Genomic DNA, 453267 nt, shown 5'->3' with positions numbered 1-453267 from the left:
GCAAAAGGTCCAAAAGAGTAGCAGTAGAGGTAGTCTGGTGCAAACTCGTCCATGCTTCTCTTCCTTTTGTCTAGAATCGCTAGGACAGATCACAGCCTGGGTTGTGAGGACAAGGCAGGGGCCCACTGGGGAGAGGTGTGCCTGCCCATCTTGGCAGAGGAGTGAGGCTGCCACAGATAGGACAGAAGATTAGGCTTAGGACCGTACCTTGGCCTTTCATTCAGGCTCTATTCAAGGAAGAAGAGCTGCAGTAGAATGCCTACTCCCAAAGGGGAAGAAATAAGGTAAAAGGCCTCCTGGCATGGAAATGGGAAAAGCTGAAACAAGAAAGATAGTGTTCACCTACTCTCTCAACCTGCACCATCACTACTTGTGAGGCAGGGACTAACGGGGCACCAGGCGGGGTTGCTCCGTCTCCACTGCTTGCTAAATAAATCCTTAGAGTTCAGTTGCTCATTTAAAAATTTCCTCCTCCCTGCTCCTCTCCCAAGCCAACCACTTAACATTTCTGCCTCAAAATTACCTGTTGAATCCATTGGGTCGCCTCAAATTCCCACGACTACCACAAGAGTCGTGGCAGCTTTTACGTCCTCATGCCTGAGTTACTGTGATAATCCCCTGCTTCCGTTCTTACCCTGTTCTCTTCACACACTCTAATATAAAGTCCTTCTCCTATTAAACTATTCAGTGATCACCGATAGCCTCCAGGCTGAAACTCCAGGACCCTCCAATATATGTGCAGCCGGCACCGCCCCCCTTGCCGCTATCCTGCAGCTATTCTAAAGCACTGCCCCGGCAGGTCCCCGACACGCACCATGCGCTCCTACCAGTCCGTGCCTGCACATGCTGCTCCCCTTGCTGGAAAGTCAGCCAGCCCTTTCCACTGCTTTCTAGGTTCTGATATCCGGACGCCTCTCCACAGCACTCTACATTGTTATAATTTACTTGTCCCTCTCCCCTCGTCAGCCGGTGACCTACCCAAAGGCAGGATCTGAGTGTTTCATCTCCATTCCCTCAACGGTCAGCATAGTTCGGGTACTTCAAAGCCAAATCGGCAGCTAGGGGCCCCCTCCTTGGAGAAACATAAGGGGTCGGCACCTGAGGACAGGGGTGTGGCCAGGGGCGGGCTCTTGGGAGATGGGCGTGGTTTGTGGGCGGGGCTCTGCTCTAAGCCGGAACCTGGGGCTCTAGGGCTCCTGCGCAGCAAGGTACGTTAAGATGGCAGTCGCTGGAGTCGGAGGCTGGGCGGTGACGGTGAGCAAGAGGAGCCCAAAGGGGGCGCCCGAGTAGAGGTTATCGCCTTCTCCCTCCCAATATTCCTTGGAGAGAGACTATCCCATCAGTATTTCCAGTAGCTGTCCATCCTCATACTTTCTTGAGACCACTCCCCATATTCGAGTATACTGGTTTTCCAGACACTCCCACAGAGGACATATTTGTCGATATTATCTAAGAAAGGAGGGCTTTATCCGCCATATAACTCCTAAAGGGCACACATTTTTCCAGTTATGAAGCAGATACCCCCAAACCTCCAGTAATTGCACATTCTTGTTAACTCAGGGAGTTTTCCACTTTTCCAGCGCTATGCAGATTCTCTAAGAAGTCATAATCCTTGTCCCATACTTGATCTGAAGTAGCACGTTTGCTATCATTCCCTCCCACTCTTCGGCATAGGATACCTACTCTAGAGGCAAGAGTCAAACTCTGGCTGGCTACCCATGGCTTCAGCAAGCTTTCAGATTTGAATTAGCCACTGATTTCTGTAGGCTATATCTAATCAGAATTAGAACAGAAGTACGTTTAACAGTGGGCTTTTAAGAAAGAAAAATCACATCTTTCAGCTTAAGTTGTCGCCGACATAATCATTGTGAATATTCGGACTAACTCCCTGAATGATCCACCCAACTCCAGAAGCAGACAGGCAAAGTTGAAAAAGCAGCAAATAGTGGAGATGGTATTGAAGTAGGAGTCAGAAGACTGGGCCCAGTTCTGCTACATTCTAGTCAGGAGATGACGTTTAACTTCTCAGAGCCTCAATAACTTGCATCTGTCATCTAGGACTAATAATTCCTGCCATGTCTACCTCAGAGGGATCAAATGGGCTCATATATATGAAAGCACATTGAAAACTATACATTTTCTTTAAGTGTATAGGGGATTATTATAAATGATCCTCTGAGTTCTAATTAACTTCCAAGGAATTTGTCTTGCTTGTTACTGGGTTCAAATGCAACAGATATTTTTTGAGCGCTTACTATGTGCCAGGTATTCATCTAGGCATGAGGCCTAGCATTGAACAAAAAGAGACAAAAACCCCTTATAAATTTAAAAGTGAGTCATCAGCATGTTAAGTGCCTACTCATTACCCAGTGCAGCGCCAAAGCATGGTGAAGTAGTAGGAAGAATCTGGATTCTAGATTTAACTCTGCCACTATATAGCTGTGTGAGAAAGACTTTTTCCCTGTGTGAGCCTGAACTTCCTCATCTGTAAAACAAGGTAACCTCTAAGGCTCTTTCCAGCTAAAATATGCTTATCACTTGCGATTCTAATTGCTAAAGTTCCCTACCCCTAAGGAGCTTATTGCCCTGCTGTGATAACCAGACTGGCAAAGCTGAACAGTCATAGAACTAGAAGGACAAGAGTGCTGATGTCACACTAGGTCCCACACAAGAGTGGTAACAACAGTGTTGCTCTGTAGGTAATGGAGTATTTAGAGAGACTTGTTGGACTTGGGAGGATGGGAAGCTTTGAATTAGAGGAAAAAGAGGAGATTTTCTTGCAAATATTGGGACGTGAATGAATGGAAGTATAAAGGAAAAGAAAATATGCCATTTATTATTTTTCTAGTGTATCACGGTCCTGGCAGAAAAACAGTTGATATTTATTTATTTATTTTTTTTTTTTTTTTTTGAGACGGAGTCTCGCTCTGTCACCCAGGCTGGAGTGCAGTGGCCGGATCTCAGCTCACTGCAAGCTCCGCCTCCCAGGTTCACGCCATTCTCCTGCCTCAGCCTCCCGAGTAGCTGGGACTACAGGCGCCCGCCACCTCGCCCGGCTAGTTTTTTGTATTTCTTAATAGGGACGAGGTTTCACCGTGTTAGCCAGGATGGTCTCGATCTCCTGACCTCGTGATCCGCCCGTCTCGGCCTCCCAACAGTTGATATTTAAAATGGTTGAACTGAAAAGAACCCATATAGAGGTATGATCAATGTTAAGGAGACTAACAAGGAATGGTGAAACAGACTAGCAACAGTGGTGAATCAGTAGCACTTCTAGACCTACAGGGGAAAGGTGGGAAGTGTTGGTACCAGAGCCCAGCTAGAGACAACTTTGTAAGAAGGACTGCCTGACAAGACATATCCGTAAGGCCAGGTACAGGGGCTCACGCCTCTCAACACTTTGGGAAGCTGAGGTGGGAGGATCGCCTGAGGTCAGGAATTCAAGACCAGCCTGGACAACATAACGAGACCCTGTCTCTACAGAAAAGCCCAAGAGAGGGTTTTCGGATCTTGCGCAAGAAAGAATTTGAGGCAAATTCATACAGCAAAGTGAACGCAAGTTTATTAAGAAAGTAAAGGAATGAAAGAATGGCTACTTCATAGGCAAAGCAGCCCAGAGGGCTGCTGGTTGCCCTTTTTTTTTTTTTTTTTTTTTTTTTTTTGCGACGGAGTCTCGCTCTGTCGCCCAGGCTGGAGTGCAGTGGCCGGATCTCAGCTCACTGCAAGCTCCGCCTCCCGGGTTTACGTCATTCTCCTGCCTCAGCCTCCCAAGTAGCTGGGACTACAGGCGCCCGCCACCTCGCCCAGCTAGTTTTTTGTATTTTTTAGTAGAGACGGGGTTTCACCGTGTTAGCCAGGATGGTCTCGATCTCCTGACCTCGTGATCTGCCCGTCTCGGCCTCCCAAAGTGCTGGGATTACAGGCTTGAGCCACCGCGCCCGGCCTGGTTGCCCATTTTTATGGGGTTTTTTATTATATGCTAAACAAGGGGTGGAATATTTATGCCTCCCCTTTTTAGACTATATAGGCATTCTTGACATTGCCATGGCATTTGTAAACTGTCATGGCACTGTTGGGAGTGTAGCAGTGAGGACGACCAGAGGTCACTCTCATCACCAACTTGGTTTTGGTGGGATTTAGCTGGCTTCTTCACTGCAACCTGTTTTGTCAGTAAGGTCTTTATGATCTGTATCTTGTGCCGACTTTCTATCTCATCCTGTGACTTAGAATGCCTGACTGTCTGACAATGCAGCCCAGTAGGTTTCAGCCTTATTTTACCAAGGCTCTATTCAAGATGGAGGTATTTAAACACCTATGACAGTATTACTATTTATTTATTTATTTATTTATTTTCAGCATCTATGGGCCATAGTACTATTTAATCAAACACTAATTTAGGTTTTTCCGGCTGGGTGCGGTGGTCCACACCTGTAATCCCAGAACTTTGGGAGGCCGAGGTGGGTGGATCACTTGAGGTCAAGAGTCAAGACCAGCCTGGCCAACATGGTGAAACCCCATCTCTACCAAAAATACAAAAATTAGTCTGGCATGGCCAGGTTTGGTGACTTATACCTGTAATCCCAGCATTTTGGGAGGCCGAGGCCGGCGGATCACAAGGTCAGGAGATCGAGACCATCCTGGCTAACATGGTGAAACCCCATGTCTACTAAAAATACAAAAAATTAGCCTGGCGTGGTGGCGGGCGCCTGTAGTCCCAGCTACTCAGGAGGCTGAGACAGGAGAATGGCGTGAACCTGGGAGGTGGAGCTGGCAGTGAGCCGAGATTGCGCCACACTGCACTCTAGCTTGGGCGACAGAGCGAGACTCCATCTCAAAAAAAAAAAAAAAAAAAAAAAAATAGCCAGGCGTGGTAGTGCAGGCTTGTAATCCCAGCTACTTGGGAGACTGAGGTGGGAGGATCACTTGAACCCAGGAGGTGGAGGTTACAGTGAGCCAAGATGGTGCCACTGCACTCCAGCCTGGGCAACAGAGCAAGACTCCATCCCCAAAACATAAATAAAAATAAAAATTTTAGTTTTTTCTGTTAAGGTATTTTGTAAGTGTGCTTAACATCTACAGTCAGTTGACTTTATGTAAAGGAGGTTACCCTCTATAATGTGAGTGAGCCTCATCTGATGAAGGAATTAAAGGCAAAAACTGGGGTTTACCAAAGAGGAAGAAATCCTGCCTCAAGACTCTAAAAGTCCTACCTGAGTTTCCTGAGATGTATATTTTAATCTCTCTATGTAGACTTTATATATGTATATATAAATATATCTCTTTCTCTCTATATAGATAGATGATTTCTATTGGTTCTGTTTCTCTAAAGAGACATATATCATCCCTGCACTGAATGTTGTTTACAGGAAGTTGCAGTCTTCACATTTTTTGAAAAAACAATTCACGCACAAAGTTGTTTTACAAAACCTTAAGTAGCCAAAAGGATATAGAGTGAAAATTGAGTCTCCCTTCTACCCCTAGTGTTCTGCCTCCCAATTACTTAGTTACTTTAGTGTTACTAATTTGTTATAAATCCTTCCAAACATGAATATAACTAGAACACCAAATAAATGGGACCCATAAGAACCAATCATAAAAGCACTTTATTTTTGTCTCTTGTTTTTTGAACCAGACTATTAGTTTCCCTCCTGCCACTGAGAAAAAGCAGACCCCATTTCTACCTTTTCAGTGGAAAATATATGGAATATTCCAGATAAAAGCAGTTATTCAAGTTAAGTGAAAGTGCCCTCTTGCTCTTCCTTCTCCTCTTCACACTTAACTCCAGCCTCTGAGAAACCTCCCCTTTCAAAACTCCTTTTGAAAACCCCTGCTTTACATTATTTTCTTGAGTAAGGAAAGAAAGTGACAGGTATTGCCTTTTATTGTAGATAAGAAAAGCTAGAAAACTGGGAATGAATCATTTGTTTTAGGTATAAATGATTTAGGATTCCAAGCTAAGAAACAGAACTGAGTTTTCCAAACTTCCTGTTAGAGTTTTTTTTGTTGTTGTTTGTTTATTTTTTTTATCTCACCCTTGCTCCTGATTTTAAAACCAGTAACACTTGTTTAAAGGAAAGCACAACACTTGGTTTCTAAGATGCTCTTCAACAAACTTTTTTTTTGAGAAAGAGTCTCACTGTGTCAGCCAGGCTGGAGTGCAGTGGCTCTATTTCGGCTCACTGCAACCTCCACATCCTGGGTGCAAGTGATTCTCCTGCTTCAGCCTCCCGAGTAGCTGGAATTACAGGCATATGTTACCATGCTCGGCTAATTTTTGTATTTTTAGTAGAGGCAGGGTTTCACCACGTTGGCCAGGCTGGTCTCGAACTCCTGACCTCGGGTGATCCGCCTGCCTCGGTCTCCCAAAGTGCTGGGATTACAGGAATGAGCCACCACCACACCCAGCCAACAAACATTGTTAAATACCTACTATGTGCAAAATAGTTAAGACTAGCTCAGTAAACATTCAGTCATTTTTATAGACCGAAAGAAATAGAAGATAAGCCATCCCAAAGGATCAGTATTATGATACCTAATAAGGAGTTTACTTTGTGAGACTGAGAAGTTACAAGTGCCAGAAGGACATGGTGTGACCTCCAATATTTGTTCAGACCCAAGTGAAAACTCTAGACAGAGGGGTATTTATAGCACACAGTTACTTTATAAAGCCTGCCTTATAGACTGAGAACTCCCGAGGGAGACTGTGAGGTTGGAAATAGAAAAAGGTGGTAGCTAAGAAACTAGTGTTTTGAAGATTCCTCGCCATTCCATTTTGTGTTTAAATATTATTTTATATTCATCTTCAGCTCTTTGCTTTAAACTATTTGAAACCAAAGCTAAGTTTATTGAAAAGTTATCAGGGGGTCCATGAACCACTTTGGAAAGGAGAAAGTTGTAAATGAGGATTTTGAGACTCACTCATTTTCCTTCAGTAGAGGAAACAGAAAAAAAAAACCTACAATAAAAGAATTTGGCAAATTCTCAAAAGTTGGGAACCAGAAGTAATAAACTGAAGGAGATCTAGTCATCTAAATGGCATCATAGACTAGTAGCTGTTTGAACATCTTCCCACCACTCCCAGAATTTTAAAGTTCCTAAGTTTAGAAGGTTTTCCTAGAGTGTTTTGCTGTGAAAAAGACATTGTAGTTGAAATGAGGAGGGGACAAGACAGGGAGTTTAACTGAGAAGTGTCCTGTGGAGTGCTGGTAGTTTTGGGACTGTGCCTTTTAAATGCATTTTGGGATAAGACTTGCTTTCTATTCCCCCCCCCCCCTTTTTTTTTTTTTTTTTGTATATGTTCTTCCATAGCATTAGGAAAAAAAAAAAAAACCCTTTTGTTTTCTTCTGTAATTGTTAGCTTTGCTGAGATTCATGTGCTGGGAATCAGGTTGGGGAACCTTGATTTCTGGAATAACTGGGGATTTGTGCATTGGGTGTAATAGCTAATTCAGAGAAACTCGGACAGAGTAGATTAGAAGTTTTTGTAATTTTATACAACAGTTTGGGGAAAGTGTAGCTTTTATTTTAGGGAATGATAGGCATATCTGCTTCTGTGAGAGCCCTTTCCTCAGGTTCTCAAAAGCATTTAAGTCAACCAGGATTCTGTTCATGTGTAATCTCCTCTGATATTTTTTGTTCTGTTTGTTGTTGTTGCTGTTAAAAGACAGGGTCTCACTCTGTTGCCCAGGCTGGAGTGCAGTAGTGTCTTCATTAGCTCACTGTAAGCTCAAACTCCTGGGCTCAAGTGATCCTCCCACGTCAGCCTCCCAAGTAGCTGGGACTACAGGCGTGAGCCACCATGCTTGGCTAATTTAAAAGATATATATAGAGAGATGGGGGTCTCACTACATTGCCCAAGCTGGTCTTGAACTCCTGGCCTCAAGCAGTCCTTCCACCCCAGCCTCCCAGAGTGTTGGAATTACAGGCATGAGCCACTGTGCCTGGCCCTGTGCTGGTTTTTTTGTTGATGAGATGTTTTTCTCCAGAAGACAGATTTATTCATTGAGTGTTCATTATGACTTCTTTGGACACAGTCTAGGTTATTTTAGTCCTAAGAGTCTGGCTATGCTGGTGTCACAGTTATGTCATTTCTATGTTTCATTGTGTTTGCTATATTTTATGTGGTTTTCAGACTGAGCTAAATATAAACAAAGACTTGTGATTAAAGTCTGCCCCCAATACAAAATATTAAGTATTTTATGCTTAATATATTCACCAGCCTTTTGTGTACAAGTAAGTGTGGTGGATGCAGGATGCTGGCAGCACAGAATCACAACTGTGGCTTAGGGGAACTTGAAGTCGGTTTGTAGTATAATGCCAACGGGAAGACTGTAGGCTAATAGGTCAGCACCCTATTCCCAACCCCTAGTTTCAGCCATCTATGTTATGCAATTTCATCTACAGTTTAGGAAGCTTGGAGACTATCAACTCAAGGTTGGACAGGTTATTTCTACCTTTGGATTCTCCTGTCTAAGTGAAAGAACTTTAGTTTCTACAACTATGTCTTATAGAGGCTAGTGCTATTCCTTAAATTCTGTTTGGCACCTCTTTTATTACTCTTAGGTTTTTCAACATGCTTTTTAACATGTCATGATTGTGTCCCCAGATATTTAGTAATTACAAAGGGAAAAAATAGTAAGTTTACAGCAGAAAGTCTGGAAGGCACTATCTTAGCCGAGTGATCTAGATTCACACCACCAAGAATACATAGCAACAGCATGTTTCCTCATGATATCATGCACTGAGAAGGGCACATCACACAAATCCAAGTTTAGGCATATTCTACAGAAAAACTGGCCAGTACCCTTCAAAAGTATCAAGGTCATAAAAAGCAAGGAAAGAATGAGGAACAGTAACAGGTTGGAGGAGATTAAAGGGACATAACAACTAAATGCCACATGGGATCCTGGGTTGGTTCTTGGAACAAAAAAAGATAATTGTGGGAAAAAATGGTAAAATATTAAATTCTTTTTTTTTTTTTTTTTTTGAGACAGAGTCTTACCGTGTCGCCCAGGCTGGAGTGCAGTAGTGCAATCTCGGCTCACTGCAGCCCCGCCTCCCTGGCTCACACCATTCTCCTGCCTCAGCCTCCTGAGTAGCTGGGACTACAGGTGCCTGCCACCATGCCCAGCTAGTTTTTTTGTATTTTTAATAGAGACGGGGTTTCACTGTGTTAGCCAGGATGGTCTCGCTCTCCTGACGTTGTGATCCGCCCACCTCGGCCTCCCAAAATGCTGGGATTACAGGCGTGAGCCACTGCACTCGGCCTAAAATATTAAATTCGATACGGTAGTTAATAGTATTATGCCAAGGTTAAATTGTTTGTTAATTATTCTATGGTTTGTGAGATACTAATATAAGGATAAAGTATGGGTGAAAGGTATATAGAAATTCTTTGTATTATTTTTGCAATTCTCTGTAAATTTAAAATCTCCGAACGTTTTTTAAAATTTAGTGCCCCAAATTGGACATACTATTTCAGTAAAGATTATTTTGAAAATTACTCTCCTGAATAAGATAGGAAGAGTATTTTCCTATAGTTGGTGAATTCACTTAATTTTTTTCAGCTTTTTATTATTATATATTGAATAGATATAAGGTTTACAACAAATGTGTAGTTGTAAAGAGTTAGCAATAACAGAAGCACAAGTATAGCCTGAAGCTCCCAGTATTCTCTATCTTATCTCTTTCCCTCTCTCTAACCTCTATCCTGAATTTTCTATTTTTTATTTTCTTACTTTTATTTATAGTTTTACCTTGATCTTTAACTTTATGTATGTAAATGATATAATACTGTATGTCTTCTTCTGCAGATTTTTTCCCTAAATATTATACTCCTGAGATTTATCAATGTTGATGTCATTCACTCATTTTCACTGCTGTAGAGCTTTCCATTGTATGACCATACTAGAAGATACTTACTGATCTTATTGTTAATAACCATTTGTTGGTTTTCAGTTTTGCTGTTATAAGCAGTGCTATTTCATACATCCTTGTGCATGACATGTTATAAGAGTTTCATTAGGATATACACCTAAAAATGGACATGGTAAGATAGGGAGTACATGCTTGATCAACCTTTTAGATAAGGCCAAATTGTTTTCTAAAGTGGTTGTCCAACTTTTAATACCACCACCAATATATAGATGTTCTAGTGGTTCAATTTTTTCTGTAACACAATATTATTAGACTTTAAATTGTTTTACTAATATGATGGGTATGTATGTTAAAATATTTAACCATTGCTATTTATTGATTGACTACTTTGTGCCAAGCACTGTGGCAGGCAATTTCATCCATTAATTAATTTCTCTCACAACTCTTCTATCTTAGCCCCATAATGAAGACTAATGCTATACTTCATTCTAAATACGTGAGTACCCCTAAACCTCTTTCTGACAAATTTATTAACTGGCCTTTCTCTACCCTGTATCTAAGTTATTTACTTTTAAAAATTTATTTTAGAAGAAATCTGAGACAGAAAGTTGTTAATAATTTGTCCCAAGTCACATTGTTGTTAATTAGTAGCAGACTTTCAACTAAAACCCAATTTTCTGGCTCCTAGTCCACTTTGTATAATTTAACTTTTTAGAACAATTTGTGAATCAAGCAGCCCTCTGAACTAGAATAGGTTCAAAGAGACCCTCTAATCTGTTTTTTGCTGCATCTCTTCCCTTCTTCCTTCTACACCTCAGTTCTTCCTCCTTTCCTTTCACATTCTTCCATGCTTTCTCTGAGTTTAACAGCTTAAATATACTTTCCAGTTGGCTGCCATGTGACATGATGTGTGTGCAGAAAACGTCACAAGATTGATAAGCACCTGGTTCCAACTGGAACAGTCATTACTCAGGCCCCTAGTTGGCTGGTATATGCCTTATACCCATTTCACATTTCAAGGGTGCTGCTTGTAGGGATTTGGCCAGACTACCCTCTCAAAGCTGTTAGTGGCCCTGAAGGGGTGGGAGAGCCTCCAGAACTTCAGGCCATCCCATCCTTGGCTTTCCTTTTTCAGCAGTGGTAGGAACCCCAGCTCTGGGAGTACAGGCAACTGGGAGTAGGTCTGGGTGCCCAGAAAATGGTGATATTGGAACTGCTAACATTGTTTAGGAGAACACAGATTCTGTGGATAGAAGAGACAGACCTGAAGTGGGGGTACAAAATTTGTAGCCCACAAACTCACAAGTAAATTTTGTTTGGCCTGCACAGCATTTAATTTTCTTTAAAAAAAATCTGGATACTTTTATAGGAAGCATTTGTTTACCAATTTGTCACAATGCCCAGTACTTCATTTCCTGTAGTTTTATATCTAACTGCTGTTAACTTTCTAGCTTCTAAAGGTTTAGGATGCAACTCTGCCTAGATTCCTGAAATTCGAATTGTATTCATAATGAGGACACTTGAGACTCACTGAGGGCAGAACTAGAAGATGTATTATCTTTCCAAAGTGATCACAATTGTCAAGGTTATTTTTTTTTCTAGCTGTTGAATATATCATGGTTGGGAACACCATTTTACTTCGACTTTACACCTCTCTCAAGATTATGACTTTCCCCCCTATGTTGGGATGTCTGGGATAATTGAGGTGAAAATACCTATAAAGTTTTCTAGTCTTGACTCATCTGTACTTTAGGGGACCTGAAATAAATTGATTAAAATACATATACTTTATTGGCCTTTTCTGAGTTGGGTTAAGAATGGAGAGAAAAACAGGAGGCAAAGAAGGATATGTCTGTATAGCAAATCATGGAGTTTCATAAAGTATAATTTTTCCAAGTATTAAAAAATTTGACTTTTATATAAATACGAAATGAATAGGTCTCAAATATTTTATTTAATTTATTAATTAATGAGGTAACCAGTAAGATATTAAGATAAGTTCAAATGAAAAATTAAGAGCTAAGTATTTATAGGCAATTTAATAAAGGAATGTTAAAATATGATTTCTGAATTATATACAAAACTAATTAATGTCCTAAAGTGCAATAAATCATAAACTTTGGAATCATCTTTTCCACCAGACATAAAACATTCTTATCACTACTAGATAAAAATCTATAAGTTAACCTCTGCCCTAACCAGTTATAAAATAGTCTAGTCAATAGAAAACTAATCAAAGATATAAACCCAAAACTGTACTAAAAGATCACCCAATAATTTCTTTCACCTGTTTCTAGGTTTCAGATGATTTTTCTGACAACTGTAGTCATCAGTTTCAACTCGGTTGTCAGGAAATGAAATCTGTTTCCCAAGCTTTGAAACTATAACTTTATGATGAAGATAAATAAAGTGAATTCCAAATTACCATATGTGTCTTAGAGATAGATCACTTTGGACTTCAGGGATCAAGTTCCAAGTTTCTTAAGAATGTGTTTGAATGACACGGTATCAGCATGAGAAATTCTCATATTCTGAATCTTTATTTCCTTTATAGAAATTCCATGGAATTATAGTTGGTCTACTCTGCAATGTCTCTATTTGAAAGCCAAAGTGAGGACAGACAAGATGAACATAGGTAAACTCAGGAAAATGTATCTGAGTATGTCATTGTCATTACCTTTGAAGAGTATGTGTGTGTGTGTGTGTGTGTGTGTGTGTGCGTGGATGTGTGTGTACATGCACATATGACAGATCAACCTGCCAATTAGATTGTTAACCTACCAAACAACTGATCAGGAAAGGAAATATATTTTTCAAAAGTAAATACTTTGTACTTACAAGTATAAGCTCCACTGTTTTATCATCTGAAAATCCTAATTTGAGTACTCTCTTAACTTTTATATTTGGAAATTCACCAGTAAAGCTTGTGTACCTTTCCTTCTCTCCCCCATTCTTCATAACTGCCTCCTGCTAAAAAGAGGTGATCAGTGTGAAAAAAGGCTGTTGAGGCAGATAAGGTCCTCCTTTACAACCTTTTTGTGGACAGAACAAATGGATCTGTCTCTGTAAGGGAGGATTTCCATACCACTTCTGTGCTTTCCTTTGGTGAATCAAGATCCTAAAGGGAGGCCAAGTGTAGTGTCTCACACCTATGATCCCAGCACTGTGGGAGTCCAAGGCCAGCAGATCACTTGAGGCCAGGAGTTCAAGACCAGCTTGGCCAACATGGCAAAACCTGTCTCTACTAAAAATAAAATAAATAAATAAATAAATAAATTAGCCAGGCATGGTGGCGCATGCCTGTAGTCCCAACTACTTGGGAGGTTGAGGGACAAGAATCATGTGAGCCTGGGAGGTGGTGGTTGCAGTGAGCCAAGATTGTGCTATTGCAGTCCAACCTGGGTGACAGAGGGAAACTCTATCTTAAAAAAAAAAAAAAAAAAAAAATCCTAAAGGGGGCAGGAGTAATCACACTCCAGCCATCTTCCATTCTGAAAGAATGGAACTGCCTGGTTTGTAAGAACAACAACAACAAATTATTTCTAACATGAAATTTTGAAAAAGAAAGATTTAGATTTAGGCTTCCTTTTGAGGAATGGAGAAGGTGCAGAATGAAATCAGTTCACTGATTAAAGGTCACAGTGTACTTTCTTTCTTTCTTTTTTTTTTTTTTTCCTTAAGACAGAGTCTTGTTCTGTTGCCCAGGCTGGAGTACAGTGGCGTGATCTCGGCTCACTGCAAGCTCCACCTCCCAGGTTCACACCATTCTCCTGCCTCAGCCTCCCGAGTAGCTGGGACTACAGGTGCCCACCACGCCCAGCTAATTTTTTGTATTTTTTTTTAGTAGAGACGGGGTTTCATAAAAATGTTAGCCAGGCTGGTCTCGATCTGACCTCATGATCTGCCCACCTCGGCCTCCCAAAGTGCTGAGATTACAGGTGAGTGTACTTTCTTTACTTGCTGTCATTGGGCAATTGTACAGTTTCTTCATGGAAGAAACCCATGTCAAGGACATTGGCCCTAGTTCCAGAAGGAGAAAGTCAGGAAGCTTCCATCCAAAGGAGAACCAGGGAGTCCTCTGCTACCCTCAGGAGAGCTAAAGGGCTGAAGAACCCAAAAGATAATCAACTGCTCTGCATATTCTTATGAACAGAAAATATGGAGAGCAGAATACTTTAGGGAGTGGTAAGTTCCAGGCAAATGAAAAATGTAATAATCATCAATAAAGACTAATCAGTTCATTCGACAAATATTTATTGATTACTAAATAAGTGCCAGCCACTGTGCTAGGTATGGCAATACAATGGCAACAAAACTAGACAGAATGGAAACTTATTAATTACTTAACAGCATATTTAATAGCACCAATAAATATCAAATATCTGCCATAAATGCAGTGAAATAAATACCATATGGGAAGCACAGTAGTCAAGAGCATGAATTCTGGAGTCATACTGTCTAGGTCTGAATCCTAGCTCCACCACTTACCACATTATCTTGGGCAAATCTCTTAATTTCTCTGTGCTACAGTTCCTCTTCCGTAAAATGGGGATAATAATATAAGTCCTACCACGTAAGGTTGCTGTAAGGATTAAATTAGGTAATATTTATAAAGCATTTAGGACAGTATCTGCCACATGATAAACACTGGTAAATGTGTAAAAACTAATCTATAAGAGCTTGACACTTTCAATCAGAAAGATAATTAAGAACATTTATAAATGTGTGTTATTTCAAAAGCCAAACATTTTACCAAGGAAAAAGAATTGAAACCAGTTTTCCTGTTATAAATCACTATAGGTAGGCTAGGACTACATATTGCAGATAGAGTTACTGCTTCTGTCATTTTGAGCAGTAAGCAATTAATACTGGTTTACCCAAGATTTTGGCCTATTGCCCTGAATTTACAAAACAACAGTGCTAAACCCAATAATTTGGCAGGTAACACTATTTTGAATATTCAGAATCTTCAGGCCTATTCTGGTTGGAAATTTTACGGTACATAAATACTGGCCAGTTCTAACATCTTGCTTGTCTACCCTCTCCTTTCTGTTTTCTTTTCTTTTTTTTTTTTTTTTTTTTTGTTTTTTGAGACAGTCTAGCTCTGTTGCCTAAGCTGGAATGGAGTGGCACGATCTCAGCTCACTGCAACCTCCGCCTCCCGGTTCAAGTGATTCTTATGCCTCAGCCTCCCAAGTAGCTGGGATTACAGGCACACACCACCATGCCCAGCATTTTTGTGTTTTTAGTAGAGATGGGGTTTCACCATATTGGCCAGGCCGGTCTTGAACTCCTGACCTCAAATGGTCCACTTGCCTTGGCCTCCCAAAGTTCTGGGATAACAAGCATGAGCCACCATGCCGGGCCTCTCCTTTCTATTTTCTGTCACTTCTTAGTTCAGCCTTTCATCATTTTAAGTGTTGACTATTACAGCCATCTTTTAAGTGGTCTTTCTGTCTGCACTCTGTTATCATTATCCTAATGTTAAAGTCCTGACTTGAAGTTCTTGTTTTCTGCCTCCTTCAGATTTTCATACTTACTGTACTATCATAGAACTTGTCTAGTCTCAATGCCAAGCCTTTCATTAAGTCCTTTATCCTGCTTACAAAACTGTCCCCTGCATCTCTACCTAATTAACCTGTGTTCATCTCTTGAGTTTAGTGCAAGTCCTTCTCCATGAAGCCCTTTCCAACAATTCTGCCCTGCCCCCCTTTATCTCTCCTTCTTGAATTCCTGTAATGTTTGGGTTCTACAGTTTTTGTTTGTTTGAGACAGAGTTTCTCTTTGTCACCCAGACTAGAGTGAAGTGGTGTGCTGGCTCATTGCAACTTGAGGCTCATTGCTTGAGCCTCCTGGGCTCAAGTGATCCTCCCACCTTAGCCTCCCAAGTAGCTGGGGCTAAAGGCACATGCAACCACACCCAGCTAATTTTTGTACTTTTTCTGGACTTGACATATAAATAGAATCATATAAAATGTGGCCTTTTGTTACTGGCTTCCTTCACTTATGTTTTCAAGGTCCATCCTTATTGTAGCATGTATCCTTTTTATGGCAGAATACTATTCCAGTGTTTGGATATACCACAATTTGTTTATCTCTTCATCAGGTGATAGGCATTTGAATTGTTTCCATTTTTTGGGTATTATGAATAATGTTGTGGTAAACATATGTGTACAAGTTTTTGTGTGGACATATAATTTTAATTATCTTGGGTCTCTGCCATTCATTTAACATCTTATGTATACCCTGCCTTGACATGCTTTTCTGTTTTACATCTGTATTGTGTGATTCCGCTAGATTGTCTGCCTAGCATAGTGCCTACAGAGTTCTCTCTGTCCTAGAGAGTTTGCAAGACTGTCCCATTATTGTATTTCTCCTTTCCCTTTCCTTTACCTTCCACACACTCCTGCAAATACCATCTTCACCACCAACACCACAAAACAACAATAAAAAGTATCAACAATTATTGAGAGGTAACTAAATAATACTAGGTAGTAATTCAAAAGATTGGAGTAAATCTATATGTATTGACATGGGAAGATGACCAATACATAGTGTAAAAAAAAAAAAGGTAACTTGCAGAGCAATACATTTAGTAGGATCTCATTAAAAATATATATAGAGAGAGAGATGTGTGTATATACATAAATATTTGTATATAAAATCCTTGAAATGGAAGGGACCCAAAGGATATACACCAATCTATTTAGAGTGGTTTCCTTAGGAAAAGAAGGAGTGGAAGGCACAGGAAAGGAAACTTTAAATTTTTTCTGTATATATTTTTGCTTTTGAATCTTTTACAGTGAAAATGTATTTTTATATTACTTTGGGTAATTCTTAAAATTAATAAAAAGAAAAAAGTATAATCACAAATGGAAAATAATTAAGAGAAACTAAAAAGAAAGGACAGAAAAGGAAAAAAAGAAAAAGAACTCCAGGAAGGAAGAGGGCATAGATATTGTGGCATGTAGAGAGGAAAGTTAATCGGAATCTTAGTAACAGAATGCTTTACAAAAGAGCATTTAAATAAGCACAAAAGTAGACATTTAGGTTGCACAACTCTGTGAACATACTAAAAACCACTAATTTTTACACTTTCAATAGGTGAATTGTATGGTTTATAAATTTTATCTCATAAAGTTGCTTAGAAAAGACAGATCAAAAGTTCCCAGTGGCCGGGTGTGGTGGCTCACACCTGTAATCCCAGCACTTTGGGAAGACAAGGTGGGTAGATCACTTGAGGTCAGGAGTTCATGACCAGACTAGCCAACATGGTGAAACCCTGTCTCTAGTAAAAATACAAAAATTAGCCAGGCGTGGTGGCAGGCACTTGTAATCCCAGCTTCTTGGGAGGCTGAGGCAGGAGAATCGCTTGAACCCAGGAGGCAGAGGTTGCAGTGAGCTGTGATCATGTCACTGCATAAACAAATAACTTTTTAGTATGTGTGTCCCATCTGGTATTTGGAATATACTTATCTTGTATCTGAATGTTTTATTTGCTAAATCTGGCAGCCCTAAACAGAAGGGGTTAAGGTTTGAATCTTTTAGATTTAAATTGCTTTTTTAGCATCACCAAGGCATTTTGTTTCTGATGGCTTTTCATATAACTCCCAAACCTTTGTCTCCTATCCCAGGAAAGGTTTTATGATTGAGAAGCACTGAAAGTAATGTCTAGCAGTTCAATCAAACAAGACTGACTTTACCTTTACTGCATTGATGAGAAATCATTGGTCCCAGATTCCAAATGTGGTCAGAGTAGAAAAGCACAACTCCCAATTTCCATCCGCCTGGATGTTCCTGTCAGCTTCTGCCCTACAGAAAGGGAGAAGCCAAAGGTCTGTAAGGGGAGTAGGGAATAAGGCCTTTGGTTTTTGAGCATGTCCTAAATTGTGCCAGCCAAACCAGCCTTCTATGGACCCTAGTTAATAAATTGGAAATTTTTTTTGCTTTTATGGTTATTTTGATTTTCTTTAGGCTCTGATCTTTTGAACAATTTTAGACTTGTTTTTGCTTAACTCAGAAGAATTAATGAAGCTGTAGGGGATGGTCAGACTTAGAGGTGCAGGAGATCAGTAGCAGCTCAGGAGCTGGACTTTTCATGACACTCCAGACTTGAGTGAACTTCCTCTCAAAGCTCTTCTTAACACTGCACTCTGCACACCCTCTTCAGCCATGCTGAATATCCTCTGGTTTGCTGACCTTTGCATAGAAGTATCAACAAACCATTAGCCTTAGCTGAGGCTCCTCTTTGAGTCCAGCTGTTTTGTGATTATATAGATCTTCCCATAAGAAGGAGGTGATTGTCCTCTATTGGAGGAATTTGGACAGCAATCTGACCCCAATTTAGCAGAACATGTTTCTAAGCATTTTTCACTTGTGTGCTTGTTCATTCAATAAATCTTTATTAAATCCAGAGCCTAATGCTGAGCCAAGCAGTAGGCTACAGAAATTTAAAGAAAAGAAAAAATATGGTCTGTACATTTTTTTAAAAAATTGACTTGAAATTGTATATATTTATTGTGTACAACATGATGTTTTGAAATATATGCATACCTTCTACAATGGTTATATTAAGCTAATTAACATATGCAGTACCTCACATAGTATCTCTGCAGGGAAGGCTTATGACCTGGGGCAATTTTTAGTTCTGAGCACGATGGCCTGGACCTTAGCTTGCTGCTGCTAGTGGATTACTAGGAGTGTCAGATCTGTTTTGTCATGTTAATGGGAGCTGGGTGGGGCTTACTGCCACCTGCTACTCCTCACTCCTTGTGCAAACTCTTCTGTACAGTAGAAACAGCTATGCTTCTCCTTGGAATAATATCCCAGTGGCCCGAGAGCTGCCCCTCGAGCTCCACAGGGGCTGCTGTTTGCCCTACATGTGGAGAGCCAGAGCACAGACCTGCCTTATTCAGCCTCCACCTGGCTTTGCCCCTCCACCCGCCCTGGTAGCTTAACACAAAGGACAGAAACTTTTGGGAGCTTTATGGCCCTACCCATTGCCTGAGAAACCAGAATACCCTCCCTTGAGAATATAAGGCAAGCACAAATCCCACCACTGCTACCACAGCTGGTGCTCTTTTCCAAGTGCCACCTCGTGGCTAGAGGCCAACATAGTCCATTACAGCACCTCCAGGTAGAATAACACTGTACCCAGGAAGGAGGAAACTTGTGCCTGATCTCAGCTATCACCATTGTCTGCACCACCCTGGCCGACCAGGAGGTCCTGAGTCTGTTTATGTGACCAGGTCATTACTTACTACCACTGGCATTTGAGAAAACCAACACACTAAGGCTATCTATAACCAAGGACTCTCATAGAGTCTATGTCACTTCCCTGCAACGCCCATCAGAGCCAGTGCTAGTACCTGCTTCTGGGAAACTTGAGGACAGGTCACATAACTAGATCCCTTGCAGACATTCCCTAGTACCTGCCTGGAGTGTGGCAGCACTAGGTGCTAGATCCAGAAGAGCAACAGAATTCACAGTAGTCTGGCTCTCAGGGACTCCTACTTCTAGGGGAAAGGGGAGTATACTACGTCAAGGGAATATCCCATGGGACAAAAGACTCTGGATGGCAGGCCCTGAGTCCCAAATATTTCTGCTGGTGGAAGTTTCTTTCAGCAGAGGCACACTTGCAGTCCTGGGCTTAGCAGGGAAAGTCTGCAGCTCTCCTCCAACATCCAGGCACCAAGCCTGCTGCTGGTGAAGAGTCTGAGAGAAGGGAACTTCTTTTCCCCCTCATCCACCATTGCAGACGCAGCTGGGGCTTCTCCCATGGGAGCTTGGTGTGAGTGCATCTATGCATAGCCTTTCTGGAACACTTCAGGGTGACTGTATCTCCATAGGAGGAGCACTCTCCAGGTTCAGGCTTGCACAAGAGGTAGAGTCACGATTCTTTCTTACTTGGAACATCAACATTCCTGCAGATGAAAAAAGGTACCTTTCTGATCTGAACAGCTAGAACATGGTCAGGATTGTGTCTGGGAGGTAGATAGCTTTCCTGCTGGCCTGGCAGGGGAGCTGAGGTGGCTCCCACCCTTCCCCCTGATAAAACCTCAGTGTTTCTCAGTGAGAGCTCCCCCAGCCACCTCTGACAAAGTTAGGACCTCTGCCCACCATTGGGTACTGCATTTACCCACCTGCTTCAGCCACAACTGGTTTCTACACAGGGATACCTCCTCTGCTGGCCCAAAGCCCAGACTGTTCAACCCAGTAAATAAAATACTAGGGAAAAATAAGTAAACAAAAAGGTGTATACCACAGGGGAATGAAATAAGTAAGTTTCAAAAAGACTCTGCCGTTCCAACCCCGTGTGAGACAGTAAACTTGCTCATACACCGTGCACATTGTTACTACAAACTAGCATCTGAGAAGGCCATCATACAAAGACTCCCGATAACCAAGGAGCTTACGTAGAATCTTCACCCCTGAAAGCACCAAGAGCCAAATTAGACTACAGTAAACATTAAAGTCAGATCCTTAAGGGGGTAAAAAGAAATTTTTTAAAAACACAATAAAATAAAAATAAATTCTATAGTAACTAGAAGAAATGGTCTACCCAAAAGAGAAGGAACCAGAAAAATAATTCTGGTAATATGGCAAAACAGGGTTCTGTAGCACCCCCGAAAGATTAGCTCTCCAGCGATGGATCCAAACAAAGGTGAAATCATTTTTTTTTTTTTTTTTTTGTGATGAGATCTCCCTCTGTCACCCAAGCTAGAGTGCAGTGGCACGATCCTGGCTCACTGCAACCTCCACCTCCTGGGTTCAAGCGATTCTTCTGCCTCAGCCTCCCCAAGTAGCTGGGACTACAGGTGTGTGCCACCACGCCCAGCTATTTTTTGTGTGTATTTTTAGTAGAGATGAGGTTTCACCATGTTGGCCAGACTGATCTCGAACTCTTGACCTCAGGTGATCCACCCACCTCGGCCTCCCAAAGTGCTGGGATTACAGGCATGAGCCACCACACCCAGCCAAAATGAAATCTTTGAAATACCAGATAAAGAATTCAAATGGTTGATTATTAAGCTTTGGTTATTTTCTTGAGTTCAAGGAGATACCAGAGAAAGGTGAAAGCCAACACAAAGAAATTTAAAAAAAAAAAAAAAATTCAGAATATGAATGAAAATTTTTCTAAAGAGATAGAGATCTTGAAGAATAGCTAATCAGAACTTTCAGAAATGAAAGACATATTTAGGGAATTACAAAATGCAGTGGAAAGATTTAAAAATAGACTAGAACAACTAGAAGAAAGAATTTCAGAGCTTGAAGACAAGGCTTTCAAATTAACCCAATCAGAAAAAAAAAAGAATAAAAATAAATGAACAAAGTCTCCAAAAATATGGAATTACGTAAAATGGCCAAACCTAAGAATAATTGATGTTCCTGAAGGAGAAGAAAAAGTAAAAAGTTTGGAAAACTTATTTGAAGGAATAAATGAGGAAAACTTCTCTGACCTTGCTAGAGATTTAGATATCCAAATACAGGAAGCATAAAAAAATACTGGGAGATTTCTTGCAAAAAGACATCACCATGCATATAGTAATCAGGCTATCTAAAGTCAATGTGAAGGAAAGAATTCTAAGAGCAGTGAGACAAAACCATCAGTTAACCTGTAAAGGAAAACCCATCAGACTAAGAGAAGACTTCTCAGCAGAAACCTTATAAGCCAGAAGGGATTAGGGTCCTATCTTTAGCCTCCTTAAACAGAATAACTGTCAGCCAAGGATTTTGTATCTAGCAAAATTAAGTTTCATAAATGAAGGAAAAATAAAGTCATTTTCAGACAAATGCTGAGGGAATTTGTCACTACCATACCAATCCTACAAGAAATGCTAAAAGAAGTTCTAAATCTTGAAACAAAGCTCGATAGGCAGCAAAATAGAACCTCTTGAAAGCATAAAACTCACAAGGCCTATAAAACAATAACACAATGAAAAATACAAAGTATCTAGGTAACAACATGATAGATGGAACAGTACCTCACATCTCAATATTAATGTTAACTATAAATTGCTTAAATGCTCCACTTAAATGATACAGATTGGCAGAATGGATTTAAAAAATCACAAACCAAATATCTACTGTCTGCAAGAGATTCACCTAACATGTAAGGATTTATATAAACTCAAGGTAAAGGGGTAGAAAAAGATACTCCATGCAAATGGAAACCAAAAGCAAGCAGGGGTGGCTATTCTTATCTAAAATAAAATAGACCTTAAAGCAACAACAGTGAAAAAAAGACAAGGTCATTATACAATGATATAAGGCTCAATTACAAGAAGGTATTACAATCCTAAATTTATATGCACCTAACACTGGAGCTCCCAGATTCATAAAACAGTTACCACTAGACTTACTAAATGAGATGGATAGCAACATCATAATAGTGGGGAACTTCAGTATTCCACTGACAGTACTAGAGAGGTCATCAAGACAAAGTCAACAACAACAACAACAACAAAATGGACTTTAAATGGCACTCTGGAACAAATGGACCTAACAGATATTTATAAAACGTTCTACCCAAGATATGCACAATATGCATTCTTCTCATCAATATATTTAACATTCTCCAAGATAGACCATATGATAGGCCACAAAACAAGTCTTAATAAATTTATAAACATCAAAATTAGATCAAGTATTTTCTCAGACCACAGTGGAATAAAAGTAGAAATTAACTGCAAAAGAAATGCTCAAAACTATACAAATACATGGAAATTAAACAATCTCCTCCTGAATTGTTTTTGGGTTAACAATGAACTCAAGATGGAAATTTAAAAATTTTTTTAAATGAATGACAATAGTGACACAGATCATTAAAACCTCTGAGATACGGCAAAAAAAGTGCTAATGGGAAAGTTTATAGTGCTAAATACCTGCATCAAAAAGTTGGAAAGATCACAAGGTGACAATCTCATATCACACCTCAGGGAACTGGAGAAACAAGAACAAACTAAACCCAAAGCTAGCATAAGAAAAGAAATAATAAAGATCAGAGCAGAACTCAATGAAATTGAAACAAAAAAATGCAAAAGATAAATGAAACAAAAAGCTGGTTCTCTGAAAAGATAAACAAAATTGATAGACTATTAGCTAGATCAACCAAGAAAAGAGAGAAAATTCAAATAAATTCAATTAGAAATAAAACTGGAGATATTACAGTTGACACCACAGAAATATAAAAGATCATTTGAGACTACCAACAACACCTCTATGCACACAAACTAGAAAATCTAGAGGAAATGGATAAATTCCTGGAAACATACAGCTCTCCTAGATTAAGTCAGGAGGAAATAGGTCCCCTGAACAGACTAATAACAAGCAGTGAGATTGAATGGGTAATTTTAAAAAATTGCTAGCAATAAAAAAGCCCAGGGCCAGATGGATTCTAATGTGAATTCTACCAGACATTAAGAGAAGAATTGGTACCAATTCTACTGAAATATTTCAAAAGACTGAGAAAGAGGTAATCCTCCCTAAAACATTCTATGAAGCTAGTATCACCCTGAAACCAAAACCAGGAAAGGACATTTAAAAAAGAAAAACAAAACTACAGACCAATATCCCTGATAAACATAGATGCAAAAATCCTCAACAAAATACTAGCTAACCAAATCGAACAGCACATCAGAAAGATCAAGTGGGCTGATCAAACCTGCCATAATCAAGTGGGTTTCATCCCAGGGATTCAGGGATGGTTTAACATATGGAAGTCAATAATTGTGACACATCACATAAACAGAATTAAAAACATATGATTGGCCGGGCACAGTGGCTCACTCCTGTAATATAGCACTTTGGGAGGCTGAGGCTAGTGGATCACAAGGTCAGGAGTTCAAGGCTAGCCTGACCAACATTGTGAAATCCTGTCTCTACTAAAAATACAAAAATTAGCCAGGCATGGTGGCATGCATCTGTAGTCCCAGCTACTCAGAAGGCTGAGGCAGGAGAATCACTTGAACCTGGGAGACGGAGGTTGTGGTGAGCCACGATCGTGCCACTGCACTCCAGCCTGGGCAACAGAGCAAGACTCCGTCTCAAAAAAAAAGAAAAAAAAAAGTATGATCATCTCAATAGATGCAGAAAAAGCATTTGATAAAATCCAGCATCGCTTTGTGATAAAGACTGTCAATAAACTAGGTATAGAAGGGGACTTGCCTCAAAATAATAAAACCTATATATAACAAACCCACAGTCAACATCCTGCTGAATGGGAAAAGTTGAAAGTATTCCCCCTGAGAACTCGAACAAGACAAGGATGCCCACTTTCACCATTTCTATTCAACGTAGTCCATTAGGAAGTCCTAGCCAGAGCAATCAGGCAAGAGAAAGAAATAACGGGCATCTCAGTTGGAAAGAGGAAATCAAACTGTCTCTGTTCACTGGAGATATGGTCATATACCTAAAAGACCCTAAAGACTGCTCCAGAAGACTCCTAGATTTAATAAGCAAATTTTGAAAAGTCTCAAGTTACAAAATCAATGTACACAAATCAGTAGCACTACTATACACCGACAAACACCAAGCTAAGACTCGCATCGGGAACACTCAATCTCTTTTAAAACAGCTGCAAAAAATATAAAATACCTAGGAATATATTTAACTAAGGAGGTGAACGATCTCTACAAGGAGAACTATAAAACAATGCTGAAAGAAATTATAGATGATAGAAACAAATGGAAACACATCCCATGCTCATGGATTAGAAGAATCAATACTGTGAAAATGACCACAGTGCCCAAAGCAATCTACAGATTCAATGCAAGTCCTATCAAAATGCCAGCATAATTTTTCACAAAATTAGGAAAAACAATTCTACATATGGAACCAAAAAAGACACTGAATAGCCAAAGCAGTCCATAAGTAAAAAGAACAAACCTGGAGGCATCACATTACCAGACTTCAAATTATCCTACAAGGCTATAGTTACCAAAACAGCATAGTACTGGTATAAAAGTAGAAACACAGCCGGGCGCGGTGGCTCACGCCTGTAATCCCAGCACTTTGGGAGGCCGAGGCGGGCGGATCACAAGGTCAGGAGATCGAGACCACGGTGAAACCCCATCTCTACTAAAAATACAAAAAATTAGCCGGGCGCGGTTGTGGGCGCCTGTAGTCCCAGCTACTCGGGAGGCTGAGGCAGGAGAATGGCGTGAACCCGGGAGGCGGAGCTTGCAGTGAGCCGAGATCGCGCCACTGCACTCCAGCCTGGGCGACAGAGCGAGACTCCGTCTCAAAAAAAAAAAAAAAAAAAAGTAGAAACACAGACCAATGGAATGCAATAGAGAACACAGAAATAAAGCCAAGTACTTACAACCAACGGATCTTTGACAAAGCATACAAAAACATGAACTGTGGAAAGGACACCCTATTTAATAAATGGTGCTGGGAAAACTGGTTAGCCACGTGTAGAAGAGTGAAGCTAGATCGCAATCTCTCACCATATACAAAAGTCAACTCAAAATGGATCAAGACTTAAATCCAACACCTGAAACCATAAAAATTCTAGAAGATAACCTTGGAAAAACTCTCTTGAACATTGGCCTTGGCAAAGAATTCATGACTAAAACCCCAGAGGCTAATGCAACAAAAACAAATAAATGAGACCTAATTAAACTAAAAAGCTTATGCACAGCAAAAGAAATAATCATCAGAGTAAACAGATAACCTACAGAATGGGGGAAAATATTTGTAAACCCTGCATCCATCAAAGGACTAATATCCAGAATCTACAAGAAACTCAAACAAATCAGCAAGAAAAAAACTAATAATCCCATCAAAAAGTGAGCCAATGACATGAATAGACATTTCTCAAAAGAAGAGATACAAATGTCCAACAAACATGAAAAAAATGCTCAGCATTATTAATCATCAGGGAAATGCAAATTAAAACTGCAATGATATACCACCCTGCTCCTACAAGAATAGCCAAAAAACAATAGATATTGGTATGGATATGGTGAAAAGAGAAGGACGTGGTTGTAAGTATTTTTCTAATACACTGCTGGTGGGAATGTAAATTAGTACAATCTCTATGGAAAACAGTATGGAAATTCCTTAAAGAACTAAAAATAGATCTTCTGTTTGATTCAGCAGTCCTACTGCCGGATATCTACTCAAAAGAAAAGAAATAATTATGTGAAAAAGACACATGCACACATGTTTATTGAAGCACAGGTCACAGTTGCAAAGGTACAGAACCAACCTAAGTACGCACCAACCAATGAGTGGATAAAGAAAATGTTGTATATATACACCATGGAATACTACTCAGCCATAAAAAGGAATGAAATAATGTCTTTTGCAGTAACGTGGGTGGAGCTGGAGGACATTATTCTAAGTGAAGTAACTCAGGAATGGAAGACTAGCTACTGTATGTTCTCACTTATAAGTGAGAGCTAAGCTAGGAGTACACAAAGGCTTACAAAGTGGTAAAATGGACTTTGGAGACTCAGAAGGGGGAGGGTGCAAATGGAGTTAGGGATAAAAAACTACATATTGAGTACGGTGTACATTGCTTGGGTGATGGGTGCACCAAAATCTCAGAATTCACCACTGTATAATGCATCCATGTAGCCAAAATCACTTGTACCTCAAAAGCTACTGAAATATTTTAATGGTTTTTTAATTAACACGAAATTATATATATTTATTGTGTACAACATGTTTTGAAATGCACACACACACACAAAACCCCTTCCAGAATGGTTAAATCAAGCTAATTAACATATACATTACCTCACATAGTTGTCATTTTTATGGTGAGAGCGCTTAAAATCTACTCTGAATTTTTCAAGAATACAATGTATTGTTATTTATTATAGTCACCATGTTGTACAATAGATCTCTGGAACTTATTCTTCCTATCTAACTGAAATTTGTAACCTTTGATCAACATTTCCCAAACTCCCTCATCAGCCTCCCAGGCCCTGGTAACCACCATGCTATCCAGCCATAAAAAAGAGATAAATCCAGTCATTTTGCAACAACATGGATGAATCTGGAGAACATTATGTTAAGTGAATAAACCAGACACAGAAAGACAAATACTGCATGATCTGACTCATATGTGGCATCTAAAAAAGCTGATCTCATGAACTGTACCTATAAGGAGATCTTTGTTTAGTGGGAGAATGCTGGTATTGTAAGTAAGTGTGATAAGTAAGTTAAATATAAACCATGGGATGTAGCTGTGGGTAGACTGAACCAGAAACATGCAATGAAATGGTGGTGAGAAAGCAAATTAGTTACTGCCCTTTCTGCAGGGCCGTGGATACTGGCCTTTTCTGTGATGATTCTCTGCTACATCACTTAGCTATTCTTCTTACCATACATTTTTTTTTAAGAGATGGTGTCTTGCTATGTTGCCCAGACTGGTCTTGAACTCCTGGGCTCAAGCAATCCTCCCCCTTCAGCCTCCCAAAATGCTGGGATTACAGGTGTAAGCCACCATGCCCAGTCATTTTACTATTCCTTACATGGAAATATCTGGTGGTTATGCTCCAGTTTTCTCAGAAATGAAGTCTGGAGAGATGAAAAATAAATTTTCATGTATATTCAAGACTTTAAGCCATATGGTTAGCTAAAATCTTCTGATAGCTGTAATGTTTTAGATTGTTATTTGACTACCATAGGATAAATTGTGATCATTTGGAATCTGTCTGAGAAATTCCAGTATTCTTAATGCAAACTGACTCTGTATTAGTTCATTCTCAAGCTGCTATAAGGAAATATCCAAGACTGGGTAATTTATAAAGAAAAGAGGTTTAATTGACTCACAGTTTCCACATGACTGGGAAGGCCTCAGGAAACTTACAATCATGGCAGAAGGCACTTCTTGCAGGGCAGCAGGAGAGAGAATGAGTGCAAGCAGGGGAAATGCCAGAGACTTTTAAAACCATCAGGTCTCATGAGACTCATTCACTATCATGAGAACAGCATGGGGGAAACGACACCTGTGATCCGATTACCTCCACGTGGTCCCACCCTTGACACGTGGGGATTGTGGGATTACAATTTAAGATGAGATTTTGGCTGGGATCACAGCCAAATCATAACTGTCTCCAACTAATCTGACCTGAAATTAACCCTTTATCCTTCCCCTTGCAGCTATCTTCACTTATTTTTAGAGACAGGAAAAGGAAATTTCTATGACACCCATTAAATGACTTGGCTGAAATCACCTAGGCCTGCTAATCTAGAACTACAGTAAGGGGTCATTGTTAAATTTGCCCTGCCAGCACCTGGGTTTAATGGAACTGTGAGTACAGTAGTATGTGGAGAGTAAGCCTTGACTAATCCAGTAGTTAGAGACTTGCACTCCAGAAGATCATCTCATTGTTCCTGCATTAGCTGGAAAATCCCATTTGTGATCAATTCCCCATTGTGAACAAGGAACTATTTGTTCAGAATCTCCTAAGCCTGATTTTCACCTGACTAACTGGTCTTCATTCCTTTTCTGCCCTCCCCCTTCTTTTCCTGGTTACTTATATTTCAGTGTGCTACTTTCTTTTGTTTCATCTTACAGAGCTCATTTTCCATTTTAGTTTCTGCCATTTCCTTGTCTAGGATAATTGCCAATCTTCTGTAGCTTTAACCCCTAAAACCTGAGGTTGTATTACATATATTGCATAAGAGCTAAGTCTTTCACCCTGGCATTTGAGTCAAAACTCTAAGCATTATATCCTTAAACAGAGGCTTCTTCTATTTTGAGACTTCTACTACCTTTTTAACAGGTAGACTGAGAATTCTCCTCACTAGAGTATGGCTTTTGTACACTTCCTTTTCCACTACCTGGATTGGCCTAGTGCATCCACAGAAGGTAGCTGAAAGTTCAAAATCTATTTTGGGCACAGACAACTATATCAGTGATGCATATGGAATCTCCTTGACATATTATAAGATAAATAACAGAATATAACATTTAATGTGTACTTTTTTTTTTTTTTTTTGGTTGTTGTTAGAGGCAGGGTCTCCCTCTATCACTCAGGCTGAAGTGCAGTGGCATGATCAAGCTCCCTGCAGCCTCCAACTCCTGGGCTCAAGCAATTCTTCCACCTTAGCCTCCCATGTAGCTAGGACTACAGGTGTGTGGCACCATGCCCAGCTACATTAAATTTTTTTTTTTTTTTTTGTAGAGACAGGGTCTCGCTACCTTGACCAGGCTGGTCTTGAACTCCTGGCCTCAAGTGAGCCTCCCTCCTTGGCCTCCCAAAGTGTTGGGATTACAGGCATGAGCCATTGCACACAGCCTAATGTGTACTTTTGTGTGGTTCTTATTTTTTATTTATTTTTCATTCGCCTTTCTCAAGTTAAAAATGTGTACTTTCGATTTGTCAGGAATCAGATAGGTGCTTTACATTTATCATCTCATTTAGCCCTATTAGCATATACAGTAGGTTTTACTACCCCATTTTACACATGAAGAAACTAAAGCCAAGAAACGAAAAGTGCCTTGCCCTAGGTCACTTAACAATTTAGTTGCAGAGTCCAGTCTAGAATAGCTAAAATGTCCTGAGCATTTTCAATTATTAGGAATTGTTCTCAAATATTTTGTATGCCTTAACTCATTAATCCTCCCAATAACCTTATGAGTAGATATTATTGTCATTTCCATCTTACAGAAGAATAAAATGAGTCTCAGGTTAAGTTACTTTCTCAAGGCTAAGAAATCTGGCTTTCTAGCCCCCAATTCCTCTTCTCCTCCTGGTGAAAATCCTACTCTCCTTTTTCCTTCTTTCTTCATGGCAGGTCTGTCATCAAAGAACCAAAATAAGGTGAAGGTTAATCCTGCCCTGACTTTGGAGTCTCAATCTGTCTTCACCAACTCAAGCTCTGAAGTAGAAGACTAAGATTTGAACCCTGACAGCCTGACTCAATTGTCTGTGTTCTTAACCGCTATGGGAGCTTGCTATATTTTTAAACTTTAAGTCTACGGCACATTTTATAACACCAGGTTGCCTCACTTCACCAAGATGTCTGGCCCTTTTAGTTCAATTATTTAACCATGCCCAGGCCAGCTTTTAGGACAGGTCCTTTGAAACCAGTCTTTGACTGAATAGGCTGTAGACTCAACCCTCAGTTCCTAATGGAGAATGAATTTTCCACAGTCACTAGTGGCTAGAAGTAGGTGTTTGTCCCCTTGAGTTCCATAGCTAGGACTTCTTCAACTAAACCATTTCCTAGACTCTCCTTGTCTCAACTAATTTCCGACCTTCTGTCATTCTAACCTCTCACTCATGATTCACATTTTGTCATTCTTGTTTCAGCCAAACAGGAAAAACCTTTGAATTAACAAGTAATGGGGAAGACACTTAGTCACCCAGTCTTCTCTCCCAGTATTTACATGCCCCAGGGAATCTTAAATTAATCTTTATTATCCAGTCTGAAAACTTTCTTCCTGCCTTTATGATCTCAAACAAGGCTGGTTACTTTCTTTCCTTACAGTCTGCTTTTTTTCTCTCTCATACATTTAGTTTATTCTCTTAGATGGTTGTGCAAAGTGATATTTTAACCACTTTTCTCATCATTCCTTCTTTTCCTTCATCATAGACCTCTTAGGAAATCTGACTTTCTAGCCCCCAATTCCTCTTCTTCTGATGAAAATCCTACTTTCCTTTCTCCTTCTTTCTTCATGGCGGGTCTGTCATCAAAGAGCCAGAACAAGATGAAGGTTAATCCTGCCCCTACTTTGGAGTCTCAATCTGTCTTTAGCAACTCAGGCTCTGAATCTTGGAATCTACTGCTTTACTTTACTCTTCAACTCAAAGAGGGAGATATGTGTTCAGTATTCAGTTGTTGTGTAGAGCCTGAACCCCAGGTATCCTTCAGAACTAGTGAAAGAATGGCCTGTTGCACCCAGATAAATTACTGGCAGAGGCTGTTAGACCCTCATTAGGTTAAAAAATAATCAGGGATATTTAGGATTAAATTTAATAAGAAATGTAAAATCCAGTAAGAAAATATTATAACTCTATCAAGAGTTATAAAATAATATTTTTAAACAAATAGGTTTTACTGGTCTGAAGGGATAAATGGCATGGGAGAAACTGATTTTATTAACTAATCCATTAATATATTGAGTATGAACATAGCCTGTCCAGGGACTGGAGAATCTCAGCACAAATAGAAACACCAATACTTCTCTAGTGCCCTGCCTTAATCAGGTAGCTATCTGTGCCCCCTGAGAAAGTCCCTGCACAAAGGGCATAGGCCATACACCAGCTCTAAATCCTAGATGGGACTAAATTTTCTGAGCTATGTATATTACACTGCTTTGGAGAAGCTAAGCTTCAATGATTAGCAGAAGCCCTTGTATCATGCAGTTGTAAATATGCCACTAACCAGTCAAAATAAAGCTCAACAAAATATATCAATCCCATCTCACGTAAGTATAAAACTTCTCCCATGTTTATTCAGCTAGTAATCATCCAGTAACCATTCATCCTAATAATCACAAGAATAAAATAAAACAAGGAAGAAATGTACTAGTCCAGTAGAATGAACTACGAGCTGCATAGCTGGGTTGTAAGCATAGTCCAGAGAAGACTCATAGCCATTTGCTTATGTATTGCTGGTAAGCTGACTATATAGACATGATCATCATGCACAAAGGAGTGGTGTCCCAGGAGGACGCCAACAGCTATCTCTCTGTCTCTCTCACAGGAATATAGCACGTTACCAGATAGGGGACTAATATTGCAAAAATGTCAACTCTGTCCAAATTAGTGTGTATAATCTAAATCTATTTACTCTCAAATCCTCGGGTAAGCCTAGCTGAACATCCCAGTTTCATCTTGGTAACAATTTGTACAAATGGTAACCACAAAGAAAAAGCCTCTAGTAGATATAGAAAAGAGAAAGATAGGAATCAAAGCACACCACTACAAAAGTCATCAGATCACAAAGGTAGACAGCAAGAGAAGAACAAAGGAACTACAAAACACTCAGAAAACGGCCGGGCGCGGTGGCTCAAGCCTGTAATCCCAGCACTTTGGGAGGCCGAGGCGGGCGGATCACGAGGTTAGGAGATCGAGACCATCCTGGCTAACACGGTGAAACCCCGTCTCTACTAAAAATACAAAAAACTAGCTGGGCGCGGTGGCGGGCGCCTGTAGTCCCAGCTACTCGGGAGGCTGAGGCAGGAGAATGGCGTAAACCCGGGAGGCGGAGCTTGCAGTGAGCTGAGATCCGGCCACTGCACTCCAGCCTGGGTGACAGAGCAAGACTCCGTCTCAAAAAAAAAAAAAAAAAAAAACACTCAGAAAACAACAAAATGGCAATAGTAAATACCTATCTATAATTACTTTAAATGTAAATAGATTGAATTCTTCCATCAAAAGACTGACTAGAATTGTTGAATGAAAAAACAAAACAAACAAACAAAAAACAAGATCTAACAATATACTACCCACAAGAGAGTCACTTTAGCTTTAAGGACATACATAGGCTGAAAGTGAAGGGATGTAAAAAGATATTCTGTGCAAATGGTAACTGAAAGAGGGCAAGGATGGCTATACTTATGTCAGACAAATCTGTCATAAAAGACAAAAAGTTCATTATTTAATGATAAAAGGGCCAATTCATAAATAGGATATAACACTAGTGAGTATAAATGCATCCAGCAACAAAGCACTTAAATGTATAAGGCCAAAGGAAGACAGCAAGAGAGGAACAAAGGAACTACAAAACACTCAGAAAACAATTAACAAAATGGCAATAGTAAATACTTACCTATCTATAATTACTTTAAATATATAAGGCAAAGATAAACAGAACTGAAGGGAGAAATAGACGGCAGTACAGTAATAGTAGAGAACCTCATTAATCCACTTTCAACAATAGAATCATTCAGAAACAGAATCAAGGAAACAGTAGACTTGAATAACACTGTGACCAAAGGGACCTAGCAGATATATACAGAACATTCCATCCCCAAACAGCAGAATATGTTGTTCTTTTCCCAGTATAAATCATATGTTGGGCCACAAAACATGTCTTAACAAATGTGAAAAGATTGGGAGTATATTAAGTATCTTTCCTAACCACATGGTATGAAACTAGAATAACCAATGGATGAAAAAAGAAATCAAAAAGGTGGAGTAAAAATACCTTTATATAAAGGAAACATAACAAAACTTATGGGATGCAGCAAAAGTTGTTCTAAGAGAGAAGTTTATTGCAATAAATGCCTACATTAAGGAAAAAAAGAGAAAGATCTCAATTAAACAACCTACCTTTATACCTTAAGGAACTAGGAAAAGAACAAATTAAGCCTAAAGTTAGCAGAAGGAAGGAATGAGAGTAAAAATAAATAAAATGGAGAATAGAAAAATTAATGAAACTAAGAATTGGTTTATTGAAAAGATAAACCCAATTGACAAACCCTTAAGTAAACTTTTATTTTTAAAAGAGAAGACTCTAAAATCCAAAATGAAAGAGAAAAGATTACAACTGATGCCACAAAAATAAAAGGGATCACAAGAGACTATTATAAAGTTATACGCCAACAAATTGAATAACCTAGAAGAAATGGATAAATTCCTAGAGACGTGCAACCTGCCAAGCCTGATTAACAAAGGAAAAGTCTGAACAGACTAATAAGTAAGGAGATCGAATTAGTAATCAAAAACCTCCCAGCAGGCCGGGTGCAGTGGCCCACGCCTGTAATCCCAGCATTTTGGGAGGTCAAGGCAGGCAGTTAACCAGATGGCTTCACAGGTTAATTCTATCAAACATTTAAAAAAGAATTAACATTAGTCCTTCTTAAACTCTTCCTAACATTGAAAAAGAGAGAACACTTTCAAACTCATTTTATCATGCCAGCATTACTCTGATACCAAAGCCAAAGACACTACAAGAAAAGAAAAGTATTGGCCAATACTTCTGATAGATGCAAAAATCCTCAACAAAATACTAGCAAATAAATCCATTATCACAGTAAAAGAATCATATATCATGACCAAGTGGGTCTTATCTCTAGGACACAAAGATCACTTAACATATGCAAATTAATCTATGTGATATACCACATCAACAGAGTGAAGAATAAAAACCGCATTATCTCAGTAGATACAGAAAACGCATACGGTCAATTGATTTTCAAAAGGGTGTTAAAACTGTTCATTGGGAAATGAATAGTCTTTTCAACAAATGGTGCTGGTAGAACTGGATATACACATACAAAAACATAAAAATAAAAATGGACCCCTACTTCACACCATATACAAGAATTACTGCAAAATAGATCAAAGACTTAAATGTAAGAGCTAAAACTATACAACTCTTTTTAATTTTGTTTATTTATTTATTTTTGGAGTCTTGCTCTGCTGCCCAGACTGGAGTGTGGTGGTGCAATCATGGCTCATTGGCCAGCCTCAATCCTGGCCTCAAGTGATCATCCCACCTCAGCCTCCTGAATAGCTGGGATCACAGGCTGCACCATCATGCCTAATTTTAGTTTTTGTAGAGATGGGATCTCACTATGTTGCCCAGATTTGTCTTGAACTCCTGGGCTCAAGCAATTCTCCTGCCTTAACCTCCCAAAGTGCTGGGATTACAGGTGCGAGTCACTGCATCTGGGCTATAAAACTTTTAGAAAAAGAAATAGGAGTAAATTCTAATGACCTTGGATTAGGAATGGTTCTTAACTATGACACCAAAAACACAAATGACCAAAGAAAAAATAAATAGGACTTCATCAAAATAAAAAATTTTGTTGCTTCAAAGCAAACTTTCAAGAAAATGAAAAGACAACTCAGAATGGTACAAAATATTCGCAAATCATATATTTGATAAGGGCCTTCTATCCAGAATATATAAAGAACTCTTACAGTTCAGTGATAAAGAGACAACACAATTTAAAAATGGTCAAAGACATTAACGGGAACAGTAGACACTGTGGACTACTAGAGGGGGAGGGGTTGCGGATGCAATATACGTGTGCCACAAAACTGCACGTGTACCCCCTGTATGTAAAACAAAAGTTGAAAAATTTTAAAAATGGTCAAATAATCTGAATAGACATTTCTTCAAAGGAAAAATATACAAATAGCTAATAAGCACATGAAAAGATACTCAACATCATCATTAGTCATTAGGGAAATGCTAATCAAAACCACAGTGAGATACTATTTCACAGCCTTTAAAATTACCAAAGTAAAAAGCATGAGCAATAACAAGTGCTGGAGAGAATGTGGAGAAATTGGGACACTCATACATTGTGAGGAGGGAATGTAAAATAGTACAGATACTGTGGAAAACTGTTAAGCAGTTCCTCAAAAAATTAAACATAAAGTTACCATTCGACCTATTGATTCTACTCCTAGGTATATACTCAAGAGGAATGAAAACATGTTTACACAAAAACTTATGCATGGATATTCATAGCCGTATTCTTCACAGTAGCCAAAAGGTGGAAACAAACCAAATGCCCAAATATGGATGAATAGATAAGTAAAATGTGGTACATCCAAACATTGACATATTGTTCAGATGTAAAAAGGAATGAAGTACTGATACATACTACAATATGAATGAACCTTGGAAACATTATTCTAAGTGAAAGAAGCCGGTTTCAAAAGACCACATATTTTATTGCTTCTATTTATGTAAAATGTCCAGAATACACAAATCCACAGAGACAGAGAGTAGATTAGTGTCCACCAGGGACTGAGAGGAGAGGTGAGATTGAGAGTACATGTATGAGGTGTCTTTGGGGGATGATGAATATGTTCTGGAATTAACGACGATTGTTGCATAACCGTGAATATACTAAAAGCCACTCAATTGTACACTTTCAGGGTGTGAATTTTATATTATATGAATCATAGCTAAAAAAAAAAAAAAAAAAAAAAACTTGAACAATTGCAGGGTTGGGTTTCTAGGACCTGGAGCCAGAGACTCCTCTTGGAGGAGTGAATCAAGTAGCTCAAGATCAGAGTAGGAGTTGGTAGCCTAGGATAGAATTTTTGAGGGCCAAGGAAGGAAGTTTCTTTTTAATCTTGTGAGCCATGGGCCAAGGAGGACCTTAGGGGGCCAGAAGAGCTTTAAAGTAGATATTCAATACAACTCAGAGGCAGAGGGGTTGCTACGGCCCACTCTCTGAGGGGGCAAATTCTATGGAGACATTACCTAGGAATTACCAGAAGCATTAAGGGTAGAAAGCTGCCGGGCGCGGTGGCTCACACCTGTAATCCCAGCACTTCGGGAGGCCAAGGCAGGTGGATCACCTGAGGTCGGGAGTTCAAGGCCAGCCTGACCAACATGGAGAAACCCTGTCTCCACTAAAAATACAAAATTAGCCGGGGTGGTGGTGCATGCCTCTAATCCCAGCTACTCGGGAGGCTGAGGCAGGAGAATTGTTTGAACCTGGGAGGCGGAGGTTGCAGTGAGCCGAGATCACGCCATTGCACTCCAGCCTGGGCAAAAAGAGCGAAACTCCATCTCAACAAAAAATAGGGTAGAAAGCTTAGGAGCACTGTCAGCCTTCAGGCTAAATTCTAGATTGCTTGGTATAATACATAGGCTTAAGAGAACTGGGAAGCACTTAATCCATATCATCCAAATAACTAAAGCATCTTCTCCTCCAGGAATACCTCTATGTCCTCCTTTCCCTGACTTCCATCCCCTCTTCTGTGCACCTCCAATCTGTATCTCTGCCCTTGCATTAGATTGAAATTTTATTTTGTATTTGTCTTTCCTACTAGGAATAGGAGTACCAAGATGGTCGGGGATGACGTTTTCCTCATCTCATAACCCTAGGACCTAGCACAGGGCCTGAACCTGCCAAGAACTCAGCAAATGCTTGCTGAACCAAGGAAGAACCAAAGAGACTATAGGAATATTTCATTCAGGGGAGAAAGATCTATTGATTATATATATATACACACACACATATAAGAAATATATATATACACACACACATATATATATTTGTTTGTTCATAGCATGGTAACAGGCTCACTATTTGTAATAGTTTGTAACAAACACCTCTATGTTTTGATGTGATGATTTTGTCAAGTAGTTATCAGGCTTCTACTATACTAAAGTCCTTGAAGTCAGAGACTGTCTTACTCATCGTTTTATCCCTCCATGGCATCCAGTACACTGGCCTCTGTGCAATAGATGCTCAGTCATGATTTATTAATTTAAATTTAGTTAAGCAAGTTTAGGACAAGCTGACTTGGAAAACAGCCTCAGATATATTAAGACAAAGTGCTAAAATTGACTTATGAGGGAAGACTGGGTTTCTGTGTTTGGCACTAAAATTGGTGCAGACCATCTTGTTGTCTGTGGAGACATAATCTAGGAAGTACTAGAAGCATTGATGGTGGAGAACTCCTCAGGAGTTACTTGTCCTGTTGCCTCCAGAAAGCTTCAATACTTGAATATTTTTATTTTTATTACATTTCTTGATTATTTTTATTAAAGAAACAAACTCCCATCCTTAAATAGATATCTTCAGCAAGAAAGTGTGGGGATCTAGTGAAGTCTTCACTAGCAGCCAACATCCCAGTCCGATATACACAAGGGCATCCATCTCATCGTTTATCCCATCTTTTTTCAGAACATGAGAGATATCTGCAAGCCAACAACAAAGAATTCAACAGTATTTTTGTATATCCGGTGAGTGTCTTCCCTCTGGCTGTTTCAGAAGGGGGTCAGTATTCTATAATATTCTTCTTTGTTGGGGGAGCATGAAATTCTTTGTAGATGTAGATCCTATATAACACAGATTCTATTACACTTTCTTTCAAGCTCCTAAACAATGAGTGGTGCAATGAAGGCTCAGAAGCCAAAATTAATCCAGTGACATAAGCTAGGGAGAGAATGTCTCAGATTTCAGGTTTATATGTAACTCCCAGAAAATAAATACTGTAGCTTTTTCTTGCGCAAATGAAAGCATAGTACTACAATTTTATTTTTTCACTTAGACATTTATCTATGACAATACATATAGATATCCCTTATTTATTTAATAGCGACATTGTTTTTCATTATATTGATAAACCTTGATTTATTTAGTCAGTCTTCTATTGATGAACATTTAAATGTCTCCAGTGTTTTGCTATGCTAAATGGTGCTGAATGAACACCATTATACATATATTTTGGCACATTTGTGTGACTGTATCTTGTGAAAGTTTCCTAAAAGTAAATTGGCTGTGCCAAAAGAAAAACACACTAAAAATTTAAAATTATCAGAGGCCAGATTGCCCCCAAAAAGAATTATATCCATTTATGTTTCTACTTAAAGTAGAGACTGCCCGTTTCTCCACATTCCTATCAAACTCGCTATTATCAATCTTTTTCATCTTTGCCAGCTCTTAGATGAAAATGACATTCATGTTAATTAGCCTTTTGTATTTCTTTTTCTGGAAAATACCTATTAATGATCTTTGCTCACTTTCTATTGGATTGTTCATTTTTCACTTATTTATGTATCTATGACTAAGTAATTCATGAAAAGATATATATTGAAAAGGCGTGCTCCAATACCCCATCCTTGTCCATATCTGCTCCCCTGAGGGAAACACTGTTAGTTTTCTTGTGTGTATTAATCAGATTAGTGTCTCTTTGTGCAAATAAAGCAAATACAAATATATAGTCTTATTTTCCTATTTTTACACTATTCTGAACCTTAACACTGTATCCTGGAGATGTTTTCATCATCATAATTTTATAATAGTTTTTTTCTTTTTTTTCCTTCTTCAGCTATAATATATAGTATTTGCTCTGCAGATTTAACATATTTTATTTAATCAGTTCCTTTTAAATGGACATTTGGGTTGTTTTCAGTCTTCTATGATCACAAGCAATGGTTTTATACATAATATAATTACATGCATGTGTAGCTATGTATACATATACATAGCTATAATTATATAAAAATATATGTTTGTGGTCTCTGTGGGATATTAGTTTATGATTTCTGAGTAAGAGTGGTATATTAGTCCAATCTCACACTGCTATAAATAACTACCTGAGACTGGGTAATGTATGAAGAAAAGAGGTTTAATTGACTCACAGTTCCTCAGGCATAACTGGAAGCATGACTGGGAGGCCTCAGGAAACTTTCAATCATGGCAGAAGACAAAGGGGAAGCAAGCACCTTCTTCACGTGGTGGTAGGAAAGACAGAGAGAGAGTGAAGGGGATCCTACACTTTTAAATCATCAGATCTTGTGAGAACACAAGAATATCATGGGGGAAATCCACCTCCATGATTCAATCACCCCCCACCAGGTCCCTCCCCAACACTGGGAATTACAATTAAACATGAGATTTGGGTGGGGGACACAGAGCCAAACCGTATCAAATGGTTCTGGATAATAATAGTATCCAAGATATGACCATGAGAGCAGGTTTTTCTCTTCTGTATCTTCTAGACCTACATAACAAGCAGTGGGGACAGTAAATCTAGGTTTGGGCATCAGACAGATCTGAGCTTGAATATAGCTCAGCCTTTACTAACCTTAATATCTTTTTTTTTTTTTTTTGAAACGGAGTCTTTGCTCTGTCACCCAGGCTGGAGTGCAGTGGCGCGAACTCGGCTCACTACAAGCTCCGCCTCCTGTTTACGCCATTCTCCTGCCTCAGCCTCCCGAGTAGCTGGGACTACAGACGCCCACCACCTCGCCCGGCTAGTTTTTTGTACTTTTAGTAGAGACGGGGTTTCACCGTGTTAGCCAGGATGGTCTCGATCTCCTGACCTTGTGATCCGCCCGTCTCGGCCTCCCAAAGTGCTGGGATTACAGGCGTGAGCCACCATGCCCGGCCAACCTTAATATCTTAGATAAGTTTGTTAACTTCTCTGATCTTCAGTTCTTTCATCTGTAAAATGGGCATAATAATGTTCACCTTGCATGGTGGTCATAGGAGTTAAGTATGGTTCTGAAAATGTTAGTTCTGTTTCTCCAATAATTAGCCCTCGGAAAAAGGGTATCTCATTTATCTCTGCATACAGAGTATATCTGTGATACAGTTTCTATCACAATGTTATGCACACAGCCAACATTCAATAAATATATATTGAATATTTAATGAGTGAATGAACAGATTTGACTGATTCTGATATATTTAACACCATGTCATTTCCCTGGCCCTGAGCATTGCTCATTTTCCTATTTCTCTGCCTTCTTCCACTGTGACTCCTTGTCATCTTCCCAACTCCTAACTACTGATTCTCATTATATCCTTGGCCTTTTATTCTCTTCTATTTTCCCAGTTAACCTTCAGTCCCATATCACTGCCCAAAGAAAAAAATAACCAAACCAAAATTAACCACCTCTATCATGTTTAAATTTTATCACCTCTGCCAAAAGGACTAAACTCTGAGGAACTTCATAGTTAAGGAGATGTTACTAGGATATTGCTTCTGGTTTTACATTTAAGAGCAAAATGAAACACTCTAGTTGCCAAGTTAGTAAACAAATACCTGTACTTCTATCTTGAGGCAGAATGCTACCTACGTGAGTAGAAACCTGAAATATATTAAATGACTATAAAATCAAATGGAAAATCAACAGTGAAGGCTAGCTACATCAGTAAGGCCACCTCTCAGAAGATCTTTGGGTCCAAGTATCACAGCCATCTGGACTTAGACACTGAGAAATTCAAAGTATCTTATGATCAAAGAAAGCTATTTCCATGTTAGAATTATATACTCTCATGACAAGAAGAGCCCTTAGAGATCATTTCACTAGAACTTTGTTGGAGACAGACCATGAGCTTCTCCAGAAGAGACCCTGTCTAATTATTTTTCAGCCTCCACTAGTATAGTCCAGCATAGGACTGTGAACAGAGCAAGACTTGAGAAATGCTATAGTGTCTGATTGATTATTATTTAGAAAATCATGGAGAGAACACCAAGGAAATCTTGGTTTTGGCTTGGATCTTTAAACTCCTAAGTGCTAAGTTATTTGACCGCTTCTCCTCCCTGAGGAAATAGACCTTGGGCAATGCTTGCCTGGATAGCCTATCTAACTTTCTGGGTAGGAACACAAGATTCAGGTTTTAGTCTTAGCACTGAATGGTTTTAATTCTCTGAGAGAAAGACTTTGATGCCCTCCTAAGGCAAGGCCTAGCAAGAATTCTTCATGCTTGGCCGGGCGCGGTGGCTCAAGCCTGTAATCCCAGCACTTTGGGAGGCCGAGACGGGTGGATCACGAGGTCAGGAGATTGAGACCATCCTGGCTAACACGGTGAAACCCCGTCTCTACTAAAAAAATAAAAAATAAAAAAACTAGCTGGGCGAGGTGAGATCCGGCCACTACACTCCAGCCTGGGCGACAGAGCGAGACTCCGTCTCAAAAAAAAAGAAAAAAAAAAGAATTCTTCATGCTTGAGCGGTATCTGTACTCTAGGCCAGCAGGTAGGTTCTTCTTTTTAAAAAAAAAAACTGTAAGTTCAGGGGCACATGTGCAGGATGTGCAGGATTGTTACATAGGTAAGCCTGTGTCATGGGGATTTTTTGTACAGATTATTTTATCAGTCAGGTATTAAGCCTAGTATCCATTAGTTATTTTTATTCTTTTGTTCTGTCCTTTTAAATGGAAGAGGTAGGAGATAAGCCTTGAACTTAGAGAATTATTTGGTCTTATTCTCCTGCTTTTAGAGCTCTTAGATTTGAGCTCTGACATCTTAGGACAAATGATTTAAGACTCCAAGGTAGAAAGTAAGATGGTCCTGTGAACATCTTGAGATCAGAATCGAGGAAATAGACAAGTTCCCATTTTCACTCAGCAAAATAATAGCTTAGATATAAGCCAAAACTCTTTAAATCCTCTTAGGACAATTAAGGGCCAAATGATTCTCCAATGCTGATAGTGACCCCTATCGAAACCTTCAGTGGGCTAGGGTTGAAAGACAGTATTTTGCTTTTAGCATCTGACATCCTTCAACATTGCAGAAAGCACAGAAAGGCACACCAGACTGAGTTTGCCTGGCTAAGGAAAGCTTTGTTAGAGAGCTCTGGATGCAGTACCTCAATTTCCTCATCCTCAAAAGTACCCCCCTCATAGGGTAGTTGTAAGGAGTAAATGAGTTGCTACATATAAAATGCTAGAAAGTGCCTTTCACGTAGTAAGTACTCAATAAATGTAAGTTTTTATTGCTGTTGATTTGATTATCATTATTACTATCAATAATATGAATAAACAAGAACTCTATCAGGGCAGAGATACATTCCCCCAAGTATCATATAGAGCAGCCTTGCCTTCTTTCTACCCTCTAGGCCTCTCTAGGCCTCAAGAAAAAGGGGGAAATTAGAGATTCCTTCTCTCTCTCCCTCCCCATGCTGGTGGTTGGAGTTGGGGTGCTTTGGTGGCTTTTTCTCATTTCACTCAGTGGTTTTGGTCTTTTTTGTAGGGGAAGGGTAGACTGGGAGGTAGTGGCAGCTGCTTATTAACCCAGTTTTGAGCTGTCTTTTGTCTAATTGTGTATATCTTGTTTGTTTGTTTACTCACAGAACAATACCATCAAGACCTCAAAATATAGTGTCTTTAATTTCCTGCCTCTGAACCTATTTGAACAGTTCCAGAGACTTGCAAATGCATATTTCCTCATTTTGCTATTTTTACAGGTATTCCTTTTGGGGGCCTTTTTCACAGAGTATTTTACGAATCTCTCTGGGGTCAGGCTGTATAATCAGTTTTTTTCCTCCCTAAACTGGGAAATGTCTTCTGTCTTTAGACAGCAGGAACATGGATGACTGGAGTCTCAGACCAGTCCCTTAGAATAGCTGTGGTCAGGATCAGCTAGTGTATAGCAAGCCTCTATACAAGGAAAGGGACAAGGTCACCACATTCTAAGGAAGGGGAGCTCCTCATCATGGCTGCATTGCCACAGTTCAGCATGACCATAGGGGGCTACAGATTCTTCACCCCAACCACAACTCCAACTCTATTCCTCCTTCTTGTCCCAGCCTCCCTGACATAAAATCAACATGTGGGAGTGCTAAAGAAGGTTTAGGATGGTTTAGAATATGAGTGCCAGCATAAGAACAGGAAGCAGGGCAGGGTAGGCCCAAATTGGGAGAGAGGGACAGATCATCTCACTCCTCCTTGTACTGAAGGGTGTGGGAGAGCATGTAGTTTTTCTGTATCTACTCTTACCCACTCTCCACACCCATTACTTTTCACTGTCAAAGGAGAAATGACTCTTTGCCATCAACACAAAGGTTGTGGGGTTCAGTATAGATAGGTAGCAACTTAGAGCCTTTTATTCTTTTCTCCTCCCTTGGGAAATGTTTGCTTATATTTGGGGGGTTATATGAAAGATACAACAGTGGAAAGCAACTAGGATAGTTGGAATTTGTATGAACAAATGGAGGTGAAAATGATGTTGAGGGTGAGGGATGTGGTGGCGGGGGGGAATATATTATCCTTTGAGTTTTCTGACCCAAGATTCTCTCCCTTTCCCTCTCTTAGTTGATTCCCCAGATCTCCTCCTTGACATGGTATACAACTATGACACCCCTGATGGTGGTGCTGTCCATAACAGCTGTGAAAGATGCCATCGACGATCTGGTGAAGTGGCTTCCTCGGCCTCTAGTTCCTCACTGCACCTAGTCAGATTGTGGGCATGAAGGGCTTCCCAGAACTACCTAGTGCTAACAAGAAACCCTGAATGGAAAGAGAGATTTTCCTTTCTCCTTTCCTTATCCATCCCAGAGTAATATGCAGTACCTTTAGGCCCAAGATTGGTGGTCTATGTATGGCCAGAAAAGGGCAAAACAAGGTCTTTCTCTGTCTTCCTACTACCACCACTTTTAGCCCCTCTCCCAAGCCTCCTTCCATCTTTAATAACCCACTCTTTCTTTACTCCTCTCTTAGTTTTTTCTAGCTTTGTTCTCATCGTTTTTCCTCTGCTCCTCCTCCTACTCTATATTCCCTGTCCCTTCATCCATCTGCCCCTGCTTCATCTCTCCTATTCTTTCTCTTTCTTGTTATGTCTCCACATTTCCTGTCTCCTCTGCAACTCTATTTTCCTTTCCAACTTTCAATTCTGTTAAGTGTGCACAGCTAGGAACCCTCTGTCCTGGCCTTGAAAGAGAAACTAGCTGACAGTGAGTGCTGCATGGCTTCCTCTTTGCCTCTTACAGCAGGCCTAGCATAGAGGGGTGAGAGTAAGGACCCAGTACCATGCCTACTAGTGGGATTTGGAAAGCCAGTCCTATAGACCTGCTTGCAGTTTCCCTAAGAGGGTCTTTCTGATTTTGCCAGAATAGATTTTTAGCCTAGTTTGAGAACACCTTGTTTCCTCAGCACTTTATCTCTATAAACCCAGGATTAGCATGTTGTGGTTTACCTTTCAGTCACAACTTTGATGTATAAAAATATAACTTTATTTCTCTATAACTGAACTCAGTTTAGCTTATAACCAAATGCATACCCCATCTTAACTCTCTCCAATGAGAACCAAAAATTAATTTGCCAATTCACTGTAACCCAATTACTTCTGGTTTAGAATTCAGTCTCTTTATGATAAATATCTGGACAATTTTGAATTCTGACAAATTCAGGATTCTCTCTGCCCCACTCCCAGTCCTACCCTTTACTCAGGGAGTAATCTCAACTGGAAGGAAGAGATTTATGTGAATCCTGGCATCAGGACATAGCCTCTATTTGTTTCCCTTCTATTTGGTCTTTAAATATTGGCCTCTTTCCTCAGCCACTGTAGAAGCCTTTGTATGTCAACCATGGTTGGAGGTAAGGTAGGAGTCTGCTTGAGAATACTCAGCTTTCCCCGCACCTACCCAGGCACATGGGATTCTGTAGCCCTGCGCATCATTTGAATTGTGTCCTCTGCAGCTTTTGATATGTTATTCTCATTCCCCCAGGTTTTTTGCTTTTGATATTTAAAACCAAGATTTTGCCTCTTTCTTCTCCCTGGATTCTTTTCCTGCCCTCTCTTCCCAGCTTCCCAGAGATAATCAACCTCTTGGCCTGGTTTTAAGGAGAGAAGGGCTTGGGATAGGAGAAAAGGAGAATTACAAAGAAGAGAACTACATTGTGTAATATTTCAAAATGTTAATCTTCTATATGCAGTTTGTTATAGGTCTATTTCCTGAACATTTTCTTGTGTGATTTTAGAAAAGGCATCAAAGTGACGATCGAGTCAACAACCTGCCTGTTCTGCTACTGGTGAATGGCAAGTAAGTTCTTCTAGGGAAGCTAGTTTAGGTAGAATCAGTCCTGAGAAAGGGTTGGGCTTAGTTCAGGACACTGAAAAGAACCTCAGACATAGAAATAATTTGTTTCTAGATCTAGCATGCCCTGAATTTGTCATGTCACCTCAGATAACTGTGTGGGCCTCATTTTTCTTTTCTATAAAATAGAAATAATATTCTCTACCTTAGAGGGTGCTTGTGAAAATAGAAATAAAATAATATATATTAAAGTAATCAATATTTTATGGTATTACTATGCAAGTGATATTATTAGTGTGATAGCATGGAAACATCTGTCTTTAGAACATTAATGGATTCTGACATGGTTTTTGTCCATTCTACTATAGCCTTTGGTCAGGTCATCTTTTGTGTTAGCAATCCAAACAGAGTATTGAAGTTGGCCCCACTGCTGTAGTGTTTGGTCATAGCTATCTAAAGTGTTGCAGGAATGGAAAAAGGAAGGCATATTCCTATGTAAGGCAAAATATGAAGACTGTCCTAAGAGGTACAAAAAGTTACTATAGAAATTAATAAAAAATAAGCAATTATAACTGGTTAAAGGAATCAAGGAAGACTTTCTGGAAGCGGTGTGGTGTTTGTACTAGGCCTTAAGGGAAGGGGAAGAATTCGACAAGTAGAGACTGTGTGAAAGGAAAAGGGACCAGTGTGAGCAGAAGCGTGATTGCAAGAAAGTGCAAACCTGAAGGAGTTCAGGATTGAGGTCCAGCCTTTATTATGGTGGCCTTATCGAACACACAATAGCTGTAATATTTATCATATAATTCTATCATCTCAAGAGCTTGGGCAGCTAATCCTGTTGTGTATTGTGTCTGCTGATTCTTACTCATGATGGATTGTTTCCTCAAGAGTTTTGACCTGTTGAAATGTCGCATAAGATACCACCAAAAAAGTCAGTTGTAGTTAAAAAGAAAAGAAGGGAAATAGAAATAAAAAGAAAAGAAAAGACAAAACTGAATATATTAAGAATTGCTGACCAAAAGGATTTAGTCAAATCAACTCACCCAAGTAGCTTGAGCACTTGGGTTTTATAAGATTATTGAAGAATTTTTCATAGAGGGATTTTAAGGTGGGATTTAACAGACAAGACCCTGGTTAGACTCTGTAAGCTACCGAGTAACTGATTAGTTTAATATGCAGAGGTGAGGTTGGTTGTTGAAATAGTCTACGTTCCAGAAAACAGCTTTCTTTTTCTAGAACACATGGGTCTAAACAGAGCTGCTATTTTAAACGTTTGTCTGTTTTATAAGTTGTAATTTTTGTCATTTTTCATTTCTCAATAATTTTGTTTACAAACACATCGTTAGTAGAACCTTCTTTAAGGGAATTCTATGTGGCTGGAGGTGAGGTTGTATCCCTTTATGAGGGTTTGTGTTTGTTTCTGCCAGTTGACTCAAGGGTATTACCTGCTGATACCTAATTTGAAAGAAGTATAAATTTGAGCCCCATCCAATATGAGGTTACAGATTTTCAGGGAAGAGTCCTCCACTCACTAACGCCCGCAACCCTCCAGACTAAGATAGACAAACTTTCTTGCCAGTGAGCCAATTTTTTTTTAGATCGCTCTTTCACTAATAGTGTTGTCCTTGAAGGGTCCTGACTTTATGAGAAATACTTAGTTTTAACTCACTGACTCTCAAAATCATAAGGCTTTATCTCTTGTCCCTCTGGTGGGAGAAACTGAAATTCAAATTATTAGATTATTAAAACTGGCAATCCTTCCCCAACCCAGGGCAAGAACAGCTTCAGAACATGCTTACTGTTTTGGATTACAAGATTGAGTATTTTAAATCAGTAAGGAGTGTCTTCACCTCTCCCAGATCTGGGACACATGATTGTTATAATGTCCAGGAACAAACTGGTAATAGTTTGGCAGCTCCTTATGTAAGAAATTATAAATTTTTATATCTCCAGGAGAAGCCAGAATGTGACAGCACTTGTTCCTCTTTATGTTTTACTGGTGACAACCATGGAAGATAGAATGCCAGAGTAACAGTGAATGTCAAGTCAAGACAAAATAAAACAAACACCCAGACGTCTGTCTCCAAGGCTTGTAGCTACTGCTCTACAGTACTGTCAGAAAAGTATTTAAAAGAAACAGTGGATTTATATAAAAGGACTTTTTTTGGAAAAGTTGGCCCTCCTCAAAGCAGCTGTCTTCTTAGGAAAGGTGTTCTAGGAATACCCATGCCTATGCGTAGCTGGCAAAGTGGTGATGTATGTCATGCCCTGAAGATAACAATCCTGCATTCAGAGACAAAACAGACAGTGTCCTGTAGACTCTTTTTCCCGCTCTTTGGGTGCTTGGTATAATATAACTGTTGCAAGGATATAGCTCATGTTTCCAAAATGCTTGTGGCAATATGTACATTCTTCTTAGTCTTTTCTCAGGGAGGAAGGATTTATGGACCCTGTTTATTTGGGGAAATTGAGGTTGGAAAAAAAAAAAAGAGGAGGGCAGCAAACCACTATTATTGTAGAATCTGCTCATACTGCCAGGCTGCCTTTTATGGAAAGTAGGGATGTGAGGATCAAAGATAATCTAATTTTAACATAAGTAGATAAAGGCCAGGCGCAGTGGCTCACACCTGTAATCCCAGCACTTTGGGAGGCCGAGGCAGGCGGATCATGAGGTCAGGAGTTTGAGACCAGCCTGGCCAGTATGGTGAAACCTCGTCTCTACTAAAAATACAAAAACTAGCCGGGCGTAGTGACCCAAGCCTGTAGTCCCAGTTATTCGGGAGGCTGAGGCAGAAGAATCGCTTGAACCTGGGAGGCGGAGGGTGCAGCGAGCCGAGATCATGCCACTGTACTCCAGCCTGGGAGACAGAGTGAGACTCTGTCTCAAAACAAAACAAAACAAAACAAAAGTAGATAAAATTGATGTGACCTTATGATAGAACACATTTAAGTCATCAAAAAGAATGAGCTACATCTTCTATAAATGCTCTCCAAGATGGACTGTTAAATGAAAAATGCAAAGTGCAGAAAATTATGTATCTGGTGTGTGGCTTTTAAATGTGATTTACATGTGTGTTATATGTGATTACATGGATTGATATTTTCTAGAAATAAATATAAAAATATTATTAACCGTGGCTATCCTTGGGGAGCAAAACTAAAGACTGGTAACAGAGAAGACTTTAATATTTTCCTTTTACACACTTTACCTTGGAATTATTTTACTTTAAAAACCTTTTTTTTTTTTTTTTAATATTTTTGAGGAAGGGCCTTGCTGTATTGCTCAAGTGGTCTTGAACTGCTGGCCTCAAGCAGTCCTCTCAACTCAGCCTCCCAAAGTGCTAGGATTACAGGAATGAGCCACCACACCTGGCTAAAAAAAATAAAAATAAAAATAAAAATAAAATAAATGTATGTGCATGTATGTCTACAGATAACGTTTGTAGGGCTTTAGAACCCTTATAGCCTGAAGTCAAGAGAAATGGGTCCCACTCTTGATTGCAGCAAGGATGCATCACAGACCAGTTCGAGCCTTGTCTTTATTCCTTTCAGCCTTTTTTGGAGGTTGGGGAAATCATCTTGATTGTCAAAGCAGAGCTTTGGGGAAATTCTCAGAGCAGATATTCAAAGGTTATTTTCTTATAGGATGAAGGAGGACAAATGGATGAATGTTCAAGTGGGAGATATAATAAAACTAGAAAATAATCAACCTGTCACGGTGAGTACCTCTTTTGGCTGTGACTTGTTCTTTTTTGGATTGAGTGGGTAACCAGGGACTCTTGGAGCACTTCTGCTACCACTCCTTTTGATGACCTTCGTTGCCTCATTTTGCATCAGAAATCAATAGCTCTTGCAGTAAGAAGCTTGTCCTTGCCTATTTCTCACTTTAGTTACAGGGAAAGTGTGAGTAGCTTTGGGAGAGGGTGTATGATAGCAGTGATAGATCCTAGACAAAGAAAGTAAATCAGTGTCTGTAAAATGCTTAGGGTGAACATCTGTTCCTAAGGTGACTGCTTTTGTCACACTATAATGTTAAGAGCCCACCTTCCTGCTTTCCTGACTTTCTTTGACTTTTCTGACCACAGGCAGATATACTATTACTCTCTAGCAGTGAGCCATATAGTCTGACATACATAGAGACAGCAGACCTGGATGGGTAAGTGTTCCCTGCTGACGCTCCATTAAGATGATTTAGCCAGCTTAGAGTGGTCTCTCACTGAGGGGTAGCATTAGGCAGGGAATTAATTTTATTCTCAGATAGAATATTGAATATATGAGCCAGAGAGCCTAGAAATATCCAGATAAGAGAAGATGGACACCACATCCTTGGGACCCTCAAGTCTAAGACTGAGCTCTTGACAGGAACAATTGAGCATTCACTGGGCACAGAATAGGGCAAATAAACCCCACATTCTCCATCTCTAAATTAGAGACACTCTGGCCATATTCTATAATGCTGAGTAGCGGGAAAGAGGATAACAGAACTGTAACATTTCAGAGTACAGTTTCAAAGTTTCCAAGGGAAAAATTTTGAATATAAAAGTATCTATTCACTGATAAAATGCCATGTTCTATAAAGGATTTAAGGTAGAAATTTATTAACATCCAAAAGCTAAGGTCTTAAGAGGATAGAGCCATCTGCAGAAAGCTTGTCCTGGGAGTTTTGTATTGATCTTCATTCCTACAACTGTACTTCTTGATGCACATGATTTTTTGAAACATGGATTCCATTTTTCTTTTTGTCTATGCATTCCAGCAAGCAGTTACTTAAGAGCCTGTCATGGGCCCCATAAATATTTATGAGGTGTGGAGTATGTTTCCTTGGAGGTATGTGCAAGTTTTTACCAGGATCTGCTCCTTATTCTTTTTTAAAAATTTTAATTTAATTTAAAAAATAGAGATAGGGTCTCACTGTGTTGTCCAGGCTGGCATTGAACTCCTGAGCTCAAGTGATCCTCCCACTTCTGCCTGCCAAAGTGCTAGGATCACAGGCATGAGCGACCATGCCTGGCCAAACTCCTTGTTGTTTGTTTATTTTGTTTTTGTTTTTGTTTTTTTTGAGATGGAGTCTCACTCTGTTGCCCAGGCTGGAGTACAGTGGCGCGATCTTGGCTCACTGCCAGCTCCACCTCCTGGGTTCACGCCATTCTCCTGCCTCAGCCTCCCAAGTAGCTGGGACTACAGGCGCCCGCCACCACACCCAGCTAATTTTTTGTATTTTTAGTAGAGATGGGGTTTCATCGTGTTAGCCAGGATGGTCTTGATCTCCTGACTTCGTGATCCGCCCGTCCTGGCCTCCCAAAGTGCTGGGATTACAGGCATACTCCTTATTCTTGCAGGGAGCAGATACTATCTCCAGGTTATTTACAATGTTTCTTCAGCCTCTAGAGCACCTGACCAGCTAGATCTCATGAGTTAAGTAGTGGCAGTGTGTTGCAGGGAGTCAGAGGAAAGAGACGGGAGTGAATGGCTAACACTCAGCTTCCTTGAAGAGCCATCTCACCTCAATACTGAGAGAGGAGCAGTGGGAGTGACTTTTACAGCTCAGACTCAAAGCCCAGGCTTTACTGGTAACATCTATTTTCTAAAACCCCATGAAAAAGTAGGAGATACTGCACCTGTGCAACAGTCCTGTTTGTGTCCTGTACTCTGGTCACTTGTCTTTTACTCTAGTGAAACCAACCTGAAAGTGAAGCAGGCCATCTCAGTTACCAGTGACATGGAAGATCACCTGGAGCTTCTGTCTGCCTTTAATGGTGAGTTAGGAAATGGGTTTTCCTAAATTTTCATCAGTAGAGGACTGGTTAAATAAAGTATGCTACATCCATAGTGATTTCTATACAACTTATTACAACAATATGCAAGTTGATATTTATTGAAAAATAAAAAATATAACATGTAATTAAAAGAAAAATACAATTTATAAAAGACTGCATGCTGTATATAACATAAACCTGTTTTTGGAAACATGGGTATGTTTATGAGTACTTATATAGAAAAAACATAGAAGGATGTACTTCAAAAGGTAAATAGCACTTTTCTCAAGACACTGAATGAATTTTACTTCCTTCTTTACCATTTTAGTATTACTTAAACACTTACAAAGGGCATATTTACTTTACTAATCAGGAAAAGGTCAAATTGTTTCCATTTTGAAAAAAATACTAGGTTTGCTTTAAGTCATTTTTGAGTTTCTTCAGATTCAGAGCTCATATGATCTGGCAGTACTGATGTCACCATCATGTGGGGTTTTCTCTCTGTCTGGATGATCCATGTCACATACAGAGTTATTCTTCTTTAGTGCTGAGAAAACCTTTGTCTGCCTTTCTTGAAGGAGCTGGTGAGAAATGCGCAGTAACTGAGACAGGCTAGGAAAAAGATGTGTATGTATTTTGAAAGAAGGATTTTATTTCCTCCTTTCTATTAAGTCTCCTTCCATCCTTAGGAAAAGCCTGAGATTACAGATGCAGAACTCTTATACCTTCATTTGTCTGCAGGAGAAGTGAGATGTGAGGCTCCCAATAACAAACTGGACAGATTCTCAGGAATACTGACCTATAAAGGGAAAAACTACTTCCTGGACCATGACAAGCTGCTACTCCGAGGCTGCATCATCAGGAATACAGATTGGTGCTATGGCTTGGTGATCTACACTGGTACGTTTCCCTTGGCCCCCAGACTAAATTCCATTCATGGCTGAGCTATGGCACTTAGTTTTCAGGATATGGATATGACACTTGGATATATATCAGAACACTATGGCTTTGAGATAGATAGGTGGGTGGGTGGATGGATGGATGGATGGATGGATGGATGGATGGACGGGAGATTTGTGGGGAAAAAACCTTGTTTCTGAGGGGAAAAAAAGTGACTTCTGTTTCCAAGCAATGAAATTCCAACGTATCGGTTCTACCTTTGTTAGAGGAAAGCATTGCGTTCCAAAACCACAGGGCATTCATGAGTCTCTTTGACCAGATCTGGACACAGGAGAGGGTATACATACAGAGGAAGTACAATAGAATTACCATGTGAAGGGGGAGAGTATACATGTGAACTATTCCCATGAAGAGAGGATGGATACAATGCTTATTACAGAGAAAAATATAATGTAAAAAGTTCATGCCAGAGAAAAGTCACATATGGATCATTAATAGTGGCCCCTCTTGAGATGTCATTTAGAACCACAATTCATTATATTTAGTAAGAGATTTTCTTGGGTTATGATGTGGTTCAGGAAAATGGAGGAAGCCTCTGTGCTACCCCAGTCCCTCAGTGACAACAACCATAGTAGGAAATATCAAGAAAGATTTACCACAGTGAATATTATTCAACTCAGATTCCCAGAGCTCCCCTTCTAGAGCATCTACTCCTAGACATGAGTCTTCTACACTCCTTGCTTCTGTGAAAACTAATGAGACCAAATCCCTAGGGAGAAGCTTAAGAGTCTAGGCTGAGGCAGGAGAATGGCGTGAACCCGGGAGGCGGAGCTTGCAGTGAGCTGAGATCCGGCCACTGCACTCCAGCCTGCGCGGCAGAGCGAGACTCCGTCTCAAAAAAAAAAAAAAAAAAAGAGTCTAGGGAGGCCCTGGTGGAACTTCTTTCATTGGTTCTTGATTTAGAGTGGCAATGACGAGGCTACCTAATTCCCAAACTCAAAAGACTTAAATTAGACTTATTTTCTTTACTGTATATACTTCAGCAACTACTCACACACAATTGCCACTCATAAAAAGTTCATTTTTCAGCAAAATGTTTTTCTTTCCTGAAAGGAATAACAGTGAGGCTGCCAACCAGCACAAATGTAGTTAAGTTTTCCCAAGGTTGGTTACATTGTAGTATCTTTGGGAAGCTCTGAGCAGAGACTAATGCCAGCATTTTGAGGTATTTGTATGGAATTGAGTTGCTGTTCCTGCTACATGATGTCCAAGTTCTATGATGATTTCTACCTTCTTCCTGAAGCCTGGGGCAAGTCAGTCTAAGGACCCTTAGAAGATATGGTACCTGTAGCTTCCAGGCTGTAAGCCAAACTTCTCATGTCTTGAAGCCCTTTGAGGAATGTTTAAGAGGAAAGAATGGCATAGCTTATGCTCTGCACTCCCACCGTTTGTCCACATATCAGAGATGTCCCAGCTCCCCATGTGTAAACATTGATGAAATTCCTTTACCTGTCCTTTATCAGAACACATGTTGGAATAATGGTCAGATGGTGAAAGGCCAGAAAAATTGCTGCTTACAGTTTCTTCTAAACCTCTTACATTTTCTCTGGAGCCATAGCTCAAGTTAGTAATTTCCAGCTCTAGTCCCATTGGCCATTAAAAGCTCCTTACTTCTGCGTACCATCTGCCCTGTCGTGAAGAAACATGGAATCTCTGTCTCTCAGCTCCAGAGGAGTCTCAGCTCCCCTGCTTCCACCTCAGAAGAAATCACTGCCATTGCCTTTTTGTTTCTTCCATTCCCAGTTAGAAACTTTCAATATAGCCTGAGCCAGCAGTGGGCTTCCTCAAAAGATGATGGGGCTCTCTTTATCAGAAAATTCTTTCCCTAAGCTAAATAAACCAGATGGTGATAAGAGAGAAGCTTGCGACTCCTCTTCTAATTTAACTCATCCATGAAAGTTGAGACTGTCTGAGGAGCTACAAAGAGAGGGATCTGCATGAGTGTACTTTAAAGAAGTCGTTGGAACTATCCTTAGAAAAAATTTTCCGTTTTTTGAGTTATTGAAAACTGTGAGCCCTTCTCTAGGACTTTATGAGCATTGGAAAGTGGTTAGGTTAGATTATCATAAAGATACAGTTCAACCAATTCCAAGCCTCTGAGTATGTTCAGTGATTCTAATATCTGATATCTTCCTGTTTTATTTAGGGCCAGACACCAAATTAATGCAGAACAGTGGAAAGTCCACTTTTAAACGAACACAGATAGACCATCTCATGAATGTCCTTGTACTCTGGGTAAGTTAAATACTTTTTTTTTCTTTGTTTCTTTACAAATAGACATACTTCCCTTCCTTTCACAGAAGAAATGGCATTTCCAGTTCAGAATTTAGCTGTTTGAAAGTCTCAAGCAGTCTTAGGATCCCAGAGATTAAGATCTGAGGCAGAAAAGAACAGACAAGTTACAAGAGAGTCTAGCTTATACCTCTGTTAGAAAGAATAGTCACAAAGTATTTAAAAAGATATTATGCTTTGATTAGTGTACAAGAATGGATCAAGGACCCAGTTTAGAAATTAAGACATATTTTTATTTTCTTATAATCAGTTTTATTCATGACCACTTTAATAAAACCTTACTTAGACTAATAAAACACCTAATTTAAACTGAAGATTTTCAAACTCTTTTCTTAGAGGAGTCGTAAGGTCTGGTGCAGTGGGAATAGGGGATATCAAGTGGATATTATTCTAGCCTCCTCATTTTGAAGTTCTTGCTTTAAAAAGAACAACTTCATGTTTATCTATTTTATACAATTTCAGTTGTAAAAATAGAGGGTGTTCTACTAAGAAGTGAAATTTGAAAAGCACTACAATATATAACAATCAGCTTTGATAAGAGATGTTTAAGTTGAAGACTAATAAATAAATTATTTCTGCTATCTGATATAAGCTGACTTCATTCTTCCTAGATATAGACAGATTAATTTCCTCTCTCAAACAGCTTCTTTGCATAGCTGAACAGTTCCTGTAATGCCTACACTTGATCTCATAACTTTTCAATTTATTTTTACTGTATTGTTTAGACTCTGAAAACTCAAAAAATACCTTTTCTTTGTATAATCTTATCATTAATATTTGAATTATAAACTGCCTTTTCTTCTTTATTATGGGAAACATCCCAGATCCTTTTCAAAATCCTTTGGATCTAGCAAAAGGGATTTTAGAAAATTAGGAAGGTTCGTTCAGCTCAAAAACTAGTATTCATTATACTTCTCTTTCTACTATTGAGTAAGTAGTTTTCAGCAGTTGATCAAAGTTCCATTTCCTAGTTTCTTAATGAGGAAGACAATCATGGTCAAGAATTCAGGAAGGTAACATGGGCAAATATGCTTTTGACAACATTAGCAACATATATCATTAGACAGTAGGCTAGGTCATTTAGCCTAGGCTTGTCTTCAAAACAGGATGTCTTCAAATGGGTGTGATGGCCCACACCTGTAATCCCAGCAGGTTGGGAGGCCGAGACAGGAGGATTGTTCAAGCCCAGAAGTTTGAGAGCAGCCTGGGAAACAGCGAGACCCCATCTCTATAAAAAACAACAATAAAACACAAAAACACAGGTGGAACAAGATGGCTGAATAGAAGTCTTTATTAATCACCCCCCACACCCCCACAGAAACACCAAATTTAACAACTATCCACATATAAAAGTACCTTCATAAGAAACAAAAATGAGGTGAACAATCACAATACCTGGTTTTAACATCATATCACTGAAAGAAGCATTGAAGACAATCTTGAATTACTGATGCCACCATTCCCCCATCTCCTGGTGGCCATGCATGGTGCAAAGAACTTGTAAGCTTTGGGGAGGGAGAGCACAGCAATTGTGGAACCCTGCATTGAACTCAGTGCCGTTCTGTCATAGCAGAAAGCAAAACCAAGTTGAACTCCACTGACACCCACCCATAGAGGGAGCATTTAGACCAACTCTAGCCAGAAGGGAATTGCCCATCCCAGCAGTCAGAACTTCAGTTTTCTCAAGCCTTACCACCTTGGGCGAAAGTGCTCTGGGGTCCTAAATAAGCTTGAAGGCAGTCTAGGCCACAAAGACTACCATTCCTAGGCAAGCCATAATACTTTACTGAACTCAGAGCCAGTAGACATGGGGTGGGGGGGCAGGTGCACACAACCTAGTGAAACACCAACCAGAGCAGAGAAGGTAATATTAATGCTACCACTCCCACAACCCCAGGCAGCACAGCTTACAGTAACAAAAGTGACTCCTTTCTTCTGCATGAGGAGATGGAAGAGTAAAGAGGCCTTTGTCTTGCAAATTGGAGACCAGGTCAACCACAGTACCACAGGGCAGTGGACAGAGTCATGAGGCCCCTATTCTAGGCCCTAGCTCCCAGACAGCATATCTAGATATACCCTGGACCAGAAGGGAACCTGCTGTCTTGAAGGGAAGGACCCAGTCCTGGCAGGGTCATCACCTGCTGACTAAAGAGCCCTTGGGCCCTGAAGGACCAGCAGCAGTACCCAGGTAGTACATTATGAGCCTTGGGTGAGACTGTAGAGTGGCAGCATCTAGATGTGCTGGCTTCAGGTGAAACCCAGCACATTCCCAGCCATGGTGACTATGGTGAGAGACTTCTGCTTGGGAAAAGCATAGGGAACGGTAAAAAGGACTTTGTCTTACAGCTTAGGTACCAGCTCAGCCACAGTGGGGTAGAACAGCACGTGGGCCCTTGGTGCCCCTGATTCCAGCCTTGGCTCTTGGATGGCATTTCTGGACCTGCCTTGAGCCAGAGGGTAGCCCAGTTCCCTGAAGGGTGAGTCCCAAGACTGACAGTATTCAACACAAGCTGACTAAGCCCTTGGGCCTTAAGTGAACATTGGCAGTAGCCTGGCAGTACCCTCCATAGGTCTTTGATGGTGGCCATGGGGACTGGCTCCTCTGCCTGTGGAAATGGGAGGGAAGAGTGGGAAGGACTTTGTCTTATGGTTTGAGGGTCAGGTCAGCCATAGTAGAATAGAATACCAGGTAGACTTCTACGGTTTTTGACTTCAGTCCCTGGCTCCCAGACTGCATCTCTGGACATGCTGGGGGCTGAGGAAATTCACAGCACTATAGGAAAGGACATAAGCCTGGCTGGCTTCACCATCTGCTGATTGTGGAACCCTGGGGCTTGAAGTGAACATAGGCAGTAGCCAGGTAGTGGTCACAGCAGGCCTTGGGTGAGACTCAGTGCTGTGCTGACTTCAGGTGTGACTCCAGCACAGTCCCAGTGGTGGTAGCCTCAGAGTTGCTTGTGGCATTCCACACCCAGCTCTAGGTGGCTTGGCACAGAGATAGACTAAATCCGTTAGAGAGAAAAGAAAGAGAACAAGAGTTTCTGCCTGGTAATCCAGAGAATTCTTCCAGATTTATTCAAGACCACCAAGGTGATACTTGTATCAGTCTCCAAGAACTGCAGCATTACTGGGTTTTGGGTGCCCTCTAATGCAGATATGGCTTAGATCACAACACCCAAGTCCTTTCAAATACCTGTAAAGCCTTCCCAAGAAAGGTAAAAAGAAGACCAGACTACAGAGACTATAGAAACAATTAATATCTAACTCTTCAGTGCCCAGACACCAACAAGCATCCACAAGCATCAAGACCATTCAGGAAAACATGACCTCACCAAACAAACTAAATAAGGCACCAGGGACCAATCATGGAGAAACAGATATGTCACCTTTCAGACAGGTAATTCAAAATAGCTGTTTTGAGGAAACGCAAAGAAATTCAAGATAACACAAAGAAGGAATTCAGAATTATATCACGTAAATTTAACAAAGAGGCTGAAATAGTTAAAAAGAAACAAATTCTAGAGTTGAAAAATACAATTGACATATTGAAGAATGCATCAGAGTATTTTAATAGTAGAATTGATCAAGCAGAAGAAAGAATTAGTGAGCTTGAAGACAGTCTATTTGAAGATAAACAGAGAAGATAAAAGAAAAAAAAATGAAGCCCTCATACAAGATCTAGATAATAACCTTAAAAGGGCAAATCTGGCTGGGTGCAGTGGCTCATGCCTGTAATCCTAGCACTTTGGGAGGCTGAGGTGGGCAGATCACGAGGTCAAGAGCTCAAGACCGTCCTGGCTAACACGGTGAAACCCCGTCTCTACTAAAAATACAAAAAATTAGCTGGGCGTGGTGGCAGGCGCCTGCAGTCCCAGCTACTTGGGAGGCTGAGACAGGAGAATGGCATGAACCTGGGAGGCGGAGCTTGCAGTGAGCGGAGGTTGCATCACTGCACGCCAGCCTGGGTGACAGAGCGAGACTCCATCTCAAAAAAAAAAAAAAAAAGGGCAAATCTAAGAGTTTTTGGCCTTAAACAGGAGATACAGAAAGAGATATGGGTAGAAAGTTTATTCAAAGGGATAACAGGGAACTTCCCAAACATAGAATATATTAATATCCGAGTATAAGAAGGTTATAGAACACCTAGCAAATTTAACCCAAAAAAGACTACCTGAGGCATTTAATAATCAAACTCCCAAAGGTCAAGGATAAACAAAGGATTCTAAAAGCAGCAAGAGAAAAGCACCAGATAACATACAATGGAGCTCCAATACTCCTGGCAGCTGACTTTTGAGTGGAAACATTACAGCTCAGGAGTGTTATATATAAAGTTTCAGTACTACAAAAGAAATAGCACTCGAATATAAAATTTTATTTTTGATTCTCAGCAAGGCAAGTTACTTCTATATAGAAGGGTGCGCCCTTACAGATGGAACAATGGTGAGCGCACACTTGGACAAGGGAGGGGAAGGGGTTCTTATCCCTGGCTCACGTGGCCCTTGCTGCTGTGTTGTTCCCCTATTGGCTAGGGTTAGACCGCACAGGCTAAACTAATTCTGATTGCCTAATTTAAAGAGAATGATGGGGTGAGTGCTTTGGCAGGAGTCAGGGCAGAGCAGGTAACAGGAAATTGGAATGAGTTAGGGTGGAGTAGGTGATTGGAATGTAGGGTGGAACAGGTGATCAGAATGAGTCAGGGTGGAGTAGGTAATCGAAAAAGTTTGCTTAACGAGGAAGTTTAAAAGTAGAAGGCAAAGAATTGAACATATGAACATATTAATTCTTTGAAAAGAAATTTAGAACTCATATCTAATAATCCCTCCCCTTGTATTTCCTTACAACTTTCTTTTCAAACTTTTTTTTAAAACACGTCTTGGCTTAGTTGTTTCGCTTGATTTTGTAAAAGAAGAAGCTTCTCTGGATAAGGTGGAGGATAGTTAAGGGAGGTTTTAGTAAGTGCCATTTTTATGAGCCTCTGCATCTACTTATGGATGCATGGTATGACACAGCACCTGACAAGAATAAATACACCTATTACGGCTGCGAAGGAGGTATTTGAGGCTATTATTCCTTTCCATTTGCCGAACATTTTTTTTTTTTTTTTTTTTTTGAGACGGAGTCTTGCTCTGTCGCCCAGGCTGGAGTGCAGTGGCCGGATCTCAGCTCACTGCAAGCTCCGCCTCCCGGGTTCACGCCATTCTCCTGCCTCAGCCTCCCGAGTAGCTGGGACTACAGGCGCCCGCCACCTCGCCCGGCTAGTTTTTTGTATTTTTTAGTAGAGACGGGGTTTCACCGTGTTCGCCAGGATGGTCTCGATCTCCTGACCTTGTGATCCGCCCGTCTCGGCCTCCCAAAGTGCTGGGATTACAGGCTTGAGCCACCGCGCCCGGCCTTGCCGAACATTTTTTTTAGCCATCCTGTAAAGGGGTCATTTACCCCTGAGTTGCTGGCTAACTCATTGGATAGAGCAGTCAGACCTTGCAATGCTTTTGTTATACTTTTATTAGGGGTGGTGTTTGGGGTGAACCTGTAACATTGAGTTTTAATCATGACGCAAACTCCTCCTCTTTCTGCTAATATCATGTCTAAGGCTATCCTATTTTCCCAAGCCATCTGGCTAGTAACCCCTAATTGCTCAGCTATTCCTTTAACAGCATCTCTAGTGTAGTTAATAAATCGCTGTTGATTGTAATAGACATAGTTTAGCCAATCTACATTTTTATTAATTGTCACCCACCAAAATATTGACTCAAATCCTGCAGCTATTTGATTTTGGGCTTTAAGTTGATCTGGTATTCCCTGTGGGACTTTAATTGTGTCTAAATAGACGTAAGAGTTGAAAGACCTATAATGGGCTTCTCTAGCTTTACAATATCTTATTTTTCCTTTCTCTGGTTAATGAAATGCCAGGGTGAAAGGGATAGCCAATTGGACTAAAGCCCAAGTGCCACTCCAGTTATTTGGCAGAATGTCCAGTAAAGGTCCATCACAATACCACCACACATCTGCTTGGGGATGAACAAGGGCTGACTGATAAGCTCTTTTTTTTTTTTTTTTTTTTTGAGACGGAGTCTCGCTCTGTCACCCAGCTGGATAAGCTCTTGAAAATTCTTAAGCTCATTGCATCCCTTCAGGTCTCCAAGGAACGCTAAGTTTCCTTCCTGTCGTGAGAGACAGGAAGTGAACTTAGTGTTAGGAAATGGAAGCTGGATGGCCTTCGGGGGCTGACCTGCAAGGTTCCGGATTTCGGGATATAGCAGAGTGAGAGCTTGGCATGACTTGTTACCCCAGGCTGTAGAATCTTGGAAAAAAGCTACTATGCAGCCCACGCCTGGTTGACTGGAAGACCAAGTGCAAAGGGGACAATCTGAGCCTCTGGCCTGCTGTGCACACAAGCATAACAATTGCTTTTGTTTAATGTGCCGACAGAATATTTGATCCATTTCAACCAGGCATTTACATCTTGGTATCCTGTCTCAATTGCCAAAGTTTGTTTTAAGTCTTTAACTTCTACCATCACTCTCTTGGCCTTGTCATTAGATGGAGGAGGATCAATGGTTCCGATGTGAGAGGTTTTGGAAAAAGGCTTAGAGGCAGGTGCAGGCGGCAGGGGATCAAAGAAATGCATTTTAAAGAATCCAATAGGGTCTCTCCCTGAAACCTCAGCACCCATACCATAAAACCGGCTTAAAGAAGGGAACCAGCTTAGAAAAGGGGAGAACTTTGGGGGCTTGAAATAATAGCCTGTAGAGGGTTGCACTGGTTTAGCTGACAGGGGGGCTGTCCCTTTAGTAAAATGAATGTATGGTTTTAGGAAATTGCAAAAACGGGTTGGGGCAGTCTATCCTTGCTCTTTAGTGGTCCACAGAACGTTAAATCAACTACGCATAAAAGTTATACATTGGGGGGCAAGACTCCTGATTGACACTGGGGTCTTTATTGAAATCTCCCCAGATTAAATGGTCCCAATTTACTAATGCCCATTCTGAGGAGAGTCAGGAGAGACAGAGGTACTTTTCTGTCTTTGACTTGGCAAGTCCCCACAGGGTATAACAAGGCAATCTTTAAATGCAATAGTTTGAGGCAAAATTGACTTGGTTATGTTAATAACTAGATGGTCAGCAATAGAGCGAGGAAAGAATAAAAGGAATAGAATAGATAAAAGAGTTAAATTTTTCTTAGCTTTAGTTTGGTAGGGTTTTCCCCTGGGATTGTGGTCCATGACTCTGGGGGGGATGGCGCTTTGACTCGTGTGTGATGAGTCCATCCCTTTTTCGCTGTACGAACAATAGTCTCAGTAGTTAGCAGCACAAGGTAGGGTCCTTCCTAGGCTGGCTCGAGTTTTCCTTCTTTCCACCTTTTGATGAGAATGTGATCTTCAGGCTGGTGCTGGTTTACTGGAAATTCTAGGGATGGTACCTGTGCTAAAAGTCTTTTAGTTTTGAGGGAAAGGAAAAGTGGAAGATAAACCAAGTATATAATTTCTAAGAAATTGACCTTTTGTTTTAAATGTGGGGACATCAGCAGTGGACTTTATAGTCTTTGGTGCCCTTCTTACTGAGAAATTTCCTTTAGCACCTATTTTTATTAGTTTTTAGACCAAAGAAAGCCAAACACCGTTTTGTATTTAATAATGCTTCCTGTATGATTTTTATACCAGATAAGCTAAATTTCACCTTTATATTAGTGGGTTGTTAATGTTAAACTTAATTTTAATACAACCTTGTAGACATATTTATCCAATTTTTAATGTCTGACCATAAGGTAAGGTTTTTATAGACTCTTTTTAACCTTTTTTATAATTTTTGTTAAAGGCAGGTTAGTGCTTTAAGAAAAACTTGTTGTGCTTTTATTTTAATGTTCAGTTCACAGAAAAACTGTATACCTCTTTAACTTTAGCTAATATGTTTACATACAGAATTTCCTTTACAATTAACATTTTAAAACTTGCTTAGACCTTTAAAACAAAAAAATGTATTTTTAACCTTTTAATGTAGTAAAAATTCACATTCTTATGCCTCTTTATAATCTTTTTACCAAAAGTATATTTTACTTTCCTTACACACTTTGCACATATACTGTTTCTTCAATAGTTTTATATTTAGGAGGCCTAATTACTTTTAAATTATACAACATCTCTTGCATAAATTTCCTTTTATAACCTTTTTTTTCCCCACGACTTTCACAGATAATTCTTTGACATGCCTCAACTTTCTGACTTGTTGTAAATATCCTTTTTTTAAAAAAACAATTAGTTAATTTATTTTAGGACAAGAATTTACCATATAACATTCTTTTTACATAAACTCTCCCCCCTCCTTTTTTTCTTTTTTCTTTAATTTTCCTAAAGATGATAACCATTCTTTTCTGAAGCGAACTTCCTTCATGTCTGTGGACTAGACTGCCTAAGGCCACAAGATTAGAAGTTAGGATAATACATGTTACACTGTTAACTTTTAGCAAACTTTACTTTTGTTGAAAACCTTCTAAGTTTGGGATTTCAATTCTCCTTTGCTGTTAATAAGACCTTGTTTAGTCTAAATTAACTTAGAATTGGTATAGATGGTTCCTTCCTGGTTCTGGGAGTACTATAAGGCTTGGCTGAGTGCAAACAACTTGCAGGTTTGAGCAGACCAGTTATCAGGCAATTTTCCTAACTCTGCTTCTACAAGAGTTTCCCTGTCAATTACTGAATACCCACTGTGGTTTGTTTCCCCCCCACCCCAATCACTCAGGGGGGAACCATTTATAGTACCGTCCTGAAGGGAGTTCCTCCTAGGTCTGGTCAGACCTTTGTATGGTAATTAAGATTTAAATCCCCGGTTAGGAAACCTACTAGGTTAAGGGAATTTTCAGTGGTTAATGATAAATCATCTTTTTCTAACAGAATAACCCTATACTTTAAGATTTTTGAGTTAGTAAGCTACCTTTTTGCTTTTTGACAGGATAGTTCTGAACTGGTGAGGTGTGCTCACAATGAGGTTTCCTCTAAAAGTTCTTTTTCTGGTTTCTTCTGTTAGCAAAGGAGTTGCCGCTACACACTAAATGCATTTGGGCCACCCACTGGTTACTGGGTTACGGATTTCTGATAGAAAGGCTACAGGTTGTCAGTGGCCTCAGTGCTTTTGGGCTACACCCTTGTTTACGCTGACAACGAGGTGGTATTGGAGTGTTATAGGGTCAAGGAGAAGACCTTCAGTTATCAACTACAGGTTTTAAATTTACCCTGGCTTTTAAGGGAATAGGTGTCATGCGCGTCTGTGTGAAGAGACCACCAAACAGGCTTTGTGTGAGCAATAAAGCTTTTTAATCACCTGGGTGCAGGCGGGCTGAGTCCGAAAAGAGTGTCAGCGAAGGGAGATAAGTGTGGGGCCGTTTATAGGATTTGGGTAGGTAAAGGAAAATTCCAGTCAAAGGGGGCTTGTTCTCTGGCGGGCAGGAGTGGGGGTCACAAGGTGCTCAGTGGGGGAGCTTTCTGAGCCAGGCACAAGATAATGTCATCGCTTAAGGCAAGGACCAGCTATTTTCACTTCTTTTGTGGTGGAATGTCATCAGTTAAGGCGGGGCAGGGCATTTTCACTTCTTTTGTGATTCTTCAGTTACTTCAGGCCATCTGGGCGTATATATACGTGCGAGTCACAGGGGATGCGACGGCTTGGCTTGGGCTCAGAGGCCTGACAATAGGTACACTGTTTTTTCTTTACTACTTCTATTTTTCTCTTTCTTTCTCTCTCTTTGACTCCCTCCTTTGTCTCTCTGCCTCTTCCCCCGGCCCTGCCTCTCTTTCCCCTCTGTCTGCCTCTTTCCCCTCTCGGTCTCTCTCTGCCTCTCTTCCCCCCGCCCACCTCTTTCCCTCTCTCTCTCTCTCTGCCTCTCTTTCCCTCTCTCCTCTCTGTCTATCTCTCTCTCTTCCCCTAGGGTAGGGACCTGCAGGAGTGGAGCTGCTCTCTCTTTCCCCAAGAAGAAAGGAAAGGGCGGCAGCGGCGGGGGCCAGGGGCGGGATAGGGGTGTTGTGTCAGATTCAACCCTTGAAATTAGCAGAAGGCTCAACCCCTCAACACCAAGGATGTCTCACCTTGCCTGTCCTGGAAGGCTCAACCCCTCAAACCAGGGGGTGTCTTGCCTGTCCTGGAAGGCTCAACCCCTCAAACCAGGGGGCATCTTGCCTTGCTTGCCCGGGAAGGCTCAACCCCTCAAACCAGGGGGTGTCTTGCCTGTCTTGGAAGGTTGACCTGTTTCTCCCCTTTTCCCCCTCTGAAGGTCCTTTGCACACTTCCTACTCGTGCTTTTCTCTCGCCACTTCCCCAAGGTAGAATCAGGACCTTCTTAGTGTTGGCATGCCAGTGTAAATCCTACAGCAGGATCCGCCCTAAGCCATATGAGGTAGCTACGGAACCACAGAGAGGACCCACTCACTCCTTCCAGCAGTAGGACTTGTCACTGTTTCATGCGTCCGTGTGAAGAGTCCACCAACAGGCTTTGTGTGAGCAACATGGCTGTTTATTTCACCTGGGTGGAGGCGGGCTGAGTCCAAAAAAGGAGTCAGCAAAGGGTGGTGGGATTATCATTAGTTCTTACAGGTTTTGGGATAGGCGATGGATCTCACAAAGTACATTCTCAAGGGTGGAGAGAATTACAAAGAAACTTCTTAAGGGTGGGGGAGATTATAAAGAACATTGATCAGTTAGGGTGCGGCAGAAACAAATCACAATGGTGGAATGTCATCAGTTAAGCTATTTTCACTTCTGTGGATCTTCAGTTGCTTCAGGCCATGTGGATGTATACATGCAAGTAACTGGGGCTATGATGGCTTAGCTTGGGCTCAGAGGCCTGACAGTTACCATCCACACGAACAACACCGCAAGCAGGGTTGTTGGTGATCATTCACGCGCATACACATTTAGCCCTCCAGAATTTGACCACCAAGGAAGTACTTTACTGGCTCCCGTGACATCTCCTTCCTTGGTCTGTGCACAAAGTCATTGCTGCAGTATGTGAGGATCCTTTAAGCTAGGTTGCTGGCCAGTACCCCCCGCACCCCCCGTGTTGCTGAGAGCTCAGGTTATTCCTCACACTGGGTGGGTCTAGATTTCTCACCCCTGAGGCCACCACAATAGGGCAGGGTGCACCTCCTCACGAGAGAGAACCAGAGACCATCCCGGAGGGGAATGTAATCCCGGATGAGTCCCCCAAATTGTTATATATATAAAGTTTCGGTGCCACAAAAGAAATAGCACTCGAATATAAAATTTTCTTTTTAATTCTCAGCAAGGCAAGTTACTTCTATATGGAAGGGTGCACCCTTACAGATGGAACAATGGTGAGCTCACACTTGGACAAGGGAGGGAAAAGGGTTCTTATCCCTGGCGCACGTGGTCCCTGCTGCTGTGTCATTCCCCTATTGGCTAGGGTTAGACCACATAGGCTAAACTAATTCCGAATGGCTAATTTAAAAAGAATGATGGGGTGAGTGCTTTGGCGGGAGTCAGGGCAGAGTAGGTAGCAGGTAATTGGAATGAGTTAGGGTGGAGCAGGTGATCAGAATGAGTCAGGGTAGAGTAGGTAATTGGAATGAGTCAGGGTGGAGTAGGTAATCGAAAAAGGTTGCTTTACGAGGAAGTTAAGTTTAAAAGTAGAAGGGAAAGAACTGAACATACTGACATATTAATTCTTTAAAAAGAAATTTAGAACTCATATCTAACAGGAAAGAGTGGCATGACATATTTAAAATGCTGAAGGGGAAAAACTTTACCTAGACTAGTATATCTAGTGAAAATATCTTTCAAACATGAAGGAAAAAGAAAGACTTTTCCAGACAAACAAAAGTTGAGCAGTTTCATTAATATCATACTTGTCCTACAAAAAAATGCTGAAGAGAGTCCTTCAACTAGAAAGAAAAGGACGTTGAGCAATAAGAAATCAGCCACCATGCTTGGCTTCATTATAGTTTTGATTTGCATTTCTCTGATGATCAGTGATGTTGAGCACCTTGTCATATGCCTGTTTGCCATCTGTATGTCTTCTTTTGAGAAATATCTATTCAGATCTTTTGTCCATTGTTAAATTGGACTATCAGGTTTTTTCCTATAGAGTTATTTGAGCCTCTTATAATCCCAGCATACAGGCAACCAAAGCAAAAATTGACAAAATGGTATCACATTAAGTTTAAAATCTTCTGCACAGCAAAAGAAACAATTAGCAAAGTGAAGAGACAACCTGCAGAATGGGAGAAAATATCTGCAAACTGTCCGTCTGACTGATTAATAACCAGTCCCAAACAAAAGAACTGCTTTTGAAATAAATTTAACAACCTACCTGCAGAGAACTAAGGCTTGTAAATGTGAGTGTCAGCCCTTAGAGTAAAACCCACTTAATTTAAAATTTGGGGGGCTTGAGTTTGCCTGCAAGTTTCTTGTACACCCTAGGGTGAAATTTGTTAAACAACATATTCTTTCTACCTACACAGAACTCATGGTTTCCCATTCAGAGGAGTAGCCTGTTAGGAAAACAAAATTAACCAAAAGAAATGAAATCTACTCCAGCAACCTATAATAATCAAACTATTATTTTACTTATATTTTTAAGTGGACTAGAGGGAAACAAGTAGCATAAAAAGGTGGATGAGGATGAACAAATAGAATAACTGACTCTGGAAGCTGGGTGTGGTTCCCAGCTACTTAGGAGGCTGAGGCAAGAAGATCACTTGAGCCATGAGTTCAAGGCTATAGTGCACCATTACTGCACCTGAGAATAGCCACTGCACTCTACCCTTGGCAACATAGCAATATCCCATCTTAAAAAAAAAAATACCTGAACCTAGAATAAACAATTATATTTCAGGGAAGAGAAAAGAAAAGAACTTTAAAACATTTTTATGACTATTCTCAGAGAAAAGAAGCAATTACATATCTAAAGTAAGAATAGGTTGCTTTAAAAGGGGGAAAGAAGAAAAACATCTAAGAACAACAACAAAATAGAATTTGGGGGAGCAAAAATGGGATTGCTATTTTTTTTTAAAAAACCCATTAAAGGATTAAAATCTCTCCTGGACCATAAAACAAAAAGACACAGAGATAGAAAATATGAGAGAAATAATATGTTTTTAAACAGAGGGTCAAACTAGAAAGATTTAGTTATAAAGAGAAATCCCTTTAAAATTCTCATAGAGATAAAAATAAGATATTAACAAAAATTAGACTTAGATTGGTATCAGATTTCTCAAAAGCACCATTGGGTCCTAGAAACCAGTAGGGTCATACCTTCAAAGTGCTTAGTGAAACATATTTTGACCTAGAAATCTGTACCCAGAAAAACTACAAGTCAAGTAAGAGAGCAAACTTGTTCCTACCCTAGGACCTTTACCCTTGCTGGCAATGTCTGCCCCCAAGTCTTTGCATGGCTTGCTTCTTTTTCATCATTTAATGCTACCTTTTCAGATAAAAGGGCTCTAACACCCCCACCAAGACCCTCTATTCTATTAACCTGTTTTATTTTCCTCACAGCATTTATCACTAAATGATATTTTTTTCATTTCTTGTTTGTTGTCTACCTCTCTCCATAAGGATGTTGTCTTTTTTCACTACTGTGTCCCTAAGTCCCTGGAACTATCCTTGACATATAACGGGAGCTTCATTATTATTTGTTGAGTGAGTGAAAAAAATGAATGAACGTCTTAGCCACCAGATTATGAGCCTCTACAGTAGAAATTACACCATATTCATCTTCATATTTTTGGAAGTGCCTTGCACAAAGTAGTTCTTAGTAAATCTCTATTGAATTATTAAATGAAGAAATGTCCTTGAATTAGCTAGGTTCTTATCAGCTCAGCAGTTTTGTTTCTGTGGTATTTGTGCCAGGACATTGCCGATGTAGTGATATGTAAAACACTTCCATTTCTTGAAGTAAGCTGAACCAGAAATCCTTCCTGATTTAAACACTTCATTTTCCCCCATTTTTTAGAAATGCCTCTTAGAAGAAAATCTGACAGACACAGGAAGCACGTTTAGCAAAGCTGCTTCCTGATGAGCCCACAGCTGAGCTGGGGGTTAGATCCGTTCTCTCTCCCCAGTGACCAGAACTCCCAGTGACAATGCCTTCTAAATCATGATCTATTAACTAGGAGTGTATTTGTGAGACAAATGAGCAAAGTGCATGAAATTGAAATGGTGCCAGAGATCCAGGATCTCCTTCTGGGGTAAGGCACAATGTAAAGCACAGATGTGAAGGGTCAAAGGCCCCAAGGAGTGCTTTCTTTTGACAGGCTGCCTATGAGGCCAGGGAGCACCTTTATGAGACCAATGGCCTTGGTTCTAGGTCAGTTTTGTCAAGAGTGACAAAATTATTTATTTCACTCTTTATTGAAGCCACGTTTTGCTAAATGGGAGGCTGTCTGCACTTCTTTGGTCTGACTAGGTCTGGTATTATCTCTAGGGTCTGTAGCAATAACCAAACAAACTAATGATTCCTTGTTTCTTTCTCCTTATAGAAAGGAAGTAAAGTGAAGCTTTAAAGACTAAGTACCAAAAATCCCTACCACAATAAAAAGAAATGTAGAACATCTGCAAGGGCTTTGAAGGCCTCATGATGGCAGGAAAAGCTCTAGCAATGAAGAAAGAAAACACTGTGCCCTACACCTTCAGGATTCAGGCTGTGGGGGAAGCCCTGCTTTCTGGGGCTTGGGCTGATGAGAAGTGGTCTTCCTTTCTGGTGGCTTAGTGTGCGCAGTAGAACTCAAACTCAGATCAGTAACTCACTGAGGCTTTATCTGAACCATGCGAATAGCTTTGTTTTCACATGATTAATTGAAGAGAAAGATAAAGAAGTGGGAATAAGATTGAGAAGGAAAGATTGCATGGCCCCAGAGAAACCCTCATCACAAAAAGCTGAGCTACTCAGCATGAATCTGGATTTGGTTAGGAATAAAAGCAGATTTTATGTGTTTTGTCCCAATTCTCCTTTGTTTTATTGTTCCCCGGCCCCTCACTCAACTCTCAAATACCAGTTTTTGATATTGAATATTAAGTGTTTAGTGTTAATTTTTAAGTAATACTGGTTTTGATTATGTTTTAAAATAAGATCTTTACCCTTTAGAGCTATATATTAAATTATTTACAGATGAAATTGCATAATGTGACAGATTTGTTCTGGGAAGGCAGGGGAAGAGGAGGTTTGGATGAAATTAGACTGGCTATGAATTGACAATTGTTGAAGCTGGGTGATGGGTACATGGGTGCATGGGGGTTTGTTGTCCTATTTATATACTTTAATTGGTGTTTTAAATTTTCCATAATAAAAAATAATTTAAAATCTCAGTTTCTAGGAATGGTCCCAGTTAGACCTGTTCCTCCTACTTTTCTAGTCTTGTCTTCAAAGACCTGCCCATCAGTGGCACAAAGATGAGCCCTTCCATTACCTAGCAATGGGGATGGGTTGCTTTGAGCCAGCCATACTTTGTGACCAAGGTCACAGATGTGAAGACCGTTGGGTAGATGTAAAGACTGTTGGGTAGACTTCGAGGTGGTTCAATAACATCATGTTGTCTCTAGAGGCATGTGGACATATCGGGCTGGTAGGAATGTAAAATGGCATAATAACTTTGGAAAACATTTGGCAGTTTCTTAAAAAGTTAAAGATAAATTTGCTATAGGATCCAGTGATTCTACTCCTAGATATGTACAAAGGAAATGAAAGCTTATGTCCATGAAAAGACTTGTACACAGATGTTTCATACAGCCTTGTTTGTAATAGCCAAAAACTGGAAAAAACCAAATGTTCAATAAAAGAAAAATTAGTACACAAATTGTGCAATATCAATACAATAGAACACTACTCAGTATTAAAAAGAAATGAACGATTGATAGATGCAAAAACATGGATGAATCCCAAAGTCATTATGCTAAGTAGTAGAAGCCAGAAAAAAGAATATATACTATATGATTCCATTTGTATAAAATCTAAAAATTTCAAATATTCTAAAGTGTCAGAAAGCAGATTAGTGGTTGCCTGAGGACCAGGGGAAGGGAGAAGTGGGAAGGAGGAATTACAAAGGGCACGAGAAACCTAGGAATAATGAATATTTCATTAACTTGAGTATGGTGATGGTTTCACAGATATGTGTGTATATGCGTGTGTGTGTGTATGTCTAGTATATAGTTGTATACTTCAAATATGTGCAACTTTAGGGGGATAGTGACTGAAATGGGACATAGGGTTGTTTCTGGGTGCTGAGAATGTTCTATTTATTTGTTCTGGGTGTTTGTTCCATTAGTGTGATTACTTTGGGAAAATTCATCAACATATATCTGTGATTTCTGCATATGTCTTTATGTGTGTTAACAATTAAATGTTAAATAATGAAAAATAGAGGGCATCAGATTAATCTGGAACCATGAGTAGTATAGTTGTATTAGTCAAAGTAAGATAACCAAAATAAAAAACAGCCTTAAAATCTCACAGATATGTGACAATACAATGAAGGTTTTTTTTGGGGAGGGGCAACTTGCTCCACCAATAACTCAAGAATACTCTAGCCATTCTAGCTAATGGCCCCACCAACCTCTTGGATTTCAGGATCTTCTACTGGATTCCCTGCATTCAACTAGCAAATGGGGAATAAGAGAGAATAGGAAGACTCACACATGATTTTTTTTTTTTTTTTTTTTGAGATGGAGTCTCGCACTGTTGCCCAGGCTGGAGTGCAGTGGCGTGATCTTGGATCACTGCAACTTCTGCCTCCTGGGTTCAAGCGATTCTCTTGCCTCAGCCTCCTGACTAGCTGGGACTACAGGTGCACGCCACCACACCCCACTAATTTTTGTATTTTTAGTAGAGATGGGGTTTCACCATGTTGACCAGGATGGTCTCAATCTCTTGACCTCGTGATCCGCCCACCTCGGCCTCCCAAAGTTTTGGGATTACAGGCGTGAGCCACTGCACCTGGCCACACGTGATAGCATTTTAGGGCCAAGCGTGTAAGTAGCATAATCACTTCCATCAACATTGCGCTGGCTAGAACAGAGTTACATATAACTGCAAGAGAGCTTGGGAAATGTGCTCTAGATATGTGCTCAGAAGGAAAAAAAATAGAATTTAATGAATACATATGATTATCACTGCCACAATCTACCCTTCTGATCATCATATCCATTTCATTTTTCCTCCCACATATGGAACACCCTCATCATCTCCCCCAAATCCTACCCAGTCACTGCATCCAACTCAGAGTCCAAGATCTCTCACTGATGCACAGTTCTCTCCATCAGATCTAAATGAGGTTCCTCTTGGTCTGGAGATGTGAGAGGATCTCCTTTATTCATTGCTCTCAGTGATTTCTGGCTCCACTTCTGAGAAGTTTTCCCTCATTCTTTATCCTTGCTGACCAACCCTGAAGTGGATGTTTGGGAGTATACTCTTCTTAGGGACTGCAGTTTTTATAACCTGCTTCCTGCCCAGTGTGGTTTTAAGGATTTCCAAACAGTCACAGGCTTTTTTAGACCAGGCTTATAGTTACCTAGTAATACCATTCCTCCAAAACCCATAAGACTTCTCATCTGTTTGCTTCCAATTAGTTTCATGTGTCAGTAACCCCCCGCCCCCGAAAATTCTTTCCTAGACATAGTTTTTGAGTTTGTCCTATTTCTTCGCTTCCTTGCCCCTCCATGCCCTTCTCTTTCAACTTAATGGCAAGAAAGTTGAGGCTATGTGGAATAATAGTCATGGGTAAGAAGGTATCACCTTTAACCTGAACTTTGCCTAAAGGCTGAGTCACTTTATTCAGTTGAAAATTATTATTGGGCCTTTTTTGCTTAAGGTTTCAATCTTATCTCTTCCTGTTTAATGTCTAGAAGTCATAGTTCTTTGATGCCCCGTGTTTCTGTATCTTCTCATTTCTGCCTACAAATTGGCTAATTCTTTCCCTCGTTTAACTTTAAAAAAAATTTTTTTAGTAAAGATGGGGTCTCAGTATATTGCCCAGGCTGGTCACAAATTCCTGGCCCCAAGCAATCCTCCTGTCTGGTCTTTCCAAAATCCTAGGATGGCATGCATGAGTCACTGCACACAGCCAACTCTTTCTTTCAATACCTTTCAAAGGCAGCCAGTACACAATATTTTGATTCTTTCTAACCATTTCTCTTAGAGCTGCAGGTTCAGTAGGCATATGGTCTACCTTTCAGTTTTACCAAATTCTTTAATGTTAACATGACTACCATATTTTCAGCCTTTTATATCAGTTTCCTTATCGCCCACCCCCTAACTGCTAAGCCCCACACATTTTAGACTTCTATTAAAGCAGCTTCAATAATGGAATGATTAAGTGCTTGGGTTCTGGAACTGGTTCAAAACCTGTTTCTTCTACTCAGTAGCTGAGTGACTTTAGACAAAATTCTTTCTCACTCTTAAGTTCCTCATCTATTATTAAAAGAGGATTATTGTAAATATTAAATAATATGTCCAAGGAGAGCTTCTACTGGAGTTTCTTTTCTGTCCTGTGTACTGCTGCCTAGAGCCTGTGAACTATAGGGCCTCCCGCCCTCCTAGGAGAGGGTCGCTTTGTTGAGAGAGAAGGCTCTAGACTGTAGAACTGAAGCAGTACATATCTTGGATGAAATGTTCATTTAATTCTTTTTTTTTCATTTATAGATTTTCCTGGGTTTAGGCATCATATGTTTTGTCCTAGCAGTTGGGCATGGCATTTGGCAGAACAAGAAAGGCTACCACTTCCAGATTTTTCTGCCATGGGAAAAATATGTCTCTTCATCAGCTGTCTCTGCCATCCTCATATTCTGGTCCTACTTCATTATTCTCAACACCATGGTGCCCATTTCCCTCTATGTCAGGTAGGCTTCTTTGATCACTTTGGGGTGTGGGGAAGGAGCTGACTTCATACTGTCTACTTAATTCCCCAACCAGAGTGTGAACTTTTAAAAAGCATACACTTGTGCTCTTTAACCCCTTACTCTCCACAGTACCTGGTGTACAAAATGCTCTGAGATATATCTAGAGATTGCATAAATGCCTTCCATGTCCAGAATACTGTGCTAGGAAGACACTGTGTGGTTTATACAAAAAGAAAATTATCCCTGCCCTCAAATAACTTAAAAAGTAAGTGACTAAATAAGACATACAAACACATGAAATAACTAGAAAACATACAGACAAATTTGGTGATGCTAACACATGGGTAGGTTCCCCAGGAAGATAGGCCAGGCAGCCCATAGTTTACCAATGAGATAGGTCCAAACATTCACTTGTAAGTCAATTAATCAGAATTCAGAATGCATTTTCCCACAGAAACAGTGTGACAGATGGTAGATAGGTGTAATTTTGACCTAAGTTCAATTCCTAAAAGTTGTAGAAGAGAAGAAGAAGGGTTTTTCTTACTCTTTTTCATAAGCACCTTGAATGAAAATTTGAAATAGTGGAGAAAAGTATTTACCTTACTCTGATCATCCTTTTCTAGGTTCTGCATTTCCTTACACATACATACACCCAAATACATTTTAGTTTCCTCCTTTCCAGGCTTCTAAACCCTGTACCGGGGCTTTTTGGCAATTAAAAAAAAGTACCCTACGTAACTAGATTACCTTATTTAGTAATATTTATTGAGTATCTACTATGTGCTAAGGTTGAGAGAGATTGCTGTGGTTGCTGGATATGGTAAAGGATGGGAGGAGTCCCAACTCCAGGCATAGAGATTATCAGTAATCAGTCGATGATGAGGACCTGAGCACTTCCTTCTTTACCTCAAAGGAAAAAATCCCCATCTCTCAGTGCAGCTGTCTCAGACAGGGATTACTAATAATCACCCTTATAATAAAGCAGATTAAAACACATTAAGTATGAATGATGATAAGAAGGAGACCCCTTAAAAGTCTTCACTCTTTTAAAATGAACATGCTTATTAGCCATAAAGAATCTATAATGGATGCTATTTGGAGCAGAAGAGGAGTATGACAAAGGCAATAGGGAAAACTCATATAAAATGAGAAGAGGTTGTTGTGGAAGGAAGCACACCACAGGCAGGCTGGCTCTGCCTGGAAATTTATCAGAGGTTCAGTCCATAAACTATTCCTAATTTCCATAACTTCTTTCCTTCTTCTGAAATAAACTCGAGTGTGTTGAGTTCCTCTGTCTTCCCCATGTGACAGGAGCAATAATCCTCCAGTTGGGCCAACACAGCCTTTTATAAGTTAACTGTTACTCTATCACACCTTGCATTACTGCAGACATTCCAAAACTGTAACTTTTCCTGGATACATTTTAGGAAAAAAAAAAAAAAAAGAATAAAAGACAGGTATGACTCAAAAAAGTTAATCAAATGTATCTGGGTACAGGTGGTAAAGCCTTGAGTGATAATGGCCAAAGTCAGCATTACCATGGGTTGGCTGGTGGGAAGGTTACTTCAGAAGGGTAGAATCCCAAGAAGACACCCTGATTTTCAGATGCTAGCCCTGATCTACCACAGGACTGCTAAGAAAGAAACCGGGATGTTATATTTGCTTGTCCTGTTCTGAGGCAGAACCATTCTTTTTCTTTCTCCTTAGTGTTGAAATAATAAGATTGGGCAACAGTTTATATATCAACTGGGATCGGAAGATGTTTTATGCACCAAGGAACACACCAGCACAGGCTCGTACTACCACCCTTAATGAGGAGCTCGGCCAAGTCAAATACGTGTTCTCTGACAAAACAGGGACTCTGACTCAGAACATTATGATTTTCAACAAATGTTCTATTAATGGGAAGCTCTATGGTATGCATGTCTTCCTGCTTTCCCCAAGTCCTGGGGAATTTTTACTTTGCAAATTGTTTTCAAGACGAATCTAGCTCTAAATCTATAAGCCTCTGGAATTCACATTTACCTCTTATTCTCACAACTGTCTCTATTCTCTAAGCAAAGACCACCCAGCCCAAACAGTTCTAACCAAAAAGCATTTATTTAGCATCTTATAGGTACAATCTATTGTGTTGGGCATGGAGAATACCAAGATGTACAAGACTTAGTCTCTGTCCTCAAGGAGTTCCTAATGTCTATATACTCAGTTTCACTCCCATTTTAAATCAGATGGATGTTGGTCAAAGGGTACAAAGTTTCAGTTAGGCGGGAGGAGTGAGTCTTCAAGATCCATTGCACAGCATGTTGATCCTAGTTAGTAATAATGCATTGCATATTTCAGAATTGCTAAGAGTTTTAAGTGTTCTCACTATAAAAAAATAAGTTTGCAAGATGATGAATATGTTAGTTAGCTTGATATAATCATTCCATGGTGTATACATATATGAAAACATCACATTGTATCCATAAATATATACAATTATTTGTCAATTAATAATAAAATTAAAAATAAATAAATGGAGCAGTCAATGTATTACTGAAGCTGCTAATTTCCTGATTCCCCTTTAGAACAATAAATATTATTAAGAGAAACCATCAAAGGGTAGTCAGAGTTTGATCAGTGTCTCCCAGGCCCAGTCCCTTATTTATCTTATGCCTTAAGCATAAGCTTGTTTTTGTGATAAAGTCTTCATGTGTGTGAACACTCATACCCAGTGTCCTAGCTAACAGAAGAAGGTAATCACATCTAAAAAACTAGAACACATGGGATAATCTTTCTGGGGTGATAAAAAAGTTTTTAAACTAGAGAGAGGTGGTAGTTGCACATTATAAATGCACTAAATGCCTCTAAATTGTACACATTAAAATGGATAATTATATGTTAAGTAAATTTCATATCAATAAATAATTGAAATTTTTGAATTTAAAAAAAGCTAGGCCGGGAGCGTTAGCTCATGCCTGTAATTTCAATACTTTGGGAGGCTGAGGCAGGCGGATCACCTGAGGTCAGGAGTTCGAGACGAGCCTGGCCAACATGGTGAAACCCCATCTCAACTAAAAATACAAAAATATTAGCAGGCATGATGGCACACACCTGTAATCCCAGCCATTTGGGAGGCTGAGGTGGGAGAATTACTTGAACCCGGGAGGTGAAGTTTGCAGTGAGCCAAGATCACGCCACTACATTCCAGCCTGGATGACAAGAATGAAACTCCTGTCTAAAAAAAAAAAAAAAAACTAGAGCACTCTAATATTTCCTATTATTTCCTATATTTCTTATTATTTGTTTGGTAACCATGTCAAACAAACTTTCATTTATATAAACTCTGAAGGCTTATTTTTGGATGAGTTGATTTGGGTGAGCCTTTTAATTCTCTGGCTCATTTTAAGACCTGACCATATACTGGGTAAAGTTGAAAAGGACCATGAGTGTTTCCATGCTTGGCATCAGACATGTCTTCTACCCCGATTCTGTCTGTCATCCACTGGTCAAGAATCCCAAACACTCTAAAACTAAGTCCACATCTCTTCTGGGTAACTCTTATGATTGGAGAGCTTTCTGAGGTGTGAAGCGTTTCACTTCTAGCTTCATCTTATTCTCACTTAGGAGGGAAGAGTTGAGGCCCAAGCAAAACTCTTCTTACCATTGGGTTAGGGAAAGGAGCTTACTGGGCACTGGGAGCTAGGTGGCCTGAGGAGACTGGGGGCAGCTTGACTGCAAGTCTAGGATGAAGGGATCAGAATAAATAAGCTTTTAAGGCCCCTCCTTTAAATCACCATATGACCCAGCAATTTGATTCCTAGGTATATACCCCCAAAACTTGAAAACAAGAACTCGGATACATGTATACCAACGTTCATTGTGACATTATTCACGTAAGTCCAGAGGTAGAAATAACCCACATGTCCATCCACATATGAATGGATAAAGAAAATGTGGTACAGCATATACATACAATGGAATGTTAATCATCCATTAAAAAGTAATGAAATTTGATACATGCTACAACATGGATGAACCTTGAAAGCATTATGCTAAATGATGTAAGCTAAACACAAAAAGACAAAAATTTTATGATTCTACTTATGTGAACTATCTAGAATAGGCAAATTCATAGAGACAGAAAATAGATTAGAGGTTACTAGGGGCTGGTGGTGGGAAGAAATGGGAAGTTTCTGTTTGGGGTGCTGAAAAAATGTTGAAAACATATAGTGATGATTGTTGCACAACATTGTGAATATAATTAATGTCATTGCATTTTACATTTAAAATAGTTAAAATGGGCCGGGCGCGGTGGCTCAAGCCTGTAATCCCAGCACTTTGGGAGGCCGAGGCGGGTGGATCACGAGGTCAGGAGATCGAGACTATCCTGGCTAACACGGTGAAACCCCGTCTCTACTAAAAATACAAAAAACTAGCCGGGCGTGGTGGCGGGCGCCTGTAGTCTCAGCTACTTGGGAGGCTGAGGCGGGAGAATGGCGTGAACCCGGGAGGCGGAGCTTGCAGTGAGCCGAGATCACGCCACTGCACTCCAGCCTGGGAGACACAGCGAGACTCCGTCTCAAAAAAATAAATAAATAAATAAAAATAAAATAGTTAAAATGGCAAGTTTTATGTGATATATATATATATATTTTTAACCATAATTTAAAGAAATTCAAACCCTCCTTTAAAACCCTTACCAAGTCTCTGCTGTGTTCACTTACCAACAGGTGATACTTATGACAAGGATGGACAGAGGGTGACAGTCTCTGAGGTGAGTGATTACAGCTCCATGGGAAATGCATGTGGGAGCTAAGTGAGGCTGTGCTTCAGAGAAGCACAAATTGAGACTCCCTTAGCCACTGAAATATTAAAGCTTTTATTGGCCCTGTAATATCAGAAATATCAGAAAGCATTATGTAAATGACCTATGTTTAATTCTGAAGATCTTCGTTTGTTCTTTTTAAACAAAAATAGCTTTATTGGCTTTTTCTCTTTAAAAAATAATCCATGCTCATTGTAAAAAAAATTTAAGCAATACAGAAATGTGTGAAGAAAGTTAAAAGTATTCCATCCCATTTAGATAGCCAATGTAAAGTTAGGGAGTATATCTTATGCTTTTCATATGTATATACACAGACACATATGTACCTCTAGATCTAGAAGATGGAGGAGACAAAATCATAGTATGCATATTATTTCCAGTTTCCTTTTGTTCACTTGACACTATTATTGTCATCATCTTTCCATGTCAGTAGGTCTAGGTTTACATCATCATTTTGAATGGGTGTCTACTATTCAATTCTATCAGTGTACCTTAATTTATTTAATTTCTTATTTTTATTCCATTTTCTTTTGTGATTACAAATGACATTTTGGTAATCATTATGGCACATACATTTTGTCTACTTTTCTGATAATTATTTCTTTAGAATAAAGTCCTAGAAGTAAAATTTGTTGGTCAAAATGTAGCCATGTTTTAATACATTAGAGAGTGCCATATTGCCCTCCAGGTAGATTTGCATAACTTTATAATCCCACCAAAAATATATGACAATTTCTTTCCCCCCATATGCTTGTCAGAACTGGTATTAACAATTTTTAATCTGTTGAAATTTAATTGATGAAAAATAGTATCTAATTATTTAATTTACCTTTTTTGATTACTAATTAGATTGAATCATTTTTATGTGCTTATTTTTCTTCCCCTTATCATCTCTTTATTGCCCATTTACACTTACTTTGTGAACTGTCTATTCATATTCTTCGGCCTTTTTTTCTTATTTGAAAATGCTCTTTATACAGTAAAAATACCAGCTCTTCCTTTGTCTGGTGCATATGTTACAGTTATTTTTCCCATTTTGTCTTTTGGTTTTTAATTTGTTAAATAATATTTTGTGTAGAAGTTTTTAAGTCATGTAATCAAATCTATCAGTCATTTTCCTTTATAACTTAAGGATTTGTGACATATTCAACAGTCTTTATAAAATTATAAAAATGTCTTCCTATTAATTTTTCTTATCTCTAGCTGGTTAATTTTTACTGTTTTCTCTAGTATTGGACCCAGCTTTTGTTTATGGGTTTGTTTTTAAGTATCCCTTCATAGGGGTTCCTCTGTTGCCTTCAGGGTATTTCTCACCTTATCCCTGTCTTGCTAGACCCAATTCCAAACTCTTGGCCACTTGACTTATATACCAAACATCTGACTCTAGTTCTTACCCCTATCCATCCAAAGAGATTGGGAAGGGGAAGGAAATTCAATGATTTGCCTTAAATCATCTTCCAGGGTTCGGCTAATGACCTTGGCAATATAGGCAAAGTTATAGCTTCTAGGGAGTAAATCCCTCCTGGAGTTTCTTTCCTCTCCCTCTTCTGTCCACGACTGATTGACCATAACACATTTTTCACTAAATCACTGGACTCTTTGTTCTCTTATAAACAAACTTACCTGTAGCCTCAATCCCTTCATTAATTGAAACATGATTTTCCCTGAGAACATTTCTTTTTCTTCCATCTCTCTCATACTCTGCATACCATAAACTCTGGATACGATAAGCCCAAAGGTGTTGCCCTCATTATCCTGTGCCATGTTTAACCATTAGGTTTTCTCTCCTACACGGTCTTTCTTCCTGTGATGCTTATGCCTCTGGCTATAATCATCTTTAACTCTTCTTGTTGTTGCTATCTAGGAAACTTCTGGCTTCTACACCCCATTCACTGAGGGCTCTGAAACTTCTCCCTCCCGTCCCAATCACTGCTAGTGTTTTGGGGGTATTGTCATCTTTATTGGACGACCTATCACTGTGGACTGTTTCAGGTATCTGAAAGAATCCTTCAGATGATCTCTCTGTATCACCCATTTCCATATTACCATGTCATTGTCCAGAGTTGTACTACTGTGGAATTATAAACTTTCTTTTCACAATCTTAGATCACAAACCTTATTCCTCCATATTATCAGTACATGGCTCAGTACTCGAGATTTTTTTTAAGTATTCCTGCTTTTTATCTCATGCAGATTTATAAACCCTTGGCTTTCCTTTTTCTCCAGTCTAGCAATTCCTTACAACTTTACTTCCTTTCCTAGCTTGCCTATCTGTACCCTGAGATCATAAGCATCCTCAGTACCTTACTAGTTCTCCTTTTCTTCTCTTTGATCACTAAACAAATCTCAACCTTGAATTAACCAAGCCATCGACCCTGCTCTGTTTCTAATCTGAGAGTGTTGAGCACTATTTTGGAGATCATAAAACCATTACAAATTCAGAGACTCCACTGTCCTCTGTCCCAGTGCTACTTGGCAAATTTTCACCATTTTGTAATTGGCTTCATATTTTATTCTCCGTATCAGCTTTTCTAAACAATCACCATTCTCAGGCCTTCTACCACGCTCCCCTCGCTCCCCAGTATGTAGCAAATGATATTCCCTTCTATTTTACTGAGAAAAATCCAAACTATCAGCTAAATATCCTCCTCTGTACATATATTTTAACCCACCTTTACCTCCTTTCCTTCAGTCTCAAAAAAGGTATAACTTTTTCCTTCAGTACTAATCTATATATTCTAGATTCCATCCCTTCCTACTTCTTCAGGAACCTCAGTCAATCCTGTATTCTCTCTTTCTTAATATCTGAATATCCCCTTATAGGATTCTTTCCCCTCAGCTTGTCTTTTTTCTTTTCTTTTCTTTTCTTTTCTTTTTTTTCTTCACAGAGTCTGGCTCCATCGCCCGGCTGGAGTGCAGTGGCACGATCTCAACTCACTGCAGCCTCCGCCTCCCAGGTTCAGGTGATGATTGTGCCTCAGCCTTCTAAGTAGCTGGGATTACAGGCATGGCCACCATACCCAGCTAATCTTTGTATTTTTAGTAGAGAAGGGGTTTCACCATGTTGGCCAGGCTGGTCTCAAACTCCTGGCCTCAAGTGATCTGCCCACCTTGGCCTCCCAAAGTTCTGGGATTACAGACATGAGCCACCATGCCTGGCCTCAGCTCAATTGTTTACATTAGTATGTCCATACAATGGAATATTATTCAGCAATAAAAAGAAGTGTGCTAGCAAGCTACACACACACACACACCACAGAGGAACTTTAAGTTCATATTGTTAGGTGAAAGAAGCCAATCTGAAAAGGTTACATACTGTGTGATTTCAAATATATGACATTTTGCAAAAAGGAAAACAATAAAGGCAGTAAAAACAAAAAGATCTGTGGTTACCAGGGGTTTGGAGAGAGAGGGGAGAGGGATAAAGCAGTGGAGCACAGGGGATGTTTGGGGCAGTGAAACTATTCTGTATGATGTTGTCATGGTGGATTCATGACATTATGTGCTTGTCAAACCCATGAAACACAACACAGAGTCAAAGATGATGCAAACTATGGCCATCAGTTTATAATAATGTAGCAATATTGGTTATCAGTTGTAACAAATGTACCACAATAATGCAACATGTTGATAGGGAAAACTGTAGGGTGGAGGTGAGAGAGGGAGTATGCAGGAACTCTCTGTACTTTGCTTAGTTTTTTTGTAAACCTAAAACTGTTCTTAAAAAAAAGAGTATTAGGCCAGGCATGGTGGTTCATGCCTGTAATCCCAGCACTTTGGGAGGCCAAGGTGGGCAGATCACTTGAGGCCAGGAGTTTGAGACCAGCCTGGCCAACATGGTGAAACCCCTTCTCTACTAAAAATACAAAGATTAGCTGGGTATGGTGGCCATGCCTGTAATCCTAGCTACTTAGGAGGCTGAGGCACAATCATCACCTGAACCTGGGAGGCGGAGGCTGCAGTGAGCTGAGAGTGTACCACTGCTCTCCAGTGACTCTGTCTCAAACACAGTGAGACTGTCTCAAAATAATAATAATAATTTTAAATGAAATAAATGGGCTAGGCCGGGCGCGGTGGCTCAAGCCTGTAATCCCAGCACTTTGGGAGGCCGAGGCGGGCGGATCACAAGGTCAGGAGATCGAGACCACAGTGAAACCCCGTCTCTACTAAAAATACAAAAAATTAGCCGGGCGCGGTGGCGGGCGCCTGTAGTCCCAGCTACTCAGGAGGCTGAGGCAGGAGAATGGCGTGAACCCAGGAGGCGGAGCTTGCAGTGAGCCGAGATCGCGCCACTGCACTCCAGCCTGGGCAACAGCGTGAGACTCCGTCTCAAAAAAAAAAAAAAAAAAAAAAAAAAAGAAATAAATGGGCTTTTAAAAGCCACAGCTTGTTAACCAGAAGTAACCACTAACAATACATTTTTAATATTTTTTTTGTATTCTATTTTTAAAAATACTTATAACCTTACCTTGTTCTTGAATTTCCCTCTAGCCATTATCTGTCTCCATCGGTCAGTCCAAAATATTTATTGAGTGTCTACCATATGTCAGACCCTGAGTAAGTACAAAACGTTCAGGGAAAACAAAACAGACTTGATTCCTACCTTCGGAGTTGGCATCCTAGAGGAGGAGTCACAGAAGTAAACAGGCAATTATAGGAGTCTCTAATTCCTCACCTTTCATTCATTCTTCAGCCTGCTTTATGTATTCAGACTCTGTCCTATCATATTCACTGAAACTATCCTAGCCAAGGTCATGAATGACTACCTTGTTATTAAATCCTGACCCAACTTCTCTGTGGATTTTAGCACTCTTAAACTCCCCTTTTTCTTAACGCTCTCTTGTCCCTTAACTTGCGTTGAATAACAATTTCTTCTTGTTTTTCCTTCTTTTCTGATTGCTTCTTCTCATCTCATTGCATTGGGTGCTGATGTTCCCTCAGGGCTCTATTATTTAACCTCTTCTCCATCTGTATAGTCTCTTCATGTAATCTTATATATTTACATGGCTTTAACTACTACCTATGTACTGATAACCTCCAAATCCATGTAACCAAGGAAACCTGAATAACTCCCTCCCATCCATGGCCAAAGCTAAAGACATCCTATTAAAAACTGTGTTATAGCTATACCACAACAGTTCAAGAGTTTCCTCAGTTGCTACCTTCTACCCTCCATTCTGAATCCACTTCCTCTCAGGTATCATCCTCAGTTTCCGTCCTTTTGTCTACTACTTGGACTTGCTTTTCAGCGTTGTTTGACTGGTTGTCTTGCTTTCAATTTCAGAGTTATCCCTGAGTGCTGCCTCTCAGATCATGCTGTTCTGCAACTCTCAGCCAGTCGTGCCTCAGTTCTGAACCCAGACGGGTTCATTATTCTCAAACATTACTTATCTGAAAGGGGAGATCATAAACTAGCTCATATCTCTTTCCTGAGCTTCAAAACTATATGTACAACTGCCTGCCTTCATTACTACCTGTATGTCTTCAGGATCTCCAATTCAGTCTGTCAAAAAATCTTCTCCTGCTCGGTATTCTATCTCAGTGAATGGTCTCACTATCTATCCAGGGGCCCAATTAGGGAATATAAAATTATTCTTAACTCTTCTTCTCTTTTACTCCTTATATCCATGTCCTATCAATTCTAACTCTCTATATTTTCAAATCCATCCCCTTAATTTAATATTTATTGTCACTACTTCATCATTTATCTTGTGAATCACTAAGTGGTCTCCTAACTGGTCTCCCTGCTTCTCATCTTGCTAGTTCCAATATATTCTTCATGCTGCTACCAGAGGACTTTCTCTGACAGGAATCCACATCACTTTTGGTGGAAAACCACTATGACACCTTATTGGTAATAAGATAGTAATGTAGGATCTGGCTCATGCCTTCCTTTCCATCCTTGTCTCTCCTTACTCACTAGCCTCTAGTTTCAAAGAATGTGCCACTGTAAGGTCTCAATTCTAGAAAAGCCTTAGGATACATGTGCTATATAATGGGCCATCTTAAATTGCTGAAACCATGAACTTCCCCGAGCTTATAACTCTATTGTTGGCCAAGTCTAGGGCTTGGTTCTGGACCTGAGCATACCTCCTTGCTGCTCTGACAAACTCCCTCTAAGTAAGATATAGAAAAGAGCCAATATACCTCACTACAAACTTCCTTTTTCCCAACATAGCACCAAGCAACAAAATTGTGTCTGTACTTGACATAGTAGGGCCCAGCCCAAGTAACGCCACATATACAGAGAACTGGAGAAAGATCCTTGAGAGTTCTGGTATGAGCTGGAGAAATGTGTTCATAACATTGTACTCCAGAGTGGAGAAAAGAAAGTCTTAGGGCCTGCTGGGCGCAATCACTAATGCCTGTAATCCCAGCACTTTGCGGGGGCTGAGGTGGGTGGACCACTTGAGGCCAGGAGTTTGAGACCAGCCTGGCCAACGTGGTGAAACTCCGTCTGTACTAAAAATACAAAAATTAGTTGGGCGTGGTAGCACACACCTGTAATTCCAGCTACTTGGGAGGCTGAGGCACGAGAATTGCTTGAACCCAGGAAGTGGAGGTTGTGGTGAGCCAAGATTGCACCACTGCATTCCAGCCTGGGTGACTGAGACTCTGTTTCAACAATAACAACAAAACAACAACAACAAAAAAGAAAGAAAAAGAGAAAGAAAGTCTTAGGGCCAAGCTGAGCCAGAAAAAAATGTTTGCCCAAGGTGGCTACAAGCTGCCTAGCTGAAATGGAGAATCAGAGTCAAGGGCTAAAGGAGCCAAGGTCATAGCCAGGAAAATGATTAGTGACTATGCACAAGATTGAAGGAAGGATTGAAATAGTAACACAAGCAGCAAAGTCAGTGATCATGAGGGTTAGAGGCAGGAAGAATCAGGTATGCTGACAAGTCAAGCAGGAATTAAGTCTGTGAACAACAAGCACATACTGAAGCTTCCTTGTCATGTGGCCTTGCTCTATCTTGCAATATTCTTCCCTAGCCTCCTTTTAACTCTGGTGGGGCCAGAGAGGAATAGTGTAACACAATGATACCACTGTATGTAGGACTCTACTCCATACTCAGTTCCCAAAATCAGGCAACGGACAACCAGAAACAATGCTCTTTCCAGACACCACCTACAAATACAGAGCAATTACTCCCTCTGTTTTGATTATTCTCAGGTATGATTATCATAGATTTGGGACCTAGAAGAGCAGAGTTTGAAGATAGCCATTAACCATTCAGAATAGCTGGAGTGAATGAGCCCAAGAGGGGTCTGCTGAGCAGTGCCCAGCTTGTCTCCTGTAGGAAGGATGTTTTCTGGCCCAATAAATAGATGATCCAGGTCAGAGCTACAGGGGCCTTAGAAACCAGCACAGGATCTCCTTCATTTATCTTGCTTTTCCTTGCCATCCTCCTAGGAGTTCTCATCACATTCCAGAAACTGCCTCCAAATTGATCTGAAAAGTATCAAGCTGCTGCTGAGAAGTTTGTTCTGGCTTATGTGTTCCAGAAAGAAAAGGTTGACTTCTCCTACAACAAACTGGCTGATCCTAAGTTTTCATTTTATGACAAGACTTTGGTGGAAGCAGTGAAAAAGGGAGATCACTGGGTGCACTTGTTTTTCCGCTCACTCTCATTGTGTCATACCGTGATGTCAGAAGAAAAAGTAAAAGGTGAGGAGAGGCCTAAGGTAGCTTCATGGACTGAGAATATGTCATGGAGTCTAGGCTGGAGGTAGGGGTGATTTGATATGCTTTGCAATGGCCTAATCTAAGAAAGAACTTTCTATTAGGTAGCTTTGTCTGGCAATGGAATGGATAGTCAAGATAAGTGTTAGCTCCTGTTAATACCAGAGGTATTCAAGTAGAAAACAAACTCTTGGTTTAAAAGAAGATTCATTCATTCAGTAGGAGTCAAACTTGGTGCTGTCTGGGAGCTTCAGATTATTTTCATTTCTTTTAATTTTTTATGGTGCTCTACATTTTCAGAGAAACTTTTCTGGTAACTAACTATAGAATGATCCCTGAGGCTGAGAGCAGTGGCTCATGCTTATAATCCCAGCATTTTGGAAGGCCAAGGCAGGAGGATTGCTTGAAGCCAGGAGTTTGAGACTAGCCTGGACAACAAAGTGAGATTCCCCCTGTCCACCCCTATCTCTACAAAAAAAAAATTTTTAAATAAATAAAAAAATTAGCCAGGTGCCAGGCGCAGTGACTCACGCCTGTAATCCCAGCACTTTGGGAGGCCGAGGCAGGCAGATCATGAGGTCAGGAGATCAAGACCATCCTGACCAACATGGTGAAACCCCCATCTCTACTAAAAATGCAAAAATTAGCTGGGTGTGGTGGCGCATGCCTGTAATCCCCGCTACTCAGGGAGCTGAGCCAGGAGAATTGCTTGAACCAGGGAGTTGGAGGTTGCAGTGAGCCGAGATAGTGACATTGCACTCCAGCCTGGCGATAGAGCAAGACTCTGTCACAAAAAGAAAGAAAGAAAAGAAAAGGAAAGGAAAAAAAAAGAAAAAAAATTAGCCAGCTATGGTGCTGCAGGCCTGTAATCCCACTTACTTGGGAGGCTAAGGCAGGAGGATGGCTTGAGGGTAGGAGTTTGAGGTTGCAATGAGCTATGATCGTGCCACTGTACTCCAGCTTGGGTGGCAGAGAGACCCTAGCTCTAGGAAAAAAAAATTATCCTGAGGAGGGTGGCAGGAAAAAGAAAAAAGAATGGTCCCTGGAAGCATAGCCGTGGGAACTTCTGATCTTGAAACTCTGTGATGTTCTGCCCTCCAGATCAGCCCCACTGTCTCTGACAAGGCCTCCTAAAAGATGAGTTGTCATCCTCTTGTTGCTTCACAATTTGAAGATATCTCCCCTATCCTAGCTTTTTTTAGTAACCAGATCTGGCTATGTCATCCATTAATTTATCCAAACCTCTTTAGAAACAATGAATGAGAAATAATTGATTATAAATTAAGACTTGGCAGGGTGCAGTGGCTCATGCCAGTAGCAGGAGGCTGAGCAGGTGGATTGTATGACTCCAGGAATTCGAGACCAGCCTGGGCAACATAATGAAACTCTGTCTCTACAAAAAGTAAAAAAAAAAAAAAAAAAAAAAACAATTAGTCAAGTGTGGTGGTGTGCACCTGTAGTCCCAGCTACTCAGGAGGCTGAGGTGGGCAGATCACCTGAGCCCTGGAAGCAGAAGTTGCAGTGAGCCAAGATCATGCCAGTGCACTTCAGTGTGGGTGATAGAGCAAGACCCTGTCCCAAAAAATAAATTAATTAATTAAGAAGACTTTTTTTCCTTAACAAATAAGAATTTATATAACCAGGCCAGGCGCAGTGGCTCACGCTTGTAATCCCAGCACTTTGGGAGCCTGAGGCGGGCAGATCACAAGGTCCAAAGTTCAAGACCAGCCTGGCCAATATGGTGAAACCCTGTTTCTACTAAAAATACAAAAATTAGCCAGGCATGGTTGCGCACACCTGTAGTCCTAGCTGCTTGGGAGGCTGAGGACAGAAGAATCACTTGAACCCGAGAGGCGGAAGTTGCAGTGAGCCAAGATCGTGCCACTACACTCCAGCCTGGGTGACAGAGCGAGACTCCATCTCAAATTAAAAAAAAAAAAAAAAAAGAATTTAGACAACCAAATGAATCACATCCTTTAAAGTCAATGTACTCTTTTTTTTTTTTTTTTTTTTTTTTTGAGACGGAGTCTCACGCTGTTGCCCAGGCTGGAGTGCAGTGGCGCGATCTCGGCTCACTGCAAGCTCCGCCTCCCGGGTTCCCGCCATTCTCCTGCCTCAGCCTCCTGAGTAGCTGGGACTACAGGCGCCCGCCACCGCGCCCGGCTAATTTTTTGTATTTTTAGTAGAGACGGGGTTTCACTGTGGTCTCGATCTCCTGACCTTGTGATCCGCCCGCCTCGGCCTCCCAAAGTGCTGGGATTACAGGCTCAATTGAGCCACCGCGCCCGGCCAATGTACTCTTAATACTACCAGTAGTGACACCCTATATTTGTATATCACTTTACAGTTTTACAAATTGCTTTCATTTGTATTATCTCATATAGTCTTCACATCAGCCCTCTGAGGTAGGCAGAACAAGAAAAATGGAAACTGATGCTAAGGGAGCTTAAGTTACTTGCCTAAAATCCTATAGCTAAGAAGAGCAGAGATAAAAACCCAATGTCATGTTCACCGCATGCTTCTCTGACCTGCTGCTATTCCAACAAGCTGCTATTATTTGAAGCATATTTGGCCTTAGCCTTGTTTACTGCCCCAAGTAACAGAGCAGGAAACGCACAAGAAAATAATCTCAATTGTTCAGTAGATATATCTTATATCTGAAAATTATATTCCCCACCTACCATATTCACAAGCATAAGACTCTAATGATGCATAACTATTTTAAAAATCAAATCAACCTTCAGAAGAGAAATAATCTAAAATATACCTGAAGTTGTGATAATATTCTAACAAAGGAGTTGCAGAAATATCTTGAAGAATATCAGATTGAAAGACTGATTCAATAAGGTGAGTCATTTAGCTTCCCAGGGTGACTTTCAAAGATGACAACACTTGCGTATATATATATATCTCTATATATATAAACTATATATATATAGTTTACTAAATCATCAATCTTATTTTCTTACAGCAGTGTTTTTAAAAGCGTGGTTAGTCTTATTCAGGAGCACTTATGCAGGACCACCTGCATGAGAATCACCCAGGAGATTTGTTAAAAATTCATTTTCTTAGGCCCTCCTCCCAGATTTTGTGATTATGGATTCAGTTAAGTTTGGGAGAGATCCAGGAACTAGCATTTTTAACAAGCTTCCTGAGCCATCTTTACTCACTAAAGTCAAAGAATAACTGCCTGTTCAGTTTGTTTGTATACATTGTATGTTCCATATACCTCTGTAAAGTAAGTTGAAAATAATGGAAATGAAGGCCAGGTGTGGTGGCTCATGCCCATAATCTCAGCACTTTGGGATGCCGAGAAGGGAGGATCACTTGAGCCCAGAAGTTCGATACCAGCCTGGGCAACATAGGGAGACCCCATCTTTAAAAAAAAAAAAAAAAAAAGCCAGTTGTGGTGCATACCTGTGGTCACAGCTCCTTGGGAGAGCAAGGTGGGAGGACTGCTTGAGCCTGGGAGGTTGAGTCTTCAGTGAGCTGTGATCACACCACTTGCACTCCAGCCTGGGTGACAGAGTGAGACCCTGTCTCAAAAAAATAAAAATTAAAAATTAAAAAAAGGAAAGGAGAAAACACTGATATGTTCTATGCAATCTGGCCTTGTAGAGCCAGACTTGTCAGGTAGTTTTAAAGAAACATGCCCCTCTCTGGGCTCTATCTTTATATAAACCACTTAGAAGACAGTGTCACTTCTGGGTGGACTTCAGCTACTCATCTCTGTGGGCTCTGGTTGCCCTCTTCTCTCCTGTCAGGCATGCTGGTGTACCAGGCTCAGTCACCAGATGAAGGTGCCCTGGTCACTGCTGCCAGGAACTTTGGCTTTGTGTTCCGTTCCCGCACGTCTGAGACAGTCATACTGGTCGAAATGGGGAAAACCAGAGTCTACCAACTGCTGACTATTTTGGACTTCAACAATGTGCGCAAGAGGATGTCTGTTATTGGTGGGTGCCCTTCCTAGTTGGCCTTCTCCCCTTCTTTGTCCTTCATACGTATTCACACATTGCCTTTCTTTTTTATCTACACATACATGCTTTCTCCCACTCACATACCTTCTCATAGGTATGTGCCTCAAATACAAACATGCAGCCATCCCTATTTTCTCACATATCCTTTAACTTTTCTCTTACACACATATGTGGGCTTGCTACCATATGCTAAGTCCACACTAAGTCCCTAGTGTTCCTGAGCAGTGGCTTGTCAGCACCCTCAAAGCCACGGTGAGGGCAAAGAATAAATTTATAAAGCCTGAACATGGAATAAGAGATGGGAGCAGACAGTAAGGGAAAATTCATACTGTCTCTTTCAGTTAGTTTGAGCCCCTCATACTAAAAAGGAAGGTCATTTTTCACCCGTGGCATTACTAGATATGAGCCTTGGTCTGGGACTTGGAGATACTAAATGTGATTCTACATCAGACTCTTCCATGGGTAGCACTGAACCCATGGAAGAACTGGTTCTGTAAGTTCCTCTCTCACTTTTAGCAGCCCTCGCCACATCATTTATCCTGTGTGACCACTCACTGAGTACTTAGCCTGCATTAAAGGGAGAAACAGTGTCATGGGGAATAGCCTCCTATTATCCCTCATTGGCTCAGATAAGTTATAATAAGAGACTGATAGTTACTTTGCTTAATTTGCTTATCTTTAGTGCGGACACCTGAAGATCGGATAATGTTGTTTTGCAAGGGTGCAGACACCATCATCTGTGAACTGCTTCATCCATCCTGTAGTTCCCTCTGTGATGTGACCATGGAACATTTAGATGTAAGTGTTTAGGCTGCAGGAGAAGGAAGGTGCGGGTAGTTCTCTGTATCTGGATATGTAGCCACGTATGTGTCCCTGGGCCATCATGTTTCTATATGGCTATATAATGATGTCTGTGTCTCTTTAATTGGTAGAAGAATAAAACTATCTTATTTTGTGGGATTTTTGCCGACCACATTGCCAACTTCTATATCAAAGAGTTGAGTGTGACAGTACCCCAGAGGCATGATGAGGATTGTGTCCATGGGAGTATTACAACAATCAGAATAGTTCTCTGGTTCTTGATTCAGGAGTTTCCATAGTCTGACCTGGAGTTTGCTTTAGAATAGGACCTGTTCTTTCTTTCTCTTGCCTGATTGCCCTGGCCAGAACTTCCAATACTATGTCGAATAGGAATAGTGAGCTAGGGCATCCTTGTCTTGTGCCAGTTTTCAAAGAGAATGCTTCTAGCTTTTGCCCATTCAGTATGATATTGGCTGTGGGTTTGTCATAGATAGCTCTTACTATTTTGAGATACATTCCATCAGTACCTAATTTATTGAGAGTTTTTGGCATGAAGGGGTATTGAATTTTATTGAAGGCCTTTTCTGCATCCATTGAGATAATCATGTGGTTTGCTTTTGTCATTGGTTCTGTTTATGTGATGGATTACATTTATTGATTTGCATATGTAGAACCAGCCTTGCATCCCAGGGATGAAGCCAACTTGATCGTGGTGGATAAGCTTTTTGGTGTGCTGCTGGATTCTGTTTGCCAGTATTTTCTTGAGGATTTTCACATTGGTATTCAAATAGGAAGAGAGGAAGTCAAATTGTCTCCATTTCCAGATGACATGATTGTATATTTAGAAAACCCCATTGTCTCAGCCGAAAATCTCCTTAAGCTGATAAGCAACTTCAGCAAAGTCTCAGGATACAAAATCAATGTGCAAAAATCACAAGCATTCCTATACACCAATAACAGAGAACTAAATCATGAGTGAACTCCCATTCACGATTGCTGCAAAGAGAATAAAATACCTAGGAATACAACTTACAAGGGATGTGAAGGACCTCTTCAAGAACTACAAACCACTTTTCAAGGAAATAAGAGAGGACACAAACAAATGGAAAAACATTCCATGCTCATGGATAGGAAGAATCAATATTGTGAAAATGGCCATACTGCCCAAATTAATTTATAGATTCAATGCTATCCCCATCAAGCTACCATTGACTTTTTTCACAGAATTAGGAAAAAAAAAAAAAAAAAAAAACTACTTTAAATTTCATATGGAACCAAAAACGAGCCTGTATAGCCAAGACAATCCTAAGCAAAAAGAACAAAGCTGGAGGCATCACGCTACCTGACTTCAAACTACACTACAAGGCTACAGTAACCAAAACAGCATGGTACTAGTACCAAAACAGATATATAGACCAATGGAACAGAACAGAGGCCTCAGAAATAATGGCACACATCTACAACCATCTGATCTTTGACAAACCTGACAAAAACAAGCAATGGGGAAAGGATTCTCTATTTAATAAATGGTGTTGGGAAAACTGACTAGCCATATGCAGAAAACAGAAACTGGACCCCTTCCTTACACCTTATACAAAAATCAACTCAAGATGGATTAAAGACTTAAATGTAAGACCTAAAACCATAAAAACCCTACAAGAAAACCTAGGCAATACCCTTCAGGACATAGGCATGGGCAAAGACTTCATGACTAAAACACCAAAAGCAATGGCAACAAAAGTCAAAATTGATAAATGGGATCTAATTAAACTAAAGAGCTTCTGCACAGCAAAAGAAACTATCATCAGAGTGAACAGGCAACCTACAGAATGGGAGAAAATTTTTTTGCAATCTATCCATCTGACAAAGGGGTAATATCCAGAATCTGTAAGGAACTTAAACAAATTTACAAGAAGAAAACAACCCCATCAAAAAGTGGGCAAAGGATATGAACAGATGCTTCTCAAAAGAAGACATTTATGTGGCCAACAAACATATGAAAAAAAGCTTATCATCGCTGGTCATCAGAGAAATGCAAATCAAAACCACAATGAGATACCATCTCACGCCAGTTAGAATGGCGATCATTAGGCTGGGGGCAGTGGCTCACGCCTGTAATCCCAATACTTTGGGAGGCTGAGGCGGGTGGATCAGAGGTCAGGAGATCGAGATCATCTTGGCTAACATGGTGAAACCCCGTCTCTACTAAAAATACACAAAACTAGCTGGGCGTGGTGGCAGGCGCCTGTAGTCCCAGCTACTCGGGAGGCAGGAGAATGGTGTGAACCCAGGAGGCAGAGCTTGCAGTGAGCCAAGATCGCACCACTGCACTCCAGCCTGGGCGACAGAGCAAGACTCCATCTCAAAAAAACAAAACAAAACAAAAAAAAGAATGGCGATCATTAAAAAGTCAGGAAACAACAGATGCTAGTGAGGATATGGAGAAATAAGAACACTTTTATACTGTTAGTGGGAGTGTAAATTAGTTCAGCCATTGTGGAAGATAGTGTGGTGATTCCTCAAGGATCTAGAACCAGAAATACCATTTGACCAAGCAGTCCCATTACTAGGTATATACCCAAATGATTATAAATGATTCTACTATAAAGACACATGCACACGTATGTTTATTGCAGCACTATTCACAATAACAGAGACTTGGAACCAACCCAAATGCCCATTAGTGATAGACTGGATAAAGAAAATGTGACACATATACACCATGGAATACTATGCAGCCATAAAAAATGATGAGTTAATGTCCTTTGCGGGAACATGGATGAAGCTGGAAATCATCATTCTCAGCAAACTAACACAGGAACAGAAAACCAAACACCACACTCACAAGTGGGAGTTGAACAATGAGAACACATGGACATAGGAAGGGGAACATAACACACCAGGGCCTGTTGGGGTGGGGGACTAGGGGAAGGATAGCATTAGGAGAAATACCTAATGTAGATGACAGGTTGATGGGTGCAGCAAACCACCATGGCACGTGTATACCTATGTAACAAACCTGCACATTCTGCACATGTATCCCAGAACTTAAAGTATAATAATAATAATAATAAAAAGAATAGGACCTGTTGTTATGGGAGGCCCTACCCCCCCAGCCATGATGAGAACAGACTACCTAGAATAGAAAACATCAGGCCTGGACTGTTCGATACCTCTCTCTGTTGTCTACAGGATTGGAATCATCAAAGGCACCTTCTCTACCCTACCCTACCTTACTTCTACACTCTAGGATTTGGGATGTATCGAAAAGAGAGAGTAGCTCCAGCCGTCGGGCACAAGAAAGGAAAACCAGATCCATACTCTTTGAGGTTTTCACCTCTAAATCTGTATATGCAAAGGGTTGGGGGACTAGGGAGAGAACAAGGGACAGAATAAGAATGAACATAGATCACAAAAATGTTTGATAAATCAGAGAATATTCTATTTTATTAAGTCACCTCAACTTGACTCTCCATTAACACACAGCCAGAAGCCAGAGAACAAATGGCCAATAAGCTCATGAAGAGCTATTCAACATCATTAGTCATTAGAGAAATACAAAAATCAAACCCACAAAATCCACGTTACACCCACTAGGATGGCTAAAATCAAATATTTGAAGGAAAAAGAAAGATAACCAGACAATAATAAGCATTGACAAGGATGCAGAGAAATTGTAACCCCTCTACATTGCTGATGGGAAAGTAAAATAGCACAGCCATTTTGGAAAACAGTCTGGCATTTCCTTAAAAAGTTAAGCATAAAGTGATCATATAACCTAGCAATTCCACTCCAAGGTATATTTCCTAGAGAAATGGAAATATACACCCATACAAAAACATGTACACAGGTGGAGGGATGGGAGCAAGATGGATAAATAGAATCCTTCACTGATCATTTTCCCCACAGGAACACCATATTTGACAACTATCTACATTAAAAATCACCCTCAAAGAACCAAAAACAGATGAGCAATCAGAGTATCTGATGTTAACTTCATATCACTGAAAGGTGTACTGAAGAGGGTAGGAAAGACAGTCTTGAATCACTAGCGTCAGCCCTCCTGCATCCCCTAGCAGTGGCCACATTGTGCAGAGTATCTGTGAATTTGGGGGAGGGAGAGTGCAGCAATTATGGGAACTCAGTGCTGCCAACACCAGTCAAAACACAACCAGTGCCCACAGAGGGAGCATTTAGACTAGCCCTAGCCAGAGGGGAATCACCCATCCCAACAGTCAGAACTTAAGTTTCTGGCTGGACACGGTGGCTCACGCCTGTAATCCCAACACTTTGGGAGGCCAAGGTGGGCAGATCACCTGAGGTCTGGAGTTTGAAACCAGTCTGACCACCATGGAGAAACCTATCTCTACTAAAAATACAAAAAATTAGCCAGACATGGTGGTGCATGCCTGTAATTCCAGCTACTTGGGAGGCTAAGGTAGGAGATTTGCTTCAACCCGGGAGGTGGAGGTCGCAGTGACCTGAGACAGTGCCACTGCACTCCAGCCTGGGCAACAAGAGCGAAACTCTGTCTCAAAAAAAGACCTTGAGTTTCTGCAAGCTTCACCATCACAGGTTAAAGTGCTCTTGGGTTCTAAATAAACTTGACAGGCTGTCAAGGCCACAAGGACTGCAACTCCTAGCCAAGTCCTACTCCTGTACTGGGTTCAGAGCCACTGGACTTGGAGGGTCATGAGACCCAGTGAGACACTAGTCTGGGTGGCTAAGGGAGTGCCACCCCTACCCCTACCCCAACCCCAGGCAGCACAACACATACCTCCAAAAGAGACCCCTTCCTTCCATTTGAGGAGAGGAAAGGGAATAATAAAAAGGATTTTGTTTTGCAACTTGGACACCAGCTCAGCCACGGTAGGACAGGGCAGTAGGCAAAGTCATGAGGCCCCCATTTCAGGCCCTAGCTCTTAGGTGAGATTTTTAGACATGCCCTGGGCCAAAGGGAACCCACTACCTTGAAGGGGACCCAGTCCTGGCAGGATTTATCACCTCCAGACCTAAGAGCCCTAGGGTCCTGAATAATCAATAGCACTAACCAGGTAATACATGCCATGGGCCTTGGGTGAGACTGTGAGATGTGCTGGTTTCAGGTGTCACTCAGCATATTCACACTGTAGTGACTACAAGGAGAGACCCCTTCTATTTGAAAAAAGGAGAGGGAAAAATAAAGAGGACTTTATCTTGCAGCTCAGCTACCAGCTTGGCCACAGCACAAGCAGGCTCCAGGGGCCCCCAATTTCAAGCGTTGGCTCTTAGATGGATTTCTAAACCTACCCTTGGCCAGAAGATAGCCCATTGCCCTGAAGGGGGAGTTCCAAGCCTGGAAGCATTTACCACAGGCTGATTGAAGAACTTTGGGGCCTTAAGTGAACATCATCAGTACCCTGGCAGTACTCCCCATAAGCCTGTCATGATGGTGGACACAGGGAGAAACTCCACTACCTGGGAAAAAGGGAGAGAAGGGAGGGAAGAGTGGGAAAAACCATTGTCTTGTGGTTTCAATGCCAACTTAACTGCAGTGGAATAAAGCACCAAGTGGATTTTTTGGGTTTATGACTCTGGGTCCTGGATCCCAAATGACATCTCTGGACCAGGCTGGAGCCTTGGAGAATCACCACCCTGAAGTGAAGGACACAAGAGTGGCTGGCTTCACCACCTGCTGATTGTAGAGCTCTAGGCCCTTGAGTGAACATAGGTGGTAACCAGGTAGTGGTTACAGAGGGCATTGGGCAAGACCCAGAGTTGTGCTGGCTTCAGGTCTGAGCCACCACAGTCACAGTGGTGGTCACAGGGTTGCTTGTGTCCCAGCTGAGGCAGTTCAGCATAGAGAGAGAGACTCCATTTGGTTGGGAGAATATAAAGGAAGAAAATAAGAGTCTTTGCCTAGTAATCCAGATAATTCTTCCAGATTTTATCCAAGACCACCATCTTATCCAACACCACTTGTACCACTACAAGTCTGCAAAAATGACAGTGTTCCTGGGCTTGGGGTGCCTCCTAATGCAGACACGACTTAGATCACAACACCCAAGTCCCTAGTATCACATTGAATGGAGAAAAACTGAAAGTCTTTCCTCCAAGATCTGGAACACAACAAGGATACCCACTTTCAGCACTGTTATTCAGTATAGTACTGGAAGTCCTAGCTAGAGCAATCAGACAACAGAAAGTAATAAAGGACACCCAATTTGCAGTTGATATGATCTTATATTTGGAAAAACCTAAAGATTCCACCAAAAAAACTGTTAGAACTGATAAGCAAATTCAGTAATGTTGCAGGATACATACTCAATATACAAAAATCAGTAGCATTTCTATATGCCAACAGCAAGCAATCTGAAAAAGATATCAAGAAAGTAATCCCATTTACAGTAGCTACAGGGAGAATTAAATACCTCAGAATTAACTTTACCAAAGAAGTGAAAGATCTCTACAATGAAAACTATAAAACATTGATGAAATAAATTGAAGAGGACACAAAAAAATGAAAAGATACTCCATGAGTTGGAAGAGTAAATATTGTTAAAATGTCCGTACTACCCAAAGCAATCTACAGATTCAGTGCAATCTCTATCAAAATATCAATGACATCCTTCACAGAAATAGAAAAAACAATCCTAAAATTTATATGGAACCATAAAAGACCCAGAATAGCCAAAGCTATCCTGAGCAAAAATAACAAAACTGGAGGAATCACATTACCTGAGTTTAAATTATACTATAGAGCTATAGTAACCAAAACAGTATGGCAATGGCATAAAAACAGACACATAGACCAATGTAACAGAATAGAGAACCCAGAAACAAATTCATACACATACAGTAAACTAATTTTGGACAAAGTTGCCAAGAACATACCCTGGGGAAAAGACAGTCTCATCAATAAATGATGCTGGGAAAACAATATTATTCATATGCAGAATAATTAAACTAGGACGGGCATTGTGGCTCATGCCTGTAATCCCAACACTTTGGGAAGTTGAGGCAGGAAGATCACTTGAGCCCAGGAGCTCGAGACCAGCCTGGGCAACAAAGCACAACCCTGACTCTATTTTTTTAAGTAAATTAAAAAAAAAAAAATGTAAAGGAGAATGAAAACAGACCCCTATGTCTCACCATAAATATCAAATCAAAATAGATTAACGACTTGAATCTAAGACCTCAAATTATGTAACTACTAAATGAAAACACTGGGGAAACTCTCCAGCACATTGGTCTGGGCAAAAAATATATTCAGTAATACCCCACAAGCACAGGCAATCAAAGCAAAAATGGACAAATGGGATCACATTAAGTTTAAAAGCTCTGCACAGCAAAGGAAACAATCAACAAAGTAAAGAGACAACCCACAGAATGGAAGAAAATATCTGCAAACTACTCATCTGACAAAGGATTAATAACCAGAATATATAAGGAACTCAAACAACTCTATAGGAAAAAAACCTAATAATCCAATTTAACAATGGGCAAAAGATCTGAAGAGACATTTCTCAAAAGAAGACATGCAAATAATAAACAGGCATATAAAAAGGTTCTCAACATCATTGATCATCACAGAAATGCAAATCAAAATTACAATGAAATATCATCTCACCCCAGTTAAAATGGCTTTTATCCAAAAGACAGGCAATAACAAATGTTAGCTAGGATATGGATAAAAGAGAACCTTTGTACACTGCTGTTGGGAATGTAAATTAGTACAGACACTATGGAGAACAGTTTGGAGTTTCCTCAAAAAACTGAAAATAGAGCTACCATATGATCTAGAAATCCCACTGCTAGGTATATACCCAAAAGAAAGGAAACCAGTGTATTGAATAGATATGGTCACTTCCATGTTTATTGCAGCAATATTCACAATAGCCAAGATTTGGAGGAAAAAAGTTAAGTGTCCATCAACAGACAAATGAATAAAGAAAATGTAACACATATACACAAGGAGTACTCTTCAGTTATAAAAAAAGAATGAGATCCTGTCATTTGCAACAACATGGATGGAACTGGAGATCATTATGTTATTAATAAGTGAAATAAGCCAGGCACAGAAAGGCGAACTTTGCATGTTCTCAATTAGTTGGAGCTAAAAATTAAAACAATTGAACTCATGGAGACAGAGAGTAGAATGATGGTTACCAGAGGCTGGGAAGAGTAGTGGGGCAGAGGGAGGGAAGTGAGGATGGCAAATGGGTATTGAAAAATAGAAAGAATGAATAAGATCTAGTATTTGGTGGCACAACAGAGTGACTATAGTTAATAATTTAATTGTACATTTTTAAGTAACTAAAAGAGTATAATTGGATTGTTTGTAACACAAACGATAAATGCTTGAGGTGATAGATACCCCATTTACCCTGATGTGATGATTATATGCCTGTATCAAAATATCGCATATTTCCCGTAAATATATACACCTACTATGTACCCACAAAAATTAAAAATTTTAAAAAAAAGTGTACCCAAATATTCTAAGCTGCATTGTTCATAATGGCCAAAAAAGTGACATAAGCCTAATGTCCATCAACAGATGATTGGATAAATAAAATGTGGTTTATCTGTACAATGGAATGTTATTTAGCAATAAAAACGAGTGAAGTACTGATAAATGCTACAGCAGAGATGAACCTTGAAAACATTATGCTATGTAAAGAAGCCAGTCACAAAAGGCCACAAAGATTCCATGTATATGAAATGTCCAGACTAGGCAAATCTATAGAATCAGAAAGTAAATTAGTGGCCATCATAGGGCTAGGGGAAAATGGAATGGGGAATGACTGCTAATGGATACAGGGTTTCAGCTTGGGATAATTAAAATATTCTGAAATTACACATTAGTAATGGGTGCACAAATTTTGTGAATAGACTTTTAAAAGGCCATTGACTTGTATACTTTAAAAGGATGAAATTTATAGTATATGAATTATATCTCAAGTTTTTTTTTTTTTAAGTCAGTGAAATGTCCCACACAAGACAGCTCTTATGCCTTATACTGGTTCCCAGAGGCCATAGTATTTTTTATGGACTAGACTTTTATCTTTTAACCTTTCAGAACATGTGAATTAGGGTACCTTTTCTGAAAGCATTTCCACAGACTAGCCTCAAAGGAAGCCAGAAAACTGTTTCAGATCTTTTGACATGCTTCCTGCTTACCATCCTCAAAAGACACTTACAGTGAAGCCTGACTGTACTACAGTGTATTCACCACTGATGGCAAATCTGTAAGAGTCAAGCTGTAACAACCCACTCACGCAAAAGCAGAACTCCAGGCCCTCTGAGACAGGGATCAGCAAACAGGTCATGCACATACAGGTAGCGGGCAAGATTTGGCTCCCAGGCCCTAGTTTGCCTCATACCAGCTCTAAGAGAAAAAACACACAAGTAGGGATAAAAGATAATGTTAACACATACCACAAAGTTATTTGTTGAATGGATTAATGAAATTGTCATTGTATTGTTAAGCTTGTCAAGTTATTTTATCTGTGTCCTATACAAAACTAGTTTCTGCCATTGTCACTTCCTTCTTAGAAACTCTCCTGAAATCTTTTCTGGGGCTTCCTAGACTGCCAATATCATAGAGGTTTAAGAGATGACATTCCATCCATATATTGTCTTATGTTAATTTCACCTGACAGCTAGCATCAAACACTTCGGCGTTACACAGGGAACTGAGAGTAAATTCTGTTTCTCTTGCTCTTATAATGCCAAAGTGAATTAGTTTGCCACTCACTATAGCAATGATCGTGTAGAATTGTTGTCATGTGCAGTTCTCGATATTCAAAATCTGTTTCTAACCCACCCTTAGATGGATATGAATTCTCCCCTAAACCACCCACACTCTGACCCAGCCCTCCTATGACCAAGAGTTTATTCCTGCAAGATGGTTAGCTATGGTTAGTTAGGGTATGTCAGCGGTTAAAGAGCAAAACGATGCTAACTCACCCAAAGAGCATTTCAGTGGTGCCCTCATTAACATGCCGGCTATGGCTAATCAACTGAACCAACCAACTATAGACAAATACACAAGTATGTGCTGTGTAAGATGCCCAATGAATATTTGAGGAAGGAAGGGAGAGAGGAAAATGGAAGTGAATGTGTGCTTGTAAAAACTAGTAACACCTTTGATTATTTTTTATAACTGCTTCTTTTTACTTTATTATTCCCTTCATTCTCATATCATAGTCATCATTATCCTCTCTGTAGAGGGTACATTATCATCCCAATTTTACAAGTAAGAGATCTAGACTTGGTTTTTCCCAGAGTCACACAGCAAATTACCTAACCACAAGTAAAAGCTAGAACCTTCTATCCTTCAGAATTACTATCAACCTTCCAGCTATGCTGGCCCCCATCTTTGGGACGTTTTGCTGAAAAAGCACATCAGTTGCTTTCTGCTTAGGCTAGGAACTAGCCCCATATTACTAATTATTAAACCCTATTTTGCAGGCAAATGAAGCCTGTGGGGTCGGTCTGCCGCTCCCTTAACTCAGCCTTAACCCAGCCCAGGCCCACTCAGCGCACACACGTGTATGTCTTCCAGGATTATGCCAGTGAAGGCCTTCGCACCCTAATGGTGGCCTACCGAGAGTTGGATGAAGCGTTCTTTCAGGACTGGAGCAAGAGGCATAATGAAGCCTGCTTGTCTTTGGAGAATCGGGAAAGCAGATTATCAAGTATCTATGAAGAAGTCGAAAAAGACTTGATGGTTAGTGAGGAAGCCAGGGATAGACTGGGGGCAGTGATGGGGCCTGGCAGTCAGCAGACTGAGCAAGGGCTCTGAAAGTGGCTCCCAGAGGATTGACAGATGCAGGCTCTCTCTGGGAGGAAAGATAGGAAGTCTTGGCAGGCGAGCCCCATAGCTTTGTGCCAGGGAGGCTGGATACTGGACTTCCAGCTGATTCAGTATATCCTGGACCTTCTCAATACATAATGGAAGAATGCACTGGTTGTAATTTTTAATCTTTCTGGCAGTGTTTCTAATTCCAAAGCTGTTCACAGAAGCTAAGTAATCTAGTTGAAAAGCTGTGTATGTTGTGAGGCAGAATGTGCTGATTTTTATACCACTGAGATCCTCACTCCAGGACAGAGCCGGCTCACTAGAGTACTGAGGTGCCAGTTCAGTCGTTGGGTAGCACTAAATTAAAAATAATTAATTATTTTTAATAAAAGGGGAAAAGCCTCTTACCCTTTTCCTCATTCACTGATACATCTTTTCAAAGCTGTTAGGGGTCACAGCCATAGAAGACAAGCTACAAGATGGAGTACCTGAGACAATCATCATCCTGAACAAAGCCAAAATTAGACTATGGGTTTTAACTGGAGATAAGCAAGGTAAAACCCCTAGACTGACTGATCCTCTTCCCTATCCACCTTAGCCATTTCTTTTCTTCCTCTTTCCTTTTTTTCTTAGCCATTTTTTGACAAGTATCTTGTAAGTCAAATCAAGTCCTTAGAGGACACCTTTATTCTCAATCTTGTATACAATTTGCTGAGCATATACTTTATGCCAGATGATATATTAGTCATTGAAGACAGATGAATCAATCAGACACGACCTGTCACCCAGGAACTCACAAGCTAAACTTTAAAATTGTCTTTGACTGTACCCTATTGTCCCATAGAATCACTCTCCTACTATATTCCACAAATTTGTCTGAAAATCCTCCTATGTTACCCTCCCAGTTCAACCTATTTTCTTTGGCTGTACTTAACACAAACTTCTGAACTCATCTCTCTGTCTCTTGCCCTTATTAATTTCAGTACAGCCAACATACAACCATCAGTTTAATCTTCCTCAAATATACTAATTTTATGATGTTACTCCTCTGTTCAGGGACCTACAGTGACTCCATGTTGTAAAGGTTGAACTCCTCTATCTGGCCTTCAAAACTTTGATAATCTATTGCTCTTCACATCCTTATCTGCATCCTAATGTTACCATTATCTTAAATATGCCCCGCAAAGAAACCAATTCCTACTCTAAGGTCTTGGTTTGGGTTGTTTCCCCACTTAAAATGCCTTTTCCTTCAAGTCTTATTCATCCTCCAAGGACTTCCTTCAAGAAATTTTCTGTGACAATTGCAATCTCTCCTCTGAATTCTGATACCACGTGTAGCCAGGATTCAGGGCTTGATTTTTTTCTTAGTATGAATTTATTCCAAATTCCAGACTATTTTATGGGGGCATAAAATCTAGCATAGAGATGGGCACAGTGCTGTTCAAAGAAACACATCCTGATTGCCTGGAGAGGTAGATAAAGACTGAAATTGTTCTAAGAAATAGGGTAAGGCTTTCTAGAGAAGGCCAGAATGACCATAGTTATTGATAAGTAACCCACAAGTCTGTACAGGTAGACAATCATCTGTGGATGTTTGAACATGATCTCCACTGATTCTTTAAAAATGCACTTTGAGGCCGGGCGCGGTGGCTCAAGCCTGTAATCCCAGCACTTTGGGAGGCCGAGACGGGCGGATCACTAGGTCAGGAGATCGAGACCATCCTGGCTAACACGGTGAAACCCCGTCTCTACTAAAAAATACAAAAAAAAAAAAAAACTAGCCGGGCGAGGTGGCGGGCGCCTGTAGTCCCAGCTACTCAGGAGGCTGAGACAGGAGAATGGCCCGAACCCGGGAGGCGGAGCTTGCAGTGAGCTGAGATCCGGCCACTGCACTCCAGCCTGGGCGACAGAGCGAGACTCCGTCTCAAAAAAAAAAAAAAAAAAAAAAAAAAAATGCACTTTGATTGCATCCATGGCAAATGTGGATGAATGGGCTCTGCAGCCCAATATTAGAGCCTGTGTACGTGTACATTATAAAGATCCTGTCCCTGTCTTAAACACCAGCCAAAATGAGACTTGTGCTCCCCTTTCGCTACAGAGACTGCTGTGAACATTGCCTATTCCTGTAATCTATTTGAGGATGAAATGGATGAGGTGTTCATCGTGGAAGGCAGGGATGATGAGACTATTCGGAAAGAACTCAGGTATAGATGGGGGATTAGCCACAGCCAGTCTCTGGACCCAAAATTTCCCACCTATCTCTTCCCTTAGTGTGGCTCCCACACAACCGGAAGGAACAGATGAGACATGGAGGAGGGAAAAAAAAAAAAACTAAAATATTTGAAAAAATTTTGTAAAGCAGCATTTGGGCTAAATGGGGCTGGAATATGGGGGATGGAGAAGTGTAGCATGTGGATGGTCAGGGACCTATGGCAGTGGCAGGTCTTGAGAGGCTGTCAAGTCTGAGGTCTTGGCTGGTGCTTTGCAGAGTTCCTGTATCCCCTTTGCCCACTTTCATCTGGGGACACATTTTCCCTCCTAAATTCTGAGACTTCAGGTCAGGCTCTGACCACTACTCTTTGCTTTCAGGACAGCAAGGAACAAGATGAAACCTGAGTCTCTCCTGGATTCAGACCCCATAAACATTTACCTCACCACGAAGCCCAAACTGCCTTTTGAAATACCCGAGGAGGTGGCCAATGGCAACTATGGCTTGATCGTCAATGGCTACAGTCTGGTGGGCAACACAGAGCTACACTCTATTGTCTTCTTCCAAGGAACCCTCTTCCTAGGTCCAACACTTCAGGGAAATTTCAAGACTCCCTTTCCTCTTCCATGAGTCACCCTATTCCCCTTCCCTTCAGGTGCCCTTGCCTGAAAGACTCCTTTCCCTAGGCTTCTCTAGGAAGAAGTAAATAAGGAAAGAGAAGGGCATATTTCTTCCTATCCAAATTCAAATCCTTCTCTACTGATGTGGCCTGTCACTTAAGGAAAGAGGGAAGCAAGCAGAAACAGGTCCCCCAAGAAGTCACTTGAGCTCTTAGCCCCATCAACAGATTTGGCCCAATGAGAGGTCCCGACTAGTTTCCCATTGGAGGCTGAGTCAGATGTGAGGATGCCTAGAACTGACTTGGGGGCTCGGCCTCCCTTGGGAGTGGAGTGCCTTGGAAGCAGCTATGCCTGCCCTGTGAAGGACAGGAGGGTGTGGAGGGAAAGGGAACCATTTGGGAAGGTCATACTCTGAGAGCTTTTTTGGGCAACCTGAAGAGTGAGTGTGTCCTGGTGCTACAGGCCTATGCTCTAGAAGGGAACCTGGAGTTGGAACTGCTGCGAACAGCGTGCATGTGCAAGGGGGTGATCTGCTGCCGGATGACACCCCTTCAGAAGGCCCAGGTGGTAGAGCTGATGAAGAGGTACAAGAAGGTGGTGACACTGGCCATCGGGGATGGGGCCAATGACGTCAGCATGATCAAAGGCATGTGAGGGGAGGGGGACAGTTAGCTTCCAGCCATGGGCTTGCCCCTTCCTTCCTCCATGGGCAAAACTGATCTGAGTGGTACTCTGTTGCTGGCTCACACTCCTGCCTCTCATATGTGTTACACATTTATATGGTTTTGCAACTCCATTCATACTCCTCTATCCCTGCACTCCCATTTATTGATACATGCAGGCATCAGCCCATATCCACAGGTATGCACACACATTCAAATTCATGCATTTACACTATGAGTGTAAGCACACACACAGATACACATGGCTCCCACAAGAACACATGCTTACATTCACAGAACAGGCTGTGCAACTACCACACCTTCTTTCTGAGATGACTCAAGGTCCACAGAAAGGACCCCTGGGCAGGAGTCATAGTCTGTTTCTTTTTTGAAGGCTGTAGGCTGTGATGCCCAATTCAGAGATCTTTTCTTTCCCAAGTCTATGTTCCCAAGAGCTTGCCCTGCTCCCCTGGCTAGAGGAGAATAGGTGACTTATTGATCACTTTGGACCAGTAGAAGCAAATGGCTGACATTTACTAGGGTTTGTTTTGTTTTGTTTTGTTTTGTTTTGAGACAAGGTCTTGCTCTGTCACCCAGGCTGGAGGGCAGTGGCATGATCATAACTCACTGCAGCCTTGAACTCCTGGTCTCAAGCAATCCCCCTGCCTCCACCTCCTGAGTAGCTGGGACTACAGGCACACACCACCATGCCCAGCTATCTTTTAATTATTAGTAGAGGTGAGGCCTCACTATTTTTCCCAGGCTGGTCTCAAACTTCTGGCCTCAAATGATCCCCACCATCTCAGTTTCAAAGTGCTAGGATCACAGGCATGAGCCACCACACCTGGCCAAATTTACTGGTTTCAATTTCAGGTGAATGTTGACCTACCAGCCTCCAGCAACATGTAGGTCTGTGAGATATGGACAAATCTAGAGGTTCTCTAGTCCAACTTCTCTGCCCATACAAGGAACTCTAGCAGATATTCCAGCTTCAGCTTTAATACTAGGAAGTATTCTTGCTCTCTTCCCCAGTTTCTAGACCCTAGGGATATTTAGGAGTTTAGAGGTTTGAATTATCCCATCAAGCAGTGCAGTAGGCGTATTCCAGACCAGTGAATTTGGTATATGCCAGAAAAATGGCAAACTACCACAAACTAATTAAAACTTTTAGGAACTTCAGTCTTTCTCTTCCATCAAATATAATAATTGCTTTATCCAGAAAAAGTCACCTTAGGCCTCCTGAAGAACTTGTTTCTCACTAACAAAGTATGTACATCACATACAGTTAGATTTTAGCCCCTTAGGTAAACTTAGGTAATTAAATACTGTATTAGATTGGCATCCACCCTGCATCTTGAATTAAGTGGGTTCCAGAAACAACAAGAAATTTTAACTTCAGTATCTGGACAGTAGGAAAGAGCCCAGAAGGCTAGAGTAGTGGCAAAGAGCATTCAGGACAGCTTCTAGTACTGGCCATGCCAGGCATTCTAGAGTGGCAGTGTCCAAAACAAACTACAGAAGACGGGGCTAGCACAGTGGCTCACACCTGTAGTCCCAACACTTTGGGAGGCTGAGGTGAGAGGATCGCCTGAGTCCAGGAGTTTGAGACCAGCTTGGGCAACACAGGGAGATGGTGTCTCTGTAAAAACAAAACAAAAAGGTGCAGAAAAGGGAGCTGTTTTCCAGTTTGTGAGGGAGGGGCAATCCACTAAGGAGAAAAGACTCCACTAGGTAAGAGACAGTTTGCACTGAGCCTAAAAGCATTTTCCAAATGTAAAATAAAGGGGTTTGTACAACATCATCTCAGCTTTCCCTTTACACTTCCCAGGCTGGGAGCCCAGCAAACAAGCTTTCTGTCTGAGAAGTTTCTGGGATTTTATTGCAGCTGCCCACATTGGGGTTGGCATCAGTGGCCAGGAGGGAGTGCAGGCCATGCTCAACAGTGACTTCGCCTTCTCCCAGTTCCAGTATCTTCAGCGTCTACTCTTGGTCCATGGCCGCTGGTCTTATAATCGCATGTGCAAGTTTCTCAGCTACTTCTTTTATAAGAACTTCACCTTCACCCTGGTGCACTTCTGGTATGCCTTCTTTAATGGATTCTCCGCACAGGTAGGTGATCAGTGGCAATCTCCACTCTGGTCAACTGGGTTTTCTGTAGTCATCTCTCACTTCAGCTAGCTCCGATCTTTTTTCACCTCTAGAGACCAATGAATGTATGACATGCTGCCATCCATTCATGAAGCCCTTCACCGCATGCTGATTCCATCTCCTAAACCTACACAAACCTTAGATTTCCAAGCCATAACTGTTCTGGCCTGGCTCTGATTTGGTCTTGACTTCTACTTTTAAACTTTCTTTTTATTTATGTATCTACTTATGTTGAGACAAGGTCTTGCTCTGTTGCTCAGGCTGGAGTGCAGTGGCATGAACATGGCCCACTGCAGCCTCGACTTCCTGGGCTCAGATGATTCTCCTACCTCAGCCTCCCGAGTAGCTGGGACTACAGGTGTGCACCACGACACCCTAATTTTTTGTAGTTTTGGTAGAAATGAGGTTTCACCATGTTGCCCAAGGTGGTCTTGAACTCCTGGGCTCGAGTGATCTGCCTGCCTCAGCCTCCCAGAGTCCTAGGATTACAGGCATAAGCCACCTGGCTTAAACTTTCCTTTAAGCTGTTTTCACTGATGTTGAGACTTAGAATTTCCAAACATATGTAATGGGAACAAATTCCTGGACCTTGGAGTTTTCTTAGCATCCAAAGTCATCTTTTTGGAACAGGCTAAGCCTCAAGGAGCTCAGCTCTGGGTCATGCCAGATAGGCCAGATACGACGTGTTCACCTGTAGCCATACTTGGAAATACAGCTTCCCTTTGCTTCTCCTTCCCCACTCAGACTGCCTGTACTCCTGACCCCAACACATACACAATTGTTACTTTGATGAATTAATTCCATGTTTGAATGTGAAACCTCCCCCACCTTAGTGGGGAGAAGCGACGCCTGGATTTTGATGTTCTAAGAGGAGCCCCTTTTCCTATGAGAATTTTTTCAGAAACATCTCAAGGATTCCCAAGAGAAACACCCTCAGAAACAATTATCTTGGGAGCCCTACTTTTGTTGCCATAGACTCCAGGAATAACAGGCCAGTCAGCAAATAGTAGCACATTTGAATTCGCCCAAGCCCTAGCAAAGCCAGTCTGCTTTGTGGGAGGTGTGTGTGTATGCATGTGTTGCTGCTGACCTCTTGTGGCTAATAGAGAAAAAGCCCTCTCTAGGCCCCAGGGTGGAGCACTCAGCTTGGGAAGGGTCATGGGTCTATTCTGCTTGCCAATATTAGGAGGTATGCAGTGCTACAAAAGCCACTGAATGCCACTAAGCAAGTAAACAGTCCAAAGACTGGGCAAAGTGGCTCACGCCTGTAATTCCAACACTTTGGGAGGCCAAGGCAGGTGGATCACCTGAGGTCAGGAGTTCGAGACCAGCATGGGCAACATGGCAAAACCCTGTCTCTACAAAAAATACAAAAATTAGCTGGGTGTGGTGGCGGGCGCCTGTAGTCCCAGCTAGTCAGGAGGCTGAGGCAGGAGAATTGCTTGAACCCAGGAGGCAGAGGCTGCAGTGAGCCAAGATTACACCACTGCACTCCAACCTGGGTGACAGAGCAAGGCTCCATCTCCAAAAAAAAAAAAAAAAAAAAGTACAAAGGTTTACATGCCTAAGAGTGCAGGGGTACAGCTAGCATCACTAGCAATCACTCTGGGTCTTTCCTGTGCAGTGAGGGGCTGTATAGGTTACGGTGGGATTGGTCCGGATCCACCTTGAAAGCTTGGTGTGGCCTTACTGTATCCTAGGACTCAGGGTTCTAACAAGTAGGATCAAGTAGAGACTGGAGTCAACAATCTCAGTCAGGTTTCTCCTGCAGTAGGTTAATGTGGTGGTGGGGAGGGGTGGGGCGGGGGGCAGGGGTCAAGGGATAAAGGTGGCTATCTTGGACCTGGAAGGTGGAGCTGGGACTGTAGAGAAGAGAGGAGCCTATGAAATCTCCTTGGTATTCTTCCAGACAGTTTATGAGACCTGGTTTATCACGTCCTACAATCTGGTCTACACTTCCCTCCCTGTCCTGGGCATGAGTCTGTTTGATCAGGTAAGATCCAGCAGCAAGCTCCTGGTCAGAGTTGAAGCCCCTGGGCCCTTGAGGAATATCCCTAAGAATGAAGAATACAGCAGGAGCTGGGCTCTACAAAATCCAGTGTAAAGGGAATAATTTCCAGAGCGGGGAAAGGAGCTCATCACCTAGATAGGTATCATGAGATAAAGTAAAAAATCCTCCTCAACAGAGAATAATCCTCAGTTTTAGAACGCCAAGTTTTCCTGTATCAATTTTGTCTTTGTAGAGAGAAACATGGAAATTGTGCTGTACAGTAAATTGAGTATATATAAAAGTAATTAAAATATACATGGAAAAAAATAAGGAAAAAATTGAGTAACATAAGCAGAATATGAATTGAAAAAATAAAGAAAAGAAAATAGAATTACTGGGATAGGACTGGGTAACGTATGGGACTTCAAAAAAGACTCCTTCAGGGAGAATGAGGATGAGACAAGCCAATGCAGGAAGGCCTGGGTGGGAGTCCTGAAGGCCAGGCATAGGAGTATGGGTGTGATCGTTTATATCATAAGGAGCCAGACTAAGGGATACCATCTGTCCCTGTCAGAAATTCCCTGGGCATTGAGGGTCCTGCTACCCCACCTCTCCCTTGTCTTCTGCCCCAACCTCTAGTCCTGGGCACATGGAGTAGAAAATGAGTCTCCAAAAAGGAATAAAGTAGCTGAAATAGGACATCATGGGATCATGGCTCCTGGTCTCCATGGGAAACAGCTCTAAAGGAAATTCTCCAGGAAGTAACTGCTAACCTCAGAACAACAAGAGGGATGGGTTGTATTACTCAACAGTCCATCCAGCTTCAGTGGCCTAATTCTAGGGATCCATCTCTGAAGCCATCTTCATCTCCTAAATCTGAAACTTTGGATACAAAGCCCCAAGCTTTGTATCCAAAGTTTCAGATTTAGGAGATGAAGATGATCTAATGTCATCCATTTAGAGTAATTTTTTTCACCTTCAGTTCACCAGTAGCTATGGGAGTGGGAGCCACATCACAGAACAAGAATACCTCTAAAAGACTAACTGGTCTCCATTAATGTCCCTTTCTCCCACATTGACTTTTGACATAAAAAATATTCAACTATGCCCGGGCACAGTGTTTCACACTTGTAACCCCAGCACTTTGGGAGGCCGAGGCAGGCGGATCACTTGAGGTCAGGAGTTTGAGACCAGCTGGCCAACATGGCAAAACCCCGTTTCTACTAAAAATATAAAAATTAGCCAGGTGTGGTGGCGGGCGCCTGTAATCTCAGCTACTCAGGAGGCTGAGGCAAGAGAATTGCTTGAACCTGAGAAGTGGAGGTTGCAGTAAGCCAAGATAGTGCCACTGCACTCCAGACTGGGTGATAGAGCAAGACTCCATCTCAAAAAAAAAAAAAAAAGTATATATATATATATATATATATATATATATATATATATATATATTCAACTGAAAGAACGCTTACACCTGGGACTTATGTCCCAGCTGCCTCCCCCATCTCAAGCTCCAGTCCTCCCTCCCAGCTACCCACAAGCCTAGTTGCCCCCAATTCTAACTCCCTCCAAGTCCTTCCCATCATCCTGACCTTCTCCCAAACACTACCCAGATCCTGGCCTAGAGAGTAGGACTTCAGGAAGGGTCTGTGGTCACTGCTGTGTTCTCTGGTTCCACTTCTTAAGTAATCCATAAGGAAGCTCCTAGGCAGCCTGGCAGTAGACCTGGTGAGGGGAGAAGCCTCTCCTCTGATGAAGATGGGACCGTCTATGGAGAGACCCTGAGCCTCCCTCCTTACCCTCTGATGCTTCCAGGATGTGAATGAGACATGGAGCCTCCTTTTCCCAGAGCTGTATGAGCCAGGCCAGCACAACCTCTATTTCAACAAAAAGGAATTTGTGAAGTGTTTAATGCATGGGATCTACAGTTCCTTCGTGTTGTTCTTTGTCCCCATGGGGACTCTTTACAATGCAGAACGAAATGATGGGAAGGACATCTCCGACTACCAGTCCTTCTCCCTGGTGGTGCAGACCTCCTTGATCTGGGTGGTCACAATACAGGTGTGGCCAGTGGTGGTGGGGGTAAGGGGATTGGGTGGGGGTCTCTCTGAAAGAGTGGGAGGAATAGAGGGAGGGAGTGTGGGAAGGGAGCAACCTTCATTACATAATTGGAGGAGGGAGGTAGCTGACAGGTCCCAGATTACAGGTCCCATAAGAGGGTACTTTTCAGATCGTCCTGAAGACAACCTACTGGACAATGATAAGCCATGTCGTCATCTGGGGTAGCCTGGGTTTCTACTTTTGCATGTCGTTCCTCCTGTACAGTGATGGCTTGTGCCTAGCATTCCCTGACGTCTTCCAATTCCTAGGTAAGGCCCTGCCCAGTGGGCGCAGGGTGGGGAACCAGGTATATTTATTTAATAAATGTTTACCAAGAAGCCATTACTATGTGCTAGGGTAGAGATATAAATAAGACATGGTCTCTGTCCTAAAAGGGCTCAAAATGTAGCTAGGGAAATAAGTTACCTTATTCGAGTTTCCAAGGTATTTTCAAACGTCTTATGAGATTTGCGCTTTATCAGCAACAATTTCTAGAGTCATTTTAGACCCTGGAGGGGTGTTTTTGAATTAAAAGACTCACATCTAGGCTTCTTGGTTCCAGTTCAAAGTCCTTTATGCTGTGGCATATTGCCTTATTGTCTCCCAAAATTTTTCCCTCTCTCTCATCTCCACTCTGCTGAAGACAAAATACAGAGAGTAGATATGTAGACATAGTTGGCTCCCATCTTTTTGTTTTTATTTTTAACTTTTTGAGATTCTGTTCCTCTATCTCTGTCACCGCTGCTGGAGTGCAGTGGTGCAATCTTGGCTCACTGCAACCTCTGCCTCCCGGGTTTAAGCGATTCTCGTGCCTCAGCCTCCCCACTAGCTGGGACTACAGTCGTGCACCACCATGCACTGCTAAATTTTTTGTATTTTTGGTAGAGATGTGCTTTTGCCATGTTGGCCAGGCTGGCCTCAAACTCCTGGCTTCAAGCAATCTGCCCACCTGGGACTCCCAAAGTGCTGGGATTACAAGCGTGAGCCACCACACCTGGCTCTCACCTTTTGTCAGGCCACTAACTCATTTTTCTCCTTCAAACCTTTTCTTTTTTAAATTTTTTTACCTTTTTTATTTTTATTTGTTTGTTTTTTCCTCCTCCAAAGCTTTCTTTCCCATTTTTGGATGCAGGCCAGTGCTCTAGGATTCCCTCATAACCTACCCCTGCTCTCCTATCCTGCCCTACCCTGCCCTGCCTGTAGAGGGAGAGAGAGGCGCATGAATTCACAGTGACTTTGGCTGCGCAAAGGACCCAACTGCAATTCTTTTGTGTTTATATTATTTCTCAGGAGCCTAAACTAACTTCAAATCAATAACTTCCTTCTTTGGACTAGAGAAGTGTCTACGTTCTGGCTGGTAACTCCTACCCCTGGTCCCACCCCTGTCCTCCAGGCTCTGTTTCAGCCTTCCCCCTCCTGGCTCACTGTTTACAGGTGTGGTCAGGAATGCTCTGAACCAGCCGCAAATGCTTCTGAGCATTATCCTCAGCGTGGTCCTCTGTATGTTGCCTGTGATTGGGTACCAATTTCTTAAACCACTATTCTGGCCTATCAGCGTAGACAAGGTGAGTGGAACAGAAAATCTACCCAGATATAATTCATGGCCTTCTTTTGCCTTTGCCTCTGTGGATGAAAACCCTATCCCCCATGCTCTGGCTATAGGTTTTTGACAGAATTCAAGAGTGCAGGAGACTTCCACGGCAGTCCCCAGCCCGGACCAAACTGAAACACTCAAGCACTCGACGTTCTGCCTATGCATTCTCCCATAAACATGGCTTTGGGGCCCTCATCACTTCTGGCCAGACAATGAAGTCCAGGATGTCCAAGAAAAACACCCTTTTTTCAAAAAGATAGAGGCCCTAGGGAAATTCCAAAGGAGGCAGTCAGTGCTCTTCCTCCCTCGTATTCATGAAACTTAGGAAGAATTAGAGTCCCTGGGAAGCCAGCATAAACCTGCTCCTTCATTCTCACTAGGGACTAAGCCTCCTAATTGTCCAGAAGGCTATGCCCAGGTAAGGCAAGGAGAGGTAAGGAAAGAGCCCCCAGATGTCTGCCAGAGTTGCAGCATTTCAATAGAAAAAGAAAAAGGAAAAAAAGAAAAACAAAAAAAGTAACCTCAGGCCTGCCTCCCACCGTCTCTTGCAAGTTTTAATCCAGACAAGCATAAGCATATGTAGAGGTAGGGGGTGACAAGGGACAGTATGGGGAAGGGAAAGGATGATTGGACTAAAAAGGATTTTACTCTGGGCCCTATCTCCTATACTCAGAGCAAGCATAACCTTCCCAGGGCCCTACACGAACATATCCCCATCTAGGCATTGTTCTCAGGTTTATCTGGGAGATTCAGAGTAAGTCTTTTGTTGGCGTTGGGTAGCAAAAGAAAGAGGCAGCTGTGAGGAATTGGTCTTAAAAAGCTGAAAGAGGGTTTCTGGACCATAAATAAAAAGAAATGAAGGTGGCTCCTGCCTGGATAGGACAATTCAAGGTTTTCCCTTCTGCCCGCTGTGACTTCTCTGACTCAAGAACTGATACCTGCTCAGGCCTCAGAACTGAGAAAGGGATACTGCAGGAGATTTTAAATATTCTTTTCTTGAGGGGACGTAAGCCATAATTGGTGAGCATATGTCCTTATTCCATAAAATTATTTTGAGAAGAAATTGTATGTACTTGGAAAATTGTTTCTAAGGAGTTTAGAGTTGGAACAATAAATTGCTTATTTTGGAGCAGAGAGATTTGTATGGTCTATTGGGACCCCAGTGACAAAAATATAATCTGAGCAATACCTTTGGTCCAGACTCTCATCAACCTCCCCCTTCAAATTAGACCAATACTTCCCCTTTTCCCCTCTTCTTTTTCTCCTTTTTCAGCTCTACTTCACTTTTCTGCCCCCTCTTGCTAAACTCTAATTTGGCCTCACTATGATCACATCTTTTACCAATATGACTCTATCCTCTTTGCATATGTTAAGTATTGTTTCTTAGGTTCTTTGCTTATCTTTCTCTGTACCCTTTTCCTGGGTGACTTCATCCAAACTCTCGACTTCATTTACCCACAGAAAGAAGATTCACAGTCTCTAGCCCAGATCTCCCTGCTAAGGTCCAGATCCATATATTAAACTGGCTCCCAGACCTTTCACTTTGTCACACCTCCAGAAACTTACACTCAACCTGTACTAATCATTTTCCCTCCCAGTTTTACTCCAGGATGCCACCACTACCGTCTGAGTTACCCGAGCCCAGACGATGAGAATCATCCCATACCTCTTCCTCTAGCTCGGTTTTTCTCCGAGCTTTTTCTGTTTGTTGAGGTTTTTCTCCCTCTTTCCTTTGTCTAGATAATGTCTGCTCTTAATTCTTAGCTTGCGTCACTTCATTTAGGAGCCTTTCCTGAGAACACAACCTCCAATTCTGAGTTGGATGCCTCCTCCTTGCATGAGAGCACCTTGTATCTTTCTCTTATTTTCCTGTCCCAATATTTGACTATATTATCACTCACATGCTCATTTTGATTATGTCTTAATTCTCTGTCTTCTCTGCTAGGCCATGAATAATCTTGAAGACAAGAATTTTGTGTCACTTTTTTATTCCCATCAACCACCAAAATGCTAGCACCTAGATTATTTATTGATTGATTATTATTTTTTTTGGAGATAGAGTCTCACTCTGTCACCCAGGCTGGAGTGCAGTGGTACAATCTCAGCCCGCTGCAACCTCTGCCTCCTGGGTTCAAGCAATTCTTGTGCCTCGGCCTCCTGAGTAGCTGAGATTACAGGCATACACCACCACACCTGGCTAATTTTTGTATTTTTAGTAGAGATGGAGTTTCACCATGTTGGCCAGGCTGGTTTCAAATTCCTGACCTCAGGTGATTCACCCACCTCAGACTCCCAAAATGCTGGGATTACAGGCATGAGCCGCCATGCCTAACTTATCTGCCAAGCCTTAAAATTAGTTTATGACTGTATTAGTCAAGTAAAGACCTTCTTCATGTCTTCTCTCTCCTGTCCTGCTCAGGCCCCGGAGAAAAAAGAATTAGGAAGCTAAGGGAGGGAGGAGAGGTAAGTAGAAAAACAGACATCTACAAAGCCCACTGAACCTGGCCACGTGCAACAGCCAAGCTGAAAGATAAGGAAAAGCATAATTGTAAAGGTTGAAGTTTTAAAAAATTATTTCATTAAATCACTTTAACTATTAAAGTGAAACTTAAAGTGACGAGTACTGGTTGCCACTAAAAAGGACCATTCACTAAGTATATTTCGCATCAGCACTTGTTCCTTCACCTTGTACTTTCATGTTATAGAGATGACTTCTTTCTGTAAACTTCATGAACCAACCTCTGTTGGCATCCAACTTTTCTTCTGTAATTTCCTCCCCAGCCTTCATAGAATTGAAGAGAGTTAGGGCCTTGCTCTGGATTAGGTTTTGGCTTAAGGGAATATTGTGGCTGGTTTCAGCTTCTATACAGACCACTCAAACCTTCTCTGTATCTGCAATAACGCTGTTTGGCTTTCTTATTTGTGTGTTCACTGTAATAGCACTTTTAATTTCCTTCAAGAACTTTTCCTTTGCATTCACAGCTTGGCTAACTGGTGTAAGAGGCCTGACTTTCAGCCTGTCTTGGCTTTCGACATGCCTTCCTCAATAATCTTAATCGTTTCTGACTTTTTATTTCAAGTGAGAGATATGTGACTCTTCCTTTCACTTGAACACTTAGAGGCCATTTGGGGTTATTAATTGGCCTGATTACAATATTGTTGTGTCTCAGGGAATAGGGAGGCCTAAGGAGAGGGAAAGATGGGAATGACCGGTTGGTGGAGCAGTCAGAACAGGCATTTATTAAGTTTGGCATCTTCTATGGGCGTAGTTCATGGTGCCCCAAAGAAATGAAGAAGGAACACTGTCCTGGCCCCAACATATACCCGTGATTCCAGCTCCAAATCGTCTACCAAATCTTCTAAGATTCATGCAAAGCATTTTGGAAAATACACATCATTTGGAGGATCCTGGGAGTCATTCAAGACTATTTGCTTTACCTTATCCCGCCCACCCCCATGACACATTCAATTAATCACTAAATTCTACAGATTTCTATACCCTAAATCATCCTTGAATCTATCTCCTCTTATCTAAGCCTTCAGCCACTGCCTTAATTCAGACTCTCTCAGTTCTCATAATAATTATCAATCTCCTAACTGGTCTCTTTACCTTCCTGTAATTCAATATCCACACTCCTACTAAAGTGAAATTTCTAAAGCTCAGATCTGTTCACATCACTCCCCTGCATGAAATAATAGTGCCAATAGCCTTCAGAATACAATCCAAACTCAGCCAGGTGCGGTGGCTTATGCCTGTAATCCCAGCACTTTGGGAGGCTGAGGCAGGTAGATCACCTGAGGTCAGAAGTCCAAGACCAGCCTGGCCAACATGGTGAAACCCCGTCTCTACTAAAAATCCAAAATTAACTAGGCGTGGTGGTGGGCACCTGTAATCCCAGCTACTCAGGAGGCTGAGACAGGAGAATCACTTGAACCCGGGAGGCAGAGGTTGCAGTGAGCCAAGATCACACCACTGCACTCCACGTGGGGTGACAGAGTGAGACTCCATCTCAAGAAAATAAAATCCAAACTCCCAAACATACATACAAGGCCCTTCTTAATCTTGCTGCTGCCTCCCTCCTACACTTTGCCCATGCTTAACTATGCCCATACTACTTGAGTTTCCCTAAAGCATCATGCTTGCTTTCTTTGTTTTTTGTTTTCTGAGACAGAGTTTCGCTCTTGTTGCCCAGATTGGAGTGCAATGGTGTGATCTCAGTTCACTGCAACCACCACCTCCCAGGTTCAAGCAATTCTCCTGCCTCAGCCTCCCAAGTAGCTGGGATTACAGGCATGTGCCACCATGCCTGGCTAATTTTGTATTTTTAGTAGAGAGGGGGTTTCACCATGTTGGTCAGGCTGGTTTTGAACTCCTGACCTCAGGTGATCCGCCCACCTCCGCCTCCCAAAGTGCTGGGGTTACACGCATGAGCCACAGCACCCAGCCTCTTCGTTTGTTTGTTTTTGAGATGGAGTTATACTCTTGTTGCCCAGGCTGGAGTGCAACAGTGCGATCTCGGCTCACTGCAACCTCCAACTCCCGGGTTCAAGCGATTCTCCTGCCTCAGCCTCCTGAGTAGCTGGGATTACAGCCACCCACCAGCATGCCCAACCTAATTTTTGTATTTTTAGTAGAGATGGGGTTTCACCATGTTGGCCAGGCTGGTCTTGAACTCCTGACCTCAGGTGATTTGCCTGACTTGGCCCCCCAAAGTGCTGGGATTCCAGGTGTGAGACACCGTGCCCAGCCAGCATCATGTCCCTTTCTTATGTCCCTGTGTTTTTGTATATTCTTTGATTTGCAAGTTTCTGGAAAACTTAAGAAATACTTTGAAATGGGTGTCCTTTTAACGGAATGTTGGGTGCTGTTAAGGATCCTTGGGAATTATTTGATTATATTAGTGGTGAGAGGCTTTGATTTCCTTTGACTAGGTTCCTATTTTACAAGTAAGCTATTTTCTAACTCGTTGGAGTTAGAAGTTAACTTCAGAATACTGATAATAAATAATGCAAAAGATTTTCTGCCCATAACAATGCAAATGATTCCTGTTCTGGGTGATGCAAATGAATTTTGTCCATTAGAGAACAGACATTTCTAAGTCAAATCTTCATTTGAACTGGTTTTAATATCTTACTGGTTCTCTCATTAGTTAGTTTAATAAAACATTTGAAATATGTTCATTGTATATTTGTATAAGGCTCTGCCAGGTGCAGTGGCTCACGTCTGTAATCCCAGCACTTTAGGAGGTGGTGGCAGGTGGATTGCTTGAGCTCAGGAGCTCAAGATCAGCCTGGGCAACATGGCGAAACCCTGTCTCTACCAAAAATGCAAAAAATACCTGTAGTCCCAGCTACTCTGGAGGCTGAGGTGGGAGGATTGCTGAAACCCGGGAAGTCGAGGCTGCAGTGAGCCATGATTGCACCACTGCACTCCAGCCGGGTAACACAGAACCTGTCTCAAAAAATAAAAAATAAAAATACTTGCATAAGGCTCATTATTTTACCTTTTTGAAAGTTACTCTTTAATATAAACAACAGGAAGTAACCCACAGTAGCTGAAGGAACAATGAGATTCCTATGAATGGATACAAGGATGCATCATGATCCTGGGGAAGGAATCCAGCTGGGCCTCATAAAGAAGTGGAACCAGCTGCTGGAAGGTCCCAAGAACCTAGGGAGTAGTCTCTTTGTGTCTAGACTTGCTTCTCTATGTGCAACCAGTTGATCTTCCTTCTCAGCAAACTGGTTTTCAATGCTGCTCAGGCCAAACGGGCAAGTAGAAGATAGCTACCGCATAGCTCCCAAATTACCCTTAAGTCCAATTTAAGCCTGAGCAGATATGTAGCTCTTTGTCTCCCAATTCCAAATTCTCAGAGAAGTAATTCTAATTGGTCTGGTTTGGCTTAAGTCCCCAACCCAGACTATTTAACTGGAGGATCACACTGTACAAGCATGCGATTCCTCACTGGTTCCCCACTGGCAATGCTAGCCCTCTCCACGTCACCCTTATTTAAGCCCTCAGAACTTTATTTCTAACATTCATATTTGATCTTGTCATTCCTGCCTCTGCAATAAAGCCCTTGTGTCTCTCCCAATTCCTTAGTTGTCATAGGCCCTTCATCACCAAACCCTGACAGGCTCTCCTCAACTCTCTCCATTGCCTCCCACACTTCTCAATTACATCGGTCTTTTTGCCCCTCAGTTGGTTTGCACATGGTAATTCTCCCTTTACCTCCCACTCATTCTTCAATATTCAATTCACACTACTTCTGTGAAGCCTAAAGATGCACTATACATCCTGACATTTATCTGCTTCCTTGACTGTGACCCCCGTCTCTCTTTCAGTGAATATGGAACCTAGAACAGTCTTTTTTTTTTTTTTGGAGACACAGTCTCGCTCTGTTGCCTAAGCTGGAGTGCAATGGTGCAATCTCGGCTCACTGCAACCTCCATCCCCCGGATTCAAGTGATTCTCCTGCCTCAGCTTCCCGAGTAGCTGGGATTACGGGCATGCACCACCACACCGGGCTAATTTTTGTATTTTGAGTAGAAACGGGGTTTTACCATGTTAGTGGTCTCGAACTCCTGACCTCAAGTGATCCGCCCGCCTCAGCCTCCCAAAGTGCTGGGATTATAGGCGTGAGGCACTGCGTCCAGCCGAACAGTCTTCTCAATGGGTGATATGGTTTTGTTAGTGGTGGAAGAGATGTGATTTACCCCAAGTTACCTGCAGCCTATCCTTATGGGTCTGTAGCAACTTTGGTCCTTGCTTCATTAGAAGGAAGAATTCAACTGTGGGGCATAAATCAGAAAAAGAGACCAAGGCAAGTTCCAGAGTAGGAAAGGAAGTTTATTTAAAAAGGCCTTAGAACAGGAAAGAAAGTGCCCTTGGAAGAGACCCAAGCGGGCACGTGAAGGTTAAAGAGAGGTCAAGTGCCTAACCGTCATCCTGGGACTTTTACAGGCTCGCCTCTTTCCCATGATTCTTTCCTTAGAGTGGACTTCCCGAATGTGCAGTGCTTTCCTTCCCCTATTCCGGTGGAGGGTGCCCCCAGAAGATCATACGTTACCATTTTTGTCTCTTAACACGCATGCCCGGAAAGTTGCTTCTCCCTGAGGCCTGCATTCAATTAGCATTTTGATGTTAACAGGTGTGGACCATCAAGAAATGGCCTCTTCCTGTGCTGCCGAATTATCCTTTTTAAAGAAGCAATGAGATAATTATGGAATTGTCACCGGTAGAGGGTCTGACTGCAAGTTGTCCAGGTTCTTGGCGTTTTGCACAAAGAATTGGACAAAACGCCCAGCAAAGAAAGAATGAAGCAACAAAAGAAGGAAAGCAGGGATTTATTGAAAACGAAAGCACACTCCAAAGTGTGGGAGCAGCGCAAGCAGCGGCTCAAGGGCCGGGAAACAATCTTCCTGGGTCCAAATACCCGCTAGAAGTTTTCCATTGGCCACTTCATGCTCACCTCATGTAAATGAAGTGGTAGCTCACAATCAGTCTGCTTGGTTGCAGAAAGCAGCCAAGCAGAGGCTGAAGTGAAGTTACAAAGGTCACATCCCTGTGCAAACATCTGATTGGTTTCAAAAACCAACCAATCAGAGGCTAGGGTGAAGTTACAAAGTTATACTTCTATGAAAAGTTAGACTCGCCTACAATCAGTCTAATTGGTTGCAGATAGCCAATTTCCCATCTGCTGGGCAGAAAAGGTGGGGGGTTTTGTTACTTAGGTGTGGAAAGTTAGGGTTTTCCTTTCAATTTAGTTCCAGGAAGTTGGCGTGAACCAGTCTTAGGTTCCCTGCCTCCAGTCCCTATTGTCCTGCCTCAGAACCATCACCCGACATCCCTAGTGGGTAGCAGGGGAGAACCCTCTCCCGCCCCGCTCATGCCTAACTACCTGTAAGAGTTTGGCTGTGTCCCCACCCAAAATCTCATCTTGAATTGTAATCCCCATAATCCCCATGTATCAAGGTCAGGACCAGGTGGAGGTAATTGGATCATGGGGCTGGTTTCCCCCGTGCCCTTCTCGTGATAGTGAGTGAGTCTCACAAGATCTGATGATTTTATAAGCGTCTGGCATTTCCCTTGCTTGCACTCGCTCTGTCCTGCCACCCTGTGAAAAAGATGGCTACTTCTCCTTTGCCTTCTGCCATGATTGTAAGCTTCCTGAGGCCTCCCCAACAATGCGGAACTGTGAGTCAAACCTCTTTCCTTCGTAGTATTTCTTCATAGCAATGTGAGAACGGACTAATACAGTGGGTTTCCCATAACATTTGCAAGATTGCCTGCCCCATCCTCCTCTGGCTGTAAACAGCAAGAGTCACACACACATCCGGCCATGAAGGGCAGGGGGCGCATGGGTTCTATGTTTCACCAGGGCTTCCGAACCCTGGCTATGCACGGGAGGCCAACCCCACCTCACCCCACCCCACTCTACTCCAGTGGTTCTGAGTCGGTCGTGTGAGGTCAGGCCTCCGTTTGTCGTTGTTTGGTTAGTTTCCACACTAGGTTCTACTAGGAAAGCCAACGTTGAGAACCGCCGCCTCAGGCGAAGCTGGGCGCCCACACCCACCGGCCATGGAGGCCCGCGGACCCGCGCCCTAGGTTTCCCTGGTTTTCAGTACCCGAGAGCCGCGCGTCGCCAGGCACCACCCCGCGGGGGCGGGCGCGGGCTGCAGAAGGCGGGGCCACGGCGGAAGCCTCGCCGCTCCCCTAGCGGGAAAGCTCTGCGCGTGACTCGGCTTCGCCCATCACTGCGGGAGCCAGGGAGGGGGCGAGCACCTTAGGCCGGGCGGACCGAACCAACTCGCCGCCCGGAGGGGCGGTCTGAGGGCAATCCAGATCGGACCATCGCGCCAGGCCGACAGGGGCCGGCGTTTCCAACCCGCCCGGAGGGAAGGGCCGCCGGCGCCTCTAGCCTGCAACGCGACCCCTGGAGGGCGCGACACGCCGCCGCCGCTGCCGCCACCGGCGCGGAAGGACGAGGCTGAGGCGAGAAACGAGGTAGGAACGCCTCTCCGGAGGCGAGCAGGGTCCCACAGACCCACTGCCCCGCGTTCCAAGGACTCCCTTCGGGGAGGGCCTGTCTGCCCACCTATGTGCTCTCAGCGCCCGCCCTTCCCTTCAGCCCTTCCCCCTCGGCTGCACCCGCCCTCTGCGTCCGCCCCGACCCCCTGGACAGACCTCGTCCCCAGCTCTTCTGACCCTCGGCCTTCTCCTGACCCTTCAGCCCTGCGTCCACGGGACCTTCAAACACCCACCACCCACCGTCCCTTTAGGCGCTACCCCAGATGCATCCCCAACCGTCTCCTCAAATTGCCCCCTTGGGGACACCCTCCCCCACAAAACGACTCGCGCCCAGTAGTCACCTTGGTACCCCAAGACCCTGTGACGGCTTTGGGGAAGCGCGGCCGCCCGGCACCCAGGCCCGCCACTGCATCGGGGTCCTCCCTACTGCCAGTTCCCGGGCGGGTCCTCTGCTCCCTCCACCCCTTTAGTCTCTGCCTCCCGTTATTACCTGCCCGGCGTCGGCGTCGCTTCAGTCTCCGTCCCTCTGCCATCCAGTTTTATCTGGAGAAAACCTTTGGCTTGGCAGTACCCGTCCCCTACTACTGCACTCACTTGCTGCGAAGGGCACTGTGATCCTGTTAGCCACGGTTGGCTGCGGCCCTCCTGGCCGGCCCTGCGGACACGGGGAACTGTCCTGGGGGCAAGGACGGTACACCACTCATCTTTGCATCCCCAGTCCCCAGCACGGTGCCTGGCACATGGTAGTGTTGCCAGTGGAGGGTCTTCACTACCAGTTGTCCTTGGCGTTTTGAACAAAGAATTGAACAGCGAGCGGAGGAATGAAACGCAGGAACGAGTAGACCAGAGTCAGGCAAGGATTACCACTATGTGAACAGTGTCCGTGATAAAGAACACAGGCCTCAAAAAAAATTTTAATTTTTTAAAAGGCGGAATTTTCAAAGGACAAAGGGCCCTGAAACCTGTTTTTGTTTATTCCTAGGTGGGTGACCTGAGCAGGGTGACCTGAGGGTATCAGGGTTTGGGTTCCGTGGGGAAGCAGGTGGTATCGCTGAGGGATGAACAATGGCTGGAAAGCTGCAGGAGTTGATAAGCTAGAAAGTAGTTACCTAATTAGTACTGGCATTATTGTAACTGGGGCTCAGAGTATTAGCAAATAAAAGTAGTGACTGGATTTTCTTAGCTGGCCCCTTAGATATTAAGTAGTGGTGGATGGCTTAATGGAAGGAAGAGCAGATCCAAACTGTATGCCTGGTATTCTGTTACTTATGCCCCTCCTGCTGTGTGGCCAGCCACTGTTTCTCTTCTGTTTTGAGCCAGATTAGGATCCCTCTGATTTCTATGCTGGTGTTTAAGATTCCTTTTTGAAGCCACAGTTGCCTTAACTAGAGGCTGGGCATGTTCTCATTCACCCATTTCTAGTTTTGATTTATCCTTTTCCACTTTCTGTCTCCCACCCTCTGATATGTCTTTATAAAGTCTTGGATCAGGCCAGGCATGGTGGCTCAACCTGTAATCCCAGCACTTTGGGAGGCCCAGGTGGGCGGATCACTAGAGGTCAGAAGTTCAAGACCAGCCTGGCCAACATGATGAAACTCCATCTCTACTAAAATTACGAAAATTACCGGGCATGGTGGTGTGCACATGTAGTCCCAGCAACTCAAGAGGCTGAGGCAGGAGAATCACTTGAACCTGGGAGGCAGATGTTGCAGTGAGCTGAGATCCTGCCACTGCACTCCAGTCTGGGTGACACCGACGCTCCGTCTCAAAATAAAAGCCTTGGATCACAGCATGGGGAGGGGCTCCTGAGCTGGATGGATTAAGCAATACAATTTTTTTTTAACAGTATCTTTTTAATGGCCTTTTCTACTTTTTCTTGTCTAGGCTCCCTGTTAAGACCTCAGTTACCCCAGAACACCCTGGGTTATTTTTTCCCCACCTCCAATACTTCAGTGTTGCCAGATAAAACACAGGGTGCCCAGTTAAATTTGAATTTCAGATAAACAACAGGGAGTCCTGTATTTTTACTTGCTAAATCTGGCAAGTTCATGGGAAGGGCTTATATGTTCTATTTTTCTCTCTGGGGCTTATCTGCAAATTTAGGATAATAGCTCACCCTTTTCTTCCTGTTACTCATACACAATGACTATGCACCCTGCTAAAAGTCACTTGACTGAAGAGATGGTTCACTTCATGTTAGGGTAAGGGCGGGCTATCTAGAGATGGTCTGATTGATCAGTATTGAAGTTACCCAGGAAAAAAACACCCATTCAGACACTGGTATTTAATATAATTTTTGTCAAATGAGTTCATCATATAAAACGAGCGCATTATTTTGAGTAGCCAGATGTCAACATTGCTCTGAGAGAGCTAGGTGATGGGGTAGAAGGGAATTTTAACAGCAACAAAATAACTCATAGCAGAACTTGTGCTGTACCATATTTACTCTTTATTGTGGTAAAATAAATAAATATATATATATAACATAGAATTTACCATTGTAATCATTCTCAAGTGGCATTAAATATATTCACATTATTGTACGACCATTACTGACATCAATCTCCAGAACTTTTTTTCATCTTCCCAGACTAAAACTCCGTACCAGTAAGACACTAAATCCCCATTTCTCCCTACTCAGCCCGAGGCAACCACCATTCTACTTTCTATCTTTGAATTTGACTACTGTGGGTACCTCATATAAGTGGAATCATGCACTATTTGTCCCTTCGTGACAGGTTTATTTCGGTTAGCATAATGTCTTTTTTGTTTTTTTGGGTTTTTAAAAAACTTATTTTAGGTTCGGGGGTACATGTGAGGGTTTGTTATATAGATTAACTTGTTTCACAGGGGTTTATTGTACAGATTATTTCATCACCCAGGTATTAAGCCTGGTACCCAATAGTTATCTTTTCTTTTTTTCTTTTTTTCTTTTTTTTTTTTTTTGAGATGGAGTCTTGCTCTGTTGCCCAGGCTGGAGTGCAGTGGCCGGATCTCAGCTCACTGCAAGCTCCGCCTCCCGGGTTTACGCCATTCTCCTGCCTCAGCCTCCAGGTACCCGCCACCTCGCCCGGCTAATTTTTTGTATTTTTTAGTAGAGACGTGGTTTCACCGGGTTAGCCAGGATGGTCTTGATCTCCTGACCTCGTGATCCACCCATCTCGGCCTCCCAAAGTGCTGGGATTACAGGCTTGAGCCACCGCGCCCGGCAATAGTTATCTTTTCTGCTCCTCTCCCTCCTTCCACCCTCAAGAAGACCCTAGTTCCTGTTGTTTCTTTGTGTTTATACGTTCCCATCATTTAGCTCTCACTTATAAGTGAGAATATGCAGTATTTGGTTTTCTGTTTCTGTTAGTTTGCTAAGGATAATAACCTCCAGCTCCATCTATGTTTCTGCAAAAGACATGATCTCATTCTTTTTTACAGCTGCATAGTATTCCATGGTGTATGTGTACCACATTTTCTTTATCCAGTCTGTCATTGATGGGTATTTAGGTTGATTCCACGGCTTTGCTATTGTAAATAGTGCTGTAGTTGGTTAGCATAATGTCTAAAGTTCATCCATATTATAGCCTGTATCAGAACTTCCCTCCTTTTATTTCTATTTACTTTTTTGAGACAGAGTCTCCCTCCATCACCCAGGCTGGAGTGCAGGACACGATCTTGGCTCACTGCAACTTTTACCTCCCGGGTTCAAGTGATTCTCATGCCTCAGCCTCCTATGTAGCTGGAATTACCGGTGCATGCCACCCTGCCCGGCTAATTTTTGTATTGTTAATAGAGAGGGGGTTTCACCATATTGGCCATGCTGGTCACAAACTTCTGACCTCAAGTGATCCACCAGCCTCTCAGCCTCCCAAAGTGCTGGGATTACAGGTGTGAGCCACTGCACTCAGTCAGAATTTCACTCCTTTTAAAAGCTGAATAATATTCCATTGTATGTATATACTATATTCTGTTTATTCATCTGTTGATGGATACTTTGGTTGCATCTATCTTTTGGCTATTATGAAAAATGCTGCTGTGAACATGAGTGTACAGATATGTTTGAGTCCCTGCTTTTAGTTTTTGTGGGTATATACCCAGAAGTGGGGTTGCTGGATTGTATGGTAATTTTATGTTTGTTTATTTATTTTATTTTATTTTTGAGGAACCACTGTTTTCCACAGTGGCTATAGCATTTTATGTTCTCATCAGCAATGCACAAGGGCTCCAATTTTTCCACATCCTTGGCAACACTTGTTTTCTTTTTTTTAAATAACAACCATCCTAGGCTGGGCATGGTGACTTATGCCTGTATCCCAACACTTTGGGAGGCCGAGGTGGGTGGATCACCTGAGGTCAGGAGTTCAAGACCAGCCTGGCCAACATGGTAAAACTCTATTTCTACTGAAAATACAAAAACTAGCCAGGCATGGTGGTGCACACCTATAATCCCTGAGGCAGGAGGCTGAGGCAGGAGAATGACTTGAACCAGGAGGCTAAGGTTGCAGTGAGCTGAGCTCATGCCACTGCACTCCAGCTTGAGTGACACAGCAAAACTCCATCTCAAAATAATAATAATATAACCATCCTAAGTAGTGTGAAGTGATAGCTCATGATTTTGATTCATATTTCTCTAAGGAAAAGATATTGAGCATTTTTTCATGTATTTGATATCTATGGGCCATTTGTATATCTTTGGAGAAATGCCTATTCAAGTCCTTTGCCGATTTTTTTTTTTTTTTTTTTTTTTTTTTGAGACGGAGTCTCGCTCTGTCACCCAGGCTGGAGTGCAGTGGCCGGATCTCAGCTCACTGCAAGCTCCGCCTCCCGGGTTCACGCCATTCTCCTGCCTCAGCCTCCCGAGTAGCTGGGACTACAGGCGCCTGCCACCTCGCCCGGCTAAGTTTTTGTATTTTTAGTAGAGACGGGGTTTCACTGTGTTAGCCAGGATGGTCTCGATCTCCTGACCTCATGATCCGCCCGTCTCGGCCTCCCAAAGTGCTGGGATTACAGGCTTGAGCCACCTCGCCCGGCCTGCCGATTTTTGAATTGGGTTGGTTGTTGTTGAGTTGTAAGAGTTTTTTAATACATTTTGGACATTAATCCATTCTCAGATATATGATTTGCAAATATTTTCTCCTATTCCATGGATTGCCTTTCACTCTGTTGACAGTGTCCTTTGATGCACAAAAGTTTTTAAATTTGAAATCTAATTAATCTTATTTTTCTTTTGTTACCTGTGCATTTACCCAAGAATCATTGCCAAATTAAGTGACATGAAGTTTTCCCTCTGTTTTCTTGTTTTATGTATATATATATAGTTTTATGTATATATATATTTATGTATTTATATACATAAAACTATATATATATATATAGTTTTAGCTCTTTAGGTCTTTGATCCATTTTGAGTTAATTTTTGTATGTGATGTAAGATAAGGGTCTAATTTCATTTGTTTGCTTCTGGATATCCAGTTTTTCGAAAAACCATTTGTTGAAAAGACTAACCTTTCCCCACTGAATGGTATCGGCTCCCTTGTCAAAACTCATCTGACCAGATATGTGAGGGTTTATTTCTGGGCTCTCTAGTCTCTTCCGTTGGTCTTTATGTCCATCTTTATGCTGATAAAACACTGTTTTGATTACTGTAGCTTTGTAGTAAATTTGGAAAATCAAGAATGTAAGTCCTCCAACTTTGTTTTTCTTTTTCAAGATTGTTTTGGTTGTTCAGGATCCCTTGAGATTCTATATGAATTTTAGGATGGATTTTGCTATTTATGCAAAAAACATTGTTGGGATTTTGGTAGGGATTGTATTGAATCTCTAGCTGACTTTGGGTAATACTGACACCTCTAATGATAGCAAGTTTTCCAATTCATGATCAACCAGATGTTTTTCCATTTATTTATGTCTAATTTCTTCCAGCAGTGTTTTGTATTTCTCAGTGTACAAGTCTTTCACTTCCATGGTTAAGTTCATTCCTAAGTATTTTATTCTTTCTGATGTTACTGTATTGTTTTAATTTCCATTTCAGATTGTTCATTGTTAGTTTTTAGGAATACAGCTGTGATTAGACAAAGTTGCTCCAAAACCAAAGCAAAAGAACCATCAGAGAGTGATGAGCGAGCTAGTAACCAGAGAAACTCTCGAGTCAGTGGTTGAGTTAGCAACGGAGGAGGAGGGCTTAGATCTAGACAGAGTCTGAATGAGAGCATGCAACAAGTGGGGACCTACCTCAAGGCTGCAGAGGTTGAGGCATGAGAGAGCCAAACCTCAATCGAGCAGGTTCTCAGGAAGCTCTCAGAGAGGATCACAGAGAATCAACAGGAAACAGGGAGTCTCTAGAGAAACTCGACTTAAAATTAAGTCAGGCAGTATCACCAATTGAGCCATAAATAATAGGCTCATCTCCACAGAAACAAAACTCGGTGCATTAAATCTTCTTTTGTTTCTACAAAGGCTCCCCAAGGGTTGGCTAACCTTAGAGATGCTATGTCTCCTGCACCTGCAGTCACTTATCCTGATCTATCAAGCTTGCACTTGGCCAGCCCATCTGCTCCTCCTGCTGAAGGTAATGCATGGGATCCATGCTCAGACAATTGTAAGCCAAGTTCTGTGATACGTCAACTCCTGGTGTTGTCCTATTTGAATATCCTAAATTTCCCACAAGAGTTGTCATGAATGTAACATGTAAAGTTACTACCACTGATGATTCCTCTGAAGAATTCCATGCAACCATCAGAAGGTGCAAGATCCTAGAGACTTACATATCTTGGGCATTTTCCAGGAGTGCTCCTTCAACTATCGCCCTTCACCTGATCAAGCTGGATGTACTATAGTGAAACAATATGTAACAGATCCATGCACTTCATGGTGGTATTGTGGAAATGGCCCTGACATATGGCCACTCACTTGACAGCTGTACAAAAGACAGTTATGTTTTTGCCTAGAGGATGCTAAGGTTAAAATTGTCTTTATTGCTCATCTTCCCCACTTATACTGAGCACACGTGGCATAGCCGAGATTAAACTAGGAGTGTATATACTTGAATCTGGCACCAAGTTATCATTTAATCCTCCCAAAATGAATAGTGACTACACAGTCAAGCATTTTTAACGGGCAAGTACTTCAGCACCCAACCCATGTAAAATTTGACAATCTGCACCTGTCCTTCCCCTTAGATAGTGAGTACACGTTTCTAGATGACAGGTTCGGTGTAGACTGTTCAGATGCATCTGGCCAAGTTGTCGTGATGATTTCTTATTGAGGGAAGAGAAATACACCACAGCAGTACATTGTGGATATGTTGACTCCATTAATTGATAGTGCAGTCATCACTGAGAAGCAACATTCAGTCTTTTCTTGCAGATCCTCACTGTACAACCCCTTACTGATATGACCCCATTTGTTGAGCACGTTGTGAATGAAAAGAACTTAATTGGGTTAGTAAACTGGAGAACTGTTTTGTTTTGGCGTTGCAAACCCATTTGGGTAGAATTTGTTCCATGGGTCAACAACTCTCTATACCCTGGCCATGTATAATATCACAAGTATGTATTACCAGCCATATACCCAAATACTGTATGCTACTTCTCCTCAAGTCAGCAGCAGATTGTATGTCCTAATAAACACATCCGTGGGAAGCTATCTCAGGACGACAAGATCTTCATCATACCCCAAGAAGATCTCCAGACCTAGGGTGATTAAAACATTAACTGCGGACATTAAAGACATTGATATTATTAATGATATGCACACTCATGTCCACTTAACTGACCCTCTTGCATTGGCAGTGGGCCCATTAGTAGATGTAGAGGCTACTAAACATGAGATCATTGGGCATGCAAATTCTGTCTCTTTCACTCCTTGGGTGCAGGATTTATCACTTCTCTGTCCCTGTGGAACATTGTGAAAAATATGTATCTATATCTGTCACACTTAGACCAAACGTTGTTTCTCCTATCTCTTGTTGTAACTGCCATAGGAAAATTATACATGTACTGCAGGACTGTAGAACAACTTTGCCTATATTCTCAGCTAATTAAATTAAAAAAAAAAAACCACCTAATTTCTATGTGTTGACTTTGTACCCTGCAGCATTGCTGACACTAATAAATGATTAGTGTATTTGCAACTAATCATTATTAGTTCTAATGTTTTTGTGGCATCTTTAGGGTGTTCTCCATACAAGATCATGTAATCTTGGAACAGAGATAATTTTACTTTTTTTTTTTTTTTTCCAATTTGGATGCCTTTTATTTCTTTTTCTTACCTAATTGCTCAGGCTAAGCCTTCTAGTACCATTAAATAGAAATGGCAAAAGAATGCCAGGTTTGGTGGCTCATGCCTGTGATCTCAGCACTTTGGGAGGCTGAGGCAGGCAGATCATGTGAGGTCAGGAGTTCGAGACCAGCCCGGCCAACATGGCGATACCCTGTCTCTACTGAAAATACAAAAATTAGCCAGACATCTTGGCGCCTTCTTGTAATCCCAGCTACTTGGGTAGCTGAGGCAGGAGAATTGCTTGAACCCGGGAGGCAGAGGTTGCAGTGAGCTGAGATCATGCCACTGAGCTAAGATCATGCCATTGCACTCGAGCCTGGAAGACAGAGCGAGACTCCGTCTCAAAGGGGAAAAAAAAAAAAAAGCCAGGCACGGTGGCTCATGCCTGTGATCCCAGCTCTTTAGGAGGCCGAGGTGGGTGGATCACGAGGTCAGGAGATCAAGACCATCCTGGCAAACATGGTGAAACCCCGTCTCTACTAAAATTTAAAAAAAAAAAAAAAAGCCGGGTGTGGTGGCACGTGCCTGTAGTCCCAGCTACTCAGGAGGCTGAGGCAAGGGAATCACTTGAACCCAGGAGGCAGAGGTTGCAGTGAGCCAAGATTGCGCCACTGCATTCCAGCCTGGTGACAGAGCAAGACTACGTCTCAAAAAACAACAACAAAAAAGAGAAATGGCAAAAGTGAACCATTTCTCTTAACACACGATCCTTATGCGATTGTTAATTTGGTATGCAAGTCCTTAATAGACACTGAAAACATTATTTTAGCCTGGTATATTATTAATGTTAACAGTAGTGAGGCCGGGCATGGCAGCTTACGCCTGTAATCGCAGCACTTTGGAAGCCAAGGCAGGCAGATCACTTGAGGCCAGGAGTTCAAGACCAGCCTGGGCAACATGGTGAAACCCCAGCTCTACTAAAAATACAAAAATTAGCTGGCGTGATTGCATGCATATGTAATCTCAGCTACTTGGGAGGCTGAGGCACAAGAATTGCTTGAACCCAGGTGGCAGAGTCTGTAATGAGTTGAGATTGTGCCACTGTACTCCAGCCAGGGCGACAGAGTGAAACTGTGTCTCAAAAACAAAAATAACAACAAAAATAGTAGTCCTCAAGAAAAGTTAAATTATAGCCTACATAATACATTTTAAAAACTTCTACCAAAACAAAGTTTTTTAAAAATTGATTTTGATACTTTAGGAAGACACCCTCTTTTCCTTGGAATTCTTGTTTTAATAAAAGTCTTTTATCTTCAAGAAGATGAGATGGTAAACTCTGAGGTATGTGTTGTATTTTTGGCTTCTTGTGTGAGTTCCTGCAGACAAGGACAATAGACTGATAACTGGGTGTAAAGAAAAATAGGGCCAGCCAACTTCTGGCTAAAATTTAATTATCTTAGGATCAAAAGTCTAAACTTAACTTGTTTATCTTAGGATCCAAAAAAATCTATATTTAACTTACCTGTTTTTATACTTTGTGCTTCCTTTCTTTTCCTGTGTAATTCTTTTAAAAAAAGAAAATGCACCCTTGTATTTAGTATACTTAGGGAAAATGGACATTTATTTTTATCCACGCCCAGGCAAAAGAAAAAGAGCAAAGTTCTCCTAAAGGCAGCATAGATAGGATTTAGATGAACCCAAGGTAAAAAGCAAAAACTGCAGGGGAGAAAGTTGGGAACCTACTACTAGTCCCATTCATCCTGGAGTTGTTTCTCTTCCAAAATGTTAACTTGTTTTTTGAAAGTTGTTTATTTCTTTTTAAAGATAGAGTCAAACTTTGTTAAAGTTGGCTGTATTCTATTTATTTAAAGTTATAGCCAAACAGAACAGCTTATTTTTCTAGAGTTCTGGATAGCTAGATTTTTTCTATAAGACTAATGATTTCCTTTTAAACATCTCCCAAAGCCTAGTGATTCAGACATTTCTGTGTTACCGTATTAGTCTCTTTTTATGCTGCTGATAAAGACATACCCAAGACTGGGCAATTTACAAAAGAAAGAGGTTTAAAGGACTTAAAGGCAAGGAGGAGCAAGTCACATCTTACATGGATGACAGGCAAAGAGAGAAAGCTTGTGCAGGGAAACTCCCCCTTATAAAACTATCAGATCTTATAAGACTTATTCACAATCACAAGAACAGCATGGGAAAGACATGCCCCCATGATTCAAGTACCTCCCACCAGGTCCCTCTCACAACACGTGGGAATTCGAGATGAGATTTGGCTGGGGACACAGACACAGCCAGACCATATCACTTATCTATTACTGTATAACAAAACACCCCAAAACTTAGTGACTTAAAACAACAATTGATTATATTTCACAATTTTGTGGGTGGGCTGGTATTTTTTGTACTTCTAAAAAGAGTTCTAAGAATGCTTTTACTAGGAGCACTACTGGAATGAGTTAAATTTCTCAAGGTGGCTACTTTGTTTTTCAAAGTTTTAAAGATTATTTGCTCTTGCCAATTATTCCCTCATAACCAATGTGACCACTTTGAAGGACATATCTTATTTGGTGATACAAGAGCTATTCTACTTTAAAATATCACTCTCTTTAGTTTTATATTTATAGCTATAGTTAACTTCTTAGATAGCATAATGTCTCTTTCAGTTTATATGATGATTTATATAATGTTCTTTGCCTGATATCCAATGCAGCAGCCTGCAACCGTATTAGTTTATTCATCCTTAATGACAGTGGCTGGAGAAAGGAGGGCTGGAAGCAGGATCACCTGCCTCATTATACATTTGTGAGTCCTTTCTGACAACCAGGTGATGGTGATGAATAGCTAACAAGGAGCATTTATCTTATGAGGAAAAAACAGCTGTGGTTTTTTATTGGCCTGTGAGAATCTGTAGTAGAAAATAAAGAATTTCAAACTTTTTTTAAAACAGACTTTTGTTCAAATATATTCTACAGGAAAGGGACTCAAAAAGAGAAAAGTTGGGCTGTTTTGGTTGAATGCATGGAGTTGGGAGAAGTAGAGTCTAACCTGTTCAGGTTTCCCTCTTTTCGTCTACATCCCCTTCACTTCCTTTTCAAAGTCCCCTGAAGGAACTCTGTAAAGAATAGTTCAGAAGTCATTGATACAGGCCCGGTGCAGTGGCTCACACCTAGAATCCCAGCACTTTGGGAGGCCAAGGCAGGTGGATTGCCTGAGCTCAGGAGTTTGAAACTAGCCTTGGCGACATGGAGAAACCCCCATCTCTACCAAAAATTAAGAAATTAGCCAGGCGTGGTGGGGGGCACCTATAGTTCCAGCTCCTCCTGAGGCTGAGGCACAAGAATCGCTTGAACCTGGGAGGCAGAGGTTGCAGTGAGCCAAGACCGTGCCACTGCACTCCTGCCTGGGTGACAGAGTGAGACTCCATATCAAAAGAAATGTCACTGATACAGATATTTCTCCTACTGAGTTATGACTTCAAGGTAGAAAGAGATAAAGATAAATGGTTGAGTTTGGGATATATATAATCTTCAACTGACCATGCACCAGTAGTAGCCAACCATGGTTCAAGAGACATGTAACCAAAATATGTACTGCATACATACTGTCTCCAAATTCCTATGTGAAATCCTTAGCCTTAATTAATGAGTTTCATGGAACCAGAAATGAATTTACTTACCCCAAATGGACATTTGTGGTTTTATAGTATTTTTTAAAAAAAATTTCAACAGTTTTTGGGATACAGGTGGTTTTTTGGTTACTTGAATAAGTTCTTTTTTTTTTTTTTTTTTTTTTTTTTTTTGAGATGTAGTTTTGCTCTTGCTGCCCAGTCTGGAGTGCAGTGGTGCAAGCTCGTCTCACTGCAACCTCCACCTCCCAGGTTCAAGCGATTCTCCTGCCTTACCCTCCTGAGTAGCTGGGATTACAGGCACACACCACCATACCCAACTAATGTTTTGTATTTTTAGTAGAGATGGGGTTTCAACCTGTTGGCCAGGCTGGTCTTGAACTCCTGTCCTTAGGTAATCCACCTGCCTTGGCTTCCCAGAGTGCAGGGATTACAGGCGTGAGCCACTGCACCCAGCCAGATAAGTTCTTTAGTGGTGACTTCTGAGATTTTGGTACACCATCACCTGAGCAGTGTACACTATGCCCAAATATAGTCTTTTATCCCTCACCACCCCCACTCCGCCCTTACTCCTCTAGTCCCCAGAGTCTATTATATCATTCTTACGCCTTTAAATCCTCATAGTTTAACTCCTACTATGAGTGAGAACATAAGATATTTGGTTTTCTATTTCTCAGTTACTTCACTTACAATAGTGGCCTCCAGCTCCATCCAAGTTGCTAAAAAGACCATTATTTTATTCCATTTTATGACTGAGTAGTATTGCATGGTGTATATATACCATATTTTCTTTATCCACTTGGTTGATGGCCGTGTAGGTTGCTTCCATATTTTTGCAATTGCCAGTTGTGCTGCTATAAACATGTGTATACATGTGTCTTTTTCATATAATGACTTCTTTTCCTTTGGGTAGATACCCAGTAGTGGGATTGCTGGGTCAAATGGTAGTTCTACTTTTAGTTCTTAAAGGAATCACCATACTGTTTTCCATAGTGGTTGTACTAGTTTACATTCCCAATAGCATCCCAATAGCAGTGTATAAGTGTTCCCTTTTCACCACATCCGCAGCAACAACATCTATTATTTTTTTTCTTTTTTTTCTTTTTTGAGACAGAGTTTCACTCTGTCATCCAGGCTGGAGTGCAGTGGCACGATCTTGGCTCACTGCAACCTCCACCTCCCAGGTTCAAGCAATTCTCGTGACTCAGCCACCTGAGTAGCTGGGATTATAGGCGCATGCCACCATGCCCAGCTAATTTTTGTATTTTTGGTAGAGACAGGGTTTTGCCATGTTTCCCAGGGTGGTCTTGAACTCCTGGCCTCAAGTGATCTGCCCGCCTCGGCCTGCCAAAGTGTTAGGTTTACAGGCGTGAGCCACTGCTACTGGCCATTTTTATACTTTTTAATGATTAACTTTATGAAAAAATCTTTGTCCACATCTCTGATAATTTCCTTAGGATAGAATTCTAGAGGTGGAGTTACTGAGTTAAATGATTTGAACAGTTTTAAGGCTTGAGATATATATTTTTCTGAGCTCATGAAGATTGTACCAAAATATATACACACTGGCAATGGATGAATATGCCTGTTACACTTGCCTTCACCAGAATTAACTATTATTATTTTGTCTGATAATTGGCAGCCAAAAGGTGGTAATTTATTGTTTTAAAGTTCAAACTTTTTGTATGTTCATTAAGTATATTTTATTTCCTCTTCTATGAAATGTTTGTTCATATTCTGCCAATTTTTCTATTAAGATCTTAGTTTTTGGTTTGTTTTTTTTGTTTTTTTTTTTTTTTTTGAGACGGAGTTTCGCTTTTGTTGCCCAGGCTGGAGTGCAATGGCACAATCTCGGCTCACCGCAATCTCCACCTCCTGGGTTCAAGCGATTCCCCTGCCTCAGCCTCCCAAGTAGCTAGTATTACAGGCATGCACCACCATGCCCGGCTAATTTTGTATTTTTAGTAGATATGGGGTTTTGCCACGTTGGCCAGGCTGGTTTCAAACCCCTGACCTCAGGTGATCCCCCCACCTTGGCCTCCCGAAGTGCTGGGATTATAGGCATGAGCCACCATACCCAGCCAAGATCTTAGTTTTAAGTGAAATAAGAAAGTCACAGGACAAATATAGCATGATTCCACTTGTATTAGTTACCAAAATAGTTAAAATCACAGAAGCAAAAACAGAAGGAATGGTGGTGGCCAAAGCCTGGGGTGGGGGTTCTGGGGGGGACTAGGGATTTGCTCTTTCATGGGTATAAAGTTTCAGTTATACAAGCTGAATAAGTTCTAGAGATCTGCTGTACAATGCTATGCTTATAGTTAGTTAACAATACGTGCTGTACACTTAAACACTTGTTAGGAGGTTAGATCTTATGTGTTTTCACCACAATTTTTTTTAATCTCAGTTTTTAGTTATTCACACAAGTTCTTTACACATTAAAGATACATGCCTTTTGTTATAATTATAGCAAATATTTGCTTGCCTTTTAATTTTTGTGATTTTTGACATACAGAATTTCATAAAATCTACATGGTTAAGTCTTCAGTTTTCTTTTGTAATTTCATTACTCCTTCTTTCAGCAAATGCCCTGGGAGTCTATGCCTTGAGTCTGGGACTGTGGAGCTCGGGTCTTTCTGAGGAACTCTTTGTATGCACATGGTTCTAACTGAAATCCCTTCCTTAGCCCCCGACCCTGCCACATATTTCTACTCCTCTAACAGTTCAGTCATTGACCCTCCTGAAACCTTTCTTGATTACCTCATGCAAACTTGGGTATGATTTCCTCTATGCCTTCATTTGACCTTGTCTGGAGCTCCATTGTAACAATTAACAAATTATTTTATATGACCATAAACTCCATGAGGACAAGAATAGAGTCTTTGAATCCAGGATCTCTCAGAGATCTAGAGAGAAATTGGCCTTTTTCATTTAATACATGAAATTCTTCATATATTGAAAATGATTGAAATCCAAACCACTATTGTAATAATTTTAGTATATTTTAAATATTTACATTAACAAATTAATTTTAATACTGTAATGATTGTACTTAGGACAAAAACAACATGATCTCAGTGGATGCAGAAAACACATTTGGCAAGTTTATGATAAAAACACTCAACTAGGAATAGCATCTAACTTCCTCAACCTGATAAAGGGCATCTACAAAAAACCCACAGCTAACATTGTTCTTAAGGTGAAAGATTGAAAACTTTCTCTCTAAGATCAGGAATAAAAGAAGGATGTCCATTCTTAACACTTCTATTCAATATTGTACTGGAAATTCTAGTCATAACAATTAGGCAAGAAAAATAAAAGGTATCCAGATTGGAAAGGAAGAAATATAACTATTGCTATATGCACATGATACGATCTTATATATAGAAATCTTAAGGAATCCATAAAAACTATCATAACTAATAAACTAGTTCAGTAAGATTGTAGGATACAAGATCAATGGGGATGGGCTCGCTTTTAGGAGTGATGAAAATATTTCAAAGTTAGATTGTGGTCAAGAGTTGCACAACTCTGTGAACACACTAAATTGTATACATTAAAAAGGTGAATTTTATACTATATGAATTACATGTTAAGCTGTTATTTTAAAAATATACTTATAACTTTGAATATAAGGATGAAAATCTAAATTTGAAGTCCTTTGTAAGTATCAGGCTTGGGCCTGAGATCTTCCTGTCCCCCTTCCCCACAATTCGTGATAGGCTTTATTTTCCACTATATATTTCTGGTGCCTAACACAATGCCTGACAAATGGTATAAGCTCAGTAAACATTGGTAGAATGAATAGAGAATGAATGAATGAATTACAGGGGTTGAACTGACATTAAGCCTAGCTCAGCAAATCTGTTACATTTCTTAGGTTGCTTTGCTTTCACAAGAGATCTGATTAATTTAGTAACATTCACAGAGATTATAGCCTAGCCCCCAGGATGAGTATGATTTTAGCCCTATGAACAAGTTTTAAAGAAGTACAGAAGACAGAGTGGTCAGTGCTGACTGATAGACTAGATAAAGCTCATACAAAAAAATCTGTGATCCAAGCTGAACATGATCTAAAGCATCTAAGTAGGAATTTTAAAAATCAAAATAAATATATAAAAATGGGACAGGCATGGTGGCTCACACCTGTAATCAATCCTAGAACCTTTGGGAGCCCAAGGCAGGAGGATCACTTAAGCTTAGGGGTTCGAGACTAGCCTGAGCAACATAGTGAAACAAAAAAATTTTTTTAATTATCTGAGTGTGGTGGTGCACACCTGTAGTCCCAGCTACTTGGGAGGCTGAGGTGGGAGGATCATTTGAGCCTAGGAGGGTGAGGCTGCAGTGAGCTGTGATCACACCACTGCAGTCTGGCCTGGGCAACAGACGGAGACCCTATCTCAAGAAAAAAAAAGAAAAATAATAATCACAAAATAAATTTAAATCACCTACAATCCCACTTTCCTATCCTTTCTGTTTACATGCATATATAAATTTTGCATGGATGTAATTATAGCATTAAAATTATTTTATATTCTGCTTTATTTTAATTTAGTTCCTAAGCATTTATCCATGTTGCCATGTAGACTTTATGATTTATAGCTTAGTGTATTCCATTCACTTGTTGAAGTATCCTCACTAGTAGTCCTTTAACTTCAATAAAACTTCACTGATACTACATTCTTTTAAAAGTATACTTGCCTGATAAAACCCCAACTCTGAATGAATTTAACGCCTTACCTTCTCCATGTCTATACTCAAATAGCTAAGCTTTGCTGGAGAAAATTGTACAGCCCAGCATATTTAGCATCACTCTAAATTCATCATTACCAGCTGATAGCGCTCCAGCAAACATGGTTAATGTTCCTAAAACCCACTGAACTTTCTGTAAGAAGTATCGCAAGCGGCCGGGCGCGGTGGCTCAAGCCTGTAATCCCAGCACTTTGGGAGGCCGAGACGGGCGGATCACGAGGTCAGGAGATCGAGACCATCCTGGCTAACATGGTGAAACCCCGTCTCTACTAAAAAAATACAAAAAAACTAGCCGGGCGAGATGGCGGGCGCCTATAGTCCCAGCTACTCGGAAGGCTGAGGCAGGAGAATGGCGTAAACCCGGGAGGTGGAGCTTGCAGTGAGCTGAGATCCGGCCACTGTACTCCAGCCTGGGCGACAGAGCGAGACTCCGTCTCAAAAAAAAAAAAAAAAAAAGTATCGCAAGCACCAACTCCACAAAGTGACATAGTCCAAGAAGGGCAGGGATTCTCTTATATGCCTAGGGAAAGCGGCATTATGACAGGAAGCACAGTGGCTATCGTGGGCAGAGTAAGCCGATTTTCCAGAAAAAAAGCTAAAACTACAAAAAAGATTGTGCTAAGACTTGAGTGTGTTGAGCTCAACTTCAGATCTAAGAAAATGCAGCTATTAAGAAATGCAAGCATTTTGAACTGGGAGGAGATAAGTGAAAAGGTCAAGTGATCCAGTTTTAAGTGTCATCTTTTGTTATGAAGACAATAAAATCTTGAGTTTATGTTCCAAAAAATTTTAAAAATTAATCATTACCAAAGTTAATATTGACAGCAGTCTTACTATATTTCTCCAACAAGTATCCTACTCTACTCTTTGCAACAAATATTTCATCCCTTCATTACTCTCTTCTACCTCTCACTCTCCCTTTCTCCTTCCCTATGCTGTTGGTAGTCTTGACTCGTATTTCAGAAGGAAAAAGGAAGCCATCATATGTGAACTCTCTTACTTCCTACCACCAATCTGCAAACATGTCTACAGCCATCCTCTCCTCTCTAGTTCGAGGAAATATTCCACCTCCTAACAAAAGCTAAGTAATCCCTCCCTGGTGCTCTGGAGTGCATACCCTCCTACTTGATCACAATTGGTTGCTTACGCAGCAATGACTTCTCTATTCCTCCTTTGAATTGTAACAGTTTGTTTAGATATCCACCTTTCTCCACACATGCCTGTGAATGTTAACGTATCTCAGTGTAATGTTTGAGATGACTACTGGAGCCATGCTTTGACCTAAGGATGGCAGGTTTAAATGACATGTTGAACCTCTGAATTCACTAACCTGGCAGTCTCTGTGCCTCTGGTCTACTTGATATGTGTGACAATAAATTTCCTCTGTTGTTTAAGCCACTCTGAGATTACTGTCATTCATATGCAGAGGATATCATACCAAAATAGTATACTTTAAGCTACCCCAAATAAAATATTCCAAGTACAAACACTGTGGTTGCTATACAAATGGAACTTTATGACAATTCCCTGATGCTACTCCACTTCCACCTATCCCTTTTAATGTTTGCTGCTCCTAAATTCAACCTATAGCGAAATTCTGGAGCCACTACAGCTTCTCAGGTATGTTATTCCATCATTTAATCTCTTTTCTTAACCTTTCACATCAGTGGGGACAAAAACAAAAGGAAAAGACAGAAAGAATACAAGTACATTTCCCAGAACTGAAGAATATGAGTCTACAAATTGAAAGAGTCCACTGAGCACCCAACATAACAAACAAAAATAACTTATCTCAGGGTCCTTCATCTTGAAAATTTGGAAAACCAAGGATATAGATAAATTCCTAAACTGTTCTTTTATAAAAAAAGTTATAAAAATATCAGGAATCAGAATCAGAATGAGGCTGGTCACAGTGGCTCTCACCTATAATCCCAGCACTTTGGGAGGCTGAGGCCAGATCGCTTGAAGCTAAGAGTTCAAGACCCTCATCTCTTAAAAAAAAAATTAAAAATTAGCCAAGTGTGGTGGTGCACACCTGTAGTCCCAGCTACTCAGGATGCTGAGGCAGTAGGATCACTTGAGCCCCAGAGGCATAGCACCTTGTCCAGAGAAACTTTTCTAAAGCAGAAGCTGTGGAACTTACAGAGGGTCATGTGGTGTACATGTCTGGAAATAATTAGATCTTTCAAGGATAATCTTGTAAGCCCATGAGTTTACATGGAAGACTTGTTTTTACTGTGTTCTGGTGACAGTGAGCAATTCAAGTAGACCTGTACCTAGCTGCGTTCATTGGGTAGGAAACTCTTGACTTACAGAAAACATAAATTCACTCTAACCTCCTTTCTATATATTTTCCTGAGATGTTGCCTAGGTTAGAGCTGCTTTGCTTTACAACTTACAGGGGGATAAAGAACAGAGCCATGAAGAAAAGTTAAAGAATTTGAGGTAGTATTCCTATTGAAAAGAAAACACTGGCTATGACCATAAACTGGTAAATTGAACAGTAGTACAGTCTCAAGGCAATAGGAGGGATTCAGGTTAAAGAAAAGAGGAGATTCCTGATTCACATTTATTATAGTTGTCATTTATTGAGCCCTCCCTAAATACCAGTCACTGTCCTAGATGTCTTATATATCTTCTTTCTAACTCCTACCACCATCCTGTAGGAAAGGTATTATCCCCATTTTAAAATGAAACAGAGGCTGAAGGGAATCAAATAACTTGCCAGGTGCTACAGAATTAGTCCTGAGGAGCAGAGTTCTATACCTACCTTTTCTTAGCTCTTTACATTGACCAGAAAGAAACAAAAATGAATGGCCTGATGCTGGAAAGAGCAAATCAGGGTTCTATTTCTCCAGTGTAATGGACAATAGTTTGTTAGTTGAAGGGAGTTCCTATGCCTTAAATAAAAATATGTAATATAAAAATAGTTACTGAACTCCCACAAAATGAATGGGAATAAAAGTGGAGCTTAACCAAGAGTATGTTATTGATAGATTCCAGTGACTTTTCAAGAGTTTTCAATTCAGACATAAGTAATTGGCTGGGCACGTGGTGGCTCACACCTGTAATTCCAGAACTTTGGGAGACCGAGGTGGGAGGATCACTTGAGCCCAGGAGTTCAAGACCAGCCTCGCCAACATAGTGAGACCCCATCTCTACAAAAAAATTTTAAAAATAAAAAACATAATTTTAGTTGCCAATACAGTGTAAACTGGACCCTGATTAACAAATATGCTAATTGGCCTGGCTTTGGTGATTTAACTATCTTTCCTTTGAATGCAGCACATTCCAAAGGCCTATTTAATTGAGTATATATCATAGTTATTTGTTTGGTCTCCCTGGGTGAACTGTAAACTCCATGAAGGCAGGCATCAGGTTTGTTTCTTTCACACTACAGTGTCTGGCACTTTGGAGGTGCTCAGTTAAGATTTATTGAGTAATTCCTTTCGTCCTTGGGTGAGACTTTGGCATTTAAGGTTCTCAGGGCCACAGATTCCTTCAAACGTTTGCCCAAAGCAGAGAAGGAAACTCTTCTAGAGCACTGTTGTGTACTACTGGGTTGGGCTGTTAGATTTCCCAGGTCCTGCCTCCTTTGGGTGGGCCCATAGGGCTTGATGCCAGATGGGCTGTGTTTTTGGCAAAGGGCTTGTTCTTATTCTGAGATTTTGACTATAAATGGACTATGCTATTTGCTGTCCCCGCTGAACCCAATGGGGCAGCAGCCGACAATAGGAGCACAGAGTTGCTACTTTTCCTACTGGAACCTCCCAACATCTACCCAGAGATAGCTCCAGTATAGGTTGGCCAAGCAGGAAATTCCAAACCCTTTTCCTGAAACTTCAAATAGCTTGAGGAGTCTCTTCAGATGTAGCTGGAAAAGCTCCCAGCGAGCAGAGCTGGGTCTTATGTAACTTTATAGACTGCCCTTTTTAGGAAAAAAACAAACTGTTCCTCAGCTAGTGCTGGACTTTTGAAACATATCCTGCATTCTTTCCTAGCTACTCAGCAGTCCCCATTGGAAGCAGCTAATAAGACAGAGTTGAAGACTGTGAGGTTAAAGGGGGAGAAAGGGAGGGCAGGATGTCTGTCATTGTGTCTGGAACCTGCTGTTCTGGGTCCCCGGCTGTGGCTCCCACTAGCAGTAGAGGGAGCGCATTGCCAGGTGTGAAGGAAACTCTAAGAGAGGAGCTGTTGCAAGGATACTCCCCCTGCATATTCCAGAAGCTCATCACTGGATTCCCTAGATCCGTTTCAGCACCCCACACCCTAAAAAGGGCTAGAACTAAGTATGTGTAAATATGTCCGTATCTGTAATGAGCCAAATTCTGCTCTGAAGAAATGTTTCCAGTTTGATGATGATTTCGGTTCCTCCTTAGTTCAACTCAGTGAACATTTTAATCATATACCCTGTGCCAGACTTGAGGCTAGGTTAAGTGACTACAAAGATGAAGATAGCCTCTGTCCTTAGCATGCAACCAAGAAGGAAATAGGAAATGCATATAAATGGTTATAATATACTTCCTTGCTTTATAATCCATAGTACTTTTTGTAATTCTTGTATTTTTAACTCTTCTGAAAGATATATATCAGGTTTATGTTATCTACCTGTGAACTAATGTGCTAATTCAAGATAAAAATACAGGACAATCTCAGCCGGGTGCGGTGGCTCACACCTGTAATCCCAGCACTTTGGGAGGCCAAGGCGGGCGGATCACGAGGTCAGGAGATCGAGACCATCCTGGCTAATATGGTGAAACCCTGTCTACTAAAAATACAAAAAATTAGCTGGGCGTGGTGGCAGGCGCCTGTAGTCCCAGCTACGTGGGAGGCTGAGGCAGGAGAATGGCGTGAACCCAGGAGGCGGAGGTTGCAGTGAGCCGAGATCACGCTGCTGCACTCCAGCCTGGACGACAGAACAAGACTTCCATTTCAAAAAAAGAAAAAAAATAGGAAAATCTCTTCAGGTATAACTCTTCTTTTACAAGTTTCTCATGAAGGGGGCAAGCACAAGTTTCAAGAATATTTTCATCTTATTTTTGGTTTTTATTTTCATAATTTTCTGAAGCTAATATAAGGCATTTTAGAACTTTGAATATAATTTGAATCTTTTAAAACAACATTTAGCTTTCTCAATGAATTATAATTTGCCCTATGCATGCCTGTAGCTTTTATTTCTTCTCTGAATTAAGGTATTAGGCATTTAGTGGGCACTCATTAGATACTTGTTCTCCCAGTACAGGTAGCTGTCCTCTTTAAGGCTGTAAGTGGGTAGTCCCTCTTTGTCTCCTGTGCTGATGTTTCATGAGATCCAGGCTTTCAGGCCTGTGAGGATCCCAGATGGCCCAAAAGAGTCCATCATCCCACTTATTGCCAGAAAATACAGATAAGCAAAAAGAAGATGTGTATGCATTTTTAAAAATAAAAATGGGATCATACCATGAGTTATACTTTGTTTTGTTTTTTCCTTCCTCCTCCCCTGCCTCTTTTATACATCAGGCAAAAGAGCACAGCTACTGTGGTACCAAACACACCTGGGTATGAAGCTCAGCTCTGCCACTCCCCAGTTATAAAAACATGGACAATTTTGGTAAAATCTCTGGGCCCCTGGGAAATAATAACATTAAGTTTAACCTTATGAAATGGGCATTTTTGCAGGTTAAAAAAATGCATATTGACCATTTCACATCACCCTAACAGTTCCCGCCTTGTATAGTTTTGTCAGCGTTAAATGACATGATGCACATGCAGTTATCACAATGTCTGTCAGTGAGGTACTCACTAATGACTATGAATGTTAATTGCTACTGCTACTACTAGGATGATAATGATGATGACTGCCAAGAAGCAGAAGCACAAATCAAAGGGAACTGATTGAGCAGCCATTCTTAGGTTTCCAACCATGGATTTTGGACTTGAGAATTATACTTTGTTTTTTTGTTATTGTTGTTGTTTGAGACAGAGTCTTGCTCTGTCACCCAGGCTGGAGTACAGTGACACGATCTCAGCTCACTGCAACCTCTGCCTCCCAGGTTCAAGTGATTCTCATGCCTCAGCCTCCCGAGCAGCTGGGATTACAGACAAGTGCCACCATGCCGAGCTAATTTTTGTATTTTTAGTAGAGATGGGGTTTCACCATGTTGGCCAGACTGGTCTCGAACTCCTGACCTCAAATGATCCACCTGCCTCAGCCTCCCCAATCCTCCTAGGATTACAGGGGTGAGCCACTGCACCCAACCTGAGAGTTGTACTTTGTAAATTGCTTATTTAAAAGAAAAAGGAAAAAAAAAAAAACTATATGATGAGCATAGTTTCATCTTGACAACAAATCTGACACATCTTTTTGTGTTCTGTAGAATACTTCATTGCATGGATTACATCGTAATTTATTTAACCAATTTTTTACTGAGGGGATTTTAAAAATATTTTTAAATTTTGGCCAGGTGCAGTGGCTCATGCCTGTAATCCCAGCAATTTGAGAGGCCAAGTTGGGAGGATTGCTTGAGCCCAGGAGTTTGAGACTAGTCTGGGCAACATAGCAAGACCCTGTCTCTATAAAAAATTGTTTTAAATAATTTTTTTTGCTTTTGTAAATAGTGCTTCAACAAACATTCATACATATATATAACTTTATGTGTCTTTATAATGTTACTTCTTTTAAATATATTTGATAGAAGTAGACTAGAGAGTATGCTTATTTCAAATTTTGCTACATACTGCTTGGCTGCCCTCTTGAAAATTTCATTAATTCATTTGAAAATATTAATCTATGTATCCCAGACACTGCTAGGTTCTAAGTGTACACCAACAAATAATGGTAGACAGGGTTCCTGCCCCGTGAAACTTGCTGCCTAGTGTTAGAAGCCAAATGAACAAGTATAAAACACAATATAGAGAAGTGCAAGGTGCTTTGAGAAAATATAGCCAGTAGTCTGGGAAGGGACATTGGATTCGGAATATTTTAGCTAAAAACCTAAAGGATGATTAGGAGTTAGACAAATGGAGGGGCAGTGTTCCAATCAGTACCGAGCTGATCTGAGTTGACAGTATGACTACAGGGCAAAAGATGAGAGTGAAGAGGTGATTTATCAAAGCTAGAATATACCTTTAGGGAATCTGGATTTTATGGAAAGCCTTTGACGGGTTTTTCAGCATAAGAGTGATATAAGTACACTTCATTTGATGTCTATTAAGATGATTCTAGGAAGGAAAACCAGGTTAGAGGTTGATGTAGGAACTTAGATTAAAAGTGATAAATATAGGTTGGTCTTTAGTAGCAGTAGGGATGGAGAATGTGGTAGGATGTATAAAGTAGCAATAGATATGAGTAACAGAAACCCACCATTGGTGACTTAAATAAGATGGAGGGTTTTTTCCCTCTCATCAACAACTGAAGTACAGAGGTAGACAGTCCTGGGCTAGTATGGCAGCTCCACAGTCATTAGAGACCCACACCCTTTCCAGTTTTTTGCTCAGCTATCTCTAGGCCATCCTTATGGCACAAGATGACCTACTATAGCTCTAGTCATCACACCTACCTTCCTAGCAGCAGGATGGAGGAAAGGAGGAAGAAGGATGCACCCTGTTCATCATAAAGAGACTACCCAGAAGTTGCACACAGCAATTCCACCATAACTTGGTCAAATGGTCACCCTTACTTGCAAGGGAGGGAGAAATGTGGAATTTTACTTGGACAGCATTGTACCCAGCCAAATATCAGGGTTCTGTTAATTTGAAAGATAAAGGGAGAACAGATATTTGATTGGCAACTAATAATCTGGGACCTGGGAAGGTGGAGAACTAATTTAATTCAGCTAAATTATTTACAAAATAATAGTTCACACAAAGATATACAATACCACTGTTGAAAAGAGACTTACTTGGCTACGAAGCAAAGATTTAACATTAAAAATAATCCTGTTTTCTTGTAAAGAATAACCACGTGTTAGCTCATGTACATCTCCAGTTTTGATAGGAATATAGCTGTATTCATTTGACCTGAATCACTACCATGTAAAAGTGTCATACTTGTGATTTTTACTACTTTGTCATTCATTAATATTCAGAGTATAGAAAAAGGCAGACCAATAGATTGCTGCTATTTTTTTTTTTTCAAGCCCACAGCTAACATCATCGATTGCTGCTGTTTGGAACAAAGTCAAACAAGACCCAAATTAAGGGATTTGCTTATTGTTTTTCTCTATCAAGGATATTAGCAGTATATTATAGTAGAAAGAGCAAGGGCTTTGGATTGAGTCAGACAAAAATTGCAAGCCCAACTCCTCTACTTTCTGGCTCTGTGATCTTAGATAAAGTTTATTTCTGCAAGATCCTCAGTTTCCTCAACTGTAAAATAGAGATGATAATATCTACTTTGCACGGTTATCATGAGGATTAGAAATGCACTTTTGGGCTGGACATAGTGATTCACACCTATAATTCTAGCACTTTGGGAGGCTGAGGTGGAAGGATCACTTGAGGCCAGGAGTTTGAGAACAGCCTGGCCAACATGGGGAAACTCCATCTCTACTAAAACTTCAAAAATTAGCTGGGTGTGGTGGCTCACACCTCTAATCTCAGCTACTTGGGTAGCTGAGGCACGAGTATCACTTGAACATGGGAGGCAGAGGTTGTGGTGAGCCGAGATCACACCACCACATTCTAGCCTGAGCGACAGAGCGAGATTCTTGTCTCAAAAAAAAAAAAAAAAAAAAAAGGAAATGCTCTTATGACAAACATCTAGCATGGTGAGTAACATAGTAGATAATAAATAATCGCTAATAATATTAGAAGAATTACAATTTAGCAATAACTCGTTTCTTCTAGCTTCTGGTGTGCGGGGAGGTATAACTACAAAGATTCCTAACCATTTCTACATCATTCTTAGGATGCTTCTATAGCAGTTTGCCACCTGTTTATAGAACCTGTAACTATTTGTGATGGTGCCTAGATTAAAGTCAGCCCTAAATCTTTGCTCAAAATGAACTCACCCCTACTCTCATGCCTCTCATCCATATTTACTGTGTCCAAATCCATCTGTCTGTTGATAGTTTCCTTGCTATCCACAGCCATACCACATATAGAATGGGGAGTGAGTTCAGGCCTGAGCCAATTCAAGTGTGGATTTGGAACCTGGGAGAAGGGGAAAAAAAAGGCCTCATAGAGGCATGGGATAGTATTAAGCAGAAACAGAAAGATAAAGATGGTTTATGGTTCATTCTACACTCCAGAATGATAATGCAATAAGCTAAATCCTATAGATGCTTTTGAAGTGTTTTATGTGAGGGAAATTAGCCAGTCTGTCAGCTCCAATACAAATAACCTCAGGATTCTTCCTTCACATTCCTCAGTGGCTCCTCAGAGGGGAGTTGCCTCTGAGAACTGTGTCAGCCCCGTGGAAAGAGGATCTCTAGGCAGGCCCACCAGGGTCAGAATTTTAAGATATAGACCTTGAATAGAGAGGCCTTTAAGGTCTAGAGTAGGAGTCAATCAGCAAATTATGGTCTCTGCCAGGGTGTTTTTGTATGGTCCACAAGCTGAGAATGGCTTTTACATTTTTAAAGAGTTGTTGTTTGTTTGTTTTTTTAAAAGGGAATTGCTAAGAAAGTAAATTTCAAGTATTCTCACCAAAAGAAGATAAGTATTTGAGGCAATGGATATGTTAATTAGCTTAATTTAATTTAATTTAATTATTCCACATGATATTCATAAATCATAGTATCACTTTGTGCTCCATAGATATATACAATTATAAATTGTAAATTTACAAGAAAAAAAGTTTTACAAAGATGTGGCAGTACTATACGGCCCACAAAGCCGAAATCTTTACAGAAAGATTTTGCTGATCCCTGATTTTGAGGCCCCTTCTCTGAAAGGAAGTGGGTCTCACCAGAGGCTGCAGGAGGTTTGAACATCTGTTTTAAATCCCAGGGTAGAGACTTACAGAAAAAGAGGTGTCACCATCAACAAAGAATAGATTTCTAGTTCTCCTCTTCAGGAGTTCCGGAGACCTGGCAAACTAACCCAATACTGAGGGATTGCTGGGCTAGAAAGAGTGAAGTCTTGTGGTGGGTTTAGAATACAGTATCGCCTTTGTTCTAACTGAGCAGTAGAATACATCCCTCATTAATGTTGCTCTCTCAGGCCTTTTAGGCTACATTCCAGTGAGTCCTGCTGCTGAATGCCACATCAGTGGGATACAGGCCCCAGATCAGTGTCCTGGGCCCACAAACAGGGGAGAATTAGCTTTGTGGCTCCTAGATAGACAAGGGAGTAAGTGAAATTGTTTCTTTTGCTTGCATATTTCTAAATTCCTTATTATAAGTTAGTGGAAATTAATACCTTACATCTAGGTAAGCATATTCCTATTTCATCTGTTCCTCAAACCATAGGTGGGGATTATAGGCCTGAAAGAAGGGCACTGCATCTCTGGGCACAGACCAGGCCCACTTCCTAATGCGGCCACTGTGACCCTAGAAGAGGGAGGACACAGGAGAAGGCCAGGGCGTTCTACCTGCATGCATGGATGACCATTATATTTCTGAAATACTTTAGTCCAAAGACTACAGCATTTACATTTCCCTTATTCTTTTTATTTTTCAAATATTTTTTCCTACCACACACCAGAAGATGGATACAGTTAGTCCTTTTACTAGATGGCAAATACAGAGCTTTGAGAGAACAGGTACCCTGCCCCAGATGACCTAGCAAGTTGGAGGAAAACCCAAGAATGAAAGCAGTGTTCCTGTCTTTGGGCATCCTACCACTCTCCTAGGCATGAGTAGTTTCCAGATGGAGCTAAGATCAAACTCCTTTATCACTAGTGATCAAATCTGGTTGTTTCTAAGGCTGCACTGTTGTTCTGATGACCGAGTGGATCATCCTTGAATGACAGGGAAAAAATGTATTAAATGAGTCCCTCACCAGCCTACCTTTTTGCCAGCACCCTGGCTTCTTAAGGTATTAACATGTTGTGTCACTGACAATGACCTACGATTGCAGGAAGATGACGGAGTCACTGTTCCTGTGTGCTTGGCTGCTTGGCTGTTTTGTTTGCACTTCGGCATTCCTACCTGGTGAGTGGTACATTTTTGTCGTTCCACAGCAGTCTGCTCTGCTCCTGACTCCAGAGTAAGCTAGTCTACATCTATTTACATCAGCTTTCCAGCTGTCAGCCTCCTCATGCTCCTGTCTGCCTGAGGGGGCAAGTAGACACTCTGGCAGGAGCTGCCTTTCAGGGAGGTTAGTGGGATGTCCACAGAGTTCCAGATACTGTAGTCAAAGTATAAAGTCCCTGCGACCCCAGTCTCTAGGTCTTGCAGGGATGAAGAAGCTTTCAGGAGATTATCTAGGCACAGCTCCTGGCCCAATGAGATTTCTATCCTAGTGTGTCATGTCTAGGAAAAAATCTCTGATGGCAGATCTTCAAGAAATTTGATGTACATGCTAAAAACCATACAAATTGGTTGAGGACTGGCCTAACCCAACCTCTGTCTCAAATTCCTATAAAACCCTCCCAAATAGGCTTTCTCTTTTTCTTTACAACGTCAGCACTCAATGCTCTAGTTCGGGACTTATGACTGATAAGGCTGAGCTTCTGGGTAGCTGAGTGGCAGTCTTTCTTTGTTTTTATTCAGATTATTTCAATGCAGCCAATTTGTGTGTGTGTATGTGTGTACCCTGTCCAGAACAACAGGGCCTGCCTGTCTCAAGAGAGTACTATGAGCAACAGCTTTCAACTTGAGGTCCACCTGGTCCCAGAGGTTTGGTGCTAGACAGCTGGACATATGAAAGCTCTGTTTGTTCCCTTTCATCTTCCCCGTCCTGTTTAATGCTGAACTGTTTTCAACAAGACTTGCTTCCTATAGAATCCAACTTAGCAACCTGGAGAAGCCTGAGGCCACTCCTGGAGCAGGAAGCTGCCCTAGATTTGGGCAGTAACCAGTAGAACTTGATACTGACGCCAGAGTGTAAAAATAAACACCTCCTACAGTTCTGTCTTAATCCATTGGCATCACAGTTGCTATTATTAACCCATAGGCCTCACAGGCAGCTGTGATGGTCAGACAACAGCCTGGACAAAACCTATCCTGCCAACTTGGGATCACACTCTCTCCCCTTCACCTACTGGGATATGATCTGGGGCCCCAGGAGAAGCACCATCAGTGTAGGAGCATGCCCTGCAACAGGTAATACTAGAGGTGGATTAGTATCTTTGGTTTTGGAGAGCCCTGAGGCTCCCAGGGCCAGCCTACCAGCCTAGAGTATGATGGGCACAGACAGGATGACTGAGTCCGTCCTAGCATAGGGGAGGAAAAAAAGGAATGTGACCCTTCCATTTCCTTTGGCTCTTGTAGAGATTTTGCCTGCCACTTCCCTGACCTGAAGCCTTTAGATTTTCTGGGAAATTGGAACAGGAGAGAGGAAAGAGCTCCACTGGTCATCTGCCAAAGATATAGTAATAATAATGACTTATTACTAAGCATCTACCATGTGTTGGGTACTTTATGTACAATGTCTTATTTTTACTTCAAGCTTTTCAGGGAAAATATGACAGTCTTACAAATGAGGAAGGTGAAGTTTAGTGAGGTTGAGTGACCACCCAGAATTCCACAGCTGGCAAGTAATGTGTCAGAGTTGGACCCAGACTTGTCTTAACACCAAAATCCATGTTGTGAATCATTATAGAACCTAGGCTGCTGAATACTCAGGACCCAGGCCAGGCTTCGGCTACCTGCTTTTTAAATTTGGGGGCTTAAGTAAACAAAAATATATAAGTTACTCTCACTTTAGCCCTACAACTAAAGCAACAGTTACTGGTACACAGAAATGGTTTTGCTGCCACCTGCGAGTGAGCTTACCGTGCACGGTGAGCTGGACTCCAGAGACTAGCAGGGCAAGCCTCCTGGAAGATGAGATGCCTCCGGGGAAAGGCTTTGACCCTCCCTGAGGAGTCTCAGACCATGACTCCTCTGTGGAGAACATGGCCAGATTGGAACCTGGTTCCCCAGGGGAACAAGGCTTTGATGGCTCTGGCAGTCACGCTGAGGGAGGGGGGTGTATTTGAATAAAAAGATTCCTTGAAGGACAACTAGGCTTCCCCCCTCTCTTTTTCCAACCTCCTCCACCCTGGCCCCACAACTGGCTTCTGTAATTCAATCTAGATTCTTCTCATAGCCTACTTTACTGTGCATATGTGGCCTTTTATTTACAGCTTTGGGCATTCTGATTGGATAGCAGCTTCCTAGCTGGCATGCTTCAGTCCATTGCCTGTGGGGTGGGGGAGCACAGTACACTCTGATTTTGCTTCCTTTTAGCCCAGGAGCTAAAAGGAATAGCCAGAGGGCTGCCCACATAGCCAAAGGACTGACCACACTGGGCAATCAAAGAGCAGCATAGGGGCCTTTTTTGTTCCAGCTAACTTGCTCCTGCAAATACACGCTTGAGAGCCATCCTCCAAGCAAAGCAGTCTGTGCTGAGGCTTTCAGCATCCACCCCTTGTACACTGTCTCTGGTCTTGGTGGCTCCCTTGCTGCTCACCTACACCTAGCATTGGGAGGCTTTAGCCTGTGGGCCTTACTGCTGCATTCTCCATCGCCTCATCTGAAGAACTCGGTCTATCAAGGTAGGAACCAAATCTTTCCTAATTCCCTGTAGTCTTCCTCTCTCCCCCTAATACATCCTCAAAAGAAATAGGGTTTACAACAAAATCCCAATCTCTAGAGACTTACAGCTAGCAGTTAGAAGCCAGGCACCTGGGAGTATAGGGGTGTTTATGTGTATTTGTATTCATGTTGGAATGCAGGAGGTTTTGTTTTTGTTTTTTTTTTTTAACACACTGCATAGGAACCTTCCCTTGGGCTCCAGATTTTAATTTGGCTTAGGTTATAATTAGACGTGAAAAGGACCTTAAGAGGTCATCTGATTGAGCCCACTGCTTCCAGACAGGTGCTACAGGTTGAGTTAAGGAGGGAATCAAATGGTTGGCCTAATGGAGAAAGGTATATACTTTTGCTGGCTGGATCAGCAGAAGAAAATAATTTTTTGTTTTCTAGATTGAATCCCTTTTGAGCATAGAGAGACCCTAAGGGCAAAGCTAGGCTTATTATCATCAGATTTTTATGGAATAAAGAAAAGCAACCCTTTCAGCTCAGTGAGGTTCAGTGGCTTTAGCGTATTCTTTTCTTGGGTATACGTTCCGAATGCTGCAGTCTGCATTTATTGAACTGGGGCCTTGGGTGCTTGGGGCCTTTTACCTTTTAGGCTGCTAAGCCCATTCTACTTCAGAGCCAAGCCTCTTCTGGAATGTTTGTCTTTGACTTTTGGGGGTGGACATTTAGCTGAACTTTTCTACAACATATGTGAGAAGCCAAAAGCAAACCAAGTTCTGTGCTTCGAAAGAGGACTCTATATTAAGGAAGCCTAATAAGGCAGCAACTGGTGTGTCTGGGACAGCCCTTCAGGCTAGGCCCCTTCCAACACACTCCCAGCATGCTGTCTGGCCTCACTTGGAGTCCAAAATAACATGATACGAGTTAGAAACAGCGGCCTCCTCAGCTAGCAGCAGCTACACTCTACTTGGAGGAAAGACAGATGACCTTCTGGGCGTTGGCTGCTATTCCATTTATGGAATCAGACTCCTGATGCCATAGCCAGGTGCTCTCAGCATCTAACAACTTGTTTATTCTCTCTTTACAGTTCAGTCCTAGATACCCACAGGAATCACTGTTACCACCAGTTCTGAAATCTCCAAATTCTTTGAGCCTCTGTCACACATTTCACAGAGAAGTACTTGTCTTGTAGGAAACTCAGAGCCTCCATCTAATCTTATGGCAGGGGTGGAGGGTAGTTATGCAAGCTGACTTTCCAAATTCATGTACAAAGTTTTATTTCTGTTCTGGGAAGTTAGGTTTGCTATTGGTGAAGTTAATCAACATCTATTTACAAATATTTGATTTGGGAGGCATGAAAAAAGAGAGATGTTTCTGTCAGTTAATTATTTATTTAACTCCCCATTATCTCTAACTCCCAACAAACCATGGTCAGTTCTGCCTTTGCCTAGGGTCCCCTGGAGGTGCCTTTAGGGGCCCCCACAGTGAGGAGAGGGAATTGGAGTGCATGGGGCATTAGGCCTCCTCTGCTTCAACCAGGGTAGCTGTTTTATGTATTGGGGCTGAAAAATTAAAAGCATTGCTCTAACCCTTACATCCTGAAACTTTCTTTTTACTGTTTCGGCCTTCTCCAGAGGCATACTGGCAATCATAACGAAATTATGAGCCCCTCAAATTGGGCTGTTACCCCTGAACATCCAGCATAGCTCCTTATACACAGGAAGAGTACAGTAGATGCTTGTGGCTGGATTACTTGCTTGATTAATTGCCTCAAGATGATATTAATTGATAGCCTCAGGATAATTCTAGATCAGAGAATAGAGTACAGTATGTAAGAATTTACTTTGATTTTTTATGGTTTGAGCATTTCCAACCTTTGCTACTGGAATCAATCACACAGTCTGAGGTGAAAATTTAGCCAAAAGGAATTACCCTAACTGAGGTTGTCGCTGTTGGAGAGGATACCCAAGTAAGTCAGCACAAACAAAAGTACCTTCTGTTGATTTCCAAAGATTTGTATGATTTCAGTCCACCTCTGTCCCTAGTGTACAGAGGTGAAAGGTCAGCAGAGTGATTATTGGGAAGACCAGCCACAAAAGTGTACTAAAATCATACAGTCCTGTCTGTTGTTTAGTACTGCTTACTTTTGCTAAAAATTACCTTCTTGGACAGTTCCCAAAACTACTCATTGTCTTTTTTTTTTTTTTTTTTTTTTTTTTTTTTTTTTTTTTTTTTGAGACGGAGTCTCACTCTGCTGCCCAGGCTGGAGTGCAGTGGCCGGATCTCAGCTCACTGCAAGCTCCGCCTCCCGGGTTTACGCCATTCTCCTGCCTCAGCCTCCTGAGTAGCTGGGACTACAGGCGCCCGCCACGTCGCCCGGCTAGTTTTTTGTATTTTTTTAGTAGAGACGGGGTTTCACCGTGTTAGCCAGGATGGTCTCGATCTCCCGACCTCGTGATCCGCCCGTCTCGGCCTCCCAAAGTGCTGGGATTACAGGCTTGAGCCACCGCGCCCGGCCCTACTCATTGTCTTGATTGTGGGAAATGCAAAACTTTTCTCTGCTAAGCTATACTTATTAACAGCATCTAAACTGGTTTTTTGTTGTTGTTGTTGTTGTTGTTTTTTGAGACGGAGTCCTGCTTTGTCGCCCAGGCTGGAGTGCGGTGGCGCGATCTCAGCTCACTGCAAGTTCCGCCTCCCGGGTTTACGCCATTCTCCTGCCTCAGCCTCCTGAGCAGCTGGGACTACAGGCGCCCGCCACCACGCCCAGCTAATTTTTTGTATTTTTAGTAGAGACGGGGTTTCACCGTGTTAGCCAGGATGGTCTCGATCTCCTGACCTCATGATCCGCCCGCCTCAGCCTCCCAAAGTGCTGGGATTACAGGCGTGAGCCACCGCGCCCGGCCTGAACTGTTTATCTGCAGCCTGCAGTATACATCTGCATATCTTTTGTGAGGGTGACTTTGTTTTCAATTAGCTTATATGTTTTATAAAATTATAATGTTTTGTTTTTTATAAAGCTAAATAACAGGACATACATGAAAAAACCAGCCACATTCAAATAAAGTCTGTAAGTTCAGTTAATTGTAATGTTCTCAATGTTAATTGCTTTAACAAATGTACCTTGATTATGTAAGATGGTAACATTAGGGGAAATGGTTGAAGGACGTACAGGAACTCTGAACTATCTTTTCAACTTTTTATAAATCTAAATTATTCCAAAATAAGTAGTTAGCTTTTAAAAATTCACACACAGCAATAAAGGTCTTCACAATGAAAAAAAAAAAAAAGCCAAATAGTGGCTGGGCGTGGTGGCTCATGCTTAAAATCCCAGCACTTTGGGAGGCTGAGGTGGCTGGATCCTTGAGCCTAGGAGTTTGAGACCAGCCTGGGCAACATGGTGAAACCTTGTCTCTACAAAAAATACAAAAATTAGCCAGGCATGTTGGTGTGTGCCTGTAGTCCCAGCTACTCAGGAGGCTGAGGTGGAAGGATGGCTTGAGCCCGGGAAGTGGAGGTTGCAGTGAGCCGAGATAGGGCCACTGCATTCCAGCCTGGGCAACAGAGGGAGACTCCATCTCAAAAAAAAAAAAAAAATTAAATAAAAAATTAAGCCAAATAGTGCCAAATCTGGGGCAGTCTCAGCGTCAAAATCAGTAATGAATTATAACCCACTGACTTTTTTAAAATCCAGAAGTCCATATTTATACTAAATCAATAAATTAAGAAAGGAAGGAAAAGGGAAATCTTTTTTTTTTTTTTTTTTTTTTTTTTGAGACGGAGTCTCACTCTGTCGCCCAGGCTGGAGTGCAGTGGCCGGATCTCAGCTCACTGCAAGCTCCGCCTCCCGGGTTCACGCCATTCTCCGGCCTCAGCCTCCCAAGTAGCTGGGACTACAGGCGCCCGCCACCTCGCCCGGCTAGTTTTTTGTATTTCTTAGTAGAGACGGGGTTTCACCGTGTTAGCCAGGATGGTCTCGATCTCCTGACCTCGTGATCCGCCCGTCTCGGCCTCCCAAAGTGCTGGGATTACAGGCTTGAGCCACCGTGCCCGGCTTTTTTTTTTTTTTGAGATGGAGTCTCGCTCTCACCCAGGCTGGAGTGCAGTGACGCAATCTCAGCTCACTGCAAGCTCCGCCTCCTGGGTTCACTCCATTCTCCTGCCTCAGCCTCCCAGGTAGCTGGGACCACAGGCGCCCGCCACCTCGCCGGGCTAATTTTTTGTATTTTTAGTAGAGATAGGGTTTCACCGTGTTAGCCAGGATGGTCTCGATCTCCTGACCTCGTGATCCGCCCACCTTGGCCTCACAAAGTGCTTGGATTACAGGCGTGAGCCACCGAGCCCAGCCGGGAAATCTTTTTTATGTTAGAATGCCAATTAATAAATGTAGAAGGAATAATAGAAAATTGTCATTTTTTGGCCAGGTACAGTGGCTCATGCCTGTAATCCCAGCCCTTTGGGAGGCTGAGGTGGGTGGATCACTTGAGGCCAGAAGTTTGAGACCAGCCTGGCCAACATGGTGAAACCCTGTCTCTGCTAAAAATACAAAAAATTAGCTAGGCGTGGGGCACACGCCTGTAATCCCAGCTACTCGGAAGGCTGTGGGAGACGGAGGTTGCAGTGAGCCAAGATTGCACCACTGCACTCCAGCCTGGGCAACAGGGTGTGCCTCTGCCTCAAAAAAACAAAACAAAACAAAACAAACCTGTCATTTTTCAACCATCATAGTAAATATCTGATTCAGATGAAACTCATCAATGGATGCTAAAATGATTGGATGAAAGTTTGATGGGGAACAGGTTATTTACCTAATCTAAGAGTAATCTCTCCATAGATTGCTTATTAATTAGATGAGAAAATCACTTTACAATGGAGAAACCTGACAGATACTATCTTAACGAAGGGCTAATTCAAAAGTAGCATCATCAATAAAGTGACAAAATGACCTCATGTGTTGGGTTTTGTCTTGTTTTGTTCTGCGTTGTGTTTCTCCTAGACTCCTATTTTATGTTTTTGTTGTACTCTTTGTTTTCTGTTGGAGGCTGTCCTCAAAAGTCTGGTAATCCCTTGGCTACTGATTTTAAAATGAGCCATTTAAAAACACTGGAGGTTCTGTGAGAGTGGAAAGATATATCAACTGGCAAACTTGTCTGGTGGGCAGGTGCAACAGGCTGGCCTTTTTGTGTGTGGGGAAACCCCCAGAGAATTTGACATTCTTTTCTCTGAGGTAGGTCGGTTTCTGCAGAGGAATAATCTACCAGGGTTAGAGTGGGATAAATAAGTCTGGCTGTTGGTATTATCCTGAAACAGAAGAAGTCTAGCAATTCTTTGGAGATTTTCACTTAACCCCCCAGTTTTCAGATTGGCCCCTCATCCTGCTTTCTTCCATGCCTTGTTTTCCTGAGTCGAATGCAGTTCCACTCAAGTTTCTCCAGAAATAAATCTCCAGTAATCTTGAAGAGCAGGAGACCAGTGGTCTCCTGACAGTATGGGGTTGTTGGTGGGGACTGGGAGTCTAATTACTTCTTCCACAAACTTTAACCAACATCCCAATTTTTTTTTTTTCCTTGAAAAAGAATTTTTGGTCGAGCATGGTGGCTCATGCCTGTAATCCCAGCACTTTGGGAGGCCGAGGCAGGCGGATCACCTGAGGCCAGAAGTTCAAGACCAGCCTGGCCTACACGGCAAAACCCCGTCTCTACTAAAAATACCAAAATCAGCCTCGCGTGGTGGCGCACTCATGCAGTCGCAGCTACTCGGGCTGCTAAGACAGGAGAATTGCTTGAACCCAGGAGGTGGAGGTTGCAGTGAGCTGAGATCGCATCACTGCACTTCAGCAAGCCTCAGCCAGCTTTTGAACATATTTTTTAGGCCAGGTGTGGTGGCTTCTGCCTGTAACCCCAGCACTTTGGGAGGTCTAGGTGGGCAAATTGCTTGAGCCCGGGAGTTTGAGACTAGCCTGGTCAACATGATGAAACCTTATCTACCAAAAAAAAGAAAAGAAATACAAAAATTAGCTGGGTGTGATGGCACGTGCCTGTAGTCCCAGCTACTTGGGTGGTGGCCATACAGAGTGAGTTCCTAGCATTTTTTGGAGTAATAACAGTGCTTTATATTTCTATAAAATGGTCAGTTGACAGAGCATTTTCACGTACTGTTTTGAATAGACCACTGTTCAGATCTATAGTAGGGGGCATGTTTCCCCCTAGCCTTCAACTCCCCATAAAGTAGCCTGGTCCAGGCACAGGAAGACTCAGTAACCAATGTTTATATTCATGCCTGCTTTATTTTGAGCACTCCTGGATCTCTCTATTGCTTAGGAAAGCTGCCCAGATCACTACTGAGTTCTGGAGGATGCTGGGATTGAGGAGTGGGGAAAGGTATCCATATCCAGTCTTTTCATGTTTCTCTAAGGTTACCGACCTATTTTGGTCACAGTTGTGTAATCTCCTTTGTGGGGGTTTTGGATATTAACCAACATCTTATCACTTAATAATAGTATTATACTTACTGGGTATTTACTATATGTCAGGCACAATTTAAGTGCTTGATAATATTAATTCACTTAATGTAGTTGGTGGTATTTTTATCACCATTCTACAGGAAATGGGGGCAGGGAAAGGCAAGATAACAGGCCTAGGATCATACAACACTCAAACAGATATTACCGCATTTTGTAACTGTTAAATTTATTGCATTCAGATTTTACTTGGCGGAGTACAGTGGCTCATGCCTGTAATTCCAGAGCTTTGGGGGGCTGAGGCAGGAAGATCACTTAAGCCCAGGAGTTCAAGGTTGCAGTAAGCTAGGATGGTGCCACTGCAGCCTGGGCAAAAGAAAGAGAAACCCTGTCTCAAAACAAAATAAAAGCCACACAAAAAATTTTTACTGATGTACAGTTTAGATACTTGTTACTGATATTCTTTATCCTGAGATAGTTTTACTTCCTGAATTCATGGATTCATGTTTTCTAATAACTTCTGAAATATTATCTGTCATTATCTCTTCAAATATTACCTCTCCTTGATTCTCTACCAAAGATTCTAAATATATTAAACATTTTCATTCTGTCTTATCTCTTAACTTCTCATTCACTTTTCTGTTCTCTGTTTTTTCGTGCTGTGTTCTATGTGCTTTCTTCAGATTGATCTTCCAGTTCACTAATTCTCACTTCAACTTCGTCTTTTCTGCTGTTAAATTTGTCCTTTCATTTTGTTTTGTTTTGTTTTTTTCTTTTTTGAGACAAGGTCTCGCTGTGTCACCCAGGCTGGAGTGCAGTGGTACTTTCATGGCTCACTTTAGCCTCAATCTCCCAGGCTCAAGCAGTCTTCTAACTACAGCCTTCTAAGTAGCTGGGACTACAGGTGTACACCACCACACTCTGCTTGCTTGCTTGCATATGTATGTACATGTGTATGTATCTAGTGACAGAGTCTTGCTATGGTGCCCAGGCTCTTACCAAATTCCTGGCCTCAAGTGATCCTCCTGCCTCAGCCTCCCAAAGTGCTGGGATTACAGGTATAAGTCACTGTACCTGGCTGAGTTTTTATTTTAATAATTATTTTTCTAACTTCTAAACATATTTCATTCTTTTTCAGATCTGCCTGGTTATTTCTAATAATTCATTGCCACTCACTTACCTTTGAGATTTATCTTTTAAAACATTTCACACATAGCTGATTTATATTCTGTAACTGACATTTTTGGTATCTGAAGTTCTTGCAATCTAAATATATTATTTATTGTTTTCTCTGTTATGTGCTCATGGCATCTTTGTGATCATTAATTCTAATTTTTGTTGCTCTTTAATTTTGAGAATTCTGTTGACTTAGGTTGGGAAATATATTCCCCCAGAGAAAATTCATATCTGCTTCTACCAAAAGCTGTGGAACACCACCTACCGTGGATCATGATGAACTTCCTCAGGCTTCCCTGTTTCTGCTTAATGCAGAACTCTCAGGTTTAGCCCCCTCACCCTTGAGGGGGCTAAGTCTTCCAGTGGCGCAAGTCTTATCATCTTGGCTGCAGTGATGCTCTGGGAATTGGCCCACAGGGAACCCTGGTCCTCCCCATTGCTTACTGCATAGCTCATGAATTTTTCTCTTTTTGGGGAATTGGGTAGTCACAGAGATGTCTCCTATATACTGAGAGACCTGAAATGCTTTTAAAAGTATATATTGCCCAGGCACTGTGGCTCATGCCTATAATCCCAGCGCTTCGGAAGGCTGAGGGAGGAGGATTCCTTGAGGCTGGAAGTTCAAGATCAGCCTGGGCAACATAGCAAGATGCCATCTCTACAAAAAATTTAAACATTAGCCAGGCATGGTGGCATATGCTTGTAGTCCCACCTACTTGTGGGAGCTGAGGCAGGAGAATTGCTTGAGCCCAGCTCAAGGTTGCAGCGGGCTATGATTGGGCCACTGCACTCCAGCCTGGGTGACAGAGTGAGACCCTATTCCCTTAAAAAATACATATATATATATATATATATATATATATATATATTATATAGGATCTCGTATTTCACATATTTTGCAGTGAAAGGGGCCCTGTAATGTCTTGATTACCATAATGTGGGAAGCAGAATTCTCTTTATGTGATTTGGTATCCTTTTTTTTTTGAGATGGAGTCTTGCTCTGTCACCCAGGCTAGAGTGCAATGATGCTATCATAGCTCACTGGAGCCCAAAACTCTTGGGTTCAAGTCAGCCTCCTACCTTAGCCTCCCAAGTAGCTAGGACCATAGGCATGTGCCACCACATCCAGCCAATTTTTAAATTTTTGTGTTGACAGTGTCTCGCTTTATTGCCCAGGCTGGTCTTGAACTTCTAGGCTCAAGCAGTCTTCCCTCCTCAGTCTCTCAAAGCACTGATATTTTACTTTTTAAATTAGCTTAAAAGGGCCGGGCATGGTGGCTCATACCTGTAATCCCAGCAGTTGGGGAGACCAAAATGGGAGGCTCACTTGAGGCCAGGAATTCGAGACAGACCTGGCTGACATAATGAGACCCCCCCATCTCTAAAAACATAAATTAAAAAAAAAAAATTTTTTTTAAGTTTAAAAAAATAAATAAATAAATTAGCTTAAAAGGCTTTTTCGATACCATTGTGTATACCTTGTATACACAATTTTAATGGTTCTATCATATTCCATTACACGGTTAGCTCACTAGCCATTTTTTCATTGGATACTTAGAATATTCTCAATTTTTCTCTGTTGCAGCTAATATTGCAGTGAACATCATTGGGGAAATATGAGGCAAATCGAGGAGGGTAGAGATATAAAGAAAATGGATAACTATTATTCTGGGGCAAGAGTTGCAAACTCAGATGCCTTATAGGAGCCAGACAAATAATGCAAATAAGTAAAATGAACCAGTGAAGCTGCCATGAGGAGTGGTGGGAATGTGGCAAACTGAAGGTCACATGCTCATCTATTGAGGGTAGCCACTTCTCAGCTGCAGCTGATTGTTATCATGTAGGAATGAGGGCTTAGTATAGCCAGTTCTTTTTTTTTTCCAAGCACGACAAGATGGAAATCTAGACTTTTTTCTAGAAATCTCCAAAATGTTTATGGTGGCATTTTTACTACACAAAGCACATAAAACCTATTGACATACTAGATGTGACAGTCAGGCTGTCACTTTGCAGCCTTTGCTAATGTTTATGATGGCATTTTTACTGTGCAAGCCACATAAACCTATTGACACACTAGATGTGATAGTCAGGCTGGCACTTTGCAACCTTTACAGCCTTTGCTCCAGGGTCATGACTGTGGATATAAATGGGAGGGAATGTACTGACTGAAGACATAGCTGCTCAGTCATGTTTCCATTCTCAGAATGAGCATGGAGTGTAATGAAGGGTTTAAGATCTCTGCATTAAATATTTATTTACTAAGCACTTTACTATGGCTTGGCTTTCAGTTTTTCTTCTTCCTTACCTTCTTCTTCTTCATCAAATATGCCATTCTCAGAAGAGGCTGACCTTCTCAAAGCCAGCTGGGCTCCATTTCACCTGCTGTGCTTGCCATCCATTCAGTAGCTTTGTTTTTGTTTGTTTGTGAGACTGGGCCTTGTTCTGTTGTCCAGGCTTGAGGGCAGTGGCACAATCTCCACTCACCGCAACTTCTACCTCCCGAGCTCAAGCCTTCCTCCCACCTCAGTCTCCCAAGTAGCTAGGACTACAGGTGCATACCAGCAAACCCAGCTGATTTTTGTATTTTTTATAGAGATGGGGTTTCACCACGTTGCCCAGGCTGGTCTTGACTCATAAGCTCAAGCAATCCGCCCACCTCAGCCTCCCAAAATGCTGGGATTACAGGTGTGAGCCACCCCACCCAGCCAGCCATTCAGTAGCTTTATCAGACATCATTGGTCCTCCACTATGTACCAAGGCCCTTTGCTCAGAATTACCTATCAATGTATAAGACACAGTTCCACCATCTAGAAGTGTACTGTCATTAAGAGATAATAAAATGGCCAAGTCTTGATACCAAATGAATTGTACATATAATTGGTATTGAAGAAGTTTAGGAGAATGATTTCCATGAGAAAGAAAAGTGCTTCCAGATATGGTAGAATTTGAGCCACATCCTTAAAATGAAGGGTGGGAGGGAATGGGGAGAACATTCCAGATACCTTCCCAGTGAGTAAGCCAAAACTCAGGGTATATTCGGCATGTGACGGGAATGTGGTTGGATAGGTAGAAAGGAACTTTTGGGGGTTTTGGTTGTTTTTTATTTTTGTTTTTTTCTGAGACTGAGTCTCACTCTGTCACCCAGGCTGGAGTACAGTGACACAATCTCTGCTCGCTGCAACCTCTGCCTCCTGGGTTCATGGCGATTCTCCTGCCTCAGCCTTCTAAGCAGCTGGGATTACACGCACACACCACCACGCCTGGCTAATTTTTGTGTTTTGTAGAGACAGGGTTTCACCACGTTGGCCAGGCTGGTCTCGAACTCCTGACCTCAAGTGATCTGTCTGCCTTAGCCTCCCAAAGTGCTGGGATTACAGGTGTGAGCCACTGCACCTGGCCGGTAGAAAGGAACTTTGAACGCCACATTAAAGAATTTGGGGCTGGGCACAGTGGCTCACGCCTGTAATCCCAGCACTTTGGGAGGCTGAGGCAGATGGATCACAAGGTCAGGAGATCTAGACCATCCCGGCTAACATGGTGAAACCCCGTCTCCACTAAAAAATACAAAAAAATTAGCCAAGCGTGGTGTTGGGCGCCTGTAGTCCCAGCTACTCTGGAGGCTGAGGCAGGAGAATGGCATGAACCTGGGAGGCGGAGCTTGCAGTGAGCTGAGATTGCACCACTGCACTCTAGCCTGGGCGACAGAGCAAGACTCGGTCTCCAAAAAAAAAAAACAGAATTTGGATTTATCCTGTAGACAGTAGGGAGCCACTGAAGATATTTTAGTAGTAGAGTGACTTGTTGAAGGAAGTTGAGGAGATTACTCTTGTGTCTGTATATGTGATAGCTGGGAACCAAGAGACAATGAAGGTAAGAAAACTAAGTTAGAAGACTATAGAACTCAGAGGAGAGGTAATACAGGCCTGAATTTGGAGGATAGAGTAGGGATATGAACTGGAGAGGCAATAGAGGAAGTGGTTAAGAATACTGACTCTGGAATCATACAGGTCTTTATCTGAGTCCCAGCTTAGACATTTACTGACTGAGTTACATTGGGAAGATTATTTAATATCCCTGAGCCTCAGATTTCTCATTCATGAAGAATAATAACACCTAGCTTAGAGAGTGGTTATATGGATTAAATGAGATAATGTAACTAAGTGTTTAGCATAGTAGTGGAAACATGGTAAAAACAAGAAATTATTGGGCCGGGCATGGTGGCTCATGCCTGTAATCCCAGCATTTTGGGAGGCCAAGGTGGGTGGATCATGAGGTCAGGCGATCAAGACCATCCTGGCTAACACAGTGAAACCCCGTCTCTACTAAAATACAAAAAAATTAGCCAGGTGTGGTGGCGGGCGCCTGTAGTCCCAGCTACTCAGGAGGCTGAGGCAGGAGAATGGCGTGAACCCAGGAGAAGGAGCTTGCAGTGAGCAGAGATCGTGCCACTGCACTCCAGCCTGGGCAACAGAGCAAGACTCTGTCTCAAAAAAAAAAAAAAAAAAGAAAGAAATTATTAAGTTAATGCCCGAAATATTGGAAGGAAGACTCAGCATGACTTGGTAATTGTCTGAATGTAAAGAGAGTCCAGATGACTCTTTTATTTTCAAGTACAGGCAGTCCAAAGAGACCTAATTTGAAATTTTAAAAATTGATTTGGTTTTAGATGTGTTGAATTTGAGGTAATAGTGAGTATCTGATAGGCTATTGGAGATTTGATTCTGGAAGTTCAGGAAGAATATAAGATTTGGAAATCAACAGCAAAGATAATGGGAAATACTAAAGACTGTTCAGATTGAAAAGACTTCAGATCTGAACCTTGCTGTAAATTTGCATTTAAATATGGGCCCGGTATTGTTTTATTAAACAACGAAGAAGGAATTATCTAAGAAGCAGAACTAGGAGGATTGGTTTACAGAAGCCAAAAGGGGCCGGCATGATGGCACGTGCCTATAATCTCAGATATCTCATTCATGAAGGATAATGTTTAAATGTTATAAGAAACCCTGTCTCTACCACAACCACAAAAATATAGCTGGCTGTGGTGGTATGCACCTGTAATGCCAGCTACTTGGGAGGCTGAGGAACGAGAATCACTTTAACCTGGGAGGTGGAGGTTACAGTGAACCAGGATCAGCCACTGCACTCCAGCCTGGGTGACAGAGCGAAACTGTCTTAAATGTCTCAAAAGAAAAGAAAAGCCAAAGGGAAAGAGGAGTTGAATAGGAAAGGATGACTGCTGATAGTGTCAGATGATTCCAATATTATAAGTTAAAAAATTATAACTGCTTCACACAGCTCAAATGTTGTAAGAAAAAAGATTTCTGGTGGTTAAGAAATGATGAAGGAGAGAGTAGAGAGAGAATTTTAAGAGTCCATTTGTTAAGGAATTTTGGTGTCAAGGCTGGGTGTGGTGGCTCACACCTGTAATCCTAGCACTTTGGGAAGCCTAGGCAAGCAGATTGCTTAAGCTCAGGAGTTCGAGACCAGCCTGGGCAACATGGCGAAACCCCATCTCTACTAAAAAATACAAAAAATAGCCAAGCATAGTGGCGCATGCCTGTAATTCCAGCTACTCAAGAGGCTGAGGCACGAGAATCGCTTGAACCCAGGAGGCGGAGGTTGCAGTGAGCCGAGATCACGCCACTGCACTCCAGCCTGGGTGACAGAGCGAGACTCAAAAAAAAAAAAAAAAAAAAGAATTTGGTGTTGAAAAAAGAAAGAGAAGACTATCTGACTCTGATGTCCTTGGATTGACGTGCAGTGATATCCTCTGCTTTCTGGTACCCTGACATTCCACCTCTCACCCATACCCCGTTATGGGGTTCTCAAAGACTTTGGCCTCTGTGGATCTGAGCAATACCACTCAAGCTCCTACAGCAGCTGCCACTGTTTTTAACAGCTTTATTGAAATATAATTGACATATCTACATTTCACCATTTAAAGTATACAATTCAATTGTTTTAGTATATTCACAGAGTTGTGCAACTATGACTGTAGTCTAATTTTGGAACATTTCATCATTCCCAAAAGAAACCCCACACCCATTAGCAGGCACTCCCCATCTCTCTGCCTCTCCAGCCTCTGGCAGCCACTGATCTACTTTTCGTCTCTATAGATTTGCCTTGTCTGGACATATCATGTAAATGGAATGAAACAATATGTGACTTTCTGTGTTTCTTCTTTCACCGAGCATGTTTTCAAGGTTCATCCATGTTGGAGCACTTATCAGGACTTCATTCCCTTTTATTGTTGAATTAATTCATTGTGTGTACCACCTTTTATTTATCCCTTCTGTTGATGAACATTTTGGTTGCTTTGCTCCTAGTTTTTGACTATTACGAATAATACTACTAGGAATACTCATATACAAGCTTCTGTGTGGATGTTTTTTGTTTCTTGTAGGTATACACCTAGAAGCAGAATTGCTGGGGTCATATGGTAACTCTTTAACTTTTTGAGAAACTGCCAGAACTGTTTTCCAAAGTGGTTGCGCCATTTTACAGTGCCCTCAGCAATGTGTGAGAGTTCAATTTCTACACATCATTGTCAACATGTGTGACTGCTTGCCTTTTTTTATTTTAGCCATTCTAGTGGGGTCAAGTAGTATCTCACTTTAGTTTTGATTTGTACTGCCTAATGATTAATGATGTTAAGCATTTGTTTATATAAGTACTTGTTGACCATTTGTGTGTCTTCTTCGGGGAAATGTTTATTCAAATCCTTTGCCCAGCCAGGCATGGTGGCTCATGCCTGTAATCCCAGTACTTTGGGAGGCCGAAGCAGGAGGATCACTTGAGCTCAGGAGTTTTGGACCAGTCTGGGCAACATAGTGAGACCCCCATCTCTACAAATAATACACACACATACACACACACAAATCCTTTGCCCATTTTTATTTATTTACTTATTTATTTTTTTGAGACAGGTTCTCACTCTGTCACCCAGGCTGGAGTGCAGGAGTGCAATCTTAGCTCACTGCAACCTCTGCCTCCCAGGTTCAAGCACCTCTTGTGCCTTAGCCTCCCAAGTAGCTAGGATTACAGGTATGCACCATCACACCCAGCTAATTTTTACGGGTTTCACAATGTTCGCCAAGCTGGTCTTGAACTCCTGACCTCAAGTGATCTGCCTGCCTTGGCCTCCCAAAGCTCTGGGATTACAGGTGTGAGCCACCATGCCCGGCCCCCTTTGCCGATTTAAAAATTTGATTATTTGTCTTTTTACAACTGAGTTGTAAGTGTTTTGAATTATATTCTGGACAGAAGTCCCTTATCAGATATATGATCTGCAAATTTTCTCACATTCTGTGGGTTGTCTTTTGACTCTTTTTTTTTTTTTTTTTTTTTTTTGAGACGGAGTCTAACTCTGTTGCCCTGGCTGGAGTGCAGTGGCCGGATCTCAGCTCACTGCAAGCTCCGCCTCCCGGGTTTAGGCCATTCTCCTGCCTCAGCCTCCTGAGTAGCTGGGACTACAGGCGCCCGTCACCTCGCCTGGCTAGTTTTTTGTATTTTTTAGTAGAGACGGGGTTTCACCTTGTTAGCCAGGATGGTCTCGATCTCCTGACCTCATGATCCGCCCGTCTCGGCCTCCCAAAGTGCTGGGATTACAGGCTTGAGCCACCGCGCCCGGCCTTGACTCTCTTGATTGTGTCCTTTGAAGAACAAAAGTTTTAAATTTTTATGAAGTCTAGTTTATTTATTGTTCTATTTTCTCATTTTGCCAGCAGGAAGTCAAAGTTTTTCTGTTTTTTTCTTTTGTCACTTATATATTTTATATCTTGTCTAAGAATGTGTTGCCTAACTCTAGGTTACGAAGAATTACTTCTTTGTTGCCTAAGCTTCTTTTTTTTAGATATGGAGTCTCGCCCTTGTTGTCCAGGCTGAGGTGCAGTGGTGCAATCTTGGCTCACTGCAACCTCCGCCTCCTGGGTTCAAGTGATTCTCCTGCCTCAGCCTCCCGAATAGCTGGGGTTACAGGTGCCCACCACCACACCCAGCTAATTTTTGTATTTTTAGTAGAGATAAGGTTTCACCATGTTGGCCAGGCTGGTCTTGAACTCCTGACCTCAGGTGATCGGCCCACTTCGGCCTCCCAAAGTGCTGGGATTACAGGCGTGAGCCACTGTGCCCGGCCGCCTAAGCTTCTTTTTAATAGATTTTTTTTTCCCCACATGAAAAACAGTCTTCTCTTCCAAGCTTATTTAGTCAAGTCTACCCACCACTTATTCTGATTTACACACAAGGAGCATCTCTTTTTAGATTATTCTTGTTCAACAAGACTTCCATATGCCAAGCATAAGACACCTTCTGAATGCCAAGCACTATGCTAGGTTTTATGGGAAACACAAAATAAAAAGATATTGTCTTATATACTGGATAATGGAGATGCACAGATGACTATAACTCCAACTTTGCAGTCTAGAAGAGATGTTAAGGCAGATAGGCAAAAAAGAACAATAACCATGTTAAGTGACATGATTTACTTAATCAAAACTTCTCAGGGACTGATTCTAGTTGCTGATGAAGTTCGCCATTAATATGCAATGCAATGAGAAAAGTACAGTATGCTCTTTCTTATAAAGTTATGATCATTGATGTAAAGTTTTGTAATGATGCTACTTGACAATATAAGAAGTTGGCCTTGCAGTGAGCTGAGATCCGGCCACTGCACTCCAGCCTGGGCGACAGAGCGAGACTCCGTCTCAAAAAAAAAAAAAAAAGAAGTTGGCAATCCAATATTGATCCACCTGTTTTTTGTGGAAGTTGTTTTCTTGTCTGTAAAATCAACCACCTGCAACCACTGGTTCAGAGGACAGATTATTTCTGGCTCTGGGGTAATCAGAGGAGACTTGATGGAGGAGTTGCTCTGGGCCTGGTAGGTTTGGATAATTTTGAACAGGGCCAAGTGTAACAGGAAGGAGAGTCTGAATGAACAAATGCAGTAGAGTGGAAATGATCTTCTGAAACATGTTTCAAGGATTGCATGATGGGAAACCAAGGTTGAGTGGAGTAGACAGCCGAGGGTGGGCACGGTGGCTCACACCTGTAATCCCAGTACTTTGGGAGGCCGAGGCACGTGGATCACCTGAGGTCAGGAGTTCAAAACCAGCCTGGCCAACATGGCAAAACCCCATCTCTTCTAAAAATATAAACCTTAGCCGGGTCATGGTGGTGGGTGCCTGTAATCCCAGCTACTCAGGAGGCTGAGACAGGAGAATCACTTGATCCCGGGAGACGGAGGTTGCAGTGAGCCAAGATCACGCCACTGCACTCCAGCCTGGATGACAAGAGTGAAACTCAAAAAAAAAAAAGAGTAGATAGCCGAGATGGATGACCTCTAAAGCCAAAATGAGGAGGCTCAACTTGATTCTCTGGGTAATGAGAAACCATTAAAATGGCCAGGAGGAGTGGCATGTTGAAGAAAGGTGGTGCTTTAGGGAGATGAATCTGGTAGTACTAAAAAGTAAATTACAAGTGGGGAGACTAGTTAGGAGGTGGTTGAGGTTTATAATGTAACAGTATTTGTGTTTTGTTTCTGGTTGGAAAATAATTTGATCTTTCCTCAAAAGCCCTAGATCTTTGGCAGTAGTGGTTAGGAAGTAAGTGGCAAGGTTGTCTGTGATGTAGTGAATTAAGCCAGGCACTAGAGGTCTGAGAGCTGCCACCTTCCATAGGCAACTGGAAACACTGGCTGTCCAGCACAATGCATGACTTAGCCTCACAGAAATTTCAGAGTCAAAGACCCTGGGCCCAGAGCTCTCATGGTAAGAAGCTTGAACTCCAAATGCTTGGTCATGAAGATTAACTTTGCCCTAACCTACAGATGCTTATCCAACCGTGCTTTGTGTTCTGTATCAGCTAGGCAAGAGGAAGGCAGAGTGACACCATTTCCTCAGCTTTCAGTGGCTGGCTAGGAACAGCAGTCTCCCTCCTTCCTTCCCTTCCTCACTGTTCCCTGCTTTATAGGATCAAGGGGCCATGGCTGCTCAAACAAGTCAAGGCTGGAGATGGATCTTTGTGTCTTTGTGTGTTTTTGTTCTCTCTACAATTGACTCAGCTGAGCATGGTGTCAGTGGACACATGGATGTCATAGGGAATAGGAGAAACAAGAAAGGAAAAGAAGTTACATCTCTTCCGGATCCTGAGGGATAGCTGTTATGGTCTTGGCCAGTGGTTTCTCCAAAGGCTTCTTTCTCAGGCCCTGAAATCCGAGGGCATGGCTGTGGAGTCCAGATAGTAGTCACCTTGGGAGGAGCCCTAGGCAGGGCTAGTGTTTGGGGACCAACCCCTGCTTGAGACTATCTCTGTATTCAAGCGTAGCAGCAGGGAGCAGTGACACAAAGTGGACAGAGACCTCACCGCAACTTCCTGTACAACTGGCTCTAGCTGCAGTTTCTTCCTTTTTTCCTTATTCCCACAGAATTGGCCCAGAACCTGAGGAGGGTGGAGCAGGGAAGGAGCAGAAGACTCTGTAGGTCTCCAAGCAGAACTGAGATTTCTCTCTGGCCTAGGAGAGACCACTGTCCCCTGCCTTCCTTTCCCTGGGAAGATAGGCTTCCTGGCCTCTCAGCCCAGCTAGAGGGATTCTGCCTCCACACAAACCCAGCTGGACCCAGCTGAGCACTGACTGAGAACCGATGTATGTGAGAGGGGCCAGTTCTACTTCAGCCACAGCGAGTAGACCTCTGAAGACCCAGGGAACTGAATTGAATACCGTGTTAGGAAGAGGGCCTGCAGCCTCCAGGTCCTTAAGACTTACCACCCCAGTGTACAGAAGCCTGCCTAGCACCCTGTCTCTCTAGGAAGGCCAGTGCTAAGACTCGTGGGCCATCCACCAGGACTGAGTTCAAGTTACTGCTGGCAGAATGGTGACTGGTCCCTGCAGCCTCCCTTCTGGGCTTCAGGAATCCCCTCCCAGGCTGACTGCCCCACCCTGAGGCTAGTCTGGAATCCTGGTTAGAGGAAAAAGCTGGAAAACAGAGTCATTCACAATGGGCAAAAAGAGGAGGGAGAGGTTTCTGGTTAAGATATAAAAGGAGGAGCCTAAAGAAGGAAGGAAGCTCCAAGGCTCTGCCCAGACATCTTCCCTGAGACGCCTAAGGACAAAAGAGGAGCTAGACACAACTCTCCCCATTTTTCCTTTGCTGTCTTGAGAGTTCTCCATCTTCCAGCACTGACTTTCTCTACCCTCCCCCTTCCCTAGGCTAAAGGGCCCACAGGGACTGGAAGGGAGGGAGGCTGAGTGGCTGTGCTGTGGGCCTGCCTGCTCCTTTCCCTTCCCCCTTCCCTTAGCAGCAACGTCACCGCATCACCAGCAGCCGCGGCAGCAGCACGGAGACTGGGGCTGGGATTGCGCAGCCTCCCTGCATTAGCAACGATGCCATTGTATTAGCAGAAATCAGATCTTAGGAAATCGGTCCAGTTCCCCTGTGTGGTCCCGTGGAACAGTGTCTCAGCTGGAACTGTCGAGGTAGAGCTTGGTCGGAGTGCAAAAGGGACAGACACATCAGGGGTCCAGCTCAAGGCTCCTGACAAAGGTATGGCTCAGGGAGCTGGGGGAGGGGCAGGGCAGAGATGCTAGGATACTGATCAGCACATTTGGGCCCTGGCTTCTGAGGGTTGGCTTTGTCTTTCCAAAAGGGAGAGGGGGACGGTGCTGGGGGGATAAAGGGAATGTGCGGGAGCACAGCATTAGACGAGCTCATCCATGCATACATTTGGGCTATGGTGCAGAGATGGGGAAAAGCCAAGGCTTGGGCTAATGCCATTTATGCTATTTTGTGAAGAAGCAGATCGCATCCTTCCTTTTTGGGCATTTCTAATGAAGCTTCTAGTATGGGTCAGGGATGGGGGAGTCAGATCTAGAAACAAAGGCTTAATGGGAGGAGACACCCCTATAGCTACTGTAAGTTTATGATGGAGAACATGCAAGGATCCATGCAGCTTTCAAGAGAAGGGGCTGGGAAGCCTTTCTGTCCACACACACATACATACATGCACATAGCTATACATGCACATAGACACACATACCATATCTTCTGGTGCTATGGGAGCCACCAGGCTCCAGGTAAGGATGGAGTAAGAAAACAGGGTGCCCCACAGTGTGTGGCAGGGGTAGGGACAGTCATTGTAATGCCTAGGGCACCTGACCTGTTACAATAAGCCTTCAAGAAGAGACCTAAGCGTAAGCTAACACTCCCAAATCTACCCTCCCGCCCTTCTCCCTTTGATCCTACCCAGGAGAGGACCAGTCAGGAAAAGGGTTATCAGCCCTACAGAGGCATCTTATCAGGATCTCAAGTCAAGGTCAGATTGCTAGAGAAGAGCAATTGAAGACCATTGTCTTTCCCGTCTTTATTCAGAAGGCCAAAAAAGAGGGAAGGGTTCTATGACTGGCAGAAAGACATTGATGACCAAAGCTAGAGGAAATCTTTTTTCTGGGGTTTTCCTGCCCAGAGTTGCTCCATTGCTGAGCAGGTAGGAAGAGTTCCCTAAATTCCCATTTCCACACCTGTAATCCCAGCACTTTGAGAGGCTGGGGTGGGAGGATCACTTGAGCCTAGGAGTTGAGACCAGCCTGGGCAACATGGTGAAACCCTGTCTCTACAAAAAATTTAAAAATTAGCCAGGCATTGTGGTGTGCACCTGTAGTCCCAGCTACTAAGGAGGCTGAGGTGGGAGGATCACTTGAGCCCATGAGTTCAAGGTGCAGTGAGCTATGATCGCATCACTGCACTCTAGCCTAAGCAACAAAGCTAGACTCTGTCTGTAAAAAATAATTGTAAAAAAATTCCCACTTCTAATAACTACCTTGGTAGAGGGTTCAAAAACATAGGATAATAGGAGACAGTAGTGCCATATTGTGCAAATATATAGTTGAGGAATACACTGGATAGTTATGGGAGTGTATTTGTTCCCAGGAAGTGTCTAGGAATGTGAACCACAGAGCAGGGAAAAATGAGACTTGAGACTATGTATGGGGCAGGGAGATGAGGGCTGGGAACTGGGGCAGGAGGTGAGATTGACAAGTGTGATCACAGCCTGGGGACAGTATGAAAGGGATTGTAGGTTCATAGAATAGAGAGGCAGATAGACATAACCTGCGTAAATGGAGGCTGAAATGTGGGTCTACCCAGGACAGGTAGGGTGCAGCTGCTCTGGGAGCAGAGTAATTGCAAGGACTTTAGGAAGAGGGTGTGGCCCCAATCATTTTCTGTGGAAGGCCATTGTAGTGGAAATAATTACAAATTGGGCAGACCTGGGAATGAATCCCATCTCAGATGTGTAAATATGGGCAAACTACTTATACACTCTAAGCTTTGGTTTTCTCATCTTTACAATGGGAAGGATTATGCCTACTTAAAAATGTTACAGTACATTTAAAGATGATGTATGTAAATTAATGGCATATAAGTATTGAATAAATGACCATTTATAGTATTATAATAGGACAAGAGACACCCATTTGGGACAAGGGCCAGGAAAGAGGCTCTCATAGAACTTTCTTCTTATTCTGGATCCTCTGTTTCTTCCCCATCCGCATCTTCCATGTCTCTCCATTTAGTCAGGGCAGAAAAAGTCTGAAATGAGCTCTTCCAGCTCAGTGTTTTCTCTTCACCTTCATTAGAGGGGATGGGCCACTTGTCTTGATGTAGAAAAAGTCACTCCCAGGAAAGGAGCCTGAGATACACTCTCAGTAAATGTTCTCTGTGGTGTCATATGTACAGTTTACTCTCTTTTTTTCTTTTTTTTTTAAGATGGAGTCTCGCTCTGTCACCCAGGTTGGAGTGCAGTGGCACGATCTCAGCTCATTGCAAACTCCACCTCTTGGGTTCAAGTGATTCTCCTGCCTCAACCTCCCAAGTAGCTGGGATTACAGGAGCGTGCCACCACACCCAGCTAATTTTTGTATTTGTAGTAGAGACGGGGTTTCACCATGTTGGCCAGGATGTTCTCAATCTCTTGACCTCATGGTCCGCCTACCTCGGCCTCCCAAAGTGCTGGGATTACAGGCGTGAGCCCCCATGCTGGGTCTACTCTCATTATATTCTTAACTGATCAAGAAAAAAGGTCAAAAGTTAGGATTCCTGAGTCTTATCTTAATTCTGTTATTTATTCACTGAGTGGTCTTGGGCAAGTCATTTCATTTTTCTGAGTGTAAATTTCCTTATTTTTGAAAATGAAGATGGCTCCGCCTCCTTTGGTAAGTTTATGTAAGGATCAGTAAGATATGACATACATAAAAAGTGCCTTGTAAGTAAATGTGAACCGGGTGGGCAAAGCATGAGTACAAAATCTCATGAGATGCCTGGAGAACTTCCCCTTAGATGGCTGAATTGGAATCGTCTATGGAGGAGCCATTGCTGGGCATTTCCCTTGGTTGTGTGGAGATCAAAAAGGAATAAGATCTTCTCTGAGATACAGAAGTATAAAATAAAATGAAATCAATCAGTGAAAGAGCTTGACAGTTAAAGTAGGATTCAATACAACCTAAATGTAAAAGCTAAAACTATACAGCTTTTAGAAGAAAACCATAGGTACATTTCTTTATGATCTTAGGACAGGTAAAGATTTCTTAGGATACAGAAAGATTTAACCATAGAGAAACAAACTGATAAATTGGTCAATTTAAATTTGATAAATTAAAAACTATCAAAAAACACAGTTAAGAAAACAGACAAGCCACAGGCTGAGAGAAAATGTTCATGAGACATATTATTTGACAGAGGACTTGTATCCAGAATGTTAAAACTCCTATAATTCAATCATAAAAAGATTAACAACTCAGGTTCTTTTAATGGGAGAAGTAGTCAACAAATAACCAGGTACCTACTGTGTTCAAGCACAGAGTTCACTGTATTGCAGTCTCCAGCCTCGGAACTGTGCTCCAGTCTGGGAGATACATATGTCAACATCACATTACAACTGTTAGTGCCCTCCAGCCAAGGGCTCCGTCATCTCCCATGCTCATGTGTCCTTTGTCTCTGATTTAGAGTCAGCTTTCTGCAATCTGTATCTGTGCATCAGGTTTTCCATATTAATGCATGTATGTCCTAGTAATGGTTTTGTGGGCAGAATCATACATTCTTTTATGTGATACTTGTGAATGCCTCTTGAAAATGCTTTAAAAAGGAAGAAAAGGTACTCATTGAAGGTCAGTGATGGCTGCAACCCATAAGTACCCCTAAAATTACTGCTATGTACGTAAGAAAGTTCTCTATACTCCTTTTAGTCCAGGCTTCGAGATTATGGCCAGGACTCCAGGGGAAACCTAGTATGTATGAAAGGAGAAACCCCCTCAAAGAAAAAAAAATTGTTTAGGCCCGGCATGGTGGCTCACACCTGTAATCCTAGCACTTTGGAAGGCCAAGGCAGGTGGATCACTTGAGCCCAAGAGTTCGAGACCAGCCTTGGCAACATGGAGAAACCATATCTCTACAAAAAATACAAAAATTAGCCAGGTGTGGTGGCACACGCCTGTGGTCCTAGCTACTCAGGAGGCAGAGGCTACGGTGAGGCTGCAGTGAGCCATGATCGCACCATTGCACTCCAGCCTGGGAGTGAGAACCTGTCTCAAAAAAAAAAAAAATTTGCTTAAATTTTTTAAATTGCTTAAAAATTGCAAAAAATGGGTATTTATTATGTACAAATTAGAAAATACAGCTGAAGCAAAAAGAATAAAATTAAAAATCCAAATCACTCAACAGAGATAGGCACTAGTAACAGTTTGTTGCACATTACAGATTTTCTTCTATGTGTACAGACATGTTTATTTACAAAAATGGTGACAAACACCCGGCTAATTTTTGTATTTTTAGTAGAGATGGGGTTTCACCATGTTGGCCAGGCTGGTCTTGAACTCTTGACCTCAAGTGATCCGCCCGCCTCAGCCTCCCGAAGTGCTGGGATTACAAGCATGAGCCACTGTGCTTGGCCTGATTTCAAGACATTCTATTTCTATGGATTTGCCTATTCTGGACATTTCATATAAATGGAATCATACATCATAAAAGCCCTTTGTGACTGGCTTCGATTGTGCCTAAATTTTTGGCTACTGTGAATAATGCTGTTATGAACATTTGTGTACAAGCTTTAGTGTGAACATATGTTTTCATTTTTCTTGGGTATATACCCAGGAGTGCAGTTGCTGGGTCATGTCATGACACTATGTTTAACATTTTGAGAAACTGTCAGACTTTTCCAAAGTAACTGCACCATTTTACAATACCCCCCGGCAATGTTTCAGGGTTCCCGTTTCTTCATATCATCATCATTTGCTAGTTGTTATTGTCTGTATTTCTTATTTTACCCATCCCAGATGGAGAGTAGTAGTATCTCGTTGCAATTTTTATTACTCTAATGACTAATGATGTTGAACATCTTTTCATGTGCTGGTTAGCCACTTGTATGTCTTCTTCAGAGAAATGCCTATTCATACTGTTTGCCCTGTTTTAAACTGGATCATATGTCTTCTTTTCTTTTTGAGACAGAGTCTCACTCTCTCGCCAGGTTGGAGCGCTGTGGCATGATCTCAGCTCACTGCAACCTCCGACTCTCTGGTTCAAGCGATTATCCTGCCTCAGCCTCCCAAGTAGCTGGGATTACAGGCATGCACTACCACACCCAGCTAATTTTTATATTTTTAGTAAAGACGGGATTTCACCATGTCGGCCAGGGTAGTCTCGATCTCCTGACCTCGTGATCCTCCCGCCTCCTCCCAAAGCGTTAGGATTACAGGCATGAGCCACCGTGCCCAGCTTCAAATGTCTTTTTATTGTTGAGTTGTAAGAGTTCTTTATATATTCTGATTAGAAGTCTTTTATCAGGTGTATGAGTTGCAAATATTTTCTCCCATTTTATGGATTGTCTTTTCACTTTCTTGGTGGTATCCTTTGAAGCACAAAAGGTTTTGGTTCTTACCGAGTCCAATTTATGTTTTTTCTTTTGTCACTTGTGCCTTTGGTGTCATATCTAAGAAACCATCACCTAATCCAAGATAACAAAGATTTACTCCTATGTTTTCTTCTATAACCCTTAATCTTGTAGCTCAGACTGTCTTAATGTCTGCCCTTCTACATCTCTACCCATTAGCCCAATAAACACACAAAGGCTTGGAAGCTCAACAGAGGAGCCTGCCTTCCTCTCAGAAAGGGGGGGAGGAAGCAAGATTGTAAATAATAATTGCTGCTTAAATTTAACACAATTGTATATTAATACCTTGTCCCTCATACATATACTTAGCCATATTTTTTATGCATTGTTTGTTCATGTCCTTGAGTATATGTGACTTGCCTCAGCCCTTACCACATTCCACATGAGCTGGGACCCTGTGGTCTAAATGAGTTAAATTTTAAGAGATTGATGGTGTCAAGGATTCAGTTAAATGATGAAGAGAAAGGCAATGGGGGATTTAGACTCAAGGTGAGTGAAAAGGAAATAATAGGAATAAAAAAAGAAGGGAAATGAATGAATTTGGAACATTACATGTGAGGAGTCGAAGGGAATGAAGACTGTTGCAACCTGAACATGGAAACACAGCAGACTAGAACTTGAGCAGGCCACACTGCCATGGTGCAGCCAAGAGACCAGAGAAGCTCAGGATGGGTTCTGTGTCCTTGGCACCAGGAGACCTTGAACAAGAGAAAACTTTGCTTTAGCCTATAAGAGGTAAAACTGGGATGAGAAGACTTTCCAGTGGATCCCATTAGTGAAGGTTCTAAGCTAAAACTGGGCAGCATTTGGGCACTTCAGGATGTCTATCCTGAGCTAGACACATGTTAAGAGTGTATTATGCCTTTCATGTTTTTCTTATGATGTGTTAGAATGATACAAAAGACATAAAACTAGGTCCCCCCACCCCCATTGAGGAGGAAGAGGTTGACATCAGTCATAACTTGCAGTCACCCTAATGCCCAACTCAGTCTCTGCATTCAAGAAGTTCTAGTACAGCAGTGAGGATAGTAAGGATACTTAGCCCACGGTCATCAGAGAGGGACAAATATTCTGGGGCTCATAGGACGAGAAAGGGGATCAGAGATAACAGTCACTTGGTCAGATCATACCGTATATTTTAAAATATGCTTCTTGCAAAATTACAGCTTATTGCTATGAGTTCATATTATTCATGATTTTCCCTCGTCTGTAAACTTGTGTGCTGTAGCTGTGTCTAAGCCTTAGACGTCCTAGATGTTTTCTTCTTAATTGTGTCATTATTCATAGTTTTTTTGTGCTAAGGACTAGTCATTGGTTACTGCCAAGGACATAGTCCTTGAAAGAGAAGGGGAAAGTACTGCCCAAACCTTCATATGTGGCATTAGAAGGACTTGGCCTTTTGTCATAATTTGATGCATGGTGACCTTAAAATTAAGGGGGACCTCAGGTGCTGCACCTGTGCAATGCAGAAAGCATGGTTAGGTCCCCACCCACCTATTAGGCTGTGTGGTCAAGCTCCATCTTGACTCAAGCCTTTTCTCTTCCTGGGCTCTTCTCCATCTGAAAATGCTGTAGGGAAGGGCATGCCCCTGACTTCCAGGGAGGTGACATTAGGTTCCCTTTCTTTCCCTCTCTCTCCAGGTGCCAAGCTCTCCTGATGAAATGTGTTCTGCCCCACTGGGCTCCAGGGACAGTGTCTGGTGCTGTTGAAGCCCTTATTCGAACTTTCCAGAATGGATAGTCCCCCAAAGCTGACTGGAGAGACCCTCATCGTTCATCACATCCCCCTGGTGCACTGCCAGGTCCCAGACAGGCAGTGCTGTGGAGGAGCAGGTGGAGGTAGTGGGAGCACAAGACCTAATCCCTTCTGCCCACCTGAGCTGGGCATCACCCAGCCTGATCAAGACCTAGGACAAGCTGACTCTCTGCTGTTCAGCAGCCTGCACTCTGCTCCAGGAGGAACTGCACGGTCTATAGACAGCACCAAGAGTAGGAGTCGGGATGGAAGAGGCCCTGGAGCCCCCAAACGACACAACCCCTTCTTGCTGCAGGAGGGTGTGGGTGAGCCAGGACTTGGTGACCTGTATGATGACAGCATTGGTGACAGTGCCACCCAGCAGTCCTTCCACCTGCATGGCACTAGCCAGCCCACCTTTCATCTATCCTCTTTCCAGCTGCCACCATCTGGCCCCGGAGTGGGCAGGCCATGGGGGGCAACACGCAGTCGGGCTGGAGTGGTGGAAGGGCAGGAACAGGAGCCAGTGACGACCTTGGATACCCAGCAGTGCAGCGCCAGCCACTGCTGCCGGCCAGAGCTGGAAGCAGACACTATGGAGCTGGATGAGTGTGGGGGACCTGGTGGGAGTGGCAGCGGGGGTGGAGCCAGCGATACCTCTGGCTTTTCCTTTGACCAGGAATGGAAGCTTAGTTCAGATGAATCCCCAAGGAACCCTGGATGCTCTGGCTCAGGGGCCCAGCACTGCCGCTGCAGTAGCACATCCAGTCAGTCCGAGGCAGCTGACCAGTCCATGGGCTACGTGAGCGACTCTTCCTGCAACAGTTCAGATGGTGTGCTGGTCACCTTCAGCACCCTCTACAACAAGATGCATGGCACTCCCCGTGCCAATCTCAACTCTGCCCCACAGTCCTGCAGCGACTCTTCCTTCTGCAGCCACTCAGACCCTGGCGCCTTCTACCTGGATCTGCAGCCCTCCCCAGCTGAGTCTAAGATGTCTTATGAGTCCCATCACCCTGAAAGTGGAGGAAGGGAAGGGGGCTATGGTTGCCCTCATGCCTCATCTCCTGAGCTTGATGCCAACTGCAACTCCTACCGCCCACACTGTGAGCCATGCCCAGCAGTGGCTGACCTCACAGCCTGCTTCCAAAGCCAGGCCCGTCTTGTTGTGGCCACACAAAATTACTATAAACTTGTCACCTGTGACCTGTCCTCCCAATCATCCCCAAGCCCTGCTGGCTCTTCCATCACCAGCTGCTCTGAGGAACACACCAAGATAAGTCCCCCACCAGGCCCTGGCCCAGACCCAGGCCCCAGCCAGCCCTCTGAGTATTACCTATTCCAGAAGCCAGAAGTCCAGCCAGAGGAACAAGAAGCAGTGAGTTCCTCCAGCGAGGCAGCAGCTGCTGTGGGCCCCACTGTGCTTGAGGGGCAAGTATACACGAATACTTCACCCCCCAACCTCAGCACTGGACGTCAGCGCTCCCGCAGCTATGATCGCAGCCTGGAGCGCAGCCCTCCTGTCCGCCTGGGCTCACTGGAACGCATGTTGAGTTGCCCAGTGCGCTTAAGTGAGGGCCCTGCAGCCATAGCCGGGCCTAGCTCCCCACCCAGGAGGGTCACCTCCTTTGCCGAGCTGGCCAAGGGCCGGAAGAAAACTGGAGGCTCTGGCTCACCCCCACTTCGTGTGAGTGTTGGGGACTCCTCCCAGGAGTTCTCACCCATCCAAGAAGCCCAGCAAGATCGGGGGGCCCCACTGGATGAGGGCACTCGCTGTAGCCATAGCCTGCCACCCATGCCCTTGGGGCCAGGCATGGACTTACTTGGCCCAAAGCCAAGTCCACCCTGGTCCACCCAGGTCTGTCAGGGACCCCACTCCAGTGAGATGCCTCCTGCTGGCCTTAGAGCTGCGGGGCAAGGCCCCCTGGCTCAGCTGATGGATCCAGGGACTGCTCTCCCGGGGAGCCCAGCCAACAGCCATACCCAGAGGGATGCAAGAGCTAGAGCTGATGGTAAGAAACCTAAGGGTTAGCGAATATGTGGCTATTCACCAGCAGGATATGCATGGCCACCTCCGTGACGGGTCCCCACCAAACCACCCTGTCCATACCACCAGAGGTTCCACATCCTAGATCTGTTATCCCTCCAGGCCAGGGCAGGTCCCACAGCTACAGTGGAGTGGGCTCACTGAGGAAAGACAGAGGACTCAAAAATACACTGAGCAGACCCGGCGCAGTGACTCACGCCTGTGATCCCAGCCCTTTGGGAGGCCGAGGCGGGCGAATCACTTGAGGTCAGGAGTTTGAGACCAGCCTGACCAACATAATGAAACCCCATCTCTACTAAAAAATAAAATTTGCCAGGAGTGGTGGCACCCGCCTGTAATCCCAGCTACTCAGGCGCTGAGGCAGGTGAATCGCTTAAACCCGGGATGCGGAGGTTGCACTGAGCCGAGATCACACCAATGCACTCCAGCCTGAGCAGACAGGGTGAGACTCTGTCTCAAAAAAAAAAAGAAAAAGAAAAAATACACTGAGGAGATAAAATCAGCAGGACTTAGAGGCTGATTGGGAAATGAAGGATTCAGAAGACTGATTCTGAACCTGGATGATGGGAAAGATGAGGCCATGGATAGGGGCTGTAATCACAGGAGATTTCCTGGAAGAGGGATAAGACATCAGTTAGGTTTGGACATTTAGGAATTTGCGGTGCCTAAGGGGCAACCAAGGGATACGTCTAACAACAACACACACACTGAGCGTCAGGTTTTTTTTTTTCTTTTTGAGACGGAGTCTTGCTCTTTCGCCCCGGCCGGAACACAGTGGCCTCCCTAGGCCAGCTCTTTCCCTATTTATTTTGTTACATTTTAAATAAATATTTTATACTAGTGTGTTAAGGGGGTGCTGGTGACAGAGAGATGAGAGGGATGACTGTTTTCAAGGATTCCAGCTAAGGATGGAAACAGAAAATGTAGTCGATCATTAAAATGCAGAGATGGCAGTGTTGCATACTGGCCAGTGAGAGGGGTATCTAGATCAGACTGAAATGTCGGAGGAACTGCTAATGCAGTTTACATTTAAGGCCGATCTAGAAAGATGATTAGGATTAGTCTTTGTGAAGACTTGTAAGAAGAATGTTCTAGGCTCACAGGATAGTCTGTACAAAACCACAAAGGTACAGAATAGCTTGACCCTTTCTAGGAACTGCATATAATTTGGTGTAGCCATAGTGGAAGACAGGTGGAACCACTGAAAGATTTTAGTCAGAGAAATGGCTTTTGGCATTTGTTTGTTTTTGTTTGGTTTGGTTTTTCTGTCTGCTTAATTGTATGTTTTGATTTGCATTTTAGAAAGATCACTGGTTGTTTGCTCCTTCAGGCCTTGTTTAAAAAAAAAAAGTAATTGGGCTGGGCACAGTGGCTCATGCCTGTAATCCCAGCACTTTGGGAGGCCGAGACGGGCGGATCACAAGGTCAGGAGATCGAGACCATCCTGGCTAACACGGTGAAACCCCATCTCTACTAAAAAATACAAAAAACTAGCTGGGCGAGGTGGCGGGTGCCTGTAGTCCCAGCTACTCAGGAGGCTGAGGCAGGAGAATGGCGTAAACCCGGGAGGCAGAGCTTGCAGTGAGCTGAGATCACGCCACTGCACTCCAGCCTGGGCGACAGAGCGAGACTCCGTCTCAAAAAAAAAAAAAGTAATTGGATCACTGGTTGTTTGGGTAGAAGATGGACTGGAAGGGATGTCTTCCCTGAAGTCAGGAGAAAGCACTGTGCAGATTGGAAAGTCATTGGAATAAAAGTGGTAGCTGGCACTCGCTAGACATGGTGACTCACACCTGTAATCCCAGCACTTTGGGAGGCCAACGCAGGCAGATCACCTGAGTTCAGGAGTCCAAGACCAGCTTGGCCAACATGGTGAAACCCCATCTCTACTAAAAATACAAAAATTAGCTGGGTGTGGTGGTGCACACCTGTAATCCCAGCTATGTGGAAGGCCGAGGCAGGAGAATCACTTGAACCCAGGAGGCAGAGGTTGCAGTGAGCCTAGATCATGCCACTGCACTCCAGCCTGGGAAACAGAGTGAGACTCTGTCTCAAAAATAAAAAACAAAAGTGGTAGCTAAAGCTATGCTTGTGGCTGAGAGAGGATCCAGGGAGAATATGTGGAGTTATAAAGGGAAGAAGGGGATACTGTGACTTAAGGGATGAGCAGCAGCCTTAAAAGAGACTGAAAAGAATTAGGACAATAGAAGAAAAAGCAGGAGAGGTCAGGCATGGTGGCTCATGCCTGTAATCCCAGCCCTTTGGGAGGCTGAGGTGGGCGGGTCACCTGAGGTCAGGAGTTCAAGACCAGCCTGACCAACATGGTAAAACCCCGTCTCTACTAAAAATACAAAAATCAGCTGGGTGTGGTGGCGGGTGCCTGTAGTTCCAGCTACACACGCTGAGGCAGAATTGCTTGAACCTGGGAGGCAGAGGTTGCAGTGAGCCAAGATTATGCCACTGCACTCCATCCTGGGTGACAAAGTGAAAGTCCATCTCAAAAAGAAAAGAAAAACCAGGAGAGAGTGAAGTCACAGGAACCAAAGGAGGAGAAAGTTTAAAAAAAGAGTTTGAACCAAAAGAGTTCTAAAGAGAAATCACCTAAGATAATGAAGAATCCTGAAGGCAACATTCGGGAGTAGTGAGAGTGGAAGCCAAATCTCAGAGGGTTTAGAAGGAAAGGGAGGTGAAGCAGGGATAGCAGAGGCTCACAGCTGTCCTGTAGCCTTAGGTTGGGTCTGTTGGCTTTGCAAAAGAAAATGTTTAAAAGCCATAAATAGTATCTGTGCTGTCAGGGAGATCACAGTCCATCAGAAGACCCCATGCTCCTAACATACGCTGAAGAGCTGTCCTTGGGGTGGGCACAGGAGGGAGATCTCTAGGGAAGAGGCAGGATCAGAAACAGCAAGGATCGAGTGGGTCCTTTGAACCCACTCCCTTCTTAGAGTGCAGTGTCTGTGTGCTGGGTGCATCTCATGGGATACTATGACTGGCGTTCTGAGGGCAAGAAATATCCTGGTCAGAGATGTGAGGAGAGGAGTTAAAAAGTGTTTTCTCTATCAGATTAAGACTTTTCATATCAAGATGCTGCTCTGTTCCATAAGTCTCCAGTCTTCTCTTGATTCTGTACAGCTTTTTTCTAAATCAAAAACGAATGACAATTCATCAAGCTTTGAATGACAAAAGAAGGGACCAGTAGATCCAATCTAGGAATGACAGTATAGAAAGCTGAGAAGGTCGGCTGGGCAAGGTGGCTCACACCTATAATCCCAGCACTTTGGGAGGCTGAGACAGGAGGATCACTTGAAGCCAGGGGTTTGAAACCAGCCTGGGCTATATAGTGAGACCCTGTGTCACCAGAAAAAAAAAATTAAAAATAGCTGGGAGTGGTGGCACACGCCTGTAGTCCTAGCTACTCAGGAGGCTGAGGCGGGAGGATCGCCTGAGCCCAGGATTTTGAGGCACAGTGAGCTATGATCCCACCACTGCATTCCAGCCTGGGCAAAAAGTGAGATCCTGTCTCTAAAAAAAATTAAAGTAGGCCAGGTGTGGTGGCTCACACCTGTAATCCCAGCACTTTGGGAGGCTGAGGTCGGCAAATCATTTGAGGCCAGGAGTTCGAGACCAGCCTGGCCAACATGGAGAAACCCCATCTCTACTAAAAATACAAAAATTAGCCAGGCATGGTGGCGCACGCCTGTAGTCCCAGCTACCTGGGAGGCTGAGGCACAAGAATCACTTGAACCTGGGAGGCGGAGGTTGCAGTAAGCTGAGATCGCACCACTGCACTCCAGCATGGGTGACAGAGTGAGACTCTGTCTCAAAAAAAAGTAAATTAAAAAAAAAAAAGGGCAGCTGAGACAGCTCTTTGAGATACTGAGCAGCAGAATCAAGATTTAAAGGGATCTTACTGAATCTTGAAAGAACAAAACTAATAAAGCAGAGACCAATGTGAAATTTGATATGTAACCTGCACTTGAGTTGATTTGGGATACTTGATTGCAAACTCAGAATGAGTCAGCAGTTGGTAGAGCTTCCAAAAAGTTAAGATGAGTGGATTCATTCATAGACTCCAGAAAGAAAGAGTGGATAGTCTCTCACTCCTCCGAACCAGTGAGTGCTCAGTGGGGTATTCCATTGAGTTCTGGGCACCACATTTTAAGAAGGAACCGGGGGACTGGGGCTATTTGACCTAGAGAAAAACTGACTCGGGTGAATACAGTCTCTGTCTCTGGTTTTCTTAATGAATGTCACATAGAAAAGTAAGAAAACTTATTCTGTGTATTCCCTGAGGGTAGAACTAAGACCCATTCCCCACAGGGACCCCCTTCTTACCTGATCTTATTCCTCTGCCTCAAACTGTATCCTGGGAACTTAGCAGAGAGGAGTTTTAAAAGGGTAGGAATAAGCAGTCTAATTCAGACATACTTTATATAGGGGGTATAAGAAAGCTGTGGTTGGGATGACCTAATCCGATAGCCAGAGTCAGCTCAGCCTTGAAAACTGATAAACAGGCGGAAAGGAAGAACACATTCCCAATGGGAAAAGCAGTGTGCTTTATGACAGGGATGTACCGGGAAGAGTAGGGTCAGTGGGGGCAGGTGTGGAAGTCTGAGGGGAGAGCAGCCTAGCTTGTAGCAGGTGTGGGCACCTAGCTCGCTGAGAAAATTAGACTTTATTCTGGAAGATAAAATTTGTATCTCAGAAGCTAGTTGGTGTATGTAAGAAGCTTCTGGTTCAAGCCAGTGAGACTGGCTTGAATCAAGAGTGACCGTGGAGATTCCCTCATTTAACAGATCGTTATTCACTGCATACTGTGTGCCAGCCTCTGTTCCAGGCATTATGGATCCAGCAGTGAACAATATAAAATCCCACTTTTCTGGAGCTCTTATGAGTAGTAATGGACAATAAACACACTAAAAGGACAACTTTTAATTGCTGGAAAGTTCAACAGTGCTGAAAAGAAAATGAAACAAGAAATGAGATAGAGAGCAACTTGCCAGAGGGGCTGAGGTAGTCAGAGAAGGTCTTATTGAGGGGGTGGTATTTGAGCTGATGCCTGAATGGTGAGAAGATTCAGGCAGAAAGAAAAGCAGGTGCAGAAGGCCCCGAGATGTTCGTGCACCTGGTATGTTTAAGGACGGGGAAGTGTGGCTGGAGCACAGTGAGCCAGGGAGAATGCAGAGTTTGTGTAAGCACTGACTGGGGATAGCAGGAGGGTGGAGCTTGCAAGTGTCCCCTGGGAGTGATTCAGAAGCACCTCCCTAATGGGATTGTGGTCCCCATCCCCTCTGACTCTTTGATGTAAATAAGATGAGAGATAGGAAAACCTGGCCTGATACAATTTCACATGTAGTACCAATGTGGTAAAAAGAACAGTGGCTCCGAAATCAGACTCTGGGTTAGGCAGAATTCTAGCTCTGCCACTTCCTAGTTGTTTGACCTTGAGCAAGTGTTTTAATCTGTCTACATTTCACATTTCCTAATCTGTCAAGAGAACTAATTCCCGCCTCACAGAGATAGCCCCCCTGCTGGTGAGCTTTCACCAGGGCTTTAGGCCAGGTGCGTGCTTATAGTGCCATCTTGCGTTTATTCGGAGATCTACAGTGTTTTGTTGGAAGTACAGTCCATCCACTGTCCCACTCCAGTGTCCTGGAGTTTTGTGTTTAGTTCTGAGCACCGTATTTTGAGGGACATTGACCTGAAGACTGCCTGAAAGAACAGGAGAGGCCCAGCCTTGGGGAACATACCTCCGTTCAGGGGGAGCAAATGTGGACTCTGAGGTTCCAATACCAGGATCGTGAAAAGAGTGGGGAGTAGGGGTAGATACGGGTAACAGGAAGGCTGCAAGTAAAGAAATATCTTACTATGGTTAGATATGCTCAAGAATGAGATGTGCTGGCATGATTGGAGATGGGATAATGAGCAAAAGCTTGAAATCAATAACATCTGAAATATTTTCATCACTGAAAATGTGTGACTGTGACTCCAAGACTTAGAAACCAAGAAAATGGTTCTGTATCGGAAAAAACGAGAAAGGTAATGGATGAGCTGCTATAGCACATTTTAAATGAAAGCAGAACTATAAAGCAGAATGATCTGGAGATCAAGAGGAAGGTCCAGGCTAAAGCTGTGGGTTTGGGAGTCATCCTGTGGCAGTCTGAACTCAAACTGTGTAAGAAAGAAGGCATAAGGTGATATGTAAGAGTTGAGCCTTAAGATACACTCACCTTTGGAGTCATGAAAATGAAGAGGGACTGAACAGCAGAGAGGTACAAGACAGTCCAGCACCATAAAAAACAATAGGAAACGTTTTACCAAAGAGGGGAGCAGTGTCCCAGTCCACAAACTTCTACCCCATTCAATTTCTGCCAGTCAGGCCCCTGACCCTCTCCCCTCTCCCCTCTCTGCTTCTGGGTTTTCTCTCATATGGGTTTCAGTGTCTGTCTACTGATTTCTTCTCCATCCCTTTGCTACAGGGGGTGGCACTGAGAGCCGACCAGTCCTTCGCTACAGCAAGGAACAGAGGCCAACCACGCTGCCCATCCAGCCCTTCGTGTTCCAGCACCACTTCCCCAAGCAGCTGGCTAAGGCCCGGGCCCTCCACAGCCTTTCCCAGCTCTACAGCCTCTCAGGCTGCAGCCGTACACAGCAGCCTGCCCCACTGGCTGCCCCTGCTGCTCAAGTCTCAGTCCCAGCTCCCTCAGGGGAGCCGCAGGCATCCACTCTCCGAGCCACTGGCAGAGGTGCCAGGAAAGCTGGGTCTGAGCCAGAGACCTCTCGGCCATCGCCCCTGGGAAGCTACTCCCCCATCCGGAGTGTTGGCCCCTTTGGGCCCAGCACTGACTCTTCTGCCTCCACTTCGTGCTCCCCTCCTCCAGAGCAGCCCACAGCCACAGAAAGCCTGCCCCCATGGAGCCACTCCTGTCCTCCTGCTGTCCGGCCTGCCACCTCCCAGCAGCCGCAGAAGGAGGATCAGAAGATACTGACCTTGACTGAGTACCGGCTCCATGGAACAGGAAGCTTGCCGCCTCTGGGCTCCTGGCGATCTGGCCTCAGCCGAGCAGAGAGCCTGGCCCGGGGAGGTGGTGAGGGCAGCATGGCCACCAGGCCCAGTAATGGTAGGAGCTCCAGTATCTCCCTCCCCAACCCGCCACCTCACACAAGCACCGCCACCACCTCCCCTTTGAGTGGCTGCTTACAGTCTCGCCTGGGGCCAGAGGTTAGGATGTCTGCGTCCTTCCTCAGCATCTGTAGATAATAACCTAGTGTTTCATGCGGGCCGCTGGGTGGGTGTCAAACTGTCTCACTGTCTCCTGCCAACTCTTGTCTTTCTGCTGATCTGTCTGCTTCCAGCCAACCACCTATCCCCTCAAGCCCTTAAGTGGCGGGAATACAGGAGGAAGAACCCACTAGGGCCACCCGGTTTGTCAGGGATCCTAGACCGAAGATCACAAGAAGCTCGGCTGGCCCGAAGAAACCCTATCTTTGAGTTCCCTGGCTCCCTCAGTGCTGCCAGCCATCTGAACTGCCGGCTGAATGGTGTGTGAGCAGGGTCCCCAGTACACCCGGGGCAGGCTCTGCCATGGCTGGGAAGGGCTAGAGAAGGGGTCAGTCCCAAAGGAACATGTCTCAGACAGTACAAGGCACTGAACTGGGCTGGAACTCCTGCACCGAGAGTTGCTCAGGATTGACTTTTCTCTTCTTTCCAGGCCAAGCATTGAAGCCGTTTCCACTGACCTGCCCTGACTTCCAGGACCCCTTTTCCTTGACGGAGAAGCCTCCAGCTGAGTTTTGTCTGTCCCCAGATGGCAGCTCAGAGGCCATTTCCATTGACCTGCTTCAGAAAAAAGGTGCATATAACCCCCAGCTCAGGCCAGGGACTCTGCTGTCACTACCTCCTCACACTTGCCCTACTACCTAGCCAGTCTTAAATCTCTAAGTGCTGGCCGGGCCCGGTGGCTCAAGCCTGTAATCACAGCACTTTGGGAGGCCAAGGCAGGTGGATCATGAGGTCAGGAGTTCGAGACCAGCCTGGCCAACATGGTGAAACCCCATCTCTACTAAAAATACAAAAAAAATTTGCTGGGCGTGGTGGTGGGTGCCTGTAATCCCAGCTACTCGGGAGGCTGAGGCAGGAGAATCATTTGAACCCAGGAGGTGGAGGTTGCAGTGAGCTGAGATCACACCATTGCACTCCAGCCTGGGCAACAGAAGTGAAAACTCCATTTCAAAAAAAAAAAAACACAAACAAATCTCCAGGCTCTAGGGTCGGAGGAGAAAGCTGTGTATCATGAGTGCATATGACTGAGCAAGGGTCATTCATCAGAGGCTTTCGGAGTCGGGCTCCAGTCCCTTCCTGCAGTGAGCAAAGTCTCATGAGGAGGCTTCCATGTCATCAAAAAATGCCTCAGTGCTCTTGGAGGGGCAGGTGAAGGTACTAGAGGGCCTGGCAGCTTGGGTAAGCGTGTTGGTGACATCTAGTAAGATGAAGACTGACAAGACCCACTCTAAGAACATTTTTAGGGAGATGGAGAGAACTGAGCATAATTGTGGGCTGAAGATGAGCCTGTGAAGAGAGCTTAAGTTCCCTGCAAAGGCAGAAGGGGAGAATCAGAGCTCAGGGAGAAAGAACCCGGGCAAGAAGGGAAACAGCCACCTTCCTCCAGGACATGAAGGGGATGCAAGTGGGCAGGGGAGTGAGGGGTGTACATATGAGATTGTTACGAATTTTGGAGGCAGAGGGAAGTTAAAAGAGTTTATAACTAGAGGCCCCTGTTCTCTGAAGCAGAACCAAGGGCTTGAGAGGAGTGGTGTCAATTTCACATGGCAACTTGAGGGTATGGCAGGGAGTGCTGACAAGGCACGTATCAAAGAATCGCCCTTGTCTGGCACTGGTGTGAGGGACTTGGGTTTTCTTCAGGTCAGTGGCCTGGTTTCTCAGAGTGGAGAAAACTGATAGTTGGCCTGAGCCAGGATTGGAATAAGAGGACTGAGAGGTGAGGACATTGGGAGGCTTGACAATGGCATCATTGAGGTGGCTCCAGGCTGGGAAGTAGACAGGAAGAGCTTAAGAACTGGGTAGAACCAGAAAAGGGCCAGGCCTGAATGTTCTGATGAGACCCACATGCAGGTGTGGAGACTAAGTGTGGGAGCCCTTTCCCACCCCCGCTGAAGTTTCAGCCCCAGCTGAGTTGGCTAAGGACTTGCTCAGGGACCTGTCACATCACATTCTTCCTTGCAGGGCTGGTAAAAGCTGTTAACACCGCTGTGGACCTCATTGTGGCCCATTTTGGCACAAGCCGGGATCCCGGGGTGAAGGTAGGCGAGGAAATGTGAAGAGCTGAGCTCTGCCTGCACGCCCTTACCTGTCCTGCGCTACCACCTTCCCTTGCTGTCTTGCATTTAGAGCCCAGGGTTGGGTACTTAGGAATGGGGATGGCAAGAGGGGAACCATGAGGGCCTGCCATGAGAGGACCACGGTCAGGCCTGAGGCAGTTTACTGCACTTCCCTACCACACCTACAGGCAAAGCTGGGAAACAGTTCTGTGAGCCCCAATGTGGGCCACCTGGTTCTGAAGTACTTGTGCCCTGCTGTCCGCGCTGTGCTGGAGGATGGGCTCAAGGCCTTTGTACTGGACGTCATCATCGGGCAGCGTAAGAACATGCCATGGAGTGTGGTTGAGGCTTCCACACAGCTAGGTAGGTGCTGGGTGCCAAGACGGGGACCCGGGGCTGAATTTAGGGTTCCAGAAATTGGTCATGTGACCTGCAACCCTGGCTTCCTCCCAGGCCCATCCACCAAGGTCCTGCATGGCCTCTACAACAAAGTCAGCCAATTCCCAGAGCTCACCAGTCATACCATGCGCTTCAACGCCTTCATCCTCGGCCTGCTCAAGTGAGTGCACAGAGCGGCAAGATCCCCTAAACAACTTGCTCTGCCCCCGACCCCCGGGCTCTGCCTGTGCCAAGGAACCAACTCCCTGGACAGACAGAAAGGGTGGATCTGGAGGGTCCTCCCAGTCTGCTATGACCTCTCAGTAAGTCACTGCCTTCCCACTGTGCCCATGACTCTGACACTGGTCACCAGCGTGGGCTGCTTTTACAAATCTGTAATCTGACTTATTTGGAAATTAGTTGGGTTTCTTAATTTCTCTGGACCTTGTAAACCCTGATCCTCTCCATTCCAGCACCACTTCCAAATCCTGCTTGACCCTAAGTCCACCTTGGGACCCACATCCTAGTAACATGCTTTCTCAGGTATGGGCCCAGGCCATCTCCTTTGGCCCTGAGCTGCCTGTACTTTCACACAGTAGCCACCTTGATTTCTTAGGTCTACTGCAGGCTGACTTCACTCCAGGGGGAAGCAATTGGCTTGTAAATCACATGTCCATCTCCCTCCACACATCCCCACTGACTCTCTGGAATTAGGTGAAATGAATCGTGCCATGGAAGGGTGCGTTCACCTATTCTTCCTGTGCCTGACCCCCTGGATCTGTCTCCTTATCTGGCTGTATTCACACAAGACTCAACTGTCTTCACCTGTCTCCCTACAGCATCCGGTCCCTGGAGTTCTGGTTTAATCACCTCTATAACCATGAAGGTAATGCCCAGAACCCTGCAGGTCAAACTCAATGGGTCAGAATTCAGAGGCACAAAAGAGGAAGGAAGAGCTCTTTTCATTGCTGGAGGTGGGGAGGGGGACGACACAAGCGTTCATCCTCAGAGCCTCAGGCTTCCACCCAAGGCCTTCCCCAGCCTCTGCTTGAGTTAAAACCTTGGGCCAGGCACGGTGGCTCAGGCCTGTAATCCCAGCACTTTGGGAGGCCGAGGCAGGTGGATCACCTGAAGTCAAGAGTTCGAGATCAGCCTGGGCAACATGGTGAAACCCCATCTCTACTAAAAATACAAAAATTAGCTGGCTGTGGTGGCACATGCCTGTAGTCCCAGCTACTCAGGAGGCTGAGGCACGAGAATTGCTTGAACCTGAGAGGCAGAGGTTGCAGTGAGCCGAGATCACACCATTGCACTGCAGCTTGGGCAGAGTGAGACTCAGTCTCAAAAACAAAACAAAAAACCTTGGAGCCAGCAGGATACTCCGGCAATCTGGGAGTCAGGGTAGCCAGGAATCCCAGCATCTCACTCCTCTAAACTCAGGGCCACCGCCTGGGGTTGGAGGGTTTAGGCACTGCACAGCTGTGGGTGGCAGCGTTTACACTTAGTACATGCAAGTTGACTGGTGCACAGCCTGCGCCGCTGTCTGCCACAGCTCTGCCCAGGCTGTCTTTCAAAGTCCCACTTGGGCCAGGCTCTGCTTCTCTGTGTGGATCAGTCCCTCTCTCTTTTCCCCTAGACATCATCCAGACCCACTACCAGCCCTGGGGCTTCCTGAGTGCAGCTCATACCGTGTGTCCCAGCCTCTTTGAGGAGCTGCTGCTGCTGCTACAGCCCCTGGCCCTGCTGCCCTTCAGCCTCGACTTGCTATTCCAGCACCGGCTGCTGCAAAGTGGGCAGCAGCAGCGGCAGCACAAGGAACTGCTGCGGGTGTCCCAGGACCTGCTGCTGTCTGCCCACTCCACGCTGCAGCTGGCCCGGGCCCGGGGCCAGGAGGGCCCTGGAGACATGGACAGGGCAGCCCAAGGGGAGCGGGTGAAGGGCGTGGGTGCCTCAGAAGGTGGAGAAGAGGAAGAGGAAGAAGAAGAGACAGAAGAGGTGGCAGAGGCAGCCGGGGGCTCAGGGCGTGGCAGGTGGGCCCGAGGTGGGCAGGCCGGCTGGTGGTACCAGCTCATGCAGAGCTCCCAGGTCTACATTGATGGCTCCACTGAGGGTTCCAGGTTCCCTCGTGGTAGCAGCAATAGCAGCAGTGAGAAGAAGAAAGGGGCAGGAGGTGGGGGGCCTCCCCAGGCTCCACCACCCCGAGAGGGAGTAGTGGAGGGGGCTGAGGCCTGCCCTGCCTCTGAGGAGGCCCTGGGCCGGGAAAGGGGCTGGCCCTTCTGGATGGGGAGCCCCCCTGACTCTGTGCTGGCTGAGCTGAGGCGCAGTCGGGAGAGGGAAGGGCCTGCTGCCCCACCAGCAGAAAATGAGGAAGGGGCCTCAGAGCCCTCACCTGGAGGCATCAAGTGGGGACACCTCTTTGGCTCCCGAAAAGCCCAGCGGGAGGCCCGGCCCACAAACAGGTGAGAGCCTGCCCATGGTAGGGATGGAGGGAGTAGGGAGCCTGCTGTAAGCCAGAGCATGGGCAGAGCCTGAGTCCAGCTGCTGTCCCTAGGCTCCCCTCGGACTGGCTGAGCCTGGACAAGTCCATGTTCCAACTAGTGGCACAGACAGTGGGTGCCCGCCGGGAGCCAGAGCCCAAGGAGAGCCTGCAGGAGCCACACTCTCCAGCCCTGCCCTCCAGTCCTCCATGGTGAGCCTGGGGAAATGGAAGGGCTGAGGGACTGCAGTTGGCTTTTGATGGGGTTTCTCTGACCTCCATGTGCTGTTTCCCCAGTGAGGTGCAGGCACTGTGCCACCACCTGGCCACCGGCCCTGGACAGCTGAGCTTCCACAAAGGAGACATCCTACGAGTGCTGGGGCAAGCTGGAGGAGACTGGCTGCGCTGCAGCCGTGGCCCTGACTCTGGCCTGGTGCCCCTGGCCTACGTGACATTGACCCCAACTCCAAGTCCAACCCCTGGAAGCAGCCAAAACTGAGGCCCTGTGCATGCTGGTGGCCTCAGGGACCCTCATAACCCCCAGACTCAGAGCCTGAGAGCCCTTCCCAAGCCATTGGCTTGGCTGCAGAGTAGACTGAGAGCTGGGGCCATGTATCCCTGTGCTGGCACCTGCTCCCTGTGCTCAGTATTAATTACGCCCCCTTAACTGCCCCAGTGGCCTCGTCCAGACCTCCACCCAGGAAAGGAGGGACAGGACGCAGCACTGGGCTGCCAGGATTTCCCTGGCCCGTCTGGGTCAACCTTTCCATGGGTGAAGACAAGCAAGTCCCCCTGGAGGCAGGTGGCCTAGAAAGCCATCTACAGGGTTCCCTAGGCCAGGTGGAGATGAGGATGGGTAACAGTATTGGGGCCAGATCCCTAAGCCCCCCAGCTGTAAATAGGCTATGGCCAGTGCCTGGTCATCAGAAGAGGGAGGAGGAGCCCAGACGTCTGTTTATGTATTTATTTATTTATTTATTATACCTATTAATAAAAAAGGTGCTCAGCCTCCAGACCATTTTCTCTTTATGCTCCTCCCAACCCACCTTTCTCCCTTCCAAAAGGATGGCTGGGATAGGATGAAAAGGGAAGGGAACTTGATATCCAGGGGCCTAAGCCAAGAGCTGCTTCTGGAAGGTGCTGAGGCCCAGAGCATCATGGGTGAGATGGCCAAATGTGTGGCCAAACTGGAACTTATACCCTGTGTGGCCAAGAGAGTGTCATGTGTAGCCAGTGGCATGGCAAAGCCATTTAATTCTCAGCCAGTTGGCTAGACCTCCAAACGACCCTCTAAAATCTGAACTCCTCACTGGGTAGCTACCTCAGTTTCCTTTTCTGCCTAATGATAAAGCTGAACCACATGATCTGAGCCCTCCCATATCTATTAGTTCCAACCCCCACAAACCACCCCACCCCCATACCCAAACATTCCAGTCCCCAAAGCCTGCCTGGGGGCTCTTCTCACCTGGCACATAGCCCCCATAGTTAGGTAAAAGACCCAGGTTCTGAGGGTATGTCCTGGGATGTGGGGGGAGATATTTGGGGTCCTTCTGGGCACTGCCTGGTAAGTGCTTCTGCCCAGATTCCTGCAGTGCCTGGTTGCTGAGCACAGGAAAGCTGGAGCCGAAGAGGAAGCGGGCGCGGGGCACACAGCCGGTGAAGCCTGGGGATGGGGACACTGAGCCAAGGCATCCTGGGGCCTCCCCACGCCTCTGATCCTAACCCCCAGCTCTCACCTGACATGAACTTGCGAGGATCCCTGTCATCCATGGAGTAGGGAGAAGCCTGTGAGAGAAGCCCCTGTGCTCTCACACAATCTCCCAGGGAGGCGGAGCTGACAGTCAAGCGCACATCCCCTGAACCCACAGCCACACTACTCATGGCTGCCCCCACCATCCCCACCACTGCCCGACACACAGTAAGGCCCCCACTCCCACCCCTCCACACTCCCCACCAGCTTCTTGGTCTCACTTGTTCCACCACCTCCAGTGCTGGCTGCTCCTCCAGCTGCCCCTCTGGCTCTGGTACCTGGTCCTTCTCTGTGTCCTTTCTTCCCTTGGCCTCCTTTGGCAGCTGTTCACTCCCTTGCTTTCCATGCAAGTGAGTAAAGTCACTCAGAGCCTCGGCCCAGACCTGGCTGCAGTTCTTGGCAAAGATGAACTGTGCCCGGGGTACAAAACCTGGGCATGCGGGGACAAGGAAGACTCATTAGTGTTTGGAACACGTGCTCCTGGGAGGGGCACCTGGGCATACCTGTGTACAAACCTGTGTACCCAGGGATCATGCTGGGGCTGAGCCTTTTATGCCCATGCCTGAGAGGTAGGCTCTCCCTGGGAACCTCAGGAGATCTTGGAGGCCGAATGGGAGGCAGAAGTGTGCGGTGGACAGGGGGCCAGGCTAGCCCAGGAGGGTCTCGAAGTAGCTGACCAGTCACCTGCCCATAGGTCTGGCCCATGCTGAACCGAAGTAGTGGGCAGTGTCCAGTGTACCTGCAGCACAGACTCACCCACTCACCAGAATCGTCCTGCCCCGCCATCCCCAGAGGCAGAAGCAGAGACCTCTGGAGCCCTGGTCTTTCTGGACTCAGCAGTGTATACATTTGGAGCAGGCATTTCTAAGTTCTCTGCCTGGGCTTTCGACCATTCCTCTCTGCTGTTACCCTGTTCCCATGGAGAGAACACAAAGCTTCGGGGCAGATCTGGGGTCTCACTCGTCCCTTGCTTCTCGTTTTCCATCCAACACCATAGAGACCTCAGCCTCCCGAACCAACCTGTCCGCTTGGCCCCACGCTCTAAGCAGCTTAATTCCTCCACCTTATACCCCTACTCCCAGCAGCAAGTGGGGAGTTCTGGGTGGGAGTCTTACCCCGGGATATAATGAGCATTCTGAGGGTTGAGCCCTGGTATGAAGGTGCTGGCCACAGCCATGAAGAGCCAGGCAGTTCCTTTTGTTTGCCTTTGAGCCAAGGCTCTGGTCTGTGTGTACCGTGTCCAGGGCTATGGGGCTAGAGGAAGGAGGCGGGGCTAAGGGAGGAGAGAAGGGAGGGGGCACTCGTGTGAGGACAGCCAGGGCCAAGGCCGACAGAACTGTAGAGCAGAGGCTAGCAGGTCTGTCTGTCCAGCACAAAGGTGGTCCTGCCTCGTGGGGCAGGGCCGGAACCGAAGGAAGCCCTGAGGTGGGAGGTGTGAGGTGAGGGAGCAGAAACCATTTGGGCCACTGAGCTCTGTCTCAGTGACTTCCTTCCTTCCTGAGCGCCTGCGTGAGATGTGGACACTGCACTCCTCATGAGTCTGGGACCTTGAGAAAGAGGGTCTCTAAGGGAAGCCAGGGCCCAGAGAGGAGGTGAAAGAGGACAGGTGATGGGGGAAAAAAAGGAACCTAGACACCTCTAAAGAGTAACATCGTTTATTTTCACTAATTTAACAAGAGTGGCTTACTGAATACCTGCTATAATCAGAGTCATCCATTCAACAAATGAGCCAGGCTCTGCGAGGCTCCGGCCACGGTGGCCGAGTGTGCACTCCATGGGAGCCAGAAAAGCTGCTGGGGGTTGAGGGAAGGAAACAGGATAAAGTTGTTGTAGGGGTGGGCGGTAAGACTACGGGGCAAGTTAGAATTTGTTTAAAAAAGAAAAAAAAAAGATTCCGATTCTAAGAGAAGAAAAAGCACAGACCAGGAAGATGAGATCTCAGAGGAGGGGGAAACATGATTAAAACCCAACTCTGGGCCGGGTGCAGCTGCACTCACAGTGTTGGGTCTGAGGTTGGGTCAGGGCCAGGCTGAGGGCGCAGGGCCCACGTTTGAGGCAGAGCTCTGCTCCTCTCCACCTCCAGTGACCATGCCTGCGCTGCCCAAGGACGGCACTGACACCCCAGGGGAATTGCACAAAAGCACTGGGCCCCAAGGTACACATTTCATGTTCCTCACTGTTCTGCCAAGGACGGCCTTAGAATGTGTCATTTAGAGTTGTGGGGACTTAGAGTGAGGGTGGGAGCTGAGGGGCAAGCCCGGAATAGCAGCAGCATGTCAAGCTTAACAGCCAGACTTGGGATTCTGTGACAGACACTATCACAGCTTATACCTAATTCCTGACCCCCATCTCCTTTCTTCTGAGGAGCCAGAAACTTCATCAGGGAGGCTTGGAGAGCCAGCCTGGAGGAATGAGCTGGATTAGTCTAAGCGTGGTCCCATGATCCTTCCTCTATGACTGCTTAGGCACGGGCTTCTGGCATTCTGGATAATATGAGGGGAAATCTGCTGGGGCAGGGGAGCGTCCTGGGAAAAGTTTCTTTGTTCTTAAAGAAAAGGTTCACATCAAATTAGAGCAAGTGAGAGAGACAGAGATGCACCAGACAAAACGATGTCCATTCCTACTCCTAGACTTTTGGGGGACGTGAGGCTGGAACGCTGGCAGGCATGTGGAAGGCTTGTGGAAAGCTAACCTGGAGACAAGTCCTGGGCACATCAAGGATGGATGGTGGAGGAGAAAGGCCAGGGTCCTGAGGGTAATGTAGAGCCATGGAATTAACCAGCCTTTTTATGTGAAATAGTAAATTTCATATTAAGGCCACTTTAAGTTTTCTTTCACTTAGAGCCAAAGGCATCATAGCTTTAAAAAACAAAACAGTCAGGCACGGTGGCTCACACCCTTAATCCCAGCACTTTGGGAAGCCGAGGTGGGAGGATCGCAAGGTCAGGAGTTTGAGACCAGCCTGGCCAACACAGTGAAAACCCATCTCTACTAAAATACAAAAATTAGCCAGGCATGGTGGTGGGCACCTGTAGTCCCAGCTACTCAGGAGGTTGAGGCAGGAGAGTCACATGAATCCAGGAGATGGAGCTTGCAGTGAGCTGAGATCACACACTGCACTCCAGCCCAGGTGACAGAGTGAGACTCCATCTCAAAACAAAAGGAAACAAAAAACACCACTAGATCAAATCCTAGCTTCACCAGAGATATGGACTTTGTCCAAATTCATCTCATTGAGCCTCAGTTTTCTCATCTGTAAAATGGAAAAACTAATGTTACCATCTCATAGAGTAGGATATCAGCTAGCTGAGATGATACATAATGAGCAATGACCCCAGCGTCCAGCTTACAGTAAGCGCTAACTAAATAGCAGTTCATGGTTAGCATTTGGCAGGAATGGGAGGAAGGAAAAGAGCTGGGAGCACAGATATTAGAGATTCAGGGGAAAGAGTTCATAAAATTGAAAAAGGAAAAGGTTTGAATGGAAGTTGGGGTATACATTAGGATGTAGGGACTAGAACACATTCTGCAGAAAAGACCATGGCGGTTAGAATCCAGGTATGAGTTAAAACATAAGTTAGGAAACATATTAGGATTAGTCTTAGGTTTATGGCTTATGAAGAAATAGCCCTATCCCCTTGGTAGAATGGCCTGTTACTATGATTGTTTCCATCTGAATAAAGAGTATTTCTAGATCCCTGAAGGGTGTTATCTGAGAAAGGAGTGACAGGGCCAGCTGAGGCACCACAGGAATGCTTGCTGCCTCTGTGCCTCCTTCCAGGAACAGGCATCACAGTAACACGACCACAACTTGCTCTGATGGGAGCTGCCACACCCAGTGGCCAGTGCTGGATGTGGCAGTGGAGAGAAATATTTAACTGGAGATTATGAAGGTCCATTAAGGAACACCAGGACAGCGCCCCACTCCGTCCACACAGCCTGCTGGGTCCCCACAATGGCAGCCTACAGCTTTCTGTTCTGCCTTTGATTCTGACCAGGAATTGCTATACAACTTCACACAGATCCCAAATCAATCACTTGATTGTATGTCAACCCTAGGCAAGCATAAATCCCCTCTGCAAAGATGAATAAAAAGAAAATCATAGGACCTTTGAAAAAATTCCTGAAATCAACAGTCCACCAAAATTGAAACAAGAATTGAAAAGAATAAACTCCAAAATATTACATGCAACACAAAACCTTTTTTAGTTTAAAAAATACATGCAGAAGCATAAAACTGCATAAAAGGAAAGCAAGGGAACGATAAACATGGGTTTCAAATGCTCACTTCAGATGGTGGGAAAAAAAAAGGGTGGGAAAGGGGGAACCACATAGTTAGATGTATGTTACTGTCAAAGTTTCAGTTTTTGTTTGGGATGGTGTTTTCAAAAATACTTATAATGGGCTGGGTGTGGTGGCTTATGCCTGTAATCCCAACACTTGGGGAGGCTGAGGTGGGTGGATTACTTGAAGTCAGGAATTCAAGACCAGCCTGGCCAATATGACAAAACCCCATCTCTACTAAACATACAAAAATTAACCGGATGTAGTGGCATGCACCTGTAATCCCAGCTACTTGGGAGGCTGAGGCAGGAGAATCACTTAAACCAGGAGACAGAGGTTGCAGTGAGCCGAGATCGCGCCACTGCACTCCAGCCTGGGTGACAGAGCATGACTCTGTATCAAAAAAAAAAAAAAAAAAAAAATACTTATAATGCATACATTATAATATAATAAAGTATGAACTAATGATGAGAATGTGTCAAACCAAAGATTATGATGATTGAAATCTATGCTTTTGAGGTCCAAAGAGGTGTGGTGGAGGGAATCCAAGTAGAAATGACAAGGAATTGTGGTATTTGGAGGGATCAAAGGAAAGGAAATGGCCTGGTCTCTATTCTACCTTTTTCTTTCTTTCTTTGAGATAGGGTCTCACTCTATCACCTAAGCTGGAGTGCAGTGGCATGATCTCAGCTCAATGCAACCTTCACTTCCTGGGCTCAAGTGATCCTCCCACCTCAGCCTCTAGAGTAGCTGGGACTACAGGTGCATGCCACCACACCCAGCTAGTTTTTGTTTTTTTTGTTTTTTTTTTTTATAGAGATGGGGTTTCACCATGTCCAAGCTGGTCTTGAACTCCTGGGATAAAGCGATCCGCCCTCCTCAGCCTCCCAAAGTGCTGGAATTACAGGCGTGAGCCTGGCCTGGATTTTTTATGTATATAACATTCTTCAAATCCACAACGATCAATATCCATTTATTCAGCCTACTTATTAAATATTTCTACTAGACAGTTGCCTTATAGATCAATACAGACAATGCCTGACCTCAGTAATTGAACCACTTTAAAGAAGAGACAGAGGTACAGAGAAAGGCAGAATAAAATAAATACCACAATGAAGATTTAAACAAAAACAACTGACCTTATAATAGGCCACGAAGAAAAATCTCAAAAATTCCAAGAAGCACAAATAAACCACATTTCCTCACACAAACACAATTTTAAAATTTTAAAATAGGCTAAACCAACAAAAACCTAACATTTAGACATTTAAAAATACTCCCTTGAGCTAGGCTTGGTGGTGCATTCCTGTAATCCCAGCTGCTTGGGAAGCTGAGGTGGGAGGATGGCTTGAGCCCAGAAATCTGAAGCTGTAGGGTGGCGCTATGATCACACACCTGTGAATAGCCACTGCACTCCAGCCCAGGCAACATAGCGAGAGCCTGTCTCTTAAAGAAATAAAAATTAAAAACAAACAAACAAACAAAAAAACACCTTAACCCTTGGGGCAAAGAAAAAAATTCAGTTATACACGATCCTTTAAAAATAAATGAGAATTCAATCAAAGATGAATTCAGAGGCAATTTTTAGCCTCAAACACATACTGGCCTCATGATTAAGAATATAGGCTTGATCCGGCCGGGCGCAGTGGCTCAAGCCTACAATCCCAGCAGTTTGGGAGGCCGAGGCAGGCGGATCACGAGGTCAGATCAAGCCCATCCTGGCTAGCACGGTGAAACCCCATCTCTACTAAAAATATAAAAAATTAGCCGGGCATGGTGGCAGGCACCTGTAGTCCCAGCTACTCGGGAGGCTGAGGCAGGAGAATGGCATGAACCTGGAAGGCGGAGCTTGCAGTGAGCCGAGATCGCACCACTGCACTCCAGCCTGGGTGACACAGTGAGACTCCGTCTCAAAAAATAAACAAATAAATAAATAATTTTTAAAAAATGAATATAGGCTTGATCCTGGCTCCATCACTTATGAGCTGTACAACCTTGGGCAAGTTAGCAAACCTCTCTGTATCTCTTTTCCCTCCTCTATAAAATGAGAATGCTAATAGTGTAAGGATTAACTTAAATGGTACAATAAAGCATAATAGTTGCTGCCACCTGATAAACTGTCAATATCATTACTAACAAATGTTCTACTGGGAGCTGCTCTGAGAAACAATTGTCCACTTTGGCTGGTCCAAGTAAAAGGAGAGAGCCAAGAATGGAAGGAAGAGAGGATATCTTAAGGATGGATAGATTTCCGGGGTATCCAAGGAAGGAACTGTACAGCCTGCCATATAGCTAGGCCTCATGGAACTGGAATTGAGAACTTGAAAGTGAACAGGAGCTGAGGCAGCTATTTTCACTCTCACCCTGGGGCCACATGCTTCTCTCTGCACGTCTGCTCAACTCTGTCTGTCTCTGTCTCTCTCGCTCCCTTTTCCAAACGGATTTGTCACTATTCCTTTCTACTCCCTCATAACTCTGGTATGCATGTGTTCATCAGGAAATCTCTACACCCCACATCCCCCATCATCTCTACAATAGTGATTTCTTAAGCAGAGTGTGCTGCAGAATTACCCAGAGTTTCTATATCAAACCTATAGAAAAGTTGCAAGACAAATGTAACTTTTACCTAGACTTACCAGTTGTTCACATTTTGCAACTCAGAAGTATAGTCTCCCATGCATCCCAGAAGGAAGGAGAAACAGACACAGGTGAGCATCGTCATCCGGACCTCACTCATCTCTCTTGGCCTGGCCTCACTGCAGACGAACAGGCCACCAGGCAGCTCGGGAGGGAGGGAGGGCACGTGTGCAGACCATGATGGCTTCGGCAGGACAGGCTGCAGACTAGCCAGGCAAACGAGTCTAAAAGCAACTAGCCAGCTAACTAAATTAACTAGCTAATAACTAAGCAGTCAATTCAAGAAGCTACAAAAAGAAGAACATCATGAAGTTAACAAATACAGGAGCATGAAACTGATAGAAACCAATAAATCAGAAAACAGAAAAACGATTGAACTGTTATAAGAGCTGTTCAAAACAACAACAAAATAAACAAACCGCTAGCAAAGTTAGCCAAGGGAAAGACTATAAAACTCCCCTAATGGATTGAGGAAGTGGCTAAAAACAGGCACACGGGAATTTGTGGGGTTTGTGTCTCACTCTGTCACCAGGCTGGAGTGCAATGGTGCAATCTCGGCTCACTGCAACCTCCGCCTTCCTGGTTCATGCAATTCTCCTGCCTCAGCCTCCCAAGTAGCTGGGACTACAGGCGTGCACCACCACACCCAGCTAACTTTTGTGGTTTTAGTAGAGACGGGGTTTCACTATGTTGGCCAAGATGGTCTCAATCTCTTGACCTCGTGATCCGCCTGACTTGGCCTCCCAAAGTGCTGGGATTACAGGTGTGAGCCACCGTGCCCAGCCAGGAATTCATATTTTAATTACAAAAGAATACTAAGTGAAACTCTATATAATTAAACTAGAAAATGTCAATAAGATTGAATATTGTCTTGGAAAATATAAATTGAAATCAACTCAAAATGATGGAGCATCTGAATAAAATAACAATAGAAAGAATTGGGCCAGGTGCAGTGACTCACATCTGTAAGTCCAGCATTTTCGGAGGCCAAGGTGGGAGGACTGCTTGAGCCCGCAAGTTCTAGACCAGCCTGGGCAACATAGTAAGACCTCAACTCTACAAAAAATTTTTAAAATTCAGCCAGGCATGGTGGCATGTAGTCCCAGCTACTTGGGATGCTGAGGTGGGAAAATCACCTCAGCCCAGATAGCTGAGGCTGCAGTGAGCCAAGATTGCATCACTGCACTCTAGTCTGCGTGACAGAGTAAGCCCCTGTCTCAAAAAGAAAAAGAAAGAATGGAAAAAGTGGTCAAGTAGATGCCCATACCAAAAGACCCCTACTCCACTTGATTTATAAAATTAGCAAGAACTTAATTCAAAACAACAAATTCAATACCTAACAAACCTCACACAAGTTCTACAGATAAAAAAAATTCCACCAAACAAAACATCAAACTAGCAACAGCAAAAAAAAGCAGGATGCTTACTATCACTGTCTTCTTTCCTCCAATTTATAGCAGATGCCAACAAAGGATCCCAGTCCCCTTTCTGAGATCTTCTAAGATCCTACAAGACAGCATGTTTTGAGTGATTTCTGCCAAAGGTTCAGATGAGGGGAGTGGGGGCAAATGTTCTGCTCTTAATCACCCTTGAATTGACTGACAGCTCAATAAGGGCAGAAACCATGTCTGTCTATCTTGTTCATGATTATATCCTCAGCATCAAGCACAAGTGTCTGGCACACAGTATGAACTACACAAGTCTAGTAATACTGTAAAAGAATAATATACATTAAGACTAGTAGAGCCAGGTGTGGTAGCTCATGCCCGTAATCTTAGCACTTTGGGAGGCCAAGGCAGGAGGATCACTTGAGCCCAGGAATTTGAGACCAGCCTGGGCAACACAGTGAGACCTCATCTCTACTAAAAATAAAAAATTAGCCAGACGTGGTGGTGCATTCCTGTAGTTCCAGCTCCTCAGGGGGCTGACTGAGGTGGGAGGATTGCTTGAGCCCAAGAGGTAAAAGCTGCAGTGAGCCATGATTGTGCCACTGCACTCCAGTTTGGGCAACAGAGCGAGACTCTAAAAAAAAAAAAAAAAAAGACTAGTAGGATTTATTCCAGACCTACCACAGTGATTAAACTAGAAAATCTCTTAGTGCAATTAACATGATAAACCAAAGGATATAAAAGCCATTTGATCACCCTGGCAGATATTGGAAAGGTATTTTATAAAACTAAACATCCACTTGTGATTCTTCTTAAAAAGGACTTTTAGTAAACCAGGAATATAAACATGATAAAGAATATTTGAAATGAATAGCCAATATCAAACTACATCCAGAAACACGAGAGCCAGGACTGGGAAATAAATCTTATCTGTTGTACCAAATCAAATCGGCTATAGTCACTTATGGGAATGTCACTGGGGAGCTTCTGAAATAGGGTCATAGCTTAGCAGGAAAAGGTACTAAGAAGGATTAACTATGTTTGCCATGGTCATAAGATGAATGTTAGCATGTTGGATTCATAGTCCTTCACTTTATAAAAGTCAGAACCAAGAATGCTCATTATCACCTTTACTATTCAAAGTTATTATAGACAATGCATAAAACAAAAATAACTAATAAGAACCATAAATATCAGAAAGAAAGAAAAGAATTATCATTGGCCTAACTACAAAATCCTGAGAAGCAACTGAAGCACAATGAGAACTAATAAGAGTACTGTATGCGCATCATCACTCGCCATGGGAGAAATGCAAATCAAAACCACAATGAGATACCATCTCACACCAGTTAGAATGGCACTCAATAAAAAAATCAGGAAACAACAGGTGCTGGAGAGGATGTGGAGAAACAGGAACACTTTTACACTGTTGGTGGGACTGTAAATTAGTTCAACCATTATGGAAAACAGTGTAGCAATTCCTCAAGGATCTAGAACTAGAAATACCATTTGACCTAGCCATTCCACTACTGGGGATATACCCAAAGGATTATAAGTCATGCTGCTACAAAGACACATGCACACGTATGTTTACTGGGGCACTATTCACAATATCAAAGACTTGGAATCAACCCAAATGTCCATCAGTGACAGACTGGATTAAGAAAATGTGGCACATATACACCATGGAATACTATGCAGCCATAAAAAAGGATGAGTTCATGTCCTTTGTAGGGACGTGGATGCAGCTAGAAACCATCATTCTCAGCAAACTATCGCAAGAACAGAAAACCAAATACCGCATGTTCTCACTCACAGGTGGGAACTGAACAAGGAGATCACCTGGACACAGGAAGGGGAGCATCACACACCGGGTCCTATTGTGGGGAGCAGGTAGGGGGAGGGATAGCATTAGGAGATATACCTAATGTAAATGACGAGTTAATGGGTGCAGCACACCAACATGGCACATGTATACATGTGTAACAAACCTGCACATTGTGCACATGTACCCTAGAACTTAAATTAAAAAAAAAAGAAGAAAAAAAAAAGAGTACTGTAAGATGCTTATTACTTGAAAAATATATTCAAATATCAATAGCTTTATTAGGCAGCATTACCAGTTAGAGGACACATTGGAGGACTCCCACTTCCAGCATTATGGCAGAATAGTTCTGAAGATTATCTGTAGCAATCAACTATACACTACACAGGTCACGTGAGGCGTTGCAGCTCTCACAAAGAAAGGAGTCTTCAAGAACATACCTTCCCCTCAAAAATAACAACACAAAACCAAAAACAATAAAATGTAAGGCCGGGCATAGTGGCTCACGCCTGTAATCCCAGCACCTTGGAAAGCAAAGGCAGGCAGAACATTTGAGGTCAGGAGTTCAAGACCAGCCTGGCCAACATGGTGAAACTGGGAAACCCTGTCTCTACTAAAAATGCAAAAATTAGCTGGGGGTGGTGGCACATGTCTATAATCTCAGCTACTGGGGAGGGTGACGCAGGAGAACTGCGTGAACCTGGGAGGCGGAAGTTGCAGTGAGCCGAAACCATGCCACTGCACTCCAGCCTGGGTGACAGAGTGAGACACTGTCTCAAAGGGGAAAAAAAAAAAAGGTCAAACTCATGGAAGCAGAACAGAATGGCCATTACCAGAAGCTATGGAGAGACAGAAAGGGGGAGGTATTCGTCAAAGGGTACAAAGTTTTGGTTATGCAAGAGGAGTAGGTCCTAGACATCTACTGTACAACATCATGCCTAGAGCCTATAGTTAATAATATTGTATTATTATAAAATTTGTTTTGTTTTGTTTTGTTTTGAGATGGAGTCTCGCTCTGTCGCCCAGGCTGGAGTGCAGTGGCCGGATCTCAGCTCGCTGCAAGCTCCGCCTCCCGGGTTTACACCATTCTCCTGCCTCAGCCTCCAGAGTAGCTGGGACTACAGATGCCCGCCACCTCGCCCGGCTAGTTTTTTGTATTTTTTAGTAGAGACGGGGTTTCACCTTGTTAGCCAGGATGGTCTCGATCTCCTGACCTCGTGATCCACCCGTCTCGGCCTCCCAAAGTGCTGGGATTACAGGCTTGAGCCACCGCGCCCGGCTTATTTTTTTAAATTATATTGAAAAATGTATACCTAAAAATTTGCTAACAGGGCAGATTTTTTTTTCCATTATGCTCTTCTAAGATACTAACAAACCAAAAGATGGTAGATCTTATATTAAATGTTCTTATCACTAAATAAATTGGGCAGCAGGAAACTTTTGGAGATGATGGATATGTTTACGGCATTGATTACAGTGCTGGTTTCTATACTTACCTCCAAGTTCAAGCTGTATACACTCAATATGTATTGTAAGTCCTCAATATTGTCAATAGGTTCTTGGAAATTGTAACTTTCAATGAAATGATGTATACCAAAACCAATTTTACCGTACATTAGGAAAGCATGCAAACTCCACATAGACAGTGGTCCTGGCCTGAATCAACTTTTTTTTTTTTGCCCTGGCCTGTAATCCCAGTACTTTGGGAGGCTGAAGTGGAAGGATCACTTGAGCCCAGGAGTTCAAGACTAACCTAGGCAAGATGGGGAGACCCCGTATCTACAAAAATAAAAAATAAAATTTAAAAAATTCATTTAATTAAAATTAATTATCTGGGCTAATTAGCGGGGAAAGGTGGTACACAACTGTAGTCCCAGCTACTCAGGAGGCTGAGGTGGGAGGACCGTTTGAGCCCAGGAGTCTAAGACTGTAGTGAGCTATGATCACACCACCACATTCCAGTCGGGGTGACAGAAACCCTGTCTCTGTAAAAATAAAAAGTTAAAAAAATTATAAAAATAGAATATTTTTTTCTATCAATATTATAAAGAAACAACAGTAAGTGAAACATTATTTGAGAACCTGCTATACAACTTTTTGTATGTCAATAGAGTGATTTTTAAAAAAGGGAAATAATCAGAGGCCAAAAACTAGGCAAAGGACAGAAGGCACTTTTGGCGTAATGGCCTTTGCCAAGCCACATGAACTTGAGAGTTCATTTTCACAGGTTCATGAAGTACAGAGAAAAGGAGATAAAACTCAGTGACCACCCAAGATGGAGAGTCTAACAGAAAACTTTTCCTGCATAAGACTGGCATGCGTAAAGTTATGACCCTGTAGTCTTTTTTTTTCTTTGAGATGGAGTCTCCTTCTGTCACCCAGACTGGAGGGCAGTGGCATGATCTTGACTCACTGCAACCTCCACCTCCTGGGGTCAAGCAATTCTCATGCTTCAGCCACCTGAGTAGCTGGGATTACATGCACCCGCCACCATACCTGGCTAATTTTTGTATTTACTTTAGTAGAGACTTTCACCGTGTTGGCCAGGCTGGTCTCAAACTCCTGACCTCAAGTGACCCACCTGTCTTGGCCTCCCAAAGTGCTGGGATTACACCCATGAGTCACCGCACCCCGCCTTGCCCCTTTAGTCTTAAAGTGAACTAGAAATCAATCTGCCCCCCAACTCTTTCCTCAGGGGACTACAAAGAAAATTGCGTATCTCAAAACTTGGTACCAAGTGGAAAAGGGGGACATATTTCCCCTAAAAATTAATAACTACAAGTTGGCTCATGCGTGATTTGCAGATGGAATTCACTCTACCTGAGTAGTCTGAAATACTATCAAGATAATGAGGTAGGAGGTGGGGCTACCTCCAGAGGCAGGGCTCAGCACTGGACCAAATTGAGGACTAGCTAAAACAGGGATGGGGCAGAAGTGGTTTTCCATATGACACAGCCACCAGTGTGCCATGTCAGTTTACCATTGCCATGGCAACACCCAGAAGTTACCACCCCTTTCCACGGCAATGACCCAATGACCTGGAAGTTACCACCCTTTACATACAGAAATTATTGCATAATCCCCCCTTAATTTGCATATAATTTAAAGTGGGTATAAATCTGAATGCAGCACTGCCGTTGAGCTGCCGCTCTGAGCATACTGCCTGTGGGATAGCCCTCCTCTACAAGGACCAATACCTCTGCAGGTTTATTAGGATCTTAGAAGAGCATAATGGGAAAAAAAGATATACTCTGTTACCAAATTTTTTAAGTATACACTGCTGCTTCAATAAAAGTTGCTGTTTAACACCACCAGCTCATCCTTGGATTTTCTTTCCTGGGCAAACCTAAGTACCTTCCCAGACTAAGCCCCAGTTTGGGGGCTCACCTGCCCTCCATCATCTGGTGATCAATGAAAGGAAAAAGAAAATGAGCAAGAGGCAGCAAGTCAGTGGAGACGGTGGCAGTCAGCAGACAGGTGAGATGGTGAGACAGCAGAGATGGTGGCAATCAGTGGTCAGTGGAGAGATGACGACTGGTGACAGACAGCAACTGGCAAGACACTGAGAGCCTGGCAAGACTAAGCAGAGACAGCGAGAAACCGCAAAGCAGTCTGTGATCAAGGCTGCAAGAGCTATAACATCGAGGCTGTAACAATAAAGAGCTGTAACACTAACCAAATGCTCTTTTCAGAGCCATCATTTTCCCCGGCGGGCGGCAGGGCCAAGCAGACACGCTAATGGCCATAATGTCACTGCCTCATGTGAGTTCTGACCACGGCAGGCCAGTAGGTTACCAGTCCCTGTGCTTGCCCCCTGTGTGACAGCTGAGCCCACCGAAGCTGGGGGTTCCTGGAGGGACCTTCACCAGGGTCTCATATGAAAGACTGGCTGGTGCCATTTGGCTCCTACGGATGGGTAAGTGTCCCTTCTCCCCCTACTCCATAACATCTGGTGAGCTGGGAAATAAAAAGCCTTTGGCTAAGTGGTCAAAGTCCCCCAGAGTTTGAGTGCCCTGAGGCACATCCTTGTGACCCTTTCCCCTCGTCCTTTCTTCTCTGACTCCATTTCATTGTTCCACCAATCATTTTATTTTCATCTTGAGTCTGAAAACGTATGTTTCATTTGAAGCGTTACGTTTCCTTTTGACTTTCTGTTAACTGCATTTGAGCAATTGTTTAAGGCAGGACGTTTAGTTGTGCCCTGTTGCGTCAGTTCTGGGACACCAGAATCACATTGCTCTATGACGCCAAATTGGTCTTGGGTTCACTGTTGGCCACTCCCTGGGTGCCTCCAGGGTTTTGGCATTTGGTGAGGGGACCATCATTGGCCGAAACAGACACTCTGGGTTTCCAGCGTTGGTATTATAGGCGACTCCGAGATGCTCTGGGTTTTCAGGATTGACATTCCCTCTAGGATTACAGGTTATAGCCCCACCCACTATGGGAATATTGGTCTCAACTTCTTCTGTCCTGAAGTTAGAAGTTATTGTTTTCCTGACAGCCAGTTGCAAGCCCCTTACTGTGTTCTAACAACTGCCTTGCTCAAGCCGCCTTCATCAAACAGACCAGGAGTTCCCAGGCCTCGGGCCTGGTGGACAACTACTTCACAGCAGTCGACAAGTGGCCACCTGAACATTTTTTTTTTTTCCTTTTTTGGTGTCTCCACTACGGGGAAGGGTCTCTGGCAAGTCAGGGACTCTACGGTCTCTCTTTGGGCAGTGCTGTTTATCCCCTTCCCTTCCTATCGTCCACAGTCTCCATGTGTTTAGCCACCTTCTCTGAACAACCCTCACTCTTTGTGGAATTTAAGCTTAACATTCTACTGCCCATTTGTGGCTTGTAATCCACTTTTGTAATGCCTTCCTACCTATACTTACACCTTCTCTGCAGGGAGTGGGAATCTAAAAGGGAAAAATAACAAGGGTCTAGTTACTTTCCCTCTTGCTTAGAAAAATTTGTGCCAGTAAAAATCTTTGTTAGTCATGGGGACAATGATGAGTATTCCAGATAACTCACCACTAGGATGCCCTTCAGGCTAATTCAGCTTAAAGAAAAATTCATTTTCTATTGCAACACCATAGGGTTCAATACAAAGCATAAAACCAACAGATATGGCCTAAACATGGTTCTATATGTTATAATGATATTTTACAATTGGACTCATTCTGCAAAAAAGAAGGAAAATGGGAAGAGGTCCCTTATGTACAGTAGAGGGCTATTATGACCCTTTACTGACTCACATTAGTTAAGGTACCAGAAAGCCATACCTAAGGGATCTTCTTCTAGCTGCTCCCCCAGAAGCTCTATGCCCTCCCCAGAATCTCCTCAGTCCCCCAATTGTGAGGGGGGGTCCATCAGTTCTCTAACAAAGGAATCCATCCCAAGGTCATCAGGCACCTCTCCCCCTTTTCCAACTAGTCTCAGCCTATACCCCCAACCGCCCAAGAAAGTAAGCCCAACCAGTACCACCAGGAGTGGGGCTGCCCCTAAAGTCAAACTGTGTCCACTGTGGGAGGTAGCCCATGGAAATGGGGGAACACCTGGAGTGCATGTGCCATTTTTTATGTCTAATTTGGCTTTATACAGGAGAACTTTGGCCAGTTTTCAGAGGAGTTTAAGTTGACCATGTTCTTTGATTTAATTTGTCATGACTTGCAAGTATTGTTGTCTGCTTGTTGTGCCATGGGGGAAAAAAAAATGTGGAGAAAAAAGTATGTGGTTAAACCAGCTAATGATGACAAGGTTAGAAAAATAACTCAGGGAAAAGATAAAAATCCCACTCTGTTTCAGGGTCATTTTGTTGAGGCACTCAGGAAATATACTAATGCAGATTCAGACGCCACCGAAGGGCAAGCTTTCCTGTGTTACATTTTATTACTCAATCTGCCCCTGACATTAGGAGGAAGCTACAGAAAGCAACAATGGGACCTTAAATTCCTATGAACCAACTTAAATTTGGCCTTTAAAGTTTATGACAATAGGGATGGAGCAAAAGAGGTTAAAAAAAAAAAGAAAAGAAAGAAAGAAATAGCCAAAAAGTGCAATTGTTAACAGTTGTTTTAAGCCCCCTGCCATCTCAGAATTACCCATCCCAAGAAAGCGTTGTGAGATTGGCATCTGGGATGCCCCGAAATATCCCTCGACTCACTGGCCCCTGGGCCAGAATCAGTGTGCCTACTATAAGCAAAAGGGCCACTGACAATCACAGCATCCTAACCATCCCTGGTGAGAGAGGAAAAGGTTCCCTATCAATAGCATAGCTAACTTCTTCCACTAGCCCCAACAAGCTGCTTGCTCAAGTAAGGTTACTGAAGTTCTCAGCCCCTTGGCCTGACAGCTTCCCACAGTGGCAGATAAGTGGCTGCCCAAACATTTTTCTCTGGTGTCTTGGCTGCTGGGTGAGCTCTCCAGCAGCTCAGGGACTCCAGAATCTCCCCTTGAGCAATGCAGATTACACTGTCCCTTCCTTATTTGATGCTATAGGATCCCCTTCCCTGCCTCTTCCTGTCTTCCAAACCTATCTGGGCAAACAAAATTTGGCTAGGTAGATGGGTTCCAATTGTGTAAATAACTTGAATCCAGTTGTCTTATATAAGTCATTTTATTTAACGTGTTTGTTTAGGTGTATATACAGGTATCGTGATGTGCGTTGTGTCTAGCATGCTATCAAATTGGCTTATAAATAAAAGAGCACTCATAAATAAGACTAAGCTTATTAGTTTGAAGAGAATGTTATATCCTCTAAAATTTAAGAATTTTTTACATAGGTAAATCACTGACGTTCATAGGCTTTAAAATGGTTAAAATGGCTTTAAATGGTGACTATCTTTGCATGGTATCTTGGTTCTGGGAGGTGGGCTAGATACAATTGTTAAAAGTAAAAAGGTTAAGTATATATGAGTGGAATACATGCTTAAATAGTGAGCTTAATGTGAGGTTTAAAATCCTAAAATGGTGGAATGGTTCTCATCTATTGAATGCCACTGTCTGGTGGGCATTTCAGAATTTCTTTTTAACTTTTGTGGGTACATAGTAGGTGTATATATTTCTGGGGTACATGATATGTTATGATAGAGGCATGCCATGTGAAATAAGCACATCATAGAGAATGGGGTCCCCATCCCCTCAAGCATCCTTTGAGCTACAAACAATCCAATTATACTCTTTAATTTTAAAATATACAATTATTGACTATAGTCGCCCCATTGGGTTATCAAATAATAGGCCTAATTCATTCTAACTATTTTTGTACATATTCACCACCCCCACCCTCCCCCATCAGTTCCCCACTACCCTTCTGATATGGTTTGACTCTGTGTCCCCACCCAAATCTCAGGTTGAATTGTAATTTCCAATATTGGGAGGGGAGCCTGATGGGAGGTGACTGAATCATGAGGGCGGATTTCCCCCATGCTCTTCTCATGATAGTGACTGACTGAATCATGAGGGCGGATTTCTCCCATACTGTTCTCACGATAGTGACTGAGTTCTCACAAGATCTGGTGGTTTAAAAGTGTGTAGCACTTCCCCATTTCACTCACTCACTCTTATGCCACCATTGTAAGATGTGTCTTGCTTCCCCTTTGCCTTCCACCATGATTGTAAGTTTCCCGAGGGCTCCCTAGCCATGTGGAACTGTGAGTCAATTAAATCTCTTTTCTTTATAAATTACCCAGTATAGTTTCTTTATAGTACTGTGAAAACAGACTACAGAAAATTGGTACCAAGAGTAGGGTACTGCTATAAAGATAACTGAAAATGTGGAAGTGACTTAAAACTGGGTAATGGGCAGAGGTTGGAACAGTCCAGAGGTCTCAGAAGATGACACGGAAGTGTGGGACAAGTTTGGAACTTCCTAGAGATTTGTTGGTTTTGACCAAAATGCTGATAGTGATATGGACAATGAAATCTGAGATGGTAATCTCAGATGGAGATGATCAGATGGAGATGAGGAATGTATTGGGAACTGGAGCAAAGGTCACTCTTGCTATGCTTTAGCAAAGAGACTGGTGGCATTGTGCCCCTGCTCTAGGGAGTCTGTGGAACTCTGAACTTGAGAGAGATGATTTAGGGTATCTTGTGGAAGAAATTTCTAAGCAGGAAAGTGTTCAAGATGTGGCCTGGCTGCTCCTAACAGTGTACAGTCATATGTGTTCACAAAGAGATGGTCTGAAATTGGAACTTATGTTTAAAAGGGAAGCAGAGCATAAAAGTTTAGAAAATTTGCAGCCTGATTATGTGGTAGAAAAGAAAAACCCATTTTCTTGGGAGAAATTCAAGCTGCTGGCTGCAGAAATTTGCGTAAGTAAAGCAGAGCCAAATGTTAATCACTGAGACAACGGGGAAAATGCCTCCAGGACATTTCTGAGATCTTCACAGCAGCCTCTCTCATCACAGGCCCAGAGGTCTAGAGGAAAAAATGGTTTCATGGGCTGGGCCTAGGGCCCCACTGCTCAGTGCAGCCTCAGGACATGGTACCCTGCCACTTCAGCTCCAGCCATGGCTCAAAGAGGCCAAGGTACAGCTCAGGCTGTGGCCTCAGAGGGTGCAAGCCCCAAGCCTTGGTGACTTCCATGTGGTGTTGCACCTGTGGGTGCACAGAAGGCAAGAGTTTGAAAGCCACCACCTAGTTTTCAGAAGATGTATGGAAATGCTTGGATGTCAAGGCAGAATTCTGCTGCAGTGGGAGGGCACTCATGGAGAATCACTACTAGGGCAGTGTGGAGAGGAAATGTGAAGTTGGAGCGCCCCCACAGAGTCCACACTGGGGCAATGCCTAGTGGAGCTGTGAGAAGAGGGCCACTGTCCCCCAGACCCCAGAATGATAGATCCACTGACAGCTTGAACCATGTGCCTGGAAAAGTCACAGGCACTCAATGCCAGCCCATGAAAGCCCCCAAGGGGGCTGTACCCTACAGAGCCACAGGGGTGGAGCTGCTGCTGAAGGTCTTGGGAGCCCACCTTTTGCATCAGTGTGCCCTGGATGTGAGACGTGGGGTCAAAAGAAATTATTTGGGGGCTTTAAGATTTAATGATTGCTCTGCTGGATTTTGGATTTGCATGGGGCCTGTAGTCCCTTTCTTTTTTTTTTTTTTTTTTTTTTTTAGAGACGGAGTCTCGCTCTGTCGCCCAGGCTGGAGCGCAGTGGCCGGATCTCCGCTCACTGCAAGCTCCGCCTCCCGGGTTTACGCCATTCTCCCGCCTCAGCCTCCCGACTAGCTGGGACTACAGGTGCCTGCCACCTCGCCCGGCTAGTTTTTTGTACTTCTTTTTAGTAGAGACGGGGTTTCACCGTGTTAGCCAGGATGGTCTCGATCTCCTGACCTCGTGATCCGCCCGTCTCGGCCTCCCAAAGTGCTGGGATTACAGGCGTGAGCCACCGCGCCCGGCTGTAGTCCCTTTCTTTTGTTTGTTGTTGTTGTTATTGTTGTTGTTTTGAGACAGTCTCACTCTGTCACCCAGGCTGGAGTCCACTGGCATGATCTTGGGTCACTGCCACCTCTACCTCCCAGGTTCAAGTGATCCTCCTGCCTGAGCCTCCCAAGTAGCTAGGACTACAGGTATGTGCCAACAGTCCTGGCTAATTTTTGTATTTTTAGTAGAAACAGGGTTTTACCATGTTGGCCAGGCTGGTCTCAAACTCCTGACTCAAGTGATCTACCCACCTTGGCCTCCAAAAGTGCTAGGATTACAGGTGTGAGCCACTGCACTCGGCTGTTTTGGCCAATTTCTACCATTTGGAATAAGAGCATTTACCCAATGCCTGTAACCCTATTGTATCTTGGAACTAACTTTTTATTTTACAGGATCATAGGCAGTACAGACTTGCCTTGTCTCAGATGAGACTTTGGACTTGAACTTTTGGGTTAATGCTAGAATGAGTTAGGACTCTGGGGGACTATTGGGAAGGCATGATTGTGTTTTGAAATGTGAGAAGGACATGAGATTTGGGAGGGGCCAGGGCAAATAATATGGTTTGGCTCTACATCTCCACCCAAATCTCATACTGAATTATAATTTCCAATGTTGGGGGAGAAACATGGTTGAATCATGGGGGTGGATTTCCCCCAGGCTGTTCTCATGATAGTGAGTTCTCATGAAATCTGATGATTTAAAAGTGTGTAGCACTTCTTCCCTCACTCTCTCTCCTGCCATGTAAGATGTGCCTTATTTCCCCTTCACCTTCTGCCACGATTTTAAGTTTTCTAAGGCTAAGGCTTCCCCACCCATGTGGAACTGTGAGTCAATTGAACTCTCTTCTTTACAAATTACCCAGTCTCAGGAATTCTTTTTTTTTTTTTTTTTTTTTTTTTTTTGGCAGAGTCTTGTTCTGTTGCCCAGGCTAAAGTGCAGTGGTGCAATCTTGGCTCACTGTAACCTCTTCTTCCCAGGTTCAAGTGATTCTCGTGCCTCAGCCACCTGAGTAGCTGGGATTACAGGCATGTGTTGGGAACTGGCCCCCAAAATCTGGCCATAAACTGGCCCCAAAACTGGCCATAAACAAAATCTCTGCAGCCCTGTGACATGTTCTTGATGGCCATGACACCCACGCTGAAGGTTCTGGGTTTACTGGAATGAGGGCAAGGAACACCTAGCCCACACAGGGCGGAAAACCACATAAAGGTGTTCCTAAACCACAAACAATAGCATGAGCAATCTGTGTCTTAAGGACATGTTCCTGCTGCAGATAACTAGCCAGAGCCCATCCCTCTGTTTCCTGTAAGGAATACTTTTAATTAATCTATAATCTATAGAAATAATGCTTATCACTGGCTTGCTGTCGATAAATATGTGGTCAAACTCTGTTCGGGGCTCTCAGTTCTGCAGGCTGTGAGCCCCCTGACTTCCCACTCTACACTATATATCTGTGTGTGTGTGTCTTTAATTCCTCTAGCACCGCTGGGTTAGGGTCTCCACGACAGAGCTGGTCTCAACAAGTGGGGCTCGTACCCGGGTCAAAGGGTTGCCAGAGCAATGGCTGGAGAACATGGAACTAAACTGGAGGACACCCGAGTACTCTTAAGCCATCCCCATAGTGAGTAAGAAGGGGAGCTCAGAAGCATCAGAGTAACAATGGGACAAGTGTGGGCTCTGGTTCGTTCCACCTTGGAACCTTTTCACACTGATGATGAGGAGTAAGGAGAGCATAACAAAGTAACAGAAGAGGTAACAGAGCAGGTTTGTTTGCCACTTAAAGAGGCAAAAGAGGAAGAGGTTCATCCCTACCCTTCTGCACTCCCTCCTTATTTTGAAGAAAAAGTGTGACCTGACCCTCCAGATCTTTCTTTTCAGGACACTGGGTGAAAAGTAGTTGCCCCAGTGACTGTTTGAGCAGCTCTTCGAGCAACTGCTCTCAGTTCTCTTCAGGCAGGAATCCAGCAAGCTAGAAGAGAGGGTGATATAGAAGCTCGGCAGTTCCTTATTAGGATACACCCCCCCAGAACAACAGGGAAATGTTATAGCTATATTTGAGCCTTTTCCCTTTAAAATACTTAAAGAGTTTAAACAGGCTATCAATCAGTATGAACCAGGTGTATACCCAAAGTGTAAACAAGGAAAACATTGGGCCAATCAGTATCATTCTAAATTTAATAAGGATGGAAACCCGATTTCAGGAAATGCCATGAGGGGCCCATCCCGGGCCCCATTCCAAACCAGGGCATTTCCAGCTCAGGCCATTCCCTCACCCCTATACAATGTCTGGCCCCTACCACGGCCAGTAGTGCCACAGTAGATTTATGCTGCACAAAAGCTGTGAGCCTTCTGCCTAGGGAACCCTCGCAAAAAGTTCCAACAGGGCTCTGTGGACCCTTGCTAGCAGGGACGATAGGATTACTTCTAGGCAGGTCTAGTTTAAATTTAAAAGGAGTGAAAGTACAAACAGGAGTCATTGGCTCAGATTACAATGGGGAAATTCAAATTGTTATATGTACTTCTGTTGCCTGGAAAGCAGAGCCAGGAGAGCATATAGCACAACTCCTGATTGTGCCATATGTGGAAATGGGGAAAAGTGAAATTAAATGAACAGGAGGATTTGGAAGCACAAATAAACAAGGCAAAGCAGTTTATTGGGTGAATCAAATTACCGATAAACATCCTACCTGTGAAATAACTATTCAGGGAAAGAAATTTAAACATTTGGAAGATACAGGAGCAGACATTTCAATCATTTCTCTACAGCACTGGCCATCCACATGGCCAATTCAGCCTGTTCAATTTAACATAGTTGGAGTTGGTAAAGCCCCTGAAGTATATCAAGGTAGTTATATTTTGCATTGTGAAGGGCCCAATGGATAACCTGGGACTATTCAACCAATTATAACTTCTGTACCTGTAAATTTATGAGGGAGAGATTTATTACAACAATGGGGAGCACAAGTTCTAATTCCAGAGCAATTATACAGCCCTCAAAGTCAACATATGATGCATAAAATGGGGTATGTTCCTGGTATGGGACTAGGAAAAAATTTGCAAAGTTTAAAGGAACCGCCTCAAGCAGAAAGACAAAGTTCCCGCCAAGGTTTAGTATATCATTTTTGATGGCAGACATTTTTAAGCCTCCAGAACCTATACCTTTAAAATGGTTAACAAATAAGCCAATTTGGATAGAACAATGGCCACTGAGTAAGGAGAAACTGGAGGCTTTAGAGGACTTAGTTACTGAACAATTGGAAAAAGAACACATCAACATTTTCCCCTTGTAATTCTCCAGTTTTTATAATTAAGAAAAAATCAGGTAAATGGAGAATGTTAACTGACTTAAGGGCCATTAATTCAATTATACAACCTATGGGGACATTACAGACAGGACTGCCTTCTCCTGCTATGATTCCAAAAAATTGGTCTTTAATAGTCACAGATTTAAAAGACTGTTTCTTTTTTTTTTTTTTTTTTTTTTTTTTTTTTTGTGAGACGGAGTCTCGCTCTGTTGCCCGGGCTAGAGTGCAGTGGCCGGATCTCGGCTCACTGCAAGCTCTGCCTCCCGGGTTTACGCCATTCTCCTGCCTCAGCCTCCCGTGTAGCTGGGACTACAGGCGCCCGCCACCTCGCCCGGCTAGTTTTTTGTATTTTTTAGTAGAGACGGGGTTTCACCGTGTTAGCCAGGATGGTCTTGATCTCCTGACCTCGTGATCCGCCCGTCTCGGCCTCCCAAAGTGCTGGTAAAAGACTGTTTCTTTACTATCCCCTTAACTGAGCAAGACTGAACAGTTTGCATTTACAATTCTTGCAGTAAACAACCTGCAGCCTGCTAAGCATTTTCATTGGAAAGTGTTGCCTCAAGGCATGTTAAACAGTCCAACAATTTGCCAGACGTATGTAAGGCAAGCAATTGAACCTACTCGTAAAAAATTTTCAGAGTGTTACATTACTCATTACATAGACAATATAATTTGTGCTGCCCCCACTCCAGAAATATTACTCCAATGTTATGATCACTTGCAAAACTCAATTTTTCATGCCAGTTTAATTACAGCTCCTGATAAATTTCAGACTACTCCTTACTCCTACTTGGGGACCTTAGTGAATGACACTACAATTGTGCCACAGAAAGTAACCATATGTGGAGATCAATTGAAAACATTAAATGACTTTCAAAAATTACTAAAGAACATTAATTGGATACAATCTGCTCTAGGCATTCCTACCTATGCCACGAGTAATCTATTTTCTATCTTTAGAGGAAATCCTAGGCTTACTAGACCTCAACAATTAACAAAGGAGGCTGAGGCGGAGTTACAGCTGATTGAAAAGCAAGTCCATGAGGCTCAAATAAATAGAACAGATCGACAGAAGACTCTAGATTTGCTAATTTTTCCAACTCAGCTTTCTCCTATTGGTGTTATTGTCTAAGAGCAGGACTTAGTAGAGTGGCTTTTTCTTCCACATACTAATTCACAGACTCTAACTCCTTATTTGGATCAAATCGCTGCTATGATAGGAAACGGGAGAACTCGGATTGTTAAATTACACAGATATGATCCTGGAAAAATTATTGTCCCTCTCATGAAGGCACAAGTACAGCAAGCTTTTCTTACTTGGCAAACCCATTTAGCTGACTTTTGTGGGTATTCTCAATAACCATTTTCCTAAAACAAAATTATTTCAATTTTTGAAATTAGATTCTCCCTAAAAATAACTAAATTTAAACCAATTGAAGGTTCTGAGAATGTTTTTACTGAGAATGTTTTTACTCCAGAAATATTACTCCAATGTTATCATCACTTGCAAAACTCAATTTTTCATGCCAGTTTAATTACAGCTCCTGACAAGTTTCAGACTACTCCTTACTCCTACTTGGGGACCTTAGTAAATGACACTACAATTGTGCCACAAAGTAACCATATGTAGAGATCAATTGAAAACATTAAATGACTTTCAAAAATTACTAAAGAACATTAGTAATGTAATGGTAATGGTACCATTACATTACTAATGGTAAAGCTAGTAGTAATGGTAAAGCTTCTTATTCTGGCTCGAAAAGTGAAGTTTTTCAGATGCCCTATACTTCAGCTCAAAGAGCAGAACTTGTAGCTGTAATTGAGATATTAACTGCTTTTAACATGCCTAGTAATGTGATTTCTGATTCTTCATATGTGGTTCATTCCACACAATTAACTGAAAATGTTCAGTTACAATTTCATATAGATGAACAACTGATGACTTTATTTACCCAACTGCAAACAGAAGTTAGGAGTAGAATGCACCCTTTTTACATTACTCATATTAAGGCTCATACACCTCTTCCAGGACCTTTGACTGCAGAGAATCAAATGGCTGATCACCTAGTTGCCACTGCGATATTTAGTGCCAGACACTTTCACAATTTAACCCATGTTAATGCCTCTGGTCTCACATGCAGATACAGCATTACCTGGAAAGAAGCTAAATGGTGCATTCCTCATCTTTTACAGGAGGAGTTAATCCTTGAGGATTAGAACCTAATTCTCTTTGGCAAATGGATGTCACACATGTTCCCTCGTTTGGGAGACTACCTTATGTACATGTATGTGTAGACACCTTTTCTCACTTTGTCTAGGCTACATGCCAATCAGGAGAGTCTTCTGCCTGTGTTAAACGTCACCTTTTGCAGTGTTTTGCAGTGGTGGGCATTCCAGCTTCTATTAAAACAAATAGGCCGGGCGCGGTGGCTCAAGCCTGTAATCCCAGCACTTTGGGAGGCCGAGACGGGTGGATCACGAGGTCAGGAGATCGAGACCATCCTGGCTAACACGGTGAAACCCCGTCTCTACTAAAAAAATACAAAAAAAATAGCCGGGCGAGGTGGTGGGCGCCTGTAGTCCCAGCTACTCGGGAGGCTAAGGCAGGAGAATGGCGTGAACCCGGGAGGCGGAGCTTGCAGTGAGCTGAGATCCGGCCACTGCACTCCAGCCTGGGTGACAGAGCGAGACTCCGTCTCAAAAAACAAAAACAAAAACAAAAACAAAAACAAATAATGCCCCAGGCTATACTAGCCAAGCTCTAGCTACTTTTTCTATATGGAATATTAAACATATTACTGGCATCCCATATAATTCTCAAGAACAAGCCATAATGGAAAGAATGAATCTCTCCCTGAAACAGCAGTTGCAAAAACAAAAAAGGGGGGAAATAGGGACTATGGGACACCCCATATGCAACTGAATCTAGCATTATTGACTTTAAATTTTTTGAGCCTGCCTTTAGGCCAGATGTTATCAGCAGCTGAACAGCATCTACAGAAACCAGCTGCAAGGACAGAAGCAGAATAACTGGTTTGGTGGAGAGATCCGATAACAAAAAGTTGGGAAATAGGTAAAATAATAACTTGGGATAGAGGTTATGCTTGTTTCTCCAGGCCAGAACCAACAGCCAGTTTGGATACCATCAAGACACCTGAAACCTTATCATGAGCCAGATGCCAAGGAAGAGATTCCAGGATCCCGAGGACCCCTCCCTCCCATTGCAGCCATGTCAAGACTGACAATGAGGAGGACCCCAACTGTCACGGGAACACCTGTCAAACACAGCCACCTACCTAGGGACAGATCAAGAAGCTGTCACAGATGGCGGAAGAAAACCTGAGGAAAGCAGGACAACCAGTCACAATGAGTAATTTAACAATAGCTATGATAGCAGTTATCATCACAGACATGAATAATCCTTCAACAAGGGCTGACACAGAGAACAATTATACTTATTGGGCATATTTATCAATCTTGGCTGGCAATAATGCCTGGATGTAATCACTCTAGGACATAATTACACATGCTTTCTGATCTCAGTATTTACCATAATAAATCTGCTCCTATAATTGAGGCATATCGTCCCCAAAAACCTATTTGTAAACAGAATTGGACCTGGCCAGAAATAATGAACGTAATTGTTTGGGAAGATTGCACTGCAGAGCAGGCAGAGGTGCTGCGCAGTGATTCCTATGGAATCATTATTGATTGGTCTCCTAAGGGGACGTTTAACTTAAATTGCACCTCTCAGTCTGCATGCCACAGCCACACTGTGTTCAGCTGGTCTAAACAAAATGGTCAGACGGTAGAAATGGTAAGAAATACTGCAAGAGTTCCTATTATCTGGAAACAGGGCAGTATAGTGGCACCTCAACCTTAAATGATATGGCCCGCTCTAGGAGCTAAACATAAGGATTTGTGGAAACTATTAATGGCTCTTAATAAGATCAAAATTAGGGAAAGAATAAAAAAGCATCTAGAAGGACACTCTGCAAACTTGTCTTTGGATGTTGCAAAATTAAAAGAACAAATATTTAAAGCATCCCAGGCACACCTGACCTTAATGCCAGGAACTGGAGTGCTTGAAGGAGCTGCAGACAGATTAGCAGCTATTAACCCATTAAAATGGATCAAGACACTTGGAGGCTTGGTGATTTCAATGATGATTGTGCTTTTAATCTGTGTTGTCTGTCTTTGTATAGTCTGCAGATGCGGATCCCAGCTCCTGCAAGAAGTAGCTCACTGTGACAAAGCTGCCTTTGCTTTTATTGCTTTGCAAAACAAAAAAGAGGGACATGTTGGGAACAGGCCCCCAAATCTGGCCATAAACTGGCCCCAAAACTGGCCATAAACAAAATCTCTGCTGCACTGTGACATGTTCGTGATGGCCATGATGCCCATGCTGAAGGCTGTGGGTTTACTGGAATGAGGGCAAGGAACACCTGGCCCACCCAGGGTGGAAAACTGTTTAAAGGCATTCCTAAACCATAAACAATAGCTATCTGTGCCTTAAGGACATGTTCCTGCTGCAGACAACTAGCCAGAGCCCATCCCTTTGTTTTAGCCCATCTCTTTGTTTCCCATAAGGAATACTTTTAGCTTATCTATAATCTCTAGAAATAATGCTTATCACTGGCTTGCTGTCAATAAATATGTGGGTCAAACTCTGTTCGCGGCTGTGAGCTCTGAAGGCTGTGAGTCCCCTGATTTCCCACTCCACACTATATATTTCTGTGTGTGTGTCTTTAATTCCTCTAGTGCCACTGGGTTAGTCTCCATGACCGAGCTGGTCTTGGCAGGCATGCACTGCCATGCCCAGCTAATTTTTTTTTTTTTTTTTTTTTTTTTTTTGAGACTGAGTCTCGCTTTGTCGCCCAGGCTGGAGTGCAGTGGCGCAATCTCGGCTCACTGCAAGCTCTGCCTCCCAGGTTCACGCCATTCTCCTGCCTCAGCCTCCAAGTAGCTGGGACTACAGGCGCGCACCACCACGCCTGGCTAATTTTTTGTATTTTTAGTAGAGACGGGGTTTCACCGTTTTAGCCAGGATGGTCTCGATCTCCTGAACTCGTGATCCGCCTGCCTCGGCCTCCCAAAGTGCTGGGATTACAGGCATGAGCCACCGTGCCCGGCTAATTTTTGTATTTTTAGTAGAGACAGGGTTTGCCATGTTTGCCAGGCTGGTCTCAAACTCCTGGCCTCAAGTAATCTACACACCTTAGCCTCCCAAAGTGTTGGGATTACAGGCATGAGCCACCACACCCAGCTTGCATTTTGGTTTTTGGTTTGTATTCCCCCTTTTTATCAGGGTGTGCAGGATGTAGTGTTGATAGCCAAGCTTCTATTTTGTCCTGTGCCAATGCTGAAGGTGCGCTGCCTACCCTGGGTCCACTGTGTCCTTCAGTGGTACCCCAGTGGCCAGAAGACTTGGAGTTAGAGGACTTGTAGCCGGTTGGGTGTTCTGGGCTGGACAAAAGTAGAGATGGGAGTGCATTAATTGTCCCTTGAATTCCTTTTGAGCAGTGTGGGAGCCAAGGACTAGGAGTCAAGAAGTGGGATTATAAAACTTGTCTATGGATTCTGTGTGTTGAGCTGCTGTGGTCTTAGCTTGTCAAAATTAGCTATCCAAACCCTCCCCCTGCCCTTTGAAGTTTAGGCCAGTTTCAAAAGGCCCTGCAATATAAAAAAAAAAATGCCCTTCCTCCACAAAGGAAAATATAGTCCCTCTTAACCAGAAGACTTAAGTCTTACTAAAAACTTAAAAAGAGGAATCTCCCAAGGATCAATTACAACCAAAATGAAAGGGCCCCCACTGGATATTAAATACTCCCACCACTGTTAAACTCAAGAAATAACTACTTGAGTATACCTATCAAGGATTAAACCTGTTTCCTGAGTCACTGGCACAAAGGGAAGACATCCTGACCTACATCTATAAACCTTTGGAAGACTTCTGCTAGCTACTTAAAATAATCAACACTCACCCAGAAGTGGTAATGTGATGCTGTAGGTGGAAACAGCAGTTTTAATTTTTCTTTTCTTCCTGATTGTAATACTTCTTTTCTACCATCTGATCCAGTGTGGGTGGGAACAAAACTCTATACTAAACATTTCAAAATTTATAACATCAGAGAATCATCTTCACAGTTGCTAGATTTGTCATCAACATCCCCAGGATAGAAAGTTCCATCTTCTGGCCTACCTGGAAAATCTCACGGCCATCTCCCCAGACTTGTTAGGTGGAACTCTCCCTGACTTAATGGGTTCCACCTGAACCCCCTCATTGCTATTATGTGGACCTGGAAAGTTGGGTATCTACACTTCTAGTGCACTAATGATTCTATCTTTTGCACCCAGTGTTGTGTTAATGACACAAAAGTCAAGTTTCCTGCAATGCTCTGATCCAACCTTAGTTGCCAAGTTCCCAACACCACAGCAAAGTAAACGGGATAGAACTTGTAAGCAACAAGACCACCTGCGGTTCCTTCTCCTGGATCAGAACATACAGGAGAAAAAAAAAAAAAAGGAATACATGGGAGAAAAACAACTATATAGTCTGGGAAGGTGGGAGTACCTCCCTCCCCTTTTGGAAAACAAAGATTGTTCAACCACCCCAATTAGAACAGGGAAAAATATCTCTAGAGACACAACTTGGCAGCAAAGGGTAGGCATCACACCCTGTGGGGTCCCTGTTTGTGCTCTAAATGGGCTTGTTTTTGTTTGTGGCCATGAGTGGGAAGAAGTCATGCCCCGTAACCACTCCTGACCCCATGAGGAGTCACCTGTTCTTTTAAGAGTAGCTTTCCCTTGTATATCAAAAACATGAAGCAGAGGTGACCATATGTTGGCCACCCTTTCCCCTCCAGGAGTCACACAGTCTATAACCCCATAAGACCCAAGAACACCAGAAATAAAGGAGCAATAGTGTTACTGGTTGAGGGTAGTTGTTCAGGTTCTTGGCGTTTTGAACAAAGAATCAGACAAAATACACAAACAAAGCAAGGCAGTAAAAGCAGAGACTTACTTTAAATAAAAGTATGCCCCATAGGGTAGGAGTGGGCCCAAGCAAGTGGCTCAAGAGCATCACTTACGGAATTTTCTGGGATTTAAATACCCTCTAGAGACCAGGCGTGGTGGCTCACATCTGTTATCTCAGCACTTTGGGAGGCCAAAACGAGTGGATCACCTGAGGTCAGGAGTTCGAGACCACCTGACCAACATGGTAAAACCGTCTCTACTAAAAATACAAAATTAGCTGGGTGTGGTGGTGCATGCCTGTAATCCCAGCTATCCGGGAGGCTGAGGCAGGACAACTGCTTGAACCTGGGATGCAGAGGTTGCAGTGAGTCAAGATTGCACCATTGCACTCCAGCCTGGGCAACAAGAGCAAACCTCCGTCTCAAAAACAAAACAAAACAAAAAAACCACAAGTTCAGAAAACATATTGGAGGGAATAATCGAGGAAAACTTCCCTGGCCTTGCTAAAGATCTAGACATCCAAATACAAGAAGCTCAAGGAATACCTGGGAAACTCATCACATGAAGACTATCACCTAGGCACATAGTCATCAGGTTATCTAAAGTCAAGACAAAGGAAAGAATCTTAAGAGCTGTGAGGCAATAGCATCAGGTAAACTATAAAAGAAAACCTATTAGATTAACAGCAGATTTCTCAGCAGAAACCCCTACAATCTAGAAGGGATTTGGGTCCTATTTTTTAGTCTCCTTAAACAAAACAATTATCAGCCAAGAATTCTGTATTCAGCAAAACTAAGCTTCATAAATGAAGGAAAGATAGTCTTTTCCAGACAAACAAATGCTGAGAGAATTCACCACTACCAAGCCAGCACTACAAGAACTGCTAAAGGGGTCTCTAAATCTTGAAACAAATCCTTAAAATACACCAAAATAGAACCTCCTTAAAGCATAAACCTCACAAGACCTATATGACAATAACACAATAAAAAAAGGTATTCAGGCAAAAGGGCATGATGAATAGAATAGTACCTCATATCTCAATACTAACATTGAATGTAAATGGCCCAAATGCTCCACTTAAAAGATACAGAATGCCAGAATGGATAAGAATTAATCAACCAAATTTCTGCTGTCTTCAGGAGACTCACCTAGCACACAGGATTCACATAAACTTAAGGTAAAGGGGTGGAAAAAGATATTCCATGCAAATGGACACCAAAAGCAAGCAGGAGGAATAGCTATTCTTATATCAGACAAAACAAACTTTAAAGCAACAGCAGTTTAAAAAGACGAAGAGAGACATTATATAATGATAAAAGAACTAGTCCAACAGGAAATATCACAATTCTAAATATATATGCACCTAACACTGGAGTTCCCAAATTTACAAAACAATTACTACTAGATCTAAGAAATGAGATAGATGGCAACACAGCAATAGTAGGGGACTTCCATACTCCACCAACAGCACTAGACAGGTCATCAAGACAGAAAGTCAACAAAGAATCAAGGGACTTAAACTATATCTTACAACAAGTGGACTTAACAGATACTTACAAAACATTCTACCCAACAACTGCAGAATACACATTCTATTCATGAGCCCGTGGAACATTCTCCAAGACAGACCATATGATTGGCCACAAAATAAGTCTCAGTGAATTTAAGAAAATCAAAATTATATCAAGTACTCTCTCAGACCACACTGGAATAAAATTGGAGATCAACTCCAAAAGGAATCCTCAAAACCAGGCAAATATATGGAAATTAAATAACCTGCTCCTGAATGATCGTTGGGTCAACAATGAAAATAAGATGGAAATTTAAAAATTCTTTGAATCGAACAATAATAGTGACACAACCTATCAAAACCTCTAGCAAAAGCAGTGCTAAGAAGAAAGTTCAGAGCATTAAAAGCCTAGATCAAAAAGTCTGAAAGAGCACAAAATAGACAATCTAAGATCACACTTTATGGAACTGGAGAAACAAGAACAATCTAAACCCAAACTCAATGGAAGAAAAGAAACAATGAAGATTGGAGCAGAACTAAATTAAACTGAAATAACAACAACAATACAAAAGATAAATGAAACAAAAAGCTGGTTCTTTGAAAAGATAAAATTGATAGACTATAAGCGAGATTAACCAAAAAAAGATTCAAATAAGCTCAATTAGAAATGAAATGGAAGATATTACAACTGATACCGCAGAAATACAAAAGATTATTCAAGGCTACTATGAACACGTTTACATGCATAAACTAGAAAACTTAGAAGAAAAAATTTCTAGAAATATAAATCTGGAAACATATAACCCTCCTAGATTAAACCAGGAAGATATAGAATCTCTGAACAGACCAAAAACAAGCAGCGAGACTGAAATGGTAATTTTAAAAAACTGCCAACATGGCCAGGCACAGTGGCTCACACCTGTAATCCCAGCACTTCGGGAGGTTGAGGTGGGCAGATCACCTGAGGTCAGGAGTTCGAGACCAGCCCGGCCAACAAGGCCAAACACCGTCTCTACTAAAAGGACAAAAATTAGTTGGGCGTGGTGGTGGGTGCCTGTAGCCCCAGCTACTCAGGAGGCTGAAGCAGGAAAATAGCTTGAACCTGGGAGGCGCAAGTTGTAGTGAGCCAAGATCGCACCACTGCACTCCAACCTGGGCGACAGAGCGAGACTCCGTCCAAAAAAAAAAAAACTGCCAACAAAAAAAAGTCCAGGACCAGACAGATTCACAGCTGAATTCTATCAAATATTCAAAGAAGAACTGGTACCAAACCTATTGACACTATTCCAAAAGATAGAGAAAGAAGGAATCTTCCTTAAATCATTCTATGAAGCCAGTATCACCTAATACGAAAACGAGGGAAGGACGTAACAAAAAAAGGAAACTACATACCAATATCCCTGATGAACACAGATGCAAAAATCCTCAACAAAATACTAGTGAACTGGAATCCAAAAGCATATTGAAAGGATAATCCACCATGATCAAGTGGATTTCATAACAGGGTTGCAGGAATGATTTAACATTTAACATATGCAAGTCAATAAATGTGATATACCACATAAGCAGAATTAAAAACAAAAATCACATGATCATCTCAATAGATACAGAAAAAGTATTTGACAAAATCCAGCATCCTTTTATGATTAAAACCCTTGGCAAAACTGGCACAGAAGGGACATACCTTAAGGTAATAAAAGCCATCTACAACAAACCCACAACCAACATGACACTGAATGGAGAAAAGTTGAAAGCATTCCACCTGAGAACTGGAACAAGACAAGGATGGCCACTTTCACAACTTCTATTCAACATAGTACTACTGGAAGTGCTAGCCAGAGTAATCAGAAAAGTGAAAGAAAGAAAAGGCATCCAAACTAGTAAAGAGGAAGTCGAAGTGTCTCTGTTACTGATGATATGATCGTATACCAACAAATGACGCTGGGATAGTTGGCAAGCCAAATTGTAGAAGAATGAAACTACATTCTCATCTCTCATGTTATACAAAAATCGCATTATGCAAAAAACTTAAGAAGGATAAAAGACTTAAATCTAAGACCTGAAACCATAAAGATTCTAGAAGATAACATCAGTTATCTTTGGGTTCTTCATGACCAAGAACCCAAAAGCAAATGTAACAAAAATAAAGATAAATAGATGGGACTTAATTAAGCTAAAAAACTTCTGCACAGCAAAAGAAATAATCAGCAGAGTAAACAGACAACCCACAGAGTGGGAAAAATTTTTCCCAATCTATACATTTGACATAGGACTAATATCCAGAATCTACAAAGAACTCAAATCATCAAAAATAATAATAATTTAAAAATCCCAGGGTTCGGCACGGTGGCTCACACTTGGAATCCCAGCACTTTGGGAGGCCAAGGCGGGCAGATCACAAGGTCAGGAGTTTGAGACCAGCCTGGCCAACATGATGAAACCCCATCTCTACTAAAATACAAAAATTGGCTGGGCGTAGTAGTGCGCGAGCCTGTAATCCCAGTTACTGGGGAGGCTGAGGCAGGAGAATGGTTTGAACCCAGGAGGCAGAGGTTGCAGTGAGCCGACTGTGCCACTGCACTCGAGCCTGGGTGAAAGAGCAAGACTCTGTCTCAAAATAAAAAAAAAAAAAAGAAAGAAAAAAGAAAAGGAAAAAACAATCCCATCAAAAAGTGGGCTAAGAACATGAATAGACAGTTCTCAAAAGAAGATATACAAATGGCAAACAAGCATAGGGAAAAATGCTCAACACCATTAAGTATCAGAGAAATGTAAATTAAAACCACAGTGCAATACCATCTCAGTCCTGCAAGAATGGCCATAATTAAAAAATCAAAAAATAATAGATGTGGGCCAGGTGTGATGGCTGTAATCCCAGCACTTTGGGAGGCTGAAGCAAGCGGATCACCTGAGGTCAGGAGTTCGAGACTAGCCTGGCCAACATGGTGAAACCCCATCTCTACTAAAAATACAAAAATTACCTGGACTTGGTGGTGGGCACCTGTAATCCCAGCTACTTGGGAGCCTAAGGCAGGAGAATCACTTGAACCAGGCTGGTGGAGGGTGCAGTGAGCCGAGATCATGCCATTACACTCCAGCCTGGGTGACGAGAGCAAAACATCTCAATAATAATAATAATAATAATAATAATAATTAGATGTTGGCGTGGATGCAGTGAAATGAGAACACTTTTACACTGTTGGTGGGAATGTAAACTAATACAACCACTATGGATAACAGTACGGAGATTCCTTAAAGAACTAAAAGTAGAACTACTATTTAATCCAGCAATCCCATTACTAGGTATCTACCTAGAGGAAAATAAGTCATTATATGAAAAAGTTACTTGCACATGCATGTTTAGCAGCACAATTTGCAATTGCAAAAATACAGAACCAGCCCAAATGCCCATCAATCAACGATTGATCAACACCTATATATACATATATATGTATATGTGTATGTATGTATGTATATGTGTATATATGTGTGTATGTATATACATACACCATGGAATGCTACTCAGCCATTAAAAGAAATAATGCCATTCACAGCCACCTGGATGGAAATGAAGACTATTATTTTAAGTGAAGTAACTCAGGAATGAAAAACCAAACATCCTGTGTTCTCACTTACATGTGGGAGCCAAGCTATGAAGACGCAAAGGCATAAGAATGATACTTTGGATTTTGGGGACTCAGGGGAAAGGGTAGGGGGGTGGCAAGGGATAAAAGACTACACATTGGATACAGTGTACACTGCTCAGGTGATGGGTGCACCAAAATCTCAGAAATCACCACTAAAGAACTTATCCGTGTAACAAAAAAACCACCTGTTCCCCAAAAATCTATTGAAATAAAAAATAAATAAAAATAAACAACAGAAATTGAAACTAAGTGAACAAAAAAGGAGTTTGATATTCAATCAAAAAGTTACACATACATGCCTTTTGGCCTGAGAAGTCAGACATTAATCATATTGTTGTTCCCCTGTACATCATAAGTCATTATTCTTTTGCTACTTTCAAGATCTTATCTTTGGTCAGGTGCAGTGGTTCATGCCTGTAATTCCAGCATTTTGAGAGGCTGAGGCAGGTGGACCGTTTGAGCCCAGGAGTTCAAGACCAGCTTGGGAAACATGGAACAACCCCATTTTGACAAAAAAAAAAAAAAAAAAAAAAAGAAAAGAAACCTTGTAATTCAACTGTCTGACTGATTGCTTTTAATTTTTATTTACCTGTTTTGTTTTTTCTTTTTAATTTTTAGAGACAGGGTCTCGCTTTGTCACCTAAACTGGAGTGCAGTGGCAGGATCATAACTCACTGCAGCCTAAAATTTCTGGGCTCCAGCAATCCTCACACCTCAAACTTCTGAGGAGCTGGGACTACAGGTGCATGCCACCACACCTGGCTAATTTTTAAGCTTCATAGAGTTGGGGGTCCCACTCTCACTGCCCAGGCTGGTCTTGAACTCTGGGGTTCAGGCAGTCCTCCCATCTGAGCCTCCCAAAGTGCTGGGATTATAGGCATGAGCTACCCGACCCAGTGATTATTATTGTAATCCCTACAGCAACCACTAAGAAAGTTATTAAATATATATAACAATATATTTATCCTATAAATGCAATGTAGGTTTAACAGAAAATTAATTAATGTAGAAGACTGATGCCACCAAAATGGCAGAGTAATCTGGCTTCACTCCCTCTCACAGAAAACTAAAATCAAATATCCAGGACCAAAATTACCATCAGCAATATCCCAGAACTCTAATATGAGGCTGAGACAATCCCCAGGATTTCCACACAGAAGTGGAAAAACTCTGAGCAGACAATAAGAGAAACAGACTTCTCTGTGACAACCCTCACTCAGTTTTCCAGGCACCACACATGGAAAATTGCTCCTGGGTTCACAGTTTCTACACCAGAAAATGTGAGATTGAGGTAGACAACCAGCTTTCCCATCATCTTGCATTCCCTTGCAGGAAAACCATTCCTGCCTCAACCCACAGGAGGTATCACCAGTGCCTGTAAGAAGAAAAATCCCCCAAAACAGCTAGAAACAAAGAGAGGAGATAGGACTAGCAACCCTAGCCCATGTAACTCTGTTAATCTCAGCCAAAGGAGATGCCAAATTAAAGTGACTTCTCAGTAGCTCCACACTGTGAGAGAAATACTCCACAAGTTTTCTGGTCACAAACATCTAGCCAGCCTTCCCACATAGCCAGAGTATCCCCTTTGGGATCTCCCCACCTCCCCCCACAACCCCATTTGAGATGGGCAGTGCTCTGAATGTTCACAAGAGCCAAGGCAAACCTGGGCTTAAGGCACCATCTATTACCAAAAAGGAGATGGTGATCTAGGAATAAGGGGACTCACAGGGCAACTGCAAAGAATGTCTAAGTAGGCCGGGCGCGGTGGCTCAAGCCTGTAATCCCAGCACTTTGGGAGGCCGAGATGGGCGGATCACGAGGTCAGGAGATCGAGACCACCCTGGCTAACCCGGTGAAACCCCGTCTCTACTAAAAAATACAAAAAACTGAGGCAGGAGAATGGCGTGAACCCGGGAGGCGGAGCTTGCAGTGAGCCGAGATCGCACCACTGCACTCCAGCCTGGGCCACACAGCGAGACTCCATCTCAAAAAAAAAAAAAAAAAAAAAAAAGAATGTCTAAGCAAATATACCCTAGAAAGACCTAAACAAGTCAACCAGTGAAGACTAGAATAAATCACAATCCATCTATGCAAAGCCATAGATGTACATCCACAAAAAAAAAAAAAAAAGGCAGCCAACAGGGAACCCCTAGCTCCCCAAAGAAAGGAGCCAGTGACCAACCCTAAGGAGATAGCAATGTTGAACTCTCAGATCAAGAATTAAAAACAGCAGTTTTAAGGAAACTCAGTGAACTCTAAGGTAACACAGAAGAACAATTCAGATATTTATCAGAGAAACTTATGAGACAGAAATATTTTTTAACCTTTTATCTCATTGCACTCCTGAGAGCAAGATGGGTCACCAGCAGCTATACTGGAGCCACCCGCGAAAATTCAGCCAGGGTTCTCGCTCTTGTCGCATCTGTTCAAATCGGCACGGTCTGATCTGGAAATACGGCCTCAATATGTGCCGCCAGAGTTTCCCTCAGCACGCAAAGTATATCGGTTTCATTAAGTTGGACTGAATGATCTTCCTTCAAAGGATTATCCAAGGCATCTACTCAATGAAAGACCATGATAATTCTTTGTACATGAAATAAAGATTTGAAAAAAAAATACTTTTTAAAATATTAAACTGAGGCTGGGCATGGTAGCTCACAACTGTAATCCCAGCACTTTGGGAGGCCAAGGCGGGCCAGAGTTGGAGACCACCCTGACCAACATGGTGAAACTCCATGTCTACTAAATACAAAAAAATTAGCCAGGCATGGTGGCAGATGCCTGTAATCCCAGCTACTTGGGAGGCTGAGGCAGGAGAATTACTTGAACCTGGGAGGTGGAGGCTGCAGTGAGCCAAGATCACACCACCGCACTCCAATCTGCACAAAAAGAGCGAAACTCTGTCTCAAAAAAAAAAAAAAAAAAATTAAACAGAAATCCTGGAACTGACTAATATATTTGCTGAACTGAAAGCGGCATTAGAGGTTCTCAACAGAAGAATGGATATGCAGAGGAAAAAAATAATTGAGCTTGAAGGCAGACTATTTGAAAATACACAAGACAGAAAAAAGAAAAAAGCATGAAAAGGAACAATGAACACCTACAGAATATAAGGAATAACCTCAAAAGTGCAAATCTCAGAGTCATTGGTGTTCAAAAGGGAGTTTAAAAAGAGCAAGGGGTAGAAAGCTTATTCAAAGAAATGATAACACAAAACTTGCCAAACCTAGAGAAAGATATACCCAGGTGCATAGAGGAAACCATACAAGCCAGGAGGGAGTGGATAACACATTCAGAGTGCTTAAGAGGAAAAAAAAAAAAAAAACCTGTCAACCAAGAATACTATGCCCAGCAAAACTTTCCTTCAGATATGAGATAAACAAAAGCTGAGAGAATTCATCACTATTAGTTCCATCTTACAAGAAATGCTAAAAGAGAATTCTTCAATCTGAAAGAAAAGGGAATTCTTCAATCTGAAAGAAAAGGATAACTAACATGCAAAAAGAAAACATTTGAAGTCATAAAACTCACTGGTAAAAGTCAGTACATAGATACATTCAGAATACTTCAACATTGTGGCCAGGCATGGTGGCTCACTCCTGTAATCCCAGCACTTTGGGAGACCGAGGTGGGCAGATCACTTGAGTCCAGGAGCTCAAGACCAGCCTGGCCAACACGGTGAAACCCTGACTCCACTAAAAATACAAAAATTAGCTGGGCGTGGTCACATGCACCTGTAATCCCAGCTACTTGGGAGGCTGAAGCAGGAGAATCGCTTGAACCCAGGAGGGGAGGTTGCAGTGAGCCGAGATTGTGCTACTGCACTCCAGCCTGGGCAACAGAGTTAAGATTCTGTCTCAAAAAAAAAACAAACTTTAATATCATAATTCATAATTGTGATGTATAATCCATTCATATCTCTAGTAGGAGGACTGTGGGGAAAAGAGAGATCAGACTGTTACTGTGTCTATGTAGAAAGAAGTAGACATAAGAGACTCCATTTTGTTCTGTACTAAGAAAAATTCTTCAGCCTTAAGATGCTGTTAATCTGTAACCCTAGCCCCAACCCTGTGCTTGCAGAGACCTGTGCTGTGTTGACTCAAGGTTTAATGGATTTAGGGCTGTGCAGGATGTGCTTTGTTAAAAAAAAGTGCTTGAAGGCAGTATGCTTGTTAAAAGTCATCACCATTCTCTAATCTCAAGTACCCAGGGACACAATACACTGCGGAAGCCTGCTGAGACCTCTGCCTAGGAAAGCCAGGTATTTTCCAAGGTTTCTCCCCATGTGATAGCCTGAGATATGGCCTTGTGGGAAGGGAAAGACCCATAAAGGGTCTGTGCTGAGGAGGATTAGTGAAAGAGGAAGGCCTCTTTGCAGTTGAGATAAGAGGAAGGCATCTGTCTCCTGCTGGCCTGGGAATAGAATGTCTTGGTGTAAAACCCAACTGTATATTCTATTTACTGAGATAGGAGAAAACCGCCTTAGGGCTGGAGGTGAGACATGCTAGTGGCAATACTGCTCTTTAATGCACCAAGATGTTTGTGTAGTGCACATCAAAGCACAGCACCTTTCTTTAAACTTATTTATGACACAGAGACCTTTGCTCACATGTTTTCCTGCTGACCCTCTCCCCACTATTACCCTATTGTCCTGCCACATACCCCCTCTCTGAGATGGTAGAGATAATGATCAATGAATACTGAGGGAACTCAGACCAGTGCTGGCGAGGGTCCTGAGGGTCCTCCATATGCTGAGCGCCGGTCCCCTGGGCCCACTTTTCTTTCTCTATACTTTGTCTCTTATTTCTTTTCTCAAGTCTCACGTTCCACCTGACTAGAAACATCCACAGGTGTGGAGGGGCTGGCCACCCCTTCAGAGGACTAAAAGACCCATCTATCCAAAATAATAACTACAGCAACCTGCTAACAGATAGGCAACATAAAAAGATGTATATTGAGAAAATGTAATGTACCATAGTTTAGAAATACTTTCTCCCTTCCAACACCTTTATAGATAGAGTATACTTCGGGCTTGGCCACATGACTCGCTTTGATCATTGGAATGGTGGCAGGCATGATGTGACCCAAAAACATGAAAAGCAGTTGCACAACTGTGCTTATTTTCTTCCCCTTCTTCTATCACCAGAAGATCATTCCCAGCTATCCTACTGGTTCCAGGAAGAGGATGACAGACAGGTGGAGCAGAGCAAAACCTCTCTAGCCAATTCTCATTTAGAATGGGAACTCCAGTCAATCCACAGATTTATAAGAATAGATGATTGTTGTTTCATGTTACTCAGTTTGTTTTGTTTTGTTTTGTTTTTGAAACAGAGCCTCACTCTATTGCCCAGGCTGGAATGCAGTGGCATGATCTCGGCCCACTGCAACCTCTACCTCCCAGGTTCAGGTGATTCTCCTGAGCATTCTACCTCCCAAGCAGCTGGGATTACAGGAATGCACCACCATGCCCAGCTAATTTTTACTTTTTTTTTTTTTTTTGTATTAGAGACCGGGTTTCACCATGTTGGCCAGGCTGGTCTTGAACTCCTGAACTCAAGTGATCCACCAGCCTTGGCCTCCCAAAGTGCTGGGATTACAGGCATGAGCCGTTGCACCTGTCCAACTGAGTTTTGCTATGGTTAGTTACATGGCATTCTTGTGGTAATAGTTAATTGGCATACGTAGCAACCAAGAAACAGTAAACATCATACTTAATAGTAAACCACTAAAAACATTATTTGGCTGGGCACAGTGGCTCATGCCTGTAATCCCAACACTTTGGGAGGCTGAGGCAGGTGGATCACTTGAGCCCAGGAGTTCGAGACCAACCTGAGCAAAACAGTAAAAACCTCTCTCCAGCCAAAAAAAAAAAAAAAAAAAAAAAAAAAAAAAAGCCAGGCATGTAGTACACACCTATAGTCCCAGTTACTTGAAAGGCTGAGGTAGAAGGATCACTTGAGCCTGGGAAGTGGAGGTTGCAGTGAGCTGAGATCATGCCAATGTACTCCAGCCTGGGTGACAGAGCAAGACCCTGTCTCAAAATGTAACAAGATAATATTTATTGCCGCATTCACTCAAAATTATATTGAAGATCTTAGGCGAGGAAATGGATATTAAAGGTATAAAAATTAGAATGAAAGAAATAAAATTACAGTAATTTACACATAACAACTGTAATGTGTGATGGCAGAGGGTTTTGAGCAGAGGTAAAATGATCTGACTTACATGTTTAAAAGAGTATTCTGACTGCTCCGTAGAGAATAGGATGAATGGGGGCAAAGGCATAAACAGCAAGACCAGAAAGGAGGCTACTGCAACAATCCAGGCAAAAGACATGATGGCTTAGATTGGGTCAGAGGTAGTGGAAATGTCAGAAGTAGTCAAGTTCTGCATAGATTCCAAAGGTACAGCTATATGCTTTACTGATGGGCTGGCTATGGGATAGAAAGAAAAGAGTCAAGGGTAATTCTGAGCATCTAATACATTGGATTTATTTATTTTTTGAGGGGGGTGGTTTGAGGCAGAGTCTCACTCTTGTTACCTAGGCTGGAGTGCAATGGTGCAATCTCAGCTCACTGCAACCTCCACCTCCCAAGTTCAAGTGATTCTCCTGCCTCAGCCTCCCGAGTAGCTGGGATTTACAGGTGCCCGCCAACACACCCAGCTAATTTTTTGTATTTTTAGTAGAGATGGGGTTTTACCATGGCGTGGCCAGGCTGGTCTTGAACTCCTGACCTCAGGAGATCCTCCCGCATCGGCCTCCCAAAGTGCTGGGGTTACAGGAGTGAGGCACCGTGCCCAGCGCTACATCGGATTTATTGAGATAGGGAAGACAGAGAAAATGATGGAGAAGAGGGGCAGGAATTGAGAGTTCTGTTCTGGGCCGGTTGCAATGGCTCATGCTTATAATCCCAGCACTTTGGGAGGCCGAGGCAGGAGGGTCACTTGAGCCCAGGAGTTTAGGACCTACCTGGGCAACAATAGGGAGACCCGTCTCTACCAAAAATTTAAAAATTAGCCAGGCATGATGGCATATGCATGTAGTCCCACCTCTTGGGAGGTTAAGGTGGGAGAATTGCTTGAGCCCACAAGGGCAAGGCTGCAGTGAGCTGTGACTGTACCACTGCACTCCAGCCTGGACAACAAAGTAAGACCCATCTCCGAAAATGTAAAAAAAAAAAAGAATTGTTTTGTACCCACTGATTTTGAAAAGTCAGTTAGATATCCAAGTGAAAATGATGGCCGGGCACGGTGGCTCATGCCTGTAATCCTAGCACTTTGGGAGGCTAAGGAGGGCAGATCACTTAAGGTCAGGAGTTCAAAACCAGACTGCCAACATGGTGAAAGCCCGTCTCTACTAACAACAAAAAAAAATTAGCTGGGCATGATGGCAAGCCCCTGTAATCCCAGCTACTCAGCAGGCTGAGGCAGGAAAATCACTTGAACCAAGGAGGCAGAGGTTGCAGCAAGCTGAGGTCGCATCACTGCACTCCAGCCTGGACAACAGAGCGAGACCCCATCTCAAAAAGAGAAGAAAAAGAGAAAATGAGTAAGCCACTGAATATAGGAATCTAGAATTCAGAGGAAAGGTTTGGGCAAGGGAGAGAAAATGGAAGTCTTCAGCAAGTAGATAGTATTTAAGGCCTTAGAGTTAATGAAATGACCCACAGTGTGTATGTAGAGGGAGAAGAGAAGAGGTCCAATCACAGAGCCCTGTGTATTCCACTGTGTAGAAGTCAGGAAGCCCAGCAAGAGACCTGGGAGAAGGAGCCAGTGAAATATGAGGAGAATCAAGAAACCAAATGAAGAAAGTGATTCAAGATATGGTATTATGTTTTCATAGAAAATGACCTTAGGAGACACTGCTAATGATTTTGAAATGAAGATGACACCTTCGACGTTTTGTTTTGTTTTGTTTTTTTTAGGTGGAGTCTTGCTCTGTCTCCCAGGCTGGAGTGCAGTGGCACAATCTCGGCTCGCTGCAACCTCGGGCTCCCGGGCTCAAGCAATTCCCTGCCTCAGCCTCCGGAGTAACTGGGATTACAGGCGTGAGCCACCGTGCCCAGCCTCAACATATTTTCAAATGGTACAATAAGATTTATATTATAGGCTAGGTGCGGTGACTCACACTTGTAATCCCAACACTTTGGGAGGCTGAGACGGGCAGATCACGAGGTCAGGAATTTGAGACCAGCCTGGCCAACATAGTGAAACTCCATCTCCAGTAAATGTACAAAAATTAGCCAGGCACAGCGGCACGGCACCTGTAGTCCCAGCTACTTGGGAGGCTGAGGCAGAAGAATCACTTGAACCCAGGAGGCAGAGGTTGTGGTGAGCCAAGATCGTGCCACTGCATTCCAGCCTGGGCAACAGAGCAAGACTCCGTCTCAAAAAAAAAAAAAAAAACTATATTGTATTATTACTATTATATATTATACCTAGCCTATATTAGAGAGAACTAATAGGACAAAATGTTAACAATTGTTGCATTTAGATGAATGACGTACAGGTGTTCACTATGCATTCCTTCAACTTCTCTGCATGTTTGACTGTTTTCACAATAAAGAGATTAGGGTGATTGTTTTTGAGGGTTTGAGACAGGGTCTTGCTCTGTCGCCTGGGCTGGAGTGCAGTGGCACCATTATGGCTTACTGCAGCTTCAACCTCTTGGGCTCAAGGATTCCTCCTACCCCAGCCTCCCATGTAGCTGGGACCACAGGCATGCACCACCACTCCTGGCTAATTTTTTGATGTTTTGTAGACATGGGGGCCTCACTTCATTGCCCAGCTTTGTCTCAAACTCCTGGGCTCAAGTGATCCTCCTGCCTCAGCCTCCCAAAGTGCTGGGATTACAGGCATGAGCCACCATGCCCAACCTGGGGATATTATTTTGAGAATAATGAGTAATAAACCACATTCATTTAACTGCTTTTAAGGTCAATAACTTTATATTCCTCTAATACCCAGGTTGTGGTATCCAAACACCATTTCCCACTAAAAAAGACCATGAATCGCTGGAAAAAAAAAAAAGTAGCTGATACCAGCTCTGGTCTAGATATGCACAAAATGAGCCCAGAACATTTTATATTAAATAGCAAGAAAACTGGAAATTTATGTCAGAAGGACTCAGGAACTAACTTGAATAAGTTCCCACTGGCCAAAACTGTCCTATTTTGGCCAGTGGGAACAAAATAGTGATGGCAGCAGCAGGCTGTCTGCAGTGGCTGCTGCCATCACACCAGCTGCAGCAGGGAGGTATGGCCAGGGCTGCACATTCCATGGAGCCAACAGGAGCTAGGGACAAGAGGGATCCTTGTCCCTTCCAAGTTGGGGTGAGAGCTCCCTGGGTGCCGCTGCAGCCGCCCAAGCCACGTCTGTGGACCCGGGCATCCCTGTACTTTCAGGGCCGGGAGCAGGCAGGAGCCCCGCCTTCCCAGGTGTAACTCAAAGAGTGGCTGCAGACTCAGGAATCCCTGTCCTCTTGGGGCCCTAGAGGGCCTCACAGACTCAGAAATTCCTGCTCCCACTGACTGGCTTCTCCCTGCTGTTGATGCCTACTCCAACCTCATAGCAAAGTCAGAGCAGAGCCTGGGCACTGTCACAGCCTAGCCGAGTGTGCACATACTCGGGGCAGAGCTGACACACCAGTCCCCTGCTGCTTCAGTCCCCTACAGATTTTGGATGCCAATGAGCATAGGAGGGAAGCCAACTGGGGTCTGAAGGCAGCTCAGCACTGGCCTGCAGGCACCTCTTGGCACCTACAGCCTGGGCACCATGAATGGCAGCAGGAGGCAGACAGGCTCCTGGGTGGATGGGGCAGGTCCCTGGTAAGGCCCCACTTTCAGGCCAGGGAGGGCCTGAGGCTGGGGACCGGGCTGCCCATCCCACTATGGGAGTGGGAACTTGTGGTGACCCTTCCAGGCCCACCCATGGCTGCCCATGGACCAACTGGCATGCACTTCCTCCCCTCTAAGGCCCATAAAAGCCCAGGCTCTGAGCAGATGTCAGGACAATCAGCTGCAGAGAGGAGCTACCCACACCAAGGCCTCCTCTGTGGGAGCTGCAGATGTTGGGACAACCAGCTGCAGAGAGGAGCAACCAACTTTCGGGCCTCTGCAGAGACTACGGGATGACATGCCTGCAGAGAGACGCCACCCACTCTAGGGCCTCCCCTCTGCTGAGAGCTGCACAGATGACAGGACAACCAGCTGCAGAGAGGAGCTACCCTCCCTGCTGATAGCTGAACCCTTGTCAGGACAACTTGCCTAGCAGAGAGGAGCTACCCTCTCTGCTAGGAGCTGAACACTCCTCAGGACACCCTTGCTAGGGAAAGGAGCTGCCCCCTGCAGGTTTCCTTTGAGCTGTTCTATTGCTCAATAAAGCTACTGTTTGTCTTGCTCACCCTTCACTTGTCTGCATACCTCATTCTTCCTGTCTCAGGACAAGAACTCAGGACCCACCAAATGGTGGGGTTAAAAGAGCTGTAACACAAACAGGGGTGAGACATGACCCTTGCTTGCCATGTTGTGGGTGAAGGCAAGAAGAGCTGCAGCCCTTTGGGGAGCGTAGCCCTGGGAGCTCCTCAAGCCAGGGCTGTGACTCCCTCTTTGAGGCCCCGCTGTTCCTGGTATCTCCAAGTTCCAGGCACCAATATGTTCCCCAGTGCCAGCTGTGGAAGCTGCTTGCCATGTGCCTGGTCTGGCTGCAGGCTCGCAGGGAGCTGGTGCCATGCTGGCACCTGGAACTGCCCGCCCCACTGCAGCACCCGGAATGTCTGACCATGCACAGTGGCTGGACCCAATGCTCACTCACATACCCCTAACTGTTCCACGCCTGTCTCACCCTTGGCAGGCATGGGACCCAGGCTGGTAGCATGAGCCAAGCATAGGCTGCCAGGCTGGGTGCAAAACTGGGGCAAAGGCGCCACTAGCCACAGAAGTTTCAGGCCAGAAAAAGGACACCCCAAAGATCCCCTAACAACAGGACAAGCATCAAAAATGATAACTGGGCACAGTGGCTCACACCTATAATCCCAGCACTTTGGGAGGCCAAGGCAGGTGGATCACCTGAGGTCAGGAGTTTGAGACCAGCCTGGCCAACATGGTGAAATTCTGTCTCTACTAAAAATACAAAAATCAGCCGGGCGTGGTGGCAGGTGTCTGTAATCCCAACTACTCAGGAGGCTGAGGCAGGGGAATTGCTTGAACCTGGGAAGCAGAGGTTGCAGTGAGCCGAGATCACACCACTGCACGCCAGCCTGGGTGACAGAGCAAGACTCCATCTAAATAAATAAATAAATAAATAAATAACTGGGCTGGGTGCAGTTGCTCATGTCTGTAATCCCAGCACCTTGGGAGGCCAAGGCAGGAGGATCACTTGAGGCCAGGAGTTTGAGACCAGCCTGGGCAACATGGTGAGACCGTGTCTCTACAAAAAAATTAAAAATTAGCCTGCTGTGATGGCACATGCTTATAGTCCTAGTTACTTGGGAGGATGAGATGAGAGAATCACTTGAGCCCAGGAGGTCAAGGTTGCAGTGAGCTTTGTGCCGCTGCACTCCAGCCTGAAAAAGAGACCCTGTCTCAAAAAGAAATAAAAGATAACTAGCAATAATTGAGTACATCATATATGCGTTAAATTATGAGTTCATAACGGTACTTAAGAAAAACCTCACTGGTCAACTTTGGAAGATGCTGGGGAACCAATTCATTACTTTGAAAGCTGGTAAAATAAGTGAGAAACAATCAAGTATTTATTCTGCCTTTCCTAGGAAATATATCTCTGTGTAACAAATAGTTAATGTGGAAAAGTTTCTCCTTATAGAAATATTCTACCTAATACTTCTATAGGAATTCATTCAAAGAAGGAATGATAATATTATTTTCTAACTTTTTATTTGAGACAGGGTCTTGCTCTGATGCCCAGGATGGACTCGAACTCCTGGGCTCAAGTAACCCTCTTGGCTCAACTTCCCAAGTAGTTGGGACTACAGTCATGTGCCACTATGCCCAGCTTTAACTCCTCTATTAATGAACCTGGACCAGTGGTTCTTAATCAGGGTCAATTTTGTCCCCCAGAGGACAACTAGCAATGTCTAGACACATTTTTCTATTGTTATAGTTGGGAGGAGGTGCCACTGGCATCCATTAGGTAGAGGCCAGGGATGCTGCTAAACATCCTACAATGCACAGGACAGCCCCCTACAATAAAGAATTTTCCATTCCAAAATATCAATAGTGCCACGGTTGAGAAACAAATATCAGTTATTAACATCACAAAAAGACCACCATTGTATACCTCCAGATAGAAGTGCTAAAACCACCTACAAATTAGTTTTGCCAAAATAAATCTAAATTTGATTAAGTTACCAATTTATATCAAATACAGAGGATGGAGGAACATGCTAAATTACAACAGAAATCAAGACTCTAAGAAACCCTACAGGACAAATGAACTAGTTTAAAACAAGTAGAAAAAAAGATGGAGAATAAGCATAGATCTGCAAAGACTTAAGAAACATGGCTGGGTGTGGTGGCTCACACCTATAATCCCAGCACTTTGGGAGGCCAAGGCAGATGGAATGCTTGAGCCCAGGAGTTGAGACCAGCCTGGGCAACGTGGCAAACTCCATCTCTACAAAAATACAAAAATTAGACAGGTGTGGTGGTGCCCACCTGTAGTCCCAGCTACTCAGAAGGCTGAGACAGAAGGATTGCTTGAGCCTCGGAAGTGGAGGTTGCTGTGAGCCAAGATCAACCCACTGCACTCCATCCTGGGTGATAGAGCCAGACCCTGTCTCACAAAAAAAAAAAAAAAAAAAAAAAAGAGAGAGAGAGAGACAGACAGACATATCACCTGTAAAGTACAGGCCTAATGGATTTTGATTCAAATAAACAATTTTTAAAAATCAAACGTAAGACAGTGGGGGAAATGTAAACAACTGGATGCTTGATGATATGAAGGAACTATCGTTATTTTTTGGTGTGACAATACTGTGATTTGGTTTTAAAGAAGAATCCTTATCATTTAGAGATAACATACTGAAAAGTTTACAGGATGAAATGATATGTCAGAAATATACACAAATACGGAGTGAGGAAGAGGGCACGGGTATAGATGAAACAAGATTGGCCATGAATTGCTCATTGGAGAATCACTGGTATAGAAGGGTAAATGAAAGCGGTACTTTCACCTAGGCCAGGTCAAATATGACAACAGTACAACTGAGGCAAAGGCAAACCAATTTTGCACTATGGGTTTCCAACAAAATGGTCTTACTAATCCAACGTAAATAAACATTCATTATTCTATTCTGCGCGTGTGTATGTGTTAAGACATTTTCCATCATAAAAAGTCTGAAAAACAACAACAAAAGGTTTTTTTTGAGACAGAGTCCCGCTCTTGTCGCCTAGACTGGAGTGTAATGGCGCGATCTTGGCTCACTGCAATCTCCGCCTCCCGGGTTTAGGCGATTCACCTGCCTCAGACTCCCAAGTAGCTGGGATTACAGGTGCCCGCCACCTCGTCACGCTAATTTTTTTGTATTTTTAGTAGAGACGGGGTTTCACTATGTTGGCCAGGCTGGTCTCATCTTCTCCTGATTGAACCACAGACACAGCCTCCTTCCTAATCAGTGTTGGCCAGGCTGGTCTCATCCTCTCCTGATTAAACCACAGTCACAGCCTCCTTCCTAATCAGTCTCCCTGCCTCCATACAACCACCGCAATCATCTTTCCAAAATAGGCATCTGGCTCTTTGGCTTGGAATTACCATTACTATTACAGTAATTCTCAAACATGATAAAGGGCCAGAACCCAATATCGGTTAAAAGATCTATGATATTACTTAAACAAAATGAGGCATAAATTCCTAGTGTTTACAGATGTCATACAACAATAGAAAGCAAATTCACAAATAGTTGTAGATGTTAGCATTAAATATGATGAATGAGCGTGTGCTGAGACCAAACGCCTCCAGAAAAAAGAACAGGATGCATGTGCCCTGGGCAATTCTGCGGCTGGCCTGCCTCCACCGGCTGTGGAAGGATTGCGAACGTCTCCCTTCCTCTCGCTCCAAACTTGTGCAATACCTTCCCTTGTACGGCGCACCAAGACAGCATCTGGCCTTCTCTTGACTCTAAGGCATCATGTATCATTTATGACCGTCTTTATTCTTTTCTCAGTAGCCCTCGACAACTGAGTAGTACTTCTTGGCTCCAACTCTCATAAACGTGTAACCAGACTCCATTGGAAGACGGTAACCCCACGCGATACGGACTGTGCTTGTATTAATTTTCTTTTAAGGTTACTACAGAAATATTAATACAGTACTTGAGAATTCCTGACGGACGCAGCCTCGCTTCCTCAGCTCTCTGAGCCGGCCTCCGCACCCGGTACCGCAGCTTTCACTCCCGCCGCCTACCGTTCCGCCGCTAGGGGGCAAGCGGCTCAACGACGCCCATTTAAACCGTTTGCCCCGGAGTGGCCTGCCGGGATCGCGTGTCACCACCCAACCCTGGCGATGATTGGCTATTTTGCCGAGGCCGGAGGCGGAGCCAGCGGCAGAACCGGAAGTATCTGGTACGGCAAGTGCACAGAGTCCGCAGACTGCATGCGCACCCGGGCACCGCGCCGACTTAAAGAGGCCAGTTGCAGCCCCTCCTCTGGCCTGAGGGGACAGACCGTGTTCCTACGTGGAGGGCGGAACCCTCACACTGAGGAGGGCTGGGTCACACTGAGGGGAGGAGTCACCTTGAGAGGAGGGGTCACAATGACTTAGTGGAGTCACTCGGAGGTGGGGTCTCACTGCGTGGGAGGAACACAGAGCAAGGGGGTGCAGCACTGAGGGGTTCTGACACACACTGACGGTGGCAGTGCCACACTGGGGAAAAGTGCTCCCGAAAGGGAGGTGTCTCCGAGAGAAAGCGTTCTTTGAGGGGGTGGGATCTTGCGGAAGGAGGGGCTTCCCTGCAGGTGGTGGCTTCTCTCTTAGAGTCATTTGGACAAAGTAATAAGAGGGAGATCCCGGCTGGGTAGTCACAGGGCGGAGGACCTGGACTCTCTTCTTTATTGGGAGATGGCAGGATGAAGTGAGGAGTCGGGGCTAAGCTGGGTATGGGCCGGCCAAAGGCTCCCTATAGCCCCGAGGTATCACAACCTCCCGTGAAGGTAGAAGGTGTTAGGGAGGCCAGAGGTTCAAGGTGTCGGAGTCGAAGAGACCTGGGAAATGGGCAGGCTGGGCCGCGGCGCAGGCCAGGAAGGTGGACAGGTTGCTGGGCTGCCTCAGATTGCGACTGGGCCTGAGGGGCCTACGTTTCTGCCCCGTTGGTCCCTGGAGCCCAAGAATCCGGCAGGTTTCTGAGCCCGACCCACAACGGACAGTCCCAGGGAGGACAGGGGACTCCCTGGGCAGCTAAGCTTCGCATGCGCACCATCAGCCCTTAATTCCCTTTCGTTATTCAAGTTCAGGCCTGAGCTTATTTGACCCGGACGGCCCAGGGCCTCGCGGCCGGAGAGCTGGGAGGCGGGGGTGCGCACCTGAGGGGGCGTGGCCGCTGCCGGGAGGCCGGGCTGGAAGGAGTTAAGCGGAGGCCCGGCCCAGCCCCGCCCCCGGCAGGCCGCGGAGCCTGAGCCCCGGCGGCTAAGCGGAGCAGCCGCCGCCCGCCCGCCTCCGCCCGCGGCGAGCTAGCCCGCCGGCGCCCGGGAGCGCTGCCGCCACCGTCGCCGCCACCGTCACCGCCACTGCCCGGTCCAGGCCCAAGCCCAGGCCTACGCAGAGCGGAGCGGCGCGGCGTCCACCCGGGCCCAGCTAGCCGGCGCGGCGGGGGCGGGTCCAGGATCTTCGGCTGATCTTCATTCTCAAGGCGGGAGCGGGAGTCCGGGCGCCCAGGATCTGGCTGGGCCCGCGCCCATGGCAAGCGCGGCCTGCCCGGGCCCCGGGGACCCTGCCATGTGAGGCAGGCCCGGGCTGGGGGCCCGGCCATGGCCGGGGAACGGCCCCCACTGCGGGGCCCTGGGCCCGGGCCTGGAGAGGTGCCGGGGGAGGGGCCCCCGGGGCCGGGGGGCGCGGGCGGAGGCCCGGGCCGCGGCCGCCCCTCCTCCTACCGGGCTCTCCGCAGCGCCGTGTCTAGCCTGGCCCGTGTGGACGATTTTCACTGCGCGGAGAAGATCGGGGCCGGCTTCTTCTCTGAGGTCTACAAGGTAGGACCGGCCGAGAGGGCAGAGGGGCGGGACCGAGCCTTCAACCAGAGGCTGCAACTAGGGGGCCGGGAGTGCGGGGAAGAGGGTCCAGACTCGGGCGACCCTCCCGACCTGCCCGACCCTCGCCGGCCGCCCCCGCCCCCAGGTTCGGCACCGACAGTCAGGGCAAGTCATGGTGCTGAAGATGAACAAGCTCCCCAGTAACCGGGGCAACACACTACGAGAAGTGCAACTGATGAACCGGCTCAGGCACCCCAACATCCTAAGGTAAGCGGCCCCAGTCTCTGGGCAGCTTGCTGGGCGGGAGAGAAAAGGAAAGATCCCGCGGGAAACGTGGAACTGAGGAGGAGCTGAGGCCCTTAACAGCCTACCCTTCTATCTTCCCCCTTCTCTTGCAGGTTCATGGGGGTCTGTGTGCACCAGGGACAGCTGCACGCTCTTACAGAGGTGAGGATAGACCAGGAAGGAGGGATCCCCACCCCCCCTTCACCCCCAAGGATAAAGGCAGTGAACAGGCCTGGTGGATCTACGGAGGACTAGTGAGAGGCAACAGGATCTCCTCCCAGGGGAGGCTTTCCTGAACTTCCCTTTAGGCAAACCACGTATAAAAGGCCTCAGCTGGTCTTATTCTCTGTATCCCCTAGAATAGTGCTGTCCAATAGAATTTTCTTCAGTGATGGAAATGTTCTCTATCTGTGCTGTCCTATACAGTAGCCACTAGCCACATGTGGTTAAATTTAAATTATGTTAATTGTTTAGATTTTTTTTGTGGGTCAACTTGATTAAATTTTAAAAATTTTAAATTATTTAAGTTGTTGCACATGGCTAATGGCTACTGAGTTGAACAGGGCAACCCTAGAACATGGATGGAGGGTCCTACAGCACAATCTTACCCCTCTGACCTCTGTGATCCTCCGGAGTGTCCCCTAGCTTATAAGTGGGGGACCTAGAATACAGACTGAAGTCTGACATCCATTCCCATTCTCCTCCTATGCACCAGTATATGAATGGGGGGACCTTGGAACAGCTGCTCAGCTCCCCTGAACCCCTATCCTGGCCTGTCAGGCTCCGCCTGGCCCTGGACATTGCCCGAGGCCTGCGGTACCTGCACTCCAAAGGTGTATTTCACCGGGACCTTACATCCAAGGTAGGCTAGTGGGGTGGGTGGAGGCATGAAAGAGGGTTTGAGACTATTAGGTTGTAACTGTCCTGTGGACATTGGAATGTGGATAACAGATATATTAGGATGTTGGAGTGGCGAGGCATTGGAGAATATTGGAGGACCAGGGTGAGGGGAGTGCTCGGAGGGACTGAATAGCACCCTGTGTTTGGAGTGTTGGGTGATGTTGCAATATTGAAGTGCCTTGAAAAACTGGGAGAGCAGAGAGGGTTGGGGTTATGCTGGAGTGACAGGGCTTTGGGTTATACATTGGGAGGCCAGAGGGCAGAAGGTGATGAGTGCTTGGGGATACTATGTGTGTGTGTGTCAGAACTGTCTAGTCCGACGGGAAGATCGAGGCTTCACCGCTGTCGTGGGTGACTTCGGGCTGGCTGAAAAGATTCCTGTGTATAGGTGAGGTGAATGTCCCTGTTCCCCCCAAATCTCCCAGAGTGCCCCTATCTGATGTCCCCAGAGCCCCAGCGATGTTTCCCTTGGGGAGAGAAGGGAGTTCACCTCATCCCCTTTTCCCTGGGGGAGATGCCTGAGTAGGATGTTTCTGACCACCCTGCCCCTGCCCCTGCAGGGAGGGGGCAAGAAAGGAGCCATTGGCTGTGGTGGGCTCCCCATACTGGATGGCTCCAGAGGTGTTACGGGGTGAGCTGTATGATGAGAAGGTGAGACATCAACCCTTCAGATCCCCAAGGCCTTCCGAGACCCTTGAGGTTTTCTCATAAAGCCCCATCCATCCCCAAAACAACCCTACCAGATCTTCAGGAGTCCCCAAGATCCCTTTGCCCCTCACAGGCACCCTTCCAACACATGAAAACTGTCAAGATCCCCCACCCTCAACCAAATTCAGCTATATTCTGTCAAAATTCTGAAATGAAAACTGTTAATTCTTCCACGACACTGTTATCTCTGACCCCCAGGCTGATGTCTTTGCCTTCGGAATTGTCCTCTGTGAGCTCATCGCCCGAGTACCTGCAGACCCTGACTACCTACCACGCACTGAGGTGAATGTCTCCAGGTTTGCAAACGAAGAACTCCAGACTAGCCAGCTCATAACCAAGGAGGATTCCCTAGAGGTTGAGGTTCTGACTGGGGAGCAGAAGGAGAACCCAAGAAAAGCTGACTTGGAGGTCCCTCCTTCTGTCCCCACAGGACTTTGGCCTGGATGTGCCTGCCTTCCGAACTCTAGTGGGGGATGACTGTCCACTGCCTTTCCTGCTTCTGGCCATCCACTGCTGCAGCGTAAGAGCCTCACAGCCCTTCCGCTCCACCCTGCCCCCATCTATAAGCTGCCATGGCTGCCCTATGGGACCCAGGTGATGGGAGGAAACTCAGAGACCCTCTTTCGGAGCACTGAGTGAAGCCATTCCCGTCTCTACCCATCAGCTGGAACCCAGCACCCGTGCCCCCTTCACCGAAATCACCCAGCACCTGGAATGGATCCTGGAGCAGCTGCCTGAGCCAGCCCCACTCACCAGGACTCCCCTGACACACAATCAGGGTAAGTGAGCATGACCTTGACCCAGCTTAAGTCCTTTGGCCTTTCTCATCCTTAAAACTCAGAGATGACATGGAGGAGGCTAAATATATTTATTAGTTGAAAAGGCTGGCAGTCGGGCTGGGGTAGGGTGGGAGGACATCTCAAAGAAGACAGTTTCCTAATGCTAAAGCTTGAGGGAGGGGAGGGGAACAAGTAAAAGGGGCCTGGAGATGACATCGCCCCTTTCCAAAGAACCAGGTGGGACTCCCTTTTTCAAGCTCTAGTCCCACCAGCCTCCTGGAGAATAGTGAGGCCCTCAAGGAGCTGTGATCAAATGCTGAGGACAGTGATTACAGACTTCTCTGTCTACAGGCTCTGTTCCAAGAGGGGGTCCCTCTGCCACGCTTCCTAGGCCAGACCCCCGGCTTTCCCGAAGCCGGTCAGACCTCTTCCTGCCCCCATCACCAGAATCACCCCCAAACTGGGGGGACAATCTGACTCGAGTCAACCCCTTCTCACTACGGGAAGACCTCAGGGGTGGCAAGATCAAGCTTTTGGACACACCCAGCAAGCCAGTCCTGCCTCTTGTGCCACCATCACCATTCCCCTCCACTCAGCTGCCCTTGGTGACCACCCCGGAGACGCTGGTCCAGCCTGGAACACCTGCCCGCCGCTGCCGCTCACTACCTTCATCCCCTGAGCTCCCCCGCCGTATGGAGACAGCACTTCCAGGTCCTGGCCCTCCCCCCGTGGGCCCCTCGGCTGAAGAAAAGATGGAGTGTGAGGGCAGCAGCCCTGAGCCGGAACCTCCAGGACCAGCGCCCCAGCTGCCTCTGGCTGTGGCCACAGACAACTTCATCAGCACCTGTTCCTCGGCCACCCAACCCTGGTCCCCTAGATCAGGACCTGTCCTCAATAACAATCCCCCAGCTGTGGTGGTGAACTCCCCACAAGGCTGGGCTGGGGAGCCCTGGAACCGGGCCCAGCATAGCCTGCCCCGGGCGGCAGCCCTGGAGCGGACAGAACCCTCGCCACCCCCTTCAGCTCCCCGGGAGCCTGATGAGGGGCTGCCCTGTCCTGGCTGCTGCCTCGGCCCCTTCAGCTTTGGCTTCCTGTCCATGTGCCCCCGCCCCACACCAGCTGTTGCCCGCTACCGCAACCTGAACTGTGAGGCGGGCAGTCTCCTCTGCCACCGAGGGCACCATGCCAAGCCACCCACACCCAGCCTGCAGCTGCCCGGGGCACGCTCTTAGCATTGGAGCCTGTGGTCTCAGTCCTCCAACTCTGGCCTTCAGGACACCCTGTAAGAACAGAGCACACTTGCTGGACAGTGCCAGTTCCAGATGGGCTGACCGGCTCTTCTCCCTGTGTAGGGGAGCCCCAGCATGGACTCGAGGGACAGAGCACTTCCAGTTCGATCCCCGGCTCGTGTTCCCATGGGGATCGCTGAACCAGACACAGCATTGCTGACACATGAGACTAACACGTGCAATTATTTAAAAAGATTTCAATAAAACTGCCTGGCTGGCTCCGGGCTGCCCCTATCCACTCAACCCGTGCGCCCTCCTCCCCCACCCCATTCTACCATGGGAAGTTCTTGCAGGGAGGCCAAAGTCCCTTCTAGAGGTGGCTTCACCCTTTTCCCAAGAACAGTCCAGTTTCAGGAAGAGGGAGCAGGCAGCAGGCTGGCTGGAAGTGTCAGGTGTGGATCAGCTGGTGGCTGGACACTGCCCAGAATGAGGGAACACAGGGAGGATATGGTCTGAGGACCCGCAGGCCTCAGGTTAGGAAGGAGGGGCACAGTTTCTTGTTGGCATGAGTGTCTGGAAGAGTAAAGTATCTGTGAGCTCCATGGTTGACTTAACTGAACCCTCATCCCGCTCACCCCATCTCCCCCTCAGTTCTCGACAGCCACATCACCAGCCTCCCTTAAGTTCTAGGCCTTACCTGTCCCTCTGCCTGCCCAGCCCATCCTAACATAAGCAGACCAAGCAATGGAGGCTGTGGAGGAACTTTCATCCCAGGTACAAGTTTTCCCTCGGGCCCCTGGGTCCCTGCTCTGAGTCCCTCTGCCCCTGGACTCCCCATGCCTTGGCCCCATCCCTCACTCTTACCGAATCAGTGTAAAGGGCTGTCCTAATCTGGAAATCTGAAAGCTGTCATCTCACAGATGAAGGGAAGAGAACTTCCACATGCCTCTGTCTCCGTTGTCCAATACCATGACCAATTTTTTTGTACCTTGGTACATTTTGAACTTTGAACATAAACCCTAAAAAGTAATAAGGTAGAGCTAGGATATGCTCTGGACCCCTCCTATCCCACCCTCCCTTCTCTCCCCTTTCCCTGCATAAAACCTAAGTCCTAACTCGCTTTGCCTGCCTAAGGCCACATCTAGGCATGGTTCAGGACAGATGTCTGGAGTTCAACTAAAACAGGCTTTAGAACCAGCAGAGGGAAAAATCACTCCAGGTCATAAAGATGGGAAGGCCAGGCCGGGCGCGGTGGCTCATGCCTGTAATCCCAGCACTTGTGGGAGGCCAAGGCGGGCGGGTTACGAGGTCAGGAGATCGAGACCATCCTGGCTAACACGGTGAAACCCCATCTCTACTAAAAGTAAAAAAAATTAGCCGGGCGTGGGGAGGCTGAGGCAGGAGAATGGTGTGAACCCAGGAGGCGGAGCTTGCAGTGAGCCGAGATTGCACAACTGCACTCCAGCCTGGGCGACAGAGCGAGACTCTGTCTCAAAAAAAAAAAAAAAGATGGGAAGGCCAATTAGGGAACATAAGGAGGCTGCCACCCTGTTTTAGGGTCCCTAGGGTTGATCCTCAATGGTACCCCACTGCTCCCTTGATCACAGTGAAGTGGAGCTTCGATGGTACCCCCACTGCTCCCTTGCTTACTTCACTGAGGCAGCTCTAGTGCCTCGAGTGGCTGCTACTGAGAAAGTACAACCTCAGTTTGGGTGGCCTTGTCAAAGGATGGAGAAATGCTGCTGTCATCAGCTGTGGAGCCTTAACTAAATCCTTAATGTCTCCCCCTAAAAGCTAGCATAGGTCCCAACCTAGTAGTTACTGAAACAAAAAAGCATGTGCCAGGGACTTCTAGGTGGAAATAGAATGGAGAATAAGATTGCCTTAAGAAGTTATTAATCAAATAGAGAAAACAGACAAATAGGCAATTACAGTGTTGATTTATGGGAGAGTTCTGAGGGAAGAAGGTGGGGAGGAAATCTGATTACCATGTCTTTATGGAGGGGATTATGAAGTTGAAAATACCCAGAGTCCTAACAAACTTACCTAGTGTGTTGTGTATCATCAGTCAACTTCCCATCCTTGTTAGAGCTGAGGCCAGTCCAGTATGAATTCCCTGAACCACCATTTGGCAACAAATTTAAGACGAAGTAAGAACGCTAAGGGGAGATTCAGAGAGACCGGAGATATGTGGAGAGTGATGAGAAATACAGAAGAAAATGCATGCCTTAGGGAGGCCTCAGCTTCGGCAAGGGGGCTGTATATATGACAGCTCTTTGGTAACTGGTCCCTGAATCCACCAAGTGCCACCCTGCAGATGCAGGCTCAGTGCTCAATTTGCCTTCCAGCTGAGTAAGAATCTCTGCCAGCCTTTGGAGGGGAGTCATTGTGTGTGCTGTTCTGGCCCCAAGGAACTAATCCCTACAATCCAGCCCACCAGGTGTGGGACCTCTCTGCCTGAGAGGCCACAAGAGTCAAGGAACCTGTCAAGCAGCCCAGGGAGCTGACTAGCAAGCTGAGATGAGATACAGATTAAAGTAGAGGCCAGGTGCAGTGGCTCACACCTGTAATCCCAGCACTCTGGGAGGCTGAGGCAGGTGAATCACCTGAGGTCAGGAATTAGAGACCAGCCTGACCAATATGGTGAAACCCCGTCTCTATTAAAAATACAAAAATTGGCCGGGCGTGGTGGCTCAAGCCTGTAATCCCAGCACTTTGGGAGGCCGAGGCGGGTGGATCACGAGGTCAGGAGATCGAGACTATCCTGGCTAACATGGTGAAACCCCGTCTCTACTAAAAATACAAAAAACTAGCCGGGCGTGGTGGCGGGCGCCTGTAGTCTCAGCTACTTGGGAGGCTGAGGCGGGAGAATGGCGTGAACCCGGGAGGTGGAGCTTGCAGTGAGCCGAGATCACGCCACTGCACTCCAGCCTGGGAGACACAGCGAGACTCCGTCTCAAAAAAAAAAAAAAAAAAAAAAAAACAAAAATACAAAAATTAGCTGGGCGTGGTGGTGTGTGACTGTAGTCCCAGCTACTCGGGAAACTGAGACAGGAGAATTGCTTGAACCTAGGAGGCAGAGGTTGCAGTGAGCTGAGATTACGGAATTGCACTCCAGCCTGGGTGACAGAGTGAGACTCTGTCTCAAAAAAAAAAAAAAATGTAGATATGGTTCCTAAGTTTCTACTCTCATGCCAACTCTAATCAGTTAGTAGGGGCTGCCTGGACCACTGTGCTGAGAAGATGCAGAGGTTGTTTCCAAGCTCAGAGGTCAAGAGTATTGTGATTCTCAGTTTCTTCCACGGAAAAGGAATGGCCACCCCAGCCATGTATGCACTGCCATTCCTGACTTGATGACATATGTCCCTTTACCGAATAGTACCCACCACAGTCTGTGAGTAAGGATATGCTTACTGATTGTTGATAAATTTCACTGAATGTGACCAGCTTGGAAGACAGAGTTTCACAATGTTTTTGGCTCTCCTGCCAAGTTTTCGAAGTAGGTGAGATGTAAAAGCAGCTTTTCTGATGCATTGTCCATCCCATCGGACAGCAGGTGTCTAAAAAGCAGAAAGAGTGTGATAGCAGCAACAGTTGGGATGAAAGTAACTACTCAGCAGTCTTTTGCTAACAATATTCTCCTAGGGCTAATCTCAGCACCTTCATGGACTTCTATGATCTTTGCAATCTTTCTTTCCTTTGCATCCCCTGGAAACACCGTACCTGTCCTTACTTAGTAAAAAGACTTTAACATTCAACAACATTACTTCTTAGCAATCTAGGAGGTTTGTCTTAATAGGGCTAATTTTATTACCCCAATTTCTGAACAATTGCAGTCCACCCTGACACTTTACCTAACATCTCTTGGGCCCATCTCCTCCACTCCCTAAAGCACCCCCCACTGCACATCCAAGACTTCCACTCCTCCAGCACTGGCCCCCTCCTTCCCTCTCCAATTTCCTACAAGCCGAAAATGTTGGGTCCTGTTTTGCAGAAACAGCTCTCTCCATTGCCCTCAAAATTTCTCTTCTCTGTTCTTCTTTTCCTGACTATCCATAAGAAATAAATATCCCTCTTTCTTCAACATCCTACATCCCAATCTGCACTTCTGATCCCCAGACCACCTCTCTCCATTGCTTTGTTCCATCAGTCCTACCTTCATCATTCAAAAATCATTCGCTCCCCACTAGCTCCCTCTCTTCTCTCTACATGATCTCATGTCCCCACCCTGCTACTCCCTTGAGTTACTGTCCTATGGCAACTTAAAGGAATAAAAAGAAATCCCTGCTGGGCACAACGGCTCACATCTATAATCCCAGCACTTTGGGAGGCCAAGGCGGGATGGATCACCTGAGGTCAGGAGTTAAAGAGCAGCCTGGTCAACATGGTGAAACCCCACCTCTACTAAAAATACCAAAAAATACCCAGGCACTATGGTGCACACCTATAATTCCAGCTACTCGGGAGGCTGAGGCAAAAGGATCGCTTGAACCCAGGAGGCAGAGATTGCAGTGAGCCGAGATCACACCACTGCACTCCAGCCTGGGAGTGCACTTCAGTCTCACAGAGTGAGACTCCACCTCAAAAAAAAAAAAAAAAAAAAAAAAAGAACAGAACAGAAAAGAAAAGAAATCCGTATGACCAAATGGAAGAAAGTGAGGGGATAAGTGGAACACTGAAAGGTAGGCAGGGGTGTTGGAAGCTATGTTAAGGATTTTTTATTTTTATATTATGAGAAAGAGAAAGTCAGTGTAGGATTCTACACAGAGGAATTTTGTTCACTAGCTATATCCCAAGTGCCTGGGCACAGTGCTAGAACATATTATCTGTTATGTATTCCATAACTGTTTATGTAATCAATTAACTGGAATGCTCTAGATTGGGATGACATGATCAGATTTTTGTAAAGAATTACCCTGGCTCCAATATGAAGAATGGACTGTGGGGAGAGGAGTGAGTAGGAAAAACATTTAGAAAGTTGTTGCAGCTATCCTTGCAAAAGATGAGGATGGGCAAAAATCCAAATGGATTTATAGACTTGGTGATGGGAAGTGGAGGGAATTCCTCTCAGAATGGAAGGTGAGGGCATGTGCTGAAAGTGAGGGAGAAGGAGTTATTATGGAGAGCAAGCTAACCACTGCAGAGGTTGCCAGGCAGTGCTGAGAGACTAGAGTCTCAGTGGCACTGAGCAAAATGATTCCACAATTTGTCACACCTTGGTGCTGACTGTGGGCAGTTGGGTTCATCCAGAGTTGAAATTTTGCCCATCAGGTGCACTAGAAGGATAACGGAACAAAGAAGTGAGTGAGCCATGTGCGGTGGCTCACGATTGTAATCTCAGCACTTTGGGAGGCTGAGACAGGAGGATCGCTTGAGCCCAGGAGTTCGATACCAGCCAGGGAAACATAGTGAGACCTTGTCTCTATTAAAAAAAAAAAAAAAAAAAAAAGTGAGTAGTAAAAGTGATGGGCTCCAAACCCATGATAGGTAGGGAGAGAAGTGTGGACAGGAGACAGCTGATGGGAAGGGAGAAAAAGGGGAGTCAGCAGATTGGAGGCCTCAATGAGATAAAAAAGTTTGGGGAAAACCTGGAGGAGTGGTGGGCAGCTGTGATCAGAGTGGAAGTCTGAAACCATCCTTTTGCCAGAAGAGCAGTTTGGGATGTAGAGGTCTAAGGTGCTGCTAAGAGAATGGGCAGCCCTGGCATGGAACTGATGGTCACAGAGGTTCAGGTTAAGGAAATGAGGGCAAGGGGCGTCTGCACATAATCTTGCTGTCTTATGCCTGGGGAGATCGACCAGATGACCCCAAGCTAGACAGAGCCTAAACCTGATCATAGCCCAAAAACACCCCAGTCCCCTTGGGCCTGGCACCTTGCCTAGACCCTCAGCCTGTTTTGACACAGCCTTGCCTCTTTTATGTGTCCCTTTCCCCATCTCCACCTACTGGCTGGGGTCCTGCTTTCAAAATGAATGGACACCCCATCCTAGTTCCCTACACCACAACTCCAGGCTCCACCTCACTGTGAGTACTGAGAGCCTCACTGCCTTGGCCCACCACCAGGTTGCACTCCATGTCAGTCAGTTAGTCTTACCCTTTGGGGAGATCTCAGCTATAATGAAAATTAATGAAAATTGAGGACCCTGTCTTTAGAAAGATGTGCAAACTGCCAAGTTCACATCCAAATTTGGGGGCGTTCCAGATCTTTGTCACTGATATCAACAGGAAGAAACCTTGGACAGTGTGATTTGGACTGCTGGCTGCCATCCTCCTCTACCCCACAGGATGAGCCTTGGAGCTCGGTGGGTCCCCCTAAATCCAGTATGCAGCTTGGTCCTTCTCTCTGTTGGCCAAAGCTGAACAGCTCATGTCAGCCACCACTCTGGTTCACTGCCCCTTTCCTGAACACCTCACAGGCCCCTGGGTGATAGACCCCTTCCACTAGTATCTCCTTGCTCCAATCCATCCCTCCCTTCTCTCCTCTCCCCAGAGCGGACACCTGATGAGCGGCATGTGAAGAAGGGCTTCAGTCTGTTCTCCATGTTGCTCAGCTTCTGCTCCAAGGCCCTCCTCTGTTGCTCCTCACTTTGCAAGGTCTCCTTCGTCTTCTCGCTGTCTGTCTGGCAGGCCTGTAGCTGCCCTTCGGCCGCCTGATGAGCCCTCTGTTCCACCTCTAGTGCTTCCTGACTCTGCGCCAGCTCTCTCCTGGACCCCTGCAGATCCTCTGCGCTCTGTCCCAGCTGCCTTATCTTCAGGTGGAGCTGCTGCCTCAGGCTGCTGTTAGTGGCTTCCAGAACCCTATTCATCTGCTGGAGCTGCTGAGACACCTGCAGATCTGTTTGGCCACAGAGATTTGGTGGATGTCTTCTCCAGCCCTGCCCTAGTGCCCTGAGACTGCAGCATCAGCCCTTTTTCTCCTTCTTGCAACTTTTTGCATCACAGGCTGAAATACAAGATTTGACTGCCTAAAGTGTAAGGAGGTACTGGATTAGGTGAGGACAATTCAGGAAGACAACAGCCCTGGCAGGAAACCAAACCCAAAGCTAAGGATGTGGTGGTAGTGACTATGAGCCCTGCTGAGGAAGGTCAGCTTTGCGGGGAAAGTCAGGACGAAAGTCGTTCCGTGTAAGTGGGAAGTGGGGACAGCCTTACTCACAGCGCATTCCCAGGCAGATGACGGCTACTCCTAACAGCAGGCAGGTGAGGAGCAGGCCGAGCAGGAAGTATCGCAGGCAGGCTGTGCGGCCTTAGGGGGACAGTGGGATGGATGCGGGCAGTCAGCCCCCGGAAAGAATGTAGAGACGAGGGGACAGGTCCGCGGAGGAGACCCCTGGGGAAGGCATCCCTAAGAGGAGGGAGGTGCAGAGCTGAGGGGGCAACCATGGTGGTTTCTGTTGGGTAGCGGGGTGTTTCGCAGGTAGGGGAGAGGGTGTTCCAGAATCAGAGCTGGTAAGGACTCAGGGGCATAACCTGGGAGAAGGGGAAGGAAATATCAGACCGAGAGAGGGAGAGAGGAGAAAGGGGGGCAGGAAGGCGAATTGGGACCATCCGCAGGGGGGCGGTGCACGTCGGATTCAGACGCACCCGATGTAGGTGAACGGGGCAGGGCAGCCGGGGCGGTCGGAAGGGCTGCGCCCGGACTCATCCTGGGAAGAGCTGCACCCCGCGGGGCCCAGCGCCATCCGCAGCCGGGACAGGCGCGAGCACGTGCCCCCGCGGCCGCACCGCACACTCACTCACAGGGGAGAATCCGCCCGACGGCTAGTGACGTCACGGCGCTCCAGGACGCAGTTGACTGCTCCGACTTGACCGCTGTCGAGGGGAGCATTGAGTTTGAGACGGGAAGCCCCGAGTATTGCCCCTTCTCCTCCGGTGCACCCGCTTCGCCCTCGCCACTGGGAAACTCCAGTCTGCCCCACGTTGCCCGCTAGGGTTGCTCTGGTACACCCTGTCACTCTACTGAGTTCCTCCTCTGCCTAGGACTCTCTCGGCTCCCTCCTGGGTCTCACCGTATCTTTTCCCGGACCCCCTCATCTCTCGTAGTTCTTCCTTTATCGCTTCCTCAGGGGCCCCTTATCTGTCGGCCCCAAACCCTCTCCCCCTTTGCTCTCATCCAACTCCCATCCCCCCTTTTCCCTCCCATGGCTCCCCATTTCCCATTAGAACTCATCCCCCACAGGGCTGCCCTATCCCTCCGCAGCCCTTATCTCCCTCACTGGGGTCTCCACCTTGCCGGAGGAATCTTTCTTCCTCCCCTGGCTCCCATTTATCCTGTTCCTATTCTTCCGTTTCCTAAGAACCGCCCTCCTCCTTTCCCCAGGGTATTGTGCTCTCAAGAATATTGTGGGCCATGGCGTGGGGGTGCACGCCTGCAATCCCAACACTTTAGGAGGCCAGGGCAGGAGGATCACTTGAGCCCAGGAGCTCGAGGCTGCAATGAGCCATGATCACACCACTGCACTCCAGCCTGTGTGACAGAGCAAGACCCTGTCTCAACAACAACAAAAACATTGTGGACTCCCCGGCTCAAGACACAGCCCCTCAACAAACACACATCCCCCAGGCTCTCCAGACCTGCTTTGTCGCCTAGTCCAGAAGAAGCCAAGCTTGAGGGTCCCCCTGGGACTGGGGGCACTTGAACATTCTCATAGGTGAGTTCCCCATCGTCATCAGCCCCTGGGTCTGGAGAGAAGAGAAGAGGGACCAAGGTGGGAGTCGGGAATAGGATCTGTGGGGTGGGGAGTGGGGATGCAGGACCAAGGGGAGGCCTCATCCCCCTTACCCTGTCCTAACCGGCTGGAGATGCTCTTCTTCAGGGGTGCCTTCACAAACCTCAGATCTGCATAGGTGATGGCCTCAGCCATGGTCCCGAGCAGCTCTGCCCCAACTCGTCTTCCCTGTCATCCACCGTCCTCCCTTGCTCCTCTTTTCTCTGTCCCTTTACAACTAGGCTCTTTGTTCCCTCCGTGACTGCACGGTTTATCACCTGGCCCTGTGACTTCCAGTCACAAAAGAGGAAGGTGTTAGCAAGTCTCAAACAGATGGGCTCAATGAAGCAGAAGGCATCCCTGGGCCAGGGCCAGAGGGGCCACGGAGGGGACGCTGAGGTCCAGAGCACAGGGGTAGGGACTGGGCCTGTCCCCATGTCCTCCCTGTGCTTCCTCTCCATGCATCTTAGACCCATGTGGGCCATACTGGACCCCAAACTCGGTCCTCCTGGTTATCTGCCCTGATCTGCCCCGCCCTCCTCCTGGCTGCCTTGTCCACTGGGGCTTATGATGTGTAGCTGCAGCTGCACTGACTCAGATGATCTCCCCAGCTCCAGGGTGAGGCTCCATTCTCCCCATGAGACTGGGGGTTCCTGGTTTGCATCCCTCACTCCTCATCATCCTGGGGTTTCTAGTAACTGGGCGTTCAGGAACAGGTCCGGGCCAGGGGTGAAGGTAAGGAACAGCCATGGCTGCAGCACCTCTGGAAAGGCATGCGGCAGCACTGCCCCCCATGCATCCTCATGGGGAGCCAGGGAGCAGGTGAGCATGGGAGTTGCAGAGGGCTTAAGAAGGACTGCAGCTTCCTAGGCAGAGGCAAGGCAGGAGCAGAGCCAGAGGCCGAGCACAGATTCTGGACCAGCAGAGGTTTTGACATTTTCTTGGTTTGGTTTTGGTTTTTCTCTTATTTTCACAGCAAAGTTCTTCTTTAAAAAGTCCCAAAGCTGTCCCTTCACACACAGCCCCAAGGAAAAAGGGGGCATTTGTGGTGGAGGACCCAGGGACTGCCAGGCCTTCATAGGTGTTGGGGGCCTGGTTGATGGAGGAGACAGGGAACCAGTTGGGGGAGAAGGGGGCAGCTGAGCAGGGGTGCCCAAAGGCGCTCCCTAATGTTCTTTTACCAGGATGTGACCCCTAATAGGAACCCCAAAATGGCCTACATCCAGGATAGGAAGGAGCTGGAACAAGATGTAGTGTGGGGGTGGGAAGACCTAGCCCCTAGCAAAGTGACATCCGCCCCGCAGAAACCCCCTCTCCTACAGCTGTGGGGAGGAAAAAGGAAGGGGAGAAAAGGTCCTCACCGCATGCCAACAGCTTGGATGATTGGTGGTGTGTGGCAGGACACACACCTAGAGCTCTGCCAATAGCTCCGCCCAGCCACCCCTAGAGGAAGTGGCCACTGAGGCAAAGCTGTCACTTCAAAAATGTACCTGTAGAGAGGCACATGTGTGCATGTACGTGCATGGACACGCATGTTCCCAGGACTTTGCAGTCTGTTGGGGCATCTGTGAGGTGAGCAGCTATGTCAGAGCCTGCCTGGAGGAGGAAGCCTTCTGTGGGCTGAAGGCTGCCTGCGATCACTGTTATTTTCCACGGCAGGGAATGACGGGTCATTTTCAGAAAAGTCTTCAAAGGTCATCACAAGAGATCCTACAAGTATTTCCTTCTTGAGGCTCACTGTTTCCTAAGGTGCCTCTGCAGCTGTTAACGGTCCTTGCTTGATTAAAGTTTCCAACAACCCAGACCTTCCCCCAGATACAGACAGTGGTGTGTGGTGGTGACTCCCTGGGGGCCTCAGGGGCCCTGAGAGTGAGTGGGAGGGTGTAGAGCAGCTGGTGGCAGGGGTGGGTGGGGTGGGAAGAGTCAAATACTTGAACCTGTGGTGTACAGGGGGTGGGTGTGGGCAGTGTGTGAGTAAATCAATTGCAGGAAAATTTACAGGAGTTCCACAAACTGTAGGATGTCCCAGTTTTCAGATCCAATACACGGGTGAACATGATGTAGATGCCAGGTAAAATGCCAAAATCAAGCTTCTAGTCTGCACTCAAAAAGGAATCCGTGGCCAACATAGTGAAACCCTGTCTCGGCCGGGCGCGGTGGCTCACGCCTGTAATCCCAGCACTTTGGGAGGCCGAGGCGGGCGGATCACAAGGTCAGGAGATCGAGACCGTCCTGGCTAACACTGTGAAACCCCATCTCTACTAAAAATGCAAAAAATTAGCCGGGCGAGGCGGCGGGCGCCTGTAGTCCCAGCTACTCGGGAGGCTGAGGCAGGAGAATGGCGTGAACCCGGGAGGCGGAGCTTGCAGTGAGCTGAGATGGCGCCACTGCACTCCAGCCTGGGCGACTAAGCGAGACTCTGTCTCAAAAAAAAAAAAAAAAAGAAAAAAAAAAGAAACCCTGTCTCTACTAAAAACACAAAAAAAATTAGCCAGGTGTGGTGGCTGAAACCTGTAGTCCCAGCTAGTCAGGAGGCTGAGGCAGGAGAATCACTTGAACCCAGGAAGTGGAGGTTGCAGTGAGCCAAGATTGCACCATTGCACTCTAGCCTGGGCAACAAGAGCAAAGCGCCATCTCAAAAAAAAAAAAAAAAAAAAGGAATACATGGGCTTGCTGCCTAACTTGACTGTGGAGAGGCTTAAGAAGGGGATCTCCTGGCCAGGCGTGGTGGCTCACACCTATAATCCCAGCACTTTGGGAGGCTGAGGTGGGCAGATCACCTGAGGTCAGGAATTTGAGACCAGCCTGGCAAACATGGTGAAATCCCGTCTATACTAAAAATACAAAAATTAGCTAGGAATGGTGGCATGTGCCTGTAATTCCAGCTACTAGGGAGGCTGAGGCAGGAGAATTGCTTGAACCCGGGAGGCAGAGGCTGCAGTGAGCCAAGATTGTGCCCAGCCTGGGCTACAGAGTGGGACTCTGTCTCCAAAAAAAAAAAAAAAAAAGAATAAAAAGAATAAAAGGAAGAAGAAGAAGGGAATCCCCAGATGGAACTGCACACCCCATTGTCTTGAATGTCTTAACCAGGCTTGTTCTATATTTTTCTCCTCTTTAGCTCTTTTGGTGATGGTTACGTATCTTTTGATCATAGGCCACATTCGCTTCTAATCTCAGACCAGCTTGTAGCCTTCCTTTGTGAACACAGTAAGAGAGTGGGATCCTTCCCCTTCCCCATGTGTATCACACATTACCTTTAGAGACTGGACATCAGAAAAGATACCTGTAACTCCAAGCTGTACCTCTACTGCCCAAATATCAGGGAACTTTTAAGAGCTGAGGGGTCAGTGCTGTACATTTCAGCTTTTTCAGAACTGTAATATCATCATCTGAGAGCCTGGAGGGCAGACACCAACACCCATGTTTTGCCTCTCTTGGCCTCCCCACTACTCATTACAGGGAATGAGTGTTTACAGTTGACAAGAGGAGGGGGCCCAACCATAAGGGCATCAGATAGAATTTGCCATGTGGAAGGAAGCTCACCTGATCAACTTTGTGTCATTGATACAGTCTATGTCAGGACATCAGGAGCATCTCCTAAGACTCTGAAAGTCAGGCTATATCTGTCTTCATTACTTTAACCCACTGGCCTCCAGGAAGCCCTAGTTTACTGACAGGGTGTGGTAGCCAAAATAATGGCCTCCCAAAAATATTCACACCCGAATCCCCAGAACCTATGACATATGTCACTTTACCTGACAAAATGTAGATGTGACTGTTAATTAAGGCCCTTTAGATGGAGAGATTATTCTGTTTTATCTTGGTAGGCACACTCTGATCATATGAGTCCTTGAAAGGGAGAACCTTTCCCATCATGGGAAGAAAGAGATTCGGTGAGGGAAGGAGGGCCAGAGAGATGCCACAGGAGAAACACTCAACCCATAGGTCCTGATTTTGAAGATAGAGGAAAAGGACCATGAGCCAAGGAATGCAGGCAGCCTCTGAGAGCTGGAAAAGGCAAGGAAGCAGATTTTCCCCTTCAGCATCCAGAAAGGAACCAACCCTGCAGACACCTTGACTTTAGCCCAGTGAGACCTGTGTTGACTTGATCTCCACAACTGTAAGATAATAAATTTGTATTGTTTAAGCCACCAAGTATGTAATTTATTAGAGCAGCAGCAGTTTCCTGAACTGTGGAGGAAGCATGATGTAATAGAAAGAACAGGGAGACTCTGGTTAAAGAGACCAGCCTTGCCACAGTATGTGACTTTGGGCAAGTCACAATTTTCCATATGTAAAATACAAGATAGTCTGACCTCAATCAAGAGTATGATTGCTGGAGACACACTAGGTGTGGACTTTACAAAGGCCTCTTTAAAAGTCTGTCACAAAGGCTTCAGAGTCAGGAGGGAGAAAAATGGGCCACCCGATTGCACCATGAGGGAGACTTGGATTTCTTTGATCACTGAAGCCAAAGAGTACAGATAGGTCTTCGGTGACTTGCCCTAGGCCTCTCCTTGGTCCTGCCTCAAATGGTGACACAGAAAGCACATTCTCTGTACTAATGGCACAGAGCTGAAAAGAAAAGCAAATACATCAAAAGGCCAACTCAAGATTCAAGCCTTGCAACAAGGCAAAATGATGGCTCCAAACCACAGAATGAAATGTCATAAAAATAATAACAGCAGGCTGGGTGTGGTGGGTCATGCCTGTTATCCCTTGGAAGGCCAAGGCGTGCAGATCATGAGGTCAGGAGTTCGAGACCAGTCTGGCCAATATGGTGAAACCCCGTCTCTCTAATAATACAAAAATTAGCTGGGCACAGTGGCACGCGCCTGTATCCCAGCTACCCAAGAGGCTGAAGCAAAAGAATCGCTTGAACCTGGGAGGCGGAGGTTGCAGTGAGCCAAGATGGAGCCACTGCACTCCAGCCTGGGCAACAGAGCAAGACTCTGTCTCAAAATAATAATAATAATAATAATAATAATAACAGCAAAGTCAGGCACAATGGCTCATGCCTGTAATCCCAGCACTTTGGGAGGCTGAGGCGGGTGGATCACGACCAGCCTGACCAACATGGCGAAACCCCATCTCTACTGAAAATACAAAAATTAGCTGGGCATGGTGGCACATGCCTATAATCCCAGCTACTCAGGAGGCTGAGGCAGGAGAATCGCTTGAACCTGGGAGGCGGAGGTTGCAGTGAGCCGAGATACTACTACTACTGCACTCTAGCCTGGGTGACAAAGGGAGACTCTGTCTCAAAAAAAAAATAATAATAATAATAACAATTAATTTAATTTAATAAAAATATAAAATGAGCAAATGAGCCTCTGCCTAAGGCTGACCAGTCCATAGACAAGCCAGTGGCCTGGACATCAGGATGAGTTTATCAAATGTTCATTTTCAGGAATTTAAGTGGGAAAATATGGAGATGACCTCTGAGTTGGCAGTGGGAGTTAAAGATGAAAGGATGTGTAGAGAGCATCTACCTTGACCCACAGAGTTCTCCATATCTAGTGATCGTCCCTGGCTACTCCTCGCTCACATACTTAGTGGGGAGCGATTACCCTGGCAGAGGCGACTGAACCTGATTGCCTGATTATCATGAGGGGTTAGGGCTGCTGCTACATACTGTAGGAATGTCCAGGCACACCTCATTTTATTGCACTTATTACACTTCACAGATACTGAGTTTTTTTGTTTTTTTTTTTTTTTTGAGACGGAGTCTCGCTCTGTCGCCCAGGCTGGAGTGCAATGGCGTGATCTTGGCTCACTGCAAGCTCCGCCTCTCGGGTTCATGCCATTCTCCTGCCTCAGCCTCCCGAGTAGCTGGGACTACAGGCGCCCGCCACCTCACCCAGCTAGTTTTTTTGTATTTTTTAGTAGACATGGGGTTTCACCGTGTTAGCCAGGATGGTCTCGATCTCCTGACCTCGTGATCCGCCCGTCTCGGCCTCCCAAAGTGCTGGGATTACAGGCTTGAGCCACCGCGCCCGGCCGATACTGAGTTTTTTTACAGGTTGAAAGTTTATGGCTACCCTGTGGCAAGCAAGTCTACTGGTGCCATTTTCCAACAGTACATGCTCACTTCATGTCTCTGTGTCATCACATTTTGGTAATTCTTAAAATATTTCAAATTTTTTTCATTATGATTGTATCTGTTATGGAGATCTGTGGTCAGTGAGTTTTGATATTAATATTGTCATTGTTTTGGAGCACCACGAACCATACCTATGAGACACTGAACTTAATAAAAGTTGTGTGTGTTCTGACTGCTCCACTGACTGGCTGTTCCCTGTCTCACTCCCTCTCCTTGGGTCTCTCTATTCCCTGAGACAAAACAATATTAAAATTAGGCCAATTAATAACCCTACAATGGTCTCTAAGTGTACAAGTGAAAGGAAGAGTTGCACATCTCTCACTTTACATCAAAAGCAGAAAGGATTAAGGTTAGTGAGAAGGGCATGTCCAAAGCCAAGATAGGCCAAAAGCTAGGCCTCTTATGCCAGTTAGCCAAGCTGCGAATGCAAAGGAAAAGTTCTTGAAGGAAATTAAAAGAGCTACTCCAGGTCACACATAAATGGTAAGAAAGCAAAACAGTCTTATTGCTGATATGAAGAGAGTTTGAGTGGTCTGGATAGAAGATCAAACCAGCTATAACATTCTCTTAAGCCAAAGCCTAATCCAGAGCAAGACCCTAACTCTCTTCAATTCTCTGGAGGCTGAGAGAATTGAGGAGGCTGAAGAAGAAAAGTCTGAAGCCAGCAGAGGTTGGTTCATGAGGTTTAAGGAGAGAAGCCATCTCTATAACATAAAAGTGCAAGATGAAGCAGCAAGTGCTGATGTAGATGCTGCAGCAAGTTATCCAGAAGATCTAACTAAGATCATTGATGAAGGTGGCTACACTAAACAACAGATTTTCAATGCAAACTAAACAGCCTTTTATTGGAGAAGAGGCCATCTAGGACTTTCATAGCTGGAGAAGAAAAGTCAGTGCCTGGCTTCAAATCTTCAAAGGACAGGCTGACTCTCTTGCTAGAGGCTAATGTAGCTCGCGGCTTTAAGTTGAAGCCAGTGCTCATTTACCATTCTCGGAATCCTAGGGCCCTTAAGAATTATGGTAAATCTATCCTTCCTATGCTCTATACATGGAAGAACAAAGCCTGGATGACAGCACATGTGTTCACAGCATGGTTTAGTGGATATTTTAAGCCCACCGTTGACACCTACTGCTCAGAAAGAAGATTCCTTTCAAGATATTACTGTTCATTGGCAATGTACGTAATCACCCAAGATCTCTGATGGAGATTAATGTTGTTTTCATGCCTAACAAACTTCCATTCTGTAGCCCATGGGTCAAGGAGTAATTTTGACCTTATTTAAGAAATACATTTTGTAAGGCTACAGCTGCCATAGGGATTCCTCTCATGGATCTGGGCAAAGTAAACTGAGAACCTTCTGAAAAGGATTCGCCATTCTAGATACCATTAAAAACATTCATGATTCATGGCAGGGAGTCAAAATATCAACATTAACAGGAGTTTGGAAGAAGTTGATTTCAACCCTCATGGATGACTTGGAGGTGTTCAAGTAATTAAAAGTGGCGTGATCATGGCTCACTGCAAGCTCCACCTCCTGGGTTCATGCCATTCTCCTGCCTCAGCCTCCCAAGTAGCTGGGACTACAGGTGCTGGCCACCACGCCTGACTAATCTTTTTGTATTTTTAGTAGAGATGGGGTTTCACTGCATTAGCCAGGATGGTCTCGATCTCCTGACCTCATGATCTGCCTGCCTCGGCCTCCCAAAGTGCTGGGATTACAGGCGTCAGCCACCGTGCCCAGCTTTTTTTTTTTTATTTTTTTATTTATTTTTTGAGATGGAGTCTCACTCTGTTGCCCAGGCCGGAGTGCAATGGCACAATCTCAGCTCACTGCAACCTCTACCTCCCGGGTTCAAGCGATTTTCCTGTCTCACCCTTCCAAGTAGCTGGGATTACAGGCATGCACCACCACGCCTGGCTAATTTTTTTTTTTTTTTGTATTTTTAGTAGAGACAGGGTTTCACTGTGTTCTCCAGGCTGGTCTCAAACTCCTGAGCTCAGGCAATTCACCCACCTCGGCCTCCCAAAGTGCTAAGATTACGGGCGAGAGCCACTGCGCCCGGCTGAACATAACTTTTATATGCATTGGGAAACAAAAAAAAAAATCCTGTGATCATTGCAGTGATCTCAAACCTGAACCCACAATATCTCTGAAGTATGCCTGTATCTTCAGGTCAGGGGATTCATGGGTGCCCCTTGGGTGTTCTATGCTCAGTGATATATTGGGCAACTTTAACCACCACAGCCTGGAAAGAACCCAGTTATCAGAACGCTCAGAAATGAAGGTCTGGCTCACCCACTGGGCAAGCAATTCAGTCCAGTAAGAAGTACTGCTTCAGTGAGGGGAGTCTAGTGTGGATGGAGGAGAAGGAAAATGAAGAATGTCAGTTGCAGTCTCAGAACCAACCACAGCATTGGGGATTTTAGCTTGTCCCACTGATGCTCCTATGATAAGTGTTTGTACCTCTGTTTTTTTTTTTTCTTTTTTAATCAGAGTCAGTGTCTCACTCTGTCATCCAGGCTGGAGTGCAGTGGTTTGACCATAGATCACTGTAGCCTCAAACTCCTGAGTTCAAGTGACCCTCCCACCTTAGCCTCCCAAGTAACTAGGACCACAGGCACTCACCATCACACCAGACTAATTTTGCTGTTGTTGTAGATTCAAGGCTTTGCTATGTCAACCAGGCTGGCCTTGAACGCCTGGCCTTAAGCAATACTCCTGCCTCAGCCTCCCAAAGTACTGAAATTACAGGGATAACTCACTCTGCCTTGCTTTTTCTTTTTTTTTTAAAGAGACAGGGGTCTTGTTATGTTGCCCAGGCTGGACTTGAACTCCTGGGCTCCAGCAGTCCTCCTGCCTTGGCCTCCCAAGTATCTGGGATGACAGGCACATGCTACCGGGGCCAGCTTATTCCTCTTCTTCCTCCTTCTTTTTAAAAAAACTATGGGCCGGGCGCGGTGGCTCAAGCCTGTAATCCCAGCACTTTGGGAGGCTGAGGCTTGTGGATCACGAGGTCAGGAGATCGAGACCATCCTGGCTAACACGGTGCAACCCTGTCTCTACTAAAAAATACAAAAAAATTAGCTGGGTGTGGTGGTGGGCACCTGTAGTCCCAGCTACTCGGGAGGCTGAGGCAGGAGAATGGCAAGAACCCGGGAGGCGGAGCTTGCAGTGAGCCAAGATCGCGACACTGCACTCCAGCCTGGGCGACAGAGCCAGACTCTGTCTCGAAAGAAAGAAAGAAGAGAGAAAGAGAGAGAGAGAGAGAGAGAGAGAGAGAGGGAGGGAGGGAGGGAGGGAGGGAGGAAGGAAGGAAGGAAGGAAGGAAGGAAGGAAGGAAGGAAGGAAGGAAGGAAGGAAACTATGACATGAAGAAAAAGTGACAGCATGAATTTAACACAAGACATGAGCAGATCTGATTGCTGCTCGCTGCTCAGCAGATACTGTCAGTGCCTCAGCCATTTCTCCTCAGGCCTCACCCGCTGGCTGCACATAAGCCCTGAGGCTAACGGCAGGCCTGCAGCTCCTTGCCTGAAACTTTTGTCTGATGGGAGAGCGGGAGCAGAGGGCCAGGAGTGCTGGAGAGTCCTTGCCTCCCTCCACAAAGCAGCTCTCAAACAATGACTGGTGGGAACTGGTGTTATAAATACACCAGCAACCTTACCCCGGGAGTGGGAGAGTAACTTTGAGGGCACATGTTCCACACTGGCTCTCAGAGTTCCCCACTGGTTTTACGCCCCAGTTTTTCACCATGCATATAAGTGGTATCTTTTTCTGTTTTTTGTTTTTTTGAGACAGGATCTTGCTCTGTTGCCCAGGCTGGAGTGCAGTGGCATGATCACTGCTCACTGCAGCCTCAACCTGCTGGGCTCAAGTCATCCTCCCAGTTTAGCCTCCCAAGTAGCTGGGACTAAAGGCATGCACCACAATGGCTGCCTAATTTTTTTAAAAGTTTTGTGTTTGTTTGTTTTTTTCAAGAGAGGGGGTCTCTCTAGTTGCCCAGGCTGGTCTCAAACTCCTGGGCTCAAGCAGTCTTCCTGCCTGGGCCTCCCAAAATATTGGGATTACAGACATGAGCCACCGTGCCTGGCAGGCATCTCATTTTTACTTTAAGCTGCATGTCCCTGATTCGTAATGAACTTGAGCATATTTTCATGTTTCTTAACCAGTTGGATTAGCTCTTCAACTGAGGTTAGAATCCTTTGTGTATATTTTTCTATCCCCCCAGAATTTTATTTTGAAACATTTTAAACTTAAAGGAAAAGTTGAAAGAATACCACGAACACTTGTATATCCTTCATTTAGTATGTCAGTCAAGGCCCATCAGAGAAGCAAAACCACTAGCATATGCATATGTATGTATGGATATTTATATATACATACACACACATACATATTTTTTCAATTAAGAGATCTGGTACACAGAATTGCTCTTATTTGGCACACAGAATTGCTCAATTATGCAGTTGTGGGAGCAAGCTCAACAGTCTCTGAAAGGTGTTGTCTTTGCTTCTGCTGCTGGAGCTTGGATTCTGCAGGCCTGGCAGTGGGGAAGGGAATATGGGCAAAAGTGGGAGACAGCAAGGATAAGCCAGAACCCATGAGGATAGACTGGAACCCAAGTCAGTCTCTCCCCGCCTCCACCTTTGATGACGCGAATGTCCTGCCACAGAAGGTATGCTTTTACCCATCATGCTCTGCTGCTACACGGGTATGCAAGCCCTCCTAGTGCACAGTCCCAGCACATGGTAGCACTCAGTAAGGAGAGCTGGATGTTCCAGTTCCATTGATTATGTCAGCCCACTTTCCCCAATGAGTTGAACTGTCATGTTTTTGTATACACAATCACCTTGTATGAGATTCTCTGTTTTATTCCATTGACTAATTTTTTCCCTTTGCTTTATTCATTTGATTAAGTGGCCTTATAATATGTTATCATATTTGGGAAAGTGAATTTCTTTTCTTTGTTTTTTTTTTTTTTTTTTTTGGAGATGGGAGCCTTGCCCTTTCGCCGCCCAGGCTGGAGTACAGTGGCATGTCTCAGCTCACTGCAACCTCCACCTCCCAGGTTCAAGCTATTCTCCTACCTCAGCCTCCCAAGTAGCTGGACTTACAGGCATGTGCCATCACGCCTGGCTAATTTTTGTATTTTTGTAGAGAAGGGGTTTCGCCATGTTGGCCAGGCTGGTCTTGAACTCCTGACCTCAGGTAATCCACCTGCCTCAGCCTCCCAAAGTGCTGGGATTATAGGCGTGAGCCACCGCATCTGGCCAGTAAAGTGAATTTCTCTCACTATTTTTTTCTCACTATTTTCCTATCAAAATCTTTGTATTTTTAAAAAATATTTTTTTCTTTGCTTGTTCTTTGTTTTACTAATTGGAATTATACACTTTAATTTTTGGAGAACTGACACTTTTTATGATTTTTTCTCTTCCCAAAAGGATATGGTTAATTTTTTGTTTGTTCCCATCTTGCTTTATAGTGTTTAATAATATTTTACTGTATAACTTTATTCATATGAATACTTACGTGTTTCTTGGTTAAATATAAGTAAATATACGTACTACATCATAGTCGTTACAAGGGAAGTATCTGCTAAACTGCCCGGGGTTCAAAATCCCAGCTCTGAGATTTTACCAGCTATTAATAGTAATCTGGGGCTAAATCACTTAATCTGTGTGTTCCTCAGTGTTCTCTTCTATAAAATAAGAATAATAATAGTGGCTGGACGCAGTGGCTCACACTGCATCCTGGCACTTTGAGAGGCCTAGGCACGTGGATCACTTAAGCCCAGGAGTTCGAGATCAACCTGTGCAACATGGCAAAACACCCATCTCTACAAAAAAAATACAAAATAATAATAATAGTAATCTGTTTCAAGAGGATGTTGTGAGGCTTGATTGAGTTGATACAAAGTGCCAAGAATAGTTCATGGCATTATGGTGGCTATCATTATTATCCCAAGAATTTTTTTTTTCTGAGTAGCTTCATTATCTATATATTTTCCTAAGAATTTTATAACTTTGTAACTCTAAATTGAAACTGCTTCCATTTTCTTTTTTTTTTTTTTTTAGACGGAGTCTTGCTCAGTCGCCCAGGCTGGAGTGCAGTGGCCGGATCTCAGCTCACTGAAAGTTCCGCCTCCCCGGTTTACGCCATTCCCCTGCCTCAGCCTCCAGAGTAGCTGGAACTACAGGCGCCCGCCACCTCGCCCGGCTAGTTTTTTTGTATTTTTTAGTAGAGACGGGGTTTCACCGTGTCAGCCAGGATGGTCTCGATCTCCTGACCTCGTGATCTGCCCGTCTCAGCCTCCCAAAGTGCTAGGACTACAGGCTTGAGCCACCGCGCCCAGCCACTCCATTTTCAATTCAATATGCTTATTGCTAGAGTAAAACAATTTATTTTCATTATATTTATCTTGTATACAGTCAGCCCACCAAATTATATTGTTTTTTACCATGGTTTTTTTTTTTTTTAACTAGTCTTTTGGTTTTTCTGGTACAATCATGTCAGCAGCAAAAAAGATAATATTATAATTTCTTTTCAGATGAGTGTAACAATTCATTGTCTTGTTTTACCAAATTTGGTAAAACTTCCAAGATATGTCAAATAATAAGGATAATAGCAGGCAGCTCTGTCTAAATTTTTATTTTAATTGAAGTGGTTCAGTGTTTCACCATTTAGAACCATATTTGCTTTTAGGTTTTAATAACTAGTCTTCATTATATTTAAGCAGTTTTCCTCTTTTTCTTTTTTACTTAGAGTTTTTATTGGGAATAGTATCAAGTTGTAGTAGCTTTACACATTAAATCTGGGAGCATTTCTTCGTTTTCTCTTTTTTTTTTTTTTTTTTTTTTGAGACGGAGTCTCACTGTGTCGCCCAGGCTGGAGTGCAGTGGCGCGATCTCGGCTCACTGCAAGCTCCACCTCACTCTTGACTAGTTTAAATGGCATAGAACGGCTGGGTGCGGTGGCTCACACCTGTAATCCCAGCACTTTGGGAGGCCAAGGTGGGCGGATCACCAGGTCAGGAGATCGAGACCGTCCTGGCTGACACGGTGAAAACCTGTCTCTACTAAAAATACAAAAAAAAAATTAGCCAGGCATGGTGGCGGGCACCTGTAGTCCCAGCTACTCTGGAGGCTGAGGCAGGAGAATGGCATGAACCTGGAATGCCAAGCTTGCAGTGAGCCGAGATCGTGCCACTCACTGCACTCCAGCCTGGGCAACACAGCCAGACTCCACTAAAAATATATATATATATATAAATAAATGGCATTGGCATAGAAATTATTTAAGGTTAGAAAAAACTCGTATCTGGTGCCATGTGAATGCAGTATTTCCCAAAAGGAGTCTCTCATCACCTTCCTGTGGCAGTCTTTTCTAAAATAAGTTGGGCTATTCAAGCTTTCCTCTTTCTCCTGGGTCAATTTTCTTGGTAATTTGTATATTTCTTGAAAGATATCCATTTCCTCTATTTTCAAATTGGTTGATTTTCAGTTGTACTGTTTTATAATTCTTCAATTTTCTCCTCTATTTGTAAGAATGTTTTCTTTCTCATAACTAATCTTGTCTATTTAATCTTTCTTTTCCCCCCTTAATTTGGCTTGCAAGAGGTTTATTTTATTAGCTCTTTTTTTTTTTTTTTCGAGGCAGAGCCTTACTCTGTCGCCCAGGCTGGAGTGCAGTGGCACCATCTCGGCTCACTGCAACCTCTACCTCCTGGGTTCAAGCGATTCTCCTGCCTCAGCCTCCCAAGTAGCTGGGGTGACAAGTGTCTGCCACCGCACCCTGCTAATTTTTGTATTTTTTAGGAGAGACAGGTTTTTACCATGTTGGTCAGGCTGGTCTCAACACCTGACCTCAGGTGATCCGCCTGCTTTGGCCTACCAAAGTGCCGGGATTTCAGGCATGAGCCACTGTGCCCAACCTTAATAGCTCTTTTAAAAGACAATTTTTTTGGATTGATTTATCCTTTTTAGGTTTTTTTTTTGTTTGTTTGTTTGTTTGTTTGTTTGAGACAGGGTGTGGCTCTGTTGCCCAGGCTGGAGTGCAGTGGTGCAATCTCAGCTCACTGCAACCTCCACCTCCTGGGCTCAAGCTACCCTCCCATCTCAGCCTCCCAAGTAGCTGGAACTACAGGCATACACCACCACACCTGGCTAATTTTTGTAATTTTTTTTTTTTTTTTCCCCAGAGATGGGGTTTCACCATGTTGCCCAGGCTGGTTTCGAACTCCTAAGCTCAAGTGATTCTCCCGCCTCGGCTACCCAAAGTGCTGGGATTACAGGCATGAGCCACTGTGCCTGGGCCTTTTTAGTTTTTTTTTTTTTTTTTCATTTAATTAGTGTTAGCTTTAGTTATTATTTTCTGATTTGATTTCTTTTCTTACTCTTTTCATAATTTCTTGAAATAAGTGCTCTCTTTATTTTTCCTGTGCATATGTTGTTTAAAGCTTGCTATCTTTTTGACAGTGAAATATATGATACAGGGTAATTGAGAGGGTTTCTCATGTTATGCTGTTTTCTCATTTCACATTTTTATTTTGCGAACATGGTATTTTCATTCTTTTTTTTAAACCAGTTTTATTGCATTGTAATTTATATACAACAGATTGATCTGTTTCAAGTGTACAAGCCTATGAGTTTTGACAAGCGTATTCAGTTGTGTAATTACCACAATTAAGATACAAAACATTCCTATCTCTCCCCAAATCCTCCTATCCCTTTGCAGGCACTCTTCTCCCACCTCCCCGAGCCCGTAACTTAAATTTCTCTTGTTTGATATCAGTACAGATGTTCCTTGACTTAGGATGGGACTATGTTCCAAAAACCCATCATAAGTAGAAAGTAATGTTAGTTGAAAATATATTTAATACCCTGATAAACCCATCGTAAAGTCAAAGAATCCTAAGTTAAACCATTGTAAGTCAGGGATTGTATATAGCCTCTGGTTTTCAAAATAACATTTAATATTTGCCTGGTATCTCTTTCCATGTCTTTGTTTTAAAACTTTATCACTTTAAGTGTGTTTCTCTTTTTTTTTTTTTTTTTTTTTTTTGAGACAGAGCCTTGCTCTTTCGCCCAGACTGGAGTGCAGTGGTGCTATCTCGGCTCGCTGCCAGCTCTGCCTCCTGGGTTCACACCATTATTTCGCCTCAGCCTCCTGAGTAGCTGGGACTACAGGCACCCACCACCGTGCCTGGCTAATTTTTTGTATTTTTAGTAGAGACAGGGTTTCACCATGTTAGCCAGGATGGTCTCGATCTCCTGACCTCGTGATCCACTCACCTCAGCCTCCCAAAGTGCTGGGATTACAGGCGTGAGCCACCACACCCATCCTAAGTGTGTTTCTCTTAAGTAATGTGTACCTAAATTTGATTTACAACAAAATCTGACAGTCTTTCGATGGTAGATTTCAGTCCACTTGTATTTACTGTAATGAGTGATGTATTTGATTTTCTTATTTCCATCTTACTTGTTTTAAAGCTTTTTATATTATTGTTAACTCTTCTTTTTTAAATCTTTGCTAGATTAAATTACTACTCATTCATTCTTTCTCCTCATTAATTTGGAGTTTGTCATTCTATTAATAGAATGCTCTCAGATAGATACACATGACTCTTCTAGTGTATGAAAACAACAGCTGCTATTTCCAGAACACTTTAATTATCTTCTACTTCCTCCCCATCCCAATAAAATGTAATCTTTTTTATTTTTTATTTTTTTTGAGATGGAATCTCACTCTTGTTCCCCAGGCTAGAGTGCAGTGGCACGATCTTGGCTCACTGCAACCTCCACCTCCTGGGTTCAAGCGATTCTCCTGACTCAGCCTCCCAAGTAGTGGGATTACAGGTGCCCGCCACCACGCCCAGCTAATTTGTGTATTTTTAGTAGAGATGGGGTTTCGCCATGTTGGCCAGGCTGGTTTTGAACTCCTGACCTCAGGTGATCCGCCCGCCTCGGCCTCCAAAAGTGCTGGGATTACAGGCGTGAGACACCACGTCTGGCCAAAATGTGATCTTTAGATTACTTTCACTTCCCTTCCTTTCTCCCCTTTTTCCTCCCCACCTCTCCCTGCCTTAGACTTCTGGAACACTTTTACCTTCCCCTTATCCCCAACGCCTGACTCCACAGTTTTAATGAGATAATTTAGTCCTTATTAGAATTTCCCTTATAGTGTTCCATCTGTTTCAAGAGTCCTTATTTAGCATATATGTTACACCTCATAAACAGACATGGTTCGTTGCTCCCCACTGGTTTCTTGCCTCTTCTCTTCCCCTGTCTTGAAGTCTCTGTTAGGATTCATTTGTTGTTTATTAGAGTCTCTTCTCAAAAATATTTCTCAGATGAAGTACTCAGTGAATTTTGCAAATCTTTTTTTCTTCCTTGGCTGGGTATGGGTTGCAGGCCTTTTCTTTCATTAGCCCACATTCCATTTGGGGGTCTTTTAACTTTCAGGGTTGCAGATGAGAAAAAAGAACTTGCTTTTTGCCTGAAAGCATGTAAGATTTCCTATATTCTTAGAGTTTTGGAATTTTTGCCATATGTAGCTGAGTGTGTGTCTTTTTGTTTCAACTGGAGCTGCAACTTCAGTCTTTCTTTCTTTTTTTTTTTTTTTTTTTTTTTTTTTGAGACTGAGTCTGGCTCTGTCGCCCAGGCTGGAGTGCAGTGGCCAGATCTCAGCTCACCGCAAGCTCCACCTCCCGGGTTTACGCCATTCTCCTGCCTCAGCCTCCAGAGTAGCTGGGACCACAGGCGCCCGCCACCTCGCCCGGCTAGTTTTTTGTATTTTTTAGTAGAGACGGGGTTTCACCGTGTTAGCCAGGATGGTCTCGATCTCCTGACCTTGTGATCCGCCCATCTCAGCCTCCCAAAGTGCTGGGATTACAGGCTTGAGCCACCGCGCCCGGCAAAACTTCAGTCTTTCTTCAGCTTAGAGAAATTTCATCTATTATTTAATTATGACCTCTCCTCTCTTGTTCCTTTTTCTCCTGGAACCCACAGCATTTGCAGGTTAAGTCTACTGTATCTGTTCCAGGCTCCTACCTTCTACCACATATTTGCAATTCTATATTTTTGTGCTAGATGTTGAGACATTTTTCTCTATTTAATTTTCTAGACCTATTTTTGGGGTTTCAGCAATGACTGTCCTCTCCTTTGATTTATCAATGGAATTTTTTAGTTCTGCGATCACATTTTCTAGTTCAAGGAAATCTTTTGTGTTTGAGCTTCACACGTATCTCTTCCAGGCTCTCATTTTTTCTGTCAGGGATTCAGCTGTCTCTGTCAGCAGGTTCCTCTGCCCTCTGCTTTTTCTGCATTCTCCCAGCCTCAAGGGCTGAGAAATTAAATCCACCATTAGTTTTGCTGAGAGTTAAGACCCAGAAGAGTTATGATTGTCCTTGAGAAGCAGGCTGTCTCTGAGACTCGCTTTCTTCCTGAAAGTCCTTGTTTCTGGCTCTGAGGCTATTTTCCAGACCTTGTCTGCAAGGAATTCTCTCTGCTTGGAGCCCAGAGGAGCCCACTTAAAGTTTGTCACCTATAGCTGGAGTTGTCAGAGGAGGTGTGGAATAGAGAAACTCACTAGAGTTTCCTAGAATTCCCTTGCTGTGAGAAGTCTAAGTATTACTATTAACAAACACCAAATCACCAACACACTTAAAGCCAGGAAGCGTTAAAAGGAGTTACCTCTGGGAACTATGACTTGGAGTAGGAACGGGGATGGGGGAAGAGAGCCTTTTACTTTTATTTTTTCCCCTACGGTAGGATTTCTCACCCTCAGCATTATAAATTTTGGGTGAGAAATTCCTTATTGTGGGTAGTTGACCTGAGTTTTGTAGGTTGTTTAACAGCATTCTTGACCCCTTCCCACTACCACCCCCTCCCCAGTTGTGACAACCAAAAATGTTTCCAGACATGCCCTAAATGTTTCCTGGAGGGGGTGGGGAACAAAGTCACCCCTGGTTGAGAACCACTGTTGTGTAGCCTTTGGTTCTATTTGGGTTTTTTTTTTTTTACCACGTGCACGTTATTTCTATAATTAAACATTTAACTGAGGTCACAAGACAGAAGAGGAAATGTGAAGCTGTTAAAAGGAAGCAGAACAACTAAGAGAGAATATACAGTAAAGGACAGGGAAGCAAGTTAGCAAAGTGGGAAGAAATTGAATATAAATAAAAGAAGTAGAAATGAAGAAATGAGAATTGCTTAAATCTGTTCCCTCCTTGTAACAAAACTAGGCTGGAAGTTTAAACCCATCTTTGAGAGACTGCAGAGCAGGGCCAAAGATGGAGGGGCCCTGGCTGCATAGCTTTCAAAGACCCTCCCCACCTATAAGTAATTTCTTAAGAACTTCCTGGCCGGCACGGTGCCTCATGCCTGTAATCCCAGTACTCTGGGAGGTCTAGGTGGGTGGATCACAAGGTCAGAAATGAAGAGGGTATCTCAGTCTTGGAACTAGAGAAGCAGGATCCTGAAGTCCCACATACTCCTGTCACTGAGGTCCCTGTCAGGCCTCTGAGTCCAAGCTAAGCCATCATTTCCCCTATGACCTGCATGTATACATCCAGATGGCCTGAAGCAACTGAAAATCCACAAAACAAGTTAAAATAGCCAGTCCCTGCCTTAACTGATGACATTCCACCATTGTGATTTGTTCCTGCCCACCCTAACTGATCAATTGACTTTATGGCAATACACCCTCCCTGCCCTTGAGATAATGTACTTTGTGATATTCCCCTATCCTTGTGAATGTACTTGGTACAATACAGCCTCCCTACCCTTAAGAAAGTACTTTGTAATATTCTACTTTGTAAGATCTACCTGCTGCCCACAAAAAAATTACTCCTAACTCCACAGCCTATCCCAAACCTATAAGAACTAATGATAATCCCACCACCCTTTGCTGACTCTCTTTTCAGAGTCAGCCCGACTGCACCCAGGTGAAATAAACAGCCGTGTTGCTCACACAAAGTCTGTTTGGTGGTCTCTTCACACGGACGTGCATGACATTTGGTGCCGAAGACCCAGGATAGGAGGACTCCTTCAGGAGACGGGTCCCCTGTCCTCACCCTCACTCTGTGAGAAGATCCACCTACAACCTCGGGTCCTCAAACCAACCAACCCAAGGAACATCTCACCAATTTCAAATTGGGTAAGTGGTCTTTTCACTCTCTTCTCCAGCCTCTCTCGCTACCCTTCAATCTCCCTCTCTTGCTACCCTTCAATCTCCCTGTCCTTCCAATTCCAGTTCTTTTTCCTCTCTAGTAGAGACAAAGGAGACACATTTTTGTCCGTGGACCCAAAACTCTGGCGCTGGTCACAGACTCGAGAAGACAGACTTACCTTGGTGTCTAATCACTGCGGGGACACCTGCCTGATTATTCACCCACATTTCATTGGTATCTGATCGCCACGGGGATGCCTGCCTTGGTCATTCACCCACATTCCCTTGGTGGCAAGTCAATTGCAGGGATGCCTGCTTTGGCTGCTCACCCACATTGCAGCCCAGGGCTGCTCACCACCCCCTGTGCCGTGTCTCTACCTTTCTCTTCGAACTTACCTCCTTCACGATGGGCAACCTTCCACCCTCCATTCCCCCATCTTCTCCCTTAGCCTGTGTTCTTAAAAACCTAAAACCCCTTCAACTCACACCTGACCTAAAACCTAAACGCCTTATTTTCTTCTGCAACACCGCTTGGCCCCAATACAAACGCGACAATAGTTCCAAGTGGCCAAAGAATGGCACTTTCGATTTGTCTATCCTACAAGACCTAGATAATTTTTGTCGAAAAATGGGCAAATGGTCTGAGGTGCCGTACTTCCAGGCATTTTTCACACTTCATTCCCTCCCTAGTCTCTGTTCCCAATCCGACTTGTCCCAAATCCTCCTTCTTTCCTTCCCGCCTGTCCCTTCAGTCCCAATCCCAAGTGTCACTGAGTCTTTTGAATCTTCCTTTTCTACCAACCCATCGGACCTTTCCCCTCCTCCCCAGACTGCTCCTCCTCAGGTCGCTCCCCGCCAGGCTGAATCAGGCTGCAGCTCTTCTTCAGTCTCCGCTCCCCCACCCTATAACCTTTCTATTACCTCCCCTCCCCTCACCCAGTGTGGCTTACAGTTTCATTCTGCGACTAGCTCTCCCCCACCTGGCCAAAAGTTTCTTCTTAGAGAGGTGGCTGGAGCTGAAGGCATAGTTTGGGTACATGTGCCTTTTTCTCTATCAGACCTTTCCCAAATCAGCCAGCGTTTAGGCTCTTTCTCATCAGATCCCAGTAAATATATACAGGAATTCCGATATCTAACTCTGTCCTACAATTTAACCTGGAGTGACTTGAACGTCACCTAACTTCTACCCTCTCCCCAGATGAACAGGAAAGAGTTTTTTCTCTAGCCCAATCTTACACTGACAAACGCCGGCTTCATGAGCCAGGCCTCCAGAAAGGCATTAGAGCAGTTCCCTAAGAGGACCCCCAATGGAACTATCAGGCAGATTCCCCAGGTATAGCTAGGCGAGATTACATGATTTCCTGCCTAGTTGAAGGGCTTTAAAAGACAGCATACAAAGCTGTTAATTATGGCAAACTAAAGGAAACTACCCAAGGTAAAGATGAAAACCCAGCCCAGTTCATGGCCTGCTTAGCAGCAACCCTTAGACACTTTACTGCCCTAGACCCAAACGGGCCAGAAGGCCGCCTTATTCTTAATATGCATTTTATCACCCAATCCGCTCCTGACATTAGGAAACAACTCCAAAAATTGGATTCCGGCCCTCAAACCCCACAACAGGACTTAATTAACCTTGCCTTCAAGGTGTACAATAAAAGAGAAGAGGCAGCCAAGCGACAACACATCTCTGAGTTACAGCTCCTTGCCTCCGCTGTAAGACAACCCACAACCATGTCTCCAGCATACAAAAACTTCAGAACATCCAAGCCACAGTTCCCAGGGGCTCCTTCAAAACCTCCTCATGGACCTTGCTTCAAATGCCAAAAGCCTGGCCACTGGGCCTCGGAATGCCCGCAGCCCGGGATTCCTCCTAGGCCGTGCCTTGTCTGTGTGGGCCCCCACTGGAGGTCGGACTGTCCAGCTCACATCGCCACCGTTCCTAAAGCTCCTGGAGCTCAAACCCAGTGTTCCTTGGTCGACTCCTTCCCACATCTCCTCAGCTTAGTAGCTGAAGACTGACACTGCCCAATCACCTCGGAAGCCCCCTGGACCATCACAGACGCGCGTGACAGTCCGCAGCACTGCAGAGATCTGAGATCCAATAACAGTCTGCAGAGGTCTACTCACCATGCAGAGGTCTACTCACACCATAGCCACTGTTCTGGGATTCCCATTCCATTTAGACCTCCTGATTGCCCCGTGTCTTCTTACAATAAACACCGCTTCACTTAAACAGTTGATTCCTTACAAACAAAGGCCTGGTAGACTTAGCACGCCCAGTCAGAGATGACCCCTCACTATGTGTTCCCAGTACTAGTTTCACTTCTTAGTGCCACACTTTAAGGATCAAGCCGAAAGGGGGCGATGAGTAGGCTGCAAATAAAGTCTGTAAAAGAACTGTAGAAGGAGTCAGGCTCGGTGACTCATGCCTGTAATCCCAACACTTTTGGAGGCTGAGGCAGGCGGATCATCTGAGGTCAGGCATTCAAGACCAGCCTGGCCAACGTGGTGAAACCCCGTCTCTACTAAAAATACAAAAAATTAGCTAGGCATGGTGGCAGGCGCCTGTAATCCCAACTACTCTGGAGGCTAAGCCAGGAGAATCGCTTGAAACCAGGGGTGGGGTGGAGGTTACAGTGAGCCAAGATCACACCACTGTACTCCAGCCTGGGTGACAAGAGCAAAACTCTATCTCAAAAAAAAAAAAAAAACCTAGGTCATTTGTAAGGACTAGCTCCCAATTCCTCCAGGGCTGTCAGACCAGTATTGGCAGAACCAGTGAGACAAGGAACAAGGAAGCCGACTTTGGTTCCAAATTTTAAAAGTTCTATCAATAAGAAAGATTGGAAGAGAGTCCTTGGAAGGGTAGTGAGGTCGTTACCAAGGAGAGGTTCAGCTTCTGGAAGTGTTCAAGAAGATACTCATAGGGCAGTTCCTGCAGTGGGTGTAACTTTGGGCCAGATCTGTCAGCCTCCTTTTGGCTATGTGATTCTAGAAATGTATAAGCTAGACAAGAGATCTGATTAACTCACACGTTAAGCAGAAATATCTTAGGGCCAAATGGCATGACAATACATTTAAGTCAGAGGAGGTTGGCTCATGGAGGAATTGGGCAATAAGTGAAGACATCAGAGGTTCAACATCTTCAGCTGACTCTGATCTGTTGGTCTTTCCCCCACAGAATTAGTCAGAACTCATGGTTGCAAGAGATAGAAAACATAACTTTGACTTAAGGAAAAAAAAAAAAAAGGCCAGGTGCGGTGGCTCACGCCTGTAATCCCAGCACTTTGGGAGGCCAAGGTGGACAGATCATCTGAGGTCGGGAGTTCGAGACCAGCCTGACCAAGATGGAGAAACCCCGTTTACTAAAAATACAAAATCAGCTGAGGGTGGTGGAGCATGCCTGTATTCCCAGCTACTCTGGAGGCTGAGGCAGGACAATCGCTTGAAGCTGGGAGGCGGAGGTTGCCGTGAGCCGAGATCTCACCATTGCACTCCAGCCTGGGTAACAAGAGTGAAAAAAAAATTAAGGGAATTCCGTCTCAAAAAAAATTAAAGGAGGCCGGGCGCGGTGGCTCAAGCCTGTAATCCCAGCACTTTGGGAGGCCGAGGCGGGCGGATCACAAGGTCAGGAGATCGAGACCACAGTGAAACCCCGTCTCTACTAAAAATACAAAAAATTAGCCGGGCGCGGTGGCGGGCGCCTGTAGTCCCAGCTACTCAGGAGGCTGAGGCAGGAGAATGGCGGGAACCCGGGAGGCGGAGCTTGCAGTGAGCCGAGATCGCGCCACTGCACTCCAGCCTGGGCAACAGCGTGAGACTCCGTCTCAAAAAAAAAAAAAAAAAAAAAAAAAAAAAATTTAAAGGAATTCATTAGCTTACATAGCCAAAAAGTTCAGAAGGCAAATCTAGCTCTGAGCATGTCTAGATTCAAGGTTTCAAATGAAGTCATTAAGACTTGGTCTGGGTGGCTCACGCCTGTAATCCCAACGGGCGGATCACTTGAGGTCAGGAGTTGGAGACCAGCCTGGCCAACATGGTGAAACCCCGTCTCCATTAAAAATACAAAAATTCCTGGGCATGGTGGCTCAGGCCTGTAATCCCAGCACTTTGGGAGGCCGAGGCGGGCGGATCACGAGGTCAGGAAATCGAGACCATCCTGGCTAACACGGTGAAACCCCATCTCTACTAAAAATACAAAAAATTAGCTGGGCGTGGTGGCAGGTGTCTGTAATCCCAGCTACTCCAGAGGCTGAGGCAGGAGAATGACCTGAAACCAGGAGGCGGAGCTTGCAGTGAGCCGAGATCCCGCCATTGCACTTCAGCCTGGGCGACAGAGCCAGACTCCGTCTCAAAAAAAAAAAAAAAAAAAAAAAATTAGCCGGGTATGGTGGTGCACACCTGTAATCCCAGCTACTAGGGAGGCTGAGGCAGGAGAATCGCTTGAACCTGGGAGGCGGAGGTTGCGGTGAGCTGAGGTTGTTCCACTGCACTCCAGCCTGGGCAACAGAGCAACACTCCGTCTCAAAGAAAAAAAAAAAAAAAAAAAAAAAAAACTTGGTCTGTATTATGCATTGTATGCCTATATCAAAATATCTCGCCGGGCGCGGTGGCTCAAGCCTGTAATCCCAGCACTTTGGGAGGCCGAGACGGGCGGATCACAAGGTCAGGAGATCGAGACCATCCTGGCTAACACGGCGAAACCCCGTCTCTACTAAAAACACAAAAAATTAGCCGGGCGAGGTGGCGGCGCCTGTGGTCCCAGCTACTCGGGAGGCTGAGGCAGGAGAATGGCGGGAACCCGGGAGGCGGAGCTTGCAGTGAACTGAGATCTGGCCACTGCACTCCAGCCTGGGCGACAGAGCGAGACTCCGTCTCAAAAAAAAAAAAAAAAAAAAAAAAAATCTCATGTACTCTATAAATACATACACCTACTGGCCGGGCGCGGTGGCTCAAGCCTGTAATCCCAGCACTTTGGGAGGCTGAGACCATCCTGGCTAACACGGTGAAACCCCGTCTCTACTAAAAAATACAAAAAACTAGCCGGGCGAGGTGGCGGGTGCCTGTAGTCCCAGCTACTCGGGAGGCTGAGACAGGAGAATGGCGTGAACCTGGGAGGCGGAGCTTGCAGTGAGCGGAGATCTGGCCACAGCACTCCAGCCTGGGTGACAGAGCAAGACTCCGTCTCAAAAAAAAAAAAAAAAAAATACATACACCTACTATGTATCCATAAAAATTAAGAATTAAAGAAGACTTGGTCTTTCTCCACATCCCAGCTCTGTTTCCCTCCTTGTAATAAAACCAAGCTGGAAGTTTAAACCCATCTTTGAGAGACCGCAGAGCAGGGCCAAAGATGGAGGGGCCCTGGCCGGCTGGCTTCCAAAGACCCTCCCCACCTAGAAGTAAGTTCTTAACTTCCTGGCCGGGCGGGTGGGAGCGGTGCCTCATGCCTGTAATCCCAGCACTCTGGGAGGGCTAGGTGCGCGGATCACCTGAGGTCAGGAGTTCACCAGCCTGGCCAACATGGCTAAACCCCGTCTCTACTAAAAATACAAAAATAATTAGCCGGGCGTGTTGGTGGGCGCCTGTATTCCCAGCTACTCAGGAGGCTGAGGCAGGACAATCGCTAGAACCTAGGAGGCGGAGATTGCAGTGAGCCGAGATCCTGCCATTGCACTCCAGCCTGGGCGACAAGAGCAAGACTTCGTTTCAAAAAAAAAAAGGAAAAAGAAAAAAAGAACTTCCTGCTGTTGAACCTTTGACTGTCCCGGAGACCCTTCCTCTTCCGTTTTCAGTGTGTCCCTATCCTCCTAGCTGGGCTTTAAGAAAGAGTGGGGGCAGCTGGGGCCCTAGGGGCTCCCCATGAGGGTCTGTCCCTGGGAATGGGGCGCTGGGGGACAGGCACTCCTTCTGGCTGGAATGCTACACCAGTCAGGGAAAGGAGTCCACTAGGGAAGTACCTGGCCAAGGAGACGGAGAGAGAAATCACAGGTATTTGTGAGTTGATCAACTAGAGGGTGTGGCGAGGGGGGCCCTCGGAAGGTGTCTTAAATTCCAGGTTCAGGAATCAATAGAGAAGCTGCCCAGTCCAAGTGTTCAGGGCTGAGGGCCTCGGTGATGGAGATGAGGTAAGAAGGTAAGAAAACGGACGGTACAGGAGAGAGAAGACAGTGGACCCGGGCTAAGGGACGGAAAACAAAAAGTTCAAATCGTACCCCGCTACAATCACACATGAAAAATAAAATGGGCCGGGCGCGGTGGCTCAAGCCTGTAATCCCATCACTTTGGGAGGCCGAGACGGGCGGATCACAAGGTCAGGAGATCAAGACCATCCTGGCTAACACGGTAAAACCCCGTCTCTACTAAAAATACCAAAAAAAAAAAAAAAAAAATTAGCCGGGAGTGGTAGCGGGCGCCTGTAGTCCCAGCCACTCGGGAGGCTGAGGCAGGAGAATGGCGTGAACCCGGGAGGCGGAGCTTGTAGTGAGCCGAGATCGCGCCACTGCACTGCAGCCTGGGTGACAGAGCAAGACTCCGTCTCAAAAAAAAATAAAAAACAAAAAATAAAAATAAAATAAAATAAAACAAAATGTTTTACAGAAACTCAGTTTACAGACGACTGCTTGGGAGCAGTCATGTCACCTAGTCCAGAGGGAGTCGGTCAGCTGCGTTCCGCGAACTTGGGAGGCGACTGCGGGGGGAGCCGCGGGGTCCTCACTGCGCGCCGTCAGGGACCAGACGCTGGGGCGGCCCCGAAGCGTCAGGACTACAACTCCCAGGATGCCGCGGGCCAGGCTGCATCCCGCCTGCGCAGATGTGGTTGGCAACTCCGCCCCTTACCAGGCGGCGGCGCTGCGGGCTCAGTCCTAAGCGGGCGGAGGCAGCGAGCCGGGTGGGTCTGGGCCGGGTTCGGCGATATCTGTGGGCTGGGTTGGGGGCGTTTGAGCCCTTGGCTTGTCCGGGTGGGTAGCCGGGACCCCAACCCCCGCCTCCTCCAGAGTAAAGCTCTCACGTCCACCTGGCGCGACGCTGAGCCATCTTCAGAAGCACCGCAGCCCTCAGAACCCCACATCACGCTGCCGGTGGTTCCCCGCATCCGGTGTCCGCCCCCGAAGCCTCCCTCCCTCCCCCGCAGGCCCAGCTATCTGCCCTTAACCGCGACCTGGGCCTCTCTTGGGGAGGCCCAGGATGGGGTCCTCAGAGGTCCGGGGACCCAGGGGCATTTGTGGCGTGTGTAGGGGCGTGGGCTTTAGGGAAGGGTGTTCCCCTTCAAATTGGGATCACCAGGACGGAATCAGGCGCACGGCTTCCTCCTCTGTGGCTTCCTGTGGCACTCCAAGTGGGAAGAAGAGAAGCTTGGAAGTGAAAGCCTCAGCTTCTCCTTTCTTCAGCCCCTCAAGCCTCAGAAAGATCTGTCAAGCGCGTCCGGCCTCGACAGAGGCCCTGGGGAGATGGCCTAGACCTTGAAATAGCCTAGAAAAGGTTTAACAGGTTGGAGCTTTTGCTAGAGAGATGGATCACAGATGGGCTTAAGGGGTGGAGGGTGTGTGTGTGTGTGTGTGTGTGTGTGTGTGTGTGTGTGTGTGAGAGAGAGAGAGAGAGAGAGAGAGAGATTGCCAGGTGAGGAAGGTGAAGAGCTGAAACCAACTTGGAGCTATGCTGTATTATTATAATGAGGATTTGGGTTGGCAGATGTTACAGGCTCTAACCAGAAAGCTGGAAGATGTGATAGGTGGGGCTTTTTTTAAAAACCCTAAACATCTCTTTGTAATCCATCCCTCTTCTGCATCCCCACCGCCACTGCCACTATCCCCTCTCGCTTAAATCTTGCAACAGCCTCTGAAAGATGCTGCCTGACTCCAGACTGCTGACCACTAGCTCAGCACAGCAACCACTGCAGTTAGAGCCTTTAGCTCACTGTGTTCATCCCTCGCTTAAAACCTTCAGTGACTCCCTTTCACCTCCCCTGCAGGATAAAGCCCAAGCTCCTTGGCATGACTTACGGGCGCAGTGTGGTCTGGCTCTGTCTGCTCCTCCAGCCTCATCTTACCATTGCCCCCATCTCACTCTACCCTCCGGCTGTGCCTAATGCACTTCTGCCAGGTCCTCTGAATAAGCCTCTCCTTTGCCTGTGGTTCCCTCTGCCTTGAAGCATTTTCTGTCCTTTGCCTCTCCTGGCAGATTCCTACTATGTGTCATGTCTCTACCTAGAAGTCACTTCACCTGTGAGCTTCCATAGAGGAGCCTATATTTCTCTTATTTTAATAATGTGTAGCATTGTTGAGCATTTATTGTCTAAGTGCTTTACAAATGGTAACTCGTTTTGCCTCACAACCACCTTTTTTTGAAGTAAACACCATTAATATCCTCTCAATCTTACAGATTCAGAAACCGAGGCACAGTTGCCCAAGAACACACAGCTGGTAAGTGGTAGACATGGAATTTGAATGCAGACAGATGGGCTCCCGAGCCCAGAGTCCTAACCTCTGTGCCAACTGGCTGATGTATCATACTATATGGGGCAGGAGGCTGGGGTTAAGAATCAGGAGGTAAATGGGTGGACAGGCAGGACAAATTAGATGGGGATTAAAATGAAAGTGGTGACAAGCAAAACTGTTGCCAAGACTGCAGGTGACAACTGAGAGAGTGAAGGCCGGGCACGGTGGCTCGTGCCTGTAATCCCAGCACTTTGGGAGGCCAGGGTGGGAGAGAGTGAGTGGAGATGGACCCCTGCTACAGTGATGGGGTAAGGAGAGGGCCTCTGGGGGTATACGGTGACTAAGTGCAGATAAGGCTACTGATGTCAAAACAGGGGTATAGGTGGGACTCATAGCAGATGGGGAAGGTCAGGTTGGGGGACTTGATGAAGGAATCAGGCTGGCAGGTTGTGGAGGTGCTGGCAGTTATAGAGGTCAAGGGGAGAGTAGCTCAGGACTGTGAGCTTGCAGCCCCCAGGGGGAATGCAGTGGCTCTGAGTGCAGATCCCAGGGATGTTCTAGCAGCAGCAAGAGCAGCTGAGGAGCTGAGCTCCGGCCCTCCACCCCGGCGCCCACCTCTGCCCTGTTGATGCTGCAGCCCCTCTTGGCCCCTCATCCCCAGCTAGGCACCCCCAGAAAGAACTCCGTGCAGACAGCAAACTCACCCCCATCTGCGGGGCCCTTTGCAAGTCTTCAGCCTTCTAGGTTAAAATCTAAACACTTTTTGGAAAGTTTTATTTGAAAACTTGGGGACAGGGCAGAGACAGCAGGATGGAGACTGTATTCTCCTGCCAGGGTTCTTGGGTCAAAAGCCAGGCTCAGGTCCTTCCCGTCTCTAAGTTCCAGGTCTGCTCCAGTCTGTGAGCTCCCGAGGAATATACCCACCCACCCACTGTCAGGCCCTTACTCCTCCCCCACCGCCTACTTCCTGTGCCTGAGGAGACACTGAGGCGTGGGGGTAGACTATGAGGGAGCGGGGGTGGGGAGGATCTGGTTAAACTCCAGAAGAAGGAAGTGAGAACCTGGGAGTTTGGGGGCTAAGAGGAACAGATAGAAAAAAGAAATGAGGAGGGGGCTACTGTCTTTGCCTCCTCCATCACAAAAGCTTTGCCGAGATGTCTCCCTCGACGCTCAGATAGGAAGTCCAGGGTAGATCACATCCTGTGACTTGGCAATGGCGCCCGTCTTTGGGTGCTGGTTGGGAAACAGTCATGCCCCTGCTACAGGGGGCTGGGGCAGTGCATGCCCCGCTGTGCCAGGCCCTCCATCTCAGCTGGCTGCAGGCTGGCTGTTGGCATAGGCCTGATCGGGGAAGGAGGCTCGGGCCCTGCGGGTCTGGGCACATACTGAGGCATAGAGCTCCGGCTCGGGGCCCAAGGCCTGGGACTTTGGCTCAGAGTCCAGCACCACCTCCGAGTACTTGATGGGGGTCCCAGGGCCTGGGATCCGACCCTGAGGAGGCCGCAGCTGTAGGCTGGTGTAGCACATCACCTCCTCTGCAGCCTGGAGATGCAAGGCTATTAGAAGTTCACTGGACCCTTGGAAAAGCCCGAAAAGCCCCCCACTTCCTTCCCTCCCCCTTTTCTCCAGCCACAGCTGACTCACCCTGGCAGGGCCTCCAGGAGTTGGATCCTGCTGGTCTGGTCCTGGGTCTTGAGACAGCCGTCCTGGGACAGGGAACAGGAATCTGGTCAGCAACTTGTCCCTGCTCCTGCACACCCCCATTCCAGCCACCCAGGACCTGGCCTCTGTGCCCCTCCTCTCTGCCAGCTCCCTACCTGTCTGTAGATAATGCAGGTTCCCATACAGCGGAACCTCTTCCACAGACCCTCCAGAGCTGCAACACAGAGTTCAGGGGATGAGTGGGGACTTCTCGGTAAGAAAGAACTCTCAGTCAACCCATCCCTGTTGTCTGTTACCCACCGTCCCTGCCCCGGATGGCTCCTGCTCCGGCCCCTGATCCACTGGGACAAGTGTGCAGCCAGCGAGATGAGAAACAGCAGCGTCACAGCTCCGAAGAGGACCCACAGTCCCCAGGCCTGGGTTATAGAGGGGATTCCTGTGGATGTGAAAGGAAGGGGGGTATAACTGCCCCGCCCAACCCCCAGGGCCCAGCAGGTGGGACCTGGGGCCACATGACCCCTCCCCCACCAGCCCCTGCCACGCCCAGCTCACCCAGTGTGAGTAGATCCGTGCAGTTGTCACCTCTGCTCATGGCTGCTGATGTGAGAGTCCACAAGCACACTGCTCTGAGCCGAGGGTCAGCCTGGTTCATGGCCTGACAGCTTCCACAGCCCTTCTTACTCCCACCCCTCCTCAGGCCTGTACCCCACAGCTCAGCATCCCCAATGCTGGTGGTGGCAAAGTCTCTGGTTTCCGGGGAGGAAGGGGGAGGGGAGGGATGAGAAAAAGAACAAAGACCCCGCCCTGTGCCTGCACCTGCGCCACTCCTGCAGCTTCTGAGCTTCCCCCACCCTCGCTGCCCGGGGCCCTGTGCCCCCCTTGAGAAGAGAAGCAGGCCTGTGAGTAATGTGCCATGGGCAGTTGAGTCCCTGAGGACTCCAGGGGCGGGGCGTGGGTGGGCAGAAGTGGTGTGAAGCAGGACTAACAACAGGAACGCCCCTTCTGCTCCAGGATGCCCACCTTCCTCCCTGACTCTGGTCCCGGAAGAAAGATGTATTCCTCAATGAATAAGATATAAAGTGGAAGGGTCGGGGGAGCCTCCTGGTACCTCTGATCCCATCACACCCTAAGGCTGATCTGAGAGGATATATGTATAGGTGATGCTTGTTATTGTTTCATTGGGGGCATTATAACTTGGGGGACACCCCCAAACCTCCCCTTTCAACCCACTTCATCCAAACTGTCCGTAAGAACTGTCACTCTCAATAATTAATTGCATTTTAAAACTCTTTGCCGTATGACTGTCCTGGGAAGCTGAGCCCTGTCTTTGCACATGTTCACTTCAGGGGGTGTAGTACCTGCCGTACATAGAGATAACTCCATCACGTGCAAGGCTGTTGATGTACGAAGAGGGATTTGAAGTTGCAAATATAAACCTGAGACCAGAAGTCAGAGATGTGTTTTATCTAGCCCATACAACATTTTTTAAATGTTTAAAATCAGTGCAGTGGCATGCCAACAATGGGGATGGCAGAAGTCCTGCCCCTTGAGTTGCAGGCAATAAGGGGGTGCCTTGTCTGTAGATAATTTTAAAAATAAAAATCAGTCCTCTTCTTATCACCATGTTCCAGAAATTCTGAAAAAAAAATCAGTGATAAAATTATCCTCCCTGAAAAATATTTTGTAGATCTAAGTTTTATTTTATTTTTTGAGACAGGGTCTTACTTTGTCTCCCAGGTTGGAATACAGTAACACAATCTCAGCTCGCTGCAACCTTGACAACCTCCCGGGCCCAAGGGATCCTCCCATCTCAGCCTCTTGAGCAGCTAGGACTACAGGCATGTGCCACCACACCCAGCTAATCTTGTTCATTTATTTTGAGATGAGGTCTCCCTGTGTTGCCAGGCTGGTCTCAATTCCTGGCCTCAGGCAACCTGCCCACCTCGGTCTCCCAAAGTGCTGGAATTACAGGCATGAGCCACTGCGCCCAGCCCAGATCTAACTTTTTTTTTTTTTTTTTTTTTTTTTGAGACGGAGTCTCGCTCTGCCGCCCAGGCTGGAGTGCAGTGGCCGGATCTCAGCTCACTGCAAGCTCCGCCTCCCGGGTTCACGCCATTCTCCTGCCTCAGCCTCCCGAGTAGTTGGGACTACAGGCGCCTGCCACCGCGCCCAGCTAGTTTTTTTTTGTATTTTTTAGTAGAGACGGGGTTTCACCGTGTTAGCCAGGATGGTCTCGATCTCCTGTCCTCGTGATCCGCCCGTCTCGGCCTCCCAAAGTGCTGGGATTACAGGCTTGAGCCACCGCGCCCGGCCCAGATCTAACTTTTAAATTGCTGTGGTTGACCAGGTGCAGTGACTCATTCCTGTAATACCAGCACTTTGGAGGCCAAGGCAGCAGGAGGACTGCTTGAGGCTAGGAGTTCAAAACCAGTCTGGGCAATATAGTGAGACTCTCCATCTTTACCAAAAAAACAAACAAAAACAGGAGACAAGCCTGGTGACACAAGCCTGTAGTCCTAGCTACTTTGGAGACTGAGGTGGGAGGATCACTTGATCCCAGGAGTTGGAGGCTGCAAGGAGCTACAATTGTTCCACTGCACTCCAGCCTGGACGATAGAGGGAGAGACCCTTTCTCTACATTAGATACACAAATACCATTGTCTTACAACTGCCTACGGTATTCAGTACAGTAACATGCTGTAAGCATTGGAGCTTAGGAGCACCAGGCTATACCATATAGCCTAGGTGGGTAATAGGCTACACCATCTAGGTTTGTGAAAATACACTCTATGACATTTGCACAATGACAGAATTGCCTGGTGACTCATTTCGCAGAACATATCCCTGTTGTTAAGCAATGCATGACTTTTTTTTTTTTTTTTTTTTTTTTTTTTTTGAGACGGAGTCTGGCTCTGTCGCCCAGGCTGGAGTGCAGTGGCCGGATCTCAGCTCACTGCAAGCTCCGCCTCCCGGGTTCACGCCATTCTCCTGCCTCAGCCTCCCGAGTAGCTGGGACTACAGGTGCCCGCCACCTCGCCCAGCTAGTTTTTTGTATTTTTTAGTAGAGACGGGGTTTCACCGTGTTAGCCAGGATGGTCTCCATTTCCTGACCTCGTGATCCACCCGTCTCGGCCTCCCAAAGTGCTGGGATTACAGGCTTGAGCCACCGCGCCCGGCCAGCAATGCATGACTTTTTAGGCTGACATGATTATATTTACAAAGTTCAAGGAAAGAAAATGTTCACTGTCTGAGTTTATTTTCTGGCCCTTATTATTCATTTTATAATTATCATTGAAAATAATTTTGTCATATAATTTTAAAATTTGTTTTAATTTAATTTATTTATTTGAGATGGAGTCTCCCTCTGTCACTCAGACCAGACTGCAGTGGCACAATCTCTGCTCACTTGCCCAGGCTGGAGAGCAGTGGTGTGCCCGGCCATAAAGCATTTTTTTAAATGATCCACTTGAAAAATAAAAATGTGTTTCAGGCGTGGTGGCTCACGCCTGCAATCCCAGCACGTTGGGAGGGTGAGGCAAGAGGATCGCTTGAGCCCAGGAGTTCGGGACCAGCTTGGGCAACATGGCAAAATACCGTCTTTACCAAAAATACAAAAAATTAGCCAGGTGTGATGGTACACGTCTGTGGTCCCAGTTACTCAAGAGGCTGAGTGGGAGGATTGCTTGAAGATAGGAGGTAGAGGTTTCAGTGAGCCAAGATCAAGCCTCTGCACTCCAGCCTGGGCAACAGAATGAGACCCTGCCCCCACCCCCCAAAAAAGAAAGAAAACAAGAAAAATTTGGGTCTGGGCATGGTGGTTCACACCTGTAATCCCAGCACTTTGGGATGCTGAGGTGGGCAGATCACCTGAGATCACGAGTTTGAGAGCAGCCTGGTCAACATGGTGAAACCTCATCTCTACTAAAAATACAAACATTAGCTGGGCGTGGTAGTGCGTGTCTGTAATCCCAGCTACTCTGGAGGCTGAGGCACGAGAATTGCTTAAACCCAGGAGGTGGAGGCTGCAGTGAGCCAAGATCGCACCACTGCACTCCAGCCTGGGCGACAGAGCAAGGCTCCATCTCAAAAAAAAAAAAAAAAAAAAAGAAAAGAAAGAAAAATTTGGGCCAGGTGCGATGGCTCACACCTGTAATCACAGCACTTTGAGAGGCTGAGGTGGGAGGATGGCTTGGGCCCAGGAGTTTGAGACCAGCCTAACCAACATAGTGAGATTCCCATCTCTGCAAAAAATTAAAAAATTAGCAAGGCATGGGGGCATGTGTGCCTGTAGTCACAACTACTTAAGAGGCTGCAGTGGGAAGATTGTTTGAGCCTGGGGGATAGAGGCAGCAGTAAGCCATGATTGCACCACTGCACCACTCCAGCCTGGGCAACAGAGTGAGACATTGTTTCAAAAAAAAAAAAAGAGAAAAGAAAGAAAAATGTTTTTTAAATGATCCAGGACAGGCAAGGTGGCTCACACTTGTAATCCTAGCACTTTGGGAGGGTGAGGCAGGCAGATTCCTTGAGGCCAGAAGTTCAAGACCAGCCTGGGCAACACTCTACAAAAACAAAACAAAACAAAACAAAAAACACAAATTAGCCGGGCATGGTGGTGTGTATCTGCAGTCCCAGGTACTCAGGAGGCTGATCCAAGAAGGTTGAGGCTGCAGTGAGCACTCCTGACTGGGCAGCAGAGGGAGACCCTGTCTGAAACACACACACACATCCGCTTAGTGTCAAATATGCTAAGTATGCCACTGATTCCTTGTCAACAGTTAAAAATTGGGAGATTTCAAATGTTTAAAATCCTGATTTGTTGATTCCTTTGAAAAAAGATCTGGCAATAGTGCCCTGAGTTCTCTAAAGACAATAATCAGTTGGGGACCGCTTATCATTATTATATCTAGCCTGAACCCCTTATTTACACCGACTGTGCCAACTGGCTTAGATTCAAGGTTTCTATAACCCTGCTCTGTGTACCCAGACTGTCACTGAGTCGTCAGCTAGACCAATGGACCCCAGCCGTTTTGGCACCAGGGACAGGTTTTGTGGAAGACAGTTTTTCCATGCACAGGAGTGTGGGAGAAGGGGATGGTTTGGGGATGAAACTGTTCCACCTCAGATCATCAGGCATTGTGGTTTTTTTGTTTTGTCTTTTTTTTTTTTTTGACAGGGTCTTGCTCTGTCACCTAGGCTAGAGTGCAGTGGCGCGATCTTAGCTAACTGCAACCTCTGCCTCCTGGGTTCAAGCAATTCTCATGCTTCAGCCTCCCAAGTAGCTAGGATTACAGGCACGCACCACCATGCCCAGCTAATTTTTGTACTTTTAGTAGAGAAGTTTTTTTTTTTTTTTTTTTTAACCATGTTGGCCAGGCTGGTCTTGAACTCCTGGCCTCAAGAGATCCGCCCACCTTGGCCTCCCAAAGTGCTGGGATTACAGGCATCAGCCATTGCGCCTGGCCTAGATTCTCATAAGGAGCCCACAACCTATATCATGTGCATGCACAATTCACAATAGGGTTTGTGGTCCTATGAGAATCTAACACCGCACTGATCTGACAGGAGGTGGAGCTCAAGTGGTAATGCCAGGATGGAGAGTGGCTGTAAATACAAATGAAGCTTCCCTCCATACTCTGCCGCTCACCCTTACTCCTCTGCTGCTCACCTGCTGTGTGGCCCAGTTCCTAACAGGCCATGGACCAGTAGTGCTGGGGACCCTTGAACTACACTATGACAACTCCCCTTGGTGAGGGTTTCTCCCTGTCCTGTCCTTCCCCCTCCTTTCAGGAAAAACAAGAAGACACACCCATATTTTATTTATTTATTTATTTATTTATTTATTTATTTATTTTGAGATGGAGTCTTGCTCTGTCACTGAGGCTGGAGTGCGGTGGCGCGATCTCTGCTCACTGCAACCTCCGCCTCCCAGGTTGAAGCTATTCTCATGCCTCAGCCTCCTGAGTAGCTGGGATTACAGGTGCTGGCTACCACACCTGGCTAATTTTTGTTTTTGTTTTGTTTTGTTTTGAGGCAGTGTCTTGCCTGTTTGCCCAGGCTGGAGTGCAGTGGCACAATCTCGGCTCACTGCAACCTCCACCTCCCAGGTTCCAGTGATTCTCCTGTCTCAGCCTCCCAAATAGCTGGGACTGCAGGCGCCCGCCACCACACCTGGCTAATTTTTCTATTTTTAATAGAGACAAGGTTTAGCCATGTTGGCCAGGCTGGTCTCCAACTCTTGACCTTAGGTGATCCGCCCACCTCAGCCTCCCAAAGTGCTGGGATTACAGTCATGAGCCACTGATCTTGGCTTCATTCATTTATTTAACACACATGATGTACTGATTGCCTGTTTGTATGCCAGGCTCTGGAGATGAAAATGGAACATGGTTTCCTGTCTGGCAGCTCTTGATCTAACTAGACAGACTACCCAGTGTATCCCAATTAAGAGACCATGAAAGGCTCTGTGGAACATTAAGAGACTGTGGAACAGGAGGAATACCTGCCTGCCTGGTGAAGTCATGGAAGACAAGGATGGGGAAAGGCTGTTCAACAGAAGGTATAGAGAGCAGCCGAAAACTGGTGAAATCTCCACCCTGCCTCTTACCTATTAATAACATACTTAACCTTCCTGAATTGCAGTTTCCTCATTCTTTGAAAGAGCTTAATTATATTACCCTTTTGGGTCATTTCAACTATTCATTAATTTCATTCAACAATGATTCATTGAGTGCCTGTTATCGCCGGGTGCCACGTGCTGTGCTCGGTTCTGGAAGCAAAATGGTAAAGAAAAAAGAGAGGTGGCTCTGGCCCTTGTGGAATTTAGGACCAGCCTAGCTCAAGGGTCTCCAACCCCCGGCCACAGGTCAGCACCAGCCTATGGCCTGTTAGGCTCCGGGCCACATAGCACGAGGTGGGCAGTGAGGCCAGCAATCATTACCGCCTGAGCTCCGCCTCCTGTCAGATGAGCACGGCATTAGATTCTCATAGGTGCGCGAACCATATTGTGAACTGCGCATGGGAGGGATCTAGGTTGCGTGCTCCTCGTGAGAATCTAATGCGTGATGATCTGAGGTGGAACAGTTTCATCCGGAAATCATCCCTCCACCCCGCTTCGTCCGTGGAAAAATTGTCTTCCACGAAACCTGTCCCTGATGCCAAAAAGGTCGATTGGGGACTGCTTGTCTAGTGGTATTGAAGAAAGTGAAATAGTGGCCCTAAAAAATAAATTAGAAGTTGAATTAAGGGTTCTGAATGATGGAACACACTTGAGCTGAGACCTGAAGGTTGTGTAGAACCCAGCTATGCAGAAAGGGAATGCAGCAGCGTATCAGGGAGAGAGTCAATGTAATTTCAACTGTCTGGTTTATAGTAGTAGCCGCTCAGGTTAAAAAATCACTAGAGTCCGTCGTGGTGGCATGTGCCTGTAATGTCAGCTACCCCGAGGCTGAAGCGGGCGGATCCCTTGAGCCCAGGAGTTTAAGACCAGCCTAGACAAGAGAGCGACCCGCCGTTCAAAAAAAAAAAAAAAAAAAAAGAAAGAATCACTAATATGTAAGCACGGTTCTGAGTATTTTGCTTGAGTGATTCCATTTAATCATCATAGCTCTTGAAGTAAGTGCTTATCTTCATTCCTCAGAGTGGAAAAGAAGGTACGGAGAGACAGAAGTAAGTTTCCCAAGGTCACCGCTCTTGAGTACAGGAGCCAGGATTCTAGCCCAGAGTCCGTAAGTTGTGTACCAGCTACACAATGAATGGTGGCTACTAAAGCGTTTGCCAGATGGAGAGGGAAGTAGAAGAGGAGGCATTCCTTTTTCAGGAATGCTCCATATTTGAAGAGTAATGAGCGCACTTCATAGCAAGGCCAAGAACAGAGTAAAGTTGCCCGCGCATAAAAAGCAGCCGCGGTGACCGGGCGCGGTGTCACGCCTGTAATCCCAGCACTTTGGGAGGGCGAGGTGGACTGATCGCTTGACACCTGGAGTTCGAGACCAGCCTGGACAACAAGAGAAAAATCCACCTCTACAAAAAATAACAGTTTAGCCGGCCATGATGGCGCGCGCCCGCAGTCACAACTACTTGGGAGCCTGAGGTGAGGGGGATCGAGGCTGCAGTTAGTCGCGACAGTGTGCGACTCTGTCTGAGGAACAAAATCAGCCGCGCTGAGAATGAGCCCCGTGTGGTTAGTGCGCCAAGACGCACTGCCTGCGTAACTAGAAGAGCTGACGGACAACTACCCCGCACCACGCCGCTCAGCGGGCCACGCTTCTTGGCGGACTTTACAGTGGGAAGGGGGAATGTCTACGTGCTTATGCACGTGGCACTCTCTGCCGGAGGTCCGGGGACTTTCCCCTAGGCAGGGGGGAGGAACATAGTCCCCAGTTTGTAGCCTAGGATACAGGCCTTCAGCACGACCTGCAAAGTTGCTCTCATAGTGTATTACTTTATAGCCCTAAAAAAGACTTTATTTTTAGATTAGGGTGAGAAAGTTGGTGGCGTCAGAGAAAAACAAACCGTTTTTGGGCATAACTTTCTAAGACTATAGGTTTCCAGAGCATTGTGGCTAGCAGAATAGCTTAATAGATAAGGAATGAGCAAATGCAGGAAAGCTGGAATGACACCATCTTATGCAAATATGGTCTGGCCCCGCCCTACGAGGAGTGGGCGTGGCCTCCCCGGGAGGCCCGTAGCGGGCCTGCTCGCTTGCGCGTGCGCGTGCGCACTGGGGCGGCCGGTCAACGCCGGACTGCTTCGGGACAGCCCGCCCCATCCCTCCACCCGTGGGCTGGCAATGGCGGTCCCAGTTTCGCTCTTCGGTATGGTGGGGCTGCTGCTTGTGTCTGCGCTGCCCGGGGTCCTAGGAGACCGCGCCAGTCCCGACCTCCGGGCACACCCAGGTATCAGCGAGGGCTGCTGGAGGAGGGCCGGGACTGCGCACCGGTCCCAGGCCCCACCCAGCTCGGCTGACTTGCCTGTGTCCTCCCTCCGCAGGGAACGCAGCCCACCCCGGCTCTGGGGCCACGGAACCCCGACGGCGACCACCGCTCAAGGACCAGCGCGAGCGGGCCCGGGCCGGGTCTCTGCCTCTGGGGGCGCTTTACACCGCGGCCGTCGTGGCTTTTGTGCTGTACAAGTGTTTGCAGGTGCGGGACCGCCGGGGGTGGGGATGCCCTGAGCCCGAATCTCCCATGGGGGCGCCAGGGTACCAAGAGCAAGACACAGCTTCCCTGTCTGTAAAATAAAGACAAATGGTCCGTTGGCCTTCCAATATTATGAGGTTATTTTGAGGATCCAGGGAGGTAACGGATGTGAAGAGCGTGTGGTGAGCTGTAAATAAATAATGACCATCACATTTAGTTCTCCCACAATCTAGTGAAGAGTAGTCACTTGCTCGAGGTCACCCAGCGCTGGCAACTACTGGAGCTGGGATTTGAACCCAGCTAGCAGTGTCCATGCTACAAGAGTGGGGCCACCTTGGCACAGGAGGTTGATTGCTGCAGTGTGTTTCTAGAGTTCCAGATATGAAGTGGTCTTATGTTGTCCTTGGGAAGGAGGCCCTGAAATGTGGGTTGACAGTACATTTTGAAAAGTAGTACCTTCCAGGGCTGTGTCTTTAGCCCTGACCCTCTTACATAGTTGCATTATAAAATAGAACCGATGGAACCAGTTTAGATGCATGAAACTAGAAGAGATAGCTAATAATGACCCCCAGGTAGATGTGACAGGCTAGGATGAATGACTGAATTTAATGATGAACTTTGAGGACAGACTAGTAAATTCTATTCTTGGACCTGAGTAGTCTGGAAGAAACATAAAGTAGCAGCAACTCTTACGAAAGAGATTTAGGCATTCCAGTTGACTGAGTTCACTGTGGGATGTGACAAGCCACTTCCCAAATCAGTGCTGGGAACATGGCACTGTGCTTCACCTGTTGATCAGAATGCCCCTGGAGAATTGTATTCGCCTCAGGGCACTGCTTTAAGAGCACTACATGTTCAGTAAACCACCAGAGAAAACCACCGTCAGTGAGCACTGACTGTAAAGACTGAAGTTATTAAACCACAAAAGAGGCCAGGCACGGTGGCTCAAGCCTGTAATCCCAGCAGGCCTTTGGGAGGCCGAGACGGGTGGATCACGAGGTCAGGAGATCGAGACCATCCTGGCTAACCCGGTGAAACCCCGTCTCTACTAAAAAAAAAAATACAAAAAAAAACTAGCCGGGCGAGGCGGCGGGCGCCTGTAGTCCCAGCTACTGGGGAGGCTGAGGCAGGAGAATGGCGTAAACCTGGGAGGCGGAGCTTGCAGTGAGCTGAGATCCGGCCACTGCACTCCAGCCTGGGTGACAGAGTGAGACTCCGTCTCAAAAAAAAAAGAAAGAAAAAAAAAGAAAAACAGAAAAGACTCAGGAAAGGGGGTGAGGGTGTGGCCATTGTCTTCAAATTCCTGAGGGGCTGTCACATTGAGGAGACATTATTTTGGAAGGCTCCAGTAAGCACTATGGAAAGAATATACATAAAGGACAAATTTTGGCTTTATGCACGAACTGTCTAACAACCAGGGTTTTTGTTTTTTGAGATGGAGTCTCCTTGTGTCACCCAGGCTGGAGTGCAGCAGCGCGATCTCAGCTCACTGCAACCTCCGGCTCCCAGGTTCCAGCGATTCTCCTGCCTCAGCCTCTCAAGTAGCTGGGATTACAGGCATCTGCCACCATGCTGGCTAATTTTTGTATTTTTAGTAGAGACGGGGTTTCACCATGTTGGCCAGGCTGGTCTCAAACTCCTGACCTCAGGTGATCCACCCACCTCGGCCTTCCAAAGTGCTGGGATTACAGGTGTGAGCCACTGCGCCCAGCCACCAGAGCTATATTCAAATCGGAGAGAGTTGCTCATTCCTGGAGGTGTTTTTCAGCAAACTGAATGACCGTGTGTGGGACATAGGACATGTTGCTTCATGTGCTGGGTGAGGAGCTACATAGACTAGAATTGCTATTCTCTGAGCTAAAAACCCAATCACCGTCTCCACCTCAAATTGCACTCTCTCCTGGCTGGCTCTGGAGACTGAGGTGATGGAGCAGAACCTTGTTGCTTCAGTTCTGCCCTTTCCTTCCACAACAGGGGAAAGATGAAACTGCGGTTCTCCACAAGGAGGCAAGCAAGCAGCAGCCACTGCAGTCAGGTGGGTTTAGCAGAAGTCTGTGCTGGGTAGAGGGAGATTAGGGGACAGCAGAAGATACGTAACCACTTCTGCCCCCCTTTTTTGCCTTATCCCCAGAGCAACAGCTGGCCCAGTTGACACAACAGCTGGCCCAGACAGAGCAGCACCTGAACAACCTGATGGCCCAGCTGGACCCCCTTTTTGAGCGGTGAGGAGAGCAATGATTCTGTTAATTTTGGGGGAATTTGTGGCAGGAGGGAGGAATGGGGACATAGGTTGGGAGCCACTGAGTGGACATTTCTTCAGTGTGACTACTCTGGCTGGAGCCCAGCAGGAACTTCTGAACATGAAGCTACAGACCATCCACGAGCTGCTGCAAGACAGCAAGCCGGACAAGGGTATGGAGGCTTCAGAACCAGGTGAAGGCTTGGGAGGCGAGTCTGCTGGAGGTGGAGACAAAGTCTCTGAAACTGGAACATTCCTGATCTCTCCCCACAGAGACCAGCAGACCTCTTCCTGAGGACTTTTATTTAAAGCAGGACGAGGAGGAGGTTGGTGACAGTCAGGACTGGGAGGAGCCCACAAACTGGACCACAGAGACATGGAACCTATCTACTTCCTGGGAGGTGGAGCGGGGGCTACGGAGAAGGTGCAGCCAGACTGTGGCAGAGGGCCCCAGTCACAGCCCTGGCTGGGAAGGAGGGACGATAGCTGAAGGTTGAGTAAAACAAAGTCTGTTTTTGTGATGGGGTGCTCCTGTGTGTTTTTTCCATCCTAGCTGGTTGTACACACCCATACTAGGTGCCTAAGGACAACTGGGCCTTCTTGAAGAGCTGTCCTTATTAGGACAAAAAGAGGCTGCCTTCCAGTGTGACAGCAGAAAAGATAGAGGGAGCTCCAGCTCTTTTCCTTGTATTCTTGAGGCTACCAGCATACCCGTGTTCAGGGCCCAAAAATCCCTTTTCTCATAGCAAAACTGAGACAGAAGGGTCTTTCCCCAAAAAAAAGAAAAAACTTTACTCAAATCCAGTGGAAAAATAAATGATAGAAACTATACACAACATAAAAATAGCCACATTTACAAAGCTGCAGCCTTGATAAATGATGGGCCATGGACACAGCACGGAGCTTATCAGTCCCAAATCCCCTCATCTGTGTTAGGGGCTGGTTCAGTTGGGTCAGACTTGGTTTCCTGATTCTTTTTTAATAAAATTTCTTAATTATTTTTTCTTAAATAGAGACAGGGTCTCACTCACTGTGTTGCCCAGGCTGGTCTTGAACTCCTGGGCTCAAACGATCCTCCCACCTCTGCTTCCCAAAGTGCTGGGATTACAGGCATGAGCCACTGTGCCTGGTCGTGATTTTTAAGAGTTGGTCAGGTGATCTTGAGTAGCTTGGTCCAGGTAAACACAAAGTGACCTTTGTCAAATCATGAAGGGTTCTGTTTTGTTCAGTACTGAAGAAGATTCCTTTGTACTCCTGGCTGTGACCTATCCCTGAGGTATCCTGAGTTCTGGAATCTGTAAGATTCCTCTAGTTTTTCTGGCTGCTGTGGAGAGAAGACAGTCAGTTCAGGCACTGGCATGAGTGCTCTTTTCAGACAAAATCATCTGTGGGGTTGGTGGCTGGGGCGTGCCAGACCAATGTAGGGCACGAGACTGCTTATTTCCTGCTTGTGGGCCTCATCAGAGCGCCCTTCCTGGGGGAAGACACAACTTACCTGATAGCCCAAGTCAGACTGTGGTACCAGCGTGACAGCTCCTCCTGGTCTGTGGACATAAGCAGTAGCTTCTCATGAGGGAAGGACAGCTAGAGAGAGACCACCTCTTAGCGCATGGCTCAGAAAGGTCCAGGCTAAAGCTGAAGCCCTTGCTGTTTCCATGGAGCTAATTCGGGGATGAGACAATTACTAGGTATGAAGCCTGAGCCCCAGCTATCCTCTCTCAATGTAGATGGTGCTGTTCCTATGAAAAGAGACCCATACCAGGAAGATAAACCAGCCTATAAGCATCTGAGACATATTTTGGGTCTAGGGTTCCCACCTATTACTTACACTGAGCAACCCACCACAAGGGCCTCCTGAGTGGCCAAAGACCCTGCTGAGTTGACACTGGGCCATGGGGTAGAGGGCCTTGCAGGCAAAGGTGCCACTCTGCAGCAGGTGCAGTGGAGGTCGAGGCTTGGCCATGAGCAGCACATCAGTGAAGAGGAAGAACATGCGGGGCCGAGGCTCCCCATGGGGAGGCACCACCAACAGCCAGCCCTGGCGTAGGAACCAGCGCCCTGGGGGATGGGAGCGCTGTTATTCTAGGGCAGCTTCAGGATCCATGGGAATAAGAGGAAAGGGAAGCTGAGAAAACAGGGGTTATATGCTGGGTCAATACCGGAAGAAGGGTGAGTAAGAAAAGAGCAGCTGGTTGGCGCTTGGAGAGTTAGATAAAAATAAAAGACGGGGCAGTTGAGATTTGAGGGGGAAGTAGGCAGGCTACCTGAGGTCAGCCCCTTTGCCTGGCGTCCACTGAGCAGAGCCTGGACACGCCGAAGGTGCTGGTCATTCTTCTGTTTCTGACCAATAGTGTGGACTCTCTGGGCAGTCTCACTTATCAGTCGGGCAGCCCCTGGAATAACATCTCCCACACCTTACTCTCCAAATAACTTTGACTTTGGGTGGCATGGTTGTGAAAGAGGCTATTCTGGAGGGGACCAGGGTCAGGGTCTGACTTCTTGAAGAAAAGGCAGAGCAGTAGGGATACTGTATACATGTCAGTGGAAGATAGGGTCATACCAGACATTGTTGGAGGTCAGAGTCAGAAAGGGACACAGGAAAGGAAGCCTCCAGCCTGCATTGCAGAGGAGCAAGAACCTACGTGTGAGCTGTTGATGGTCAGGGCTGTTGGGACCTGTGTTTTCAGCCAAAGCAACGACGAGATTCTCATACCTGGAATTCAACAGTGGGAAGTCTGAGGGGAAGCACAGCCAGGCAAAACTCCCCCTGCCTGATGTGCAGATCACCCTCTACCCATACTTCAATTGCAAGGCCAGGAAAGATCTGCTTCTGGCTACTGTATCCCCTTCTTTCATGTAGGACTCAGAACCAGGGCTCACACCACACAGCCCTCTTCCATCCCGCACTGAAGAGTCAGTGGCAGACTAGCCATAGTTCAGGAGGCCAGACTGGAAGATGAAAGTTTATCAACCCAAGGAGGATGCTACAGACAGCCTGACTATAGCCCTTAACTCAGGCTTAACCCAGAGACAGAAATTCTAAGCCAGGCCAGCCCCTCATCTGAAACTTTTCCAGAAACCGTGCCTCAGGCCCTGGTAGAGGCCCCCTCACTTCAATGTAAAGTCCCACAGTTCCAGCTGAGGGCCTCAGGCTGCAGACCCTCAGTACTCCAATGGGTTCACATTTACTCTTGCAAAAGGTTTTTAGAAGCAATTTGGCTCAGGGTCGAGGCAGGGCTTTGGGATCGACCCCAAGACATCCCACAAAGCTGAGGGCCGCAGTCATACAATCTCAAAGAGAGAGGCGGCTGGAATCAAGGGAAGTTCACTCACTGCTGGAGCCGCTGCAGAGGCAGAGGGAGTAGGTCCTGGAGCTGAAGGCCCCCAAACTCAGGGCGGCTTTCCTGAAGCCGCACAAACCTCCGGAAACCTTTATTTTTCTTTAGCTGCTCCTGGAGTGAGGGAGAAAGGATTGGAAGCAGGGAGACAAGCCACTCCTTATATTGCATTCATCTGTATCCACATTCCCAGCCTTCAGTAAGCTGTGCGCTCCTAAGAGAAACCCTGTCTCCCTACAGAGAACTTACCACAGAGCTGAGCACCCAGAGGGCTCTATAAATGCAGGAAATGTATAAAGTTTGGGTCTCCAGATGAAGGGGAAAGGTAAGGGGCAAGATTTGAGGTCATCTCCAGGTTACCTGCAGGGTGGTCTGGGATCTCTCTGAGTTGGCAGCAAATTGGTTATAGAGCTCCAAGTGGCGGCAGAAGCCCTCCAGCCCTTGGCCCCAGCATCCTCCTTCCAGGTAGGGAAGCAGCTCCCTGTGTGGGCGAGGACAGCAAAAGGGCAGCTCTAGAGCCACTCAAGCACCACCTCATTTAGTTCTCATGAGAATTAATAGCACTAATAGTAGTGCTATTACCCCATTGTACAGATGGAGAACAAGGGCATGCTAAAGGCACTGGGCCAAGGCCACAGGTGAGGTAACTGGCGGACTCCAAATAGAACCTGATACAACCTGAGTCTCTGACTCCAAGCTCTGTGCACGGCCACAGGCCAGGACTCTCCCTCCTTTCCTCTCTCTGTGCCCCTTCCACTTACTGGCTGGCGCCGTAGATGAGCTCCCAGGAGCCAAACAGGGCCTGGCGCTCAGGTGGTCGCAGGGTCCCCTTGGCTTTCAGGATCCCCAAAAAGTACTGCGGAAGGAGAGCATATTGGTTCCTAGCCTGGAGGAAGAGGAGGCTAACGCCAGGCTCCCCCAGAAACCGCAGAAGTCTGCCCAGGCTCCCTGCATGCAGAGGGATAGTCCAAGACCACCCTATTCCGGGTTACCGACCTCGCAGAGACCCTCCCACACCCTGGGGTCCCTGTTCCATAATGGGAGTGTGTGCCAGGTCCCGCACCGTGGCCACCAGCCCCAGCTGTTCTTGGTAGCGCCGCTCAGTCTCTAGCAGCTCCCGGGCGGTGCAAGCGCGTTTCCGCTCCCAGCGGGCACGCTGCTCTTGCACCGGGGACCGCACACCCGGGTAGTGGATCTCCATGCCTGTCTAGGGGATCGACACTTCCGGCTGCAACCCGCGACAGATTCAAATCCTAACCGCTCTAGGGCGGGAGCCGCGGAGGCGGGGCCGGGGAGGGCAGCGCGCAGGAAGGAGCATGCGCGGCGGCCGGCCGGACCGCGCAGGGTCTCTTTCGTCGTGCCCCACCGCCAGGGAGGCGCCTTAGGTGCGCGGCGCCGGCAGGGGCAGGGCGGGGTGGGGCAGGTGTGGGGCCCTCCTCTGAGTGGCACTATGTTGGAGCAGCAGCCTGAACTTTCAGTCAGGAGACGGGCTGCAGATGCTGGCAGGAACTTAGCGTCCTATCTGGAGAATTGGATGGGGGTGGGGCGCGATCATTACAGTACACATTCTGTCCCGAGCCCATGCCGAATGCCAGGGGGTCGGTTGTTCCCAGAATTGGCTAGGAAAAGGTATAGCCATTTGAAGGAATGATATGAAAGTATTAAATATTATAAATGGTGTTGTGAAGAAGCTATTAATATGGGAAAACACACATAGTATATTGCTGAGAGGAAAAAAGCAGGCTACGAAGGTGTATAATATAATCCCCTTTGTATAAAATACATACAAAAGGTTTGAAGGCGAAACAAGCAAAAGCTAACTGTGTGGCCGGCACGAGAGCTCACACCTGTAATTCCAGCACTGTGGGAGGCAGAGGCGGGAGCATCGCCTGAGCCCAGGAGTTCGAGACTCCATCTCTCCAAAAAAAAAAAAAAAAAAAGAAAGAAAAAAAAAAGTTAACTGTGGTTTTTATCTCTGGGTAATGGAATTGAATATAATTTGTTTAACAAATGTGTATTAAGTACCTAATCTGTATCTGTGCCAGGCACTGGATCACTGAAGCTAAAGGGATGAACAGGACAGACAGGGCGATTTTTTAAATTCTCGTATACTTCTGCCTTTCCCAAGTTTTCTACATTAAGCATGCATTACTTTGTAGTTAGAAAAAAAAATGTTATAAAAAAAAAACAAAATGTCAGAAACTTTAGGCCCCCTCCCTACTGATTTGGACTCCTAGGAATCTGGACCCCAAGCCAAGAACCAGGGGATTGTCAAGGTTCTGAGGTCCCCACCACCTCCCCACCAGCTCTGACATTCTAAGAATTCTAAGAAAGAAATAATGCTGGGCTTAGACCAGGGAGGAATAACTTGAAGCGCTTGGTTGAAGGAAGGGGAGAGTTTGGATCAGACTGTACCTTGGGCTCATGTCCCAAGGAAACTGGTAGTGATACCAAATAGGTAGAGGACTGGTTATACTGTCTCAAGTGAATGTGGGACAGTCCACACACTAAGAGCTCGAACATAGAAGAGGACAGATAATCCCGTGGTAATTGGTGTCACTGTGAGCCCAGGTGATGAGAGTAGACCACAACACCTGGGGTGCAGTTGGTGATGGGTATGTTTGTGAATGCTGCCAGTGTGTGTTAGTGCTTTGGGTGGGTGGCAGGGGGTGGAGAATAGAGCCTCCTATAAGCATCGGTTGGGGAAGAGGGCAAAGCCGAGAGGACACACTGAAAACAGTTGGCGACAACTAATTCCCTGGGGACCAAGTCAATCACAGAGCAAGTCAGGCATACCACACTCTACCTGGAACAGCTGCTAAGCTCTGCTCCCACAGCCAAAGATAGGAGGGGCCAACAGGAGGAGGTTCAGAGGGTAGTCAATAACCCCTTTATTCTTTATCCTCAAATTTTGCATTCAACCTGATGGATGCTGGAGAAGCCCTAGGGATGCTTTGAACAACAGTCATCAGTCATTCAACAAAATTAGGCTGAGTGCGGTGGTTCACACCTGTAATCCCAGCACTTTGGGAGGCCGAGGTAGGCAGATCACCTGAGGTCGGTAGTTACAGTTACAATGGCTGTGTGCTTCTTTATGTGTTGTTGGAAACCAGCCTGACCAACATGGTGAAACCCTGTCTCTACTAAAAATACAAAATTAACCGGGCATGGTGGCACATGCCTGTAATCCCAGCTACTTGGGAGGCTGAGGCAGGAGAATCTCTTGAACCCGGGAGGCAGAGGTTTCAGTGAGCTGAGATTGTGCCATTGCACTCCAGCCTGAGCAACAAGAGCGAAACTCCGTCTCAGAAAAAAAAAAAAAATTAAATGCCAATCATGTGCCAGGTCCTGTGCTAGGCATGAAGATGAAATGGTGGACAAGAGAAATATGACTCCTGCCCATAGGCAGCTTACACTCCAGCATGGCAGATACAGTAAGGAGTCACCATAAAATGAGGAAACATTACAAGGGACATTTAGGCTTCTACACAATCATGCAGTGAAGGGACTGATCCTAGTGTAGGAGTCAGGGAAGGCTTCTCAAAGGAAGTAATATGTGAACTGATGACCTGAAGGATGAATAAAACCTGGCTAGGCAGAGCTGGGTGCTGGCAGCAGGGGAAGTGGAAAAAAGAGTCAAACAGCACGGACAAAGGCCTGGACACACACATACACAAGCATACGATGAATTTAAGGAACTGCTAGACGTTCTATAAGATGAGAGCATAGACTGCAAGGGAGAGAGTGATGACAAAGGAGACTGGAGAGGTAGACAGAGGCCAAACTTAGAAGGAATTTATAGGCCGGGCGCGGTGGCTCAAGCCTGTAATTCCAGCACTTTGGGAGGCCGAGACGGGTGGATCACTAGGTCAGGAGATCGAGACCATCCTGGCTAACACGGTGAAACCCCGTCTCTACTAAAAAATACAAAAAACTAGCCGGGCGAGGTGGCGGGCACCTGTAGTCCCAGCTACTCAGGAGGCTGAGACAGGAGAATGGCCCGAACCCGGGAGGCGGAGCTTCCAGTGAGCTGAGATCCGGCCACTACACTCCAGCCTGGGCGACAGAGCGAGACTCCGTCTCAAAAAAAAAAAAAGGAATTTATATCAGTAAAATTGTGATATAAGTAATAATAAATTCAAAGTGGCTAAACATTAAGATAATTTATTAATTCATGCAACTGAAAAGTCCAGAAGCAGGTGGGCCCTAGTGTTGGCCTAATCCAGCAGCTCAATCATGTTACCAAGGACCTCTTTCCACCACTCCACCGTGCCTTCCATGGTTTTACCTTCATCTTGAGGCTGGCTTCCATTGTGGATACAAAGTGGCTGCCCACAGTTACAATGACTGTGTGCTTCTTTATGTGTTGTCCACAGACTTGGTTCCCTTAGCCATCAAATACTTCAGACAGAGAGCTTTACTCCCCTAGGTCACAAGCCCGCCATGGAAACCAGGGCAATAGTGGCACGCTGAAGGCCACGTCAGTTACTGTGAACCTTATCCTAAGAGCAATGGGAAACCATTGAAAGGCCTTAAACAGGGAGTGAGATAATGAGATGTGCCATTTTAGAAACATCACTCTGGTTAGCTGGACTCAGCAAGACCTATCAGGAGGCAGTTGCAGTCATCCAGGTAAAAGCTGATGTAAGTGTGAGCAAAGATGAAAAATGTGGATGAAAAATTTAGAAGGTAGAATCTATAGGGCATGGTTATTGAATGCTAGGGTGAAGGAAAAGATGAAAGTAGAGATGGTACCAGGTTTCTGGCTTCTAGGCAGAGGGTGGTGCTATTTACTGAAGGAGGATGAAGAGGAGGTTTGTGGGGAAGACAAATTCAACCTGGGGCCTGTTAAACTTGAAATACTTGTGGGACATTCAAATGAAGATGTCTTGGGTCTTGTCTATTAGGCAGATGGTTATGGGTCTGACATGGGGAGAGAGTCCAGCCTGGGAATACTTGGGTGTCATCAATTTATAGGAGCCATGGGAGTGGATGACACTGCCTTGCAAAGATAAGGAGCAGGATAAGGGCAAAAGCATGAGAGTCTTCAATATGAACTCATCCCTTCTCATCCTGTGCATCCACTTCAGTTCCACCGTACTGATGGTGGACTAAATGGTGGCCCCATAAAGACACGTCCATGTCCTAATCCTCAAGACCTGCATATGTGACCTTGTTTGGAAAAAGTGTCTTTGCAGACATAATTAGTTAAGGATCTTTTTTTTTTTTTTTTTTTTTTTTTGAGATGGAGTTGCTCTGTCGCCCAGGCTGGAGTGCAGTGGCGCAATCTCGGCTCACTGCAAGCTCCACATTCCGGGTTCACGCCATTCTCTTGCCTCAGCCTCCCAAGTAGCTGGGACTACAGGCGCCCACCACCATGCCCAGCTAATTTTTTGTATTTTTAGTAGAGATGGGGTTTCACCGTGTTAGCCAGGCTGGTCTCGACCTCCTGACCTCATGATCCGTCCACCTCCGCCTCCCAATAGTTGAGGATCTTGAGATGAGATCATTCTGGATTATGTTGGTGGGCCCTAAATCCAATGACAAGTGTCTCAATGAGAAACACCCAGTGGAGACACAGGGGCAAGAGAAGGCCATGCGAAGTTGGAGGCAGACATGGAGTAATGCAGCTACAAGTCAAGGAATGCCTGGAGCCGCCAGAAGTTAGAAGGCAAGGAAGGATTCTTTCCCAGAGCCTTCAGAGAGAGTCCAGCCCTGCCAAAACCTTGATTTCAGACTTCTGGCCTCCAGAACTGTGAAAAAATCCATTTCTGTTGTTTTAAGCCACCCAGTTGGTGGTAATTTGTTACAGCAGCCCTTGGAAATGAATAAAGATGGGGAGGTGGCCAGAACTACAAGTTAGCCTCAAGGTTCTATAAGGAATTTGATCAGTCTTTGCCCCCGAGCCATGACTTGGGAGAGGGACCATTTTCCCTTCTACCCAACCAGTGAATAGTTTCCTCCTCTGCCACGCTGGGATAGGCAGAGACATGTTTTAGTAACATGACCCTTCAGTGTTTTAAAACACAAACCCTCATGAACAAACACTTGACCTATAATAACCTGGATCAGAGAGGTCCTGATCCAGGTGTGGGGTGCCCTCATCAGTAAGTCCTGAGTACACTCTGTCCCAACCTGGGGAGACTCAGGAAACAATAACTCAAACCTGTTTTAGGGTTTGGCAGACTCCCAGCATGATCCAGGATCAGAGTCCACATTCTCCACTCACATCAGAGACGAGAGAGACAAGGAGAGAAACGGAGCCATAGGGAATTGCATTTGGAAAATGAGTGAGCTGTAACAGAGAGCTGAATTAGTCTTTACCACATTCTGTCTTGTATAGGCCTGTCCAATTCAGATATTACCATGTACTTCCATGTGTCAGGAGCCAAGCAAGGTCCAAGCCAAAGACAGAGCTGACCAAGACAATCAGCTGGCCATTCAGAGTGTACACTGGACAACACTGCCATGGAGAGCTCTGAATTTGGCTCCAGAAATGGCACCCTAGAATCTTAGGCTGACTACATCTGAGGATGACCATTTGGAGGACAACTGTTATTCAGCCATATATATTTTGGTGTACAATATGACAGTCATCTGACAACACAGATGATTTGGAGTGCCACAAAAATGTGGTGTGAGGCCAGGCATGGTGGCTTACGCCTATAATCCCAAACTTTTGTAGGCTGAGGTGGGAGGATCACTTGAGGTCAGAGGATCACTTGAGGTCAAGAGTTCAAGACCAACCTGGGCAATATAGCAAAACCCTGTCTCTACAAAACAAATTTAAAAAATTAGCCAGGGGTGGTAGCTTGTGCCTGTGGTCCTAGCTACTCAGGAGGCTGAGGTGGGGGGATCACTTGAGCCTGGGAGATTGAACCTGCAGTGAGCTATGATGACCCCACTGTACTCCAGTCTGGGTGACAGAGTAAGACCTTGTCTCAAAAATAATAATAATGTAAAAAGTTATGTCCTGTTTATGGAATAGCTGTGGTTTGACATGCACAGGTCATTGACAATGAGCTCCTTGAGGGCAGAGACTATATCTTAGTCAATTTGGTATTTCTCAAGCACCTGGCAAGGTAATCTACAAACAGAAAATGCTCAATAATGGCTGTTGAATAAAAGACAGACTCAATCAAGTACTGAGCCCCGCCCTTATGGAGCTGAAGGCCGTTAGAGCAGATAAAATGTCATAAATCAGGCCGGGCGCGGTGGCTCAAGCCTGTAATCCCAGCACTATGGGAGGCCGAGACGGGCGGATCACGAGGTCAGGAGATCGAGACCATCCTGGCTAACACGGTGAAACCCCGTCTCTACTGAAAATACGAAAAACTAGCCGGGCGAGGTGGCGGGCGCCTGTAGTCCCAGCTACTCGGGAGGCTGAGGCAGGAGAATGGCGTAAACCCGGGAGGCGGAGCTTGCAGTGAGCTGCGATCCGGTCACTGCACTGCAGCCTGGGCGACAGAGCGAGACTCAGTCTCAAAAAAAAACAAACAACAACAACAACAAAAATGTCATAAATCACCCTTATATGAGTTAGATGGTGGACAAGGTTATTATTGAGGGCAGGCAAAGAACTGGGTTGGCTCAAAGATGACAGGGATCTTTTCCAGACTAATGGTAGAGGGTTGGTTAAGGAGTTTCCTGAAGGAGGTGGCCTTTCATCTGAGTCTCAAAGAATAGAAGGGATTAGACAGGGAGAACAGTAAAACTTTTTTTCTTTTTTTTGAGACGGAGTCTCCCTTTGTCGTCCAGGTTGCAGTGCAGTGGTGCGATCTCAGCTCACTGCAAGCTCCGCCTCCCGGGTTCACACCATTCTCCTGCCTCAGCCTCCGAGTAGCTGGGACTACAGGTGCCTGCCAGCACACCCAGCTAATTTTTTTTTTTTTTTTTGTATTTTCAGTAGACACGGGGTTTCACTGTGTTAGCCAGGATTTTTTTAAAAATTATTTTTATTTATTTATTTATTTTTTTGAGACAGAGTCTCACTCTGTCCACCAGGCTGGATTGCAGTGGTGCGATCTCGGCTCACTGCTATCTCCGCCTCCCAGGTTCAAGTGATTCTCCTGCCTCAGCCTCCTGAGTAGCTGACATTACAGGTGCCTGCCACCATGCCCAGATAATTTATGTATTTTTAGTAGAGATGGGGTTTCGCCATGTTGGCCAGGCTGGTCTCAAACTCCTGACCTCAGGTGATCTGCCTGTCTTGGCCTCCCAAAGTGCTGGTATTAGAGGCATAAGTCACCGCACCCAGCCAGTAAAACTATTTGCAACACAGCAGCAAGTGCACAAGCACTGACCCATCAGAGTTGAAGGTGGCTGAGGCACTCAAGTGGGCTCCTGGGGACTCTGTTATGCCAGGCAATACCTCTTTAGATAAGGGATCAGGAGGTCTAGAGGGTCCCTAAGGAAGAGCTAGGGTAGCAGGGGCACCCTGGAGCTAGGGGCCATGGCTATATGCCAACAGGATTAGAAATATCTTAATATATTTAATTAAGCTACTCAACCATATTGGTGTGTGCCTACTGAATATTAGCCCTAGATGGACCCGAAATGGCCTTATTCTCTTGTGGTTTATTGAAGCCAATGGAGCCTTACTAGAATGTGAGCTACAAAACAGTAGAGCTGTTCTCTATTCAATGTTGCATCTGTAGGGCCTAGAACAGCACCTGGAGGACTAGAGAAGGCTTAATAAATTGTTAAAAGGGCAGACTAGCCAGCGGTGATGGCACGTGCCTGTAGTCCCAGCTACTTGGGAGGCTGAGGCAGGAGGATCACTTGATCCCAGGAGTTCCGGGCTGTAGTGTAGTATACCAGTCAGGTGTCTGCACTAAGTTCTGCATCAACCTGGTTGCCTAAGGATAGTTGAACTGACCCAGGTGCAAACTGGAGCAGGTCAAAACTCCAGTGCTGATCAGTAGCAGGGTCGCACCTGTAAATAGGCACTGCCCTCCAGCCTGGGCAACATAGTGAGATCCCATCTCGAAAATAAATTTTAAAAATAATTAATTAGAAAAAAAAACAGCCTGTAATCCCAGCACTTTGGGAGAGCAAGGTGGGCAGATCACCTGAGGTCAGGAGTTCAAGACTAGCCTGGCCAACATGGCGAAACCCAATCTCTACCAAAAATACAAAATTTAGCTGGGCGTGGTGGCACGCACCTGTAGTCCCAGCTATTAGGGAGGCTGAGGCAGGAGAATCGCTTGAACCTGGGAGGTGGAGATTGCAGTGAGCTGAGATCACACCACTGCACTCCAGCCTGGGCAGCAGAGTGAGACTCTGTCAAAAAAAAAAAAAAAAAGAAAGAAAAAAGAAAAAAGGAAAGAAAAGAAAAAAACATGGGAGGCCTAAGCCCATCCTTGGGGTCCTCACACTCTTCTACCCCATCTCCTTGCACCCAGTCTTCCCCTGCAATCTCTGCTCCATACTAGCCTTCAAGCCCTCAACATGACCTAGTATGAGAATTGGATTCTGTCGCTCTCCTGCTCATAATATTTTATGCCTCCCCTTCACCCAGAATATCATTCTCCCTATTGTTTTTACCAATTGAACTGGTATTTCTTCAAGGATATAAACAGATTTGCCTACTTCTATATTATCTTCTAAAGCAGAATTCATCTCTCTTCCCTCAATATTATGATATTGACAGGGTTGGCCCTCACTCACTAGACTGCGAGCTCCTCAGGGCAGGCAGTTGGTTTTTTGTTTCTTTTTTTTTTTTTTGAGACAGGGTCTTGCTCTGTCACCCAGGCCAGAGTGCAGTGGTACAATCTCAGCTCACTGCAGCCTCAACTGCCTCGGCTCAAGCAATCATCCCATTTCAGCCTCCTGAGTAGCTGGGACTACGGGCACATGCCATTACACCTGGCTAATTTTTTGTATTTCTAGTAGAGACAGGGTTTGGCCATGTTGCCCGGGCTGGTCCAAACTCCTGGACTCAAGCAATCCACCTACCTCAGCCTCCCAAAATGAGGGACTGTGTCTTATTCATTTCCATGTCCCTAGTCCATAGCCCAGTGCTGGACCTGTGGTGGTACTAAATACATATTTGTTGGATGCAATAGTAAATAGCATTTCAGGGAGCAAGAACTAGATTAACAAAGGTGGTAAAAGGTTTGGAGAAAAAAATAATAGTTTAATTTGGCTAGCGTATGAGGGAGAGTAGTAGGAGACAAGGCGGAAAGGTCTCTTGGGCAAGGCTTTGAAGGGACTTGGAAGTCAGAAGTACACAATGTGCATATTGTGGTAGGTACTGGGGAGCCAATGAAGACTTTTGAGCAGTTGAGTAACGTGATGAAAAATAAATATAGGTTAAACCTATCAGAGCCCCTCTGACACATACACTTGCTTTTGATTCAAGCTCAAATTTGTCTCCCACATACCCATTACTTAACTCACCCTCGGGCTCCCCTAGCAGCCTGCCCTACCCCTTTACCTGCTTCCTAGTGGAGTCAGGGATGTATACATAAGCTGCTTTCCCTCTCAGCCAGAGGACACGGGGGCCCCAGCTCCCCTGCCTTTCCCCTTCTGTGCCTGGAGCTGGGAAGCAGGCCAGGGTTAGCTGAGGCTGGCTGGCAAGCAGCTGGGTGGTGCCAGGGAGAGCCTGCATAATGCCAGGTGGTGCCTTGGGTTCCAAGCTGAGTCCATGGCCCTGATAACCTTCTGCCTGTGCACACACCTGCCCCTCACTCCACCCCCATCCTGGCTTTGGTATGGGGGAGGGGGCACAGGGCCAGACAAACCTGTGAGACTTTGGCTCCATCTCTGCAAAAGGGCGCTCTGTGAGTCAGCCTGCTCCCCTCCAGGCTTGCTCCTCCCCCACCCAGCTCTTGTTTCCAATGCACGTACAGCCCGTACACACCGTGTGCTGGGACACCCCACAGTCAGCCGCATGGCTCCCCTGTGCCCCAGCCCCTGGCTCCCTCTGTTGATCCCAGCCCCTGCTCCAGGCCTCACTGTGCAACTGCTGCTGTCACTGCTGCTTCTGGTGCCTGCCCATCCCCAGAGGCTGCACCGGATGCAGGAGGATTCCCCGCTGGGAGGAGGCTCTTCTGGGGAAGATGACCCACTGCATGAGGAGGATCTGCCCAGTGAAGAGGATCCACCCAGAGAGGAGGATCCACCCAGAGAGGAGGATCTACCTGAAGTTAAGCCTAAATCAGAAGAAGAGGGCTCCCTGAAGTTAGAGGATCTACCTACTGTTGAGGCTCCTGGAGATCCTCAAGAACCCCAGAATAATGCCCACAGGGACAAAGAAGGTAAGTGGTCACCAGTCTCCAAATCCAGGTTTCAGGAGGTTCATGCCTCCCCTCCCATACCCCAGCCTAGGCTCTGGTCACTTAGCGAAGGAGGGGAGCCTGTACTCCCACAGAAGCCCTTCCATAGGTCCCATACCAATATCCCCATCCCCACTCTCGGAGGTAGAAAGGGACAGATGTGGAGAGAAAATAAAAAGGGCGCAAAAGGAGAGAAGTGAGTTGGATAAGATGGGAGAGAAGGGGGAGGCTGGAGAAGAGAAAGGGATGAGAAGTGCAGATGAGAGAAAAAATGTGCAGAGAAAAAATAGGTGAAGAAGGAGAGCCAGAGAGTTTGAGGGGAAGAGAAAAGGAGGTGAAATGGGTGCCAGAGGACAAGCAAGAAGAGCTTGTAGAAGTCATCTCATCTTCAGTCTACAATGAGGAAATTGAGGCCTAGGAAGAAGGACACAGCAGGTAGAGAAACATGGCGTCTTGACTCCCAAGCCAGGAATTTGGGGAAAGGGGTTGGAGACTAGACAAGGCAGAGGGATGAGTTGGGAGAAGAAAGAAGGGAGAAAGGTAAGATGGTGTACTCACTCATTTGGGACTCAGGACTGAAGTGCCCACTCATTTTTTTTTTTTTTTTTTTTTTTTTTGAGACGAACTTTCACTTTTGTTGCCCAGGCTGGAGTGCAATGGCGTGATCTCGGCTCACTGCAACCTCCACCTCATGGGTTCAAGCAATTCTCCTGCCTCAGCCTCTTGCCAAGTAGCTGGGATTACTGGCATGCGCCACCACGCCCGGCTATTAGTAGAGACGGGGTTTCACTATGTTGGTCAGGCTGGTCTCCAACTCCTGATCTCAGATGATCCACCCGCCCTGGCCTCCCAAAGTGCTGGGATTACAGGCGTAAGCCACAGCGCCTGGCCTGAAGCAGCCACTCACTTTTACAGACCCTAAGACAATGACTGCAAACTGGTAGGATAGCTGTTTGGCCCACCCAGTTGCGGTGATGAGTTTGAGTGCGGTCTCAAGCTTTGCACCTGGCCCGCTTAAGGCATTTGTTACCGGTAATGCCCCTGTAAGGCATCTGAGTTTGTGACATCGTTTTGGCCGCCAGGAAGGGATTGGGCCCTAAGCTTGGGCGGTTCATCCTTTTCATTTATACAGGGGATAACCAGAGACACTGGCGCTATGGAGGTGAGACACCCACCTGCTGCACAGACCCAATCTGGGAACCCAGCTCTATGGATCTCCCGTCCCACCCGCCGCCTGCCGTCCCATCCCCTCACCTTTTCTACCCGGGCTCCCTGAGTTCCTGACCTAGGCGTCAGACTTCCTCACTAAACTCTTCCACCCCAGGCGACCCGCCCTGGCCCCAGGTGTCCCCAGCCTGCGCGGGCCGCTTCCAGTCCCCGGTAGATATCCGCCCCCAGCTCGCCGCCTTCTGCCCCGCCCTGCGACCCCTGGAACTCCTGGGCTTCGAGCTCCCGCTGCTCCCAGAACTGCGCCTGCGCAACAATGGCCACAGTGGTGAGGGGGTCTCCCCGCCAAGACTTGGGGATGGGGCGGGGCGCAGGAAAGGGAACCTTCGCTGCAATGCCTGCCCGGGGATTGGGCTGGCCCTCCCGGGCGGGGCCGGTTTACTTGCCTCTCCCTACGCAGTGCAACTGACCCTGCCTTCCGGGCTAGAGATGGCTCTGGGTCCCGGGCGGGAGTACCGGGCTCTGCAGCTGCATCTGCACTGGGGTGCTGTAGGTCGTCCGGGCTCGGAGCACACTGTGGAAGGCCACCGTTTCCCTGCCGAGGTGAGCGCGGAGCTGGCCGAGAAGGGGCAAAGGAGCGGGGCGGGGCGGGGCCAGGCCAGAGACGTGGCTCTCTGCTACCCTCGTGTCCTCTCCAGATCCACGTGGTTCACATCAGCACCGCCTATGCCAGAGTTGAGGAGGCCTTGGGGCGCCCCGGAGGCCTGGCCGTGTTGGCCGCTTTTCTGGAGGTACCAGATCCTGGACACCCCCTACTCCTCGCTTTCCCATCCCATGCTCCCTCCCGGACTCTGTATGGTGGTGCCAGAGACCCCATCACAGCATGCTCACCCTGGCCCCTGGCTGACAAACTCTTTCACGCACTGTTCGTTCATTTAACACCCACTGTGAACCAGGCACCAGTCCACAACAAGGATTCTGAAGCTGTAGGTCCTTGCCTCTAAGGAGCCCACAGCCAGTGGGGGAGGCTGACATGACAGACACATAGGAAGGACATAGTAAAAATGGTGGTCACAGAGGAAGTGACACTTAAAGCCTTCACTAGTAGGAAAGAAAAGGAAGTGTTCATTGCAGAGGGAACATAATGTGCAAAGTCTCAGAATATGGCCTATTTAGGGAATGGCTCCTGCAGTGCATTAGATATCAGGAAGAGTAATTTCTCTAATACTCCAATGACCCATCATTTCCCCTTTGTGAAATGCAGTGTTTAGTGACCTCTTTGGACCCATAATAATCAAGGCTACATCCACCATAATTAGAGGAGGCCAGTAAAGGGAAGGGATGGTGAGATGCCTGCTAGGTTCACTCATTCACTGATTTTTGTTTTTTGGACAGAGTCTCTCTCTGTCGCCCAGGCTGGAGTGCAGTGGTGTGATCTTGGGGCACTGCAGCCTCCGTCTCCCGGGTTTCCTCCTGCCTCAGCCTCCTGAGTAGCTGGGATTACAGGTTTGTGCCACCAAGCCCAGCTAATTTTTTTTTTTTGTATTTTTAGTAGACGGGGTTTCACCATGTTGGTCAGGCTGGTGTCAAACTCCTGGCCTCAAGTGATCCGCCTGCCTCAGCCTCCCAAAGTGCTAGGATTACAAGCATGAGCCACCGTGCCCAGCCACACTCACTGATTCTTTTTTTTTTTTTTTTTTTTTTGAGACGGAGTCTCGCTCTGTCGCCCAGGCTGGAGTGCAGTGGCGCGATATCGGCTCACTGCAAGCTCCACCTCCCGGGTTCACGCCATTCTCCCACCTCAGCCTCTGAGTAGCTGGGACTACAGGCGCCCGCCACCACGCCCGGCTAGTTTTTTGTATTTTTAGTAGAGATGGGGTTTCATCATGTTAGCCAGGATGGTCTCGATCTCCTGACCTCGTGATCCACCCGCCTCGGCCTCCCAAAGTGCTGGGATTACAGGCTTGAGCCACCGCGCCCGGCCACTCACTGATTCTTTAACACCAGCCACACAACGCAAAGTTCAGAGAAATGCCTCTGACATAGCATGTCAATATGTTCATACTCTTAGGTTTATAATGTTCTTAACATTAGGTTCATAAGCAAAATAAAAAAGAATAATAAATAAAAGAAGTGGCATGTCAGGACCTCTCCTGAAAAGCCAAACACAGAATGATGAAGGTGAAGGCAGAGGTGACACCAACACAAAGGTGTATATATGGTTTCCTGTGGGGGTTATGTATGGAGGCAGCAGTGAGTGAGACTGCAAACATTAGAAGGGCCCAGGTCACTGAGAGCCTAGTATCCTCGTAAAGTGGCCTCTCTCCCTCCCTCTCCAGCTTGTCATTGAAAACCAGTCCACCAAGCTTGTTGGTTCGCACAGCAAGAGTACATAGAGTTTGAGTACTAATACATAAGATTTTAAGAGGGAGACCCTGTCCCAAAAACAACAACAACAAAAATCAACCACCATTACAATTTTACGTTCCCTCAGCATTTTCAGAGCTGAGGAATGGGAGAGGACCATGGGAACCCCCATGATGTTCTGGCCTTCAGCTATGGTCCTTGATACATGCACTCATCTGCCTTACAATGTCATCCCCCAGGAGGGCCCAGAAGAAAACAGTGCCTATGAGCAGTTGCTGTCTCACTTGGAAGAAATCGCTGAGGAAGGTCAGTTTGTTGGTCTGGCCACTAATCTCTGTGGCCTAGTTCATAAAGAATCACCCTTGGGAGCTTCAGGTCTGAGGCTGGAGATGGGCTCTCTCCAGTGCAGGAGGGATTGAAGCATGAGCCAGTGCTCATCTTGATAATAACCATGAAGCTGACAGACGCAGTTACCTGCAAACGGCTGCCTACAGATTGAAAACCAAGCAAAAACCGCCAGGTGCAGTGGCTTATGCCTGTAACCCCAGCACGTTGGGAGGCCGAGGCGGGTGGATCACGAGGTCAAGAGATCGAGACCATACCGGCCAACATGGTGAAACCCCATCTCTACTAAAAATACAAAAAAATAGCTGGGCATGGTGGGTGCCTGTAGTCCCAGCTACTCAGGAGGCTGAGGCAGAAGAATGGCATGAACCCGGGAGGCAGAAGTTGCAGTGAGCCAAGATCGCGCCACTGCACTCCAGCCTGGGTGACAGAGCGAGACTCTGTCTAAAAAAATGAGACAAAAAAACCACAAAAAACAAAAAAAAAACAAGACCAAAAAATGGTGTTTGGAATTGTCAAGGTCAAGTCTGGAGAGCTAAACTTTTTCTGAGGACTGTTTATCTTTAATAAGCATCAAATGTTTTAACTTTGTAAATACTTTTGTTGGAAATCTTTCCCTTCTTAGTCACTCTTGGGCCATTTTAAATCTCACTCTACTAGACTTTTAGGTTTCTGCTAGACTAGGTAGAACTCTGCCTTTGCATTTCTTGTGTCTGTTTTGTATCAATATTCATATTTATTTACAAGTTATTCAGATCATTTTTTATTTTATTTTATTTTATTTTTTATTTTTTTGTATTTTTAGTAGGGACAGAGTTTCACCATATTGGCTAGGCTGGTCTCAAACTCCTGACCTTGTGATCCACACACCTCGGCCTCTCAAAGTGCTGGGATTCATTTTTTTATTTTTAATTCGCTCTGGGCTTAAACTTGTGACCCAGCACTTTATGATGGTACACAGAGTTAAGAGTGTAGACTCAGATGGTCTTTCTTCTTTCCTTCTCTTCCTTCCTCCCTTCCCTCCTGCGTTCCCTTCTCTCCTTCCTTTCTTTCTCCCTCTCTCGCTCCCTCAGGCCTCTTCCAGTTGCCCCAATGCCCAGTACTTTTTTTGAGTTATGTCTTATGGGAAGGGCCTGCACTTAGTGAAGAAGTGGTCTCAGAGAGTTGAGTTACCTTGGCTTCTGGGAGGTGAAACTGTATGTGTATACCCTGAAGCTTTAAGGGAGTGCAGTGTAGGTGAGACCCCAACATAGATCCTCTTCACAGGCTCAGAGACTCAGGTCCCAGGACTGGACGTATCTGCACTCCTGCCCTCTGACCTCAGCCGCTACTTCCGATATGAGGGGTCTCTGACTACACCGCCCTGTGCCCAGGGTGTCATCTGGACTGTGTTTAACCAGACAGTGATGCTGAGTGCTAAGCAGGTGGGCCTGGGGTGTGTGTGTGGACACAGTGGGTGTGGGGGAAGGAGGATGTAAGATGAGAAAGAGGAGAAGAAAGAAATCAAGGCTGGGCTCTGTGGCTCTCGCCTATAATCCCAGCACGTTGGGAGGCTGAGGTGGGAGAATGGTTTGAGCCCAGGAGTTCAAGACAAGGCAGGGAAACATAGTGTGACCCCATCTCTACCAAAAAAACCCCAACAAAACCAAAATTAGCGGGGCATGGTGGTGTGCGCCTAGTCCCAGCTACTCAGGAGGCTGAGGTTGGAAGATCGCTTGAGTCCAGGAGTTTGAGGCTGCAGTGAGCTATGTGATCCCACCGCTGCCTACCATCTTTAGGATACATTAATTTATTTATAAAAGATACCAAGGGGCCGGGTGGGGAATACAGGAGATGGAGGATGGAGCCCTGAGGTGCTGGTTGTGAGCTGGCCTGGGACCCTTGTTTCCTGTCATGCCATGAACCCACCCACACTGTCTACTGACCTCCCTAGCTCCACGCCCTCTCTGACGCCCTGTGGGGACCTGGTGACTCTCGGCTACAGCTGAACTTCCGAGTGACGCAGCCTTTGAATGGGCGAGTGATTGAGGCCTCCTTCCCTGCTGGAGTGGACAGCAGTCCTCGGGCTGCTGAGCCAGGTACAGCTTTGTCTGGCGTCCCCCCAGCCGGGGGTCCCTTATCCTCCCATGTGTGTGCCAGTGTCTGTCATTGGTTGTCACAGCCCGCCTCTCACATCTCCCTTTTTCTCTCCAGTCCAGCTGAATTCCTGCCTGGCTGCTGGTGAGTCTGTGCCCCTCCTCTTGGTCCTGATGCCAGGAGACTCCTCAGCACCATTCAGCCTCAGGGCTGCTCAGGACCGCATCTGCTCCCTCTCCTTTTCTGCAGAACAGACCCCAATCCCAATATTAGAGGCAGATCATGATGGGGATTTCCCCATTGTCCCCAGGGCCTAATTGATTAGAATGAAGCTTGAGAAATCTCCTAGCATCCCTCTCCCCAACCCCCGCCCCCCTTTTTTTAAAGACAGAGTCTCACTCTTGTCCAGGCTGGGGTGTTGTGGCACGATCATAGCTCACTGCAGCCTCGAACTCCTAGGCTCAGGCAATCCTTTCACCTAAGCATCTCAAAACACTGGGACTGGCCGGGCGCGGTGGCTCACGCCTGTAATCCCAGCGCTTTGGGAGGCCGAGGCGGGCGGATCACAAGGTCAGGAGATCGAGACCACGGTGAAACCCCGTCTCTACTAAAAATACAAAAAATTAGCCGGGCGCGGTTGTGGGCGCCTGTAGTCCCAGCTACTCGGGAGGCTGAGGCAGGAGAATGGCGTGAACCTGGGAGGCGGAGCTTGCAGTGAGCCGAGATCGCGCCACTGCACTCCAGCCTGGGCGACAGAGCGAGACTCCGTCTCAAAAAAAAAAAAAAAAAAAAAAAAAAAAACCACTGGGACTGTAGGCATGAGCTACTGTGCCTGGCCCCAAACAGCCCTTTTACTTGGCTTTTAGGAAGGAAAAACGGTGCTTATCTTGCCCCTTCTTGTGTATCCACCCTCATCCCTTGGCTGGCCTCTTCTGGAGACTGAGGCACTGGGGGCTGCCTGAGAACTTGGGGCAGGGGTGGTGGAGTGCACTGAGGCAGGTGTTGAGGAACTCTGCAGACCCCTCTTCCTTCCCAAAGCAGCCCTCTCTGCTCTCCATTCCAGGTGACATCCTAGCCCTGGTTTTTGGCCTCCTTTTTGCTGCCACCAGCGTCGCCTTCCTTGTGCAGATGAGAAGGCAACACAGGTATTACACTGACCCTTTCCTCAGGCACACCCTTCCCCAACCTTGTGTGGAGTCGCTTCATAAAAAGTGCATGCAAATGAGCTGCTCTGGGGCCCGTTTTCTGATTAGTCTTCCCTGTTGTGTACACACAGAAGGGGAACCAAAGGGGGTGTGAGCTACCACCCAGCAGAGGTAGCCGAGACTGGAGCCTAGAGGCTGGATCTTCGAGAATGTGAGAAGCCAGCCAGAGGCATCTGAGGGGGAGCCGGTAACTGTCCTGTCCTGCTCATTATGCCACTACTTCCTTTTAACTGCCAAGTAATTTTTTAAAGTAAATATTTATAATAAAATATGTGTTCGTCACCTTTTTTCCCCAAATCAGAAGGATGGTATTTGAATTTCCTATTATTATTAGCACGAACTTAGTGGTAATGCATTTATTATCTTACAGTTCGGAGGTCAGCAGTCAGATGTCAGTAGGGCTTGCTCGTCCTGGATGCTCTAAAAGTAGAATGTTTCCTTGCCCTTTTCAGATTCTAGGAACCACCTGCATTCCTTGGCTCCCAGCCACTTCCACACATCACTCCAATCTCTTGCTCCCATTGTCACAACTCCTACCTCTACACTTGACCTCCTTGTCTCCTTAAGAACCCTTGGGATTACACTGGGCCTATCTAGATAATCAAGGATAATCACCCCATCTCAAAATCTTAATCACCAAGTTTCTTCCCATGTAAGGTAAGAACAATGCACAGGATTAGAACATGGACATTTTGGAGAAGGGGAATATTCTGCCTACCACAGATGCTATCAGGAAGAGGACAGAAATGACTGATACTGTTGGGATGGCTGTGTGTATGTGTGTGTGCAGTGTATGTGTTGAGGGGTAGGGCAGACAGCAGCCCAAGGCTTAACATCACACTCAGGCTTTTGGGTTTTCACCTTGCTCAAAGAAAATGTGTCACCTCTTGCAGTTTTTGCTTCAGGATGTGCTGTCTGGCCCAGCTGGCTGCTGGAACAGGGCGGTGCTATGGATGGCAGCTCCTCAGGCTGTAGGGCACAAGGCCTACGATGTCCCCCAGTTTTGTCAGACTTCCTGCTTCACACAGCCTGTTCACAGCCCCTCCTCAATGAGCCCAGGCCCCCCATCCCAGTTTCCCCTGAAAAGGAAGTCCTAATGCAGAGCAAGGACCCAGGCCCTGCTCATTCAGGGGTCCTTCAAACTCCATTGCCAACACCAAAGAAAGGCTTAAAGGGCCTTGAGAAGCTGGTAACATCAGTTTTATTGGGTTGGGGCAGCAGCCACAGCCTGGCTGTGGGTGGGGCGGGCCCTCACAGGTTGTTGAGTTCCAGCAGGGTCTGGTCCAAGGTCTGGTGAATCTCGACGTTCTCCTCCTTGGCACTGGCCAAGGTCTCTGTGAGGGGAAGCAGCAGGTGAGGGAGGAGGGAGACACAAGGGGGAGACGTAGGGGGGCAGGGCCAGGGGAAGGTGACCTATAAACATTGAGTGGGTCAGGAGACACAGGAAGACACATGCATTCAGGGACCTCAGGGCCCCATGGCAGGGACAAATGGATGGACTGACCAGGATGAGGGCAACAAGACGGACATGGATGCCTCACTCAAGGCCTTAGGGTCATGGAGGTGGGGTGGGGAGGCCTCAGTCATAAACTACTTTATCCTCCTCTTTAGAAGGTTTAAGAAAGTTGGAGACAGAAGGTAAGACAAAGACTGCGCCAGGAAAGGAAGGGCCAGACAGACTTAAGGTAGAAAACAGACCTGCCGCTGCAGTGAAAGCCCCATGTTGCAGGTATCCAACATTTTTTCCAAGCTCCATTCCAGACCTTTTGCAACCTTCTTGCCCCTGTCCTGCACCTCACCACCCTACTTCCTTTCCAGTCACTCTGTTTGATCCTGGAACCCCAGCTAAGTGCTCTGAGGTCAGTGATTGGCACCAGAGGGGGTCATGGTTTGACGGGGCTACACGTGTCCACATGCAGCGGTGAGTCAGAGAGCGACAGCCAGGGAGTGCCTGTGCAGAGGGGTTTCAGCGTGGGCCATGGTGTTTTGTGGGTGGGCTCAGTGCAGGGGCTGGGGGTGTCAGTAAGAGTCAGGGTGTCAGGAGTGAACCAGTGCTCCGTGGTGGCGATAGAGGTGCTCTCTGGAGGGCAGGAAAACAGCATGGAGACCAAGTTCAGAATTTATTAAGCAGCAAAGGGGGGTGGAGGGGACAGGTAAAGGATGAAGCCAGTGCCAGAGTGGGTGGTGGGCATGATAGGGGGTCTCCCTAGGCTGCTCCCAGCCTGGCTGTGCAATGTTGGCAATTTCTGCTCCTCCTGCCTGCTCCCCTCCCCATAGAGAGAATAGAAAGGAGAGGAGAGAAGAGGGCTGAGGTGGCCACGCTGGCGTGGGGCTCAGAGGGAGGTGATGTCATTGAGTGCGTTGTCCAGTTCCTCGCTAATGGCCTTGTACTTCATCTTCTGGGCATAGACTTCATCTGGGGGGGTCCAGGGAGGCAAACAGGTGGGAGTGTGGGAAAGGGAGTGGAGGGAAAGAGGAAGGAGAGAGGGCAATGGAAAGAAAAACAGAATCAGAGGTGCACAAAGACAGAGTGAAAGAGGGAGGCCAGGGAACAGGTTGGACGGCTGTCGGGAACTCCTTCTCCCCATCTCTACCCCATCTCTTTTCTGTCCTTCTCTGGACCCCAAATTGGCTCTACCCACAGAAGCTCCTGTCTCCCCAGGGAGCTGTGGGCACAGTGCTCTCCACAAGCAGAAGTGCTTGCTTTGCAGGAGAGGGAGGGTGCTGGAGCCAGAAAACGCAAACCTCCTAAAGCCGGAGGTAAAACTGCAGCTGCCTGAGAAGGCCGGAAGCGAGAGAAGTGGGAAAGTGAAAGGGTTAGCACAGAATAAAAGGAAAGGCGACTTGAGCCACAACACCGTTAACAATAGAAATAGCCACAGACTCACAAATATCTGGATGTTTGCTTTTGCCAAATCTAGCTTAAAACAGTGTTTTCTATGAGTGTTGTCATGCAGACCTAGATGTTCAGTCCGATAGCTCTCTAGTTAATAAGCCAGTCTCTGAGCTAGAACTCTACTGCGTTACACTCGGGGACGCAATTGTCTATATGGGTGCCACTCAGAGTGTGGCATGAGGACCAGCAGCATCGGCAGTACCAGAGAACTAGCTAGAAATGTAAATCCTCCGGCCCAAAGTCAGCAATCTCTTTGGGGCAGAGCCAAGAAATCTGTTTTTAAAAATCTCCCAGTGATTCCCATGCATGCTGAAGTTTGAGAAGCACTGGAGTTGTTGTGCTGTGGGCAGCTACAATTACTTGAATTGTAGACGTGGCCCACAGAGCTGGGGAGTTGGTAGGGTCCTACGTGGTCCAATCCTAGTTTACTGGTAGCAAATAAAATGGGATGAGAAGGTATGGGACAGACTGATAATCACGGCAGGTGTGGACCTACTTATAAAGGCTTCTTTTACCTTCTAGGTCATCAATGGTTTTCTCCAACTTTGCCACAGACCTCTCAGCAAACTCTGCTCGGGTCTCAGCCTGGGGGTAAAGGCAGGGTGGGAGAAATGGCAAAGAATTAGGCCCTCCCACAGACTACTGCCTAAGTCAAGCTTCTTGCCCATCCCAACCCTCAAGTGTCCTGCCACAGGCTGTCTCTGGCAAGGACTAGGGTGGCTTGAGGGGAGACTGGGAACTGGAAGAGGACTCTCACCTCCTTCAGCTTCTCCTCCAACAGTTTGATCTCCTCTTCATATTTATCTTCTTTGGTGGAATACTTTTGGGGACACACACAGGCCATCAGTACAGCACCACCACAGATCCTTCATTTCTCCATTGTACCCCGTAGGCTCCTGGCCATCTTGCCTCTGTTGAACACCCAGCCCCTCCCTGCCTTGGGCCTCTCACCTCCCTCCCCTGTGGGACCCCATCCTCACTGCCCCTCTGCTCCCGTCTACCTTGTCCGCCTGGGCCTCCAGGGATTTCAAGTTGTTGGTAACAATTTTCAGCTCCTCCTCTAGGTCCCCACATTTACTGCAGGGGGTGTGTGGCGGGGGGGGCGGGGTGTGAGGGCACAGCGAAGCCAGACAGTGGAGATGGCACAGCGGGGGATGGGTGGAGGAGAGAAGAGAAGAGCAAAGTTGTGAGAGTGATAGCAGGCAGGGCTCAGAAGCCCCAGGCCCTTCCTGATCCCCAGCAGCTGAGAAAGAGCAGTCTGCAGTGCTGAGACGGAGGGAAGGTGAGCTGAGAGAAGGCGCCATTGCCCAGAAAGGTTCAGAGGGGTCGCTACCTCCTCCTCTGAGGCCATCAGGGACTTGAGGGCCTGGTCCATGGTTCGAAGTTCCTCCTCCAGCTGTCTGGCTCGGCTGGGGGCAGCGGGCAGGGGTCAGAGAACAGGGCCTGTCCCTATAGCCCCAAGCCTAGGACGCTACCTCCCCACTATGTGGAAGGCCCCAGGGCCAATGGGCCCACTTGCCACCCCAGGGTATCTTTACCTCTCAGCCACCTCAGCTCTCTCCTCCGAGCGCTCCAGCTCTCCTTCCAGGATCACCAGCTTCCTGGCCACCTGAGGGAAGTGAGAAAGAGAGGGTAGATCAGTGGAGAAGGACTGGGCATGTTGCAGGCTGGGCAGCGAGCAGGCAGAGGGGCAAGGCTGTCACCTCTTCGTATTTGCGGTCTGAATCCTCAGCGATGTGCTTGGCCTCCTTCAGCTGCATCTCCTGCAGCTCCATCTTCTCCTCGTCCTTCATGGCCCGGTTTTCAATGACCTTCATTCCTCTGAAAGACAGGGAGAGGGTGAGCGTGGGGTCAGGATTAGCAGAGACAGGCTCCCTCCTCCTTCCCGGACCATCCTCTCCAAGGCCCCAACCACCTCTCGCTCTCATCAGCCGCCTTCTCGGCCTCCTCCAGCTTCTGCAGGGCTGTAGCCAGGCGCTCCTGGGCCCGGTCCAGCTCCTCCTCAACCAGCTGAATGCGGCGGTTCAGAGAGGCCACATCTGCCTCAGCCTGTGGGTCAGAGGTCAGGTGTCAAAAAAGCCTCGTTAGCCTTGGATAAGGATCAGAGAGGCTCCAGAGGATGGCAAGATTCTTCTCAGAAAGAACTGAGGCTTCCTGGTTTCTAGACATTCTATGTAATTTTTTCCCAACCAGTCATCTTCTCCCCAGACTGTGCTCCAGTAAAAATGTGCATTCGGCCGGGTGCGGTGGCTCACGCCTGTAATCCCAGCACTTTGGGAGGCCGGGACGGGTGGATCACGAGGTCCGGAGATCAAGACCAGCCTGGCTAACACGGTGAAACCCCGTCTCTACTAAAAAAATACAAAAAACTAGCCGGGCGAAGTGGCGGGCGCCTGTAGTCCCAGCTACTCGGGAGGCTGAGGCAGGAGAATGGCGTAAACCCGGGAGGTGGGGCTTGCAGTGAGCTGAAATCTGGCCACTGCACTCCAGCCTGGGCAACAGAGCAGACTCCGTCTCAAAAAAAAAAAAAAAAAAAGAAAGCGCATTCAGGCCGGGCATGGTGGCTCACGCCTGTAATCCCCGCACTCTGGGAGGCCAAGGCGGGTGGATCACCTGAGGTCAGGAGTTTGAGAGCCGCCTGGCCAACATGGTGAAATCCTGTCTATTAAAAAATTAGCCAAGCATGGTGGTGGGCACCTGTAATTCCAGCTACTTGGGAGGCTGAGGCACAAGAATCACTTGAATCCAGGAGGCGGAAGAGTTGCAGTGAGCTGAGGTCGTGCCACTGCACTCCAGCCTGGGTAAAAAGAACGAAACTCCGTCTCAAAAAAACATGCATTCCTTGCTTGACGAGCTCCGCTCCCCTGCTGCAGGGCCTCTCCTGCACCGTGCACAGTTAGTTTCCCAAAGGTCACCTGCACACGAGTCCTCCTGTTCCCTGTGAGAGCACTTCAAGTGCTGGGGCCAGGTCTGATGCAGCTCTGATTCCTACACAGCAAAGCCTGGCCCAGGTAAGGGGATGGGGAAAGAATCAGGCCAACCAGACGTCACTGCTGCTAAGAATAGCCCGTCACAGAATCAAGCTCAGTGATGCTGGGCATGGTGGTGCACGCCTGTCATCCCAGCTACTCTGGAGCCTAAGGCGGGAGTTCAGCTTGACCCTAGGAGCCCAGCCTGGGCAACATAGCAAGATCCCATCTCAAAAAAAAAAAAAAAAAAAAAAAAAGAATCAAGCTCAGTGATGTAATCTGTTATCAGCTGCAAGGCAGACTCCCAGCAAGAAGCCCAAGAGCAGGCCTATAAGGGACACCCATGGCTGTAGCAAGGGGCTCCCTGCCAAGGCCAGCAGAGAGCTGGGGGCAATGCAGGGGCAGTGTGAGAGATGTCTACTCAGCTCCTGGGCTTGCAGTAGGAGGCAAAACCATGGAGGTTTTGGAAAAAATTCATAAAAACTGCTCAAACACTGAGAAAAAGGGCAGAGCAAGGCAAGTGCCAATAAAGGAAAATGAGAGGAGCAGCGCAGCCTGGTGTTAAGAGCATCAGCTCTGAGTCAGACTTGTCTTTGAGCCACAGCTCAGCCACTCAACACTTGTGTAACTGTGGGCAACTTATTTAGCCTCTCTAAGTCTCAGTTTCCTCCTTCACAAGTTGGAGTTAACAATAACAGTTCCTTCTTCTTAAGGCTGTTCTGAGATAATCCAGTGTTTCTGATACTCAATTAATCAACAGGACCCCCAGTGAGGTCCATCAAACTAAACAGGTTCTCTTACTCCATGCTACATTCACTGAATTGGGATGTGTAGGGTGGGGGCTTGGGAATCTTCTCTTTTTTTTAAAGCCCCCTAGTGATTTTGATGATATACCAAGTTTGGGAAATCGTAAAATAACATGCAGAAAGCACTGAATACATTGCCTGCACAGGGTCCATATTCCATAAATATTAGATTATCCCCTTTCTCTGTCACAAACAAGGACACAGAGACCCTGAGATTTCAGAGTGGAGAGGAGAGAGGACCTGTGTAGGGGAAGGAGGTGGAGGGAGGGGCTGGGGGCAGCACTTGGACACAGCATAGGAAGCAGGTCCTTGGTAGGACTGTAGGGCAGGAGAAACAGCACCATATATAGAGAGTAGATGGTAGCTTGTCTTCCAGGTGCTGAAGGCACCTGGAGCTTGGCCACCTAGAGTGACAAGGGCCCATCATGGGCACAGGGCCGGATGACTCAGTGTGGAAGGATTCTGGGGACAGCATTGGGGGTTGGGAAGAATCACTGTGGGGAACATTGGAGGACTACCCTAGAGAGAGGTGAGACTGTAAAAGAAAAACTCTTCATGATGGTGGAGTGACAAAAGACTGGAAAGTTTGGGAAGGTCCTGAAGTCCTCATCATGGGACTGATATGTGCCATTTCCTGCCCCTCAAGCTCTTCCCAGTTACAGGGGCTGCTCTCTAGCCACAGGACAGGCACTACTGTCCCCATTAGAAAAATGGGAAGCAAGAGAGAGGGAGAAACTGAGGCACCATGTAAGTTGAGTGCTGTGTTCAAGGTCACCAATAAGCTTGGGCAGTCTTTCCTATCTGCTTCTGGTGCCGTGGCTCTGCCTCCCCACCTCTGTCCCTGTCCCCCCCGCCCCTCCAGCCCCAACCAGCTCCTTGGGTTTCCAATCCTGCCTCCAGCTGCACTGGGCCTTGGTTATTTATAGAGTGTCAGATGCCCAGGGTCGTCTGTGCTAGCAGCTGCAGGTCAGCTCCCTCCCAAGTGCCAGGACTGGTGGAGAACCAAAACTGGAGGCTGGAGGTCACAGAAGCCCAACCCTGGGGGGCTGGGAACATGAGCAGTCGACACAAACAGCAATGTCATCTCTGATGTTCAGACCATGCTTTATGCTAATCTAACCATAGGTTCATCTTAAAACAATCCTGGGTGGAAGGAAGATGGGGAAACTGAGGCAGAAAATGGGGAAACTACCATGTCCAAAGCCATATGGCCATTCTCCTACCTTAAGGAGGGGGTTGGGAATGGCAGGAAGTGAAGTCTGGTTGGGGTTGTGGGTGGGCAGAGAAATCTCAGGGTAAATAACCTGTCCAGGTAGCTGCTTTGGCATCTGTGGCCCTGTCCCTCTGCCCTGTGGCCTGGCGTGGTCTCCAGGCTGACAGCTTAATGAGGGTAAATGAGGAGCCATTAGAAACTGAGCCGCTGGGGCCCCAGGGCACAGCAGGGCTGTAGAAGCCAGAGGTCAAGGCCAGGGAATTTCTAATGGCCCCTTAGGGTTGTAACTCAAGTGAGGCCTCATCTCTGGATCCCTCTCCCTCCTCCTGCCTGCTAGTACCTCACACCCACATCCCCCCACCCCCAAATGGCTGCAGTCTCCTCTCCAATTTCAGCTGGAGGATTAATTGAGGTAGATGGTAAATTCTTATACCTTCCACCCCCACAATGACTCACTGCTTGATCACTGTACATTCTAAAAGCTGGAACCAAACAGAATTACAGGGCTAAGTCCTCTGGGGGGAGTGGTAGGTGGTTTTGATTTATCCACTGTCTTGGATTACTTGTGTAAGGTTACCCTAACCCTGGTTACTGAGATGAAACCATTTATTTCCTGGTGCTGGGGACACAAGGGGATAAGGTGCCCCTAATCCCCTTATTCCCATACCTGGGGGGCCCCTCCCTAGTGCCCTAACTCCTCCCATTGTCCCCCAAGTCCACACTCACATCAGTGGCCTTCTTCTCGGCCTGCTCCAGTTTCTCCTGGGCCTCCTTCACGGATTCAGAATACTTTTCCACCTCATCCTCTGTCCCCTTCAGCTTCTTCTGGAGGGCCTGCTGCTCCTCCTCCAGCTGGGACAGAGGGGACTTGGTCAGCCAGGCTGGGAGGGGGCCCAGGCCCAGAATGGAGACACGGTGCGTGTAGGGGCCCTACTAAGATTTGGAGGCTACTGAGATGGAAGCGAATAACAGAAGAGGGATAGTCCAGTCAAGGGTGCTGGTGGGACTTGTTGTACAGAGAAAAAACTTCAAGCTCCAAGGAGCAGGACCAACCACGCTCAGCAAGGGCAGGAGTGGAAATCAGGGTCCTGAGGCTTCCCCAGGCTATGGGTAGGGGAGATAAGCGGCTCTGGCGGAAGGCCCTGAGGGTAATGTGAAGGCCCAGCCCGCACACTGGGTGGGAGAGAGCCCTGGTGGGCAGGCCCAGGGCTGGGGGACCCATGGCAGCAGCCCACCCCTGCCCTTGGCGCGGGGGAGAGCAGGCTGCATTGGGCCCGGCCCTAACCTGCTTGCAGCGGTCCTCAGCTTGTTTCTTGTCGGCTTCGGCCTGCTCGGCGCGGTCGATGGCGTTCTCCTTGTCCAGCTTCAGCATCTGCATCTTCTTCTTGATGGCGTCCATGGCTGCGGTGGGGGGTGGGCAGGCCGGCAGGCGGTGAGGACTGGACGGACTGGGCTGGCTGAGCGGACTGGGTGCACGGGTGGCAGGCGAGGAGGACCAAGCGGAGCTGGGACGTCCCGGCCGCGCGGGCGCCTAAAAGGCAGGGAGGGACCGGGCGGGGCCGGCAACCAGGACCCTCCCCCACCTCGGCCCAAACCTTGTAGGGGCAGAAGCACGGCCCGGCCGGGGGGCGCGCCCGCCCCCTTCGCCCACCCACTGGGGACCGCCTCCCTTGGGGTCCCGCCCCCATTCCCCTCTTCCCCGCCAGCCGTCGGAGGAAAAAGTAGCAGAAGGTCGGCTGGAAAAACTCCGGCGCTGCGGAGGGGAGGGGACCTTTGGGCTGGGGGCTCCGTGCTTCCTCTGAGTGACAGCCGGACCCAGTGGCAGCTGCGGCTGGGGCCCCTGGGGCTATTTCGGGGCGTGAGCTCACGGCAGCTGCCCAGGCGCAGCGACCGGCGTGCCCCCCCTCAGCTGCAGCAGCCGCTACCCTTAATTTAGAAGTTTCCTGCAAATCCCCCTGGATTAAATGTCTCTTGGGAGGCGGAGCTCCTCGGCAATTTGAGTGCCTCAGTTTACCCAGAGTCCCTCTAAGTTTGCGTTATCGACGTGGTGGTAGTAGCGGAGTCTCATCGGGGGCTTGGGGAAACTGAGGCAGGAGGCGAGCCCAGAGCCCCGGTCGCGGTGCGGAGTGTGGCCGGGCTTGCTGCCCCCGGGACCGGCCTGACCTCTCATCCCCTCGCCTCCCCTCCCAGCCCCCGCCCCTGGAGCCAGGCCCTTCCTGCGAGCGCCCGGCGGCTCAGGACCCAGCTCCCCGCCCAGCCCCCCACGTGTCCCGCATATTTTCCACGCGGTTGCGGCTGGGCTGGTCACCGCGCGTTCCCCGCCCCCGCTCCCACCCGGACGGGTAACGAACCCCTCCGCTCCGCGGCCCCGGCTCGCCTGGCCCCACTCCCCTCCGCGCGCCCTCCCTCTCTTCCCCCGCTCCCCGCGGACGCTCCCCTCTTTCCCAGTGGGCCAACTTTATGCTGAAATTTCTTTTCTGCCCTTTTTTGGGATGTTTCCCCATTGGGAGGCGGAGTCGGGCTGGGGCGGGGAAGGCGAGGGGCGAGGCGAAGAGTCACTGAGCTGCGGGGCGTAGGGGGTCCGAGGCGAGGTGCCTTCTCCGACCCAGGCCGCCAAAGCAGTTCCGGAGCCGGGTCGTGGGGTGCGGGAGTCGGAGGTGCGGGGCGCAAGGGTGTTTGTTTTCGTTTTTCCCTGGGGTGGGGTGAGGGGAGAGGAAGTGGAGAGCCGCCCGGAGGAGGGGGAAGGAGAGGAGAGAACAAGCGGAGGAAGCCGGGAGGGAGCTGCTAGCCTCGCCCCTACCCTCCAGTCGTAGAGGGGCGGGAAGCCTGGATTTTGCAGTGGACTGGGGACCGTGGGAACCCGAGGCTGCGGGCCGGGGCGGTAGGGAGGAGGCGTGGAAATGCATTCAGATCTGTTTAGCTGCCTGCTAGCCACACGGAGAGCAACCCTGGCCTGACCTGGCAGTGTTCCTCTAACTCCATGGAAGACCCCTCATCCACCAGTAGCCTATGCTGGACCACTGGGTTTCCCCTGCCCTTCGCGTCTCACATCCCCCTTATCCTGGAGAGGCTGCTTCTACCAATGAGGTTCCTCCTCGGGTCGGTCTGGGCTGGCTTCTGGCCGCTCCTTATGCATTCTCCAGTCTAAGTGTTTTGTAGTTTTACTTCTGGTTCCTCCATTCATTCATTCATTTGACTGTCCCATGACATTGTCAAATAACTTTTTAAAAGTTAATGCGAATATTATCTAAAATCCTCCAAACCCCTCCCTAATCCCTGTTCCCCCACCTTTTTTTGAGACGGGAGCTTGCTAGATTGCCCAGGCTGGTCTTGAATTTATGGGCTCAAGTGGTCCTCCCGACTCGGCCTCCTGAGTAGCTGGGATTACAGGCGTGCGGGCACCCTGCCTGTTTTGAGGAGAAAAAAAAGAATCCACATTTCTTAATATGGTATAGAAGCCCTGCTGTTTTGGCTCTTGCCTGCCTCTCCGGCCTCATCTCCTTCCATGCCCAACCTCACCCCCAGTATTCAGACTTGTACCTCATGCTGCATTCGTAATGAGCTACGTGCAGGAGCTGGAAATAGCCATACTTTTCTTAAAGCTTCCACAGTTTATGCATTCTGTTCCCTCTCCCTAAAATGCCCTTCCCCTTGGCTGATTCCTAGTGGCCTTTAAGACTCAGATCAAATGTCAGCTTTTCTGGGAAGCCTTCCCTGGCCACTACTCTTCCCACCGCCTCACCTAATAGGTGCGTGTACTTGGTGCGGGCTCTCACCCTCATCCTAGGCCCATGGTATAACTGTTCTCATACCGGTTTGGCGCCTCCGCCGGTCTGTGAGTCCTCAACAGAAACGATTGTTCTCAATTCTGAATCCCCAAGGCCTAGCACAGCACCAGGCATAGAGTTGGCACTTCATGAACATTTGCCAGATGAGTTTTTTATGTACCAGGTTCTGGGTACTTTTCAAATACACTAATATGGTGTGGGTCTTTTGGTCTTAGAACCCTTCACACTCTTAAAAATTATTGAAGACCCCCAAACAGCTTTTTTGTTGAAGTGGGTTATATCTACCAATAGTTGCCATATTAAAATGAAACTTGAGAAAACTTTTAAATATGTATCAATTCGTTAAAAATAACAAAAATAAACTCATTACACATTAACCATGTTAACATAATGTTCTAAATGAAAGATAACTATATTCTCATTCTCCGAATTAATGAGAGTATGGAAATTATTTTACATTTTTACAAATCTCTTTACTCTCCGGCTTCCAAGGGGACAGCTGGATTCTCAATATCTCCTTCATATTTGATCTGTTGCTTTATGTTGGTTACTGAGACATATGAAGAAAATCTGGTCTCACAACAGGTAAGCAATTGGAAAGATTTATTTATTTATTTATTTATTTATTTATTTATTTATTTATTTAATTTATTTTGAGACAGAGTCTCGCTTGGTTGCCCAGGCTGGAGTGCAGTGGTGCGATCTTGGCTCACTGCAACCTCCGCCTCCCAGGTTCAAGCAATTCTCCTATCTCAGCCTCCTGAGTAGCTGGGACTACAGGCATGCACCACCATGCCTAACTAATTTTTGTATTTTTAGTAGAAACAGGCTTTCACCGTGTTGGCCAGGCTGGTCTCAAACTCCTGACCTCAAGTGATCCGTCTGACTTGGCCTCCCAAAGTGCTAGGATTACAGGCGTGAACCACCAAGACTTGTCTATTTCTTATTATGATTATTATTGTTTGTTTTTTATTTTTTTGAGACAGTCTTGTGCTGTCACCCAGGCTGGAGTGCAGCGGGGCGATCTCAGCTCACTGCAACCTCTGCCTCCGAGATTCAAGTGATTCTCCTGCCTCAGCCTCCTGAGTAGCTGGGACTACAGGCATAAGCCACCGCACCCAGCTAACTGTTGTATTTTTTTGTTTGTTTGTTTTGTTTTTTTGAGACAGAGTCTCGCTCTGTCGCCCAGGCTGGAGTGCAGTGACACAATCTCGGCTTACTGCAACCTCCGCCTCCCAGGTTCACACCATTCTCCTGCCTCAGCCTCCCGAGTAACTGGGACTACAGCCATCAGCCACCATGCCCGGATAATTTTTTATATTTTTAGTAGAGATGGGGTTTCACTGTGTTAGCTAGGCTGGTCTCGAACTCCTGAACTCAAGTAATCTGCTTGCCTTGGCCTCCCAAAGTGCTGGGATTACAGGTGTGAGCCACCATGCCAGGCCTGGCCTATTTATGATTTTTTTGAGACAAGGTCTGGCTCTATCACCCAGGCTGTAGTGCAGTGACACAATCACGGCTTGGCTCACTGCAGCCTTGACCTTCTGGGCTCAAGTGTTCTCTCCGACTCAGTCTCCTCCAGTAGCTGGGACTACACATGTGCACCATCATGCCTGGCCTTTTATTTTATTGTATTTTTTTAAATAGAGATGGTGTCCCACTATGTTGCCTAGGTTGGTCTCAAACTCCTAGGCTCAAGCTACCCTCCTGCCTCAGTCTCCCAAAGTGCTGGAATTACAGGCCTGAGCCACTGTGCCTGGCTGATAATTGGCAGTTTCTTAAGGGGCAGTTGCCATGTAGAACCTGAAACAATATCAATGACCTTTTTGTACTGTTAAACTAAAATCCATTGTTTTGGCCGAGTGCGGCAGCTCACGCCTGTAATCCCAGCACTGTGGGAGGCCGAGGTGGGTGGATCACCTGAGGTCAGGAGTTTGAGACCACCCTGGCCAACATGGTGAAACCCTGTCTCTACTAAACCTACAAAAATTAGTCGGGTGTGGTGGTGGCACACGCCTGTAATCCCAGCTACTCGGGAGGCTGAGGCAGGGGAATCACTTGAACCTGCGAGGTGAAGGTTGCAGTGAGCCGAGATTGCACCACTGCACTCCAGCCTGGGTGACAGAGCAAGACTCTGTCTCAAAAAAAAAAAAAAAAAAAAAAATCCGTTTTCCTGAACTGCACCTTGATTGGATCTTTTACCCATGCATGATTTTGTAACATCGTGCATTGGTCATATGAAAAATAATTGATTCACTGAGCTATGCAAATCTTCCAAATATTAATGTTTCATTATTTAAAAATTCACAATAGGTTTCAGGCCAGGCGCAGTGGCTTATGCCTTTAATCCCAGCACTTTAGGGGGCCGAGGTGGGTGGATTGCCTGAGCTCAGGAGTTCGAGACCAGCCTGGGCAACATGGCAAAACCCTATCTCTACTAAAAATATAAAAAGTTAGCTGGGTGTCGTGGTGGGCGCCTGTAGTCCCAGCTACTCAGGAGGCTGAGGCAGGAGAATTGCTTGAACCCAGGAGGTGGAGGTTGCAGTGAGCTGAGATTGCACCACTGCATTCCAGCCTGGGCAACAGAGTAAGACTCTGTCTTAAATAAATAAATAAATACATAAATAAATAAAAATAAAATAAAAAATCACAATAGGTTTCAACGTAAAGTCTTTGTTTTTCTTCATAGTATTATACTGGAGAACAGTAAAGTCTTTAAGTTTTAAATTTTGGAAAGCTGTGAAGCTCATGTAGCAAATACAAGTATTCGAAAATTCTGTTTTTCACTTGAAAGCCTGAACTGTATCATTGGCAACAAACACTGTCAGATTTTTCCCTGAAGTGACAGACTTACTTTGTTCCTTTTTATAAAAGTTCTGCCAGCTACCTAAGTCTGATAACCAGTTTGTCGGTCATTCTTTTGAGTAAACGTGGCATTCCACAAACAAGCAGCTAGTTCAGCTCGGAACTCAAAGAATGGTCTAAGTTATTTTCTCCTGAAAACCATCATACCTTGGTATGCAAAATGCCTTATGCATACTTCCCACTTTATCAGACAGAATGTTGAAAAGACTTTTCCTGCAGGATTAAGGTTTAATTAAATTAATACATTTAGGCTGGGCGTGGTGGCTCATGCCTGTTATCCCAGCACTTTGGGAGGCTGAGGCAGGCAGATCACGAGGTCAGGAGTTTAAGACCAGTCTGGCCAACATGGTGAAACCCCGTCTCTACTAAAAATACAAAAATTAGCTGGGCATGGTGGCATGTGCCTGTAATCCCAGCTTCTCAGGAGGCTGAGGCAGAATTTCTTGAATGGGGACCCAGGAGGTGGAGGTTGCAGTGAGCCGAGATCATGCCACTACACTCCAGCCTGGGCTACAGACCAAGACTCCGTCTCAAAAAAAAAAAAAAAAAATTTTTTTTTACTTCATCAAGTACATTTTTTTTGAGTCTTTCTCTGTTGCCCAGGCTGGAGTGCAGTGGCGTGATCTCAGCTCACTGCAACTCTGTGTCCCATGTTCAAGCAATTCTGGTGCTTCAGCCTCCCGAGTAGCTGGGATTACATGTGTGCGCCACCATCCCCAGCTAAGGAAAATAATGTCTTGGTATTGTTATGAAAATAATTTTGACCTATGGACCCCTGAAAAGGTCTTAGGGAACCCTAGGGGTCTGAGGACCACATTTGAAGAGTTGCTGGTCTAATGGGTTTTAAAGCCTCTCCCCAGATGGCTCCCAAGGTATCACTAGTGAGAAGTATGTGATTGGTCCCAGTTCCTGAGGACATGACAAGGAAATGATAACAGGAGTAAGCAGTTGTCCTGGGCTCATAGCTGGAGTTCAGAGTCTGGACTACCACTTGTCGGGGAGGTTGTAGAAGAGATTTGATCTCCAAGGCCCTCAACTCATACTATGACATTGAATCTAGGATTAGGGAGCCCCTGCAGTATGTACTGGAGTTGCCAGTCCTCTGCGTCAGAGAAGTGATAATACATCTAAATTTTCCAGTGCTTAGCACAAGCATGGCTTAGTAAATATTAAATGAATGAATCACAGGTGATAGGAGTGACGGTAGGAAGTTGGCACCATCTCTAATGGGCTGTCCTAGAGTTTCATCTACTTTATTTCTTAGAGAAGGGCTCTCACTCCATCACCCAGGCCGGCGCACAGTGGCACCACCATAGCTCACTGCAGCCTTGAACTCCTGGTCTCAAGCAGTCCTCCTGCCTCAGCCTTTTAAGTAGCTGGGATTAGAGGCTCAAGCCACCGTACCAGCTACATTCCATCTACTTCAAGCTTTCCCTAATGTGGTGGGAGTAGAAGGTGTTAGTAGCAGATGGGTGGTGTTTGTGTTCTACTTGAGGAAATAATGTACTAGGCGGTAGTGTTGACTAAAGAATCATGCATGAAAATAGAGGCCAACCTGAGATGACTGTCAGAGAGTCCATGCATTATGGGCAGAGTGGGTGGATGAGGACATGGAAGCACACAGCATCCATCTTCCGGATTGGCTCCTTCCACTGACCCACCAGATTAGCAGGGCGGCTGGAACAGGGCTGCTAGCACCTGCCTGGCCACTAGGGGAGCTCTGCCCCTCTAACAATAAATTCTCACACCTGGGTCAAGCTTTTCCCTTTTAGTGATTCTCTAGGCAGGAGTGCCCCAACCCAATCAAGAGTGGTGCCTACCCGAGGCAGCCTCAAGTTGGGATTTTTTTGTTTGCTAATGGCTTCAATCAATTTTGTGGCCATAGTTCTCTTAGGCTCAGACACTTACAGGCTTATTATTTTTAGCAAAGCTTCTTTTGAAAATTTGAATTTGGTCAAGGACTGGATTTGTTGACATACCCTGAGTAGTCATGAAGAACAGAATGTCCTGGTAGCCACAAGGAGCTGTAGTAGCTGCTGTCTCAGCAGCAGCAGAACAACACTTTGTGAGGCTTAGGTGCTGGCCAGTGAGGTGAGGATAACAGGAGTATGACTTCTCAGGCACAGCTTCCCCAGTGGATAACTTTAGGGGTCTGGGTGCAAGGATGAAGCGACCTCAGGGGCAGACTGCCAGTCTTCTCTCCCATTTCAAGCCGGATCAAGGAGGGTGACAGAACTCAACCCCACTCTCTCCCCTACTGCCCTGGGAGAAATCTTCTGTCTCCCTTGAAGCCAGGCAGAGGTTGTAGGTAGAATCATTTTTATTGGAACATGACCTGTTTGGGGCTTACAACTCTGCAGCCCCCATGGGTAGCTGGGGGTGGGGGAAGATAGTATCAAAAAACGATGAAGAGAGCTGATGAGGCTGTGGGGACTGGCTGGAAGCTGCTGGCAGGGTGGAGTGGGCTGGGGCCCTGGCAGGTTCAGATCGAGGTACAGCAGCGTTAATAATACTCTTGGAGCGTTAATACTCTGGGGAGGGGCAGGCACTTGGGGGGCCCTAGGGCATGAAGGCACTTGGGGTTAGGGAGGGGAAAGGGGATGTGCTGCGGGATTGGGCGGGGCCAGGCCCTGGGGTTTGGCAGGCACTTTGGGGAGTGCTGGGGTTGGGCAGATTGGGCCCTGACAGCCCAGAAGGCTTTGGTAGTGGCAGGCAAGAGTCTCTGGGCTGGGTCTGCGTTAAATAGAAGCGGCTTCTCTAGTGCTCATCTCGAAGCTCTGAAGGCAGGAACTTATACTGCTGCTGCCGGATCTGGGCCAGTTTCTTCCGCGCCTCTTCTAGCTCTCGTTCCTTCCGAAGCATCTCTTCCTGTGCTGCGATGATCTGAGGGTGGAGATCAGGGACTTAGTTCAGTGAGGATGTACAGCAGGGGCATAGGGAAGTTGGGACCAGTACAGACAACATGACTGCCCTCCTGACAGCATCCCTCAGTGTCTGGGGTGAAGCTCACCTGGGCAATGCCGCCGACCATCTTCTCTTTCACCACCACTGTCTCATTCTCCTGCTCTTCGAAGGCTGCAGCCTTTTGTGCTGCTTTCACCAGGTTATCTGAGGCTCGCTTCACTGCGTTGCCAGCAGCCTGGGCAGAGAGAAAGTGGCCTAAGTTGAGAACTCAGGTAGGGTCCCAGTTGAGACAGTCCCTCAATTCTCTCATAGAAACATACATCTCGGGAGTGACAGTTTGAAGCAGTATAGCCCAAGGGACAATGGGATGGGTCAGGGTTCTCACCTGAAGTCGTTTCATTGCCTCCGAGTCCTGGTCAGCCTTGACCTTGCAGGCCACAAGGAGCTGGGCTGTGGAGGCAGCTACCTGCTTGGCTGATGAGATGAGCTTCTCCTGGCTAGCGTGGCCTTGCACAGCTGCATTGGCTGCCTCACACAGATTGTTGGTGGCCGCAGCCACCATCCGGGCCTAAAGCAGGGAGAGTTTGCTTAAAAATATGTCCCTTGCCCTGGTCCATCCCCACTCCAGCCTTTTGAAGTCTCTCAAACTGAAAGAGACCTAGCGGGTATTGCACACTTACAGCAGAAATGAGGCCCTGAGACCACTGTCCATCGTCCAGTGCATTGGCTGGAATGGCACCCACCTGCAGGAAGGAGAAGAGCCTGCTTAGACCTCCATTTTCCTCACTTCAAAGACTCGTTGGCTATGGATGTGGGTGTGGACATCAAAGTGCCGACCCGTCCCCATTCTTGTGGGTATTTAAACACTCACCTTCCCTTGGGCCACTAGTTCTCTCTGGGCAGCCGATGCAGCCTTTACCAGTGCACTGGTGGCTGCTGCAATGGACTTGGCAGCTTCTAGTATCTGTTCCTCAAAGTTCAAGGACTCATCTGCCTCCTGCAATAAGCAAAGGTTGCAGAGAGAGATGTAAAGTCAGAGATGGGGCGGAAGGTGGGGACACTCTGCCATGGTGAGGGTGGAAGAGGAAGGGAGCAGGACTGACCTTGGGTTTGGCCCGGGGCTTCAGCTGCTCTAGCTTTTTAGCTGCAGCCTCAATGGCGGCTGCAGCTCCCAGGAGCTCATTCTCAGCAATGACTGTGGGGTCCTCTGGGTCCACCCATTCTGTTCCTAGTGGGATGAGGGAAGAGGAAAGAGGCTGAGGCAGAGTGGAGAGGTCAAAAGCACCAGAGAGCATGGTTAGTATCATCAGGCCCTGGCACCTGTAGGGACTATGGGCAGAGGCTAGCACAGAGCTATCCAGCCAGGAAGCAGAGATCACACCATGATAAGGGTTTTCCATCCATCCCTGTCCCTGGTCACCCCTCACCCTTCATGGCTTCAGCAGCCTGGATGAGCTCAGTGACGGAACCAGCCACACGCTTTGAATGTCCTGTCAACTGCTGCTTCAGTTCTGGGCTTGGCTTCTGCAGGGTCTGGGCAAGAAGCAGGCAGGGGACAAAGAGCATCACATCTTAGGGTCTACCCTGATCTATGAAATAGGGCAGACCCTGGCCCCCTCACCCCTACCCCTAGAGCACTCCACACCACAGCCCTCAAACACCACGCTGCCTATCCAAGCACACATCATGCATCACACCTCACACATGATGGACACAGTGGGGCTGTGTCACTCACCGGCTGCAAGGAGCAAGGAGAATGATGAGATGAAAAAGATGACGAAGGTAGAGATGGGGGTGATCAGGTGGGAAGGGAGGAGAAAAAAGAGGAAGAGGAAGAGGTGACTGGGAGAACCAAAGATGATAAGAAGGATAGGGCCTGGGAGAAAGGGAGACTTGGAAAGGAGAACAGATTTGGGAAACAGAAGGTGGGGTAGGGAGGAGATCTGAGCAAAACAGAGAGCAGGGTGTGAGGCCTGCAGGAAGAGAGGCCTGTGTATTCAGAGAAGCTGGTATGAGGAACAAGCTACGCCCTCCCTTACCAGCAGCACATGGTCCAGCAGTTCCAGGTAGCCATTGGCACACTCCCGGCCATAGTGCAGGGCTCGAAGCCGCACATCAGGGGCCACTTCCGGGTGGTAAGCTGCTTCCTGTCCCCAGAGTAATATGTTAGTTTTAGGATCCCAGATCCCTACAGTTTCTTTCCCACTATGTTCTGCCCCAAAAGCTGCCTCACAGAAATGCCTCAAGGATTTCTACCTTGCAAGCCCGAAGCATATCTGCAATAGCACGGCGGCTCAGATTGGCTGTGGCAATGACATCTTCTTGGCGACAGGAATTGCCAGCGGCAACGGCCTTGGCTGTTGCCATGGTGATACCCTTGGTCATTCGGATGAAGTCTTCTGGGGTAGAGGTCTTGGCAGGTGGCTCTGGGGAACAGAAAACCTGTGGGGGCAGAAGAAGAAAGATTTTACAGTGGCTGAGACTATGAGACAGTGTAGAACTCTGTGTGCATGTGATTTGGTGCAGACATTCACATATCACAGTGAATGTAACAGAAGGCAGCTGGTTATCATTTCTGACTGAAGCAACTGGGGAGTTTGTTTGTTTGTTTGAAATCACAAAAGTAATTACAAAAGTGGCTTTTGGCTGGGTTTTCATTCCCAAAAGAGAGAGAACCCTTGAAGGGGTGAGAGGCAGAGCTGGGCCGTAAAAGATATACATAAAAGATGATAGGAGGGCATTTTAGGTAAATGGTAGGGCATGAACAACCAAGATGTCAAGTGGGAAAGTATCAAGGAATGTTCTGGGATATAGGGATGGTGAAGAAAAGGTTATTGGGGCCTTGAGTATCACACTGAGGAACCTGGAATTTTACATAATATGTGAAAGTCATAAAATATTTTGATGTATGGGTTCAATCTACAAACATTTATTAAAGATCAGCTAGGTGGCAGATTCTATGCAAGGGGCTAGGGATGCTCCTTGTTCTCACGGAGCTTACATTGTGGTTTTGGACACAGGTAATAAATAAGTAAACAAGCAGTAAAACTGAGGACTGTGATTTGGATTATGAGAGAATTTAAAAAGAGTGCTGTGATGAGAACTATTTCAGATAGGTGGTCAAGGAAGGGCCCTCTGAGGAGGTGACACTGAAGCTGAAGCCTGAGGAACTGGAAGGAGCACAGCGTTTAAAAAGCTGGAGAAAAGTGAGTGGAAGAGCCTGCAACAGGTGAGAGCCTGGCATGTTCTCAGAACTGATAGGGCAGGGGGATGGGGCGCAAAAAGGAGGAAAGTAGGATGAGATTGGAGAAGCAAGCAGGGTCATCACTGATGGGTTTTAAGTAGTGAGGTGACATAATCTAATATATATTTAAGACAGGGTCTTGCTCTGTCACCCAGGCTGGAGTGCCCTGGAGTGATCATAGTTCACTGTAGCCTTGAACCCCTGGGCGTGAGGGATCCTCCTGCCTCCAGACTCATGAGTAGCTGGGACAGTCGTGGGCCACCTTGCCTAGCTAATCTTTAAATTTTTTTGTAGAGACAGTATCTTGCTATGTTGTACAGACTAGTCTTGAACTCACTGAAGTGATCCTACCATCTCAGTCTCCCAAAGCGCTGGGATTTTACAGGCATCAGCCACCATGTCCAGCTCTAATTTATATTTTAAAAACATAATTCTGGCTACTGTGTACAAAGAAGGGGGCAAGTGTTGAAGCATGGTGATTGGATAGAGACTACTGTATAAATCCAATTAAGGACTGATGATGGTTTGGACAGTGTGGTAGTGGTGGGAGATAAAAAGAGAAAATGAGCTGTATTTGGAAGGGGCACTAACAAAACTTAGATGTGGGGAATGAGAGAAAGAGAGAAGTCTAACATATTGAAGCTGGGTTTCTGGCTTTAGGAACCGAGTTACTATAAGGTGCCGTTTACTGAGATGGTGGAAGACCAGGAAAGGACCAGGTATGGCAGGCAAAGAGTCAAGAGTTCCAACTTGGACATCTTCAAGTAAAGGTGAAAACAGAACCTTAGAAAGATGAATTTAGAAATCAGAAAGATGACTAGGGAGAGAGGAGAGTGGCAGGGACCGGAATCAGGGAGACCAGGGAGAAAGCTGGTGCCACAGCCAAAGTGCAGTAGAGTATGGAAGTGTGAACCAGAGTGCGGACAGGGCACCAGGGAGGAAGAATGAAAGAACATGGCAATAGCCTGGATATAGTGGCTAAGATGGTGAAGTCAAAGATGACTGAGGTGGAATCTTCATGAGTGCAAGGGTGTTCCCACCATTAGGAGGACCATGTCATGATTCAGAGGCACTGTGTCTAGGTGGTGATGTCAAACAGGCAGTTGAAAATAACTCAACTCAGAACTGGATGTCTGCTTCTTACAGAATAATAATGAAAGTGGTTAAACTTGCCAAAGAAGACAAGAGAGAAAGAAGGCTATTTGTACAACCCTGGGAAGACCTCTACATTTACTAGGTTAAAGGTGATTCAATGATGTTTGAGAAACAAGAGAAAAGCCAGTATCTAGGCCAAGGGAAAAAAGAACTTCTTTTTTTTTCTTTTTTTGAGATGGAGTCTCGCTCTGTCGCCCAGGCTGGAGTGCAGTGGTGCCATCTTGGCTCACTGATACCTCCGCCTCCTGGGTTCTAGCGATTCTCCTGCCTTAGCCTCCCAAGCAGCTGAGACTACAGGCGCACACCACTATGCCCAGCTAATTTTTGTATTTTTAGTAGAGACGGGGTTTCGCCATGTTGGCCAGGCTGGTCTCGAACTCCTGACCTTGTAATGCACCTGCCTCAACCTCGCAAAGTGCTGGGAATTACAGACATGAGCCACCGTGCCTGGCGGAAGAAAGAATTTCAAAGAGAGGCTTGTTAACAGAGTCAGATGCTTTGGAAATGTTTGAAGAGGATGAAGGCCAAGAAGTGGCCACTGAATGTGGCAATTAAGAGGCCACTAGTGACTGGAGAAAGAGGGAGGGTGGTGAAAAGACAGTTGTCAAATGCTAAAGAATAAACAAGTGGGTAGGGGACAGACATGAGTGTAGCTCACTGGCACAGTGGCTCATGAGTGTAATCCCAGCACTTTGGGAGGCCAAGGTGGGAGGATCACTTGAGGCCAGGAGTTCGAGACCAGCCTGGTCAACATGGTGAAACCCCATCTCTACTAAAAATACAAAAACTAGCCAGCATGGTATGCACCTGTAGTCCCAGTGACTCAGAAAGCTGAGGCATGAGAATTGCTGGAACCTGGGAGGTGGAGGTTGCAGTGAGCCGAGATCACGCCACTGCACTCCAGAAGGAGGGCGTGGGAGACCTGGGGTAGGGAAAGTCACATGGTGATTGAGGAAGATGCCATGTGAAATGGAAAGGTTACCCACACCTGGGAGAAGTGACAAGAGGAGAGGGCTGAGAAGGCTGGAGGAGGATGGCTACAGAGCGAGACCCTTCTCAAAAAAAAAAAAAAAAGTCTGGCGATAGATGAGAGGGAAGACTGTGTGTGACTCCGTCTGTGAGTATATGTGTGGCACAGGTTCACAGGCTTTCAGGATCCCTCTCTCTGACCCTAGTCCCTGATGCCCCAGACTCTCACTCACCGCCAGTTCCTGCCGTATGTGTTCGGTGGTTGCCTCCAGGGCCCGAGTGCCTTTGGTGGCCTCATCTTCCACGGCTTTTACTGTCTTAAGCAATGATGTCACATTGGTCACCATCACCTGGAGGTATCAGAGGAGTGTAGAGGAATGATTTTAAGGAACAGGGGGAAGTACATTAATCCAGTGCCCCTCCTGATGTTGCTCTCATTCTCTCCAACCTTGGCAGAGTTCTTTAGCTGCCACACAGCAGGGTCATCTCCAACTTTGCCAGCTGCAGCCTTCGTTGCACTGATGAGGTCTCCCAGGGCCTTGGCTACATCTTTCACTGCGTTGATTAGTACCACCTGTATGGGAGAGGGTTGGCTCTGGTCTATGGGAGGAAGAAGCGGGACAGGAAGTGGTTCCAGCTGGAATTAGGGGCATCAGGTTGCTACCTGGGTCTCAGGGTCCTCAGCTCCCAGGCTGGCTGCACCCAGCTTGACCACATCAGTGAGGCGGGTGATGGTCGCCACGGAGGACTGGGCAGCCTGCGCCAACTTCTCCTGGCTCCCGGCTGCGTTTTGCACCAGGACCTTGGTGTCCTCCACCAGCACCTTCGCAGTCTTCAGGATGCCCTCCCTGAAGGAGGGCCCAGCTTAGTCAGATCTCCCCTACCCACTCTAACCTGTCCAAGGTGCCTGGTCCAGGTCTTCCCTATTCCAGCAAATGATATCCTGCCTCTTCCAGCCCCATGCCCTGACCTGTCTGCCTCCCTTAGGCCCAGGTCCTGTCTTACCGGTGGTCAGCGAAAGTTTCAGTACCCTCGCGATTGAGCGTGCCAGCAGTGGCGAACATGATGGTGGTGTCGAGGTCAGCAATGATACCAGACACAGCGCTGGCCGCTGTGATGCAGGCCTGGGTGCCACGATTCCCAGCCTGGAGCGCAGCTAGGACGTGAGAGACCTGGGGTAGGGAAAGTCACGTGGTGACTGTGGAAGGTGCCATGTGAAATGGAAAGGTTGCCCATGCCTGGGAGAAGTGACAAGAGGAGAGGGCTGAGAGGGCTGGAGGAGGACGGCAAAGGCTACAGAGTTTGGAGGCAGTCCCACCATCTGCAGGGATGAGCATTGTCACCTTCTCAGAAACTCTCCGGGCACATTCTATGAGCTCCTTCTTGGTGTAGGCATCACTGGGGCTGCACTGCAGGGCGCCTGCCTTGGTGACCAGAGCGGCACAGCCATGGCCCAGCTCCTGTACCCGGTGTTTGATATGGGAACCTATCTGTGAGCCGAGGGAAAGAGAGAGAGATTTTACAAGGGGCACTCAGGGTACCACTGTGCTTGGAAAAGTCACTAAGGACATAGAAAAAACATGCATCGTAGATTAAAGCAGCAGAGAGAGAAAGTTCCCAGCACAAGGACGTTTCTGGTTTCATGTCCTTTAGACAGGAGGTAACCTCCTACACATGGAAAATAGTAGCATGCAGGCACTAAGTGGTGAGGATTGTGTTAAGCACAGTGGGGAGGAGGGGAGGAGCACTTTATGCTTGAGTGTTAGAATCAGAGGGCCATGGATTACCATGTGGCCTGTATGGGGTTATGGAGGGTTTTGAGGATGGGGATTACATGTGTCCTACTAAGATCCAATTACTTGGTTTCTTGGAAAGCTAGAGGCTTAGGTAAGGAAGAGCTTCATGGCCTTGCAGCAAGAAAGAACAAGAACATGGACTGGCAGCACAGCACAGAAGCAGCCGTAGGCCCAGATGAGGGTCAGCAGAAGCCAAAGAGGCAGGTCCAGGAAGGCTCCAGATTCTGAGCTGTCTCCTTTGTACCCGTGACTGAAGAAGGCTTTGATCCTCTGTCCCTACCCAGAGCCTCACTAGTGTTCAGCAGAGTGGCCCTGAGGTTGTTCCCCTTTCTATGAAAGACCAGAGAGGGTGGGGGTGGGACAGCCCTAGACGCTGACACATCAGGAACAAGGGGCAGGGGGCAGGGCAGAGCTGCCTCCACGTTTACCTCTTCATTTTCAGCAGCCACCGCTGCAGGCTTGGCCTCCGAGGCCAGACGGCCATAGTCACTGGTCAGCTGGTTAGCAAGAGGGCCCAGCTCCTCTGGGCTGCTGTTTGACTTGGTAACCTGGTGATAATGGAAGGAGTGAAGTTATATCCAAAGTCAGCTCTCCGAGGGCAGTCCTCTGGCACTCGCCCAAACTCACCATCTCCTGAACGGTCACTGCAATGGCCTTGGCTGTCCGCACCATAGTTGTTTGGTAATCCACGAAGGAACCTTCTGGTTCACCCATTGGTCCTTCATCTAGCTGAAGGGGGAGGACAGGGACAGGGAAAGACTGTTAAGGTCTCTGCCACTGTGCTTGGAGGCTCTGGCCCAGGGTAGCCTCAGTGTCTACAGGCACCCCAAGACTCTAACCTGGTTGATGGCCTGGGTGATGGAGTCCACCATGCCACCCACGACCCCGGCAGCACTGGCTGCCTCGTTGAGAGTTGTTGTCAGGTCCTCTACGGCCTCTGTCATCATCTGCACAGCCTCCTCCAGGGCTTCCTGGGTGTGAGCTGCTTGCTGTGGGGAGAGAAGAAGAGCTCTGTTGTTCCTGTTTCTCCAGCCTCTTGCTAGTAACAGCTCCTCCCTCCCAACCCTCAATACCTTTGGGTTACCACCAGCCTCCTTGGCAGTGTATAGCAACTGCAGGGCAGATTCTGCCAATGTTTTAGTCTGGTCCAGGAGCGCCATCTGCTGCGGGTGGCTCAGGGTCTTGGAGGCAGCACCCACTGCAGCCAGGGTGAGCGGCTCAAAGTACTGGGCCATCTGGGACACCTGAGGCAAGGGGTTGGACTAGGGGTCAGGTCCCCTCTTTCTCACCCTACTCCCTGGGATTTCCCATGAGTCTCCATAGGTACCTTGTGTCCCAGCTGGGAGGCTTCAGCCCGGGCAGCATTGGCCAGTGGCTCAATGAGATGGGAGATCTCTTGTACTGCAGTGAGCATCTGAGTGTGCAAGGCCTGGGGAGGAAGTGGACTTTAGCCCTGATCGTGACCTGCAATAGGACCCTCTGGCTACACAGGACTGCTCTTCCTTTCATACTGAATACCCTAACCCTCCTTGGCACATCCTAGCCCTTTGATGTCCCTAAGAAGCCACTCCATGATCCCCCAGCTTCTTTGAGTATGACATTTCTCTTCCTAGACACATCTTTCCAGATAACCCTCTCCCCCTCACCTCTTGAGAGATTCCCTCACGGGGAGCAAGCTGCTGGCTGACTGCAGCGAGGGAAGCCTGGTCTAGGTCCCGTAGACAACTGTTCAGACCTGCAATGGCCGCTTCACACTCCAGCTGCCCTGGAGCCTTGTCCCTGCAGACACATCAGGGGCTCCAACACCAAGAACATCCCCTAGTGCAAGGCCAGCCTATCCTTCCCCTATATCCTCCCAACACCATCCCATCTAATTGCACTTAAGTGCCCATCCTCCATTCTGCCACAATGTGTGCCCCCCAGCCACACTGGTTCTCCACCCCTCAGTACCTCATGCTTGTAATTAGCTTCTTGATGGAGTCTGAGACAGTACGGGAGTGGCCGGCCAGCACTGACCAGCTCGGGGGGTCCCGGGGATTGACTGCGAGGGCCCGGGCTGTCTGGATGAGTCCCCCAGCACTCTCTAACATTGTCTTGGCAGATATCACAATGGGCTCCATGGCAGCCCGACCCTGGGGAGAGGGGAGGCAGGAAGGTAAGTCTCAGGATTCCCTGGAAGATGAGGTGATAAGCTGGCCTGTCAGGTCCCCCTTCACATCGCCTCACCTCAGGGCTGATCTGGGCAGGAATGCTGGAGAACTCAGGGTTGGACGCAAAGGCACTCAGATTGTCCACAGCCTCCAGCAGAGGGGCTGTTGCTGCTCGGCACTGGGCACGGTTCTCCTCTGTGAAGGCCCCATCTAGCGCCTAGAAGTGACAGAGAGGCTCTCAGGACTTGGGATGCAGGCATAGGGGGTATAGGAAGTGAAGTCCAGGTCTCCTTCCCAGGACTTAAAGGATTTGGGGAGAGGCTAGGGGGTCAGTCTGGATAGAAAGAGTTTGGGCTCAGGCAGAAGGGATTTGGTAGAAGGCCTCAGAGAATAACTGGGGGACTCGGGAGAGAAGATCGGACAGGTCAGGGAGAGGCTGGGAATTCAAGCACTGGGAACCTTGATGGTCTTGACAAGATTAGCTGTGCTGTTGGCCACCTCCTTGGCTGACTGTACAAACTGGCGCTTGGCAGTAGGATTGGCGGTACGGGCAGAAGCCAGGCGACAGCTGTTACACAGTGCAGAGGTGTGTTTGGCCACAATGGTGGCTGCGGAGAGCACCTGAGGAGACACGTGGAAGAGCCACAATGAGGGCAGGAAGGAGGTGTACATACCCAAGGAGGAGCCATTTTAGGGTCAGAGGATGGAGAGCAATACCCTGGGGAGTCAAAACAGGAAAAACAGAGTCACCTGAAAAGTCAAGATCTAGGAGACAGAGACACCCAAAGATGAACTGGGCATGGGAGAGGAAAGACATACTAACGGAGAAGCCATAAGAGGGCTGGTGGGAGAGTAAGCTCGAACATCTACAGAGAAGTTGTGAATTTAGCAGTAACTGAAAAATGATGAGACCCATGGCAGAAAAAGATAGTTACTCAAAGAGAAGCCTTGTGTGCAAGGTCAGAGATGGGTCCCTGCCTTCTTTCCCACATGCCTCACCTCCCTCTACTCCACGGGGTTGGTCTGCCCTTTCCCAGACTTGCCTGTGGTCCCTATTCCCTTGAGTTACCTGGGCCTGGGTACAGCCAGGCTCTCCCAAACTGTGGCAGGCCATCTGAATTGCCTGGTTTGCACGGGCAAACTGTGTGGGCTCCACCAGCCCTTGCTGTCCAGCTTGACTATTGGGGTCAGAGACACCAACCAGATATGCAGCCTAGGAAGAGAAAAGGGGGTTGGGGTGAGGAATAAAGATTGCAGGTGGGAAATGAATAGTGATAGCAGGGACAAAAGAGAGCAGAGGTAAGTTTAGAGAACAGGGCTTATTTTTCAGAGTTCTCCATGAGTGGAGATACATTAGCAAACTATGGTTATACTGTAAAGAAGAAAAAAAATACTCTCCTGTTTCATTAAGTATATTCAAGCATTTCAGAAGATTAAAAAAGTTAATCAAAAGGAAAACTATATAACAAGGGTTTTTATCAAATCTCTATTTAGATATGTTTGTGTATGCTGGGTCTTTGAGTAAAAAGTATGGCTTACTTTAAGTAGCAGTAAAAAGTTTAAGAGTGAAATACAAATATACACCTTCGTGCACACAAGCAAAGCCTCTTTTAAAGACAGTTCAAAACTGATGAAGATTATTAGGCTAATTCACATTTACAGCACCTCCATGCAGCAGGTATTTTTGGAAAGGGAAGGGAGGGATTAAAAAGCCGTTTTTATGATGGAAACAACATCCTAATGTTTGATTCATACTTCAATCAATACACATTAGCTTTGCTTTTTCCTCTATGCATTTTCACAAGTTGGGGGAAAAAACAAACAAACAAACAACAAAGAGGTTTAGTGAAACCCCCTCTTACTAAAAATACAAAAATTAGGCGGGTGTGGTGGTGCACACCTGTAGTCCCAACTACTTGGGAGGCTGAGGTAGGAGAATCTCTTGAACCCGGGAGGCGGAGGTTGCAGTGAGCCGAGATTGTGCCTCTGCACTCCAGCCTGGCGACAGAGTGAGACTCCATCTCAAAAAGCAAACAAACAAAAACAAACAAACAAAAAACCAAAAAAAAAAACCAAAAAAAACCTCAAGCCACTTAGAGCAAGGGACCCATTCTGACAGGGCACAGGGAGGTGGTGGAGATGGAGGGCTAGGATGGTAGGCTTTCAGGGAAAACAGTCTGAGGCGAACTCTCATGCCAGTTTGTTTTAAGGATTCATATACTAAAGCAAAATACTTTAGAGTTAATAGGTAGTTTTATACTTGATAATGTGGAAAAAGGCAAAGTTAAGTGATGACTCAAGTAACTAGAAATTTTGTCACTAGTACTATTTTAAGAAAGTAGTCATTACAGCCGGGCATGGTGGCTCACGCCTGTAATCCCAGCACTTTGGGAGACCGAGGCGGGCAGATCATGAGGTCAGGAGATCGAAACCATCCTGGCTGACATGGTGAAACCCCGTCTCTACTAAAAAAAAAAATACAAAAAATTAGCCAGGCGTGGTGGCAAGTGCCTGTAGTCCCAGCTACTTAGGAAGCTGGGGCAGGAGAATGGCATGAACCTGGGAGGCAGAGCTTGCAGTGGGCGGAGATCACGGCCACTGCACTCCAGCCTGGGCAACAGAGTGAGACTCCATCTCAAAAAAAAAAAAAAAGTAGTAATTAGATGAAAAAATGGTTTGTATAAGCTAATTAGTATATTTTGAGAAAGCCAGCTGGAAAAGGCCTCATGGTTGGGCAGTGTAATCCTAACCAAAGTACCAGGGTTCAGGAATTACAGCAATCAGAACTGTTGATATTCAGTAATTGCTGACAAGTGTCTCCACTTCAGAAGGACAACCCAGATACCACAGAGCTGGCTTTGCAAACATAAACTTCTTGATTTATCTACAGATATGTCAGGCTGAGAGGAGACAGGGTAAAGAAAGTAGGGGCCATTCAAGGAACCCATCTCAGGAAAATAACCTGTGCAGCTGCCTCTGTGAAGCCACAAAGTGCCTTTGAGGCTGTGGAAATGGCCTCTCCAAACTCTGGCAGATTTCCATTCTTGGCATTTTGGGAGATGCCAGTCATAGCCTCGCCCAGCACCTGAGGAACAGAGGACATCAGGGGAGTCACAGCGTGTTCTCAGAACCCCAGGGCAGCATCTGGTTAGCTCCATCCTACTGCCCTCTCTCCTCCGAGTTCCTGGCTGTGCTGACCTTTGAGTTCTCCATTACACTGTCCAGGCAACCAAAGTAGGACATGTCATTGATGGGCTGGACTGGGTTCTCCAGGAGTTCCCGGACTGTCTGTGTAGGGGGAGGGCAAAGTGAGATCCAAGACACCTCCCTCAGACCCAAAACCAGAACACTTCCCTCAACCTCAATGCCATCAGCCTGCCATGTGCCTACCTCCAATTCCCGCAGGGCATTATCACACTCCTTCTGGCCGGGTGCCTGCTGGGTGCACATAGTGATGAGCTGATTGATACTGTCAGTTACTGCCCTGGGAGGGACAGAAAGTTGAGTGAATACGTGAATAGGTCATCATTTCTGGGTCCTATATAAGTATTTATCTTTTGCCTATAGCCACTCTTAAGCCGGGAAGCTCTCATGAACTGCCTGCTCCCCAGTCTCTCTCACACAGTCCAGGGCTGGGCATGTCAGTAACTATTTACCTGGCAGCTGCAGCCAGCTGACTCTTGAGGTTAGGGGCAGCAGGGTCCGTGGACAGGGCCTTGGCAGCCAGAAGAAGTTTGCTTGAAGACATGGAGATGCCCTTCAAGTTGGACACAACTTGGGCTCGGTCCTCCTGGCTCTGTTGAAGTTGACAAGGTCAATGCATTGTCCTGTCCTTTCTTATCTGTCTCTAAAAGGGATCTTCTTTCCCAGACACTCAAGTAGTGCTAGAGACTGGGGAGGGAAGGGAGCCAGGAGCAAGTCAGGACTGGTCACCCAACTGCCTCCTATCTAACCCTTAGTGGGAACCATTCAACCAGACCCTCTGCCTCTTCATACCGGAGCCTGGCCTGCCATCTCCACACCCGCTTCCAGGAAGGTGCTGAAGTCCTGTCCAAATCGGCCTGAGGCTCGAGCCAGGTCCTGAGGGGTTCCCCGAGAGGCCTGCACCAGTTCTGTGGCTGCCTGATTCAGCCCAGCAGCCGCTTCATTCAACCGGCTCTGAGCTTCTTGAAATGTCCCAGTGCTAGGAGGAAGCTGCAGGGTGAGAGGGGAAGTCAGAGAGAAGAATGGGGAATGATGCAGGGAGAAGTTTCGTAAAGGAGGGCTGAAAAGGTGGGCACATAGCCTGGGAGTAATGACAGGGGACAGATCTGGGAAGTCAGGGTCAAAGGACAACCGAGAGGGAAGAAGGAGAGGCCTGGCATTCTTTGACTCCTACGTTCCCCCACCCCCTACTGTCCTCCTACCGAGTCACTCAGGAGTCGCTTGCTGGCATCTCCAACTGCCCTCAGGGCATTATCCACATCGCGCTGGCCAGGTAGGCAGCTGACACAGCGGTTCAGAGCCTGGGTCACTGCTTTAGCCACCTGGGGTGAGAAAGGAGACAGGGTTACCCAAGTGAAAAAAATTTGAGTGATCGCCTCCATTCATGCGACCTGGGAGATGACTAGCTCTACTGCCTCTGAAAGTGAAAAAAGCATTGTAGGTGAACAGGCTGAGGTAAGGCTTTCAAGTGACAGTAATTAAACTTCTCCAAACTTGGTGTTTAGCTTGGCCCATGACTGAATCCAACTGAGACACTTCTACAAGACCAAGAGGGCTGGGCACGGTGGCTGACGCCTGTAATCCCGGCACTATGTGAGGTCGAGGCGGGCGGATCACAAGGTCAAGAGATCGAGACCATCCTGACCAACATGGTGAAGCCCTTTCTCTACTAAAAAAAATACAAAAATTAGCTGGGTGTGGTGGTACGTGCCTGCAGTCCCAGCTACTAGGGAGGCTGAGGCAGGAGAATCACTTGAACCCAGGAGGTGGAGATTGAAGTGAGCCAAGATTGCGCCATTGCACTCCAGCCTGGGCAAGAGCGAAACTCCATCTCAAAAAATAAAATAAAATAAAATAAATAAAAGACCAAGAGAACATAAGGGTGGAATCCACAGAGGGGCTCTCAAGAGCAGACACGAGAAGACATCGCTCTGTCAGTGCGGACGAGGCTTAGAAGCTTTGGCCTCAATCAGGGTGGGCCTTATGAAGGAACCTGGGGGAGAGGGAGAGGGAGGGAGCGGCCCCTCCCCAATACCTGACCTGGGCAAGCCGCTGCTGGCTCTCAGGGTCCCCTGGATGGCCAGCTGCCTTTTTCGCCTCCTCAATAAGGCTGCTAGCTTTGTCCAGCACATCACTGGCCGTGTCAAGTACAATGGCCTGCACTGCAGGATCTGACGTCAGTGCAGCAACTCCCCTAGCGGCCTGGGCCAGTGACCGAAGCCCACCTGCCACATCCCGAGCTGCAATACCTGGGGAGATGAGGAGAAGAGGGAAAGGAAGTTGCCTTCATTGCCAGGCCCTGATTCCAGTGGTTTCCTCTGTCAGTCCCATCCCTCATCCAGCTCCCATTTTCCTACCTCCCTCACAATATGCCCCATGCCTGGCCCTCTGCCCACATACCTGCATAATTCTCATTGCCCTGGGCAACCTCTCCCAGTAGCTGGGCGATGGCGGAGCTCACGGCTTTGGTGCTGTTGCCCAGGTCCTGGGCACACTTCTCCATCTAAGGATGAAGGGGGAAGAACTGGACTTGAGAAAGGAGGAGGTGAGAAGGAACCTGAGAAGGTACTTGGGGACAGGTGGCAATTTAAATAAAGGTTTTGGGCTGGGTGCGATGGCCCACACCTATAATCCTAGCACTTTGGGAGGCCGAGGCAGGTGGATCAGCTGAGGTCAGGAGTTCAAGACCAGCCTGGGCAACATGGCGAAACCCCATCTCTACTAAAAATACAAAAATTAGCCAGGCATGGTGGCGCATGCCTGTAATCCCAGCTACTCAAGAGGCTAAGGCAGGAGAATGGCTTGAACCCAGGAGGTGGAGGTTGCAGTGAGCTGAGATTGCACAACTGCACTACAGTTTAGGCGACAGAGTGAGACTCCATCAAGAAAAAAAAAAGAAATAAAAGAAAGAAAAAGAAAAGAGAAAAGGAAAGAGGAAAGGAAAGAAGGGAAAGGAAAGGAAATGAAAAAGAGAGGAAGGAAGAAAGAAAGGAAGGAAGAAACAAGGAAGGAAGGAGAAACAAGAGAAGGAGAAAGAAAGAAAGAGAAGGAAGGAAGGAAGGAGAGAAAGAGAAAAGAAAAAGAAACGACAGAAAGAAAGAATATAAAAAAGGAAGGAAGGAAGGAAGGAAGGGAGGGAGGGAGGGAGGAAAGGTTTTGAGCAGCTCTGGGGCACGGAGGGGAAGGAAGACTTTAGGATTTGAGTAAGAATGAGGTCTTAAACATACTTACTGTCTCCCCAGGTAAGGGTTTAAGCTTGCCATCTCGAGCCGCTGCCTTCACTTCCTGTAGATCTTTCTCTAGATTCTGTACCAAACTCAGGGCAGAATCCATCTCCAAAGGTCCACATGCTTCCTGAGCCTATAAGAAAGGGGTTTTGGGTGTAGGAGGTCCTGCTGTGTCTCACCAATGCCGCTGATCACACAATTATCCATGTATCGGGTTATTCTGCACAGATTTCCTCTCATTACAGGACTCCAGCCTCATCTTCCAAAGCCACAACCAGCTTCCATACCTTCTGGGCAGCTGTCCGGAGTTCAGCCAGCGCGGTGCCCAGGTTCTTGGCACACTGACTCAGCTGCATGGCTGAAGCCTGGTCCTGAATCGTTGGCACTGAGGCCTTTGCAGCTGCCACCATCTTCCCACCTGGCTGTTGGGGAATAGGCAGGTGGATGAAGCGTGCCATCCTCCCTCTGGGCTTGGGTACAAGGACTGATGATGATCAAGACGTAGGGAACACTGGGGCTTGGTATTGGGAAAGAGGCTGTTGGCAGAGATTCAAACTATGGGAGACGGAGGCTTAGAAAGGTGGGAAGGTCAGGTCAGAGAAGTGCGGAGAGGGTGCCTTGCCTGCAGGAAGCTCTGGCTGGCAGCAATGAGGGCAAGCTGAGTGCTGGGGCTGTCAGGCTGGGCTTGGCTTCCTCGGACGCCCTGCACCAGCAGCGGAATCTGCTCTGCCACTGCCTGTAGGTGAAAAATGTCATAAGAGACGCACAAGTCTCCCTCTTCCCACTCCCACACGCTTCCTAGAGTTTTACCTTGCAGCTCTGCACCAGCAGGGGCTGGGGGCCGGCAGAGGCCTTGGGGGTAGAGGCTGCATGCTGAGCTGCAGCGATGGTCTGTGTGGCTGAGGCTGCAGCCTGCTTGGCTGCATGCTGTGAAGACAGAGTAGTCAGACCAAGCCCATGGATTTCCATGCCCAGTCCCTGGCCTACCTTGCCCAGGCTATGCCCCAAGGACATATGAACTTACTCTCCGCACCTCCCTTCCAGTTAATGCCTCCCACAGCACCCACATTCTCTCTTGCTCCTGGTGAAACTCAGCCTCACCTCCAGGCGCTGCACCAGCTTTTTCTTGATGGCATTCTGCGCGGCTGCATTGGTGGCCATGCGCAGCCCCTCAGCTGCCTCCCGCAGCCGCTGCTGCTGCTCCTCACTGTCAGGGTAGGCGGCTGCTCCCTGTGGGAGAGGTGGAAAGAGAGTCATCACCCAGCTCTCCTGTGGATCCTAAAGAAGCTCCTCTCTCACTTCTCTAGACTCGGTTTAAAATTCACGTATTTTCCTGAAGTCATCTCTAACTGGCCCCACCAAAAAACAATCACCTTTGAGAGGAGCTGCCTCATGAAGGTCAGTGGGAAATCTCAGGGGGCTAGGATTCCCACTGGATGCTGAAATCCTTTCTTAAGGTGGAATTGTTTTGCCTTCCCCTCCTTGGGGAATACCACACATGAGTGAGGTGAGTAGGGGGGCTCCCTGGGCAAAGGAGGACTCAGTTTAGAGCAGGCATCTCAGGAATACTAAAGCAGGGGACCTGCTTACTCCTGCCAACTGAAAAGCCCCAGAGCCCAGGGGGCCTAGGAATCATCTGGGCTTCTTTCTGATGGTTCTCTGCATCCTGGTGTCTCAGTGTCCTACTGCCTTGTCTTTCTCTGTACGGCTGGCAGCAGAGGCCCCGGAGACTGAATGCCTATGTGTATTCACAGGGGAGACCAAGAAGGAGAGGAATCCCAGGCAGGCTAGCAGCAAACAAGGTAAAAATAGGAATAGAAGACCTTGGACTTAAAGAAAAAGGATCCGGTTGCCTACTACAGAGGAATGGGAGAGATTTATTAAAGGATACAAAATTACAGCTAGATAGGAGTAAGTTCTAGCGTTCTACACTACTGTAGGATGACTAAAATTAAGAATAATATATTATATAGTCTCAAATAGTTGGAGAATACTGAATGTTCCCAACACAAATGATAAATATTTGGATAAATGCTGGCTATGTTAATTACTCTGACCTGATTACTATGTATGTATTTAAATGTCACTGTGTACCTCATGAATATGTAAAATTATGTCAATTAAAAAATAATTTTAGGCCAGGTGCGGTGGCTCACGCCTGTAATCCCAACACTTTGGGAGGCCAAGGTGGGAGGATCACTTGAGTCCAAGAGTTTGAGACAAGCCTGGGCAACATAGTGAGACTACCTCTTTTTTTTTTTTTTTTTTTGAGACGGAGTCTCGCTCTGTCGCCCAGGCTGAAGTGCAGTGGCTGGATCTCAGCTCACTGCAAGCTCCGCCTCCCGGGTTCACGCCATTCTCCTGCCTCAGCCTCCCGTGTAGCTGGGACTACAGGCGCCCGCCACCTCGCCCGGCTAGTTTTTTGTATTTTTTTTAGTAGAGACGGGGTTTCACCGTGTTAGCCAGCATGGTCTCGATCTGCTGACCTCGTGATCCACCCGTCTCGGCCTCCCAAAGTGCTGGGATTACAGGCTTGAGCCACCGCGCCCGGCCGAGACTACCTCTTTTAAAAAAAAAAAAAAAAAAAAACCTGGGCCATGGCTCACCCGCAGCCTTAGGGCTCATTCACTTCCTGAGTGCTCCTCTACTTGTCCTCTTGTATTTTCTGCTTTTCCTGGGTCTCCCCTATCAGATGAGGGTGACCATCTGGACCTCTGTACTTCCCTCCAGGGCCCAGTCTGGGGGTGTGCACAGAAGACTTTGTACCTTGGCAGCCTCTACCATCTTGGCTGTGGCATCAGCTAGGATCTTGGCAGCACTTAAGAGCTTGCGGGAGTTCTCCAGATCACTTTCCCCCTCAGCATCAGCCTTGATGGCATTGACCAAGTCAGATGTGGCTTGGGCCAGGATGCGGGCCTGTCGCACCATCTCCCCTGAGAGCACAGGGCATAGTCAGGCAAGGAAGCCAGAGATACTGAGGTGTCAGGGGTGGGGACAAAGGTGGGGAAAAGTGGTGTAGACAAGGTAGACGGGGGCTTTAGGGACAGAAAAGAGACTGCCAAAAGCTCTTGCATGATTTCTTTGGGGTTTTTTTCTGCGTTTAGGATCTTGAGAAAAACAGATTCTCCAGTGGGTTCTTATGGGAGGACAGTCTCCAGTGGGTATTTTCAGTCAGTAGCCTTGAGAAGACGAGACACTCTCTGAAAACTTTTGGGGTCAGGGGTACAGTAGGGAAGGCTATACCACTTTCATGCCACTTTCTATATATTTTTGTGCATACTTTGGTATATTCTTTAAATGCTCCAGGGAAGGTAGAGAACTTAATATTCCTTTTTTTTTTTTTTTTTTGAGACGGAGTCTCGCTCTGTCGCCCAGGCTGGAGTGTAGTGGCCGGATCTCAGCTCACTGCAAGCTCCGCCTCCCGGGTTCACGCCATTCTCCTGCCTCAGCCTCCCGAGTAGCTGGGACTACAGGCGCCCGCCACCTCGCCCGGCTAGTTTTTTTTGTATTTTTAGTAGAGACGGGGTTTCACCGTGTTAGCCAGGATGGTCTCGATCTCCTGACCTCGTGATCCGCCCGTCTTGGCCTCCCAAAGTGCTGGGATTACAGGCTTGAGCCACCGCGCCCGGCCTAATATTCCTTTTACAGAAGAGGAAGCAGAGGGTTCAGAGAGCTTTAATGATGAGCCTATGGTTGTGTGGCTGGCAAGCCCACACTGTGCTGAGTTTCTTGGGGTAAAGTGGTTGGGTCCGCAAGGGGATGATGTCCAGTGGGCTTAGGGAACCCTGGTGGGGTTTTTTGTTTTCCTGGGGGTGGGTGTCTTACCAGCATCACCCATGGAGCTAAAGATGTTCTCAGTGACAGTAAGGATGGTGTCAGTGGCCTGGTCATAACGGCCAGCAGGCCCAGCCCCTGTGGCATGGGCCTTCACATGCTGCAGCAGCTCATTCAGGGCCTGGGTGACAGCTGTGGCTGCTGCTCCTACCCCTCGCAACAGTTGCCCATCCTCTGTAGCTGCCTGGGAAGCAGACACACAGCCCTCCACGGCTTTGGCTACCAGTCGTCCAGCCTCCACCAGTTGTTCTTGGCAGACAGGTGAGCTGATTGTAGGTGCCACCACCTGTAGGTAAAGTGAATGTCAGAGATGTAGGCAAAGGAAAGGAAGTAGAGTGTGCTGCTCATAGCAGTAACTGGGATGAGTGAGGAGGCCTCCAGAGCCAAAGAAATAAAATGAGAGGCTCACATGTGTGTGGTAGTATCACCCCTCAGCACAGACTAGAGCAACCTTTGGGGCTCACCTTAGTACAGGCCACTAGTTGGGAAGTAGACAGGGCACACTGTGTTGCTGCAGCAATAACTTGGGTCTGAAGTCCTGAGTCCTCTGTCCGCTGGGCCACACTCTTGGCCTTGAGGACCAGGGCAGCTGCAGCACTTGCCACAGCTTTGGCGAGCTGCATTAGCACATCCTGTAAGAAAACAGCAGTTAGCATGACCTGAGATCAGGCTTGGGATTCACAGACACTTCTCAGAGGCGTAAGCTGCTTCATTATTCCCATTAATCCAATCAAAGGAAAGCACACGCAGAAGCAATCAGAATCTACCCCGAGCCACTGCCCTGAGCACCCAGCAGGACAGAACCTCCACTGAAGAACAAACCCACACCGAGAGAAATACAGCCTACACCAAATGGAGACACACATGAGGCGGATACACTCGATGATGATGGGGAAAGAACGGGGTGGCGCTGTTACAATGGGGTGAGGAGAGGAGGTATCTCCTGGGATCCCTTCACCCCCAGCTTCTTTACTCCACTTCTTGATCTTGGATTGGAAGTGGTCATCCTGGAATCTTGGGAGCAAGTCCCTGTACTACCCTACCTGATCCCATTTCCCAAAGCCTGCCTTCGCCAGGCCTCTTCATCTCCCACCAAGTTCTGGTCCCCTAGGAGGCTGAGGGAGAAGTACAGAAACGAGTGTATGCGGCTCAGAGAAGACAAAGCTGGGAAGGCCCAGGCCAGAGGCTGTTACCGTAGGGGAATCGGGGGGAGATCGAACCCCAGCCCCTCCGGATGCACATATCTGCACGGGAAATCCAGGGTGAAAAGTCAGCTGAGGATATTGGCATGGAGTGGGAAGGGGGAGAGCTAGAGGAACACTATCCTCAGGGTGGCATGGTCTATAGCATTGTGGGGGTCCTCAAGTTGGGGCAAGGGCTATGTATGGGGAAGAGAGGGAAAAGATGACAAGGGGCTAAAGAATAAATGAGGGCCAATAGTAAACCAGCAGGTTAAGTTTGGATTCAGAGGTTCTGAATTCTAACCCCTAAAAGAGAGATCAGAAGCTACCAGTATCATCCCCCGGAAATAGAGGATCATATTGGTTTTTAGGGGTCAATTCATAGAAGCCAGGACTAGGAACTAGATTCAGGAGCAGAAGTTACTTCCTAGATTCTGGGGTTCTGGGGGGTTGGGTAAGTCACCAACCTGGAAGTGGGGGTCAGTATCACTTTCCCCAATTTGTTGCAACAGCTCCCCACTGGCCTGGCCCACGTTCCCAGCTGCTTGCAGCAGGTTCTGACGGGGCTGTGGAGAGTGAACACCAGTCAGAAGCTGCCCAATCCCTGCCCACATGCCTGTGCATCTCACAGGCCCATGGGACCCAGGTTTCCATCCTGTGGCTTGGATTGTCCCTTCTCTTTGGGCTTGAACCCTGTCTCCGCCCTAGCCCAACCCTGTGGCCCCTGACCTCAGCACTGGCTGGTTGCGCACTGCGCAGCAGTTCTGACACTGCCCCCGCAAGGCCCTTTGCTGCCTGCAACAGCGGCCGGCCACTGCCGCCTTCGTCCTCCAGCAAGGCAGCCAGCAGCTTCACCCCACGGGACATCTCCGTCAGGTTGGAGGAGATTGTGGTGACTGCACAGCCCACTGCGGTATAGTCTGTCTCAGCAGGGTCCCCTAAGGGGAAAAGGAGAAAGAGGAACATGAGAGACGGGCAGGCCAGACAAAGGGCTGGGGAAGGAGCAAAGTCACACCCAGTTAGTCACACACACGTCCACGGAGAGACGCACACACACAGTCCCTTCCACAATGAGTCAAGGCACAGTCATACACGAAGCCAGTCACATGCATGCCTGTGCACACTCGCATCCTCTCTCCCCATCACACACCCGGAAGCTAGCATCCGGCCTACCTGCTGTCAGGTTCACCACAGACGCAGTACCAGCTGTGATGGCATCTACCTGAGAGTGGATCTCATGCTTTGATTCATCCATCTTGTTCTTACGCCAGGCCTTAGAGGCCTGAAAGAGAGAGGAAAAGACCTCAGGATCTGCCCTGGTTTGGTTCACCTCATCCCTATCCCTTGGAGTCTCAGCTTCAGTACCACGGGCCTCTCCTCCATCCCATACTTACAGCATCCTGGCCAAGAGGTGGCAGAGTGTCAAAGTCATCCAGGGTGGCCTGGGCAGCCTGCACGGCCTGCATGCTGGAGTTAATGGTTCCAGTGAGTGCCTGCTGGGCCGAAGTCTAAAGACAAATGGGGAGAAACAGGGACTGGAATGGATGTTTGGAGAAAAGAGAAGGTAAAAGAGAACCATGGGCTAGGGAGAGAATACAAATAGGGACCTGGGAAAAGACTGCCTAACTCCTGGCTCAGCCCAGCTGAGGGTGAGAGAAGGGCCCTGGCACCATGGTAGACATAGGACACTTACCAGAGGAGGCATGTGTCCTCGGTGCATCTGGCCGCTGGTAATCTGCTGCTGGGCAGGGGGCATGCTGCCCACCTGGAAATTCTCAGGACCAGAGGCTCCAGAGCGCATGATGGCAGGCAGGGCCACAGAGCCATGCTCCACTTTCCCTACCCGGTTGTACTGCTGCTGCAGGACTGTTGACCTGTAGAGGGGTGAACTATTGAGCTCACAGAGGACTCCTCATCTCTACCCCTCCCACCCGGTTACACGACCTTTGCAGGTGTGTGAGGTTTCACTACAGCCTGCAACTAGTTAAATAACCATTCTAAGGACTCCCCACCTCCCAAGAGTCCTTAGAGTCAGGCCTTGCCTTCTCTACCCCTGGGAAATGGGATCAGCCCAACTCCCTTCGTACTTTTTGGGGGACACTGAGTCCTCCAGCATAGTAGACTCCTCATCTCCTTCCAGCCCAAAGTGATCCTTGCTTTTTTTCTGTAGGAAGAAAAAAGGAACAAGAGTTGGGATACTTAAAGAAGAGGGAAGTGGAGAAAAGGCAGCCTCTTGTTTCCACAACCAGCCATTTTCCAGAAGCTACGTGCCCATTTCATTTTTTGTTTTTTTGACAAAAAAGGGCTCTGTCACCCAGGCTGAAGTGCAGAGGTATGATCTCGGCTTATTGCAACCTTCGCCTCCCAGGTTCAAGCATTCTGAGTGCCCATTTCTAAAGGACTGGCTTGTGGGGAGGGCAAGGGGAGATAAGGGGAAGGCTGGGGCAGGCAGTGCTCACCTTCTTCAGGATGATATCAATGTAGCCAGCAATGAGCTGTGCAATCTGCTCCCCTTCAGTTGTCTGTACTGAGTAGTAGCCATCTTGGTAATCTCCAAAATCCTAGGGTGACAAGGTGGCGGACTCAGTGGCAAAGCTCTAATCTATCCAGGATGGAAATGGCTAGGATGGGAGACCCAAGGTTGAGCTGATGAGATGCCTTCCCGTGCAACAGCCCTCTTGGAAGATGCCCACCTTTCTTGAACCTCCTCTTTATTTTCCTCCTTGGAGGGAAATTTTTTACTTCTGAGGAGTGGCCTCTATACTACATGGTTTCAAATACATATTTAGGAAGTCTCTTATTTTTGCTCTGATGATAAAATTGGGAGGATATAATATTTGGCATTAAATGGCCACACTTTAAGGTTGGCTGCAGTATCCAAAAGGGAAAAAACAGCATTTCCTATAATTTCTATTTCTGTCATTGGGGTACTTTATCAAGTTGGTATCAGTTTTCAATTCATAACCCTATAATATAAAGTCAAAAATTCACTGTACATAGCTGCTGCTGCAACAGGGAGGTTATCACATTTTTCCTTTCACCAACCCCCCAAGAATTCCAGTGATCTCAGTTTGCTGATGAGATTTTTGTTCTGCTGATTTTAAAGAATAAGTCCGTCACCCATTTCATTTAAGCCTCACACTCTCCCAGAGGAAGATTCTCTATCTACTCTAACCTCCTTTTTTTCTGGAGTAATACTCAGTATACTTACCCCAAGAGAGGGAAAAGACCTCTGCAGCTGCCCCTTTTCTGAAACTCCCAAAGCACTTCCTTGTTGGAGTCCCCAGACTCACCAGGGTGAAGCTTTTGGGAGAGGCAGCCCAGCGTTTGATGTTGGTGAGGTTCCACTCCTGGATCACTTCCTTGGTTTTCTCATCCACTCGCATCACACACTCCTTGGTGATGCCCAGAAGCCTGGGCACTAGCTTGTTCTTCCCTTTCATTTTTTCCTATGAGGCAGAGGTTGGTGCTGGTGTTACAGGTCAGAGGTCAAATGAGAGGTGAATGATCAGATCAGCTTGCAGCCATAGGGGATGTTGAGGTGGCCCGGAGGGCTAATGGACAAGGGAAAATGCAGAGTAGGGAGGGAAATGGTGGTGGAGGGCTGACGACAGGCAGTTTTTCATGAGGTCAGAGCAAGGAAGAGAATGAGGAATCTTAGGGAATGGTGGGAAATGTGACTGAGGGCAAGGTCAGAGACTTTCAGAGACAGAAAAGGGCAAGAGTGGGAAACAAGGAGGGCAGTGAAAAGGGTCTATAACCTACCTTCACCAGGAAGAAGGAGACACCGTAAGTCTTGAGAGAACGGGCTAGCTTCACGTAGCGGACCTTGGCCTCAATCTCACTCATCTGCCCACAATTCTTGTGTGCCTGAGCATAAAACGGGGAAGAATTTAGCAAATAGTTTAATATCACAGCTAAGGAATTAAGGTTGGATGCTAATTGCAACAAGAGAGAATTATGGGGAGACTGGAAAGGTTGAGGAGTGCAAGATATGAGAATGAGACCGCAACGGGATGGAGACTGATAAGGGCTATGCAGAAGCAATGAGTCGAGGGATACAGTCAAGGAACTTGTAGACATTCTGGAGATATGAACAGAGTTCGGAAGCAGAAGGGCAAAGAGAAGGCCTTTTGGGCTGAGTATTCAGAGTAGGGGGTAACATCTTATACATGGACAAAGACTGTACTCTTCCACAGTAATTTCAGATTATGCTACCTCATTTGATCCTCCTATCAGTCCTACACAGGGCAAATACTGTTATCCCAAATTAGAGAGAAATAAAAGAATACAAGAATATTGAACTGAATTGCACAGCAAAAGCAGGGATGGAGCTGAGACTAAAAGCCCAGGTTATCTTCTTTCTTGGCAGAGGTGAGGTGGGATAACAGTCTGGTGGGTGAAAGCTGAGTTAGGGGAGACAGGGAGGAGGCGGGGGGCCATTTAGTCAGTAAGATTAAGCAGCAAAGCTCCGCGGTCATCCCAAATACTTTCCCCTACCCACATTCACCTGGAAGATCTTACGCTCTCCCTTCTGCTTCACATACTCCTTGGGCAGGAAGTCCTTCAGGCTACACCAGAAAAGGGAGGGTCAGCATGTGGTAGACAGCATCAGGGGACATGTGGGCCATGAACTGTGGGCCTGGGGGTATGAGGAAATACCTACGACAGTGTTATCTTTGGGGAGAAAACAGACTCTTAGGGAATAGAGTCTAGATTATCTTCTGAAATAGAGGTGACTTAGTGTAAACTCTTCTTTTTTTTTTTTGAGATGGAGTTTCGCTCTTGTTGCCCAGGCTAGAGAGCAATAGTAGGATCTCATCTCACCAAAACCTCTGCCTCCCAGGTTCAAGTGAATCTCCTGCCTCAGCCTCCTGAGTAGCTGGGATTACAGTCATGCACCACCACGCACAGCTAATTTTGTATTTTTAGTAGAGATGGGGTTTCTCCATGTTGATCAGGCTGGTCTCAAACTCCCGACCTCAGGTGATCTGCCCGCCTCGGTCTCCCAAAGTGCTGGGATTACAGGCACGAGCCACTGCGCCTGGCCAGTATGAATTCTTAACGTAACCTGTGTCTCTCCCTGTAGGGAAAGGGACTGAGGAAAATTAAGTTAGAGGCTCAGTCCCTGAGGGAAAGTGGGTCTAGAGCACCATTTTAGGGAACCAAGACGAGAAAGAGCTTTCCAGAAGGATGACCATGCACTTAGGAAGCTGAGAAAGCCACGCCAAACTCTGCATTCCAAGAAACACCAGCAGATGAGGCTTGTGAGACTTTTAACCCACGTTCCCTATAGGGAAAATTTTACCCTGTTTCCCTCTGGCTACTGCAGCAAAATTCTTCAGACAATCTCAAAAAAAAGTGACATGCTTGCTTCAGAGATGGGGGTAGGGGCAGAGATACTGAACTACATTCATATTCCAGAGGTAGAGAAGAGACAGTGGATGATGGCAACTAAAAGGGTACCTATGTCAGTCAAACCCTGGTACCTCGGAAGAAGAAACAGGGGGAGCAGGCTTGGAATGGAGACAGGCCCACTGGGGTCACAATGGCAGGGAGTGCTGGGCCCTGACAGGGTGTAGGATGTGGGTCACTCACTCGAGGAAGCCAGCCTTGTGTTTCTGCTCATTGTGGGGCCCAAACTGGATCTGGCATTGGAAGCCAGCAAACTCACAGGCCTTGTCAAAGGAGACAGGGTGGGAGCCATTCAGGATGTCATCTCGTGCCTGGAGAGCACAGGGCAAGGAGGCAAATGTTGTGTGTGGGTGCAGGGACACGCACACTGTGCTTCCGACCCCTCCTTATTCCTGCCCCACCCCAGCCAAGTCCTCTGCATACCTGCACATACAGGAGGTTCAGCTGTACGGGGTCCCGGGAATCCACATTCTGGTCTGAGTAAAAGAACTTCCTCCGCAGCAGCAGCGTCTCATGCTCCTCTACACCCTGCTCCCTCAGTGTCCGGCCATGGTCCAGCCAGTTCACTGGGATACAGACAGTCCCCTCAGTGCCAAACCCCCATGGCCCCTGTGTTGTCTGGTCTCTGTTTACTTCTCCACTTCCTACCTCTCCTTACTTAAATGTAAGTTCTGTGAATGTAGGACTTTGTTTTCTTACTGACGTATCCCCAGGGTGTAAAACAGTGCCTGGCAGAAGCACAGAAGGCTAAAGCCCCTTCCCACCCTTCCCATTTCAAAAGCCCTCTTTTTTCTGGTTCTGCTTACACTCGTCATCTGTGTGTAATTTCTGCTTTAATTTCTCCATCTTCTTTTCATCTCGCAGCAATGTCTTGTCTTTTCTTAAGGTCCCTGTCACTTCCTCCTTTTTCTCTTCCATCAGCTCTCGAACCAATGAATATTCATCATGGTTGGTGATGCCTGGGGAAGGAGATGGCTTGTTAGCTTCCCAGGTACTACATCAATGCCTTTTGAGAGAGCTGAGGCCTTCTGGCCCAGGCCTTCAACTGTACTGGGGCCCCTTACCAATGCGGGCACAGATGGTCATGAGCATGTCAGTGACAGTCTTAGAGTCATCCACCATGATCGTCTTCACAGTTCCATCCAGCATACGGATCTTCAGGGGTCTCTGTTTCTTCCTGTACTCCATAGTGTCCTGTTAGGGTAGGAAGAAGAGACAGGGGCCTACTCTGAGCTAAGGATATTATTTCCTCTTTACACAGCCTGAGGGGAGAGAGTGGAGCACTGAAAGGAAGACTATGGTGGTTCATTCAAAAGCAGGGAATTATGACTGTCTGTTAATAGGAAGAAAGCATGGGGAGGGCTAAGAGACAACAGATGTGGGTGCTGAAAACAGGAGGTGGAACAGGGAGAAGCTGATGGAAGGGGATGTGGTGGTCCTTGATGAAGGGATACTTACCCCATTTCGGAGCATGTAGTAGTCCAAAGCTTTCCCAGCCTCCAGCCATATACCCTTTTTGGGGTCATCATCTGACAGAAAGAGCCCAAAGTCGCTGGCTAAAAGAGAGGATGGATCACCTTAGGCTTATGAAGACTCCAATGCGGCTGAACAGCTTGTACCATGTTGCCCCTATTTCTCCCATGAACTTAGGCCTAAAGAAGGAGGGAACACAGACCTGAGGGGTGAGTAGTCTTAGGGGACAAAGGGGTCAACTCTCAAGGCCGAGAGCCTGGGAACAAGAAGGGACTGAAGACTCCCACTCCAGCCACCTGGGGAGTCAGACTCACGAGGACCAGCCGGGGCCTCTGGGATCCGCTCACGAATGATGCGGCAGGCGTCGTACACCATGGTAGACGGCTCAAACTGCATCGTCTTCACCACATTCCCAATGCTGATCTTCAGCGAAAGTGCAACCATGGTGGCAGCTTTTCTCCAGCCTGGCTATACCTGGCCCATGGCATCAGGGCATTAGAATACACTCTTCTGGTGGGAGAAGAAGCCCCCCAGATGGTGGAGTCCCAGGGAAGAGTGTTTTTGAAAGGGACTCACCAAAGTAGATAATAATAAGGTTGTTTTCACTGTATTTAATAATTTTAAAGAGTGAAAAATTATTTACATCAAAAGAATGAATCCTGACAATTTTTTTTTTTGGAGACAGAGTTTCGTTCCGTTGCCCAGGCTAGAGTACAGTGGCGCGATCTCGGCTCACTGCAAGCTCCACCTCCTGGGTTCACGCCATTCTCCTGCCTCAGCCTCCCGAGTAGCTGGGACTACAGGCGCCTGCTGCCACGCCCAGCTAATTTTTTGTATTTTTAGTAGAGACGGGGTTTCACCGTGTTAGCCAGGATGGTCTCAATCTCCTGACCTCGTGATCCACCCACCTTGGCCTCCCAAAGTGCTGGGATTACAGGCATAAGCCACTGCGCCTGGCCGAGTCCTGACAATTTAAGACGTCTGAGGGAAAGGAGAAGCTGGTCTGCAAGGTACAACAGCAGGTCTGAAATGCAGTGCTACCTGAGGACACTGCCCTGTCCCACCACTGGAACTTGTACCTCCCTACTTTCATCCAAGTGTCTCTCTTGCCCCTTGTCCCTGATCACCTTTCTTAGCCCTACTCCTGCTTGTTTTCATTTTTGCCTGGTTCAGTATTTTTCTCTCTTTGTCTCCTGCTGTGTCCTGCTGGCTCTTCCCTGTCTGGGATTTTCCGAGCTCTCTTCTCACCACGTGACCTTCCTTCTCATGGCTTTAGCTGCCTTCTCTGCAAAATGAAGATGTTAATATTCCCTAGGGCTCCCTGTCAGGGAGACCAAATACTGGTTGCTCAAGCCATCCAGAGGTCCGCTCTTGCCCCAGCTTTTCTCTAACCTGAGATGCTGAGGGCCTTCTCAAGGAGCCTAGCCCTGTACTGGGCTTCCCAGGCAGTCAAGCTAGAAATGTGATTCTCTAACTCAAAAGGGTCTATCTCAGAAGTTATCTGATCAACTCTTGTGTTTTGGAGAAGGGGAAATAGACTCTGGGTGGCCAGGAAACATTTTCAAGGCAGGCCAGAGAAAGGCCCCAGTTCCTGTAACTCAGTCCTTGCTTGTTCCAAGTCACCAATACTCAGTCCTGCAACTCCTCCTATTTCTCCTCTTCAGCAAGTCTGTCTCAAATTCTGCTCTGTCTCACCCACTTCCCCTGACAGTATTTTCAGTGCAGCTCAGAATACTAGTCCTACCCTACCTTGTTCCACCCTCCTGGCACCCCCTCTCAGCGGCTAGAGGAGACACTGGAGGCAGCAGGCGGCGCACAGGCTGCAAGAGGACAAGTCTGCCCAGCAGCTGATGATGTGCCCCAGCTTGGTACAGGGATTGGGTGCCTCTTAACTAAAAGAATGAGCAAATACAAGCTGCCCATTCCCCTTCTGGCAAACTACAAGCCTCAAGTGGGGAAAAGCAGGGTGAGAGGGGAAGGCTGGAAAGCAGAGATGGGGGTGTTAGGATACAGAAGGCATTTGAAAGCCAGGGAAGTTAAGGGGTAGAGGGTAAAGAAGTTAGGAGAGATGGGATGAGGAGAACTGAAAATCTAAGTAGAAACAAGAGACAGGACACAGGTGTGAAAAAGGTATAGATCAGGGGTCTGGTACCGAGCGGCAGATAGACAATTTCTGACCTTACAAGCAGTCCAGAGTCTCAGAAGAACCACAGCTCTCTGTCTTTACTCCCAAATAAGTGAGGACCCTCCCAGTCTCCCCAGTTCCAGCTCTCTGCCCCCCTCCCCACTCCTGGGGCACTTTGCCCAACCTTATTACTATCCGCTTTGGTGTCCCAGCTGGACAGACCTGGCTATGGGGTTGCTGACCATGAAAGAATGAGGGCTGGGCTGGAGGATCCGAGAAGCTGGAGGAGTCTGTGGAGCCGAGAAGCAGGACTGAAGGGACCCTTCATACCAAGCTGAAACTGCATGTCTCCCCCCATTTCCTCCGGACACTTACACACCCCTTCTTCCTCAAGCACGGAAGCCTCTGGTGAGACCCCGATAAGGGAGCTGAGTCATGCCCACCCTTACTCCCGAGCTGGTCCAGAGTAGATATTCACACAGCTACAAGAGGGTGAGCGGACGTGAAGAACTGATCAGTGAATTGGAGGTGATGGTGGCAAATAACAAGGCTGCTACAAGTATGAGTAGAAGCTAGCTCATTCCTGCTTTGGCCTGAGAACTTTGCTCCCCTTTCCATCGTGTTTTATGGAACAGCAACTCCCCACTGCAGTGTCCCCCTCCCAGGGAACTCCTCCTCCCTCAATACATTCCTGAGATGCATTCCAAAGGAGTTGGGCAATTGGAGAGGGGGAATGGAGGACAGGAGGTCAAAGCCCAGCAAGGAATGGAATGTAAGGGTATTGGGGCTAAGAAAGTTGGGGTACTTGGAGAATACAGGCAGAGCAGATACCCACAAGGGGAATTGCAGAAAGATAGGGAGTTACAAAAAGAGGGACAAAAGGAAAGAGCCTAAGACAGTCAGAATATAAGAGGGATGGGGGAGTAACACTCAGTCTGTTACCAAATTTGGCCTCTGAGTCCGCAACCACTGGCAGCGGGGGAGGGCTGTGGGTGAGACTGACATATCCGGCCTCAGGCTGCTGGAGGCTCATTTAAAGCTGGACTGGGCAGCTAGTTGAAGGGCTGCACAGAACTTCCCCCAGTATAGCCCCTCCACATCCACATGCACACTCATTCTCCCCAAATGCACCCCAGCCTATGTAGAGCTCTTTCCCACAAAGCTACCTTACTGTCTCTACATACACATTATCTCGATCACACAGCCCCTACACAGATCCCATCAGGACTGCGTTACCTTCTTCTAGGGAGCCCATCCTACGCACACGGCGTTCGCATAGATAACCTCCATAACAAGCACACCCGGCACCCAGAGTCTCTCCTCCTATTATGTAGACATTCTCCATTCACCCAGCAAGCATTCCTTGAGGGCCAGTTGTGGGGAAGACCCTGGGCCAAACTTTCAGCGGCTGGGGACCAAGATCAGTAAGACCTAGCCTTTGTGTTCAAAGGGCTCCCAGTCCATGAGGTGAGTGAATAAGCCAAGTACAGAATCACAACAGAGGGCAGGATGTGGTAAGAGCCAAAAGGTGTGTGCTCAGAGAGATCCCTTTAGGTTAGGGAAGGGGAACCAAAAAGTCTCCATGATAGGTATCATCTGAAGTTAGAATTTTAAAAAATAGAGATAATAAAAAATAATAGTGATCTGCCATTTATTGACTCTATGTCACTTGCACTGTATACATAATTTCATTTAATCCTTACAGTAGGTGCCATTATTTCCATTTTTACAGATCAGAAAACAGAACTCAAAGATGTTAAATACTTGTTCAAATACTTCTCCAAGTAATAAGTTGTGAAGCCAGGATCCGAACCCAGGTTTCTGACTGCAAAACCCAAGCTCTCTCCACTACGCCAGCCAGCTGGAGATGTGTCAGGGGCAGTTTTCACTCCAGGCAGAGAAATAGTATAAGCAAAGATGGAGAAGCAGTAAATTGTGGAGGAGCATTCAGGGAAGTGAGCAGGCAGGCTGGTTGAAGCACAGGGTACCTGCAAGGGAGCAGTGGTGGGGAAGTCAGGGTTAGGATGGAAAGGCAGAGGAAAGCTAGAGAGGGGTATGAGGAATTTTACTTATTGGAGGACAAAAGGAGGCCAAGGGAGTCTTTGAGCAGAGAAGAGACATAACCAGAACTGGATTTTAGAAAAATAACTCCGGCAGTTACCTTGGAGATTAGTTAGAAGGATACTGTATTAGTACAAAATAAAGGTAACCAAGCCAGAGTTAGAATGGCATTGAGGAAGATGTCACTCAGAAGAAGTTTGGGGAGGTAGAATTGACAGGACCTGATATCTACTAAGGTAGTCAGGTTAGGGTCCCATAGCTTCCTATCATCAGCAGCCACTTTAGTGGCTGGGGCAGCTTGAGTTTAGGTGAGGAACTGGGAAGAGGGGAAAGGATCAGGTTGGGCAGAGAATGTGAGGATGAGGCTATGGTTAGGGGATGTGGTTAGGCTGTGGGAAAAAGCCGATGAGTATATGATTAGTAGCCACTAGGGGCAGATGGGGTTGGGTTAGTGACTGCATCGGGCTGGGAATAGGGAAGACAGGATGTAGAAAAAGGATGGGAAGACAGGGTGTAGAAAAAGGATGCTGGTGATGACGGTGTTGGGAAAAATACCTATACATAAGATACATATATGACCAGTCATTGGATCAGGTTGGGGGAAGGGGAATGATTACATAGATGGTGGCTAAGTCAGGGAATGATGGGGTGAGGTCAGAGGCCAGGTCAGGCTATAGGAGGTTGAGAAGAGATAGGCCTGTGGTCAGTGGCTAAATTAGACTGGGGTGGGGGTGGGAAAGTGAAGGGACATTGTCAATGTCTAAGTAAACTGGAGCTGGGATGGGGGATGGGGGATAGGGTATAGCCAGTGGCTGGGTCAGGCTGAGTAGAGGACAGTGCTGTGGTCAGTGGCAGGGTCAGGCTGGGAGTGAAATGGGGGTGTGGTCAGTGGCCTGGCTGGGCGTGGGATCAGCAAGACCCAGTTTCCTCTTTGGGTCTCGTTTCCTCTTTTCTGTTGGGGAGTGGGGGAAGGGGATCTACAAATGGTCCAAGAAATTAAAAGAGGCTTAGATCTAGGGGGTGGCACACAGCAGGGGCTGGGAGTAGGGTATTCAGCTGATGACCAGGTGGAATGTAGGTACATGACTGGGTGAAAATGGTAGGAGAGTAATTTAAAATGATGGGAAAGCTCAGGTTATGATGAGGCTAAATTCAGGTAGGATGTGCGGATTAAGGGTTGGTGAGGGAGGTAGAACTGAGGATGGGAACGGATGATAAGATGAGCATGGGACAGTTAAAGGCAAGGGAAGTATTTTGTAAGGGGATAGTCAGGATGGATGTGAAATGCAGAGTCAGGGATGAGAGTTGGAGAGGAGGCCTTAATACCTAGAGAACAAGTGAAGTGGGAGACAGCAAAGCTAAACTTTCAGGGGATTCAGTTATTCCCTTCTCCCGTGGCAACAGTGATTCCTTGGTCAGCTTCCCCCATAGTCAACAGCTCCTTCTTCCCTAGGCAGTCTCCAACTTGTGACTAGGCCTTGTACATCCTGGGTCCCTATTTCCCACCTATGTTGTATGTAAACAACATAGTCCAGAATCTCTGTCCCCTAACTGTGGTGGCCACAGCAAGGGCCTTAGGCTTAGAGAATGGAATAAAGATGCTGGAATCCCAGATGCCTGCAATAAGCCAGAACACTAGCCTGAAATTAGTTTGTTATCTCTCTGGGTGAAAAGAAGCCCCTGTAACTACACAGGAATAAAGGACTTCCCTACAAAAGAAGGGCATTTACCTACTGCCAACCTCTTAAATTTCATCTGCTCAAGGCCAACTATGCTAGCCTCAATTACAACCCCTAAAGTTGCCCCAAATTCCTAACATTAACCCCACCTCTAATTTGTTTCCTGATTCCCACTACCGGCTTGGACATTCATCCCTTTCCCAGCAGAGACTCATATCCAATCCCTGATCCCTGATACTGATCTAAGTTTTACCTTTAGCACCAAATCGCCTGATGTTAACCCTAAATGTTGACCCCTAAGCCTAAAGTTCATTTGTAACTTGATTCCTAACTCACACTTTCACTGTTTATCCTTAATACCGACCATGTCAACATTCTTTAATCCCTCAAACAGGCTCTAACCTGATTCCTGTTGTTGACCCTTAACCCGACCCTGAACTCAAATTATGACGTATGATGGCCATCCCAGCAAACAAAATAATGACCTTAATCTAAACCTTACCTACCTAAAACGGACCTGACTCACACTACTAACTCTTAAGTTTTAACCCCAGCTTTTAACTCCTATAGCGACCCTTGATTCCTAAACGGACCCCACCTAATCCCCAACTCACCCAAAGCTTTCCTACCCACATGGCCGCTATCAGCTAACACCAAAGCCCGTCCCCGTCCTGCGCCCCGCTGCCACCCGACTCCTCACGCTCCCCAAAGCCTATCCCAGGCAGAGGACTGCCCCCAGGAGAGGCCTGTCTCCCCTAAGACGGCCTACTTCACGATGAGCCCAAGTTGAGATGCGCTGGACGCTGACCTCTCCAACTAACAGAACCCGAACCGGACACGCAGGAGAGGCAGGGCCCCGCCCGCCCCCGGGGCCAGGCTCCGCGGCCCCACCCTAAGGCCCCCGCCCGGCCCGGTCTGGCCTACCTGCGCTGCCCGGCTCTGCGCCCCGCCTGCCGGCCCGCCGGCCCGCTGCCCTGCCGCTTCTCGGGTCGCCCTCGGGCTCCGGCCTCGCCCTCCCTTCGACACTCTCTCGGCCACTTCCGTCCTGGGAACGTCCCCCACCCGCGGGCGGCGCCCTGGGGCAGCGCTCTATGGTCGCGGGGGGCAGGCAGGAAGCTGCTCTGGCCGCGTTCTCGATGCTCGGGGGCCGCCAAAGGCCGGCAGCCCCTCCCTGGCAGGAAGCGAGGGTGCGGCGCAATCCGGAGAGAACGCCAAGACGACGCCCGAGTTCCCTTTCAGGCCAGAACTCTTCCTTTTTCTAGCTTGGGGGAGAAGGCGGAGCCGGAGCCCTGGAACCCCCGCCCTCGGGGTGCGAGGCGGCAGCAGGGCCGTCCCCTACATTTGCATAGCCCCTGGGACGTGGCGCGGCACCCAGGCCTCTTCTCAGTTGGAGGGAACTCCAAGTCCCACAGTGCCACGGGGTGGGGTGCGTCACTTTCGCTGCGTTGGAGGCTGAGGAGAATTGAGCCTGGGAGGCGGGTCCGGAGAGGGCTACGGAAAGCCCCCGGCCGGGAAGCCCGGCCGTAGAGGGACAGTGGATAGGTGCCCGAGGCCTACAGCTGGCCTGGGGCTCGTGTCTGGGCTTCGGACGTTGGGGCCCGGTAGCCCACCCTTTCCGTAGTTGTCCCAAATGGAGCTGGAATTGGACGCTGGTGACCAAGACCTACTGGGCTTCCTGCTAGAGGAAAGTGGAGATTTGAGGACGGCGCCCGATGAGTCCGTGAGGGCCCCACTGGACTGGGAGCTGCCGCTTTCTGAGGTGCGTTGGGGTTCTGACTGGGGAAAGCGTGGGATGTCCATGAGGTCAGGGGATGGTGATAGGTCAAGGCCTGTTCACTGGAACCCTGCGCAGGTACCGAGCGACTGGGAGGTAGATGATTTGCTGAGCTCCCTGCTGAGTCCCCCAGCGTCGTCGTTGAACGTTCTCAGCAACTCCAACCCCTGCCTTGTCCACCATGACCACACCTACTCCCTCCCACGAGAACCTGTCTCTATGGATCTAGGTGAGTCTGAAATAAGTTTGCGGGGAGGACAGGGTTCATGGGCCTGGCTATTCATACGTTCCCTTTTGCAGAGAGTGAGAGCTGTAGAAAAGAGGGGACCCAGATGACTCCACAGCATATGGAGGAGCTGGCAGAGCAGGTACTTGACTTGATTTTCAGGAAGATTACTCTCACATTCCTCAGGTGGGGGCAGGATTCCCCATTCCTCTGTGACATCCCCATGCAACTGCCGCCCACTTTCTGGTTACCCTAGGATATTGTTAGGCTGGTACTGACAGATGAGGAGAAGAGTCTATTGGAGAAGGAGGGGCTTATTCTGCCTGAGACACTTCCTCTCACTAAGGTAAGACTCTCGTTAGTTGAGCAAAGGCTGAAAAGGGATTAAAAGTCTCAAGTAGGCCAATTCTGTTAACTTTATATCAATAACTTTAAAAAAGGATTGAGGTGAGAAACTTAGCAGATTTATTGCTAATAGGAAGTTGAGGCAGGTACCCAATATGCTAGATGCAAGGCAGATCCTCATTTTCGTTGGGCTTACACAAATTTTGGTGTTCTGTTAAAAAACAAACAAAAAAAAACCCTCAAAATTATCAGTGCAACATTAGTATTGGGCCTTGGAAAGGACTGTGTAAGTGAAGGGCCTTGACACTTCATTGGCTTCATAGTAATCCACCTCTTGCTGAATGGTAGAACTGTTTAGAGAGTTCAACACGATTGGACTAAGCAGTACATGAATAAATGCAAAATCCTTAGTTTCCAGTTTTAAGCAATCAGTGGCAACTTCACAAGCAGAGTACTGGGATACTATGATGAAATCAGTGCTCATTAATAGAAAGGTTCCAGGAATTTTTTTTTTTTTTTTTGACAAGGTCTTGTTCTGTTGCACAGGCTGGAGTGCAGTGATGTGATCATGGCACACTGCAGCCTTGAATTTCTGGGCTTAGGTGATTCTCCCACCTCAGCCTCCTGAGTAGCTGAGACTACAGGTGCACACCACCCTGCCCGGCAAATTTTTTTTTTGGTGTTTTTAGTAGAGATGGGGTTTTGCCTTGTTGCCAGGCTGGTCTTGAACGCCTGTGCTCAAGTGATCTACCCACCTTGGCCTCCAAAAGTAAAGAATTTTAATTCCTTCAAAGTACAAGATGAGTCAGCAGTGCGATGTGGCTACTAGGAAAGTTAATGGGATTTGGAAACTGTAGCAAGAGTTATTGTCTCCACAAGTCACTATCTTGCTTTCCTTTATACTGGCTAGAGCACATCTTTGACAGATACTAAGAAGATGCAGTCTATCCTAAGAAGATGAGTTAAAATTTTTGTCTAAGCTGTTTTTTTCTTGAACTTTTTTTCTCTGAGGAAATGTCAAATGCCTGAAAATAGCTTAACAGGGTTCATTCTATTTGGCCCCAGAGATACTAGGTAAGTCCAACGTATAGAAATTATAAGGAGACAGCTGTTGGTTCAGGATAAGGAAGTTTTTGTTTGAAGACAGATTCTTGCTTTACTGCCCAGGTTGGAGAATAGTGGTGAGATCATGGCTCACTACAGCTTTGACCTCTCAGGCTCAAGCGATTGTCCTTCCTCAGCCTCCTGAGGAGCAGGGACCACAGGCATGTGCCACCACACCCGGCTAATTTATTTTTAGTAGAGACAAGGTCTCACTGTGTTGCTCAGGCTGGTCTCAAACTCCTGGGCTCAAGCGGTCCTCCTGCCTTAGCTCCCCAAAGTGTTGGGATTACAGGCATGAGCCATGTCACTTGAATATTGCCTGACCAATTTTTTTTTTTAATAGTTTAAAATGGTCTGGCTTGTTAGGGTTAACACGTGCTCCGTGGAGGCATTCAGAAAGAATGTGAATGCCTATTGGTCAGGGAAGCTGTAGAAGGGATTTCTGTATTGGAAAGAGATGGATCTCAGTTGCCTTTCAACTTCTTGTTCTAGAGTCCCTCTAATGATACCCCTTTCCCTGTTTCCTTTCAGATGGAGGAACAAATTCTGAAACGTGTGCGGAGGAAGATTCGAAATAAAAGATCTGCTCAAGAGAGCCGCAGGAAAAAGAAGGTGTATGTTGGGGGTTTAGAGAGCAGGTATGAAAGGGAGAGGGACTCAGTTTTAAGTGTTAGGTTTTTGAAGGGAGGACACAGGCCATATCCCCATATCTTTGTTATTTCCCCCAGGGTCTTGAAATACACAGCCCAGAATATGGAGCTTCAGAACAAAGTACAGCTTCTGGAGGAACAGAATTTGTAAGTATCCCTCCAAACCATTCCCTTCCTACGCTCCTCATTTAATGTTTTCTCACTCTTTCCCCTGCCCTACACTTGATTTCTAACAGGGTGGCTGCCTTCACTAGGTCTCTGATTCTAAGAAGCTCACAGTAGTGGGGAATATATTTATAAGTAACTGAGAATAAGCTAAGTACCTAGAAAAAGAAAGGGGGTAAGAAAGACCTCATGGGCTTTCATAGGATTCTGGGGTTGGGTTGGGAAAGCATTCTAGGCAGAGAGAAAGCATCCTAGGCAAGAGGATTAGCCCAGCATAGTCCTCTTGGGCTGGAACACATGTGAGCTGGGACAGAAGGTAGAGAACGTAGAGAATGCCCGGTGAGGATTATGTGCATAGCTGATCAGACAATGGGGAACTACTGATGATATTTGCAAAGGAGGTTAAGTCCTGGAAGAGTTTGTTTTGTTTTTGCTTTTTTTGTTTGTTTTAATGAGGAACTTCAGGCATTTTTTCCAGAGTGGACGAAGTCGTTTGCAAAAATAGAATGAAAAGTAAGAGAGAGGATCCAGTGCAGAGATGGAGGAGGTGGCCTGAACAGGAGTTTCACTGTGTCTCAGGGTGCTAGGCCAGGGGATGCTCACCATTGGCCCCTCTCTTCCTCTAGGTCCCTTCTACATCAACTGAGGAAACTCCAGGCCATGGTGATTGAGATATCAAACAAAACGAGCAGTAGCAGCACCTGCATCTTGGTGAGGATAGTGATGAGGGGAGAAATTCTTTTCTCAGTTGCTGGGGACAGTTGTGCAATCCAGAGCCCTTCTTCATCTCCTTTTTCCTCTGCTGTAGGTCCTACTAGTCTCCTTCTGCCTCCTCCTTGTACCTGCTATGTACTCCTCTGACACAAGGGGGAGCCTGCCAGCTGAGCATGGAGGTAAGAGGCTTAAGGATAGCTCTCAGACATGGGCAAGGGGAGAGGCCTGGGTTGGCCTCTGAAGATTCTTTGTCTCCTCAGTGTTGTCCCGCCAGCTTCGTGCCCTCCCCAGTGAGAACCCTTACCAGCTGGAGTTGCCTGCCCTGCAGTCAGAGGTGCCAAAAGACTGCACACACCAGTGGCTGGACAGCTCAGACCACGTACTCCAGGCCCCTGGCAACTCTTCCTGCCTACTGTACTACATGCCTCAGGCTCCCAGTGCAGAGCCTCCCCTGGAGTGGCCATTCCCTGACCTCTTCTCAGAGCCTCTCTGCCGAGGTCCCATCCTCCCCCTGCAGGCAAATCTCACAAGGAAGGGGGGATGGCTTCCTATCGGTAGCCCCTCTGTCATCTTGCAGGACAGATACTCAGGCTAGATATGAGGATATGTGGGGCGGGTCTCAGCAAGAGCTTGTGGGGCTCCCCATCTGTGTCCAAATAAAAAGGGGTGGGCGAGGGCTGGCTGCAGCTCCTATGCCCTATCAGGAGGACTGAGGGCTCAAACACACCACACTTACTGGCTTTCTGGGTCTTTTATTTGTACCCATGTGTCTCACCCCATGAATGTACCTGGGGAAATCAACTGACCTCCCTGAACATTTCATGCAGTGAGGGAACGGGTGAGGAAAGAAATAAATAAGTGATTCTAATGCTGCCTAGGTCACCCTCAACCCCCATTTACTGGCACAACTGGGTGGGGAGAAGGGAAGGGGTATGATTGTCCTGATGGCTCAGGGTTGCAGAAGGTTCAGAGGGGAAGGAGGAAAGGCCAGGCTGGAGGCTGGGCTATTAGTGCTTTCCTCCCACAGTTCAGACGGTTCACTCTGGGCTCACGTTTGCCATGGCTTCCTTTGGTCCAAACATAGGCCCTGTCCTTAGTCCTGTGCCCTGTTCGACTTTTGGCCTGGAGGCCTTTTTGTGCTGCTGCTGTTGCAGGGCTAGCTGCATGGCCCAGATGCTCAGTGGCCGCATGTAGGCCAGTGAGCGGAACACCCGCTGCTGGCAGTATGCCTCTGGGGTCTGGAAGGCCAGACCCAGGCGCTCCCACACGGTACGGTAGCAGCCTTCAGCTGTCTGGAAGCCCTCCCAAGTCAGGCCCTGTTGGGAGAGATGACAGTTATACATACTAACTTGCACCCTCTGAATAGCCATTTCCACTGGATAGATGGAGGCAGTATAGTCTTTGCCTTCAAGGAGCGGGAAGGAAGTAGAGGAGGTAACTGTGACCCACAGGCAAGTCTGAAGGCAGGAGCTAGAATGCATACCAGGGAAAAGCGGGAGGCTTTATAGATGGATAAGATGGCATTGGGTTATGCCTTGAAGAAATTTGGTGGCTGAGGAAGTTTTCTGGGCCAGGATACAGATGGTAGAGAGATGGGAAAGGGAGTGTATTACCTCTTGGATCATGGTAGCTGCCAATCCGTAGACCACACCCACCCAGACTTCATCAGACTGCACACTGGATTTATCAGGGACACCATGGGGCTGCATCCCATTCACAGCCCCCATGGCCCCTCCTGCAAAGGCCTGGACGTTCAGCTCAAAGATAGTTTGGAGAGCACGGACCACATGTGGGGTAGGAAACACCTGGAGGGGCAATGGCAGGAACATAGTCTCATATACTTACTTCCCACCTTCAGGGAAAACCCAGTTTTCTCTCTGGCTCCTCCTCCTAGTCTCACCTCAGTCTCTCCTTCTCCTAGGCCACAGGCCTTCAGGAACCACTGTCCAGCACACTGGTCAGACATAACACTACGAGACTGAGGCTGAGAGCTGCTGTCATAGTTGTAATAGCGGCCTGGAGTCGAGGAAGAGAAAATAAGGCTCCTGGTGTCCCTTCAGCTGCTTTAAGACTACTTAGGCTCCCCGAACTCACCATTCCACAGCAGTCTCTCATAGGCTTCTTGGCCCCGGTGGAGGATGGAAGAAAACTTATCCTGAATGTCCTGTGCCCCACACAGAGCAGCCATCTGGACCATCACAGCCACAGCTGCCAGCCACAGCCCTCCACAGTAAGCACTGATCAGGGACATGGGTTTGGGGGTCAGACTGGCAGCTCCAGCTACTCCCATGCAGTGTAACAGACAATGAGTCATTTTTTCTTGAGCCCTACAATCCCTTGGTGCCCAGTTTCCCACCTCAGGCCTCCTGGAAACCCCTACCCACTAACCTGGGGCCTGTGGTCACCCATCCATCATAGGTCTGGTCTGCGTAGCCTCCATTTTCAATGAGTCCATCATGATCCTTGTCAAACTTCATTTCAGACTCCATCACAGCCTAGAGAGGGGACCAAGATGCTGAAGACCTAGGTACCGAGGAAAGGCAACAACCAGCTAGGCTCTTCCCAGACACCAGCCATACCCCTGGCACACTGGTCACTGCATGTGCATCCCTTACTAGACACACAGGCCACATGTCCTTCAGGAAGTTTTGATCACCCGTCAGGTAATAGTCCCGATAAACCTGCAGCACAAACTTCAGGTTCAGGTCCTTCCAGTCAGCAGTATCGTGGATCAAATATGCATTGACCCGGAGCCATGGTTCATCATCTGTGGGAGAGGCGGGGACCTGGGTCATTTGCATTGGTGGGTAGGGTAGAGGGTACAAAAGTTGAGGGAGGGAAGCTGACCTTGGGGTGGACTTTTACCTGGGTCCCCAATATCATGGGGGATGACGTTCCTCCTTTTCACAGGTGCCATCACCCCACTCATCAGGTACTGTCGCCGTGTCAGGTCCTCCCTGAGAGTGGCCAGAGCTGCGGGAGCAGACACAGAAGGGAGGCAGGGAATGGGCATGCTTGAGGAGGGGCACAGAGCTATGTGTGTGACCGCAGTGGGGAACCAGTAAGCAGCATGCAGATATGTATAAAGGGAAGGGAAAGGAGACAATCTGAGGGACCACAGAAGTTCAGGGGTATGGGGAGCCAAGAGGGCAGAAGAGGCACAAAAGAGATCCTCACCCATGTCATACTGTAGGCTGAGCTCAAGTTTGGGCCATAGCATGATGAGGGCAAAGGAGGCATAAAAGTGGACATCATATGTGTTGTACATGCGGTACTCCTGGCCTGGAGGAATGAATGAGAAACACTGTTGCCAGAATTCCTGCTTCCCCTTCAAACCCCTCTGTAGCTTGTCCTCTAGATTTGGAAGTGGGGCACCGTCACTAGTCCACATCCATCACCCCCTCACCCTAACCAATATCCTGGGGTAGGCAAATCCATCATCCTGGCTTAGGCATGGCCTGCCATATCCCAGCCCACCAGCATCCTGTACCCTCAAGGTAGCCAAATCGACCGTAGTCCCGTAGGGTGGGGCAGAGGTGACACATGCTTCTGCCCAGCTCCTCTGGTAGGGAGTCCTCACGAACTTCCAGCCATACTGTGCCTCCATCAGCCAGGAAGTATAGTTCATTGAACAGTGCAGATTTGTACCAGGCAGGCAGTGATCTGGGAAGTGAGGAGGAGGAAATGGTTTAAGGAACATGCATCTCCCAAGATGGAAAGGATTTGGGGGTTCAGCAGAGTAGAAGCATCAAATTAATCCCAGTGCAAGTCTACTGACTTTGGTGGGTGGAGAGTAAATCGAGGAGTCCCATTCGGAGTGAGTGCCTAGGAGAAAGGCAAGAGATGGGCCCCACTGGCACCTGTCATCCAATACCGGGCTCTGCCAAGCTGAGATCCTCTCTTCCCACTCTGCGTATCGGCACAGTGCATAGTGGCTGAGGGCAGGTGCTGCATCTCCATCCTGGCCAAAGAACCTTGTATACCGCCTGGGGTGGGAAGGGGAAGGATGAACACAAGCCCCAGGTCACAGCTTTGGATCCTTACACTTTCTTGCTCCCCTCACCTGTAGTGGACTTGGCCTTTAGCTCCAAACAGGATCCTGGGCATGTCCCAGGCCAGTGAAAACTCCAGGCGGCACTGGCCTCGAGGTCGCAACTTGCTGGAAACACACACAGCTCCAGCAATGCCTACTCCTTTCTGCGTAGGGGTGCTTTGGCCTGAGAGAAGCACAAGAGAATTCAGGACAGGAGCCCCTGCAACCCCAGGGATAGGGATCTCTAACAGGGAAACAAGGCCTACTTATTGCCAGGCCTCCCACCCTTGGTCCCAAGACAGGGACAACCTCTCTTCCCACCATCTCCCAGTCAGACCCCCCATCACCAGCGGGAGAGTCCAGCTGTCCATCCTGAAGTAGATCCTGCCACACCTGCTGCCCCGTGCTGTCAGGGTCAAAGGCTGTGATGTGGGTTACCGTGGTATCTGCCTGTGAAGGGGCCAGGGACTGTGAGGGCAGGCACGAGTACACTGGGTCCCGGCTAGCTCCCCAGCTCCTCTTACCCAGACCTAGGGGCTTACGGGAGTATGATGAGGGTGGATGAAGAGACCATGGTGGGGTGGAGATGGGGTTCAGGGGCTAAGGTATAGGGCAGGCTCTTTCCTTACCGTGACTCGTGCAGCCACAGCCATTGTGTAGGGGTTTGGAAGGGTTGGATGATGCAGCAGCAGCCCCTGGACAGTTTCCCCGCCATGCTCCAGACAGAAGGGCTCATTCCACAAACCCCCTGGGGCATCATCTCCACCCCCCAGTCCATTCCGCATGGAGAACATGATGGACACATCTAGAGCTTCGTCCCCTTCATTTTCCACATCCCACACAAAGACTCCTACAGGCAGGCTGCTGTCCTGGGGGCAGAACATTAGACTCAGACGGTCCCAGTAGAGCCCCTGCTGACCCCACTCTCCTAGGATCAGTCCTGGGCGCACACAGGACCTGACTCAAATACTCTTCAGTATACTCTTCTTTTGTCCACTTGCATCTCCCTGTATTCCCAGGCAAGCTGCCTATTGGGACATAGAAGACCAGAACCAATCGGGCGGTGGTTCTGGGAAGCCAGTGTGATGGCTTCAATCTCCCTTTCACAGGTCATGCAGTTTCTTTTCCTTTTTTTTTTTTTTTTTTTGAGACGGAGTCTTGCTCTGTCACCCAGGCTGGAGTGCAGTGGCATGATCTTGGCTCACTGCAAGCTCCACCTCCTGGGTTCACGCCATTCTCCTGCCTCAGCCTCCCGAGTAGCTGGGATTACAGGCGCCCGCCACAATGCCCCGCTAATTTTTTTTGTATTTTTAGTAGAGACAGGGTTTCATGTGTTAGCCAGGATGATTTCCATCTCCTGACCTCGTGATCCGCCTGCCTCGGCCTCCCAAAGTGTTGGGATTACAGGTGTGAGCCACCGTGGAGCCTGGCAGGCCATGCAGTTTCTAGCAGAGGCAAGGTCCTGGGGAAGGGAGGGCAATGGAAAATACAGACATGGGGGCCTCACCTGGTAGTCATGGGGCAAGATGGGTGTGATCTGACGGCAGGTGAGGGTGACATCCTGGCCAGGAAGCTGATAGACAGTCCAGGCTCGGGGATAGAGGGCGTGGTAGAAAGCAAAGTACCCACACAGGCCCCAGTTCCAGCTGCGGAGGACACTTGGGCGCTCCAGGGACAGGACTTGCTGGTACACAGTCTGCCCTTCCCGGCGTAGGCACACTGTGAACTTAAAGAGGGCAGATAAGCTGGAACGGGGTAAGCCATAGGCACCACAAACTAAGTCTTCCCTGTCCTCAAATCAGCTCCTCCCCTTTCAGAGCCTGCAGCTGTTACCACTGCACCATCAGCTTCAAGTCATCCCCCAGGCTCAGTGAATCACCAAGTCCTGCTACCTCCTCGTCCATCTATCTCCCAAGCTTTCTCTCCCTTCTCCACTATGGTGGTGTTAGCATCTCATTTAAGCCCAAACAATCTCCTGCTTTTTCTGTGGCCCTTTTCATCTGGGTAGCAGAGTGATCTTTCTCACAGGCAAATCTAGATATGTCGTCCTTGGTTAGAATGTTTCAGTGACTCCCCATGGCCCTCAGGCTAAAGTCTCAACTCTTGCCTGGCTTTCAAGGCCCTTCTTGAGCTGGCCTCTCCTTGCCCATCAGACTCATCACCTCTTCAAGCACCTATATTCTGCTCATATAAAAATACTCACTGTTCCTTGAGCACACTACATTCCCTCCTCCATGCCTGTGCTCATACTTATTCGCTATCTGGTGAAACCTCTCATCCTTCAAAGCCTAGGTCAAAAGCCATCTCTTCCTCTTCCTCTCCTTCCTCCAGCAGTGAGTCATTATATGTGCCCCCCTCCTGCTCTATTCTAGCATTTGGTGTATTATCTTATAATGTATTGACTGACCATTCTGTGTCCCTGACTGCTCTATGGGTTCTTCTGAGGGTAGGTACATTTTCTAATTCACTGATGCACCATTCTTCAGAGTTGGTGTGTATGTGGAGGGAATGAGTGAAATCTGCAGCGCCGTCCCTTTTTCCGCAGTATACTATCCACCCCTCTTCTTTTAGCACTGATGTGGTCTCTGTCTCCATTTCCCCTAAGTCTTGTTTTCTCAAAAAAAGTTTTAGCTCTTGGAGGGTAGGAGCTATGAGGGATTAATATCCCTTTCCCTGGTTCAAACTATGCCAAATATTTTTATTGTATACAGTCGGCTCTCCGTATCTGTGAGTTCCGCATCAGTGGATTCAACCAACCAAATCTAAAATATGCGGAAAAAAAGTTGCATCTGTACCGAATATGCACACACTTTATTTCTTGTACGGTATGACAAGGGTTTATGTAACAATGTATGAGGTATTATAAGTAATCTACAGATGATTTAAAGTGTATAGGAGGATGTGCAATGGTTATTTGCAAATACTATATGCCACTTCAAATCAAAGACTGAGCATCCTCGGATAGTGGGTCCTGGGCCCAACCCCCAATGGATACTGAGGGACAACTATATAAAATACTTTTTCATTTTGTTGGAATGGTACATAATGGTTAAGACCACAAGCTCTTCACCACAGAAAGAAATGGTTCTGAATCCCAACCTTTCCATTTACCAACCTTGTGACCTTGCGCATGTTACTAAACCTCTCTGGATCTTAGTGTCCTCATCTGCAAAATGAGCATAATAGTGGTACTTCCCTTGTAGGATTGTTTTTAGTATTAAACAGTATACAAAGAGCCTAGAACAGTGTCTAGCACATGTTAAGCATGCAATAATTACTTTAATTGTAGAGTCACAATTCTAGAAGCCATTCCCCTCAGGATACCTAAGGGATGAGGCAGAGAGGGATCTTGGAACATGGGCAGGGCTGGTAAACCTGAACCAGGAAGGGCATTGTCATTAATTGGACTAAAGATTTGCTAGTCATTTTTCCTTTGAAGATGAGGCTGAATGCTGGAGCCAGGAAAGAGGAACTTCCTAGACAACTCTAAAGGGGTGGTCAACTAGAGAGATATGATGAAAGGCAGGCCACATACTTCTGGCAATTTAAGGCCCAGATGTGATGCAGGAGCAAAAGGAAAAAAGTGAAGCTTCAGAAGAGGGAAGAAGGCTAGAGATCTAAGCCCGGGAGAGAAGGAGCTTTTTAGATCCTAAGCCAGAGAGACCTCCAGGGAAGTGATCAGCAGAGGAGCTGAACTTTGGTGAAGGTTCCTCAATCAGGGTGAGGAACCTTGTACTACATGTCTTTTTTTCCCATGAGTTTATAGACTTTGGGTTTTCTTCTCCCTTCCAGTCCTACCAAATGTTCTTTTAGCCAGGTTAAGTGATTTGGGAATTCTCTGCATTCTTTGTGGTTGGGGGCTGCCTCAGCTAGTTGGGTTGGGCCAGTGAGGTAGACAAGAGGCATTTGCTAGAGAAATGCCAAGTCTGTTTACTCTTTCAAGGAATGTGTGCTCTGTGTGTGTCTTATTCCTACAGTATATCCTAGCACACGGCTGGGCACACAGGAAGCATCCTGAGAGTACTTACTGGATTGAATCATATTCACATCTAACTGCTACCTCCTACACTAGCCAAGAGGTCCTTCCTTCTTGGCCTGGGGAGGTACTGTCCTGGCCTCTCCACCTCCTGGCTCTTACTTGGTCAGCGATGACTGTCCGGTGCTGATACATTCCAGGGTTAAGCTGCCAACGACAGAACTGGCCTCTCCAGCCACGGGTAATAGTGCCTCCCCCGATGCCACCCAAGGGACAACCTAGAGAAATCAGGATGGTTAGTGGGGTATTGGGAGAGGAAAATAAGCATATTTCTAACTTTCTAGACTATAAAGCCTGGTTCTTCTGAAAACCTAGGGAATGGAACAGTGCAATTTGCATAAACTGGAAGCCTCTGCCTAACTGTGGTAGACCTGGAGGCTGGGCCTTTTCTGAGCAGAGCACAGATGGGGTGAGGCTCACCATAAATCTGTCTTAGGGGTACAGAATTGATCATGTCGATGAAAGGTGTCTTCTTTTCCACCTGGGTCTTCCGGTACCACCACTGCAGGTACCTGAGGAGCAAGAGGCAATGTGAGTGGAAGGGGGCAGGTGGGCAGTTGTTCACAGGCTGTCACCTGCCTGTCTCTGTGACCTCCCATTAAATGTCCCAAGGACATCTGCTTTCAAATCTCTCTTCCTCTTGATTTCTGTACAGTTCAAGGTCCCTTCATCTTCCCAGTCACCCCAGCTAAAGTGTAGGAGTGGCTTTGTTTCTCTCCTTTTTTCTCCTCAGAAGGGGCTTTCTGATCTCTCCTTATCTCTCTAGTGCCACCACCACTGCTTTACTTCCAACATCAGGAGCTTCTGTCTGAGGTGCTGAAAGGACCGTTTATGGTTTCCTGGCCTACAGCCTCCACCCCCAATCCCCTACCTCCAAAACAGGCATAGACTGCTGGGGATAACTTTCTTATTTTAATTTTTATTATTTATTTATTTTTTTTTGAGATAGAGTTTCATTCTTTGTTGTCCAAGCTAGAGTGCAGTGACGCGCAGTCTTGGCTCACTGCAAACTCCGCCTCCTGTGTTCAAGCAATTCTCCTGCCTCAGCCTCCCAAGTAGCTGGGATTACAGGCGTCCACTACCATGCCTGGCACATTTTTTTTTTTTTTTTTTTTGAGACGGAGTCTTGCTCTGTCGCCCAGACTGGAGTGCAGTGGCCGGATCTCGGCTCACTGCAAGCTCCGCCTCCCGGGTTCACGCCATTCTCCTGCCTCAGCCTCCCGAGTAGCTGGGACTACAGGCGCCCGCCACCTCGCCCGGCTAGTTTTTTGTATTTTTTAGTAGAGACGGGGTTTCACCGTGTTAGCCAGGATGGTCTTGATCTCCTGACCTCGTGATCCGCCCGTCTCGGCCTCCCAAAGTGCTGGGATTACAGGCTTGAGCCACCGCGCCCGGCTTTTTTTTGTATTTTTAGTAGAGATGGGGTTTCACCATGTTAGCCAGGCTGGTCTTGAACTCCTGACCTCAGGTGATCTGCCTGCCTCGGTCTCCCAAAGTGCTGGGATTAGAGGCGTGAGCTACCGCTTGTGGCCTTTCTTCTTTTTAAAATGATCATTTTTCTTTCTAATTGTGAAAGGTGAAAGGGGGAAAAAAACCATCTCACCCACAGACAATCAGTGTTTATATTTATTTCTGGGCATTTCCTCTCAAGTCTTTTTTTTTTTTTTTTTTTTTTTTAAATTCAGCATTTAAACCGTGAAGCTTTCTGATTTTGCTCTCGGTAAAGCCTTCAAAAAATCCCAACATTTTCCTGGGCTTGCTACAGCCCTGTATCCAAGAGGCAAATGATTGAGGCTGTTTTCAGTAGGCAAATGATTCTGTTTTCAAGGCTCTGACATCTGTCCCAGCCTATCTTCTAATCTTATTTCCTACAAATTCTCATTCCAGATGGGTCCTCACCAAGTAGCCCCTGCCTTGCCAGGCTCTTTCCCATTTCCACTGTCCTCCCTACCTAACCACATTATGCCTACTGTTTAGTCACACCACTTCTAGCCAAATAATTGGGTAAGTAACCCCTAAGTCCCAGTTTCTTCATCTACAAAATGAGGATACCACCTGCTCTAGCTACCTAATAAAATGGTTGAAAGATCAAATGACATAATAGATAAGAAAGCCATAAAGTACAGGTATGATTATTACTCATATATACAAACTGCTATCTCAATTCCTAATCAGACATTGCCTTGTTATTTCAGTGTTCCTCATGTGAGGCTGACATATTTTTAAGTTCCTTGGGGAAAGGGACAATGACAAAGACTAGTTGAATATTACCCTCAGGTCCAAGCACCGGGCAGGACATATGGTCTGCAGTCAATGCATATTTGCCAAATTTACAAATGAATGAACATACAAATGATGGGGCACAAGAGAGATAACAGACAGACTGGAGCAGAGGAGGAGAAATGTGATTAAAGAATAGGGACAGCGGCCAGGTGCAGTGTGGCTCACACCTGTAATCCCAGCACTTTGGGAGGCCGAGGTGGGCGGATTACCTGAGGTCAGGAGTTCAAGACCAGCCTGGCCAACATGGTGAAACCCCGTCTCTACTAAAAATACAAAAAAATTAGCCGGATGTGGTGGCGGGCACCTGCAATCCCAGCTACTTGGGAGGCTGAGGCAGGAGAATAGCTTGAACCCAGGAGACAGAGGTTGCAGTGAGCTGAGATCGCACCATTGCACTCCAGCCTGGGTGACAAAAGCAAGACTGTCTCAAAAAAAAAAAAAAAAAAAAAGGGACAGCACATTCTAGGGGTGGAAAGAAGAGGGAAGGAAGACAAAGGATGGGATGACAAGAAGGCAGAGAATCCTCTCTGCCAGCTTAGAGAAAATTGGACTTTGAAACTAGAGGCCAGAAAGGACTGGTAGAGGGAGGGTGCGGCCGAGGATTAGGGCAACCAGGGAGAGTAACTGCAATCTATGAGGATAGGCAGAACAAAGGACTATCTGGCACGGAAGAAGCACTCAATAAATATTTATTGAATGAGTGGACTCTGGCTGGAAGGGAGAACAATTGAAATTGAATTCTTACCGAGGTAAGGCCCAGAGAACTCTGTCTTGCTGGAGCTCCTGGTCAGAGTGTCCCCAGTTCAGCTCCGTCTTAGGAGCTCTCTCACTCCCTTAATATGGTAGCTGGCCATTCCTGACCTATTTGGCCTTCTCCACAATTTCAACCTCAAGAGTTATCACTTAGAATTCTTGTCTCACCTGTGCTTTCTCCTCACAGGAACTCATCCTATTCCAAAAACCTTGTATCAGTCCCCCCTACTCTATCCTGGAATGGGGAGCCAGGGTCCAGGGGGTTGAGCACAGCTTCAGGCCTCTATGACTCAGTTCATATTTAAGGGCTAAGAGGCTAGGATGCCCATCTTTTCTTGATCTCATTGTTCCCACCACATGCAACTCAGTGTACTTCTCTCTGTACACTAGATCCTATTTTGACCCAAAAGCTTTTGGGGTCAAACTTGGACTGAATTGATTTCAGAAGCAGCCTGGAGGGATGATTCTTCTCTGCTGCAGGCCACCCACAGGCACCAGCAAAGCCAGATGTGCAGGCAGCGTCAGGCCCTTCCCACTCCCCAGGGCTGGGGTTAGATAACTGACCTCCCCATCACAGCCCCACAGCACTTACTGGGGAAATGAAGGGTCTCCTCTAGAAGCTGTCAGGGCAGGATTTCCCAAGCTTTATGCCTCCCTCCACAGTTCTGTGTTTATTGTGTAGACTGAGTCAGGATGACCTCAGGGTGATGCTTTCTGTCCTCACATCCACCTGTTCCTGTTAGTGGGTCTGGCTCCTCATCACTAGTCTTTGAACTCAGTGGGGATCTAGACGGGTTCTACATCTATGGCAGTGCCTCTCTGATAAATGACTTAATATCAAGAGCTCTCTCTCCCAGAATAGAATGACAGCACCTTTTCATCACTTCAGAGTTGAGGGCAGGGAGGCTCTTACCTACTCCCTGGAGCTAAAGCTTGAGGAAAGAAGCAGTAGTGTTGGGACTCTAACAATGTACCTAAAGAGGTACAGAGAATGCCCCAGCTGTTTGCAGGAAGTAAGGGGTTGAGACTCCCCACCCCCAAATAAAACAACATTGTGTTAGTATCACAGCAGCCAGATTATCCTTTCCTACCTTGCCACAAAGTATAGCTAATCCCAAAGGGAAGTCATTGGAAACCAATATGTGAGAAGGAGCCTGAATGGGAAAGGCTGACTGCGTGACCAAATGTTCCTACTGTTTCCTTCTGAAAAGACAAAACACTGGGAGGGAATGGTGTTGCAAAGAGATGTGACCTGGTCTCATGGTCCAAAACCATAGGCCTAAAATATGCCAGGGATAGGGGCCGCTTCACTGGGACAAGAAGCCCAACTGCTTTCTTGCCCTTTCCCACCTCTGCTAGTTTTGAGCTGGAACAAAGTGAAGCCAAAGGCATTCTAGGCAATGGGGTCTACTCACCTCAAGCCCATGCCTATATGCTTTATCATGTTCCTTAGGGAGACATTGTTAGCTTGAAAGGGTTTCCTCTTCTCTGTAAACTCATGAGCCAGACAGATGCGCCAGCCAAAGGGAGGCACCTGGTAGCCCATAGCTTTACCCTCATAGGAAGCCATCAGCTGCCCAGAGTCCTCCGGATTGCAGCAGCCCGTCTCTTTTTGGGGTCGGTTGTCTTCGGGACTCTTGCAGTCTGTAACCTGCACATCCTTGGTGCCTACAGTCTTTTCAGGGCAATAAACCTGTGGATCCTCTTTGACACAGCTTATCTGCTCCGAGGCTGGGACGCCAGTTCCCATGTTTCCTGGATCCTGGGTCCCCATGACCTCGATGGCCCCAAGTTCCGAGCCCTCGGATACTAAGTATCTGGCCAGCCTATTCCAAATGTGGGCGCCGGTGGTTGTTAGGTATCGTCCCGGAGGGCCGGGCGTTGGGGAAAGCTTAGATGAGCTGGTGTTTCAGTGGAGCCGGGGAGCTCTTGCTTCAGTGGCGGCGGCGACAGCAATGAAGCCGCCTTGGGCTCTCCTTCGGTTGTCTCTGTAGGTCCTGGACGGGAAGGGTCGGGCCTCGTCGTCATTGAGCCGCGATGATTAGCTCGCCCGGCCAAAGGGCGACTGGGCCCGCAGAGAGGGGAGGAGCCGCGGGGCCAGCCCACCAGGCACCGCCCCGGGACGGGCCCGGAAGGCACCGCCCCCAGGACCTCGGCCCGGCCCCTGGGCCACGGCACCGGGTCCCCCAGGATTGGGCGCCAGGTCCCGCAGGCCGGCTCCGGGGCAGCGCCCGCGCCCAGGTGCCAGCCCGTGGGAAGGTGACCCTGGGCGCCGGGACAACCCGAGCCCTTTCCGGTCTGGCCGGCCGGGCGCTTCCGGCCGGAAGGGACTCCGCGGAGGGTGGAGGACCGAAGGGAAGTCCCGCCTCTACCGCCCCCCGGACGCTGCCGCCAACGTCGCCGCCGCCGCTGCCGCGCACCTAACCGGGACCCAGAGGGGCGGGCAGGTGAGGCCTGGGGGTCCTGATCCCTAGTGTCGACTGTGCGAGGTGACGGGCGGCCGTGATCTTGGGCTGGGACGTGGAACTTTGAGGAAAGGAGGAGCGGAGGCCAGTTTGGCAACTCCGCGGGGGTGCCCAGGGAGAAGAACCCGGCGCACAGGGGCGGGGGTCCAGGGCCCAGAGCGACGTCCTCCCCCGGGCAGTACTGAGTCTTCAGCCGCCTCCCTGCCACCCGCTTACCCTTCCTATATCCAGGCGCTCCCTCGGGCACCACGGTGCTGACCACCCCTGTCCTCAGCCCTAGGTGCTCACCGCAACGCTCCTCCCTGTCACGGTGCTGACCTCCGCCCCACCTTGTTTCCTTCTAGATCTGATTCCGGAGCTGCCATGATTGAAGTGGTAGCAGAGCTGAGCCGGGGTCCTGTATTTTTGGCTGGGGAGGCGCTGGAGTGTGTAGTGACCGTCACCAACCCCCTTCCCCCCACGGCCACTTCTGCATCCAGGTGGGGAGGCTGGCACTGAAGGTGGTGGCCCTTCTGGGAAGAAGCCAGAATTATCTCTGGGGCTGAGGCAGAGCTCAGGTTGTCCTGTAGCGACACTACCTCCTTTTGCTCATTGTGCTCTCATTGTAGGAGAGGGCTCTTTAACAGAAGATGTGGATGACATAGCTGTGCGCTTTCCTTCCCCTCCCCCTTTCCCCGTTTTACCCACAGTTTGCTACTCTTTATGGTTTCTCTTTGGAGTTCTGGATTTCCTGATCACTAGGACAGTCATCTAACCTTGTTGGTTAAGACAGTGCGATAGGGAGCTTGGAAAAGCATTTGTGAGGTCGGGAACTACCTCGAATACCTCCTTTTCCTCTTCCCACAGTGAGGCCCTGGCCTGGGCCAGTGCTCAGATCCACTGCCAGTTCCATGCCAGTGAGAGTCGAGTAGCACTGCCTCCCCCTGACTCTAGTCAGCCAGATGTCCAGCCGGACAGCCAGACCGTCTTTCTGCCACACCGAGGTTAGAGAGGGGCATTTGCCTGGGAGAGGTGGGGTGTGGGGGGTGTGTGTGGAGGCATTGTCACCCATGGGTGAAGTTGTTAATTGTTCTTGTTCTTATAGTCCCTGTTGTGCTGGGAATGTTGGGGAGCATGACTATTTCTGTAGGGGTAGAAGACTATTCTCATTTCACAGCAGGGAAAGAGGGCCTGGCAGCTTTTCACTGTCTCCACTTGCCATGCTAGTCTTGTTCACTACTGGACAATGGGTCATTAAATTAGTCATTCTTACCTTTTTCAGGTGAGAGGGGTCAGTGTATCCTTTCTACTCCACCAAAAATTCTATTCTGTGACCTGAGGCTAGATCCTGGAGAGTCCAAATCATGTGAGTGATTGTCCCCATCCCTGAATTGCCTTCTAAGCCTCCTGGAGGGAGAACTCCTCTGGTGCCTCTGGCTGCCCTGACAACTACTTCCCAACCAGACTCCTACAGTGAAGTGCTGCCCATAGAGGGACCACCCTCCTTTCGGGGTCAGTCAGTCAAGTACGTCTACAAACTGACCATTGGCTGCCAGCGTGTCAACTCCCCCATCACGTTACTCAGAGTCCCTCTGAGGGTTCTTGTGCTGACTGGTAAGCAAGGGCTCCTGGAGGGAAGGGCTGGGGAAGGACCTTGTCAAAGCAGAAATTGTCTTAGAGGACTTGCAAGAGGGGCTGCAGGGAAAGTTCCTGGTCTCAGTGATGGTGCTCGGGAGTTGGGAAGGATGGGAGGGTTCTGGAGATAGAGATGTACACCTCAGCCCTGGCGCCCCTTACCTTCAGCCGTCTCACGTTGGAATCTAAAACCCTAACCTCTACTGTCATCTCTGTTCCCTCTCAGCGTTACCTCTCCACTCATTCTTTCTCTAGGCCTTCAGGATGTCCGGTTTCCCCAGGATGAGGCTGTAGCCCCATCCAGTCCATTCTTGGAGGAGGATGAAGGTGGGAAGAAGGATTCATGGCTAGCTGAGCTGGCTGGGGAGCGCCTAATGGCTGCCACATCCTGCCGCAGCCTCCGTGAGAATTCTTTCAGAATTGTCCTACCCCATCCTTCCCCTCATTGTATTCCCATCTCAGACAGTCTCCTAACCACCACACACTTCTGTGGATCCACTGATACCTCACACCTCCAATTATAAAGAAAAGCCCCACCTTTTGGCCTGTGGTGCCCAGTCCTAGACGTTCCCCAGTGTGTAGACTCCAGGCTTATAGTGTCCTATTCTCCCCAGATCTATATAATATCAGTGATGGCCGAGGGAAAGTTGGAACGTTTGGCATCTTCAAATCTGTGTACAGACTTGGCGAGGACGTGGTGGGGACCTTAAACTTAGGGGAAGGAACTGTAGCTTGTTTGCAGGTAAGAAGGGAACAGAGCTTCTTATCCGCTGGGTGCTGGAGTTGAAGGGCTAGGGTGGAAGGCCTGTAGAAAGAGGGGTGGCATGTAGAAGGGGATAGTGGGGTCATCCAGGGTCCCTTTGTAAAACAGCTTGAGGTTGGGCTGTCCTCTCACCTACAGACAGCACTTCCTGTTAGCACACATCTCTTGCTCCCAGTTTTCAGTCAGCTTACAGACCGAGGAGCGTGTACAGCCTGAGTACCAGCGGCGACGTGGGGCAGGGGGTGTCCCCTCTGTGTCACATGTGACTCACGCCCGGCACCAGGAATCCTGCCTGCATACAACCAGAACCAGCTTCTCCCTCCCAATCCCTCTCAGCTCCACCCCAGGCTTCTGTACAGCCATTGGTGAGACCCTCACTGTTACTGGAGAAGGGAGAAGGGGACAGTAAAATGCTGTGCTAAGGGGGGGTGTAATGGATCCTGATTCCTTATACACACTCCCAGACATACCCACATCTAGCCTCTGACCTTGAACAGTTTCTCAGACCTTCAGCCTCTTCCCGTTTCTTAGATGCACTGACCCCTAAACTCCTAACAGCTTGATAGAACTCCTTCCCAATGCCTACCTACTGGGAGCTTGTGATACACTGATTTTTGATTACTTCACACTACCTAGACTTCACTGCCTCTCTCTTGGGTTGTTAGGTATTCTATTCTGCTATGTTAGGTATTCTTTTCATTCTGCTATCTTCAGCTGACATCTATGGGACTACCCAATTGCTTCAGAAAAACCCTTTTTTTTTTTTTTTTTTTTTTTTTGAGACGGAGTCTCGCTCTGTAGCCCAGGCTGGAGTGCAGTGGCCGGATCTCAGCTCACTGCAAGCTCTGCCTTCCGGGTTCACGCCATTCTCCGGCCTCAGCCTCCCGAGTAGCTGGGACTACAGGCGCCCACCACCTCGCCCGGCTACTTTTTTATATTTCTTAGTAGAGACGGGGTTTCACCGTGTTAGCCAGGATGGTCTCGATCGCCTGACCTCGTGATCCACCCGTCTCGGCCTCCCAAAGTGCTGGGATTACAGGCTTGAGCCACCGCGCCCGGCCTCAGAAAAACCCTTAATCACAGCTCCCTGCTCTGTGACTTTTGCCTGTCTTCCTGAATACAGATTGTTTTTTTCTCATTCACTAACTATATCCTGTCATTGGCCTTTACTCCCGCTGGCTTCTAATGCTTGTACCTTAATCTTTTTCTTCCGTAGTGTCCTTGAAGTGGAGATTGCATTTTGAATTTGTAACGTCCCGAGAACCAGGATTGGTACTCCTACCCCCTGTGGAACAGCCCGAACCTACCACCTGGACAGGTCCTGAGCAAGTACCTGTAGACACCTTCAGCTGGGACCTCCCCATCAAGGTGCTGCCTACCAGCCCCACCCTGGCCTCATATGCTGCCCCAGGCCCTAGCACCAGCACCATAACCATCTGAAACTGGCCCACCCTGGCGCTAGTTCCTTGCGAATACTGAGAACTCAGCACCTGGACTCTAGTGGGACCCACTTTTTCCACCTGGGGTCCAATGTCGTGGACAGTGAGAGTCAGGCTTTCAGCTATAGCATTAATTTATTTATTCAGAATACATTGGCAGCTGCTAGTGGTTTCCCTGGAAGTGGCAGCAGCAGTGAGCAGTCAGCAGATGGGTGATCAGTTGAGTTTAGCTGGAGTGGGGAGCAGGAGCCCCAGGAACAGGGGTGTTGGCTGAGCCCCATTCTGGGTCAGGCCCTCCCCCTTTGCAGGGCAGCCGAGGGTCAGATTTTTGCACCAAGGAGAACTGGCAGGTTCCTGCCTCCTGACGTACCTCACACCCAGCCGGAAAGTCGATGGGATGCTGGGACCTGGGAAACCAAGGATGGGGGAAGGAATCAGCACAGTGAAAGGCTGCCTTTATCCCTGCCCACATGTTCCCTCTCTCACAGCTTTCCCCACTAGAGCCCCTTTCAGTGGCCCCTTGGTCCTCCTAAGCTCTCACTTACCATATGTGGGCCTTTTTGTTTTATAACAGGAGTATTTTCTCTCCAGGTACACCCCAACCTCCCCTGATTTATAGCCTGAGGCCTTATCTTTCACACTAGTGTTGGGCCCTTCATGTTCGGCCCATCTTGTACTGCTCTTCTGTTCATTCTTACATCACAGCAATCTAGTCCCTCCCTGGTCATCCCTCAGTCATTCACATCAGAGTCATTCTCTCTGGCTATCTTTGGTCACTCACGTGTCACAGCAGCCCACACCAACAGGATGCAGACAGGTGCAATGGAAACAGTCCTTGCGGAGCCAAGACTCACCCAGGGTGAAATATTTCCCCTCATAGTGACAGGGGGCTAGGGAAGAACGGAAAATGTTAGTGGGTGTAGGAGTGCTGATGAGAGGCAGAGTCTCTTCAGGTCTGGGGTGGAGACGGTAAGTACATACTATATCCGTATTTAGTTTGTCTTTCCTCTTTCACAGCTGAAGGGAGCCTGGGTATTTTGACATGGGATCATCTCTAAGGCCCCGTGCTCCCTGTGCCCTCTCTGCTGCTCCTTCATTCCTAATGCCTCACCCCACTTTACCTTGAGCTTGGAAGTAGCACTTGCTGTAGACTCCTGGGTGCTGGAGGAGTAGAGACATCACCAAGCAGACGATCCCCCAGCCTCCTAGGATCCCCTTGGCCTGTCCAGCCCAGAGCATCCTCAGGGCCATTACTGCTGCACAGCCCTCTCGGACCCTTCTTGGCCTCTGCTCAGCTACTCTGGTCTTGACTCCTTGACTTTGCTTTGCGTTGCTCCTTGAGTCTTAGTTTCTTTCTTTCTCCCCTGGGCTCCTGTCTCACACTATCTCCCTGCCCTCTGCTCTCACAGGCTGGGGATGTTTATAAAGTGAGGACCCTGGCCCCCTGCTGAGTAGAGCTGGAAAAGCTGTAACTCTGTTTCCTGAGGTGAGGGCATGAAAACAAGAGGTCTAGCTTTAACAAGCTGTGAGAGCTGATTCATGCCCCGGCACAGCTAGAGGGAGGGAGGTGGCCATGGAGCGGGCACTGGACTGGGCACTTCCCCAGCAAGGAGGCAGGAGGGGTGAGGGCCCCCAGGTGGTCCCCAGATCTCTTCCCTGACCTGGAGAGAAGGAAGCATTCCACCTTCCCCCTTTCTCCCCCACTGCCACCACCAGGGGTGTGTACGCTGGGATCCCTGCCTGGACCGGAGGGAGGCATTTCCTGGGGATGGTTAATCCTGTGCCCCAGCCAAACCCAGGAGCTGCAATAGGGTGCGACGGCCAGAGGCTCCAGGAGAGTGAGCAGGCACCTGGAATGGAGACTGTGTTTCTCTCAGATCCTGGGGCAGGGTTTCCCTAATGTATCCAAGAAATAGGGCTGCCCCTCAGAGATGGTGGGGAGGGTCTCTTTTCCTCAGGCATTCCAGAGGTGAACTGTCCATTGCTTATCACCCTCAAACATACAGCAGATGTGGGATCACCCCACCTCTAGGGATGGTTCTTTCCCCCTTTCAAAAAGGAGCATCGCTATGTGCCCTGATAGGATGAATCACTCCAGGTTCACAGAGGTGTCCTCTCTTTCCTCCCATATGTAATAAGTGTGGTTTTTAGGAATTTATCATTTGGCATCCTCTGAGTTTCCCACAGGTTCTGGAGGAGCCCAGGATGCATGATTGAGAGCATAGGCTGCAGAGACAATCTTCTTGGATTCAGATCCTGACTCTACTTAGCTATGTAACCTGGTCAGATTACTTCACCTCTCTGAGCCTGTTTCCTCATCTATAAATTGGGGATAGTAATGCCAACTCATCGGGCTGTTATGAGGATTAAATGAGATAATGCATGCAGTGCTCTTATCACCATCTCTGGTACGTAAGCATCAGGAAATAGCAGTTGCTGTGATTGGGGTTAAAGCTCAGAGGCAAAATGGGTGACATCCTTTTCTTTGAATGACATTAAGCAGTTTGTGCATAGCTGAGGGCTTCTGTTGGGGATGGCTGTCTCCTGGCATAGACCTCTGCCCCTTTCACACTCATGCTCCATGTTAGCAGTCCCCAACCTTTTTGGTACCAGGGACCGGTTTTGTGGAAAACAATTTTTCCAGCAGTGGATAGAGGGGGATAGCAGTGAGGGGATGATTTTGGGGTGAAACTGTTCCACCTCAGATCATCAGGCATTAGATTCTCATAAGGAGCGTGCAGCCTAGATCCCTTGCATGTGGAGTTCACAGTGGGGTTTGCACTTCTCTGAGAATCTAATGCCCCTGCTGATCTGCCAGGAGGAGGAGCTCAGGCGGTAATGCTCACTCGTTCGTGGACCATGTCCTGCTTTGTGCTCCCGCTTCTTAACAGGCCACAGACTGGTACTGGTCTGTGACCTGGGGGATGGAGACCCCTGCTCCATGTCACCTTTCCCACCTCTTTCAAAAACAGGTACCTCCAGGAGCATTTTGGTTTTGGCCCTTGTATTGACTTCTGAATGTCTAGTTTGAAAAACTGTTCCCAATAAGCCTTCTTCCCCCAGATCTGTACCCTTACCTCTACCATGGGACAAGGTGTCCTTTTAAGTCTCCTGCTTTTTCTCACTGGGATTCGGATCCATTTCTTCCCATCTCTGCTCCTGTGAACTCTCCAGTTCTCCTTTCTCACCACTCTCCTGCTAGCCATCTCTTTGGCACTAAAGGCCCTGGTCAAACTGGATTTCTTTCATTTTCCATACTTCAAAGACCCATGTTCCACGTATTCCCCATAAGGACAATTTCTTTGGCGTTTATTTGATTTTTCTAAGTTTTCAGTCCCGTTTACTCCAAGACTCACTCCCTGCCACCTAGTGCATCAGATACAACTTCCCGCTGACTTTTCAAGGGGGGCCGCCATACCTGTCATCTCTTCATTGTTCAGAAATGACTGTGTCAGTGCACCTCATACTGCCTTCCTGTCCTCTTCCAAGGAGACAGCTAAGGTGGATGGAGATGCAGAATGGACCTCACGTTCGCCCTAGTCAGGACTGATGCCCTTTCTGTTTCAGAGGAGTGCCAAGAAAAAACTCACAGTTGCACAGCAGGGTGCTGTGAGGTCGGCTGCAGTGTGGGAGGCACGGCCTGGGCCTGCTCTCTGGGCGGGAGCAGGTGGATTCGAAGGCCTGTCTAGCACGAGGACCCAAAGGTCTTGTCAGTGGCCAGTAGCTCTGCCGCCTTTCCCAGAGAGGGGGTCCAGTGGACACCTTGGAAGGAGGCTGGACTGTGGGCCATCTTCTGCAAGCTAGAGCCAGCCCAATAGGGGGCGGACGTGAGTGGGTAGCTGGGGCGCATGAAGGTGGGGGTGATGCTGAAGGGGAAGGGAGCCCTAGTGGGGATTGGTGCGTGTGCAGAAACGGGGACAGAAGTGAGGGTTCATCGCCTGTAACGAAGATGAGGTAGGCATACAGGGGCTTCTGGAAAGCTAGAGGCTGGGCTGAGCCAGGAGTCCTCTCCCAGAAGTTGGGGGGCGGCGCAGAGGTGTGGGTTGAGCCCGCATGCGTGCCTGATGGGGAGGGGGTGAGTCGTTGAGGACCAGGCCCGCCGGGTCCCCGGGGCTCGGTGGCTGGCGCGCAGGGCCCGGAGGGGGTGGCTGGCGCGCACCGCCCGCATGGGTACAAGGAAAACATCCGCCGGAGGCCCGGCCGGGCGGCGCTCCAGCCTCGGGGCAGGTGCGCGGCGAGGAAGTGAGAGTATTCCGGCCCCACCCCCAACCCCGGCGGCCCTCCGGTGAGTCACCCCCGCCGCCGGAGGGAGAGGGGAGCTGCGGGCCAGAGCCCCGGAGTGTTTCTGGGAGCAGAGGGTCCCTTAGTGGGCTTCTGTCCTGATGTCGCTACGGGCGCGAAACGGACACTGAACACAGTCTGACTGAATGGAGGCAGGTGGGGAGGGATCCCTTGGGAGAACTTGGCGGACCGAGAGCAGACCCCAGGGCAAGGAGGAGCCCCCGAGGAGGAAAGGGGAAACCGGCAGATGGCGAGGCCCAGAAAGGGCAGGGGAGCCGGGTTGATTGGGGTGACAGAGGAAGGAAACACGCCAAGTTAGGCCTGGGAGAACTGAGGGACCTGAGGAGGGAGGAGGGAGACCAACATCAGGTGGGAAGGTGGAAATGGCTAAACCCCAGGCATCAGGTCTGTCCAGAGGCTGGCGTAGACAGTGAAGGGTAGGTTTTAGGGGGTAGGGGGAGTTATGATTATTTGGGTACATTTTGGGATTATTTGGTCTCATAGGTAGAAGGGAGCCTGCTGGTCTCGTGTAACGGATGGTTTAAAAACAAGGTTGTCTGCGTCTTGGATTACTGTCTGCCATTCAGCCTTTGCCAAAAAACTTGGCACTGATCTGCACATTTTTATAGTCATTTAAAATTGTATGACTCTATTTGTCAAACGATTTAGGTAATTTTGGATTTTTTAAAAATAAAAAATTTAAAAATAAAAATAGAAGAGTTGCACAATCTAATTCAATATTTGACTTAAAACCCAAAGTGAGGCTCTCAGATTAATAATATGGTGTTGAGCCTTTTTCTTGTTTGACTTTTCTGCCATTTTCCCCTCACTGACTTGATTGAATTCTTTGTGACTGATGCCTCAGTTTTTCTGGATCAGTAGTGCTGCACTTCCACTTTTCTTCTCCCTCATTTTACTGTCTTTATTTTTAACCTTTTTTCTGTGTAGCCCTCTAACAGGCCCTATACATTTTGAACCAAGTAAAACATTTCTTGGAATGGGAGCCTTGGACTACAGTATACAAAGACAAACAACTCACAGTTTTAGCATATATGTTAGGCTACTATCTTCTGTGGATGTGTATGTAACTATACAGTTTCTGTATTTATCCTGTGGCTGACAGAAAAAGTTAAAGCTGTTTAATTCACCATAGTATTTCTACAACACAGCAATTTATTAGCCTGACTTCTCTTCTAAAATCAACACTAAAATGGTATTTTGTATTTGTCTCAGAGACACTAATTCTGTCATGATCCTTATGATCTGTGTTGGGCCAAAGGCGATTACTTTATAAATTATAAAGAACCTTAAACTCTGCATTGCCTTTGGTCCCAAACAAGCAAATCTGGGTCAATTAATAATAACAACAACAAAAAAGAAAAATGTCTTGCTTTGGGCCCTGTTGCTTTCTCCCATGCTGTTTTAGCCCCGGCCCTACCCTATTCCCAGTGGCCTTTGCCTTCATTCCTTCTTTGCTCTGCTGGGCATCTTGAGAGGAAAACTTCACACTAACTTCCTCTACTATAAATTCTCTCCCTTCTCTCAACTCTACACTTCTCTTCGCCAACATACACCATTACTGCTTCACTGATTTTTTTTTTAAAGCCCCACAGTCCTTTCTGGCTCTTTTCCACCTTTAACACTCTTATGTTGAAATCCTCCCTTTTCCTCCTTTCTCTTTAGTAAGACCTCAGATTTTTTTAAAAGCTAGGCTTGATTGTTTATTCTGTATGGTCCACTTCTGCCTTCCTTCCTCTTCTATTACCCTTTTCTTATTCTAGACTGTTTTTAAACTCAGTTATGCTTGCTTTCACCAAAACCTTAAACTTTCCTGTGATTAGAAAAAGATGCTTATGTTTCCATTACTTTTCCTACAATAAAACACATTCTCAAATTCATATCCACTTCAAACTCTCCCAACGTTTTGCATCCAGAAGCATAAAGTGGCCATTGTTGTGAAGTCTACTGAGTGACCATTTAAGCTTGGTGTTATGCCAGACACTGTATAGTTAATTTCATAATCCTGGTGCCAGTTTTCTAAATTATTACAGACAATAGATGATGGGCCGGGCACAGTGGCTCACACCTGTAATCCCAACACTTGGGGAGGCCAAGGCAGGCAGATTGCTTGAGACCAGGAGTTCAAGACCAGCCAGGCCAACATGGTGAAACCCTGTCTCTAAAAATACAAAAATTAACTGGGCGTGGTGGCGCATGCCTGTAATCCCAGCTATTCCGGAGGCTGGGATGGGAGAATCACTGAAACCTAGGAGGCGGAGGCTCCAGTGAGCCAAGATTGCACCACTGCACTGCACTTCAGCCTGGGTGACAGAGTGAGACCCTGTCTCCAGAAAAAAAAAAAAAAAAATGATATGCAATTGCTTCTCCACTTTCCCTTCCCTCTCATGATCTCTGCTCAGTAAAACCAAGGTGCAGTTTCTGGATCCACCTATCTTGGGGGTGATTAGGAGTAGAGGGTTGTAAATACCTAGAATTTTTTTCCTTTCTGATATAATTCTTGACCTCCTTCTAGAAGTCCTGTTGTCTTTGCTGTAGAATTTTTATTTAAGCATTCTTTTGCAGAAGAATCTCTAATGTCCTTTTTTCATCCAGATTTACACTTGACAAATCCTAAAGCTACTTCTACACAGTTCCTTTATCCATTTTTCCTTTTTTGTGCCTATGTTATTTTTCATGGGTTTATCATCTCTTTACAAATGGGCTGCATTCACTGAGGGGCAGCATTGATTTCCCGCTGCTGTCACCCAGTGCCTCAGCCTCTCTTGATTCTTTTTTTGGTTCACCCTTGTTTCCCGTACTTACTTTCCTTTATTGTCTGTTCTAATCTTCTCCATATCTATCTGTTTAATGAAATTCACTATTTTGAAAAAGATTTCTGGGGTCTCAAAAGTTTTTCAGGGGATCTCACATAAGTCTCTGCATTGTGACCTAAACTGTGTAGCATTGATTTCCAATAGATTGAGGCTAATGGGCGAGGGGAGGGGGTGGTTGTTGGGAGAGTGGAATATCCTCATGCACAGAGTTTCTCAGCTGTGACACTGTTAACATTTTGGAGGATAATCCTTTGTTGTGGGGTGCTGTCCTGTGCGCATTGTAGGATGCTCAGCAGCTACTCAGTAGATGCCAGTGATACTATCTCAGTTGTGACAACCAAAATGTCTCCAAATCCTGCCAAATGTTCCTGGAAGACAAAATATGCCCTCTACCCGAGTGTTGAGAATTACTGTGCTAGAATATCAGCTTTTTGAAATTGATTAAATGGTTATACTTTCTCTTCCTAACTGCTGATTTGTAGCTGGAGTTTTAAAAGTGTGGTGTTTGACTTACTTGGTAGGTGGTAGCTTCTTAAAATTGCAGGTTCCTGAGCGTATCCTAGACCTACTGAATCAGAAATGCTGAAGGTAGAACCCAGATCTGATTTTTACAAGACACTACCTTCCCACCCCCAACCAGGTAATTCTTCTGCCCTAGGCTTGACCCTCCTGTGGCATAACTGCTGCATTATCTACATTTTTTTTCCCTGCAAGTCTTCCTGGTGTTCCAGCTTTGCTTCCGCTTTTGGCCCCATGATGCCAACACAAATAAGGAGGCCTCAGGTTACCAAGACAACTGGAGCACAGGAAACCGTAAAGGCTCAGTGCTCCCACAGGCATCACGGACTGTGGCTATGCTGGCTTGCTTTCTCCTTAGGGACTCAGTCATACTTCCTTTTCCCTATCCCCCAAACTACCCAGACTGGCAGATACTGAGGCCCAAGCCACAGATCCTGATTTCACAGACCTGGTAGTAGATTTATGGGGTGGGTGGGATAGGGAATGGTGAATGAAGCTTTCCTTCTAGCATTGATATTTCATGTCATTTTGGTGATAACTGAATTTGTAATCATGAGAACTACATTTCCCTGGGAGTTGGTTGTTAGATGCAAGCTTTGAAATCAGGATGCTTCTCTTTATTTATGTTATTTATGCCTACTTCACTGGACCTTGAGTCTTAGATGTTTTTGCATCCCTAGCTAAATTTCTTTACAATTTGCTTTGGGCCAAAAGGTTTGGCAATCTACTTCTAATACACTGGAAGCAGCTAATGTTTAGCAAGAAAACAATATTTTTAGGGCCAGGTGCAGTGGTTCATGCCTGTAATCCCAGCACTTTGGGAACATGAGGCAGGTGGATTGCTTGAGTCCAGGAGTTCAAGACCTGCCTGGGTAACATGACAAAACCCTGTCTTTACAAAAAAGAATACAGAAATTAGCCAGGTGTGGTGGTGCACTCCTGTAGTCTCAGCTACTCAGGAGCCTCAGGTGAGAGAATCACTTGAGCCTGGGAGGTCAATGCTGCAGTGGGCCATGATTGTGCCACTACACTTCAGCCTGGGTGACAGAGCAAGACCCTGTCTAAACAACAACAGCAACAACAACAACAAAAACAAATAATGAATTTGGGTTCTGTTTACACTTATCAAAGCTAGTCTTTTTTTTTTTTTTTTTGAGACGGAGTCTCGCTTTGTCGCCCAGGCTGGAGTGCAGTGGTCGGATCTCAGCTCACTGCAAGCTCCGCCTCCTGGGTTTACACCATTCTCCTGCCTCAGCCTCCCGAGTAGCTGGGACTACAGGCACCCGCCACCTCGCCTGGCTAGTTTTTTGTATTTTTTAGTAGAGACGGGGTTTCACCTTGTTAGCCAGGATGGTCTCGATCTCCTGACCTCGTGATCCGCCCGTCTCGGCCTCCCAAAGTGCTGGGATTAACAGGCTTGAGCCACCGTGCCCAGCCAGCTAGTCATTTTTTAAAGGAGGATCATCTGGCTTGATTAATTAAGTCTCTTTAAAGCCATGAATAAATGAAAACCTACTTGCGCTTAGATGCTTAAAAATACTGACTCGGGCTGGGCGTGGTGGCTCACACCTGTAATCCTAGCACTTTGGGAAGCCAAGGCAGGCAGATCACTTGGGGTCAAGAGTTCGAGACCAGCCTGGTCAACATGGTGAAACCCCCATCTCTACCAAAAATACAAAAAAGTAACCAGACATGGTGGCACATGCCTGTAATCCCAGCTGATGCAGGATAATCACTTGAACCTGAGATGGAGGTTGCAGTGAGCTGAGATCAGTGTGAGATTCTGTTTAAAAAAAAAAAAAAATTCGACTTGATCCAAAACAGGAGCAGGCTGCCTCCCTGGGACATTCATGCCATGCCAGAGCAAGGGAGAATACAGGGAAATAAGGCAGATGTGATAGCTCTCCTCAAACAATTGAAGGACTGTCATGATGAAGAAGCGATTAGATTTACTTGGTTTAGTTCCAGAAGATAAAGAACTTATTTAGTGATGGGGGACAAGCTTTGGCTTGATAAGGAGAACTTCTGACTCATTTGCGGACCCCGAAGTGGAATGAGCTGAATCGTTAGGCAGTAAATTGTGTCCATATTGTTTATATACGGGTTAGATGACTGTTTGCACAAGGGTTAGATAAGGTTTTAGACATTAAATTGGGTTCAACCTGCAAGAAGAAGCAGGCAGATTTAGGAAAAGTCAATTCGCCCTTTCTGTCATGTGATTCTGTGGCACTATTAAATTCATTGTTACTTTTCTAGGCACCTCTGTCAATTTTACCCCCTTAAGTAAGTGATAATAGAGTTGATAGTAAAGTCTTTAGAGATTTCTCAAACTTTGTTCCTCAGCCCTCTGGAGATTTCTGAAGGATGCCTCAGAAGTGGCTGACAAGGTTGAAATGAAGGCTAGCTGAGTCTCTGAGCCCTTTACCTATGCTTCAACCAGAACAATCTTGCTTTTATTTGTTTTACAAATTAAATGTACTGGCTTCCTTGAAGATTTTCTTTTTAACTGAAAAAAAAAAATAGTTCTGCTGTTAAAGAAAAAAAAAAGTTAAAGGCTCTGATATTTCAAGATGTTCCTTTTATTGACAGGGAAACTGAGATATGGAAGAAGTGTCTTGCCAAAGGTCACACAGCTAGTAAATTTCAGAGCTGGGACTCAAATCTAGCTGTTCTAGTTCAAATCTTTTGTTTCCTCCGCTCTACAAGTCTGCCTTGTTAGAATTCAGTAAAAGCTTCTCTCCATTCTACTGGCCACCACTGTAATCCAGAATCTCATTTCTTCTAATCTACTATTCTGTATTAGCCACTTAACTAGTCTCCTTGCTGTCTAATTCTATTCTATATTATATATACTGTTGCCATTTTATTCTTCTTGTAACATTGTTTTCATCCTGAGATTTCCCTGTTTAAGAACCTTCTCCCTATCTCTTATAAGAACTTTTCAGGCTAGCCTTGTGTTAGCATTCTTTAGGATCCTCATTGTTCAGCTGAATGTGAGCCTAAATCCATCCTATTATGAGTAATTAATGGGCTATATAATAGTGAGATTAACTGAGTTCCTCCCTATTCCTAGACTTCACCTTTGGCAGGATTTTCATGTGTACGGTTTTAATCAGGCATGACAAGAAGATACAAAAGAAATAGAAAATCACAGCCTATAAAAAGCAAGTTACATAATAATACCAATAATATAATCCTATTTATATCTCACATGCATGCATTTTTTAAAACAAGAATGAATATATAGAAATTGCCTGGAAGAAAACACATTAGGCTGGGCGCAGTGGCTCATGCCTGTAATCCCAGCACGTTGGGAGACCAAGGCAAACAGATCACCTGAGGTCAGGAGTTTGAGACCAGCCTGGCCAACATGGCGAAACCCTGTCTCTACTAAAAATACAAAAATTAGCCGAGTGTGTTGGTGTATGCCTGTTATCCTAGCTGCTTGGGAGGCTGAGGCAGGAGAATTGCTTGAACCTGGGAGATGGAGATTGCAGTGAGTCAAGATCTTGCCACTGCACTCTAGTTTGGGCAACAGAGCAAGACTCCATCTCAAAAAAAAAAAAAAAAAAGAGAAAACACATCAGACTGATGACAGACATTAACTCTGATAAGAGAGATTGAGAAGGAGAGGAGGTGAGGAAGAGAGACTTCCTTTTTTTACTCAGGAGGCTGAGGTGGGAGGACGGCTTGAGGCTAGGAGCTTGAAGCTATAGTGAGCCATGATCATGCCACCACACTCAGCCTGGGAAACAGTGAGACTCTGTCTCAAAAATAAAATAAAATAAAATAAAATGAAAAGAAGAAGAAAAAAGAAAAGAAGAAGAAAAGTGTTTAGTTTTCCCTCAATGGAAAAAGGTTAATTTTAATTCTTATTGCTTGGTCTGATTTTTTAAAATTTGACTTAAGCTAATGATGAGAAGTGTGCATATTCACACTCTTTAACTTCTGTGAATTGAATAAGAAATTAACCTCCATTTCCACTGACAGAGAACTCGTTCTTCTGGTATGTTTCAGAAGGCTAATGGAGCAAGGATAACCTTATATTACCAATGGGCTGCTTAATCTCTATAATGATTTGTTGGCCAGCTACTATTGATAACAAAAAATACTTTTAAATAACCGTTTCAAAATACTTTTTTCAACTTTATTGAAATATAATTTATATACAAGAAGATGTACCCATTTAAAATGTACAATTCAGTGAGTTTTAACAGATGTATATACCTGTGTAATCATCTTCCCAATCAAGATATAGAACATCTCTGTCACCACCCCACCACTGCCCCCAAATTTCCTTATTACCCTTTGCATTTACTCCCCACTCATTGCAATCCACACTGATCTGGTTTCTATCACTGTAGATTTGTAGAGTTTCATGTAAATGGAGTCACAGAGTATGTATTTTGCATTCTGCATTTGGCTTCTTTAACTCAGCACACTGTATTTGATATTTATTCATGTTTTTATGTATATTAATAGTTTGGCCAGGCACGATGGCTCACTCCTGTAATCCCAGCACTTTGGGATGCCGAGGTGGGCGGATCATGGAAGGTCAGGAGTTTGAGACCAGCCTGGCCAACATGGTGAAAATCTGTCTTGACTAAAAATACAAAAACTAGCTGGGCGTGATGGTGTACGCCTGTAGTCCCAGCTACTCAGGAGGCTGAGGGAGGAGGATCTCTTGAACTCAGGAGACAGGTTGCAGTGAGCCAAGATGGCGCCACTGCACTCCAGCCTGGCAACACAGCAAGACTCTGTCTCAAAAAAAAAAAAAAAAAATTGTCCATTTTTACTGCTGAGCAATAATTCATTGTATGGACATACAGCAGTTTATTTATTCATTCATCTGATTATGGATATTTGGGCTGTTTTCCACTTTTTTGGAAGCTGTTATGAACACTCACATTGAAGTCTTTGTGGACATATGTTTGCATTTTTTAAGATCAATGCCTAGAAGTGAAATCTTAGGTCCTGTTGTAAGTGAATGTTTTACTTGATAAATAAAAATTGCCAGTTTGGTGCAGTGGCTCATGCCTGTAATCCCAGCACTTTGGAAGGCCAAGGCAGGCAGATTGCTTGAGTCCAGGAGTTTGAGACCAGCTTGGACAACATGGCGAAACCCCATCTCTACAAAAAATACAAAAATTAGCTGGGTGTGGTGGCCCAGGCCTGTAGTCCCAGCTACTCGGGAAGCTGAAGTGGGAGGATCACCTGTGTCTACAAGGCAGAGGTTGCAGTGAGTCATGATCTTGCTGCTGTACTCCAGCCTGGGTAACAGAGCATGACCCTGTCTCAAAAAAAAAAAAAAAAAAAGTTACTAATTTATTAATAAAATAAGATACATTTTTTAAAAAGAGAAGTGCCATACTGTTTTCCAAAGCATCTGTACAGTTTTCCACTTACTAGCATTATATGGGAGTTCTGGTTGCTTTGCATCCCTGCCCGCACTTAGTATTGTCAGTTTCTTTTTTATTTTTTTTGAGACAGAGTCTCGCTCTGTCGCCCAGGCTGGAGTGCAGTGTCATGATCTCAGCTCACTGCAAACTCCACCTCCCGGGTTCAGGCCATTCTCCTGCCTCAGCCTCCTGAGTAGCTGGGACTATGGGCGCCCGCCACCACACCTGGCTAATTTTTTGTATTTTTAGTAGAGACGGGGTTTCACTGTGTTAGCCAGGATGGTCTTGATCTTCTGACCTCGTGATCCGCCTGCCTCGGCCTCCCAAAGTGCTGGGATTACAGGCGTGAGCCACTGCACCCGGCCTTAGTATCGTCAGTTTCTCAAAAAAAAAAAAAAAAAAAAAAAAATCACTCTAGTAGATGTGTAGTGCTGCCTCATTGTGGTTTTAACTTGCATTTTCCTAATGTTTAATGACTTGGAGCATCTTTTTATGTGCTTTTTTGTCATCAGTATCTCATATTTGGTGAAATCTATTCAAATTATTTGCCCATTTAAAAAACTGGAATGTTTGGCTTCTTGTTACTGAGTTTTAAGAGTTCTTTATATATTCTGGATACAAGTCCTTTGTGAGTATATGAATTAAAGATATTTTCCCCCACTTGGTGGCTTGCCGTTTTGTTTTCTTTATAGTGTCTTTTGAGGAGCGGAAGTTTTAAATTTTGGTGAAGTCTAATTTTTTGCTTTTTTCTTGTATGGCTAGTGTTTTTTGTATCCTGCATAAGAAATCTTCCCTTATACCAGGTCACAGAGATTTTTTTTTTCCTACATTTTCTCCTATCTCTAAAAGTTTTATGATTTCAGCTTTTACATTTAGGTCTTTTATGTCTATGATCCATTTTGATTGCATGCTTAATTTTGTTCTCACTGCACAAAAGACACAGTAGGAAAGGAAGAATCTGGAATAAAGATGACTGCCTCTTTCAAATGACAGACAGGTTGTAGAATAGAAATATTAAACTTTTGTTCTGTGTATTATCTTCATCTAATATTTATTAAGTAGTAACTGTTCAGTAGTAAAATATATATAGATTACCTACTATGAGTCAGGCACTGGAGTTACAGTAATGAAAACACTGGACGATGTCCTTGCTCCCTTGGAGTTTTTATTGGAGTGGGCAAAATTGTGTTTTTATTTTTTATTTATTTATTTTTTTTAAATTTTATTTTATTTTATTTTTTTTTGAGACGGAGTCTCGCTCTGTCACCCAGGCTGGAGTGCGGTGGCCGGATCTCTGCTCACTGCAAGCTCCGCCTCCCGGGTTTACGCCATTCTCCTGGCTCAGCCTCCCGAGTAGCTGGGACTACAGGCGCTCGCCACCTCGCCCGGCTAGTTTTTTGTACTTTTTAGTAGAGACGGGGTTTCACCGTGTTAGCCAGGATGGTCTCGATCTCCTGACCTCGTGATCCGCCCGTCTCGGCCTCCCAAAGTGCTGGGATTACAGGCTTGAGCCACCGCGCCCGGCCTAAAATTGTGTTTTTATTATAACGAGCATCCATTGTATATATGTTAAAGTCAAGAAAAATGTTGTTGCCTCTCTGTGGTTTCTCAAATCCTCAATTGAAGGAAGCATTGTTGGTAATCTTTTTTTTTTTTTTTTTGAGACGGAGTCTTGCTCTGTCGCCCAGGCTGGAGTGCAGTGGCCAGATCTCGGCTCACTGCAAGCTCCTCCTCCCGGGTTCACGCCATTCTCCTGCCTCAGCCTCCCGAGTAGCTGGGACTACAGGCGCCTGCCACCTCGCCTGGCTAATTTTTTGTATTTTTTAGTAGAGACGGGGTTCCACCGTGTTAGCCAGGATGGTCTTGATCTCCTGACCTTGTGATCCGCCCGTCTCGGCCTCCCAAAGTGCTGGGATTACAGGTTTGAGCCACTGCGCCCGGCCGATGGTAATCTTCTTAATATTATTGTGTGATAGAGCATGAACCTCTTTCCATGAAGAGTCACTGATCTGCAGAGAAAAGGGAATCTTGGGCTGCATACAACCAACTGTAATACAATGTGTCATGTGGTAGAGCAGTACTGGATGCAGAATCATATCAAATGATCTCATGTTCCTGTTACTATTGAGGTGTAATGACCAGACTTAATGCTCTTTTCTTTGGTTTAAGTGAATTGGTTTTATTTTATTTTATTTTATTTTCCAGAAGAGTTCATTAATACTACCTTTGGAGAACTCTTAGATCTCTTTTCTGATAGCCAGAGGACCAGACACCTTCTATAATTAGCCATTCATGTATTCCTTAAAACAAGTCATACTTTGTGTTAGTGATACCACCATTCTTCAAGCCATTTCAAGTATTAAAAATAAGTTCTATTTACTATTAACCTTTATAAACTAATACCAGTATTAAATAGCCAAATAATAAATGGTGTTAAGTCAGAGCAGGATGAGCTGTATGACCTAGTCTTGGATGATGAGTAGGATTTTAGTAGATACAAATAAAGAGGGCAGATTAATTTATATTGATGGATTTGAGGAAACAGATGATATCAGCAAATACACTATTCATGGCTTGACTCCTTTATCATCTGTCCATAACAGACATCATTAAATTCATCATGGCATTCTTTCTTGCTGAGCGTGGACATAGCCTGGTAAGACTAGAACTAGATGATAGGAAAAGAAACGTAGACATTAAGTGGACATTTGTTGTTGTTGTTGTTGTTGTTTTGCACTCCGTCGCCCAGGCTGGAGTGCAGTGGCACGATCTCAGCTCACTGCCATCTCCGCCTACCAGGTTTAAGCAATTCTTGTGCCTCAGCCTGAGTAGCTGGGATTATAGGCGTCCACCACTACACCCGGCTAAGTTTTTGTATTTTTAGTAGAGACAGGGTTTCGCTATATTGGCCAGACTGGTCTCCAACTCCTGACCTCAGGTGATCTGCCCGCTTCAGCCTCCCAAATTGCTGGGATTACATGCATGAGCCACTGTGCCTGGCCAGAATTTTTTTTTTTCTTTTTTCAGACAAGGTCTGGTTCTGTCGCCCAAGTTGGAGTGCAATGGCTCACTGCATCCTCCCACCTCACCCTCCCAAGTAGCTGGGACCACAAGCATGTGCCACCACTCCTGGCTAATTTTTGTCTTTTTTGTAGAGATGAGGTTTCACCATGATGCCCAGGCTGATCTTGAACTCCTGAGCTCAAGCGATCCACCCACCTTGGCCTCCAAGAGTGCTGGGATTAGACATGAGCCACTGTGCCTGACCGTGGAGAGGTTATTTTGAAAGAGACATCAGTGAGATTTTATGGAGATATCTGACCCTGGAGGTCAAGATGTGGGGCATTCCGTATGTGCAACAGGGAAGCCCTTGGCGCAGAGACTGTGAAGGGTTTCTGTTGCATGCGTCTGAGGGGTGCAATAGGATCACAACCGCACTCAGAAAAAATAGTGCCGGGGAAGACAGTGCAATTTATTCTGCCAGAGGGTACCACTCAGGCTGTCTCCAGGCTGAGAGAGACCCTAGAGTTTTTTTTTTTTTTTTTTTTTTTTTTTTTTTTTTTTTTTGAGACGGAGTCTCGCTCTGTCGCCCAGGCTGGAGTGCAGTGGCGCGATCTCGGCTCACTGCAAGCTCCGCCTCCCGGGTTCACGCCATTCTCCTGCCTCAGCCTCCCGAGTAGCTGGGACTACAGGCGCCCACAACCGCGCCCGGCTAATTTTTTGTATTTTTAGTAGAGACGGGGTTTCACCGTGGTCTCGATCTCCTGACCTTGTGATCCGCCCGCCTCGGCCTCCCAAAGTGCTGGGATTACAGGCGTGAGCCACCGCGCCCGGCCTGAGACCCTAGAGTTATACTAGCACAGAGTTGGACCATGGTTGCCTGCAGAGTAAGCAGCAAACAGGGGCAAAGGAACATTGGCCTGGAGATCTTAAGAAGCTGGAGGAGCACTTCCTCAAGGGTTGCAACTTTTTCCTGCTGCTGTGAAGTCCCCTTCCCCTGATATATCCAGATCCATCTCAGGTAGATAAGCAGGAGAGGGGTTGCTATCTGAGAGACTGAGCAATTTTTATTCAAGAGAGTCTGAGCAGTACCTAAAAAGACATTAACTGATCAGATAGGACTATGTTAAACTGGTTTGGGGCTTATGAGGGACAATGTAGGCAATTGTGAAGATGCACAAGACCTTCATGTGAGTAGAGGGTGCCCTCAGCTCACCCACCACTTTCGATAAAGTGAGACAGGACTGAATGTGGAATGAGGCATGCCTGTTTACAGTGTCCAACGGAGACTGATTGGGTCCATTTGAGGTAAGTTAGGTAGCAAGCGGCCTAGCTGAGCAGGGAGCTAGGTGCACTCAGCTGCAGGGGCACTGCGTGCCCATGTGTACCTGCCTCAGCACCACCAGTGTCACAGCCCTGGCTGCACCCATTGCCAAGGAAGAAAGAACCATGTGGTTGAAACACATCTACTGTACCTGGCCCTGTCAGACTTGGGAAGACAGGTTCTTGTCTTGTTGTCCTTGATGCTGTTTCCATCAGCATCCACCTGTTATCTCTCCTCACCCTGAGGAGCTCAACCCATCCTGATTTTGTCATTCGTTTTTTTTTTTTTTTTTTTTCTCATTCACTCATTCTGTTATTGAGTCTGTTATGCCATACACTGTGCTGGGGACTGAGGACACAGTATTTTGTAGAGGTAAGGGAATAAACACACACGAATACAATGAAGTTTGAACAATATTAAGCTTCAGAAATGTTACTGAGAAAATACAGAGTCTTATTGGAGTACACATTTTTGGGGGAACATAATTTGTAAAGGAAGTAGGGAGGTTTGTGCTGTGACCTGAGAATGATTTTGAGGTAATCAGATGAAAAGTGCAAAGAAAGTTTCAGGCAGAGGGAACAACATGTGCAAAGATGAGAGAGATTAAAGGAACGAAAGTTCAGTGTGTCTAGAGTATAGAGGGTGAGGAAGAGGGATGTGACGTGAGACGAGGCTGAAGAGAGGCAGGGACCTGACCATGGGGCACCTTGAAATTCAGGATCAGTTGTTTATATTTCATCCTAAGCACAATGGGAAGCTATTCAAGGGTTTTATGCAGAGGAGTGACTGCCAGCATTGCATTTTTAAAAAAAGAATTTAAAAAATTTTAATATAGTTCAAATCTGCATGTCTGGTTCATTTCAGCTCCTTCACTGCCAAGCCTCGGGGCAGGGATTGCTTCAGTTTCTCTGCCTAAGATTCTTACCAGCACTGCATTTTGAATGTTTATAGTGTGGATTGGAGTGGATCAACACTAGATGCTGGGAGACAAGTTAAGGTATTGTTACATTAGTCCAGATGAAGGATGATGGTGGTTTGAACTGCATAGGGTAGAGGTAGTAGAGAAGATAGATTTGGGGCATATTTTGGAGGTATGTCCAGCAAGGCTTAGATGTGGAGAGTAGTGAGGGAGATGGAGAATTCAAGGATAATTGAGGTTTTTGGCTGAGCACCTATGTGGATGATAGTGTCCTTTGCTGAGTAGGAAAACATTGGGTGGGAATATATTTTGGAGGGAAATCATGTGTCTTGTTTGGATGTTGAGTTCGAAGTTCTTGCAAGACATCAAGTGAAGATATCCTGTGGACAATTAGATATATGATTTGAAAGCTGATAGAAATGGACTAGCGATTCATTCTTGGCATACAGAAATTGGTTATTGGAGCAACAGGCCTAGGTATTACCGTAGACAGAGAGAGAGAGTTGAGTGGAAAAAAAATCTAGAATAGATCCCTGAGGATCATCAATCAACCCAGGGGCAGGTAGAGAAGGAAGAATCGGTAAGAGACTGAGAAACAGCTGCCAGGTGGTTGGAAAAAACCTGGACAGTGTGGTGTCATGGAGGGTGTACCACTACAGTCAGCTGTAGGGGAGTGTCAGAGTGTTTGGCTGCACTCCTGGAGATGCTCAGGTTACTTATAATAATTGAATGAGTGGGTAGGCTACAGAGGATCAGAGGAGCACACCTGGAGCTCCCAGCCTCCCCTAAGCCTCTCCCTAATAAACACAGCAACCTTCTGCCTGTCAAATCAGAAGAAAACCTGAACTCCAGGAAGTAGCAGGGGTTCAGAGGAAAGAGCAGGTGCTCACACAGGTGTATTATACCTTCAAGGTAAACCTTTAACCTGGTGAGGTTTGGTAGGATCAGAATGAATTTCAGTCTCTGGATCTGAAGCATCCCATTCATTTTGTTGCCCTCTTATCACTTCCTAGAAGCTGACCTTACTTTTTTCTGTGTCTGTGCCTCTATCTTTGCCCCTCTGATTCTCTAGCCCAGTTGATTCTCCTTGGCTCTTGATCTTGGTTTAGTTTGGCTAGCACCCCTTTTCTGAGGAGTAACTTCCATAACAAATATTTACAGTAACTCCTCTGCTTGGCTGGCAAGTCCCGGAATCTGTGTCCTTACGCACTGCCCTAAAAAGCAGTCATCCCAGAACACAGCCCAGCTTTATTGGCCTAGATATGATTAGATGCTTCCTTTACCCCTTCTAGAGGTGTTAGTGGTTCTGAGCCTTGGAAGTTCTGTTCTCCTTAACCATCTCCTTCTCTCCTGTATTGCTTGTCTGAAACATATTTATTAGCTAGATGTTAAGGTTAGTAGTTCTACCCTTCAGTTAAGATTGATGAAAAATTAGCCCAAAATTGCTGTCTTCTAATTCCAAAAATCTATAATCTCTATGTTCTATGAATTGGGTCTGAGGCTAGCTCTTAGCTTATTTCAGGACCTAAATTTAACATACCCTAGGTTTAAGTGGTGGCTTGTAATTTATATGTAGGAGAAGCTTAAGGGGAGAAATCTGATTGGAAGAGAAGGGAGGCAGTTAGGTTTGCCTTAAAGCTGAGTACACGAGAGTAATCTGATCAGCTGGCTGGGACTGACTGCTAGAAAAATTAAAAAACAAAGGTGTGATTGATAAAAATGGGTACTTTGTTCATGTAAGTGAGTTTTAAAAATGTAGACTCTAAGACCTTTTTTCTCTACCTTCCATTGGCCAATTATTGCATTTACATAGTTCCTTCCTTCCTTCCCCAAACAAGGTATAACACCATTAACCTGAGAATTTTAAACCCATACTTTGCTCACTTTTTTTCTATTTATGTATTATTTTTATTTGATTTGCTTTTGGGGGAGGGGAGGCAGGAGTTGCCATTTGTGCCAACAACTCTTCCTCAAATCTTCCAAGCAGTCTTTTCCTTGGGGAGTTGTACTACAAAATTCTATTAATTACGGTTGTGCAATTTTGAGATACCTTACATATGTAGTGACAATGACACATATGCCCACACCCAGTGAAACAAGGTCATTTTCTACTGTCAGTTATATGCATCAAGGTGACGGGTGATGGCATGGTTATGGATTAACTCACCAAGGAAATGAGTGTGGAAAGAAGAATGCAGAAATCTGAGGACTAGAGCCTGGAGATTGGGAGCTTCGAGCTCAGAGGAAGAAGAGGATCTTCATCATGGGGAGACATCAGCTGGATATTGAGATGGAAGGATGACTACGAGTATGAGCTATTATAGAAACCATGGTAAGAGTTTTAAGTAGATGACAGTAACATCAAATGTGACTGATGTGTAACTGGAGGAACTTACTGTCATATGCAAACTAACAACTCCACTGTATTCTTCTTCAGCTAGATCATTTGTAAAAATTTTATACTAGACTACTCAATTCTACTCAACAAATATTTTTTGAGCTGCATACTAACTGTGGTGGGGTTGTATAAAAGAGCTATAAAGTTGTGTTTTAAAGTGATATTTCTTTTTTTTTTTTTTTTTTTTTTTGAGACGGAGTCTTGCTCTGTCCCCCAGGCTGGAGCGCAGTGGCCGGATCTCAGCTCACTGCAAGCTCCGCCTCCCGGGTTCAGGCCATTCTCCTGCCTCAGCCTCCCGAGTAGCTGGGACTACAGGCGCCCGCCGCCTCACCCGGCTAGTTTTTTGTATTTTTTAGTAGAGACGGGGTTTCACCGTTTTAGCCAGGATGGTCTCGATCTCCTGACCTCATGATCCGCCCGTCTCGGCCTCCCAAAGTGCTAGGATTATAGGCTTGAGCCACCATGCCCGGCCTAAAGTGATATTTCTTTATAAACAAATATGCTGCAAATTTATATGTAAAACTCTCAGACTTTACTGGTGTATTCGGTAAGTGGAGACTACAGACCTATTTCAGTGACATTCACAAAAACTCCTTTGGTATTCTTTCATCCTTGTGGTACCTTAAAAAACCCACATGTAGCTTCTTATTACAAAAGTAATACATAATTATTGAAAAATACAGCCAGGCATGGTGGCTAACACCTGTAATCCCAGCACTTTGGGAGGCTGAGGCAGGAGGATCACTGGAGCCCAGGAGTTCAAGACCAACCTGGGCAACATAGTGAGACCTTGTCTCTACAAAAAATAAAAAACAAATAGCCAGGTGTGATGGTGAATGCCCATAGTCCCAGCTACTCGGGAGGCTGAGACAGAGGATTGCCTGAGCCCAGGAGGTTGAGCCTGCAGTGAGCCGAGATCGCACTACTGCCCCTCAGCCTGGGTGACAGAGCGAGACCCTGACTTAAGTAAAAAGAAAGAAAAGAAAAGAAAATAAATAAATAAATAAATAAATATATTCTAGCACATACTGTTGCTAAAGAGACAATCACTCTGAACATTTTGATTTATACTGTTCCAGGTTTCCTTTTTCTTTTTTTTGAGATGGAGGCTTGCTCTGTCACCCAGGCTGGAATGCAGTGGTGCTGTTTTGGCTCACTATAACCTCTGCATCCTGGATTCAAGCGATTCTCCTGCCTCAGCCTCCCAAGTTGCTGGGAGGACCAGGCCTGGTTAATTTTTGTGTGTTTAGTAGAGATGGGATTTCACCATGTTGGCCAGGCTGGTCTTGAACTCCTGACCTCAGGTGATCCATCCACCTTGGCCCCCCAAAATGCTGGGATTACAGGAGTGAGCCACCAAGCCCAACCCCAGGTTTCTTTTTAAAAATTATTTATTTATTTAATTTTTAAAATAAATAAAAGAGACGGAGTCTTGCTATTTGCCCAGGCTGGTCTTGAACTCCTGGGCTCAAGCAATCCTCCTGCCTTGGACTCCCAATGTTGGGGTTGCAGGTGTGAGCCACCACGCCTGGCCCATATTATTATTTCTGAAGATCTTTTTTTAATGTGAAAAAATAGTCCATTGTTATTTCAGTTTTAAAGCCACTTTAAAAACATGTGTATTGGTGCAAAAACTTTATTCTTTGATGATAAATTTCATTAAAACAGTAAAAAATTATTATAATTTGGTTGAATGAAGTGAATGGTTAATCTGGGTTATTCTGGTTTTGGTTGAATGGACATGGGACTCTGAAGGGGTCATACCCCAGTTCTAACCCTGCTGGGTCCTCAGGAGACTTAGCTTCAGCACCTTACTCCCCCTTGGCAGCAAAGGCCTCCCTCCCTGAGAGACTGATTGTGCTGAGTTCTGGTCAGGGCAGGCTGCACAGGCCTTTTGCTGGATGACCCGGTAGGCAGACTAAGTGTGTGCCTTTAGGGGCTCAGCAAAGCAGTGGTACTAAATAGATTTGGAGGAAAGGATGTTTTTTTTTTGTTTGTTTGTTTTGTTTTTTTGTTTTTTTTTTTTGAGACGGAGTCTCGCTCTGTCGCCCAGGCTGGAGTGCAGTGGCGCGATCTCGGCTCACTGCAAGCTCCGCCTCCCTGGTTCAGGCCATTCTCCTGCCTCAGCCTCCCGAGTAGCTGGGACTACAGGCGCCCACAACCGCGCCCGGCTAATTTTTTGTATTTTTAGTAGAGACGGGGTTTCACCGTGGTCTGGATCTCCTGACCTTGTGATCCGCCCGCCTCGGCCTCCCAAAGCGCTGGGATTACAGGCGTGAGCCACCGCGCCCGGCCCAGGAAAGGATGTTGATGTGTTTTTAAAAACGTGGAAGTAGTTGGCCGGGCACAGTGGCTCACGCCTGTAATCCCAGCACTTTGGGAGGCCAAGGCGGGCGGATCACGAGGTCAGGAGATCAAGACCATCCTGGCTAACATGGTGAGACTCCCTCTCTCGGGAGGCTGAGGCAGGAGAATGGCGTGAACCCGGGAGGCGGAGCTTGCAGTGAGCCGAGATCGGGCCGCTGCACTCCAGCCTGAGCGACAGAGCGAGACTCCTTCTCAAAAAACAAACAAACAAACAAACCACCAAAAAACACAAAACAAAACAAAACAAACAAAAAACAAGGAAGTAGTTGCTATGGGGAAATTTGAATTTATTGATTTTATTTTTATTTCTTGTTTGGAGGAAGGGAGTACTATAATCTTTTTAGTGTTTTTGGTTTTTATATAGGTCAATTCCCCTCTTTGACTCATCCCAACTTTTGGTGGGGGGGGGGCTTCAGTCACATCCTTGTCTTTTTAAGTAACCCCCTCCCCATATTGTCCCGAGGATTGGGAAGCAGGAAATTTATAATGCCCTTTTCTCTCTCTTTTCTCCAAATTCATTTTCTCTCCTGTGTTCCTTTGGGAGAAAAGGGAAATTAGTTCTGTCTCTTCACTCCTCTATATTACTCTATCTGGATGGACCCACACTGATAGCAGTGAGCCTTGAACTTGGCAGTTTTGGAGCCAGAGTCTTTGCTCTCAGTGCAGTAAATTCATTTTTTTTTTTTTAATTTAGCTGCCAGATTTAGAGTCCAAACAGGAAAACAGAACTCACTCTGAGCATTTAAACCAGAGGGCATTTAATCCAGAGAATTAGCTGGCTGTGAATGTGGTGGAAGAGCTGAGAAGCCTTTCAAGGGAAGGTGAGGCAATGCGGGGGAAGATTAGCAACCTTAGGAACTTTCTGTCATCCCTAGGCTGCGGGAAGTGGGGGAAGTGCAAGGGTCAGGGTAACTTAGAAGCCAGAACTTTGGGGGCCTTTTTAAAGATGGGGTCTGTTGCCCAGGCTGGAGTGTAGTGTTGTGATCATGGCTCATTGCAGCCCGAATCTCTTGGGCACAAGTGATCCTCCTGCCTCAGCCTCCCGAGTATCTGGGACTGCAGGCATGTGCCACCACATTTGGCTAATTAAAAAAAAAAATTGTTTTAGAGACAGGGTCTCCCTATGTTGCACAGGCTGGTCTCAAACTCGTGGGCTCAAGTGATCCTCCTGCCTCAGCCTTCCAATGCCTTGGGGATTACAGGCATGAACCACCGTGCCCAAGAAAGATAGCATTTTGACATCTGCCAAACAGCAGTTTGGCATGGACTGTCAGCAAACAGTGGTTTGTGATAACTAGCTTGTTAAATAAAAAGAGAGTTGTTCTTTTCCTCCCTTCCCTCGTCTTAGTTCCCAACCACCAAGGAGCTAAAACCCTTCAGGAGAACCTTCCAGAGAACTAGAAGAGGAGGAGCAGAATCAATAGAAGGGATCATATTCTCCTCTCCACCGCAGGTTCCTTAAGCCATGGCTTACGATGAGTTCTGCATTGGACCTGAGACTGGAGTTTTAAGCCATATTGGACTGAGTTTTTAAATAACCAAAAGGGAGCAGAGTGTTATGGACTCTGACCATGATGTTGTGAAGACGTACAAAAGAGACATTTGTCATGGCACAGATGAAGACTGTGATGAGTGGCAGATTATGTTTATACCTGACCAAGCTCAATGCTCAACAGATAAGTTCAATTTATCCATCACTAAATCTATCCCTGAATCCATTGTCCCACCTTTCCCTGAAGTCTCAGAGGAATTTCTTTTTCTTTTAAAGTGAATTCCTGGCTGGGCACAGTGGCTCACACCTGTGATCCCAGCACTTTGGGAGGCTGAGGAGGGTGGATCACTTGAGCTCAGGAGTTCGAGATCAGCCTGGGCAACGTAGTGAAACTCCATCTCTACCAAAAATACAAAAATACAAAAAAAAAAAAAAAAAAAAAAAAAGAAAGCAACCAGGTGTGGTGGTGTGTGTCTGTGGTCCCAGCTACTTGGGAGGCTGAAGTGGGAGGATTGCTTGAGTCTCGGGGGATGGAGGTTGCAGTGAGCCGAGATGGCACCACTGCACTCCAGCCTGGGTGACAGAGTGAGACTCCATCTCAAAATACAAATAAAAAAATAAAAATAAAGTGAATCCCTTCATCCATACTCATATATCCATTAAGAAAACATTTATTTGAATTCTAAAATGTGTTGCCAATGTGAGGTACAAAGATTAAGGACAATAAAATTCCTTCTCATGGAATGCACAATCTAATGGGGTAGAAAGTACCTACTTTAAAACCAATGTATTAAATTAAATTGAAAAGTGGCCTGATTAAGCCTCAAAGAAGAGTAATTAGAACGCAAGGGAAGAGAAAACATTTCAGGCTGACAGAAAACCCATGGGCATGGAATAACGTGGCCCACTTAGAGGATTATAGATAGTTCTATATGTTTAGAAGGCATATGTGGCTGCAGAGGAGGCTGGAGAGGAAGATGGAGCCAGGACCACCTGGTGGGCTGAGATTCTTGTTCTCCACCCTGCAGGCTAGTGGCTCTGAACAGCAGTAGTACTTTTCCTGGAGGGGCACTTTGGCAGGTGGTGGGTGTGCAGGAGGTAGTGGGGGCAGGGGGGAGGAGGGAGGAGGGCAGGCGGGAGGTGGTGGGGAGGAAGGGGGCATTTTCTTGGTTGCTATAGTGATGAGAGTGGGTGCTACTGGCATTGTAGTAGTTGGAGGCCACAGATGTTAGACTCTGCAATGTGAGGACAGTTCCACATAATTAAGAATGTATTCCATGAGAGAAGGAATTTTATCTTGTTTTGGTTGTTAATCCTTGTACCTTGACACTGGCAATACCTTTTAGGTGTCAAATAAATGTCCTGCATTCGGCATGATTTAGAGATCCTGAGTTCTGCAGAGTCTTCAAATATTGCACCAAACAGTTGTGTAGGGTGTTATATATAAACACATCTGGTCTATTATTGCTTATCCTAACACTGGTGTTTAATGCCGTATCTTTCTTTATGGAGTGGCTTCTGATCTCTTAAATCAAAATTTGTTCATTCCTTGTAATTAGATGATGGAAGCATCTAATTACAATTAGTTGAGTGCCTCCTTTGGTGTTCTATCACAGTTATATGCAACCATTTACATATTGAAATACCTATTTTTAAAAATAAGTTATTGTCTTTTATTTCTCTAGTTTTATTTTTTTTTTTTTGAGATAGAGTCTCACTCTGTTGCCTAGGCTGGAGTGCAGTGGCGTGATCTCGGCTCACTGCAACCTCCACCTCCCAGGTTCAAGGGATTCTTGTGCCTCAGCCTCCCGAGTAGCTGAGATTACAGGCGTCTGCCACCATGCCTGGCTATTATTTCTCTTCTATATTACAGTTAGGACATTTTATTGATGTTTTGAAATTATGTGTAGAGATAGGTTGTATTATCTATGCATTTTATTTTAAGTTAGTAAAGGTGCCGTTAGAAAATAATTATTAGAAGGAAGATTTAGGTTTGGTAGCATCAAGAGTCATTGTTTAGTCACTGATTTTCAAAGTGTTATTTTGAGCTGTAGAGCTCAAACATTTTTGTTCATGAGCTCCTTAAAATAATAACCCACTCACACAATTTTAAATTGAAATCTAACTTTATTATTACAAGATTTTTTGTTTTTGTTTTTGTTTTTCGAGACGGAGTCTCGCTTTGTTGCCCAGGCTGGAGTGCAGTGGCGCAACCTCGGCTCACTGCAATCTCTACCTCCTGGAATCAAGTGATTCTCCTGCTTCGGCCTCCCGAGTAGCTGGGATCACAGGTATGTGCCACCACGCCTGGCTACTTTTTGTATTTTTAGTAGAGATGGGGTTTCTCCATGTTGGTCAGGCGGGTCTCAAACTCCTGACCTCAGGTGATCCACCCTCCTCGGCCTCCCAAAGTGCTGGAATTACAGGTGTGAGCCACTGCGCCAGGCCAGATAAGGTAGACTTTTAACTATTTTATTGAATAAAGTACACCAACTATGAAATAAGTTAATTTTTTTTTTTTTTGAGATGGAGTTTTTCTCTTGTTGCCCAGGCTGGAGTGCAATGGTGGATCTCGGCTCATTGCAACCTCCCCCTCCCAGGTTCAAGCAATTCTTGTGTCTCACCTCCCAAGTAGCTGTGATTACAGGAATGCGCCACCACGCCTGGCTAATTTTTGTATTATTAGTAGAGACGGGGTTTCTCCATGTTGGTCAGGCTGGTCTCAAACTCCTGACCTCAGGTAATCCACCCACCTCAGCCTCCCAAAGTGCTGGGATTACAGGCGTGAGCCACCATGCCTGGCTAGTTACTTAATTTTGTTTTGAGACGGAGTCTCACTCTGTCCCCCAGGCTGGAGTACAGTGGTGCAATCTTGGCTCACTGCAAGCTCCGCCTCCCGGATTCACACCATTCTCCCGCCTCAGCCTCCCAAGTAGCTGGGACTACAGGCGCCCGCCACCTTGCTCGGCTAATTTTCTGTATTTTTAGTAGAGACGGGGTTTCACCATGTTAGCCAGGATGTTCTCGATCTCCTGACCTCATGATCTGCTGGCCTCAGCCTCCCAAAGTGCTGGGATTACGGGTGTGAGCCACTGCGCCCAGCCCTTAATTTTTTTATTCATGGATTTTATTCAATGTAGCTGAAGTATTTTTGTGGCTTGTAAAACTTTTCAGTTTAATTTTCTCTTTTTATTTTATTTTTAATTGACAATAATTATATATACTTATGAAATACAATGTGATGTTTTGATACATGTATAGTGTATAATTATCAAATTAAGGCAATTAGTAGCTCAAAAATTTATCATTTCTTTGTGGTAGGAACATTCAAAATCCTCTCTTCTAGCTATTTTGAAAAATACAATAATATTGTTAACCAAAGTCACCCTATTGTGCAATGGAACACTGGAACTTACTCCCCCTGTCTATCTGTGACTTTGTACTAGTTGGCCCACCTCAACCCATCCACCCCTCCTACCTATGCTTCCAAACCTCTGGTAACAATTATTCTACTCTTTACTTCTAAGAGATCAGGTTTTTTTTTTTTTTTGATTCCACATATGAGTGAGATCCTGTGGTGTTTGTCTTTCTGGCTTATTTTACTTAACTTAATGTCCTCCAGGCTCATCTATGCTGCTGCAAATGACAGGAATTCATTCTTTTTTTTTATGGCTGAATAGTATTCCATTGTGTAAATATACCACATTATCTTTATCCATTCATCTGTTGATGGACACTTGGGTTGATACCATATCTTGGCTACTGTGAATAGAGCTGCAATAAACATGGGAGTGCAGACATTTCTTCAGCATACTATTTCCTTTGCATAAATACCCACTAGTGGGATTACTGGATAATATGGTAGTTCTGTTTTTAATTTTTTGAGAAACCTCTATACTGTTTTTCATTATGACTATACTAATTTATGTTCCCACTAGTATAAAAGTTCTCCTTTCTCCACATCCTTATGAGCATTTGTTACTTTTTGTCTTTTTGATAATAGCCATTCCAACTGGGATGAGATGATATCTAATTGAGGTTTTGATTTGCATTTCCCTGATGATTAGTGATATTGAGCATTTTTTCATATACCTGTTGGCCATTTGTATGCGTCCTTTTGAGAAATGTCTATTTTGCCCATTTTAAAAATCATATTATTTGGGATTTTTTTTTTTTTTTTTTGGCTATTGAGTTGTTGAGTTCCTTATATAGTCTAGGTATTAACCGTTTAGATGTATAGGTTGCAAATATTGTCTTCCATTCTGTAGCTTGCCTCTTCATTTTGTTGACCGTTTCCTTTGCTGTGAAGAAGCTTTTTAATATGATGCAATCCAATCCCGTTTGTCATTTTTGCTTTGGTTGCCTGTGCCTTTGAAATCTTATCCAAAAAATCCTTGCCCAGTCCAATGTCATAAAGGGTTTTTCCTGAAATTTTTTCTAGTGCTTTCATGGTTTTCAGTCCTTACATTTAAGTCTTTAATCCATTTTGAGTTGACTTTTGTAAGTGGTAAGAGATAGGATGTTTATATATTTATTTATTTAGAGACAGAGTTTTGCTCTTGTCACCCAAGCTGGAGTGCAATGGCACTATTTCGGCTCACTGCAACCTCTGCCTCTTGGGTTCAAGTGATTCTTCTCCTCCCTCAGCCTCCCAAGTAGCTGGGATTACAGGTGCCTGTCACCACACCCGGGTAATTTTTGTATTTTTAGTAGAGATGGGGTTTCACCATATTGGCCAGGCTGGTCTCTTGGCCAGGCTAGTCTTGAACTCCTGATCTTGTGATCTACCTGCCTCGGCCTCCCAAAGTGCTGGGATTACAGGTGTGAGCCACTGTGCCCTGCCTTATCTCTATATATTTTTAAAACAGAAGACAGGGTCTCACTATGTTGCCCAAGCTAAACTTGAACTCCTAGTCTCATGAGATCCTCCTGCCTTAGCCTCCTGAGTAGCTGAAACTACAGGCACACACCACCCCGCTCAGTTGAAAACACCCCATTTTAATGCCAAGCTTTACTCTTCACAGAACATGGATATGGTGGGGAAAGACAGGAAGCCCCATTCATTGAAGGCACTTTGATTCATCTTCACAAATTTCCCTAGACCAATACTTGATGTATATATCCTTTTTCTTGGTGCTCCAAAAGTTTTTACACCCTAGAATAATTCATCATAATAAAATTTGGCTTAGGGAAGGGACATGCCTTTCTGTTGTAAACTGGGAGGGTTGTTGTCAGCACAACTGTTGTGAGCACAGGTCATTCTCAGGCAGATCAGTTTTGGGACTGAGTACATAAGGAAGTTCAGGGTCTGGAGATGGATTCCCTTAAAGCTATCTGCACAAACATAGTCCCTGGAAAGCCTTTTTGTGCTACCACTGTTTGAAGGCTGCTGCCCAGAGGTTCCCTGAAGGTGCCTCAGGGGTTCTGTTTGAGAATGAGGTGAAGGCGAAGGGTTTCTGGGCCCACCCCCACTGTTTCATCTGGAGCAGCTGGGGTTTTTTTTTTTTCTTTTTTCTGTTTTACGTGTACGTTTTCATCTGAAGGAATAGTTTTGCTGCTAAAAATAACTGTGAAAAACATAGCCTCCAAGGGGGACCATTTAAAGATTTTAAGCAGTGACATGACATAATTAGGTTTTTGTTTCAAAAGGTCGCCTTGGCACCTGAACATATCGTGGAGGCTGGACTGGAGGGAAGTGAGACTGGAGAGACCCAGAGAGAACACGGAGTAAGAACTGGCCACTCTGGGCTCCATCCCAGGGCCAGCATCCACTTTAGATGGAGCCAGGGTTCATGGCTTGCCAGTCTCCACTCAGCTCCTTCTCCCATTTGCATTTCCTGCCTGGCCTATGACCACCTTTGCCTTTGCAACCCCTGCCTTTGACTGTTTTTCGTCTTGGATATCCAGTTGGCCACCTAATCCTGTTGTTTCTTTCCTCAAATTACCTTAGATTTGTTCCTCTCTCCATTACTATCCCATCATCCTAGATTAGGCACTTAGCATTTCAGGCTTGGGTTTCTCCAGGAACCTCTTCACGGTTCTTCTTGCTTTCAGTCTGTCTGCCCACCAATCTTACATCACTACTGCTTAGCTTCTCTTTGTTCTTCATGACATATTGCAGTACAGTTTTGTCCATTTTTACTTCAGATTTCTTCTCTTCTTCCCAGTCTTTGGCTTCCATAGAAAATTCTACACAGAGCAGAAGATTAAAATAGTGACTAGTGCATTTCCAGTCTCTAGAAGCAGTGACAACCATGTTTCCTTTGCCTCTTTTTATGCCAGATATTTGTGGAGTTAGCAGGACTTAAAAGGCAAGGGGACACCTTTCCCTCTTGCCACTTGCCTCTTACCACTTTTTCTTCAGTGAAAGATTTTGTGAAGTGGAATTTCAAATTGAGTGGGGAGGAGATTATTTCAGGGAATATTATATTTGAGACTTCATGCTATCGGACACTCCCAAGGGGTCGTAAATAACTATTGGGGTTGGTAATAATGACAAAGGGTGGAATAGGAAAATAGGGAAACAATCTATATACCTAGGAAGATGGGCCAAGTGTGAGACGGCAGAGAAGACCACCAGGGCCTTCCTGGAGACTCACAGAGGTGCCGGTCCAGGCCCGGATGGAGCAGACAGGTGAAATATGGTTCACCTGGAGCTTGAATCATCAAGAAAATAAATGTTTGTGGTTGCTTCTCCTGACGATTCTCAAATTCCTCTCTAAGGAATCATTGGCTGTCTATGAAACAATTTCCATGGGAAAATGACTTGTTTGGACTGTATTTTCACAAAGCTGATATTTCTGGTCCTTAGAATATGATACCTGTTTGTCTTTTAAAACATATATCTATTCAGGTAAGTTGGAAGCTGGGATCTGATTTGAAAACATTTTGAACTTACAAAGATGTGTATGAATTCAAAGTAAAAACCCTTGACCCTTTAAACAATCACAGCAGTGCCATCCCCCTGCTTTTTTTTTTTTTTTTTTTTTTTTTTGAGACAGAGACTTGCTCTGTCCCCCAGGCTGGAGTGCAGAGGTGCGATCTCAGCTCACTGCAACCTCCACCTCCTGGGTTCAAGCAATTCTCCTGCCTCAGCTTCCTGAGTAGCTGGGATTACAGGTGCATGCCACCACGCCTGGAGTTTGTATTTTTAGTAGAGATGGGGTTTTGCCATGTTGGCCAGGCTGATCTTGAACTCCTGACCTCAGGTGATCTGCCTGCCTTGGCCTCTCAAAGTGCTGGGATTACAGGCATGAACCACCACACCTGGCCCACAGCAGCCTTTTGAGGCTGTTGAATATCTGTGAGAAGATGAACTGGATCTTAGATCTCCAACCATACTGTGCACTGCTGCATGGCTGGGAGGGAAGTAGGAGTTGGAGGGGAACTAGAGGTTTGACCTGATTTCAGGATTCTGTCTCTCCCTTATGGGGCTAAAGTAAAGAATGCAGAATTTGAATAAAGTCTGTATTTGCTTTCTATATACTTTACTACATTTCTTTTTCTACATTACTTTCTCCTTTTCCTATTGAGATGTGTTGTGAAGTGTATCTTTCCTGCGTTATTCGATCTACCTTTCCATGGCTGTTCTCTGCCCTCTGTTGGCAGGTTCTCTTGGACCTGTCTGTCTGTGTGCAGGGGACAACTGCATGGAGTCAAAGCCCATTTCTGCTAGTCAGGTCAGCAGAGAGAAGTCTGGAAGATATTTTGTTTTCTGGATTTCTGTAGGCCTAGGAGGCATGATCTGGTGTAGAATAAACCTGAGGATCCAGATTCAGCTGCACATATAGGTCAGTTATAAAACGTTTAATGCTGTCAGTTTGGGGCATCAGAGCCTGTCATGAAGATTAGCATGAGCCTGAATCCCATGGTGGTTGCAGAGCTCAGCTAGGGTCTTAAGGCACCTTTGGCCTGAGTGAAACCAGAATTAGGATTTCTTTTGAAGAAGGAACAGGGCAGCTTGGAAACCATAGGAGATTCTAGCAGCTGGCCAATTTGATGCTCTGCAGTTTAGTTCTGCATCAGAAATAAGGTGTTTGGGGCTGGGCATGGTGGCTTACGCCTGTAATCCCAGCACTTTGGGAATCTGAGGCGAGTGGATCACTTGAGGTCAGGAGTTTGAGACCAGCTGGCCAACATGGTGAAACACTGTCTCTAATAAAAACAAAAATTAGCCAGGCGTGGTGGCGGGTGCCTGTAATTCCAGCTACTTGGGAGACTGAGGCGGGAGAATCACTTGAACCTGGGAGGTGGAGGTTGCAGTGAGCCGAGATTGTGCCACTGCATTCCAGCCTGGGTAACAGAGTGAGACTCCGTCTCAAAAAAAAGAAAAAAAAAAAAAAAAGAGATAAGGTGTTGACTGACCCTATCCAGAAGAAATTATAGCTGGTATCTGTCTATGAAGTAGAAGAAGGCCATGACAGTGCTACAAAGAGAAAGTTGGACCCTAGCTGGTTGCTGCTTAGGCCAGTAGAATCTAAATTTCCCAGGTTTTCTATGTATTGCAGCAGGGTCACCAAATACAGCCAAAATATTATTGTCCATATCAATGAGAGCAGTGATAGCTTGGATAGTGGGATATATACATAACCGAAGGTCTCATTTATCTAATATTTTCAGCTTCCCCTCAAACATGAAAAAATAAATACCAAAAGCCTTTCACTGTATGTTAATAAAAAACCTCATTAGGTGATTTATCTTTTATGTCCCCACTCCTTCCCACTTCCCTTTTGTCTTTTAAAATTGATTTTTAGTTTTTACTTGTGTTTTCTTTTTCTTTCTTTCTTTCTTTTTTTTTCTTTTTTTTTTTTTGAGATGGAGTCTTGCTCCGTTGCACAGTGGTGTGATCTCTGCTCACTGCAACCTCTGCCTCCCAGATTCAAGCGATTCTCCTGCCCCAGCCTCCCAAGTAGCTGGGATTACAGGTGCCCGCCACCGTGCCCAGCTAATTTTTCTATTTTTAGTAGAGATGAGGTTTCACCTTGTTGGCCAGGCTAGTCTTGAACTCCTGACCTCAAACGATCCTCCCACCTTGGCCTCCCAAAATGCTGGGATTATAGGTGTGAGCCACTGCACCAGGCTCCTTCCACTTCCTTTTTTTTTTTTTTTTTTTTTTTTGGAGACAGGATCTTGCTGTCACTCAGGCTGCCTCTATCCTCTGGGCTCAAGCGATCACCCCACCTTAGCCTCCCAAGTAGCTGGGACCACAGGTTCGTGCCACCATATCCGATTGATTTGTTTGGTTTTTAATAGAGATTATAGGCATTACAGGCAAGAGCCACTGCACCTGGCCCCTTCCTACTTTCTAGTTAAGTGGCCAACTGGAAGGAAGAGGGAAAGGCAAGATGCTTGAATGTTTAATCCCTAACATAATGAATTGTCCTTAATGTTCAGAATAATGACATATCATGCACTTGTACTTGCTTAGGAGTCGGGGTGACAGTGGTAGTGGTGGCTGATCCTCACTGAGGGCTGCAGGTGTTCCAGAGAGACTCACCTGGGTATTTGGTAGCTATTATACTGTAAGCACAGCTTTCTGTGGTAAGTTCCATGAGTCAGCAAAATATCTGTAAAGAGCCTCTCCTTGGAGACCATGAAACCTGCATTTTAGTCTCTCTTTTGCAACTAAAAAGCCATATGGGATTGGGGGAGAGGAGCAAGTAAGGACACTGCGACTTTCCTCTCTGGGATTTGGTTTTCAATTATCTTTAAATGAGAGGGCTAAACAATATAGTTATATGATTCCTCCTAGCCCTGCCATTCTGTAATTCTTTCAGGAATTTTGTCATTTTGGATTTGCTTGTCTCATAAAACAGTGAGTAGTTGCTTAAAAATCAATTATTCTATTTGGTTGACTTGGTCTAAAGTATTTCTCATGTTGTCTCGTCATTCTTTTGACCGTTCCTTTTTTTTTGCCTTGGCCAGATAGGACAAATTCCTTTTCTCTACAGTATTGGGAGCCTGGAACTAGAGTTACCACCCCTCTGCGTTAAAGAAGGAGCTGTCCTGAGGCTTCTCTACTGGGCTTGAGGCAAGAACATTGTCAGGGGCGGTCTGCTCTTGGCCTCTTGCCCCAGGGATTGCAAATGTATGTTCCTCAAAGGTAAGGGCTGTATCATTCGGCTTTCTTTGTATTCACAGTTACAGCTTGTGCTAGGCAGCCTGTGTTCAATAAATACCGTGCCTAAGGATAAAGTAGCATTGTCCTTAATTTCCCCCCCAAACCACTAGGTGTCGCCTTCATCTCAGGGAAACCATGCCCATCCTCGCCCTATACACTCCCACCCCACTCCAGGGCTCCAAGAGCGCTCTTGGTGATTTCTGGAGAAATAGCTTGAAGGGGGAGAGAAACCGTGGCTCTCAGCGCGGGCAGAGAATGGGCTTATGTGCATGTCCTTTATGACAGTTGGAGGAAAATCCCCAAGGTCCCATAGCAGTCCCTCTCAGCCACCATGAGATCATCCCTCACAAGCTGTTCTTGGGGTCAGATTGGCACTCCAGATATGGGGGCCCCGGGGAGAGCTTCCTAAGGCTGGAAGCCTGGGAGCAAGGTGGAACCCCAGGAGAGGGTGGATGGGCTTCCACTGCGGGGGGGTGTCCCGCCCGTCCGTTACAGGCTTTCCCCAGGCGCCAGCCCGCGCTGTGCAGGAGACAAAAGAAAATCGAGGCCCTGACTGAGCAGATGGTGTGGAGGAAGCCGGTCGGGCTGCGGTGGGCCTCTGAGGACAGGGGGAGGGCAGGGGGTCATGGAGACAGCGGGGGGCCTAGGGTTGAGTCCCAAGCAAGAAGGAGCCTCGTGGACTTTCTAAGGACTGGTGGGAAGTGTAGCGCAGGGGCCCCTGGCTGCTGGAGGGGCCCGTCCAGGGAGCGGGCATGGTCCTCGGTGGAGTAAGCGGCACTGCCGTCGGGAGGGCGCTATGGTTTGCTAGGTGGGGGGGCTGGTGAGGACACCACACGTCTGGGGATCCTCGACTGCTTCCTGGAGACTGGAGCCACTGAGGGACTCAGGGAGTTCACAGGGGAGACCCAAGAAGAGCGGGCTAAGCGAGGGGAAGAGGACAAACCCTGGGGTCGCCGGCGTGTGTGAGATGGAAGGAGAGGCGGCGGGGGGACCAGGGGCGTGGGGGAGACCGGGGTAGGCCCTGAGAGTGAGGGAGCGCCCGGGAATCCTGCTGGTCGGTGAGGCCTTGGTGCGGAGCCCCCAAGTGCTCACCGGGGTGGGTTTGGGACCTGGCGGTCCGGAGCGCCCGGGTGGGGGGTGGGGGAAGGCAGCCGGCGCCGGAGGGTGGGGCCGGGAGGGAGGAGGAGGGGCAGCGGGGGAGGGGCGGGGGCGGGCGGCCTGCCCGGGGGAGTCGCACTCGGCCGCCGGCGCAGCGAGCGGAGACGGGCCGGGCCGAGGCGACCTGACCCGGGCGAGCGGCGCGCGCGGGGCCCAGGCGGGGGGCGGGAGGAAGCGCCGGGCAGGGCCGGCCGCCGGGGCCCAGGAGAAGCGGAGCAGAGAGGAGCGGGGACACGGGCGGGGCCGCCGTAGCTCCGGATGGGACCAGCGCCCGGGCCCGTTAGTCCAAGCAGGAGCTTCGGAAGAAGTCTTCACAGGGAGATTTACCCCTGCCTTCCCCTGCCCTCCGGCCCAGGCCTCGCTTCGCTCCCCGCCTGCCCATGATCCCAGTCCGTCCTTCCGCGGCGCGGGCACCCTCCCACCTTACCCCCTTGGTCCTATGTGTCGCAGCGTCCTCCTGCCCTCCCGGCCCTTTCAGCTGTGAGGTTCCCCCAGGCCGTTTCTTTGAACCACCCGCCTCCCACCCCCACCCCATCCCAGTCCCAGATCCCCTTTTCCTTCTCAGCTTTGGATTCATCAGGCTACTTCACCTCGCACTGTCCCCATCCCGGCCGCAGGACCCCTCGGCGCCTCCCTCCCCCTGCCACCCCGCTCTCAGTCCTCAGTCCTTGCCTTAGGCTGGTAGCCCACTCCTTGCCCGCCCCCCGCCTTCCTCCCATCTCTCTATCCTCTCCCTGGCCCCCAGCACCTTTTGCATCCCAGCCTACCTAGCCTACTTCTCCTTCTCTTCCTGGCCTTCTTCCCCAGGCTCCAGGCTGGGGGGTGTTCGTGTCTCCCCTGTAGGCCAGAGCAGCCCCAAGTTCTGGGGGCGGTGGGGCTGCTGCTTTATCCCCATGGCGCTGCCATCACTCCTGCTGTTGGTGGCAGCCCTGGCAGGTGGGGTGCGTCCTCCCGGGGCGCGGAACTTGACGCTGGCGGTGGTGCTGCCAGAACACAACCTGAGCTATGCCTGGGCCTGGCCACGGGTGGGACCCGCTGTGGCACTAGCTGTGGAGGCGCTGGGCCGGGCACTGCCCGTGGACCTGCGGTTTGTCAGCTCCGAACTGGAAGGCGCCTGCTCTGAGTACCTGGCACCACTGAGCGCTGTGGACCTCAAGCTGTACCATGACCCCGACCTGCTGTTAGGCCCTGGTTGCGTGTACCCTGCTGCCTCTGTGGCCCGCTTTGCCTCCCATTGGCGCCTTCCCTTGCTGACTGCGGGTGCTGTGGCCTCTGGTTTTTCGGCTAAGAATGACCATTATCGTACCCTGGTTCGCACTGGCCCCTCTGCTCCCAAGCTGGGTGAGTTTGTGGTGACACTGCACGGGCACTTCAATTGGACTGCCCGTGCTGCCTTGCTGTACCTGGATGCTCGCACAGATGACCGGCCTCACTACTTCACCATCGAGGGCGTCTTTGAGGCCCTGCAGGGCAGCAACCTCAGTGTGCAGCACCAGGTGTATGCCCGAGAGCCAGGGGGCCCTGAGCAGGCCACCCACTTCATCCGGGCCAACGGGCGCAGTGAGTGTGGCCCGGGCTATTTTAGGGTCAGGGGAGGAGGGTCGCTGTGTCCTTAAAGCTCAGCACTGGGGAACTGTAGATGGAGATAAGCATTGAGCAGCTGTATGTGGTGGTTGGGATCAAGAAGCACACATGGACAGAGCACCTGTGAGAGGGCCAAGGCTTCATGATGGGAGCTCGTGAACACCCTAAGCAGATGCAAACAAGGCAAAAGAGAGCATGAGGGGTGAAGCTTGTATCAAGGTGGAATGTGAAAATGAGGGGATATTAAGTTTCAGGAGCAATGTGTGCGCCCTAGAGTAGTGAATGTGATTGATGGCCACTCTGAAATGTGCCCTGTCTGTGATCAGAGCTACCACCCAGACTGGGCGCCAAGACCCCTTGGTGGTGTAAAAATAATGAGGGCTCCATGAACGGGCTCAAGGCTCAGCAGATTTGGGAAAGACAGGTAAAGCTCATACTGAGAAATCTGTGCTGTCAGTGCCTTTGAGCCCAGGGAAGGGCAGGGAAGAGTCAGGGAGTGAGGCAGGTTGGGTGGGGAGCAGCAAGGGAAGCTCTGGGAAAGGGAGGGGCTTGAGAGTGACAGCTCCCTTCCTCTGGGGTCTGGACAGGCTCTGACTTCTGCCAGATGGTCCATATGGTCCCAGGGTACTTATGGTGGACTCCAAGGGGTGCAGGCTGTGGAGCATCTGCTTTGGGGTTGATAGGTTAGGGCACTCTCTTTCTTGCTGAAGAGGGACATCCCAGTGATTCAGAGAGGGGGCTGTGTGGGGGACCTGGATACTTTCTCAGGGTGCTCCTCTGTCATGTACCTGCTCCCAGTTGTGTATATCTGCGGCCCTCTGGAGATGCTGCATGAGATCCTGCTTCAGGCCCAGAGGGAGAATCTGACCAATGGGGATTATGTCTTCTTTTACCTGGATGTCTTTGGGGAGAGTCTCCGTGCAGGCCCCACACGTGCTACAGGCCGGCCCTGGCAGGACAATCGCACCCGGGAACAGGCCCAGGCCCTCAGAGAGGCCTTTCAGGTATCATTTGAGCCAAATCTGAAGGAGGAGGGGGAAGAGGTGCTTCGTTGGAAATTCCCTATCTCTCACAAGACCCCACAGAAACCCTACGAACCAGGGAGGAATTGTGAGCCACAGGAGTAAAATGAACAGAGGTGTTCTGAGTCTAGTGTCACCCTTTCTTACTTCTCTACTTTTGTGACCCTTAGTGTGCTTGCTGCCAAGACTGACTTTGGCTGCCTCCAAAATCCTAAAACACTGACTTTCGTAAGTGCCAGTAGTAGGCTATATTGTGGGGGAGAAAAGTTCAGGAAAAGATTTGATCCTAACCCTTGGGTGGGCTTCCACTCTTTATGGAGAGGTGAGGCATCGTTCTGGTACAGTTAGACAAAGTTTGAGAAAGGGTATGATTATGTGTCCTGGAACAGACACTAAGAACTTTAGTGGCTCAGAGGAGGAAGAGTCAATGTGGGCTGTGTTTAGGGAAAACTTTTATACAGAAAGTGAGACCCTATTGTGACTTTAATGATAGATGTCATATTCATAGATAGAGTGGGAGAGGAGATCCAGGCATCCTGAGCAAAGAGAAAAAGATAGGAATGGGCGTGTTTGAGAGAGCAGGAAGATACTGACCTGACAAGAATGAGGGGTTCACTTAAAGAAGATACAGGAAATAAAGTTGCAAAGGTATAATCAAATTAAGGAGACCTCTAAGTCTTAATGCACTAGGACTTGAATTTGGGGTCCTTGACTTTTTGTGTGTGTGTGTGTGTGTGTGGAGATAAATATACAGTAGTGACAGAATTCAGGATTAGAAGAGAGGGAGACCTGGGGCAGTGAGACCAATTGTAACAGGTTAGAAGGGGGTGAGGTGATATGCTTGAACTAGTGCGATGATAGCAGGAATGGAAAGAAATGCATTTCAGATTTCAGAAAATTTGTGGGGAATGTTGGCATGACTCTGTTCATTTCACTCCTGCTCAAAACTTTCAGTGACTTGTGTTCTAGAGAATAAAATCCCGACTCCTTATTGTGACATTTAAGACCTTCTGCAGTCTGTTCTGAAACCACTTTTTCAGTTTTACCTCCTGGTACCCTCATGCTGAGAATTGCAAACCACCAGGCCTCTCTGAGTTCCCCCAACCCCAGGGCCTTCCTGCTCCTATGCCTTTATGTTCTTTTTCCTTTTGTCTGGAATGCTCTTCCTTCCCTCATGTAAGTGTTTCCCATGTATTTATCCATATCCCTCCTTTTTACCAAGAAGGATGGGAGGTGGCTTATGGGATAACCTTAAGGTCCTTTAAACTCTGGGATTATTTGGTCCTAAGTAGCTGTGTATAAGGGCTGGACCTGGGTGGCCATTCTTCTCCAGTGAGTAAGGTTTTATGTGGCTGTGATTATATATTTGGTTGCGACTGACGAGTGTGTGTGTCTGACTGTGGATGACATAGCTGTTTACATGCCTGAGAATGAGTCTGTGATCGTCACACTTGAATATGGGCAGTGGCAGGACAGGTTTTGTTTATGCTATAATGTTTTCCTAAAACAATCTTCTCACCTTTGTCTGGGTAATGCTTCCATATTCTTTAAGATTCATACCAGTTATTTTCCCTTCTAGGAAATGATCCCAGAATCCCTAAGTGGGACTGAATTTCCTACTCTTTTGCTTAACTCCATCTATGATAGAACTAACCATATTATTCAGTCAGTGTTTGATTTATTTGAAGGCTGACTCATTTCATTAGTATTTACTGAGCACCTATCATGTCCAGTCACTGTGCTAGGTACTGGCATACAAGGGAGAGCATACCAGACTTAGCTCCTGCCTTTTTGGAGTTTACATTTGGTAGGATGGGCAGGCAGTAAACAAGTAAGAAAATAAATACAAATGTAGAAACATATTGTGATGTGTTACTAAAACATAAAGGGGAAAGGAATAGAGTGCTATGAAGAGAAGAACGAGGGGATTATACCTCAGCTGGTGTGGACTTCAGAAGATCTGTGGCCCTCTCAGATGGGAGCACTCCATAACCTTCCTGGTGATATCCTTTTTCTTTTTGAGTCAACTCCGTTGCCCAGGTTGGAGTTCAGTGGTGTGATCACAGCTGCTCACTGCAGTCTTGACCTTCCAGCCTGAAGCAATCCTCCCACCTCAGCCTCCCGAGTTGCTGGGACTACAGTCATATGCCACCACGCCCATCTAATTTTTTATTTTTTGTGGAGATGGGGTCTTGTCATATTGCCCAGGCCGGTCTCAAATTCCTGGGCTCAAATGATCTTCTTGCCTTGGCCTCTCAAAGTGCTGGGATTACAGGCGTGAGCCACTGCGCCTTGCTGGCTGTATTCTATTTGTGGAAGAAAAGCCTCGCTTTCTTCTGTGAGAATTATTGGCCAGCCAAGGGTCCCCAGCATTAAGGGTAGGGAGAGGAGGGATCTAGTCATCCAATAATCAGTTATATCAATTAACTCTCAGTTCTCCCCCTCACTGTGGGCATTATTCAGACAGAAATAAAGAGGGAGCCTTTGCTGCAACACAAGCGAAGGGAACTAGGCAGCCAGGAATATGCTGACAGGAAGGTCAAGGCTTTGGGTAGGTGGGGCTGAGGGGTGATGAGGTGCCCTGCCTCTCCCCCCCACCTTCCAGTGTGGAAGCAGGGGAGGGGCTGAGGGAAGTTGGGCAGTTAGCTCCAGCCAAGCAAGAGCCCTTCTCCCAGAGACACTGGCCCTCTGAGGTCCCAGACCAGGCCAGCCTGGAAAAGGTGGCAATAGAGGAAAGGAGGCCTTGACGCAGATGCCCACAGCTTTTCCAGGAGGGTATCATGCTCAAGGAAAGGCCCTAGCTCATGCTGTATTGATACTGGCTACTGGGGAGAGAGCTCTGAAATCAAGTATGTTGATATGATTTTTCTGTCCCATTTAGAGCTAGCTGCCCCAGGGCAGGGATCATGCTCATCTTCATATTCCATATGTCTAGTATGTAGTAGGTGTTTAACACATATTTGCTGAATTGAATTAGGTGTGTGTTGGGGAGAGGGGGATAGGATGAGGGATTCATCTAGACAGAAGTAGAGCTGGCAAGTAATGTAAACTAGGTGATCAACCAGGATAGGGAAGAAAAGATTGAGTGGAACTAAATAAGCAATGACCAGGCTCTGAGGATCCAGAGGCCCAGGCTGGTCAATGGAGGGCTGCAGGGTTAGAAACCCAGGCATAGGTCATAACCTACATGACCAGCATGAGATTGGGTTACATGCAGGGAGCACCAGTGGCAAGAATGGAAGAAAGCACCAAACCAAGGGCTTGGAGATCACTCGTCTTGTCAGGCCACCGTTGACCACCCTCCTGCCGTTGCCAGGGCAGGTCTCAGTGGGCGGGTCCGCAGGTAGAGGCAGGTGCCTCCTGATGGTGTACATTTCCTAGGTGTGTTGCTGGCACCCACCCACTACTGCACCCGTTTGTGGTGGCCTTTGCTTGTTTTTTCCACCTGGGGTCCACTGTGAAATGAGACACAATTATCCTAAACAATCTAAACAATCTCAAGCCCCTGAGCAAGCCCAGAAACTGTTTGAGGTTGGGGTTTTTTGGTTTGTTTTTCATTTTTGTCTTTTGGTACTACAACTATAACTAGTAACCACAGCAAAAACAGTTCTAGCATAGCAGTTTAGGGGGACCATGGGGTCAAAACTATTTAAAAATAATACTAAGATCTTATCTGCCTGTCATGCTTGTTCTTTTGTGATTGTGTAGTGAAGTTTTCCAGAAGTTACATGGCATGATGATGTCATCACTTGGACAGCTATAGAAGGTGTACTTGTGTGTTCTTGCATTTTCAAAATTTATCAGTTTTAATTTCTAAGATGGTCAATACTGATATAGTCCACATAAATAAACTTTATTTGGGGGTCCTTAATAATTTTTAAGAGTGCAAAGTGATTATGAGACCAAAAAGTTTGATAACTGCTAGCCTAGCAAACCAGCCAACCTAGAGAATTGTGTTAAAAATATGTTAAAAACTTTTCATCGGCCTTTATTGAAATATAAATTGTGTTGAACCTGATCTTTTCTCGCTCTTTTCCTGACTTTTTTTTTTTTTTTTTTTTGATATGGACTCTCGCTGTCACGCAGGCTGGAGTGCAGTGGCGCGATCTTGGGTCACTGCAAGCTCTGCCTCCCGGGTTCACACCATTCTTGTGCCTCAGTCTCCCAAGTAGCTGGGACTACAGGCGCCCGCCACCATGCCCAGCTAATTTTTTGTATTTTTAGTAGAGATGGGGTTTCACCGTGTTAGCCAGGATGATCTCGATCTCCTGACCTCGTGATCTGCCCACCTTGGCCTCCCAAAGTGCTGGGATTATAGACGTGAGGCACCGCGCCCTGCCTTTTCCTAACGTTTTATATTGCTTGTCAAAAATATTCTACCTCTTTCTTTAATTCTTGGAACAGGTGCTACTGAATGAACTGTTTCAACCCTTTCCTCAGTTCCCTTGTCTTTTTTTTTTTTTTTTTCGCTCTTGTTGCCCAGGCTGGAGTGTAACGGCATGATCTCGGCTCACCACAACCTCCGCCCCCCAGGTTCAAGTGATTCTCCTGCCTCAACCTCCCGAGTAACTGGGATTACAGGCATGTGCCACCACGCCTGGCTAATTTTTGTATTTTTAGTAGAGACGGAGTTTCTCCATGTTGGTCAGGCTGGTCTCGAACTCCCGACCTCAGGTGATCCGCCCGCCTCAGCCTCCCAAAGTGCTGGGATTACAGGCGTGAGCCACTGTGCCCGGCCTCCCTTGTCTTTTTAAAAAATTTCTACCTGAGACTGGGAGAATATTAGAAGTGTGTAATCAGGGAGCCAAATGCTCTAGGAAGAATAATGATATCTTGAGGCAAGCTGCAGTCTAATGTAATGAATGCATATTAGAAATAGACTTTATTATTTCCTATCTGAAATGAATTGATACATAATAGGCCATATGTGATGTGTCTAGTGCAGCGTACCTCTATGGTCCATGTGTACTTTCTACGACAAGAATAAACAAAACTGGGAGAAATGACCAGATTTTAAATTATCATTTCACAAAGTCACGTTTCACAAAATATATTGAACTGAAGTCTTTCCTTGAAGTTGTGATGCCAGTTTCCTGTTGGAGCAGAGGTTGGTCTCAGTGACTATGTGGCCTGAGGCAGGGCCTGAGGCTGGGAGGTCCAGCAGCTCAGGCAGGAGAAACGTGTGAGACTAATGGGAGCCAAGCAGGCACTTCGGTGAGAGACAGAGATGCTGACTCATGCTCCAGTGAGATGTGTGCATGGCTGAGATCACGTGTCATTTGCTTACCTGTGAAATGTGTGTGGGCATGTGACTGTGACACATCTGTTACTCAGTGAGCAGGACAGTGCTGTTTGTGGTAGGTGTTCCACACATGTTAAATGGATGAGCACACAGCTCTTCACAGGTGGAATAACTGTCTCAAAGGATCTCCCTCAGTTGTCATAGGGCCTGAAATCTCTCTTAATTCACTGGGCAGAGACACTGTGTTCAAGTGGCCCAATGACAATGTCAGTATTTTACTGATGACGTTAACAGTGATTAACACCTCAGAGAGGAGCTGTTGGTGGGTGTTATCCTTAGTCATGAGCAGATACCCAGAAAACATGGGACAGAGGAGCAATGTGAGCTGTGGTGGCCTGGCGGGAACGTGGATGCTGGAAGGGAGCTCTGGAAGATGTTGGGCTGGGCTTTGGGGATGGGGTTGACTATTATTTGCCAGTTTCCACCTTCCCAGAACCAGTCCTATCTACCTTTCAGGAGGAGTGCCACTCCCTCTTCCCAGATGTATGAAACACAACACACACACACACACACACACACACACACACACACACACACACACACACACACACAGAGGTTAGTAGCCCTTTCAAAGCCTTCAGACACACCCGTGTATATTTTATATTGTGTATATTTTACCAAGTTTCCCTGTCCTGCATCTTCTCTTCCCCTAATGCCTATCTTGAATCCTGTTCACTCTTCCCCATATGCTGCTGGTACAGACTGTATTGGTGATCACATACCGAGAACCCCCAAATCCTGAGTATCAGGAATTCCAGAATCGTCTGCTGATAAGAGCCCGGGAAGACTTTGGTGTGGAGCTGGGCCCTTCCCTGGTAAGTAGATCTCTCCCTTCCTGAGAGTCAGACCAGGCTTTGGGGAAGGGCTTCTCTCCCAAACTCAGCATCAAGTCTTGGCTGTGGAGCAAGCCCAACTTTGGGGGGTATCCACTTCCATCCAGGATTTTTCCTTCTGCTCTAGGGAGTAGTTAGGAAGGGATGGCACTTTAGGAATGAGAGGAGGGAAGAAAGCAAACCAGTAGAGAGACTAGGTAGAAGGGAGACCCCAGAGAGTGGGCAAGGGGCCTTGCAGGACATTTGGAGAGTACTGCTGAAGTTGCCACCCCCAGATGAACCTCATCGCTGGCTGTTTCTATGATGGGATCCTGCTATATGCTGAAGTCCTGAACGAGACAATACAGGAAGGAGGCACCCGGGAGGATGGACTTCGAATTGTGGAGAAGATGCAGGGACGAAGATACCATGGTAATGAAGAGGGGTCGATGGGGGTCTGAGGGCTGACGTCAGGAATAGAGTGGGCTGAAGATGAAACAGATGTCAGGGTCACCACAGCTTTAGTGGGGGTTAGTGAATGTGGCAGAGGTGCCCACACCTCAAGATCAGGGAGGGGCAGACTCTGAGGGAGCCATAGGCATGGGTGAGTGGGAGAGGAGCCCAGGGTAGAACTCACAGTAAGGACACTCTTTTCTATCTTAGGTGTAACTGGACTGGTTGTCATGGACAAGAACAATGACCGGGAGACTGACTTTGTCCTGTGGGCCATGGGAGACCTGGATTCTGGGGACTTTCAGGTGATGGGGGAGGAGGCAGGGAAGAGAGTGTGGCCTTGCAAAATTCAGCTTTCAAGGGTTCAGTGGGGGCAGAACCAAAAGTACTAGAGGAGGGACTTGTTTTATCTGCTGGTGCTGCATCCTGGCTGGGTGGTAGGCTGGGGAGAAAAGCAGCAAAACAGCTGGGGTCTGGGGAGGAGGCTGGTGGGAGTAGGCCTGTGGGCCCAGCTTTTTGCTTCCTTACAGCCTGCAGCCCACTACTCGGGAGCTGAGAAGCAGATTTGGTGGACGGGACGGCCTATTCCCTGGGTGAAGGGGGCTCCTCCCTCGGACAATCCCCCCTGTGCCTTTGACTTGGACGACCCATCCTGTGATAAAAGTGGGTGTGTGCAGGGACTGGGAGCAACCTTCCTCCCTTTGCTTTCCATTCATGGTCTCCACCCTCACTGACCCTCCACTCTTAACTGTGCTTCTGCCTTTACGTCTGCATCCCTCCCTCATTTCTTCCTACTCCCAAGGAATCTGTCTATGCACCTATGCACCCCATTCTCCATTCTGCCAAGTCCACACACAGTCTTCCTCAGGGTCTCTATCTCCCCTTCAGCTCCACTTTCAACTCTGGCAATTGTGGCTCTGGGCACAGGAATCACCTTCATCATGTTTGGTGTTTCCAGCTTCCTAATTTTCCGGTGAGTTCTGTGTTTCCCGCTGACCTACTCCCTACCCCCACTGCCACACAGCCTCTGGCTGAAGCCAGGTGGTCACTATAATGTGGGATAGGGTAGCAGGTTTCTTAATTTGCTGGTTGTTTCTTAGATCCAACAGTGTCTTCCTCTCTAGCCTCTCTCTTTAGTTGTCTTTTAGCCTAGGTGTTTGTTCCACTTTTGGTTCTAGACTGGATATACTAACTAGTGTTTTTCAGTGGGGTTAAGATCAAAGGTGAATTTTCCATTGGTCTTCTTTTAGGAAAGAACTTTCACCCCCAATCTCTGTGTTTGTTAGTGAGCATAGGGCATGTGCCAGATATGCCGAGAATGCAGCCTCATCTTCCAGCCCTATATCTTAGGTGTAACAGTTGCAGCTTCAGGAGCTGCAGGGAAGCCCCTGCAACCCCGCTGTTGGCTTGGGGGTGGCAGGATTTGGCTTGCCAGTCAACTGAGGTGTGCAGTCCTTACAGAAAGCTGATGCTGGAGAAGGAGCTGGCTAGCATGTTGTGGCGCATTCGCTGGGAAGAACTGCAGTTTGGCAACTCAGAGCGTTATCACAAAGGTGCAGGCAGTCGCCTCACACTGTCGCTGGTGAGCCCTTGTCTCAGCTGTCCCTCTGCCTCCCTCTGAGTTCCTGTCCCTTCTTACCCTGGATCTCTCCCAGCACATTGGCTTGTAATGATAGCCCCTGCACTACCACCATCATCTAATGTTCCTTTCATCCTTCCGCCTCCATGTTGCCCTTGGCCCCAGCGGGGATCCAGTTACGGCTCGCTCATGACAGCCCATGGGAAATACCAGATCTTTGCCAACACCGGTCACTTCAAGGTGAACAGTCATCTGCTTGTTCTGGTCCCCACCATTTCATCCTTTCTCATCCCCATCTGCCACCTCTGCCCCTGCACCTCTGCCCCTCATAGCCCCCTCTCTGTGCCCAGCTGAGCTCCTGGATGCTTCCACTGCTCTCTAGCATTTCCTTGCACCCAGAACTTCCGATATTCATTTTCCTTTCCCCTTTCACTCCCACCATCAGGGAAATGTTGTCGCCATCAAACACGTGAATAAGAAGCGCATTGAGCTAACCCGGCAGGTTCTGTTCGAACTCAAACATGTATGTAACGGAGGATGGGTTGAGGGTGAGGGGTAAACAGGGATGGGGAAGAGGAGTGGGGAAAACTACGAAATAGTAAAATTGGCTGGACGGGCAAGGGGTTGATTTATAAATGATTTAAAAATTGTAGATACAACTAAGAGAAAGGTCCTCGTATGTAGTGGTAAGTTTCTGTATCTAATTTTTAACTCTTCCAATGTTCTTATCCTTCCCATTGTTTTTTTCTGCCAGATGAGAGATGTTCAGTTCAACCACCTCACTCGCTTCATTGGCGCCTGCATAGACCCTCCTAACATTTGCATTGTCACTGAATATTGTCCTCGTGGGAGTTTACAGGTGAGAGATAGGTGTAGGAGATTATGACAGGGGTGGGGAGGATAGACCCAAAATTATACTGACTCTATGTCAGGTGATAGCTAGTGGGACCAGGACAGATAATCTATTCCATGTCACTTACCAGGATATTCTAGAAAATGACAGCATCAACTTGGACTGGATGTTTCGTTATTCACTCATTAATGACCTTGTTAAGGTGAGTCTTCCCCACTCCTTAAAAGTTCATCCACTTTTAAATCACTTCCACTGTTCTTTGATTGTGGTTTTTCTCCTTCTAGTCCTCTGAAAGTCCTGTTCTCTCATCTCCCCTTATTCCCATGGGGGGGTAATAATGGGTAAATAAGGAGTCTGGGACTCATAACTGGGAGAGTGACTTTTACCTGCCACAAGGAGTCCTGTCCCTGTAGAGAGTTTCTGTCTTTCTGTCTTAAATATCTCAGGTCTCTTTCCATCATCTCTTTTACCTCGAAGAGCTCATAAAATGAGTGGGGTCTCTGAACATATTTATCGCCTATATTTCCTCTCATTATTTTACTCTCTGACCAATATTTGGGCATGTCTGCCCTTTTGTTCAGAAAACTGAAATTTAAAAAAGGAACTTTTATAGTAGAACTAAGAGAAACCAAGGAAGAGTGTATTAAAAACCTTTGGTACTCTTCTGTTATACTAGGTTTCAGCTATATTCAAATGACTCAGAGGCTCATGGATTTGTGGAACATAAAATAGAATCTTGCATGAGTTGTACAGGTTTTCTGAAATAAGTCTCATAGCCAGTGAGCATCCCAGTGGATCACCCCATGCTGTATTTGAAGCTAGCTTTGGTTTTCTGCTAACTTCTCATGAAATTATTTAAAAAGTATTTTTTTGTGTGTGAAAATTTGCTATCAAGTGAGAGATAAAATATTAGTAAAGCCAATGTCATGCTCAACTAGAGGAGTGATGATAAATATAAGAAAAACACGACTCTTGAGAGAATAGTGATTTGGTGGAAAAGTGATTTACAACAAAGCCAGAAGCCTAATCCTGTGATTTTTGAAGGCATCCTTTGCACAGTTTCCACACAAGTAAATTCACAACTTCAGAGATTCCCAAAAGTTTTGTTGATACCAAAAGAAATAAAAAGGAAGAGTTCATAGAGATTAGAGATTAGACATTAGAGTTATGAATTAAGTCCAGAGCTAAACATTTAGACAAAAATGTTTTTCATTAGCATATTGAACCTTGTATCCTCTTTCTGTCTCACCTGAACTGACTTGGGTGGCTCCTAGGGTTTCATTTTTGGGGAGCATCATTAAGACTTTTTTTTTTTTTTTTTCCTGAGACTGGGTCTTATTCTGTTGCCCAGGCTACAGTGTAGTGGCTAGATCACTGCTCACTGCAGCCTTGACCTCCTGGGCTCAAGTGATTCTCCCACCTTAGCCTCCTGAGTAGCTGGAACCACAGCGTGTGCTGCCGTGCCCAGCTCAGTTTTGTATTTTTGGTAGAGATGGGGTTTCACCATGTTGCCCAGGCTCGTCTTGAACTGCTGGGCTCAAGCAATCTGCCAGCCTTGGCCTCCCAAAGTGCTGGGATTACAGGCATGAGCCACTGAGCCCGGCCTTTAAGGCCGTCTTTCAGCTCTTCAGAGGCAAATGTTCTTCCCTCTGTGGACCCACGGAGCCAGCAGTTTTAGGCTTCTGCACTGGCTTAGCAGATTTTGTCCATTTTCTAGGTTTTTCTGATTTATGATGTTCTGTACTTTCTCTCTGATCCAGCATTCCCTCTAGTAGATCTTATTCCTCCTCTACCCGGACTTGCCCACCTACACATGGTTATGCATTAAAGTTTACAACTGGTCTTCCTTGGTATATCCAGCTACTCTTGATACCTGGGTCTCAAGTCATGTCTTTCTAATTAGTAGCCAGGTATCTGAGGCCACCATGGGTGTCATATCATTTTGGTCTTCACCCAAGTTCTGTTCTCTTCACTAATCAAGATTGACTGCCCTTTCCAGGGTAGTCACTGGTAGCTCCACTTATCCATCTTTTTAAGCATTTTCCCTGTCCCTGGTGGCTGGGTGCCTGTGTCCTGCTTATGATACCAGGAAGAGATGACTCTTCTGTTCTTCCTGCTTCCTTGGGTGGAAGCTGCAAAGGATGCCTTCCAAAATCAGCTTATTATTTTTGTGGACCTAAGATCTGTAGACAGCTAGCCAGCGCCCATCTCATGGAGAGAGGGTATTCTAAGCCAGATATGATCTAGTCCCATGACTTGATCTGTACCTTGCAGGGCATGGCCTTTCTCCACAACAGCATTATTTCATCGCATGGGAGTCTCAAGTCCTCCAACTGTGTGGTGGATAGTCGTTTTGTGCTCAAAATCACAGACTATGGCCTGGCCAGCTTCCGATCAACTGCTGAACCTGATGACAGCCATGCCCTCTATGCCAGTGAGGCCCACCCCCACAACCCACTTTATATATTGCTGCTCTTTCCACCTAGGGATGGTGGGAGAGGGAGGTGGAGTGACAGTAATATAGGGATGAGCCCAGGTGGGCTTGGGGGTACCCCATTTTGGGGGACCTGGCCAGCCTGTTTCCTCTTTTCAGAGAAGCTGTGGACTGCCCCAGAACTGCTCAGTGGGAACCCCTTGCCAACCACAGGCATGCAGAAGGCTGATGTCTATAGCTTTGGGATCATCCTGCAGGAGATAGCACTTCGCAGTGGTCCTTTCTACTTGGAGGGCCTGGACCTCAGCCCCAAAGGTAAGAGTCAATCCACTACCCACAGCCTCTTCTTCCTGGGGGAACTCAGTTCCTCATCCAAACCTTTGATCACCCTCAGAGATTGTCCAGAAGGTACGAAATGGTCAGCGGCCATATTTCCGACCAAGCATTGACCGGACCCAGCTGAATGAAGAGCTAGTTTTGCTGATGGAGCGATGTTGGGCTCAGGACCCAGCTGAGCGGCCAGACTTTGGACAGATTAAGGGCTTCATTCGACGCTTTAACAAGTGAGAGGGCATTATAGGGCAGGGGCTTCCCAGGGATAGAAGCCTCATTAGTCCTAGTGCATGAAGTGGGGCAGGTGGGACCAGAGGGTGGGTTGGATAGGAAGTCCTGGGAGTCTTCAGAATCTTAGAGCAAGTGCCATATCCTGGCCTCCCCACAGGGAGGGTGGCACCAGCATATTGGACAATCTCCTGCTGCGCATGGAACAGTATGCCAATAACCTGGAGAAGCTGGTGGAGGAACGCACACAGGCCTATCTGGAGGAAAAACGCAAGGCTGAGGCTTTGCTCTACCAAATTCTACCCCAGTGAGACTTTGTCCCCCTTCCTGAATTTTCCTTTGGGATTCTGCTCTGTTGGGCTCTGCCTCATCAGGCACCTGCGAACTTGCCTCCCGACCCTCAGAACGCTGCTGGCCACAGGGAGTCCCCCTGGCTATAGATTTTTTGCTGTCATTCTGTCTTTGCATCAGCTGTGCTGCCTTCTTACTGGCTTCCCATCCCTTCTTACAACACTGCTCTACCATGCCCTTGCTTCAGCAAGTGTATGTAAAACAGTCCCAACTTGAGACAGCTCCCATGCACAGGGATCTCCTCAAAAGCCCCTGCCACTTGTGCGCCTTACCTTGCATTTGACCGTAATGTCTTCCCAGCCACTTTCCTCCCTCCCACTTGCAAAGCCCAGCTTTCTTGTTTCAGCTCATATCTGCTGCAGCCACATGCACCTTCCCTCTCTCTTCTGCTCCTACTCTCTTGGAGTTTGGCTCACACAGCACCCTTGCTTCCTAGTTCAGTGGCAGAGCAGTTAAAACGGGGAGAGACTGTACAGGCTGAGGCCTTTGACAGTGTTACCATCTACTTCAGTGACATTGTTGGCTTCACAGCATTGTCAGCAGAGAGCACCCCCATGCAGGTGAGAGCCATGGGTGAGAGGTAGCGGGTGGGGTTGGGTGGGTAGGGACCTGGGGAATCCTCATTGATAACAGGGAAGATGAGTTTGTTCTAGAGTTCCCACATCTTGTGATGGCTCGTGGGTTAAGAATTCTTAGAAAGTTGGGTACAAGTTTCAGGGCCTCTGCTTTTCTATCCCTTTTAGGTAGTGACACTTCTTAATGACCTGTATACCTGCTTTGATGCCATAATTGACAACTTTGATGTCTACAAGGTGAGAGCTGGGGTGGCTCTTCAATAGAAGACTCTTTAATAGAGACCCCCTTTGAAAGCCAGTCTCCCTGAACCCCACACACCTTACCCACCCCATGATCAGCTTTCCCTCCAGGGGTCCCAGCATCCTGGTGCTGGAGTGTACTTTGTAAACAGATGTAGCTCCAGCACTGTCATTGTACACTCCAGTCGAATTTCTTGTGAATCCTTTGGCTTCCCTAATTAGAACCATCATGAGATTTAGCTCCTATCTCCCTGGAGTATAAATGCAGCCAATCCAACATTTCTCTCCAGTCCTCTCCAGACATGGAAGAATCATATAGGATGTGGGTCCAGACTGATTTAGTGGGGTGAGGGAAAATATATTTTAAAAAGTAAAACTTTTTGTTGAAGTCATTGAGTTGGATTTATTGTCCTTGGGAGTAAAAATCATCTGAATTTGAATATTGGCTTGTTACTAACTATGTGGCCTTATAGGTAAGTAACAGAATCACCCTGAGCCTCAGTTGTTTTATCTGTAAGATGGGAATAATAGATTTGTTGTATAGAAAGTGCCTAACATTGTTTGGCATGTGGCAGAACAATGACATTCATTCTCTTACATACCTTTGGTACAATTACCAGCATCAAATGCCTGCTTTCTTCCTGACAGTTTGGGCTGTCTGGTCATTTCATTGGGCCTGCTTTACCTCCTTACCAGCCTCTGTCCTCTTGAGTTTAGCCTGTTGTCTTGCTTCCCATTTCCTGATGGCAGAGCCTATTTGTCCATGTCCTGCTGCAGACAGGGTGTTCATTCATTCAGCAAATGTGTACTGAGTATTCCCCAGGTGCTGGGTGGAGAAAGAGGACTTAAAGACTCCCTTGACATCTCGTCTCCCCTAGACTCTCAGGACCATGGCACTTATTTTCTAGTCAATATTCTGGCCTCCAGGATGTCAGGATGATGTCCAGCTTGTCTCCCTCTACTCTTTCCCATCCCCATGGATACAAATAGAGGTGACCTTTTAATTCCCCTCTCAATCAGGTGGAGACGATTGGGGATGCTTACATGGTGGTATCTGGCCTCCCAGGCCGAAATGGTCAACGGCATGCACCAGAAATTGCTCGTATGGCCCTAGCATTACTAGATGCAGTTTCTTCCTTTCGCATCCGCCACCGACCCCATGACCAGCTGAGGCTACGCATAGGGGTCCATACTGGTAAGGCTGAGTCTCACTCCAGCCCTAATCTCCACCTTTCCCAGACTCTCCCAACCTGTTTCTTCTCATAGGGCCAGTCTGTGCTGGGGTTGTTGGCCTGAAGATGCCCCGTTATTGTCTTTTTGGAGACACAGTGAACACTGCTTCTCGAATGGAGTCTAATGGTCAAGGTAAGACACTAGCCCTCAACCCCACTGTTGGCCTCAATTTATCTTGCCCTTTTCTTCTTTTCATAGTTCCTCCAATCTCTTAATCTGAGAGACCACAGTTCCTTAGTGTTGCATCCTTGGGCATATTTTGGTTCTAATAGATATGCATTGGGAGGTCTGGGAGCTTCCCTGGAATGGTTGGTTGGGCACGGTGCTATACAGTATCACCAATTCTTTGCCTTTTCTTTGATTCCTTTTTCCATCATCCTCCCTATCCCACCCACCCCAGCGCTGAAGATCCATGTCTCCTCTACCACCAAGGATGCCCTAGATGAGCTAGGATGCTTCCAGCTAGAGCTACGGGGGGATGTGGAAATGAAGGTGACGGCAGGCCATGGGGAGGGAGGCATGGGAAAGGGGGGTGAAAGTGATTATGGGAATCATGGGGAAAGAGAGGGAGACAAAGGGACTAACGCTGAAGCATCTGAATCCTGTCCACTCTCCCACTTCCAGGGAAAAGGAAAGATGCGAACATACTGGCTCTTAGGAGAGCGGAAAGGACCTCCTGGACTCCTGTAAACCCCCATTCTTCCCAAGTCAGACAGTCTCCTGCTGCTGGTACCTGGGTGGGCAGTGGCCACCATGTCTGCACACACCAGAAATGGACATTTTCATATGTAATGGAAAACAGCCACAAAAAACCTACCTTATATGGAAGTTGTAGCCCTCTGCAGCTCAGCCCTGTACATATACCTGTCCCTCTCTGGCTTGGTCCCCTTCCTCCCTACTTTCTGTAAATATCTGTATCTAAACCAGAATATTTTGGTCAAATATAAAACAATAATAAAAAAAGTTCTGATGTCATAGTGTGGGATGGGGCAATCCCAAGGAAAGGTTGTGGGGTATGCACGCAGTGACTCACAGAATCACTAAATTAGCAGTCTTGGGATGAGAGAGAACCCTTTATGTAAAGCCTCTTCAAGTACAGTGAGAATTAACTTCCTCCTGACCTCTCTAGTGCAGACAGAAATAGATTCCATATTCCATATCCCACTTCCCTCCTCACCCCTGACAGAAGTCATTCACCCCCTCCACCACCCAGCCTTCCTCTCTGACAGGGAAGGGAAGAGATTTCTCCCAGTTGGTGGGGGTAATTCTCAGGTTCATAGGGCAAAAGTTGCCCCAGAGACAAGGGTACTGGTGTTGAGAAGCTGCAGTTCTTCCGGAAAGGTGTATCCAATGTCCTGATGTTACTGACACCCTGGAGGAGTGCCAGGATGAGGATGGATCTCGCTTTCCCCAAGCCAGAACAAAACAACTCTGCCCTACCTTTCCTGCCCCGCTCTGCCCCCAATACCTAGTCACCCTCACACACCGGTAGCTGTGGTGCCCTCTGTATCCAGAAGGTCTCAGGCTGCTCCTGGCGGTAGTCGTGAGGCTGTGAGGGAGGGTACTGAGTAACTCCTGGCCTTCAGCCCTCTCTCTCAACCTCTGGGCCCGGTACTTGACCACAGCCTGTCAGAGCCCAGCTGTGCAAGTGGCAGGGGGTGGGGAGTGGGTTCTCACCTTTGCTGGGGCAGGAGTCCCTGATTGCACCAGCTCCATTCGGTAGTCATGGTGTGTCACAGACTCGACCTCAAAGAGCTTCCTTGTGGGTTCCTGTTCTGCCTGTACCTCTTTACTATGTAGCCCGAGAGGTGTCAAGGCCATTCTCACCCAATTTTTCTCCTCCCCCTCCCTCTTCCCTTTTACCCAATCCCTTACCGGATCTGATGCTGCAGAAGCATCTCCAGCATGGCTTCACGCTTCCCTGTGAGAGGGTGGGGGGTGGGCAGGGTGGGGTCTGGTTAAGAAGGAGGCCCAGAAGAAACTAACTTGAGAAAAGGAAGAAAGACCTTGGGGGTTCTGCCCTTATATCCATTGGACAATCCACAGCCCCACCAGAAATTCCTTCCTCTTTTTCCCTCTGACTATTGGACTCGTTCTGGCCTACACTCTCTCACATTTCACACCTCGAAGTGGCCAATAGACATTTCCTGGTGGCTGGTAGGAGTCTTTCTGGATGGTGCTGCGGGGCATGGGTGACTTTAGTTGCATAGTCAGCAGTCCCCGGTGTCCGTGTCGGAAGAAAAAACTCTCAGAGCCATCCTGCATGCTTGGGACTTGATCCAGGTGGTTGGTGGCTCTCTGTGGATCCCAAGTTGAATGACTATAATATCCCTTCTGGTACCCATCCTTATGTGAACTACTGCCTCCCCTAAGAAACTGAGGGCAGCCTTCAAGAAAAGGGAGCAGGCCAAAACTTTAATACCTCTTCCTCCCAGTTGTAGAGGAGGCACTGGCCCCGTGGCAATGTTTCATAGTGAATCGTAGGCTTCCCTTTAATGTCTGGGGGTTTCCATAGTCCTCGGGTACCCGGTTCTAAAACTTGCAAAAATTCCCAAGGTGGTTGTTTCTGGGGCTCCCAGGGGCAGTGCTGACTCCCGGAGGTATAGTTAGGGACTCGATCTGCCCCCAGGTTTCTGAACCCTGGAGGAATAGAGGGGCTGAGCTCAGAGTCAGGGCCAGTGCCTGGACCAGGCCCAGAGGCAGGACCAGGATGAGAGCCAGAGCCATGACCAGGACCAGAGCCAGAGACAGGGACAGAGCCACAGCCAGGACCAGAGCCAGAGCCAGAGCCAGGGACAGAGCCATGACCAGGACCAGAGCCAGAGCCAGAGCCATGACCAGCATCTGAGCTGGAGCCAAGAACAGGCCCAGAGCTAGAGCCTGGAACAAGGTCAGAGTTAGAACTATGGTCGGTTGTAGTGCAAGGGTCCTGAGCAATACAGGAAACATAGCCGGGCTCAAAGCCAAGACTCCCATGGGCTATATTGTGGGTAAAGCTGGGTCCCGCACAGGGCTCCCCAAGAAGGCTGGGGTCAGAGGATGGCTCCATGAACTCAGAGCAGGGCGCTGGGGTCTTTGTAGATAATGCAGCTGCTTTGGTGGTGGTGAAGGCTGCGGTAGCTGCAGCAGCTGATGCAGCCGCTGCAGCTGCTGCGGTTGCAGCTGCCAGGGCCGACCTAGGACTGTCATCTGAAGAAGGAAACGGTTCCGAAGTGGGCCCCAGTCCTTCGGAGCTGGGCTGTATGTCTAAAGATCTGAAAGAAAGCAAACACGACAAGGCTGTCAAAAGCGCAGCAGAGGAAGTCCGCTGACCTTGCTCGTCCCCTTCTGCCTGCAGCCAGAGCTGCGGCTCTCACCGCGACCGCGATCCCTCCGTAGACTCGTTGGTCTCCATCTTCAGACTCCAGCTACCGGGTTGCCATAGAGACAGCAAACAACTCCTGGAGCCTGCGCAGAAGTAGAGCTAGGCGGACTTGCAGGTGGGGGTGGAGGCAAGTCCTCTGCGGGGCGGAAGTCTTCAGCCTAGTGCTGTCAGGGAGGATCGCTTTCCGGTCCCGGCGGCAATCCGCCTCAGACTGGGTTTTAGGGTTCCGCTGGCTTAAGACCTCCCCCTCCACGCCCGAACAGAACAGTCTTTGCGGTTTTCTAAGGTGATGCTTTATGGGGATATGTTGTAAACAGGCACAGGACTGTGGCATTAGGTAACAGCCTACTTGGTGTTTGCAGAGACGCATCAGTAGCTTTCCTTTAGTTTGCTTAGTTCATTCTCAAAAGTGAGTAGGGTCTTTAACAAATGTTAAGGTTGAAAATAAACTAGCTTGAGCAAAATGGTGAGACATGGAATAGTGAAAAGGCAGCCGCTTTTTGTTTGGGTGATTACTCCTCCTCTAATAAAAGATCCTCATATTGACAGCCCTCCTCCTAAGCCCCCTTAGAACCTGGTTTGACCTATGAAGAAGGGCCAGGATGGGCTTTCAGTTTCTTCTGGCTTTCAGTTTCTTCCTACTCATTTAGGCTCATTCCTACTGTTAACTTTTCTAGAAGCTTGACCTAGGGTGGACCACTTGTCAAGAAGACTTACATATCTGCAGGCAACCTTTAACCACAGGTTGGACCCTCCTCAGTGTCTTTCACTCAGACCAGTCAAGGGGCATCATAGCCCTGAATCAGTTTTCTTTCCCCTTTGTGGTATAAAATTTTATATTAAAGAGAGCATAATTAAAGGATAACAGTTTTATTAGTATCACAAGGTCAATTTTTCCCTTTCCATCCAAGCATCCAGAGTCTGGTGTCCTTTGGTCAATTGGCAGGTTCAACCTGGAGGCCACTGGAGCTGCCGGCCCCCAAGTACATGAATGTGCAGATGATACACAGATTGTGCACCCAGCTTCCCATCGTTGATCACTGAAATTGAGCTTAGGGTTAGGGAGTCAGGATCATGGCAGAGGTCAAAGAATGAAGATCATATTGCGAAGTAGGAATGAGAATTCATAGGTGAGGGACCAAGGGCCAAAAGTCACTCACCAAGTCGGTATCCATCTCCCAGGCCCTCAGCCTTTGCTATCTTCTTGGCCACAAGGAGTAGGTGTCCTAGAAGCTATAGGGAGAGCAGAGGGACATAGGTGGCTTCATTCATAGGGAGCAAGACCTCTAGCTGGGTCCAGGGCTCTTCCCAGTCAAACCCTGGCCCTGTTCTTCCCACCTGCTGGTCGTCTTCTTCAGCCTGGCTAATCCGAGGAATGGGCTTCTTAGGAATGACCAGGAAGTGCACAGGAGCCTGAGGGGCCACATCACGGAATACAAGACACTGGGGGCAGTGACAGGCCAGAGGCCACATTAGTTCAACAGGGTGGATGGTATCAACAACATTCCTAAGGGGATGGGTCCTAAGAGCACCCCACCTGCTGGTCCTCATAAAGAATGTCAGCTGGGAGGCTCCTGTCCAGGATCCGGGAGAAGATGGTTGGGGCTGCTCCCCCAGGAGTTGCCTGTTGGGCCTTGGCCACTTCATTCCCATCAGTCACACCTGCAGCTCCTCGGACCTGAAGGTAGATCGACCATATTCAAAGGAGGGAGCTGGCAGAACCTGTGATCTGGTAGTTGTTAACTTCGTCCTTCTAAGAACCTATTTGTGGTTCCCACCCAGGAGGAAAATTCCTGAATTTCAGAGCACCAGCAGCAAAGGGTAGGGCCAGATGGTGCTGGACCTGGTTAGATAACAGGCAGTATTATTATCCAGGATTCAGCAGTGCAGTTGATTCCTGCTCACATGTCTATGAAATATAGCACTGTTTAGGGAAAGGATCTAGAATGAGATACTGGGGATTTTGGTCTCAGTTCCTATCTTACCACACCACTGAATTACCTCAGATAAATTCCTTCTCTCAGCTTCTAAAATAAAGGGGTGGTTTCCATAATCTCTTACGATGGCTTGAATCTCTTTCCACTATCACCTTGTTAGTACATTTCCACTTATTTCCGTTGTTTTCTGATCTTTAAGCCTTGTCGCCTGTTTTATTTAGGTTTTAATGCAATCGCCCTGTTTGACACTAGTTGACCCCTCATCTGGGTGTCACATGTGACTCTGAATTTTAACTCTTGTCCCTTGAATGAGTGGAGATAAGAGTTCAGCTAAGTGATCTCTGCTTCCCTAGCCCCAGGGGACTGCGGGTAAGGCAGTCCCAGTTTCCAGGGGATTCAGAGAAGGCTGACGTCAGTGCATCACGTTGGGGGAGAATGGGAGGGAATGAATTCTCTGACCTCCCAGCCACTTCTGGCAAGTGCAGAAGAGAAGTTAACACTAGTGCTCATTAGGAGGCCAGAGGCCTGAGGAGGGCAGAGCACTGGCTCCATGAAGAGAAAGCTCATTTCCTGCAGGGGGCACCGGGCCAGCTGGGCTGCAGGCAGTGGAAAGAAGGCGGCAGCCGCTGCAGTGACCTTGTCCCGACCTCGGCGACCGGGCCTGCGCAGGGCGGGGATCATCACTAGTTCGTTCTCTGCAGCCACCAGTTCGACCTCACCGCACAGCCCCGGAGCTTGTGCCTCGGAGGGGCAGAGGCCACAGGCAGGACCTCTGCGCGGCTCTGCGCGCCTTCGGGAGCCCTGGCCCCGGATGGCTTCGGAGCCCGCAGGTCCCCCTACTCGCTCCCGCGCCACTTCTCACCTGCCCCCCGCGCGCCCCCGTGGCCGCCACGGCTCTGCGCGCCGCGCGCAACCCGGTGGCCAGCACCACGACTGCCGCCATCTTCCCGGAGCCGCGGGAATCTCTCACCCGGGTCAGCACTCGGCTCCGCGGCCGGCCGGGGGTGGGGAGTCCGGGAGCTGGGAAGCGCGGTAGCGGCGGCCGGGCGAGCCCTGCTACCCCATTGGAGCGCGCCCCTGGGCACGATTCGTCCCATTGGCTCTGCAGCCACTTTGGAGGCGGGCTCTTTTCATCTCATTGGCTGCTTCTACCAACGCGAGGACAATTTTCCATTCCATTGGCTTCGTCTTGTAGTCCGTGTGAACGTTCTTTTCCCATTGGATCCCCTAACTAGTTTCGCTGTGAGCGAAACTTCCGCTCCATTGGAAGGATTAAGGAGCCTGGAGGTGGGATTTTCTCCTAGTTGGATTTGATACACAACCCTGGCTTCTAGGTTGCGGCTCCCGAGTGGGTGGGGCTTTTCGTTCTTGGTTCGTCCTCTTCAGGTCTGGTTCCTATTGGTGCGCGGGGAGGAAGGGGGCGTGGCTCCGTCACCTGCTGCAGAAAGGGCTATTTTAGACCCTCTCGCTGCTTTGGCCAGGAGGAGGGCGGGGCTCTGGGGGCCTCCGGCGCTTATTGGCTCCAAGAACCACCCGGGATGGGGCTAAAGGTGAACGGGGATGAGGTGTGTTTTTTTGTTTTTGCTTATTTGTTTTAACTGGCGGGGCTGATGCGCAGCATTTTCTCCACAAGGGCAGTTTTAGTCCCTTGAGCATTTTGGAGATTTTAATGTACTTATCTAAGGGAAATTCTTCCTTAATTCTATGTTCTTGTTAACGCATTCACTCTATAGGT

General features: G+C 46.0%; 19 protein-coding genes, 4 long non-coding RNA genes and 1 other non-coding gene across 137 annotated transcripts; 12 read left to right on the top strand and 12 right to left on the bottom strand.

Moving 5' to 3' along the window:
• Positions 1–37401: 37401 nt before the first annotated feature.
• Positions 37402–43410, top strand: LOC135967413 (uncharacterized). Its single transcript, XR_010581529.2, has 3 exons — positions 37402–37509; positions 42351–42464; positions 43312–43410. It is a non-coding gene; the product is annotated as an uncharacterized lncRNA (long non-coding RNA).
• A 1491-nt stretch (positions 43411–44901) lies between these two features.
• LOC101866259 (phospholipid-transporting ATPase FetA) lies at positions 44902–85348 on the top strand. The gene is made up of 10 exons (XM_065530386.2): positions 44902–45038; positions 48678–48750; positions 49118–49188; positions 50706–50788; positions 51530–51688; positions 53895–53983; positions 72680–72876; positions 74584–74792; positions 77589–77632; positions 85095–85348. Exons 2-10 carry the CDS (start codon positions 48679–48681, stop codon positions 85266–85268), a joined length of 1098 nt encoding a protein of 365 aa, XP_065386458.1. The 5' UTR covers positions 44902–45038; position 48678; the 3' UTR covers positions 85269–85348.
• LOC102120280 (ciliary microtubule inner protein 2B) lies at positions 54252–243200 on the bottom strand. Of its 5 annotated transcripts, XR_010581521.1 has the most exons (4): positions 121770–121892; positions 99403–99512; positions 88782–88900; positions 54252–55268 (listed from the first exon to the last, which is right to left on the bottom strand). It is a non-coding gene; the product is annotated as a ciliary microtubule inner protein 2B (transcript). The 5 variants fall into 5 exon arrangements; XR_010581522.1 differs by lacking the exons at positions 99403–99512; positions 121770–121892 and adding an exon at positions 243098–243200; XR_010581524.1 differs by lacking the exon at positions 99403–99512 and having other exon boundaries at positions 88782–88904.
• Positions 89129–91368, top strand: LOC135967411 (uncharacterized). The gene is made up of 3 exons (XR_010581527.2): positions 89129–89317; positions 90024–90139; positions 90814–91368. It is a non-coding gene; the product is annotated as an uncharacterized lncRNA (long non-coding RNA).
• Positions 120981–193042, top strand: RUSC2 (RUN and SH3 domain containing 2). 8 transcript variants are annotated; one of them, XM_045374420.2, is made up of 13 exons: positions 120981–121255; positions 170418–170659; positions 177696–179801; positions 186316–186957; positions 187193–187378; positions 187549–187689; positions 189081–189157; positions 189364–189538; positions 189629–189734; positions 190393–190439; positions 191190–192012; positions 192105–192242; positions 192327–193042. In XM_045374420.2, the coding sequence occupies exons 3-13, from the start codon at positions 177788–177790 to the stop codon at positions 192526–192528; spliced, it is 4551 nt and encodes a 1516-aa protein (XP_045230355.2). In that variant the 5' UTR covers positions 120981–121255; positions 170418–170659; positions 177696–177787; the 3' UTR covers positions 192529–193042. The 8 variants fall into 8 exon arrangements, with proteins under 8 accessions (XP_045230355.2, XP_045230356.2, XP_045230353.2 ...); XM_045374421.2 differs by having other exon boundaries at positions 170415–170659; XM_045374418.2 differs by having other exon boundaries at positions 170326–170659.
• LOC135967412 (uncharacterized) lies at positions 158156–200836 on the bottom strand. The gene is made up of 2 exons (XR_010581528.2): positions 200700–200836; positions 158156–158309 (listed from the first exon to the last, which is right to left on the bottom strand). It is a non-coding gene; the product is annotated as an uncharacterized lncRNA (long non-coding RNA).
• On the bottom strand, positions 192980–195006 carry CIMIP2B (ciliary microtubule inner protein 2B). Of its 3 annotated transcripts, none has more exons than XM_005581400.5 (6): positions 194895–195006; positions 194295–194518; positions 194001–194209; positions 193766–193814; positions 193495–193692; positions 192980–193230 (listed from the first exon to the last, which is right to left on the bottom strand). In XM_005581400.5, the coding sequence occupies exons 1-6, from the start codon at positions 194954–194956 to the stop codon at positions 193142–193144; spliced, it is 831 nt and encodes a 276-aa protein (XP_005581457.3). In that variant the 5' UTR covers positions 194957–195006; the 3' UTR covers positions 192980–193141. The 3 variants fall into 3 exon arrangements, with proteins under 3 accessions (XP_005581457.3, XP_073873281.1, XP_073873280.1); XM_074017180.1 differs by having other exon boundaries at positions 193020–193230; positions 193495–193624; positions 193766–193829; positions 193975–194209; XM_074017179.1 differs by having other exon boundaries at positions 193020–193230; positions 194295–195006.
• LOC123569234 (small ribosomal subunit protein uS14-like) lies at positions 231122–231292 on the top strand. Its single transcript, XM_045374432.2, has one exon. It carries the CDS (start codon positions 231122–231124, stop codon positions 231290–231292), a length of 171 nt encoding a protein of 56 aa, XP_045230367.2.
• A 1187-nt stretch (positions 243201–244387) lies between the features above and the next one.
• Positions 244388–249146, top strand: TESK1 (testis associated actin remodelling kinase 1). 2 transcript variants are annotated; one of them, XM_005581376.5, is made up of 10 exons: positions 244388–244966; positions 245112–245233; positions 245365–245413; positions 245967–246113; positions 246457–246539; positions 246712–246802; positions 247058–247141; positions 247290–247379; positions 247524–247638; positions 247990–249146. In XM_005581376.5, exons 1-10 carry the CDS (start codon positions 244748–244750, stop codon positions 248868–248870), a joined length of 1881 nt encoding a protein of 626 aa, XP_005581433.3. In that variant the 5' UTR covers positions 244388–244747; the 3' UTR covers positions 248871–249146. The 2 variants fall into 2 exon arrangements, with proteins under 2 accessions (XP_005581433.3, XP_015292507.2); XM_015437021.4 differs by having other exon boundaries at positions 244598–244966; positions 248235–249146.
• On the bottom strand, positions 249113–279148 carry CD72 (CD72 molecule). Of its 7 annotated transcripts, none has more exons than XM_045374430.3 (9): positions 278975–279148; positions 257442–257549; positions 256608–256679; positions 256024–256113; positions 255367–255702; positions 252282–252427; positions 250914–251026; positions 249732–249886; positions 249113–249440 (listed from the first exon to the last, which is right to left on the bottom strand). In XM_045374430.3, the coding sequence occupies exons 1-8, from the start codon at positions 279024–279026 to the stop codon at positions 249754–249756; spliced, it is 1050 nt and encodes a 349-aa protein (XP_045230365.2). In that variant the 5' UTR covers positions 279027–279148; the 3' UTR covers positions 249113–249440; positions 249732–249753. The 7 variants fall into 7 exon arrangements, with proteins under 7 accessions (XP_045230365.2, XP_045230366.2, XP_065386459.1 ...); XM_045374431.3 differs by having other exon boundaries at positions 278994–279148; XM_065530387.2 differs by lacking the exon at positions 278975–279148 and adding an exon at positions 257650–257841 and having other exon boundaries at positions 250914–251018; positions 252277–252427.
• On the top strand, positions 276599–279080 carry LOC141408638 (uncharacterized). Its single transcript, XR_012424584.1, has 2 exons — positions 276599–276835; positions 278422–279080. It is a non-coding gene; the product is annotated as an uncharacterized lncRNA (long non-coding RNA).
• Positions 279149–286045: 6897 nt separating the features above from the next.
• On the bottom strand, positions 286046–287692 carry SIT1 (signaling threshold regulating transmembrane adaptor 1). The gene is made up of 5 exons (XM_005581371.5): positions 287500–287692; positions 287248–287383; positions 287103–287161; positions 286930–286991; positions 286046–286827 (listed from the first exon to the last, which is right to left on the bottom strand). The coding sequence occupies exons 1-5, from the start codon at positions 287597–287599 to the stop codon at positions 286594–286596; spliced, it is 591 nt and encodes a 196-aa protein (XP_005581428.1). The 5' UTR covers positions 287600–287692; the 3' UTR covers positions 286046–286593.
• Positions 287693–295660: 7968 nt separating this feature from the next.
• Positions 295661–298847, top strand: CCDC107 (coiled-coil domain containing 107). 5 transcript variants are annotated; one of them, XR_006692882.3, is made up of 6 exons: positions 295661–295844; positions 295939–296090; positions 298062–298122; positions 298219–298309; positions 298433–298499; positions 298600–298847. XR_006692882.3 is itself a non-coding variant. In XM_005581373.4 (6 exons), exons 1-6 carry the CDS (start codon positions 295739–295741, stop codon positions 298821–298823), a joined length of 726 nt encoding a protein of 241 aa, XP_005581430.3. In that variant the 5' UTR covers positions 295661–295738; the 3' UTR covers positions 298824–298847. The 5 variants fall into 5 exon arrangements, 3 of the variants coding, with proteins under 3 accessions (XP_005581430.3, XP_005581429.3, XP_045230370.2); XR_010581517.2 differs by having other exon boundaries at positions 298433–298520; positions 298600–298750; XM_005581373.4 differs by having other exon boundaries at positions 298408–298499.
• A 246-nt stretch (positions 298848–299093) lies between these two features.
• ARHGEF39 (Rho guanine nucleotide exchange factor 39) lies at positions 299094–307961 on the bottom strand. Of its 11 annotated transcripts, none has more exons than XM_065530388.2 (9): positions 307831–307875; positions 302426–302520; positions 302025–302145; positions 301660–301778; positions 300969–301039; positions 300591–300719; positions 300155–300384; positions 299822–299987; positions 299094–299650 (listed from the first exon to the last, which is right to left on the bottom strand). In XM_065530388.2, the coding sequence occupies exons 1-8, from the start codon at positions 307858–307860 to the stop codon at positions 299835–299837; spliced, it is 948 nt and encodes a 315-aa protein (XP_065386460.1). In that variant the 5' UTR covers positions 307861–307875; the 3' UTR covers positions 299094–299650; positions 299822–299834. The 11 variants fall into 11 exon arrangements, with proteins under 11 accessions (XP_065386460.1, XP_015292502.3, XP_015292503.3 ...); XM_015437016.3 differs by lacking the exon at positions 307831–307875 and adding an exon at positions 302728–302890; XM_015437017.3 differs by lacking the exon at positions 307831–307875 and adding an exon at positions 302728–302890 and having other exon boundaries at positions 299094–299647.
• Positions 307962–312522: 4561 nt separating this feature from the next.
• Positions 312523–320400, top strand: CA9 (carbonic anhydrase 9). 4 transcript variants are annotated; one of them, XM_005581370.5, is made up of 11 exons: positions 312523–312925; positions 314076–314105; positions 314268–314438; positions 314571–314713; positions 314809–314901; positions 316717–316783; positions 318089–318246; positions 318756–318900; positions 319016–319042; positions 319962–320043; positions 320175–320400. In XM_005581370.5, exons 1-11 carry the CDS (start codon positions 312559–312561, stop codon positions 320233–320235), a joined length of 1344 nt encoding a protein of 447 aa, XP_005581427.3. In that variant the 5' UTR covers positions 312523–312558; the 3' UTR covers positions 320236–320400. The 4 variants fall into 4 exon arrangements, 3 of the variants coding, with proteins under 3 accessions (XP_005581427.3, XP_065386456.1, XP_065386457.1); XM_065530384.2 differs by lacking the exon at positions 314076–314105; XM_065530385.2 differs by lacking the exon at positions 314809–314901.
• An 881-nt stretch (positions 320401–321281) lies between these two features.
• TPM2 (tropomyosin 2) lies at positions 321282–329494 on the bottom strand. Of its 8 annotated transcripts, none has more exons than XR_012424583.1 (10): positions 329273–329494; positions 328714–328839; positions 324915–325048; positions 324703–324820; positions 324538–324608; positions 324333–324408; positions 324001–324076; positions 323757–323819; positions 323515–323584; positions 321282–321437 (listed from the first exon to the last, which is right to left on the bottom strand). XR_012424583.1 is itself a non-coding variant. In XM_005581364.4 (9 exons), exons 1-9 carry the CDS (start codon positions 329384–329386, stop codon positions 321355–321357), a joined length of 855 nt encoding a protein of 284 aa, XP_005581421.1. In that variant the 5' UTR covers positions 329387–329494; the 3' UTR covers positions 321282–321354. The 8 variants fall into 8 exon arrangements, 4 of the variants coding, with proteins under 4 accessions (XP_005581421.1, XP_005581419.1, XP_073873279.1 ...); XR_012424582.1 differs by lacking the exon at positions 321282–321437 and adding an exon at positions 322205–322519; XR_012424581.1 differs by having other exon boundaries at positions 324001–324408.
• Positions 329495–336942: 7448 nt separating this feature from the next.
• TLN1 (talin 1) lies at positions 336943–372104 on the bottom strand. 9 transcript variants are annotated; one of them, XM_065530374.1, is made up of 59 exons: positions 371982–372104; positions 366320–366477; positions 365507–365666; positions 365178–365275; positions 364784–364913; positions 364526–364678; positions 364143–364285; positions 363903–364030; positions 362815–362875; positions 362070–362174; positions 361598–361753; positions 360764–360865; positions 360392–360468; positions 359998–360178; positions 359699–359812; positions 359478–359586; positions 359034–359242; positions 358772–358870; positions 358317–358367; positions 357588–357755; positions 357115–357409; positions 356056–356222; positions 354391–354519; positions 354100–354216; positions 353912–354025; positions 353577–353711; positions 353294–353422; positions 352463–352565; positions 352103–352311; positions 351265–351384; positions 350855–351052; positions 350515–350654; positions 350249–350342; positions 350057–350146; positions 349821–349943; positions 347928–348071; positions 347318–347479; positions 346935–347075; positions 346659–346840; positions 346355–346487; positions 346036–346137; positions 345782–345952; positions 345548–345697; positions 345336–345437; positions 345137–345256; positions 344256–344402; positions 343918–344084; positions 343577–343760; positions 343361–343486; positions 343146–343262; positions 339801–339986; positions 339584–339691; positions 338972–339077; positions 338648–338772; positions 338416–338541; positions 338225–338287; positions 337930–338112; positions 337651–337779; positions 336943–337523 (listed from the first exon to the last, which is right to left on the bottom strand). In XM_065530374.1, the coding sequence occupies exons 3-59, from the start codon at positions 365634–365636 to the stop codon at positions 337398–337400; spliced, it is 7677 nt and encodes a 2558-aa protein (XP_065386446.1). In that variant the 5' UTR covers positions 365637–365666; positions 366320–366477; positions 371982–372104; the 3' UTR covers positions 336943–337397. The 9 variants fall into 9 exon arrangements, 8 of the variants coding, with proteins under 8 accessions (XP_065386446.1, XP_073873204.1, XP_065386448.1 ...); XM_074017103.1 differs by lacking the exon at positions 358317–358367; XM_065530376.1 differs by lacking the exon at positions 366320–366477 and having other exon boundaries at positions 365507–365702.
• Positions 372105–372487: 383 nt separating this feature from the next.
• On the top strand, positions 372488–376900 carry CREB3 (cAMP responsive element binding protein 3). The gene is made up of 9 exons (XM_005581355.5): positions 372488–372816; positions 372910–373060; positions 373132–373199; positions 373314–373403; positions 375038–375144; positions 375235–375303; positions 375948–376032; positions 376130–376214; positions 376296–376900. Exons 1-9 carry the CDS (start codon positions 372688–372690, stop codon positions 376628–376630), a joined length of 1119 nt encoding a protein of 372 aa, XP_005581412.3. The 5' UTR covers positions 372488–372687; the 3' UTR covers positions 376631–376900.
• Positions 376772–389440, bottom strand: GBA2 (glucosylceramidase beta 2). 4 transcript variants are annotated; one of them, XM_005581356.4, is made up of 17 exons: positions 388556–389440; positions 384525–384616; positions 384207–384322; positions 381576–381794; positions 380698–380937; positions 380416–380518; positions 380099–380252; positions 379896–380021; positions 379526–379698; positions 379213–379317; positions 378901–379008; positions 378615–378802; positions 378424–378530; positions 378130–378272; positions 377936–378051; positions 377649–377840; positions 376772–377351 (listed from the first exon to the last, which is right to left on the bottom strand). In XM_005581356.4, the coding sequence occupies exons 1-17, from the start codon at positions 388912–388914 to the stop codon at positions 377073–377075; spliced, it is 2820 nt and encodes a 939-aa protein (XP_005581413.2). In that variant the 5' UTR covers positions 388915–389440; the 3' UTR covers positions 376772–377072. The 4 variants fall into 4 exon arrangements, with proteins under 4 accessions (XP_005581413.2, XP_005581414.2, XP_045230384.2 ...); XM_005581357.4 differs by having other exon boundaries at positions 378651–378802; XM_045374449.3 differs by having other exon boundaries at positions 380698–380932.
• An 80-nt stretch (positions 389441–389520) lies between these two features.
• Positions 389521–399085, top strand: RGP1 (RGP1 homolog, RAB6A GEF complex partner 1). 3 transcript variants are annotated; one of them, XM_005581359.4, is made up of 9 exons: positions 389521–389587; positions 389950–390084; positions 390452–390588; positions 390867–390950; positions 391049–391198; positions 391475–391621; positions 391834–391961; positions 392158–392347; positions 393199–399085. In XM_005581359.4, the coding sequence occupies exons 2-9, from the start codon at positions 389969–389971 to the stop codon at positions 393420–393422; spliced, it is 1176 nt and encodes a 391-aa protein (XP_005581416.1). In that variant the 5' UTR covers positions 389521–389587; positions 389950–389968; the 3' UTR covers positions 393423–399085. The 3 variants fall into 3 exon arrangements, with proteins under 3 accessions (XP_005581416.1, XP_073873265.1, XP_015292500.1); XM_074017164.1 differs by lacking the exon at positions 390867–390950 and having other exon boundaries at positions 390988–391198; XM_015437014.3 differs by lacking the exons at positions 389950–390084; positions 390867–390950 and having other exon boundaries at positions 390988–391198.
• On the bottom strand, positions 393648–394819 carry MSMP (microseminoprotein, prostate associated). The gene is made up of 3 exons (XM_005581351.4): positions 394543–394819; positions 394203–394311; positions 393648–393828 (listed from the first exon to the last, which is right to left on the bottom strand). Exons 1-3 carry the CDS (start codon positions 394670–394672, stop codon positions 393648–393650), a joined length of 420 nt encoding a protein of 139 aa, XP_005581408.1. The 5' UTR covers positions 394673–394819.
• On the top strand, positions 397278–447230 carry NPR2 (natriuretic peptide receptor 2). Of its 50 annotated transcripts, none has more exons than XM_074017117.1 (23): positions 397278–397375; positions 413816–414029; positions 427879–428056; positions 437842–437955; positions 438249–438384; positions 438616–438710; positions 438936–439068; positions 439294–439378; positions 439867–439987; positions 440150–440224; positions 440430–440507; positions 440739–440843; positions 440968–441039; positions 443112–443271; positions 443431–443586; positions 443666–443834; positions 443993–444139; positions 444620–444743; positions 444927–444995; positions 446019–446193; positions 446265–446363; positions 446632–446723; positions 446856–447230. In XM_074017117.1, exons 5-23 carry the CDS (start codon positions 438249–438251, stop codon positions 446919–446921), a joined length of 2157 nt encoding a protein of 718 aa, XP_073873218.1. In that variant the 5' UTR covers positions 397278–397375; positions 413816–414029; positions 427879–428056; positions 437842–437955; the 3' UTR covers positions 446922–447230. The 50 variants fall into 50 exon arrangements, 46 of the variants coding, with proteins under 46 accessions (XP_073873218.1, XP_073873212.1, XP_073873220.1 ...); XM_074017111.1 differs by having other exon boundaries at positions 439858–439987; XM_074017118.1 differs by lacking the exon at positions 397278–397375 and adding an exon at positions 397595–397706.
• A 61-nt stretch (positions 447231–447291) lies between these two features.
• On the bottom strand, positions 447292–449636 carry SPAG8 (sperm associated antigen 8). Of its 5 annotated transcripts, none has more exons than XM_045374453.3 (7): positions 449588–449636; positions 448654–449485; positions 448355–448529; positions 448107–448152; positions 447909–448023; positions 447700–447780; positions 447292–447603 (listed from the first exon to the last, which is right to left on the bottom strand). In XM_045374453.3, the coding sequence occupies exons 1-6, from the start codon at positions 449623–449625 to the stop codon at positions 447700–447702; spliced, it is 1287 nt and encodes a 428-aa protein (XP_045230388.2). In that variant the 5' UTR covers positions 449626–449636; the 3' UTR covers positions 447292–447603. The 5 variants fall into 5 exon arrangements, with proteins under 5 accessions (XP_045230388.2, XP_045230385.2, XP_045230386.2 ...); XM_045374450.3 differs by having other exon boundaries at positions 447718–447780; XM_045374451.3 differs by having other exon boundaries at positions 447718–447762.
• Positions 449637–450449: 813 nt separating this feature from the next.
• HINT2 (histidine triad nucleotide binding protein 2) lies at positions 450450–452547 on the bottom strand. 4 transcript variants are annotated; one of them, XM_005581347.4, is made up of 5 exons: positions 452395–452547; positions 451133–451273; positions 450934–451038; positions 450756–450828; positions 450450–450646 (listed from the first exon to the last, which is right to left on the bottom strand). In XM_005581347.4, the coding sequence occupies exons 1-5, from the start codon at positions 452473–452475 to the stop codon at positions 450633–450635; spliced, it is 414 nt and encodes a 137-aa protein (XP_005581404.1). In that variant the 5' UTR covers positions 452476–452547; the 3' UTR covers positions 450450–450632. The 4 variants fall into 4 exon arrangements, with proteins under 4 accessions (XP_005581404.1, XP_005581403.1, XP_073873267.1 ...); XM_005581346.4 differs by having other exon boundaries at positions 450450–450635; XM_074017166.1 differs by lacking the exon at positions 450934–451038.
• Between the last annotated feature and the right edge of the window lie 720 nt (positions 452548–453267).

The sequence above is a fragment of the Macaca fascicularis genome, chromosome 15 (assembly GCF_037993035.2).
Source record: "Macaca fascicularis isolate 582-1 chromosome 15, T2T-MFA8v1.1".
NCBI lineage: Eukaryota > Metazoa > Chordata > Mammalia > Primates > Cercopithecidae > Macaca > Macaca fascicularis.
Note: the sequence above shows the minus strand (reverse complement) of the source record. Positions and strands in the feature narration are given on the sequence as shown.

Excerpts from the sequence above, each read along its gene's own strand:
- LOC101866259 (XM_065530386.2), top strand. The coding sequence starts at position 48,679 with ATGAAGGAGGACAAATGGATGAATGTTCAAGTGGGAGATATAATAAAA. Across the intron at positions 50,789-51,529 it reads GCTTCTGTCTGCCTTTAATG|GAGAAGTGAGATGTGAGGCT; the intron begins GTGAGTTAGGAA and ends ATTTGTCTGCAG. Across the intron at positions 74,793-77,588 it reads TATTAATGGGAAGCTCTATG|GTGATACTTATGACAAGGAT; the intron begins GTATGCATGTCT and ends ACTTACCAACAG.
- RUSC2 (XM_005581397.4), top strand. The coding sequence starts at position 177,788 with ATGGATAGTCCCCCAAAGCTGACTGGAGAGACCCTCATCGTTCATCAC. Across the intron at positions 186,958-187,192 it reads GGCCACCAGGCCCAGTAATG|CCAACCACCTATCCCCTCAA; the intron begins GTAGGAGCTCCA and ends GTCTGCTTCCAG. Across the intron at positions 187,379-187,548 it reads TCTGAACTGCCGGCTGAATG|GCCAAGCATTGAAGCCGTTT; the intron begins GTGTGTGAGCAG and ends TCTTCTTTCCAG.
- CIMIP2B (XM_074017179.1), bottom strand. The coding sequence starts at position 194,628 with ATGTATACACTGCTGAGTCCAGAAAGACCAGGGCTCCAGAGGTCTCTG. Across the intron at positions 194,210-194,294 it reads CATGATCCCTGGGTACACAG|GTTTTGTACCCCGGGCACAG; the intron begins GTTTGTACACAG and ends CCGCATGCCCAG. Across the intron at positions 193,231-193,494 it reads CTATGGGGGCTATGTGCCAG|GGTATAAGTTCCAGTTTGGC; the intron begins GTGAGAAGAGCC and ends TTGGCCACACAG.
- LOC123569234 (XM_045374432.2), top strand. The coding sequence starts at position 231,122 with ATGGGTCACCAGCAGCTATACTGGAGCCACCCGCGAAAATTCAGCCAG.
- TESK1 (XM_005581376.5), top strand. The coding sequence starts at position 244,748 with ATGGCCGGGGAACGGCCCCCACTGCGGGGCCCTGGGCCCGGGCCTGGA. Across the intron at positions 246,114-246,456 it reads ACCGGGACCTTACATCCAAG|AACTGTCTAGTCCGACGGGA; the intron begins GTAGGCTAGTGG and ends TGTGTGTGTCAG. Across the intron at positions 246,803-247,057 it reads GTGAGCTGTATGATGAGAAG|GCTGATGTCTTTGCCTTCGG; the intron begins GTGAGACATCAA and ends TCTGACCCCCAG.
- CD72 (XM_045374428.3), bottom strand. The coding sequence starts at position 257,731 with ATGGCTGAGGCCATCACCTATGCAGATCTGAGGTTTGTGAAGGCACCC. Across the intron at positions 256,680-257,441 it reads TGGACTAGGCGACAAAGCAG|CGGTCAAGTCGGAGCAGTCA; the intron begins GTCTGGAGAGCC and ends TCCCCTCGACAG. Across the intron at positions 256,114-256,607 it reads CGTCGGGCGGATTCTCCCCT|GCCGCACAGCCTGCCTGCGA; the intron begins GTGAGTGAGTGT and ends TGTCCCCCTAAG.
- SIT1 (XM_005581371.5), bottom strand. The coding sequence starts at position 287,599 with ATGAACCAGGCTGACCCTCGGCTCAGAGCAGTGTGCTTGTGGACTCTC. Across the intron at positions 287,384-287,499 it reads CACGGATCTACTCACACTGG|GAATCCCCTCTATAACCCAG; the intron begins GTGAGCTGGGCG and ends TCACATCCACAG. Across the intron at positions 287,162-287,247 it reads AGCCATCCGGGGCAGGGACG|CTCTGGAGGGTCTGTGGAAG; the intron begins GTGGGTAACAGA and ends TCTGTGTTGCAG.
- CCDC107 (XM_005581372.4), top strand. The coding sequence starts at position 295,739 with ATGGCGGTCCCAGTTTCGCTCTTCGGTATGGTGGGGCTGCTGCTTGTG. Across the intron at positions 296,091-298,061 it reads TGCTGTACAAGTGTTTGCAG|GGGAAAGATGAAACTGCGGT; the intron begins GTGCGGGACCGC and ends CTTCCACAACAG. Across the intron at positions 298,310-298,407 it reads CTGGACCCCCTTTTTGAGCG|TGTGACTACTCTGGCTGGAG; the intron begins GTGAGGAGAGCA and ends ACATTTCTTCAG.
- ARHGEF39 (XM_015437016.3), bottom strand. The coding sequence starts at position 302,865 with ATGGAGATCCACTACCCGGGTGTGCGGTCCCCGGTGCAAGAGCAGCGT. Across the intron at positions 302,146-302,425 it reads CTCATCTACGGCGCCAGCCA|GGAGCTGCTTCCCTACCTGG; the intron begins GTAAGTGGAAGG and ends TCGCCCACACAG. Across the intron at positions 299,988-300,154 it reads CTTGTGGTGGGTTGCTCAGT|CTCCATGGAAACAGCAAGGG; the intron begins GTAAGTAATAGG and ends TCCCCGAATTAG.
- CA9 (XM_005581370.5), top strand. The coding sequence starts at position 312,559 with ATGGCTCCCCTGTGCCCCAGCCCCTGGCTCCCTCTGTTGATCCCAGCC. Across the intron at positions 312,926-314,075 it reads TGCCCACAGGGACAAAGAAG|GGGATAACCAGAGACACTGG; the intron begins GTAAGTGGTCAC and ends TCATTTATACAG. Across the intron at positions 316,784-318,088 it reads GGAAGAAATCGCTGAGGAAG|GCTCAGAGACTCAGGTCCCA; the intron begins GTCAGTTTGTTG and ends TCCTCTTCACAG.
- TPM2 (XM_005581364.4), bottom strand. The coding sequence starts at position 329,386 with ATGGACGCCATCAAGAAGAAGATGCAGATGCTGAAGCTGGACAAGGAG. Across the intron at positions 328,840-329,272 it reads CTGAGGACCGCTGCAAGCAG|CTGGAGGAGGAGCAGCAGGC; the intron begins GTTAGGGCCGGG and ends CCTCTGTCCCAG. Across the intron at positions 324,409-324,537 it reads AGAGCTGAGGTGGCTGAGAG|CCGAGCCAGACAGCTGGAGG; the intron begins GTAAAGATACCC and ends CGCTGCCCCCAG.
- TLN1 (XM_065530374.1), bottom strand. The coding sequence starts at position 365,636 with ATGGTTGCACTTTCGCTGAAGATCAGCATTGGGAATGTGGTGAAGACG. Across the intron at positions 348,072-349,820 it reads TCACAGAGGCAGCTGCACAG|GCTGCATATCTGGTTGGTGT; the intron begins GTTATTTTCCTG and ends TTCTCTTCCTAG. Across the intron at positions 339,692-339,800 it reads ATATGCTTCGGGCTTGCAAG|GAAGCAGCTTACCACCCGGA; the intron begins GTAGAAATCCTT and ends CTCTGGGGACAG.
- CREB3 (XM_005581355.5), top strand. The coding sequence starts at position 372,688 with ATGGAGCTGGAATTGGACGCTGGTGACCAAGACCTACTGGGCTTCCTG. Across the intron at positions 376,033-376,129 it reads GTAGCAGCACCTGCATCTTG|GTCCTACTAGTCTCCTTCTG; the intron begins GTGAGGATAGTG and ends CCTCTGCTGTAG. Across the intron at positions 376,215-376,295 it reads CCTGCCAGCTGAGCATGGAG|TGTTGTCCCGCCAGCTTCGT; the intron begins GTAAGAGGCTTA and ends TTGTCTCCTCAG.
- GBA2 (XM_005581356.4), bottom strand. The coding sequence starts at position 388,914 with ATGGGGACCCAGGATCCAGGAAACATGGGAACTGGCGTCCCAGCCTCG. Across the intron at positions 384,617-388,555 it reads CATATAGGCATGGGCTTGAG|GTACCTGCAGTGGTGGTACC; the intron begins GTGAGTAGACCC and ends CTTGCTCCTCAG. Across the intron at positions 381,795-384,206 it reads GGACAGTCATCGCTGACCAA|TTCACAGTGTGCCTACGCCG; the intron begins GTAAGAGCCAGG and ends GCCCTCTTTAAG.
- RGP1 (XM_005581359.4), top strand. The coding sequence starts at position 389,969 with ATGATTGAAGTGGTAGCAGAGCTGAGCCGGGGTCCTGTATTTTTGGCT. Across the intron at positions 390,085-390,451 it reads ACGGCCACTTCTGCATCCAG|TGAGGCCCTGGCCTGGGCCA; the intron begins GTGGGGAGGCTG and ends CTCTTCCCACAG. Across the intron at positions 391,962-392,157 it reads GAACTGTAGCTTGTTTGCAG|TTTTCAGTCAGCTTACAGAC; the intron begins GTAAGAAGGGAA and ends TCTTGCTCCCAG.
- MSMP (XM_005581351.4), bottom strand. The coding sequence starts at position 394,672 with ATGGCCCTGAGGATGCTCTGGGCTGGACAGGCCAAGGGGATCCTAGGA. Across the intron at positions 394,312-394,542 it reads GTGCTACTTCCAAGCTCAAG|CCCCCTGTCACTATGAGGGG; the intron begins GTAAAGTGGGGT and ends GTTCTTCCCTAG. Across the intron at positions 393,829-394,202 it reads GGTGTGGGCTGCTGTGACAC|GTCCCAGCATCCCATCGACT; the intron begins GTGAGTGACCAA and ends TTGGTTTCCCAG.
- NPR2 (XM_015437006.4), top strand. The coding sequence starts at position 430,126 with ATGGCGCTGCCATCACTCCTGCTGTTGGTGGCAGCCCTGGCAGGTGGG. Across the intron at positions 438,711-438,935 it reads TGGATTCTGGGGACTTTCAG|CCTGCAGCCCACTACTCGGG; the intron begins GTGATGGGGGAG and ends GCTTCCTTACAG. Across the intron at positions 444,744-444,926 it reads CAGAGAGCACCCCCATGCAG|GTAGTGACACTTCTTAATGA; the intron begins GTGAGAGCCATG and ends TATCCCTTTTAG.
- SPAG8 (XM_045374450.3), bottom strand. The coding sequence starts at position 449,625 with ATGGAGACCAACGAGTCTACGGAGGGATCGCGGTCGCG. Across the intron at positions 449,486-449,587 it reads ACGGAGGGATCGCGGTCGCG|ATCTTTAGACATACAGCCCA; the intron begins GTGAGAGCCGCA and ends GCTTTCTTTCAG. Across the intron at positions 447,604-447,717 it reads AGAGGGCACCACAGCTACCG|GGTGTCAGTAACATCAGGAC; the intron begins GTGTGTGAGGGT and ends GCACTCCTCCAG.
- HINT2 (XM_005581346.4), bottom strand. The coding sequence starts at position 452,475 with ATGGCGGCAGTCGTGGTGCTGGCCACCGGGTTGCGCGCGGCGCGCAGA. Across the intron at positions 451,274-452,394 it reads CGGGGGCGCGCGGGGGGCAG|GTCCGAGGAGCTGCAGGTGT; the intron begins GTGAGAAGTGGC and ends ATCTACCTTCAG. Across the intron at positions 450,829-450,933 it reads CTGAAGAAGACGACCAGCAG|CTTCTAGGACACCTACTCCT; the intron begins GTGGGAAGAACA and ends CTCTCCCTATAG.